This window comes from Eubalaena glacialis, chromosome 14, assembly GCF_028564815.1.
Source record: "Eubalaena glacialis isolate mEubGla1 chromosome 14, mEubGla1.1.hap2.+ XY, whole genome shotgun sequence".
NCBI lineage: Eukaryota > Metazoa > Chordata > Mammalia > Artiodactyla > Balaenidae > Eubalaena > Eubalaena glacialis.
In genome coordinates, this window is record NC_083729.1 from 78,368,413 (window position 1) to 78,945,128 (window position 576,716).

Here is a 576,716-nt window from a genome sequence, read left to right on the forward strand (position 1 = left end):
TAAATTATTAGAGAAATGCAAATCAAAACTACAATGAGGTATCACCTCACACGGGTCAGAATGGCCATCATTAAAAAATCTACAAATAACAAATGCTAGAGAGGGTGTGGGAATGTAAATAGTTGCAGCCACTATGGAAAACAGTATTAGAGGTTCCTCAAAAAACTAAAAATAGAGTTGCCATATGATCCAGCAATCCCACTCCTGGGCATATACCTGGACAAAACTATAATACAAAAAGATACATGCACCCTTATATTCACAGGAGCACTATTCACAATAGCCCAGACATGGAAACAACCTAAATGTCCATCAACAGAAGAATGGATAAAGGATATGTGGTATATATAGGTATGTGTATATATATATATATATATATATATATATATATATATATATATATATATATATATATATATATATATACATACATACATATATATATATACAATGGAATGCTACTCAACCATTAAAAAACAATGAAATAGTGCCATTTGCAGCAACATGGTTGGACCTAGAGACTATCATACTAAGGGAAGTAAGTCAGAAGGAGAAAGACAAATACCACATGATATCACTTATATGTGGAATCTAAAATATAACACAAATGAACTTATCTCAGAAACAGAAACAGACTCACAGACATAGAGAACAGACTTGTGGTTGCCAAGGGGGAGAAGATAGGGGAGGGGTGGACTGGGAGTTTGGGATTAGCAGATGAAAAGTTTTATATAGAGGATGGATAAACAACAAGGTCCTACTGTATAGCACAAAAAAGTAGAATCAATATCCTGTGATAAATCATAATGGAAAAGAATATGGAAAAGAATGTATATATATGTATAACTGAATCACTTTGCTGTACAGCAAAAGTTAACACAACATTGTAAATCAACTATACGTCAATAAAATAAATTTTTTTAAAAATTAAGCCATAACAGTGTGATTTTTACTCACAGATGGGAGCACCTGTTCATTTATTCATCAAATATTCAATGTGGGCACCCTGTGTGCCAGGCACCAAGTCTAAAATGGCAAATGTGGGTGAACAAAGCAAGTTATCTCTACTTTCATCAACCTTGTGGTCTACAGGGGAGATGGACATTAACAGAACAGCATGCAAATAACTCTAAGCCAAATGTGTGTGCTCATTTCAAGGATGGAAACAAGCAGACTGCTTCTCTGAAAGAATTAACAAAGGCAAGGAGGGGTTGAAACCTACCTTGAGAGATCTGAGAAGATAGACCTAAAGAATAGCCAGGAAGGACCACGTCAGGCTACGAATGTGCCTGTGGGCCAGAGGTGCAGAGAGAATAAGATGGGGGTGTCCCAGAGCTGGGAAAGAGGTTGGCGTGTTACAAAACACAGAGGAAGGAGGGCATGGTGGCTGTGAGTGAGGTGGGTGGAGGTGGGAGAGGGAGTAGGTAGAGGAGTCTCGGAAATGGTCACACATGTAGGGTCTTTTGAACTGAGGCTTGAAATACATGTTGATCAAAACGGATGTGGTGGAAATCAAAGAGGGATGCTAATGAGAAGCTCCCCAGGCAGGATCAAGTTTGGTGGGACCTGAAGTTTATGAAAAGAATGCAGGATGGGGAACATAAACTTGCCAGGGGCCCTGGAAGAGCCTTGGAAGGGCAGGGGCAAATAAGAGGCTTGAGGCTTAAGCTTGGCTGGTTTTGTGGTAAATCTGTCCACAGCCTTGTTCCAATTCTGCTTCTCCTGTTGCCTGGAGTCAGAAGGCGGGGGTAGCACAGTGCAGGGGGAGCCTCCCATGCAGCTCCCTAATTAAGACTTACACCCCTTTCTAACCATATGCATTCCCATTCAAGCCAGCATCCCAAAGAAAGCAGTAATATCAGGATTCGTTTGCCCATTGAACAAATATGCATGTATTTGCTAGGTTAAGTCTAAAATATATTATTTTTCATTGAAAATTATAGGGCACATAGTAGGCTATGAGCATGACCCAAAGAGACATATGTATTTCACATCTAGTGTGTACCAGGTACTATACTAGACTCCAGGGCTACAGCTGTGAATTAGATAGATACACTTGTTCGCCTCATGGATTGAGCATCTTACATTTGCCTTAGCAATTTTCAAGTACGAGAAGGTTTTAGGTCCCCTTAGTAAGTCTAGGCCAGTGACCTGGTCACCACAATTAATGACCTCCCAGAGAGGATGAAGTCCTATAAAAGCAGAACAATCTTGAAGACGGCTCAAGAATCCTATAAAAGCAGAACAGTCTCGAAGACTGTTCAGCAATCTCATAGGAAGACTGCCTTGTGAGAGAAATGGTGTGATCTCCAGCATTCTGCTACTTGCTGCATCTTTGCAGATAATATATGTATATATATAATATAGTTTATTATATATCATAGTTTATTATGTAGTATGTATTATGTATGTATATATTGCTCCTCTGTGTAAGACATTTTAGTACTTAGCAACTAGTTAGATTTTGTAGGCAGATAAAGCCTGGTGAGAAAAGAGGGGCAGAATTTCTGCCCGTGGGTTTCTGGGTGTGTGATGTTTGTCTTTTCCAGCAGAAGACTAAGAGGAGGATTCGGCTGTGGCATTGAAGGCTGGATTCCCGTGGGCTGATCCTGAGTAAGCCACTGCCCTGAAGTAACTCAGGCAATAATGACTCTGAGAGAAAAGGGAAAATATTGGCTCAGCACTCATTTTCTTTTAAAAATGCTTTTAGAGAGAGACACATCCTCAACTAGTATTATCATCTACTGTGCAAAAATAGTGCGTAGGCTAATTCGAGTTCAAGTTGAAGTTTCAACAGATTGACTTTGGATGTCTCTGACGTGGATGTGGGGTGGAGAGGTTATAGGTTTAAACACCTTCGGCACAGAATTTAGAACATTCAAAATCATCTGCTATTTTCTGTCTTTCCTCCATTTCCTTCCTTCCCAGAGTACAACGGTATCTCAAATAACATCTGTTCAATGACCTCCAAACAGTGCCTGGATCAGAATAACATACTGTAGTTTCACCCACAGTAGTCCTAATCACCATTGTCCCAACTGGCTGAATTACATTCAGCACACTCAAAATTCCTGTTGCTTCCTTCTGGTGTGAATTAACTTTATGGTGCATAATTGTCCAGTACAAGGTAAAAGCCTTTAATAAAATGTCTGGCATGGTCTGTTTTGGAGATCACTCAGAAAGGTTTTGGTGTATGAGTCTAGGTGACTGGGGGCCTTGTACCCTTACATGTCACCACCTTTCTATTAGATACAACAGAAATGTAAGGTAATTCGGAGTATATTAGGAGCATAAAGAATATAGAAAACCACACCTTAGAGACAACATCAAAATGAAGCATGCAGAAGGAAGCAGTTTTGCTGGGGTTTGGATTTTTTATTTCTGAACTTTGCACATAAAATAATCCCTTTGAGCCTTGCAGAATAGGGTCTTAGAAGTACATTTTTTTCTTGAATATTTATTGCACACCAAGTAAGTGTGGGGCATGACTGCAGGAGACACACAGAGACATAAAATGCAAGCTCTGCTCTTCAGAATAGACAGTCTGCTCAGGAGGCACAAGATAGAAAAGACTGAAGAGAAAAAAAAAAAAAAAGAGTCCCAGCTGAACAGAAAGAGAAGCACAGACAATTTGGGCTACAGGAAGTCAAATGCCAGCATAGAACCCACGAGATTTGGGGCAGGTGGGGGATTGAGAATATTGATGAAAAGGAGGAGCAAACATTTAGGTTAAAGTATAGGACAGATTTAACTTACAGGAAGATGGACCTTAGGCAGGCAGGGTGGTCAGAGTGAAACACATGTGGTTTGTCTCAGGGTTCAGACAACAATGGCTCAAGGGCCGCATCCAGCCTGCCGCGTGTTTGTAAAGCCTGCAAGCTCAGAATGGTTTTTACATTTTTTCATGGTTGAAAACAATCAAAAAATATTTTGTGACACGTGAAAATTATAGGACGTTCAAATTTCTGAGCAGACCACGTTTGAGGGAGCACAGCCATGCCCACTTGTTTAAAATTGTCCCTGGCAGCTTTCTCACTACAACACCAGAATTAAGTGGTCACCACGGAGAGTTACAACTGGCAAAGCCTAAAATATTTATTACCTGGTTCTTTACAGGAGAAAATTGCCACCCCTGGTTTCTCTGACGAGCAATCCCTTGAACAGATCAAAAAGCGGGGAAACTATCGGGGCCCAGATCCTGGTGGATCTTATTAGGCTTTGGAGTGTCAACTTCACTCTCTCTTTTTTTTTTTTTTTAATAAATTTTATTTATTTTATTTTTGGCTGCATTGGGTCTTCGTTGCTGCGCACGGGCTTTTCTCTGGTTGTGGTGAGCAGGGGCTACTCTTCATTGCAGTGAGCGGGTTTCTCATTGCTCTGGCTTCTCTTGTTGTGGAACACAGGCTCTAGGTGCGTGGGCTTCAGTAGTTGTGGCACGTGGGCTCAGTAGTTATGGCTCGCGGGCTCTAGAACGCAGGCTCAGTAGTTGTGGTGCACGGGCTTAGTTGCTCCGCAGCATGTGGGATCTTCCCAGACCAGGGCTCGAACCCATGTCCCCTGCATTGGCAGGCGGATTCTTAACCACTGAACCACCAGGGAATCCCTTCACTCTCTTAATAGGGACTCATTGAAGGTTCTTGAGCAAGAACAGAGAATGGGGAGAGGTGTGAAGATCAAGACAGAAGAGAGATTGGGTCAGGGAAACAATTGTGAGTTCTTAGGGGAGGTGTGGCCAATACAGACCTGACCTGGTTCCCTTCTCTGTTCTCCTAAGTACATTTTCACATTCTCCTTCCTCTTAACCCTCCCCCACTTTCACTTTCAGCTGATGACCTTGTCTACATTTCACTGAGAAATACTAAAAAGGAAGACGAAGCAAACAAACAGCAACTCCCTCATCCTCCCACGTGGAGTCCTTTGACCCAGAGTTTTGTCCCCCTCCTGCTACACTGAAAAGATACCTGACCCGCAGTGCCTCCCTGAGGCTTTCAGAATAAGGTGCAAACCCAGACCTTGTAAGTAAGCAGGAACCTATGGGGCCTTCCTGGGACAGACCCCCACATGTCCTCCACCTGTCTCTTATTTGTAGAAAAAATTTAGCCTCCTAGGCCTTCCCCAATTTCCAAAGAATAAATCAGAGAAATTTAATCAGAGAAGTGAGAACATGCAGAAATAAAAGAGAACAGTCAAGCAAGAGAAAATAATAATAGTTTAGCCATTAAACAAAGTCAAGGACCTTTAGTTCCACCTCAAGGACTATAGATAATATTCTGAGCCATGTTCTTTGAGCTGTTTTGCAGATACTGAAACCCCCACCAGGTGGAAGAAGTTAACTGTATGCTGCCCACAAGCATGTGGACCCCAGATGGAAGGAGTCAGAGGTTGATGATATTGACTCCCAATTATCTCACCACCAATCAATCAGAAGAATGTCCATGAGTTGGTCATGCACCCCACAACCTCCCTCCCTTACTCTATCTTTAAAAACCTTTCCCTGAAAGCCATAGGGGAGTTTGGGTCTTTTGAACACTAGCTACCTGGACTCCTTGCTTGGTGCCTGCAATAAAGGCTGTACTTTCCTTCACCACAACTCAGTGTCAGTAGATTGGCTTTACTGTATGCAGGCAAGGGGACCCAAGTTTGGTTCGGGAACAACATCAGGCCCTGCTCCTCTATCTATTCCCAAGTCCCACTAGATTGAATAAGCATGACTCACAGGATGCACTCACAAGACGACTTTAGGAAGTGTCATGGACTGAATGGTGCCCTCCCCCCAAAAAAACAAAGAGCTCAGCAGCCTAGTTCCAGGAATATGTGAATGCTATTTAGAAAAAGGGTCTTGCAGATGTAATTAAGTCTCTTGAGATGAAGAGATCATCCTGGACTATCCAGGGGCCTAAGTCCAATGATAAGTATATTTATAAGAGACCCAGGGGACACGAGACAGAAGAGGAGAAGATGTGAAGACAGAGGCAGAGATCAGAGTGATGCAGCTACAAGCCTAGGAACTCCAAGGAATTCCAACAGTGCCAGAAGCTGGCGATCTTCTCCCAGAGCATCTGGAGGGAGAGCAGATATGCCGACCTCTTGATTTCAGACTCTGGCCTCCAGAACTGTGAAAGAATAAACTCCTGTTGTTTTATTACCCAGTTTGTGGTAGTTGGTTATGGCAGAAAACTAACAGGGGGCTATTTTTTTTTATCCTGCCCCGATGACTTTTTTGTTCCCAATTAAAAGATTCAGAACCCTAATACTAATTTAAATCACGAAATTGCTTCCGAATTTAGTAATTCCAAGGAATAATCAATCATTTCCACTCAGAGGTAAGGCTGCTGACCACTCTGACCTTCACCATCCCCACTCCCTCCCCCACTGGGCCCAGGGCCTGCTCCAGGCAGGAAGTCAGCTGTCGAGGAGGAGGCGGAGTTGGCTTCACCATCCCCATTTTCCTCACTTGCCAGCTGCTCTTATAACCCTTCTGGGGTTGGAACAGGAGAGCAGAAAAGTTCTTACTTGGCCAACACCATCATACCCTGACTGTGTGCTGTCCAGTCTGGGATGATGTTTGAGGAGGACTCTTGTTCCCCCGAGGACTTTTCTGGGCTCAGCATCTCCTCCTCTTCACCCCATCCCTGGAAACCTGTCACTGGCAGGTGCCTTGCTGAAGTGACACACTCTTCTCTGGATTACTGCTTATTCCTTCTCCAGCTGCTGGGACTCACCAAAGACCAACCAGATCACACAGCAGAGGCCTCCCTACCCACGCCAGTATCAAAATTAAAGTTCTCGCATAGTGAATCATCCTTAATTCAGCAGCTGATATGCTTTCCTTTCCAGATCAGAATCTTAATGAGCTAAAAAGTTATTCAAAGATAGAACGCATTTATTGGAGTAAAAGCCATGCATGCTGACCTCCACACTGTCAGATCAAATTTCTCTCAAATTACAGCATACCTAACCAGGCTTTTGATCTTGAGCAATTCCAGATCTGATAGAGCTGATAACAGATGCCCAGCCTGATAGAGCTTTGATGGAATTCCTGATAAAGAAACTGATAAGGAACCACAGTTCCTTTTCCAGTGGCCTTTCCTTAGGCTGCCGAGACCACCTTGAACCATCCATCTCAACTGTGTGTAGTCAGCGCATGAGTGAGAAGAGTTAAGCTCTGTGCCACAAAAGCCAAAAACAAGGTTCTAACTGGTGCCCAGCCCTCCAGCTTTCCTCTGTCTCATGGCCATAGATCTTACTCTGACCATGCTCCCTGCCAGGGCAAGCCTATCCCTCTTGTTTGTAAAATTCAGGGGGGGCAGTGGGTCACAGTGGTAATTGTTTGAATAACTGTTTTCTGTGCCTTCAATATCCCTGAAAAACTCTCTATTCCAAGCACCTCCAATCACCTCTAAACTGCTTGGTGATGACGAGCTCCCATGCCCTCCTTACAACCCTCAAGTGAAACATAGGTCTGGGGGCCAGCACAGGCGACCTGGGTTCAAATTTCAGTTTTGCCAACAACTTGGTTGTGATTTCAGCCTTTACCTCCAAGAATCTTAGCTTTCTCACCTGAAAAATGAGGCTAGATCAATCTTTTTCAGATCTTCTTTGTCACAGCTTCTCTGTGTCATCCAGGAAACAAGGGACAGAGGCAACCTGTCTAGAAACCACACAAAGACAATTGTTTCCTAGGCCAGTGCTACCAGCCTATCAGCCTCAGGTATGAGTCCCATCCTACCCACTGTGCCCTGGGCAAAATACTCCTGCTGGGTGACTTCCGGAGAAACACTTTGAAAAGCCTTCCAGAGAGCAGCCTGGGACCAAGGAACTCACAACTGCAGTTGCCACCAAGACTCTGAAACTACAGCACGTGAGTCCTGGACTCTCCGAAGATACAGTGTTGGCCCAACATCCTGAGCTCTCCCCTCCCAGGTCCCAGACCCTTCACCTCCTGAGACCCAGGGTGCTCATCTATAGCTGCAACCTTCAACCCCTTAACATCCTCAAGCTGTCTTCACCATCCCACGAGACACTAATACGAAGCTATACTCACCTAGAATGGCCCTTTTATCTGTCGACACCTCAGAGAGCACAGCAACAATTAACAATTTATTTCCTGGGGAATACCACTTGGTATAGGGTACAACACAAAATTCCACTAAGGATGTCCCTGGGGGCATCAGGTATTGCCCCAAATGTGCCCGTGCTGACCTACCATGTACCTGATAGCTAGTTTCTCCCCAACTTCCCCCAAAAAGAGACCTGTGCTGTCTTGGTCAGATATTGCCCAAGTGTGAGAGTCGGGATGGATGGAATTTTGACTATCCCTCCATGTGACCCTCTGGATCTCTTCTCCACCCTCCTCCACCCTGATCTGCCCTGGTCTGTGCCCCCAGGAGGCTGTACTCTGCATGGCATCATCTGAGCTCCCCACCCTCTGTCTTGCAGCTGGATTCAGCCAGTCCTCCTGCCGGCAGGAGATCAGAGAACAGGAGGGGTGTGAGGTCAGGGCATTGATTCCCCTCACTCCCTCCATGTCAGGTTTTGACTTGGGCAGTGCTTGCGCTCCTCCACGCAGGACCACAGCCCAGAATTCCTCCCAGTGGGACAGTTGTCATTCTGGTTGTCTAGAACATTATTTAAAGACTGCTAATGTGAGCGATTGTGAAGACCAGACCCTCCCTGAAGAGCTGGGATGTGCTGGGTCCGTGTAGATGAAATAGAGCAGTTTTCAGAGCTGGCAACAGCCGGACCTGGAGCAGTGGGGAGATGCAGAACTACAGCAGGGCGTGTCGAGTGGGCAGGGGGAAGCCGCATCTCGGCCTGACATGGGGGAAGGGTTGGGGAGGGAACTGAAGGGAAAGGTTTCCTGGTGAGGATTTCTCTGAGGCTTCGGTAGGGTTCCAGAAAAGGGGTGACTGATTCTTACTCCTGGGCTGACAGTACCCTGCTCTTCCTCTCAGCAAGAGCCTATCCCTCACCACAGCCTCCTGAAGAGGGTGTGAAGAGTTCAAGAAGAATCTTGTTAAGTCTAAGGAAGACACAATAGCAATCTTACACCAACTCTTTCAGAAAATTGAGGAAAAGGGAAAACTTTCCAATTACTGTATAAAGCCGATATTATCCTGATACCAAACCTGGCAAAGACATTACAAGGAAATAAAGTTTTGACAAATATCCTTAACAAAATATCAGCAAAATATTCCAGCAACATGTGGCAAGGGTAAGATCATAACCAAGGGGCATTTGTGAACAGAAATACAAGTTAACGTTTAAAAATCAAACATTTAAATTGACCAAATAAAGGGGGAAAAAAATCATATAGACATTTCAATAGATTCAGAAGAATCAGTGGACAAAATTCATCACCCATTCACAATTAAAAAAAAAACAACAAAAACATTCGGCTAACTTAGAATAAAGGGAAATTTTCCCCTATGTGATAAAGGAAGGACATCTATGAACATCCTCAAGTTAGCATCATGTTTAATGGTGAAACACAAATAAATATCCTCAAGATTGAAAACTAGGCAAAGATATCTGTTCTCACACCTATTCAACACTGTAGTTGAGTAAGTACAATACAGCAAGGAAAAGAGAAAAAGGGCATGAAGACTGGAACAGAAGTAAAACTCTATTCATAGTTAACATAAATTTTACATTAAAAAAAAACTAAGAAACCTATTTTTTAAAAATACTGGGTCTAATAAATTCCTTTGGCAGGGTCTTAGGGTAGAGGGTCAATGTACAAAACTCAATTTATGTTTATACATTTTTGCAAGAAAAAAATTGGAATATGAAAGACAATACTGTTAACCGGCAACCATTTTCAAAATACGCTATAAAACGTAATTAACTCAATCTCAATCATCATCCTATAGAAATGAACAAGTTTATTCTAAAATATATACAGTGTTACAAAAGGCCTAGTAGAGAGTCCAGAAATAGACCTATACGTTTATGGCCAATTGATCTTCTACATAGGCATGAAAGTAAGTTAATAGGAAAAAAAAAAAAAGAAAAAAAAGGATTTTTCAACAATATTGCTAGACCCACTTGAATATCCATAAGGAAAACAATTCAGTCTTGACTCTACCTCCCCCACACCATGAACAAAAATTGATTCGAGGTTGATATATGAATTAAATGTATAACCTAATATAATAAAGCTTTTATAGGAAAACAGAATATCATCATGAATTTGAGGTAGACAAACATGTCTTAGGATCAGAACGCAGTAAACAGAAAAGAAAAACAGGTATGTTGCCCATTATCAAAATTAAAAACTTTAGTTCATCAAGACACCAATAAGAAAACGAGTGAACAAGTCAGAGAGTGTGGGAAAATATTCATAAACTATCTATCTGAGAAAGGTCTTGTATCTAGAATATATAAAGAATTGTCAGAACTCAGAAACAAAAAAACCAAAGAAATAGAAAATAGACAAAAGATTTGAAAAGGCATTTCACAAGGGAAGAAATACCAAAAACATAAACACATTGAAAAATGTTCAACATCATTTTTCTCCAGGGAAATGTTAATTAATACCCCCCACACCCCTTACTAGAATGGCTAAAATTTAAAAGATAAAAAACACCAAATGTTGATGAAGATGTAGAACACCAGACTCTTCATATTTTACTGGGGAGAAATTTTCATCCAGCAATTCCACTCCTAGTATCTAAGAAAAAACAGTTTATGTTCAAAAAAGACTTGCACATAAAAGATCATAGCACCTTAATCTACCACAGCCAAAAGCTGGAAACAACTCAAAGGGCCAACAACCAGAGAATGGGTAAACACATTGTGCTATGTCCATACAACGGAATAGAAATCAGCAATAAAAAGAAATGAACGACCAATGCAAGCACTGACTTGGATGACATCACAGAAATCATGCTGAGTGGAAGAAGCCAAACATAAAAGGCTACATACTTTCTCATTCCCTTCACATAAATTTCTAAAACAGACAAAAACTAATCTAAGATGAATAAAAATACAGGTTACCTATTGGGGGGATAAGATGGAACTTCCTGGGATGAAGGAAATGTTCTATATCCTCAAGAGGGTGTGGTTACATACCTTCATCCATTTGTCAAATATGCACAGTTAAGACATGCATTTCAGCGTACGTAAATTTTACCTCAACAAAATAACTATCACAACAAAAACACTGGGGGGAATGGATGGAGGTACAGATCATACAATGAGAGCAAAATGTTGATAATTATCAAAGCTGGATGATGGGTACATGGGAGTTTATTATAATATCATAACCATTTTGTAAATGTTTGAAAGTTTCTGTAATAAAAGCTTTTAAAATGCATTGGGGTCATGAGTTGAACTTTCACCTTTCATTTGTAAAAATGAAATCAGAAAAACCAGAACTGAATATCCTGCTCAGATATGTTTGAGCTGCTCAGACCAGAGGTGGCAGTGGTTGCAGGAGGGGAGAGAAGTGAGATGAGAGAGTGGCTTCTCAAGATGCTGGGAGGGGTGGAGAGGGAAGGTGGGGGAGGGAAGATGAAAGGGGATGGGAAAGGGAAGATGGCAAGTGAGAGAAAGAATCAAGAGGGCGCTGAGGTTCCTAGTTAGGACCTGAGGTGTGAGGAGGGAGGGGTTGTCTTGGGATGGGTGTTTAGGGGACAGAACTGGGGGCTGAGCCAGGCCTGGAGCAGCCTGGAATCAGGGGTGGACCCTCAAAAGGATCTGTTAGGGTCACCTGCCCCTCATCTGGATTGTGTCCCTGTCACAAAGCCTCAGTTAGACAAAAGAAGGATATGTTTGCCCTGGAGGAACCTTGGGTTGGAGGTGCCAACCAGAGAGACCGGAAGTGCCTTCCTCCTCGGCCATCATGTCAGCTGGGTCGCCCTGAGCACAAGCAGGAGGCAAGCTCAAGAGTTTACGGAGTGACACCGAGCCCTGGCCGAGTCCACTGTCACACACGCATAATGTATATTCTACCCAGGTACCCTGTGGGATGGGGGTCATGATCCCCACTTTCAAGACAAGGAAACAGCTATGAGCAGGAACTAAAGTCTACTTGACCCAAAGCCGATCGTGACGTGGCCCTCGGCCCAGGCAGAATCCTTGGGCTGTGAATACATCTCCCGACACCTGCTCTTTGTGCCTCAGCAGCCAGCGCATGGTTATGGAAGCTCCCAAGACACCTGTTTCCCCAGCCCCCCCAGGCCTCCTCCAGCCCCTCCCAGGGTCACTGTCCCCAGGCACCTCCTCAAAACGAGCTCTTCCTGGCTCCCTGCCTTTGCCTGGGTGTGAGTCCTCCTTTCTGCATGGCTGGTACCTCCCCGGCCCTCAGGTACCTACTCATCTCCCTTCCCCAGGAAGGGCTCCCCAAACAGCCTTCTTGAGGTGTTTCTCCTAATATTTTTTGAAGCTCTTGTTTCTTCCAGGGCAGTTACACCATGTGAGAATATTTTGTCTCTCCACTGGAATTGTTTCCTGTTAACAAGCTCCCTTTTAAACAAAAGGATGGATAATAGTTCTCCTGCTTTCTTGCAGTGAACGTCTTAAACCTCAAACAAAGAAATGGAGGCTCTGGGTGGGGAAGGGGAGAGCCCTCCGCAGAACCACAGAAAAACAAAGCATCGTTGAAGACCTTCCATTTCCCAATTAGGTAAAAACTGAAACATGGATGAGCCCCTGCCTAAATCCTAGTGATAGTGATGATGATAATGGTGGCACAGACAGCAATTAGGTTGCCTTATCACGTGCCAGGGACTTATCTCTAATCCTCAAAACTATCCTACAGGATGGGGACTATTATATGTACACATGAGAAAAATGTAATTCAAAGAGATGTAAAATCACTCTATGATAAAAGCCAAACTGAAATGTTTACACCCATTCTCTCAAAAGTTTTAGTTACAATGTCTCCTACAGAGCCCATTGAAACACACATATATGCACACGCATGTGCACGCACGCTCATGCACACACACACGCTCGTGCACACACACCCCTCCATTTCTCCCACTCCCCCCAGCCCCACGGTGGAACAATAAAAAGCCTCCAAAGCCATTTTCAAATCAAGTGGTAGATTTATTGGCTGTCTCTGTTATTCAGTGAGGTTAAAACGTCTCAGTGTAGGACACTCTAAACCTCGCTTTGGCTTCCCGTTGGGCTGCAAGACCAGCAACAGGTGCGCGGGTGGACAGTCAGTGGATGACAGAAGCAAACGGCCGCCGGCTCACATTGCTACAGTGATTCGCCCATAGGTTTAGGGAACATTTCGTTTGTGTTTCTTTCATAGCATCTTCCTCTTTTCAAACTCCTTCAGGAACAGAAGAGAGGGAGAAGAGAGAGGGGATAAAAAGATTAAAAATCCAAATTACATTCACGGTCAAAATGATTCTAAAACCTCTTATCGTTAGGATCCTTTGAGCAACCAAAAATTACAGAAGTAAAATGTACCAGGATGAGGTGATTGAACACAAAATGACAGCTTTCAAATGAGCGCGTGTCAGTCTGCATTTCACTAAGCTAGACGCGGAGCTTCAACTTTGTCTCCTAAACGCGGGGGCTGAGGCTTTGAATTATGCTTGTTTTCTACGGCAGTGTTATCATTAGGAGCTGACAAACCTGATTGTGCTTATCCAAACCTTTAACGCTATACGTGACACACACCAGCCCTTTTAATAAGGCAATGGATTTGTTTAGTTTCTCAGAGAATAAAACTGAACACAGATTCAGTTCAGATTTAAACCAAACGTCAAGAACCTCAGAAATATATGAAAAGGAAACAATACTGAAAATCACATTTCTCTAGATTGTCACAATTAGAATGCAGCAAAATGTGTAGATGCCTGCTGCCACCTACTGGAGTAAAATGGTAACACATGTCTCTGATGTGAATTCAAGCATTTATTTGCTTTTTCCCTTCCTTCCCCTCTTTTAAATAAAATTCTTCACACACTCCCTAACCACCCAGATTTCTTTTAAACACTATGGCACACTGTGTCATATTCCACAAGACATGATCATGCAAGGAGTCAATAAAACAAGGAGTTCATTTTATTATCCCTAAGACAACGCCAAAGAAGATTATGCCAAAACATTGTTCCCTCCTGGGAAGACAATCTGGACCTGTTTTCAGCATGTGCACAAAGTTTTGGCTTTTGTGGGGTTTTTTTGTAAAGTCTATAATCATCAAAAAAGTAAAGAGCGAGAAAGAGAGAGAGCCTTAAATGATCACTCAAAGAGATAGGCCAAAAATTGTTGCAAAGAGATTATGGAAGACACCAACTAAAAACTGAAAACCCCCAGCCTCTTCTTTAGATCTCCCTCCATCCTGAATCCCAGTTTTCATTTCTTCTTAGTCAGTCTTCAACCTCTCTCCCTGGGAAAAAAACCTATGGAGTTAGCACAGCTATATCCCAAAGGCGCTCGATGGAAAAAAACAAAACACAAGGCAATTAATTCTCTGCACAACCCCCAAAATGGAATTCAGGACACTTATGGACTCTGAAACGCTTTTCTGTATATCATACCTTACTACCCACAAAAGAGCAAATCTAGATGTTTGAAGAATAAAGTTTTTGAATCAGAACATTATTCCTTGTCATGCCTGATTAGAACATTAGGACTAAAAGGTGGAGTTGTTAGAGACTGTTAAGCTGCACACCAGAAAGAGAGAAACAGAAGAGACCCAGAAGAAAACACCATGGTTTCCAGGCACCCTGTGTGGCCTCCCACTTTAAGGCCAGTAACTTCCGAGCACTCAGGCCACTGTTCCAGCTCACCTTGTGGATGGTGGTTCCCAGCTGTGCAGGGGACATGCTGACCACAACTCCCGCACTCTGCAGGGCTGCGATCTTCTCTTTAGCTCCACCTTTTCCTCCAGCAATAATTGCCCCTGCGTGACCCATTCTTCTGCCGGGAGGAGCAGTTAAACCAGCAATGAAGGACACCACAGGCTTGGCCTTGGGACCCTGGAAAATGGGATTTTAAACACTGATGAAGAAGTTGATCAAAACTGGACCTCCGACTCATGACTCTGCCAGAAAATGGCAAACGGCTGGGGCCCTTCACTCATCTTCCATAAGAAAACAACACAAATATTGAGCTATGACCGAAACCACTGTATTCTCCTTTGCGATGACTTGACTCTTCCTACAAACTCAAAAAAAACAATCCTGAAGCAAAACTGTTACCTGTTAAGATATTAAACTTCAACTTCACCTGCACAAGCTGTTTTACAAATACATATGTGACTCTTCCGTTTGAAAAACAAAAAAGCACACTTGAAAATACGTAAGTTATGTGATTTGTGATAATGAATTAAGACACAGATCAGGTTGTTTTATTTCAACATAACTCTGTCTTAATGCTTTTGCATTAAATCTACTGCAAATATGTTAGTTTGGCTGAAGTACAAGAGAAAATCTGGCCTCACACACATATGTACTTAGAAAAGGGAGAAGTATTTTAATATCTGTCAGATAACTGAGGATATTCTTCAGCACTACACGAACCTCTTCAAATGGTAACCTGAAACCATAGTCCTTTGTTACTTCAAAATCCATTCATCATTCTGGATCTTTTACCTACAATGATTTTGTAACATTCATTGGTCAGAAGGAAAATATAGGTTCACTGAGTTCTGTAGATCTTCCAAGTGCTGATACATTTTCATCATTCAACATCATCAAATCACTCTTCAGTATCACCGCCAATCTCATTAGAAAAGTCTTTAGTAGGGTGAAGTTCACGGTGGCAGAAACAAGTTTTCCAAAAATATACATTTGCAAGTTCAAACTTTATCACTGTCAACAAATACCGGGAGTTGTTTTCCTTGATACAGCAGGATTGCTTTGTTCATTTTTGAGAAAAGATCCACCAAAGAAATACCCAGGTCTGAATAACCAGTCTGCCTGCCAGACATTCTTTCAAATAAAACTGGTGTTTCATGAAAAAAGCAGCTAGTTCAGCTCACAACTCAACTGGGAAAGTGCTTTACTTCCCATTTCATCACAAAATACTGACTCCAGGGTCGAGACTTAATAAAATTAATAATTCTTACTGCTTCATTAAGGACATTCTTAAAGGAAACTGGCTTTTTTTAAAGTGCAAGTGCATGGCAGTGCAAGGTCACTGGCACAGTTCGCTTGGGCTACGCTGACTCACGTGAAGGCACCAGCACGCCAGGCTCCGTGTGTCTGACATGTTTACTCCAGCCCTGCTCCCACCACTCCTCCCTGCTCTTTACCCTCCAGGAATGCCAGACGGCTCTGCCTCTGGGCCTCTCTCTGCTGAGAAAGTTCTCCATCCTCCCTGGATACCTGGCAAATTCTGACTTAATTTTTAAGAGCTGGCTCAAGCCTCTTCTTCCCCCCTAACCTTTCCGACTCCCCCTCCCGCTCTCTCCATAAGCGCTGGTTAGCTGATCATCTTCTGTTCAGAGACTCCGCGGTGCCTTTGACACGTTTCTACCGTTACCCACAGCACACTGGCTGTAGCTTATTCCCCACGCGCTCCCCTCCTAAACTATGAATCTCTGAACGCCGGGACTACGTTTTCACTTATTTTTGTATGCCCAGCATCTACCATAGTAGAGAATTAAGACGAAAAGACTCTGTAAGTCATTTATTTATCCACTTGTAGGCTCTGCAAAGGATGTGAGCATCTGGTATTTGAGTGGCACCAGTTTCCACTGGATCCCTCCGTCCCTGTACTCAAATGGTGGGAATATTACACTAGAAAGAAACAAGATTAGCATGAACCTAGAACGTCACACAAATGTACACTCTGTCCTATTGACAAAGAAGAGTCACTTGAGATTTTTTAAGGAGTGAAAAATAGAATTGAAAAGACTATGAAAAAGTGTAGTCTGAGAACAGGATACAGAAATGAGAAGTGTGAAAGCCTAGAAACAGGAAGACAAGTTAGGATGGCATGACTAGAGTCCCAACAGATGCCCAGGACTGTGGACTCTTGTCCTTGAGCCCTGCGACCTGACTCCTGACCCCTCACAGTGTAATGGAGAAGTCAGGCAGACCTGGGTAGGAACCTCAGCCCTGGTTGGTTTGCTGTGTGCCTGCCATCGGCAAGCTGCCAGTTTCCTTACTCAAAAAAGGACAAAAACATCTAATCCGAGGGTCAAGATTAAACAACACCACTCCTGCAAATAATTACTGCCATCATAATGATGATAATAATAGTAGTTGTAGGGGCTTCCCTGGTGGCGCAGTGGTTGGGAGTCTGCCGCGGAGCGGCTGGGCCCGTGAGCCCCAACTACTGAGCCTGCGCATCGGGAGCCTGTGCTCCGCAGCAAGAGAGGCCGCGACGGTGAGAGGCCCGCGCACCGCGATGAAGAGCGGCCCCCGCTCGCCGCAATTAGAGAAAGCCCTCGCACAGAAACGAAGACCTAACACAGCCATAAATAAATAAATAAATTTATTTATTAAAAAAATAATAATAATAATAATAGTAGTTGTAGCAGAAGGCGACATCACTGAGTGTTCGCTCTGTGTCAGTTACTGTGCTAAGCGCTGAATATGTCACCTGAAATGTTCAACCTAGAATCTCGTACACAGTAAGTCTTCAATAAAACTTAGTTCCATAAGACCAACCAGGAATAGGAATACATGTGCCAAATGAAACAAAATGTAAAGCTTAGTTTTTCCCACTAAGTTCTAAGCTACTCAAGGGATTCATGTATTCTATATACGCTTTTAAATTACAGTGTACAGTTGGCCCTCCATATCCACAGGGTCTGCATCAGAAAGTAGAAAATGTTTGTGGGAAAAAGATTCCAGAAAGTTCCAAAAAGTAAAACTTAAACCTGCCACGCTAGCAACTATTAGCAAAGCATTTACACTCTATTAGGTATTATAAGTAATCTAGAGATAAAGTATATGAGAGGATGTACGTAGGTTATATGCAAATACTATGCCATTTTATATAAGGCACTTGAGTATCCATGGATTTCTGCAGGGGTACTGGAACCAATCCCATGTGGATACGAAGGGACGACTATAATGTCATATAACCTAAATTTTTTTTTGTAGAAAGAAGTCAGTTTTTACTTAAATTTTAAACTTCACAACCTTTCTGAACTCAAGAGACTCTAATAACATTTTACTCCAATCTCCTAACAATTTACTTTATTCTTTCACTATTTGCCATTTACTGGTTCCTAATGTGCCAGAGGACTGTGCTGGGCACCAAGTATAACAGCTCCCTGCTCTCCATAATACAGTCTAGAGTGACAGTCAGGTGTTAACTAAGCACGCCTTGCAGAAGGAACAAGCAAAGGCAAGTGAGGATGAAAACAACCGGCACATCAGATGGGACATGGATCTGAAAAGGAGGGTCAGGGTGGTGTGTGAGGGGCTGGAATACCACGCTAAGTCTGCCCTTTGTCCTACATGGATGGCAATAAGCAGGCTGGCGGGGGGGGGGGGTGGGGGGGGTGGGGAGCTGGAGGGAAAGAGGAGCAGAGATATCAGGACAAAAATTACTGAAGTGGTCCAGGTGAGATAAGATGAGAGCCTGCACCACAGCAGAGGGACTAATTACAGGTGACGATGCTCTCAATCTCCACACACTGCTAAGATCTCAGAGACAGATCTCAGCAACTGAGTGGAAGCAAGAGCTGAGAAAGAAATAAAAGATGGCTCTGGGGTTGCCCTGGTGGCACAGTGGTTAAGAATCCGCCTGCCAATGCAGGAGACACGGGTTCGAGCCCTGGTCTGAGAAGATCCCACATGCCGTGGAGCAACTAAGCCCGGGCACCACAACTACTGAGCCTGCGCTCTAGAGCCCGCGAGCCACAGCTACTGAGCCCACGTGCCACAACTCCTGAAGCCTGCGTGCCTAGAGCCCGTGCTCCCAACAAGAGAAGCCACCGCAATGAGAAGCCTGCGCACCGCAACGAAGAGTAGCCCCCGCTCGCCGCAACCAGAAAAAAGCCCGCGTGCTGCAACGAAGACCCAACGCACCCAAAAATAAAATAAAATAAATAAATTTATTAAAAAAAAAAGATGGTTCTGAGGTTTCTGCCTTGGGAACTGCATGAAGTGTGATGCTGATTATACGCAACGACCATTCGCACTTAGGGAATAGGCACTATCTGGGGAAGGATAAAGATGAGAAGAGCCAGGAGAATGAATGGAGGCCCTGGTGACTTCTGCGAGAGCAACGCCAGCATGGACAGCAGATCTGACAGCAGCAGTAGCAGCAGCGAACAGCTGCTTACTAAGAGTGCTTACCACGTGCCCAGGGCAGCTCTCCTCTATGTTACTGAGCCGTAACATAGAGTCCTACAAGGATGCTGGGAGGGAGGCACTACTGTATCCCTATTTTGCCAATGAGGAAAACTGAGGCACAGTGAAGTTAAGGAACATGCCCAAGGTCACACAGTTTCTAAGTGGCAGACACAAGCCAAACTGCTGAGGATCAGGGAGTGAATAAAAAGGAAAAAAAAAAGGAAAAGTAAGAGATCCAGAGAGTAAGGGGTACTTTTAAAATTAACACAGAAAAAAACCAAGTAGACTCAAAATAGCCCTTGAAAATTCCTTCAATTACATATGCATCATTCTGTATATACTACCCTGCAGGTGATATTATCGGTTCCTTTAACTCTCCGTTACTCATTATTTTTCAGCGGCATTTAATTTTGATGCATTCACTCTCAATCTCTTTCACAAGCATAGACACAAGTTATCTCCCGCCCTCCTGCCCGGCCTCCTGAAGATGCATCTTCACTCATTCGTCAGTGTCAGGGACATCCTGGAAACCATTCGAATGCTCTCCCCAGGTCTTTGCCGCAGTGGTCCAGAGAACACATTCACTGACTGGGGGCTGGCAGGCACCAGGCTGCTTCCGTCGTTACTGTGCCCTCTCTCTCTCTCTTCCCACCACCCTCCTTCACCCCAGGAACAGAGCTTAATTCCCTTAAGTTAAGTGAAATTATGATACAACGCCACACTATTCTTTTTAATTCGAAGGGAGAGGCAACAAGGAAAGCCTTCATAGGACATAGTTAATAAAGCTTTTCTCCTTGACCTTTGAAGCGAAGTGCTACTCTACAAGGAAAGACTGAAGCTAGAGGGAGACAAGCTCCTGGAAAAGGGCATAAAGGACAGGATCTTTAGAAGGTCAGCCTTGACAGAGAAAGAACACACATCCCCTGAGATCAGGAGAAAGGACACCAATGACAGGTGAAAATGGAAATACGCAGGTCAAATGAGAGCTTTTGGGCTGATGGCCTGGAAGTTCTCCCTTCAGCAGGAGGCCAACTGACCTACCACGAAGTGTGAGGAGATGCCTGGGGGGAGGATTCATTCGAGAAGCAGAGAACAGGCACCAGGGGAAACGGGAAGGAGAATCAACCCAGAAAGTGTCCCAAGTTCCCTGAGTGGCCAGTACTCCAGGTGCAGCTCAACAAGGTTTAACTTTATCTTTCACGTTTGCTTAAAAAATTTATCTTTGAAAAAAACAAAATAACTTCTAAAACAAACCGGTGATATTATTCAAGGGCAAAGAGCTATATTTTTCCAAACCCAAACTTACTGAATTATGCTGCCTCAAATATTCTGCAGCATTTTCTTCTGCATTACCACCAATTTCGCCAATCAATATGATGCCTTCTGTGGCTGGATCATTCAGAAAGATTTCAAGGCAGTCAGTAAAATCTGTTCCATTGAAAGGATCACCTCCAATGCCTGGGAAAGTCAAAGAATATCACCAGCTGAAAATTGGATGAATCATATAATTTAGGTCAGCAAATGCTGTTTTACCTGATTTCTTATTTTGCCTACCCCCTTCTTACCAATATTTTTAAATGTGTCATCACTCTTGCATTTAACATTTAAAAATCACAAAATGCTACATTTATTTCTGCTTATAATATCACATGAATGCTAAACGGTGGTGGGTTCCTGTTAGTCACAAAAACAGCCCTCTTTTTAACTCCTTATCAAGACTCCTCCCTCCCACAAAATTATTTCTAGATAGTTCTTTAAAAATGAGCATTCTATATAGTTTCCCTAATTAGGAGAACTTTACTTCTGAAAACACATTAGCTTTTTCAGGGATATGAATTACTGTTTTCTATGTTATAACTTTTAACTTTGTTGACTTCTGGTGAGTAGTTCATTATCAGTACCTTGTATATAATAGACAATAAATTCTGAAATTAAAAATAATCTGGATTAGCTAATCTGGGTGTGTGTCTGTCTGTGTGTGTCTGCGTGTTAACATTACCTTCACTGTGGTAGTTCGTTGCGATTTGTTATTTTCACATGAACCGCAAACCTTATTACCATATTGGAGACTTAATACCACATTGGAAATAAATATTGCACATTTGTATTTCTTCTACAGTAAAAAAAAATGAACATTTTAAGAAAATGTGTATTTGTGAGAATATCTTCTCTGATTAAACATTTAACCAATTTCTTCGCACAAAGTAACTATTTGATGAGGGACATTGCAGAGGAACCACTTGCAAGTTAAGACACAAGTCCCAGTGAGGGGAGGGGGGGGTGTCTTGACCCCTCTAACCTCTGACCCAGTGTGGGAGATGACAGAGACCACACACAGGGGCTCCACTATAAGCACATGGCTTTTTAGCACAAGTACTTGGATAGGACTCAAGGCAATATTCCCTACAGACTGGCTGACACTTTTAAATTTTTAAGTTATAAAAATGTATTTTATAATAAATAAATAAGCAAGACTGGCTTCCTGCTCTTCAACACACCACTCAAGAATGAAACTGAGGAAGAGAAGCGGCATCCACTGAGTGCCAGCCACATGTCACGTACTGTGCCTTAGCACGCATCGGGCCCGCCATTTCCTAGTCCCTCCAAATTCTCTGTGACATGGCAATTATTACTCTTCGTTTACAAATTAAAAACAGAGGCTACAGAAGACAGAATTGCCAACCCTATTTCAAAATCTTTTCTTATTTTCCATCACGCTAAGTTATCTTGTGTCATAGATTGTGCTTCTGCACACAGAAAAGCTCAATTAATGTTTAATAGTGATTTTACGAATTTGAGTCTTAATAAAAATACGACAGGGTTATATTTTATAATTTTTTATCATAAAATGCTGCCTTTGAAAAGCCTCTAAAAGATAGTCTAAAAGTTTGAAGGAATATTTATAAAATGAGAAATTTGCCTGGCTTTTGGCAACAAATACCAAGATTATTTCAAAATGTAAAATCTTTTTTTTATTTGTAAGTGGGAGGCAGTATGATGTGGCAAAGAGAGAGGTTCCAGGGAGCTCAACCCTCCTCCACCAATAACGCTACCACAGGACTACGTGCCAGCTCAGCGGTGCCTCAGAGGGTTGCCTTAAGAGTGAGATAATGATTGGCAAAGAATTCAGTAACTGTGAAGCACTGAGTGACAGCTGGTAATGATAACAAAATGCTAATTACAGTAATGAAAGTCCTATTTTGAAGGACCATTTCTTCCCGGAAAGCTAAGTAACAGCTGTTTTCAAGGCCTAAGGCTCTCCAGGAGACACACGTCCAGGATGTTTGTTCTGAAACTCGGAAGTCAAATCCCAGACCATGAATCTTGAAAATATAACAGTCAGCTTCACGTAGAAGCAAATTAAACTCAAGATCACAACATCTTTTTAATAAAGTGGCATCAAAATCTCTCACAAATAATCAAATCAATAATTATCATTATACTTATTCAGTGAAGATACTGAACTCCAATAAAATGAGTTTAGCAAAAAATCCCTCACCAATGCACAAAGACTGCCCCAATCCAACTTGTGTTGTTTGGTGAACCGCTTCATAAGTCAGGGTGCCAGATCTGGACACGATACCTTAAAGAAAGAGAATTCAGTAATATTAGATTGTGTTCATACGACTATCATACAGTAAAATAAATTACAAACACAGGTATATATAAAACCCATTTCACAATCTGTCATCCAAATAAACGATAACGTCAGGTCATGAAATAAGAAGAAAAGGCCTAAATTGTAGCAGGGAGGTTTTAAAAGTTAGATAGAGAAGAAAGTGTGTTATTAGTTAGGGTTGTTTTATGACCATAAAAGCAGTTAAGAGAGACCTAAAGTCTTCCACGTAAAACGACTGCAGACATGCAGTAAAATGGAACAATAAATCTATAAAAAGGTCCATAAAGAAAAAAAGGAAGGCATAAGTTTCAAGTATTAATCTTTGGTTAATAACCCTGATTTAGGAAAATAAATTCATAGTTAGGCTGGCTGTCTCCTGACCACGCAGATTCCTCAAGACAGAGCCCTGTTCTCCTACGCTGGTTCAGTGAGAGACCGCCAGTGCTGTTGGAGATCCTGCAGTGACTGTCTTTCTTGCTGGACTGGAAACTCCAGGGGGTCAGTAAACAAGACTGTGTTCCCCGCACCTGCGTTCCCAGCGTCAAGCACAGTTCAGGCGCAGAACGATCTCGGTAAATACGTACCAAATGGGTCAATACTGAACATCAGTGGAGAACCACCACCCTCTGAAACAAAATCTAATTCCAAGAGTTTTAAGACCATTCACTAACTGGATCCTATTCCACGACAAATGACAACCACTAACACCAACCCCCATCTGTCTCATCCGTCACTTTTTCCCTATTCTTAGAGCTTTCTTTCTATCTACATCCTCTCTCCTTAACACAGTCCCTCCTCTGTGGGACCTTTCATAACTGACAAGGTTAGGTAGGTCATGCCTATGTACGTATGCATTTGGTGCATTTAGCTTTTAAATAAAGTACAATCAGTAACTTAATTGTATATCTTTGTGTGAATTACCTAGTCTCCTTTCCACTCCTGATTCTTATGAATAGAATTATGATTGATTAATTGATTCTTATGATAGAATTATGTTCTTGTTCAGGCAACACCCTAGATTACTGGGCAGCACAACTGTTTTATTTATTCTAGTCTTTTAATGGATCACTATAATAGTGAATAGTAGCACTAGGATTTTGTCATTTTGTCATTCTTTTAAGGGGCTTTCATCTAATTATATAAAGGATATATGATTTATATAAATGCAAACTGCATACATTTAAGGTAATGAAAGCAATGTTTTTAGGGTAAATTACTCCTGCCATCCTTAAAGTATGTATAGTAAAAGAGACTATCACTTAAAAATATCTATCATAAGGATACTTCTGCTTCCAAAAAGCAGAGGTATTTTCCTATATTCTTCCTGCTAAGTACAAGTAAAAACCCTGGACATCATATATAAATCAAATATAAGAAATCTCTGAAAGATGGAGAGAAGGCAGAGTCACTAGGGACCTCGAGACTCAAGCAGTGACACAATGGTGAACAAACCACAAAGAGGATAAATCCAAAGAAATTCCCACCAAAACTCCTAATAAATAAACTTCAGAAAACCAAAGACAAAAAAAAAAAACCTTGAAAGCAGCAAGAGAAAAATAACACCTTACCTAAACAGGAAAAACAACTCAAATGACATCAGCTTTCTCATCAGAACCCATGGAAGCAAGAAGTGGAACAACATTTTTTAAGTGCTAAAAGAACTGTCAACCCTAAATCCTATACCCAGTGAAATTATCCTTTAGGGATGAAGGGGAAATAAAGACATTCTCAGATGAGGGAAAAGTAAATAACCTGTCACCAACAGTTCCATCATAAAAGAATGGCTAATGGAAGTTCTCTAAAAAGAAGGGAAATGATACCAAGAAGGAAGAACACAGCAATAAGCAACACATGGATAGATAAAAAGACTTTCTCTTGAGTGTCCTAAAAGGAAGAAATAAAACTGTCCCTATTTGTAGATAACATGATTGTCTACAAAGAAAATGCTAAGGAATCTACCAAGAAAACCCATTAGACTACAGCAACATTTCAAGATACAAGATAAACAAAAATCAATTATATTTCTATACATTAGCCATGAGCACACGGACACCAAAATTAAAATACAATAAAATTTACAATTGCTTTCTTAAAAAAAAGAAATACTTAGGTGTAAATCTAACAAAACATATACAGGACTTACATGCTAAAAACTACAAAATGCTTGTGAAAGAAATCAATGACAATCTAAATAAATGAAAATAGACTGCATTCATGGATTGGAATAGTCAACATGTCTATTCACCCCAGACTGACATAAAGATTTAACACAATTCCCATCAAAATCCCAGCAAGAGTTTCTGTAGATAGAGACAAGATCATCTTAAAAATTATATGAAGTAAAGGAACTAGAAGAACTAAAATAATTTTAAAAAGAATAAAGTGCAAGGCGGCGATCGACCTAAAATTTCAAGACTTATCACTTAGCTATAGTATCAAGATTGTGTGGTACTGGTGAAACCCAGAAGCAGACCAACACAAATATGCCAACTGTTTTTCTGACAAAAATGCAAAAGCAACTCAAAGGAAGAAAGATGATCTTTTCAATAAATGGTGCTGAAGCAACTGAACACAAGTAGACGAAAAAGAACTTTGATCTATGTCTCACACCTAGAAAAATTAACTGAAATTGGATCATGGGATTTAAATGTAAAACTACAAAACTTTCAGGAAAAAGAAAGGTATTTAAGGCTAGGCAAAGACTTATTAGACTTGAGGTCCAAAGCATACTTCACAGGAGAAAAAAATTAGTAAGTTAGACTTCATCAAAATGAAAAACTCTTGCTCTCTGAAAGATCCTGTTAAGAGCATGAAAACACAAGCTACAGAGTGGGAGAAAATATTTGTAAGCCACATATCCAACAAAGTACTAGTATCTAGAATATATAAAGAACTCTCAAAACTCAACAGTAAAAAAGCAAACAACCCAATTAGACCATGGGCAAAAAAACATGAAGAAACACTTCACTGAAGAAGATATACAGATGGCGGACAAGCACCTGAAAAGACGTTCAATATCATTAGCCATTAGGGGAATGTAAATTAAAACTATTACAATGAGATATCACTGTACACTTATCAGAATGGCTAACATAAAAAAAAGTGACACTACAAATGCTGGCAAGGATGCAGAAAAACTGGATCACACATACATCGGTGATGGAAATGTAAAATGGATAACAATTCGGCAATTTCTTAAAAAACATGCAACTATCATCCAACCTAGCAACTGCCCTCCTGGGCATTCATCCCAAAGAAATGAAGACTTGGGTTATATAAAAACAAGTATACAAATGTTTATAGCAGCCTTACTTGTAACAGCCCCAAACTGGAAACAATCCCAATATCTTTCAACAGATGAATGGTTAAACACACTATGGCACATTCATACCCTGGAATACTACTCAGTAATAAAAAGGAATGAACTACTGACACAACAATCTGGTGAATCTCCAGAGAACTGTACCGAGTGTAAACAGCCAATCCCAAAAGGCTACATACTACATGATACTATTTATATAGCATTTCTGAAATTTAAAAATTTTAGAAATGGAGGATTATTAGTTTCCAAGGATTAAGAAGGGAGTGGGAGTAGGAGGGAAGTGGGTGTAGTTTTAAAGGGCAAGATGAGGGATCCCTGTAGTGATGGAAAAATTCTTTATGTCTGTATCAATGTCAATATACTAGATGTGACATTGCATTATAGTTTTGCAAGATGTTACCATTGGGGGACACTGGATAAAGGGTACACAGAAATCTGTCTGTATTATTTCTTACAATTACATGTGAATTTACAATTACCTGAACGTAAAAAGTTTAATTAAAATAAAATTTTTAAAAAGGATGTAGAAGTCAAGTATGTCACATGTGGTTGACAGTAAAAAAACATCTAACATAAATGAAACAAATATTGTATAGTTAAATATCAATTTGGAATCCAATCTCTTTCTTCAATAACATTCAATTAGCTGTTATACAGTTTCATTAGCTATCATTAACTCAAACTAGAAAGCCACTATACTATTGTACTGTTATCATATTACATTACGTCCCATTCAGAAATACCCAAGGGACTGAAAAATCCTTCCTTTCCCTAAACTCTTAGCTTAAGGATTGGAAGTCAATGAGGCTTCTGAGAACATTAGTACTAGTATCAAAATAGGAATAGTTAGTATAAAAAATCATCTTTTCTCCTTCACCTGCTTGAAAATCTTGTAGTGTCATATATTTTCTTTTAGGTGAATTTTTTTTCTAAATCCTCTGAATTAAAGGCAGTCTCCCAGAGGACTTCCTCATCAATGTGCTATGGCCATCTGGAGAACCAAGGTCTGAAGGACTTCCCTGAACTTTTCTTACTTGTTTTTGAGGTTTACGGGCACCTTATAAAGCAGGGTAGTGATCAGAAAGGCAACGCAGTACAGGGCACACCTTATTCCATGCTCACCTAAGTCTACAGTAGTAGCCACTCAAAGCAGACTGAAGAGTGTAGAGTATTCAAATATGTGCAAAAGCATCAGTGACTATGCGGATCAGGCCCCGACTAGAAATCAGAAGGCCTACGGAACTCCCTGTATCCTCCCTCGTAAGAGAACTTGGTAAGTTCTCTACTGGCAGCAGGGCTGACAGCTCTAAGAGCCACTAGTAATAAAGAAAAATCATGACCTTTAACCCAGTCCTGTAAACTACACAACTGACATTTACTGACTATGTTTAACTATTCTTACTTAGTATTTACAGTCACGGTTTATAGATAAAGTACTGTAAACTCTATTATGGTGGAGAAACAGCATAGCTTAGTGAGAGCTAGGTGTGAAGAGTCTAAAAACAGCCATAATGGGCTAACTCTGAAATGTTAATTTGGTTATTTCCTTGAGGAACTAAACAAGTAGCAGTACAATTTTGCCAAAACATTTTGAGGAAGCCTATAATATCCACTGAGGCAAAGTAATTCTGACAGGACACAGAAAGACTAACAATAAAAATATTCACAGCACGTATATCTGACAAAGAACTTATAGCCAGAGTATCTACAGAACCCCCTATAATCAACAATTATATAAAAAAGACTACCCAATAAAAAACAATGTGTAAAAAACTTGAACAGATAATTCACAACAGAAGATTTATAAATGGCCAATAAGGACATGACATCATTAGTCATGGGGGAAACTCAAAACCATAATGAGACATCATTTTATTCCCAGCAGAATGGCTAAAATTACAGACCAACAATACTAAATGTCTGTGAAGATGTGGAATGACTGGAACATTCATACATCGAGGGTGGGAGTGAAGAAAGCACAGTCACTTTACAGAACTATTTGGCAACTTCTTAAAAAGTTGAACATACTTTGACTCTACGACTTAGCAATTCCATTCGTAGGCATTTAACCCAAGAGAAATACCCACAAAAAGACCTGTACACAAAAGTTCACCTTAACCTTATTCATAATGAATCAAACCTGAAAACAATAGAAACGTTTGTCAATGGGAGAATGGACAAATTGTGGTATTCAATAAAATATTACTTAACCATAAAATAAAATTAACTATTGATCCATGCAAACACATGGAAGAATCCATAGTGTGCTGAGCAGGAAAAGAATCTTTAAAAAAAAACCCAAAACATCCTCACTGATTCTAGAGAATTAGTGTTTCTCAAACATCAATTCAGGACATAGAATCAATTCACTATAAAACTTCCCGGGTAAATTCTCTTAAAGTTGAATTAATTAAAATGAATTTGATTTGCAGAGTCAAATTCTCTTTGTGAGTTTTGAGCTTAGGGCAAGGAATTTTGGTTTTAATCTATAAGAAATATATACTCACCAATTCTTCCTTTCTTGTGAATATGGCCAGGCATGATGCCAATTTTGCATTCTCCAGGCTGAAGGAAAGTAATTCATAGTTTCAGAAAAGTGAAAAAAAAATTGTAACTCCTAGGTCATACACACAAATATACTTGGACTGATTCAAAGCTAGTTAGCCTTCAGAGGGCTTATTTTCGTTTTGTACACTCACATTGATGACTCCAGGGCAGTTTGGCCCAATCAGCCTGGTCTTTTCCTGGCGCAGCAGTTTGTGCTTGACCCGCACCATGTCCTGCTGTGGGATACCTTCAGTGATGCACACGACCAAGGACACTTCCGCCTCGATAGCTTCATTAATGGCAGCAGCAGCAAAAGGAGGAGGGACATAAATGACAGACGCTGTTGCTCCGGTCTGTTCTTTGGCCTGAAACATTAACCATGAGGCACTTTATTATTGGTTAAGTCAGAAACATTGTAAAAGAAATTCAATACCATGATTTTAATGATGTCTTGGGGTCAGGAAAGGACATCATCAGGAGACATCGGATGTCTTCATTCTTCCCGTTAACAAGTTCACTTTGCTGTCAGAAAAGAGCAGAGTAAGCACGGCCTCCTTTCTGCCCCCTTGGGACACCCTTCTGAATTGAAAGTTTCTGTGACCTAAAATTCCCTCAGGTGACAGCATGTCAGTACACCTGCAAGCACTGCCTGATTTGCGTCTGTGTCCCCTCATTCCTGGGCCATGTTTATTTCTGTTGTTCTACAAGGCACTTACCACCTATTCAGTACCAAAGACCCTGCACCTTCCCAGGAGAAAAGGACTAGTGAGCCCCAAGCTCCAGAACCCAGCTCTCAACCATCTGTTAAAAACTACATCAAACTTAATAAATAATATCAAGAGGCAGCAAAATGAAGTGGTTTTTTTCCTAGCTGTCAATATTTACTCTAAATGCATGCTGATTAGAAATAAACTAAAATACACATGCATAGATGGCCACGGAATAAGAATGGGTCAAATAAGGTTAGAGTCTACTCTACATCACCCCTCACAATGCAAAGCACTGAAAGACCATCAATTTGACCACGGTTCTCTCTCAGTGGTCTTTACATACTCTCTACATGTATCAATACAGATGTAGCCTTCTACCCACCTCCACGTGTAGCCATGTCTCTTCTCCTGAAAGGAAGCTCCTTGAAGACAGAGACTGTCAGTGACCTCTGGCTCTCCAAGAGTGGCAGCATCTATTCTGTGAGAGGCCCTGAGAGAGACTCTATACAGGCCTCGGATAAGGCTTCACCACAATCCTGCATGCTTAGCATCCCCAGCTACAAATCAAGATGCTGAGGCCAAGAAATACTAAATAACTTGCACAAGGTCACATAGCTAGGAAGTGGCACAGGCAAGATTCAACAATAAGTATATCTGATTCCCAAGTGTCAGTTCTTTTCAGCTACAGCAGGCTGCCTCCCTATAAATGTTAAAATGTAACTTAACCAAGATGTAAATCACAACTTTTTAGAAGGCTGTGCCAGGGGATTCATAATGGATACAAAACCCAAGTCACGGAACATACAGGTACAACTAGAAGGGACAGAAGTAAAAGGCAGTGTCTTTGAGAATCATCCCCAAATGATTCCCCACATTCCCAGCAACTTAGGGGCTTTCTCTACGGCACCCCTAAGAGGTGTCAAGAGGTATCTTGACAGTGACAGAAGAACAAGTCAAAGGATGTTGACTTGCCAGGGGTTAAAAATAATTCAAAACAATGTTGTTAAAAACTGTGTTCAAGATGATAACAGAGAAGTGGGGACCAAAGGAAAAAAGCTAGGTTGGAACCAAGTGTAGGTATTTTATGGAAAATATCAATACATCCCATGGGTTTGTACCCCGTAAGGCTACAAATACTGTCAGCAGCTGAACTGTGACAACAGGGTCAGTGCTGGCAAATAATGCTGCATGAAAGGTGTCCATCCTGCTCACTCAGAAAGCTCTGTGTAAGCGCAGAACGGGTGAGAAACAGTATCTGTCAAAGAACTTACATCACATTCCAAATGTCATATCTATTTGTATCAAAATGAATAATAAATGAATTGCCTGGCAATGAAAACTGTTTTTAAAAGAAAGCAAAAAACGGCTCATGAGAAAAGAAATCTGCCTAGATTTTTTTCTAAAAATGCAAATCAAAAAAAAAAAAAACTAAATGATTATTCTACAGAATATATGATTTTTTTTTACTCTTTAAAATACAATACACTCAAAACACACATACACGTATACAGTACACCCTATTTTCAAGTTTAAAGTAAAGTGAAAATTCCAAATTTGAATATTTGCTTTTTTCTACATTTTAGGATTAAGAATACAAATTAACTTCAATTAGAAGTTAGTATTCCAAAAAGAGAGTACATCTATAAATGTGTACTGTAAAAAGTGCAATTCTTTAAAACATGCCTTAGAAGTATGTTTATAAAGAGGAGGAGGGGTACACTTTTTAACATCAATACATCAATCCCAAGTACTAAGTTGATTTCCTTGATTTTTTAAATTAAACAGCCAAGAATTTGTACTATGGTTTCTTTTATACTACTACTAGTTTTGTATATATTCATGTAAGTGTAGAGAGAGAATGAAAGAATACACAATGAGCTTAAATTAGCTCTCTATAAAAGCAAAATCTGAGAAGTGGAAAACACTATATAAAACTTAACTTTACATACTTTTATATTATCTGAATTTTTACAATAAGCAATTAGCTTTGTAGCGAAGAATTAAAGTTTAGTTTAAAATCATTTTAAAAGTATTAAGAAATCAGCAAATTGGGGAAGAGACTAGAACTCTGTGATTTGTCCACCAGACTCCACAGCTAGGTTTCTCCACACAGGAACACCACACACTACTTACTTACTCTGAGCCAGGCTAAGTCTGCCACTTACCAGCCATGAGACTATGTGCAGGACCCTCAACCTCGCTGCTCCTGTCAGAAGCTGAACTGTGACAACAGGGTCAGTGCTGGCAAATAATACTGCGTGAAAGGTGTCCATCCTACTCACTCAGAAAGCTGTGTGTAAGCGCAGCCTTGTCTTTAAAATGGGGATGATAACAGCACCTACCTCGGGCTTGTGGTTTGGCCTGAATGAGGCCATGAATACGAAGCACCTGGCACAGTGCCTGGCAAAGCACCCACTCCTCGAAGTGAGTATTAGGGTAGGGGGTGGATGCTGACATGTGCACTTCTAACACCCCAGAAGAAGAAATGGTAAGGAAAGGAAAATAAGCCAAACAGAAGCCAAGCCACAGCACTTCTTCCCTAAAGGGCTGATGTATACCTACAGACAAAGATGACCCGGGCTGCGGAGAAAACATCCTGAGCCTACCTGACTAAAGTGAACACACTGGTTTTAACCGCAATTCAAATTTCTCTAGGTTACTGGAATTTTAAAAAGCAACTGACTCTCCCCAAAGGGGCACAATTAAGATCTTGAACCAAGGTGTGCTAGCTCTTCCCCTGCTTTTCTTTTCTTGCCAAACTCAGGTCCCATTAGTTACCTCCTTCACAGTACTGAAGACCGGTAAGCCCAGATGCGTCTTGCCTCCTTTCCCTGGAGTGGTTCCTCCAACTAATTTGGTGCCATATTCCAATGCCTGCTGGCTATGAAAGGTGCCCTGAGGGGGAAAAAGCAAAAGACTAATGAGAAAAGGCAGGCTGGGGAGCCTAAAGGCAATCTTCAGCAACTTGGAAAAGAAAAACAAATAGGTTAAGTATTTCCCAGCAAACAGCCTTAACACATATCCAAGCATTCTCATCACCTTATTGAACACAGCTTTCACCCTTGAAGCAAAGCGGGCCTCTGCGGGGCCAAAATAACTGTTTTTTTTAAGGGGGGTCTCTTTTCACTCTGTTTTCAAATTTGGCTGATGATCAGAAACCCCCTGGTGTTTACCTGAAAAGAACACCTCTTTTTCACCGTTCCTCGACCCTTGATGTCCTCACATCCCTCTTCTACTCAGTTTAAAATCCATGGCCAATCACTATAATCACACAACCACCTTGGCTCTCTCTCACTTCAACTTACACATCTGGCAAAATCACAATCTTCGTTAAATCCAATTCTCCACCTACTCTAAGACTGCACATGCGCCACTGAACAGTAGCTGGAGGAAAAATAAAATAAAACCATGCTAACTGGTCTCACTTTAAATTAATGATCCCAAACCTTAAGGGAGCCTTTAACGTTGCCCAGCCAGCATCCTGGATGTCCCTATCCATTTACTCTCCCACCTGAACCTCAGCACTACTGACATTCTGGACACACTGATGCGTTGTTATGAGAGGCTGTCCTGTGATTTGTACAATGTTTACCTCTACTCAGCAGATGCCAGTACAATGCCCTCCTCCCTACCCCAATCAGCTATGATGACCAAAAACACCTCCAGGGATTGAAAGATTCTTTTTCACTAAGCTTCTGGGGCTCCTCCTCCCTGTTTTTCCTCTTCTCTTTCTTTCTCTTCCTAGACTTCTCTTTTTCATTTAAATGTGTGCCCTTGGTGAGTTCACCCCTCATCATGGCAATAAATATCATCCATATGGTGACCTCCCTCAAACACACAGACACACACACCTCCCACATACCTAGCCGAGACCTTTGCCTTGAACTCCATGCTCACACTGCCAACTGCCTACCTGACATCTCCGCTTGCAGAACCAGTAGGCATCCCAAACTTAATGGGCCCAAAACCGAGCTCCTGATCACTCGCCTCCATGGTTTAGCCCATCTCAATTAATGAGAACTCCACTGCTAACAGATGTTCAGACCAAAACTACTCAAGTCATTCTTGATCTCTCTCTTTCTCTTATATCTCAAATCAGGGTACATTAGTCAATCTTATTGCCCTGCCTTCAGAACGTAACTGACAACATCTCACCCCTTCTACTGCTACCGTCTTGGTCTAAGTCACCATCAACTCTTGACAGAGTACTGCCCTTGCTCCCTTTCAACCTATTCTCAACACGGCAGCCAGACTGATCCTGTTACATGTCACTTCTCTGATCAAACTCTGCAATAGTTTTCCATCTCATTCACAGCAAAAGCCAAACTCCTCACACTGGCCACCAAGTCAGTATTCAAGCTGCCTCCTCACATCAGAACCCCTCAACTGCCCGACCTCGCTTCATCCACTGTTCGCCCATCGCTCATTCTATTCCAGTCATGCCGGCCTTGGGGCTGCCACACACAGCAGGCACGTTCCCACCTCCTGGCCTCACTGTCCCCTCTGGCTGGAACACGCTTCCCCTAGACATCCACTTGACTCACCCCCACAGCTCCTTTAGAATTTGACTCAGAGGTCAGGTTTCCCCTGAGCACCCACCGTAACTGCCACCACAACCCCACACACATACAGACACCTCCTTTCTCTGGTTTAGTTTTTCCACAGCACTTATACTTTCTAACGTACCACATAATTTACTCATTGATTTTGTTTCTCTCCCCCGCCACTCCATGAAGGCAATGATTTCTATCTACTTTGTTCACTGAGAGATGGCACCTAAAGCAACACATTACATACAGTAGGCACTCAATAAGTAGTTATTGAAAACTGAGTGGATCTATGCGGTCATTCTACAGGGACCAGAAAATGCTGACTCAACTACGCAAGTTCTATTTCTTAATTCAACATCTTCATTTTTCAAAACAGGAAACTTAGTCCCAAGCATGTTAACTGACTTATCTTAAGTCAGTGATGGAGTTTTGGAAAGGACTTCAGATCAGTGCTCTCTCTTTAGAGAAGTGCCATTCAAAGTGTCATCTGTAGATGCTAACGGGTCTGCAGTGAGATAAACGCAAAACGAAAAAAGAATGACAAAGAAAAATCTAATAAAACAAAAATAAGTGAGAATGTTTGCAGACTTTTATAGCAATATGATATTGCTATGACTTTTACGGTATTTTGTAAAAAGTATTCATCTGCATTAGATTGGTGATAAAACAAAGACACACCCAAACTGGTCTTTCATTCCAGATAGTTAGAGAAGCACTACCCTAGACTACCACACTGTTACATAAATTCCAATGGACAAATTTCTAGTCCTAATGTAGTGCTAAACAGGGATAACATTTCCCGTTAATAAGCTTCTTTCCTGTAATTTTCCCATTATCACCATCCAGTGCACAGTTAAGAATAGTGATAGTTTTTAGCAGCTCATAACAGCCAGTTCAAGAAATACCACCCACTGGAAATCTGCATTTTTGGGATTTGCTCTGAAATACAAATATTCCTCACTCATATGTGGAACAATGTGTACACTGAAAAAAAAAGAACTAATGAGACAAAATGCAGATTCTCTACAGAGATAAACTCTAAATTTCAGACCTCATTGCTACCTCTATAAACAGAAACTTAAAACCAACAAATTTGAGACAACTAAGGCTCCCAATTACTCTAAAAACAAAAGTGAATGAGAAATAGCGTATTTGCCAGTAACTCAGAGACACTGAAACCAACCTTGGATTTCAATATTTAGGCAAATCATCATCTAATTTATGAAGCAGAGACAGTTCCAAATAGTGCTTATAGCATGGACAATGGTTCTTAAAAAAAAAGTCAGAGATAAATTTGTTGTAGGATTGTATAAAGCTTAGTAAACAGAAAAACAAAATCATACATAATAAACTTATGTGGAGAATTTGGGTTAATCAAACATTTGATTATATGCTAATAAAATTAATATCTATCCAAAAAGAGACTAAATATGATTTTAATTGGCAGAGGAACGATAAAATGTACTTCATATCTTAGATGAGTATCAACTTTCTTTAGAACGTATATATGTGGAAATGATATTCATAAAACATACGGCTATCAGAATAAGTAAACCAATTTTACCTATGAACAAAATTTCAAAGTTTGGGGTGTTTCTTTTTTCGTTGACAGTGGATTGTTTTTTTTAAGACAGTAGAGGAATGGGAGAAAAAGAAGAAAGGTCCACTGCAATTCACATTTTTGTGCCCAGTTATTTCAAAAAAAAGTCAGAAAGCAAAAGGACATTTCACATGAACAACCTCCTAATCAAATTCATTTTTAAAAAAAGAACTACAAAATTTTAAAGCAATTCCTAAGTACTTTAAAAACAAAAGTTATAGAATTCTGGATATTTAGGTATCATCCTCTAGATCAGGGGTTAGTAAAGTATGGCCTGAAGGACTTGACTTGCCATTGGTTTTGTGAATGAAGTTTTACTGGCATACCCATTCACTGACATATTACCTATGGCTGCTTTTGCTGTTCCAATACTACCAAGTAGCTGTAACAGAGACTGCATGGCCTATTAAGCCTAAAATGCTTACAATCTTGTCTTTACAGAATACGCTTGCCAACTCTTGCTCTAGATCACCAAAACACTGCAGAATGGACGTGATAATTCTTTTAATCATAGAAAAATCATTAACTTTTAAATTACACAAAAATCATTAATCGCTTTTATTTTGCCATATCTCCTTTAATAATGAAGGAAGGGATACTTTGGGTTAAGGCTGATGGCTATCTTCTTATTGATTTGGTAGTATTCCCTCGTTTAAAAAACAAAAATCTGTGCATCTAGTACGGTGAAACCATAAATGTGTACAAATGTTTTAAAGGGCAACTTATTTTAAATACATAGAAACTTTGACACCCATTTTTACTTTTAGGAATCAATTTAACAGACATATATGTATGATATATATTATATAATTTGTTTATATATATATATGTGTGCATGTGTGTGTGTGTATATATATATATATATATATATATATATATATATATACACACATATACACACACACATAGAGAGAGAGAGAGAGAGAGAGAGAGAGAGAGGGAGAGGGAGAGGGAGAGAGAGAGTGTTCTGTAGAACAAACTCTGTAGAATGCCCATTATATAAGTGTACATATGTTTGTATGAGCAAGAAAAATATCTGGAAGGATACATGTCAACTTGTTATCAGAAGGAATTCCAGAGCAGTAGAATGGTAGGAAGGAAGGAAAGGAGATTCTTGTTGCATTTTTTTGTGGAATCACATCACAGTTATATTTAAACTTACGTAAATTCTATGATGTAGGCAGAGGATAGGCAGAGAGAATGAATATAAATGAAATACTTCAGGCTATTTTGCCTGCTATTCCCCTGAAGACCATTTGCCCAGAGAGTACAAGATGGGAAAAATCAATGTACTACTTCCTCTCCCCATCACAGTTCCCATGAGCCTCTCTGGGTTTGAGCATTTCCCCACACTGATCTGTGCTTAGCTGCGAATTCTTTTCGTACAAGGCCTAAACACAAGGCATATGCCTTACCTAGCGCTTAATTAAAGAAACAGTGATCTGTTCCAATGTTGGAGAAAAACCAGTTGTGTTATACTTGCTGAAAGAAAATATGTGGGTTTCCAACATAATACTATACTCCTAGGGAGGGATTTTCAAGGTAACATTAAATACAATTTTCATCTTAGAGGCTGACTATAGTACCTAACCCCCTCCTGAGATACAACTCCATTGCTGTACTGTATACTCTTCTGCTACAAACTGTATTATAACTTTTGTGACTTTAAGACAATAGAAAATAATTCAATGTTTTTGTATCTCTAATATACATCTTTTAAAAAGTCTTGATACACATACCTGCTTACCAGTGAAACCCTGGCAAATAACCTTCGTATCTTTATCAACATAGAGATGCTTCCTGGAAGCTGTATAGGAGCAATGCCGAATTCCATTCTGTTGCACTGAAAAGTAAAGAAAACATGACACATTATAATTTTTCCAAACTTTTGGACTATGAATTTAACCTGGTGACAAAAAAAAAAAAAAAAATCCTCTAATTCAGGAGCTATCTTGTGATAATGGCAACTTTAAATGTCACTTTTTAAATAAGATGTATTAAATACAAAAACTGATTAAAGAAACAAACAAAAAAAGATACTGTTCTATTCTCCTGAATCCCCTCTTTACTGAGAACCACAATTTTGTAGCTTTTTCTGAACTGAGAAAGAAAAGGTTAAGTTTATAATTTTTATTCCTCAGAAAGAAACCAGGGGCTCACATAAACAGCTCAAATTAAATCCAGGAACTAAAAACTAGGTATCACTCTTACTAATAATGTTTACTAAACAGCCACACGCTTTCCCCATTTGACCCAACATTTTTAAGCCCAACATCTATAAGCAAAAGACGAGCTAAGAGGCAAACTTTGTCAGAATTACTAAGAACTACTTTGCAACTCATTCCCCAGTAATAATATTAACATTAAATGTTAAGTCATAGAATAAAACGTGTCTAAAATATAATCCAAAATTGCTTAATTTGGCCTCTTCTGATGTAAGTCTCAAGACCTCACATATAAAGGAAATAGGGAAAATAAAATAAATAGGAAAAGTAGATGAGGGAGAAACATGTAAAAAATATCTAAGTCACTGTCAGCAAACTACCTCAGTGAAAACTGAGAAATCTTAAGTAGCTCCTAAAGCCAGCTCCCTATATTTCAAAAATCAGTAGAAAGTAGAGCTCAGATGATTTATGTGGGCTACCTTCTAAACCCCCATTAGAACCCCAACCTGCTGTCTCTGTGGTCCATTCCTGGCCCTTTCAAAGTGCCAGCACCTACCACTAAGGTAGCCCATGAAAGCTAGGCTCAGAAAAGAATACCTCATCATAAATTTGTCCAGGGTCCACTCAATGCTTTTTGTCCTGAATCACTGCTCATACCCTCCTAAATCCTCAGATCTCAGGTTCCGCAACTGATCTGCTTCTGGCCCTTTGAACACCCCTTGATTCATCTTTCACTCACGTACTGACCTCAGCTTCCAACAACTTTGAATTTTGTAGTCCCCTGTACCTCTAAGGAAGAGACAGGCCCGGAATCTGCCCTGATCAACCAGGAGAGAAGTATTCTGTGTGCACACAGATCAGCCGCATTCTTGGCCTAGACTATGCTGAACAAGGGACCCTGAGGGAGCACTGAGGGTCAAGTCCTGGCCCAGTGAGCGCAGCTAAGCACCTTAACCTGGGCCAGTGAACACTACGACAGGAATTGTGGCCTGACAGCCCACCCTAGCCAGTGCTTGCCCTTGGCTCCCAGTTCTCCCAGCTGGAGACACAGAACCACAATACCTGTGGAAGAGCTTTACTCCCCTCTGCTATTCTTGGCAGGGCTCGCCCAACAGTCCCTCCCACTCCTGGAATATTCAATAAATAGTCCATCTATCAGGAGTTTCCAGACAGGAAAGGTACAAGATTTGATTACAAGAGCAAATAAGATCAGGACATCTGGAGCCCATACTCGATAAAAGGAAATACTTGCTTTTTGAAGGTAAAGTTTAGTCCTCCACAAGTACTCTTACACTCTACCTTAGCAAAGGAGACATCAGACAGTTCAATTCTCCTTCCATGGGGCAGAAGTGGCCCTGTCACCCTGAGAAAGCACAGGTCTGCCTACATTCATAAAGCATGGCCTCAATACCAGAACAACTCGTATCACTACCTTCTCCTATTCCTTCTCCTACTCCAGACCTCCTGGATCAACTCTATGGAGCTCAAGACTTCACAGCACCAGAACTCTGGTGCTCATAAAAACTACATCCGCCAAGTATGATGAATAACAGCTCACCTACCAGACAGCCTTGTGGCCCTCTGGTATTGCTCAACTTGTGCAACGACCCTGCCGTTCTACAGCATCTAGTGAAATGGATCTTGGGAGATTTATCATGCATATGTGTGTGCAAGTGCTCTTCCCATCTACTGTATGAGCCCATACCTAGGCTTCAGGTAAGCTAGAACTAATAGACTATCATCACCTTTGAGCCAACACCAAAATACATGTTCAAAGATAAGGAAATGAAATTCCTGACCACATTCTGTCCCAACAAGAAACCTGTACAATGCCAGACAAGGTATCACTGATACTGAAATGAGAGGATGCTAGAATCAAGCACTTACAAAACCCAGAGAAAAACCTGAGGCACCCAGCAAGCCATGGTGCTCCATAATCACCATAAATGCCTTTTTAATTCCAGACACTGGAAGACGAATCTGCCCGCTCTCTGGCCCTTTACACCATGCACACTCTCCCAGTTGCCATGGCTGTGAGGAGGACCCCAGACACCTGCCACTCCATGCCACCATGACACAGGTAACAACTGGTGGCCCTATTTAAGGTAATACTGTTATCAAATCAATGATAAGTCTTACCATTGGTGACATCAGAGAATCAAGGAAATTCTTTCTCTTTTGCCATTTGTTTCCATTCAGACAGATATAATGCAAAATATGTTTATATTCCAAGTAAAACTCACCAAATTTTAAGTCACTTATGTCATTTTCCTTATTCTTCCCCACCACAGATAATCCAAGCCCAGAATCACAGGTTGGAGGCTCCCCAGCGAAAGCAGCCTCTCCTCATCCCCACCTCTGCACCACTTCACCTTCCCTCCCACAATCCCACCACTCTCTAATCCAGCAAACTACCAGCTGCTGTAAATATTAAATCTGTCAGACTGGTCATTTTCTTTCCCTGTTTGATTTCTTCTCCATCCAAATTATCAATCAAATGCCTTAATTAAAAAAAAAAAAGCCTTTTCTACCTCTGCTGAGAATGTAAAGTGGTTTAAGTACAAATCTTCAATTGTCTGTCCACTCCTTAAAGAAGCCCAATCACATTTTGGTTTTAAACACAAACCTGATCTCTATGACAAAACCACCAAATAACTACAGTAAGCTACTTCCTAAAAAAAAACCTTGAACACAGGACATATGTTAGTGGCCAAACCATCTTACAAATATTTCTCACCTTTCAATCAGAGTCAACGTACTCAATCTCCTGAGAATTCCTCTTGCATATAAGTTCATATAAGTTCACATTTAAATAAAACATTGTACAGTGAGGAATCTTTAAATCTTCACATCACATTCATGCCTTGTGAATATAATGGGGGGTTTGTAGGGGATCTGAGATTAAGAAGAATGGAAACTGTGAACACTTTCATGTGGTATCTAATCATAAGCACCACACCTGCACACTGAAGAGTGCACACATTCTGTTACTTTCTTTACTGCATTATTGTTAAGTAAAATTATTTCAGGCTAAGTTTTCTTTCAAGATTATTTTCAGTCTCATCTAAATACTTTCAGAACTTCGAACTATAAATTCCATGAGTGTAAGGACCATGTCTTGTACACCTTGGTGGCATACGGTACAGCGCCTTATGGAGTAGGTACGCAGGAAATGTTTGACTGAATTTCAGGACAAGAGAGAGGATCTATGAGAAGAAACACATATAAATATCAGAAGTTCCATCTCTTTTTGTGTGAACTGGAAAAATGTCCATATTGAACTCCCATTACCAGGAAAGAGGGGAACAAAACCTACATCTATTTTTGTACATGCAAAGATTATTGGTTTCCCAAAAATTCATACAAAGAGTCCAGCCCTAAATGCTACTAGCAATCCTCAAAGCTGTATCAATGTAGTACAAATTCCATGCTAACCTTTTTTCTTTTTTTTTAACAAATGAAATCCAGGAAGCAGTAATGTAATACAAATGGACTATTTCACTACAGAAGAAAAGAACCTAAAGCAAAACACAGCAGTCAGAGGTAAAGGCAGTGACAGACCAGGAGGCTGGTTTCATAACACGTAACAGGCAAGGAGGACAACCTTAGCAACCTGAGCAACACCAGGGGCCAACAGGACGGAGGGGACCAAAGCCGAACAGAAAAATGGACAAAGGCCATAAACAAGAAACACAACTGGTGACGGATAAATGGTAAATCGACATATGACGTGATATCTGACTTCACTAATATTAAGAAAATGAGTATTTTTAATTAAATATTAGGGCAGCAGGAAGGCCCGAAGTCGGCCACCAGGCAGAATTTCCCAGTGGTGAAGGCCTTGGGTCATCTCCAGAGAATGTGGGTGGAGTCGCCTTCTCTTCAGGTTCTCAGAAATAGGCTAGCCTAACCTTGGGACTGCATCTCAAGCAGCTGAAAGCATAGCCCAGGAACAAGACAGGTCTGGGCTTGAGTTTAGGGGGCAGGTCTTTTGATCTCCCTTGGCCTTGGTCTTCCCTTCTGTTAAGTGGAATCACAGCTGCTCACTAGGAGGCTGTGATGTTGATATGAGATGACGCCCGTAACCTGGGTAGCAAAGTGCCGGGTACACTCCCTAAACCGGGTTCACATCCTACCTAAGCACAAAAGTCAATCATTTCCTAAAAAGAGAGAACATACAATTCATATTTTAAAATCAAGTAAGTCCAATCAGAAGTGTTTTATGTCTCATGCATATCCTATACCTGTGTATGTATAAATATACTAATCCATGTCTACATATAACATATAGTAGGTACACATATACTAGTAAATTTTTACCATCTAAAACATTTTTAAAGGTACATCCTCACTGTAAAAATGGGGATAATAATATTATGTACCTCACAGGCCATATGAGAACTAGATGAGTTAATAATATATAGAGCATGCAGAATAATAATTAGCTATTTCACTATTAGCTATTTATTACTGACATAGGATGAAAAGACCAAACTGCTTTGAGACGTTCACTGTGCCAGGATGTCTGCCAGACACAAGGGGTTCAGGGGTAAACAAGATGACTGAGGCCCACGTGAAGCTTCCTGCCCTGTAAGACAGCTAAACATTAAACAAAGAAACGCAAAACCACAAAAGTGCCAACTGTAATAAAGGCTGTGAAGTAAAGGGACTGAGTAATCTGAGAGAGAAATTTGTATCGCTCCGCCACATGCAGAGTCCTCTCCCCTGCAGAGAGCAACCACACCATTTGCAAGATGGCTGCAGGGGGGATGCAAGCTGTGGCCAAAAAGCACCTGCCCGGATGGGACTCAAACCACAGATGGCACTGTGTGACCAGTACCGTGCTCCTAACCAGTAACCTGAGACTGTTCATGAAAATACTCCTCCAACTCCCCTCTCAAACTATGTCCTTGTTACTCATTTATTCCTGCATGTATTCCTGATTTTAACAAATGTATACTTATTCATCATATGTATTATGCATATATAATCTGCAGGCTCTTGGGGTCCCTACCTACAGGACCTTAAAGTATAGCAGAGTACCTCAGCAGCCACTTACTTCCAAACCCCAAACAAGCCACCATTCAGATGCGAAATTATATATTCATTCAGTATTTACTTACAAATGAAGTGTAATTGGCTCTAAGTATCATATTTCATCAAATCTAAAACACCACTGATTTTAAGAAGCACTATTAAGCACTAGTATGAAAAAAATGCTGCCAACTTACTGTAAGATACCATCAATTATAAGATACATTCCAATTTTAGAAATGTTATAATGTACAAAAATGTGGGTCTATGGCAACAAAATGCCTGCCCTTTGGTGAAATGAAATTCTTCCCCTATACTTAGAGAAATTATTTTTAACATCCCCAATTAAGTTTTTATGGAAAAACAAGTTTGAGGTCAGAAAATCGAGTCACTTTCTCATGGCTACATTGATACATTTAGATCGAGGCCATTGTATTTCTGGAATAAAGATTTGGTTCTTGGATGCAATGACAAGAGATACTAGGTATCAGAAACATCACTATTGAGGGTTCCCTTTTCCAAGCTACACTTCTAAATGTCTTCCTGATTCCAAAAACAGTCCTGCACAACTTGGCAAACACATGGAAAAGGCAGGTGACACCTTTGAGCGGAGTAGTAACCTTCTCAACAAACCAGTAATGATGCCAAAGAAAAAGAAAAATCAGAGCTTCAAAAAAAGAAGGCTCAGAGTATCACCCAGCATGTATTTAGTAGAAAGGACACTGCAGAGTCAGAAGACCTGAGCTCTAGTACCCATTCTGATATTGGCTAGGAAACTTTTGGGGCTTATTTCCACTTTTGCCAAACAAAGGTATGGGACCAATTGGCATATAAGGTTCACTTTTTGGCATCAAAACACTGTAATTCTGAAGTTCAAAAATACTGGCTCTTGAATAGACATTTTTCCAAAGAATACATACAGATGGCCAACAGGTACATGAAGAAGTGCTCAACATCACTAATCATCAGGGAAACACAAATCAAAACCACACTGAGATTTCACTTCACACCTGTTAGAATGGCTATTATCAAAAAGACAAGAAATAATAAGTGTTGGTGAGGATATGGAGAAAGGAAACCCCTGTGCGCCTTTAGTAGGAATGTTATTGGTGCAGTCACTATGGAAAACAGTATTGAGGTTCCTCAAGGTATTAAAAATAGAACTGTCATATGATCCAGCAATTCCACTTCCAAGTATTTATCTGAAGGAAATGAAAACCCTAACTTGAAAAGAAGCCCCACGTTCACTGCAGCACTATTTACAATAGCCAAGATATGGAAACAACCCAAGTGTCCATCAATAGAAGAATGGATAAAGAAAACGTGGTATATTTATTAATATGCACACACAGACACACAATATGGAATATTATTCAGCCATAAAAAGAGAAAATCTTGCCATTTGTGACAACACACATGGACCTTGGGGGCATTACCCAAACTAAAATAAGTCAGGCAGAGAAAGACAAATACTGTATGATCTCACTTATATGTGGAATCTAAAAAAAAAAAGAAAGAAAAACACAGAACCTGAGCTCACATGTAAAGAAAACAGATCGGTGGTTGCCAGAGTTGAGGGGGAGGGGGCAAGTGGCTAAAGGGGGTCGAAAGGTACAAACTTCCACTTATAAAATAAGTCATGAGGATGTGATGTACAGCATGGTGACTATAGTTAATAATACTATATTGCACATTTGAAAGTAGCCAAAAGAGAGCAAATCTTAAAAGTTCTCATCACAAGAAATAAAAATGTGTAATTATGTATGGTGATAGATATCACAATAGACAGATAGATATTACAATATATACAAATATCAAAATATTAGGTTGTACACCTAAAACTAATATAATGTTTTACGTCAATTATACCTCAATAAAAATAAAAAATACTAGCTCTTGTTCCCTATTTATTCTCAAAGATCCAACTTACAGGAACTACTGGCTTATGTTTAAAGCAACCTTGCACTACCTCATACTTCTTGAAAAGTTTCACTATTTCAGTTTCAAAGGTGCTTATAAAATCCTTAAGCTTTCTCATGGAAGAAATCTTTCTCATTTTTCATTTTATTTTCTCTCCCCACTTCAACTGGGTTCTTTCTCTTTTTTCCTAAGAACTGTGTTTTTTGGTTCAGTAATTTCTATTGATAAATATTCTAAGCTGCCCCCAACAGGTCTCTGGAAGGCATCTACAAGTGTTTGGGGTTTTTTCCTAACTCAAATCAACATTGCAACACTTAAGACCTTCAGCACAAAATGTACCAACAATTAAAACTTAATAGAATAAAGGGGACAAAACTCCCTAGCAACTCTAGTTCTATTACTAACCTCAGAGCCTAAATAATTTGTGACTGCCTTTAAAAGAAGTTTGCAAGGTGATACTGTTGTGGCTGCGGTTTTCCTAGTGTGAGTGGAAATGGGCTTAGAAATGTGGCATGGGAAAAAGATTTGGGAAATTTAGAGGTTTTTGAACATTAACCCTAGAGTTTGTAACCTCTCTAACATAAGAGATACCTTGGTTTAGATCTCAGACCTCTCAAACCATTAGTGACAGGGTAATCACGTGACTAGGATAATTCAAGGCCACTGCAGCAACAGAAGCTAAACTAGATGACCTCTTAAAGCCTCAGGATCCTGAGAGTCTAGGAATAAAGAAGTTCCAGTTACGTGAGAACAGGATTGTTAAGTATTGCTAAGGGTGGATTCAAGATCCTGATCTTTTGGACACTCTTTCTTCTCTAGACTCTGCTCCTAAGACAGCAAAGGATTTTTCAGAAATTGAGACAAGCACGAAAGTGAGCAAGATGGCGGAAGAGTAAGACACGGAGATCACCTTCCTCCCCACAGATACATGAGAAATACATCTACACGTGGAACTGCTCCTACAGAACACCCACTGAACGCTGGCAGAAGACGTCAGACCTCCCAAAAGGCAAGAAAATCCCCACGTACTTGGGTAGGGCAAAAGAAAAAAGAAATAACAGAGACAAAAGAATAGGGACGGGACCTGCACCAGTGGGAGGGAGCCGTGAAGGAGGAAAGGTGTCCACACACTAGGAGCCCCTTCGCGGGCGGAGACTGCGGGTAGCAGAGGGGGGAAGCTTCAGAGCCACGGAGGAGAGCGCAGCCACAGTGGTGCGGAGGGCAAAGCGGAGAGATTCCCGCACAGAGGAGCGGTGCCGACCAGCACTCACCAGCCCGAGAGGCTTGTCTGCTCAGCCGCCGGGGCGGGCGGGGGCTGGGAGCTGGGGCTCGGGCTTCGGTGCTAGCCGGGAGGGAGTCCGGGAAAAAGACTGCGGCTGCCGAAGGGGCAAGAGACTTTTTCTTGCCTCTTTGTTTCGCGGCGTGCAAGGAGAGGGGATTCAGAGCGCCGCCTAAACGAGCTCCAGAGACGGGCGCGAGCCGCGGCTATCAGCGCGGATCCCACAGCAACAGGGACGCAGAGGGAAAAACGGAGAGAGTCCCGCACAGAGGCTCGGCGCCGAGCAGCACTCACCAGCCCGAGAGGCTTGTCTGCTCACCCGCCGGGGCGGGCGGGGGCTGGGAGCTGAGGCGCGGGCTTCGGTCGGATCCCAGGGAGAGGACTGGGGTTGGCTGCGTGAACACAGCCTGAAGGGGCTAGCGCACCACAACTAGCCGGGAGGGAGCCCGAGAAAAAGTCTGCAGCTGCCGAAGAGGCAGGAGACTTTTTCTTGCCTCTTTGTTTCGCGGCGTGCAAGGAGAGGGGATTCAGAGCGCCACTTAAACGAACTCCAGAGACGGGCGCAAGCCGCGGTTATCAGCGCGGACCCCAGAGACGGGCAGGAGACGCTAAGGCTGCTGCTGCCGCCACCAAAAAGCCTGTGGGCGAGCACAGGTCATTCTCCACACCGCCCCTCCCGGGAGCCTGTGCAGCCCGCCACGGCCAGGCTCCCGTAATCCGGGGACAACTTCCCCGGGAGAACGCACGGCAGAACGCACGGCGCACCTCAGGCTGCTGCAACGTCACGCCGGCTTCTGCCGCCGCAGGCTCGCCCCGCCTCCTCCATACCGCTCCCTCCCCCCGGCCTGAGTGAGCCAGAGCCCCCGAAGCAGCTGCTCCTTTAACCCCGTTCTGTCTGGGCGGGGAACGGACGCCCTCAGGCGACCTACATGCAGAGGCGGGTCCAAATCCAAAGCTGAACCCCGGGAGCTGTGCGAACAAAGAAGACAAAGGAAAATCTCTCCCAGCAGCCTCAGAAGCAGTGGATTAAATCTCCACAAAGAACTTGATGTGCCTGCATCTGTTGAATACCTGAATAGACAACGAATCATCCCAAATTCAGGAGGAGGACTTTGGGAGCAGGATATATTAATTTTTCCCCTTTTCCTTTTTTTGTGAGTGTATATGTGTACGCTTCTGGGTGAGATTTTGTCTGTATAGCTTTGTTTTCACCATTAGTCCTAGGGTTAGGTCTGTCCTTTTTTTTTTTTTTTTACTTAAAATTTTTTTTTCCTAATAAATGTTTTCTTAATAATTTTTTCCTTATTATCTATTTTTAAAAATTAAAAAAAAAATTTTAATAAGTTTTTTCATATATTTTATTTTTTAAAAATTAAAAAAATTTTTTTTCTTAATAAATTTTTTCTTAATAATTTTTTTCTTATTTTTAGCATAAAAAATTAATAAATCTATTTTTTAAAATTAAAAAAAAATTTTTTCTTAATAAATTTATTCTTAATAATTTTTTTCTTATTTTTTATTATAATTGCTTTATTTTATTTTATTTTATCCTCTTTCTTTCTTCCTTTCCATTTTTTCTCCCTTTTATTCTGAGCCGTGTGGATGAAAGGCTCTTGGTGCTCCAGCCAGGCATCAGGGCTGTGCCTCTGAGGTGGGAGAGCCAACTTCAGGACACTGGTCCACAAGAGACCTCCCAGCTCCACATAATACCAAACAGCGAAAATCTCTCAGAGATCTCCATCTCACCATCAAGACCCAGCTTCACTCAACGACCAGCAAGCTACAGTGCTGGATACTCTATTGCCAAACAACTAGCAAGACAGGAACACAGCCCCATCCATTAACAGAGAGGCTGCCTAAAATCATAATAAGGCCACAGACACCCCAAAACACACCACCAGACGTGGACGAGCCCACCAGAAAGACAACATCCAGCCTCATCCACCAGAACACAGGCACTAGTTCCCTCCACCAGGAAACCTACACAACCTACTGAACCAACCTTAGCCACTGGGGACAGATACCAAAAACAACGGGAACTACGAACCTGCAGCCTGTGAAAAGGAGACCCCAAACACAGTAAGATAAGCAAAATGAGAAGACAGAAAAACACACAGCAGATGAAGGAGCAGGGTCAAAACACACCAGACCTAACAAATGAAGAGGAAATAGGTAGTCTACCTGAAAAAGAATTCAGAATAATGATAGTAAGGATGATCCAAAATCTTTGAAATAGAATAGACAAAATGCAAGAAACATTTAACAAGGACGTAGAAGAACTAAAGAGGAACCAAGCAACGATGAAAAGCACAATAAATGAAATTAAAAATACTCTAGATGGGATCAATAGCAGAATAACTGAGGCAAAAGAACGGATAAGTGACCTGGAAGATAAAATGGTGGAAATAACTACTGCAGAGCAGAATAAAGAAAAAAGAATGAAAAGAACTGAGGACAGTCTCAGAGACCTCTGGGACAACATTAAACGCACCAACATTCGAATTATAGGGGTCCCAGAAGAAGAAGAGAAAAAGAAAGGGACTGAGAAAATATTTGAAGAGATTATAGTTGAAAACTTCCCTAATATGGGAAAGGAAATAGTTAATCAAGTCCTGGAAGCACAGAGAGTCCCATACAGGATAAATCCAAGGAGAAACACGCCAAGACACATATTAATCAAACTATCAAAAATTAAATATAAACAAAACATATTAAAAGCAGCAAGGGAAAAACAACAAATAACACACAAGGGCATCCCCATAAGGTTAACAGCTGATCTTTCAGCAGAAACTCTGCAAGCCAGAAGGGAGTGGCAGGATATACTTAAAGTGATGAAGGAGAAAAACCTACAACCAAGATTACTCTACCCAGCAAGGATCTCATTCAGATTTGATGGAGAAATTAAAACCTTTACAGACAAGCAAAAGCTGAGAGAGTTCAGCACCACCAAACCAGCTTTACAACAAATGCTAAAGGAACTTCTCTAGGCAAGAAACACAGGAGAAGGAAAACACCTACAATAACAAACCCAAAACATTTAAGAAAATGGGAATAGGAACATACATATCGATAATTACCTTAAATGTAAATGGATTAAATGCTCCCACCAAAAGACACAGACTGGCTGAATGGATACAAAAACAAGACCCATATATATGCTGTCTGCAAGAGACCCATTTCAGACCTAGAGACACATACAGACTGAAAGTGAGGGGATGGAAAAAGATATTCCATGCAAATGGAAATCAAAAGAAAGCTGGAGTAGCAATTCTCATATCAGACAAAATAGACTTTAAAATAAAGACTATTACAAGAGACAAAGAAGGACACTATATAATGATCAAGGGATCGATCCAAGAGGAAGGTATAACAATTGTAAATATTTATGCACCCAACATAGGAGCACCTCAATACATAAGGCAAATACTAACAGCCATAAAAGGGGAAATCGACAGCAACACAATCATAGTAGGGGACTTTAACACCCCACTTTCACCAATGGACAGATCATCCAAAATGAAAATAAATAAGAAAACACAAGCTTTAAATGATACATTAAACAAGATGGACTTAATTGATATTTATAGGACATTCCACCCAAAAACAACAGAATACACATTTTTCTCAAGTGCTCATGGAACATTCTCCAGGATAGATCATATCTTGGGTCACAAATCAAGCCTTGGTAAATTTTAAAAAATTGAAATCGTATCAAGTATCTTTTCCGACCACAACGCTATGAGACTAGATATCAATTACAGGAAAAGATCTGTAAAAAATACAAACACATGGAGGCTACACAATACACTACTTAATAACGAAGTGATCACTGAAGAAATCAAAGGGGAAATCAAAAAATACCTAGAAACAAATGACAATGGAGACACGACGATCCAAAACCTATGGGATGCAGCAAAAGCAGTTCTAAGAGGGAAGTTTATAGCAACACAAGCCTACATCAAGAAACAGGAAACATCTCGAATAAACAACCTAACTTTGCACCTAAAGCAATTAGAGAAAGAAGAACAAAAAAACCCCAAAGCTAGCAGAAGGAAAGAAATCATAAAGATCAGATCAGAAATAAATGAAAAAGAAATGAAGGAAACAATAGCAAAAATCAATGAAACTAAAAGCTGGTTCTTTGAGAAGATAAACAAAATTGATAAACCATTAGCCAGACTCATCAAGAGAAAAAGGGAGAAGACCCAAATTAATAGAATTAGAAATGAAAAAGGAGAAGTAACCACTGACACTGTAGAAATACAAACGATCATGAGAGATTACTACAAGCAACTCTATGCCAATAAAATGGACAACCTGGAAGAAATGGACAGATTCTTAGAAATGCACAACCTGCCAAGACTGAACCAGGAAGAAATAGAAAATATGAACAGACCAATCACAAGCACTGAAATTGAAACTGTGATTAAAAATCTTCCAACACACAAAAGCCCAGGACCAGATGGCTTCACAGGCGAATTCTATCAAACATTTAGAGAAGAGCTAACACCTATCCTTCTCAAACTCTTTCAAAATATTGCAGAGGGAGGAACACTCCCCAACTCATTCTACGAGGCCACCATCACCCTGATACCAAAACCAGACAAAGATGTCACAAAGAAAGAAAACTACAGGCCAATATCACTGATGAACATAGAAGCAAAAATCCTCAACAAAATACTAGCAAACAGAATCCAACAGCACATTAAAAGGATTATACACCATGATCAAGTGGGGTTTATCCCAGGAATGCAAGGATTCTTCAATATACGCAAATCAATCAACGTGATACATCATATTAACAAATTGAAGGAGAAAAACCATATGATCATCTCAATAGATGCAGAGAAAGCTTTCGACAAAATTCAACACCGATTTATGATAAAAGTCCTGCAGAAAGTAGGCATAGAGGGAACTTTCCTCAACATAATAAAGGCCGTATATGACAAACCCACAGCCAACATTGTCCTCAATGGTGAAAAACTGAAACCATTTCCACTAAGATCAGGAACAAGACAAGGTTGCCCACTCTCACCACTATTATTCAACATAGTTTTGGAAGTGTTAGCCACAGCAATCAGAGGAGAAAAAGAAATAAAAGGAATCCAAATCGGAAAAGAAGAAGTAAAGCTGTCACTATTTGCAGATGACATGATACTATACATAGAGAATCCAAAAGATGCTACCAGAAAACTACTAGAGCTAATCAATGAATTTGGTAAAGTAGCAGGATACAAAATTAATGCACAGAAATCTCTTGCATTCCTGTATACTAATGATGAAAAATCTGAAAGTGAAATTAAGAAAACACTCCCGTTTACCATTGCAACAAAAAGAATAAAATATCTAGGAATAAACCTACCTAAGGAGACAAAAGACCTGTATGCAGAAAATTATAGGACACTGATGAAAGAAATTAAAGATGATACAAATAGATGGAGAGATATACCATGTTCTTGGATTGGAAGAATCAACATTGTGAAAATGACTCTGCTACCCAAAGCAATCTACAGATTCAATGCAATCCCTATCAAACTACCACTGGCATTTTTCACAGAACTAGAACAAAAAATTTCACAATTTGTATGGAAACACAAAAGATCCCGAATAGCCAAAGCAATCTTGAGAACGAAAAATGGAGCTGGAGGAATCAGGCTCCCTGACTTCAGACTATACTACAAAGCTACAGTAATCAAGACAGTTTGGTACTGGCACAAAAACAGAAATATAGATCAATGGAACAGGATAGAAAGCCCAGAGATAAGCCCACGCACATATGGTCACCTTATCTTTGATAAAGGAGGCAAGCATATACAGTGGAGAAAAGACAGCCTCTTCAATAAGTGGTGCTGGGAAAATTGGACAGGTACATGTAAAAGTATGAAATTAGAACACTCCCTGCCACCATACACAAAAATAAACTCAAAATGGATTAAAGACCTAAGTGTAAGGCCAGACACTATCAAACTCTTAGAGGAAAACATAGGCAGAACACTGTATGACATAAATCACAGCAATATCCTTTTTGACCCAGCTCCTAGAGAAATGGAAATAAAAACACAAATAAACAAATGGGACCTAATGAAACTTAAAAGCTTTTGCACAGCAAAGGAAACCATAAACAAGACCAAAAGACAACCCTCAGAATGGGAGAAAATATTTGCAAATGAAGCAACTGACAAAGGATTAATCTCCAAGATTTACAAGCAGCTCATGCAGCTCAATAACAAAAAAACAAACAACCCAATCCAAAAATGGGCAGAAGACCTAAACAGACATTTCTCCAAAGAAGATATACAGATTGCCAACAGACACATGAAAGAATGCTCAACATCATTAATCATTAGAGAAATGCAAATCAAAACTACAATGAGGTATCATCTCACACCGGTCAGAATGGCCATCATCAAAAAATCTAGAAACAATAAATGCTGGAGAGGGTGTGGAGAAAAGGGAACACTCTTGCACTGTTGGTGGGAATGTAAATTGATACAGCCACTATGGAGAACAGTATGGAGGTTCCTTAAAAAACTAAAAATAGAACTACCATACGACCCAGCAATCCCACTACTGGGCATATACCCTGAGAAAACCATAATTCAGAAAGAGTCATGTACCAAAATATTCATTGCAGCTCTGTTTACAATAGCCAGGACATGGAAGCAACCTAGGTGTCCATCGTCAGATGAATGGATAAAGAAGATGTGGCACATATATACAATGGAATATTACTCAGCCATAAAAAGAAATGAAATGGAGGTGTTTGTAATGAGGTGGATGGAGTTAGAGTCTGTCATACAGAGTGAAGTAAGTCAGAAAGAGAAAAACAAATACACTATGCTAACACATATATATGGAATCTAAGGAAAAAAAAAAAAAAGGTCATGAAGAACCTAGTGGCAATATGGGAATAAAGACACAGACCTACTAGAGAATGGACTTGAGGATATGGGGAGGGGGAGGGGTGAGATGTGACAGGGTGAGAGAGTGTCATGGACATATATACACTACCAAATGTAAAATACATAGCTAGTGGGAAGCAGCCGCATAGCACAGGGAGATCAGCTCGGTGCTTTGTGACCACCTAGAGGGGTGGGATAGGGAGGGTGGGAGGGAGGGAGATGCAAGAGGGAAGAGATATGGGAACATATGTATATGTATAACTGATTCACTTTGTTATAAAGCAGAAGCTAACACACCATTGTAAAGCAATTATACTTCAATAAAGATGTTTAAAAAAAAAGAAAAAAAAGAAATTGAGACAAGCAAGACCCCAAAAGAAAAAGACATGGGTATAACTAATCCCTTTTCTCCTTCTGCCTACAACATACTAAATTATCCTTTAAATTATATAATAAAAATCTCCAGAAAACTTTCCCAAATAAACCCAACTTCTTCCTACTTGCTAAGGTTTGTCCTCAAGTGATCTGGTAACTAAGTGTAGCTACAGAGTGTACAGTCATTATTGTACACTTTTAAAATGTAATCTTCTCAAGAAATGAACTAAGTCTCATCCAATATTCAGTAGCAGCAGTAGAATTAGAAGCAAAGCAGAAGCAAGGGAGAGAGAAGAAAACTAACTTCGGTTGAGTGTCTATTACATTCCAGGTGCTTTACATAAATTGTTTCACTTATTCTGCATGGTGAACCCAGATCATCCTGTACTTCATCATTTCTAGGATGCACATTTGTTTCATTTTTTAAAACATTTCTTAAATCTGGATGCAACTGATAACCAATGGTGTGTCACAATTTTAATTATCAATCATTTCCCACTTTTAGTGGTAGACCAAACAGCAGTGCATCTTACAAGTGATGGTGTCTCAGATTCATTAAAATATGGTAATGTTTTCATGGTATGTGAAACAGAAATTGAAAAATAGATTTAGAAACATCCCCCAGAGTTATTACATAGACTGTACAGGACTAGCCAGACTTCAAACCCTGATGTGGCCGGTTCCAAAGTCTTTTCCTACACAACCTACCTAACAAACACAGAGACTTTGAACACAGCAAGAATTTTCAGCAGTCAGCGTTACTAGCAACCTTGGGTGTTAAGTTTTCAGGAACTGAAGAATTCACACCGCCTGATGGAGACATTACAAATAAGTTGGTTAAGGTCCCAGCCAACCCTAAGCTTCTAGGAGTTATCTGGGCTGTGCACCCTTCTGGAGATTCACCCTACAGTCTACGGAAAGGACAATTAAAAGTGTACGACCGTCCTGTACAAAGCTCAGCCTCATCCTCCAATTTCCTACTGATATCCTCCCCCTACCTCTCAACCCACTCACCCTCCCAGCTGAGTTCATCCTGGACCACCTCACCTCTCACGCCCCAAAAGAGCCTGTCTAGATGCCGCCCCCATCCCGCCGCCACTCATCACCGCGGGATCAAGGGTGTGCCCCCGGATCTGCAGGGCTCCCAGACCCGAATCCTGGCTCAGCCACTGAAGGTCCCTGCCCGCCAGCTGCCTAAGCCAGGCCCCCGCCCCACGTATCCAGCAAAGCTCCCTCCATCCCAGAGGGTCCCCGACTTGGGACCCCCGCCGAGGTCCGGCCCCGGAGGGCCCAGCCGCGTCCTAGACTAGGACGCCGGGCCCGGGGGGCCGGGAACTCGCGGAGGCTTGGAGGAGACAGCCCCGGCCGGACTCACGGAGGAAAGCGCGGGACAGGAGGCGGGCGGCGGCGAGTCCGCTGCTGCCAGAAGTCATGGTCGCAGCAGCAGGGGCAGCGGCGAGGGCTGCGGTCATCCGCCAATGACACTCCCAGGCCCCCGGGAAACCCGGCCGGGGCCGAGGCGCGAGGAGGAAGTGGGTGGCCAGAGCGTTCGCCGGAATGAATGTCCCTCCGCAGAGATGTCTTCACCCAACACTGGGTCTCGCAGGTGGAGGAGAAAAAGGGCATCTTAACGAAGAAGTAGACAATAGCTCGTCTCTTCCCCGGAAACGTGGGTTTGATTCAACATTACTAACAACGGCAGCTCAAGGGAAACCCCACTGAGGCCGGCCGGCGCGGGGTATTGTGGGAAATGTAGTTCGATGGCCTCAACTTGTTAGTAGTTTAAACGGGGGCCTGCGGGAAGGGAATAGGAGAAAAGGGAGAGTCAAACCCAGGGGATGCGGTGTCAAAAGGCGTGAGGAAACAGTGAGGCGAGGTGCAAAGAGCAATGCAGAACTTTCCAACGCCCTTCCAAAGCCAAGGTGCCGACCTTCCTTCATTTTCCCATCTACCATATGGAGAGGATCATACTCCTCACCCCCTACCCTTGCGAGGACCGGGAAGAATTACCAAAGGGAACAGTGACTCTGAACTCGCGCAGTGAAGATGAGGATATGAAGAGAAAGACCAAAAGCTACTTTCCTGGCATCTAACTTCTTGGAATATGGATCTTTTGCTTAAACAAGCTATCATGCAGCCTTCGGCTAGCACTGAGTGCCTCTTCCCTGGAGATCCTGGAGGACTGAAGTTATAGGTCAAATGTGACCGCTCCTTGTTTGAACAAAGCGTTCACTCCTCTCTAAGAGCTTTAGAAGGAACCTCCGAGAGTTCTAGAGTCAAAGGGTTAACAAGAGATAAAGTAATCCAACTCCCTGCCTCCAACCATGCTTCTGAGAGTCCTCATAATTATCATCAATGAAGTTATGATTCTAACTCACTTTAGTCATGATAATTTACACGGAGATACGTGGTGTAGGAGTGGGATCACCCAGGGAGATTGCCCAGTATTTCCTCTATGACCCAGATATTGCCATCCCTGCTTGGACTTGACTGCGCACAAAATCCCTCCCTCATCTAAGGGATCATGTCCTTGCTATCATTTAAATGCTCTCAGTGGTTTCCAGATAGGTCCAGTATGAAGAATTATTTTAAATAGCAACGTTCTTCTGAGCTTTCACATGACAATAGTTATATTTTTTATTTCATTTCATTGATTAAATGCATGATGACAAAAAATATATATAATTTTGGCATAATTTTAATGAATTTTTACTTCCGCAAGGACCAGGATTTTAGTTTGCTTTGTGCACTGACGGTATCATCAGCACCTAGAACAATGCCTGGTACAAAGAGAGAACTCAGTATTTATTGAATTGAACTGAATTGACATATAAAAGAAGTACCATATACATTATGTATAGCATCTACACACAATGTTTGATGGACCTAAGGATATTTCAATCCCTTGTAATAACTACACCTCCACCCCAATTCCATAGCTCATTGGTGGGGGGCTATTGCACTAGACACGAACTATACCATTTATCTTTATATGCAGATTGATTTTAGAGTCAGACAGATCTGGATTCAAATTCCAGCTCTGCCACTGGCTATGTGACCTGTGGGTCTCAGGTTTTCTCACTGAGATGGGGATGAATCTCTCTAACTCATGATAGGGTTATGACCAGTTAATGCATTAATATGTAAAGTTTTTAGTACCTTGTAAGCATTCAATAAATAGTAGTTATTAAAGATAAGAACTTTCTTCTTCACATGACAGGATGATATTTTGAAGTTTTTACTGATGTCAAGAACCAGATGTGGAATAGGATATTTCCATTTGGCAACAAGCCATAATTACCTCCACATCCTATGGAAAGGAGCCTAGAAGCTACCTCTCTCCAGATTTCCTTAAGAGGTGCCCAGACTTGTCTTTGGAGTCTCACTCTCACTCTCTGGCACCTCTAATAAGCAAAAGACTGAATTCATTGAATAAGGGACTTCTTTTTTTTTTTTTAACATCTTTAGTGGAGTATACTTGCTTTCCAATGGTGTGTTAGTTTCTGCTTTATAACAAAGTGAATCAGTTATACATATACATATATCACCATATCTCCTCCCTCATGCATGTCCCTCCCTCCCACCCTCCCTGTCCCACCCCTCTAGGTGGTCACAAAGCACCGAGCTGATCTCCCTGTGCTATGCGGCTGCTTCCCACTAGTTATCTATTTTACCTTTGGTAGTGTATATATGGCCATGCCACTCTCTCACTTTGTCCCAGCTTACCCTTCCACCTCCCCATATCCTCAAGTCCATTCTCTAGTAGGTCTGCATCTTTATTCCCGTCTTGCCCTTAGGTTCTTCTGACATTTTTTTTTCTTTTTTTCTTAGATTGATTCCATATATATGTGTTAGCATACGGTATTGTTTTTCCTTTCTGACTTACTTCCCTCTGTATGACAATCTCTAGGTCCATCCACCTCACTACAAATAACTCAGTTTTGTTCCTTTTTATGGCGAGTAATATTCCACTGTATATATGTGCCATATCTTCTTTATCCATTCATCTGTCGATGGACACTTAGGTTGCTTCCATGTCCTAGCTATTGTAAATAGAGCTACAATGAACATTTTGGTACATGACTCTTTTTGAATTATGGTTTTACAGGGTATATGCCCAGTAGTGGGATTGCTGGGTTGTATGGTAGTTCTATTTTTAGCTTTTTAAGGAACCTCCATACTGTTCTCCATAGTGGCTGTATCAATTTACATTCCCACCAACAGTGCAAGAGGGTTCCCTTTTCTCCACACCCTCTCCAGCATTTATTGTTTGTAGATTGTTTGATGATGGCCATTCTGAACGGTGTGAGATGATATCTCATTGTAGTTTTGATTTGCATTTCTCCAATGATTAATGATGTTGAGCCTTCTTTCATGTGTTTGTTGGCAATCTGTATATCTTCTTGAGAGAAATGTCTGTTTAGGTCTTCTGCCCATTTTTGGATTGGGTTGTTTGTTTTTTGATATTGAGCTGCATGAGTTGCTTGTATGTTTTGGAGATTAATCCTTTGTTAGTTGCTTCATTTGCCAATATTTTCTCCCATTCTGAGTGTTGTCTTTTCATCTTGTTTATGCTTTCCTTTGCTGTGCAAAAGTTTTTAAGTTTCATTAGGTCCCATTTGTTTATTTTTATTTCCATTTCTCTAGGAGGTGGGTCAAAAAGGATCTTGCTGTGATTTATGTCATACAGTGTTCTGCCTATGTTTTCCGCTAAGAATTTGATGGTGTCTGACCTTACATTTAGGTCTTTAGTCCATTTTGAGTATATTTTTGTGTATGGTGTTAGGGAGTGTTCTAATTTCATTCTTTTACATGTAGCTGTCCAGTTTTCCCAGCACCACTTATTGAAGAGGCTGTCTTTTCTCCACTGTATATTCTTGCCTCCTTTATCAAAGATAAGGTGACCATATGTGCGTGGGTTTATCTCTGGGCTTTCTATCCTCTTCCATTGATCTATATTTCTCTTTTTGTGCCAGTACCATACTGTCTTGATTACTGTAGCTTTGTAGTATAGTCTGAAGTCAGGGAGCCTGATTCCTCCAGCTCCATTTTTCGTTCTCAAGATTGCTTTGGCTATTCGGGGTCTTCTGTGTTTCCATACAAATTGTGAAATTTTTTGTTCTAGTTCTCTGAAAAATGCCAGTCATAGTTTGATAGGGATTGCATTGAATCTGTAGATTGCTTTGGGTAATAGAGTCATTTTCACAATGTTGATTCTTCCAATCCAAGAACATGGTATATCTCTCCATCTATTTGTGTCATCTTTAATTTCTTTCATCAGTGTCTTATAATTTTCTGTATACAGATCTTTTGTCTCCTTAGGTAGGTTTCTTCCTAGATATTTTATTCTTTTTGTTGCAATGGTAAATGGGAGAGTTTTCTTAATTTCACTTTCAGATTTTTCATCATTAGTGTATAGGAATGCAAGAGATTTCTGTGCATTAATTTTGTATCCTGCTACTTTACCAAATTCATTGATTAGCTCTAGTAGTTTTCTGGTAGCATCTTTAGGATTCTCTATGTATAGTATCGTGTCATCTGCAAACAGTGACAGCTTTACTTCTTCTTTTCCTATTGGATTCCTTTTATTTCTTTTTCTTCTCTGATTGCTGTGGCTAGGACATCCAAAACTATGTTGAATAATAATGGCGACAGTGGACACCCTTGTCTTGTTCCCGATCTTAGAGGAAATGCTTTCAGTTTTTCACCATTGAGAATGATGTTTGCTGCGGGTTTGTCATATATGGCCAAATGTTGTATATATTGAGGTAGTTCCCTCTATGCCCACTTCTGGAGAGTTTTTATCATAAATGGGTGTTAAATTTTGTCAAAAGCTTTTTCTGCATCTATTGAGATGATCATGTGCTTTTTATTCTTCAGTCTGTTGATATGATGTATCATGTTGATTGATTTGCATATATTGAAGAATCCTTGCATTCCTGGGATAAACCCCACTTGATCATAGTGTATGATCCTTTTAATGTGCTGTTGGAGTCTGTTTGCTAGTATTTGGTTGAGGATTTTTGCATCTATGTTCATCAGTGATATTGGTCTGTAGTTTTCTTTTCTTGTGACATCTTTGTCTGGATTTGGTATCAGAGTGATGGTGGCCTCGTAGAATGAGATTGGGAGTGTTCCTCCCTCTGCTATATTTTGGAAGAGTTTGAGAAGGATAGGTGTTAGCTCTTCTCTAAATGTTTGATAGAATTCGCCTGTGAAACCATTTGGTCTTGGGCTTTTGTTTGTTGGAAGATTTTTAATCACAGTTTCAATTTCAGTGCTTGTGATTTGTCTGTTCATATTTTCTATTTCTTCCTGGTTCAGTCTTGGAAGGTTGTGCATTTCTAAGAATTTGTCCATTTCTTCCAGGTTGTCCATTTTAGTGGCATGTAGTTGCTTGTAGTAATCTCTCATGATCCTTTATATTTCTGCAGTGTCAGTTGTTACTTCTCATTTTTCATTTCTATTTCTACTGATTTGAGTCTTCTCTCTTTTTTTCTTCATAAGTCTGGCTAATGGTTTATCAATTTTGTTTATCTTCTCAAAGAACCAGCTTTTAGTTTTATTGATCTTTGCTATTGTTTTCTTTGTTTCTATTTCATTTATTTCTGCTCTGATCTTTATGATATCTTTCCTTCTGCTAACTTTGGGGTTTTTTTGTTCTTCTTTCTCTAATTGCTTTAGGTGTAAGGTTAGGTTGTTTATTTGAGATGTTTCTTGATCTTTAAGGTAGGATTGTGTTGCTATAAACTTCCCTCTTAGAACGGCTTTTGCTGCATACCATAGGTTTTGGGTCATTGTGTTTTCATTGTCACTTGTTTCTAGGTATTTTTTGATTTCCTCTTTGATTTCTTCAGTGATCTCTTGGTTATTAAGCAGTGTGTTGTTTAGCCTCCATATGTTTGTATTTCTTACAGATTTTTTCTTGTGACTGATATCTAGTCTCATAACGTTGTGGTCAGAAAAGATACTTGATACGATTTCAATTTTCTTAAATTTACCAAGGCTTGATTTGCGACCCAAGATATGATCTATCCTGGAGAATGTTCCATGAGCAGTTGAGAAGAATGTATATTCTGTTGTTTTTGCATGGAACGTCCTATAAATATCAATTAAGTCCATCTTGTTTAATGTATCATTTAAAGCTTGTGTTTCCTTATTTATGTTCATTTTCGATGATCTGTCCATTGGTGAAAGTGGGGTGTTTTAAAGCCCCCTACTATGATTGTGTTACTGTCACTTTCCCCTTTTATGGCTGTTAGTGTTTGCCTTATGTATTGAGGTGCTCCTATGTTGGGTGCATAAATATTTACAATTGTTATATCTTCTTCTTGGATTGATCCCTTTATCATTATGTAGTGTCCTTCTTTGTCTCTTGTAATAGTCTTTGTTTTAAAGTCTATTTTGTCTGAAATGAGAATTGCTACTGCAGCTTTCTTTTGATTTCCATTTGCATGGAATATCTTTCTCCATCCCCTCACTTTCAGTCTGTATGTGTCCCTAGGTCTGAAGTGGGTCTCTTGTAGACAGCATATATACAGGTCTTGTTTTTTTATCCATTCAGGCAGTCTATGTCTTTTGGTTGTTGCATTTAATCCATTTACATTTAAGGTAACTATCAAAAGGGAGTTCTTCTGAGTCATGAGTTGTCAGTTTAATATTCTTTTTTCCCACTTCCAGGCAAGTTGGTGGGAAAGGGCTCCTAACAACAACAAGGAAAAAAAAAAAAAAAAAGACATTAAATCCCAGGCTAACTCCCTGAAGAAATTTATGAGCCCACCGTAGTGCCCTAGAGTAGATCTCGTCAAAGAATGCTCAAAAAACTTGAGTTTGGATGACCGACCTAACCCAGAGGTTATTGTCTGCTTCCTGCCCGGAGAACTCTAGGCAGGAGGCTGGTGGAGCAGCCTTCACTGACAGGCAGGGCAGTATTTGGTGTGGCAAGGTGTGTAATATTCCTATGGCTGAAATGGATGCTGGGAAAGAAAGCTGAGCTTCCCCCTAAGAGGATCATCTGCTGGGGCAAGGGACTCTAGAATAAAAGACCATGGAAGACCCTCACCACCTGGAGCAGGAGGGGACAGAGGGAGTTACAAGAGGTCAGCCAAAGAGCACACAACTCACATCAGGATACTATGCAGATGGAGTTCCCTAGTCAGGGAAGGAGGAGAGGAGCTATTGAAAAATCCACAAAGAGCCAGAAACCCAGAGCATGTGACCATCAGGATAGAACCACAAATAGTGCCATCAAAGAGATTTTATCCAAACATCACCCCACCCCTGCAGGCCAAGAGCAGGGGAGTAAAGGGGAGGAGGAGTAAAAAGAGAAGAAAAGAGACCTTACTCCTTTTAGCTGCAGATTGGGGAGCCATAGATCATGCCAGACCTGTAAGGGGGGAAGGAGCTTTGAATTAGGTATACTATTGAAGTTTTAAATTGGATTGAATGGGACTTATCATTATTCATTTTTAAAATAGGTTATTTATCCCCATGGATCAAAATTCAAAAGGTACAAAAATTTATATATTGATAAATCTTCCTTCCACTTGTCTCCCACCACCCAGTTCTTATAGCCTCACATGGCAGTAAGAGGATGAGAGAGTTCGCTGGAGTCCCCTCTATGAGGGCACTAATCCCATTCATGAGAGTATCATCCTTGTGACCTAATCACTTCCCAAAGCCTCCCACCTCCTAATACCATCACACTGGAGTTTAAGGTTTCAACATATGAATTTTGGGGAGACACAAACATTCAAAACATTGCATCTAGGCCCAATTCTGCCAACTTATTTCTGGAAAGAAAACTACCTTCTAAAGGGAAAAATGGCTGCTTTATCTCTAGTGATAAATGTACACTTAGAGAGAACTGTATTGTAGCCAAGAGAAGCTAGTGCCTCTGGGGCTAATGAGCCAGCCTAAACCCTCAGGTCCCATTGTAAATATCACTAATCCTTTCATAAAACAATGTTGAGAATAGGGAGGTGTATCCTTGGTCTTGTTTATGGGAGGCACAAATCAGAAACCCTTAGCCTCAGAGAAAGCTTCAGCTTTTGGAAAATTGGGAGAAGGGCTGGGGATTATTTTTCTCTCAAGTACAGCTTCAAAAAGGGACATAATCACACAGCACAATTTTAAGAAAGAACCAGCTAACATCACTGGCTGATGTGAGCAGAGGCAGGCTCTTTCCCCTCTCTCCTTGCAGGGACTGGTACAGCTAGCTCAGCTGCCTTTGCCTAAGAATGAGGACAAAGAACTTTCTGACATGCACTTACAGGACCCTCCTCAAAGCCTGTTGCAGTTCTTTGAAGGGTTATAGCACCTCTGAAGGGGAGGTTTCATCTGCATTGTACACTTACAGAAATGTCAAGAGCTTTGACCTCTTCTTTAGAAGAAATGGTTTCCAAATATAATTTCTTTTCCCCGTACTTGAGCCCTGTTGCAAATTTGGTCCCCTAGGAAGGAGACTCTGAATACCCTGTGCAAGAGTACCCTGGGGACCAGGTCTTATGGAAGGGAAGAGAAGAGAGCAAGACTGGGCAGAGAGGGAGAGGTCCAGCTGCAGTGCAGGCCCAATGCCAGTCTTGGCCAGTGCACTTCAGAACTGCCCTGAACCGGGCAAGATGGTCAGGCCTCTATACCCACCACATACATCATCACCATGTGTGAGCAGCTCTGGGAGGGGCATGATCGTGGATCCAGGAGATTCTCAAAAGGGTGGTGGTGGCCGGGGAGACTGCTGAAGTCTCTCTACCGACAGCACTCCCAGTAGGAGGGGGTCAGCGTGTCCTCCAGTGAAGGGGCATCTGGGTGGCCCATCACGGTATCGACCAGATGTCCCTTCCAGGAGAAAGCCCGGTGAAAAAGCAAGAATCCTCAGCAAAACCATAAAGAAGACAGCAGTGGGTGTCACTCCTTTGCCCACTCTGTGACCATCTCCTACTGAAGGGGGACTCCTTTCCTTTTCCCAAGATAACCAGCACTCTCCTGTACTGTCCAGCACTGGGCCAGCCATTCTATCACAAGGTTTCTCATCGCCTTGAGAAGCGGAGCAATGCTGTCTCCTAGGGATTAGATACACTAGGACTATGGCCTAGTTTAATAGATAGTCCCTCCCAAATTATACGTTCGCATTTTAACAAAGATCGCCAATGTCTTCACACAAATGAGTGATTCATGTTGAGAATTTCTGGAATTATAGCCGGGAAAGCTGTTTTCTCACACCTCTCTGATTCTTCTAGGATAACTTTCTGTCTTCATCAAGAAAACATCTTTAAAAGTTTTCTCTCTTTCTCTCTCTCTCTTTCTCCATATGCATGTGTATGTGTGTATGCATATATATGTGTATATATATGTGTGTGTGTGTCTGTCTGTCTGTACATGTGTGTCTGTGTTTACTTTCTTATTTATTTATTTATTTTGTAGTAGATGAAAATCCAAGACACAAGGAAAGAGCAAGTTTCCTTGAGAATCTAGGATGTAGCTCAAGACATAACATTGTGTCCTACTCTGCAGCCTAGTGGAGGGGCAAGAAGAGCCTGCAAGAATTAGTACTAAAAGGAGAGAAAAGCAAGGCCCTGAGGCCTTGCAGAGGAAAGAAGAGAGTTCTTGGGAAGCTGGTTATAGCCTCAGAAAGGGCCCCAACCTGGAGGAGAATGACCCATATTCTTGGAAGACAAAGGATTCCAAAGAAAACAACTCCAAAGGCCCAGAGTCATGGAGGCTCTGGCTCAGGCTCATCACTCATCTGTATGCAGCATTTTCATAGCCCAGGGCTCTGAAAATGGCCTTTTCACTGAGGCTTTATATATTTGTGAAATAAATGAGAGTGTTGGGCTTTGAAGAATGATATCACCTGACAGAAGTTGAAAGGCTCTGCATGGACCCAAGAAGATGCACACCCTTCCAATTCCATTCTGAAACATTGTCTAACATGCCCACCAGATTGTTACTTCATTCTCTAGAAGGATGAACCTATATTTAGCTTTGCTTCATGTTTCATACAAAGGTAATATACTTGTTCATTATATTACATTTTACAGATAATTTCTACTTTTGGATGTATTCTTTTCAATATCTTCCAAATACCCTCCAAGGTTAACACATTACTTTTCTAACCAGAAAGAATAATCAATAGTTTGGGTTTTTATGGATGAAATGATGTGATTAGGACCCAGACTCTGTGACGCTCTATGTTAGCTTATAGATTTTTGTCTGGCAGAGATGCAAATTGTTTCTATCCAGCAGAAAAAGTAACTCCAAAGTTTTGAACCCCCTCCCTCTCAAGTTTTATTGCCCTGCTGGATAATTCCCAGTTTTATATGTCACTTGGAAATATCTGTGCCTCAGTTTCCTCACTTATAAGTAGGGTTGTTGTGTGGATGAAATGAGATATTCCATGCAAAACACTAAGAAAAGAGACTAATAGATAGTAAACACTCAGTAAATGTTGCCCATTAAGATCACAGGCTCATTTAACTGAAAAATCCAGGGCATATCCTTCAGGCATAACTCAAATAAGTCATGAGGACTTGTCTCACTCCAAACTTACCTCCTCACAACTCCAATAAAGTCCTTCACTGAGAGAATGCTTCCATCTTGGTTCCTCTAGCAAGCGCATTGGGACTACCTGATTGGAAAGACTTGCATGCACTTGTAGGTGCAGGTGTCAGTGGGGTGGGCAGAGGTGGGCAGCAGGCATCCCTGGCAGAGGCAAGGCCACAGAAGTGACTCTGTGCCCTGGAATCTGTGTCCTGCTATCATGGCTCAAGGCCCTAAAGTCATACACCAACCCCAATATCCCTGCTTATGCCTACTTTGTGATTTTAGCCTGTGACTTTCAAATGCTTAATTAGTAACAATTAACATGGTATCTTTCCTTAAAAATGATTCCCTATGAATTTAGCCCTAAGAGACACAGGATGAAATGGTAAATAGGAAAGAGACAATATTTAAATTGAAAAACAAGTGAAAATATCCTCTGCTTTTCCACCCAGTGCTGGTGAAAGGGACACAGCTCACAAATATATGGAACAGAATATACATGGGCTTCACCATCAGAAAACCCATGTTACCAAACAGCGTTCTTGGCCTCCTTAATCAATAGAAATTGATCAGAGGCCAGACCAGAAATTCAGGCAAGGCTTTATTGGGGCCCCTACTGCAGCAGGTAGTAGTGAGAACAAATAACATATTCACTTGCTTTCTGGCTCACTGAGGAAGGGTGAGCTGGTTCCTTATATGGGTGAGGGTAGGGGCGGGTCCAGGGGTCAGGCCAGAGGAGTGGCTTAGGTGATTTGCCCACCCCTTTGATGGTGTTGTGTGCAGGGGGCATGCATAGTACCCTGCTTTTGCTCCCAGCTCTTCAGAAGTGGCAGTTGGGTTTTTTTGGTCTTTTTGTATCTTATTGTCCATATTTGCCCCAACTGCTCATGCACTCAGTTATTTTTAGTCCCTTATAGTTTCTTTGTATTTTGTTGCTTGCCGAGACATTTGTCCAGGTGCAAACACTGGAGCAAAGGGTCCCAGGTCCCAGGTCCCAGACTGTCTCGCCCGGAGCTCAGATCTCTGTCCCAGCTGTTTTCAAAGGATCCCAGGTGATTTCCTGTGCTGTGACATAGGTGGCAATTTCTTTTCCTGAAGAAGAGGGAACCTCCATCCAACACAGACACATACACCTTCACAAATTTAATCTCCAGAGAGTATCCCTCTTGTATGGCTTTCACGAACCATATACTTTTTATAACTATATATAACATATGGATCATAACACCTACCTCACAGGGTTATTATAAGGAATAGAAGGAACAACGCACACAAAAAGTACATTGCACACTTCCTGGCACGTGGAAGGTCCTTGGTCAATGTTAGTTCACGTATTGGTATTGGAACTGACATTTAAGGAATGCCTCTGGGTAAAATAAATGGCCAAAAGTTTTGGATCTTCCTGAAAGTGGAATAGAACCAGGCAGGCACTTAATGTATCAAGCTACTGAATAGCATCACCTCAAGTGAGGAGATGAGAGCAGGTTGTTTTCCCAGAGCCGTAAACCAACCTGGGCTCTGTCAAGCCCAGTATTCACCATCTCACTCATGAGAGGCAGCAACCCCAGATTCACAGCTCTGTTTTCTCCACCACCATTATTCAGGAGATAGCTCCTTGGGACAGACTTGAACCTCACTTATCAGGGCCCGGCAGACGTGGCTCTGAATGACACTCCAGGTTTTGCAATCAGTTTGTTCTCATTGTCAGAGGCAATCATAATGTTCTGAGCACGATTTCTGTAGAGGGGGCCTGGGAGGCTTTCCAAGCCTCCCTGGCTTGCTTTCCTGCCAGCAGGACTCAGGCCCCCAGGAGGAGGCAGTTAAAAACCCAGGTGTCACACAAGTGGGAGATGGCAGTGAGGGCAGCACGTTTTATTTAACTCCAGGTTTTTCTTGCATTTTATTTTACTCTGATAATTAATCCCAAAACTGGGGAAGCAAAACCGCTCTGTGATCAAAACCAATATACTAACGAGAGAAAAGAAAAATGACACGCCCTAGGTCATATATTTAGAATGAAACAGATCAAAGATTATCACCCACATCCCTTAACACCTAGGCTCAGCGCTGAGTCAGAGCAACAGTTGGGGCCAGTAGGAACCACTGCAGCATTGGCTCAGTGATGCGTCTGCAGGATCTAAGCAATCAGAGCCTCCCAAGGGAAGCATCTCAGGAATTTGTATTTTTAAAAAGCTCCGCAGCTGATCCTCATGTAGCCCTGGCATTTGGCAACTCCCTGCTTTTGGCCAGTAGTACTTAGGAGTTCACAATTGCTTATCCTCTGAATGCCTGTTACATACATGCCAGCCCTGCCAACAGGTATTGACAGAATAACAGAATGTTGCAAAGAGACAGTGTTTCACACTATTTACCAATTGGGAAACAATTAGAAATGAGCTCAGTCATGTTGGGTGGTTCTCTCTGTTTTTATCTGCCCCCTCCACCCTGCCCCCCAGGTTGAGAATATACAATCACCTAGCATAACCATGAGAAGATGAGAAAGAAAACAAAGTTTTTAGTTTTGGGGTTTTTTTTAAGAATGATAGATTTATAGGAAATGCAATGATCATTCAGGAGGTGGAGGATGCCTTGTTATATTGAATGATGGTGAAAGTTCTGCTTCCCATTTGGCCAACTCTGACACCACCCAGGAAGAAAGGAGGAAGGGTGCCTCATTACTGCTGGGTGGGGGTGGAAGTTCAGCATCCCACGTGGCCTCCACTGATACCCTTGCGGGAGGGCTTTATTATTAATGAGTAGGGATGAAAGTGCCAACTCCCCACAGGTCTTCTTTGAGGATAGGGGGCACCTTGAGCAAGGATGGAAGTTTAGGCTACCCACTTGACCTTTGTTGACAGGCGTGGGGCTGTGGTCATGTTTTTTCCATGGTGTTTGACTGGAGTAGGGTGGTGTCTTAGTCCATTCAGGCTGCTATAAAAGAATACCATAGACAGCGTGGCTTATAAACAAGAGAAATTTATTTCTCACAGTTCTGGAGGCTGGGAAGTCCAAGATCAAGGCACTAGCAGATTCAGTATTTGATGAGGGGCCACTTCCTGGTTCACAGACTCATGTGTCTTCATGTTCAAAAATGTTGCATCACCATAGGATAAATGCTTGTGAGATACTAAGTTTTAAAAAAGAGGTTAGGGGCTTCCCTGGTGGCGCAGTGGTTGAGAATCTGCCTGCCAATGCAGGGGACACAGGTTCGAGCCCTGGTCTGGGAGGATCTCACGTGCCGCGGAGCAACTGGGCCCGTGAGCCACAATTACTGAGCCTGCGCGTCTGGAGCCTGTGCTCCGCAACAAGAAAAGCCGCGATAGTGAGAGGCCCGCGCACCGCGATGAAGAGTGGCCCCCGCTTGCCACAACTAGAGAAAGCCCTCACACAGAAATGAAGACCCAACACAGCCATAAAAATAAATTTTAAAAAAAAGAGATTAAAACTGTGACTTTATACAATGATATTAACTTTGTGAGATAAGGTGGAAAACATTTTATTTTAATGGCTACTAATACTTATCTCTGAAGTCTTCTGTGATATTAGTTTATCCTACACACATCCTTATACTACTTCTTTCTCAAACATAGTTTAACATTTTCCACAATTTTGTACCTCTGCTTTAATCATGAAATATAAGGATCCCAATGCCTTGAGGGGCCACCAATGGGGAATAAGACTTAAATGGTGCCAAAGTGAATTCAAAATTCCGGGAAAATATAAAAAGCCCATCCCCATCATCAACTCCTGAGTCTGTCTGCCCCTTTCCAGCTTCACTCACCCTTCAGCCCACAGACTGCCTGCCAATCTATGCCGTCCTCCACCTCAAGCTGCCTGCTGTTTATTCTGACCTGCTGCCACCTGGATATAGCTGGGGGAGGGGTGGGAGAGCAAATGGGCACTGTGATTGCCCTAATCTGCTTTTCCACCTGGGGCTGGAAAAAGTCAGGAAACGGCCTCCAAAGGGAGGTGCCTAGAGCTTGATAAGGAGCTGAATTATCTTGTCTGCTGGTTAATAGTTAACTGGCCTGCCTCCTTTATTACTCGTACAGACTCAGCTATATTCCAAGTTTGCATGACTGTTTGCCTTTCCCATGTCAAGAAAGGAGGAGTTTCCTTTCACTGCAAAGGCAGTAGAAGAACAAAACATCGAACAGGCAGGAGACAAAGATACCAAAGGAAACCTGCTCTACAAAACTATCTGCAGTGTTCCCTGGGCTCAGTGGTTAAGAAGGAATTTAATGATTAGAACCAATGAATCACTTGTTCACTCAACAAATATTGATTCAGGATCGCCTGTGGGTCTGGACAAGCCCATGATGGTGAGCGATAGAGGCTTCCTGATACTGAGAGGCCTCCAGCTGGGGGCACCAGAGAACAGCCAGGACACAGGTCTGACGTTTAGCGTCACCCAGGTATTTACTTCTCTTTATTACTTGATCACCATGGACAGAAGTGGTGGATATGGTCTGGAAGTCAGGAGACCCGGGATTTTGGTCCTGGTACTGATTAAGACTTTTAAAGGTACAACTACTTTATGTATTAAATTTCCCCATCTCTCAAATGGCAACATGTATTTCTGCCCCTCCTGTTGTCCAGAACTATTTTGAGGATCAAATGTGGACAATAATAGAAGGTGCTCTGTAAATGTAGGTTATGATCATATTATCTGAATGCCTCAAATTCCAGCACCCAAATTATAAGTGGCAAGGGCTGGGCTGGAAAATGAATGAATGAAAACCCACCTTATCCCTGACAGCTTGAGAAACTGCAGTGTTGTTCAGTGCCCCATAGCCACACAGCGTCTGGCTCAGATTGTATCCCTGGATGACAAAAAGTAATTCCTGCAACACCAATGAGCCGTCGCCTCTGATCTTTAGATGAAGGAGACAGAACCAAAGTTTATTTCCTGCATTAAAGCCATAGACAACATAGGAAAGATTTGTTGCTAAATCCCAAGCTCTTGTCGACACTCAGCAAATGATGGTAATGATGCTGGGTATGGATTAGAGGCCTTCAGGGTCTGCCCTGGATGAATTCCTGCTAGGCTTTCACAAATGTGATTTGGGTCCCACTGAAAGAAGCAGCCAGAGGGCAAGGACTGGACCCCTTTCCCAGGTCAGCAAGGGAACTAAGTCAGCACTGCTAGCCTGTTGCTGAGTTGCTGATGACACTCTTTGGACCTGGTACCAAGTCCCTGTCTGTAAGGAAAGCTGTAAAGAGAGGAAAGTACATCTCTGGAGACAGACACCCTACTCTAGGACATCATGACCCCGTGGGATATTTGTATGGGTCAAAGCTGTCTTTTTAAAGGGTTCTGTCTCTTGTGTTCTATGTTAATTGACATGCTCTAAAGACACCAGCCTGCTTTTATACTCAGATTCGGGAATATAAATTGGGTATTTCGTTCTTAGACATGAAAAGAAAATTGTCCTAAGAAAACAATTCAGATGATTACAATTAGTTATTTAAATAGTTCTTAAAAGCTTAGTCTGCCTTCCCCAACTAGTCATAGGACAGGAGCTACTTTTTATATTTACATGGTTGACTCTTGAACTACATGGTCAGAAGTCTAACAGCAAGGTGTTGGTACAGCTGCATCCCTACTAGAGGCTCTAGAAGAGAATCATTTTCTTTTCCAACTTCTAGAGGCCGCCCACATTCCTGGGCTCATGGCCCTTTCCCTCATCTTCAAAGTGCATCACTCCAACCTCTGCTTCCTTCATCTCACTTCTTTTTCTTTAATTCTCTTGCCTCCCTCTTATAAGGACGCTTACAATTACATTGGGCTCATCTGGATAATCCAGGATAATCTCCCCCCATCTCAAGATCCTTAATCACATCTGTGAAATCCATTTAGATGTGTAAAAAACTGCCAAACTATTTTTCAAGGTGCCTGTACCTTTTTGGAGTCCCATCAGCAATGTGTGAGAGTTCCAGTTTCAGCTGTATTTTTAACATCATAACCTGCTTACTTTGGTTCCTGTGCCAGGCATACTTTCCCACACAGCATCTTTTCGCCTATCCCTCTTGGTCAATAGAGCCTTAATTTGGGGGAGGTGGGGGTATGCATATGTCTAGCCCTAGGTAATGGATCATGATGGTTCCTAGTCATTTATGACAATCCTGTTCCCTACCTTTTCAGCCTCCCTTTCAGCTAGATGTAACCTTTGGACCCTATTCTGGCCAATGAGACATAAGGAGAAATTTAATCTGTTGTAGAGGCTTCTGGGAGAGCTTTTGCTTTTCTGCTATAAAGAGGCAAATATATTCTTTGACCTTATTCCCTTATTTCTCGCTTGAATGACATGATGGCTGGGACTGCAACAACCCTATTGCCATCATAATGAAAAGGCCAAGAGAATCATAAAAACACCAACAACCCTGTTTAATTAAGCCACTGTTAATTGGGTGTTCTGTTACTTGCTATCGAACACAATCCTAATGGATACAGCCTTTTTCCTGCCTACTGCATGGAAGGCTACCACTGTTAGTTAATGCACAGGATTTTTCTTTCTTTTCTTCATCTTTGCTTTATGCCCAGATATTTGTATTTCAGACATATTCGTCTAGATTTTATTTTGGGGAGGATGCCATTGTGAGAGGTCAAGAAAAGTTAGTGTGTGTTGGGTCTGCTGAAAGCACCCAATGCTCATTGAAATCTCATGTATTTTTACCTTCATGAGTTGGGCAATCCCTATTTTAAACAGGGGAAAAAGCTGACTTTAAAACTTTCTGGATATAGAGCATGGATTAAAAAGGCAGACATGTAGAAGAGGCAATGTCATTCATGAGGCATACCAGGACAAGTTGATTTCAAATGACAAAACTCTGTTCAAACTTATGCCTTTTTGAAAAAGTTTTGGCATTTATTGGCTCACACAACCAAATTTTGGAAAACACAAATAGCTTTAGAGGTAATGGATCTTGGCATGAAAAGCCATGGGGACTCTAGACTGAGTCCATTTCCCATTAATGCATCTCTATGTGGTCAACTGTGGTCTTCCATTTACAGAAGAGAACAGGTCCTCCAGGAGCTCCAGACACATTCTGACACCACCATGGCTAGAGAGGAAGAGAGGATTCTCCCTCCCAGATCCACTTTTTGAAATCTAAGAGAAAGTCTCTGATCATCCCAACTTGAATCACATTCTTACCTCTCTAGTTGTTTATCCTGTTTGAATGTTTTAGTATCTGTCTTTTGTGTGAGTCTTTCCTTGAATTGCCTAGTAATTCTTAGTTGTCTGCTTATTTTTGAGAGAGAGGATCTAAAAACTCTGCTAGAACTTCCATGCACCCAGATGGAGCTTGTTCAATGAGCATCTCTACAAGGTTGATTTGGCTGACCACTTAGTTTTAGAACCTCTGCCATCCATACATTCAGATCGTTCCCCTTGGGGTGGTCAGATTCCCCAGAGAAGATTCTCCCAGTCTCCTGCCCAGAAGGGTCTAACTGCCAATGTTTTGAGACTAGGGCGACTAACTCATCCTCGTTTGATCAAGACTGTCCCAGTTTTAAAACTGCAAGTCTCCATCCTGGGAACACCTACAGTCCCAGGAAAATTGAGATGGTAGGACACCCTATGCTACTATTCTGGAAGCTAAGTAGGGAAAGATGGTTAGGTGATCTCATCATCTTTTATGCACACATTCAGGTCATCCCACTGTTTTCAGTATGGTGATCCACCCTCAAATGTGCTTAACACCCATCAGTCTAGAGACTGTTTTACTCACACCAGAGTATAAGTTTCCAGTCTTCTACTAGGATTGGGGAGGATGGACCAGATGTGAAGACCTGACCACTTCCTGGACAGAGAGCCATCCTTATTTAAGCCCCTATTCAAGAGATGTCTGATACCACTGACACCAGAGTCTTTGGGGATTCTGTAGTGTATATCAGGTTGGATATTATCCTTCCCCACTATTGCTTAGACTCTTTTTTGTGTCTGTTTAATCACTTACCACTCATATTTCTGCTTTCCAGAATCCACATTTTTATAGCTATTGTCTGTTCTCCCATTCTCCTAATGTTCCTGAGTTTATAACTTTAAAAAATCCTTTCTGTAGGGTTGTAGGGAGGAATAAAAGTAGTTTGGTATATTAAAAATGCCATACTTGCCCAAGAGTCTATAAGAATAATCTTTTCAAATACTTTTTATTCAAATACCTCAGTGCTTTGGACAATGTAAGTTTCAGAACTTCCTGCTGTTGTCCACTGTGTGGCACTATCTTCTTACCTTTTGAAAACAATTTCTACATTCTGGTATTAGTTTATTGATTTCCAACATGTCTTAAGACAACAAAACTTAATGATATAGACTATAAAATCTCGACAGAGGCAAAAATTGACAGCAGTGAGAAATTTCCTAGGAGACTTAATCTACTGAAGTTAGAATTGTAATTTATCTTGACTTGGTGACTACATTGTTTTTTTTAACATCTTTATTGGAGTATAATTCCTTTACAATGATGTGTAAGTTTCTGCTGTATAACAAAGTGAATCAGCTATACGTATACATATATCCCCATATCCACTCCCTCTTGCGTCTCCCTCCCACCCTCCCTATCCCACCCCTCTAGGTGGTCACTAAGCACTGAGATGATTTCCCTGTGTGATGCAGCAGCTTCCCACCAGCTACCTATTTTATATTTGGTAGTGTATATATGTCAATGCCACTCTCTCACTTCGTCCCAGCTTACCCTTCCCCCTCCCCGTGTCCTCAAGTCCATTCTCTACGTTTGCGTCTTTATTCCTGTCTTGCCCCTAGGTTCTTCAGAACCTTTTTTTTTTTTATTCCATATATATGTGTTAGCATATGGTATTTGTTTTTCTCTTTCTGACTTACTTCACTCTGTATGACAATCTCTAGGTCCATCCACCTCACTACAAATAACTCAATTTTGTTTCTTTTTATGGCTGAGTAATATTCCATTGTATATATGTGCCACATCTTCTTTATCCATTCATCTGTCGATGGACATTTAGGTTGCTTCCATGTCCTGGCTATTGTAAATAGAGCTGCAATGAACATTGTGGTATGTGACTCTTTTTGAATTATGGTTTTCTCAGGTTATATGCCCAGTAGTGAGATTGCTGGATCATATGGTAGTCCTATTTTTAGTTTTTTAAGGAACCTCCATACTGTTCTCCATAGTGGCTGTATCAATTTACATTCTCACCAACATTGAAAGAGTGTTCCCTTTTCTCCACACCCTCTCCAGCATTTATTGTTTGTAGATTTTTTGATGATGGCCATTCTGACTGGTGTTATCTGTATATCTTCTTTGGAGAAATGTCTATTTAGGTCTTCTGCCCATTTTTGGATTGGATTGTTTGTTTTTGTGATATTGAGCTGCATGAGCTGCTTGTATATTTTGGAGATTAATCCTTTGTCAGTTGCTTCATTTGCAAATATTTTCTCCCATTGAGGGTTGTCTTTTTGTCTTTATGGTTTCTTTTGCTGTGCAAAAGCTTTTAAGTTTCACTAGGTCCCATTTGTTTATTTTTGTTTTTATTTCCATTTCTCTAGGGGGTGGGTCAAAAAGTATCTTGCTGTGATTTATGTCATAGAGTGTCCTGCCTATGTTTTCCTCTAAGAGTTTTATAGTATCTGGCCTTACATTTAGGTCTTTAATCCATTTTGAGTTTATTTTTGTGTATGGTGTTAGTGAGTGTTCTAATTTCATTCTTTTACATGTAGCTGTCCAGTTTTCCCAGCACCACTTATTGAAGAGGCTGTCTTTGTCTCCTCTTTATCAAAGATAAGGTGACCATATGTGCGTGGGTTTATCTCTGAGCTTTTTATCTTTTTCCATTGATCAATATTTCTGTTTTTGTGCCAGTACCATACTGTCTTGATTACTGTAGCTTTGTAGTATAGTCTGAAGTCAGGGAGCCTGATTCCTCCAGCTCCATTTTTCGTTCTCAAGATTGCTTTGGCTATTCAGGGTCTTTTGTGTTTCCACACAAATTGTGAAATTTTTTGTTCTAGGTCTGTGAAAAATACCATTGGTAGTTTGATAGGAATTGCATTGAATCTGTAGATTGCTTTGGGTAGTATAGTCATTTTCACAATGTTGATTCTTCCAATCCAAGAACATGGTATATCTCTCCAACTGTTTGTATCGTCTTTAACTTCTTTCATCAGTTTCTTATAGTTTTCTGCATACAGGTATTTTGTCTCTATGGGTAGGTTTATACCTAGGTATTTTATTCTTGTTGCAATGGTAAATGGTAGTGTTTCCTTAATTTCTCTTTCAGATTTTTCATCTTTAGTGTATAGGAATGCAAGAGATTTCTGTGCATTAATTTTGTATCCTGCTACTTTACCAAATTCATAGATTAGCTGTAGTAGTTTTCTGGTAGCATCTTTAGGATTCTCTATGTATAGTATCATGTCATCTGCAAACAGTGACAGTTTTACTTCTTCTTTTCCGATTTGGATTCCTTTTTCTTTTTCTTCTCTGATTGCTGTCGCTAAAACTTCCCAAAATATGTTGAATAATAGTGGTGAGAGTGGACAATCTTGTCTTGATCTTGCAACGTGGACAATCTTGTTCCTGATCTTAGAGGAAATGGTTTCAGTTTTTCACCATTGAGAACGATGTTGGCTGTGGATTTGTCATATATGGCCTTTATTATGTTGAGGTAAGTTCCCTCTATGCCTACTTTCTGGAGAGTTTTTATCATAAATGGGTGTTGAATTTTGTTGAAAGCTTTTTCTGCATCTATTGAGATTATAATTATAATGAAGCTTCCTTGCATACCTGGGATAAACCCCACTGAATCATGATGTATGATCCTTTTAATGTGCTGTTAGATTCTGTTTGCTAGTATTCTGTTGAGGATGTTTGCATCTATGTTCATCAGTGATATTGGCCTGTAGTTTTCTTTCATTGTGACATCTTTGTCTGGTTTTGGTATCAGGGTGATGGTGGACTCATAGAATGAGTTTGGGAGTGTTCCTCCCTCTGCTATAATTTGGAAGAGTTTGAGAAAGATAGGTGTTAGCTCTTCTCTAAATCTTTGATAGAATTTGCCTGTGAAGCCATCTGGTCCTGGGCTTTTGTTTGTTGGAAGATTTTTAATCACAGTCTCAATTTCAGTGCTTGTGATTGGTCTGTTTATATTTTCTATTTCTTCCTGGCTCAGTATTGGAAGGTTGAGCTTTTCTAAGAATTTGTCCATTTCTTCCAGATTGTCCATTTTAGTGGCATGTAGTTGCTTGTAGTAATCTCTCATGATCCTTTGTATTTTGCAGTGTCAGTTGTTACTTCTCATTTTTCATTTCTAATTCTATTGATTAGAGTCTGCTCCCTTTTTTTCTTCATAAGTCCGGCTAATGGTTTATCAATTTTGTTTATCTTCTCAAAGAACCAGCTTTTAGTTTTATTGATCTTTGCTATTGTTTCCTTCATTTCTTTTTCATTTATTTCTGATCTGATCTCTATGATTTGTTTCCTTCTGCTAACTTTGGGGGTTTTTTTGTTTTTCTTTCTCTAATTGCTTTAGGTGTAAGGTTAGGTTGTTTATTTGAGGTGTTTCTTGTTTCTTGAAGTGGGATTGTATTGCTATAAACTTCCCTCTTAGAACTGCTTTTGCTGCATACCATAGGTTTTGGGTCGTCGTGTTTTCATTGTCATTTGTTTCTAGGTATTTTTTTATTTCCTCTTTGATTTCTTCACTGATATCTTGGGTATTTAGTATTGTATTGTTTAGCCTCCATGTGTTTGTATTTTTTACAGATTTTTCCTGTAATTGATATCTGGTCTCATAGTGTTGTGGTCAGAAAAGATACTTGATATGATTTCAATTTTCTTAAATTTACCAAGGCTTGATTTGTGACCCAAGATATGGTCTATCCTGGAGAATTTTCCATGAGCACTTGAGAAGAAAGTGTATTCTGTTGTTTTTGGATGGAATGTCCTATAAGTATCAGTTAAGTACATCTTGTGTAATGTATTATTCAAGCTTGTGCTTCCTTATTTATTTTCATTTTGGATGATTTGTCCATTGGTGAAAGTGGGGTGTTAAAGTCCCTTACTATGATTGTGTTACTGTCAATTTCCCCTTTTATGGCTGTTACCATTTGCCTTATGTATTGAGGTGCTCCTATGTTGGCTGCATAAATATTTACAATTGTTATATCTTCTTGGATTAATCCTTATCCCTTGATCATTATCTAGAGTCCTTCTTTGTCTCTTGTAATAGTCCTTGTTTTAAAGTCTATTTTGTCTGATATGAGAATTGCTACTCCAGCTTTCTTTTCATTTCCATTTGCATGGAATGTCTTTTTCCGTCCCCTCACTTTCAGTCTGTATGTGTCCCTAGGTCTGAAGTGGGTCTCTTGTAGACAGCATATATATGGGTCTTGTTTTTGTATCCATTCAGCCAGTCTATGTCTTTTGGTTGGAGCATTTAATCCATTTACATTTAAGGTATTTATCAATATGTATGTTCCTATTCCCATTTTCTTAATTGTTTTGGGTTTGTTATTGTAGGTCTTTTCCTTCTCTTGTGTTTCCTGCCTAGAGAAGTACGTTTAGCATTTGTTGTAAAGCTGGTTTGGTGGTGCTGAATTCTCTTAGCTTTTGCTTGTCTGTAAAGGTTTTAATTTCTCCGTCGAATCTGAATGAGATCCTTGCTGGGTAGAGTAACCTTGGTTTTAGGTATTTCCCTTTCATCAGTTTAAATGTGTCCTGCCACTCCCTTTTGGCTTGCAGAGTTTCTGCTGAAAGGTCAGCTGTTAACCTTATGGGGATTCCCTTGTATGTTATTTATTGTTTTTCCTTTGCTGCTTTTAATATTTTTTCTTTGTATTTAATTTTTGATAGTTTGATTAATATGTGTCTTGGTGTGTTTCTCCTTGGATTTATCCTGTATGGGACTCTCTGCACTTCCTGAACTTGACTGACTATTTCCTTTCCCATATTAAGGAAGTTTTCAACTATGATCTCTTCAAATATTTTCTCAGTCCCTTTCTTTTTCTCTTCTTCTGGAACCCCTATAATTCGAAGGTTGGTGCATTTAATGTTGTCCCAGAGGTCTCTGAGACTGTCCTCAATTGTTTTCATTCTTTTTTCCTTTTCTGTTCTGTGGTAGTTATTTCCACTATTTTATCTTCCAGGTCACTTATCCATTCTTCTGCCTCAGTTATTCTGCTATTGATTCCTTCTAGAGAATTTTTAATTTCATTTATTGTGTTGTTCATCATTCTTTGTTTGCTCTTTAGTTCTTCTAGGTCCTTGTTAAATGTTTCTTGTATTTTCTCCATTCTATTTCCAAGATTTTGGATCATCTTCACTATCATTACTCTGAATTCTTTTCCTGGTAGTCTGTCTATTTCTTTTTCATTTGTTTGATCTCGTGGGTTTTTACTTTGCTCCTTATTTGGCTGTGTATTTCTCTTTTTTCTCATTTTGCCTAACTGCTGTGTTTGGGGTCTCCTTTTCACAGGCTGCAGGTTCATAGTTCCCATTGTTTTTGGTGTCTGCCCCCAGTGGGTAAGGTTGGTTCAGTGGGTTGTGTAGGCTTCCTGGTGGAGGGGACTGGTGTCTGTGTTCTGGTGGATGAGGCTGGATCTTGTCTTTCTGGTGGGCATCCGGTGGTGTGTTTTGGGGTGTCTGTGAACTTATAATGATTTTAAGCAGCCTCTCTGCTAATGGGTGGGGTTGTGTTCCTATCTTGCTTGTTGTCTGGCATGGGATGTCCAGCACTGGATCTTGCTGGTCATTGATTGGTGCTGGGTCTTAGCATTGATATGGAGATCTCTGGGAGAGCTCTTGCTGCTTGATATTACATGGGTCCAGGAGGTCTCTGGTGGTCCAGTGTCCTGAGCTCGGCTCTCCCACCTCAGAGGCTCAGGCCTGACACTGAGCTGGAGCACAAAGACCCTGTCAGCCACACTGCTCAGAAGAAAAGGGAGAAAAGAAAGAAAATAGTAATAAAGTAAAATAAAGTTATTAAAATAAAAAATAAAAAATTTATTAAAATAAATAATTAAAAAGTAATAAAAATAAATGAAGAGAGCAACCAAACCAATAAACAAATCCAACGATGATAACAAGCACTAAAAAGTATACTAAGATACACATAAAAATCAGAAACTATTCAGTCACATAGAGCAAACCCCAGGTCTACAGTTACTCCCACCATCCACGGCCTCAATTTTGGGATGATTCATTGTCTATTCAGGTATTCCACAGATGCAGGGTACATCAAGTTGATTGTGAAGATTTAATCCACTGCTGCTGAGGCTGCTGGGAGAAATTTCCCTTCTCATCTTTGTTCTCACAGCTCCTGGGGTTCAGCTTTGGATTTGGCCCCGCCTCTGTGTGTAGCTCGCCTGTGGGCGTCTGTTCCCGCTCAGACAGGATGGGGTTAAAGTAGCAGCTGATTAGGGGCTCTGGCTCACTCAGGCTGAGGGGAGGGTCGGGTACGGGATGTGGGGTGAGCCTGCGATGGCAGAGGCCGGTGTGACGTTGCAAAAGCCTGAGGCGTGCTGTGTGTTGTCCTGGGGAAATTGTCCCTGGATCACGGGACCCTGGCAGTGGTGGGCTGCACAGGCATGAGGGGAGGTGTGGATAGTGACCTGTGCTTGCACACAGGCTTCTTGGTGGCGGCAGCAGCAGCCTTAGCATCTCATGCCCGTCTCTGGGGTCTGCACTGATAGCTGCAGCTCGTGCCCATCTCTGGAGCTCATTTAGGCGGTGCTCTGGATCCCCTCTCCTCGCGCACCCTGAAACAATTGTCTCTTGCTTCTTAGGCAGTTCCAGACTTTTTCCCAGACTCCCTCCTGGCTAGCTGCGGTGCACTATCCCCCTTCAGGCTGTGTTCACGCCGCCAACCCCAGTCCTCTCCCTGGGATCTGACCTCCGAAGCCGGAGCCTCAGCTCCCAGCCCCCGCTCGCCCCAGTGGGTGAGCAGACAAGCCTCTCGGGCTGGTAGTGCTGGTCGGCACCGATCCTCTGTGCGGGAATCTCTCCACTTTGCCCTCTGCACCCCTCTTGCTGTGCTCTCCTCCATGGCTCCAAAGTTTTCCCCCCACCCCCCCATCTCTGCCAGTGAAGGGGCTTCCTAGTGTGTGAAAACTTTTCCTCCTTCACAGCTCCCTCCCAGAGGTGCAGGTCCCTTCCCTAGTCTTTTGTCTCTGCTTTTTCTTTTTTCTTTTACCCTAACCAGTTACGTGGGGAGTTTCTTGCCTTTTGGGAAGTCTGAGGTCTTCTGCCAGCATTTAGTAGGTGTTCTGTAGGAGTTGTTCCACATGTAGATATATTTTATATGTATTTGTGGGGAGAAAGGTGATCTCCATGTCTTACTTCTCGCCATCTTGAGGGTCCTCTGTCGGTGACTACTTTTTATATTTACCACATTATATATATTTACTATAGCAGGAGTCAGCAAACTTTTTACTTAAAGACCAGATAGTAAATGTCTCTGGGTTGAATAGTCTCTATCACAACTACACAACTCTATTTAGTGCAAAAACAGCTATAGAAAATATCTAAAGAAATGGTCATGGCTGTATCCCAATAAAGCTTTATTTACAAAAACAGGCAGCAGTCTGGATTTGACCCATAGGATAGTATTCATTAACCCCTACTCTATGCTATTAAGATTCTGATCCCAGTTCCAACCTGTGGCAGAGGGAGCGGTGGTTCTCATCCCAACACGAAATTCTCAGACACCAGCAAAGTGTCTACAATTCAACTCAATTCTGACAAGGATTTACCTGGAGATTGTGTCAGATACCACAGGTTAAGTGTTCAGTCCCACAATACTGCCCCCTCTCCCCCACTTTAGACACTAGGCACAAACCCAATCAGCTATAGATTGGAAGTTCCCATGGTCTCTCTGAGCTCAGGGGACCATCAGCGGTCACATGTGAATGACCTGAGGCTCTGAGACCATCAGTGTTGATTTGTTTACTGGATACAGGTTCTTTATAATGTAGCATTTGACAGAGATCCTGACTAATATTTTCAGGAAGAAAAAGGAGTCTTTAGTAGAATTTCTAAATAAAGGAAAGTCATTTTCCTACTATTCTCATTGCATCATACCACATCTAGAATCTCACCTTCAGTTCTGAGAGCCATTTTAGGGTAGAATTAGTAGGAGTTCTACAAAAATATCATACATAGACTAAAGAAACTGGAAGGTTGGGAGGGAGGGATTCAAAGAAGGAAGATTAAGGGAAAGACATTTCTGCCTTCAAATATTTTAAAAGAGATCATGGGGGCAATTTGCAGAACTGGCAAGAAAGTAGATTTTGACATCTACCAAAAAAAGAACTTTCTGACAATTAGAACTATCCAGCAGTGGCATAGAAGTCACACATTTCCTGTAACTGGCAGTGATCAAACATGAGAAGCCTACCTTTTGAACACCATTCCTGCCTTGTGTATCCAGCAGACCTACTGGACACCCATTCTGTTCTCTTTAGTAGCACTTCTTAAATTTAATATGCAATGAGCCACCTGAGAATTATTAAAATGCAGACTGATTCAGGAGGTCTGGGGCAGGATCTGATATTCTGCAGTCTAACAGGCTCCCAGGGAATGCTAATGCTGCTCGTTCATGCAGCACACCTTGAATAGCAGGACCCTGTGGCTGAGGCCCTTGGACTTGGTTGGACATTGGAATCAGCTGGGGAAGGGGACGCTAGAAAAAATCCTGATGTCTGGGGCTCTCACTCTTAGTTTAATTAGCATGGTGTGTGGCCTGGGCGTCAGGATTTTCAAAACTCTCTAAGTTACCCGTAACACAAAGCTAAGTTTAAGGAGCACTGCTCTATGGTCTTTCAAAACATTCAACACTGGGTCAGAGATCACTTCTGCAAAGACCTTTAATTGGAATAAAATTATCTGGGCTTGGGCAGGTCATCTCATTCATGAATAATTAACATCGGTTCAACATTTTTGAGGAAAACTTTGTAATCATCATTAAATCTCATAATGTGTAGGACATTAGACCATAGAATGTCCCAAGTCCCCTCCAAATAGCTAAGATGAGAAGCTATTGCCCTGACTCAAAATATGTGATTCAAAACCTCCTTTGGCTGTACATTCATTTGACCACAAGGTGGTGATGGAGTAACAAAACATGATACCACAACCACCACCACCACCCTAACCCCAGAACGTTGAGCTATGTGACCTATACTTAAGGCCAGAACACTTGCAGAGCAGGTATAATTCCCAACTCTGAGGGATGACTGGTCATAGGCTCCTTTGAGAATCTAACAGCTATAGACAAATGTACACCCACAAACATGAATACAATTTTAAGCAGTTCACAGACCCTGAAATTAAACTGTGGACAGTCAAGCCTAAAGATGAGTTACCCCCCCATCCCAGTATAAATTATACGGAGCCTGAGCACCCCCACCTCCATCCTTAAGAGCAGCTGACCTTACCTACTGCTTCACAGAGAAAAAAGAAGAAATCTGGCCCAAGTCTACCCATTTACCTAATGCACTTCGACCTTCCTTCCCTCCACACGGAACAGGGTGCCTCTTCTTTACACTGAAGGCTAAATCCTCCACCAGTGTTCCTGATCCCTTCACCCTGGCCTCCACCAAGTTCATGGTCTCTCTATTTTATGCTCTTATATATTTTCTTGTGCTAATTTAAAAATAACTCACTTTTCTCAATACAAAAGTGGTATATGGCTTTTATTTTTAAATATACAGAAAAGCAAAGGATATAACATAAAATACCCATGCATCTCATAAACGCTTATGTTTTTCTTCCATATAGTTTGCTGAGTTTACAGACACTTGTGCTTGTAAAAATATAATCATGTTATGCAAACTGTTTTATGACCTACTTAATCTAATACAATCTAACATCTTTTAATCTTCATATATTTTCACCTGCAGATGTGGTCCTTAGCCAGAGATGTTCATTTGATTCATCTATAGAAATTTTTAAGCATATATTTGCCTAAATGCCAATTCCAAAGATTCTTATTTACCAGGTCTGGCATGAGCCTAGAAATCTGTATGTTTAGAAAAGCCTCACGTGATTTTGAAGTATAATTCTAGGAATACGACTGTTACTTTAAAAAAAATTTTTGTGCATAAAGACAATTTTATTATTTCTTGGATATACTTTACTAAAGTATAACTTAAATACAACTAGCTACACCCATCTTATGTATACATTTTGTTTTTTAAATTTATTGCAATAACATTGGTTTATGACATATAAATTTCATGTGTATAACATTATATTTCAACTTCTGTATACACTACAGCATGCTCACCACCAAAAGTTTAGTTTCCACCCATCACCATAGAGTTGACCCCCATTTCCTCCTCCCCACCATCTCCAGTCCCCTCTGACAATCACTTCTCTGTTCTCTGTATCTATCTTTTTGGTTTTGTTTGGTTAGGTTTGTTCATTTATTATTACTATTTTATATTCCACATATGAGTGAAATAATATGGTATTTGTCTTTTTCTGTCATTTCATTTGGCATAGTACCCTCAAGATCCATCCATGTTGTCTCAAATGACAAGATTTTATATTTTTTATGGCTGAGTAATATTCCATTGTGCATAAATACCACATCTTCTTTATCCATTCATCTATTGATGGGCACTTAGGTTGTTTCCATATTTGGGCTATTGTAAATAATGCTGTGATGAACATAAGGGTGCATATATTTTTTTCTAATAGGTGTTTTTGTATTCTTTGGATAAATAACCAGAAGTGGAATAGCTGGATCATATGGTAGTTTTATTCTCAATTTTTTGAGGAATGTCTATACTATTTTTCATGGTGGCTGCACCAATTTACATTCCCATCAACAGTGCTATATTGTTACGATTCTCTTAATTCCTGTGAGTTCAGCAATGCAGTTAAAATAATGTGCCTTGGAGTTTATCCAAACATATAGGTGTTTCGCTTCAGGAATTTTTCAGAATATAGTCCACCGTACATCCAGTAGCAGAATTCCATGATTAATATTATGGAATTTTAACTATTAAAGTTGATGGATCTCAGGGCTTCCCTGGTGGCGCAGTGGTTAAGAATCTGCCTTCCAATGCAGGAGACACAGGTTCTAGCCCTGGTCCAGGAAGATCCCACATGCCACGGAGTAGCTAAGCCCATGTGCCACAACTACTGAGCCTCCGCACACCCTAGAGCCCATGCTCCGCAACTAGAGAAGCCACTACAATGAGAAGCCCGTGCACCGCAATGAAGAGTAGCCCGGCTCTCCGCAACTAAAGAAAGCCCACGCGCAGCAACACAGCCAAAAAAAAAATTAATTAACTAATTAATTAAAAAAAATAAAGTTGATGGATCTCAATTTGTATCTTAGCTCTGCCATTTGCCACTTCTGGACTGATCTTGGGTAAATTACATAACCTCTTTAAGCCTCAATTTCCTTATTGGTGGAGTAGTACAATAATACCTCTAAAATAATATGAAGCTGTTGCAATGAATAGTATAATGGTGAAAAAAACTTCACAAAGGGTCCGGCATATAAATCTTAACTTCATGCTCACTAAATTTTAACCATTTTTACTTAGTATTACTGTTTTCTTAATCTAGTTCTTGTAAACCTTTCGTAGCCTAGTTCTTTAGCTATGAAATGGGAATTTTAGGTTTGTTGGAAGTATTTGAGATAATAAATGCAAAACATATAGCACAGTACCTGGCACATAAGGAGCACCCAATAAATAGTAAAAATTATTGCTATTTACAAGAGCTCTGAAACAATCAATAGGAAATACACAAAGCTCTTGTTTGTGCTGATTTAGTAAGTATTCATTTGATAATGAATATGACATCTTGCCATATTAAAAAAATAAGTTTGGAGCGATTTGGTGAGTAGTGTTCAATATGGCGATACCTTCATAAAACTCTATGTGTCCATGTCTTCTATCCTGCACCCTTCTTGGCTCTTGGAATGAATGCTCTTAGCTGCATAAGGTAACATTAGAATACAATCACCTTCATCTACTAACAAAGAAATTCTTGAACTGAGGAGCAATAGATTATGTCTCCACTACATAAACTTTGAGAGCAACAGATTAAAATATTCATTGCACATCCAAAATGAAGTCTATTTTGGGGTGTGTGTCTAACACTGCATATTATTATAATATGCTTTTATGTATACTGGGTTGGTTTTGAATTTTTTTCATTACTAGTTTATATTTTATTGGCTCTGATTGATTACCTGTGTGTACCTTGCATCTCTGGGGAATTAGTATTTATTATGTCTACATTTGAAGTTTATCTGAATTGTTTCTAAACTGAAGTTACTCCATTGTTGTTTGCTGTTCCTGATTAAGGATTAGGAGATCTGTATTCCAGTTTTACCTCTGCCAGGACTAGGTGCCTGACCTGGAGTAAATTATTTGCTTTCTCTCTGGGTCTCAGTTCTCTTATTACCAAAATGAGGGTGACTTCCCTGCTGATCCAGTAGGTCAGACTCCACACACCCAACGCAGGGGGCCGGGATTAGATCCCTGGTCGAGGAACTAGATCCCGCATGCATGCCGCAACTAAGAAATCCGCATGCTGCAACTAAGGGTCCCGCATGCCACAACGAAGATCCCACATGCTGCAACTAAGACCCGGCACAGCCAAAATCAATCAGTCAATCAATCTTTAAAAAAAAATGAAGTGGGGGAGTAGTTGGATTGAGTGATCTGTTTTCTCCATTCCAGCTCTATTATTATATGAGTCTCTACTTTGTAGGTGGTGTCATGCCTAGCATGGAAAATACACACCTGAGTGTCTTAAGACTGAGAAAATGAAGGTTGTGAGTATGATATGTAAAGCACCTCATACAGGACTTTGCTTTCAAGGCAAGACACAAATATCAAGGTTTTCTGTTTTTTTTTTTTTAAAAAAGGGGGGGTACCAAAAAGGACAAAATATAATAATAAGTTTCAGTGGTGATTATGTCATTTTGGAGGGGCGGTTGAAAAACCAAGCCTCTGCCATGTGGTGTAACATTTCCCCGAGGCAGGTAAAAGGCTGCTTCCCCTGATCACTAACCGGGGTAAGGTAACTTCAGTAAGCAACCTGCACGGGGCATCGGTGGGGTCGCCTCCATACAGCATTACAGCAGTCGTTTGGAGACTTAATTCGGTGAGTCTAAATGCCAAACAAGATCCAGGGTCTGCTTTGGTGAATACGGTGCAGGGACCAATTAATATGGGCTCGTGCTATGCCTGACACTAAGTTACCTTCCAGGCGGAAAAGAACATCAGCAGAAAAGGACACGGTGAAGTTTGAGGGGAAGAAGAGCCCGCATTCCTAGCGCCTTAGGACACTCCCGGGAGGATGTCGGTGGGTGGGGCAGAGACGCAGGATGGTCGCTCCTCGTAGAGCGGGACGTGAACTGTCTACGCAGGCACTTGATTCTTCTAACCACAGGAAGTTAGATTAAAGCGAATGCCAAGGCAGCCTCAAGCCTCTCGAGGGGCAACAGAAAAGATTCCTGGAGGAGGGAGGTGCAGTGAGCGTGGGCGCTTGATAAGCGAAGGAACAAACATAAGTAACCACCTCCTTCGGCTGCCTGGCCTTCCAGCCTAGCCCGGGAACACTTCCCAGCGCGGAGAAGCCGTCAGGTCTAGTGCGAGCTCTCCACCAATCAGCGACGTAAGGAAATTTCCAGAGACAGTCATTGGCTCGACTGCCCGGCACAGTCTTGGATCCAGAGCTGCAGTTGGCTGAGGGGTTGCCGTGGCGACAGATCGCGCACAGGCGCAGTGAGCCTCAGTGGCGGCCTGGTGGCAGCTAGGCAACGGGAAACATTCTCGGTTTAGAGACAACTTTCTACTCCCAGACCTGCTTTTTCTCTGTCTCAGGAGACCCTCTGAGGCGGCTGCTGGTCTAGTCTGACTTGGTGAGTCCTGAGGAATTGAGCTGTGGGGCTGAACTCCGACTTCTAGGCGGGAGACTCATCATGCTTTTGGAGCACATAAGGAAAGGCTCTGAGAGGCAGAGAGGCAGAGAAGGCCAATGGAAAGGCATTTTAGTGATACCTACTACCTACCTAGCAATTTAGAGGGCTAGAAACTGAGGAACAGGGCTATCAAGAGACTTGTCCAAGATCACACACGGAGTGGTCAGGTCTGGACCTCTGCTAGTCAGTATGGTAACCACTAGCCACAGGGGGCTAGTCTGAATTGAGATGTGCCCTAAAGGTGAAATACTTTGAAGACGTAGTAACAAAAAATAAACTATCATATTAATAAGTTTTATACTGGTTACATGTTGAAATGATAATATTTTGTATATGGTAAATAAAGAACATTATTAAATTAATTTCTTTTTTTGTTTTTGAATGTGGTTACTTGAAAATTTTAAATTGCATAGGAGATTTGCATTATATTTCGATTGGCCAGTGCTGATCTAGACTAAAACCTGGGCCTGCTGACACCTGGTTCAAGACCTCGTGTATTGTAATACTGTTTTTAAGGAAAGTATTTCCACCTATCTGGTGGGACTGGAGTGTGAGTGGTGGTGAGGGTACAAGACCACTACAAAAGGCTCATAGTTCTAGTGTTCTGGGACCTTGCTACTCAAAGTTTATGAATCAGAATCTGCCTTTTCACAAGCTCTTCAAGTGATTCTCATACACATAAAATCTCCAGAAGCGCTGTTTTATGATTTAGCCTTCAACTCTTTTTTCCCTTTATTTGGTTTCTCTGTAAGTACCTAGGCTATGTATCTCAGATTACCTGCATTAGAATTACCTGCATTTTGAACACTACCCCCACCCCCGGAAATATTTTGCATACGCAAGTGTGAGAAACGATCTCAGTATAATGGCATTTCTCTTCATCCTTCCAAATCTGGACCATTGTGGTCCCCAAATCAGAGGCAGCAACAGCATCACCCAGGAAGTTATTAGAAATGCAAACTCCTGGGTCCCACCCCAGCTACGGGGCTTCTAGAAGGCCAGGCATAGTTCCTAATTTTCATTCCTCTGGTTTAGGTCCTCAGTTTGGGAAGAATGGGGTAACTTTGATAGCTTTTCTTTGGGGATAAGCAAATTAAGCTCTCCGTGGTTCTTAAAACCCCTCCGCTTAGCCCTACTTCCCCAATCCTTTTGCTCTACTTTTCATTTTTCTTTTCTTGACCCTAACCCCTCTCCAGGAGTGAAGATGGCTTTTCGTGCCTCAGACAATGAGTTGGACCTGGAAAGTATTGGAGAGCTGATGGAAAACCCTATGCTTACAAGACTGAATAGTATAAAAGCAAAGGGAAGACTGAGTTTTGTAACACCCACAGAAAATGAAGCTGATACACAATTCCTGACATTTAAGCACACTACAAAAGCTCAGGAGAGGACAAGAAAACGACAGCAGCCTATAAAACTAGAGCCTCTGGTAAGTTTGAAAACCAACATTTTAGCCACTTTTGGCTACAGAGGATGTTGCAAAATTGCTTTGGGGGATGGAAGTAATTTCTAGACTCTTTATTAACAAAAAAGGAATGAAAACCTAAAAGTTAAGACTTGTTTATGAAATTGTAAACACACTTATTTATTCAAAATTATTGAGCTCTAAATACTGTTTGAGGTGGTGGGATGCAGTGGTGAACAAAGTTTTCTAGCAGATAAATTCTCTTTAGCATTATGTACAATATGGATACTTAACTATGTAGGCTGTAAGGCTCTTTTAGGTACTAGGGTACCATTTGATACTGGGAACTTCAGTAAGAGTAATATATATAGTTACATAATTTTATTATTTTCAAAGTAAATGCCTAGTGTTCTGAAAAATTTTGTACATGTCTGAAAATAGTTTTAAGAATCCATTTATGCCCTTGGATAATTATATATCCATGTAAAAGAGCAGTGAAAGTGCATAAAAAAGTAAAAAGTGAAAGTTCTCACTTGGACCTTCAGATGTTAACTCCTGTTGTTAGTGGTTGCCTTTCAGGCTGTTTTATATGTTTATTCAAATATATATGTGTGTATATATATATATGTATGTGTGTGTGTATAAACATATAGCTTTAAAGAAAGATTATTCAGTACATACTGATCTTCAAAGTACTGATTTCACTAAAACATATGGAAGTCTTTCCAATTTGTGCATACAGAGGTATCTTTTCTGACAGCTGCACTGTGTTTTGTTGCATGGGTGTGCCATAATAGAGTACCCATTAATTGTTCTCCTAAAGGGAGTTCTGGTTATTTCCTTTTCATTTTGTTGTTGTTATTATTTTGCTATTGCAGATAATGCTGCATTGAATGACTTTGCCTTTGTACAGATAAAAATGGATTTTCAGAAGTGGCATTCTGTAGGTCATAGAATATGTACATTTTAATTTTGAAAACTATTGCCCAATTGTGCTGAAAGGTTTACCTTTGCACCTACAATGTATAAGAGGTCCTGCTTACCTACATCTTTGCCAAAACTGATGCTATCAGTTCTCTTATTTTTGCTAGACTGATAAGTTAAAATGGCATCACATTGTTGTTGTGATTTGTATCTTATTAATGAAGTTAATTATATTTTCATTCATTCATTGGCAAGTATGTAACTTATTTCGTGGATTCTGTTCATAACCACTGTCTACTTTAAAATTAGATTGTTTGCTTTTTTCCTATCAGTTTCTGAGGTTTTTTAAAACATATATATAATGTATATATGTGTAACTGAATCACTGTGCTGTACATCTGAAATTAACATGATATTGTAAATCAACTATATTTGAATTAAAAAAAAATAAATAATAAAAACATATATATACATATATATATTATGGACATTAACCCTTATTCCATTGCTTCTCAAATTTAGGTACTGATTCATGCTGGAGGAAAACATTCTTGAAGGTCCATAGTGCTGATTTGTTATTTTTATTTTAATGTTACTTTATGTGAAAAACAGTTAACCTAGGGATTAATTCAAAATTTTAATAAACAAATTAACATCTTAAATGCAAAGAAAACTACACAGCCAATTGCAATTCAGGTTAACAGAAAATGCAAAGTAACAGATGTTGTTGACACTGAACTTCCATTTGCAAGGTGGGTATGGCACTGCCTGCAGCTGCTCTCTTCTCCAGAGAGCAGTGTGCCTGCACTATGCGTTGTGGGGAGTTTTGGGGCCTCTCTACTGTTTTTTTCCCATGGACTTAGTATTAAACCTTTTACACTTGTTTCTTTCTGAGGGGTTTACCTTCATGTGGCAAAAGTGTATAATTAACCCTTGATGATTAAAGTAGTTCCATTTGACATCAGTGTGATAAATTTATGTATATTGAATTCAATGCCTACTACATGCCAGGCTCTGAGTCATGCTCTGGGGATACAACAGTGAACATGGGAGACAAAATTCCTGTTGACATTCTAGTAATCCTAAATAATTAGACTGAAGAATGTCATCTAATGATAGGTGCTGTTAAGAAAATAATATAGGGAATGTGGTCAAGACAAACGGCCGGCTACTTTAGATTGGGTGACTACAAAGGTCTCCCTGAGGAGATGTCATCTGAATGAGTCCCAGACTATAGCCTTTATCACCTGCCAGACTGTGAACGGACAAGCCTTCAGAGATTCCAGTCCCCAGCCCTTGAGCTGCCTCAGCTGATGTCAGGTGGAGCAGAGGCAAGCTGTTCTCACTCAGCTCTGCCTACATGGTAGATTTTTAAGCAAAATAAATGTTGTTGTTGTGTTTAAAGTCACTAAGTTTGGAGCATTTTGTTATGTACTAGGTGACTGGAACAATATAAGAAATACATGAATATAGTAGTTCTACAATATTAAAAATACTAAGGAATAAAGTGAAAAAGACATCAATTTCTACCACATGGAGAAAGTAGCTTAGTATTCAAGAGACTAATTTCATGTGTATAGGTACCTGTAGTTTGATTTGTCCTGACAGAGTTAGTAATACTATGTAGGTTCTTTTTATCATTGCCATCCTTCCCCTCTCCTCCCCTCCCCTTCTTTGTTCTTTTCTCCTCTTCCTATGCCCACCTCCCCACCTTCCTTCTCCTCTCTCTCTCTCCCTCTCTTCCCTCTTTCTTTCCCTCTCCTACTCTTCTTCTTTTACATTTTTCCTTACCTTCAATTCTCCAATCTCTGACCCCCATTTCTATGGTATCTATCATTAACAACAATCTGATGTACATCCTTTCTTGCTTTTCTCCATGCTCAATTTTATATAAATGGATAAATACACACACAAAAATACATATTTTTACATAATTTGTTATGCATACACAAGATAAAAAGATGTAAATTGTAACATCAAAAACATAAAATGTGTAGGGGGGGATAAAATGGAGAGCTTTAGAATGCATTCAAATTTAAGTTATTATCAACTTAAACCATTACAAATATAAGTTTTTTTAAGTGAGTCTCATGGTAACTACAAAGCAAAAACCTATAGTAGATACACAGAAGATAAAGAGAAAAGAATCTAAGCATACTACTGAAGAATATTATCAAATCTGAAAGGAAGAGAGCAAGAGAAGAAAAAAGGAGCAAAAGAATCATAAAATAGCCAGAACATAATTAACAAAATGGCAATAAGTGCATACCTATAAATAATTACTTTAAATGTAAATAGACTAAATTCTCCAATCAAAAGACACAGACTAGCTGATTAGATTTTTTTAAATAGACCCATCTATTTTAAATCTCTTACAGGCATCCACATGCTGCCTACATGAGACTCACTAGAGATGTAAGGGTACACACAGATTGAAAGTGAAGGGATGAAAAAGGTATTCCATGCAAATAAAACCAAACGAAAGCTGGGGTAGCTATACTTATATCAGACAAAATAGACTTTAAGACAAAGACTGTAATAAGAGAAAAGATCATTATATAATGATATAGGGGTCAATCCAACAAGAGGATATAATGTTTGTAAATATTTATGCACCCAATATAGGGGCACCTAAATATATAAAACAAATACAGATCTAAAGGGACGAAGAGACAGCAATACAATATTAGTGGGGGACTTTAACACCCTTCTTTCATCAATGGAAAAATCATCCAGACTAAAAAATCAATAAGGAAACATTGCCCTTAAATGACAAGTTTGACCTAATGGACTTAAGAGACATATATAGAAATTCCATGCAAAAGCAACAGAATACACTTTCTTCTCAAGTGCACGTGGAACATTCTCCAGGATGGATTATATGTTAGGCAACAAAACAAGTCTTAATAAATTTAAGAAGACTGAAATCATATCAAGCATCTTTTCTGACCACAGTAGTATGAAACTAGATCTCAATTACAAGAAGAAAATTGGAAAATTCACAAATTTGGTCAAAGAAAATTGGGTCAAAGAAGAAACCAAAAGAGAAATTAAAAAATACTTTAAGACAAATGAAAATGGAAATACAACATATCAACATTTATGGGATGCAGCAAAAGTTCTAAGAGGGGATTTCATAGGGATAAATGCCTACATCAAGAAACAAGAAATACCTCAAATAAACAACCTAACTTTACACCTCAAGGAACTAGAAATGGAAGAACAAACAAAGCCAAAAATGAATAGAAAAAAAGGAAATAGCAAAGATCAGAGTGGAAATAAAGGAGATAGACACTGAAAGAACAATAGAAAAGATCAATGAAATTCAATGAAACTAAGAGCTGGTTCTTTGAAAAGATAAATAAAATAGACAAACCTTTAGCTAGACTTACCAAGGAAAAAAAAGAAAGAGGACTCAAATAAAATCAGAAATGAAATTTTAGACGCTACAACTGATACCACAAAATACAAAGGATCATAAGAGACTGCTATGAACAAATATGTGCCAATAAATTGGACAACCTAAAAGAAATGGATACATTCCTAGCAACATACAACCAACCAAGATTGAATCATGACGAAACAGAAAAGTTGAACAAACTGATTACAGTAAGGAGATTGAATTAGTCATCAAAAACCTCCCAACAAACAAAAGTCCAGGACCAGATGGCTTCACTGGTGAATTTTACCAAACATTAAAGAATTAATACCAATCCTTCTCAAACTCTTCCAAAAAAACAGAAGAGGAGGGAACTCTTCCAAATTCATTTAATGAGGCCAGCATTACCCTGAAGCCAAAACTAGACAAGGATACCACAAAAAAAGAAAATTGCAGGCCAATATCCCTGATAAACATAGATGCAGAAATCCTCAACAAAATATTAGCAAACAGAATTCAATAGTACCTTAAAAGGAGCTTACACCATGATCAAGTGGGATTTGTTCCAGGGAAGCAAGGATGGTTCAATATCCACAAATCAATCAGCATGATACACCACATCAACAAAACAAAGGATAAAAATCATATGATCATATCGATAGATGCAGAAAAAGCTTTTGATAAAATTCAACATCCATTTATGATAAAAATTCTCAACAAAGTGGATTAAGAAGGGACATACAACAACATAATAAAGGCCATATATGACAAACCCAAATATAACATAGTGTTATGTTAGTATATCACTAACATAATACTCAACAGTGAAAAGCTGAAAGCTTTTCCTCTAAGATCAGGAACAAGACAAGAATGCCCACTCTCACAACTTTCATTCAACATAGTATTAAAAAATCCTAGCCACAACACTAGGATAAGACAAGAAAAAAAGAGATAAAAGACAAGAAAAAGAGATAAAAGGCATCCAAATTGGAAAGGAAGAAGTAAAACTGTTGCTATTTGTGAATGACATGATGCTACATATAGAGAACCCTAAAGAGATCACCAAAAAGCTATTAGAACTCATAAATTAATTCAGTAAATGTGCAGAAAACAAAGTCAAAATACAGAAATCTGTTACATTTCTATACACTAATAATGAACTATCAGAAAAAGAAATTAAGAAAACAATCCCATTTACAATTGCATGAAAAAGCAGGAAATACCTAGGAATAAACATAACCAAGGAGGTGAAAATACCTGTACACTGAAAACTCTAAGATGTTGATAAAAGAAATCAAAGAAGACATAAATGGAAAGAAATTCTGTGCTCATGGATTGGAATAATTAATGTTGCTAAAGTGCCGATACTACCCAAAACAATCTACAGATTCAATGAAATTTCTCTAAGAATTCCAATGATATTTTTCACAGGAATGGAACAAACAATCCTAAAATTGTATGAAACCACAAAAGATCCCAAATAGCCAAAGCAATCTTGAGAAGGAACCATGAAAGATCTTGAATAACCAAAGCAATTTTGAGAAAGAAGAACAAAGTGGGAGGTATCACGTGTCCTGATTTCAAACTATATTGCAAAGCTATAGTAATCAAAGCAGGATGGTGTTGGCATAAAACAGACACATAGATCAATGAAATAAAATAAAGATTCCAGAAATAAATCCATACATATATGGTCAATTAATTTATGACAAAGGAGCCAGGAATATACAATGGAGAAAGGACAGTCTTTTCAATAAATGGTATTGGGAAAACTGAACAGTCACATGAAAAAACAAAACTGGACCACTAACTTACACCATACACAGAAGCTAACTGAAAATGAATTAAACGTTGGAACATAAGACCTGAAACTATAAAACTTCTAGAAGAAAACATAGGTGGTAAGCTTCTTGAGATCAGTCTTGGCAATGATTTTTTGGATTTGACATCAAAAGCAAAGGTAACAAAAATTAATATACAGAAATCTGTTGCATTTATATATACCAACAATGAAAGATCAGAAAGAGAAATTAAGGAAACAATCCCATTTACCATCACATCAAAAATAATAAAATACCTAGGAATAAACCTACCTAAGGAAGCAAAAGACTGGTACTCCAAAAACTATAAGATGCTGATGAAAGAAATCAAAGATGACATAAACAGATGGAAAGATATACCATGTTCTTGGGAAGAATCAATATTGTCAAAATGACTACACTACCCAAGGCAATCTATAGATTCAATGCAATCCCTATCCAATTACCAATGGCATTTTTCACAGAACTAAACCCATACACCTATGGTCAATTAACCTACAACAAAGGAGGCAAGACTATACAATAGAGGAAAGACAGTCTCTTCAATAAATGGTGCTGGGAATGTAAATTGGTACAGCTCCTATGGAGAACAGCATGGAGGTTCCTTAAAAAACTAAAAATAAAGCTACCATATGATCCTGCAACCCCACTCCTAGGCATATATCTGGAGAAAACCATAATTCGAAAAAATACATGCATCCCAGTGTTCACTGCAGCACTATTTACAATAGCCAAGACATGGAAGCAACCTAAATGTCCATCAACAGATGAATGGATAAAGAAGATGTGGTACGTATATACAATGGTATATTACTCAGCCATAAAAAAGAATGAAATAATGCCATTTGCAGCAACATGGATGGACCTAGAGATTATCACACTAAGTGAAGTAAGCCAAAGATGAATATCCTATGATATCCCTTATACGTGGACTCTCTCTCTCTGTGTGTGTGTGTGTGTGTGTGTGTGTGTGTGTGTGTATGTATATATATATATACAAACGAACTTATTTCCAAAAGAGAAAGAGACTCACAGACAGAAAACAAATTCATGGTTACCAAAGGGGAAAGGGGGGGGGGGGTCGGGGGAGGGATAAATTGAGAGGTTGGTATTAACATGTACACACTACTATATATAAAATAGATAACCAACAAGGGCCTACCATATAGCACAGAGAACTATGCTCAATGTATAACTGAATCACTGTGATGTATGCCTGAAACTAACACAATATTGTAAATTAACTATACTTCAAGAGAAAATTTTAAAATTTATTAAAAAATACAAAAGCAAAGGTAACAAAAGCAAAATAAACAAGTGGGACTACATAAAACTAAAAGGCTTCTGCACAACAAAGTAAACCTTCAACGAAATGAAAAGGCAACCTCTGGAAGAAACTATTCGCAAATCATATATCGGATATGAGGTTATAATCCAAAATATATAAGGAACTCATACAACTCATAAAACAATCAAATTTTAAAGATGGGCAGAGGACCTGAATAGACGTTTTTCCAAAGAAGGCATACAGATGGCCAACAGATTCATGAAAATGTGCTCAACCTCACTGATCATCAGGGAAATATGAATCATAACCACAATGAGGTATCACCTCACACCTGTTAGAAAGGCTGTTATCAAAAAGACAAGAAACAGGAAGTGTTTGCAAGGATGTGGAGAAAAGGGAATCCTTGTGTACTGTTGATAGGAATGTATATAAATTGGTGCAGTCACTATGGAAAACAATATGAAGTTTCCTGAAAAAATTAAAAATGTGATCCAGCAGTCATACTTCTGGGCATTTATCTGAAGGAAATAAAAATACTAGCTCAAGAAGATAGTTATAGATATGTATAATTGCACCCCATATTCATTACAGCATTATTTACAATACCCAAGACATGGAAGCAACCTATGTGTCCATCAGTGTAAAAACAGATAAAGAAAATGTAGTATATATACACACAAGAGAATATTATTCAGCCATAAAAAGATGGAAATCTTGCCATTTGCAACAACATGGATGGACCTTGAAGGCATTATGCTAGGTGAAATAAGTCAGACAGAGAAAGACGAATACTGTATGATCTCACTTACATGTGGAATCTAAAGAAAATGAAAACTGAACTCATAGAATCAGAGAACAGATAGGTGTTTGCCAGAGAACGGGTTGAGGGGGTGCAGTGGATGAAATGAGTGAAGGAGGTCAAAAAGTACAAACTTCCAGTTATAAAATAAATGAGGTCCTGGGGATATAATGTACAGCATGGTGACGATAGTTAATAATACTCTATTGTATATTTTAAGGTTGCTAAGGGAGAATATCTTGAAAATTCTTATTATAAGAAAAAAAAGTGTAACTGTGTGATGATGGATGTTAACTAGATTTATTGTGGTGATCATTTTGCAACATATACATATGTTGTACACAAACTAATATAATGTTATATATCAATTATGTCTCAATAACAAATAAAATAAAATTCAAATAATAATATTCTTCTAACACATTTGCTGTAAAGATTAATGGGTGTTAAAGTTTTGTCACATAGAAGAAGCTCAATAAATGGTAGTTAATATTGTTATTTAAAAAAAAACTATAAACAAAATTTTGGGAATTTGAACCCAACTATATAATACATCATTGCCAGTGGGGTTTATCTCAGGAATGTAGGGAATTAACCATTTAAAAAGCAATCACTGTAATTCACCATATTACCCCACTGAAAAATAAAAACCATATGATTATATCAATAGATGTAGATAAATCCTTTGACAAAACCCACCACCCATTCCTGATAAAACTCTCAGCAAATTAGGAGTAGAAGAGACCTTCCTCAAGTGAGTAAGGGTCATCCATGAACAACCTACACCTAACCTCAGACTTAATGGTGAAAAATTATGAACAAATAAGGATGTCTGCTCCCAGCATTTCTGTTTAACAATGTATTAGAGGTGGTAGCCATTGCAGTAAGGTAAGGAAAAGAGAAAAAAGGAATCCAGATTAGAAAGGAAGAAGTAAAAATTTTCATTCACAAAGAACATGATCGTCTATTTGGAAGATCCAGTGAAAGCTATGAAAAAGTTACTAGAACTGATTATGAGGTTAGCAAGGATGCAGAATACAAGATAGTATAAAAAACTAACTAATTGCACATCTATGTATGAGCAATTTGAAATTGAAATTAAATAAAAATACTATTTACAATAGCAACAAAAATATGAATTGAGGGTAAATCTAATGAGAATGTGCAAGGCCTGAAGAATGAATAGTACAAAATATAACAGAGAAATTAAAGAAGCTCTAAATTAAGAATGATACTGTGTTTGTAGTTTAGAAGACTCAATATTTTCAAGATGTCAGTTCTCCTCAAATTGATCTATAAATTTAATGCAATTCCAATCAAAGTCCCAGCAGTATTTCTCCTTTTTGGTAGAAATTGACAAGCTGATTCTAAAATTCATAGAAAAATGCAAAGGACTTAGAACAACCAAAACAACTTTGAAAGAGAAGAACAAAGTTTAAAGTCTAATGCTCCTGATTTCAATACTTACTATTAAACTACAATAATTAAGACATTGTAGTATTGGTGTCAAGATAGACAAATAGACTGATGGAACACAATAGAGAGTCCAGATATAAACCCATACATATATGGATTCCACTGGAAGAGTGCCCATGAAAACTTGCTCCTGGTTTCCCCCAGACTTTGTCCCATACACCTTTTCCCTTTGTTAATTTTAATTGTTTTCCCCTTTTGCTGTAATAAATCATAGCCATGAGTACAACTACTCATGTAGTTGTAGGCTTTTTGATGATGGCCATTCTGCTGGTGTGAGGTGATACCTTATTGTGGTTTTGATAAGCATTTCTCTAATAATTAGTGATGTTGAGCATCTTTTCATATGCCTGTTGGCCATCTGTATGTCTTCTTTGGAGAAGTGTCTATTTAGGTCTTATGCCCATGTTTTGATTTGGTTGTTTGTTTTTTCAATATTAAGCTTTATGAGCTGTTTGTATATTTTGGATAGTATTTGCAAATATTTTCTCCTATTCCATAGGTTGTTTTTTCATTTTGTTTATGGTTTCCTTTGCTGTGCAAAAGCTTTTAAGTTTGATTAGGTCCCATTTGTTTATTTTTGCTTTTATTCATTTTGCCTTGTGAGACTAATCTAAGAAAATATTGCTAAGATTTATGTCAGAGAATGTTCTGCCTATGTTCTCTTCTAGGCGTTTTATGGTATCATGTCTTATATTTAGGTCTTTAAACGATTTCGAGTTTATTTTTGTATATAGTGTGAGGGAGTGTTCTAATTTCATTGATTTACATGTAGCTGTCCAGCTTTCCCAACACTATTTGTTGAAGAGACTGTCTTTTCTTCATTGTATATTCTTGCCTCCTTTGTCATAGATTAATTGACCATAGGTTTATTTGGTAGGTTTATTTCTGGGCTCTCTATTCTTTTCCATTGATCTATATGTCTGTTTTTGTGCCAATGCCACATTGTTTTTTATACTGTAGCTTTGTAATATTGTCTGAAGTCTGGAAGGGTGATGTCTCCAGATTTGTTCTTTCTCCTCAGGATTGCTTTGGCAATTCTCAGTCTTTTGTGTTTCCATATAAATTTTATTTGTTCTAGTTCTGTGAAAAATGTCATGGGTATTTCGATAGGGATCACATTAAATCTGTAGATTGCTTTGGGTAGTATGGCCATTTTAACAATATTAATTCTTCCAATCCAAGAGCATGGGATATCTTTCCATTTCCTTTATGAATGTTTTATAGTTTTTAGTATATAGGTCTTTCACCTCCTTAGTTAAGTTTATTCCTAGGGATTTTATTTTTTTGATGCAGTTTTAAACAGGATTGTTTTCTTACTTTCTCTTTCTGATATGTCATTATTAGTGTAAAGAAATGCAACACATTTCTGTGTGTTAATCTTGTATCCTGCTACCTTGCTGAATTCATTTATTAGCACTAATAGTTTTTGTATGGAGATTTTAGGGTTCTCTCTATTGCGTATCATGTCATCTGCAAAGAGTGAGAGTTTTACCTCTTTCCTTCCAATTTGGATACCTTTTATTTCTTTTTCTTGTCTGATTGCTGTGGCTAGGACTTCCAATACTGTGATAGAAGTGGTGAGAATGGGCATCCTCGTCTTGTTCCTGAATTTAGCGGAAAGGCTTTCAGCTTCTCATGGTTGAGTATTAAGTTGTCTGTGGGTTTGTGGTAAATGGCTTCCCTTGTAACTGCCTTTAGAATCCTATCTTTATCTTTAATTCTCACCATTTTAATTACGATATGTCTTGGTGTGGATCTGTTTGGGTTTATCTTGTATAGGACCCTCTGTTCTTCCTGTACCTGGATATCTGTTTCCTTCTTTAGGTTTGGGAAGTTTTCAGTCATAAATTCTTCAAATACATTTTTGATCCTCTTTTCTCTCTCTTCTCCTTCTGGAACCCCTATTATGCTTAGGTTGGCATCCTTCATATTACTCTCTATATCTCATGTGTTGCTTTCTTTTTTTTTTTTCATTTTTCTTTCTGTCTGCTGTTCTGATTGGGTGATTTCCATTATTCTATCTTCCAGGTCACTTATTCATTCTTCTTTGTTATTTAGTGTGCTATTTATTGCTTCTAGATTGGTTTTTATTTCACCAATTGAGTTGTCTAATTTTGATTGGTTTGTCTTTATAGTTTCTAGTTCCTTGTTACAGTGATCTGCATTTCTATCAATCATCTTTCTTAATTCCTTTAGCATTTTTATTATCTCCTTTTTGAACTTGTGGTCTAACAGTCTGGTGAGGTCTGTTTCATTATTTGTTCTTTCAGGAGATTTCACTTGTTCTTCTAATTGGGAGTAGTTCCTCTGCTTTTTCATTTTACTTAAACTTTCTCTGTCTCTATGAATTCAGGAGAAGCAGTTATCTACTGTGGTGTTTGAAGGGATGTTTTTAAGTGGGAGTGTCCCTGTGTAGACTGTGTGAGTCCAGTATTTTTGGTGCAGTGGCTGGGTTTGGTATGAATGCCAGCCACATCTTTCTTCATAGTGTGCTGGCCATTATCCCTTGACAGTAGGTGTGATTGATGTTGTGGTCTCCAGAGCCTGTGCTGGATGTCAGATGAGACCTCCTCTTTGCTCCATGGCTGTCACAGCCCTGTTGGGGCCGAGTCTGCTCCCCAGTTGTTGGAGTAGAAGCCCTGAGGGTTGGGTTTGATCAGGATCCATTGCTCTTGAGTGTGTGAAATAAAATTCATATTTTATGGCAAGACAAGAAAAATTTAAACATAAAAAATTCTTCTCTGCACTTTGGCCTGCTCTCTTCCCCCACTATGCTTGTGTTTCTGCATTATGCATCAACGAAACCTCCCCCATCAGCAGGAATACCTGCTCAGCCTTAAAGAGCAACATTCTCCCAGCATCAACAAGACAACTCCTTAAAAGATAACATTCCTTCTTGATCTCGTACAGGGTCACATGACCCACCACAATGATGCTTAGCTCTGGATCATTTAAACTGCCAATAAAATGTCATTTGATGTATAGCCCTCTGTCTCAAAAAAATTTATATAACTGTGCCTTGACTTCTAACAGGTGGGACAGTTCTCAGAGCTTTCTGAGGTGCTCTTTCCTGACTGTAATCCTCAAATTTGGCTTGAATAAAATTTTCCATTTCTTTCTTAGATCGACTGATTAATTTTTCATCGACAAGTGCATGCCCTGCCCCACAGGAGGTGATTGCTAAAGCAAGTGAGGTCCATGTGGTCACAGTGACCCTATGGACTGCCTGTGCAGGCGGCTGTGGTTCCACCCGGAAGCAGCCCATGGTCACATCTCTTTTTCCGTGTGTTTGTCCCAGACCTACTGCTAGGCTGTGCTGTGGAGTGGGCTGGGGCTGGGGCCAGGGTGCTGTGGCTGCAGGAATCTAGGTGGTCGTGCTGCCACCTGGAACCTGGGCTGCCTCTGTGGCCAACCTCTCCCAGGACCTGTCAGCCGCAGATCCAGCTCCAAGCTGCAGTGTAGAGTGGGCGGGGCCGGAGCGCTCCTGCCAGACCCAAACAAACAGTTGTGTACTCCTGCCCAGGGCCTGTCCACCAGAGACTCAGCGCCCAGCTGCTGTGCATTTCTGTGGCACCACTTAGTATGCATGCTGACAAAGTCTGCATGTGAGTACTGACAATGGGCTCCAAGGTTCGGTCCGGACCACACCCCAGGCCCTCCAGCCTGTCTCCCTGCAGGTAGATTGAGTCCTCTCCCAGGGCCTGTTGGTCCAAGATTTGGCACTTTGCCTCTGTGAGTATTTGTGGCCCCATCTGGTGTGCACCTTGAATTGGGAAGTGAGGCGTGGCAGCAGCCACCAGCACTGGTCTCTCTCTGCCCTGATTGTTAGCAAGCCAGCATGCCCACACTCCTCAGGAGTAGAATTTAGGCTTTTCCAGACCCTATATCTGTCCCAGCGGACCTCCCGGCAAGTAAGGGGCCTCCCCAGGGCAAGGGTCTGCCCTTGTGGATCTTCTCTCCTTTACGGATCCCTCCCAGGGACGCCAGTTCCGTCTCAATGCCTTTTCCCCTTCCTACCCAGGTGCGTGGAGAAGTTTGTTGAAGCTTTGGTTGTATAAGAGTTCTTCTGCCAGTTTCCAGTTGGTTTTCTGTGAGACTTGTTCCACATGTAGATGTATTTTTGATGTGTTTGCGGGAGGAGGTAATCTCCATGTTCTCCTACTCCGCCATCTTGATCCCCCTCCAACAATTTTGTTTTTAAAAGCCCAAAAGTGGAAACGACCTCAATGTCCATCAAGAGGTGAATGAATAAATTGTGGTGTTTCTACACTATAGGATACTACTCAGCCTTAAAAATAAATGAATTATGGATACATGAAACAACATAGAGGAATCTCAGCATAATTATGCTGAAAGATGGTGGGCAAAAAAAAATACATACTATTTTATTACATTTATATAAAGGGCTGGAAAATGCAAACTAATGTATAGTGATAGAAAACAGATCAGTATTTGCCTAGGGAGGAGTATTGGAAAGGAACCTGAAAAGGCTTATGGTTGGGTTCTGTTCATTATCTTGACTGTTTCATATATATATATATATATATATATCTCAGCGCATCAAATTGTACACTTTAAATACATACAGCTTAATGTATGTCTATTATATCTCAGGAAAGCTGTTAAAATAATTTAAACTGTTAAAAAATATTCACATTTCCCTGATTGTCTTATAATAATTTTGTTTGCAGAGTCCTTGTTAAAATTTATATCAAAATAAGATCCATGCACTAGCTGGTTGATATTTCTCTTAAGTCTCTAGGTCTGTAAGTTCCCCATCAACTCTTTTATTTTTTCTTAAGAAAAAATTTTAATGAGCAAAATTTGGTTATTTTTCTATATAGTTCCACAGTCTAATTTTGTTGACTGTATCCCCACTGTGGTAGCTAACCGATATTTCTCTGGTTCTTGTATTTCCTATATGTTGGTGGTTAGGTCTGGAGTCTTGAGTTTGATTTTCTGGGGGCATGAGTACTTCCGTAGCAGGTGTAGTGTTCTTTCATTAAATTGGCATATAGAAGCTGGTTGTCTTTTTTCCCCCAGTTTTATTGAGATATAATTGACATAAAGCACTGTATAAGTTTAACATGTACAACATAGTGATTTGACTTACATGCATCATGAAATGTTTATCACGATAAGTTTAGTGAACAACCATCATTTCATATAGATACAAAATTAAAGTAATAGAAAAAAATTTTCCTTGTAATGAGAACTCTTAGGATTTACTCTTTTAACAACTTTCATATGTAATATACAGCAGTGTTAATTATATTTATCATCTTGTACATTACATCCCTAGTACTTATTTATCTTATAATTGGAAGTTTGTCTTATTGAAGGTTACAATCCATTTACAGTTATTACAAAATATTGGCTGTATTCTCCGTTTTGCAAAATACATTCTTGTAGCCTATCTTACACCCAATAGTTTATACCTCCCACTTCCCCACCCCTATAATATTGCCCCTTCCCCCCACTGGTAACCACTAGTTTGTTCTCTATATCTGAGTCTGCTTCTTTTTTGTTATATTCACTAGCTTGTTGTATTTTTTGGATTCCACATATAAGTGATATCATGCAATATTTGTCTTTCTGTGTCTTAACTTAGCATAGACTTTCTTAACATTGTTGTAAAATTCACCTCTTATATTTTCATCTAGTACTTTTTTTCCTTGATTTTTTAATTGAAGTATAGTTGATTTACAATATTTTATAAGTTTCAGGTGTACAGCATAGTGAGTCAATATTTTTATAGATTATACTCCATTTAAAGTTATTATAAAATATTGGCTATATTCCTTGTGCAGAACAATATATCCTTGTAGCTTATTTATTTTATACATAGTAGTTTGTACTTCTTCATCCTTTACCCCTATCTTGCCCCTCCTCCCTTCCCTGTCACCACTGGTAACCACTCTATATCCATGAGTCTACTTCTTTTGTTATATTCAGTAGTGTGTTTTATTTTTTAATCCTACATATAAGTGATAACATGTCTCACTTATTTCACTTAGCATAATACCCTCCAAGTTCATCCATGTTGCTGCAAATGGCAAAATTCTGTTCTTTTTAATGGCTGAATAATAGTCCACTGTATATATATAAGACATCTTCTTTATCCATTCATCTATTGATGGGCTCTTAGGTTGCTTCCATATCTTGGCAATTGTAAATAATGCTGCAGTGGACATGGTATGTGTATATCTTTTTGAATTACTGTATTTGTTTTCTTCAGATAAATACCCAGGAGTGTAATTGCTGGGTCATATGGTAGTTCTTTTTTTTTGATTTTTTGAGGAAACTCCATACTGTTTTCCATAGTGGCTGTACCAATTTACATTCCCACTAACAGTGTGCGAAGGTTCCCTTTTCTCCACATCCTCGTCCACATTTGTTATTTGTGTGCTTTTTGGTGATAGCCATTCTGACAGGTGTGAGGTGATATCTCATTGTGGTTTTGATTTGCACTTTCCTGATGATTAACGTTGTTGAGCATCTTTTCATGTGCCTGTTGGTCATCTGCATTTCCTCTTTGGAAATATGCCTATTCAGATTCTCTGCCCATTTTAAAAGTCAAGTTGTTTGGTTTTGTGATGATCTTCAATTAGTTATGGCTATGGGAAGTGATTAGTGACCTTTGGGTAGAGTGGGAGTATTGTATGATCCCACGGTAACTGTTGTAGTGAATGATGGGGGTTTGTATTGGACAATTAGTGAGTATGTGATTTCATGCCTCTGTGTACTTTCTGTCATAATGTCACCCTTAGAAGTATTCATTGGTATTTAAAGGGCAGAATTAATGGAAACCAAGTAGAAAAGTTTTAGTCAAGCAATAGGCCATGGACAATGATGATAGCTGCTAATAATGATTGTGGCTTAGATAGGAAATTAGTCCAGGGAGGTGATCAATTTCCAACAGAGATAGAGTCCAAAGGTAGTGAAGAACAAGTTCGCATTAATATTTAAAAGATTAACATGTCTCTTTATTTCCCAAAGCCAGTGCTAAAAGCCTACCAAGATCATAAAAAGCCAGAATACATATATGAGCAGAACCGATATCGGTTAATCACTTCTGGAGTCCTAAAGCCTCCAGGAAGCACTGAAGAAAGAAGTTCTACCAAATCTCTTGTTCAGTTCGAGCATGAAGATTCTGTGAAAAAGAAAAAACAGGTAAGTATTAAAGTACTTAATTGATCTTTTTAATGTTAGTGTCATATAGCATTGCTAACATGCTTTTAACTCATAAAGATAGTGGCAAAATCTTTTTCCCTTAGGTTATATAATGGATTGGGGGAATACAGTATTTCCCAGTTCTTCCTATTTAAGGAAAATTTGGACAGTAGAGTAAAATTATAAAGGAAAACTTTCAGCATTCATATAGTGTCTTCTGATCTTCTCTAGAAGACATGTTAAAAGAAGACATAATAGTGTTTTGAATGTTATTATAACTTTTATGAAATTTTCATCATTATTCCCCCAAATCTTTGAAGACCTTGGTGAAGGGCAATACAATAGAAACTGAACCAACTAGAGAGACAACTTTTGTAATTGGTAAGAGTTGTAGAGTGGGGAAGTTGCCTTGCAAGGAATAAGTGAATAGTAGTTCTGGGGCAAAATCACTAGAGCCTGGCTTTATGTGAATACCTGTAGATAATTAAACAAAAGAACAGAAGTGGGAGAAAATGTGGAGGACACACCCACAATAAAAATACCAATAGAGCCAAGATTTCTCTGAGCTTTTTATTGAGAGGATCTTTCAGTCCTAGTTGTCTGTCTTTCAGGCTTTGGGCTGCAGTGCTAGAAATTGAGAGTTGAGGACAAGCTCTGTCCTCGAGGATTTCAGAATCTGGAGGTGGGAAATGAACAAGTAAACACTTAAGCGCAGTGAGGTGTGATAAGAGCTCTCCCTGGTCATTTAAAGTACAAAATAATGGAGAACTGAACGGAAGGGATGCTTATACCTGGTGGCCAGGGGGACCATCAGTGGAAGAACAGCTACCCTAGGGAACTGTGCTAAGCTCGGAGGAATGAGTGGAAAGTTAACAAGGCAGATAAGGTGGGAGAGCTATGGCCTTGGGAGCCATGGGTTTGGGTGAGATTATCCTGAAAGAATATCATATGATAAATTGTATGAAATTGTATAGCTTCAGTTAATTTGGTTTCTGTGAAGTAGAAAGAGAGAATGAGATATTTTAAGTGGGGCCAAGAAAGATCTGATTATACATTAATTAGCTCATTTGGTATAAAGTGGGTTTCAAGAGCTTGAATTTTAAAAAGAGATTATGCAAACTATTATATATAGGAAGGATTAAAAAAACAAGGTCCTACTGTATAGCACAGGGAACTATATTCAATATCCTGTGATAAACCATAATGGAAAAGGATATGAAAAAGAATATATATGTGTAAAACTGAATCACTTTGCTGAACAGCAGAAATTAACACAACATTGTAAACAACTATACTTCAATAAAATTTTTTTAAACATCTTTATTGAAGTATAATTGCTTTACAATGGTGTGTTAGTTTCTGCTTTATAACAAAGTGAATCAGTTATACATATACATATGTTCCCATATCTCTTCCCTCTTGCATCTCCCTCCCTCCCACCCTCCCCATCCCACCCCTCTAGGTGGTCACAAAGCACCGAGCTGATCTCCCTGTGATATGCAGCTGCTTCCCACTAGCTATCTATTTTACATTTGGTAGTGTATATATGTCCATGACACTCTCTCACCCTGTCACATCTCACCCCTCCCCCTCCCCATATCCTCAAGTCCATTCTCTAGTAGGTCTGTGTCTTTATTCCCATATTGCCACTAGGTTCTTCATGACCTTTTTTTTTTTCCTTAGATTCCATATATATGTGTTAGCATACTGTATTTGTTTTTCTCTTTCTGACTTACTTCACTCTGTATGACAGACTCTAACTCCATCCACCTCATTACAAATACCTCCATTTCATTTCTTTTTATGGCTGAGTAATATTCCATTGTATATATGTGCCACATCTTCTTTATCCATTCATCCGATGATGGACACTTAGGTTGCTTCCATGTCCTGGCTACTGTAAATAGAGCTGCAGTGAACATTTTGGTACATGACTCTTTTTGAACTATGGTTTTCGCAGGGTATATGCCCAGTAGTGGGATTACTGGGTCGTATGGTAGTTCTATTTGTAGTTTTTTAAGGAACCTCCATACTGTTCTCCATAGTGGCTGTATCAATTTACATTCCCACCAACAGGGCAAGAGTGTTCCCTTTTCTCCACACCCTCTCCAGCATTTATTGTTTCTAGATTTTTTGATGATGGCCATTCTGACCAGTGTGAGATGATATCTCATTGTAGTTTTGATTTGCATTTCTCTAATGATTAATGATGTTGAGCATTCTTTCATGTGTCTGTTGGCAATCTGTATCTCTTCTTTGGAGAAATGTCTATTTAGGTCTTCTGCCCATTTTTGGATTGGGTTGTTCGTTTTTTTGATATTGAGGTGCATGAGTTGCTTGTATATTTTGGAGATTAATCCTTTGTCAGTTGCTTCATTTGCAAATATTTTCTCCCATTCTGAGGGTTGTCTTTTGGTCTTGTTTATGGTTTCCTTTGCTGTGCAAAAGCTTTTAAGTTTCATTAGGTCCCATTTGTTTATTTGCGTTTTTATTTCCATTTCTCTAGGAGCTGGGTCAAAAAGGATCTTGCTGTGATTTATGTCATAGAGTGTTCTGCCTATGTTTTCCTCTAAGAGTTTGATAGTGTCTGGCCTTACACTTAGGTCTTTAATCCATTTTGAGTTTATTTTTGTGTATGGTGTCAGGGAGTGTTCTAATTTCATACTTTTACATGTATCTGTCCAATTTTCCCAGCACCACTTATTGAAGAGGCTGTCTTTCCTCCACTGTATATGCTTGCCTCCTTTATCAAAGATAAGGTGACCATATGTGCGTGGGCTTATCTCTGGGCTTTCTATCCTGTTCCATTGATCTATATTTCTGTTTTTGTGCCAGTACCAAACTGTCTTGATTACTGTAGCTTTGTAATATAGTCTGAAGTCAGGGAGCCTGATTCCTCCAGCTCCATTTTTCGTTCTCAAGATTGCTTTGGCTATTCGGGGTCTTTTGTGTTTCCATACAAATTGTGAAATTTTTTTGTTCTAGTTCTGTGAAAAATGCCAGTGGTAGTTTGATAGGGATTGCATTGAATCTGTAGATTGCTTTGGGTAGTAGAGTCATTTTCACAATGTTGATTCTTCCAATCCAAGAACATGGTATATCTCTCCATCTATTTCTATCATCTTTAATTTCTTTCATCAGTGTCTTATAATTTTCTGCATACAGGTCTTTTGTCTCCTTAGGTAGGTTTATTCCTAGATATTTTATTCTTTTTGTTGCAATGGTAAACGGGAGTGTTTTCTTAATTTCACTTTCAGATTTTTCATCATTAGTGTATAGAAATGCAAGAGATTTCTGTGCATTAATTTTGTATCCTGCTACTTTACCAAATTCATTGATTAGCTCTAGTAGTTTTCTGGTAGCATCTTTAGGATTCTCTATGTATAGTATCATGTCATCTGCAAACAGTGACAGCTTTACTTCTTCTTTTCCGATTTGGATTCCTTTTATTTCTTTTTCTTCTCTGATTGCTGTGGCTAACACTTCCAAAACTATGTTGAATAATAGTGGTGAAAGTGGGCAACCTTGTCTTGTTCCTGATCTTAGTGGAAGTGGTTTCAGTTTTTCACCATTGAGGACAACGTTGGCTGTGGGTTTGTCATATATGGCCTTTATTATGTTGAGGAAAGTTCCCTCTATGCCTACTTTTTGCAGGGCTTTTATCATAAATGGGTGTTGAATTTTGTTGAAAGCTTTCTCTGCATCTATTGAGATGATCATATGGTTTTTCTCCTTCAATTTGTTAATATGGTGTATCACATTGATTGATTTGCGTATATTGAAGAATCCTTGCATTCCTGGGATAAACCCCACTTGATCACGGTGTATGATCCTTTTAATGTGCTGTTGGATTCTGTTTGCTAGTATTTTGTTGAGGATGTTTGCATCTATGTTCATCAGTGATATTGGCCTGTAGTTTTCTTTCTTTGTGACATCTTTGTCTGGTTTTGGTATCAGGGTGATGGTGGCCTCGTAGAATGAGTTGGGGAGTGTTCCTCCCTCTGCAATATTTTGAAAGAGTTTGAGAAGGATAGGTGTTAGCTCTTCTCTAAATGTTTGATAGAATTCGCCTGTGAAGCCATCTGGTCCTGGGCTTTTGTGTGTTGGAAGATTTTTAATCACAGTTTCAATTTCAGTGCTTGTGATTGGTCTGTTCATATTTTCTATTTCTTCCTGGTTCAGTCTCGGCAGGTTGTGCATTTCTAAGAATCTGTCCATTTCTTCCAGGTTGTCCATTTTATTGGCATAGAGTTGCTTGTAGTAATCTCTCATGATCGTTTGTATTTCTGCAGTGTCAGTGGTTACTTCTCCTTTTTCATTTCTAATTCTATTGATTTGAGTCTTCTCCCTTTTTCTCTTGATGAGTCTGGCTAATGGTTTATCAATTTTGTTTATCTTCTCAAAGAACCAGCTTTTAGTTTCATTGATTTTTCTATTGTTTCTTTCATTTCTTTTTCATTTATTTCTGATCTGATCTTTATGATTTCTTTCCTTCTGCTAGCTTTGGGGTTTTTTTGTTCTTCTTTCTCTAATTGCTTTAGGTGCAAGGTTAGGTTGTTTATTCGAGATGTTTCCTGTTTCTTGAGGTAGGCTTGTATTGCTATAAACTTCCCTCTTAGCACTGCTTTTGCTGCATCCCATAGGTTTTGGGTCGTCGTGTCTCCATTGTCATTTGTTTCTAGGTATTTTTTGATTTCCCCTTTGATTTCTTCAGTGATTACTTCGTTATTAAGTAGTGTATTGTGTAGCCTCCATGTGTTTGTATTTTTTACAGATCTTTTCCTGTAATTGATATCTAGTCTCATAGTGTTGTGGTCGGAAAAGATACTTGATACAATTTCAATTTTCTTAAATTTACCAAGGCTTGATTTGTGGCCCAAGATATGATCTATCCTGGAGAATGTTCCATGAGCACTTGAGAAAAATGTGTATTCTGTTGTTTTTGGGTGGAATGTCCTATAAATATCAATTAAGTCCATCTTGTTTAATGTATCATTTAAAGCTTGTGTTTCCTTATTTATTTTCATTTTGGATGATCTGTCCATTGGTGAAAGTGGGGTGTTAAAGTCCCCTACTATGATTGTGTTGCTGTTGATTTCCCCTTTTCTGGCTGTTAGTATTTGCCTTATGTATTGAGGTGCTCCTATGTTGGGTGCATAAATATTTACAATTGTTATACCTTCCTCTTGGATCGATCCCTTGATCATTATATAGTGTCCTTCTTTGTCTCTTGTAATAGTCTTTATTTTAAAGTCTATTTTGTCTGATATGAGAATTGCTACTCCAGCTTTCTTTTGATTTCCATTTGCATGGAATATCGTTTTCCATCCCCTCACTTTCAGTCTGTATGTGTCTCTAGGTCTGAAGTGGGTCTCTTGTAGACAGCATATATATGGGTCTTGTTTTTGTATCCATTCAGCCAGTCTGTGTCTTTTGGTGGGAGCATTTAATCCATTTACATTTAAGGTAATTATCGATATGTATGTTCCTATTCCCATTTTCTTAAATGTTTTGGGTTTGTTATTGTAGGTGTTTTCCTTCTCTTGTGTTTCTTGCCTAGAGAAGTTCCTTTAGCATTTGTTGTAAAGCTGGTTTGGTGGTGCTGAACTCTCTCAGCTTTTGCTTGTCTGTAAAGGTTTTAATTTCTCCATCAAATCTGAATGAGATCCTTGCTGGGTAGAGTAATCTTGGTTGTAGGTTTTTCTCCTTCATCACTTTAAGTATATCCTGCCACTCCCTTCTGGCTTGCAGAGTTTCTGCTGAAAGATCAGCTGTTAACCTTATGGGGATTCCCTTGTGTGTTATTGGTTGTTTTTCCCTTGCTGCTTTTAATATGTTTTCTTTATATTTAATTTTTGACAGTTTGATTAATATGTGTCTTGGCGTGTTTCTCCTTGGATTTTTCCTGTATGGGACTCTCTGTGCTTCCAGGACTTGATTAACTATTTCCTTTCCCATATTAGGGAAGTTTTCAACTATAATCTCTTCAAATATTTTCTCAGTCCCTTTCTTTTTCTCTTCTTCTTCTGGGACCCCTATAATTCGAATGTTGGTGCATTTAATGTTGTCCCAGAGGTCTCTGAGACTGTCCTCAGTTCTTTTCATTCTTTTTTCTTTATTCTGCTCTGCAGTAGTTATTTCCACCATTTTATCTTCCAGGTCACTTATCCGTTCTTCTGCCTCAGTTATTCTGCTATTGATCCCATCTAGAGTATTTTTAATTTCATTTATTGTGTTTTTCATCGTTGCTTGGTTCCTCTTTAGTTCTTCTACGTCCTCGTTAAATGTTTCTTGCATTTTGTCTATTCTATTTCCAAGATTTTGGATCATCCTTACTATCATTATTCTGAATTCTTTTTCAGGTACACTACCTATTTCCTCTTCATTTGTTAGGTCTGGTGTGTTTTGAACCTGCTCCTTCATCCGCTGTGTGTTTTTCTGTCGTCTCATTTTGCTTATCTTACTGTGTTTGGGGTCTCCTTTTCACAGGCTGCAGGTTCGTAGTTCCCATTGTTTTTGGTATCTGTCCCCAGTGGGTAAGGTTGGTTCCGTGGGTTGTGTAGGCTTCCTGGTGGAGGGAACTAGTGCCTGTGTTCTAGTGGATGAGGCTGGATCTTGTCTTTCTGGTGGGCACGTCCACGTCTGGTGGTGTATTTTGGGGTGTCTGTGGCCTTATTATGATTTTAGGCAGCCTCTCTGCTAATGGATGGGGCTGTGTTCCTGTCTTGCTAGTTGTTTGGCTTAGGGTGTCCAGCACTGTAGCTTGCTGGTCATTGAGTGAAGCTGGGTCTTGATGTTGAGATGGAGATCTCTGAGAGATTTTTGCCGTTTGGTATTACGTGGAGCTGGGAGGTCTCTTGTGGACCAGTGCCCTGAAGTTGGCTCTCCCACCTCAGAGGCACAGCCCTGATGCCTGGCTGGAGCACCAAGAGCCTTTCATCCACACGGCTCAGAGTAAAAGGGAGAAAAAATAGAAAGAAAGAAAGAAAGAGGATAAAATATAGTGAAGTAAAATAAAGCTATTATAAAGCAAAGCTATACAGACAAAATCTCACCCAGAAGCATATACATATACACTCACAAAAAAAGGAAGCGGGAAAAAATTAATATATCCTGCTCCCAAAGTCCACCTCCTGAATTTGGGATGATTCGTTGTCTATTCAGGTATTCAACAGATGTAGGCGCATCAAGTTGTTTGTGGAGTTTTAATCCGCTGCTTCTGAGGCTGCTGGGAGAGATTTCCCTTTCTCTTCTTTGTTCGCACAGCTCCCGGGGTTCAGCTTTGGATTTGGACCCGCCTCTGCGTGTAGGTCGCCTGAGGGCATCTGTTCCCTGCCCAGACAGAACGGGGTTAAAGGAGCAGCTGCTTCGGGGGCTCTGGCTCACTCGGGCGGGGGGGAGGGAAGGATATGGATGCGGGGTGAGCCTGTGGCGGCAGAGGCCAGCGTGACGTTGCACCAGCCCGAGGCGCGCCGTGTGTTCTCCCGGGGAAGTTGTCCCCAGATCACGGGAGCCTGGCCGTGGCGGGCTGCACCGGCTCCCGGGAGGGGACACAGGCTTCTTGGTGGCGGCAGCAGCAGCCTTAGCGTCTCATGCCCATCTCTGGGGTTCGCGCTGATCGCCGCGGCTCGCGACCGTCTCTGGAGCTCGTTTAGGCGGCGCTCTGAATCCCCTCTCCTTGCGCGCCGCGAAACAAAGAGGCAAGAAAAAGTCTCTTGCCTCTTCGGCAGCTGCAGACTTTTTTCCGGACTGCCTCCCGGCCAGCTGTGGTGCGCTAACCCCTTCAGGCTGTGTTCACGCCACCAACCCCAGTCCTCTCCCTGCGATCCGACCGAAGCCCGAGCCTCAGCTCCCAGCCCCCGCCCGCCCAGGCGGGTGAGCAAACAAGCCTCTCAGGCTGGTGAGTGCTGGTCGGCGCCGAGCCTCTGTGTGGGAATCTCTCCGCTTTGCCCTCTGCGCCCCTGTTGCTGTGGGATCCGCGCTGATAGCCGCGGCTCGCGCCCGTCTCTGGAGTTCGTTTAGGCGGCGCTCTGAATCCCCTCTCCTTGCGCACCAGGAAACAAAGAGGCAAGAAAAAGTCTCTTGCCTCTTCGGCAGCTGCAGACTTTTTTCCGGACTCCCTCCCGGCCAGCTGTGGTGCGCTAACCCCTTCAGGCTGTGTTCATGCCGCCAACCCCAGTCCTCTCCCTGGGATCCGACCGAAGCCCGAGCCTCAGCTCCCAGCCCCCGCCCGCCCCGGCGGCTGAGCAGACAGGCCTCTCGGGCTGGTGAGTGCTGCTCGGCACCGAGCCTCTGTGCGGGAATCTCTCTGCTTTGCCCTCCGCACCCCTGTGGCTGTGCTCTCCTCCGTGGCTCCGAAGCTTCCCCCCTCTGCCACCCACAGTCTCCGCCCGCGAAGGGTCTTCCTAGTGTGTGGAAACCTTTCCTCCTTCACGGCTCCCTCCCACTGGTGCAGGTCCCATCCCTGTTCTTTTGTCTCTGTTATTTCTTTTTTCTTTTGCCCTACCCAAGTACGTGGGGAGTTTCTTGCCTTTTGGGAGGTCTGACGTCTTCTGCCAGCGTTCAGTGGGTGTTCTGTAGGAGCAGTTCCACGTGTAGATGTATTTCTAATGTATCTGTGGGAAGGAAGGTGATCTCCGCGTCTTACTCTTCCGCCATCTTGCCCTTCTCTCCTCTAAAATTTTTAAAAAATAAAAAATAAAAGCAAGAGAGATTGTGTGCACATCTGAGATGAAGGAAGTAGCTGAAAAGGAATAAGTTATAGGTTATGTTTGGTTGTAACTGTAACTAAGTGAAGAATTCAGTAAAGAGTTAGAGGTTGAAAGGAAATGTGGAAGAAAGGGGATATTCTATTTAAAAGGAGAAGGGTATTTATTCTGAGAAGAGGTTCATTTTTCTGGGTATTGATTTCTCAGAATGAGTTCAGAATGGAAATGTATCTATGAAGATTTACTGGGAGATGAAGGAAGGAAGGAAGGAAGGAAGGAAGGAAAGAAGGAAGGAAGCAAGGAAGGGAGGGAGGGAGGGAGGGACGAAAGGAAAGAGAGTGGGGGAGGAAGGGAGAGAGGGAGGAAGGAAAGAAGGAAGGAAAGTTGAAGGCTTTGCCTCCGGTAATTAAAGAAGATTGACTTATCAGTTGGACTGGGCATCCACCATAGAGGAATATTATAGATGTTCTACAATTTATGAATAAATGCTTCCTCTATTTCCCTCCCCCAACCACTGCAAAATCCAAACATATGTGACTGTTTAAATTGAATCACATCTTCCCACTGAGTTACATAATTAGAAATAAAATGAAAATGTGTAGGCCTATTGTTGAAGAAACCTTTCACTTAGAATGCAGTACAACTTTTTAAGAGATATAATAAATAAAATAAATGCATTTCCTGTTAAAATATTAATACTCTTGTCTCATAAAAGAGTTGACTGCAGCTCTTGTTGAAACATTGGGACAGAGCAATATGTATTTTCTCTGGTTCTGGTATCTGGTTTGGCCTCTTCTTTTATATAAGAAAACAGTACCTCTGTTGCTATCCCTGGCCAATAAATGAAAGGAGCATATTTTATCTTTGATTTTAAAGATGTATGTCCTTTAGCTCTGAAATTCCCAGGATTCTCTTCTGAAACTCCTATTCAATGAGGTATTTAATCAGAGATAGAGAATAATGATCCCTATGAATACAAATCTTATGGGGACATTGTTCCACAGAGCTTATGGTAATAACTCTCTTATAGAAATGGCAACCTCTATTAACTCTGCTAATAGGCAATAAAGATATCATTTATATATGTACCTCAATTATTCACCAAAGCAGGTCTGCAATGCAGATTCTTTTATCTTAAAGCCAGTCCTGTCAGAGAGACAAAGGGATGACTGTTGGAGTTGATGTCACATTTCCTCAAACACGGTTATCAACCTCCTCGGCAGGAGGAGAAGACGTGTTTGATGCTGTCCCAAATTTGTTGGGGAGGAGCAAAGGAGTGTGAGTGGCACTGAGAGCAGACAGTGGGACCCAGGGATTGGAGCAAAGCTCAAGTGTGTGAACATGGTGGGGACTTAGCCTTGGGGCTCCACACGTGGTCCAGAGCCAGCAGCATCTGCATCTCCTGGGAGCAAGTGAGAAATGCAGAATCTCAGGCTCCACCTCAGATTGGCTGGCAGACTCTGCATTTCAACAGGTTACCCAGGTAATTCACATGCACACTGAAATGTGAGAGGCACTGTCTCCAGAGCAAGCAATTAATTGTGAGTTAATAACATATATGCTTATGCTTAGGACCCACAGGGCCGGAAGCATAAGCATATATGTTATTAACTCACAAGTGCCTGCTCTGGAGACAGTGCCTCTCACATTTCAGTGTGCATGTGAGGACACATGCACCCCAGTGTTCATTGCAGCACTATTTACAATAGCCAGGACATGGAAACAACCTAAATGTCCAACAATAGATGAATGGATAAAGAAGATGTGGTACATATATACAACGGAATATTACTTAGCCACAAAAAGGAAAGAAATTAGGTCATTTGTAGAGATGTGGATGGACCTAGAGTCTATCATATAGAGTGAAGTAAGCCAGAAAGAGAAAAACAAATATCGTATATTAATGCATATATGTGGAATCTAGAAAAATAGTACAGATGAACCTATTTGTAGGGCAGGCATAGAGACGTAGATGTAGAGAACAGACATGTGGACACGGGGAGGAAGGGGAGGGTGGGATGAATTGGGAGATTAGATTTGACATAAATACACTACCATGTGTAAAATAGATAGCTAGTGGGAACCTGCTGTATAGCACAAGGAGCTCAGCTCGGTGCTCCATGATGACCTAGATGGTCGGGATGGGGGGAGGTGGGAGGGAGGTCCAAGAGGGAGGGGATATAGGTATACATATAGCTGATTCACTTCACTGTACAGCAGAAACTAACACAGCATTGTAAAGCAATTTCACTCCAATAAAAAAATAAATAAAATAAGAGGAGGAAGTTTGAAAAAAAAAATAACATATATGCTTCTCCAAGGCTATTACATACTGATCCCCAATACTCAATGTAACAACCCATCACATTCATTAAAAATAGTTTATTATGAGTTATGACGACAGCTGTCCAAGATGTCACTCACTGAAAAGCATCAAGGTTGTCAGAACGAAGTGGGGCTGGGGGGGGCGGGGCATTGAGGGAAAGGCCACAGTCAAGGGAGATACAGAAAAACTGAGCAAGGGGAGTGGTGGGCTCTCATAAACACCAGGGAGCTGGTAGCATTTTGATGTAGTAAACATTTAAGTGAAGGGAGAAGAGAAGGCAATGGGAAGTGTTGCTGGGGGTGCTTGTGGGAAGGAGATGGACATCTGGGCAAGGAGTACTGAGAGGGAATCTATCACTGCCGATCAATAGTTTGAAAGTTTTCAGTTCAAAAATGCTTTCCTTTAAGCCCTAGACATCTTAGGCAGTGTGGTAATTAGTCCTGGAGGTTAATATTTTGTCACTTATATATAGTTTTTTTTCCCCCCCCAAAAAACTAATTTTTTTAAAAACTGGCTTTGTTTAGATCCAATGGCCCTCTGCTGAGGCGTTCTCTCCCTCTCCTGCTAAACTGTCACGTACCAGCATTGGAAGAAGAGGCCTCTACGAGATTAGTTCCTCAACTTACCCTAAGTACTATTTCCACGACCGGGAAGAAGTCATTAAAGCCAACATTCAAAATCCCTTGCAAATCATTAAAATAGTACGTGAAAATGAACATATTGGATTTCTTTATATGATCTCTGCAGTGCCAAGATCTTCCACTGAGTACGACAGATATAATCTGAAGTGAGTTCTCTTTTATGAAGCAATTTATTTAGCAGTAAAAATTACAAATAAGATTGCAAATGTTATCCATAATCAATTGCATGTTAATGATTTATCTGATAAAATATAATTTGGGTTATCATCCAATGACAAATGAATCTTAATCACAACAATTTTATTTTTCCCATTTATCTTTACTTATAGACATTTTATAGACACTGCTGTGTTTCTTATATGTTTATATTATATTGATATAATTCTATTTATTTTTAATCGGTATTACAAATATATTTTTGATATTTTTTGATTACTGAGAAAAGAAGATGGCAATGTATAAAAAATAGATGATGCTTGATTTTTTTCACATGTCATTTCAGCTTTCCTTAATAGAGTAGAAATAAGGGTTTTTTGTAAGTAAAGTGAGCTTGATAATTTAGGGTATTTATATAGATTAATAATACGCACACACTCACATATACTCTCTATTGTTGCTGCTAAACACACATTTGTTGTTGAAATAATTTGAAGAGTCACCCAAATGTGTCTGTGAATTGCTTTAAAATTCAGCACAACAGGTAACAGGACTTAAAGATGATGCTGACCTTCCTCTGTGGTTGTTTAGTTGGGTTGAATGCTACAGTTGTTGATATGGTCTTTCCTTGAAGGTGACTGTAGTTGAGCATTGCCACCAAATTCTTTGAGCTGCCTTCCCCAGTCTCTGCTGCATAGGAAGATAAAAGTTCTTTCTAGGAATTCTCTTCTCCCTTACTCAGCGCTGTAGTTTTGATTGAGTCAGATAACACTGAAAACAACTCTCCTTCTGGGGAGAAGAAAAACATTTTAATCAAATTTTTAAATGATAGATTTATTGTAAACCTGAAAGAGCTTAACAGGAGTGAGAAACAATTTGTAGAAGGAAGAGAGATGCTTATGAAAATCATTCAGCAAAATGTATTGAGCACCCAATCTATAGCATGACCATTTCTAGGTGCTAGAGCTATATTAGTGAACCATCCAGATCAAAATTGCTGCCCTCATGGAGCTTACATTTTAGCAGAGGGAGACAATAGTTAATACGATACAGGAGTAAATGATACATAATGCTAGAATATGCTAAGTGTTATACAAAAAAATACAGTGTAGAGCAAAGGGGATTGGGAGTTCTTGGAAAGAGGTTGTTAATAAATTGGGGTGGTCAGGGTGGGCCTCATTGAGAAGCTGGCATTTGGACAAAGACTTGAAGGAGAAGGAGTAAATTATGTGCTATGGGAAGAAGGGAGAAGAGCTTTCCAGACAGCAGCAAAGTGAATACAAATATCCCAAGGCAGGAGCACATCTGGTATGTTGAAGAACCGAACAGCAGGCTGGTGTGACTACAGTAGAATGAATGAGAGGACAGACCACTGATGGCCTTGCCAGCTATTGTAAAAACATTAACTTTTACTGTGAGAAAAATGGAGAACCAAGGAAGAATTTCAAGTAGAGAAGTGCCATGATCTGAATTACATTTTGAAAAGGACCTCTCTGGTTGCTGTGTAGAGAATGGACTTTTGAGGAGCAAGTATTGGAACAGGAAGACCAATTAGAAGGTTGTAATTATTCACATAAGAGATAAACCAGGTGGTAGTGGTGGAGGTGGGGAGAAGTGGGTCAAATTCTGGAAATAATTTGAAGGTTAAGCCAACAGGATTTTTTTTTAAAAACTCAACTTTATTGAGATATAATTGACATGATACTATGACCCATTTTAAGTGTACAGTTTGATAAGCTTTGCCAAATGTATACATTCATGTAACCACTACCTCAATCAAGAACATTTCTGTCACCTGAAAAATTTCTCATACATACCCTCCACCGTGACCACCCCTCCCTGACACCTCAGGCAACCACTAATGCAATTTCTATCACAACATATTAGTTATGCTTTTTTAAAAAGAATTTCACACAGAGGGAAACACAGCTGGTTTTTTGTGTCCAATTTCTCTAGGATAATATTTTTGAGATCCATGTTGTTGCATGAATAAATTTCCTTTCCTTGCTGAGTAGTATTCCATTTTATGAATATACCATAATTTGTTTAGTCATTCAACTGTTGAAGGCTGGGTATTTTTCTTTTTTGTTTTGTTTTGTTTTTATTGGAGTATAGTTGCTTTACATTGTTGTGCTAGCTCCTGCTGCACAGTGAAGTGAACCAGCCATATGTATACACATATCCCCTCCCTTTGGGATTTCCCTCCGATCCAGGTCACCACAGAGCACTGAGTAGACGTCCTCATGCTATACAGCAGGTCCTCACTAGTTATCTATTTCATACCCAGCAGCATATATATGTTAATCCCAATCTCCCAATTCAACCCACTCCCCCATTCCCCCCCTGTTGTCCACACATTTGTTCTCTATATCTATGTCTCTATTTCTGCTTTGCAAATAGGTTCATCTGTACCGTTTTTCTATTTCCACATATATGTGTTAATATATGATATTTGTTTTTCTCTTTCTGGCTTACTTCACTCTGTATGACAGTCTCTAGGTCCATCCATTTCTCTACAAATGACACAATTTGTACAAATATACCACACCTTCTATATCCATTCATCTGTTGATGGACATTTAGCTTGCCTCCATGTCCTGGCTATTGTAAATAGTGCTGCAATGAACATTGGGGTGCATGTGTCTTTTTGCATTATGGTTTCTCTGGGTATATGCCTATCAAATGAATCAGTAGTACCAAGCAAGCTATATCAACACTTTACTGAAAGATATCTACCCTCCTGGGTAAAGAGTTGGAACTTTTAAAGGCATGTGCAAGAACAAAATATGAAACCAAATTCCATTTTTAGGTTAGCATCTGATCAAGAAGCTCAAGAAGCTAAGAATGCAAGAATACACAATTAATATCTAATGTCAAAATGACTCACTATCGCAGAATTGCAGTTTTACCAGCCTGTGTGGAAATTATTTATTCTATTTGGAACCAGAAAAGCAAAGGAAATCAATAATACCACTAGATCCACATGTTACATAACAGAGATGACCACAATCCAGGACGCTATTAAAGTTTTATTGCATATTGATGGATGTACAGATATTAATAACTGCTAGATAATAGCACTAGAATCCCTGAAGTGAAGTGTTTGGAAGAACTTTGTTCTGTGGGGCAAAAAAGCTACTGAGGTTGAAATATCAAAGGCAAATGAGGTATTATGGAAATACTTCTTGAAAATGTATTTTCCATGTAGAGTTTATTCTGATAATCCTGAGATTAAAATGCATAATACAATATTTTATTCACAAAAGAACTCCCATATGTAAATGTTTCTCTACAGTTATGAATTCCAAATTAAATAATATTATCAAAATTGTAACTATAATAAAATCCAAGCCACCACCTGACCTTCTGTTTTTAAGCTTTCTACAAAGATATGTGAGCAGAACACCATTATTTGTTGTTTCAGACTTAAATGCATAACTGATCCAAAGGAAGAATTTTGTCAAGAATTGGAAAATATTTTGCAAATGATTCAACTTTGTAGATTTAGTGAAGGATAGTTTTTGGTTTTACAGCTGGGTTACTTAACTGACATTTGAGTACCTGAATGAACTTAATAAAAAATATAAGAGCTGCCTGAAAACATATTAACACATACTGACAAAGATTAGGAATTCAAAGCAAAAATTCAACTTCAGAAAAGTGAAATTTAAAATGGCTTTCTCGTGATTTTTTTTAGTCATTGTTAAGAATTTAAATTTAAGGAAAAATTACTAAGTCAAACAGCATAACATCTGTGTGTGAGAGAAAGTGTCACCATTGTTTCTAAGGTACTTGATATGGAAATGTTTGGGTTTTAAATCAATTTGTCTTATCATAAGAAATTTCAACACTGCATTTATCAAAGGAAGAAAAGGAAAAGCTGTTAGAATTAAAGAATGATGGTACCTCTGGCGCATAATTTCAAAAGAACAAGTGATAAAAATTCTGGTCAGTGGAAAAGGGAGTTTCCATTCATCAGAGACAGAGCAATAAATCATCATCTGCCATTTGCTGTCTCCCACTTCTATAAAGTGTATTCCTTAGCAGTGGTGACTTTAAGAATTTGAACAGACCATTCATCATGTCTTGATTAGAAATGCAGTAGCTACTTCAAAAATTTATAGTCATAGCTGTGGTTGTTTATGAGCTAGACTTTATTTGGAAGTTTTATAAAATTCAGTATTGCATATTTCCCTGAATATTTTGTTTTATTTTTCTTATTATAATACAAAGAAATTATAATTAATGTCTTCACCAGTGTGCCTTATAAAATGTTATCACTGTACAGGTGTGTTAGAACATGCAAAGTTTGGGAAGCGTTGCTTCAGAGCAGGGGTCCCCAACCCCTGGGCCGCGGACCAATACTGGACCATTATTGGTCCGTGGCCTGTTAGGAACCATGCCACACAGCAGGAGGTGCGCGGCGGGCAAGCAAGCGAAGCTTCATCTGCAGCTCCCCATCGCTGACATTACCACCTGAACCATACCCCACACACATACCGTCCGTGGAAAAATTGTCTTCCACGAAACCGGTCCCTGGTGCCGAAAAGGTTGGGGACCGCTGCTTTAGAGGATGGTAGAACAGTTTTCTCCACATGAGAATCTGGCCTTTGGTTAACTCTGAAGCTCTGTTCCCCTGGTAACCTAATACAAGTAGAATGTCAGTTGTTTCTAGCCAACATTGCTTATGATAAAAATGACCCTGATTGGTAAATTATATCTGCATTGAGAAGAACTATAAATGAATTATAAATATCTGAAGGGGAGCCATAGCTTTGGACTTCCCATAGTGCGGCAGTTCTTTTTCTGGGCATGTCTCTGCAGGAACCCTAAAATGTATGCTTATAGTTATTGCAAGAAATATTGGCTCCTCTTAAGCCAGGGTGATTTGCACACCCATCCAATATGGATCTCATGTCCTTGCATCTGAGTTGTCACCTGGGGAGAGGATAGCTCGGGGGTGGCTATTGAATTGTTGCATGGAAAAGCAAGACTGATGCTGCCTGGAAGGCAAGAAGTAGTTCCTGTTCTAGCCTTCTAGGTAGAAGGCTGCCAGATATAGTCTATGAAAGTCTAATGAGCATGACCATTTAGTTGAATTGAAGGAGACTCTCTGGTAGGGCACTGTGTAAATATTTCTTTTTCATACTCCTGAAAAAGGAGCCACTGTGATATCTGACCATTCCCTCCCTAGTACATGTTTCCTCTTAGTTACACTTTTGTTTAATTTTCTAGGTGAAAAGGAGTTACTTATCAGATATTTTACCATTTCTGGTTAATCAAACCAGAAGCAAACCAAGCCATTTCTCTTCTCCAGTTCAGGTTAGATCTAGACGCATACTGAATCATGATATTGACCATAATCAAACAGATTGCGGTTTACAAATGTAAAACTCAGGAAATAGCTGACTTCTTTCCAGGCACTTGCTTGTTTCCCTTTGTCCAATAAATATGTTCAAATCATAATGATTAAAACTGTGTAATAATGAAAATAATGAGACAACTTAAATTTGCATAGGGCCCCGTGAGCTCATCTAATTCACCCCAGTAGCAGGTAAGGAATTGCTCTCTTGTTTGTAGAAATCAGGACGGGAGAAGGGAACAGGGTGGACAAAGACATATGTATGCATTCTAGCACAGCCTAAGCTGGAAACCAGCCTGACAATTGAAAAGGGCAGTGTGTGGACAGAAAGGAACTCATATGAGACAGGAGGAGGGTGCCACAAACACCCAGCAGAATAATTTGGATTTAATGATATAAGCGATAGGCTGTTCAGAGTTCTTGAGCAGAAAGGTCTCATGAGACAAACCATGCTTCTACAGTCTTAGTCCAGTGGATCTGTTTAAAAATGAACAGATGCATTTTCCATCACTGCAAGGTGTAACAACAGATAGAGATGCTGTTTGAAATAACAAATCACATTGAGATCTTATTGTTTTAGAAAAATCAAGAATTAATTCCAAGAGGAGAAATCATGTTTTTTAGGCCCCCCAGTAGATTTCCTTTGAGTTTTATCTGAAATCAATAATAACAGGACAATTGATGACCTACCACAATCAGCCATGCAATTCTCTCCACGTGACACATCCTTTTAGACATTAATAGAAGCCTTGAGTCTAAGTTTCATTTCAGATGGACAGAGACAGTTTCTATCGCAAAATAATTTGACAAGGGATTCCATGATTCTACATTGAGCAGCAAGAAAACGCTACAGATATTTTTTTTTCCAGTAAAGCATAGTTAAGTGTAATTTTATTCCAGACATTCTTCTCAGTCTGATTAACTTTCCAAGGATCTCTGTTTAGTTAATTGGGTCATAAAGTCATCTTCTTTATCAGCGAAGTAGGAATTTTAGAGCACAGCAATTGAGAAAGTTAAGTTCTCTTTTTAGGTCTTAAAGGAAGACTAATTTTTCTGGTTATTTCCTCAAAGAAAGGCCTTTATGGAACAAACATCCAAAGGAGACAGCTGAGGGAATTCCCTGGCGGTCCAGTGGTTCGGACTCCGTGCTTTCACTGCCAAGGGCCCAGGTTCGATCCCGGGTTGGGGAACTATCCCGCAAGCTGCACAGTGCCCAAAAAAAAAGAAAAAAATAAATAACAAAGGAGGCAGCTGAAGTTTGAGGCTGAATTCTGAATGCCAAGAGGTGCTGAAAAGGCAGCCATCACTTAGGAGTAGTGGATCAACTCCTGGAACAGTTGAGCACTGAGGTTTATAGTGTGAGGAATGAAGCACAGGAATCCAAGGAGTATACTTAGGGTTCAACCCCTCGGGAACAAACTGGAAAGTCTAAGGAAAATAGGATTCCAGAGAACTCGGCATAGGCCTTCTTAATTTTTGCAAAGCTTTCCTTGACCCTACTGCCCCTTCTGCCTACCAACTGGATTGGGCTAGAAGGAAATCCCTGCTGATCTTCAAGAGAAGCATTTCATTAGGGTAGTGAGGAACAAGCCTAGTTTTCAGAAACTTTAAGAAGGAATGGATGGAGAGGATATTGCCGTCATAAAGGAAGTTTAAGAGAAGGAAGAAGACAGGGGATTCTAAGTTAAATGGCAGCAGGGTTGAGAAAAAACTTTCTTTAAACTAAAGGGAAGCTTTCTACAAGTTAAAGAGAAGTTCTACATATTTTTAGATGCAGAGGAAAAGTAGCCAAATGCCAGGAGAGGTAGAAAAAAGTGATATGAAACCTCTCCACCTCTGTTTGGATGAAATCCTGAGAGATACACTCAAGGGGATAAAACACAGTGAAGGTATGAGATTTTCAAGTTGAAGGTACAAGAGAGAACTCACCTTGTCACCACCATGTTTTTGTTGTTGTTGTTTATTTGCTTTCAAATAAAGTTCAGTGGTTACAAACATTATTGTGTATCAGAATCACGCAGGGAACTTGTTAAGCTAGAATCTTTGAGTCCCATACATAGAGGTTCTGATTCTGTGTTGGACCCAGAAATCTGGATTCTTAAGCACCCCAAGTGATTTTGATGCTGATGATCCAATCTTTCAAAAAGACTGTCATGTGTTCGTCTGTCCTGTGCAGAGTAGAGATGTGTAGTAGAGGAAAAGGCTTAGTGGTTTGAGAATGAGAATCTTGAATAGGTAGGAAAATGTAAATAAAAAGGATTTCTTAGTGGCACTGAGCACCAATAAGTTAAAATTCAGTATCATGGACCACATCTGCCACCTTCTAGAAGGGCCTTTAGTAGCAGATAGATTCACACAGAGTGAGTTTTCTAGACACACACCAGGGCCACGGTGAGGTGTTTGTTCTTGCTTTTAGGTTGGTTTGATGATTGATGTTAATGAAACATCTGAAGTTAATTACAGTTTCAAAGACAAGTTGAAATCTCCCACTTTGTAGAGAATCACCTGAAGAATGTCCTAATTATATCTTAAGCTGTTGACAAAGAAAAACATTTTAAACATTTTCCATACACCTCACCAGCAACAGGTAATACCTGGCATTTTCCCAGATGTTTCTGGCGTGAGTCAACCAGAACACAGACAAAGAGTCAGGCAGTGGCATCTGGTAGGAGCTAAGCAAGTTGAAGTTCTTCTGTTATGGCACTGACTTGGGAGAGCGGCCTTCGAGACTCCCCACTCCACAGCACCATCGGCTCCCCCAGTTACCTTGTGTGCTCACTTGAACAGCTCTTGCTTTGAGTTTGCTTTCATTCTGGTCCTGTATGCCCTAATTTTAAAAATATTTTTCTTACTCAGTGTTATTAAAACAAAAATAGAAGTTAAAACCTAAAAATGATTTTTGCCAATGGTTCGTCATTTTTTGATTAACAGGCCCAAAGCATATGAGATTTTGTTCCAACCCCTTAAAAAATTTATCATGCATACGTACGTAAATTTGTTTACATACAACAATTTCAGGGATTTCACAGATGACCTGAAGGCTGTGCTCAAGGGCCATGAACTCCAGGTTCAGAATGCAGAGTTAAGGACTGTAAGAGAAAATAGATGTGGGAAACAGTTGATTTTCACTGGAGTGTTCCCGTCTAAGTTCTTATTTTAAGAAGTTTTAGAGAATCAGCCCTTTCTATTCTCATTCCTTTGTTTCCCACTCCTATCCTTGCTCCTGTTTTTATCCCGTTCTTGCTTTTCTTCTTTACTTGATCAATTTCTTATTATGGGTGAGGTTGAAGAATACCCTTGATGAAATAAACAATTTCTCATTAACGATTATTTTGATATGTGATAAACTGGACATTTTTAAGCTTAATCTGGGTTTTGATTCTAATCTTATCTAATTCATATTTTCTTGTTTTGATCTTTCTCATAATTCTGTAAATATTGGGTAGTGTAAAACTCTTTTACACTATTATTATTGAATAGTTTCTAAAGAATCAAAGATAAATAAAAACTTATTTCCATGTAGCTTTCATAAAAATCCATAATTGATTTTTTTTTGTAAAAATCACATAACTGAAACTATCAAGCATATTGCCACAGTTGTGAAATCCTTAAGAGCTATAATAAGTCCAACTGTTGTTAAAAAGCAGCTCCCTTTTCTTGAGTAATTTATTCAATCTAAAAGTAGTCTGTTAGAATTTTTTTAATTTTTAAATAATACTTGTTTTCCAGAAATGTTTTATCTTTTTAAAACAAAATAGTAATGCAATTGCTTAATTTTGTGTTGAATACTGTATTCACTTGCCCCAATTTTTATTTGTTCAAAGGGTTGTGAATTATGAGAACATCAGTAAAAATGACTACTATACTATTAGCAAAAATGCAGTAACACATGTTTATAATGATGATGTTGAATTTATCGAAATTGATCGATGGGAACAAGAATATCTATATCACAGAGAACTCACTAAGATTCCCATATTTTCACTTTTCCGGAAATGGAAGGCTTTTAACGTGTGGAAGAAGAATGTCCGCTCTAAAAAAATCAGTGGATGTCGAAAATCTCTACAAAAAGATCTGTTCATTGTTAATAATGTATGTATTTATTAATCATATTTTAAAAGAATTACTCACGGAAAAACAAAGTATTGGTATAGACTGTCCCTGAAATAGAATATTTCATCTTTCAAGAGAATTGACAATTTTCATCCTGTTTGTCACTTAAAAGTCTGGCAAACTAGTGTATTTCTACATCTTTTTTTTTTTTTTACATCTTTATTGGAGTATAATTGCTTTACAGTGTTGTGTTAGTTTCTGCTGTATAACAAAGTGAATCAGCTATATGTAATACATATATCCCCATATCCCCTCCCTCTTGCATCTCCCTCCCATCCTCCCTATCCCACCCTTCTAGATGGTCACATAGCACCGAGCTGATCTCCCTGTGCTATGCAGCTGCTTCCCACTAGCTATCTATTTTACATTTGGTAGTGTATATATGTCAGTGCTACTCTCTCACTTTGTCCCAGCTTACCTTTCGCCCCCCTCCACCATGTCCTCAAATCCATTCTCTATGTCTGCATCTTTATTCTTCTACATTTTAACTAGGGTTGCAAAACACTAAAGTATAACAAGAGAGTTGCACAGGTCCCCTTTATTTAGAAGCATCTTCAGAGGTTTGGATTCATGACCCCCTTTCTTGTTGATCAGGAAAGTTGTATATCCTTTTGAACAGAGCAGGCCAGCAAGCCCTATTACTAATTCTCATTTTTGAGACACTCTGGACTTTATGGTCCAAAATAATTTGGGGGCATGTTTTCATGGGCCAATAATTCCCAATGTCTCATACATTTTCTTCTATCGTGGATTCAGACAGTAGGGAAAATTTTAATATTTACTTTGGAGGAGGGGATTATCATGGAAAAAGAACTATTAAAGAGTATGTGGCCACATTTAAAATCTCTACTCACTCCTTGAATTTTGACTTGCAGTAGAAGTTTTCTATTTGGCCCCTGGGAATGAGCTGTAACCACCATTTCTGTCATGCTCAGAGTCCTCAGCTGTCTATTTTATGACACTGAGTCACCACCCTCTCACATCAGAAGCTTCAAGTTTGCTTTTTACTGGTCATTTCGTTCACTTTGCATATGGTAATCTGAAAGATCATTATCAAGACATCAGTCACACAATAAAGGAACATTCAAGGAATATGGCTCACATAGGTGTTAGTGCGAAACAGATATATAAGATGTACCATCTCAGGTCCTCCATCCCATCAAGCATTCTGGGTTGTGGAAAAGATTCTAATCCTTCTTGACATCGAACTCAACCCCTAGACCTCTAATTTCACCAAGGATCTATTAATCATTTGAACCTATTTTACTACCTTTTTACCACCTTTCATCTTTTACCATGTCTTGGACACTATACATTTCATAAATTTATTCCTAGGTAAGTAAAATAGTTCCTCTTGCATTTAACCTCTATCAATTCTTAAGGCTTTTTCTCTTTTTTTTAATGTGCTGAGAGTTGTCATTCTCTCTGCTCACTATTCATACCAATAGTGCTTTGGCCTTGACAATATTTTCTCTTTAATATAGCCCAAGCAGACTAGAAAGTTCTCATCATTTTAATCTTAGGTTGACGTAACTAATCGAGCCATTGTGTTGGTTTAAATATCTATTAGATGCTATCATTATCCACACACTTACCACTAGTCTTATATTTACAGTGAGTTAATTAAGGGGGCTGATTCTTTTAGACTATGTTGAAGGGATAAATGTGGAGCTGTCCTTGAAATTTTTCTTTTTATGATTATTTTTAGTAACCAACCCTATTGGCATCTGTGCTCACATTTCCTTATAACAACTTTATTGAAGTATGATTCATACAATTCATTTTTTTAAAGTATACAATTGAATGGTTTTAATATATTCATAGAATTGATCAACCGTCACCACAGTCTATTTTAGAACATTCCCACCATTCCAAAAAGAGTGATTAGCGTCACTCTCCATTTCTCCCCAACTCCCCCAGACCAACCCCTGCCCCAGCTCTGGTCAACCACCAGTCTATGTCTTTTCTCTCTTGATGTGCCTACTCTATACATTTCATATAAATAGAACCATACAATATGTGGTCCTTTGTGACTGGCTTTTTTACTTAGCATAATATTTTCAAGGTCCATCTATGTTGTAGCATGACATTTCTTTTTATTGGTAAATAATATTCACTTGTATCATATATATGTTTTATTTATCCATCCACCTATTGATGGATATTTGGGTTCTTCCACTTTTTGGCTATTATGAATAATGCTGCTATGAACATTTGTGTACAAGTTTTAGTCTAGACATATGTTTTTATTTCTTTGGGTATATACCTAGGAGTGGAATTACTAGGTCATCAGTAACTCTGTGTTTAACATTTTGAGGAACTGCAAAACAGTTTTCCAAAGCCACTGCACAATTTTACATTACCACCAACAGCATATGAAGGCTTCAGTTTCTCCATATTCTCACCATTACATCTGCATTTTTCATTATAGCTTTTCTCACTGGTTATGAAGTGACATTTCATTGTGGTTTTGATTTATATTACCCTGATGACTAATGATGGTGAGCATCTTTTCATGTGCCTTTTGGCCATTTGTATATCTTATCTGGAGAACTGTCTGTTCAGATACTTTGCCCATTTTTAATTGAGTTACCTGTATTTTACTATTGAGTTGTAAGAATTCTTTATATATTCTGGATACAAATCCCTTATCAGATATATGATTTGCAAAACTTTTCTCCCATTTTATGGGTCTTTGCACTTTCATGATGGTATCCTTTGAAGCACAAAAGTTCTTAATTTTGATGATGTCTGTTTTATACATTTTTTTCTTTTGCTGCTTGTGTTTTTGGTATAAAAAACTATTGCTTCATCTCAGGTCACAAAAATTTACCCCTATATTTTCTTCTAATAGTTCTATAGTTTTAACTCTTACATTTAGGTCTTCAATCCATCTCAAGTTAATTTTTGCTGATGGCATGAGGTATGGGTTCACCTTCATCCTTTTGCATGTGTCTGTCCAGTTGTCCCAGCACCATTTGTTGCAAAGACTATTCTTTCCACCTTGAATTGTCCTGGCACCCTTGTCAACAATTGCCTGTAAATGTGAGGATTTCTGCACTCTCAATTTTTTTCTGTTGATCTATATCTATCCTTATGCCAGTACCACACTATCTTGAGTACTGTAGTTTAGTAGTAAATTTTGAAATTAGGAAGTGTGACTTCCCCGCGCCTCTTGAATTTCCACATGAATTTTAAGATCAGCTTGTCAGTTTCTGCAGGGAAGCCAGTTGGGATTTTGATAGGGATTGCTTTAAATCTGTAGATCAATTTAGGAAATATTGCCATTTTAACAGTATTAACTTTTCTAGTCTATGAACATATAATCCTTTTCCATTTATTTAGGTGTTCTTCAATTTCTTTCAACAATGTTTTGTAGTTTTCAGAGTATATATTTTACATTTCTTTTGTTAAATTTACTCCCAAATATTTTATTCTTTTTGATACTATTATAAGTGGAATTGTTTTCTTAAATTTCATTTTGGATTTTTCATTTTATATATGTAGAATATATATGTATTATAGAGTATATATGTGTATTCTATACATATATGTGTATTCTATGCACATATATATTCTACAATACATATAAAGAATATATCTAAATGATATATGTATAAATGTATATAAATAGTGTGTATATATATACATATTCTATATAGCAATACAATTGACTTTTGTATATTGAGCCTGTTTCCTGAAACCTTGCAGAATTTATTATTGACTCTAGTAGCTTGATTGTTTTGTATGTGCTTGTGTTTCAATTAATTAATTTTAATTTTTATTGAGGTATAGCTGATGTATAATATATATTTCAGGTGTACAACATAGTGAATTTTTTAAATTATATTCCATTTGTACTTATTATAAAATATTAAAATAATGCTAATGCTTATCACTTTCAATGGGCACTCTTGATATACCAGCCTAAGAATGAACCACCTAACCCAGATTCCATCAGAAATTTGCTAACAGCAGAAACAATGATGGGAGAAAAAAACAAAACACCTTCAGTCTCTCTTACATTCACAACGGCTTTCACATTTGTCCTTTATGCTGACAGCCAGATATTTAGGTTAAGCCAAAGTAATTTCTTAGATTATATATATTTTTTCTTCCTCCAAATTCGCACTGTCAAACTCTAACTTTTTGGCAGACCATCAATCCAGTTTTGCTGTCCATCTGGATCCTAGCTATTTATCCCTTTACTAATAGAACTTATATTTTTGGCTCAAGGACCTTTCTTCCAGAGTACACTGGACTTTCTTGCTTTCACTGCCACATTTTGATTACAGACTCATTCCTACTCCTGTACTCATGTTAATTTATTTAGTATCTTATCTCAATTCAGAGACATAGCCTCTAAACTTCTGCTTCTTTTTTTTTAATTAAGTATAGTTGATTTACAATATTATATTTTTGCTTCTTTTTGATCATGAAAATTCCTCCATGAGGTGAATCTTAAGGGCTATATGACTTCCTAGATGTTTTGTCACATAAATCTCTTCAATGAGGACTCTACTAATTATAACTTCCCTTTATTTGTACTTAGAAAAAATAATTAAAGCACTATTTCATGTTGGTCTGAATGACTATTGGTTGTCCTGTTTTGGAAACTCCTAGAAAAGAGTCCAAGAGTGTGCTATATATAACACTTAAACCAGTGTCACATATAAATAAATTTAAGTTAACTTTTTAAAAATATAATGTTATTGCTCCTCCTTTGATTAGATTAGAAGTGACGGTGAATGACCTAGAAACAATCTTGGAACATGTACCTTCAAAGCCACCACCCTAAAACCCTGATTTATGATGATGGCATAGAGGAAGATTAAATTATATTATGTGACATTATTCCACAAATACTTCCACTCATTCTGCCAGCCCACATTGCAAGATAGATTCTTAATAGTGACTGTTACCCACTGAAATTTTAAAGTTAAAATTTGTCTTTGTTCTATATCATACCCTCTTAGATCAATAGATGGGCCCATCCATTATCATAGTGACTGGACATTGTAAAGTCCTAAGGTAACACTAAGAATCTTTTAATAGCTATTAGCCAAACCTAGTGAAATTTAAGATATTGCCCCATCCTCAGTTACTTGCCCTCAATTTCATGGTTAAAAGACATGTATTCAAAATGAAAAGAAAGGAATTCAGACAAATTAAATCTGATAATTCAAAGAATACTTTCAGAACAAAATTTCAGAAGTGTCCCTTTTCAATGTATGCACTTTGTAGTTGTAGCTAAAATTAACATATAGAGCTATTTATTTTCCTTAATTACCATTCTTGCTTACCCAATATTTTTATACTTCTAAAAGGCAAGGGTTTTTTTTTCTTTTACTAAATAATGATAAATTTCTATTTTCATTTAGTATTTGCGACCAGCTCTCCTTAAAATAAATGAATTGTGTTATCAATTGAGTTTTATGGGACTTTGTTGTATTGAAAAATATCACACCTACACCCTGCAAGAATTTAAAGTTGCACAAGTCGTATGGCTAGAGGAGGTGAGGAATTTTGTCTATAAGTTTCAAGATTTTTTTTTCCCTATTACTGATACTTTGGTACCACTAATAATACATATTTATCAATGTCTAGGTGACAGAGCGCCTAGAAGAATTTCGAAACGAGGCCAAAGAAGTGGTCAGAAAGGCTTGTCGAGTTGCTCTGTGTGCTGCAGGATTTATGCCTGATGACTGTGCATATGAACCTAGTGAGTGTATGAAAGGGAAAGAACTTCAACAGATCAGAAGTGGTGGCTTTCCGAAATGTTAACTCATTTTCATTCCACTTTTCTATTTTAAATAAGGACCCTATTTTTCAATTCTTCCAATCTTTGCTTGATAGATTATAAATTCAATGTATATTGTAGAAGGGGATAAAACAGTAAGTACCACATCTTCCTTGCATTACCCTTGCTTGTGTATAGTATTTCCAAACTGGTTACAGAACCTTCATTTCACAAGCATTTTATAGTGGACTCGGGGCCTCTCTGCTTAAACGTATGTCCAACCTACTAGTACAGACAATAGGTTTGTTAAAATTAAAGGACTGGATGGATCTCAGGATTGGCCCCAGCTGGCAGGGACTCTAAAGGATAATTTTATGCAGGCAGAAAAGGAGGGTAAATGTGTTCCTAGAAAGAGGTGGCATGGGACAGAGATCAGATCCTGTTAAAGAAGATGTTAGTAAGCTGTCTAGAGTCTTTTGTTGAGTCGAAATCCTTTGATGTGGAATTTGTTTGGATAACTGGGCTGTTTTCTGGAGTCTGAAATAGCTCATGAACCAAAGCATTTTGTCATTTTTGAATTTTACTTGTCTCTTAATCCATATTGAAAGAAATGGAGTTTTTACACAAGAATTCTTGTCATTGTGTCTTCTGTTGTTCTTAGGTCACTGTAAAATGCCAGAAAGCGGAAGTCTCATTGAGTTGCCTACTTCTGGAGACTCCGAGAAAATGACATACACAGAGCAGGCCAGCAAAAGGCATCACTGCATGAGGCTAACATGGTAAACTGTTATTCTTTCTTTCAAGAAAAACTAGAACATCCATCCGTCTCAAGTTTCATTAAAGTTAAAGCCATCATCACAGGATTCACTAGTGATAAGGGATTTGGAGGACACAGTAACCTGAATGCAGGCTCCAGAAGCCTGCCCTTCCAGCTGCCACCTAGCAAAGCAGCCAGAGAAGGTGGAGGGCATGTACAAGGCCAAGAGCTCCTCTTTGATCACTAAGGCTTTGTTTCCCTCTAACCCAGCCAAGAGCACTGGGCAGGCTGTAGTAAGGAGAAGTCAGGCACACAGAGATTTGTGGGCCTCCTTGAGTGGATCTGGAGGGTCTGCTCCACCTGTCTGGTTCCTAAAGAGCTAGAGGCAGCTGCATGGCCACACAAAGTTCCACCCTCTTCCTGAGGCAGGTTACCACAGGGAGACCAGGGAAGAAAGTCCACCTTCCAGGACCTCACCAGGACCTTCCACCTGCTTACCCAACTGGGTCTTGCCATTGTCCCAGAGTTTGGATTCCACATCATTCTAAAACCTCATCACTGCAAATAACTCGTGCAAACAAAATCACCAAACATTATCTGAAGAGTTGTATGTGGCACTAGAAAACACTGATGACTGTTACTCCGTGCTCACCAAATTGGTCCACATTTTACAACCATTTAATAAATCTTAATTGTGCCCCAGTTTATATGTGAGATAATCTGGTAATAAATAATGTCTGTATTGCAACAGAAGGCAGTGAAGCAGTCCTGAGGCCACTATCATAGGCTAGAGGCCCATCAGGCTCCACTTAAGCAGCATAAAAAGTTATTTCAAATGCCTTGCTGACTCAGTTTACATTCTAAGCACTCAAGTAGGGAAACATTAAATTTTCATCTTTGGGTTAGCAATTGCTGTCAAACAACATTTATTCAATAACAAAGATTTCATTACCATTAGAATGTAAGTCACAGATATATATTTACTGATTTCTTCTTTAAAACATCTTTAAAAAAAATCTTATGGCCCCTGATGAGCTATGTGCTTTTTTCATAACTATATTGCTCATTAAATATCCTACTGAATGGTTAGAACGCCTAGCTAAATTGATGCTATATATTTGAATATATTTGTGTTTTAAAGTGAAGAATGTCTAAGAACAACTGTTCTGGACAATTAATCTCTGATATTGTAATATAAATGGAAAGTCAAAAAGAAATTATGATATTTAAAATTTTAAATACTTGCTTTAGAGTCACTTTCAAAAATAGGTAGTAAGTATAGAAAACTGAAGCAGTATTGTTTTTCTTTTTTTTTTTATATTTCAATACTTTAATCTACAGTTACAGTATTTCACTTTTGTCAACTGTTCCAATAATGTCCTTTAAGACATTTTTTTTTCTCTCCAAGAAATGATACAGTTCAAGATCATGTAGTTGTCCTGTCTCTAATCTCCTTAACCTATGCTTTTTAGCTTTTCTTTGTCTTTCATGGTAGTGAGATTTTTGAAGAATACAGGCCAGTTTTTTTTCAGATGTTCCTCAATTTGGATTTACCTACTAAAAACAGTTAGGATTTGTTTGCAGTTTTTCCCCCTAGACTGAGAGCATATAGTGAAAGTATTTGGATTACTCTCTGCCCTGTTCAGTTCGGTTATGTTGCACATTTGAAGTACAGTTAATTGGATTGATTTGGTTTGTTTGCATTTAGTTTAATGTTGTTTCCCCCCATCCTTGTTGGCTTACTTTTATTTTACTGAATATGTAGAATATCAGGATGACTTCAAAAGTCAAAACTATACCAAAAGGCATTACTCAGAGATGTGTTCAGTCCCCTCTCTTTATATCCAGCTCTAGGCAACCAAGATCTGATTTCCTTCCCTATAGTTTTTACCTTTTCCAAAATGTCATATGAACAGATCTATATAATATATAGTCTCTTGTGTATTTTACTTAGCATGCTTTTGAGATTCATCCACATTCCGTATCAGGAGTTCATCCTTTTTTAGGTATTATTTTCTTTGTTTCTTGCCATAATTTGGTAGATGCTGTTGTCCTCGTTTTACAGATGACAAAACGATGCACAGATTAGTTAAATAAGCCCAAGTTCATACAGGGAGAGTAGAGCCTGGATTTGAACTCTGGCAGTTTGATTTTTTTTTTTTAATTTTGAGATAATCATAGATTTACAAGAAATTGCAAAGTGTAGAGAGGTCCTGTGTACTCTTCACTTAGTTTCCCTCAGTGGTTACATCTTACATAACTATAAATACAATATAAAAACCAGAAAATTGACATTGTATAGTGTACAGTGTATCATTTTATCACATGTCTAGATTTGTGTAACTACCACCACAATCAAGGTACAAAACTATTCTCTCACTGTAAATATTTCCCTCATGCTACCCCTTTATAGTCACACCCACTTCTTCCCCCACCACCATCCCTAATCTTTTTTTTTTTAACATCTTTATTGGAGTATAATTGCTTTATAATTGTGTGTTAGTTTCTGCTGTATCACAAAGTGAATCAGCTATACGTATACCTATATCCCCATATCCTCTCCCTCTTGCATCTCCCTCCCATCCTCCCTAACCCACCCCTCTAGGTGGACACAAAGCACCGAGCTGATCTCCCTGTGCTATGTGGCTGCTTCCCACTTGCTATCTATTTTACATTTGGTAGTGTATATATGTCCATGCCACTCTCTCACTTTGTCACAGCTTACCCTTCCCCCTCCCCATGTCCTCAAGTCCATTCTCTACATCTGTGTCTTTACTCCTGTCCTGCCCCTAGGTTCTTCAGAACCTTTTTTTTTTTTTAGATTCCGTATATATGTGTTAGCATACGGTATTTGTTTTTCTCTTTCTGACTTACTTCACTCTGTATGACAGACTCTAGGTCCATCCACCTCACTACAAATAACTCAATTTCATTTCTTTTTATGGCTGAGTAATATTCCATTGTATATATGTGCCACATCTTCTTTATCCATTCATCTGTCGATGGGCATTTTGGTTGCTTCCATGTCCTGGCTATTGTAAATAGTGCTGCAATGAACATTGTGGTACATGACTCTTTTTGAATTGTGGTTTTCTCTGGGTATATGCCCAGTAGTGGGATTGCTGGGTTGTATGGTAGTTCTATTTTTAGTTTTTTAAGGAACCTCCATACTGTTCTCCATAGTGACTGTATCATTTTACATTCCCACCAACAGTGCAAGAGTGTTCCCTTTTCTCCACACCCTCTCCAGCATTTATTGTTTGTAGCCTTTTTGATGATGGCCATTCTGACCGGTGTGAGGTGATACCTCATTGTAGTTTTGATTTGCGTTTCTCTAATGATTAATGATGTTGAGCATTCTTTCATGTGTCTGTTGGCAATCTGTATATCTTCTTTGGAGAAATGTCTATTTAGGTCTTCTGCCCATTTTTGGATTGGGTTGTTTGTTTCTTTGATATTGAGCTGCATGAGCTGCTTGTATATTTTGGAGATTAATCCTTTGTCAGTTGCTTCATTTGCAAATATTTTCTCCCATTCTGAGGGTAGTATTTTTTTTTCTTTTCAAGCTTTATTCGTCTAAATGACTACCTAATTGAGAACACAATGCATGTCCTAACAGTAAATTCTGCTAGCTCCCTTTTGAATTATCTCACTGACAAGTTAAAACGGACACCTTCAGCAGATGTCATTCAGAAGTGGATTACAGAAGAGAAGACTGAAGTCACTGATAAAAAGGTATATTCAGACACAATTAAGAAAACATACATACATGAAATGACAGAATGAAAATCAGCATATCAGCAAGTATCTAATAGCAGAGAAAGCTTCCATTGTGCTGAATATTGCTGTCTCTCTCACAAGCACTTGCTAAAGGTTCCTCATGTGTTCACTCAATACAGATTCCTTAAGTATCTACTATGTACCAATCCCTATGCTGGGTATTGGGTACACGGTGATGAAAAGCATAGACAGAATACTTGCCCCCAAGAAGCTTATAGTTCAGGGGTCATCATGAGCATGAACTGGCAGAGAGAAGCAGGGAAGGTGGTATAAATGAAAGAGATAAACAATGGCTTAGAGGCGAGAAGGAGCAAATCATGGGAGCAAACCTTTGTGCTTTCAGTGAATAACCTCTTAGGAGGATGTTGATCTTAGAAACACAGAGTAATGTGAGACATTTGAGATTAAATAGTACAAATCTGTGCATTCTAACATAGCTTATCTGATAGCCCAATAAGCTTTTCCCCAGCTCCATCCTGGATATGGCTTCATGACAGATACCTAAAAACATAGCAAAACATGCATATCTGGTTTCATCAAGCTTCCTACCTTCATATCTCTGCATCCCCCCAGGAGATCCAATATGCAGTTTCAAGGCCTGTCACTCTTTGCCATAGTTTTCCTTTTCTCCAAAAGTTGAATTTTAGCTGCATACTCCTTTTCATTACTTTCTCTCCTTCCCTATTCTCAATTCCTTTTTTTCCTCAATACTATCACATTTTGAAAGTAACGTTTATCTTTCTAATTATAAAAGTAATATATGCTAAGTGCAGAAAATTTGAAAAACATAGAAATATACAAAGAAAAGCATCCTCTGCTATACCAAGTTAACTATTTCCAAGGGGGAAAGAAAGGAATCATACTTTACTTACTGCTTTATCACCTACTTTTTCCACTTAGCAATGTATTATGAAAAATCTCCCAAGTCAATATGTATTTTTTCCATATAACATTCTCATATAGAAATGTATTATACATCTTGTAAATAATTTTCTATTATTGATCACTTTCTCACTAGTCCAAATAATGCTGCAAAGAATATCTTTGTCTATACATTTTTCATACATCTCTGATTCTTCCCCTTAGAAGAAATTCCTAGATGTGGAATTGTTGGATCAGAAATATGCTCACTTGTTAAGGCTTTTGAAACTGATGCATAACTTTCTAGAAAGTTTTACAATCTTCCTAGCAATGTTCGAGAAGGAGCCTTTGGCCATATGCACACTAGATATTATCATTCATTGCAATCTTTGTCCATCTGATGGATGTCAAGTAATATGTCACTACTTTTAAATGTTATATTCCTTTAACTGCCACCACAGTACAGGGATAAGAGTATAGGTCTCATGATAAGAAAGACCTGGGTGTCAGTTCTGATCTGCCACTTACAAACCAGTGTGTCCTGAATGAAATGTCTTAACTTCTCCAGATCATAGTTTTCTCGTGGGAATAAAAATGATACCTGCTACATATGATTGGTGTGGGATTTACATAAATAGTTAGCACTGCCTGGCACACAGTAAATACTCAATAAATGTTACTGAATAAACTATTAATATCTTGAGGAAGAGAAGGAGGAGGATGTTGATTGATACTTCCTTTAAAAAATGTCAGATTATGCCCTTTGCCCATTTTTCTGTTTAAATATCTTTCTATTTAATATCAATTATGATGTTATTAGTATATATTTCTATTGACTATATCAAGTATATTTCTATTTAAATATAACCAACCTTCTATCTGCATTACTATATACATTACTGATATATTTTTCCACTTTGTTGTTTGCCTTTCCACTTTGTTGATAGTGTTTTTACAAGGAGAGAAGTTTTACACTGTCGTGTAGTCTTTCCATATTTGCCTTTATTTTTTAATTTCTATGGTAGTATTCTTTGAAAGACATGCCAACATTATAACATCAGCTAATTGTGTAAGCTTAAGTTTATGAGCCTTCTGTAATACAGAGGTTTTTTAAATTTTAGACCTTGGTACTTATATCTTTATAACACTGCAGAAGTGCTCATTTCAGGGGGCCCCCGTGTTGGAGAAGCAGGAAGAAGATGAATCTCTCATTCCCATGTTTGTCACAGAACTGATTTTGACAGTCCAGTCACTGCTCTTTGAGCCTCCTTTGGAAGATTTTCTGGTATGTGTTTCCTCATATAACATCCATGCATAAATACCTTTTTGGAAAATGAAGCAACTGTTCTACTGTCAAATGATTGGCAGGGTTGCTATTGTTCCTTCTCCAAAATGATTGTAAGGAAAAGACAAAGCATTGTTCTGCATACAGCATGGCATCTACATAAAAAGTATCTGAAAGTTTAGCACATTGTCTTTAACTTGAGACAGACTAGGGGCTTGGTAGGGTACACCACCGAGAGAACATACGCTATACAAAATGTAAAATTGACTAGAGGCATCCCTCCAAGAAATCGCTGTGTTGTAAGTACCATTTTTGAAATCTTTTAAAGTATGTTGCATCTGAGTGTTGTTTTGGTATCTACTGCTGTGCAGCAAATTACCACAAATTTGGCAGCTTAAAGCAACAGCCATTTATCACTTCAGTCTCATGGGCCAGGGATCTGGGCACTGCTTAGCTTCTTCTCCGCTTCAGGGCCTCTCCTTGCAGGCTGCCCTTCGGGTATTGTCTGGGCTTAGGTCTCCTTAGAGGCTTGAATGGAGAAGGATCCACTTCCGAGTTCCCTCAGGTTGTTGAAAAAATTCATCTCTAAGCAGCTATAGGATTGAAGTCCCTGGTTTCCTGAGGGAAGTCCAGTGGGCACCACCCTTAGATCCTAGGAACCACCTATAGTTCCTATAGTTCATGTGGCCAACTCTATAAGCAGTTTACAATATGGGTGTTTGATTCTTCAAGACCTGCTGGAGAATCTTCTTTGAGAAGGGCCCAATCCCTCTTTTAAGGGCTTTCACTTGATTCAGACAGGTCTACCCTGGATAATCACCTTTTGGACTAACTCAAAGTCAACCTAATTATATCTGCAAAGTCCCTTCAGCTTTCCCTGTAATGTAACATAATCATAGCTGTGGCATCCCATCACATTCACAGATCCCCCCATACTCAAGAGGAGGGGATTATACAGGGCATGTAAACCAGGGAGAGGGGATCTTGGGAGCTGTCTTAGAGTTCTGCCTTCCCCATTTGGGTACAGGCATAGATTAATAAACCAATCAGAGTCTATATTTTCTGCCCTTAGCTGTGTATTGTGGTACAAAAGCACTAGTGGTCAGGATCTCTAGATTCTAGTCTTGACTCAGAATCTCTAGATTCTAGTCTTGACTTAACTCCTATGGGGAAACCACTTACCTCTCTGGGGTTCAGTTTATGCAACTGTGAGATGAGGAGGCAGATGAGTTTTAAGGTTGCTTCCTCTTCCAGAAGTCTATGACTCCGTAATTTATCAGATCATCAGGCTATTTTAGGATATTTACAAGGACAAGCAGACTGCTGAATTCCCTGTGGTTGGACCTTCATTCAGGAGCTCCCGCTCAGAGAGGCACTGGGCTCTCATGTCCCTTCCGGGCCAGAAGGCTCTTGGCCTTCACGTGGAAGGTAGAGGTTTCTGTGCAGCAGATGATGCAAGAAAGCTCTCTCCAGCAAGCAGCTGGTTATTCTCCTTAAGCCCCAAGTGACAAGCCTTGAAAACCTTAACATTCTCCGTATTTCCTGTTGTAGGGTCCAACTCCCCACAGGGGTGTTTTTAATTCCTACCCATGAAGTCATAGGCCAAGCATGTTCATGTGTTCACACCACACATAAGATTTTGCTTCATGTAACCCCAAATTAGCCAAGGGCAGTATAAACTGCCAAGAGTGGATCACTCATAAATTTTCTATTTTTTCTCGCTCTTATTTTGGTCATTAGTCTTAACATTTCAAACACACATACAGTCTTAACGTTTCAAACACACATACACACATACAGCTTCATCTAAAGGAAAATTATATACCTAAATCTTGACATCTGACATTGTTCTTTCTTGGGTTAACTATGGTTTCCTAATACCTGATCCAACATACATTTTCCAGTTCTTTTCTTTCCTATGGTGTTTGACAGACCTCCCGTTGCATATGACTCCCGCCTCTGGAAACAGACTCCCCTTCGGTTTAACTTCTCATGGTTTTACTCCTGTGCCAACATTTTTTCCTTTTCAGTACTCTATTTTGGAGCCACTGTTTTTGTCTGACCTTTGACTGTTGCGATCCTGAAAGGCTCCCTCCTCTTCACATTTTTTATGTTCCTCTGGGGTCTTGTGTCCGTGCCTGTTGTTCCAACTACCACTTCTAGAATGGTGACTTTAAATAAATATTTCCATCGTGTACTTTTCTTCTAGACTTCAGCCTTGGAGCCATCTGGAAATCTCCACAATTAACTCCAACTCACCAAAATAAATTGAACTTATCAACTTCTTCCAAAATTTGCTCCTCCTTCCATATCTCCATTTCAATGAAAGGCAGTATCCAGATGCTCAAACCAGCAATCCAGGAGTCATCCTAGATCCTCCCTTACCTCTTTGAGATCAAGGCAGCGAGTCCTGTGTGTTGACCTTAGTTGCACCTCCCCTCGATGGGAACCTCATCACCTCTTACCTGGCCTGCTGTGATAGTCTCTTCTGACCTGCCTGCCCCTCTTCCTTCTAGTCCATTTTCTACATTGCTGACTGCAAGATTATTTCATAGGCACATCTGATCATGTCACTTAAAATAAAGTTTCTTCATTGTCTATAGGATGCTCTGTGAGATGTTGATAGGCATTCTAGGAGAAAAGGGTTTGTGATATGCATTTGCATATTAACAAATATGAAAAATCCTGTTTAGTAGATCCAGAGGAAAATCCTGTTTAACCTAAGGTTTCTTCCCAAACTTACGTGACATTGGGACCCTTTTAACTCAGGGTAGTCCATGGTCACAATCTGGGGAATGCCAGACCACCGGCTAACACTGGAACCCAGCATCACTCACAGGGCCTTTCAAGAAGGGGCCGACTGCATCATGACTGCATTTTTCCACACTGACACTTATGCTCCAGCACCCAGACCTGCCAGCCCCCCTTGGGCCTCTCACATACAATGACTTACAAGGACTGTACTCCCATCTTGTGTACTTGACAAGCTCCTGCTCGTCTTTTAAGACTCTTCTCAAGAAGTACCTTTATATCATTTAGACATATATTATTATAAATTATAAATTAATTCATGCTCAACAAACTTGAAAAACACAGAAAAAGATTATTAAAATCATCTGTAATACCATGTGTCAGAAATAGAAACAACCTTTAACATTTTTATACTTTTTTTCCAATCTTGTTTTAGTACATACTGATATACCAACACACCTAACTTACCATGAGATTTTACACATACGTTTTTAAAATGGGATGTTATACACCAGTTTCATCCTGCTCTTTTTTTTAACTTAAGATTACATTATAAGCTTTTTCCCATGTCATTAATCAATCTTTGAAGAGATGCCTAATTTCCATTCATATAAATATACCATAACTTAACCATTCTTCTATTTTTGAACACTAACGTATTTTTCTAATTAATTTTTATTATAATTAATGCTTCAGTGAGTGCCCTTCCACATGAATCATTGTTTACATATCTAATTTTTTCTCTTAGGATTGATATCTAGGATGGAAATTACTGCTCAAAGAATATGAACTTTTAACCCACCTTTTGAACTTTCCCTGATTCTCTTAGGCATACTTTGGCCTTCCTTCCCTTATGACCTTTCTGTGTTTTGTTCATGTTTCAAATGAATGTAATATATTCATCTTAATGTGTTGCAACTTTTTGCTTATCTACCTCTCTTTCAATTAGAAAACATATTTCCTGAAGACAGGGGCTGTGTCTTCTGATTTGTCATATTTTTAGAGTCAACGCAGTACCTGGCATTGTTGAATGAGTTATTCTTATTTATTTTAGCAGTTTAGAAAATTCAAAACTTTTTATAAATATAACCATGTGTGTGTTTATATTTATGTTTGTGTTTTTCTCTCCAACAGGATGGTATTTCAGGCGCAATTAATCATTTCCGAAACACTGTGTTATCAGTTCCTAATCTTGTGCCTGATTCATATTTTGATGCTTTTACCAGCCCTTACATTAACAACAAATTGGAAGAAAAAACTTGTGGATTTGGTCCAAGCTTATCAGCAGTATTTGATGATGATAAGAATTTTCACACAATTATCTTTCAAATAAAGGTATACTTTCTTTTACTAAAACTATTTTTATAATATTTTTGATTTTTAAGAAACTGGGTAACATATTTTCTTACTGTCTTATCTTTAGATTAAATGCTACGTAATCTTTAAATGCTAAAGTGATTTTTTTTTAAAGTCCTGGTAGATTAGAGCACTGATTATAAGAAAGAGACTTAAAAGTACAAGCTGTTCAAGATGGTATCACTTTTTTAGGGGGGAAATAAGGTTAAAAAGGAGGAAGAGACATTATCTGAACATTGGGTGGTACAGGGAAAATAGAGCAACTGGTGAAAATTTAAGGCCCTGCAAGACAAAAAGAACCAGAAAACCAGAATACACCCAACTCTTTCCCCACAACCAAAAACTAAAATAAAATAATCTGCACATTGTTCTACTGACAAAACAGAATGCCCTTGAATTATAAATCTTGTAAATCACTCAAATCCATGAGCTGAAGAAATTAAAATATATTAAATACCTGAGAAGTTACTATAAGGAGAAAATAGAAAGTGAAGATTAAAATATTCCTTCTCTTCCCTCCCAAAAAACATGAAACAAAAGCTGCACTATAAACTAAATAGCCTCAACATTAAATTTAAAAAATTCAAAATTTAAAATAAAAATGGAATTTTTTTTTAAAAAAACACAAAATTATCTCAGAAATCAAGACTAAATTGCATCATGCCGGAGAGAATAACCTGAAATGAAAATGTAATAATGAGTATAAAGACAGGAAAACAATCAGGAGAATGAAAATAAGCTAGAGATAGAAGTAAAAATGGTCAGAGAGAAAATAATTGAAATAGAAAACAGGCAAAGAAGAAATAACATACGTATAATTGGAGTGTCTGAAGGAGAAAAACAAAACAAAGGGTAGAACAAACACATAACTATAGTCCAAGAAAAGAAAATGTGAATCTATATATTGAAAGGGCCCACAGAGTGCCTTGGAAAATTGACCTAGAACAATCAACTCTGAGATACATCCTTTTTTAACTATTAGCTTTTAAAGCTAAAGAAAAATTCCTCCAGGTCTCACAGCACAATGAAAGTAACTTACAAAAGTAAGAGAATTAGACTAGCATCAGGCTTCTCAAAAACAACGTATAAAGAAAGGCAATGATGGAATGGCATTTTTTAATGAAACTCAAGAGCAGATAATGCGAATCAATAATTTTTATCTAACCAAGCTAGTCCTTCAAATATCAAGGCTATAGAAAAATAGTTTTAAAAAGGCAAGGGCCTAGGGGTTTTGGTGCTGATCAGGATTTTTTATGAAATTAGGATGAGTTTCATCCAACCAAGAGATAACTTGGCAGAAGGACTGATCTTCCTATTTCTGGATCCACATGTAAGGAGCTTGGAAGTTGCCACTCTATCCTAACAAGTAAAAAGCTGAACACACTGACTGAACAGACTGCTATAGGATCTGTAATAGAGGGGAGAACACAGGGGAAACCACAGCCCTCAAGATTGGAGAGACAGAGAGATGAAAACAGGGAGTCATGGCTTCTGAGAGCAGAGACTACGAGCAGAAACCTCAGTGAGAACCAGCGCCAGACAGGAGAACCTGAACTGTAATTGATGAACTGATGGAGGCTCAGTGTGAACAACTCTGAGAGTTAAAAACTCCAGGGACCAAGTTATAGGGGACCCCCACATTATTATGAAATTTACCTGCAAGAACTCAACCAGATTCTCACAGTAAATGTTAGAGAAAAATTCTCTCATGCTTCCAGCGGGGAGAGGGGAAAAGGAATAATTTGAAATATGTCAGAGCACCCTCTTCTCAACAAGGCTTACCCTCAGAGGAAACTAGTTAACCAGAGCCTAGTTTGCTAGTGTATTATCTGATCCTAACTTACCTGGGGGAGGGGAAATACACAACTCCAGCCCACTCTAGCCATCTGTCCCACCTAAGGAGAGAGAAAAAAAAAGTGAGAAATATTTATGAAGTTCACAGTTCAGAGGCATTGGCTCACTAAGAGACTAAGACCTAATCAAAGGACTATAGAATATATCCCCTCCCCTGACACATACCATCCCCTTACTAAGGACCTATTAACAGCAGTTCCTTTTACCAAATACATCATGTCCAATTATCAAGAAAAAAACTTACAAGGCACATTAATAAGGGGAAAAAATTAGAAGACAGAGCAAGTATCAGACCCAGACATGGCAGGGATATTGGAAATATCAGACCCAGAATTTAAAACAACTATGATTAATATGCTAAGGGCTCCAATGGATAAGATAAACAGCATGCGAGAACAGATGGGCAATGTAAGCAGAGAGATGGAAATCCTAAGAAAGAACCAAAAAGAAGTGCTAGAGGTAAAAAACAAAACAAAACAAAACATAACAGAAATAATGCCTTTGATGAGCTTATTAGTAGACTAGACACAGCTGAGGAAAGAATCTCTGAGCCATAGAATATATCAATAGAGTCCTGAAAACCAAAAAGCAAAGAGAACAAAGACTGAAAAAAGCAGAACAGACTATCCAAGAACTGTAGGACAACTTCAAAAGGCGTAACATATGTGTAATGGGAATACTGTATGATTCCAGCTATTTGACATTCTGAAAAAGGCAAAAACATGGAGACAGTAAAAAGATCAGTGGTTACCAGGGGGTTGAGGGTGGGGAAGAGACAAAACACTGATTTTTAGGACAGTGAAAACACTCTGTATAATTCCATAATGATGGATAAATGTCATTATATATTTGTCCAAACCCATAGAATGTTCCATACCAGGAGTGAACCATAATGTAAACAATGGATTTTGGGTGATTATGATGTGTCAATGTAGGCTCATCAATTGTAACAAATATACCACCCTGGTAAGGAACGTTTAGTCTTTCTTTAGAAAGACTGAAAATGAAGTGGTGCTCAGTGGTGTAGAGACAAATGTAAACAATAAGAAAGCAAGATTTGTGATCCTATGAGTCAGGGCTATAAATTTCTATGCACCAAATATATATACAGGAAACACTTGCAAAAGGCAAAGAGATGCAATGAGACACAAATGGAACATAAATAGAAACACTGTGAATAGAAGACTTTAACATGCAACTCTCATCATAAGGCAGGTCTAGTAGGAAAAAAATAAATAAGGATATAGAAGTCCTAACTAACATAATCAATGACAAATAACAAGGAAATAACCGTTTAAACAGAAAAAAAAATGAGGGATTACCTTGCAGACATTTATCCAAATAAATTTGAAAACCTAGATTAAATAGATAGTATTTTTAGGGAAACATGGTAATCTAAATCAACCACATTAAAAATAGAAAGCTTACCAATCTCCACAGAAGAAATAGAGGAAGTTATCAAAGAAATACCTTGTAAAAAGCACCAGGCGCAGACGGTTTCACAGGGGAATTTTCTCAACTCTCCGAAGACCAGATATTCACAATAGCACATAAATTGTTCTAGAATACTGAAAATGCCTGGTGGAAAAAAATTCATTGTCATAACAACAAAGAAGGTAATATATAATATTTAGGAATAAACCTAATAAGAAATGTTAAAAAAAACCTATATAAGGATATCTTTTTAAGTTTTCTTAAAGGCTTCTGGAAGACACAAAAATAGACTTAAAGAAATATTCTTAGATGTAATGACTCAACATAATAGATATCTGTTCTCCCTAGGTTAATCTATAAATTTAACACAATGCGAATAAAAATACTAATAAGCTTTATCATATAGCATAAGTTTATAGTAAAGCCTATATGTAATAATAGACATGCATAGAAGCTAGGAAAACCCTAAAAAAGAAAAGCTATTTGGGGTATTATTCTTACCAAGTATTAAATATAAACTCTATAATTAAAAGATTGTGGTATTGGCTCTCAGACCAGTGGAACAGAATAGAAAATCCAGAAATACACCTAAGTACATATGAAAATTTATTAAATAAAAAACATGGTATTTCAAATCACTGAGATATATTTGGACTTTTTCATAAATAGTGTTGGGATAACTGATTAGCCTTTGGGACAAAGTTAAAGTTAGATACATATCTCACATTGTATATAAAAATAACTGGATCAGGGATCTAAAAATTTATTTAAATCATACAAGTTCTAGAAGAAAACATGGGTGAATTCTTCTATAATCTTGTTCATAAAGAAAGGTTATCTAGCTATGACTCAAAATCCAGACGCAATAATAGCACAAATTGATAAATTTGATAGTATAAATTTTTTAAAACTTTGCAAGGCAAAAAAATATATAAACAAAGTAAAAATACAATTACAAACTGGGAGAATCTATTTGCAGCATATAAATCACAGCTAAGGGCTAATATTTTTATACATGAAGAACTCTTGCCAATGGGAAACAGGTAGGAGACCAAAACTAGGTAGAAAAATGGTCAAAACATATGATAGAAAACTCACCAAAAACAAGAAACTAGGCACATGAAAACATATTCTACCTCACTTATAAGAGAAATGCAAATGGAAACAAAATTGAGGTAGCATTTCTCAACTATCAGATTAGCAAAATTCAAAAGTATGACAACACATTCCGTTGGCTAGCCTACGGATAAACAAATGCTCTTCACACTTTGCATTTGAGAATGCAAATGATGGAGAATTTTACAGTATATAACAAAACTATATGTTATGTATTTACCATTTGATCCAGCAATTCCACCTTTCAATATGTACCCAGAAGATGCATGCCCAACAATACAAAAGTACATATGCACTAGATTTTGTTAACATTATTATTTTTATAAAATATCAGAAACTCCCAAAATACATAGGATGAACTATGGTACATTTACACAGAGGAGGACTATACAGCTGAACAAAATAATATGGAAAATATCTACCAACTAATATGGAGTGATTTCCAGGATATATTGTTAGGTGAAAAAAGCAAAGTAGAAAAGAATTATCTATAGTGTGCTACTTTTTATGTCAGAAAATAGGGAGGGAGAAGAGATAAACCAGAAACTAAGGAAATTTGTTACCTAGAGGAGACAGTGGGAATGGTGTAGACAGGATGGTGGGTATGGAGTAGAAAAGATGGGAAGAGTCCCACTTAGCTCTGAGTATACTTTTTAATATAGCACTTAAAAATCAATAAGAGGGCTTCCCTGGTGGCGCAGTGGTTGGGAGTCTGCCTGCCGGTGCGGGGGACGCGGGTTCGAGCCCTGGTCTGGGAGGATCCCACATGCCGCGGAGCAACTAAGCCCGTGTGCCACGACTACTGAGCCTGTGCGTCTGGAGCCTGTGCTCCGCAACAAGAGAGGCCGCGACAGTGAGAGGCCCGCGCACCGCAATGAAGAGTGGCCCCCACTCGCCGCAACTAGAGAAAGCCCTCGTACAGCAACGAAGACCCAACACAGCCAAAAATAAATAAATAAATAAATAAAAATTAAAAAAAAAAAAAATCAATAAGAATGGGGAAACAAAACCCTAAAATAGAATACAATGAAAACAAAAGAACTAGACTACATTTCAAATGAATAACATAACCACACTGCAAGGAAGGGGAAAAAAAACTAAACCAAGTAACTTTTAAACACACTATTTTGCCCATATACCCTTAAGCTAAAGACCACTATAACTATAATAAATATTGAATTCCACTTAGTCTGTTTTTCATAGTGGTATTAGTGTGTTAGCAATTCTGAAATGACTTTCTGTGTATTCTGGAGTTGAGCAAATAACTAAATATTGTGGATAATGAAATGAGGTTACTCATCCTCATCCAAATATGGAAGAGGAAAAACCAGAATGGTGTTATATTGGAACTGGAGTTATGAACTCATGATCTTTAATTGATCGATAGAAAGAGCACTATGTATAGGGTTTTGTGTATATATGTATTTATGTGGGGTGTTTGTGTGTATCCTAGATCTGCTTGCTGAGATGGCCTAGGAGTAATGACATGCTAATAACAATGAGCATATTTGGTGTCCACACATTGTTTTCTCTATATCATTCCAAATCAAAAGGAACCGAATCTCTTTGGAGAAATGGCTTATTCAAAACCTGGGGCAGGGAAAGTACAAGAGCAGCCCAGAGCATATTGTTGAACCAAAAAATAAGAAGGTGCCTAAGGAGTAATGGCGACATGCAGAAAAAATTAAAAAGCCAACTTGAAGGGTCTCCCTGGGACAATTTGACCATTAAAATAAGTAATGATTATAACAGTCTTTGAATAAAATGAGAATACATGAGTCCGTTTTGTGAATGAATGAATGGAGTGAGAATGGAAAGCTCTTCCTTACAGTAAAATGCCAACTAGTAAACGTAGAAGGAAAACATAAAGAAAAATCACCGCTATAGAAATAGGCAAGAATCTCTAATTCATACTAAAACGAGTATGCAAAGATATGATGAGGAAAAGGATATTGTCTCAAAGCGTTTCTGCATAGAATATTTATTGATTTAAGGAGAGAAAATTGTAAGTTTGCAGTAACGAAACCTCACAGACACCACCTTAACTAACATGTTAACATCACCAGTAATGGGACAAATCAACGTTCTGTGCCTTTTGACACTATTCACAGAGAACATACATCACTTATGTAGTATTATTGCCAAAAATGTATAACTGAATGTAAGCATTAGGAAGTATAACATACACACACAGGAGATACTTTTCAAAAATGTTAAAGGTCACAAAAGACAAAGATTGAGAAATTGTTCAGATTAAAGGACACTGCAGAGATGTGACAAGATACAATACAAGAAATACAATATGATACAATACATGATCCTGGATAGGATAGTGGACCAGGAAAAAAAGGTTTTTTATTTTGTTATGAAAGACGTTATTGGGACAAATGGCCAAATTTGTATAAGATCTGTAATTGATAATAGTATTAATATCAATGCTAATTTCCTGATTTAGGAAATACTATGGTTCTATAAGAAAATATCCTTGTGTTTATTAAATAAACCCTGAAATATTTAGGGGTAAAAATGTCTGTGTCTGCAACTTTCTTCCAAATGATTCAGGGTAAAATAATATAGAGAGAGAAAGAGAATGATAAAACAAATGTGATATATTGTTAAAATTTAAGGAATTTCAGTGGTGATATATGGAATTCTTTGTACTATTCCAGCAAACTTCCTGTGAGGTTTAAAATCATATTTTGAACATGTTGGTGGAGCTTTCCATTTACAGGCCTCCCGTTGTGTTTCTAATGCCTTCATGATCATGTATCAGAGACTATTAAATCTGCTCAAGGGAGATATACATTTTTTTTTTTGCTGTGGGGAAAAGGATGTTCTTTTTTATTATTAATTTTTATTGGAGTATAGTTGCTTTACAACATTGTGTTAGTTTCTGCTATACAGCAAAGTGAATCAGTTATATGTATACATATATCCATGCTTTTTTAGATTTCCTTCCCATTTAGGTCACCCCAGAGCATTGAGTAGAGTTCCCTGTGCTATGCAGTAGGTTCTCATTAGTTATCTATTTTATACATAGTACTGTACATATGTCAGTCCCAATCTTCGAATTCATCCCACTGCCCCTTCCCCCCTTGGTAACCGTAAGTTTGTTCGCTACATCTGTGACTCTATTTCTGCCTTGCACATAAGTTCATCTCTACCATTTTTCTAGATTCCACCTATAAGCAATATTATATGATATTTGTTTTTCTTTTTCTGGTTTACTTCACTCTGTATGACAGTCTCTAGGTCCATCCATGTCTCTGCAAATGGCACTATTTCATTCCTTTTTATGGTTCAGTAATATTCCATTGTATATATGTAGCACATCTTCTCAAAGGAGATATACTTTGACATAGTTTCTTCCCCTCAATTTTTAATGTAAAGAAATAAACAGCAGAAACATTCTGGAAGATTACATAAGAACCTATTAAAAGGAAATAAATGAACAAATAACTAAGCCATCCAGGGTGTGTGCTATTGTTTGTAATGAAACTTTCTACTGCTACCCACTATCCCTAAAGCAAGAGTCTGAATCCATAAAGCAATACCCTAGCACTGATGTGTTGGGAATGAGCATTTCCATTGATCATCTCTAGTTTTCCTTGGGACAAATTGCAGTCATTTGCAAGAAGTCTTGGTAGGAAATGTAAGGGAAGGTAATTGAGTGCAGCCAGGGAATAATGGACCAAGACCAACAACAAACTGATCCTAACTGCTGTTCATAGGCATTGAACTATGATAACATGTAATGACATGGGTATTGTAGGAAAAACTTTGTGGGGAAGTGGAGGTTGGAGCCAAGGTTAAGTAAGGGGAGGGAAAGGATTTTATTAGGGCAAATTATGAAGACATTTTGGAATAGGAGACTTGCCAGCACAGAGAACTTAATAATGAGATTAGGCAAGTAATTTTGCAAATATGCTAAATGTTTTTGCCTTTGCTCAGAAACACTAACCAAGATATAAAATTTGCAGTTTGGAAAATAAATAGACATTGTCTCTTGCTATCTATTTACTAGTGATGTGTAAGTTCACCATGAAGCTGAAAAATTACAGGTGTGCTTCCTTTCAATCATAGGGAACAATTCTTTGAAAGTCAGATTTGAAGGTGTATTTTTTTTTTTTTTTTTTTTTTTTTTTTTTTTTTTTTTTTTAGTTTCATAAGAGAATCCATTCATTGCTTCTTGTCATCCAGGATGGTATCTTTCCTCACTTACGTATCCTCAGGTCAAAGCATAGTGTTGGGCACAGAGAAGGCATCTGTGTTTGTTCAGTTTTATTGAATTGAATTCTGCTCAGGAAAAATACAGTTTTGTCTGTTTTTTTATAACATTTAGGAAACCATACAGGCAGCATTTGAATCTGCTCAATTATATGCAGCTACATTTGAAAAGTTTCAGATATTCTTCAAGGAAAATGAAAGTCTTGATTTACAAGCTCTTAAACTTCAAGAACCTGGTAAGTTTTCCGTTTGTCCTTACTAATTATGTTTGACAGGTATATCAAGGTTTATCATTGTCTACGTTTCTGTTTGGTGGTGTATGGTGACAGAAATGGTAGCCCCAAAGAGTTGGCCTGACAAAATGCAAGAGTTTATTCATTTCTAGATTATTTGCTGTAGAACCACTTTTTTTTCTTTAGTTTTACTGTTACTGTTTTATTTCAGAATATTATGGGAAGGAATTCCTCCCCAAAAGATTATCTTTTAGTATCAAGTTGTACCAGTGCTAAGGTTATATAGCCTTTACATGGGAAGGAGTCAAAAGGAATGTTTACCTCTCAGATTCCTTTAAAAAATGTTTACATAGTGTAACATGTGTCTCAGGAATTCAAGTTACTCTATTTCTGTGGCCATATTGCAACCTGGTGGGTATGAATCCACAACTCTTAGTCATGAAATCAGATCCGAAGGGAAATTATTTTATTAAACTCGTTATCTTCAACAAAAGGAAATAAAGTACAATACCCAAGTGAAATTTCAGGCAAGAAAGTTCCCAAATGCTTACAAAGTAAGTATATATTATTCAGTATTACCATTTAAAAATGTGAAGCATATCATTCATATTCTTTTTTTATTTCATGAACTGGCTTTATTCCTTTATTTTCTTATGCACAAAAATGATTACTCTGATACTTTGCCTCACAAAGCAACACTGATTTTTTCTGTAAATTTTAATGTTTTTGTTTCAACCCATTCTTTTTATTATGCTGAAGTATTTTAAAGTAAATTAGACATGCCATCCCTAAATGAAATATTTCAATATTCATCTTTAAAAAACATGTTCCTACGGAACCAAATTAATATTATCACACCTAAAAAAAAAACCAACAATTCCTTAATATCAACATTTAGTCCCTATTCAGAATCCCCCAAATAAAGCAGTTTGCAGCTAGTTTGACCCAGAATCTAGTCCAAGAGCAGGCACTATATTCACTTGTTATGTCCCTTAAGTTTTTAAAATCTGAAACAGACCCTTTTTTCCAAGACACTGACTTGCTCAAGAAACCAAAATGGGGTCTTACTTTAGAAAACAAAATTAGACAAGTCCATTTCTACTGTGCTTCACCAACACCGTCACACTGAGACTTAGTGTGTGTTGAACTGAAGGGAACTGACAGGGACACAATGGCACCAGGGTGGCAGTAAGGTGTGGAACCTGGCATTTCAGCACATGGAGTAGGCCTAATCCAAATAACCAGTTCTAATCCCCTAGATCTTCTACTTATAACCTTGAGCCAAGGCCTCCTAGTATCCTGTTACCATGTTCCTCACATTGGATAACTTTACTCCCTCACCAACCACCCATCTGGATGAGGCCACCAAGCTCCCAGGTTGCCCTTCTTCTAGTCCTGCCTTGGCTTGTCAATTCTATCCCAATCCTGGAACCAGGGTCTCATAGGTATTAGCTGTTTGTTTTCTGGGACTCTGGAGTACATTGGTCTGGACTCCTAAACGTTGTGTTCCTCCTCTTTTAGGAACTCCCTGATACTTCCTAAACCTCGAACCCAACTGTTAGCCAGAGGTTAATAGAATGTAGCTTTGCCCCTTGGATACCATGCCTTGCCTGTTATCGTATTCCCTCAAACTATTCTAACACTGCCTAGCACGTATTATAGACACTTACACTTAACAAATGTCTGTTTAACCAAACTTTTAGCCACACTGACCTCTGCCTAGCCCCAGAAGACAATCAGGGGACAAACTCTGGCTTCCTGAACTAATCAGCCATATCTCACCCCTGAATTTCTATAAATGTCAGTGTTTACTAATAATTTGTATACTTCCTGAGCACTTACGATAGATACTGTGCTAAGTGATTTTCAGGCATCTCATCTAATCCTCATAATTCTATGAGGCGAGTATTCTCATTTTACAAATAAGGAAATGAAAATATATAGAGATAAGGTAACTTCAAGTTTACACAGCTAGTTAGTGGTTTAGAAATCGTTTTCTCTGACTTGAAAGTTTGTGTGCTTAACTATTGTACAAACTGCCTCTCCTCTAGCTCATAAAGAGAGAACTCTTCTATCAGCTTTACTCTTTTGTTTCCCTTTGAACACGGCTATATATGACCATGGCCAAGTCATTTAACCTCGAATGATCTAAATTTCTTCATGTATAAAATGAAAGTATTGGACCAAATTGGTGTTTCCCAAGCTAGTATTCCTTGAAACACTATTCTGAAGGATATTACATGATATCATGAAAAATGAAAAAGACTCTGTGTTCAAATAAGTTTGGAAAATACTTGACCAAACAACATTATACAAGTTTCCTTACCAGAAGTCTTCTCAGATCATTTGATATACTTATTTTGTCAGTTCTCAAAAATAGACACATCAAAACCTTCTGAAATGAGTAGGACAGATAATTGTCATCCCTTTTTTGTATCATGAGGAAGCTGAAGCTCAGAAAGATCAACTAACTTACCCAAAGCCACAGGTGGGTTAAAGACTTGAGCCTAGGTTTTCTAACACTTCGTCTGATATGTTCTTTTTTAAAAAAATATTTATTTTATTTTATTTATTTATTTGGTTGCGCCAGGTCTTAGTTGTGGCTCGTGGGCTCTTTAGCTGTGGCATGTGAACTCTTAGTTGCTGCATACATTTGGGATCTAGTTCCCTGACCAGGGATTGAACCCAGGCCCCCTGCATTGGGACCGAGGAGTCAACCCCTGAGCCACCAGGGAAGTCCCTGATGTGTTCTTTATACTGTGTCAAACTCTCCCTTGTATCCAGGAGAGAAGATGATATGAATAAAGGCAAGAATCAACACCCTTTTCTCTTTGGGATGGTAGAGGGGAGGGTTAGAGAAGGAAAACAGGAAGCAGTAAGGAAATCAATCTGACTCAAGCAGAGAGAGTAATTGGAAATAAAGTTAATTAAATATTTAAAGGCCGAGAGGTACAGGATTTTGAAAGATGAGTAGAGTAGTTTAGTATTATATGTGTATTAGTAAGAGCTGTTTTTGACCAAGAGTATGATAAAAGTGTATTCAAGATAATCAGGCTTCCACTGGTTTGGAAAAGGGAGAAAATGGCAATGGGAATATTATCAAAATTCAACTACAATATATGGTGGACACAAATTGACAAAGCCTCAGCCTCAATGAATGCTTACTTTGAGGTACCATGTGGGAGAACACTTAGATTAAGCCAACTTCAAACCAACCTGACTCTAGAATCTAATCCATTCTAAACCAGATCCTCTAATGCAACTACAAGTTATTTTCATGTGCCATTCTTAACAGGAGCCAGAGAATATATTTACATTATTAAATATTAGTTTCAAGAATAAAATATAAAGCATTATGAATTAACATTTTAAAGTTACACAAGGTCCTCTACATATGGATAATAGATTATAAATATGTATGTAAATTTATTAATGCAATGATTTTTAATATATCTTTATAATGATCCTTTAAAATCTAATACATGTGTTTTATGCTTTATATGAATTATTTTACCTAGATGTTAAGTTCTTTAGTGAGCAACTGGAAAAATATCACAGACAGCACAAGGACGCAGTAGCTCTAAGATGCACCAGGAATGTAGGATTGCTGCTCATTGACACTAAGCAACTAAAAGAAAAACTAATTCCATCACCTTTGCGATGCTTGGAGGTAACTATGAACTAAGAAAATTTTAAATTATGGTCTCTACAACTATTTTATGATTTTTCTCTTGCAGATAACCTATCTTTATTTTCCAGTATTGCAAATATTTAAAATTAACATTAGTCTATTGTGCATCCTTAATTTCTAGGAAAAGTCCCATATTCTTCTTTCTGTCCCAAGCACAGTCAGCTTTCAGGTGAGGAGACAGCAGCCCTCAGACTAGCCTCTTACACCCATTCCTTTTTCCTCTGTTGGAGCATTTCAAGACTTCCTACAGAAGAGACACCACTGTAACAGCTCAGGATCCTAGTGGGACTGCTGGTTGATTCTAGGATACTGAGATCAAGTTTAGGAGATCATTTCCTGATCTGAAACTGTCCCTAAAGATCTGATTATATTTTGGTGAGTTGTAGAGCTGAGGAAATTTGATTGCTTCTGCAATAACTTTCAGGTCTTCCTTTAGAGTCATATATACTGTCAAATACCTCTAGGGAGACAATGGTGTAGAACAGAGATTGTCAAACTACAACCCACAGGACCAGTCCAGCCTGCCACCTGTTGTGTACATACGGTTTTACTAGAACACACCCATGACAGTTGGCTTATGTATTGCCTATGGTTGCTTTCTCACTACAAGGGCAGAGCTGAGTAGTTGTGACAGAGACCATATGTCCTGAAAATCTAAAATATTTACTATTCGGCCCTTATAGAAAACTTCTGCTGACCCCTGGTGCAGATGAAAGAAGACAGAGTCCTGTCTAAAAGGCTGCAGGCCTGAGTGCTAGTATCTATTCTGTCACTAATTCATTGTATGGCATTGGGCTTTCTTCTAGAGCTTTGCTGCTTCATCTGTGGCAAAAGAAAAAAAATATAGAATTCAATTTCAGCAAACATTTCTGAGCACTATGAGCACTACTATATACCAAGCCAAAGAACACTCAACTCAAACTGGCGTCAGCAATCAGAAAATGTATGGGCTATGCATCTAAAAAGTCCAGAGGGTGGATGGCCATCAGGGAGGTGTGATCTAGTGACTCAATAGTGTTACTGAGGACCTGATTCTTTTCATTCTCTATACCAAGCCTTCTGATGTGCCAGCTTCAACCTAAAGCTCACATGCCTTCACATTTCTCAAATGGCTGTCAAAAGCTCCATAGGCTAATTATTTCCTTGTTCATGTCCAGAGAGAGAGAACATGAGAGATCTCTCAGCCTTAAACAAAAGTCTTGTGTTTCTACTTAATTGGATCAGCTAAGGTCAGAGGTTCGCCCTAATCCGATCACATTAGCCAAAGGAAGCCATGTTCATATTTACCTTATGACCGATCAGACTCCGTCTTTGTTTCTAAAGGGGAGATCAGTTTCCTCCAAACCACATTACTACCACCCAACAGGAAAGAAGTGGAGTTGATGCTGCGGAGGGCACCACAATGTTCACTATACAGGGCAAAGTAGCACTTTGAAAGGGCACTTACAAAAGATCAGAGCATTTAGGCAAACTTTTTAATAAGTTGTGCAATCCAGCTTGTTCTAGAAATTATCTTCAAAACTAGCCCTTCCTATTGGTTCAATGTGAAAAAAACCAGACCCTTCACGTATACTGCTGCTTCCAATACCTGCCGACTTAACAGCCATTCAATTAGAATTTATCTAAAATATATAATAAAATGGAAATACTCAAGTAGTTATGATTCACAGTTCCTTTTTCTTTCCTAGGTGCTAAATTATATGCTTCCTCATCTAAGCAAGAAAAAAGTGGATGCCCTTGTCTCTGAGGCACAAGATGCAGAATATAAACTTGAATTTGTCCCAACTACCACCATAGAATATGTTAACAACTTAGTATTTCTTGATGAAATTCAGGAAAGGGTGAGTTGATTCTTACATAACTCACTATTCCAGATATTGTGGTGAGTAAGGAAAGCAAGTAAGAGCAATTGAGGGACTGAAGGTCAGGAAACAGTGTCAGAATATCAAAAACACTTTCAGGCAAAGTAAGTATATGCCTTACATCACAGTAGTAATGACAGCTAACATTGATCAAACTCGTACTACTAGCCGGGAATGCACTACATTTTCTACATACATTACATTTTTGATCCTTGCAAAAACTTAAGAAGTATAAAGAATTTTTATTCTCATTCTGCAGATGAGGAAACAGGGACCAAACTAGGTTATGCTGTCCAAGATCACAGAGCTTTTTGTAGTGGAGCCGGAATTTACACTTGGGTCTCTGACCGCAAAGCCAATGCTCTCAACCCCAGTTTATTGCAATTCTTATTTGTGATAGATGATAATAGAATTGTAAACTTGGTATTAGTCATAATAGAAGTCTTGATCCTACTTAACCTATATTTGCATAATAGTCAGGAACCTTCCAATTAGGAATAAAAGAAACCCAACTTTAGCTTAAACAGGGAGGCGGGACGGGGAGACAACAGCAGATACGGGGACTCAAGTAACACAAATGCTGGGGTCCGCTCTCTCCCTCCCTCCTTCTCTCTCTCTGTCTCTCTCTCATACACACACACACACACACACACACACACATACACACACACAGACACACACACACTCTCACTCCTTTGTCTCCCTTATTTCTCTCTCTCCGGAAACTTGGTTTCCTCCTCCCATCTTTCCCCTGTGGCATGCACTCTAGCATTTAGTTTCAATAGTCAGGTTTTTCAGTCACACTAGTTGGCATTTAAAATAGAGTTAAATCGTTTTCTTAAATATCTGGAAATTGAAGATATGTTACAAATTTTAAAAATACAAACTGAAATGTGAAATAAGTCATTAACAACTGGATAATCTGTTGGATAATGTTATGTATTGTTAACAGAATTAATAGTAAAGGCTATTTCATGTACCTATAAAAGTAAAAATTTTGTTTCTCATTTCAAGAAACAACATCTTCTCAAATGTGATGATCTCAAGATGATTGTGGTTTTCCCTCAAGTCTACTTATACATCATCCCAGGAGACTAAAGATGCTCAGCATTTATTATTATCTGCAGTCAGAAAGATTCTTTGTCAAATAACCAAAACCCAGTTGAGGTTTTGTCCTACCTTAGGACAAAACATGGACCCTATTTAAAGAGGAAGGAATATTCCATGGGACACACCCCACCCACACCCACACCAAGAATGTGACTAGGCTTAGGAACTTACCAGAGCCAGGAATAAGAAGGCTGTGGGAAACCCAGGTGGTCCTCTCTCCACCTCTCCTCTCTGCATCTGTCTGAGGGTCTGTTTTGCTCCTTTACCTCTGCAAACACGTTGCTCCTACTCCTTCATCCTCAGCAGCAAATGTGGCCACCAGCACCTCCCAGGTCATATGTTGCAAGTCTAGCCAGCCACAGAGAGAGACAGTCTCTCTCCTCTGATATCAATTCTAAATGTTTAATGAATGGATTCAGCCCCCACCCCTACCCTGATTCTGTTGTATAAACTATGGAAGGAAGGATCATGTAGCAAGGGGTAGACTGCTCTCTCTCTGGTTCCAGAACAGGAGAGTCGATGTGCCATGCAGAAACCCAGACTGTGTCCCATCTCCATAAGGTCGTCTGTGCATGGCTGGGTGGTGTGTTGGGGAAGCAGCATCTCTTAGGAAAATGCTCTGCACGCACAGACAGCTTTTCTTTGGAACCTCATCCATTGGTTCCAAAAAAGTTGTAAGCACTCACTTAACAGGACGCAAGGATGACAACAATGAGTAAACCTGCTTTCAAGGACCTCAGAGTCTAGAATGATAGCAGATAACTCTTATACAATGGATATAGGTACAAGATACTGTTGTGGGCAGGGTGGTGGTGGAGCAGAGGGAGGGTGCAGTCGTTCCTATGAGTTACAGAAGGTTTTGCAGAGGTTGGGGCATTTAAGCTTTGTCCTAAAGTCCATCTATTCAGGTAGGCATTCCAGGAAGAAATTTCTGGAAAAAATTTCTGGAAATTTGCATGCACAGACCTGAGGCAACATGGCAAGAACAGGATATGGCAGTTGGTGTGCTATGTAGAAGGGGTGTTTGGTGGAGAAAGCTGATGAACCATAGCTAAAGCAGTATTTCCAAGGATAGGAGAGAAGGAATGGATTCTAGTGATATTAAGTAAGTAGAATTGAAAGGACTTAGTGGGCAACTGAATGAGCGGACAACAAAAGAAATTTGAGATAACTCTTAGATACCCTTTTACAGTGAATGGGTAGACCACCAGCCAGCATAGGTAGGGCAGGCCACATAATCACTTTCTGACCAGACATTTTTGAGAGTGAAAGAGGCACCATTAATCATCATGCCAGGACAATACCTTGGTGTAAACCAAGACACTCCCAGAGAAAACAGGACATATGCTTACTCCACGAACCAGAAATCCAGGAAGGTGAGCAGATTTTGGTTGTCAGACTTAGTTCTATTTGTAACTTATTGAAGATGTTAGACACTTTTGGTTGAAAATAACAAAAACTCACATAGTTAGCTTGGAAAAATGGGAAGATTTATTCTAAGTTTGCAGGGATATCTTTTGGAATCCAAAGGTATGGATAGAGCCTAGCCTTTAAAAAGGGCAGGAACTAGGGACTAGAGCAGCATAGGGAAACCAAAAAGACCTCTCTTTCCATCTCGCATCTCTGCTCCTCTCTAGAACAGTGGTTCTCAAAGGGTGTTCCCCACACCAGCTGCATCAGTATCACTGGGGAACTTGCATATTCTCAGGCCCCATCCTGGACCTTCTGAATCAGAAACTCTCGGGAGGGGTTCAACAATCTGTGTTTTACCAAGCTTGCCAGGGCGATTGGGATGTAGCTAAAGGTTGAGAACCATCTCTCTAAAGCGTCTCTGCAGTTTTCATTTCCTGTTTAGGACCTGCTTTGTTACCCCATGGAAGCAAATAGCCTCTGCCAACAGCTACAGTCTAACTCTTCCCAAGTTCAAGAGAGAGATAAGACTGAGCTGGTTTCACTGGGTCCCAATTTGACTCTCCCTGGTTCAGCTTGTGGCCAGGAGGTGGGTCAAGTTGTAGAACATGGATACTCCCTCTATAACCTTGTGGCAGAGGGGCAGGGAGGAGGGTTCCCCCCAAACTGGGGAGTCCTTGCCAAAAATTTAGTAAAGGCACTGTCCACTGAAGGTAGGGCATCAAAGCAAAGATGTTTAGTAGTCAGTAATAAAGGTTTTAAAAGCCTTTATTAAAGGGTAGTGTGAATCTCACCATAGATTAGGGTTCTGAATCTATAGGTACATGGTCCACACACCTCAGAGGCTGCCCTGGGACAGTCACTGCTCAACACACAGGCCTGGAATCTCAGATGTTACAGCTGGGCATCCTCAGAGCACCTGTTGTCTCTGAAAACTTTAAATATTGGCACTGTTTAATCTACTAGAGAATAAAACAGAGAGAGAAAACTAAATACTTATAACAGTAATACTAACTATGCTCAGCTCTGAGAAACTTACCTCCTGGGCCTTATTACCTGCCTCGTAGCAACGACTGTATTTGCCACCCAGCAGGCTCCAGCCAGTTTGATCTGCATTAAACGCACCCCTCTGTGTGCTGGCTCTTCACAGCGTGATGGTTACGATGCACAGCAGCTGTCTCCTATCAGACAATCTTAACGGGTATAACAGGACTCTGATTTATTTAACCAGCAACCAATGTTTCTGTTTAGATTGAAAGCCTTGAAGATGAAGGGAATGTAGTGGTTCAGATGTACAAGCTGATTGAACAATATCAGGTTCCCACACCTCCCGAAGACTTTGCTGTTTTTGTAACTATGAAGCCATCCATTGTTGCTGTTCGGAATGCCATCGATAAATCCGTGGGTGACAGAGAAACAAGCATTAAGAAATTTTGTCTGCATTTGGGCAGAGATCTTGAGGATCTAAGCAATGAAGTGAATGAAATAAAGCTGCTAGCACAGGTAAGCTGAAGCAGGATTTTAAAATCTGTGTAAAGGCTGACTATTACATTTTAATAAACCATTTAGAAAGGATATTTCATTTTAATCTGGTTTAACTTTTTTTTTTATGGTTTAATTCTCTGAGCTGCTATTGAAAATTGAAAGTGTTTCTGAACCTCTCTTAGGTACTGAATAAATTCTAGGCCATTGCAACTAAAGCATGTATGCAATAGTGAATTCTCTTTCTCCTGGCTTCTATTTATTATTATGAAATGAGTGTTTTTATAACCTGTTAGCATATTTTATAGTTATTGTGACAATTTTAGAGTTTGCTTAGCCACATATTAGAAAATTCCCCCTTAGAAAGAGGTACAGTATAAATTGATAAATGATAAAGAAGAATGTTTGACTAACTTGCGCCAATTTTCCTATACAAAAGATGCAAGAGGAATTATTTTAAGAACTTAGACTAGACATCCGGATGATTCTTTTTCCTTTTTTTTTAATTTTTAAATTTTAATTTATTTATTTTTTATACAGCAGGTTCTTATTAGTTATCTATTTTATACATATTAGTGTATACATGTCAATCCCAATCTCCCAATTAATCCCACCACCCCCCCCCACCAATTTCCCCCCTTGGTGTCCATACGTTTGTTCTCTACATCTGTGTCTCTATTTCTGCCTTGCAAACTGGTTCATCTGTTCCATTTTTCTAGATTCCACATAAATGTGTTAATATACGCTATTTGTTTTTCTCTTTCTGACTTACTTCACTCTATATGACAACCTCTAGGTCCATCCACACCTCTACAAATGACCCAGTTTTGTTCCTTTTTATGGCTGAGTAATATTCCATTGTATATATGTACCACATCTTCTTTATCCATTTGTCTGTCGATGGGCATTTAGGTTGTTTCCATGACCTGGCTATTGTAAATAGTGCTGCAATGAATATTGGCGTGCATGTGTCTTTTGGAATTATGGTTTTCTCTGGGCATATGCCCAGTAGTGGGATTGCTGGGTCATATGGTAATTCTATTTTTAATTTTTTAAGGAACCTCCATACTGTTCTCCATAATGGCTACATCAATTTACATTCCCACCAAGAGTGCAAGAGGTTCCCTTTTCTCCATACCCTCTCCAGCATTTGTTGTTTGTAGATTTTCTGATTAGATGATTCCCATTCTAACCAGTGTGAGGTGATACCTCATTGTAGTTTTGATTTGCATTTCTCTAATAATTAGTGATGTTGAGCATCTTTTCATGTGCCTTTTGACCATCTGTATGTCTTCTTTGGAGAGATGTCTATTTAGGTCTTCTGCCCATTTTTTAATTGGGTTGTCTGTTTTTTTAATATTGAGCTGCACGAGCTGTTTATATAATTTGGAGATTAATCCGTTGTCTGTTGCTTTGTTTGCAAATATTTTCTCCCATTCTGAGGGTTATCTTTTCATCTTGTTTATAGTTTCCTTTGCTGTGCAAAAGCTTTTAAGTTTAATTAGGTCCCATTTCTTTATTTTTGTTTTTATTTCCGTTACTCTAGGAGGTGGGTCAAAAAAGATCTTGCTGTGATTTATGTCAAAGAGTGTTCTTCCTATGTTTTCCTCTAAGAGTTTTATAGTGTCTAGTCTTACATTTAGGTCTCTAATCAATTTTTAGTTTATTTTTGTGTATGGTGTTAGGGAGTGTTCTAATTTCATTCTTTTACATGTAGCTGTCCAGTTTTCCCAGCAACATTTATTGAAGAGATGGTCTTTTCTCCATTGTATATCCTTGCCTCCTTTGTCATAGATTAGTTGACCATAGGTGCGTGGGTTTATCTCTGGGCTTTCTATCCTGTTCCATTGATCTATATTTCTGTTTTTGTGCCAGTACCATATTGTCTTGATTACTGTAGCTTTGTAGTATAGTCTGAAGTCCTCCAGCTCCTTTTTTTGCCCTCAAGATTGCTTTGGCTATTCAGGGTCTTTTGTGTCTCCATACAAATTTTAAGATTTTTTTGTTCTATTCTGTGAAAAATGCCATTGGTAGTTTGATAGGGATTACATTGAATCTGTAGATTGCTTTGAGTAGTACAGTCATTTTCATAATATTGATTCTTCCAATCCAAGAACATGGTGTACCTCTCCATCTTTTTGTGTCATCTTTGATTTCTTTCATCAGTGTCATATAGTTTTCTGAGTACAGGTCTTGACCTCCTTAGGTAGGTTTATCCTTAGGTATTTTATTCTTTTTGTTGCAATGGTGAATGGGATTGTTTCCTTAATTTCTCTTTCTGATCTTTCATTGTTAGTGTATAGGAATGCAAGAGATTTCTGTGCATTAATTTGGTATCCTGCAACTTTACTAAATTCATTGATTAGTTCTAGTAGTTTTCTGGTGGCATCTTTAGGATTACCTATGTATAGTATCATGTCATCTGCAAACAGTGATAGTTTTACTTTTACTTTTCCAATTTGTATTCCTTTTTTTTCTTTTTCTTCTCTGATTGCCATGGCTAGGAATTCCAAAACTATCTTGAATAATAATGGCAACAGTGGACACCCTTGTCTTGTTCCTGATCTTAGAGGAAATGCTTTCAGTTTTTCACCATTGAGAATGATGTTTGCTGTGGGTTTGTCATATATGGCCTTTATTATGTTGAGGTAGGTTCCCTCTATGCCCACTTTCTGGAGAGTTTTTATCATAAATGGGTGTTGAATTTTGTCAAAAGCTTTTTCTGCATCTATTGAGATGATCATATGGTTTTTATTCTTCAGTCTGTTAATATGGTGTATCGCATCGATTGATTTCCATATTTTGAAGAATCCTTGCATCCCTGGGATAAATCCCACTTGATCATGGTGTATGATCCTTTTAATGTGTTGTTGGATTCTGTTTGCTAGTATTTTGTTGAGGATTTTTGCATCTATATTCGTCAGTGATATTGGTCTGTAATTTTTCTTTTTTTCTAGTATCTGTGTCTGGTTTTTGTATCAGGGTGATGGTGGCCTCGTAGAATGAGTTTGGGAGTGTTCCTTCCTCTGCAATATTTTGGAAGAGTTTGAGAAGGATGGGTGTTAGCTCTTCTCTAAATGTTTGATAGAATTCACCTGTGAAGCCATCTGGTCCTGGACTTTTGTTTGTTGGAAGATTTTTAATCACAGTTTCAATTTCATTACTTGTGATTGGTCTGTTCATATTTTCTATTTCTTCCTGGTTCAGTCTTGGAAGGTTATACCTTTCTAAGAATTTGTCCATTTCTTCCAGGTTGTCCATTTTATTGGCATAGAGTTCCTTGTAGTAGTCTCTTAGGATGCTTTGTATTTCTGCGGTGTCTGTTGTATCTTCTCCTTTTTCATTTCTAATTGTATCGATTTGAGTCCTCTCCCTCTTTTTCTTGATGAGTCTGACTAAAGTTTTATCAATTTTGTTTATCTTCTCAATGAAGCAGCTTTTAGTTTTATTGATCTTTGCTATTGTTTTCTTTGTTTCTATTTCATTTATTTCCATTCTGATCTTTATGATTTCTTTCCTTCTACTAACTTTGGGTTTTGTTTGTTTTTCTTTCTCTAGTTCCTTTAAGTGTAAGGTTAGACTGTTTATTTGAGATTTTTCTTGTTTCTTGAGGTAGGAATGTACTGCTACAAACTTCCCTCTTAGACCTGCTTTTGCTGCATCCTATAAGTTTTAGATTGTCACGTTTTCATTGTCATTTGTCTCTAGGTATTTTTTGATTTCCTCTTTGATTTCTTCAGTGATCTCTTGGTTATTTAGTAGTGTATCATTTAGCCTCCATGTGTTTGTGTTTTTTATGTGTTTTTCCTGTAATTGATTTCTAATCTCATAGCGTTGTGGTTGTAAAAGATGCTTGATATGATTTCAGTTTTCTTAAATTTACCAAGGCTTGATTTGTGACCCAAGATGTGATCTATCCTGGAGAATGTTCCATGAGCACTTGAGAAAAAATTGTATTCTGTTGTTTTTGGGTGGAATGTCCTGTAAATATCAATTAAGTCCATTTTGTGTAATGTGTCCTTTAAAGCTTGTGTTTCCTTATTTATTTTCATTTTGGATGATTTTTCCATTGGTGAAAGTGGGGTGTTAAAGCCCCCTACTATTATTGTGCTACTATCAATTTCCCCTGTTATGGCTGTTAGCATTTGCCTTATGTATTGAGGTGCTCCTATGTTGGGTGCATAAATATTTACAATTGTTATATCTTCTTCTTGGATTGATCCCTTGATCATTATGTAGTGTTCTTCCTTGTTTCTTATAATAGTCTTTATTTTAAAGTCTATTTTGTCTGATATGAGAATTGCTACCCCAGCTTTCTTTTGATTTCCATTTGCATGGAATATCTTTTTCCATCCCCTCACATTCAGTCTGTATGTGTCCCTAGGTCTGAAGTGGGTCTCTTGTAGACAGCATATATACGGGTCTTGTTTTTGTATCCATTCAGTGAGCCTGTGACTTTTGGTTGGAACATTTAATCCATTCACATTTAAGGTGATTATCGATATGTATGTTCCTATTACCATTTTTCTTAATAGAGCAGTTTCTTTACCATTTGTTGTAGAGCTGGTTTGGTGATGCTGAATTCTCTTAGCTTTTGTTTGTCTCTAAAGCTTTTGATTTCTCCATCGATTCTGAATGAGATCCTTGCCAGTTAGAGTAATCTTGGTTGTAGGTTCTTCCCTTTCACATCTTTAAACATATCATGCCTCTCCCTTCTGGCTTGTAGAGTTTCTGCTGAGAAATCTGCTGTTAACCTTATGGGAATTCCCTTGTATGTTATTTGTCATATTTCCCTTGTGTCTTTTAATAATTTTTCTCTGTCTTTAATTTTTGTCAATTTGATTACTATGTCTCTCGGCATGTTTCTCCTTGGGTTTATCCTGCCTGGGACTCTCTGCACTTCCTGGACTTGGGTGGCTATTTCCTTTCCCATGTTAGGGAAGTTTTCAACTATAATCTCCTCAAATATTTTCTCGGGTCCTTTCTCTCTCTCTTCTCCTTCTGGGACCCCTATACTGCGAATATTTGTGTTTTTAATGTTGTCCCAGAGGTCTCTTAGTCTGTCTTTATTTCTTTTCATTTTTTTTTTTTCTTTCTTCTGTTCCGCAGCAGTGAATTCCACCATTCTGTCTTCCAGGTCACTTATCCGTTCTTCTGCCTCAGTTATTCCGCTATTGATTCCTTCTAGTGTATTTTTCATTTCAGTTATTGTATTGTTCATCTCTGTTTGTTTGTTCTTTCATTCTTCTAGGTCTTTGTTAAACGTTTCTTTCATCTTCTCTATCTTTCCCTCCATTCTTTTTCTGAGGTCCTGGATCATTTTCACTATCATTATTCTGAATTCTTTTTCTGGAAGGTTGCCTATCTCCACTTCATTTAGTTGTTTTTCTGGGGTTTTATCTTGTTCCTTCATCTGGTACATATCCTCTGCCTTTTCATTTTGTCTGTCTTTCTGTGAATATGGTTTTCATTCCATAGGCTGCAGAATTGTAGTTCTTCTTGCTTCTGCTGTCTGCCCTCTGGTGGATGAGGCTATCTCTGTTTTTACTTTTGTATTGAAGTATTTTTGCACAGAGAAAGCTGTACGTAACTGTAATAAGTGTACAACTCAGTGAGTTATCAGAAAGTGAACACATCCATGTGTCCACTGCTGAGGTCAAGAACTATTGCTATTGCTATCCTTAGTGTCTCCCCTAGTCACTAACCCTTCCTTCCTCTCCAAAGGCAGCCACTACCCTGAATTCTAAAGCCATAAATTGGTTTTGCCTGTTTATGAACTTCAATTAAATAGAATCATACCTTTATTGTAAATTGTAATCATTCTTTTTTTTTTTTTTTTGGCTGCATTGGGTCTTCATTGCTGCGTGCAGGCTTTCTCTAGTTTCAACGAGCAGGGACTACTCTTCACTGTGGTGTGCAGGCTTCTCATTGTGGTGGCTTCTCTTGTTGAGGAGCATGGGCCCTAGGCACACAGGCTCAGTAGTTGTGGCCCATGGGCTTAGTTGCTCCGTGGCATGCAGGATCTTCCTGGACCAGGGATCGAACCTGTGTCCCCTGCATTGGCAGGCAGATTCTTAACCACTGAGCCACTAGGGAAGTCCCATAAATTGTAATCATTCCTTTATTGTAAAATGATAATTTTCCTTATATCATATTTTCTTCTTTCTTTTCCATATTGTATTCACCTCTCCTTACCTGAAGTCACGTTAGCGGAAACAAATGTAATAAATGAAAACAGATGAGGGAAAATGTATTAGGTAGTCTTTAAAAGCAATATTATCCCCAAGTTACTTCTTTATACATTTCTGTAATTTTTACAATGTATATGCATTGCTTTAAATTCAAAAAAGCGACCATTTTAATATATTTTCTAAAAATTAGAGTGAAAAGAGAATTAGAAGACATTTTTTGAAAACGTTTATTAATTCATTTAATTTGATGGTATACATCAAAAAATAGGAATGAGTAATCAAAACCTATCTTAATTTTACAGGATCCACAGATTTTGGATATTAATGCTGACCAAGACAAAGTACATGTCATGTTGAATGATCTGCAGACAGTTCTAGATGATCTTCAAAAACGTGCATTTCAATATAAATCCTATCAGAAGAATTTTAAGGTAATGACAGCTCTACACATCTGTTTCTAAAATATGTGCATAGAAATGGCATTGATGCATACGCCTTTTCAATAATGTGACTGTAAATATTCAATGTTTGGACACCTATGTGCTAGTCACTGTGCTGGAACAATCTGAAATACAAAATATGACGTGTTCTCTGCCTTTGAAGAGTTTAAAGATTAGTACACATGTGAGATAAAATATCTTTCTCATTAAAAAGTAATTGTGAATTATAGACAAACCCTCAGACCAGGGACTGTAGTTTCTATGTTAAAATGTATGTGAATTTTTAAATGTGGTCAATTAAAACCCCTAAATAATATTCAAGTTTCTTTTACATTCATGTGTGTATTATGATTCCATCAATATTGCCTAATTTGCCCTGGTTTGATGTGCCAGTTTGATGAAAGAAGAGAATTTGGCTAAGCCAGGGCAAAGATGGATCCAAAAAGGGTAGGTATAAAAAGCTAAAAGATATGCCTCAAAAAAATGAAGAGAAATGAATGAGAGATATAAGTGCTCTGAACAACTATTAGAGAGACCAAAAAGAAAGGAAAATAGAAAAGATCCCTAGGATCAAAACCAGAGGGCCACCAGCAATGAGGGAGGGGTTAATCAGTTCCCCAAAAGTTTCAGAGGAGTGCATGGACCTCACATGGGGATGCACCTATCTCTTCCATAGCCCCAAATGGATGGCCAGAAAGTGGTCTGAGGGCTCTGAGTGTCCACTCCAGATCCCAGGGCTTGGTGGAGCAACCTGCAAAATAATGACCTGGCACTAGACAATGCAACTGGTACAATACTTGAGGCAGGAGGTTTGTGCATGAGAGAATTAGGGTTGAAAGTTTTTCCCATATTAGTTAACTGACCTGTAAGACAGGAAAGTATGCAGTAGGAAGGGAGCTGTGGCGGAAATATTGCTTGATAAAAGGCTATAACTAACAGGTGGACACCCTTGGGTCAGAAAAAATAGCATTGCTTGAGCCAGAGCCTTAAATAGAAGTGTGTCTCCCTCCTTCCACATTCCATATCTATACTTTACGATCCTTTAGGATCACCTCATATCATCCTTCCTCTGCAGCTCTCAGTCATTAGGAGGATAGGAGTGAAGGCCTAACTGGCCTAGGAAATCATCTCTAATTTTTAATGAAGTCAAGGCTAGATCCCTAATGTCAGGGTAATGCTAACCTTGTAAAATGAGTTTGGAAGTGTTCCCACCTCTTCAATTTTTTTGGAAAAGTTTGTGAAATATTGGCGTTAATTCTTTTTTCTCCCCCCACATGTTTGGTAAAATTTACCAGTGAAGTCATCTGGTCCTGGGCTTTTCTGTGCTGGGAGGTTTTTGATTATTCATTCAATCTCCTTACTCCTTATTGGTCTGTTCAGATTTTCTATTTCTTCCTGATTCAGTCTAGGTGGGCAATATGTTTCTAGCAATTTATGCATTTTTTCAAAGGTATACAATTTATTGGCGTATACTTATTCAGAGGAGTTTCTTATGATCATATGTATTTCTGAGATGTAAGGTTTTTTTTAGCATCTTTATTGCAGTATAATTACTTTACAGTGGTGTGTTAGTTTCTGCTGTATAACAAAGTGAATCAGCTATACATATATCCCCATATCCCCTCCCTCTTGTGTCTCCCTCCCACGTTCCCTATCCCACCCCTCTAGGAAACAAAAAGTACCGAGCTGATCTCCCTGTGCTATGTGGCTGCTTCCCACTAGCTATTTCCTTTACATTTGTTAGTGTATATATGTCCATGCCACTCTCTCACTTCGTCCCAGCTTACTCTTCCCCCTCCCCGTGTCCACAAGTCCATTCTCTATGTCTGTGTCTTTATTCCTGTCTTTATTCCTAGGTTCTTCAAAACCTTTTCTTTTTTTTTTAGATTCCATATATATTTGTTAGCATACGGTATTTGTTTTTCTCTTTCTGACTTACTTCACTCTGTATGACAGACTCTAGGTCCATCCACCTCACTACAAATAACTCAATTTCATTTCTTTTTATGGCTGAGTAATATTCCATTGTATATATATGTCACAACTTCTTTATCCATTCATCTGTCGAAGGACACTTAGGTTACTTCCATGTCATGGCTATTGTAAATAGAGCTGTAATGAACGTTGTGGTACATGACTCGTTTTGAATTATGGTTTTCTCAGGGTATAGCCCAGTAGTGGGATTGCTGGGTCGTATGGTAGTTCTACTCTTAGATTTTAAGGAACCTCCATACTGTTCGCCATAGTGGCTGTAACAATTTACATTCCCACCAACAGTGCAAGAAGGTTCCCTTTTCTCCACACCCTCTCCAGCATTTATTTGAAGATTTTTGGTGATGGCCATTCTGACTGGTGTGAGGTGATACCACACTGTAGTTTTGATTTCTCTAATGCATTTCTCTAATGATTACTGATGTTGAGCATGCTTTCGTGTGTTTCTTGGCAATCTGTATATCTTCTTTGGAGAAATGTCTATTTAAGTTTTCTGCCCATTTTTGGATTGGGTTGTTTTTTGATATTGAGCTGCATGAGCTGCTTGTATATTTTGGAGATTAATCCTTTGTCAGTTGCTTCATTTGCAAATATTTTCACCCATTCTGAGGGTTGTCTGTTGTCCTGTTTATGGTTTCCTTTGCTGTGCAAAAGATTTTAAGTTTCCTTAGGTCCCATTTCTTTATTTTTGTTTTTATTTCCATTTCTGTAGAAGATGGGTCAAAAAGGATCTTGCTGTGATTTATGTCATAAAGTGTTCTGCCTATGTTTTCCTCTAAGAGTTTTATAGTGTCTGGCCTTCCATTTAAGTCTTTCATCTATTTTGAGTTTATTTTTGTGTATGGTGTTAGGGAGTGTTCACATTTCATTCTTTTACATGTAGCTGTCCAGTTTTCCCAGCAGCACTTATTGAAGAGGCTGTCTTTTCTCCATTGTATATCCTTGCCTCCTTTATCAAAGATAAGGTGACTATATGTGCGTGGGTTTATCTCTGGGCTTTCTATCCTGTTCCATTGATCTATATTTCTGTTTTTGTGCCAGTACCATACTGTCTTGATTACTGTAGCTTTGTAGTATAGTCTGAAATCCGGGAGGCTGCTTCCTCCAGCTCCGTTTTTCTTTCTCAAGATTGCTTTGGCTATTTGGGATCGTTTTTGTTTCCATACATATTGTGGAATTTTTGGTTCTAGTTCTGTGAAAAATGCCATTGGTAGTTTGATGGGGATTCCATTGAATCTGTTCATTGCTTTGGGTAGTACAGTCATTTTCACAATGTTGATTCTTCTAATCCAAGAACATGGTCTCTCCATCTGTTTGTATCATCTTGAATTTCTTTCACCAGTGTCTTATAGTTTTCTGCATACAGGTCTTTTGTCTCCCTAGGTAGGTTTATTCCTAGGTATTTTATTCTTTTTGTTGCAATGGTAAATGGGAATGTTTCCTTCATTTCTCTTTCAGATTTTTCATCATTGGTGTATAGGAATGCAAGAGATTTCTGTGCATTAGTTTTGTATCCTGCTACTTTACCAAATTCATTGATTAGCTCTAGTAGTTTTCTGGTAGCATCTTTAGGATTCTCTATGTATGGTATTATGTCATCTGCAAACAGTGACAGCTTTACTTCTTCTTTTCCAATTTGGATTCCTTTTATTTCTTTTTCTTCTTTGATTGCTGTGGCTAAAACTTCCAAAACTATGTTGAATAATAGTGATGAGAGTGGACAACCTTGTCTTTTTCCTGATCTTAGTGGAAATGGTTTCAGTTTTTCACCATTGAGAATGATGTTGGCTGTGGGTTTGTCATATCTGGCCTTTATTATGTTGAGGTAAGTTACCTATGCCTACTTTCTGGAGGGTTTTTATCATAAATGGGTGTTGAATTTTGTTGAAAGCTTTTTCTGCATCTATTGAGATGATCATATGGTTTTTATTCTTCAATTTGTTAATATGGTTTATCACATTTTTGATTTGCATATATTGAAGAATCCTTTCATTCCTGGGATAAACCCTACTTGATCGTGGTGTATGATCCTTTTAATGTGCTGTTAGATTCTGTTTGCTAGTATTTTGTTGAGGAATTTTGCATTTATGTTCATCAGTGATATTGGCCTGTAATTTTCTTTTTTTGTGTGACATTTTGTCTGCTTTTTGTATCAGGGTGATGGTGGCATCATAGAATGAGTTTGGGAGTGTTCCTCCCTCTGCTATATTTTGGAAGGGTTTTAGAAGGATAGGTGTTAGCTCTCCTCTAAATGTTTGATAGAATTTGCCTGTGAAGCCATCTGGTCCTGGACTTTTGTTTGTTGGAAGATTTTTAATCAGTTTCAATTTCAGTGCTTGTGATTGGTCTGTTTATATTTTCTATTTCTTCCTGGTTCAGTCTCAGAAGGTTTTGCTTTTGTAAGAATTTGTCCATTTCTTCCAGGTTGTCCATTTTATTGGCATATAGTTGCTTGTAGTAATCTCTCATGATCCTTTGAATTTCTGCAGTATCAGTTGTTACTTCTCCTTTGTCATTTCTAATTCTATCAATTTGAGTCTTCTCCCTTTTTTTCTTGATGAGTCTGGATAATGGTTTATCAATTTTGTTTATCTTTTCAAAGAAACAGCTTTTAGATTTATTGATCTTTGCTATCATTTCCTTCATTTCTTTTTCATTTATTTATGATCTGATCTTTATGATTTCTTTCCTTCTGCTAACTTTGGTTTTTGTTTGTTCTTCTTTCTCTAGTTCCTTTAGGTGTAAGTTTAGGTTGTTTATTTGAGGTTTTTCTTGTTTCTTGAGGTAGGATTGTATTGCTATAAACTTCCCTCTTAGAACTGCTTTCGCTGCATACCATAGGTTTTGGGTCATCATGTCTTCATTGTCATGTTTCTAGGTATTTTTTGCTTGCCTCTTTGATTTCTTCAGTGATCTCTTGGGTGTTTAGTAGTGTATTGTTTCACCTCCATGAGTTTGTATTTTTTACAGATTTTTTCCTGTAATTGATATCTAGCTTCATAGTTTTGTGGTCAAAGATCCTTGACACGATTTCAATTTTCTTAAATTTTCCAAGGCTTGATTTGTGACCCAAGGTATGATCTATCCTGGAGAATGTTCCATGAGAACTTTAGAAGAAAGTGTATTGTTTTGTTTTTGGATGGAATGTCCTATAAATATCAATTAAGTCCATCTTTTTTAATGTGTCCTTTAAAGCTTGTGTTTCCTTATTTATTTTCATTTTTGATTATCTGTCCATTGGTGAAAGTGGGATGTTAAAGTCCACTACCATCATTGTGTTACTGTCGATTTCCCCTTTTATGGCTGTTAGCATTTGCCTTGTGTATTGAGTTGCTCCTATGTTGGGTGCATAAATATTTACAGCTGTTATATCTTCTTCTTGGATTGATCCCTTGATCATTATGTAGTGTCCTTCTTTGTCTCTTGTAATAGTCTTTATTTTAAAGTCTATTTTCTCTGATATGAGAATTGCTACTCCAGCTTTATTTTCATTTCCATTTGCATGGAATATCTTTTTCCATCCCCTCATTTTCAGTCTGTATGTGTCCCTAGGTCTGAAGTGGGTCTCTTGTAGACAGCATATAAACGGGTCTTGTTTTTGTATCCATTCAGACAGTCTATGTCTTTTGGTTGGAGCATTTAATCCATTTACATTTAAGGTATTTATTGATATGTATGTTCTTATTCCCATTTTCTTAATTGTTTTGGGTTTGTTATTGTAGGTGTTTTCCTTCTCTTGTGTTTCTTGCCCAGAGAATTTCCTTTAGCATTTGGTGCAAAGCTAGTTTGGTGGTGCTGAATTCTCTTAGCTTTTGCTTGTCTGTAAAGGTCTTAATTTCTCCATTGAATCTGAATGAGATCCTTGCTGGGTAGAGTAATCTTGGTTGTAGGTTTTTCCCTTTCATCATTTTAAATATGTCCTGCCACTCCCTTCTGACTTGCAGAGTTTCTGCTGAAAGATCAGCTGTTAACCTTATGGGGATTCCCTTGTATGTTATTTGTTGCTTTTCCCTTGCTGCTTTTAATATTTTTCTTTGTATTTAATTTTTGATAGTTTGATTAATATGTGTCTTGGTGTGTTTCTCCTTGGATTTATCCTTTACGGGACTCTCTGCACTTCCTGGACTTGACTGACTATTTTCTTTCCCATATTAAGGAAGTTTTCAACTGTAATCTCTTCAAATATTTTCTCAGTCCCTTTCTTTTTCTCTTCTTCTTCTGGGACTCTTATAATTCAAATGTTGGTGCATTTAATGTTGTCCCAGAGGTCTCTGAGACTGTTCTCAATGCTTTTCATTCTTTTTTCTTTATTCTGCTCTATAGTAGTTATTTCCACTATTTTATCTCCCAGGTCACTTATCCATTCTTCTGCCTCAGTTATTCTGCTATTGATTCCTTCTAGAGAACTTTTAATTTCATTTATTGTGTTGTTCATCATTCTCTGTTTGCTCTTTAGTTTTTCTAAGTCCTTGTTAAACCTTTCTTTTATTTTCTCCATTCTATTTCCAAGACTTTGGATCATCTTTACTATTTTTACTCTGAATTCTTTTTCAGGTAGACTGCCTATTTCCTCTTCATTTGTTTGGTCTGGTGGGGTTTTACCTTGCTCCTTCAACTGCTGTGTATTTCTCTCTCCTCTCATTTTGCTTAACTTACTACATTTGGGGTCTGCTTTTCACAGGCTGCTGGTTCATAGTTCCCATTGTTTTTGGTGTCTGCCCCCAGTGGGTAAGGTTGGTTCAGTCAGCTGTGTAGGCTTCCTGGTGGAGGGGACTGGTGCATGTGTTCTGGTGGATGAGGCTGGATCTTGTCTTTCTGGTGAGAAGGACCACATCCTGTTGTGTGTTTCAGGGTGTCTGTGAACTTATTATGATTTTAGACAGCCTCTCTGCTAATGGGTGGGGTTGTGTTCCTGTCTTGCTAGTTGTTTGGCATGGGGTGTCCAGCACTGGAGCTTGCTGGTCATTGAGTGGAGCTGGTTCTTAGCTTTGAGACGGAGATCTCTGGGAGATCTCTCGCTGATTGATATTACATGTGGCCGGGAGGTCTCTGGTAGTCCAGTGTCCTTACTCGGCTCTCCCACCTCAGAGCCTCAGGCCTGACACCCAGCCAGAGCACTAAGACCCTGTCAGCCACCCAGCTCAGAAGAAAATGGAGAAAGAAAGAAAGAAAGAAAGAGAGAGAGAGAGAGAGAGAGAGAGGGAGGGAGGGAGGGAGGGAGGGAGGGAGGAAGGAAGGAAGAAAGAAAGAAAGAAAGAAAGAAAGAAAGAAAGAAAGAAAAAATAAAATAAAATAAAGTTATTAAAATAAAAAATGTTTTAATTATTAAAATTAAAAAATTTAAATAAAGAAAGAAGAGAGCAACCAAACCAATAAACAAATCCACCTATGAAAAGAAGCACTAAAACCTATACTAAAGAAAAAAAAATCAAACAGACAGAACCCTAGGACAAATGGTAAAAGCAAACCTATACAGACTAAATCTCCAAAGAAGCATACAGATACACACTCACAAAAAGAGAAAATGGAAAAAATATATATATATGAAAAACAAAGGAAGAGAGCAACCAAATCAATAAACAAATCTAATGATAGTAAGCTCTATATACTAAACTAAGATAAACATAAAACCAGAAATAAATTAGATGCAGAAAGCAAACCCCAAGTCTACATTTGCTCTCAAAGTCCACTGCCTCAATTATGGGATGATTTGTTGTCTATTCAGGTATTCCACAGATGCAGCGTACATCAAGTTGATTGTGGAGATTTAATCCGCTGCTCCTGAGGCTGCATGGAGAAATTTCCCTTTCTCTTCTTTGTTCCCACAGCTCCCGGGGTTCAGTTTTGGATTTGGCCCCACTTCTGCATGTAGGTCGCCCTCTGGCATCTGTTCTTCACCCAGACAGGAGGAGGTTAAAGGAGTGGCTGATTAGGGGGCTCTGGCTCACTCAGGCCTGGGGTAGGGAGGGGTACAGAATGCAGGGCGAGCCTGTGGTGGCAGAGGCCTGCCTGACGTTGCACCAGCCTGAGACGTGCCATGTGTTCTCCTGGGGAAGTTGTCCCTTGATCATGGGACCATGGCAGTGGTGCGTTGCACAGGCTCCCAGGAGGGGAGGTGTGGATAGTGACCTGTTCTTGCACACAGGCTTATTGGTGGCTGCAGCAGCAGCCTTAGCGTTTCATGCCCGTCTCTGGTGTCTGCGCTGATAGCCGCAGCTCATGCCTGTCTCTGGAGCTCATTTAGGCAGTGCTTTGAATCCCCTTTCCTCACGCACCCCAAAACAATGGTCTCTTGCATCTTAGGTAGTTCCAGACTTTTTCCCAGATTCCCTCCTGGCTAGCTGTGGCACACTAGTCCCCTTCAGGCTGTGTTCACGCAGCCATCCCCCGTCCTCTCCCTGGGATCTGATCTTGAGAGCCCGAGCCTCAGCTCCCAGCCCCCACCCACCACAGCACGTGAGCAGACAAACCTCTCAGGCTGGTGAGTGCTGGTCAGCACTGATCCTCTGTGCAGAAATCTCTCCGCTTTGGCCTCTGCACCCCTGTTGCTGTCCTCTCCTCTGTGGCTCCAAAGCTTCCTCCCATCCCACGCCCCATCTCCACCAGTGAAGGGGTTTCCTAGTGTGTGGAAACTTTTCCCCCTTCACAGTTCCCTCCCAGAGGTGCAGGTCCCGTCCCTATTCTTTTGTCTCTGTTTTGTCTTTTTTCTTTTGCCCTACCTGGGTACGTGAGGAGTTTCTTGCCTTTTGGGAAGTCTGATGTCTTCTGCCAGCGTTCAGTAGGTGTTTTGTAGGAGTTGTTCCACATGTAGATGTATTTTTGATGTATTTGTGGGGAGAAAGGTGATCTTCACATCTTACTCCTCTGCCATCTTGAAGGTCCCCCTGAGGTGTAAATTTTAATGTCTCCTCTTTCATTTCTGATTTTATTTCCTTGAATCATCTCTCTATTTTTTCTTAGTCTAGCTAAAGGTTTGTTTATCTTTTCAGAAAAAAAAGCTCCTAGTTTCATTGATCTTTTCTATTGCTTTTCTGTTCTCTATTTTTTTTTCCACTCTGATCCTTATTATTTCCTTTCTTCTGCTAACTCTGGGCTTAGCTTGTTCTCCTTTTCTAGTTCTTTGCTGTGTAAAGTCAAGTTGTTTATTTGAGATCTTTCTATTTTCTTAATATATCCATTTATTACTATAAACTTCCTTCTCAGAACTACTTTTGCAGCATCTCATAGGTTTTGGTGTGCTGTGTTTCCATTTTCACTTGTTTCAAGGTATTTATTTTTATTTCCCTTTGATTTCCTCTATAACCCGTTGGTTGTTCAGGAGTGTAGTGTTTAGTTTCCAAATATTTGTAAATTTTCCAGCTTTCCTCTTGTTGTTGATTTCTATTTTCATACCATTGTGGCTGGAAAAGATAATATGATTTCAGACTTCTTAAACTTGTTAAGACTTGTTTTGTGGCCTATCATATGATCTATCCTGGGGAATGTTCTGCATGCACTTGAAAAGAATGTGTATTTTGCTGCTGTTGTATGGAATGTTTAAAGCCCCAGCTTATCGCAAAGCTCACAGTTTCTGTGCAACCAACCTCCTGGAGATTTTCCCACTTCCAAGGCATGAAAACAGCTTCTTCAGATTTTCTTGCAACCTTTCTCTGTCTAGGGTTCATATACAGTCCACTGGGTTAGAAATAGGTGAGAAACTAGGCTGTTCACTCCATCTTTAATCTCCCCATTCCCTCCACCAACTATCACACAAACATCCTCTCCCTCTTCTATCATCTAAGATATAAGCCCTAAAGGATATCATTGCCTCTAAAGACTCATCTGTTTACTCAATAGACCAGACATGTATATACATGTATGATCCAACTTGAGAAAGAATGCCCTTTGCACTCTTGTAATATTTGTATCTTTGGAAAATTTCTAAGTTCTAAGGAAATATAAAGAATTATATTTTGTCACTCAAATAGAAATCTGAATATACATGGGGTTTTGTGATTTGTTTTTTCATTGTTTCTGTCTCTCCTTTTCGTTCACCATTTAGGTTCCACCCATATTCTGCTAAGGTGTCACTGTATCAAAAATTACTGATAGGAAGATAACGTAAGATCTCTATATCAGAAAATTAAATAGTACATTTTGCTTATTATATTTTAAAAGGTAGAAGTGTCAAAGTTTGAAGCTTTGGAAGAAGTTAGTGCTGAATTGAAGCTCAAACAATTGCTCTGGGATTCTTTATCTGAATGGGATCAACTCCAACAAGAATGGTTAAAGGTAAAAAAAAAAAAAAAAAAAAAAACCCTCTCGATTCTTAAATCATTTTTGTATTATTTAACCTTAGAATACTAATAGTATGAATTATAGTTTTTTAAAAAATAAGCTGGTATATTCTTAATTTCAGTAAAACATGCAATGTTATTTTATGGGAATTATTATCAGCTTTCTGATGAAATGCACAAAGGTCTTTCTGCCACACAAGTCTTTAAGTACCACAGAGAAGACTACATTATTGTAAGGCAGGTTTCTCAGGTCCTCCAAATAAGATAGCTAAATGAAGGAAGCATCAAAGGACCTCACTGCATGGCATTTAACTTCTTTGTGGTTTCTGAACACAATGTTGTCCCGACACACTACAGCCAAGTGTTATTAAGGATTGTAGGATTTTATTCGTGATCTACACACATTAGATTTCTGTTAGCCTAGGTTCTGTTCTTACTGTCCTTTTTTTAAAAAAAAAAAAGAAAGCCATTTTGTTCCCTGTGATAGAATAGAATCCCAGTATTGAGATCCAGGATCTTCCCTTGAGAGCTCAATAGTAAATTCTAGTAATAGTAAATTAGGGGGCCAGGTATCATAGAGCTTGGTTTTTAGGGTCTACCCTTGTGTTCAAACCTTAACAAGTGTCAACCCTCTAGGAGGCAGAATAGATGACCATCTGTTCTTTCAAGTGTGATATGGACATGTTAGAAATACCATCAACTTCACAAATATTGTTTTACACTTGCTTGTTCAACTTCCCTATGCTGGTGCCTATAATTAGAAGTCACATATCTGGGCACAGTGACACAAGAATGTTTCCCAGATAATGTTCTAGGTACAGTAGATACCAGTGGAGAATAAAAAGGACAAAGTCCAAACCCTCACAGAATTTACCTTTTGGTGGAGAAAGTGGAAAACAAACAAACATATATATACTATTATATCAGAGAATTTTAAGTGCTTTTGTATAACTCATTTATCACTTATCTCAGAAGTAGAAAATGCTCCTGAATAATAAAGAAGAAGCTTAGAGAGTTTTCTGATTACCACCATAGATTAGAGCAGTAGCTTCTAAAGTGGGACAAATTTACCATAGGAAGTATACAAAAAGACCCATTAGGGAGCAAAAAGAAAATGTTGAATCCAGAAAAAAAAAATGAATGTTTATAAATTTTCTTTTTTTAAAATTGAGGCATATTTGACATGTTAGTTTCAGGTGTAAAATATAATGATCCAATATTCCTGTATATTGCACAATGATCACCACAATGAGTTTAGTTAACATTTGTCACCATACATAGTTACAAAAATTTTTTTCTTATGAGAACATTCAAGATCTATTATCTTAGCAGCTTTCAAATATGCAATACAGTGTTATTAACTATAGTCACCATGCTGTACATTACATTCCCATGATTTATTTATTTTATAACTGGAAGTTTGTACCTTTTGACCTCCTTCACTTATTTCACGCACCCACCCCCCTCCTCTGGAAACTACCAATTTGTTCTGTTTTAGTTGTTTTGTTTTGTTTTGTTTTAGATTCTACATATGAGTTATTTTGTTGTTTTGTTTGCTTTTGGATTCCACATACAAGTGAGGTCATATGGTATTTGTCTTTCTTTGTCTGACTTATTTCACTTTACATAAAGCCCTCATGGTCCATCCATGTTGTCAAAAATGACAAGGTTTCATTCTTTTTATGGCTGAATAATAGTCTATTGTATACATATACTACATTTTCTTCATCCATTCATCCATTGATGGACACTTAGGTTGTTTCCATTTCTTGGCTATTGTAAATAATGCTGCTATGAACTTGGGTGTCTGTATATCTTTTTGAATCAGTGTTTTTGTTTTCTTAGGATAAATAATCAGAAATGGAATTGCTGAATCATATGGTAGTTCTATTTTTAATTTTTTGAGGAATTTTAATACTATTTTCCATATGGCTGTTGTGCCAATTTACATTTCTGCTACCAATGCACAAGTGTTCCTTTTTCTCCACATCTTTGCCAACACTGGTTCTATTTTGTCTTTCTGATACTAACCATTCTAACAAGAGTGAGGTGGTATTTCATTGTGGTTTTGATTTTAATTTCCCAATGATTAGTGATGTTGAGCATTTTTTCATGTACCTGTTGGACATCTGTTACATCTTCTTTGGAAAAAATGTCTATTCAGATCCTCTGCCCTCTTTTTAATCAGGTTGTTTTTCTGCTATTGAATTCTTTATATATTCTGGATATTAACCCCTTATCAGATATATAATTTGCAAATATTTTCTCCCATTAGGTATAGGTTTCCTTTTCATTTTGTTCATGCTTTCCTTTGCTGTGCAGAAGCTTTTTAGTTAGATGTAGTTGCTTATTTTACTTTTGTTGCCTTTGCTTTTGGTGTCAAATCCAAAATACTGTTGCCAAGACCCATCTCAAGGAGCTTATTGCCTATATTTTCTTCTAGGAGTTTTTAGGTTTCAGGTCTTAGATTCAAATCTTTAATCCATTTTGAGTTATTTTTGTGTGTGGTCCAGTTTCATTCCTTTGCCTCTAGCTGTCCAATTTTCCCAACACCATTTATTGAAAAGACTGTCCTTCCCCCATTGTATATTCTTGACTCCTTTCTTGTAAATTAATTGACCATATATGTCTGGGTTTATTTTTGGGCTTTCTATTCTGTTCCATTAATCTATGTGTCTGTTTTTGTGCCAGTACTATGCTGTTTTCATGACTATAACTTTGGATAGTTGGATAGTCTGAAATCAAGGAGTTGATACCTCCATCTTTTTTATTCTTTCTCAAGATTGCTTTGGCTATTCTGGGTCTTTTGTGGTTCCACACAAATTTTAGGATTGTTTGTTGTATTTCTGTGAAAAATACCACTGGAATTTTGATAGGGATTGTATTGAATCTGTAGATTTCTTTAGGTGGTATAAACATCTTAACAATATTAATTCTTCCAATCCATGAGCATGGAATATCTTTTCATTTTTACAAATTTTCTATTACCATCAATCCATATGCCCATCTGACATAATATATGTGTACACTTACATGTTTATGTAACTGAGAAATATATTTATAAATACATGCATACATTGGAGTGTATGTTTAAATCAGTTATATTAAAGTGCTACATGATCAAATAATAGGAGACTACTTGGTGAGACATTTCTAGGTCACAAGAGTAAAAATTAGCTGTTTGTAACTTTACAATGGTTGGCCCTCTGGAATAAATTACAGGGATTGCAATACTGCATTTGGTGATATGGGAGAAAAGGACATGAAAGTAACAAACAAACAATGCCTGATATACTATTAGAAATCTTAATAAGTGGAGCCATTTCCAAAATATAGAGTCAACTTGGTGTAACAACATAGCTATCAAAAAATGTGAGTAGAGTAAAAAAATTTTACTATTTCAAGTTTGCCTTTTATCATATGTCTTAACTTCTTTGTTTTTTCCCCAATTTTCATAGTCCAAATTTGACTGCCTGGATCCAGAATTTCTAAACAGTCAAGTTTCTAAATATGCCAAATTTGTGACTCAATTGGAAAAAGGTTTGCCACCCAACAGTGTAGTGCCCCAGCTAAAAAGTAAGGTGGAAAAAATGAAAGAAAAGGTAAGTTTAGTAGAAATTATTTCCAAAACTCCAGGTCAATCAGTTACTACTTGATGCTAATGAGACCAAAGCCAGGAATTCTTCCCTGTTTAAATTAGTCAGCTTTGCAGAGAGAAGAAACAACAGAAAAATTCAGCTACTGTATTGCAGAGGCACAGACTGCATCCCTCTCTTCAACTGGCCAAATCATGCAATTGAATTGTATGAGAATTCTAGTTGTTTCTCATTCTCACCAGCACTTGTTATCAATAGGGAGTTTATTTATTTGGTTTGGTTTGGTTTTAATTTTAACCGTTCTAATAAATGTGTAGTACTCTCTCATAATGGTGATGATTTACATTTTTCTAATGATTAGTGATGTTGAACATCTTTTCCCATGTCCATTTGCCATCCATCTACCTTCTTTGCTGAAATGTCTGTTTGAATATTAGCCCAATTTTTAATTGGGTTGTTTGTTTTGTTATTAGTGAGTTTTCAGAGTTCTCTTTTTTTTGGAACTTTAAAATCTATATTTTATTTAATTTTTGACATATAGAGAACAGTGTCCATTGGCAACGATGATCCTTGTTCATTCATTCTTCTGTTGACTCTCAAATAATAATTAAATAGTACTCACAAGGTAATGGTAAAAGAGACTACCAGCTTGAAAATTTGTAACACAAATGATATTTCACACACCAAAATGTTTTTATACATTTTACATAGCAGAAGTTTTCAGAATTTACATTCTAAAGACATTAGGGTCTAACAATTCATAGAAGAACAGCAAAGTATTTTTTTAATTTTTATTTTATATTGGAGTATAGTTGATTAACAATGTTGTGTTATATAGTCATGATATAAGTCCTTTTTCAAATATGTAACTTGAAAATAGTTTTCCCAGTCAGTGGCTTGTCTTTTTAGTCCCTAAACAGTGACTTTCACAGAACAAAAGGCTTAAATTTGAAAAAAGTCCAAGTAATATTTTTTTCTTTTACAGATTATCTTTTTAGTATAGAATCTAAAAACTTTTGCCAAACCTAAAGGTCACACAGAGTATCTCCTGTATTTTCTTCTGGAAGTTTTTTAGTGTTCCTTTTTTTTTAAATTAAAGTATATGATTTATTTTGAGTTATTTACATTTTTACATATGGATATTCAGTTGATCCAGAACCATTATTTGAAAAGAGTATTCTTTCTCCATTTTTTGCCTTTGCATCTTTGTCAAAAGTCAACTGACGATATTTTTTAGTCTGTTTCTGGACTCTCTATTCTGTTTGGTTGTTCTGTAAGTGTATCCTTTCACCAATACCACGCTCTCTTGATAACTATAGCTAGTAAGTCTTGAAATCAGGTAGTGTTAAGTTCTCCAACTTTTTCTTCTTTTTCACAATTTTGTTGATTCTGATTCCTTTATCTTCTCATGTAAATGTTAGAATTAGCTTATCATATGTATAAAAAATTGCTGGGATTTTAGGTCGACTGTGTCAAATCAATAGATCAATTTCCAGAGAATTGACATCTTAACAAGACTGAATTTTCTAATCTGTTACCTGCCTATCCCTTTATTTAGTTAGGTCTTCTTTTATTTCTTTTCATTAACATTTTGTAATTTTCAGTGTACAGATTATGCACATATTTTGTTAGATTTAAAACTAAGTATTCTTTTATGTTATCTTACATTTTATTGTTTTTCATTTCAAATTCTAAGTGTTCATTGCTGGTATGTAGGAATACTATTGACCTTTGTATATTGATCTTATATCCTGTGATCTTAATAAATTCACTTTTTAATTTTAGGAGATTTTTGTACATTATTCAGAATTTTCAACGTAGAAAATGATTTCAACTGTGAATAAAGACAACTTTATTTCTTCCATTACTATCTGTGTGCCTTTTATTTCTTTTTCTTGCCTTGTTGCACTGGCCAGGATTTCCTGTACGATATTGAATAGGAGTGGTGAGAGAAAACATCCTTGTCCTATTCCGTATCTTAGAGGGGAAATATTCAGTCTCTTTTTAAGTATGATGTTAGTCAAAATTTTTTATAGATGCCCTATATTAAGATAACAAAGTTTCATAGTTTCCTGAGAGGTTTCTTTTTTTTATCATAGATGGGTGTTGATAATTATCAAATGATTTTTCTATGCCTATGATCATATGGTTTTTCTTCTTTAGTCTATTAACATGGTGAATTACATCTATCAATGGTCAAATGTTGAAGCAGGCTTGAATTCCTGAACTGAACCTCACTTGGGTCACGATGTACTATACCCTTTTATATTGCTGGATTCAAATTACTAATATTATTTGAGGATTTTTTTGTGCCTATATTCATGAGGGACATTGATCTTTAGTTTTCCTTTCTTGTGACATCATTGTGTGGTTATGAGGTAATACTGCCTCATAAAATGAGTTGGGGAGTGTTCCTTCCTCTTCTATTTGCTGCAGGAGATTATACAGAATTAGTATTATTTTTTACTTAGATGTTTGGTAGAATTCAAGAGTGAAACTATCTGAGCTTGAAGTTTTCTCTTTTGGAGGGATTTTAACAAAAAATTGAATTTCATTAATACAATTTGGATTATTCAGGTTATCTATTTCTTCTTGAGGGGACTTTATAGTGTATCTTCCAAGGAAATGGTCCATTTAATCCAAATTGTTGAATTTATTAGACATAGACTTTATCATAATATTTCCTTATTGTCCTTTTAAAGTATGTGGGATCCATAATGATGTCCCCTTTTTCATTGCTGATATTGGCAATTTGTATTTTCTCCCTTTCTTTCTTGGTTTGTCCTGCTAGTCATTTATCACTTTGACCTTTTCAAAGAGTCAGCTTTGGGGTTGATTGATATTTTTTATTGTTTTTATGTTTTCCATTTCACTGATTTCTCCTCTAATCTTTATTATGTCCTTTCTTCTTCTTGCTTTACATTCAATTTTTTATTTCTTCAAAATTTCTTATGGTGGAAGCTTAAGTTACTGATTTGAAACTTTTCTTCTTTTCTAATATAAGCATTTAATGGTATAAATTTCTGTCTAGTCACTGCTTTAGCTGAATCTTGTGAATTTTGATATATTGTATTTTTATTTTAATTTAGTTCAAAATATATTTTAATACTCCTGAGACTTCTTCTTTGATATATGGCCTATTTAGAAGAATGTTGTTTATTATTAAAATATTTGGGGATTTTCAAGATATCTGTTACTGATTTGAACTTTAATTCTATTATAGTCCAAAAATATACTTTTATGATTTCTGTCCTTTTAATTTGTTGAGATTGGCTTTATGACCCAAAATATGGTCTATTTTGGTACGTCTTCTATATACACTTGAGAAGAATGTGTATTCTGCTATTGCTCAATGATTTTTCTATAAATCTCAATTAAGTCAATTTGGCTGATGGTAGTGCTCAGATCATCTGTATCCTTACTGATTTTCTGCCTACTTGTTCTGTTAGTTACTCAGAGAAGGATGTTGAAATGTCCAACTATAATTGTGGATTTGTCTAATTCCCCTTATGTTACATCAATTTTTGCCTCATTTATTTTTAAATAAACTCTTTATTTTAGAATCATTTCAGACTTACAGAAAACTTACAACAAAATATAGAGGTTTCCCATATGCCCTGAATCCAGTTTCCTCTACTGTTAACATATTACATTAGTATGATACATTTGCCACATCTAATGAAACAATGTCACTATATTATTATTAAAGTCTATATTTTATCGGAATTTTCTCATTTTTATCTAATGTCCTTTCTCTGTCCCAGGATCCTTTCCAGGATAAACATTACATTTAGATGTCTTGTCTTCTTAGGCTCCTTTATACTGTGACAGATTCTCAGACTTTTCTTGTTTATTATGATCTTGATAGTTCTGAGAAGTACCAGTCAGGTATTTTATAGAATGTCTGTCAATTTGGGGTTGTCTGGTGTTTTTCTCATGACTAGACTGGGGTTATAGATTCTTGCAAGGAAGACCACAGAGGTAAAGTATTATTATTATCACATCTTATTAAAGATACATGCTATCAACATGACTTCTCCCTAATGATATTAACCTTGATCACATGACTGAAGTAGCATTTTTCCCCACTATAAAATTACTACCCAACTTTCCATACTGTATTCTTTGAAAGGAAGTCTCTATGCAAAGCCTACATTTAAGGGGTGAAGTTATGTTCTACCTCATTGCTTCCAGCAGTAACATATCCTTTGTCCAGATCTTGGTTTTTAATACCATTTTCCAATCAAATGAATCAGAGATCCTTATAGAAATGGCTGATTCTAGGGATGAGTCAGAGAATATACAAGATGAACCTGGAGCATCCTCTGGTGCCAGAAAGTAAGGAAGTGCTCAAGAAACAAAATGACGGACAAACCCACAGCCAATATCGTCCTCAATGGTGAAAAACTGAAACCATTTCCACTAAGATCAGGAACAGGACAAGGTTGCCCACTCTCACCACTATTATTCAACATAGTTTTGGAAGTTTTAGCCACAGCAATCAGAGAAGAAATAGAAATAAAAGAAATCCAAATCAGAAAAGAAGAAGTAAAGCTGTCACTGTTTGCAGATGACATGATACTATACATAGAGAATCCTAAAGATGCTACCAGAAAACTGCTAGAGTTAATCAATGAATTTGGTAAAGTAGCAGGATACAAAATTAATGCACAGAAATCTCTTGCATTCCTATACACCAATGATGAAAAATCTGAAAGTGAAATTTAGAGAACACTCCCATTTACCATTGCAACAAAAAGAATAGAACATCTAGGAATAAACCTACCTAAGGAGACAAAACACCTGTATGCAGAAAACTATAAGACACTGATGAAAGAAATTCAAGATGATACAAACAGATGGAGAGATATACCATGTTCTTGGATTGGAAGAATCAACATTGTGAAAATGACTATACTACCCAAAGCAATCTACAGATTCAATGCAATTCCTATCAAACTACCACTGGCATTTTTCACAGAACTAGACCAAAAAAATTCACAATTTGTATGGAAACTCAAAAGACCCCGAATAGCCAATGCAATCTTGAGAAAGAAAAACGGAGCTGGGGAATCAGGCTCCCTGACTTCAGACTATACTACAAAGCTACAGTAATCAAGACACTATGGTACTGGCACAAAAACAGAAATACAGATCAATGGAACAGGATAGAAAGCCCAGAGATAAACCCACGCACATATGGTCACCTTATCTTTGATAAAGGAGGCAAGAATATACAATGGAGAAAAGACAGCCTCTTCAATAAGTGCTGCTGGGAAAACTGGACAGCTACATGTAAAACAATGAAATTAGAACACTCCCTAACACCATACACAAAAATAAACTCAAAGTGGATTAAAGACCTAAATGTAAGGCCAGACACCATCAAACTCTTAGAGGAAAACATAGGCAGAACACTCTATGACATAAATCACAGCAATATCCTTTTTGACCCACCTCCTAGAGAAATGGAAATAAAAACAAAAACAAATGGGACCTAATGAAACTTAAAAACTTTTGCACAGCAAAGGAAACCATAAACAAGACGAAAAGACAACCCTCAGAATAGGAGAAAATATTTGCAAATGAAGCAACTGACAAAGGATTAATCTCCAAAATATACAAGCAACTCATGCACCTCAATATCAAAAAAACAAACAACCCAATCCAAAAATGGGCAGAAGACCTAAATAGACATGTCTCCAAAGAAGATATACAGATTGCCAACAAACACATGAAAGAATGCTCAACATCATTAATCATTAGAGAAATGCAAATCAAAACTACAATGAGATATCATCTCACACTGGTCAGAATGGCCATCATCAAAAAATCTACAAACAGTAAATGCTGGAGAGGGTGTGGAGCAAAGGGAACCCTCTTGCACTGTTGGTGAGAATGTAAATTGATACAGCCACTATGGAGAACAGTATGGAAGTTCCTTAAAAAACTAAAAGTAGAACTACCATATGACTTAGCAATGCCACTACTGGGCATATACCTTGAGAAAACCATAATTCAAAAAGAGTCATGTACCACAATGTTCATTGCAGCTCTATTTACAATAGCCAGGACATGGAAGCAACCTAAGTGTCCATCAACAGATGAATGGATAAAGAAGATGTGGCACATAAATGCAATGGAATATTACTCAGCCATAAAAAGAAATGAAATTGAGTTATTTGTAGTGAGGTGGATGGACCTAGGGTCTGTCATACAGAGTGAAGTAAGTCAGAAAGAGAAAAACAAATACCGTATGCTAACACATATATATAGAATCTAAAAAAAAACAAAAACAAAAAAAAGGTCATGAAGAACCTAGGGCCAAGATGGGAATAAAGACACAGACCTACTAGAGAATGGACTTGAGGATACAGGGAGGAGGAAGGGTAAGCTGGGACAAAGTGAGAGAGTGGCATGGACATATATACACTACCAAATGTAAAATAGATAGCTAGTGGGAAGCAGCCTCATAGCACAGGGAGATCAGCTCAGTGCTTTGTGACCACCTAGAGGAGTGGGATAGGGAGGGTGGGAGGGAGGGAGATGCAAAAGGGGAGAGATATGGGGATATATGTATATGTATAACTGATTCACTTTGTTATAAAGCAGAAACTCACACACCATTTGAAAGCAATTATACTCCAATAAAGATATTTTTTTAAAAAAACATGAAGAAAATTTAAAAAATAAAAAATAAAATAAAATAGATTCTCTATTGTTGGTGAAAAAAAGAAAAAAAAATAACGGGTTATATTTAAGAGACACAGAAACCAAGTGAAAGAATTTTCAATGGCCCAAGTTGTGATGATTTGACCAAACAATAAATAATACAATATTGTGTTATAACCCAAATTATAAAATAAATATCCATGAGTTCATGTTGACATAAGTAAACAACTGAGTGGATGAATAGATAGATAAATAGGTAGATAGATAGACAAAGGATAAAAGACAAATCTTCTATAAAGAAAAATTCCAAATAACTTATGAGGATACTGCATCTCAAGACAGTGGAGCTTTATTTATGTTGATGCTCCGTTGTTAGATGTATTCACACTTAGTATTGCTATTTCTTCTTGGAGAATTGACCCTCTTATCATTTATATATTTTCCCTCTTTATTTTTTATAAGATTGCTTCTTCTGAAGTCTGCATTATCTGAAATTAATATAGTTAGTATAGATTTCTTTTAGAGTTTTCATGATATTACTTTCTCCATTTTTTCACTTTTAAGTTTTCTATGTCTTCATATTTAAAGTATTTCTTGGACAGCATATAATTGGTTCCTGCTTTTTTATCCAATCTGATTTTTAAAAAGTCTTTTAAATGACATGTTTAGACCATTAATATTTAGAATATTATTTATATGGTTGGATTAAAATTGTCATCATGCTGGTTTTTAATTTGTTTGTTGTTTCTTTTTTCCTCTTTTTCTTTCCTCTCTTGATTTAATTGGATAGGTTTTATGATTCCATTTTATCTTCTCTATGGAGTTATTATTCATACTTCATTAAAGCAATTTTTAGTGGTTATCCTAGATTTAAAATATAGATTTTCAATTAATCCAAATCAACCTTCAAATAATATTATACTGCTTCATGTATAGTGTAAAGAGTTTATAATACCATACTCCCAATCCTCCCTCTCATCCTTTGTATTAATGTTGTCATGTATTTTACTTTTTTTTTTTTTTTTTTTTAGAAATTTCATGTAATGTCTGAAACATTTATATTAACATATTTCCATACAATAACCCAATGAAAGTTTAGTATTAGTTGTTTTGTTTGTTTGTTTATACTGCAGGTTCTTACTAGTCATCAATTTTATACACATCAGTGTATACATGTCAATCCTAATCGCCCAATTCAGCACACCACCATCCCCACCCCACCGCAGTTTTCCCCCCTTGGTGTCCATATGTCTGTTCTCTACATCTGTGTCTCAACTTCTGCCCTGCAAACCGGCTCATCTGTACCATTTTTCTAGGTTCCACATACATGCATTAATATACGATATTTGTTTTTCTCTTTCTGACTTACTTCACTCTGTATGACAGTCTCTAGATCCATCCACGTCTCAACAAATGACTCAATTTCGTTCCTTTTTATGGCTGAGTAATATTCCATTGTATATATGTACCACAACTTCTTTATCCATTCGTCTGTTGATGGGCATTTAGGTTGCTTCCATGACCTGGCTATTGTAAATAGTGCTGCAATGAACATTCGGGTGCATGTGTCTTTTTGAATTACGGTTTTCTCTGGGTATATGCCCAGTAGTGGAATTGCTGGGTCATATGGTAATTCTATTTTTAGTTTTTTAAGGAACCTCCATATTGTTCTCCATAGTGGCTGTATCAATTTACATTCCCACCAACAGTGCAAGAGGGTTCCCTTTTCTCCACACCCTCTCCAGCATTTGTTGTTTGTAGATTTTCTGATGATGCCCATTCTAACTGGTGTGAGGTGATACCTCATTGTAGTTTTGATTTGCATTTCTCTAATAATTAGTGATGTTGAGCATCTTTTCATGTGCTTCGTGGCCGTCTGTATGTCTTCTTTGGAGAAATGTCTATTTAGGTCTTCTGCCCATTTTTGGATTGGGGTGTTTGTTTCTTTAATATTGAGCTGAATGAGCTGTTTATATATTTTGGAGATTAATCCTTTGTCCGTTGATTCGTTTGCAAATATTTTCTCCCATTCTGAGGGTTGTCTTTTCGTCTTGTTTATGGTTTCCTTTGCTGTGCAAAAGCTTTGAAGTTTCATTAGGTCCCATTTGTTTATTTTTGTTTTTATTTCCATTACTCTAGGAGGTGGATCAAAAAAGATCTTGCTGTGATTTATGTCAAAGAGTGTTCTTCCTATGTTTTCCTCTAAGAGTTTTATAGTGTCCAGTCTTACATTTAGGCCTCTAATCCATTTTGAGTTTATTTTTGTGTATGGTGTTAGGGAGTATTCTAATTTCATTCTTTTACATGTAGCTGTCCAGTTTTCCCAGCACCACTTATTGAAGAGACTGTCTTTTCTCCATTGTATATCTTTGCCTCCTTTGTCATAGATTAGTTGACCATAGGTGCGTGGGTTTATCTCTGGGCTTTCTATCCTGTTCCATTGATCTATGTTTCTGTTTTTGTGCCAGTACCATATTGTCTTGATTACTGTAGCTTTGTAGTATAGTCTGAAGTCAGGGAGTCTGATTCCTCCAGCTCCGTTTTTTTCCCTCAAGATTGCTTTGGCTATTCGGGGTCTTTTGTGTCTCCATACAAATTTTAAGATGATTTGTTCTAGCTCCGTAAAAAATGCCATTGGTAATTTGATAGGGATTGCATTGAATCTGTAGATTGCTTTGGGTAGTATAGTCATTTTCACAATGTTGATTCTTCCAATCCAAGAACATGGTATATCTCTCCATCTGTTGGTATCATCTTTAATTTCTTTCATCAATGTCTTATAGTTTTCTGCATACAGGTCTTTTGTCTCCCTAGGTAGGTTTATTCCTAGGTATTTTATTCTTTTTGTTTCAATGGTAAATGGGAGTGTTTCCATAATTTCTCTTTCAGATTTTTCATCATCAGTGTATAGGAATGCAAGAGATTTCTGTGCATTAATTTTGTATCCTGCAACTTTACCATATTCATTAATTAGCTCTAGCAGTTTTCTGGTGGCAGTTTTAGGATTCTCTGTGTATAGTATCATGTCATCTGCAAACAGTGACAGTTTTACTTCTTCTTTTCCAATTTGTATTCCTTTTATTTCTTTTTCTTCTCTGATTGCCGTGGCTAGGACTTCCAAAACTATGTTGAATAATAGTGGTGACAGTGGACATCCCTGTCTCGTTCCTGATCTTAGAGGAAATGCTTTCAGTTTTTCACCATTGAGGATGATGTTTGCTGTGGGTTTGTCATATATGGCCTTTATTATGTTGAGGTAGGTTCCCTCTATGCCCACGTTCTGGAGAGTTTTTATCATAAATGGGTGTTGAATTTTGTCAAAAGCTTTTTCTGCATCTATTGAGATGATCATATGGTTTTTATTCTTCAATTTGTTAATATGGTGTATCACATTGATTGATTTGCGTATATTGAAGAATCCTTGCATCCCTGGGATAAATCCCACTTGATCATGGTGTATGATCCTTTTAATGTGTTGTTGGATTCTGTTTGCTAGTATTTTGTTGAGGATTTTTGCATCTATATTCATCAGTGATATTGGTCTGTAATTTTCTTTTTTTGTAGTGTCTTTGTCTGGTTTTGGTATCAGGGTGATGGTGGCCTCATAGAATGAGTTTGGGAGTGTTCCTTCCTCTGCAATTTTTTGGAAGAGTTTGAGAAGGATAGGTGTTAGCTCTTCTCTAAATGTTTGATAGAATTCACCTGTGAAGCCATCTGGTCCTGGACTTTTGTTTGTTGGAAGATTTTTAATCACAGTTTCAATTTCATTACTTGTGATTGGTCTGTTCATATTTTCTATTTCTTCCTGGTTCAGTCTTGGAAGGTTATACCTTTCTAAGAATTTGTCCATTTCTTCCAGGTTGTCCATTTTATTGGCATAAAGTTGCTTGTAGTAGTCTCTTAGGATGCTTTGTATTTCTGCGGTGTCTGTTGTAACTTCTCCTTTTTCATTTCTGATTTTATTGATTTGAGTTCTCTCCCTCTTTTTCTTGATGAGTCTGGCTAATGGCTTATCAATTTTGTTTATCTTCTCAAAGAACCAGCTTTTAGTTTTATTGATCTTTGCTATTGTTTTCTTTGTTTCTATTTCATTTATTTCTGCTCTGATCTTTATGATTTCTTTCCTTCTGCTAACTTTGGGTTTTGTTTGTTCTTCTTTCTCTAGTTTCTTTAGGTGTAAGGTTAGATTGTTTACTTGAGATTTTTCTTGTTTCTTTAGGTAGGCTTGTATAGCTATAAACTTCCCTCTTAGAACTGCTTTTGCTGCATCCCATAGGTTTTGGGTTGTCGTGTTTTCATTGTCATTTGTCTCTAGGTATTTTTTGCTTTCCTCTTTGATTTCTTCAGTGATCTCTTGGTTATTTAGTAACGTATTGTTTAGCCTCCATGTGTTTGTGTTTTTTACATTTTTTCCCCTGTAATTCATTTCTAATCTCATAGCGTTGTGGTCAGAAAAGATGCTTGATATGATTTCAATTTTCTTAAATTTACTGAGGCTTGATTTGTGACCCAAGATGTGATCTATCCTGGAGAATGTTCCGTGCGCACTTGAGAAGAACGTGTAATCTGCTGTTTTTGGATGGAATGTCCTATAAATATCAATTAAATCTATCTGGTCTATTGTGTCATTTAAAGCTTCTGTTTCCTTATTTATTTTCATTTTGGATGATCTGTCCATTGGTGTAAGTGAGGTGTTAAAGTCCCCCACTATTATTGTGTTACTGTCAATTTCCTCTTTTATAGCTGTTAGCAGTTGCCTTATGTAATGAGGTGCTCCTATGTTGGGTGTATATATATTTATAATTGTTATATCTTCTTCTTGGATTGATCCCTTGATCATTATGTAGTGTCCTTCCTTGTCTCTTGTAACATTCTTTATTTTAAAGTCTATTTTATCTGATATGAGTATAGCTACTCCAGCTTTCTTTTGATTTCCATTTGCATGGAATATCTTTTTCCATCCCCTCACTTTCAGTCTGTATGTGTCCCTAGGTCTAAAGTGTGTCTCTTGTAGACAGCATATATATGGGTCTTGTTTTTGTATCCATTCAGCAAGCCTGTGTCTTTTGGCTGGAGCATTTAATCCATTCACATTTAAGGTAATTATCGATATGTATGTTCCTATGACCATTTTCTTAATTGTTTTGGGTTTGTTTTTGTAGGTCCTTTTCTTCTCTTGTGTTTCCCACTTAGAGAAGTTCCTTTAACATTTGTTGTAGAGCTGGTTTGGTGGTGCTGAATTCTCTTAGCTTTTGCTTGTCTGTAAAGCTTTTGATTTCTCCATCAAATCTAAATGAGATCCTTGCCGGGTAGAGTAATCTTGGTTGTAGGTTCTTCCCTTTCATCACTCTAAGTATATCATGCCACTCCCTTCTGGCTTGTAGAGTTTCTGCTGAGAGATCAGCTGTTAACCTTATGGGAGTTCCCTTGTATGTTATTTGTCATTTTTCCCTTGCTGCTTTCAATAATTTTTCTTTGTCTTTAATTTTTGCCACTTTGATTACTATGTGTCTTGGCGTGCTTCTCCTTGGGTTTATCCTGTATGGGACTCTCTGCGCTTCCTGGACTTGGGTGGCTATTTCCTTTCCCATGTTAGGGAAGTTTTCGACTATAATCTCTTCAAATATTTTCTCTGGTCCTTTATCTCTCTCTTCTCCTTCTGGGACCCCTATAATGCGAATGTTGTTGCGTTTAATGTTGTCCCAGAGGTCTCTTAGGCTGTCTTCATTTCTTTTCATTCTTTTTTCTTTAGTCTGTTCCGCAGCAGTGAATTCCACCATTCTGTCTTCCAGGTCACTTATCCGTTCTTCTGCCTCAGTTATTCTACTATTGATTCCTTCTAGTGTAGTTTTCATTTCAGTTATTGTATTGGTCATCTCTGTTTGTTTGTTCTTTAATTCTTCTAGGTCTTTGTTAATCATTTCTTGCATCTTCTCAATCTTTGCCTCCATTCTTATTCCAAGGTCCTGGATCATCTTCACTATCATTATTCTGAATTCTTTTTCTGGAAGGTTGCCTATCTCCACTTCATTTAGTTGTTTTTCTGGGGTTTTTTCTTGTTCCTTCATCTGGTATATAGCCCTCTGCCTTTTCATCTTGTCTATCTTTCTGTAAATGTGGTTTCTGTTCCACAGGCTGCAGGACTGTAGTTTTTCTTGCTTCTGCTGTCTGCCCTCTGGTGGTTGAGGCTATCTAAGGGGCTTGATGGGAGGCTTTGGAGGTGGGTAGAGCTGACTGTTGCTGTGGCGGTCAGAGCTCCGTAAAACTTTAATCCACTTGACTGTTGATGGGTGGGGCTGGGTTCCCTCCCTGTTGGTTGTTTTGCCTGAGGCAACCCAACACTGGAGCCTACCCGGGCTCTTTGGTGGGGCTAATGGCAGACTCTGGGAGGGCTCACGCCAAGGAGTACTTCCCAGAACCTCCGCTGTCAGTGTCCTTGTCCCCACGGTGAAACAGAGCCAGCCCCCGCCTCTGCAGGAGACCCCCCAACACCAGCAGTTATGTCTGGTTCAGTCTCCCCCAGGGTCACTGCTCCTTCCCCTGGGTCCCGATGCACAAACTATTTTGTGTGTGCCCTCCAAGAGTGGGGTCTCTATTTACCCCAGTCCTGTCGAAGTCCTGCAATCAATTCCCACTAGGCTTCAAAGTCTGATTCTCTATGAATTCCTCCTCCCGTTGCCGGACCCCCAGGTTGGGAAATCTGACGTGGGGCTCAGAACGTTCACTCCAATGGGTGGACTTCTATGGTATAAGTGCTCGCCAGTCTGTGAGTCACCCACCCAGCAGTTATGGGATTTGATTTTACTCTGATTGCGCCCCTCCTACCATCTCACTGTGGCTTCTCCTCTGTCCTTGGACGTGGGGTATCCTCCTTGGTGAAGTCCAGTGTCTTCCTGTCGATGATTGTCCAGCAGCCAGTTGTGATTCTGGTGCTCTCGCAAGAGGGAGTGAGAGCACGTCCTTCTACTCCGCCATCTTGGTTAATCCCCCGTATTTTACTTTTATATGTAGTATAAACACTACATGTTGCCACTATTTTTGTTTTTTATAGTTACCTTTTAGGAGAATAAAAATAGGAAATGAAATTTATTTTACATCTATTCCATTTCCAATGTTCTTCATTTCTTTGTATGGATCAAAGTTTCTGACTCATAGCATATTCATTCTGCATGAAGAACTTCCTTTAATATTTCTTACTGAGTAGGTATGCTAGCAATGAACTCCCCAAATTTTTGTTTTGAGAAAGTCTTTATCCTTTATTTTGAATGATATTTTCACTGGTATATAATTCTGAGTCAGCAGATTTTGTTCTTTCAACAATGTAAAAGTATCCTTTTGTTATCTTTTTACTTGCATGATTTCTGACAAGAAGTCTGCTGTAGTTCTTATCCTTGTTCTTCTGTAGATAATATGTATTTTTTGTCTGGCTGCCTTCAAATTTTTCTCTTTTTCTTGGTTTTTGGCAGTGTGAAATGTGATATGCCTGGGTGTATGTTATTATTGTTGCTGTTTACCATTTATATTTATCCTGCTTGATGTTCTCAGAGTTTCTTGGATCTCTGGTTTTGTGTCTGCCTTTAATTTTGAAAAAAATTGCAGCCATTATTTCTTTGATATCTCTTCTGCTGTGTTTTCTATCTCTTTTATCCTTCTGGGATTTCTATTACATGTATGTCAGACCATCTGATATTGTACCAAGCTCATGGATATTCTGTTCTAGGTTTGGGGGAAGGGGGCAGGGGAGCGTTTCACTGTTTTTTCTCGTTGTGTATGAGTTTGGGTAATTTCTACTCACTTACCTTCAAATTCACGGATTCCTTGGCTGTGTTCATCTCATCAAAGACATTCTTTGTATCTCTTACTGTCTTCCTCATTTCTAACGCTTCCATTTGATTTTTAATTATAGTTTCCATCATTTCATTGACATTTGATCTTGCATGTTGTCTACCTTTTCCATTAGATCCATTAACATGTTAATCACAATTAGTTTAAGTTCTATCTGTTAATTCCAACACGTGTGTCAGATTTGAGTGTGATTCTGATTAATTTTGTATTTTTTGGATGTATGTTTGTCTTGCCCTTTCACATACTTCTTAAATTTTTGTTGAAATCCAGACATCTTATGCAGAACAGTAGATACTGAAGTAAATAATTTTTATGCCTGGAAATGATAATGCCTTTCCTTCTACTTGGCCTTCTGTGTGGCATGTTATAATAAATCTGGTTAGAAATTCGACTAGATTTGAAGTTTGATGTTGCTGTGGTTGCCCTCAGTATACCACAGTATTCAAATTGTTCTAGTGATACCTTGTGTTTAGTTTAGTCTGGTTTGCCAAAGGTCATTTTTTCAATTGCTGTTTTCCCTGACCTTGGGTCATTCTTTCATTTTATGCCCAGAGAAAATCTGTATCTTGCAGCTTTCCACTCTCTATTCCACTGTTATTTTTACTCAGTACTTGTTAGCCTGGTGGAAGAAGCGAGGAGGGATATTCCCTCGTGTTCTGATTAAGCTTCTATCCTAACAAAGCACTGTGTTCCTTGTTCACAAAATTCTGAGCTTCACAGTTGTTCCTGCCCCTCCTCCAGCTTTAGTAATAAGCTTAGAATGTATTTCTGTCCCTCCTCCATGGGTGGAGCTTTTTTTTTCTTCCTGTTCTGTTTCTCCAGTTATGTACAGATACCTACAATGAGTTATCACCAATGCCTTAAGGTAATAATTTTTGTTGTTCCATAGGGAAGGTAGGAGAGATTGGTTGGTTAGAGTTACAGTAGTGGCAACTGTTTCCCTCCCTCAGCCAGCGCCATAAGATAAGCTTTCTTAGGATTCTTCCCAATCTTCTCTATATTTGTAGCCCCCAGGGACTTCACACTCTCATGCTACCCTACATTCAGTCTTAGCAACTTATTTTTAAAATTCAGCAACATCTTCTAACTAGTTTAAACGGCAACCTAAGGCATCTCTCCTAGGTAAGCAAATTCTCAGGTCCTGTTTCTTGCTGTGGAGAAAACTGTGGGTACCAGTGTCTCTTCAAATTTTGACTTAGTTGGTTTCCCTGCAGCCTCACTTTTCTGATGGGTTCAATACAAGTCATTAACTTGCAGTTTGTTCAGATTTTTCTTTGTTGTAAGAGTGTCATTGGTGTTCTTTCCAGCTCTTTATGTGCCCAAATTGAAACCAGAAGCCTTGGGCTGTTTTTAAGATAAAAAGGATGGTGTCTCTGAGAGTGTTTGTTTTCCAGCTTCCAGTTATCATTAACCTGAGGAACCCAACTCTGAAGCCTAGACATTGGGCAGCTATTGAACAAACAGTTGATGCCACCCTAGTAGACCTTGACATTCCATTAACCTTGGAGAAGCTCTCTGAGTTGCATGTTTTTGACTTTGGCCAAGAAATCCAGGACATTTCTGGACAGGCTTCTGGAGAAGCTGCCTTAGAAACAGTTCTTAAAAAGGTAAACCTGAAAAATGTGTATTCTGAAGATCAGGGAATGTAAAGGTTTTCATATTCAGTGAGATCATCAACTTTTGTTTTATCTGAATGGGTTTTTCAACATTGCAGCTTTCACCCTCTCATTATCAGTTATCCTTGTGCTGTTTCCTTACATTTATATCATTATTATTGCTATCACCTCTATAAATATCTTCTTTCTGCTTAGCTTATAATCCAACAGGAACTTGATGGCAACAAATTTGCATGCTTTATATAAAGAACCACATACCAAGGAAGATTTCTTATGCCAAAATACATTATCTTTCAAACTTACATACTAGAGAAGACTAACTATACAAAATGCTTCAAAAGCACATTGAGATGATTTCTCTACTTAGGATATTTAACCTCCTTACTCCAAAAACACACATCTTCCTACCATCTATGTAAAAAGAATTTTTTTCTTTTAATTAAAGCATGAAGTGGGAGGGAATACACATTAAAGTATCACAAATTATTCATATGTTTTAATGCTATTCAATAAAATTAAGCAAATCATTGTCATCTAACCTAGAAGATTTTAAGAATTTTAAAGGCAGGAGGAGATTAGGATAATTATGGAGTTTTCACTTATTTCATTCTACATGCATTTATCAAGTACCTACACACAAATGAATTGAGCTATCTTAAGACTTGAACTATTTCTAAGGTGGAGGATTCTTGGAAAACAACTGAATTTGTCGTCCTCCCTCACCGTGACTCCAAAGATGTATTTATCCTGGGTGGCACAGATGACATACAGGTGGGTAACTGGGTTATTGAAACTTATGTTGAAGGTTCTTGTGAGACCTAGTCCTAAATATTCTATGGGAGATTATGATGAAGAACTGAAATATGATAGTTATTAAACAAGGAAAATCTAATTGGGAAGGCAAGATATGAATATGAATAATTGACATGAATACTTGTACATGAAATATTTAACAAAGCAATAGATATGTCATATATATATATAAGAGTTATAATCTTGTAGTTGATAACTGTTGAGGAATTTAGAAAAGCAAAGAGATCAGTTGTGGCTGAAGTGATCAGAGAATCCTTCCTAGACCAGCGAAGACATGCTGGACCTTAAAAATCTGGGTGTCTGATAGGCATAGATGAGAATGGAAGGCATTTTAAACCATTTAAATGAGGCAAAGAAGCGTGAATGAGCATTTCAGGTTTACATCATACTAAGAAGCTAAATTCACTTGAATTTTTTGAGATTGGGAGTAGATGGTCATGCTCTATTAACAACAAAAGAAGATAAATCTAACCCATGTGTTTGGAATATTCTTAGTGACTTAAAATCCAAAGGGCACATTTGTTTAGTAAAAGAATCTGGGAATTATGACTCAATTTAAAAAGTAAAGTCCACACAGAGACCTATATTCAATATCCTGTAATAAACCATAATGGAAAAGAATATGAAAAAAATGTACACATATGTATAACTGAATCACTTTGCTCTACAGCAGAAATTAACACAATATTATAAATCAACTATACTTCAATAAATTTTTTTTTAGAAAAGCAAAGCTCTGGCCTGTTAGGGTGTACCCAGACCAGAATTAGAGATGAAATGGCTTTGCCAGGTGTAGTCTGGAAGAGCAAGACCAGACATCACTCTGTGCGGTGGAGGGGAGAGCAGACCCAAGATGGAAATCAGTCAGTATGAGGCCAAGTGATGCCAGGTGATGGGGCTTCTGCTCTCAAGAAGTTTACAGTTTAAATAGAGCAATTAAAATCCTTTAGATTAGCAGACACATTTTTTTAAATGTACATGTTCTGCGAGGGGTGCTGTGGTGTAAAGGGAAGGAGTAGGGGAGGGGGGAGGTAGAGGGAAAACTGTCTATAATCATCCAGAGCTTGACATGAATGAGTTCACTTTCCCTCTTCCTCAAGATAATTGAGGGAAAGTGATGTTTCATTGGGTAGGGAAGGCACTTACTTTTTCAAGTTTTGAGCACTTTGAGAAATAAAGACCTGGATGACCAAATGATATCAAGAAGGTACCAGGTACCTTGTAGGGGGGAGACTGGAGAAGAGTGCTGAGCTAAACAGAAATGTGTGCCATTAATAATTACAGAAACAGCCAGGATTTGACAATCAGAAGTTCCTTGGTGACATTTAAGAGAACATCATAGTGCATTGTAAGCCCTAGTGAAGGAGAGAAGGAGGGGAAGTGGATGGGTGGGAAACAGTAAGTGAGATTAAGCTGTTTATTCAAAAAGTTGGCTTTTAAATGGTTTGGGATTAACATATACACACTACTATATATAAAATAAATAATCAACAAGAACCTACTGTATACATAGTACAGGGAACTCTACTCAAAATTCTGTAACAACCTATATGGGAAAAGAATCTGAAAAAGAATGGATACATGTATGTGTGTTACTAAATCACTTTGCTGTACACCTGAAACTAACACAACATTGTAAATCAACTATATTCCAATATAAAATTAAAATTTTTAAAGTAAAAATAAAAATAAATAAATGGGCTGTTGGAATTAAATATCTGTAATTATCTTTGAGAGCAAAAACACATGGTGTCGCATGTATTTTCTTCACCTTTCCTTAAAGGTCCTTCTTGATGACAGCACCATCAACATTGCAACCATTGCCTCATCACGTTACATTGGCCCACTGAAAACTCGAGTGGATGACTGGCAGAAACAACTTGCTTTGTTTAATCAAACACTGGTGAGTAAGGATAATTTCAATTCATGGACTCAGAGAATTGGATTTAGAAATCATTTGTTCAGTCACTTAAATATTGTACAGTTTAGATATAAGATTTAATTATTGACATTTTATTATGCTCAAAATGTAAGGAAAATGCAAATATATTGAACTCTTCTTTGCAAGACTATACCATCACCCTTGTATTAGTTATTATTGCTGTGAAACAAAATACCACAAACTTAGTGGTATAAAACAATCTACATTTATAATCCCACAGTTTCTGTGGGTCAGGAGTTCATAACTTAACTGGGTCTTATACTCAGGGTCTCATGAGGGTTCAGTCAAGATGTGGGCCAGGACTGGGTTCTCATCAGAGGTTCAACTGAGGAAGGACGTTGGCAGAAATCATTTTCTTGCAATTCCGGGACTAGGGCTTCATTTTCTCACAGGCTGTCAACCAGAGGCCATCCTCAGCTCCTCCATGTTGCCCACAGTTTTCTTGCATGTGGACTTCCTCAGAAAGACCACTTGCTCCATCAGTCTAGCAGGGAAGAGAAAGTCTCCTGGCAAGACAGAGGTCACAGCCTTGTGTACTGTACACATAACTGTGTACATCCTGTTATCTTTGCCATATTCTCCATAGCTAGAAGCAAGTCACGGATGGCACCCACACTCAAGGGGAGAGGATCACACAAGGGCAGGAAGCCCAGGTCTTGGGGGCTACCTTAAGAGTCTTGCCACAGCAACCTCATATTTAGTAGACAAATACTCACTGCTGCTTGAAGTCTCCTTGGCACCCTTCCTGTCATACACACCTTCTCTTTATTTTATTCAACCTCAGATTATCCCATAATAAAGAACCCACTTACTCTGGTCTCACTTTGTTCCCATCCAATCTCTTTCTTAGACTTCATTTTTTTACCTTGATTTAATTATGTTGTGGTTTTTATATGTTCTAATATGAAAAGTTATCTGTGAAATAATAAAGGTACTAAGTAGGAAAAGGCAATTTGTTCCATCCTCATTTCATAGAGATCTCTATGGTGAATCCATCCTCTTCAATGGACACTTTTTAATCTGTCCAGCCTTCTGTACTGATGGCTGAGCCCCATGAAGGGAGAGACTAAATTTAGTTCAAAGTAAAGGGCATGTTTCCATAGAAGGTCCTTAAAAAAAGCAGTGCTGAATAGTAGGGACCTTCCAGAGAATTAAGTGTATAGAAAGTGTGAGACCTGAAATAAACCAAGGAGTGGTTGGGACATTAGGGCTTAAGCATAGCCCCCAAATCTAGAGTGAGACGTGAGAAACCCTTTCACGGATCTCAGGCCCACACATGCGATGGCAGGAGGTGCAGAGGAATGGTGAGGTCTATAGACTTTAGATCTGACCCTGCACTTCTGCTTTCTCTGATTAACAGCGATTGTCTCTAGGAGGAAAGTGATGCGTGATTTTCTTCTTCCTCCCAGTGTTCTGTCTTTGCCACATGTTCTGTTACCAGCAGGTTTTACTTTTTTAATTGAAGAAAATGAATCATATTTCTTCTTAAAAAGAGGGAGAGGGAAGAATAATAGACATAATTGAGGCAAAAAAAACAAACCCTTTTTTGCTAACCATTTTTATATTTGGAAATAGTAAGTCACTAAACTTACCACTTCCCAAACCTTCAGATTCCTTTAAGTAAGCATCTTGCCTCCACGTAGAGTGTCTCCTCTGGGCATGTTAATCCTCTTTCTCTGGGTCCATTCTGATTACCACAGAGTAGTAGACTCGTTATAACTCTACTCAGTACAAAAAATGGGTTGAAATTAGGCTGAGGTGAGACTTGGACCTTTTAATGAGGTTTCATTTCAAAGGACCTGTGAGAAGCTGCCAAAAGGAAAAAGATACAGTGAATCCCCATGTAATTATTTTTAATGTGACTGTATTTTTTCAATCTGAGGTTAAAAATCTGGTAATGTCCCTATTTTTCTCCTAGGAAGAGTGGCTGAACTGCCAGAGAAACTGGCTCTACCTAGAGAGTATTTTTAATGCTCCAGATATTCAGAGGCAGTTACCTGCAGAGGCCAAGATGTTCCTTCAAGTGGATAAGTCATGGAAAGAAATCATGAGGAAGGTGAATCGGCTGCCTAACGCTCTCCGAGCAGCTACTCAACCAGGTAAAAAAGAAACCACAAAGGACTTTACAGTTATCTAAAATGTCCATCACCTGTAAGATTCTAATAAAATGTGGTACATTCAACCCTTGATTCCAGTCAGCGTTGATGACCAGGAACATTTGTAGTACATTTGACATTCTTGCTAAACAATGTGAATCGAACATTGTTGTTGTTAATTTATTACTATTAGTATTATTATTATCGTCATCATCATCTTTCAGCTCAGTTCATAGTTTTGGCACAAAAGAATCTACTTCTTTTGCTGTTTTTAGGATTGGGGGATCCTGCCACAGAGTATCAGTGATGCTTCCATCTCACAATTTAGGCTACAAAAAATACATTTACATTCAGTTGACCTATTCTGTTAAAGTTCTCACAGACTTATAACCATAAAAATTTCCACACCGTATTTTAAGTAATTCATTAAGACCACTTACGAATATTGCCACTAATGGTAATTCTAATCTCAGGGTTGAAATGTGTTTTATTTACTTTTTAAATTAATTTTTATTGGAATATAGTTGATTTACAATGTTGTGTTAGTTTCTACTGTACAGCAAAGTGAATCAGTTATACATATACATATATTCACTCTTTTTTAGATTCTTTTCCCATACAGGTCATTACAGAGTATTGACTAGAGTTCCCTGTGCTATACAGTTGAAATGTGTTTTAGTAAGTTCTGTTTCTAGGGATGTGGAGTCAAAGTCCTTCCGGGTGATTACACGTACATGGTGATTGAACTTTACGGTTTGTATCACAGCCTCAGCAGGATTGATTGTTGTTCTGCAAATGGCAGCGCATTGCCTATCCTGGTGACACGGACAGAGAGCTTCCTTGTCAAACAGAGGCAACCTGCTGGACTATACTCTCTGCCCAAGACTCTTACATAAAACATAAACAGGCAGGAAAAGCTCTATGGGATGATAAAATCGAAAACCTTTAAACTTTGGGGCTTGAAGAGGCTGCCCACAATCCTTGGTTCCTGGTCCCCTTCCAGTCAGAACTGCATCACTCCAGCCTCTGCTTCTGCCATCACATCTCCTTCTCTGCCTCTTATAAAGAACCCTGTGGCGAATTCCCTGGCAGTCCAGTGATTAGGACTCCTCTCTTCCACTGCAGGGGTTATGGGTTTGATCCCTCGTTGGGGAACTAAGATCCCGCAAGCTGCGCAGCACGGCCAAAAAAAGAAAAGAAAAAAAAAAAAAAAAGACCCCTGGGATTACACTGGGCCCACTGCATGATCCAAGATAATCTCCCCATCCTATGATCCGTAATTCAACCACATCTGCCAGGTGCCTTTTTCCATAAAAACTAACATATTCTCACATTCTCGGGATTAGGACATGGATATATCTGAGAGACCTTTATCTTGCCTAGCACATCCACTTAATGTGCATATTCAAACCTTTTGCTGCAAAAATATTAATGTGTTTTATTACAGAGTGCTGCCCCAGTGCCAGCTGGACTTTTGTTATATAATGTAACTTTTGAAATTTAAAAAAAAATCCAAAATACATTTGGTCCTAGGGATTTCAGATACAGGAGTGTGGACCTGTATATATCATTTCAGGTGATGATAAAGCAGTGAAGAAAAATTAAGCAGGGTAAAGGCGCTAGAGAGTAGTTGGGGGCTGCAGTGTGTGTGTGTGTGTGTGTGTGTGTGTGAGATGAAAGGATTTTTTTGATAAAGTGGCTTTTGAGTAGAAATCTGTAGGAATGAGGAAATGAAACATGTTCGTGGATCTAAGGGAGGATTGTTAAAGGCAGAGAGAAGAACAAAGACCCTGCGGTAAGAGCATGCTTAGCGTACATGACTGTCACCAAGGAAGCCAGAGTGGGGTGGAATGCAGCGCACAGGAGAGGGCTTAAGAGTGAGGCCAGAGTGGTGAGTGTGCTTGGGTGGCGGGTTGGGGATTGGATTAGGTCACTGATCACGTAGAGACTCGGAGACCGTGGAAAAGACCGGATTTGATTCTCAGACAGGTGGGGAAGCCAGGCACTGTGATACACACCAAAACATCAGCATCAAGTGAGACATGAATCTTGCTCCTTAAGGTGCTATAGTTTAGTGATAAAGACATAGAATGCTATTGCCACAATTTTTTTACATCTAAATATGGCAGAAAAAACAGAAGACATGAGTAAGAAAGTGACAGAGAATATGTAGTGTTTAGAGAATGGCAACTGTTTGGCTTTGGTTTGTGCACCCCCAGCCCCCAAAAGTGGGGGATGCCAGATAAAAAGGTTTCAAATTAATTACCTGTTCATCTGTGGCAAATATCAAAATTAATGTTATTATTAAAAGTTATAGTTAACATTCTTAGCCAACCACCCCCCCAATTTTGAGTTATTAGATCATTCTTTCATCAAATAAAACCAAAACTTTAAAAATGTTAATATCCTATTTTACTTCCACTTAAAATTATATTCTCTATTTATTTTAACACGACTTTACCAATACCTTTTTTTTCAATGAACAGGACTTCTGGAGACTTTTCAAAATAATAATGCATTACTTGACCAAATTCAGAAGTGTCTAGAGGCATATTTAGAATCAAAAAGAGTTATCTTTCCAAGGTAAGTTTATAAAGCTACCAACAATATTTTTTAGTAGTTAAGAGTATCCATTAATTTGTTAGGATATATTTAAAAACAAACTATAAAATCAAACCATCAGGGAACCAAAGAGGGAAACAAGAAAGGTATTTCATAATAGCAATCCAGCTAATATCTTGATTGGGGCGTGTAAGTGTCAAGGTTAAATATACAATATTTGGTTTAAGTGGATAAGTACCCAAGGTGCTGGAAGGATTCTTGATCGCAGCATCGTTTCACTGCTGGGTGTGTATGTGTGTACCTGCATGTGTGTGTGTGTCCACAGATGGGTATGTAAAAAGTTAGAGACCTTTGTTGCCTGAGCTGGTTTCTTTAGGTTAATTGGTGGCCTAAGAGGGTTACTGTAGAAGTCATCTAAGAGGCCATTTCACAAATTCCAAATGAAATTTTTTACTCATCCATTCATTCTAGAAACATACCAAATGTTTTGCTCAGTGATAAAAATACAAAGAAGAAAAGGCCAGATCCCTACTCCAATGGAGCTTGTGGTTAATGGGTGGACAGTCATGTAAATACACCATTTCAATATAATTATATATGACTACACTATGACTACCTGATGGTAGCAAGTGCTCCAGACTTCAGTCATTGGGGGCACATTGTACCATAACATAGACAATATCAAAAAATGGTTCATCTTTCATGGATTTTTCCTGTTAGATGTAAAGGAAATGACTGTTAAGGTCTCTCCTAGGACAAGCACTGAGTCAGCCAGGGTTAGGTGCTTATGTGAATTGCTTGGGTAAGAGGGGTTGTTGCTGGGTACCAGGACAGGGTATGTGTGTGCACAAGATATCCAAGAGCTGGAAGATTTGATTGAGTTTAACAGATTCAGGCAACATGGGAAAAGACAGAAGAGTTTGAGGTTTGGAATGTGCCTTTTATTTCACTCTTAAATCAGTGGTCCCTAACTTGAGTCTACCAAGACCAGAGAAAATCTGTACACTGTTTTGATCTTTAAAGAAATCTGGACACAAATTTACCTGTGATAATATTGAACACCAAAAAGCATCAGCTTTTATTTTTCCTTTTGTTTAGAATTACATCAACTAGGTCTACAGTGTTTATTATGTCAGGAGGCTCTGTACACCACTGGTTTCATGCTCCAAGCCTTAATGAAGGCTTACTATGAACCATGGACCAAGTTAGGTTCTGGGGACACAAGGTGAATATAACACTGTTCCTTCTCCCACAGGGCTCATAGTCCAATCTTGACAGTTATCTGTTTCATTAGTTCAAAAGAGGCAGGGGTACAAATTATTAGCATATGTGGTATTTTAAAGAAGCAAGACTAATAGGGTGCAACCCAAAACGTCTTTATTTCTAATGACAGCCTCTGTATTCCCTACTAGGAGCTAGTTTCTTCCTGTCCCTGGCCAAAATCTTGAGCAGGCCTCATGAATTTTCTGGTCATTCTCTGATAATAATACAAAAAGTTCTCATTACCTTAACCCATTAAATGATCTATAATAATCAAAACCCTGAACTTCTTTCAAAGTGAAAACATCCCCCTTCTCTGGCCTAAGCCTGTTGCTGAAGGCTGAAGGATTTAGTGATGATGAGGATGTGTGTCATCAACCCTCCCCACTTCCTATTAGGTTTCTGAGGTCTCCAGTTTGGGGGCAGGAAATGGAGGAGAGGCAAGACGGCAGGAGAAGCCTGACTTGGCTGGTACCAACTGGGCCCCTCTCTCACGTGGGGCCTTCCACGTGCTAATGGGATCCCTCCAATCCCGAGGGGTCTCTCATAGGCAGCTTCCTCCACAGGAGTGAAGTGTCTTCTCCAGCCAGACCCTCATCCCTCTCTCTCATCCCTGGGCATCCAGGTGTGCCCCTTCTCCAGTTTTTTTTTTCCTAGGGTATCTTCATGTCTCCAAATGGCCCTGTTGGGCAGTATCTAAGAAAATCCCAGGCAGGATCACACCAGCATGGCCCACATGTGTGTAGTCACAGAACTAAGTAAGGTTCCTGCAGCCACCCATTCATCTATTCAACAAATTATGTATTGAATACCAGGTATATGTGAGGTACAAGGCCAGATTCTAGGGAAAACAAGTAATATATCTTCACTCTAGGAGCTCAAAGCCAAGTAACAGACATACAACCAAATCAATATCTTAGCAAGTGCTAGCATCTTTACAATTTTTATGAAAAATATCTACCTTTTATGTACTAGGCACTAATTCCAGATGTTTGAGATGCATCCACACTAATCTTTATAAAAATCATATTTAGAGACACGTGGCCTCCCAGACCCAGACCCATGGGATAGAGGTCCAGGAAATCAGTGTATGGGGAAGAGATGTGGCTAAGGGATTTATCTTTCATGTCCATATAAGGCTTTGCTTCAGTTTCAAGTTACATTTTAAGTATATTCTTTAATCTAGATTTTACTTCTTGTCAAATGATGAGCTTCTGGAGATTTTGGCCCAGACACGAAATCCCCAAGCTGTGCAGCCACACTTAAGGAAATGCTTCGACTCCATTTCAAAGCTCGAATTTGCTCTCGTGCCTCCAACTGAGGGAAGAATTCCTGGCTTGGATGCAGAGCCAGAAAAGATTTACACTAATGATATTTTAGCAATGCTGTCACCAGAGGGAGAAAGGGTAAGGGCTTTTTGTTTATAATTCTTTATGCGTAAACTTTGTTACTCTTCTAGGGTGGAGGGTAGAGGTTTATTCATCATCATGCTAAGCATTCATCAAGTGCTACTGTGATCTGGTCTTCTGCTGGCTCAGCAATTTCAAAGATAATCAAAGATAAAATTCTTGCCCTCGAAGAACTCAAAGACAGCAGAGACATAGTCAAACAATTGAAAAGCCCCACAGAAAATGCAGTAACAGAGGCTGTGCTCTGTTCTTGGGAACAGGGTGGAAAGTACTGGAGCCAGGTCTTAACTCTCCATAAGGGGCACGAGAGTAGGGTGGTTAAGAGCTGGTTCTACTGCCCGGACACATGGATTCCACTCCCAATCTTTAACCTCATCTGTAAAGCAAGGATTAGTAATAGTGCCTGATTAATGAGTTGCTGGGGATTTTCAAGTGTGTATGTAAATTACTTAGAACAGTACTGAGTGGGTGCTATGAAGTATTAGTTGTCATTGTTTGGCAGCAGCCTCTCCGGGGCCCAGCACAGTGCCTGTAAACACCAAGCAAGTGAATGCATTAGCAGACTGTGGGGAATCAGGTGACCACACAGAGGAGAATCACACATACACACACACAGGCAGCCAAGGAAGGTGGAGAGGAGACATGGGAGGGACAGCATTCCATACAGAGAAATTATGCAGGGAAATGCCAAGGATTTCAGTCCAGGTAGAGCACAGTAGTGTATCTATGGGATTGGAAGGAGCCCATAGACACTTTACATGTCCTACACATGCACCCAATGCTCATAGCAGCATTATTCACAATAGCCAAGACATGGGAGCAACCTAAGTGTCCACCAACAGATGGATGGATAAAGAAGACATGGTATATGTATGCAATAGAATATTACTCTGCCATAAAAAAGAATAAAATTTTGCCATTTGCAACAACATAGGTGGACCTGGAGGGTTTTATGCTAAGTGAAATAAATCAGACAGAGGAAGACAAATACTGTATGTTTTCACTTATATATGGAATCTAAAAAGTAGTACAAACTAGTGAATATAACAAATCAGAAACAGATTCACAGATATAAGGAACAAACTAGTGGTTACCAGTGGGGGGGGGGGGCAAGATAGGGGTAGCGGATTAAGAGTTACAAACTACTATGTATAAAATAAATAAGCAGCAAGGATATATTGTACAGCACAGGGAAATACAGCCATTATTTTGTAACAACTTTAAATGGAGTATAATCTATAAAAATATTGAATCATTATGTTGTACATGTGAAACTAATATAATATTGTAAATCAACTATACCTCAATAAAGAAAATTTTTTTACTTGTCCTAAATTGATCCTCTTGGAAAAGAATTTGTTCATCACTAGTGCAAAAGAGAAAGGGGAAGACCTAGGCTAGGATCCAGGGAAAACATGACATTTAAAGGGAGGGTAGAAGAACAGATGCAGGAGCCCAGACAACCAGGGCAGTCAGGTCATTGGTAGTCCAAGAAATAAATATGAAAAGGGCTGTAAAGCGTCGATTGGACTGGATGATTGGGAGAGCACTGGTCACCTTAATGACCTGAACAGATTTAGAGGAGTGGTTGGGGCCAAAAATCAGATGGCAGGAAGTAAGGGAAAAAAGTGGAGGAATTCATTTAGTGCACATAAACTCCTCTTTCCGGGAGTTGGCTCCAAAGGGAAGCAGTGAAATAAAGCACCAAGTGGGGGGTCGGGGGGGGGGGAGGGGCGGTGTAAAGAGAGGTGTTGAGTGGGTATCAGTAGAAGTGCCAGTGTTCATGTTCAGGCTTCCGTGTTTACCTAGCTCAGGGTTCCGTTACAAAGTACACAGGATGTACAGCCTACATGTTTTCACGGTCTGATTATCTTCCAGGTGAGCCTGGGGAAAGGCCTCAAGGCCCGAGGCAACGTGGAGGAGTGGCTGGGCAAAGTGGAAGAAGCCATGTTCACGTCTCTGCGTCGCCTGTGCAAAGCTGCCATCGCTGACTATCTGGGGAAACCGAGGACAGTATGGGTGATCGCCGGCCACCCTTCTCAAGTAACTTACACTCCTTAAATCTCCGCCTCTGGATCCTGTTTGGGTGAGATGCATCACACACTGAAGAAAGGTGTTTCCATGCAGGTGATCCTGACCATTTCTCAAATCATGTGGTGCCGCGATTTGACGGAGTGTTTGGAAAGAGAAGACGGTAACCATTTAGAGGCCCTGGAAGCTTTTGAAAAAGTAAACTTTGAGGTGAGATTATGGCAGGGTGACATCGAACATAGCGCTGTGCCAGATGGTCCCAGTGGCTTTTATTGGCGTGGTTAATGCAAATTCACTACTTCAGAAATTGTAAGCCTCTGACATGACATCCAAAGCTTTGGGCTTCTCACCAAAACTATTTCTGTTCAAGTTTTCTCAGCGACACTACCCTGATGTTTGTGTAGTATGTATATGAATACTATTAAAAATAGAAGGAAAGCGTAACTCAAGAGGAAAATGTCAGGATTATAATGGTTTGCCACCTTTAAGAAGAAATGTTATCCTGGGTCCTGATACCTCTCCTAGAAGTGGATTCAACCCCAGAAAACCACAGGATTTGTGCCATTTCTATTCTTAGGCCCAACATGTGCTTTTGTACTATTTTATAGAAGCCTCAGGCAACTATCAATAAAGCAATAAATAATTGAATGAATTAAATACCATTCTACACAAATCTTTGAGCTATTGTTGGGAAATGCAACTTTACAGCCAGGCCACATCTTTAACTCCAAATTCAATTCGACTTCCAAGCAATGTTGCATTTTTAAAGACTCACCCTTAAAACAGAAAAAGGAGGAAACAACTTTCTTGAAATAGGAAAAAACCTCTCTCATGAAGGTCCTCGATAGAATTTCAACTCAAAGAGCCCCAGAGAAAAGACTTGCTAAGGAAAGTCCCATTGACCTCTTTGTAGAGGTGATCAGGGTCAGCCTGAGTGAAAACTCAGCACAACATTTCAAGGCCTTCAGAGGCACTGCCCTTCTCTGAAAAAGATTTAACCATTTATGTGAAAATCAGGAACTCAGCCTATCAAAAAATGCTTTCGTTTAATCAATCATTGGCTTGGTTTAGATGCTCAGAATTTCTGATTATTACCCCCTCCCCACCAAAAAAAAAAAATCCTATCCCTGAAAATGAAGAGTACTACCTTAATCACATTTGATTTTTAGGGAGAACCGTCTTCTCTAGAGACATCATCACATGGTGGTTAAGAGCACAGGCTTTCCTTGAGGCAAATGTCTACTCAAGTGCAATTTTTGCTACTTTATAACTATGTCAATTTCCTTACCCTCTGTGACCCTCAGTTTCCTCTAATGTGAAACTGGGGTAAAGATTGTATTGTACTTCACAGAAGCCTTATAGGAATTAAATAAGTTAAACTGTTGTCCTGGGTCACAGAATTACAGATTCTTACTAAATTTGGAATAGACATTTGTCAAAACTATCTAATTTTATAGGTATCTAATTTTATAGATACTTTCAAAAAATTCCTATTCCAAATTTAATAGTAAAAAGATATACATGTAAGCTGATTTTTGAAATTTATATATCACATTTTTTTTTTAATTTTTAGAGATTAAATGCCCTGGCTGCAATAGTCCGAGGCACTCTTCCTAAATTACACAGAAACATCATAACTGCCTTAATTACTATTGATGTACATGCAAGAGACATAGTCACTGAACTTGTTCAAGCCAAGGTAACTCTTTTACTTAAATAAAATCATATATTTCTTTCTGAAATTAATGCATCTAATATGTGTATCATTGTCATCACTTATGTAGGTAGAGGTAGTTGAATCCTTTGACTGGCAGAGACAACTGCGCTATTATTGGGATATAGACCTGGACAATTGTGTGGCAAGGATGGCGCTCTCTCAGTATACTTATGGCTATGAGTATTTGGGTGCATGCCCAAGATTAGTTATTACTCCTCTCACGGTAAGTTACTGATCATTTAGGTTCATTACTGCTTTTTCCCCACCAAAATGTTCTGAGAAGTTTCCTTCTACCATTAACCCTTGAAAGGACTTGCCATGAATACATCTTTGTTAAGCAGAGATTTGCGCTTTTTGATCATGTGCCTGGATTTTTTAGTATATTTCAATTGCTATAGAACCTTTCATAAAAAAATAATGACCCTCCTGCTATAGAAAGGAAAGGACTTATGAATTTGTGACCAGAGTCAGTTCCCTTCAATAATGAAAATTTATCAATTTCTTCAGGATCGCTGCTACCTTTGCCTCATGGGGGCTTTGCAGCTCGACCTGGGAGGCGCACCAGCTGGTCCTGCTGGCACGGGGAAAACTGAGACTACCAAAGACCTTGCAAAAGCTCTCGCCATCCAGTGTGTGGTCTTTAACTGCTCCGATGGTTTGGACTACAAGGTACGGTCCTGGCATCTGAACACTAACATTAAGTGTTTTATGTGGCTTTCTCTATTTGCAACATGACATAACAAAAGAAGGAGAGAAACGGGTGATGGCAAGCTAGGGAAAACTAGTGAGGCAAGGAATGATTAAAGTGGAATAAATAGAGCAAGGGAGGAGAGTCAACACAAGGCAATCCGAGTGGGCCAGGTAGGAATCAAGGCCAGGGGAGGATTGGTCAAATGGTGGTAAGATTAAAGACCTGTTCATGTCAGTAGGTAGAAAGAGAGGAGATGAGATACAAGACAGAATAGCAGGGAAATCTAGGAACAAGGAATAAGCTTACAGGAAGAGATGAGCAATTCAGAGTTACGTATTGAAAATGAAATATGTAGGAGGTGAGAATTCACGGTAAGATTTTTCATTGAGTAGTTCTCAGAGTTTTTCACTCTTAAAAATTATTGAGACCTGGGACTTCCCTGGCAGTCCAGTGCTTAAGACTTCGCCTTCCAATGCAGGGGGTGCGGGTTTGATCCCTGGTCGGGGAGCTAAGATCCCACATGCCTCACGGCCAAAAAACCAAAACATAAAACAGAAGTAATATTGTAACAAATTCAATAAAGACTTTAAAAAATGGCCCACATCAAAAAAAAATCTTAAAAAAAAATTATTGAGACTTCCAAAAAGTTTTTGTTTATATGTATGGATTACATCTATTGATATACACCATGTTAGAAATTAAAATTGCATTTAAAATATTGTGGGGGGGGGGACTTCACTGGTGGCGCAGTGGTTAAGAATCTGCCTGCCAGTGCAGGGGACACAGGTTCGAGCCCTGGTCCAGGAAGATCCCACATGCCGTGGAGCAACTAAGCCTGTGCACCACAACTACTGAGCCTGTGCTCTAGAGCCCGCGAGCCACTACTGCTGAGCCTGCACTCCACAACTGCTGAAGCCCGTGTACCTGGAGCCTGTGCTCTGCAACAAGAGAAGCCACCGCAATGAGAAGCCCACGCACTGCAACAAAGAGGAGCCCCCGCTTGCCGCAACTAGAGAAACCCTGCACGCAGCAAAGAAGACCCAACACAGTCAAAAATAAATAAATAAATAAATTTTAAATAAATAGCCTTTCTTTTAAATAAAGTGAAATAAAAATTAAAATATTTGTTTTAAAATAACCATAATAAATTCATTACATGTTAACATAAATACACTTTTTGAGAAAAATAACTATTTTCCCAAACAATTATAAATAGAGTATAATCTATAAAAATATTGAATCACTATGCTGTATACCTAAAAGTAATGTAATATTGTAAATCAACAGTACCTCAATAAAAAAAGTTGATGAGGATAATTCTTTATAGAAGAGTCACAGCTAATACATGCAGAGGGATAACATTAGAAATTACTATTTTGCAAACTCTAAAAAATTAGTAGATCTGCTAATGATCATCTTTGCTAAAACCACATTAAAAGATTAATTGGAAGGTTTGTAATGGATGGATCAAGCTAATTATCCATTGGTCAATCAAAACGTCACTGAATTTGAGACAACCAGGAAACATGTATCTTCTGCTTTGGTACACAATCTGAATTATTCCTGTTCAGAAATTTTTAAACCTCAAACTAATGAATTTAATTAAGTGTCTAGATTTAAATACAGTTCTCAAGAAGTATATAAGGTAGAGAAACATGTTAACACCACAAGAATTCAATCAGCCAAATATGGAATGCAAGAAATTCCACAGGGAAAATAACCTATAGACTTTTAAAAAATAAATTGCATAAAAGGGGGAGGATGCAGAGAACTGTTATAAATTTAAAGAGATTAAAAGACACATTAACCGTAAAATAGATAGCTAGTGGGAAGCAGCCGCATAGCACAGGGAGATCAGCTCGGTGCTTTGCGACCACCTAGAGGGGTGGGATAGGGAGGGTGTGAGGGAGACGCAAGAGGGAGGAGATATGTGGATATATGCATATGTATAGCTGATTCACTTTGTTATACAGCAGAAACTAACACACCATTGTAAAGCAATTATACTCCAATAAAGATGTTAAAAAAAAAAGACACATTAACCAAATGCAGTGTTTGGACCTTGTTTGCATCCTTATCCAACTGTAAAAGGATCATTTTAGGACCATTGCGGAAAATTGAACATGAACTGGTGTTATATGACATCAAGGAATTACTTGGGTTTTGGTAAAACCAATTACTTGATTTTTGTTTGAATGTGTTAATGGTATTGGTTTGGTTTTTTTGTTTTGTTTTGTTTTTAGGTTCTTACACATTACAGAATCTGTGATGAAATACTAATGATGTCTGGGGCTTGTTTTAAAATACTCCAACAACAGCATAAAGTGTTGGAAGTATTTTAAAAAGAGCAGAATGTTGATGGTTGTTAAACTGAGCACCTTCTTTTACCTCTTGTGTATGTTTGAAATACTCTGATACAAAAAGTTCTTTTAAGTTCTCTTAAAGTATAAAGCCTCAAAATTAAAATGGCAGAAATAACTCCAAAAATTCTTTTTTAATGGTCAATCAATTGCTACACAATTAGTGTCTTTCAAAAAGGGGGGTGAAATTAGCCGCTGACCGCTATCAGCTGAGAGCTGGCCTGGTTCAAACAGTCTCTGTGCTTCTCCAGTTGAACTCAAACAGTTTCATAGACCACCAACATCAGACTTGGTCACTTTGTGCCCATGATGCCTTGAGACAAAAACCACACCATAATCAAATCTGAGAACAGACACAAACAAGAACTCTGTCCAAACCACAAAAATGATCGAATATCCTCCTCTCTCCACTAACCAGAGTAACTGCTACATCTTTACTGACACCTTGAGCCACGCTGCCCTATAGACTCCTAGATAGATGTTACTATGATACCCATCAGAGAATCGCCTCAGCTTTTTGCCAACAAAAATTTAGAGTGTCGTGGTGTCCCCTAAAAAGACATGTTCAAGTCTTAGTGACTGATAACCTGTAAATCTGACCTGATTTGAAAGTAGGGTCTCTGCAGATATAACCAAGCTAAGCTGAGGTCTTACTGGACCTGGATGAGCCCTAATCCAATAATTAGTGGATTTGTAAGAAGAGGAAAATTCGATTATAGCCACACAGAGAGGAGAAGGCCATGTGACTATACACAGGAGGTGAGCCAAGGAGCACTAAGCATTGGCTGCAAACATGAAAAGCTACGAAGAGACGAGGAAGAACACTCCCCTAGGACTTTCAGAGTGAGTATGGCTTGGCCAACACCTTGATTTTAGACTTCTAGACTCCAGAATTATGCAAGAAAAAACTTCTGTTGTTTTAAGCCACCCAGTTTACAGTCATTTGTTACAATCGCCCTTCAAAAGTAATACATAGAGCAATACCCTGCTTCATTGAACCTTCCTCAAACTTTCCTATAAGAAGTCCTTTTAATGTTCTTTTACTGAGACATCTCATGGTTTCCCATGGTCTGTGGTCTCCCTTATCGCAATAAGCAATAAACCCAATTTTTTTTACCATGGATGAGTTCCAGTGATCTTAAAGCTATGGGCATTGACTGCAGGCATGCTATAGGGAGATAAATTTTAGCAAAGAGCCCATATTGAAGATAAATATCTGGAATTTTTTAAATTGAGATGTAATTGACATATTATATTAGTTTTACGTGTACAACATAATGATTTGTTATATGTATATATTCCAAAATGATTACAGTAAGTTTAGTTAACATCCATCGCCACCAATATGTTTTCTATGTCTTTGACTTCATGTTTTTTTTAGATTCCACATAGTAGTGATATCATTACAGTATTTGTCTTTATTTGTCTGGCTTATTTCACCTAGCATAATGCCCTCGAGGTCCATCCATTACATATTGTCACAAATGTGATATATATATCACAGCACATTTTCTTTATCCATTCATCCATTGTTGGAAACTTAGGTTGTTTCCATGTCTTGGTTATTGTAAATAATGCTTCAATGAACATGGGGGTGCAGATATATTTTTGAGTTAGTGATTTTCATTTTCTTTGGATAAATACCCAGAATTAGAATTGCTGAATAATATAGCAGTTGTGTTTTTAATTTTCTGAAGAACCTTCATAATGTTTTCCATAGTGGCTGCACCAATTTACATTCCCACCAACAGTGCACAGGGGTTCCCTTTTCTTCACATCCTCACCACACTTGTCATTTCTTGTCTTTTTGATAATGGACATTCTAACAGGTGTAAGGTGATGTCTCATTGTGGTCTTGATTTGCATTTCTCTGATGATTAGTGACGTTGAGTATATTTCAGGGTACCTGTTGACAATTTATTTATGTGTCTTCTTCAGAAAAGTGTCTTTGCCCATTTTGAAATTGGTTTGTTTGTTTGTTTTCCTATTGAGTTGTATGATGTCTTTATATATTTTAGATATTAACCCCTTATCAGATATATGATTTGCAAATATGTTCTTCTATTCCTTAGGTTGCCTTTTCATTTTGTTGATGGCTTCCTTTGATGTACAGAAGCTTTTCAGTTTGATATAGTCCCATTTGACCTGGAATTTTCTTCTTTTAAAACTTCTGTCCCATTAATATCCCTTGAAAAGTCTTCCTGTACCCCCACCACCTGGGGAATGAAACCATTGCTCTACAATATGAAGGAGTTCCTCAGCTTTGTCTTCCAGAATACCAGCTTGGTCTTTAGTCTTATCCATTCTGTTGTTTAGTCCATCTATTTCATTTTTGTAATCTTGACTATAATATAATTAATTTCCAGGGATTATTTCTTATATCTCACTAATTCTTTCTTAGAGCATCTTGTTTTATGATAGGAATGAAATGTCCTCTAAAATCTCTCTGGGGGTTCCATTTGAATTTTTAAATTTTTTCTTTTGTTCTCCAAATTACCTCCATTTTCTTCAGGGTTGCTCATTTAGTTTATTCTTCTTCTCTCTTCCTTGATGTTGATGTTTCTCAAATGTGTGTTGACTTTACTACTTAGTTCTTAAGTGAGGACTGAGTTGATTAGTGAGAACAACTTGTTTCCTCAAAAGGCCCCTGTCTTAAATGAGAAAGCTCCCATGATCTCTGTGGGAATGTAGGATGTTTGGTTAGCAGGCTTCCCCATACAGTGTGTGGGCATGGGCAACCAGGAAGCCAGAAACATTTTATAAATGCCAAAATAATAAGGATTTTTCTTCTAGTAGTGAAGTTAAGTGGGTTTCACTCTTGGATGGAGCTGTCTATCCTTTTGACTCTCAGTTGAGTAAAGTGGAGGTCTGAAATCATCTTTTTTTATCTCTGCTTTCCTTATCTCCCAAGCCTAATGTCTCCTTCCAATATCTCCTTATATCTCCCAAAAACAGACCTCCCCCTTTCTCTACAAGTCAGTCCTTGGGTTTTAGGCTGGAGGGAGAGTGTCAGCACTGCCAGCCTTAAGAGCCCTGTTTACTCTACTTGGAATAAGGAGAGGGAAGGACAGAGAAGGGAAGGACCCACAAACCTGATCATTCCAAGTACTCATCTTTGGCTAATTCCCAAGGATCACCCTGGGACCTGTGTCTGCTTTTCTTGCATGTATTGCTGTTGGGTTCGGCGTTTCTTGGAGACCCCCCTGAAAGGCAGTTCTTCCTTCCCTCTGTCTTGGGCCTGCATTCTGCCCTTCTCAGTTGAGTAATCTGTATCTATGTACTTTCCATCTTCCAAGATTTTTTTTCAAAACTTTCTTCCTGCTGCTGGTTTCCCTTCCCATTATACTTTCATCAAGCAGGTACAGGTATAAGTGTAGATACAGAAATGGAGAGAGTTCTACCTTTCTGTCATTCGTGGGCTTTTAGGAGGAAGGGATGGTAGCAGTATATGCTCAGTTGACCATCTTGAAACAAAAAAACAAAAAAAAATTAGCTCTATTTTTAAAGAGATAGAGATGGTATAATACAATAGTTGTACAAATGCTTAACCCAAAATTCAAGTCTCTAAAAGAACTTTCCTCTGTAGATAGCCACAAGTACATATTCATTCTCCTCCACCATTAAGATTCTGCTGTAGAAGAAATTACATTACCCTGTGCAGCTGTGCTTCTGCTTAGTGGTTCCTGTTTGTTGTGTGCCATGTGTCGTACCTGGTAAAGATGGTGAAAGCTTCTACCAGTAAAGTTTTTCAAGGTTTTCTTAAGTCATTAAGTGTGTCTATTCTAGGTGTTAGTTTCTTTGAGAACCTGTGAAGTATTTACATAGGTGAACAGAGGTTATGAAAAAGTAAGAAAATTGGTCAGATTGTCATTTGATTTAAAAATAAAAATTAGCTTCAAATCATTTATAGAGAAGACAAAAAGATATTTCCTCTTAGAGAAAGGTGTTAACTTCTGACATAAGACCAGGATTCACATAAAACCATTGTTGATTTCCAGATACCACCTATTTTCCTTTTACTATTTCAGCTCAAAATTTAACTTTTGAAGGAGTTCAACTCTACAATATATAGTTGAATGTATTTTGATTTCAGATGATGGGGCGCTTTTTCAGTGGTCTGGCACAGTCAGGGGCCTGGTGCTGCTTTGATGAATTTAATCGAATTGACATAGAAGTTTTGTCAGTCATCGCACAGCAGCTCATTACCATCAGGAATGCCAAAGCTGCAAAGGTAAGGCACTGGTCAGTTGTCTGTGGAGATCGCGTTTCTTAAGTTCATAATGAATTTACGGCATGTTGCATCTTAGGAAGGACAGTGCTAACTTTAGCCTATGTATTCCAAGTTTCCAGTGTCATTGGTGAGTATTACAGCAACGGGACTTAGTTGGATGAATTAATTGTTCATCCAGGCAACACAGAGAAACAACTGTATGGCAGACATTGTGCTGGGACTTGAGGATACAGAGTTGGTGAGACTCAGTCCCTGCCCTCATGGGACCTTGTTCTTCCCACCCTCAACACACATGCACATGCGCACACACACACACACTTTCTTGTACTCCCTGTCCCGTTCTCCTCTACCTCCTCTTTTACTCCTCACCTTTCTTATTCTTGCCTTTGACATATACTTCTCTGCTAGGTTTCTCTAATGCTGCCTCTTCTAGGCTCTACTGCCTTCCTCATGGTCCCTAGTCTCAGCCTATTGCTGGTAGAAAAATGAGAGAAGAGTCCTGGAAAACCCAGGGGGACCTTGACTCTCCAGAACTCACTGGGCTGGAAAAGCCAAGGAGTGTAGGGCCAGATGAAGATATTAAAATGGCCTCACTATTTAAAATCTGATTTAGCCCATATGAGCATGTTCCTGGAGAAGGGTTTTGTACTGGGAAGGTGATGGCAGTGAAGGATGGGACCAAGTCCCCTACCGCTCTGTGTTGACCTTGTGAGATTATGTCATGAGGTCATCAAAGGGCAGAATGATGTTCAGCCAGTACAAACCAGAACAGCCTTGCCAGTTGTTTAATATTTAAATAGTCACTGCCCCGAGCCCCTGGAAGGTCCCCACCATTACCTTGGCCCCTACCTGAAAAGTCTCAGACCTCCTCAGGATCCAGCCACAAGGGTTCATCCTGACCTACCAAGGGGACCTCTGGACCCAGCTCCCGCTCTAGGGACAGGGGCCATTCTCATCAGAAAACGCCCTGCTAAAGAGCTGTTAAATATTTTATCGCCTCTGCAAAAAAGCATATTATAGAACAAGTAAAAAGAAAGCAGAAATTGGACTTTTACCAGCTACTAAATTGTACACATCATTGTACTTTATACTTATTTCATCTTCACACCAAACCAATGTGAAGTAGATGGAATTTTCCCAAGCTACAGGTCAAAAAGATTAAGAGAAATTAAAACATTTCTGGGAACAACATAGAACCAAGACACACATCTAAATCTGTGTGACCGTGGGGTGCATGCTCCTCCAACTACACACCCTCCGGGAGGCCTGCATTAAAATCAGGGACCACCAGATATAACATAATGTCAGTCGTTATCACCATCCTGAGTGCTTAGCATGCTTAGCAAAGCCTGGGGAGCAAGGGAGAAGGAACCAGAGAGAACGCAAGCAGCCTTGAAGCATTGCCAACTGGAGGGCAACCATGTGAGGTGAAAGGAAGGTAGGAGGACATCTGAGACTAACCAAATCTCACCCTTGACTTTGCCGGTGGTCAGATGAGATAGTTGGAGTAGAATATGCCCCCTAGAATACATGAAGAAACTAAAGCACAGCAATTTACAGGTTTGAATAACACAAAAGCCATTTAACAGCAGCAGGACTGGGGTCTCCAGTTGTGCGGTCCAGCACTTTCTCCTCCAGGCTATGACACATCACCCCAGCTCCATCATGGTCTTCCCCTGTATTCTTTGTGACTGAATATAGTGCCTTCATCCAGTCACCCACCTAGAATCCTGGAATTCATCTTGAATTTTTCCCATTGCCATCAACCCCAGAATCTAAGCCATCACCAAGTCCATTCAATTGTACCTCCTAGATCTCTCTCATCTCCAATAAGAACTCCCTAATTCTGACTCTCCTCATCTCCCCAATAACACTTCCTACTGGTCCCCCTGTCTGTAGTTTGTCTAACCTGTCCAATGCCATCCTTGGTCCTATCACTCTGCTCAAAACTCTCTGTTTCTGCCCATCCATGGAACAAAATCTAAATTTTTTAGCCGAGCATGCAAGATTTATGATGCTCAGGCCCCAGCCTACTTACACTTTCCTCCTAGAACTTTACCCTTTAGCAAAGTGAATAGCTGGCCATTCCCTGAACATGCAACGCTGTTTCTTGTTCTTGCTCCCTTTGACTGGAATGGCTGCCCTGTTCATCTATGGGAAATACCCTCTTCATTCTCCAGGTCTCACACGGGCTTCCCTGCTCCTCCTATGAGCTTTGCTCCCTGCGGGCTCTGCACACACCTCCACTGTAGCATCGATTGCACTACATGGTCATGGTCCTAGGTCTAACTCTACACAACAAACCCAGGAGCTTCTCAAGGGCTCTGTATGCCCATTCCTAACCCATTGCCTACCTGGCACAGATGCTCAATGGGTGCTTGCTGTTGAATGAAAGTGAAGGGGTAATTCCAATGACTCTAACAGTGGGCCCTCAACCACTCAAGGACTAAGATCAGATTCGAATTTCTTAGGGATTCCAGAAGGTAGTGGTGGAGAAGGTTTGGTGGCCATTAAATCTAAGTTGAATTGAGGAGTCTCAGCGAAAGATGTTGAGGCCTAGAAGATTACAGGTCTGGGCCAGGAAGGCGGAGACACCTGGGGCAAGGCAGGGGCAGGAAGGCAGACAGCAGGAAGCACGTAGCCCGGAAGAGATTGGGAGTGGATAGGACAGAATCAGGAGGGAAACATTCCCAACAGCAGGATTCAGTAGTCTTTGCTTGAATGCATGTTACACAAGTTTTGTACTCGAGTAGTAATTATGGGAAAGAATTTACAAATGTCGGGGGACGTGTTAACTTATATTTTCTCTTTCCCTTCAACAGCTCTCTAGATTCATGTTTGAGGGGCGGGAAATAAAGTTGGTTATGACTTGTGCAGCCTTCATCACAATGAATCCTGGATATGCAGGCAGAACCGAGTTGCCAGATAATTTGAAAGCCCTGTTTAGACCCTTTGCGATGATGGTTCCAAATTATGCCTTGATTGCAGAGGTGAGCTTCACATTATAAAGCAGCAAAAACTTAAGCTTGTTTCTTTTATTTAGTATTTGATTCTATTGTGGTAGAAAGTTTCCCTTATGAATGCAGTCTAGCCAAGGTTATACAGTATCGTTTCCTCTTAAGTGTGTAGATATGATCGTTACCACATAGAATATTTTGTTCTCTGTGTGTGTGTGTGTGTGTGTGTGTGCATGTGTGTTTGTGTGTATGTGTGTAACTGCTATATCCCTAAAGCCCAGGATGGTATCTGGAATATAGTAAGCCCCCAAAACTGGAATGAATAAGTAAGTTTAATTAACCAGTTCATTGGGGTTCATCAGTTTGTCTCTAGGAATTAAAATGTCTAGATTATTCTAAAACGACTGTATTATTCTCACTTCTCTTGCTGCATTATTTTTTTAAATTAGAGTCAGGGGATGTTAAGTAAAAGCAATACTAATCACTAATGATGGAGGGCAGGGATTTGTTTCTAGTCTGTATCAACTTAGTCAAAAAATAGCAATCATTAATAAGCTAATTATTTATGATTGTATTTGTTCCTTCTGTATCTATCTAGGAATCTTTCTATTTAAACTTTTTTTGTTTCTTCATACTAGTTAACACCCAGTGTATTTAAATTTTATATGTATTTTTCTTGGCACTTTTTACCGAGGTATAATTTATATATAGTAAAGGGCACAGATCATAAGGGTACAACAGAGTGAATCCTTACACACGTATTCACCTGTGTGATCACCAAGACCAACATATAGGATGTTTACAGGACTCTGGAAGGCCCCTCATGCTCGGTGCTGTATTTCACAGCAAGGGATGCTACCCCTTTTAGAACGGAGCTTCTCAGAAAGCACATATTACTCCTGTGGCTAATAAATTCCTGACAACAGCTAATTTAAAATATTCCTCTACATGAATTAAAAGTAATTGCCTAAGAATAGAATAGACCATGCCAAATCCTATCATTAGAAAAAGTACAACTTTTATTAGTATAATGCCTACAGCATCTCATGAGTCCACCAGTGTCCTCTGTGGGTAAGGTGGGGTGGTGGGCAGTTAAAGCAGGTGGCATCTTCACTCCAGACCCCTCTCTGGACAGGACAGTAAATGACTTGCTCATTGTCCAAAGCTGGTAGGAAGAAAACCAGGTTTGGAACTCAGTCCAACATTGTGTTCACATCTCACGTTTTGTCCTATTGTTATATTACTCAGTAATTAATTGGAGAAATTTAAAAATCCAGTCTTCTGAGTGCTATTCCTATTGTTGTTACAGATTAAATGAATCAGGGTCTGTCATCAGTAAATATTTTTAATCACCTGCAGTGCACAGAGTACTGTGCTAATAGGTAGTGATAGAGGAATGAAAAAAAACAGACATCAGTATGAAATCTCTGCATTATCTCAAATCACGATTCCGAGGCCAACTGCAGTGATTTGAGTAGATTATGGATTGAAGGAAGTGTCCACACCCACCTCCACTATCATCACTGATTTATTTAACCAAGGGTGCAGAAACTTGTCAGAGGGAAGGTGGCCTCCTAGGGCAGGGGAGAGGCTGCAAATCTTTGCGTAGCTTCCCTTGACTCCCAAGGAGCCTAAAGGGAGTGCATCACTGACACTGTCAGATCAGGGAAGCTCAAGTCGTGCTTTTATACTCAGGCCTCACAGCACCATCCAGCCTCCACGATGTGAACATTTTCACAGTAGGCTCTGCTGCTTCTTGAACCAAATGTCACCAAGACCACATCTTCATCTATCGAAAGAAAGCAGAATCAGTGCTCAGACATCCCCATGTAATATCCCACCTTCCACCTTGTGGCACAAAACCTTTTCCCTTCAATCTTTACATTTCCTTGTTAAAGGATATAACAACTTGGAGAGATACAATATAATACCTAAAGTAGATTTTGAATACATTGGTATTATGCTAATATGTTGTTATCAATATAATATAATAGACGCTGCATTATGTTTTTCCATTCTAGGTAATTCTATATTCTGAAGGATTTGAATCCAGTAAAATATTAGCAAGAAAAATGACTCAGATGTATAAGCTTTGCAGTGAACAGCTCTCTCAGCAGGATCACTATGACTTTGGCATGAGAGCCGTGAAGTCTGTACTGGTCATGGCTGGGTAAGAAACCAAAGTGGGCAAGAGTCAAGTTTCCAACCACGTCATCACTTGCATTTCATGAGTAATTCACAGATGGCTCTTAAAGCAACATAGCAAGTGATTAATAAATGTTAGCTGCTGCTGTTGTCATCATGCTTACCTTGACACCCCCCTGCCACAGTGAAATGGGGCATCTCTCTTCATCCCAAGGTTCTTCACTGTGAGAACCAACATAGCTGCCCCCAGACCAAACCTGAGTCTCCACTAGGCTTTGGCTAACTTTTGTTTCCCCTGAACTCATCACATACAATGGGTTTCAGTGTACAAAAGGCTTTACCACCATAAGCTAGGATGACGAGACTTAAAAGGCATACAGTTTGTTATGCAGCTACACTAATTAAGTCATACACATCACCTGACAAAGCATACTTCAGTTTCATCATTCCATCCTCAGTCCAAGCTTTTATCCTAGACGCCCCCTCTCTCTTTACAGTTTGGTCCAAGGCTGAGCTTCTTTCTAGTTCCTAGTAGAGCAAGAGTCTTTTCTCTTCTCAGGCCCCAGCTTCTCTCTTTATACCCTCTTGACACGCCCACCTGTGGCATCCCAAGCTTGTCCAGAGTCTCTGAGGGAATCTGTCTTCTGTCTACTCCTTCCTCTCAGGCCGTGACTCGCTGGCTCAAGCTCCGCCCACACAGGACCCCTTCTGCCTGGCTCCTGTACCCCTGGCTTCTGCACAAATCTCCCTGCCTTTCTACCCTCTGTTCCTTCTTTCAACCTCCTAGATACAGTATTTCTCCTCTTTATAGGATTGCCATTAAAGGAAGAGGGACACTAAGGAGTTGAGACACGCTTGTATTCAGAGAACACAACTACAGCCCACGGGCAAGACAGACAAAGGAGCAGTCATCTAGAATATAATGTGTGAGGGCAACCATGGGGCTGTGCCCTGGGTTCGTTGGCAGGGGATGGAGGAACTTTCTAGAGGAGGGAATGTCTGAGCTGGGTTTTGAAAGAAAAACAAGAGCCAGCAAAAGACCAAAGCAGAGCATTCTGGGATAAGAGAAAAAGGAGTCACAGCGATATGAATCATCATGATGTATTCAGGGAACTGTAAATACAGGTTGAAGTCTGGATTGATGGGGGGAGTTTGAGAAAATGTCCTTGTCATTCTCCTCAAGGCTATGTAGCCTGTGCCTGACTTGTCCTTGTGCCCTCTTGGAGATGGACACTGGGCATGCAAGGGAAAATGGTCCCCTCCTTCCAGCAGGAATCTGCAGTGGTATGCCCTCCACAGCTTTCTGCAAGCAGAATCCCTGACCCACAGGTTTGGAAAATCATGTTCCATATTATGTTCTTGCAATGTCATCTGAATTATTCCTTTAAATTTAGGTCTTTAAAAAGAGAGAACCCAGACCTAAGTGAAGATGTGGTATTGATAAGAGCTTTACGAGACTCTAACTTACCAAAATTCCTAACAGATGATGCTGTTCTATTCAGGTAAATTTCTAGGTGTGACAGATAAAGCATAGCTACTGTGTAGAGGTAAAGCATAGTTTATCTTCAGATATGTCTGCCTCTAACAAGGTATCATCTTTTCTAGAGACACTTGTTACAATTTTTAAAATACTAGTTTAAATAAAGATACTAAAGTTTTAGCCTCAATCCAATCATTTATTTTTTTCAAAATATTGATCACCAAGCTGCATGCTATGCAAATTAGCATTTGGTTACAAATTCCTGACCTAAGAGAAATTCCTGACTCAAAAGAAGCAGATTTGGGCCCCCACATAAATGTGATTGCTTTTATCTATTTCTACTTTTATTATTTAGTTTTATGTTTATTCAAGTCATATAAGTATGTGGTTTTAAAAATAAAATGCTATTATAAGTTACTCTCATGAAAAACAACAGTTCCCTGCCCTTCACCAAGTCCCACTTCCCGAAGGCAATCATTCTTCAATTCATTCATTCGTTCTTTCCTATTTCCCTCCATACTTTTTTTTAACATCTTTATTGGACTATAATTGCTTTACAATGGTGTGCTAGTTTCTGCTCTACAACAACCTCCATATTTTTTAGTACCACGTTTATGCCATCTCATGACTTTTCCATTTTAGATGTTATCTATTAAGTTACTAACAGAGAGATGAGGATATGCACACGCACCTCTCCCCCTCCACCCATCCTCTCTGTGTAGTCATGTTACAATATAACTGGAGCTAAATATTCAGGATTTCCATAATTTATTATAGAGGTATAAATATTACCCAAAGCTGTGCTATCTTTCCCTTGTTATTAAATTATCTAGATTTTCATCTTCCCTTCATGTATTAATTATCTTAATTTTTGTTTTTTATTCCTTTTACCTACTTTTCTATAAATCTATCACTAATTCATTTCAAATTCTGCCAGAATATAAATCTCCTAAAAACAAAAACAAAAACGACCTTCGATCATACAAAATATTCTCTCGAATTTGTCTCCTTGGAGCCCTCGTCCTCCTCTCTGATCTACACTGGTTGCCCATTACCCCTGGTGCATATCTGTCATCCTGGGATGTCCATTTATGACCTTGCTGGGGATTCTCTTTGCCTTTATCCACTATCAGATCTCCTGTTACCCAGAACATGTGTCTACTCACTTTTGGCAGAACATGATGAAAATTTCTATACAGTTATGTTTGCACAATTATGATATTGCTATGAGTGAGATTCTAGGAAGTACATTTCCTAGATCATGTGGTATGGACGTTATAAATTTAGATAGATCCTATCAATATGTCCTCCAAAGACATTTTACATTTATATAAACAGTTTTATGAAAATGCCCATATCCCTTTGTATGTTTTGGAGGGAGAGATACCAAAATAGTAGCCTATTTTATGTACATTACTTTAATTATTAGTACCACTGAGCATCATTTCTTATGTTCATTACTCATTTATATTTATTATTCTTAGAGCATTATTCTATTGTGCTTTTACTTAGCAATTTGTGGGAAATCATAAACTTTATCTGGTATAAAAATTGGAAATATTCTCTAAGTATATCATTCACTCTTTAAGTTTATGTTTAAAGCCTTTTGCCTCACAGAAGTTTGATTTTTGCTTGTTTTTATTTTTTCACTTTATCAACTTTTTTAAAAGTTATAGAATTTTTATCTTTTTGAGGTAGACTTTCTTAACACAGTGTTGTAAAGTTCATCTCTTATATTTTCATCTAGTACCTTTTTTTCCTTGCTCTTTTTTTATCGACATATAGTTGATTTACAATATTGTATGTTTCAGGTGTACAGCATAGTGATTCATTATTTTTATAGATTATACTCCATTTAAATTTATTATAAAATATTGGCTATATTCCTTGTGCTGAACAATATATCCTTGTAGCTTATTTGTTTTATACATAGTAGTTTGTACTTCTTCATCCCCTACTCCTATCTTGCCCCTCCCCCCTTCCCTCTCACCACTGATAAACACTAGTTTGTTCTCTATATCTGTGAGTCTATTTCTTTTGTTATATTCACTAGTTTTTTTTATTTTTTAGATTCCATATATAAGTGATAACATAGGGTATTTATCTTTCTCTGTATGACTTATTTCACGAAGCATAATACCCTCCAGATCTATCCATGTTGTTGCAAATGGCAAAATTTTATTCTTTTTATGGCTGAGTAATATTCCAACGTATATACATACCAAATCTTCTTTATCCATCCATCTGTTGGTGGACACTTAGGTTGCTTCCATACCTTGGTTATTGTAAATAATACTGCTGTGAATATTGAGGTACATGTAGCTTTTCAAATTAGTGTTTTCATTTTCTTTGGATTTATACCCAGGAGTGGAATTGCTGTATAATATGGTAGCTCTATTTTTAGTTTTTTAAGGACCCTCCATACTATTTTCCATAGTGGCTGCACCAGTTTCCCACCAAGAACATAGAAGTGTTCCCTTTTCTCCACATCCTCGCCAACATTTGTTGTTTGTGGTCTTTTTGTTGGTTGCCATTCTGACAGGTGTGAAGTGATATCTCATTGTGGTTTAGATTTGCATTTCTCTGATGATTAGTGATATTGAGCATATTTTCATGTGCCAGTTGGCCATCTGTATGTCTTCTTTGGAAAAATGTCTATTCAGGTCTTCTGCCCATTTTTTAGTCGGGTTGTTTGTTTGTTTGATATTGTGTTGTATGAGCTATTTATATATTTTGGATATTAACCCCTCATCATTTGCAAATATTCTCCCATTCAGTAGGTTGTCTTTTCATTTTGTTGATGGTTTCCTTTGCTGTGCAAAAACTTTTAAATTTAAGTAGGTCCCATTTGTTTATTTTTGGTTTTGTTTCCTTTGCCTTAGAGACAAATCCAAAAAATATTGCTACAATTTATGTCAAAGAGTGTTCTGCCTATGTTTTCTTCTAGGATTTTAATGGTTTCCAGTCTGACATTTATGTCTTTAATCCATTTTGAGTTCATTTTTTATATGGTGTGAGAAAATGTTCTAATTTCATTGTTTTACATGTAGCTGTCCAGTTTTCACTGCACCACTTATTGAAGAGACTGTCTTTTGCCATTGTATATTCTTGCCTCCTTTGCCATAGATTAATTGACCATAAGTGTGTGGGTTTATTTCTGAGCTCTCTGTTCTGTTTCATTGATCTATGAGTTTGTTTTTGTGCTGGTACCATACTGTTTTGATTATTGTAGTTTTTTAATATAATCTAAAGTCAGGGCGTGTGATACCTACAGGTCTTTTCTTCTTTCTCAAGATTATTTTGGCTATTTGGGACCTTTTGTGTTTCCATACAAATCATAAAACTATCTGTTCTATTTCTGTGAATAAATGGCATTGGTATTTTGAGAGAGATTGCATCGAATCTATAGATTGCCTTGGGGTAGTATGGTCATTTTAACAATGTTGATTCTCCTAATCCATGAACACGATATATCTTTCCATCTGTTGTCTCTTCTTCAATTTCTTTCATCAGTTTCTTATAGTTTTCTGAGTACAGGTCTTTTACCTCCTTAGGTAGGTTTATTTCTAGATATTTTATTCTTTTTCATGTGATTGTAAATGGGATTGTTTTCTTAATTTCTCTTTCCAATAGATTGTTGTTAGTGTATAGAAATGCAACGTGTTTCTGTATATTAATTTTGTATCCTACAACTTTACCAAATTCATCGATGAGCTCTAGTAGATTTTTGGTTATGTCTTTAGGATTTTTCTATGTATAATATGTCATCTGCAGAAAGTGACATTTTTACTTCCTTCTTCCTAATTTGGATTCCTTTTATTTCTATTTCTTATCTGATTGCTGTGACTAAGACTTCCAATACTATGTTGAATAAAAGTGGCAGAAGTGGGCATACTTATCTTGTTGTGATTTTAAAATAAAAGTTTTCAGCTTTTCACCATTGAGTATGATGTTAGCTGTGGGTTTGTCATAAATGGCTTTTAGTATATTGAGATATGTTCCCTCTATATCCCGTTTCTTGAGAGTTTTTATCGTGAATGGATTTTGAATTTTGTCAAATGCTTTTTCTGTGGCTATTGAGATGATCATGTGATTTTTATTCTTCCTCTTTTTTTGTTAATATGGTGTATCACATTGATTGAATTGCAAATTTCAAACCATTCTTGCCTTCCTGGAATAAATCCAACTTGATCATTGTTATAAAGCAGAAACTAACACACCATTGTAAGGCAATTATACTCCAATAAAGATGTTAAAAACAACAACAACAAAACAAAAAACAACAAAAAAATGATGTATCGTTGTTGAGAATTTTTGCATGTATATTATCAGAAGTATTGGCTTGTGATTTTCTTTTATTTTAGTGTCTTTGTCTAGTTTTGGTATCACGTAATAGTAGCCTCATAGAATGAATTTGTGACTGTTCCCTCCTCTTCAACTTTTTTGAATAGTATGAGAAAGATACCTATTAGCTCTTCTGTGTATGTTTGATAGAATTCCCCCATGAAGCCATATGGTCCTGGACTTTTGTTTGTAGCAAGATTTTTTTTTTTTTAATTACAGATTCAATTTCACATCTAGTGATCAGTCTGTTTATGTTGTCTATTTTATCCTGATTCTGTCTTGGAAGATTATATGTTTCTAGAAATTTATCCATTTCTTCTACATTGTCCAGTTCGTTGGCATGTAATTGTTCATAGCATTCTCTTATGATTTTTTGTATCTCTGTGCAATCAGTTGTATATTCCTCTCTTTCATGTCTTATTTTGTATATTTGGTTCCTCTATCTTCTTCCTTAGTGAACCTGGCTAAAGATTTATCAATTTTGTTTATCTTTTGAAAGAAATAGCTCTTGGTTTCATTGATCTTTTCTATTGTTTGTTTGGTTTTTCAATTATATTTATTTCCTCTCTGATATTTATTACTTCCTTCCTTCTGCTGACTTTGGGCTTCGTTTCTTCTCCTTTTTCTGATTTATTTAGATGGTAGGTTAGGTTGTTTATTTGAGATTTTTCTTGCCTGTATCACTGTAAACCTCCCCTTTAGAACTGCTTTTGTTGTATCCCATAGATTTTGGAAAGTTATTTTTTTTTTCATTTGCCTCAAGGTATTTTCTGATTTCCTCTTTGATTTCTTCATTGACCCATTGCTTTCTTATTAGCATGTTGTTTAGTCTCCATGAGTTAGTGTTTTTCCCATTTTTCTTCCTGTAATTGATTTCTAGTTTTATACCATTGTGATCAGAAAAAAATGCCTGATATAATTTCTGTCCTCTTAAATTTGTTGAGACTTATTTTTGTGGCCTAGCACATGATCAGTCTTGGAGAATATTGCATGTGCACTTGAAAAGAATGTGTATTCTGCTGTTTTTGGATGGAGTGTCCTGTAGATATCTATAAGTCCAACTGGTCTAATGTCTCATTTAAGACAACTGTTTCCTTGTTGATTTTTCTTCTTTTTTTTTTTTTTTTGGTCTGGATGATCTGTCCATTGATATAAGTGAGGTATTAAAATCCCCTACTATTATTGTATTATTGGCAATACCTCCCTTTATATCTGTTAACATTCTCTTTGAATATTTAGGTGCTCCTGTATTGGGTGCATATATGTTAATGTGTAACATGCTCTTCTTTTATTGACCCTTTTATCATTAATAATGTTCTTCTATATTGCTTGTTATAGACTTTGTTTTAAAGTCTATTTTGCCAGAGTATTGCTATCCCAGCTTTCTTGTCATTTCCATTTACATGAAACATCTTTTTCCATCCCCTAACTTTCAGTCTGTGTGTGTCTTTAGCTCTGAAGTGAGTCTCTTGTAAGCAGCATATAGATGGGTCTTGTTTTTGTATCCAATCAGCCACCCTATATCTTTTTTATTGAAGCATTTAGTCCATTGACATTTAAAGTGACTATTAATTGTTATGTACTTATTGCCATTTTATTACTTGTTTTATGGTTGTTTTGTAGTTCTTCTCTGTTCTTTTCTTCTTCTTTTTGTTTCTTCCCTTGTGGTTTGATGATTTTCTTTAGTGTTATACTTGTGTTCCTTTCTTTCTTGTTTTTGTGTATCTATTGTAAGTTTTGATTTTTGGTTACCATGCTGTTTATATATGTTGACCTATAACTATATCTACTTGTTTTAAACTGATAGCCATTTAAATTCAAACACCTTCTAAAAGATCTACATTTTTTATTCCTCTCCCCCACATTTTGTGGTTTTGATGTCATATTTTACATCTTCATGTTTATCCCTTCATGTTTACTGTAATATAGTTGATTTTACAATTTGTCTTTTAATTTTTGTACTAGCTTATTTAAGTGATTGATCCACAGCCTTAACTATATATTTGCCCTTACTAGTAGGATTTTTCCTTCCCTACAAATTTTTACTTCTTGTTTTAGCCTTTTCTTTTCCACTTAGAGAAGATCCTGTAACATTTCTTTTAGGGTAGGTTTAGTATTGATGAACTCTTTTTGTTTTTGCTTTTCTGAGAAGTTCTTTATCTCTCCTTCAATTCCAAATGATAATCTTGCTGAGTAGAGTATTTTAGGTTGTAGGATACTCTACCCAGCAAGTAGTTAAGCACTTTCAGCATTTTAAATATAACATACCACTCCCTTCTGCCTGCAAGTTTCTGCAGAAAAATCAGCTGATAGCCTTAAGGGAATTCTCTTGTATGTGATTCTTTGTTTTCCTCTTGCTGCCTTTAGAATTCTCTCCTTATATGTAACTTTTGCCATTTAATCATACGTCTTGGTGTGGGTCTCTGGATTCATCTTGTTTGAGTCTCTCTGTGCTTCCTGTACCTGGATATCTGTTTCCTTATTTGGGTTTTCTAGTTCCTTATTATAATTCTCACTGTGTTCATCTATTCTTTTCCCTAGTTCAGTTAGCATTCTTATCACTAGTACTTTGAACTCTTTATCTGATAAACTATTTATCTCTGTTTCATTAGTTGTTATTTTAGATTTCTTTTCTTATTCTTTCATTTGAAACAAAGTCCTCGGTCTTCTCGTTTAGCTTAACTTTCTCTGTCTGTATGAAATTAGGTGAAAGAGTTACCTATCCCAGTCTTTTAAGGGTGTCCTTATGTAAGACCCCATATGCAGTCTGCAATGTGCCCAGTGGCTTTGGTGGGAGAGCTGGATCTGAAGTAAGCACAGGTCACATCTTCCCCCAGGGTGTACTGGCAGCAATCCCTGGTGGGAAATGGGGCTGGAAATGGAGGGGCTAGAGCCAGAGTCAGGTGTGAACCAGGGCTTGTCCTATGCTCAGTGGTCAACACTGCCCTATGAAGGGCAGGGGCAGGTCCCAAGGTGCTGAAGCAGAAGCCCTGAGGTTGGGTCTGAGCTGGTTCTATTCCCTCTAAGTGTGTGATCTACCCCTCCCAGCATCAGCACCTTCACTCTAGAGGAGCAGTGCTGAGTGAGAAGGGCCGGACTGGATGCCAAGTGCAGGCTTGGGCAAGTAGTGGGGTGATCCCAACACATCAGAGTTCCAGGCCACTCACGATCCACTGCCTCCATGAGCTCCAGAAATAGCCTCCCTTCCCCTGTTCAGATGCAGTGCTGGGTCCAAACCCACTCCTTCCCCCTAACTGCACACTCTCCTTGGCAATGGCAGCCTTCACCCTAGTGGGGAGCTTCACTAGAGCTAACAGTGCTGGAGCAGGTGCTCAGCATGGGCCAGGGCACAATGTGGGAGACGGGGGTTGTGGGAAACCAGCCAGAGCCCCAGGCAGTTTCATTCTCTTTCCTCCCCCTTGTTCTTGGGAGTAAACAACCATGTGTACACCCCTCACAAGTGGAGTCTAGGTTTCTTACAGCTCTGCTGGTAGTCCCACTGGCTTTCAAACCAGCTAAGAGGACTTGTCTTCCCAGTGTCAGCCCCCAGGACTGCAGTGCCCAATGTGGGTCAAACCCCTCACTCCCCAGGGAGGACCTCCAAGCCCATGTAATTCCCTGCCTCTTGTGTGTCCCCTCCAACAGGCACAGGTACCAACCTAATCGCTCTTTCTCTTCCCTTCCTACCTGACTCTGTGTGGATCTTTCTTTATAGTTGTGGCTGTAGAAGAGTCTTTCTGCCAGTCTCCAGTTTGTTTTCAGTGAGAGTTGCTCCACATGTAGATGTATTTTTGATGTGTTCATGGAGGGAGATGAGCTCAGCATCCTCCTACTTCACCATCTTGATCTCCCTCATCTTGTACTTTTCTTGTCATTTTATATTAAGTTCTTTACTGCCTCTCAAATGTTTTTGTGTTGTGTAGTGTAAGGTGGGAGTTTAGCTTCTTTTTTACCCATAGAACCATCCCATATTAACTGTTTCCTACAGAAAAAGTCCATTTTTCCTTTACTCCCTTTTTTATGTAGTACTAGTTTTCTATTTCCATCTTATTTTTCTGAATATTTATATACTATTATAAGCACACATAAGTGCTTTTGGGAAAAGTTGAGATATAAATATAATTTTTAAAATAAACTGTTAAATTTGTCACCTATATGTCTGGTACTATGCCACATACTATATATAATACAAAAACATAAGAAATATTCCCTACCTCAAAAAGCTCCCAATATACTTAAGAACATTGGTCTACTGTACAAGAAACAAACAAAATCATGCACAATATCAGAGAAATGATAGATTCTGGTGTAACACACAGGATAATCTAGTACTGTGTGTTCAGAAGCAGAGATAATGAGAAAAATAGGACCCATAGTAACGTTTAATAAATTAATTATAACAAACATGGGGAAATATTAATGACCAGTGGTTCCTAACTTTTTTTTTTTTTTTTTTTTTACAGTGGAATCATATCTGACCTTTTTCCTGGAGTCCAAATTCCAGAACACGATTATGGTGTATTGCAGTCAACAATTATAGATGTCATGGAGAGACAAAATCTTCAGCCTGAGACATGTATGGTTAAAAAAGTGATACAGTTCTATGAAACCATGCTAGTAAGGCATGGTGTTATGTTAGTAGGGCCAACAGGAGGTGGCAAGACCACAGTTTACCAAATACTAGCAGAAACTTTAGGGAATTTGCAAAAACTTGGTGTAGACAATCCCTTTTACCAATCAGTTAAAACATATGTTCTTAATCCTAAATCAATTACAATGGGTGAATTATATGGTGAAGTTAATAACATAACCTTAGAGTGGAAAGATGGTTTGATGGCACTAAGTGTCCGAGCGGCTGTGAATGATACTTCAGAAGACCATAAATGGATCATCAGTGATGGGCCAGTAGATGCTCTTTGGATTGAAAATATGAATACAGTCCTGGATGACAACAAGATGCTTTGCCTGGCTAACAGTGAGAGGATTAAACTCACACCTCAAATCCACATGCTTTTTGAGGTAAATTGCGTATTCCTTACTGTGGAGTGAAATCGTTCATTAGATTAGCATACCATCATTAATTTTTTTCTCTTACTGATGTACCATTGACTATCTGTAAGGCCTACCATGGTGTTTTGTTTACATACTAAATATTTACCAAATTGTCCTTTTATAATAGACAAAGTCTCTCAAATGTTTCTGTCTCTCTATAAACAGGAAATACAATAAATTCTAGCTTCCCCAACACTTGTTTCTTTTCCTTTGGAGGCAGTAAATATATATATATATTTTTAAGATGAATAAATCATCCCTCTGTGGAATGACTATTTGGTGATGGGATTGGAAAAGGAACGTGGGCCAAATACAGCTACAAAATATTATGGAAGATACCACCCCTGCTGTATTCATTCATCAAACATTAATTGAATACCTACTATGTCCTGGGTATTAGGCTAGGTATTGGATATAAGAATGAAAAAGATAAGAAGAAAAACAAAAAGAAGGGAAAAGAAATACTTATACCTTCCCATAAGGATTTGACAGTATCCTTCTATTTTTTTTTTCTCCTTATGCCTCACTTAACTTTTCTTCTCCATTTTTAATCACTTATACCTCCCCCATTCTCTTCCACACAAAGCCTTACAGTGTTAACTTAAACTTTAAATGTGTGATTCCTTAACGTTGAAGTTAGAGGAATAAGGAAGTATCATGTTAGCCATTTCCTGTTTGACTTTTTTCAATTTTAGGTGCAAGATCTAAAGGTTGCCTCTCCTGCAACAGTCAGTAGATGTGGGATGGTGTTTGTGGATCCTGAAGAACTGAAGTGGATGCCTTATGTTAAAACCTGGATGAAGAGTGTCTCCAAAAAAGTAAGTGCAATCAGATACTCCCCACTGTCTGCATCTGTCAGGACTCACCCTTCCCTCAAGTGTCCAGATAGCAATTGGTTAACGCCTCACTGTGCTTGATTGAGGGAATCCCAGCATTGTACCTAGCTCTCTCCCCAGAATTATTGGGATCTTCCAGGAAGGTTGAATACTTCCCAAAGCTGTCCTCATTTTTTGTTACCCTGCCTGGCTTCTCTCCAGACTGTTTTCTCTCAATATAAACACTTCCTTGAGTTTCCCCAAACACAGGTAGAACAAGCTGGGGCATTAAAAAAAGACTTCGCAGGAGGCTTGAGATAATGAGAGGGAAGTACATGGAAGGAAAAGAACAGTAAATCCAAGCATTGTTACAGTTTTTAGATTTTAGGAACCCCTAACACCTCTGAGAGACAAGAAGAAGAGAAAACCAGTTTACCTCCCACCCAACCTTAGGTCGATTACCCAAGACACATTCTAACCTCAGAGGTACCATTCCACCCAAAGTGAAAGAAAGCTTTTACATTATTATTCAGAGCAACTCAGTTCCATATTATCTTCTGTACCCTCTGCATTCTAAAATAGGGTTTCTCTTTACCTTAACAAGCGATCTTTTTTTCTTTTTAAGATTTCATTCTTTTTTGTTGCTGAGTAATATTCCATTGTCTATATATACCACTTCTTTATCCACTCATCTTGTTTGTTTGTTTTTAATTGGGGTGGAGTTGCTTTACAATGTTGTGTTAGTTTCTTCTGTACAACAAAGTGAATCAACTATATGTATACATATATCCCCTCCCTCTTGGACCTCTCTCCCACCCACCCCCATCCCACCCATCTAGGTCACCACAGAGCACCAAGCTGAGCTCCCTGTGCTATACAGCAGGTTCCCACTAGCTATCTATTTTACACATGGTAGTGTATATATGTCAATCCTAATCTCCCAGTTCATCCCATTTCCCCCTTCTCCACCATGTCCACAAGTCCATTTTCTATGTCTGCGTGTCTATTCCTACCCTGCAAATTGGTTCATCTAATGGATAAAGAAGATGTGGTACATATATACAATGGAATATTACTCAGCCATAAAAAGAACAAAATTCGGTCATTTGTAGAGATGTGGATGGACCTAGAGTCTGTCATACAGAGTGAAGTAAGTCAGAAAGAGAAAAACAAATATCATATATTAATGCATATATGTGGAACAAGCAATCTTTTTAAGTGTTTTGCTCCATCTCATCTCAAGAAAGCCACTTCAAGAAAGCCATCTTCGGTGGGATAGGGAGGGTGGGAGGGAGGGAGATGCAAGAGAGAAGAGATATGGGAATATATGTGTATGTATAGCTGATTCACTTTGTTGTAAAACAGAAACTAACACACCATTGTAAGGCAATTATACCCCAATAAAGATGTTTTAAAAAAAAAAAAAGTTAAAGCTAAAAAAAAAACAAAACAAAACAAAACAAAAAAACTACAAGGGGTGTTTCCTTAGACAATGTGAGCATGTGTGAGTGTGTGGGGTCTGTGTGTATGTTTGAATTTGAGGGTGTGCCCTTACAAAAAAAAAAAGAAAGAAAGAAAGCCATCTTCTTTCTGCATCTCCCCCTCCAAAAATGAATCAGAAAACTATTGTTTTCCTGATCCTTAGGCATCAACATTTTAAGAATATTGTGGTAAACTCTCCGAGTACCTTATATTTTTTTAAATTTTTTATTGGAGCATAGTTGATTTACAATGTTTTATTAGTTTCAGGTGTACAGCAAAGTGAACAGAGTACCTTATTAAAGAAAGTAATTCTCAGAATTGAGACTTTACCATGGGCTGCCAAAAGATGTTAAACATTTCTGAATTCACTCTTTTAATATACTTTATTATTTAGAGCAGCTTAAGGTTTATAGAAAAATTTAACAGAAAGTATAGAGAGTTGTCATATAATTTCCCTCCTCCAAATAGCTTCCCCTGTTATTAACATTTTGCATTGGTGTGGTACATTTGTTAAAACTGATGAACCAATATGGATGAACCATACATTCTTATGAACTAAAGTCCATAGTTTACATTATGGTTCACTTTTGTGTTGTACAATTCTATGAGTTTTGATAAATAAATAATATCATGTATAATATCATACAGAATAGTTTCACTGCCTTAAAAATCTGTGCTCTACCTATTCATCCATCCACACCCTCTTTCAACCCCTGGCACCACTGATTGTTTTTACTGTCTCCATAGTTTTGCCTTTGCTAGAACATCATATAGCTGGAATTATACAGTATGTAGCTTTTTCAGATTGACTTCTTTCACTTAATAATATGTATTTACGATTCCTCCATGTCTTTCTGTGGCTTGATAGCTCATTTTTTGGCACTGGATTAATACTCCATTGTATGGATTTACCAAGTTTATCCACTCACCTACTGAAAGACATCTCAAAGTTTCCAAGTTTTAGCAATTATGAATAAAGCTCCTATAAACATTCACGTGCAGGTATTTGTGTAGGCATAAGATTTCAACTCATTTGGGTAAATACCCAGGACTGTGATTTCTGGATCATATGATAAAACTATGTTTACCTTTGTAAGAAACTGCTAGTCTGTCTTCCAACATGGCTGTACCATTTTGTATTCCCACCAGCAATAAATGAGAGTTCTTGTTGCTCCACATCCTCACCAGCATGTGGTGATGTGGTATTTTAGATTTTAGCCATTCTAATAGGTATGTAGCGGTATCTCATTGTGGTTTCACTGTGCAGTTTTCTAATATGTTGAGTGTCTCTTCATATGTTTATTTGCCATCCATATATCTTCTTTGATGAGGTGTCCAAATCTTTTGTGCACTTTTTATTAGGTTGTATGATTTTTTTTCCACAGATGTCAATGACTACGCATTGTGCTTTATTTTTTTTTAATTAATTTATTTACTTTTGGCTGCATTGGGTCTTTGTTGCTGCACATGGGCTTCCTCTAGTTGTGGCGAGCAAGGGCTACTATTTGTTGCAGTGCACTGGCTTCTCATTGCGGTGGCTTCTCTTGTTGCAGAGCACGGGCTCTAAGTGCACAGGCTTCAATACTTGTGGCATGCAGGCTCAGTAGTTGTGGCTCACAGGCTCTAGAGCACAGGCTAAGTAGTTGTGGCACACGGGCTTTGTTGCTCCACAGCATGTGGGATCTTCCCAGACCAGGGATCGAGCCCGTGTCCCCTGCATTGGCAGGAGGATTCTTAACCACTGTGCCACCAGGGAAGTCCAGATTGTATGTTTTCTTATTATTGAGTTTTGGGAGTTCTTTATATATGTTGGATACAAGTTATTTATCAGATGTGTGTTTTGCAAGTATTTTCTCCAAGTCTGGCTTGTCTTTTCATTCTCTTAATATCTTTCACAGCACACACATTTTTAATCTTAATCATCTAACTTATCAATTTTTCTTTCATGGATAGTGCTTTTGGTGTTATATCTAAAAACTCACTTCCAAACCTAAGGTCACCTAAATATTTTCCTCTGTTTTCTTCTACAAGTTTTATAGTTTTACATTTTACATTTAGGTTTATGATTCATTTTGAGTTAATTTTTGTGAAAGACATAGTATCAATGTCTGGATTCCCTCTATCTCTTTTTTTTTTTTTTTTTTTTTTGCATGTGGATGTCCAATTCTAGCACCATTGTTGAAAACACTGTCCCTTCTCCATTGGATTGCCTTTGTTCCTTTCTCAAAGATCACTTGACTATATTTGTATGAGTCTATTTATGGGCTCTCTATTGTGTTCCATTAATCTATTTGTCTTTTTTTTTTTTTTTTTCCAATATCACACTGTCTTGACTACTGTAGCTTTACAGTAAGTCTTGTCAGGTAGTGTCAGTCCTTTGACTTTGTTCTCCAATATTGTGTTCACTATTCTGGGTCTTTTCCCTCACCATATAAACTTAAGACTCAGTTTGTTGATATCCACAAAGTAACTTACTGGTATTTTGATTCAGATTGCATCAAATCTATAGATCACATTAGGAATAACTAACATCTTCACAATATTGGGTCTTTCTATGCATGCACATGAGCTGTCTCGTAATTTACTTAGATGTTCTTTGCTTTCTTTCATCAGAATCTTGTTGTTTTCCTCATATAGATCTTGGAAATATTTTGTTAAAAATATACCTAAGTATTTTATTTTTTGGTGCTAATGTAAATGGTGTTGTATTTTCAATTTCAAATTCTAATTATTCATTGCTGGTATATAGGAAAGTAATTGACTTTTGTATATTTACATTGTATCCTACAGCTTTGCTATAACTACTTATTAGTTCCAGAAGTTTTTGGTCAATTCTTTGAGATTTTCTATGTAGATAATTGTTTCATCTGTAAACAAAGACAATTTTTTTTCTTTCTTCCCAATCTGTATACATTTTTTCCCTTTTATTCTCCTATCGCATTAGCTAAGACTTTCAGTACAATGTTAATAAAAGTGGTGAGGGGGCAACATTTTTTTTTAAATCTTTGGGAATTAGTCCTTTACCTTACATAGATATTTTAAATGTTTCTCTTTATACTTCTTCTTTTTCATTGTTCTTAATTATGAGAGATATCATCAATAGAGATGACTACATGAAATATATGTTGACAGTTTAACAAATGATTATAAACACTTCTGTACCCATTACCAGATCAAGATGTAAGACATTATCAGTGACCCAGAATCTCCCCCATGTGTCTCTTCCAAGTCATAGAAGGGTTTTTTTTAATTTAACTTGTTTCATATCTTGTGATGCTTATACCCTTTAGTCTAAAAGTCACAGGATATATTGCAACATACAAGTTTGAACCAATCCTTTTTAAACTTAATTATATATTTTATCTGGTCTTGCTAAAATATTATGTTTGTTTGATTTTTCAGCTGAATGAAGAAACTCAAGAATATATATTGAATCTTTTCCAGCGTTATGTTGATGATGGTTTAAATTTTATCAATAAGAAATGCAACCAAGCAATCCCACAAGTGGACATCAGCAAAGTTACTACGCTTTGTTACTTATTGGAGTCTTTGATACTTGGGAAAGATGGAGTTAATTTGACAATGGTAGGAAGGGTTTTCTTACTGCTATAAAACTAAGAAAATGTGATTATTGTATAGATGCTCTGCAAATAAACAACTCCAAACTTTCTGTCATATGATTATTTGATTTTCAAGTTAATTCTCTAGGGGACTAATGACTATGAATAGGTTCATACAATCTCAGATTTGGAAGGAATTTTAGCCTATAGTTTACTCTGCTACTCAATTTTAAACTTCCTTACAGTCTATAACATAATCCCCGTGTGTGTCTACTTAAATACATTCATGCAGGCATAAACATAGTTATAATAGTTGAAAGACAACCTTGAGCTTTTGTTCTACATGCTCCTTGCCATTCATTTTCTCATCAGAGTATTTAAATATATACTATTATAAAACATCACTCTGTGCACCATTGAATGAAATATAAGAAACATGCAGTGTGCCCTTTTAAAAATGCATCATTCTAAACAAAACAGTCTTTAGACTTTGCAATTTAAGATTCTTTTTATGTTAGCATATAAAATATTAAAATTCTTTCCCTTTGTTCTTTCAGGAGCAAACAAAACTGAACACTGTACTATGTCAGACTTTTGTATTCTGTTACTTATGGTCTTTAGGTGGAAATCTAACTGAAAACTACTGGGATTCTTTTGATACATTTATTAGAGCACAATTTGATGATAATCCTGATGCCAGGGTAAGAGCCAAATAAAGTTAATTTTAACATAATAACTCTGAATCATTAAAATTAAATTTCAAGACTAAAACTTTAAAAGCCTTGGTTCTACTATAAATATAAATTCTTCATGTAAAAGGGTTTCTAAAATTATTCACTTTCTTAAATTATAGGTAACATTTATTGTATTAAAAATTTTAGGGGTTCTCTCCCGGCCATATGAAGAAAGTAAGGTATAAAAGTGTATAAAAACTCCCTACTATTAGCAAAAACATTGAATTCTAGTTAGTAAACTTATTTTTTCACAGTGTTATGGTTTAGCAATTCTGAAGCTACTTTCTGTATGTTCTAAAATTGAGCAAATGAATCAATATATTGAAGATAATGGCAACGAGGTTTTTCGCTGTTAAGAGAAGGGACTTACAAATATGGAAGAGAAAGATTAGAATGCACCTTGTGTTATTGGATTGGAATTATAGGTTTTGGTACTCATGGAATATATATATATGGGTCTATACATCCATCCATACATAAATTTCTTACTTCTGTGTGCTGAGAGGAACTGGAAGCAATGACACCTCAATAGCAATGAGCATACTTAGTTACTGATTTCTAAATACTATTCTCCATGAAAGAGAACCAAAGCACCTTAGTGAAACGGCTGATTCCAGTACTGAGGCAAGGAAAGTTCGAAATGAGCCCAGAATATCTTTTGTCAGATAGTGAAGAAGTGCTTGAAGAACGATGGCACATGTCAAAAGAGCACAGGAGAAGATTTTTCACTATGTACTCAGTTTTTTAATAGTAATAAGACTATCCCTGTTAACTATTTTATCTTCAGTGAGCTTGATAATTTAAATTTTTTAAGGAATTAGTACTTTTCGTCTATTGTCGAATGTCAAATTCATGTGCATAGAGTTTTTTGTAGAATTTCTTTACTATTCTTTTAATTCTATTGAGTCTGTAGTGATATCCACTTATTTTATTCCTGATATTTGAACAGATATTTGTATCTGTAATTTGTGTCTTTTCTATTCTTTGTTTTGTCAGTCTTATTAACATCTGTGAACTTTCGACACTTCTGATTTCTTACAATAAATATCTGTCATTTTATAATAATAATTTTTTAAAAAGCACAGAAGCCAGTTTGAAGGGATTCCCACTGGCCAAATCTGGGCAGATTTGAGCATCAAAATAACGATAGTGTAGGATTACAAGCCATTGAATGAAATAAAAATCTGTGAGTCAATTCACATAAAAATATATGTGAATAAATAAATCAGGGAGAAAGGAGAGCTCTTCCTTATGGGAGAATACAACTAATCTGTATAGGAGAAATGATGGAGTGAGAAAGTTATTACTTTGCAACCATTGTAGCAATAATTGATTTAGGCAAGAATAATCAATGGTTGCTAAAACTAGTGGGTGAAGGTTTCATGAGAAACAACATTTACATAGTTTCAAAACATCTTCTACAAATTACTGATTAGTGGTAAAGAGAAAAAATAGTATCATTATAGTGAAGAAACCTTGTAGACACCACCTTAACTAAGTAATCAACTCCTCATCAATATTAGCACAAAGCTGTGCCTCCTGATATGGTGCATAGAGAAGGATACAGCCTTGCTTCTGAGCTATTCCTTTCCAAAATGCGTAACCTGAATCTAATTATGAGGATACACCTAGAATACCCAAACTGATGAACATTCCATAAGATAAACTGGCCTATATTCTTCAATAATATCTATCATGGAAGAAAACAGGAATTTTCTCAGATGAAGATACTAAAGAGATATAGCCCAATGCAATGCAATATCCTGCATTGGATCCTAGACTGAGAAAAATATAGCTGTAAATGACATTATTAATTGGCAATACTCAAATATGGAATGTAAATTGGATAATAACATTATATTAGTATGCAATTTCCTGATTTTGATCATTTTACTGTGGTTATAAAAAATCCCTGGTCTTTAGGAAGTACACACTCAAGTATTTAGGGTAATGTAGAATAGTGTATATAACCTTCTCTCATACAGTGAGAGAAATACTAAAGCAAAAGAGGTAAAATGTGAACAGTTAATCTAGATAAGGAATATATGGGAATTCTTTGTATTACTCTTTTAACTTTTCTGTAAGTTTTGAATTATATCAAAATAAAAATTTACCAAAAGAAAAAAATAATCCCCAAGATAAGAATCTAAGCTCTATGGATTAGGACTTTCTAGTAGATATGAAACCCTGCTGGATCTTCAAGATCATTGTATCATAGTTAGACAAGATGGACCAGATTGAGGACAGCTGGGAATTTGAGACAGAGAGACAGATCCCTCTGGGTCGAGGGAAATGACCTGGGATCGTCTTTTCTGGGTTGTTAAAATAGCCTATTTATTATTCCCTTGCTTTTGGTCCAGTCGTGTCTAATTCACCTATGCACCATTGTTTTTTAGAATTACAGGTTACAATCTATTAATTGGTCATGAAATCAGTTGAAAGACTAATAACCCAATTTTTAAAAATGAAATATCCACTATCGCAACTTTTAGTCAACACTATATTGGTGATCCTAGCCAGTGCAATAAGGCAAGGAAAAAATAAATAAACTTTAGAAAGGAAATGAAACTGTCATTATTTGCAGAAAACATAACTGAATATGTAGAAAATCCTGAAGTTTTTTTAAAAATAGAATAGAATATAAAATAGAGTGATAGTTGGGGTGAATATTATACATATTTGAACACACATATATATATGTAAGTACCATGTCACCATGTCAAATTAAGAGTCACTGTCAAGTGTGCTTGAAACACCACTGCTCTGTACAGCTGCCAGAATGAACTTTCTGAAATGCAATCTGACCATGTCACCCACCTACTTAGAATTCTTCACTGAACTCTTGCTGCAAGCTCTTTAATAAATGACATTTTTATAATTTGGCCCCATCTGTGTTTCCAGACTTATCTCTTATAGTCCCCAACATGCATGGCACTTTCCATGGCTTCCAGACCTGTTTTCTTTGCCTGAACCCTGATTCATTCTTCCCCAACCCCGTCTCATCCCTTCTTTGTCCTGCTTGAAGGGCAAAGACTGACTCCTGCTTGTCCTTCAAGTCTGAGTTGTAGCATCACCACCCCTTAGAAGCCCTCCTAAATCTCTAGCCACCACTACAACTCTCCTGCAAGTAGAAATGAGCCATCCCTCCTTTGTGAGTGTACTAAACTCCACTACAACCCTTATTTCTCCATGAGTATTAGCTAATGTGCTTGTGTCCCCCAGGGAGATTACAAGGTCATTGAAGGCAGAGGCTGGGTCTCATTCAGCATTTTCCCCCAACACCAAACACAGTATTTGGCATGGAGTAAGCCCCTGAATGTTGGATTGAATTGAAAATGATTTACAATTCTAATATGGGGTTTTGATATAGTCAATATATCAGGTTTTTACTGCACCGTATTTCATGATTAAGTTTAAAGAATTAGACTCTGATCCTTAAACAACTACTTTTCCACAAAGGAACAAAAATCCAAATCCATCCATGTTCTATGACTGCCTTTGTTTCTGTGTAAATATTTCTGTTGCCATGTGTCAATCCTATTGAAAGTGGTGTTTAATTTTATACTCTAGCTTCCCAGTTCTGGTGATCTGTGGAGCATTTACATGGACTTTGACACCAAACGGCTGGATCCCTGGGAACGAATCATACCCACCTTCAAGTACAGCCAAGATATTCCGTTTTTTGAAATGCTTGTCCCTACAGCTGACACAGTGCGCTTTGGGTATCTAATGGAAAAACTACTGGCAGTCAGGCATTCAGTGTTGTTTACCGGAATAACGGGAGTTGGCAAGGTAGGAAACCTACGTCAAACAAGAAGTCCTGTCCAAAACGAGGGCATGCTGAACTTAGAATTGTAAGCTCCATAAATAATACCTTATTTCTCAGGGGAATTTCTTTTGAATTTTGATCATTTTTTCAGGAAGAATGTAACTGTGCTGAATCTATATCGACTCCACAGTTTGCCACTTTCTGAATAAATCCTGGGTGTCAGTAATATATATAAACCAGAGAACCCTGTGGACCAATCTTCTGTGTTTGGGGGCTTTTATGTTGTGTCCTTTAGAATTTCTAGGGCTGCCACTGCACAGGTTAGGGTGGGAATTTGTCAAGGCAGTTTGTGTCCCCAGTGGACTACTGATGAAGGTCACTCTGTCCCCTCCTGCCTGTTTACTTCTACCCAACACAGTGACGGTGTTTAGAAAAAGTGGAGTATAGAGGAAAATGCTGATTGTTTGGTCTTCTTGGTTTGGGGGGAATCCATATAAACAGACACTCACTGTTTCCCCTCTAAATTATTTCTGAGTTTCTGAATCTTACTATCAAATTGACTTGGATAGTAACCAAGATGGATTTTGGTATGATACTAAAATAAAAATTTTTGCTGAGATAGAGCTGATTAGAATATTTCTTTGGCTCTGATAAATATCATTAAATGGAATCTCCAGGAAGAGAAAGGCAGATATTTCAATATGGCTTTAACCTCTGTCCTTTTCTATCCTGTTTCTTACTCATTGTTCTGGAATATTACTGATATAGACAATTGAAAGATTTTATATTGAATGTGAAATCAATTAACATTTTTTTATTTTAAAGTCTGTTATTACAAAAGGACTGCTAAATAGAATTCAAGAATCAGCTGGCTATGTTCCTGTTTATCTAAATTTTTCTGCTCAAACTTCATCTGCAAGAACACAAGAGATCATTGAATCAAAACTGGAAAAGAAAAGAAAAAATATTCTAGGTAAGAATTATCCTTGTCATTTGTCTCACACAAATTATTTATTAAATGCTAATAAGTCACATAAACCATGCATGTAATAAAATTACAATTGGATATTTTCTTTGCTTAATTTATTAGTAAAGGTAATTCTGTTAATGGTATTCTTTCCTGGGTATAGATCTAGATATCTTACTGTTAGCAAGCAGGTAGTTTATTTCTATCATCACCTTCAACTCAGAGCATCTTCAGTCTCTGCCTCTCCAAGGCTCTCCCTCTCTCCACTCATGCCATGCTTTCAAACCTGCATTGATCTCCCTTTATTTAAAACAAACAAACAGGGGCTTCCCTGGTGGCACAGTGGTTAGGAGTCCACCTGCCAATGCAGGGGACACGGGTTTGAGAGACTGGGAGGATCCCACATGCCACGGAGCACCTAGGTCCGTGCGCCATGACTGCTGAGCCTGCACTCTGGAACCCGCGAGCCACAACTACTGAGCCCGTGTGCCACAGCTACTGAAGCCTGTGCACCTGGAGCCCACGCTCTGCAGCAGGAGAGGCCACCACAATGAGAAGCCCGCGCACCACAACGAAGAGTAGCCCCTGCTCGCAGCAACTAGCGAAAGCCCGAGAGCAGCATCAAAGACCCAATGCAGCCAAAAATTAAAAAATAAATTTAAAAAAAAAAAACCTCTTTATGTCTGGTGCACTGAGTTATCTGAACTCAGTAGGGAATAAGCATGAAACTGTTTTGGTGTTTCCTTCAGGCAGCACTTTCCGCCAAGCTTTGTGGGATCTCTCTCACCCTGCCTAATTAACTGCTTAGATAAATACCGTAACTTTCTGGTCACTTGCAATTTTGAGTCTGGTCCAATGTAAAGCTTCAATCCCAAACCCAAAATATTTTTTTGTCTTTTTTTTTTTTTTTTTTTGAAATATAGTTGATTTACAGTGTTGTGTTAATTTCTGGTGTACTGCAAAGTGACTCAGTTATACACATATATACATTTTTTTTATATTCTTTTCCATTATGGTTTATCCCAGGAGATTAGATATAGTTCCCTGTGCTATACAGTACGACCTTGTTGTTAATCAGTCCAAACCCAATTTAAAGCTCTTCCTCTCCTCTGCTGTAAGCCAGGTTTGTGGCTGGAGGTGCTGGAGGTTGAGAGGGACATGGGGGCTCTTTTACTCTTCCCACCCTCCCTCTAGGAGGCTCTAGTGTATCTGGATGGGAGGAGAAGGGAAGGACAAGGTTCTCCCTAACTGAAGTTTAGGTGGGCCTCTGTGGATTGCCCCTGCTTCTCCGCTGGCCTGATGGTTGTCCACGCTGTCGGCGTGGCAGGCTTCCAGGAGCAGGTTTTCTCAGGGCCTCCCAGAAGAATTGTGCACAGGCCAAGCATTGACCTTCCCACTGGAAGGTTCCCTGATGTTGGGAATCACGGTCTCAGCCCCACTTTGTCCCACCCTCCAGTGGCACATCCTACAGCCTCCTGCTGCTGGGGTCCACTTGCCCAGCCCACAGCCCTCCCGGGTGGAGCACTAGGCAGAGCTCAGGCCCAGCTGCCTTCCACATTGTCTATCATCTCATAGACCCTGTCACGCCAGCTGCTTTCCTAGCCCCTCTGTGTTACCCTTTTCCTGCTCAGGTAGGCGCAGGGCAAAGGATGTCAGTCTTTCTGGTGGGGGCCCCAAATTTTTATAAATGGTACTCATAGCACCCCTCCCCACCCCTGACCTGCTACTTGGCTTCCAGAGGCCAGAAGGTGAAGTGGGACACTGAGTTTGCCTCATTTTCTTTGGAACTGTCACATGCTGGATGCCAGCGTGGTGGAGTCACTTCCTCTTCTTAAGTTGTTCTCTTTTCTATGTTATCACTCTTTTTTTTTCCTCTGAATGTATATATTGACTTTCTTTAAGTTAAATATGACATTGTACAGCTCCACTGCACTGGCTTTCCCTTTGATGTAATAAGGATGCTTTTGAATATCCAGTCCTGTTTTCCCTGTAGGGGGTGGTGGGATGACATTTATGTAAGGAAACTTTTGGGATTCTTCTGCTTCCTCATGTGAAAAGAAAATGACTTTACTCACCCCAGGCCCAGGCCACACAGTTAGTGAGGGCAGTGGGAGTGGCTGGGATTGAGGAAGGTCAACTGAAGTGCTAGGATCAACAGCTTCCTGTCGGAGCCTGGATAGGGCCAGAAGGAGATCTCTCGTCCTCAAGACAAGACTCTGCTTGGACCCTTCTCACTCTGTAGAAAACTGAGCTCATTATGACCTGCACAGTGTTCACTGAGTCCAAAGCCTTACCTAAGTCTTGTCTTATGTTTACCGAGGGCAAATAATAATTCTTAAATTCATGTTATTTCCTAGGAGCACCAGGAAACAAACGAGTTGTGATTTTTGTTGACGATTTAAACATGCCCAGACTGGATCGCTATGGCTCTCAGCCTCCCATTGAATTACTTCGACAATATCAAGATTTTGGTGGATTTTATGACAGAAACAAACTCTTTTGGAAAGACATACAGGTTACTTTAGGTTTTAAATTACTTTGCGTGTTTCAGTTTAAATGGCAGTGAAATATGGTGTATTCATTTGCTAGGGTTGCCATAACAAAGTACCACAAACTGGGTGACTCAAACTATAGAAATTTATTTTCTCACAGTTCTAGAAGGTGGAAGTCCAAGATCAAGATGTCAGTAGGGTTGGTTTATTCTGAGGCCTCTCTCCTTGGCTTATAGATGGCCGTGTTCTCCCTGTGTCTTCTTATGATGTTCTCCCTGTATCCGTGTCCAAACCGTCTCTTCTTGTAAGGACACCAGTCAGATTGGATTAGGACCCACCGTAGTGACCCCATCTTAACTAAATTACCTCTTTAAAGACCCTATCTCCAAATACAGTCACATTGTGGGTTATGGGGGGTTAGGGCTTCAACACATGATTGGCCAAGAAGAGGCAGAGAAGGACACATAATTCAGCCCATGACATATGGCCTCTGCATTTCTTGTGTGTAACTCAATTCATTCACTCTGTATTGGGTTCTTGCCAAGCTTGATTCATGAGATTTATAGATAACTGAGACAGCCCCAGCCTCCTGGAGGGCTCAGCTTTGGAGGATGGATGAACATGTGTTTATAATGTAGGTTGATAAGTGGAGAGAGACTGAAGGGGGGCAGGGATGGGCACTGGGTTGATGATGAGAGAATCCTTCCCAGAAGAGGTGATGTCAGAACAGGATTTTGCAGGCAGGGCAGGGCAAAGCAAGGAAAGGGAGTTATTTACATCTCAAAGCAAGTAATGTGAGACACCGCGGGGTTGTGGAATGTGAGCACCAAAGCAGCAGGACATGCAAAGGTCAGCCCAGGGGGCCATGGTGCCATGATGAGGAATGTGATGAGGAGCCTCTGAAGGAAACATTGTAGAAAGACCCCCTTGGCTGCAGGGAAGGTATGGAATAGAGAGGAGGCAAGACCAGAGGCACCTGCAATATCATGTATTGACCAGTTGAACATGTTATGACCAGAGGCTCAAAGGAACCTAGCCCTGTATTTCCCCTAGGAGCAATGGTTCAGGGTGCATTAATTCAGTGTTCCTGGCAATTTTATAGAACACAACTACCACAAATAACAAGAACTGACTATACTTAGTATTCATTATATGTATTTTAACCTAAGGTGCAAATTCTTACAATTTTTTAAGATTAGATTTTTACATTGGAGTATTTATACAAGATAGATGAGTTAGATAAGTAACCTTGAGTAACTTATTTAATCATCCAGGGTCTTGATTTTTTCATCTACAAAGTAGAGATAACAACAGTGATCTCCTGAGGTGGTTGTGAGAATTAAGTCAGATAATGTGTTGGAAAATATAACGCAATGCTGTCCTAGGGTAGGTCCTCCAAAACTTGGTTGAGTCCTACTGTTGGGATGGGCACATTGCATGTCCTTCTTTGCTGGGTGACCCGAGTGGATTTCTCTCCATACAGGACGTAACGATTGTATCAGCGTGCGCACCTCCAGGTGGTGGCCGCAACCCCGTGACCGCCCGCTTCATCCGACACTTCAGCATGTTCTCTCTCCCGATGCCCTCGGAGCACAGTCTGAAACAGATTTTTCAGGTGAGGGTGGATTCAAACTTGGGCAAGAGGGGAAAAGAAAACTTATTTGTTCCAAGATTCACACAATCAGAACAGTCCATTTCTAGGGAGCCCATCCATCGTTTCCTCAGCAGAAACCAGGTAAGCACAGGGGCATCTGGGCAGTAGCTGATAGGCATTTGCATCATGGCCTTCTGCGTTTGTGGTCTCAGAGGTAGTTTTAGGAATGCAGAAAGATGGTCAGAACACTGCCCCTACCTCTAAAGAAGGCTATATCCCAGACCCTTGATTCTCAGCAGATCTCATCCCTACCCAGCCCCGGCCTCTGTGCTCGTCTCCTTGCTGATCGCCATGTCTGTGTCCACTTGCCCAGCAGACACCACCCCTGATAACCCAGCGGGCTCAGGCTCAACACACCAACCCAGAATTCATCACCCCTGCTGCCACGACCCCCTCAGCAGAAACAACCACGCTTATTTCTTCCATCTGCACAAACTTCCCCGGGGGACCACTTCCTCGTCCTTTAACTGGGGGAAATAACTGTGTGTCTGCCCTGTAAGGGCTCAGCAGAAGTGTTCAGTAAGTGCAAGGCATTATCCTAAGTAGAATGATGAGAGACCATGAAGCAGCGTGACCAGAGCGAGTATGTCATACATCCCAACCAGCAAAGAGGCTCAGAGGAGAGAGCCAGTGAGCTGAGTCCTACAAGGTGGAATTAACAGGGATGAACAGAAACACACAGGTGAATGTGGTCACAGAGGCAGGAAGTGGTAATGTGTGCATCCAGGTAGGAAGAGACAGGTGACTGGTCTGAAGAAACTGGCTTTGGTGGCAATCACCCAGGAGCCAAAGAGGCAGTGATACAGGCATAAAGTGAGCCTCTGCATTTACCTGCATCAGCTTCTCCTTCCAATGGGGTCTTCTTAGAGGAGAGAAAGGACCAGAACCAGTACATACGCAACAGTCAGCTGGAAAGTGGTTTTCATATTGAAATTACATCCATGGGAAATTATTTTTAATAAATTTGAAGTAGTTCCAATAAGTTGTTTAGGAGCTAATGCCAAAAGGATACATAAGAACTGCCACATTTTGGAAAACTTTTAGAGAGTACTTTAGAATAGGAAAGGATGGGAGCTTATCTCCCATAATTAAGTAGCAAGTAGAGAACATGACAGGAAGTGGGTAACAGGGACCAACACAGGTATTAGACGTTTTTAAATCCTACCTTTTGTTGAGAACCTTCATGTGTATATTCTAAAGTTTGAAATGAGTGATTCCCACCATGGTATCCTGACACACTTTGTGATGTGATCAGTGGTGAGGGGGTGTCCCAAGTAACTTATGCCTGATGATAAGGTACTAAATTCGCAAATTATTTTACATTTTAACAAATTCAAGCAAATTCAAAGTTATCCTAACAACAACATCAAAATGGCATTCTTAATAATTCCAAAATATTTTCTTGGGTGGGAGGAAGAAGGTAGAGTCTGGGCTCCTGAAAATGAAACTGATCCCAACCCTCAGCCTCCTCCCTCTGCCTGTGGGAATGTCACATCCACGGAAATGTGTCACTTACAGGAACATCAGCCAGCAAACACGTTACAGGTGAAAACAGGCAGGAACTGCTTTTTCCCACTGTAACTTAGAGGCTATCATTTAAAACTCGCCCTAGCCGTGGGCAGTAATAGAAATGAAATGCAGCAAAACTGAGAGATTCTGGGTCGGACTGTATTCAGGTGGGAACTATATTTTTCTCGTTAGCAGAACAGACTGGATATTTTGTCTGTAGAAAAAAAGGCCTTGGATCCCAAACTTTCTTTTTAATCACAGCCCACCTCTCCTGTCCTTTGTCATCGTGTGGAGGAGAAGGAACTTGGGGATAACCAAGAAGTGAAAAAAGCAAAATCAATAACTTAAAGTAAATTTGTTGTTTTGTATATATATGATAGTATTTATATATGTAACTATACTATATATTAGATAAATACAGATATAGATATAAACTGTGTTAGTATTTGTGTGATGGAGAATAAACAGACTGAGATTGTTATTTTTGTCATATATAATGTATGCATAAATATATGGTAATTTTTTATTTTATATGTATTAGGATGGTCCTACTCAACATGAGGTCCAAAAAAGAGAATGTTAAATTCATGTTGGGGGCTCAGGAGGACAGTACCTCAAAAAGATAGTCCTCACAAACTGCTTTTAAAAATAATGTTCAACAGAAGGCTCATTGAAAACAAATACTTTGATTTATTTCAAAATTTGTCATATAGGAGCCCCAAATCTAAAGTCACAAGGGCTGACGTGCAAGCATTTGTTATGCATTCTGGCGGCTTCTCCCATAAGTAATTCCAAGGCTAATGGTGATGGGAATTTATCTATTTAAAAATCTAATATGAGTTTCCCTAGCAACTGGGGCTAGAAGGCTAATAAATACGTACTTTCAGCTTGTGGCAAGTAATATATGAGAAGATCAGAGAGCCATAAGAGAGACTGATGGGAGGACTTATCTTAGATTGGGTAGTCAGGGAAGGCCTCTCTGAAGGACATGTAATGCCCAACATGAAGAATGAGAAAGTCCCTGTGAAGCAGAGAGCCCCGGGGGAATGGGTCCCGGGGGAGGAGAGAGCATGGGTAGTAAGGCCAGGGAGGCTGACACAGCGACTGGTGGGGAGAGAGGGTAAGGAGAAGAGGCTGGGCAGGGGCAGAGCATGCACTGATGGGGGTGCAGGGCCTTATTTCCCTGATTAAAGGTAACAGAAGGGAGATGAGTGGGAATGGAGAGGCCAGTGAGTAAGGAGGGAGTGAGGAAGCCCAGATGAAAAGGAGTGAGGGCTGGAATGGGGTGACATCAGGGGGAACAGAAGGAAGCAGGCAGATTCAAGAAATGTATTCAAGAGCGACTGTGGGGGACAAAGAAGGGCAGGTGTCAAAAGAGACTTCTAGGACTTCCCTGGTGACACAGTGGTTAAGAATCCACCTGCCAATGCAGGGGACACGGGTTCGAGCCCTGGTCCGGGAAGATCCCACATGCTGCGGAGCAACTAAGCCCATGTGCCACAACTACTGAACCTGTGCTCTAGAGCCTGCAAGCCACAACTACTGAAGCCCACGTGCCACAACTACTGAAGCCCACGCACCTAGAGCCCGTACTCCACAACAAGAGAAGCCACCGCAAAGAGAAGCCCACGCACCGCAACGAAGAGTAGACCCCGCTCGCCACAGCCAGAGAAAAACCCGTGCGCAGCAACGAAGACCCAATGCAGCCAAAAATAAATAAATAAATTTTAAAAAAAGAAGAGAAGAGAGACTTCTTTTCAGGGTGGGGCCATACGCTGAGCTGGGGAAGCTGAAGGGTGGGGAGTTCACAGCTATCAGTAAGTCGAACTTTCAATATACATGAAGGTGAATGTCTACAGATTTGTTGGTCATTCACCCATAAAAATCAGAGAGAGGACTTCAGCTCATTTCCAGATAAGTGTGAGCACTCCATGAAGACCCTCTAGACCCACAGCCAGCAGAGGTCGAATTACTTGAGAGTGGGTTCACGGTAAGTTCACTGGTCAGCTGTGAATGCTACTCAGGCAGCACCAGACAACCACAGAAGACAGGAGTGAGTCCATTCTGGAGAACATATTCTGAAATGGAAAGAAGAGGGGTTTTTTGTGTTTTTGTTTTTTGTGTTTTGAGTTTTTTTAATTGAAATGTAGTTGATTTACAATATTGTGTTAGTTTCAGGTGTACAGCAAAGTGATTCAGTTATATGTATATATATAGTCTTTTTCATATTCTTTTCCATTACGGTTTATTACAGGATACTGAATATAGTTCCCTGTGCTAACCACTAGGACCTTGTTGTTTATCTATTTTATATATAGTAGTTTGTATCTTCTAATCCCAAACACCTAATTTATCTCTCCCCCAGAAGAGTTTTTTCTTTAATTAATTTTTATTGGAGTGTGGTTGCTTTACAATGTTGTGTTAGCCTCCACTGCACAACAGAGTGAATCAGCCATACACATACATACATCCCTCCCTTTTGGACTTCCCTCCCATTTAGGTTACCACAGTGCATTAGGTAGAGTTCCCTGTGCTATACAGTATGTTCCCATCAGTTGTCTATTTTATACATAGTATCAATAATGTATATGTGTCAATCCTAGTCTCCCAATTCCTCCCTCCCCCACCCTTTCTCCCTTGGTATCCATACATTTGTTCTCTACGTCTATGTCTCTTTTTCTGCTTTGCAAATAAGATCATCTATACCATTTTTCTAGATTCCACATATATGCGTTATTATACAATAATTGCTTTTCTCTTTCTGACTTACTTCACTCTGTATGACACTTTCTAGGTCCATCCACATCTCTACAAATGACCCAATTTCGTTCCTTTTTATGGCTGAGTAATATTCCATTGTATATATGTACCACATCTAGAAGAGTTTTAACATCCACATGTCCTTGCACTGGAATTTGGTTTTCTACTTATTATTAGAAAAAGTATCATCAGATCTGGAGTATATGAAAGATAAATTTTGGTTAAAAAAAAAATCTAACCCTCTCATATTACGTTTCTGTTTCTAGGCCATCTTAAGTGGCTTCCTAAATGACTTCCCACCAGCTGTAAAGCAAACTGCATCCAACATTGTGGAAGCCTCAGTTGAGATCTATAACAGGATGAGTGTGGATCTTCTGCCGACACCAGCCAAGTCTCATTATGTCTTTAACTTGAGGGATTTATCCAAATGTGTGCAAGGTAGTGTATGGAACCTTCATTCTCTGCCCTGAACCCTCCTTCCATTTCCATTCACCCCCAGATCTCTCAGTAGAAGTGTGTGTACATGGGTGTCTGAGACTTGCCTGGAAATCCCATTACAATGTCCCTGTTCAAGTCACCCTCCACCCCCACCCCAGACTGGCTACTTCACAGCTTCCCTCAAACCACCCTCCCATTTCTCACTCCCAGCTGGTGGCCTGTCTTCTTTTTCACTGAAAAAAAAAAAAAATAGAAGCAATCAAACCAGAAGGGCCTCCTCTTCCAGATCTTCCAGACATCCTGCATCTGCCTTCCCTTCCACTGCAGTGGTTCAGCTGTCCCTGACCCTAACATGTGCCAATAGTCCCCCCCCACCCCAGTACTGAATCGCATCCCCTCCTGCTGACTCAAGGATTTTGCTCTTATAATTCTCCCTTCTCTTCTGCATTGTCAATGCTTCCTCTTCTATCAGATCATTCCTAACAGCATAAGACCTTGCTATAATACCTCACAACTTAAAAAATAATTCTCTTTAGGCCCCATATCCCCCTTCTGCTACCCTTCCCATTTTCACTGCTAATGTGTCCCCAGTTTTGCTTTCAAAAAACGAGATCACCATTATTATATGTGTATATCCACTGGGGAACCACCCATTTCTGGTAGTGTGGGGATAAAGTTGGACTTAAGGATTTCCTCATTAATTAAACTACTAAATATTCCACAATTGTAGAATTTTTCTTTTCTCCTTTTCTTAAAAAACAGGTATCCTTCAATGTGATCCAGGAACAATAAGAGAAGAAATACAGATATTTAGACTTTTTTGCCATGAATGTCAAAGAGTCTTCCATGACCGATTGATTAATAATGAAGATAAGCACTATTTCCATGCTATTTTGACAGAAATGGCCAGTAAATATCAATCTTTATATCAATCTTTATTTAGCTAGGTTTTTTTTGTTTTTTAGTAGAAAAACAATTTGGTTTCTAATCCTAGCCATTAATTAGACTACAAGGGAGACACAATTTGGTTTCTAAAATGAGCAAAATGAATTGTAATCATTCATGAGTAAAAGTTTTTTTCTTCATATATTTATATATGACCCGAATATATAACAACGTATGAAATATTATGAAAATCATTTTATTGAAATTCAGGAAGGGTTAATATTCTTAATTCAGTATAGAATTTTAAGTAGGGGAGGGAAAGTAGGAAAAAAATAGCATTTTGTTGGATAAGAAACCAGTATATTTCTAAAGTATTTCTTATTTATTAATATGTATTCAATATCTGTTATTTAATAAAATGTTTACTAATAGTAAATATTCTTAATCTTAAATCTGGGAGATTTTCAACCAAACTAAAGTGGTATGGCATTAACATGGCTTTCCCTCAGTTTCATGTGTACCAATTAGGCTTCTAAATAAAGTAACAGGGGTTATTATTCTGTATATCTTATCATTAATATCCTGCATTCAAGCTTATTGTTATACTAAGAATTGATTTTATTTTTTGAATAGACAAACATTTTGGAATTGCAATAGGCCTGGAATATTTTTTGACTAGGCCCATCATATTTGGAGATTTCATTAAGGTAAGTATGTTGTATTGACGACTACATTTGAAGACTATAAAGCATTTACCATTTTCTACTTCAAGTTCATATTCTATAAGAGCTTTGCACATGTGAAGATTAGAGATCTAGACCAGGGGTCAGCAAGCTATGGTCCGTAGTCCAAATCCACCCACCGCCCATTTTTGTAAATGAAGTTCTATAGGGACTCAGCCACGGCCCATTTGACTGTGTACTATTTATATGACTGCTTTCTAATGACTAGGCAGAGTGGAGTAGTAGCAACACAGGCTATATGACCTGCAAAGCCTAAAATATTTACTATATGTCCCTTGAGAGAAAAAGATTGCTGACTTCTGATCTAGTTACATTCATTTTAATAATAGTTTGAATCAGAAACCCATCAGGTATTCGATTTGGAAGGAAGCAATGAGATTTAGTCTCTTAACTCAGGACTCAAATTCCTTTCTTATAATCCTGTGTAGTTCTTCAGCCTCTGCTCAGAGGTTTCCAGTTATGGGAAGCTAATTAGTTAGCAGTTCTGCCTTCTTCATTTCAGGGTAGCCTTAATTAGTAGCAAAATTTTCCTTGTACTAAGTTCCTTAAGTCTGTCCCCCCAATAACATCTACACATAGGCCCTAATTTTACCCTCTAGACCTACCTAGAATAGACTTATTCTAGATGAGTAACCTTATTCTATGTTAGAAGACTTCCGTCTAACCACCCTACCTATGTTGACAGATAGCTGTCTTGTTTTACCAAGTTGACTCTTGTTTGGGTACAACATTCCTACTGTCCCTGAGAGGGCAAGGGCCATGTTTGTTTTGTTCACCCTAAATCCCTAGTTTCCTGCACAGAGCTAAGTATATAGCAGGCTCTCAATCAATGCTGTTTAAACAAATGAATGGACTCATCTTTATATCATACACATATGCAATACCTCACCTGATAACCCCTGACAACTAAAAAAAATACGAAACAATTTATTTGTATGAAATATATCTATTTTTTAAAATTAATTTTTATTGGAGTATAGTTGCTTTACAATGTTGTATTAGTTTTTACTGTAAAGCAAAATGAATCAGCTATACATATACATATATCCCCTCTTTTTTGGATTTCCTTCCCATTTAGGTCACCACAGTGCATTAAGTAAAGTTCCCTGTGCTATACAGTATGTTCTCATTAGTTGTCTATTTTATACATAGTATCAATAGTGTATATGTGTCAATCCCAATCTCCCAATTCCTCCCACCTGCTCCCCTTTTCCCCCTTGGTATCCATTCATTTGTTCTCTATGTCTGTGTCTCTATTTCTGCTTTGCAAATAAGATCTTCTATGCCATTTTTCTAGATCCCACATATATGCATTAATATATGATATTTGTTTTTCTTTCTGACTTACTTCACTCTATATGACAGTCTCTAGGTACATCCACATCTCTACAAATGACCCAATTTTGTTCCTTTTGATAGCTGAGTAATACTCCATTGCATATATGTACCACATCTTTTTTATCCATTCATCTGTCGATGGACATCTAGGTTGCTTCCATGTCCTGGCTATTGTAAATAGTGCTGCAGTGAACATTGTGGTACATGACTCTTTTTGAATTATGGTTTTCTCAGGGTATATGCCCAGTAGTGGGATTGCTGGGTCATATAGTAGTTCTATTTTTAGTTTTTTAAGGACCCTCCATACTGTTTTCCATAGTGGCTGTATCAATTTACATTCCCAGCAACAGTGCAAGAGGGTTCCCTTTTCTCCACACCCACTCTGGCATTTACTGTTTGTAGATTTTTTGATGATAGCCATTCTGATCGGTGTGAGGTAATACCTCATTGTAGTTTTGATTTGCCTTTCTCTAATAATTAGTGAGGTTGAGCAGCTTTTCATGTGTTTCTTGGCCATCTGTATGTCTTCTTTGAAGAAATGTCTATTTAGGTCTTCTGCCCATTTTTGGATTGGGTTGTTTGTTTCTTTGATATTGAGCTGCATGAGCTGCTTGTATATTTAGGAGATTAATCCTTTATCAGTTGCTTTGTTTGCAAATATTTTCTCCCATTCTGAAGGTTGTCTTTTTGTCTTGTTTATGGTTTCCCTTGCTGTGCAAAAGCTTTTAAGTCTAATTAGGTTTCATTTGTTTATTTTTGTTTTTATTTCAATATTCTAGGAGGTGGGTCAAAAAAAGATCTTGCTGCAAAATGTCTATTTAAATGTATTCTTAAAATCAAAATCCAAAGTTTATTTTCAGGTGGTGATTATATTTCCTGTGTTTCTAACGATATTATTATCAAATGGGGAAATGAAGCAAAGCAAAAAGAGCAGTTGGACTCTTCTTCCATTGCCTATATGTATTTTAGTCAATGGTTCCAAAAGAAAATGTCCCCAGGGCAGTTGCTACGGCAAAGACAAGAAATTATCAATAGGTCCAAACGGACACACAGTTGCCTATAGTTTACACCAAATATCATGCTCAATGATTTATTTAATTAAATGACTGCTGTGTAAAAACTATGTATAGTTCTGGCATGACATTTATAACACAGTCTGCCGTACATAATTTTCAACAATTTTGCTTTTCTGATGTCAACAGCTTAAGAGCAAAAGTATGAAACCAGAGTAAGTTAAAGTAAGACAAAATTTCAAATTATTTCTGAGCTTCTGTGTGAGTTTTATTGCAAAGATCATTGAAATTCCAATGTACCACTTGAAGAGGTTGAATTAAATGGATTTTTCAGTTAGCCATGAACGTCTGAGTTTCTTTAAACTGATTTCCTTGGTTTTAAAGACCTGCTAGCATATATAAGCAAATGATTAAATAAAAATATAGATAAAATAATGTTCCCTCCTAAGGTTATGTATATTATATATATTTATATATCAGAATTGATCCAACTTGGTTCTTCTCCAATAAATCCTCTTGCTAGTTTGGAGCAGATAAGACTGACCGGATTTATGATGACATGCCTGATATGGAGAAAATCGCAAATGTTCTACAGGACTATCTTGATGATTATAACCTTATAAACCCCAAAGAAGTAAAGCTGGTGTTCTTCCAGGATGCTATAGAGCATGTTTCAAGGTATAGTGCCATAACGTGCCTAATAATGCATTGATCTAATTTCATTTATATTAAAAGGTAAGGATTAAGTTGTAAAACACTCTTTAAATAGATTGCTAGATGGACAAAGGTCTATTAGCAAATCTTGCTGTAACTTAAAAGGTATTTTTTGATATATTTAAAATATATATGGCATGAACATTTTATGGACTCTCAGAGGTCATTATCTTTGCTAAATATTAATAGATTGTTTTGGTTTTTGAAAATGTCCTATCTCATTCCAAAAAAAGATCTAAGGTTGTTTACAGATATGTACAGTATAACCAGGCTGATTAACATGCATGCCTAAAGAAATAGGGGGTTTTGCTTTGTTTATAGCAAAACAAGTTGAATGCAAGGATCATAGGTTCTATCTGCTTATGAGTCTGACTCATACCCACTGCAAGTATCCTTTAAGGGTCATCCCCGACACCTAGGTATCCAGCCTGAATATCTGTAGTCCTTGGGGCATACACAACTTTTTAAAGTGGCTCATGTCCTGTTGAACAATTCTTAAATTGTAAATATGTGTTAAAAGTGTTGAAATGATAAGGTACTACTGTATAGCACAGGGAGCTATATTCAATATCCTGTGACAAACCATAATGGAAAAGAATATATATATATATGTATGTATAACTGAGTCACTTTACTGTACAGAAGAAATTAACACAACATTGTAAATCAACTATACTTCAATAAAAAAATTCTTTTAAGTGTTGAAATGACCGTTCAAGAGTAAGTCAAAATCTACTCCCTGTGACTTCTGATATTCATTCCATCCTTTGGAGTGGTAATAATGATAATAATGGCACTGAGTGTGAATATAAACCATGATATGGAGTATCTCATTTAACTCTGATAACACCTCTCTATGGCTCAATATCATGATTTTTCTAAATTTAAGGCTCAGAGAATGTTCCAGTGGTCTGTTGCTACATAATAATCCACTGTAATACTTAGTAGCTTTATTTTTTCATTATTTCTCATGGCTCCTAGCCATTCTCTCCTGGGGTCTCTCATGCAGTTGCAGTCAGACAGCACCTAGAACACCTGGCCCATCTCTGCCTCCCTGTGGACTCCACTGTCTCTCCAGCAAGGCAGCATCAGAGTGCAGGGGCTTCTTACACAGTGATTCAGGGCTCCAAAGGCTTGTGCCCCAAGAGAGAGCCAGGCAGAAGGCAAATGGCCTTTCACAACATAGCCTTGGAAGTCACTCAGCATCACTTCTACCATACTCTGTCAGTAAAAGCATCATACAGGGCTACCCAGGTTCACAAGACAGGATCAGAGACTCTATCTCTTCATAGGGTCAAAGAGCAAGTAGGACCAGAAACATTATTGCAGGCATTTTTGGACAATACCGTGTGCCACAGAGAGATTAAGTGAATTGTCTGAAGCCCTCTAGCTGGTGAGTGGCAGGCTGGGGATCATATTCAGTGCTTTGATTCTAACTTCACTGTAGATGCCTCCACCCAAAATAGATCCACTCTTTTTACTAACAGCCCTCTAAATATTTGAAAATCATGACCAAGTTCTTCTTAGCTTTACCTTCTCCAGGCATAATTATCCCAGATGTTTCACTATTGCCTATTAGCAATTATTTCCAGTCTTCAGCATACTGAGCCCTTTATAACTTTTCTATGTTTCACTTAAAATGTGATACCCAGATCTGATACAGTATTCCGTGGAATAAGCAGTGCAAAATGTGTGTGAGGATAGGATTTCCCATGGTCTATACTACCATGGCAAGATTTTAATTGCTTTGTTTGTTTCTCTTGTCAACTATATTTTAGTGTTGGACCTTGTTAAGACTGACAGATCTCCAGGATTTTTTTTCCATAACCATAAGCAAACCAAGTCTTTTGCCCTTCCTATACTTCTGCTATTTAATTAACTCTAATTCAAGGATTTATGTTCATCACAGCTCAAGTGTTGTAACATACAATAGTTTGTCATTGGGTTGTCAAGATACCACTTGCTTCACATCTGTGCCCCTGCCAATATACCCACACGCTAACTCCTAACAACTTTTATTCCCATAGCTCAAGCAAGCCCTAAGCCTGAAAGAAAAAAGAAAAGAAAAGAATGGCAGAACTCTGGTCTGAGAAACTTCCTGAAGAATAGACCAGACGATAGGCAAAGTCGGCTTAATTATATTTATAATCTCTCTTACTTTTGTGAAAGGGAATCACCAGGCTACTCAAGGTTTGCTTAAAATATTACAGAAGGAAATTAAAAACCATTTGTAAAATGGGGGAGATTTAGTTTTCCTGCAAAAAGGACCACCATGTGAATAACTATGTAGACGTGTTCTGTTTTTTTCTAGAGAGGAATTTCTACTTGTTGTAAGTAAGAGCTTTCAAACACCTACTGCTGATTAGCAATTGGAAAGGACTTCCATTATGAACATGAGTTTTGGGAAAATCACTAAATATTCATCAATATAGCAGATACTACATTTCCATTTGTTAACATTCTAGGCTCTTGTTTTGTTTTGTTGCATAGGATAACTGAATAAAAGCCTTCCCAACTCAGAAAAAATTAAAATTTACTTCAGAGCCTGTGCTTTCGAAGAGCAGTTTGCACCAAGCCGTTTACCTATTACATGCCCCCAAAGTTGTCACCATACTGCAAGGATGGTCAAATGGATCTCTCTGTTAAAATAAAGTTACTAATTAGGAGAGCCATCTCTTGCCTACTACAGCAGAGAAAATGTAACTTTGGAGGATTCTCAATGGAGGGAGTTTTTTATCCATTGATATGTAAGTTGACAGAAAAAATAACACTGCGAAGCAGAAAGGACAAGTCATTTGTTTCAAATAATCTCAGATGGAAAAAACAAATCACTATAATGTAAATGAAACAAGGAAAGAGTAACATATAAAGTGCAAGATATTTATGATAGTCAATATTTTCATCCACTATAGAGCCCTTGTGCATTATGGGAAAAAATAACAAAACATTATTACATATCCATTCAGCCCTCAATTTTATACTCTCAGAGGTAGCTGAGGAGATATAAGCAAATGATCTGAAGTGTCATCTGTTAGATGTGCATTGTGATAGAGATATAGCAGTGGAAATAGTACCTGTGGGTCTTAGTTGTTTTAGGGGAGGAGTTAGCAAAGGATCTGTCAACTGAAAAAAAAAAATGCACAATGTGAGGGTTATGAGTTAAGTTTTATTGGGGGGAAAATGAGGACTATATCCCAGAAAACAGCCTCTCAGATAGCTACGAGGAACGGCTCCAGAGAGGTAGGGGGAGATGATTTTGGTGAAGGGGGGCACGTGCAGTCAAGCACACATTTTGGCAGAAGGTTGCTGCTAGTCACAAGGAGGAGATGTCTCCGTTAACGATTTTAGTGCTTTTCTAGATACGAGAAGATGCAAGAAATTGAGCTCGTAAAATCTCCTGAAAATAGATATCTGAAGACCTGTTCTGCCAGTTTATCCCAGAGCACAGAGTTCCTCATTCCTGATCTCTACCCTGAACTCTTTGCAGGGTGTGTTGAAGGTCAGAGACTGCAGTGGTTAGTGACTTCATTCTTGTACAACCAGGTGGCAAGCGACAGTTTTCAGTTGGCAGGTCCTAGGGAAAGGAGCTACCAGCTTCTTTCGTAAAGGGCCAGATGGTAAATATTTTAGGCTCTGCTGCAGACCCTGTCACAACTACTCAACTCTGCCATTGTAACACAAAAGCAGCCACCTCCACTCAGTGAATAAATGAGCGCAGCTGTGCTCAAAAGAAACTTCATTTATGGACACTCATGTTGGAATGTCATGTGATAATGTCACATATCATAAAATATTACTCTTGATTTTTTTGTCAACCATTTAAAAATCTGAACACCACTCTTAGCTCATAGGCCATAAAAAATTTTTTTAAATTTTTTTGAAAAACCAATCTTTGGGTAAGTTTTGGCCCATAGGCCATCTTTTGCTCACTCCTGTTCTAGACAAAGCAGTGTTATCAAGGCTTTCTGGGCAGTGAAACAGCACACTCACTGTAAGGGCAGGAGAGAGTGTGAAGCTGTAGAAGACCAATCTGAAAGTTTGATACTTATTTCAGAAGATCCGGAATAATGACCTAGCAGTCTGTGCTTTGTCCCAGAGGAGCATTTTCAAATCAGTCCTTGTAGGCTCCCCATTCTAAGCTCACGCTACGCAGCTCCTATGCCCTGCCACCAAAGATGATGGCGCATAAGAACTATTTAACCACTGTCGTCTAATTCACAGTTTTTAAGGTCTTTAGAAGTTGATTACTTCAATATAGGTGATTTGGTGATAGTGTACTGAATTTCAGAGATAGTTAGAATGAGAAATCTCATGTTTATTTCCTTTTTTCATAAATGTAATTTTACTTATAAAAATGCCTATTACCAAGATCTTTTTAAAGATAGAACTACTGCATAAGGAAGACATCTTTATATTTCCTACAAGGGAGAAATAGATCTACTTTGTTTTCTTTAAAAAAAAAATAGTGATTATTTTTCTGATTATATACTAAATACACTTATTACAGAAAATTTACAAAAACATTGTTCGTAATTCCACCTCCTCACCTAGAGACAGTCACTTAAAATTGTATGGTGCTTTCAAATATATTTATAAGCATATATAATTTTTTTACAAAATTCGATTATGGCACATAGTTAAACATTATGCCTTTAACACATTTCATTTGCCTCCACAAGCCTATATAATTAAATATTATTTTAAAGCATGGCTTTAACAACCACATTTATGCCATCCTAACTTATTTTCTAACTTATTTTAATGCAACCTCTTTTTTGTTTCATGGATTCTCTCTCCCTCTCATGATCTGAAAGGATTCTATTTGCAGCTAGCATTAAGGTTTGTTTTTTAATATTGTCAATATGATAACAAAACCATGAAAAGAACTAAATATCCATCAGTAGGGAACCGATTAAATAAATTATGGTATATCTATTGCTGTATTTACTAGCATGATAATGTCCATAAAGCATTATTTAGCAAAACAGTCACAAAACAAAATGTGTAGAGTTTAATTCCATTTTTGTAAACACACACATACAAGTCAACAGACATAAATTTATTTATGAAGCACCTACTATGTGCTACACACTGCTCCCATAGAGAGCAGGACAGCATCCAGGCCCTCGTGATGGAGCTTACAAGTGGTAAAGTGTTAGCAATGGTTTTTTCCCATCAGTTACAATGATCATGTTTTTCTTTCTTAATTAAAAAAGTAATAAAGCCATTATCGTTTTCAAATATTTGAACTTTGTTTTTTCCAATTATCAGCATCATGAATTAAAAGTAGAGAAGAAAGATGACAGATACCTTCCTATTAAAAACAAAGAGAGAGATTGAGAGAGAGAAATTAAACCTGCTTTTACATTTCTCTCATGATTTCTTAGTTTCTGATGACCCAATCTGAGATTTTAGGTGATAATTTTTTAAAAAGAAATTTTTTACATTTGCATCTTCTTTTTAAGGTGAGTTTATTGACATTACCATTACCTATTTTTAATATAAATTTATTTATTTTTGGCTGCATTGGGTCTTCGTTGCTTCACGCGGGCTTTCTCTAGTTGCGGTGCACAGGCTTCTCACTGCGGTGGCCTCTCCCGCTGCCAAGCACGGGCTCCAGGCATGCGGGCTTCAGTAGTTGTGGCACACAGGCTCCGTAGTTGCGGCTCGCGGGCTCTAGAGTGCAGGGTCAGTAGCTGTGACGCACAGGCTTCATTGCTCCGCAGCATGTGGGATCTTCCCAGACCAGGTCTCAAACCCCTGTCCCCTGCATTGGCAGGCAGATTCTTAACCACTGCGCCGCCAGGGAAGCCCTACCATTACCTTTTTATCTTAACAACAGTATATGAACTTGACTCTCATACAAACTGCTCACTTTTATACTGACATCCCTTCCCCCTTTTTCTTGAGTTTCTGAATTTTATTCATACTTCTCTATATACCTTCAAGGACTCTTTTAGGAAGGATTTGCAGATGGTTTACTCTCTGAGAAATAACATGATAGTTTTCCCTCTTAACCATTGTGGAATGTCATCTTGTAAAAGAGATGCCTAAGGCCAGCCTAAAATTATTTGTCCCTTTGGGACTAATCTATTATATCTATTTTTCAGATGCTCACAAATTTTCAATGATGTCTAAAATATAGATTTATCTTTCATACTTTGATTCACATATGCATGCATACATACATTCACCTACACACACACACATAGTTTATTTTATATTTATAGATCTCCTAGAAAACATTTAGTGTTTTGCTTGTATTCTTTGACTTTCTTTCCTGACACTCAGTGACTTCCTCAGATCTAGGGGCTCAGCTCTGGGGGTTTCTTCTATTATTTCAGCTCTATCCCCTCTTATTTCTCCTAGAATTCCTATTGTGTGGCCTCTGGGATTCAATTTGTTTCTCCTGTTTACCTTCCATTTTCTCTCTTGTCATTTTTAATATCATTATCTTTTTTTCTCTGAGGTCTGGCTAAATTCCTTGAGTTTGCCTTCTACTTCACCTATTCAATTTTCCACGGTATCCTATTTGTTAGGCCCATCTTCCACTGAGGTTTTCAATTTGGTTGTCAGACTTTCCATCAACAATCAATTTTTCCTACACTTGGATTTTTTTCCCCTTTCTGAGTGCTCACTCTAGTATCATGATTGCAATTTTTTAAACATGCTTATTGTTAACATGAATCAGAAATTTTCTAAAATTTTGTTGATATAGTAAATCCATTTCAGATTATTCCTGTTGATGTTTTCTGAGCTGCAGTCTCCTTTCCTACATTCAGCGATTTTTCTCTTGCTCATCCTTAGAAATAGAGACCTGCTTGCCCATATAATGGTTAATATAAGTAGTGGCCTAGAGCAGCCAGCCTCCCTAACAAAATCCTTCACACTTTGAAGAAGGGAGAAGAGATTTTACCTTACTTAATTTACGTGACCAAGGCCAACAGCCTATAGGAAATGGGGGAGAGATGGATATAAGGAAACAAGTGGTGCTTTTCTCCCAACCGTGAACCTCAGACATACCCTGCTCTTCCCTGTGGCCTTTGGCTGGGGGATGACCCTCCAGAGGCCACTAGCCTTCCACACTGGGGCAGGCCCTCTGAGCAGAAGCCTTGTCTGTACACTTGAAATAAACCTTTGTCTGCTTTGTCTCCTGCAGGATCGCCCGCATGATTCGTCAGGAAAGAGGCAACGCCCTGCTGGTTGGAGTGGGAGGCACAGGAAAGCAGTCTCTTACAAGACTTGCAGCTCATATGTGTGGTTACAAATGTTTGCAGATTGAATTGAGCCGGGGGTATAATTATGACTGTTTTCATGAAGACCTGAGGAAGCTGTACAAACTGGCTGGTGTAGAAGACAGGAATATGGTTTTCCTCTTCACGGACACCCAGGTACGTATCTAAATAGCCAAAGAGCAAGAACAGGAAAAGGACAAGTGTTACAATCACGTGTGTGTGCTTCAAATAGTTTTTAGGATGTAGTTCAGGGAATCATTCCCTCTAATAACAGAGTTGTTGGGCCTTATGAAAGACTTTTACAATACATTTTTACTTCTTTTACCAACTATTGCTTCCCCCTTTAAATTCTAAGTAAGTAAATGTGATCAGAGGTTAAGGGGCGAGAAAGGACTTAACTTTTCTTGGAGGGAAAGGGCATAGAAAACAGAGGTAATAAACTATTCCTGTAGAAATAAATATAAGAAAGTAATTCCCTAAGTGGAATCAATTAGGGAAACATGCTTTACTCAAGAAAAGGAAAAAATAATGGATATATTTTGGTTAAATTAAATTTAAAATTAAAATAAGATTACATCTATGTCTACAACCAATTTAACTGATCCTGAATTTATTCCATAATAGAGGATTGTCTACATTGATTACACTTTTAATATTAGGGAAAATAAACGTTTATAGAAATCAGCCAAGGAATAAAAAAGTGATAAATCTGATGCATAAATACTTTAAACTTCATTTTAATTTTGAAAACACTATAAAATGACTAAGTACAAATAAAGTGGGGAAAATGTTTTTAACATCTGTGACAAGCAGTGAGCTTATATCTGAGTATGTAAATATTTTTTACAAATGAGAAAAGACCCGCATCTGAGTGTGTGGCCACTGTTGCCTGAGCCGAAGTCACATAACCTCCCCACACCGCATGCCCCCGTATTCGGTGCCCTACCCCACTAGATCTGGCGTCTAGTGCCCCAGCGTGCCCCCACCCACCGCTGAAAGTCTCTCTTACCGAAGTCAGCCCATAAAGTCTGGAAGAGGTGACTGCTTCTTCAGATGGGCAGACATCTACGTAAGTCTACAGGGATCGTGAAGAATCAGGGAAACGTGACTCCACAGTAAACCTCCAATAACCGGCCCCAAGAAATGGAGATCCACAAATTGCCCCACAAAGAATTCAAAATAATTGTTCTAAAGATGCTCAGAGAGCTACAAGAGAACACATAAACAATTTCGTGACATCAAGAAAATAATGCAAGAACAAAGTGACACCACCAAGATGGTGACATAGGTCAGTTCCGACTTTGCTCCCCCTCACAGGAACACCTAACAATTATTCACGGACGAGACACGGAGAAAATCCTAGAACCTGGGGGGTGAGGCTGAAGCATACCCCTGCACCACAGAGACCAAGAAAGTCCACGTTAGAAGGGTAAGAGGAGCAATGACACACTGACCACGTTGCCCTCCTCCCAGGCCAGCACAGCACCACATCAAGAGGTCTCCTCTGAGCCTGGGGTCTCTCCAGTGGGAAGAAAGAGCCCAGGGTGGACATCCAGCTCCCGCAGTGTTCTGGGTAGCATCTTAGGAGTTTCACTCCAGTCTCACATCACAGGGATGGTGGAGGAATCTGCAGCACTTGACCTCTGGAAATCTGATTGTGATGGAGAAGGCGTGAGGATGTAACAACCAGCACTCAGATCATGACAGACCAAGTTCTTACCCACAGCGCCCAAGTAGTGGTCCAAGCCAGCAGCTTTGCTCATCTGCAGAGCCAGTCTGACCAGGGAACTCAGCAGGATGCAGGTCTGCCTGATTCGAGGTCCTCAAATGAAGAGCCTTGCCAGCCCTGGAGCCTGGTCCAGTGCCCCCACCCACCCAGTCATACCCTGCTCACTGCTGAATGTAGCTCCTGGCCCCGCCCAGCCAGAAAGCCTGGCCAGAACACCTGGAAAGCTGTATAGCCCAGCAACGCTCAAGAGGAGAATATGGCAGACAGAGTAGATGGCCCACAGGGCAAAGCCAGTGGAGTGGCACTGTCCAGCCACGGAACTTGGGGTGCAGATCAGCTTGAGTCCAGACCACAAACAAAGAGCCTTTCCAGCCTTGGAGCCAGTTTCCTGCTCCTCCCAGGCAAGGCAGCTAATTCATAGTCCCATCCACTGTTTAGTTCCCAGCCCCTCCGAGCAGAAAGCTTGACCAGAAACACCAAGGAAGATGTTTGGAACCAGCTCTCCTTCTCCACCTCAGCAAGGGAGCTAATTCATAACAGTGCCCAATGATGAGTGTACCTCCCTGCCACGCCCCACCCCACCAGACCACAAAAAGCCTTTTTGGGCTTGGAGCCCTTTCTCCCACTCTGCCAGGGCAGGGAAGCTAATTCATAGCCCCACCTACCGCTAAGTATAGTACCCAGTCCCAACAGTCTAGGAAACCTGATAAGAGAACCCAGGCAATCACAGAGCTCATCCTATAGCCTTGCTCATTTAAAACCAAGTCAGAAGTCCTGTCCAACTGTTCTCAGCCAGTTGCATCACCCATGACCTCAGAGCTCAGGCATTATCCCTACCCTAAAATAGACATTGATAGCAAGTCCCACCTGCTCAAAGATATTACCAGTTGATATGTCCAGAAACCCAAACTGAGCTGACTGGTGAAGAACAATCTCTGCCAAAGTGAACCAGTAAAGTCTGGAAGAGAAGATCACTTACTCAAATGTGCAGATGACAATGTAAGGAATCAAGGATCATGAACAATCAGGTAAACATGATACCACCAAAGGAAACTAATAAAGCCCCAATAACTGACCCTAAAGAAGGGAAGATCTGTGAATTGTCAGACAAAGATTCAGAATAATCCTCTTGAAAAAGTTTAGTGAACTACAAAAACACACAGATGGGCAACTAAATGAAATTAGGAAAACAATGCATAAACAAATGAGAAGTTCAACAGAGAAATAGAAACAATTTTTTTAAAAACCAAACAGAAATCTTAGAGCTGAAAAATACAATGACTGAACTGAGGAATTCAATAGAGAGCTTCAAAAGGATTCAACCATGTGGAAGAAAGAATCAGTGACCTAGAAGATAGGACATTTAAAATTATCCAGTCAGAAGCATAAAAAGAAAGAAAAAGAGTGAAGAAAACCTATGGGACTGATGGGACACAATCAAAACAAACAATATCCACATTGTGGGTATTTCAGAAGAAGAGAAAGAAATGGACAGAAAGTATATATTGTATACGGTATGAGAAAGTAGTCCAATTCTTTATGGATGTAGCTGTCTAGTTTTCCCGGCACCATTTATTGAAGAGACTGTCTTTTCCCCATTTTATATTCTTACCTCCTTCATTGTAGATTAATTGCCCATAGAAGTGTGTGTTTTATTTCTGGGCTCTCTATTCTGTTCCATTGATCTATGAGTCTGTTTTTGTTCCAGTACCATACTGTTTGAATACTGTAGCTTTCTAGTATAGTTTGACCTCAGGGAGCATGATACCTCCAGCTTTGTTCCTCTTTCTCAAGATGAGTCAAGGATCTTTTGTATTTTCATAGAAATTTTAGAAACAAGCTCTGTTTGGTTCTTCTTTATATCTTCTCTTTGTTAGACTTCTTACTGTGTTCATCCAGTCTTCTCTCTAGTTCATGAGGATCTTTATGGTCATTACCTTGAACTCTTTATCAGGTAGATTACTTATCTCCACTTTGCTTAGTTCTTCTTCTGAGGTTTTGTCTTGTTCCTTCTTTTGGAACATATTCCTCTGTTGCCTCATTTTGCCTAATTCTCTGTTTATATTTCTATGCATTAAGTAGGTCATTCTCATTGATAGTTGCTCTGTAAATAGTTGTAATTTTGGTGTGCTGTGGGAGGAGGTAAGCTCAGGGTCATCCTACTTTAACATCTTGGCCACTCCCCCAGGGTCATCTTCTCTTAAAGATAAAATTAACTCAATGTGAATTTTAGATCGTATATTTGCTTTGTAATATACAGGCAGTAAATGTAAAATGGTTGAATAAGGTATAATGACCACTCTGCTTTCTTCTACAGATTGTAGTAGAAGAGTTTCTAGAAGATATAAATAACATCCTGAACTCAGGTGAAGTGCCTAATTTATTTGAAAAGGATGAACTGGAGCAGGTTTTAGCAGCCACCAGACCAAGAGTGAAAGAAGTAGGAATTTCTGAGGGGAATAGAGATGAGGTAGGACATGTCAGAATGGTAAGAAGGTTTTGGAAAACAAAAAGTTGTCTCAGTCTTTTTCCAGTGGTCCACAAATCCCCTTAAGCAGTCCATGGATAGAATTTTTTCAATATAATTTGTTTCCTTTGTAATCCTACGTATTTTATTTCCTACATTTAAAGCATTGGTTCATCAGACTTCCAGAAACCGTTATGGAAAGCAGAAAACAGAAACCCTACTACCCCATAGAGATCATAGATCTGTCCAAACTGGAAAGCTTCTCTTATCCTTCTTAAACACAAATTTATTTCACATACCCCCAGTGCCCTGCCTAAGGAGTTCAGTACTTTTGACTGCCTTTCCTATTGGCAAGATTATGAAATGCATTCTCTCTCTCTCAGCCTCTCTCTCTCTCTCTCTCTCTCACACACGTACACACACACACACCACACACACAACACAGCTGCTGTCCACATCCATTTCTCCAACACCGTGCTACACTCTGTAAGCCGCTATTTGTCTAGCCCAGGCCTTTCTCTTCTTTCTGCACCTTATGTAACATTTTGGGTCAGTCTTTCTCATATCATCTCTTCTGTGTCCTTTCATGAGAATTCCCTCCACTGCTAGGTCAGGACTTACAGGTACAGACAACCAATGTAAGCAGAAACTGCTTTATTCAAGGGACACAACCATTGGGAAGGCTAAAGAAAGGGATTCTAGGCTGAATTCCCTGGAATGATTATGAAATGACATTGTAGAAGTCAACAGTCAAGGACACTGCTGCCTCTGCCACAACCGTTCTGCTGATCCAGGAAACCTCTAACCAATCAGTGTGCTACTGCTTCAGCTGCCACCTCCAAAGCCATGTGTCCCCCACCATGTTGGGAGCAGCTGAAGCAAGGAGCCACATCCAGAGATAGTGACCCCAGATCCATGCCATTTCTGCCAGGCTCTGCACCTGCAAAAATAGTTGCCCTGTACCCTGTCTCTTTCTCCCAATGGTCTCCTACCCCAAAGCAAAGCCTTGTGTGAACACCTCTCTCCACTTTATTCAAGGGGTCTCCTTAAATCCACTGATGAAGAGGAACTACATCACATCCCAAACCCAAGTTGCAACAGAGTCTGCAAAATGTCATTTAATCTTTCCAGTCTGCATGAGAAAAAGGGGTTGGAATGGGATGTTAAAACAGTTCACACATCCACTATACTAACATTTTTTAAATTTGATATTGGTAGAGTCAGATGCATTAGCCAACACTTATTTTCATGGTTGGTTTCAGCCTTATTCTAAATTGAAAATGTCTTTCTTTTTGTCAGGTGTTTCAATACTTTATCAGCAGAGTCCGTCAGAAGCTGCACATTGTTCTCTGCATGAGTCCCGTTGGGGAGGCCTTTCGGTCCCGATGCCGGATGTTTCCATCCCTTGTGAACTGCTGCACCATTGATTGGTTTGTCCAGGTCGGTGACATCACAGGATATCTCTTTGAGAAGTAGGACTTGCTTGATTTTATTTTTTTTAATGAAGTATAATTGATTTACAATGTTTCAGGTGTACAGCAAAGTGATTCAGTTACATATATATATTCAATTGTATATATATGTGTGTATATATATGTTTCAGATTATTTTCCATTGTAGGCTATTAAAAGATCTTGAATACAGTTCCCAGTGCTATACAGTAGGAACTTGTTGCTTATCTATTTTATATATAGCAGTGTGTATCTGTTACTCCCAAATTTCCAATTTATCCCTCCCCCCACCTTTCCCCTTTGATAACCATAAGTTTGTTTTCTATGTCTGTGAGTCTATTTCTGTTTTGTAAATAAGTTCATTTGTATCATTTTTTAGATTCCACATATAAGTGATATCATATGATATTTGTCTTTCTCTGTCTGACTTCACTTAGTATAATAATCTCTAGATCCATCCACGTTGCTGCAAATGGCATTATTTCATTCTTTTTTATGGCTGAGTAATACTCCACTATATATATATATATACATTACATCTTCTTTATGCATTCATCTGTCGATGGACATTTGGGTCTCTCTTCCATGTCTTGGCTATGGTAAATAGTGTTACTATGAACATAGGGGTGCATGTGTCTTTTTGAACTAGAGTTTTTGTCTTTTCCGGGTATATGTCTGAACTTGCTTGATTTTAAAGTGGTAATGCATTGTCCAATAACTCCTCAAGGGTACTTACATTAGCTTCAGAGCCCACTAGGAATTTACTCATGTGCAAGGGATGACAATGACAATCATTGAACAAAGCAGAATAGAATTTATAAAGAAGAGAAGACTATTAAATTTACCAGTGTAGAGTTACCAGTGATCTTGACAAGAGCTGTTCCAGTGGAGTGATGAGGTAGAAGGTTCAAGAGAGAAGAAAGGAGGGGAATCAGAGACAACTCTTTCAAGGAGTTTTTCCACAAAGGGACACTAAGAGATGGGTAATAGCTAGAGGGGTATGTGAGGTCAAGAGAGAAAGTATTTTTTTAAGTGGAGAACACAAACAACACACATGTGTGCTGATGGAAATGATTCAGAAAAGAGAATTATATTGATGGTGCAGCAGACAGAGTTAGGCATTGTTGGACCAGTGTCACTGAATAGGCAAGAAGGGATGCGATGGAGTCCCCAGTGAAGGGGCTGGCGTGGGCAGGGAGCACGCACAGCTCACCCCAGAGTGTAAGCCCACAGATGCAAGTAGAGGGGAAGACGTGGGGGTGAATATTCATTGAAGATCTGTTTGCATTGCTTCTATTTTTTTTTTAGTGATGTGGGGAGCAAGGTCATGAGCTGAGAATGAAGAGGAAAGAGGAAGTGTTAGCAGTCTGAGGAAGTAACATAGGGTGCAAAATACTCAGGAGGATACAGGAGTGACAGATGAGACAATGTAGAAGCATTTCTGGGCTGAGCTAAGAACCCGCTTGAGCTAGTTGCCATAAATTGACAGTGAGGCCAGTCAGCACAGCTGTGGGGGGGTTTCTCCAGCCGTGCTACCTGCATAGTTGCAGGTGTGGGGTAACAGAGAGTTGCACTCGACTGAGCAAAGAGACAAGAGAGGAGCAAAGGAGTTGAGGTGAACAGGACAGTGATTATAACCGTGAACCTGACACTTAAACTGTATAATAAACAGAGAGAGGACATGAGGTACTTATAATGGATGTGATTTTATTCATGCAATTATGCTAAAAACACCCACGTTTATTCAATCAATAGTTTTTGAACAACTTCTGTGTACCAGACACTGTGCTGGGGTCAGCAAATGCAGACCCAGGACCTCCCTCAAATGAACACAGCCATTCAATTCATGAAACATCATGGACACGAGTAGGAGTTAACAAGGTGAAAAGGGGGATGAGGCGAAGAAGACTTTCAGAGAAATGCATTTTTCTTCATAGTTAAACTGTGTATTATGGAAATGAGCAACAGACTTTCCAAATCATATCTTTATTTACAGTGGCCCAGAGAAGCACTTCTTTCTGTATCAAAGACGTTTTTCTCAAATGTTGATGCTATAAATGAAGAACTGAAAGAAAAGCTCTCCCTCATGTGTGTGAATGTCCACTTGAGTGTCTCCAGTATGGCGGAACGCTATTACACAGAGCTCCGGAGACGGTACTACACAACGCCCACCTCCTACTTGGAACTCATCAATCTCTACTTGTCTATGCTGAGTGAAAAAAAGAAGCAGTTGGTTTCAGTAAGTTTAATATTATTAATTTAAAAAAGAAAACTTCTTTTTTTACTTGGACTCAAAACTTTTGCCAGAATGAGTGGAAGATCTATGTTCCATCTTGCCTGCTGGACTTCTCTCCATCCCATACATGCCCTTGAAAACCTACAATATGACCAAAAAGTGTCTCATGCTGTCAGTCCAAAGGCCTTCCCTTTCCTTGATATTTAGATTTTGTCTTCTATCATTTACATAAGGGTCCTTGACTCGGGAGCATGATATGGACATTGCAGCAGAATTAAAGTTAAGCAGAGAACTAGTCGCCTCTGCAGTGTTTAGTAAGAAGGAGAACTTTTTGTTAAATAATAGAGATGGGGGTTTGGTGGTCTAACGTGTCAGTGGTTCCCATTAAGAGCAAGGACTTCGGTGTCAGGCAGACCAGGTAGCACCTCTGCTCTACCTCTTTCTTCCTGTACAACCTTGAGCATGTTTTGTAACTGTTCCAACCTTAGTAGAAAATAAGGTTTTAAAAAAATATGTATCTACCTCTTGGATTGTTGTAGAATTTAAATAAGATATGATTTGTGAAGTGCTTGGAATATGACCTAACACATATGAGGTGCTCAGAAAATAGTGGCTACTGTCATCATCATCATCAGGCTATTGACATGACCTAAAATTTTCAACATTTTAAACAGTAAAAATGGAAGCATTTACCATTTAGATATTTTAAATGTTTTTCAGAGGATTTTTACCTGGTAAATGTATGCCTAGTAAAATAACGTGACACATATTTTTGAAACATGCCAATTTGAACCACGTTTTCTGTCTCACCCTCAAAAAACAGTTATTCCGAGGTGCCTTCTTTACCAGATACCACTCCTTTGATCCTAGTCAAGAATTTCCTACCACCGGGGAGTAAGGTTCAGATCAGCAACTAGGGCTAAGTACCCAGGACACTATCTCCAGGGGGTCTCAGCCCTGCTGATGCACCCTGAGGAAACAAGCTCCCAGAGCTGTGACCTCCAGGAGTTTCTATTTGAACTTGTCCCTCATTCATTCAACATGCTACCAAGCTACCACAAGGAATAAAAATAATACAGTGTGGGCCTTCAGTGATGTCCTACTCCTGTGGCCAGGGGGCATGGATCCAAACCCACTGTGGTGAATATCAGGGCCATTTCCTAGAGTTCTGTTACCTGAAGCTTTCTGTACATTCACAGTGTTAAGTATTACAAACTGATTCGCCAATTCTGCAGATGTGAAATTCTAGTACATGAGTAAGAGATGCCAGTAAACTTATAATACTCATCATAATAGATATTTTCCTTGTCATCTAGGCATGTGAACGGGTAAAGAATGGTCTCACCAAGCTATTAGAAACAAATGTACTAGTAGATAAAATGAAATTAGATCTTTCAGCTTTAGAACCTGTCCTTTTAACAAAATCACAAGATGTTGAAGCCCTGATGGACAAACTGGCAGTGGATCAAGAAAATGCTGATCAGGTATGCAGCATCACCCGACAGTGGGTGAGAAGGCTTTGACCACCAACTGATCCCTTATATACAATGACAAATGATTGGATTTTTAAATATGTTATTAAAATAATTAAGTGACAGATCAATTTAGCCATGCTTTTAAGCCTGGCTCTCTCCCTGAGAATGAGTGAACCCAATGAGTGGGACAGAGAAAGTTGTGAGAATAGTACCAGCTGCAAATATAAAGCAGTGAATCTTCTCTTAAGAAGGAACTGTTTGTTCTAATAACTTTGTCTCCATTATTATCAACATGGCATGAGACGGACAAAGGAGAGCATAAAATGCAGTAGAGCCAAACTTCTTTCATCATTGATCTAATCCACAGGGGCAAATGTGACTCACTATAATTAGCTTTGCTTTTAAACATTGAAATTCAAATACTGAGACCACTTAAGCAGTCGTGTTTCAATGGTTAGGTCCGAAGCATTGTGCAAGAAGATGAAGCGATAGCAAAAGTGAAAGCCGAAGAAACCCAAGCCATAGCTGACGATGCTCAACGGGATCTTGAAGAAGCTCTCCCTGCACTCGAAGCTGCTAACAAAGCACTGGATTCCTTAGATAAAGCGGATATATCTGAAATCAGAGTTTTCACAAAGCCCCCAGATATGGTCATGACTGTGATGGAAGCCATCTCTATTCTCTTGAATGCCAAGTGAGTACCTCACAATCACCCATTACCAAAATACCTAGTGGAATTTCTTTGCTATTTTTCTCCATTTACATTTACATGTTTTCATTCTATTCTCCACCCTCTCATCAGTTCGGTCTGTCATTCAACAAATTGATTCCACAAGCATTTTCTTGAACATCTACTTTGCACTAGATGATGGAAAATATAAAGTTCTTCCGTACAAGGCACTTACAGTCTAGTGGGGAGAGAGGCATGAAAAATAATAATTTCAAGACATGTGAGAGTTGCATGGTATTAGGAGTGCCAAGAAAAGAGTGCCTAAGTCCCCCTGCAGAGGTGTGAGCGGGTTTTTTGGGAGATGATGCTCAGGTGGAGAGTGGACCATGGGGAGAGCTCAGGGACCTTTGATGCTCATGGATTGGGTGGCGCTGGGCAGGAGGGCAGTGATTGAATCATGAACGGTCTTGTATGCTGTGCTAAGCAGTTCAGGTTTCACCTAGGAGATATGTAGTTTTCAAACTTTCTTTAGTAATATAAACTTTTCTTCAATAAAAACTGTGTTATAAGAAACCTTTCCAAGTAAAAGTGATCAAAGTGAAGGTACAGGGCCCAGAGCCCTCCCCCGCCAGGCCTCCCTACTAACCCTCTGGCCAGCACCTCGGTGGGACCTGGGGGCTCTTCAGAGCACAGATGGAGAGCCCTGGCCACAGGGGACTGAGAACCATTGAACATTGTTGACATAATCAGATTTTCACGTGAGAAAGACCAACCTGGCCAAAGTTCACAAAGAGTGAGTTTGACTGAGAGACAAAACCAGTTCGAAGGTGATTGTAGTGTCCTGGCAAGAGATTTTAAGGATCTAAACCAAGCAAAGGAGATAAAAATGTGAGTAGCTGGGCCGTTTTTGAAATAAAACTATTATTCCTATAATGCCTTACATTTCTATGACTCTATGATTTTATAATTGTTTCTCTACCAAAACTGTGTTGTATGGAACATTAGTCATCCAACTACTTGTCCCCCCATGAATGGTGGTGCACATAACTACCAATTACTGGGATTATAGTATTGAGATTAAAACTACCCACTTTTGGGATAACATTTTTAATTAATTTATTTTTATAGAGATATAGTTGACCTACAATATTATGTTAGTTTCAGGTGTGCTACATAGCGATTTGACATTTGCACACATTGTGAAACAATCACCACGATAAGTCTAGAAGCCATCTGTGGGATAATATCTTTTTTTTTAACTGGACCGGTACTTTAATAGTATTTTTAAAAATTATTATAAGTAACACATAATTGGACAACATTAAAAACATCTTTGTAGCTTCTTTACATTAACTTCAATTTTCTGTCTTGCTTGGAACTAATAATAGTAATAGTAGCAGTAAAACAAACCTCATTTGAGGGGGGTAACTAATATAAATGTCATTCTACAAATTTTGAAAGTCAGTTAGATGCAAACAAAATAAATTTTTATAACTGTAGCTCAACCAGTAAATAAGAGCATTTGCAGAAACATCATTGTAAGTATTTTTTAAAAAACAAACTATACACACTATGAAAGTAAAATTGCATAAATATAAGCCTAGAAAACAAAAGTAGTAGCTCGTGGTGCTCTTAAAGACTAGTAAAATGCTTTCAGTAAATTGTGTTATATTTGCTTTATAATAGGAAAACTCAGAGTAAGTTAAACGTTACATGACTAATAACATAAACAATTGACATAATTCTCTCTGAATTCCAACTAATCATGCCTAAGGGACATATTGTCTGATTTCTTTCTTTTTTTTTTTTTTTTAATTTTTGGCCACGTTGGGTCTTCGTTGCTGCACGCAGTCTTTTCTCTAGTTGCGGCGAGCCCCCGCATGGGCTTCTCACTGCGGTGGCTTCTCTTGTTGCAGAACACTGGTTCTAGGCGCACGGGCTTCAGTAGCTGTGGCCTGCGGGCTCAGTAGTTGTGGCTCATGGGCTCTAGAGCACAGCAGGGTCAGTAGTTGTGGCGCACAGGCTTAGTTGCTCTACGGCATGTGGGATCTTCCCGTACCAGGGCTCGAACCCGTGTCCCCTGCATTGTCAGGCGGATTCTTAACCACTGCGCCACCAGAGAAGTCCTGATTTTTTTTTTTAATCTGTGGGATAATATCTTAATGTCCTCAAAGGAATACATTTATTTTGTTCTTACATTCCCTCATTACAATGCTATTAACTTATCATGTGTATTTTTCAGGCCTGATTGGCCAACAGCAAAGCAACTTCTTGGTGACTCTAACTTCCTGAGAAGACTTTTAGAATATGATAAGGAAAACGTTAAGCCTCAAATCCTGGCAAAGCTTCAAAAGTATATTAATAATCCTGATTTCGTGCCTGAAAAAGTAGAGAAAGTATCCAAAGCATGTAAATCCATGTGCATGTGGGTAAGAGCGATGGATTTGTACTCTCGCGTCGTCAAAGAAGTCGAGCCAAAGAGACAGAAACTCCGCACTGCACAGGTACGTCGTCTGTGTTGTGATATTTTATAGAATCAAAGGCCATGATCATCAATCATTCGAGCTCCCTTTGTGGTGCGGCTGAGACCCTACACAATATAGATAGTAATCATGCTCTTGAAAATTAGGTTTTGTTTTAAAAAATAGCTAGCAAAGATTGTTTTTTTCAGAAATGACCTCTGAAATCAGCCCTATTCCAGCATAAAAGGAAAATAAGTCCTTGGTATATTCATATCGTCAGGCCTATGGTAATTTTTTACTTTATTTTAGCTCTAGCATCTGATACTCTTATGTTTCTATTTGCTAAATACCCCCACACTTGATGAGGTTCTAAAAACCAGCTTAACCCACAACTGGATGTGAGGCCCCAAGCAGAACAAAGAATGATCATTTAGTGGAGCAGGTTACCAAAAGAACCATGGCTACAGCGCAGGGGTTGGCAAACTTTTTCTGTAAAAATTCAGACAGTAAATATTTTCAGCTTTGCCGGCTATATGGTCTCTGTTGCGATTACCCAACTCTGCCGTTGCAGCACCAAAACAGCCATCAACAATTCAGACACGAGTTAAGTGTGGCTGTGTTCCAATATAACTTTATTTATGGTCATTGGAATCCACATTTCATACAATTATCATGTGTTATGAAATATTATTCTTCTTTTGATTTTTTTTTCCCCCAACCATTTAAAACTGTAAAACCATTCTCTGCTCACAAGCCACACAAAAACAGGCAGTGGGCTACATTTGGCCTGCAGGTCATAGTTGCAGACCCCTGCTCTAGAGAACTAGTTAAGAAAGATAGGTTTCACTATTGCATGAGTATTTCATTTGTTTTATCATTTAAAGTTAATAGTCCATTTTAGTAACTAATTCATCCTCAAATGCTTGGTACATCTGTTTCTCTAATCCTTCTATGATTTATTTTGTTGGGCTTTGTTTTTGTTTTGTTTTGTTCTGGTTCTGCTCTTATATTTTATTCTCTCTTGTATTTGTTTTAACTTTGTATATTATATCACAATCTTTTAGGACAAACTCTTTTAAGAGAAAGAGAACATAAATCCTATTTTTTTTAAAATAACCTATTATAAATGGGCAAATTTGACCTTCTTTGGGGGCCTGTTCTTATTTACTTGATTTTATTAGGCTGAACTTGATATTACTATGGCTACTCTGAGAGAAAAGCAAGCATTACTAAAAAAAGTGGAAGATCAAATACAGGCCTTACAACATGAATATGACAAAAGCGTGAATGAGAAAGAAAGTCTGGGTAAGTAACTCATAAAATTTATGCTGGTCAGGAAATGCCTAATTTTCAAAAGGAAAAAGAGTTTTCCGGCAGTCAGGTCTCAGCCTCCATCCAGTATGTAGGGCATATTTGCGTTAGATGGATGGCCTTAACCTTCTAGTATAACATTAGTATATTGTATATATTCAACTCCTATATCTGAATAAGGCTTTGGGGGGGAATGTTACATTATAACACAGAGCAGCACATGAATTTGATCCAGAAAATAAATACTACAGGAGCAGGAAGAGAGCGCTATCTTCAGCCAGAGTAAAGGAGTATCAAAAAGGAACTCTCAGCATGGAAGAGCCAAACTTGGACTTGGCTCTGAAATGGGTACTAGTGCTGAATTGGTGTGAGGTTTCCCAGAGATATATTGACATCATTAGCTAAGTAATGCTCATTCCGCTATAAGCAGAAGCAGGTGAATAAACTTCTTATACTTTAGGCAAATATTGAATAACATAACCCGGTTTTCTTTAAATTTTCTAGCACAGACGATGGCCCTGACCAAAGCACGTCTGGTACGTGCTGGAAAGCTGACGGCTGCATTAGGAGACGAGCAAATCCGATGGGAAGAAAGCATCCAGAAATTCAACGAGGAGATATCGAATATCATCGGGAATGTGTTCATAGCAGCAGCTTGTGTGGCCTATTATGGGGCCTTCACAGCCCAGTACAGGCAATTGGTGGGTAAACGTGCTTTCTGTGAGGAAGGGTGAGAAGCAGCTGAAACTGAGGGAGGCGGGGTGTGTGTGTGTCATTTTTCCAAGTTTAGAGGGAGGTTCTCCATGAACCTTAGGTATTCATTCCACTGCCCCCAAGTCAGTGATGGTTACCCCTAGGCTTTCCTTAACACAATCCCCCTTTTCCTCTCCCGCCTTAGAAAGTTACTCATCGCTTGCTTACACAGGAACCTGGGGGAAGAAAAAGGGACAGGGAGTCTTCCCCACTTAGGATCTAACCAGGATGAAGTGTTCTGAATTGGTGAGCCTGCTACAAAGGGCTCAACGATGGGAAAGAGCAGGAAACTGTGGAGATATTTGCAAACCACTTTTATGAAATGCCTTCCTAAAAATGTTTTGCCCTGTCCTTGAGTTATAAAACCTAGTTGGTATAGGACATATAGATTCTATAGGAGTTCAGGGATCATCTGATGCCAAGCGGGCAGTGGGGCCAGGGGTGCTCTTGGGGGACAGACAGTTCCCTAGTGTGCATGACTGTGCCACTCGTTGAAGGAGGTGACATGCTAACACCCCTGTGCCCCATCTACTAATTGCCAGTAGCACCCACGGTCATTGTGATAACTCCCAACTTCTCCACGTGCTCCCAGACTCTCCCACCCACATGCGTGGGTGAAGACTACTGTGACAACCCCTTTCGTTTCTACACGAGAAAACTGAGGTCCAGACAGGGCGTGTGACATGCCCAAAGCCACAGCTGGTTAACGGTGTAGTTCTAGCCCCCAGATCTCCTATTGGTACACTTCTTGTGTCCTGTGCTCTGATGCCAGGATGCCTGTGGAGCCTGGTAGTGATCTCGGGTGGCCTCGGCCTGCAGCGGCTTGAAGCAAGGTTTCCATTCCCGGCCAGCGATTGAGGTCGGGTCGCGGTGGTGAGAGCACTGAATCGTAGCCCCTAGACCAGTGGCCAGTGACAAGGCCCTGGCCCTATGGCTTTGCAGAAAAAGAATTCCCACAAAGACAGAAAGTAGTGAAACAAGTAAAGTATTTATTAGGAGGAAAAAAGAGTACAGTACATGTGGATAGACACACGGGCAGGCTCAGAGAGAGTCGCGCCCTCATGGCAGTTTGAATCACTTTTATGGGGCATTTCTTCCGGGTTTCCTTTGGCCAATCATTTTGATTTGCCTGGTTCAAAGTATGTATTTGGTATAGCTCAGGATTTCCCATGTGTGAGTCCTCATCTCTTAGCCAAGATGAATTCTACCGAAGAGGCCTATGGGTAAGTGAGCATTAGTTGACCTCACTCCCCTTTTGACCTCCAAGGAGCCTTTCTGCGCATGTGTAGTCGGGGAGGTCTCCTGACTTCGAGAATGAGGAATATGTATCTTCTATCTGGGCAGGGCCCAGCCTCCTCTCTCAATTGTCCTGTCATTCCCATCTGGGAGTATCGGTCCACAGGAACAAACTCAAACCGTTTGCCCCCGGGACCCATCTATCTCCTGCCTAAGTAGGACTTGTTGTGTGTATCTGCATTTACTGAGTATTCCTGACTCTATACAAGTAAGCTTTTCTCCTTCTACAGCTTATAGAGTGTTGGATCCAGGACTGTCAGTCTCTAGAGATCCCAATCAATCCTGCCTTCAGTCTCATTAACACTCTTGGAGATCCCTACGAAATACGGCAGTGGAACACAGATGGGCTGCCCCGTGACCTGATATCAACGGAAAATGGCATTCTGGTCACTCAAGGGAGACGGTGGCCTTTGATGATTGATCCCCAAGATCAGGTGTGTAACTGGCGCTTCAGAAAAAGAGCAGCCTATTAACTCTGCTTAATATTGCACTATTACAAATTCTAAAAGTGGACTTTAACGTACTTGTAAGAATCTCGGAGATTTAGACCTAGAAGGGAGTTGAGATATCTTCTAGTCCACGTCCCTCTTTTTGTGGAGGCGGAAAGTAAACAGGGAAGAGTCCAAGTGCTCTAAACACTTGATTTTTTTTAATTTTTTTTATTGAAGTGTAGTTGATTTACAACGTTGTGTTAATTTCTGCTGTACAGCGAAGTGATTCAGTTATCCCTATATGTGTGTGTGTGTGTGTGTGTGTGTGTGTGTGTGTATATATATATATACATATATATATACATTCTTTTTCATATTCTTTTCCATTATGGTTTATCACAGGATATTGAATATAGTTCCTTGTGCTATACAGTAGGACCTTGTTGTTTATCCATTCTATATATAATAGTTTGCATCTGCTAATCCCAAACTCCCAATCCTTCCTTCCCCCACCTCTCCTCCCCCTTGGCAACCACAAGTCTGTTTCTGTTTCGTAGATAAGTTCATTTGTGTCATATTTTATATTCCACATATAAGTGATGTCGTATAGTATTTATCTTTCTCTTTCTGATTTACTTCACTTAGTATGATAATCTCTTGGTCCATACATGTTGCTTCAAATGGCATTATTTTGTTCTTTTTTGTGGCTGAGTAATATTCCATCATATATATATGTACCACATCTTCTTTATCCATTCATCTGTCGATGGACATTTAGGTTGTTTCCATGCCTTGGCTATTGTGAGAAGTGTTGCCATGAACATAGGGGTCTGCACACTTGATATTGATTGGGTTTGTTTAGGGGGTGGACCATTTGTTTTCTGTGGGAGCAGAAATTCATTCCTGTCCTTGTTCTTTGTTCCTAAGAGGTCTAAGGAGTGAGAATGAAGTCAGGGTGTGATGAATTTTAGTGCAAGCCTGCCTGGAATTTACAGAATCCCATTATCTGAACTTAAGTCCATGGATCAATTGTTCTAAATGGGGTTTAGAAAAAGGAATCCATTTGAAAGCAAGGGAGACAAGCTTGAACACCTTAAGCATGAGTTTTTTCCTAGATGGGTCTTTTCTTCATTTGCCCCAAATTTGAACAAAAGCAAGAATCCCAAACATTAGATTTAAAAGGTATTTTAATTTGCAGGGGGAGTGGTATATTTTTATCTTTTTCTTATCTTTCAAACTTGTTTCTAGATTGAACAAAATTTCTAAACTTTAAAAACTTCCACTGTTTTACAAACTCGAAAGTAAACGTCCTGCTTTGTGCTTTCTCATACAGGCAAACCGTTGGATAAGAAACAAAGAAAGCAAAAATGGTTTAAAGGTCATTAAACTCACGGATAGTAATTTCTTACGCACACTTGAAAATTCAATCCGACTTGGTTTACCCATCTTACTGGAAGAGGTTTGCTTTTTACTTTTCTTTTCTTAGTTAGTTTCCAACCTTCAGATCACATTGGAATCCTATACAGGCCATGTCTGCCTCACACTAAAGACCCCAGTCAGTGCACTTTTCTAGCTGGTCAAACCAATTGCTTTTCTCCTTAAACAATACACTCTCGAATGGGGAGCAGTCTGTGATTGATCGAATATTTGGAAGATATTCCTTTGGTGTTAAGTGGGATAGGCTCTGTTTTCTGACACTGCTGATTCTCAGGCCTCCTGTGGATCTTGATCGTTAGCGGCCCCAAAAACTCAAAGCAGCAGTGTCATCAGGGAGTGTCTCCTCGCACCAGTGATGTGAAGCCAGTAAAACACCCCAATGGGCATGAACATTATTTTCCACTTAGACATAAGGTCAGAATTAGATTAAGTGGTATGATATAAACTTTTATTTTAAAAGAATTGATGTTTGTTGAGTCTACATGCTTTATTTCCTCAGAATCACTCCAAGAGTGGATGTTTTTGAAACTGTTCATTCATTCAACACACATTGTTTGAGAATCAATGGCAAACAATACAGATGCGGTTCTTGCCCTTAGTAGTTTACGATCTAGTTGGGGACAGAGATAATAACCAGAGAAAAGAGAGAGGAAATGAGACAGAAAGGGAGGAAGAGAACTTGCAGTATGGGCTTTGAAGGGACAAGGCCAGTGCTGACATAGCCAATAAGGGGGTGGGGGGAGCTAAAGTAGATGCATGGCTACAGGTGGTAACATTTAAGCTGTGACCTACGTGATGAGCTCGCCATAGGAGGAGCTCAGAGAGATGGGCGTTCCAGGCAAAGGGGACAGCATTTACAATGGCCTTGGGCACAAAAGAGACTGGGTAATAATTATGGTTTATTTCCCTAATTTCCCATTCTATTTTATGAGAAGAATGAGTAAGTGAACACTGTGAACTGAGCCTCAGTGTAACCATGTCTAGAAGGATCTCTGCTGCAACAAAATGGCGAGAAGCCCAGAAAAGACTGCGGACCTGCGGCAGCTTAGCTGCAGCCCTGGCGTGGTGCCTGGAATAATCAGTAATATTAACAACAGCTACCACTCACTGAGTGCTCACTGCATGCCAGACTCTGTTGTTGGTATTTAATGTGTGTTACCTCTTTAATTCACACTGCAACCTTACAAGGTGGTTACTACTATTATCCCACTTTACTGATGAGGAAACTGAGGCACAGAAAGGTTAAGTATACCATCTGAGCAGCCTTGACCATCTAGAAAATCCACAGCAAGTTACCATGCTCCCAGCTCAAGCTACAAAAAGCACAGGAAGCTTCCATGTGTGGCTTGTGGCCTTGACCAAAATGGGCAAAGTTCTGTAATGGGTCCCAGGCCCCCATTCAAACCCTGAAGTTACAGGAGAGAGTGAGGTCTCCAAAAACCCTTGGCCCAATTATGTTAGCCCCAAACTGGTTTCCTTTTTTTTTTTAATGTGGACCATTTATTTATTTATTTATTTATTTGGCTGCATCGGGTCTTAGTCGCAGCACGCAGGATCTTCATTGTGGTGCTCAGGCTTCTCTCTAGTTGTGGCGCATGGGCTCTAGAGCACACAGGCTTAGTTGCCCCACAGCATGTGGGATCTTAGCTCCCTGACCAGGGATCGAACACGTGTCCCCTGCATTGGAAGGGGGATTCTTAACCACCGCGCCATCAGGGAAGTCCCCTAACTGGATTCTTCAACCCCAGTTTACTTCGTGACACAGGCGGTCCTGAGGGAATTTCTTTTCTCATGGCAATGGACAAAAGACTTTCTGTGACATTCTACCCCTGGAGAGCAGAGCCTCTTACCTGTAGCTGCGTGCTCTTGGGAGTTGGGGGTGGGTCCCTGGTTAGAGCGGGGCCAGGAACAGGACACTCTGACTGGGCCTTTCCTGCTTTCTGTGACTTGGTGTCATTCGGATTGTACACCTAGCTGCTTTCTACATTTGTGGGGTGGTATTTTCAGACTTTGTCTCCACCCATTCATGGGTGTGAAATCGAGTTAATCGACCTCAATCAGCATTTTTTAATGAAATAGAATAGACTTCTGCTTGTTTGTTTTTAATTCATCTGTATTTGTAACAACTTTTAAAGCAGAATGTGACTTAAGCACTACATTTCATACAGGTCTTTTATCTCCTTAGGTAGGTTTATTCCTAGATATTTTATTCTTTTTGTTGCAATGGTAAATGGGAGTGTTTTCTTAATTTCACTTTCAGATTTTTTATCATTAGTGTATAGGAATGCAAGAGATTTCTGTGCATTAATTTTGTATCCTGCAACTTTACCAAATTCATTGATTAGCTCTAGTAGTTTTCTGGTGGCATCTTTAGGATTTTCTATGTAGAGTATCATGTCATCTGCAAACAGTGACAGTTTTAATTCTTCTTTTCCAATTTGGATTCCTTTTATTTCTTTTTCTTCTCTGATTGCCATGAATAAAACTTCTAAAACTATGTTGAATAATAGTGGTGAGAGTGGGTAACCTTGTCTTGTTCCTGATCTTAGTGGAAATGGTTTCAATTTTTCACCATTGAGGATGATGTTGGCTGTGGGTTTGTCATATATGGCCTTTATTATGTTGAGGTAAGTTCCCTCTATGCCTGCTTTCTGGAGGGTTTTTATCATAAACTGGTGTTGAACTTTGTTGAAAGCTTTCTCTGCATCTATTGAGATGATCATATGGTTTTTTTCCTTCAATTTGTTAATATGGTGTATCACATTGATTGATTTGCGTATATTGAAGAATCCTTGCATTCCTGGGATAAACCCCACTTGATCATGGTGTATGATCCTTTTAATGTGCTGTTGGATTCTGTTTGCTAGTATTTTGTTGAGGATTTTTGCATCTATGTTCATCAGTGATATTGGCCTGTAGTTTTCTTTCTTTGTGACATCTTTTTCTAGTTTTGGTATCAGGGTGATGGTGGCCTTGTAGAATGAGTTTGGGAGTGTTCCTCCCTCTGCTATATTTTGGAAGAGTTACTGGGCATATACCCTGAGAAAACCATAAATCAAAAAGAGTCATGTACCACAATGTTCATTGCAGCTCTATTTACAATAGCCAGGACATGGAAGCAACCTAAGTGTCCATCAACAGATGAATGCATAAAGAAGATGTGGCACATATATACAATGGAATATTACTCAGCCATAAAAAGAAACGAAATTGAGTTATTTGTAGTGAGGTGGATGGACCTAGAGTCTGTCATACAGAGTGAAGTAAGTCAGAAAGAGAAAAACAAATACCGTATGCTAACACATATATATGGAATATAAAAAAAAAAAAAGGTCATGAAGAACCTAGGGGCAAGACGGGAATAAAGACGCAGACCTACTAGAGAATGGGCTTGAGGATATGGGGAGGGGAAAGGGTAAGCTGGGACAAAGTGAGAGAGTGGCATGGACATATATACACTATCAAATGTAAAATATATAGCTAGTGGGAAGTAGCCACATAGCACAGGGAGATCAGGTCGGTGCTTTGTGACCACCTAGAGGGGTGGGATAGGGAAGGTGGGTGGGAGGGAAGGAGACGCAAGAGGGAAGAGATATGGGGATATATGTATATGTATAACTGATTCACTTTGTTATAAAGCAGAAACTAACACACCATTGTAAAGCAATTATACTCCAATAAAGATGTTAAAAAAAAAAAAAAAGCACTACATTTCCACTCACAAAACTTGCTCTGAGTCACTTTTCAAACGGCTTTACAACATGCCTAGGTAGGCTTATAATTTTGCTACTCTAAACATTACTTTTCTTTGGAAAACAAGCCCTATGGATAGTTACTCCCATCAAGTTGGTTCAGTTGAACATACTAAGTTCTAGAGGCCTGGCACATGCAGTCCATAACTACAGGGGATGGAAGGTTTAAAAAGTAGATCCCAGAAGATGAAAGTTGCTTTAACAAGTATTTTTCTTGTAAACATCAAGGTATATATTTCAAAACACTTCAGTGAAAAAAGAGTTGGTCTACTAAAGCTATCTGCTTGATAGCTAAACACTTCAGACCACGAAGTTAACATAGGTTACATATATTTTACAACAAACGCTACTTCGGTCTGTTAAAATAAGCCAACATGAAACTAGAAAAGAAAAACAAGCTCTGTTTTAGTGCCTAAAGTATCACAGTATCACACTTAGTAGAAAGAAATCTTATCTTCCCCTTAAGTAGTTGTCGTGCCATACAGATTTTTAAAAGTTAACAAAAATAAAGAAATACTTGAAAACATATTATCAGAGGAAATGGAGACAGAGTGTTGAACACGTAGCCAAGTAATCCTCAGGTAGAGCTTAGTCTACTTCTTCCATGCGGGATGTGTCATAGAATAGACTTTAAAAACACAAAATTGTATCTTGGATAGTAAGGGAAACCTTATCTCGTAGACTTTTGTTTTAAGAATTTGCATGCTTGGGTACCATATCACAACATGAAATAGATTTGTTAACTATTGATTACATCAAATTTTGATAGCTCCTGGGCCACGGGCCCCCCTCACATACATGCTGTACAAGATGTTTGTCATGGGGTCTGTTGGCAATGTCTGCATGCCCAGGTTCTTACCAAAAATCAGATTTGCTTTGAGGGGAAAAAAAATTGCTGTCATGTAGAATAGAGATCCACAAACTTCTATAAAGAGCCAGATATTTTAGGTTTTTCAGGTCACATACAGTCTCTGTACAAATATTCTCTGAACAAATATTCTTTGTTTTGTTCAGTTTTGGGGCTTTGTTTATTTTACAACCCTTTAAAAAGGTAAAAAACATTCTTAGCTCAAGAGCTATACAAAAACAGGCCCCAGAGGACCAGATCAGCCTGCAAGCTGAAAACTGCAGCTCCTGACTTAGAAAAACCATGAAGGTGAACATAGCTTCCTTTGTCTGGGGTCTGTTCAAGGACCAGCCTGTGGGCTCTTCTTTCTTAGCTGCTTTCTCTTGGGGCCGAATCGTGTGTAAGTTTAGTCCAAATAAATATATGTCCTTCCTATGCTCTTATCTCTTTAGAGTATCAATGAAACAATCCCTGGAAAATGTACACTGTTAGAGGTAGTGAGAGGAGTTTAAGAAATATCCATAAGATCACAGAAAAATTGCCCATTCAGAGTAAAGTCTGAGGCCTAAGAAATTTGGAAAAGTTGCTGCCATCCATTTAATGACTTGTTTTTTATATTTTTGTTTTAATGTTTAAGCTTAGAGAGATCCTGGATCCAGCTCTGGAACCCATTCTTTTGAAACAGACTTTCATCAGTGGTGGACGAGTGCTCATTCGCCTTGGAGACTCGGACATTGATTACGATAAAAACTTCAGGTTCTATATGACGACCAAATTACCAAACCCTCACTACCTGCCTGAGGTACGAGCTGCCGGCCTGAGAGGATTTTAATGGTGTGATGGGTCTCCCACCGCTTCCCCTCTGCCACGCCCCTCCTCCCACCATCCTCCACTCGCTTCTCTTCTGAGTCCTGACCCTGATTCCAGTCGCCTTTCTGCTCACCTTCTGGTTGGGACTCACATCCCTCCCCGCTTGGCCCCCAGGCCCCGCCCTGTCTCACTCCCCTGTGCTCCTTTTCGGCTCCTGCCTTGTTCCTCCAGGTCGCCAGCCGCTCCTTGGGACACGGGACACCACTCCCTTCTCATCATTCTTCTCTCTCCTCAGAACAAGACCATTTGTCCCCTCTTATTGTGGCTGAGAAATGAATCAGAGCCTAAGAGTGCCTCTGGGGGAGGGGGTACCTGTCAGTGTCTAAGTGTGTAGGTACCCAGCAGTCAGCCTGCTTAAGAACTCTGGTGACCGGCAACACTGGAGAATCATGATTCTAACATCCAGTGTCTGTACTTAGAGTTCTGGGGAAGGGGCATCTTGTCCTTTCCCCTTCCTCATGCTCTCAGACTATTTGAAGGGAGCTGTGTGAAGACCACATCCATACACAGGTCTCTGAACCACGGTAAGATCCAGAAGAAGCCCTACTCTCGTGCTGCAGAGCCCAAGGCAGTTGTAACAGAAATGAAGATGGCTGGGACCCCTTTCTCCCTTCCCGCAGGGGGCGCAGAGGGGCAGCTCTACCCCAGCAAAGCCCGCTGCAGACTCTGGTCCAGGCACAGCCACTCACTCTGCAGGGTCTTCCCTGCCCCGCGGGGCTCCCCTTCTCTAATGGGGTGCAAGCAGTGAGGGAAGGGACTTCAATCAGAACTTCAGTCCTCCATCCTCCACTAAAAATCATCTTGGGATACAGCATTCCAAAGAGTGTCATTTCATTTTAGTTACTGAATTCCTCATAGCTGTCTGTCTTCTCTAGATGTGTTCTGGTTGAATGAAATTGACACATTTCTTGCATAAAATGAGGGAAATGCTACTGATATTAAAAGCCTAGGTCAGGGTTTTCCTTGTCAACCTTAAGCAGTTTAATTACACAGCTGCTGCCAGAGTTCATATCCCAAGTTCCCTTTTAGAGTTGAGAAAAGTGACCCATGTGCTGACTCACAGCCTTTGATTTCTCACTTTATTTAACTTTTGAGAGGGAACATCACACACCTCCCCAATCCCAGCTCTGTGACTGCAGGTAAATTATTCCATTTCTTGGATCCTCAAGTCAATCATCTATAAAGTGGAGACAAAGGCCACTTCAAGGATTTGTTTATGAAGATTAAATAAGAATATGTGTAGATAAACAAGGTCCTACTGTATAGCACAGGGAACTATATTCAATATCCTGTGATAAACCATAATGGAAAAGAATATTTTAAAAGTATGTATATGTATAACTGAATCACTTTGCTGTACAGCAGAAACTAACACAACATTGTAAATCAACTATACCTCAATAAAATTAAAAAAAATTTTTAAAGAATAATGTGTATAGGGACTTCCCTGGTGGTCCAGTGGTTAAGAATCTGCCTTCCAATGCAGGGGATGCAGGTTCGATCCTTGGTCGGGGAACTAAGATCCCACATGCCGTGGGGCAACTAAGCCTGCACCGCAACTACTGAGCCTGCGCGCTCTGGAGCCCACGCGCCGCAACAAAAGATTCTGCCTGCCGCGACAAATATCCCACATGCCACAACTAAGACCAGATGCAGCCAAATAAATAAATAAATAAATAAATAAATAAATAATTTAAGAAAAGAATAGTGTGTATAAAATATATGACATTCAAATGCTCTTATTATATTTGTGATTTTTGCTGTTAACTTATTCAATAACATCAGAATATTATAGTAACAATTTTTCATAAATATAGTATGATGAGACAAAATACGTAAAGCTCTATGTATTATTAATAAGATCATCTTTTTAACAAAGACAAACTAAGTGAAAGTCGCTATAACTAAGTGATTTTTATTAGCCCATTTAGTCCTCACAAATACCCTATGCATTGTTCCTATTTTCCCAATTTTTTTTTTTTTAATTTATCTATTTATTTATTTATTTTTGGCTGCGTTGGGTTTTCGTTTCTGTGCGAGGGCTTTCTCTAGTTGGGGCAAGCGGGGGTCACTCTTCATCGCGGTGCACGGGCCTTTCACTGTCGCGGCCTCTCTTGTTGCGGAGCACAGGCTCCAGACGCGCAGGCTCAGTAGTTGTGGCTCACGGGCCTAGTTGCTCCGCGACATGTAGGATCTTCCCAGACCAGGGCTCAAACCCGTGTCCCCTGCATTGGCAGGCAGATTCTCAACCACTGCGCCACCAGGGAAGCCCTATTTTCCCAATTTTTAAGGATCAGGACCTGAAGCTCAGAATGGACTGGCTTGTCCCACATCCTACATACACTGACGGGTACAGCTAGCCTTTGATCCCTGCTTCTTTCTAACCCTTCACTGGCTCACCTTTCCTTAAAACATCATTCTCTAATGGTGGCATTTGAGAAACAAGATTATCGCTCATGGCAGCAGAGAAAATCACATTATAATTTTGTGAGACTAGGATTTTATTGCTTGCTGTGTGTGTGGGTAGTGAGTTCACCATTAGACCCAGAATACATCCAGCTGGGTAATAATGAGCCCTATTCTAATAAAGAAAGCAGTTCCTACTTTATTAGTCTGAACTGATTACTCTATGCTTCTCTTCTAGGTGTGCATCAAAGTTACCATCATCAATTTCACTGTAACCAAATCAGGTCTGGAGGATCAGTTGTTAAGGTAAAAAGAAAGGGGGTGGGGGGGGCAAAGGTTTCCTAATATTTTGTTTAGAAATTTTGACTAAGAAAAAGATTAGCTCGCAAATAGAGGATGGGAGCAAATGACAAAAGAAAAAGTGAGGGGAGACATAAGTTCTCATGTTTAAATGGGAGAGGCTAGAGGTAAAGCAACTTTTTTAGGTGCGACCAAGAATCACTTCATGGAGGTGATGGAATTTCAGAGTCTCCCATGTCGGGTTGGAAAGAACGTTCCAGGCACCATTTCAGCTTGGCACAAGCAACCATTAGAAACAGAAATTGAATGACTAGAGACATCAAGCACTGAGCAGGTTTTCCTAAGAGAAGATGAGCAGAAGCCATGGGAGCTGTGGTCAGGTGCAGGTCTCTGAAATACAAGATAAATAATCAGAACTTATACATAGTGCTTTGAATAGCCACTGGGACACCCAGCAAAAGAGGGCCTTGTGCATTAGGACATGGCTGGTAGCATTAGTATTCAGCTAAGTAGTATTCAGGATAAGAACAATGAGAAATGGGAAAAGAAAAATAGAAGCAACTTCAGGGCCCTGACAAAGACCTAATTTAGGGATTCACTTTGGCATCAGTGATGTCGTGCGGCTTGAGAAGCCTGAGTTGGAAGAACAAAGGATCAAGCTCATTGTGAGGATCAATGCTGACAAAAACCAGCTGAAAGCTATCGAAGAGAAAATCCTGAAAATGCTCTTCACATCTGAGGGAAATATTCTGGACAATGAAGAACTCATTGACACACTCCAGGACTCAAAGGCAAGTAAAATATTTTTATTATTTATAGAAAGTGTGTTAATTTGGGCTTCCCTGATGGCGCAGTGGTTAAGAATCTGCCTGCCAATGCAGGGGACACTGGTTCGAGCCCTGGTCCGGGAAGATCCCACGTGCCGCGGAGCAGCTAAGCCCATGCGCCACAACTACTGAGCCTGTGCTCTAGAGCCTGCGAGCCACAACTACTGAAGCTTACGCGCCTAGAGCCCATGCTCTGTAATGAGAAGCCACCGCAATGAGAAGCCTGTGCACCACAACGAAGAGTAACCCCTGCTCACCGCAGCTAGAGTATAATTGCTTTACAATGTTGTGTTAGTTTCTGCTGTATAACAAAGTAAATCAGCTATACGTACACGTATGTCCCCATATCCCCTCCCTCTTGCATCTCCCTCCCACCCTCCCTATCCCACCCCTCTAGGTGGTCACAAAGCATGGAGGTGATCTCCCTGTGCTAACCTGCAGAGTCTTTTAAAGCAAGAATGGTAGACACCCCTGAGCTGCCGGGGCAGACACAATAACGTGCCTGGCTAGCAGGCCCCTCACCAACTGAAGGAAAGATAGATAAACTGTAACAACTGCTCTTCTTGTCTGCATTTTTCAAACAAAGCATGTCACATAAAGAACTGGGACAAATATAGGTTGAAAGGAACGACACAATTACATACACATATTAATGTCACCCCCCTCCAGGAAGCTTCCCTGGTCTTCCCAGCTGGAATGAATCACTTCCTTCTTGGAACACCTGACACCTTATCTGCACCTCTAATACAGCACGTGTCACTGTTTAACTTATGTCATAGCTATCCAATTACATGTCTTTTCTCTTCTGTTAGGTTGTTAAGTTCCATGCAGCAAGAATCTATTTTACTCACATAATTATGTGAGTTCTTGGCTTTCCCCTTTGCCAGCTCAGAAACCCATTTTCCTGGGTCTGCTAAGTTGTTACCACCCTTCTGTCTGCTATTTCCTCTTCCGTTCCTCCCATTTTTGTGGATTTGCAGTGTTTTTTAAAAATCCCTTCACTATAACTCTGTCATAGTTTCAGTAGGGAGTAAAGGTACATGTATTCTGACTGCCGTCTTTATCTGTCAACTAGTTTCTGTTTGCAAGGATTTACCTCGAAGACATCCTTTCTGTAGAGACAGGACTGATTACTCCTGGGCTGCATTTCCTGCCACTTCCTGCCTATAGTTCCTACTCCCCTAAATTCCCAGAGCCCTCATTTAAAACTAGGTCTATCTTCCCTCACCACTGTGGAAGCCTCAAGTCTCTAGGACATAATGTCTATAAGTAGTTACTAAACTCAATTGAGGTGTATAGTCTTCTAATATTCTCTGGCCAAAAGAAGAAAATGGTTCACTTTGCTTTCTCTTTAGCCCTGGGTTCTGCATTATCAGGGCCTGTGCTCACCAGGGAATAAAGCATTGTGTGTGGGTAGATCTCCATAATTCAACTGCTCCCATGTCAGCCTCCTTTTTTCTACTCAGATGTAAAGACTTTAGTTGAGTCCAGTATTGAGACTGGTGTTTCTCACTCAACGCTACCCTTTCTTGCCTCCTCAGGTTCCTAAGGGGTCAACATGGGGAGAATGTGAGCCTTTGATTCCGGGGCACAGCTTCTGCACCAAGTCCCTCCCCCCACTCTCTTAGTGGGCTGGGGAGGACAGTCTAGACTTAGCCACTAGCCACGTGCGGCTGTTGAGCCCTTGAAATGTGGCAAGTCTGAACTGAGATGTGTTGTTAGTGTAAAATACACACCAGATGTCCAAGACTTAATCTCCCAAAATGTATCTCAATAAATTATCTCAATAATGTATCTCAATAATGTATCTCAATAAATTTTTATGTTGATTATATATTGATATATATCAAGATAGATTGGATTATATTGGGTTAAATATATTGTAAAAATTCATTTTGCTTGTTTCTTTTTACTTTAAGTTAGAAAAGTTAGAATTGTATTTGTGGCTCACATTATATTTCCAGTGGGCAGTGTGGATCTAGACAGGAACCCGATGATCCCCTTCAATAGTGCAAATACTGACCAGCGAGCCCATAGTGATTGTTCACGATCCGTGCCCTAGACCCTGTGACTTCCTTGAGACAGAGGATCTCCCAACCTAGGGATGTCCACACCTGAAGAAGATGAGGGGGAGGGGGAGAACAAGGACAGACAGCCATAGGGAAAGACAGAGAGACTGAGGGAGACAGAGAAAGGTATCTTGGAAAGCCCACTGGCCAGAAAGCTCCCCAGAACCACAAACCCAAAAGACAGGAAACCAAAAGAACAGCAACACACCTTGTAAACGTCTCTAACTTACTTACAGTTTACAACCCTTCACAAACGACAGCTTCTACCCCTGAGTTTCCCTGTCTACACCTGGGATGCCAGGAAAAGAGAGAGAACATTAGACTTGCTTGTTATTCCAGAGTGGGATGTGGTACCACTTCCTTCCAGCCTCTCTCCACCTGCCTCTTGTGGGAAGTTTCATGGGTGTCCCTTCTCCCTTCATACCTCCTTTTATTACGGGAGCCCAGAATCATTTGAGGACTGCTCACAAGGAAACTGGGGAGCAACTGGGTGTTAGAGTTTCCATGTTAGAAGTTACCCAGGTTCCAGGCTCAGAGAAGTTCTGCTCCACTTCTTCCTGGGCTCCTTGTGTTGCCTATTTCCATTTGCCCATGCCTAACTCTGCCTGGAAAGGAGGTCAGCTCGGCCAGAAGAAGGTCATTGAGTCCTGAGACTCAGTCATCTGTCTGGGGGTCCCCTTATTATAATCACAAATTCATCATCTCCTTCTTTGCTTCCTAGACCTAACTGGATATGTTCCAAAAATCCCGCCATTTTTTGGAAACAGATCCTTAAGAACTTGTTGTTTTGTGTTTATTCAGATCACTTCCGGGGCCATTAAAATCAGGCTGAAGGAAGCAGAGTCCACTGAACAGATGATAAACGTTGCTCGTGAGAAGTATCGTCCAGTGGCCACTCAAGGCTCTGCTATGTACTTTGTTATTGCGAGCCTCTCGGAAATAGATCCTATGTATCAGTACTCACTAAAATATTTTAAACAGGTAAGTGTGTTGTTGCTGTTGTTAGTGAAATTTATCTCTGGCTTCTCTTTAAACCCTGTTGAGTTACTTCCTGCCTCAGGCAAATCATGAGTTTAGTTATTGGATAAAATCCTCCAAGAATTTGAGTTCAGACTGTGGTTTAAGCACAGCCCTTAAAGACTCAGGTGCCTGGTATGCACAGAACAATCCACAGAGGATGAAAAGAAAGCTTCTTTGCAAGTTTCATTTTTTCTCTTGGCTTCTCAACTAACAGCTTGCTTGTTTTCCTTCTTACCTGCTTTTCTTTTCTTTAAAGAGTCCCAACTCCATTCTATTTCTCTATACTTTCTCTCCAGTAATACAGCTTCCTTTCCACTGTTAGAGTTTTCTGTGTTGCATCCCAAGTCTCAAATAGCTCTGACCTTAAGCAGATTGGTTTCTGTATCTTTTTTTTGTCCAGAACTGGTTATAAAATTGGCTCTCCTCCCAACCCCTGGGTTTTATTTACAGGGGTTTTGCTTGCCTTGTCCCCTTTCCTGTGTTCCTTTCCTACTTTCACCATGTAACTGGGAGAATACCTTTGTTTATTTATGGTTTCTCCACTTGGTCTCCTATTGACAGTTGAATTTCCTCTGATCTCCCGTGAGCAGGATATTTTCAACTCTCATCTTCTTTTTTAAATTTTTTTTTCCATATCCCTTTTTTTTTTAACATCTTTATTGAAGTATAATTGTTTTACAATGGTGTGTTAGTTTCTGCTTTATATCAAAGTGAATTAGCTATACATATACATATATCCCCATATCTCCTCCCTCTTATGTCTCCCTCCCACCCTCGCTATCCCATCCCTCTAGGTGGACACAAAGCACCGAGCTGATCTCCCTGTGCTATGCGGCGGCTTCCCACTAACTATCTATTTTACATTTGGTAGTATATATAAGTCCATGCCACTCTCTGACTTCGTCCCAGCTTACACTTGCCCCTCCCCAAGTTCTCAAGTCCATTCTCTACGTCTGCATCTTTATTCCTATCCTGCTCCTAGGTGCCTCAGAACCTTTTTATTTTATTTTATTTTACTTTTAGATTCTATATATATGTGTTAGCATATGGTATTTGTTTTTCTCTTTCTGACTTACTTCACTCTGAATGACAGACTCTAGGTCCATCTACCTCACTACAAATAACTCAATTTCGTTTCTTTTTATGGCTGAGTAATATTCCATTGTATATATGTGCCACTTCTTCTTTATCCACTCATCTGTTGATGGACATTTAGGTTACTTCCATGTCCTGGCTATTGTAAATAGAGCGGCAGTGAACATTGTGGTACATGACTCTTTTTGAATTATGGTTTTCTCATGGTATATGCACAGTAGTGGGATTGCTGGGTCGTATGGTAGTTATATTTTTAGTTTTTTAGGAACATCCATACTGTTAGCCATAGTGGCTGTATCAATTTACATTCCTACCAACAGTGCAAGAGGGTTCCCTTTTCTCCACACCCTCTCCAGCATTTATTGTTTCTAGATTTTTTTGATGATGGCCATTCTGATCAGTGTGAGGTGACACCTCACTGTAGTTTTGATTTGCATTTCTCTAATGATTAATGATGTTGAGCATCTGTTCATGTGTTTGTTGGCAACCTGTATATCTTCTTTGGAGAAATGTCTACTTAGGTCTTCTGCCCATTTTTGGATTGGGTTGTTTGTTTTTTTGATATTGAGCTGCATGAGCTGCTTGTAAATTTTGGAGATTAATCCTTTGTCTGTTGATTCGTTTGCAAATATTTTCTCCCATTCTGAGGGTTGTCTTTTCGTCTTGTTTATGGTTTCCTTTGCTGTGCAAAAGCTTTTAAGTTTCGTTAGGTCCCATTTGTTTATTTTTGTTTTTATTTCCATTTCTCTAGGAGATGGGTCAAAAAGGATTTTGCTGTGATTTATGTCATAGAGTGTTCTTCCTATGTTTTCCTCTAAGGGTTTTATAGTGTCTGGCCTTACATTTAGGTCTTTAATGCATTTTGAGTTTATTTTTGTGTATGGTGTTAGGGAGTGTTCTAATTTCATTCTTTTACATGTAGCTATCCAATTTTCCCAGCACCACTTATTGAAGAGGCTGTCTTTTCTCCATTGCATATTCTTGCCTCCTTTATCAAAAAAAAGGTGACCATATGTGTGTGGGTTTATCTCTGGGCTTTCTATCCTGTTCCATTGAGCTATATTTCTGTTTTTGTGCCAGTACCATACTGTCTTGATTACTGTAACTTTGTAGTATAGTCTGAAGTCGGGGAGCCTGATTCCTCCAGCTCCATTTTTCTTTCTCAAGATTGCTTTGGCTATTTGGGGTCTTTTGTGTTTCCATACAAATTTTGAAATATTTTGGTCTAGTTCTGTGAAAAATGCCACTGGTAGTTTGATAGGGATTGCATTGAATCTGTAGATTGCTTTTGGTAGTAAAGTCATTTTCACAATGTTGATTCTTCCAATCCAAGAACATGGTATATCTCTCCATCTTTGGTATCATCTTGAATTTCTTTCATCAGTGTCTTATAGTTTTCTGCATAAAGGTCTTTTGTCTCCTTAGGTAGGTTTATTCCTAGATGTTTTATTCTTTTTGTTGCAATGGTAAATGGGAGTATTTTCTTAATTTCTCTTTCAGATTTTTCATCATTAGTGTATAGGAATGCAAGAGATTTCTGTGCATTAATTTTATATCCTGCTACTTTACCAAATTCACTGATTAGCTCTAGTAGTTTTCTGGTAGCATCTTTAGGATTCTCTATGTAGAGTATCATGTCATCTGCCAACAGTGACAGCTTTACTTCTTCTTTTCCTATTGGATTCCTTTTATTTCTTTTTCTTCTCTGACTGCTGTGGCTAAAACTTCCAAAACTATGTTAAATAATAGTGGTGAGAGTGTACAACCTTGTCTTGTTCCTGATCTTAGAGGAAATCGTTTCAGTTTTTCACATTGAGAATGATGTTGACTGTGGGTTTGTCACATATGGCCTTTATTATGTTGACGTAAGTTCCCTCTATGCCTACTTTCTGGAGGGTTTTTATCATAAATGGGTGTTGAATTTTGTTGAAAGCTTCTTCTGCATCTATTGAGATGATCATATGGTTTTTCTCTTTCAATTTGTTAGTATGGTGTATCACATTGATTGATTTGCGTATATTGAAGAATCCTTGCATTCCTGGGATAAACCCCACTTGATCAAGGTGTATGATCCTTTTAATGTGCTGTTGGATTGTTTGCTAGTATTTTGTTGAGGATTTTTGCATCTATGTTCATCAGTGATATTGGCCTGTAGTTTTCTTTCTTTGTGACATCTTTGTCTGGGTTTAGTATCAGGGTGATGGTCGCCTTGTAGAATGAGTTTGGGAGTGTTCCTTCCTATGCTATGTTTTGAAAGAGTTTGAGAAGGATAGGGGTTACCTCTTCTCTAAATGTTTGATAGAATTCACCTATGAAGCCATCTGGTCCTGGGCTTTTGCTTGTTGGAAGATTTTTAATCACAGTCTCAATTTCAGTGCTTGTGATTGGTCTGTTTATATTTTCTATTTCTTCCTGGTTCAGTCGCGGAAGGTTCTGCTTTTCTAAGAATTTGTCCATTTCTTCCAGGTTGTCCATTTTATGGCATATAGTTGCTTGTAGTAATCTCTCATGATCCTTTGTATTTCTGCAGTGTCAGTTGTTACTTCTCCTTTTTAATTTCTAATTCTGTTGTTTTGAGTCTTCTCCCTTTTTTTCTTGATGAATCTGGTTAATAGTTTATCAAGTTTCTTTATGTTCTCAAAGAACCAGCTTTTAGTTTTATTGATCTTTGCTACTGTTTCCTTCATTTCTTTTTCTTTTATTTCTGATCTGATCTTTATGGTTTCTTTCCTTCTGCTAACTTTGAGGGGTTTTTTGTTCTTCTTTCTCTAATTGCTTTAGGTGTAAGGTTAGGTTGTTTATTTGAGATGTTTCTTGTTTCTTGAGGTAGGATTGTATTGCTATAAACTTCCCTCTTAGAACTGCTTTTGCTGCATCCCATAGGTTTTGGGTCGTCGTGTTTTCATTGTCATTTGTTTTTAGGTATTTTTTGATTTCCTCTTTGATTTTTTCAGTGATCTCTTGGTTATTTAGTAACATATTGTTTAGCCTCCATGTGTTTGTGTTTTTTACGTTTTTTTCCCTGTAATTGATTTCTAATCTCATAGCATTGTGGTCAAACAAGTTACTTGATACGATTTCAATTTTCTTAAATTTACCAAGGCTTGATTTGTGACCCAAGATATGATCTATCCTGGAGAATGTTCCATGAGCACTTGAGAAGAAAGTGTATTCTGTTGTTTTTGGGTGGAATGTCCTATAAATATCAATTAAGTCCATCTTGTTCAATGTGTCATTTAAAGCTTGTGTTTCCTTATTTATTTTCATTTTGGATGATCTGTCCATTGGTGAAAGTGGTGTGTTAAAGTCCCCTACTATGATTGTGTTACTGTCAATTTCCCCTTTTATGGCTGTTAGCATTTGCCTTATGTGTTGAGGTGCTCCTATGTTGGGTGCATAATTATTTACAATTGTTATGTCTTCTTCTTGGATCAATCCCTTGATCATTATGTAGTGTCCTTCTTTGTCTCTTGTAATAGTCTTTATTTTAAAGTCTATTTTGCCTGATATGAGAATTGCTACTCCAGCTTTCTTCTGAGTTCCCTTTGCATGGAATACCTTTTTCCATCCCCTCACTTTCAGTCTGTATGTGTCCCTAGGTCTGAAGTGGGCCTCTTGTAGACAGCATATATACAAGTCTTCTTTTTGTATCCATTTAGCCAGTCTATGTCTTTTGGTTGGAGCATTTAATCCATTTACATTTAAGGTAATTATCGATATGTATGTTCCTATTACCATTTTCTTAATTGTTCTGGGTTTGTTATTGTAGGTCTTTTCCTCCTCTTGTGTTTAGTGCCTAGAGAAGTTCCTTTAGCATTTGTTGTAAAGCTGGTTTGGTGGTGCTGAATTGTCTTAGCTTTTGCTTGTCTCTATAGCTTTTAAATTCTCCATTGAATCTGAATGAGATCCTTGCTGGGTAGAGTAATCTTGGTTGTAGGTTTTTCCCTTTCATCATTTTAAATATGTCCTGCCACTCCCTTCTGACTTGCAGAGTTTCTGCTGAAAGATCAGCTGTTAATCTTATGGGGATTCCCTTGTATGTTATTTGTTGTTTTTCCCTTGCTGCTTTTAATATTTTTTCTTTGTATTTAATTTTTGATAGTTTGGTTAATATGTGTCTTGGCGTGTTTCTCCTTGGATTTATCCTGTATGGAACTCTCTGCGCTTTGTGGACTTGATTGACTATTTCTTTTCCCATATTAGGGAAGTTTTCAACTATAATCTCTTCAAATATTTTCTCAGTCCCTTTCTTTTTCTCTTCTTCTGAGACCCCTATAATTCGAATGTTTCTGTGTTTAATGTTGTCCCAAAGGTCTCTAAGACTGTCCTCAATTCTTTTCATTCTTTTTTTTTTATTCTGCTCTGCGGTAGTTATTTCCACTATTTTATCTTCCAGGTCATTTATCCGTTCTTCTGCCTTAGTTATTCTGCTATTGATTCCTTCTAGAGAATTTTTAATTTCATTTATTGTGTTGTTCATCATTCTTTGTTTGCTCTTTAGTTCTTCTAGGTCCTTGTTAAATGTTTCTTTTATTTTCTCCATTCTATTTCCAAGATTTTGGATCATCTTTACTATCATTACTCTGAATTCTTTTTCAGGTAGACTGCCTCTTTCCTCTTCATTTGTGTGGTCTGGTGAGTTTTTACCTTGCTCCTTCATCTGCTGGGCTTTTCTCTGAATTCCCATTTTGCTTAACTTACTGTGTTGGGGGGGGTCTCCTTTTCGCAGGCTGCATGTTCGTAGTTCCCGTTGTTTATGGTGTCTGCCCCCAGTGGCTAAGGTTGGTTCAGTGGGTTGTGTAGGCTTCCTGGTGGAAGGTATTGGTGCCTGTGTTCTGGTGGATGAGGTTCGATCTTGTCTTTGTGGTGGACAGAACCACATCCGGTGGTGTGTCTTGGTGTGTCTGTGACCTTATTTTGATTTTAGGCAGCCTCTCTGCTAATGGGTGGGGTTGTGTTCCTGTCTTGCTAGTTGTTTGGCATAGGGTGTCCAGCACTGTAGCTTGCTGGTTGTTGAGTGGAGCTGGGTCTTAGCCTTGAGATGGTGCTCTCTGGGAGAGCTTTTGCCATTTGATATTATGTGGAACCGGGAGGTCTCTGGAGCACCAAGACCCTGTCAGCCACACAGCTCAGAAGAAATGGGAGACAAAAAGAAAGAAAGAAAAAATAAAATAAAATAAAGTTATTAAAATTAAAAAATAAAATTTTAAAAAATTATTAAAAATAAAAAAATTTAAAAAGTAATAAAAAAAAAAGAACAAAAGAAGAGAGCAACCAAACCAATAAACAAATCCACCAATGATAGCAAGCACTAAAAACTATACTAAAAAAAAAAACGGACGCACAGAACTCTAGGACAAATGGTAAAAGTAAAGCTAAACAGACAAAATCACACAAAGAAGCATATATATACACACTCACAAAAAGAGAAAAAGGAAAAATATATATATATCTATTTATATTTAAAAAAAGGAAGAGAGCAACCAAATCAGTAAACAAACCTACCAATGATAATAAACTCTAAATACTAAACTAAAATAAACATAAAACCAGAAAGAAATTAGATGCAGAAAGCAAACCCCAAGTCTAGAGTTGCTCCCAAATTCCACCGCCTCAATTTGGGATGATTCATTGTCTATTCAGGTATTCCAGAGATGCAGAGTACATCAAGTTGATTGTGGAGATTTAATCCGCAGCTCCTGAGGCTGCTAGGAGAGATTTCCCTTTCTCTTCTTTGTTCGCACAGCTCCTGGGGTTCAGCTTTGGATTTGGCCCTGCCTCTGCGTGTAGGTCGCCTGAGGGCATCTGTTCCCTGCCCAGACAGGACAGGGTTAAAGGAGCAGCTGATTAGGGGGCTCTGGCTCACTCAGGCTGAGCGGAGGGAGGGGTATGGGATGTGCGGCGAGCCTGTGGTGGCAGCAGCCGGCATGACGTTGCAACAGCCTGAGGCATGCCATGTGTTCTCCTGGGGAAGTTGTCCCTGGATCGTGGGACCCTGGCAGTGGCAGGCTGCGCAGGCTCCCAGGAGGGGAGGTGTGGATAGTGACCTGTGCTTGCTCACAGGCTTCTTGGTGGCTGCAGCAACAGCCTTAGTGTTTCATGCCTGTCTCTGGGGTCCGCGCTGATAGCTGCGGTTTGCACCCATCTCTGGAGCTCATTTAGGCAGTGCTCCAAATCCCCTCTCCTCGCACACCCTGAAACAATGGTCTTTTGCCTCTTAGGCAGGTCCAGACTTTTTCCTGGACTCCCTCCTGGCTAGCTGTGGTGCACTAGCTCCCTTCAGGCTGTGTTCAAGCAGCCAACCCCAGTCCTCTCCCTGGGATCTGAACTCCGAAGCCAGAGCCTCAGCTCCCATCCCCCACCCGTCCCAGCGGGTGAGCAGACAAGCCTCTCAGGCTGGTGAGTGCTGGTTAGCACTGATGCTCTGTGCAGGAATATTCTCCTTTTTGCCCTCTGCACCCCTATTGCTGTGCTCTCCTCTGTGGCTCCGAATCTTCACCCCTGCACACTCCCCGTCTCTGCCAGTGAAGGGTCTTCCTAGTGTGTGGAAACTTTTCCTCCTTCACAGCTCCCTCCCAGAAGTGCAGGTCCCATCCCTATTCTTTTGTCTCTGTTTTTTCCTTTTTCTTTTGCCCTACCCAGGTACGTGGGGAGTTTCTCACCTTTTGGGAAGTCTGAGGTCTTCTGCCAGCATTCAGTAGGTGTTCTGTAGGAGATGTTCCACATGTAGATGTATTTCTGGTGTATTTGTGGGGAGGAAGGTGATCTCCACGTCTTACTCCTCCGCCATCTTGAAGGTCTCCCCCTCTCATCCTCTTTAAGGCAGCATTCTAGTATCTCCCAAAAGCAAATTCAATGTCACAAAACTTTGGCAAGCAATGTCAGTTTACCCGAAGATTTCCAGGGGGACAGAGTTTGCATTGCTCATCACACAGCAAAATATACCAAACATCCACAGGGGTCCCCTCTGTTCACCTCTGGAGTTTCTCTCAGCCCATCCCCCACACGACCTCTCTGGCTGTTTCCCATCTACCAGCTCCCATTCCCCTCTTGTCTGTATTGTTCCCTTTTCTGTACAGAGCAGTTTAGCTCACTCTGGCTTCTTTAATCATCTGTGCTCACACCCATAATACAACTCAAAGGCCTCTCCATACACACCACTCACAGTAGAAAACAGTAATGATTGTAAATAGATCCTCTTTCCCTGCCACACATCTTTACTTCCTGCTAGATGCCCTTATACCTGTAGTCAGTGCTGGCTCTCACTCCGGAGGCCAGGCCAGCCCAGGCCTCATGTTTTTAAAACACTGCTCTGTACTCTGGGGATCCAAAATGGATTTTCGCAGACATTGCCCATCAAACACAGTTCAGTTCCAAAGCCACATCCAACCTGTCCCCATTCTGTCTCTAGAGCCACATTTCCCACTAGTCTCTGCCAGCAGCCAAATGGATCCATTCACATTCCCTTGACTCCCCAGATGCTTCTGTGTTTATGACCCTCTCTGTTTAGAATGCCCTCCCTCCCAGATTAAGTGCCACCTTCTCATTAAGTTAAGCCTGTGGATGAGGATGTAGTCTTCTGGGGCTGGATGTCCAAAATGGTCACTTACGTGGCTGGGTTGTCAACTCCTACAGTCACCTCTCCATGTGGCTTGGGTGCTCACAACAGGGCAACTGGGTTCCAAGAGGGCAGCTCCCAAAAGCAAATGTTCTAAGAAGCCAAGATGGAAGCTGCAAGGCCTCTTCTGACCTAGCTATGGATGTCAGGCAGCATCACTTGTGCTTTAGTCTCTTGGTCAATGGAGTCACTAAAGCTAGGCCAGATTCGAGAGGAGGAGATTTAGACTCCACTTCTCCATGGAAGGAGTAGCAAACAATTTTCAGCAGTCTTTCTCCAACACATGTGAACGCCTCATGTGGGACTTCCACCACTCTGCCTGGGGCAGTGGGCTCTTGTCTCCTGCTGAAGTCTGACCTACCAGAAGGCAGGAAGGAAGCGTCACCCAACCCTGCTTCCCCCCGTGGTGCTTAGCACCATATGACACATCATAAGTGTCTCTTGAGTGAAGAGGCTGTTTGCATCCCTCCATTAAAAAAGGCTGTTGAAATATTCAAACAATTTTTATATACTAGACCAAGCTTGGTTTTTCCTCCAGATGTCTTGTTTGGTGGCCTCGGTATGGTCAGGGGGCCGGCAGCAATAGGAGCTGCAGGAGAGAATGGAAATGAAGAATTGAGAGAAATGAGAGGCATGTTGTGTAGACACACCTGGGCTCTCTTCCAACAAGAAGTGCATCTGCTGTGGCAGCCTTTAGAAGCCATTTCTACTCGGGTCACAGCTCAGTTCCTAAAGGCAGGGGTTGCCATTCTCACGCCTCTTCCTTTAGTTGGTGGGTATTAAAACAAGCAAGGTAAAGATTAGTAAATCCTTTCATTCTATCTAAATGACTTTGATAACACTTCTCTCATCCTGGGTGTTTTGGAATTCATGCTTTTCAAGGTTTTAAAATCTCCTTCAATAATTAAAAATGAAGATGCCCTGAAAATATCTTGAGCCAACAGAAAAAGGGTTATAGGATGAATCATCAAAACACTGGAGTTTTGCTATTTGGAAGGGAAACTAGAAACCCAAAACACAATTGTAGGTGACAGCCCTGGCCAGGACATCCTCTACCAAACGCACCCATAATTTCATTTCACACTAAAGTTATTTAGGGTGTGTCAAGATTCGCCATGTTTTATTTTGGCACCGAACTTACCAGGTCTTCACTGGACTTTAAACTCTCTGCCTCTTGTCAGGTTGTTAAAGAAAACTCTTTGCTTCTAAGTGTATTAAAGTAACAACTCCATTATTCTTTGTTGACCAAACTTTCCAGAGAATTAACAAGGCTTTCCCAGTTCTCTAGAATAAGTGAATGCTTCCTCCAAGCCCTTTTAATTTTAGGGAACGGAGGCCTATCTTTTGGTGAGGAGACAGACAGTCAGATCTTTTCCCCTTGCTCTCCATCCTGTTAGCAGAATGAGTTGGTGGTACAAGGAGGCCTGCACAAGGACAGTGCAGCATTTTTAGGGGCTTGTGAAGCACACTTCTTGACATTGATCTGCCTTGGCCCTCAGCTGGTCTTCAGCGTCCAATCTGCTTCAGTCTGTCTGATCTCCCCATGAGCAAAGCATCTCGATCCCTGTCAAGGTGACCAAGGAATTGGGCAGCCCTGCCTCACCTGGCACCTTTGCCCCTTGAGCTGTGGATCCTCAAGGCCGAAGCCATAAGGATGGTCCTCTCATCCCTCATGAGACCCCAGTCTCTGCTGCAAGATCCCCTTGACCATGACTTGCAGGCAAGCCCCGGAGTTCAGGCTCTGCTCAGATTTGTCACACAGCTCAAGACCCTTGGGAATTTCTGGATCTCCCCTCCCCCTGCCCTTGTGCTACTTGGAAGTGGCTGTCCCTCTCACCTGAGCCCTCCATGCCACCATCTCTGCTGCCTTCCTGATATCCTTGTAATATGAGGCACCTTTTGGGGAGGAGGCCTGTTCCCAAAATTTCCAGGTGGGAAGCAGGGTGGAAGTCTTCTTTAAAACTGCTTCCTCTTAAATGTCAAAGAAAATTCTTACACATTCTTCCCACACCCTAAGAATTATCTTGGGAAAATGCCAAGAAGAGGGCATGACCTTACCTAGCCCTTACACCTCTCATCCAAAGTGATTATCAAATGTGAGTTGAGGATATGAGAAACTCGTTTTGCCAGCTCACCTTTATTTTCCATTTTCTGTCCAAAGTCAATATTATGCCTTTTCAGTAGTCAAGGATTGGGCACTGGTCCATTTCTGAAAAGTGGGGAGAGAAAGAGGAGTGCACAAAATAAATATTACATATAAATGTGTCAATTTGGGATGAATTCTGGACTTTTTTATGGTACAGTATTCATCACCTGTGCTGCTATTTACTCACTGAATTTGGGGGAGTCAGGGTGAGGAGCAGGGATATTTTTTCCTCCATGAAATTGAATTAAATCAGAGACACTGATAGAGTTCTCTTTCACAGTTGTTCAATACAACAATTGAAACCTCTGTGAGGACAGATGATCTACAGCAGCGCATGGAAATTCTACTAGAACAGACTCTCCTAACAGCTTATGTCAATGTCTCGAGAGGACTTTTTGAACAACATAAACTCATCTACAGCTTTATGCTCTGTGTTGAGATCATGCGTCAGCAAGGAAGCTTAACTGATGCTGAATGGAATTTCTTTCTCCGAGGTTCTGCAGGATTGGAAAAGGTATCTGTGTCAAGATTAGACAGTGAATGTTATTAGATAGAGCCCACAAGTACCTACCAATGCTCCACGGTGACTCTGGTGGCTGAAGGTTATACATTCAGCTGTGTGGCCCACTAGGGGTCAGGGACTCAGACTATAACTTAGTTCTGTCTTTAGTCACTATATAATGTTTGTAACATTTGACCTCTTTGTGCAGCCATGTCCGCACCTGTAGAAAAGAGATGTTGAGAGTAACCAGTGAACTAGTAGATAGGAACATGTTTTGTAAAGTTGACCATCTTACAAATGGGAAGAGTTAAAATCCAATTAAAGTTGTAATTCAGAGATCTGGCCACACTGTTTGTGAAACCATGACCCTCTCTTGCCTGGACCCATCTTTCATTATAAAGCATGGGAAGGACTAGAACTTGATTGTTGCCTTCTGTCATACCATAATATTTGTCTAACTTGCCCCAGCCCCTCAAACTGGCCTAACTCACCCATGTACCACAGACCTGGTGGCCCACAGAACTGAGGCACAGTCCCCCAACTCTTGCCTGCAAGTCCATCTGGTCCAACTCTAAACTCTTGGCTCTGTCTTCAATCTCGAGCCCTACCCTTGGCCCCTACAGACCTGACACCTGCATCTGTTTGCCAGTATTTGAGCCTCAGAGTATCACTGGGACATTGGACTTTGTGCTTTCATTTGACTCTCAGCACCCTGCACTCCCAGGACAAGCCCAAGGAAGACCTCTACACCAGATGGTCCTTCTTCCCTGACACCCACCCATCCTGCATACATACGTATTCTGTTAATCCTTGCTTAACTTCATAATCACAGTTAATACGTATAGAGGGTTTGCTATGTGTTTTATGCATATCTACTCATTTATTTATTTCAGTATTCCTGTTGGGTGAGTTCCTAATTTTATCTCTAGTCTGCAGATAAGTTAATTAGGCACAAAGAGATGAAGTAACTCATCATGATCACACACTTATTAGGGTTTGGAACCAGGATTCAAACCCTTGCAGTCAAGTCTGTAGAGCTTGCCCTCTTACCCACCTCACTCTGTTACTGACTATTAGTCAGTCACTCAGCTAAGCCCTTCCCGGCATTGTCACCCTTCTTCCTTCACAGTATTCTTGTTAACAGCTGTGTTTACAGTTTTTTCAAGCAGAGGCTCAGAGAGGTTAAAGACCTTTCCAGAATCACATAACTAATAATCATAAAAACACTCAACAAACTAGAAATAAAAGAGAACTTCTTCAACCAGATAAAGAGCATATACAAAAACCCACAACTAACATCATACTTAATAGTGAAAGCCTGGATGCATTCCACCTAGTATCAGAAACAAGAAGGATGTTTGCTCTCACCACTTCTTTTCAACATTGTACTGGCAATTCTTGCCAGGACAGATACACAAGAAAATGAAATGAAAGGCATCCAGATTGGAAAGGAAGAAGTAAAACTATCTCTATTTGCAGATGACATGATTTTGTACATAGAAAACACTAAGGAATTTACTTTTAAAAAAACTGTTAGAATTAATAAACAAGTTCAGCAAGGTTGCAGGATACAGGATCAACCTACAAAATTAATTTGGATTTCTTTACATTTGCAATGAACAATATAAAGTGAAACTAACAATTCCATTTACAATGGCATCAATAATAATAAAATACTTAGAAATAAATTTAACAAAAGAAGTTCAAACTTATACTCTGAAAACTACAAAACAGGCTGAAAGAAATCAGAGCACCTAAATAAATAGGAAAACATCCCATGTTCATGGATTGGAGACTTAATATTGTTAAGATGGCAATACTCCGCACACTGATCTACAGATTCAGTGATATCCCTATCAAAATTCTAGCTGGTTTCTTTTCAGCAATTGCCAAACTGATCCTAAAATTCATACAGAATTACAAGAGATCTAAATCCCAAAGCTTACTACAAAGCAGCAGTAATCAAGACAGCAAGATATTAGCATAAGGATAGACATATGGGTAAATGGAATCAAATGTGAAAGTCCAGAAATAAAGCCATGTGCCTATGGTCAACTGATTTTGACAAGGTTGTACTGATACATACTACAACATGAATAAACCTCGAAAACATTAAGATGATAAAGGATTTGTATTTAGAATAGATAAAGAATTCTTACGAATCCATAATAAAGACAATGCAACTTAGAAATAGCCAAAGGACCTGAATAGATATTTCTCCAAATATATACATAAGCACATGAAAAGATGTCTGACCTCATTATTTATCAGGGAAATGCAAATCAAAATGATAAGGAGATGCCATTCACACCCATTAGAATGGCTAGAGTCAAAAGACAGATAATACCAAGTGTTGGTGAACATGTGAATAAATCAGAACCCTCATAAACTGCTAACATGAAAAATGGTGCAGCTGCTTTGGAAAACAGTCTGGCAGCTCCTCAAGCAATTAAATGTAGAATTACCACATGATCCAGCAATTCCACTCCTAGGTATATATCAAAGAGAAATGAAAACATAGGTTCACACAAAAACTTAGACATGAATATTCATAGCAGCACTATTTGTAATAGCCAAAAAGGTTACAGCAATCCAGTCCATCAACTGATGAGCGGGTAAACAAAATGTGGTATATCCATAACAACAGAATATCATTCAATCATAAAGAGGAATGAAGTACTGATACTACCACAACTTGAATAAACCTTGAAAACATTAAGCTAAGTGAAAGAAATCAGTCACAAAAGACCACATATTATAAAATTTGATTTATATGAGGTATTCAGAAGAGGCAAATGGATAGAGACAGAAAGCAGTACCAAACTTTCAAAGTTTAGTTTCAAAGTACTAAATTTTCAAAGAACTAGTTTCAGTTTCTTAGGGCTAGAGGGCATGGGCAGGTGGGAGGGGAACTGCTAAAGGATACATGGGGTTTTTTGAGGAGATGAAATGTTCTAAAATTGACTGTGGTTATGGTTACACATAACTGTGAATTTACTAAAATACATTGGATTGTATGCTTTAAATGGGTGAATTGCATGGTATATGAATTGTATCTCAATAAAGCCATTTAAAAATGTGGTATGAAACCTCAGGCAAATATTCATGAAATTTTCAAAGAACTAGTTTCAGTCTACAATCACAGCTGTTTTTCTGTCTCTTTTTAAACTGTTTACCCACATGCAAGGGCTTCATGGAATATTCCCAGATGGCATAATACTTTTCCCAGAAATTTCTGGGAATATATGAAATGATTAGACATATACACACTCAGCCCAGCAGGAATGAGATTTTCACTTGTCTTGCTACTGATTTTGCTATACTACTCAGCATTTCCTATCTCCTAGAGGTGAGAACATCTGGGAACTGGATTTAAAAACTAGTTCTCTAGGAAAAAATCATTAATATAAGAATACTTGAGGGGTGGGGAGAGACTGGTGTGGCATGTTGGAGGACAGGCTAGAAGTAGACTTTACAGATTTTATTTTAACCCTTCACCAGATCAACTGCTTTCTGCATATGTCAACATGAAAAGTTTCATCAGCTGTACTTCTGTTCAAATGTCAACAAATAGAATTGATTCAACACCATTTCTATCTCAATATATCTTATAGTTGTCCTGGGTAAATGGTTATTTTTAACATTCTATTAGAGTTTGATTTTTCACTTAGACAAGGTGAAAGCATATTCTGTGGTTGTCTTTGTGAATTATTATTCACTTTCTTTCTGTCTTCTAATAGGAACGCCCACCTAAGCCTGAATTTCCCTGGCTGCTTACTGCCATGTGGTTCGCATGCTGTGACTTAGAAGAATTATTTCCAGTTTTTAAAGAACTTACACAATACATAGTGTTACATCCTATTTCCATACGCATAGGTAATACGTCAAAAAGGCTCTGCTATATGGGGTTGTAAACAAGCTTGTGAATCCTAACTTTAAGGTCTCCTTTAACCTCTTCTGCAATATCAATATTTTTCACTAGGAAATGTCTTCATTATTAAGAAATTGTGAATTACCTGTTTTCCCAATTTCTTGAGTTGAATGCTTGGCCCATGAATTTTCAATATTTCACATTTACTATTATACCCATTTTAAGAAGATGCATTTACCTCTAGGTATTGCTTTAGCTGCATCCCATACTTTTTTTTTTAACTTTTTATTGACGGATAACATATATATGGAAAATTACACAAATCATAATCAACAATTTGATTATCAAAAACCGACTCTACTTATGAGCCACCACCCAAGTCAAGAAACAGACCAGTACCAGCATCACAGAATCCCCTTATACTCCTTCATAGGACCCTTTCCCTCTTCCCCAGAGGTTATGCCTGCTCTAATTATAACATTCTATGTTACTTTTTCCCCAAAAGTTTTACTATGTAGCCCTTTTGACTCTAAAAGTATACTTGTTAATTCAAATGCATTTACGATTTGGGGGTGCTATCTTTTTATTGTTTATAATTTACTTCCATTGTAGAAATTATACTCATGGTTTTCATGAAATTGATTCTTTGTAATTTATTTATACTTCAGTTTATGTAAAATGTTCCATGTGTGTCTTTTCTTGGATGCAAAAGATATGTAACTTTTTGAACTAAAGATATGTAATCTTTAGTTCAAGCCTATTAATTGTGGTGTTTATTTTACTATCTTTTATACTAAATCTGTAAGGTTCACCACTATGATTGACAATTTCTCTTTGTATTCTGGAATTTCTCCCATTATATCTTGTGGAACTGATGCTGTTAATTATAAATGCGTTTAGGATTATTATCTTTCTAGCAAATTATTCCTTTTTTATTAAATAATATTCCTCTTTACCCTGAATAGTGCTTTTTGCCTTAAAATATATTTTCTAAGATTAATATTATTACAGCAGGATTATCTTCATTAGTATTCCCCCTTTATATATTTCTACGCTCTTCCTTTTCAAGTCTTTTGTGTCATTGTCATGTTTTCGGTGTACCTTTAGTTGGATTTTGCTGTTTTGAGCAATGTGAGAGTCTCTCTTTTTAAACAGGCAAGTTTTAATCCAATTATTGTAAGGAAGGTTATTGATCTATTTCAGTGGCTCTTAACTGTGGAAGATTTTGTTCCCCAGGGGACATTCAGCAACATCTGAAGACATTATTGGTTGCCATGACTGGGGTGGTGCTGCAGGTATCTAGTAGGTAGAAACCAGAGATGTGCCTAAACATCCTACAATGCTCAGAACAACCCTCCACAACAAATGACCACTTGGCCCCAAATGGCAGTAGTGGCAGGGCTGAAAAATGCTGATCTATTTGGATTTACATCTATCATCTTATTTTGTAAGGATTTTTTCCTTGGCAGGCTTTTTCTTTGCTTCATTTTTATTTCTTCTTTCTTGCCTTCAAGTGAATTGTCCACATTCTTTTTTTTATTTCCCCTGTACTGATTTGAAGTCCTGTGTTCTATTGCTATTTTTAGTAATTATTCTTCTACTTCTCATGTGAATGTTTATTTACCTGAATATACCCAGTAAGTGTGGTGGTTTAAAAGCTACATGGACCAGAATTTCTGGGATCCTAATATGTTCATTTGATTTCTAAATAAAGACTAGAAAAAATAAAATACTCTTCAATAAATAAATCAAATAAAAATTATGTTTCTATATTGTGGACCAGTTAAACAAGGTAGCTAGAAGTAGAACACAAAAGAAAAATACTTATAGGAGAAGCCTAGTGATGGACAGTTAGGGACAGATCTGAAGCAAAAAGGGCTAGATGGATCCTCATAAACACAGAAGCAAAGAACGTGGGAAGAGGTAGAGGCTGAAAGGTTAAGTAATTCTGGGAACAACTCATCGTGTTTGGACAAAAGGCACCATGTTATTCCTGTCAACTGGGACTAAAATTTTAGTAATTTAAAACAACCATCCTGCTTTCATTTGTTAAATTTCAAGGTTGATTCTGGAAATCCTGCAGAATCGTGAAGCTTTGTAGATGTGATAGGATGGCTTGTGTTCTAAAAGTGAGCTTTGGATCTTTGCAGGTTAAGTTTAATAATTAATTTCAATGCCACTCTTACCTTCAAAGGCTTCCTAATTGCCTTAATCTTGTGTCTTTGATGGTTTCTAAGTGCTTCATGTCCTATTAGTTGAGAGTTATAATTTTAAATTATCATGTTTTATTAGTCAAAGCCCTGGTGATTATACAGTAATGAGAACCTGAAGAGAAAAGAAGTCCTTTTGGAATAAGTGGTTCTACTACCTGGTCCTCAGAATAATGCATCCACTTTCAACTAGAAAGCACTGTGGTATGCTGTGCCCTGTGGTCTCATACCATGTAATTGTGTATATTTCATATAGAAATTAGAAGTCTTGCAGAGGTACATACTCCATGGCTCCAGGGCCATGGTCTTAAGTGTCACTAAATTACAAACTGTCACCAGCTCTGTGGTTGCTATTGTTAGGGCCCAGAGGATAGTCCCAGGAGACCAGCTGGAGAAAGTGGTTTTCTAGCCCACCATGGAAGCCAACTATTTTGCCTAATGTTCGACTGCAGCAGCCTGTTTCATCACTAGATGGTTGTGCTGGTTTGCTGAGGGGCTTACACCGTACTGTGCTCCCTGCACCTGCAGGAATTTCTTTTTTTTTTTTTCTCCCATTGAGCAGGTTGTCTTTCTTTTTTTTCTTTTTTTTAAATCATTTCTCTATTTTTTTCCCCATGTTCAGTATTAGTTATCTATTTTATACATATTAGTGTATATATGTCAATCACAACCTCCCAATTCATCCCACCACCACCACTACCACCCCACTTTCCCCGCTTGGTGTCCATACATTTGTTCTCTACATCTGTGTCTCTTTCTGCCTTGAAAACTGGTTCATCTGTACCATTTTTCTAGATTCCACATATATGCATTAATATACAATATTTGTTTTTCTCTTTCTGACTTACTTCACTCTGTATGACAGTCTCTAGGTCCATCCACATCTCTACAAATGACCCAATTTCGTTCCTTTTTATGGCTGAGTAATATTCCATTGTGTATATGTACCACATCTTCTTTATCCATTCGTCTGTCGATGGGCATTTAGCTTGCTTCCATGACCTGGCTATTGTAAATAGTGCTACAATGAACATTAGGGTGCATGTGTCTTTTGGAATTATGGTTTTCTCTGGGTATATGCGTAGGATGAGATTGCTGGGTCACATGGTAATTCTTAGTTTTTTAAAGAACCTCCATACTGTTCTCCATAGTAACTGTATCAATTTACATTCCCACCAGCAGTGCAAGAGGCTTTTCTCCACACCCTCTCCAGCATTTGTTATTTGTAGATTTTCTGATGATGGCCATTCAAACCAGTGTGAGGTGATACCTCATTGTAGTTTTAATTTGCATTTCTCTAATAATTAGTGATATTGAGCAGCTTTTCATGTGCCTCTTGGCCATCTGTATGTCTTCATTGGCAAGATATCTATTTAGGTCTTCTGCCAATTTTTTGATTGGGTTGCTTATTTTTTTAATATTGAGCTACATGAGCTGTTTATGTATTTTGGAGATTAATCCTTTGTCTGTTGATTCCTTTGCAAATAATTTCTCCCATTCTGAGGGTTGTCTTTTCGTTTTGTTTATAGTTTCCTTTGCTGTGCAAAAGCTTTTAAGTTTCATTAGGTACCCATTTGTTTATTTTTGTTTTTATTTCCATTACTCTAGGAGGTGGGTCAAAAAAGATCTTGCTGTGATTTATGTCAAAGAGTGTTCTTCCTATGTTTTCCTCTAAGGGTTTTATAGTGTCTGGGCTTACATTTAGGTCTTTAATCCATTTTGAGTTTATTTTTGTGTATGGTGTTAGGGAGTATTCTAATTTCATTCTTTTACATGTAGCTGTCCAGTTTTCCCAGCACCAGTTATTAAAGAGGCTGTCTTTTCTCCATTGTATATCCTTGCCTCCTTTGTCATAGATTGGTTGACAATAGGTGCATGGGTTTATCTCTGAGCTTTCTATCCTGTTCTATTGATCTATATTTCTGTTTTTGTGCCAGTACCATATTGTCTTGATTACTGTAGCTTTGTAGTATAGTCTGAAGTCAGGGAGTCTGATTCCTCCAGCTCCGTTTTTTTCCCTCAAGATAGCTTTCGCTATTCAGGGTCTTTTGTGTCTCCATACAAATTTTAAGATTTTTTGTTCTAGTTCTGTAAAAAATGCCATTGGTAATTTGATAGGGATTGCATTGAATCTGTAGATTGCTTTGGGTAGTATAGTCATTTTCACAATATTGATTCTTCCAATCCAAGAACATGGTATATCTCTCTATCTGTTTGTGTCATCTTTGATATCTTTCATCAATGTCTTATTGTTTTCTGAGTACAGATCTTCTACCTCCTTATGTAGGTTTATCCCTAGGTATTTTATTCTTTTTGTTGCAATGGTGAATGGGATTGTTTGCTTAATTTCTCTTTCTGATCTTTCATTGTTAGTGTATAGCAATGCAAGTGATTTCTGTGCATTAATTTTGTATCCTGCAACTCTCCCAAATTCATTGATTAGCTCTAGTAGTTTTCTGGTGACATCTTCAGGATTCTCTATGTATAGTATCGTGTCATCTTCAAACAGTGACAGTTTTACTTCTTCTTCTCCAATTTGTATTCCTTTTGTTTCTTTTTCTTCTCTGATTACCATGGCTAAAACTTCCAAAACTATGTTGAATAATAGTGGTGAGAGTGGACATCCTTGTCTTGTTTGTGATCCTAGTTGAAATGCTTTCAGTTTTTCACCATTGAGAATGATGTTTGCTGTGGGTTTGTCATATATGGCCTTTATTATGTTGAGGTAGGTTCCCTTTATGCCCACTTTCTGGAGAGTTTTTATCATAAATTGGTGTTGAATTTTGTCAAAAGCTTTTTCTGCATCTATTGAGATGATCATATGGTTTTTATTCCTTAATTTGTTAATGTGGTGTATCACATTGATTGATTTGTGTATATTGAAGAATCCTTGCATCCCTGGGATAAATCCCACTTGATCATGGTGTATGATCCTTTTAATGTGTTGTTGGATTCTGTTTGCTAGTATTTTGTTGAGGATTTTTGCATCTATATTCATCAGTGGTATTGGTCTGTAGTTTTCTTTTTTTGTAGTATCTCTGTCTGGTTTTGTTATCAGGGTGATGGTGGCCTCATAGAATGAGTTTGGGAGTGTTCCTTCCTCTGAAATTTTTTGCAAGAGTTTGAGAAGGATGGGTGTTAGGTCTTCTCTAAATGTTTGATAGAATTCACCTGTGAAGCCATCTGGTCCAGAACTTTTGTTTGCTGGAAGATTTTTAATCACAGTTTCAATGTCATTACTTGTGATTGGTCTGTTCATATTTTCTATTTCTTCCTGGTTCAGTCTTAGAAGGTTATGCCTTTCTAAGAATTTGTCCATTTCTTCCAGGTTGTCCATTTTATTGGCATAGAGTTGCTTGTAGCAGTCTCTTATGATGCTTCATATTTCTGCAGTGTCCACTGTAATTTCTCCTTTTCATTTCTAATTTTATTGATTTGAGCCCTCTCCCTTTTTTTCTTCATGAGTCTGGCTAAACGTTTGTCAATTTTGTTTATCTTCTCAAAGAAGCAGCTTTTAGTTTTGTTGATCTTTGCTACTGTTTTCTTCATTTCTATTTCATTTATTTCTGCTCTGATCTTTATGATTTCTTTCCATCTACTAACTTTGGGTGTTGTTTGTTCATCTTTCTCTTGTTCCTTTAGGTGTAAGTTTAGATTGTTTATTTGAGATTTTTCTTGTTTCTTGATGTAGGATTGTATTGGTATAAACTTCCCTCTTAGAACTGCTTTTGCTGCATCCTATGGGTTTTGGATTGTTGTGTTTTCTTTGTCATTTGTCTCTAGGTATTTTTTTATTTCCTCTTTGATTTCTTCAGTGATCTCTTGGTTTTTAGTAACATATTGTCTAACCTCCATGTGTTTGTGTTTTTAATGTTTTTTCCCTGTAATTGATTTCTAATCTCATAGTGTTGTGATCGGAAAAGTTGCTTGATATGATTTCAATTTTCTTAAATTTACCAAGGCTTGATTTGTGACCCAAGATGTGATCTATCCTGGAAAATGTTCCGTGTGCATTTGAGAAGAAAGTGTAATCTGCTGTTTTCAGATGGAATGTCCTAGAAATATCAATTAAATCTGTCTGGTCTAATGTGTCATTTAAGGCTTGTGTTTCCTTATTAATTTTCTGTCTGGATGATCTGTCCATTGGTGTAAATGAGGTGTTAAAGTCTCCCACTATGATTGTGTTACTGTCAATTTCCTCTTTTATAGCTGTTAGCATTTGCCTTCTGTATTGAGGTGCTCCTATGTTGGGTGCATATATATTTATAATTGTTATATCTTCTTGGATTGACCCCTTGATCATTATGTAGTGTCCTCCCTTGTCTCTTGTAACATTCTTTATTTTAAAGTCTATTTTTCCTGATATGAGAATTGCTACTCCAGCTTTCTTTTGATTTCCCTTTGCATGAAATATCTTTTTCCATCCCCTCACTTTCAGTCTGTATGTGTCCCTAGGTCTGAAGTGGGTCTCTTGTAGACAGCATATATATGGGTTTCGTTGTTGTATCCATTCAGTGAGCCTGTGACTTTTGGTTGGAGCATTTAATCCATTCACATGTAAGGTAATTATCGATATGTATGTTCCTATTACCATTTTCTTAATTGTTTTGGGTTTGTTTTTGTAGGTCCTTTTCTTCTCTTGTGTTTCCCACTTAAAGAAGTTCCTTTGGCATTTGTTGTAGAGCTGGTTTGGTGGTGCTGAATTCTCTTAACTGCTGCTTGTCTGTAAAGCTTTTGATTTCTCCGGTGAATGTGAATGAGATCCTTGCTGGGTAGAGTAATCTTGGTTGTAGGTTCTTCCCTTTCATCACTTTAAATATATCATGCCACTCCCTTCTGGCTTGTAGAGTTTCTGCTGAGAAATCAGCTGTTAACCTTATGGGAGTTCCCTTGTATGTTATTTGTCATTTTTTCCTTGTGGCTTTCAATAATTTTTCTTTGTCTTTAATTTTTATCAGTTTGATTACTATGTGTCTCAGCATGTTTCTCCTTGGGTTTATCCTGCCTGGGACTCTCTGCGCTTCCTGGACTTGGGTGGCTATTTCCTTTCCCATGTTAGGAAAGTTTTTGACTATAATCTCTTCAAATATTTTCTTGGGTCCTTTTTCTCTCTCTTCTCCTTCTGGGATCCTTATAATGCAAATGTTCATATGTTTAATGTTATCCCAGTGGTCTCTTAGGCTGTCTTCATTTCTTTTCATTCTTTTTTCTTTATTTGGTTCCGCAGCAGTCAATTCCACCTTTCTGTCTTCCAGGTCACTTATCTGTTCTTCTGCCTCAGTTATTCTGCTATTGATTCCTTCTAGTGTATTTTTCATTTCAGTTATTGTATTGTTCATCTCTGTTTGTTTGTTCTTTAATTCTTCTAGGTGTTTGTTCTTTAATTCTTCAAGGTCTTTGTTAAACATTTCTTGCATCTTCTCAATCTTTGCCTCCATTCTTTTTCTGAGGTCCTGGATCATCTTCACTATCATTATTCTGAATTCTTTTTCTTAAAGGTTGCCTATCTCTACTTCATTTAGTTGTTTTTCTGGGGTTTTATCTTGTTCCTTCAGCTGGTACACAGTCCTCTGCCTTTTCATTTTGTCTGTCTTTCTGTGAATGTGGTTTTTGTTCCACAGGCTGCAGAACTGTAGTTCTTCTTGCTTCTGCTGTCTGCCCTCTCTATCTGCAGGAATTTCAATGCTAATTCTTACTACATGTTATAACCAGAGTAAGGGCTAACTAGGATCCTAAGCCTCATGTGAGATGCAAGCCCATTTCTTATAAATATTCCAGGGGGGTTGAGGGCAATGTGTTCAGTTTATTAGGGCATAAAGTTGTACTGATGTCAATTTATTCATATATTATTTATATAGTAAAAATTATTTATACCAGAATTTTTAATTTGCTTTATCTGTCACAGACTGACAGTTGTGTTATTTCCTATCACTAATATGTTTTTCTGCTTTTTCTTCTGCCTTCAGCAGTGGTGGTTTGATGTATTTTTATGCTATTGTCTGACACATATAGGTTTATTTTATTGTGTTTTTATTATTGGGTTTGTATTTTAATTAATATAACTTGAACTATTTCATCCCATTTAATTATATTTGCCTTGAATTCTAATATATCCAGTGTTACTCTTATCATGTCAGGTGTTTGTTTTTGCTCACATTTAATTGATATATCTCTATGCATCCTTTTATTTTTACCTTCTCTGTCATTTGTTTTAGCTTTGCCTTTTGTTAAGTGGTTTGAATTCGTTTTCTGATCCAATTTTAAATTCACTATTTTTGAATTAGATTGGGTAGGGGGAGATTAAATATATTTACATTTGTGGTAATGTAAAAAGCTAATGGTAAATGTAGAGAGTTTTTAATTACCAAATACATTTATTTAATATCAAAATCAAAGCAACTTTAATTAAAGCATATTTTTAAATTGTGTTTCCAGGATCTTTTGAGACTTATCTTAACCCACCTGAACAGGAAGCCTATTCTAAAATAAAGGAGGATGATCAACTCATGACAACAGAAAGGGTGCCCACAAGCCATAATTTTTGGCGTCCAGAATTAAGTTCTTTCCATAAGCTAATTCTTATTAAATGCTGTAAAGAAGAAAAGGTAGGAGATTTTTTCATTGAAGAACTGTGTTATTTACTGTAATTAACTGTGTTAATTACTTCTACTAAAGCTCACCAGCCAGTTATGATTCATGGACTGAATTAGATTTGTTTAGAGAGTAGCAATGGCCAAGTTTGGGAGGTGGTTTGTGACTCTGTGTTATTAATAAGAAATACAGACTTTGTGTTATTAACAGAACACAATGTTTTATACAAAAAATGATGAAAGAAAAGGTTGGAGAGCCAGCCAGGAACCTGGTGGTCCTTCCCTGGTGTGTGTTATGGGGAACTTGTGATCTCTGCTACGGAGGGCAGGGATCTGCTGGACATCGTTAGCAGGGGATTGATGGGCCTTTCAGATCTTGGCAGCAATGGGAAGAAGGCATTTGAAGAGAAAAACACCATAGTTACCAAGACCAGTTTGAAGATGGTTGATGTAGTTTATATAAGAAATTACAGCAGTCTGCATTAAAAAAGAACAAAATAATGCCATTTGCAGCAAGATGGATAGACCTAGAGACTATCATACTAAGTGAGGTCAGACCAAGACAAATATCATATGATATTGCTTATATGTGGAATCTAATTTAAAAAATGATACAAATGAACTTATTTACAAAACAGAAAAACTCACAGATCTTGAAATCAAACTTATGGTTACCAAAGAGGAAACGTGGGGGTAAGTGATAAATTAGGAGATTGGGATTAATATATACACACTACTATATATAAAATATATAACTAGCAAGGACCTGCTGTATAGCACAGGGAACTCTATTCAATATTCTGTAATAACCTATATTGGAAAAGAATCTGAAAAAGAATGGATATATATAGAGATAGGTATATGTATGTATATATATATATATATATATATCACTTTGCTGTACACCTGAAACTAACAAAACATTGTAAATCAACTATGCTCCAATAGAAATTTTTAAAAAAATTATGGCAGCTGGAATTAGGATAGAGGTAGTAGATTAAAGAGATGGAGGGGGATGTGGAGATGGGGCAACTGTGTTGCTTCTAGTTTCTGCATGGGTGCCAAAGGGGATAGTTGTATCAACAACTAAGCAAATGTGAAAGGAAAAACATGTCAGAGAAAGATGTCACTGAGTCTGCAGTGTCCACCAGTATCAGAGTGTATAGTAGTCTGGAGACCGATTAATATCTGGTTATAAAACTCTAGGGAGAAATATGGCTTAGAAATAGAGATTGGGGAATCATCAGCATTGAGTTGGAAAGTAAAACCACAGGAGTTGTTAAAATGGTAGAGGAATAATAGAATAAGAGGACAAGTGGGCAAATGATGAAACCTTGAGAAGCACCAACTTTGAAAGGACAGAGAGAAAGGATGAAGAACCCATGAGAAGGAAGAGGCAGAGGGGCAAGAAGAACACCAGGAGAAAGAAGTGACGTGGAAACCAAAGAAGTATAGAGTTTCAGTACAGCAAGTTATCAACAGAATGAATGAATGGAGGATGTTCCTATGAGAAATGAGAGAAAGAAAACTCACTGGAGAAAGCCAAAGCATAGTTGGGAAATATTGAGGCTATGCTGTAGGATTTTCTGCCATCTCTGTAGGAACACTGAAAGGCTATGGGGTCGACGTGGGCTACCAATAATTACAATAGATGAATAGAGGATAAAAAGCCATTGAGACTGTTGGTAAAAGTAGTTCTATAAATGGGGAGAGATCTAAGAAAGAGCTTATAGACTGGGAGAAGAGGAAAAACCTTGAAAGTTTCTTTGGAAGCAAATGTAGTTGGACTAGAGGAGTAGCACAGCTAGAAGGACGGGAGTGGTTGTGATCAAAGTTGAACTTAAAATTTCTGATGAGCAGTTCTAAGTGATGACAATGTCCTGAGGGTGGCCATGGGTGTAGGTGACTGAGGAAGTGATGAGATGATGTGCATTAGAGTTATAGGTCAAGGAACTGTGAGGTTAGGATGTGGAATGGCCTTATGGACCCTGAACCTGGGTTGTGTCACCCCAGATGGTGAGACACAGTTGATAAATCACTGGCACAGACATGAATGGAGAGGAAAGCTATGAGCAGATGGAAAGTCTGCAGTGAATATGGGACAGTGGCTACCAGGTTGGATGCTGACAAGAATGAAGGATGACTAAGTGGCAGGTGCCCCAAAGAAGAAGGAGTTTTAAAGATTAAGACATGGGCTAGAAAATTCTAGACAATAGGAAATTGTTGTTGTTTCAGGTTCTGTATCTCTATGTATGAGCTAAGGTTCTTTAGGTTACAACCATAGAGAGTAAACTTAATAAGTTTAATAAAAAAAGGATTTATTAAAATTAAAAGATACTGGGGGGTAACTCATTAAATTCAAGGAGAAGCCAATTAATCACGCTTCAGGAAGAGTAATAACCTGGGCAATTCAATGAACATAGCTCTGTAGTATTACAATTATCAGCACTCAGCTCTCAACTATAAACTGTTCCTCTAGTTTCAAATTCTTAAGAGAGAGATTCTGATTGGTCCAGCTTGACTTAGTTTTACCCCTGGTCCAGTCAGCTATGGATAGGGAAATTGCATCATACAGTAGAAATATGACTACTGGAAGATTTCCTAGAGAAGAGTTGCTGGTTGGCTATGTCCATGCAAGATCCCACCTGCTGTGAGGCCTTGTCTCCCAGCCAGCATTCCCATTTCTCTGGTCCAGAGAAGACCAGCTCGGGAAAGACCTGAGAGTCATCTTCCAATATTTGAAGACTGGTAACTTTCCCTCAGCTTCTGTTCATAGAACATTTAACAAATACCTTGGTGAGTAATTATTGTATTCTAGGCACTGAGGCTACAATTGTGAAAAAGAAAAAATTCAAAGTCCATACTCCCATGGGCTTACATTCTAGTGGGAGAGAGGGGGAAAAAAAAGAATAAAATATTTTCCATTTGCAAAAAGTTCTTGGAAGGACATGAATGGGAAGTTTCAGTAAAAGTAATAGAGTGAAAGCCAGTTTAGGGTGGGAACCAAGGAGGACGTCTTTGAAGGGGTGATATTCTCAACTTCTCATATAAATCATTTCCTGTGTCATACCAACATCCAATTTGGTGGGGAGGTAAGGGGTGAGCAGCAGCTAGACGTGGAGTAGTGCCCTGGCTGGGGAAGCCTAGCAGGGACTGGAGGGAGGGCCTACTGGGAGAAGAGGGTCCCAGAGGAGAAGGGCCCAGAAGAGCTCAGAGACAGGCCTTCAGGCTGTGGTCAGAGCTGCTGCTCATGGGAGCAACTATGAAATAAATAGAATAGGAAATGGAATCGAGCCCTGAACCGGAAGTGGGCGGAGTCACTCCCCTTGGGCACCACCTAGGCTTTGATAGGAGAAGCAAAGGGGCTTCACAGGGGATACTTGCCCACCCTTCCCAGTCACAGGCTGCAGGTCAGCCTGAGGGCAGGGATTCTTTTTTGTCACTTGGACCCTTTGAAGAATATGATGAAAGTTGCAGGCCTTCTTAGAAAATGCATGAATGCTCTCCCACATATGATTTTGTAATTCTAGGTTAAGAATTCCGATCTTAGGAAATGAAGTTCGTTCTCTCTCTTTCTCTCTCTCTCTCTCACACACACACACATACTTTTTTTTTTTTAACCTTTTCATCCTCTGCACCCATTTTACCCTCTCTGGCAACCACCAATCTGTTCTCTGTATCTAGGAGTTTGTTGTTGTTGTTGCTGTTCTTAAGACTACACATATAAGAGAGGTAATATATTTATTTTTCTCTGTCTGAGTTATTTCACTTAGTATAATGCCCTCAAGGGCCATTCATGTTGTTGCAAATGGCAAGATTTCATTCTTTTTCATGCCTGAATAATATTCTATTTTGTGTGTACATATATATACCACATTTTCTTTATTCATTTATCCATTGATGGACACAGGTTGTTTCCATGACCTAGCTATTGTAAATAGTGCTGTAGTTAACATGGGGTGCATATATCTTTTCAAGTTAGTGTTTCCATTTTCTTAGGATAAAGACCCAGAATTGTGAGTGCTGGATCATACAGTAGTGCTATTTTTAATTTTTTGCAGACATAGACACTGTTTTCCATAGTGGCTGCACCAATTTACATTCCCACCAACAGTGCCCAAGGGTTCCCTTTTCTCAACATCCTCACCAACACTTATTTCTTGTCTTTTTGATAATAGTCATTTTAGCAGGTATGAAATGATATCTCATTGTGGTTTTGATTTGCATTTCCCTGATGATTAATGATGCTGAGCACCTTTTTCATATACCTGTTGGCCATCTGTATGTCTTTTTTGGAAAAATACCTATTCAAATCTTCTGCCTATTTTTTAATTGGATTGTTTGGGGGCTTTTTGCTATTGAGTTGCATGAGTTATTTGTATATTTTGTATATTAGCCCCTTATCTAAGATTTGCAAATATTTTCTACTATTCAGTATGTTGCATTTTCATTTTGTTGATAGTTTCTTTTGCAGTGCATAAGCTTTTTAGTATGATGTAGCCCCACTTATTTATTTTGACTTTTGTGGGTTTTGCTTTTGGTGTCAGATTCAAAAAATCATTACCAAGACTTGTGGCAAGGAGCTTACTGCATATGTTTTCTTCTAGGAATTTTATGGCTTCAAGTCTTATGTTTGAGTCTTTAATCCATTTTGAGTAAATATTTCTGTATAGTGTAACATAGTGGCTGAGTTTCATTCTTTTGCATGCAACTGTCTAGTTTTCCCAACACCATTATTGAAGAAACCATCCTTTCCCCATTTTATATTCTTGACCCCTTTGATGTAATTTAACTGACCATATATGCCTGGGTTTATTTCTGGGCTCTTTGTTCTGTTCCATTGATCTGTGTCTGTTTTTATGCCAATATCATACTGCTTTAATTACTAGAGCTTTGTAACATAGTTTGAAATCAGGGAGTGTGATACCTCCAGCTCTGTTCTTCTTTCTCAAGATTATTTTGGCTATTAGAGGGTTTTTTGCAGTTCCATACAAACTTTAGGATTATTTATTCTAGTTCTGTGAAAAATGCCATTGGAATTTTGATAGAGATTGCACTGAATCTACAAATTGCCTTGGGTATTGTGGACATTTTAACAATATTGATTCTCCCAACCATGAACACAGACTATCTTTCCACTTATTTGTGTCTTCTTCAATTTTTGTCATTAATGTCTGTAGTTTTCAATATACAGGTATTTCATCTCTTGGTTAAATGCATTCCTAGGTATTTTATTCTTTTTGATGTAATTGTAAATGTGATTGCTTTCTTTTTTTCTCTTTCATATAGTTTGTTATTAGTGTGTAAAAACACAACAGATTTTTGTGTCTTGATTTTGTATCCTGCAATATTACTGAATTCATTTATTAGTTGTAACAGTTTCTTGATAGAGTCTTTAGTGTTTTCCATATATGACAGTATGTCATCTGCAGACAGTGACGGTTTTATTTCTTCCTTTCCAATTTGGATGTCTTTTTTTTTTTTTTTCTTACTTAATTGCTCTGGCCAGGACTTCCAATACTATGTTGAATAAAAGTAGTAAGAGTAAGCATCATTGCCTTGTTCCTGTTCTTAAAGGAAAGGCTTTTACCTTTTCACTGTTGAGTATGATGTTAGCTGTGGGCTTGTCATATATGGTCTTTATTATGTTGAGGTATGTTCCCACTTTGTTGGAAGTTTTTATCATAAATGTGTATTGAATTTTGTCAAATGCTTTTTCTGCATCTATTTTTTAATATTTAATATTTACTTATTTATGGCTGCATCAGGTCTTAGTTGCGGCACACAGGATTTTTTGTCACAGCGCACGGGTTCTTCATTGTGGCACATGGGCTTCTCTCTAGTTGTGGTGCATGGGCTCCAGAGCACGTGGGCTCTGTAATTGCGGCACATGGGTTCTCTAGATGTGGCTTGCAGGATCAGTAGTTGTGGCACGTGTGCTCAGTAGTTGCAGCGCATGGGCTTAGTTGCCCCACAGCATGTGGAATCTTAGTTCCCCAACCAGGGATAGAACTCGCATCCCCTGCATTGGAAGACGGACTCTCAACCACCAGACCACCAGGGAAGTGCCTTTTTCTGCATCTATTGAGGTGCTTATATGTTTTTTATCCTTCATTTTGTTAATGTGGTGTATCACAGTGACTGATTTGCGAATGTTGAACCATCCTTGCATCCCTGGAATAAGTCCCACTTGATTATGTGTATGATCCTTTTAATGTATTTTTGAACTTGTTGAGGATTTGGCATCTTTGTTCATCAAGGATATTGGTCTGTAATTTTCTTGTGGTGTCCTTGTCTAATGATAGTGAGCATATTTTCTTATGTTTATTGGCTATTTGTAGAACTGTCTATTCAGATCCTTTGCCATTTTTTAAAACTATTTGTCCTTTTCTTATGGAGTTGAAAGAGTTCTTTATATATTCTAAATAAAATTTCCTTAACAGATACATGATTTGAAAGAAAAAAATGTTCTCCCACTCTGTGGTTGTCTTTTCATTTTCTTTATGGTGTCCTTTGAAACACAAAATTTTTTTAATTTTTATTTTGATGATTTCCAATTTGTTTTTCTTTTGTCGCTCGTGCTTTTGATGCCACATCTAAAAAGCCATTAACTAATTCAATGTCATGAAGATTTACTCCTATGTTTTCTTTTAAGAGTTATAAAACTTTATCTCTTACATCAAGATCTTTGATCCATTTTGATTTAATTTTTATATAGTGTTAGGTAAGGAGCCAACTTGATTCTTTTGCATGTGAATATCCAGTTGTTCCAGCATCATTTGTTGAAAAGACTCTTCTTTCTCCATTGAATGATCTTGACACCCTTGCCAAATATCAATTGGCTGTAATTGTGAGAGTTTATTTCTAATATATCAGTTCTAGTCGATTGATCTATATGTCTACCCTTATGCCACTACTGCACTGTGTTGATTATTGTAGCTTTGTGGCAAGTTTTAAAATTGGGAAGTGTGAGTCTTCCAACTTTGCTCTTCTTTTTCAAGATTATTTTGGCTATTCTGGGTCCCTTGAGTTTCCATATGAATTTAGGATCAGCTTGGAAATTTCTGAAAAGAAACCAGCCAGAATTTTGATTGGACTCTGTAGATCAATTTAGGGAGTATTGGCATCTTAACAACATTAAGTCTTCCAATCCATGTACATAGGGTGTTTTTCCATTTATTTGGATCTTCTTTAATTAATTCCAACAACGTTTTGTAGTTCTCAGAGACTAAGTTTTGCATTTCTCTTGTTAAATTTACTTTTAAGTATTTTGTTCTTTCTGTTGCTATTGTAAGTGGAATTGCATTCTTAATTTCATTGTTGGTTTTCTCACTGTTACTGTAGAGAAATACAGTTGATTGCTGTATATTTTTGTATACTGCAAACCTGCTGAACTTGTTTATTCTAACAGACTTTTACTGTGTTTCATAGAATTTTCTATATACAAAATCTTGTCATCTGCAAATAGAGATGGTTTTACTTCTTCCTTCCCAATCTAGATATCTTTTATTTTATTTTCTTAACTAATTGCCCTAGTTGGAACATCCAGGACAATGTTGAAGAGAAGTAATGGCAGTGGATGTACTTGCCTTGTACCTATCTTTGGAAGAAAAGCATTCAGTTTTCACCATTAAGCATGAAGTTAGCTGTGGGGTTTTCATTGATACCTCTTAACAGGTTGAGGAATTTCCCCTCTCTTCCTGTTATGTTGAGTGTCTCTCAAGAGTGTTACATTATTTTATTAAATTTATTTTTGGAGGGAGGAAATGTTACTTTATAATTTTCTTTTTATAAAAATATATTAGAATGATAGAATTGTTACCTAAAGAGACATGTTTTTTAATTTACATTGCCTGAGCTATATTATTGTTTTCCAGATTTACTGATATATAACTAACAAGTAACATTGTTTAAGAGGTGTACAACATGATGATTTGATACATACATATATTGCAAAATGATTACCACAATATGGTTAATTAACACATCCATCACCTCACATAATTACTGTGTGTGTGTGTGTGTGTGTATGTGTGGTGAGAACATTTCAGATCTAATCTCTTAACTTTTAAATATATAATATTGTTAACTAGAGTCACCATGCTATACATTCGAGCCCTACTACTTATTCATCTTATAACTGGAAGTTTGTACCCTTTGAGACATCTCCCCATTTCTTCCCCCTCCCAATACCCTGGCAACCAGCATTCTACTCTCTGTTTCTATGAGTTCAGCTCTGTTAGATTCCACATGTAAGTGATACCATACAGTGTTTATCTTTCTCTGTCTAATTTATTTCACTTAACATAATGTCCTCGAGGTCCATCTATGCTATCACAAATGGCAAGATATTCCATTGTATATATTTACCAAATGTCTTTACCCATTAATCTGTGGATGCATATTTAGATTTTTTTCATGTCTTGGCTATAGTGAATAAGTCTGCAATGAATATGGGGGTGCAGATATCTCTTCAAGGTAGTGACTTCATTTCATTCAAATAAATACTCAGAAGTAGGATTACTGGATTATCTGGTAGCTATATTTTTAATTTGTTAAGGAACCTCCATTCTGTTTTCCATAGTGGCTACACCAATTTACATTCCTGCCAACAGTGCAAAAGGGTTCCTTTTTTTCCACCAACACTACTTATCTCTTGTCTTTTTGTTAACAGCCATTCTAACAGGTGTGAGGTGATATCTCATTGTGGTTTTGATTTGCATTTCCCTGATAATTAGTGATGTTGAGCACCTTTTTATGTACCTGTTGGCCATTTGTATATCTCCTTTGGAAAAATGCCTATTTAGGTCCTTTGCCCATTTTTTAACCAGATTGTTTGTTTTTGCTATTGAGTTGCATGAGTTTCTTACATATTTTGGATTTTAACACCTTATCAGATGTATGGTTTTAAGATACCTTCTCCAATTCCATAGGTTGCCTTCTTATTTTGTTGGTTACTTCTTTTGCTGTGCAGGAGCTTTTTAGTTTGGTATAGTCCCACTTGTTTATTTTTGTTTTCGTTGCTTGTGCTTTTGGTGTCATATCCAAAATCTCGTTGCTAAAGCTATGTCAAGGAACTTTTCCCCTCTGTTTTCTTCTAGAAGTTTTATGGTTTGGGGTTTTATATTTAAATATTTAATTCATTTTGAGTTGATTTTTATGAGTGGTGTAAGATAGCGGTCCAATTTCATTCTTCGGCATGTGAATGTCCAGTTTGTCCAACACCATTTATTGAGGAGATGATTCTTTCCCCATTGATTATTCTTGGCTTCCTTGTCAAATATTAGTAGTAGACCATATATGTGTGGGTTTATTTCTGGGCTCTCAGTTGTGTTCCATTCATCTATGTGTCTGTTTTCTTGTTGGTACCATACTGTTTTGATTACTACACCTTTGGAATATAATTTGAATTCAGGAAGTGTCCTGCCTCCAGCTTTGATCTTCTTTCTCAGGATTGCTTTGGCAAGTTCAGGTCATTTCTGGTTCCATATAAATTTAGGAATTTTTTTCTATTTCTGTGAAAAATGCCAATGGAATTTTGATAGGGATTGCATTGAATCTATAGATGGCTTTGGGTAGTATGGACATTTTAACAATATTAATTCTTACAATCCACAAACACAGGATATCTTTCCATTTGTTTATGTCTTCTTCAATTCCTTTTATCAATGTCTTGTCAGTGTACAAATCTTTCACTTCCTTGGTTAAATTTATTCCTAAGTATTTTATTGTTTTTGATGCTATTGGAAGTGGATAGTTTTCTTTTTTTAATTTATTTTTTATTTTATTTTTTATAATTAATTTTTATTGGAGTATAGTTGCTTTACAATGTTGTGTTAGTTTCTACTGTACAGCAAAGTGAATCAGTTATACGTATACATATATTCCCTCTTTTTGGATTTCCTTCCCATTTAGGTCACCACAGAGCACTGAATAGAGTTCCCTGAGCTATACAGTAGGTTCTCATTAGTTATATATTTTATACATAGTTTCAATAGTGTATATATGTCAATCCCAATCTCCCAATTCATCCCACCTGCCCCCTTTCCCCCCTTGATGTCCATACGTTTGTTCTCTACATCTGTGTCTCTATTTCTGTTTTGCAAATAAGATCATCTATACCATTTTTCTAGATTCCACATATACGCATTAATATACGGTATTTGTATTTTTCTTTCTGACTTAAGATAGTTTTCTTTATTTCTCTTTCAGATATTTCACTGTAGTGTGTATAAACACAACTGATTTTGTATGTTGATTTTGTATCCTGCAACTTTACTTAATTCATTTATTAGGTCTAACAGTTTTTTGGTGAAGTCTTTAGGATTTTCTATACACAGATGACCCTTGAACAATGCAGAGGTTAGGGGCACTGGCCCTCTTCACAGTAGAAAATCTACATATAACTTTACAGTCAGCCCTCTGTATCTGTGGTTGCTCATCTGAGGATTCAACCAACCATGGATTGTGTAGTACTATAGTACATTTTTATTGGAAAAAATCCACCGTATAAGTGGACCTGTGCAGTTCAAACTCATTTTGTTCGAAGGCCAACTGTATAAGATCTTATCATCTGCAAATAGTGACATTTTTACTTCTTCCTTTCTGATTTGGATGCCTTATTTCTTTATCCTGCCTAATGGCTCTGGCTAGAACTTCTGATACATTGTTGAATTGGAACCTCATCCAGTATTTTTGTAATGTTTTTCCTTTCAATTTTCAGGTGGTTTTTGCTCTTACAGACTTTGTAATAGAAAATCTTGGGAAATCCTTTGTAGAGACACCACCCGTGGACCTGCCCTCTCTGTATCAAGACATGTCATACAAAACTCCCCTGGTATTTATCTTAAGCACAGGCTCAGATCCCATGGGTGCATTTCAGAGGTTTGCCCGGGACAGCGGGTATTCAGAACGGTAAGGTCATATTGTGCAGTTTTAATAATTCATATGAACATCTCCTTGTTAAAATTTGCCTTTTTTCTTCCCTTTGTGGAGTGTGAATTCCTAATTCAGGTATTCCTTACTAAATAAATTAAGACAATTTAATATTTAGCTATGCATGTTGTTAAATGGTGTTATATATCATAAGAACAGATGTAAACTTCATTTGAGCAAAGGGGAGATTGTTTAGAATGTTGAAGTACAATAATCTAATGCAATAGTGATTAAAACATTTGTTATTTAAGACATTATTTTAATGTAACTGTAAAAAGATTGTAATTTATTCCTTATGCTCAAATGTGCAAAAAATTCCATAGCTCTTTATGTTGTATTATTAATCTCATCTTTCTCCTGAGCTTCTACTCTGCTGGTTAAGAGAGGGAAGGGAAAGTTTAAACTTGTGAATTTACAATATTATATTTTCTTCTGGTTTAAATGTCTCCAGGGTAAGCTGATTTGGCTTCTTTCTCATGAAAGCTCAGTCTTCCTGACTCCTTCTTCCCCCACTCCTCCCGAAGATGGTGTCCTGATGGGTAGGAAAGTGCACAAGACCACAGAGTGTCAGAGGAGAGTAGGGGTCTCCTATCTAGGAAGTAATCTCCAGCTCTGACAGGTCCTTGCATGGAGTGGCTAGTCTGGCCTGGTTCCTGGACTGGCGATTACAAGATGATGGATCCCATCTGTTCTTTGAAGTTCATAATCTGTATTAGTCAGGCTTCTCCAGAGAAACAGAACCAATGGAATATATAAAAATATAATATGTATATAATACCCTATCTATATTTTATCCTATGTATGTGTATATATATTATGTATGTAAAATAAGAAACTGGTTTACATGATTATGGAGACTGATAAAGCCCAAAATCTGCAGTCAGCAAGATAGAAATGCAGGAGAGATGATGTGTAGTTCTAGTCCAAGTCCAAAGGCTTGAAAACCAGGAGTAATAATGGTACAAGTCCCAGTCTGAAATCTAGTAGGCTCAAGACCCAAGAAAAGCCAGTGTTTTTATCTGAATTCAAAGGCCAGAAAAAAAGCAATGACCCAGCTCAAACAGTCAGGCAAGAGAATTTCCCTCTTACTCAGCCTTTTTGTTCTATTCAAGTCTTCAATTGATTGGATGGGGCCCATCCACATTAAGGAGGGCAATCTGCTTTACTCAGTTTACTGATTCAAATATTAATCTCACCCAGAAGCACCCCCACAGACTCATTCAGAATAATGCTTGACCTAATGTCTGGGTACCATGTGACCCAGTTAAGTTGACACATAAAATTGACCATCAAATGGTCCTACACATTTGCCTTTGGTTCTGAAGTCCTACCAAAGAATTAGTATACAGAACTTTTAAGAGCTGCTGTGAATTAATAAGAAAAAGAAAACAGTTCGATAGGAATAAAGACAAAAAACATGAAAGGGAAATTCTCAGAAAAGGAAATCTAAATCCTGATAAGCATATGAAAAGATGTCCAACCTCACTAGTAATTAGGAAACAACAAATTCAAACCATTAGAAGATGTCATTTCATACTCATCAAATTAGCAAAACGTTGGCAAAGATAGGGAGCTGTAGAAACATTCATATTGCAAGAGGGAGTAAAAAATTGGTTAAAATCACTTTGAAGAATAATTAGCAGTATATTAAAGTTGAAGATAGCATTCCCCATATCCCAACAATTCACTACTGAATTTGCATGTTCCAACAAAATCAGTCACATGCGTGCAAGGAGCCATGTTCAAGAACATTTGGAGAAACGTTTATAATACCAAAAAAAGAAAAAAAAAGCACTGGAAACAACCAAATTGTCCATCTAGAAAAATGATTATATAAATTGTGGTTTATTCATAAAATTAAATACAATACACTATAGCCATGAAAATGAATAAACTATGACTACGTATATCAATATGGATGGGTCACACAAACTAATATTGAGCAAAAAATTAAAGTTGCACAAAAACTATATAATATTGGAGAAGTTTGATAAATGTATAAAATTTTTAAACATATATATTATACATCGTTTAGGAAGTCATATTTTTTCAATAACAGTATAAAGAAAAATAGGGAAGTTATACTAAAACCAGGATAGCAGTGACTTTGGGAGGTGAAGTTTGGGTAATGAAAGAAGTGAGCAGGGAGGGGCACACTGCAGACTCAGATCATGTAGGTAATGTTTTACTTCTTAAGCTGTGTTGTGGGTACATGGATACTTATTGTAAATATTAACTTTATAACTTTTGTATGTCTTAAATATTTCATAGGAATTATTAAAGGTAAAACAATTCAAGACAGCAATCAGAGAATGGAGAGGGGTCTTAATAGTAGTTAATGTGTGCTAAGTTCCTGATGTATTCAGGAGGAAAAAAGAAGTACAGAATAACTCTATATTGCTGTAGGAAAATTTGTAGTTGAATGAATATGTTGAAATTTTAAGGGAAAATACTGAAATAATATATAATGTATATATACATTATATGGCTTCCAAGCCAGCAGAGGGACAAAAGAATATACAATGCAAAGTTTAATCCAACATTAGATAAGAGAGAAGAAGAACAAAATTCAAAGATAAAACATAGTAAACCAAAAAGTCAAACCAAGAGTAGAAATTAATCCAAATATTCGATTGGCCAAAAAGTTCGTTCGGGTTTTCCGTGACATCTTATCGGAAAACCTGAACGAACTTTTTGGCCATTCCATACCTAAATAAGAGTAAATATCTCACCTGTGAAAAGATAAAGAAAATCAAACTGGATTTTCAAAACAACATTCAACTCTATACTACTTAGAAAATGTAAATGCAACACAAAAACAACACAGGAAGATAGAAAATAAAGAGATGCAAAAGATATACTATGCAAATACTAACCAAAAGAAAGCTGTTAACAGTTCCAATGCATATGATGAAATAGAGTTTGAGGAAAGATATATACATATTAGAGATAAAGAGGGAAACTATATGATATACAAGAAAAAAACACAAAGAAGAAACACCAATTGTACAATTGTACACAACTAACAAAGCTTGAAATATGTAAAGCAAAAACTGGAGAAATTGATACAAGGAGAAACTGGTAAATCAACATTAATGTGGAAATTTTTAACACATCTATAATAATAACTACTGTGAAGCACATAAAATTTGCAAAATTGGTAAGGATATAAAATATTTCGACAATGAAATTAATGAAATTATCAACCTTGCTCTTTACACTCAACAAATAGAGCAAATGCAAGATCTTAAGTACATAAGGAACATTTATAAGAATTAACCATGTTCTAAAAAAGACACGTATTTCAAAAAGATGACAAACATTCTCTGCCCACAGTAAATCTTAGAAATCAATCTTAATTTTTTTAATGTTTGGAAAACAAAAAAATGTCCTTCTGAACAATCTGTCTGTTCAAGGGAAATCATAATGGCAATTGTCCAGTAAGTGGAAGTAAATGACAAAAACAGTGTAACATATCAAAAACCATTAAGGTTTAGTAATGAGGCACCTAGCAGTAAATTTATGCATGTTTAATAACTTCTGGTTTCAGAAATGTCAGGCTAATAGTCCCACTAAGAATAATTAGGCAATCTAAAACTTAATTATTAAACTCTAACAGAAGGAAAAAATAATAAGCTAAGAGCAGAAATTAGTGACATAGAAAATATACATTCGATGGACAACATCTAAAAGAACAGAAGTTTTTTTTTGAAAAGTTTAATAAAATATAAATCTCTGCTGAAACTACTGGGAGAGACAGACAGAGAGAGAGAGAGAAAGAGATCCAAAAAAATTGTATCATGAATGAATAAGAGAATATCACTACAGACCAGCAGACATTAAAATGGTCATAAGAGCATGTTATTTTTTTTTAATTTTGCCAATGAATTTGAAAATTTTAATGAAATGGAAAAATTCTTCCAAAAACACAACTTTAAAAGAAACAGAATGATTAGAATATCTAAATAGTCCAATAATAGTTAATTGAATTCATTACAAAAAACCTTCCCACAATGCTGGGTTTATTTCAGTAATGTAAGGATGGTTAAAATATTGAAAACTAATTTAATTCATCACATTAAAAGAATAAAGGAGAAAAATCCTTTAAAAAAAGAAGAAAACTATTATTTAAATAGACACAGAAAGAGCATTTGTTAAAATTCAACATGCATTCATGGGGGGAAAAGTCCCAGTAAACCAAGAGTCTGGAAATCATTTCTTAAAAAGAGAAAACCAGAAATAAGACATTCTTCTACTCTGATAAATGGTATCTTAAAATTATTTAATGGATTTAGCAAGGTTACTGGACATGAAATAGGTTGTATTAATGCATACTAGCAACAAGAACTCCCATTCATTGCTGGTGAGAATTCAATGTGGTACAGCCACTTTAGAAGACAGTTTGGTGTTTTCTTACAAAACTAAACACACTCTTATCATATGATCCAGCAATCTGGTACTTACCCAAAAGAGTTGAAAACTTATGTTCACACAAGAACCTACGTTACACATGGATGTTTATAGCAGCTTTATTCATAATTGCCAAAACTGGGAAGCAACATAGATGTCCTATAGTACATGAATGGATAAATAAACTGTGATATATCTATACAATGGAATACTATTCATTACTCAAAAGAAATGAGCTATCAAGCCATGAAAAGACATGGCTGAACGTTAAATGCATATTACCAAGTGAAAGAAGCCAATCTGAAAAGGCTTTATACTGTATGATTCCAAGTATATGACATTCTGGAAAAGGCAAAACTATGGAGACAGTAAAAATAAATAAATAAATAATAACAAAGGGTTTATATCCAATGTAAAGAACTCTCAGAAATCAATAAGAAAAATACAAGTGAACCAGTAGGAAAAAAGAGGGGAGGGATATAAAAGGGAATAGCCAAATGGCGAATAAATAAACCTATGAAAAGAGGAAACAATTTAAAACATCAGTGAGATACCATTATATATCCACCAGGTGTCAGCAAGGATGTGGAAAAAACAAGTACTCTCATCTATTGCTGGTAGGTGTGTGGAATGGTGGCATCACTTTGAAAAAGAGTTTGATATTATTAAAAAAGTTAAACATACACATACTCTGTCAAACAGCAGTTCCATTCCTAGGAATATACACAACAAAACGGAGTACACATGTATGGACTTCCCTGGTGGCACAGTGGTTAAGAATCCACCTGCCAATGCAGGGGACACGGGTTTGTTCCCGGGTCCAGGAAGATCCCACATGCCACGGAGCAACTAAGCCCGTGTGCCATGACTACTGAGCCTGCGCTCTAGAATCTGCAAGGCACAACTACTGGGCCCATGCACCACAACTACTGAAGCCCATGCACCTAGAGCCCATGCTCCACAACAAAAGAAGCCACTGCAATGAGAAGCCCGCACACCGCAATGAAGAGTAACCCCCACTTGCCGCAACTAGGGAAAGCCATGCGCAGCAACTTAGACCCAACACAGCCAAAAATAAATTAATTAAAATAAATTTTTTTTAAAAAACAGAGTACATATATATCAAGAGACATCTTTGAGAATGTCTATGGCAGCATTGTTTGTAACAGTCAAGAACCAGAAATAACCCAAATGTCCATCAAGAGCAGAATGGATGAATGAATTGGGAGATAAGCACACAGTGGAATATTATTCAGCAATGAAAATGAACTACAATGACACACAATAATATGAATTAATCTAAAGAAATATTGTTGATCGAAATAGACCAAATATAAAAATATATATGCTATTTGATTCCATTTATATAAATTCAAAAACAAGCAAAATTAATCTATGGTGTTAGAATTCAAAATAGTTGTTGCCTTTGAGAATAAGGAAGGATACTGATTGGGAGGGTGCTAGTAATGTTCTTTTTTTTTTTTTTTTTTTTTTGCCCTATATGGTGCTACATGCGTACATTCCCTTTGGGAGAACTCATTAAGCCGTACACTAATGATTTGTGTACTTTTGTAAATATGTTAGACTTCAATTTTTCAAAAGTTTTTTAAAAACTGACCTATAGCGTTGGAAATCAGGACCATGGATACCTTTAGGATGGAGGAAGGGAAAATGATTGGAGTAGAAAGGGGCATAGGAGAGACGTCTCTGGAGTGTTGGCAAAGTTCTCTTTTCAACCACAAATGTTTATCTGAGATAATTCAAAGAACCATACATTTGTTTTTTGCACATCTGTGTGTTATAGTAAAAAATATTTTCAAAAACAAGAAAATAAGAAAAAATGTTTGCACATCTATCAGAATGAGGATTTTAAATGTGTGCATGTGCTAGGCAAGAGCCTACCATATTTACATTTCTTAATACTTGCATTGCTTAAAAATAATATAAAACAGCATTTCATTGTTGTTGTTGTTCAATTCAGGGTGCAGTCAATTTCACTGGGACAAGGACAAGGACCCATTGCTGAAAGAATGATCAAAGATGCAATGAAATCAGGAAACTGGGTATTTTTGCAAAACTGCCATCTTGCTGTTTCTTGGATGTTGGCAATGGAGGAGCTAATTAAAACCTTCACAGATTCAAGTATGTGGAGCACATAGCATTTATATAATAATACCTTTTTCAAGTGGCCTTTCTTGTTGAATCCAATCCTTATAGTATTTATTTATTGTTGGCATTGTTTTACCCATACTAAAAAGGAGAAATTTGAGATCTAGAGGGGTGTAGTTAAGTTACACAACCCAGATTCAAATAAAGATGTTCAGACTCCAAGCTGAAGGTACGATCCCCTGGATCATTTCTGTTTCATGTTGCCTTCTATGGGAGGCCATTTGAATTCAAAATAAATTATATCTAGGCATGATGAAAAGAAATAAGAAATGGACTTAGGACAAAAAAAGGAAATTAAATCTTTCGCTACAGAATGAGAGAAGTTCAGGAACAAAGTTCAAATTAGAACCAATTCTCAGAGTAGTGTTTTACCACTTTTTATCCTCTGTAACCCACATGACAATCAACCTTCACATGTGTCTCATAGTCACCACACACACACACACACACACACACTCATGGGGGTGCCCAGCATGAGTCATGGTTGCCACCACTAACTATAATATCACCACCTTCTTTCCCACTCAAGAAAGTATAATGGACTGCAAAGAGAGAAGTGGAGTTAGAATCTACTAATTTTTATATAGTAGTGTAAAAACAGTTGAAAACTTAGGAACTGTATTATTGGTAATAAGCTGTGTGTGCCCCACTTTACCACTCTCCCTGGAAGCCACGAAGGAGAATACCCAGCCTGGGATATCCAGGGCCCTTTCTCTGGGGTCCTCCTTTTTGCCCTGACCACAGAGGGCTTTCTAGGAAGGTGAGAGATATGCACATGATCTTGCATGTGACTTTCCTCATTGCTACCTATTAAGGTGAAGAGATGCTCCTTTACAGGGCGGCCAGCCTGCACTGGTTACCAAGTCACAACCAGGGCTTAGCAGCCTTCCCCTAGAAGGTCCCTCATTCCCTGGGTACCCCCTGCCCTGCCTTCTACAGGCTGCTTCCATCAAGGATAAACAGTCATTAGCATCTGCCATCCAGAATCTCCACTCTTTCCACTCTTTGCAATGCAGATAAGAGGTGGCTTGCTTCCTGCTGGGCCTGTGGCTTATTTCTATTTAAATAATTAAAGAAAAATGACAAGAAGGTCTTTACTACTGTTCCTAATCCTGATGATTAGGATTATGATTAGGAAAAAAAATGCTGGGAAGGCATCTAAAAAGCAGTTTGCTGCAGTGGTACTATGTGAGCCTTCCAAGTATGGACCTGTAGTTCAGCTTCACAATGACCCGGACAAGAGTGTTTGCCAGACCTTCAAGGAGGCTGGATGGGCTATGGAAGCCAGCGAAGGTGTTGATGGATTTTAAGTGTTTAAGTGGATAGAAAAATCCTCTCCTGGCCCTTGTTACAATTGTTTATTAACTTAACCATTTGAGTTTTAATGTTTAACTTGAACCAGAAAAAAACAAAAAAAAACAAAAAAACATTCAGGTAATAAACTGAAAAGAGAAAGTGAATGAAAAAAAAGAGGTAGAGGAAGGAAAAAACCCTCTGGGCTTGAAATTCTAAGACCTGATTAGAGTTTCGCCCCCACCACTTCCTGACTGTACATATCACGCCTCTTCTCTGGACCTCAGTTTCCCCCGCAATAAAATGACTACATAGCGTCATTGCTAGAAGTCCCACAACTAAGATGATTTCTACTTCCATTCCAGCCCTAAACTTCTATGATGTCTATGAAAGTTAAGATTCTTGATGCTTTTGCAATTATAAGAGAAAAGGTACTTTAAAAAAATGCTTCTCTAAACCTGGCCTTTTTCACTCTTTGGTTTTTTTGGTTAATGAAATCATTAGCCCTAAGACTTTGATGATGTTTGACTTATGCCTAATAGTTTTTACCATACAAGCAACTTTAGTGCTGTTCTAGAATTGTACTAGAATTAACTTTTAATTTTAGCTATTTAATATAGCTCATGAATTTAGATTACTAAACCAAGAAGCATAAATTCAGCTTTAATCTGTAGTCATTCATTTAATAAATATTCGAGAACCTACCACGTACAATGCATTGTTCTAGATGCTTAGGGTATGTTGGTGAACAAAATAACCATAGTCATCTGCCCTCATTGAGCTTACATGCTAGTGAGGGGAGAGAGACAATAAACAAACTACATAACAAATAAGTAATTTATAAGGTATGATAGAATGTGGCAGAGCTTTGGAAAAAATTAGAAGGAAAGTAAGGAGAAACAGAAAGGTTGGGATGGAATGGGGGTGAGGAGGAAGGGTGGATAGCAGTTTTACATGACGTGGTCTAGATAGACCTCTTTGAGAAGGTGGCGTTTGATCAACACTTGAAGAAAGTAAGGGAGTCTAAAGGAAGAGCATTCAGGTAGAAGGAACAGCTAGTGCCCGGCCCCTCCCTCGGAGGGAGCAAGCCGAAAGTGTCGGAGAAACACCGTCACTTGTACTTAGAGACCAATGCCAAGAAAGGCCTCCTTCGATGATACCTGTGCCTTCCTGTGATGCGATCAATGATTTTCCCAGCTCTGCTTTGGCCTTTTGAACCTGGAATGGAGCTTGTTCTTTCTTAGGTTCTCTGTCCACAGCTCAGAAAGGAAGCGTATATTGACTTAACTTCTTGATGCTGTATGTGAGGTCTCTCCGTTTCCCTGCTCCCTGAGCTCCCTTTGCAACATCTCTGCAGAAGGGACAAATTTCTTTTTTCTCCAGAGGGCTTTCCGGCCATTTTCATGCAATTTTCCTTAAATTGAATGGCTAAAAAAATAAAAAATAAATAAAAACGAACAAAAACTAAAACCCCTTCTTGAGCGTAAATGTAGTAACTGTCCTCTCTTTCAACTGAAAATTTTCCCAATTTCAGAGGAAAGGTCCTTAGCATCTCTATCACGTATTGAAAATTAATGTGAAATTAAACTGAATAATTGAGAAATTAATTGAGTAATTTCTTTACTCAAATGTGCCAGCATCTAGACTGCCAAACTGACTTGTGTGAAGAGCTTCTGTAAAGAGTCCCCTCACCTCCATTTTAGAAGATTTTACAACATAAAATACTGAAAATAGAAAGCCTAGTCTTTAAACAGACCTTACAGCATATTTTTTTTTTGCTATCCTATAATAATTATTTCTTACAGAAAAGTGTTACTCAGAGGTATGCATTTTCCTTTTTTGTCGTTTTGTCTTTGTTTTAAACAGATATTGTTATCAAGGACACATTTCGACTTTTTTTAAGTTCCATGCCTAGTAATACATTTCCGGTTACAGTTCTTCAAAATTCTGTCAAGGTAACGTATGGTTGGCCTGTAACATGATTGGCCTCAGGGTGTTCGCTGAGTGGGTCCAGGAAGCCCAGGCTTGTGCCAGGTTGTGTCAGAGTCCAGGTGGCCCAGGTGGGGAAGTGGGAGTCGGTGTCCCTTCACCGGAGAGTGAGCAGGGAAACAATTTCCCAGACCATTGCCCATCCTTATGTGCCCTAGTTCTGCTGGTCATTCAACACCTCCACTCTTCCCCTCTATAAGAAAACGTCAAGGATGCAGAGGAATGAGTACAGAACCCCTCCCAGAGTTAAGAGAATGTTTCAGCATTTGGGAAACAGGAAGGCCCACAGGGAGTATGGTTGCTGGATTGCAAGGCTGGAAGTTTCCAATATATGGGAAGCCTCTGCATGTGAATGATCACCCAGGAACCAGGGATGCCTCTTCCCTGTCTGCCCTGTGCCATCAAGGCAAAGTGTGGGGTGATGCCGTATATTGAGATGACCAGAAAATCCAGTGCAGAAAGCCTGAGCATCCTTTCTGGTCCATGTTTAGAGAAATGGACACCAAATGGAAGTGTCTGAGGTTCTTGTTGAGGTGGTTCACACACTATAGGTCTGAGGACCCCCTATTCTCCAGAGACTGAGGCCGAGCAAGATACAGAGCAGGCGCAAACAGGGCAGGAATGTCTCCCAGGCATTGGTTATTTACATCCCCTCACTGGCTTCAGCCTGTTTGTGTTATTCGGAAATAATGCATATCTGTACAACCACCCTCTCTGCCGCGGGTGTCTCTACAGGTAACCAATGAGCCTCCAAAAGGTTTACGTGCAAATATCAGACGAGCATTTACCGAAATGACACCTTCATTTTTTGAAGAAAATATACTTAGAAGAAAATGGAGACAAATAATATTCGGCATTTGTTTCTTCCATGCAATTATTCAGGTACACTCAATTTGTATTTTAATAGAGACAAGAAGTGTATTAGGTTAAAAATAAAGCAATAAAAAGAATTAAGTAAAAGCTTACAAATGGCATTGTGAAATGCTGAGGGCCCTGTTCTGTCTGAACCCAAGTTGTTTTAACTCAGTCCCTGATCTCTGCACACCCCTTGCCTCTGTATCTCACAGCTTTGCCTCCCAGCTCTGCTCTGACCTAAGGAGCACCCCCTCCTGGATGAATGTAGTAGGTCAAATTCAAGAACACGAAATTGATCTCCACAGCTGTGCGTCACTCGCAAAATCTGCTTCCCTTCCAGACTCTACTCCTGAAATCGGTGGTCCCATTCTCTCAATCACCTACACTCAGAGTTTCAGGATTATTTTTATTCTTCCTCCTTTACGCATATATATCATGTCAGTCGGCAAGTCTGCATTTTTCTTACAATAATTTCACTCTCACCTGCTCCTGTTGGAGTGGGCTTAGACCCTTAACAGCTTCCTCCCTGTGATTAGAGCTCCAAGTCCCCCGAAAAGTGGCCTTCAGCTGGGCACTCCTTTCCCCGCTCTGTTCAGACCTCACTGCCCTGATCTGGTGCCCATCCTGTGGCCTCATACTGGGCACTCCTTTCCCCCCTCTGTTCAGACCTCACTGCCCTGATCTGGTGTCCATCCTGTGGCCTCGTACTGGGCACTCCTTTCCCCCCTCTGTTCAGACCTCACTGCCCTGATCTGGTGTCCATCCTGTGGCCCTTGTACCGGAATTCTGACTCCAGCTCCATATCTCTATATGGTGTCTTGATTAGACAGGCTGCCTAGTTTTCAAATGTGTGTGGTCTGCAGATGAAGAATCAGTAGAGAAGAAACAAAGATTAAAGATGTAAAATTTGGGATAAATAAGTAAACAAGGTCCTAGAGGAGATCGGAGAGGCTGGGATTGGGGCTCCCAGTGGGAGGCCTTTGTTCTACTAACAAAAGCAGCTGAGATGAGGGATGGTTTAAGATTTAGGGAAATTTTGAGATGGAGAGGAGGAAACATGGTACAGTTGCCAAAATATAGACCAACCTAAGTGTCCCTCAACAGATGAATGGATAAAAAAGATGTGGTATATATATATACAATGGAATACTAATCAGCCATAAAAAAGAATGAAATTTTGCCATTTGCAGCAACATGGATGGACTTAGAGGGTATTATGCTAAGTGAATTAAGTCAGGCAGAGAAAGGAAAGACAAACATTATATGATATCACTTTATATGGGTAATCTAAAAAATACAACAGGGACTTCCCTGGTGGTCCAGTGGTAAAGAATCTGCCCTGCAATGCAGGGGACGCCAGTTCGATCCCTGGTCGGGGAACTAAGATCCCACATGCCACGGGGGCAACTAAGCCCACGCGCCACAACTATTAAGCTCACACACCTCAACTAGAGAGCTTGCGTGCCACAAACTACAGAGCCCACTCTCTCTGGACCCCGCTCACCACAACTACAGAGCCTGCGGGCCCTGGAGCCTGAGTGCCACAACTAGAGAGAGAAAACCCACATGCCACAACTAGAGAGAAGCCCGCGTGCTGCAACTAAGGCCCGACGCAGCCAAAAATAAATAAACAAATAAATAAATAATAAATCTTAAAAAAATAGTTATAAAAAAAGTTATTTAAAAAAATACAACAGAGACTTCCCAGGTGGCTCAGTGGTTAAGGCTCCACGCTCCCAATGCAGGGGGCCGGGGTTCGATCCCTGGTCAGGGAACTAGATCCCACATGCATGCCGCAAGTAAGAGTTTGCATGCCACAACTAAGGAGCCCACATGCCGCAACTAAGGGGCCTGCCTGCTGCAGCTAAGGCCCAGCACAACCATATAAATAAATAAATAAATAAATAAATATTTAATTACAAAAAATAAATAAAAAATTTTAAAAATACAACAAACTAGTGAATATAACAAAAAAGAAGCAGACTCACTGATACAGAGAACAAAGTAGTGGTTACCGGGTGGGGAGGCTATCTGGGGTGGTGGAGGGGGAGGTACAAATTATTGGGTGTAAGACAGGCTCAAGGATGTATTGTACAACACAGGGCATATAGCCAATATTTTGTAACAACTGTAAATGGAGTGTAACCTTTAAAAATTGTATAAAAATTAAAAAATAAATTTAAGGGGACTTCCCTGGTGGCGCAGTGATTAAGAATCCACCTGCCAATGCAGGGGACACGGGTTCGAGCCCTGGTCCAGGAAGATCCCACATGCTGCGGAGCAACTAAGCCCGTGTGCCACAACTACTGAGCCTGCGCTCTAGAGCCCATGAGCCACAACTACTGAGCCCACGTGCTGCAACTACTGAAGCCCGCACGCCTAGAGCCCGTGCTCTGCAACAAGAGAAGCCACCAAAATGAAAAGCCCGTGCACCGCAACGAAGGGTAGACCCCACTCACGGCAAGTAGAGAAAGCCCACGCGCAGCAACGAAGACCCAACGCAGCCAAAAATAAATAAATAAATTTTAAAAATAATAATAATTTAAAAATTTTTTAAATAAAAATATAAATTTAAGAAAAGAGGAGGGAACGTGGGACCAATCCTCTGATACAATCAGTAGTTTAGAATTAAGAAATTAGGTGAGATAAGGAGATAACAAAGAAAGGGAAAGATTTCACTATGGGGAGTTATGAAACAAGAATTGAGATTCTGGGTATCAGTTTAAAAAAAAAAAAAGGCCGCTATAGAGAAGTCAGCATGTAACCAGCACATCACGCATGACTGAAAAGCCTGGGTGATAGACAGACTTCTTAGAAGAGTTGGGGGCAGCTCTCTCCACCAGATGGGTGATTAGTGTCAATATTTTTATGCCAAAAGACTCTAGGTGGGATAGTTTTCCCTATTTTGATGGAGAAATATTTTATTTTACCATGAAGAACAAATGTTCTTTTGACAAGTCTATCACATTTTCACATTTCTCGTAATATCAAATTTTCTTTTGGAAAATTGGCAAAAAGCCAGTGTTGGAGGAAGAGGTGCCTGCCCCGTTTGGTGACAGCCAAACTGAAAGCCTGGCTCACGTTGAATGTCATGATTTTAACTGATTTTGCACAATGAGGATGCTCAACTTCAACAGAAACCTTTTAGTTTTCAGTATTTTACACAATTTTATCAAACTTTAAGACCATTTTCATTTTCTATTCTAGGAAAGAAAAAAGTTCGGCCCTCTTGGTTGGAATATCTGCTATGAATTTAACGACAGTGACAGGGAATGTGCTTTACTGAACCTCAACCTTTACTGTCAAGAAGGAAAGATTCCCTGGGATGCATTGATTTACATCACTGGTCAGTATGCCCACATGGTCTGATGTCCAGCTGTGCACCACACAGTTGTTGGTTTACACCCACCTGGCTTATACCAAAACGATGTCCTCCCAAGCCTTTGGTGATGGTGGTGATGACTTCTGATACTGCCTTTGAGAAGATAAGACCATGATAAGAATATCATAAGAATATTTACACATAGGAAATGGGATGAATGTTTTCCCAAATAATAATAGCAAAAACTTAGATAGCTCTTGCTACATGCTAAGCATGTTTTAAGCATGTCCCATGAATTAGCAGATTTAATCCTTACAACAACTCTATAAGGTGAAGACTATTATATCCCTATTTTACACATGAGGAACCTGAAGAACACAGTTTACAAGGGTGAAGCCAAGATTTAAAGGCAGGCAGTCCAGCCTCCAGAGTCTGTGCTCTTAAATTCAAAAGAATCTAAACAAGATTGACTAGTCGAGACCTGTTGAGTTAGGTGCACTTATGAAAAAGGAAAAACTATTTCAGGAATTACAATTTTTAACAAATATGAATTGTGGCCAAATGAGATCTTACTGCCAAAATCAGATACAATTTAGACCATGTAGACCCAAATAATGAAGAACAGATTCCCACTGGGAGGTGAGGGAGGGAGAGAGCAGAATGAGAATGGATGGTTTTCATTGGTGAGCAAGGGAAATGGGGAACAGCAGAGAGGTATCAGCTGATCTAGAGCCTTGAACAGCACGTGACACCTTGGAACATGTTTGAGTGAAGGGCAGCAAAAGAGTATAGAAATGGATGAGGACCCATCCCCAGGGTGGACCAAGAGAAGTGGGCATGGAACCTGGGAAGCTACTTTGTACTCCTGCTCCCAGCCACTCCTGTGTGGCCAACATTGCTTAACATAACAGTGAGTTAGGCAGAATTCTTCTCTGGCACCCTCTATGCACCCTGAATTTTCTGCTTCCTAGCTTTTCTCTCCCTTCCTTCTCTCCTAGAACAGTTGACCTTTCTGGTTACCTCAATTTCTACTGCTGCAGGAGTAACTTGTGTTTTGAAAAGGGTAGAAAGGAATGAGACAAAGATGTATCTGCTCTCATCACTACTATTCAATGTTGTGCTGAAGATTCTAGCCAGGGAAATTAGACAAGGAAAAGAAATCAAAGACATCCAGATTAGCATGGAAGAAGTAAACCTATCTTTATTTGCAGATGACAAGATCTTACATGCAGAAAATCCTAAGGAATTCACACACACACACACACACACACACACACACACAAACTGGAAGTAACAAATGAGTTTGACAAGGTTGTAGGATACAAAGTCAATATACAAAAATCAACTGCATTTCTATACACTGGCAATGAACAATTAGAAAATACTTTTAATTCTATTCATGATAACATCAAAAAGAATAAACTGCTTAAGAATAAATTTACCAAAAGAAGTGCAGATTTGTGCACTGAAACCTGCAAAGCCCTGCCAAAGAAAATTAATCTAAATAAATGAAGAGACATGACATGCTCGTGGATTGAGAGACACAATATTGTGAAAGTGGCAATAATCCCCAGACCGATCTATAGATTTAACACAATCCCTATCAAAATCTCAGCTGACACTGTTGCTGAAATTGGCAAGCTGATTACAACATTTGGATGGAAATGCAAAGGGCCCCAAAAAGCAAAAACAATCCTGAAAAAAAAGAATGAAGTCAGAAGAGTTACATTTCCCAATTTCAAAAGTTATACAAAGCTACAAAAATCAAGAGAATGTGAGACAACAAGGACTTACTGTATAGTACAGGGAACTATATTCAATATCTTGTAATAAACTATAAAGGAAAAGAATCGGAAAAAATATATAGATATATAAACATATGTGTAAACGAATCACTGCTATACACCTGAAACTAACACAATATTGTAAATCAACTAAATTCAATTTTTAAAAAAAAACAATATGGTACTGACATAAGGATAGACATATAATCAATGGAACAGAATTGAGAATCCAGAAATAAACCCTTATATTTATGGTCAGTTTATTTTTTTTAAAAAAATTTATTAATGTATTTATTTTTGGCTGTGTTGGGTCTCTGTTGCTGTACGTGTGCTTTCTCTAGTTGTGGCGAGCGTGGCCTACTCTTTGTTGCGGTGTGCGGGCTTCTCATTGTGGTGGCTTCTCTTGTTGTGGAGCACGGGCTCTAGGCACGCGGGCTTCGGTAGTTGTGGCACATAGGCTCAGTAGTTGTGGCGCACGGGCTTAGTTGCTCCGAGGCGTGTGGGATTTTCCTGGGCCAGGGCTCGAACCTGTGTCCCCGGCATTGGCAGGCAGATTCTTAATCACTGCACCACCAGGGAAGTCCCTGGTCAATTTATTTTTAACAAAGGTGCCAGGACAATTCAATGGGGGAAGGAGAGTATTTTCAATAAGTGATGCTGGGACAATTGGATATCCATCTACGAAAGAATGAACTTGGATCCTTATCTCACACCATACAAAAAATTAATTCAAAATGAGTGATATATCTAAATGTAAGAGCTGAAACTATAAAACTCTTAGGAGAAAGCATATAAGTAAATCTTCATGACTTTGGGTTAATAATGGCTTCTTAGATATGACACAAAAAGCACTAGCAATAAAAGAAAAATAATAAATTCAACTTCTTCAACATGTAAAACTTTTACACTTCAGCAAACACCATCAAGAAAGTGAAAAAGGAAGCCACAGACTGAGAGAGAATATTTGCAATCATATATCTGATAAGGCACCTGTATACGAAGTACATAAAGAACGCCAACAACAGTAAGAAGAAAAATAATCCAATTTTTAAATGCGCAAAAGATTTGAATGTACATTTCGCAAAAAAAAAGACATACAAATGCCTAATAAGCACATGAAAGGATGCTCACTTAGTCATTAGGAAAATGAAAATTAAAGCCATAATGAGATACCACTTTACACCCATTAGGATGACTATAATAAAAAAAAGATAGTAACAAGTGTTAGCAAGGATGTGGAGAAAGTGGAACCCTCATACATAGCTGGTGACAATGTAATATGTTGCTGCTGCTTTGGAAAATGTGTTAATAGGTTTACCATATGACCCAGAAATTCCATTCCACTCCTAGCTTTATACCAGGGAAAATAAAAACTCGTGTCCACACCAAAACTTGTACAGAAATGTTCATAACAGCATTATTCATAATCCCCAAAAGTGGAAACAACATGAATGTCTATCAACTGATGAATGGATAAAGTGAGGCCTATCCATACAATATTACAAATGTAATATTACTTCCCCATGAAAAAGAAATAAAGTACTGATACATGCTCCAACTTGGATAAACCTCAAAAACTTTATGCTAAGTAAAAGAAGCCAGACACAAAATATCACATGTTCTATATTCCATTTATGTGAAATTTCCAGAAAAAGCAAATATACAGACAGAAAGTAAGATAGTGATTGCATGGGGCCAGGGGTAAGAAATAGACGGTGACTGCAAATGGGCACAAGATTTATTTGGGGGAATGATAGAAATGTTCTAAAACTAGATCATGGTGATGGTTACACAACTTTGTAAATTTACTAAAATCTATTTAATTATATATGTAAATTTTAAGTGACATGATTTTCAAGGTGTAGCTCATCAAAAATATTTAAAAAAAAAAAAACAATAGGAGAAAAAAAGGCAATGCTTTATCCAGGCAATGATATTTGCTTGTGGTGGGATTTTAGGCAGTCATTTATGGATTAATCCAGAAAATACAGGTTAGTACCACTATGCTAAATGCTGGAAATACAAAGATGATGTAGTCCCTGCCTATCAAAAACTCATGGGGTGGAGAAAATAAATAAATTATAATATGGTATGACAATTACCAAAATAGAAGTGTATGGACAATGCTGTGGGAATTCAGAAGGAGCAAATAACGCTACCTGGAGGAATCTGGGAAAGCTCCACCAAGGAGGCAGTGGTTGAGTGGGGCACTGAACGGTGGGTTGAGCTCAGCAGGAGAGAAGAGGCAGGAAAGCACACTGGCAGAGAGAACAGTGATGGTAAAGCCCAGCAGTGTCGGGATGTGGCATGCCTGTAGACACTGAGTAGTTCACAAGTGCCAGAGCAGAGTATAAAGAGGAGATGTATATGGAGGAAAGCTTTATCTTCAACAAAACTAAAACCAGGTGATCTGCGGGCACATCTTGAAAGCCTGTGTGTGTTGTTAATAAATTTGGGCTCTACCTTATAAGCAATGGTTGGCAATTATAGTCTTTTAGGCTGGGAACAGGTGCAACAACTTATAAAGCTATAAAAAAAGCAAGACGAAGAATTGAACAAGGGGATACAGCAACACCAAGGGGGAGACTAGACAGGAGAGAATAAACAGAGAAAGATTAAGGAGGCTTTAAATATGGGAAGGTATTTGGGGTTGGAGGGGGGGGCGGTCCTTACAATTTTATAGAGTAAGCTACAGCGATGCCTAAGTCCAAGAGACAGCTCTGAGCTCAAAGTGGGCAAAGACAGAGCCAAACCTGAGGCCTATCCAGTTTGTGTCGGGCCATCCCTGAGCCAGCCCACAGGGATAAGAATGGAAGAGAAGGGGAAGACACCACATCAGGATTTGCAACAAGACCCTCAGGAACTGTGATGCCTGGGCCAGGACAGGTGGTGGACATGAATGGTAGACGCCCCCTCCCAACATCTGTCTTCTAAACCCAGAAGACTCCTTCCTAAAAGTAAGCCTAAAAGTGAATCGTCTACCCTGAATCAAATTATTTGAGTTCCTGGTTTACTCATTTTGATCCAAGAAAAACATAACACAAAATCTGGACGCAGAATCACAAAGTCTGATGATTTTTAAGGCAAATATTTCTGTGCTTCTTCTCAAAATATAAATATTTTTGTTTAAAAAAATTTTTTTGGCCCTGCCGCACGGCATGTGGGATCTTAGTTTCCCAACCAGGGATCAAACCCGGGCCCCCTGTGGTAGAAGTGTGGGGTCTTAACCACTGGACCACCAGGGAAGTCGCCGAAACTTTTTTTAGAATAATGCACTTCAGGGCAACTCTTTCCTCTCACCACTGACTAATTATTGGAGTCTGCGTTTTCCCGGCCACCCTCCTTTCCCAGACACCATGATGCAATTGAAGAAACTTGACCTTTACATTCCCATCTAGCCCTCAGGATCCATTCCCATCTGAAGCTAGATGGACCCACCACAAAGATTTAACCCAACTTCGTGTCGCAAGATTTCCCAGAGAGTGACTGAAGAGTATTCTCAGTAAAGTACAGCAGCATCTCTTTCTTCCCTCTTAGAATTGCTAATACAGGGAGTCAGTTACTTGACCATCAGCTCTGGCACTTACTCCCCAACCCCCTCACTCTAAGTGGCTGAGCCAGTAAGACTGACCAGAAGTGCCTCAACAGGAGAGGGAAGATAGGTGCAAGCCAGGACGTTGCTATCCTGGAAGAAATAAATTACTGAGATTCCAAACACAAATAACTTACTCTCAACCAACCATCTCAGCTTGAAAAAGAATTTTAAAAAAAATCTTCTTGACATAATGAAAGAGATGGAGATGAGAATGGATGAACATTTAAAGGATTCAGAAGTTGACAATATCAGTATCATAAGTAAAATCCTTTTCGGAACACTACAGAGGTGAATAATGAATTGTAGCAATGGGTCTGGAATTTTTCCAAGGAATCATATCATCCAGCAGTACAATCATTCCAATGCAGAATAGATATCTTTCCTACTTGTAACTTGGGGATGACGATGGAGCATAATTTCTCTGTTGAAAGAGATGGGATACCACTAAATTGTAATTCCCCATAACATAATTTCTGTGAGGCAAGCTGTCTCTTTCACTTTGGATCTATCTTTCTTCCTTGGCTTAATATCAATGATTTATAAGGTATGTATAGAGTTTGAATGGCTTGTTGTAAGTGTTTTAGTTTCATTTAGCTCATTGACCCCCAAAAGAAGCAGTGGTTCATGGAAAGTATGTCTGTTTTAGAATACTACAGTCAATGATGGGATAAGACCCAAAATCAATATTTTTGAAGAAAAAAAACAGGAAGAAGAAAGAAATATGCAAATAGAGCTCACCGGCTTTAGTTTCAGTTATTTGGGAAAAGCAAAATAATTAGGGGAGAGAACATATACTAGATTTTTTCTGCTTTTTAAAAGTAGACTTTTATTATCTTTGGGAGTTGGGTAATAGAAGAAACTTAATGTGCTATCTCCACTTTCAGTACCAAATAAATGTGTGAATAAATAAACCTATTAGAATGTGTGTATGCATATCAATTAAAAGCAAACAATGTTTTTTTTTTAAACATCTTTATTGAAGTATAATTGCTTTACAATGGTGTGTTAGTTTCTGCTTTATAACAAAGTGAATCAGTTCTACATATACATATGTTCCCATATCTCTTCCCTCTTGCAACTCCCTCCCTCCCACCCTCCCTATCCCACCCCTCTAGGTGGTCACAAAGCACCGAGCTGATCTCCCTGTGCTATGCGGCTGCTTCCCACTAGCTATCTATTTTACATTTGGTAGTGTATATATGTCCATGACACTCTCTCACCCTGTCACATCTCACCCCTCCCCCTCCCCATATCCTCAAGTCCATTCTCTAGTAGGTCTGTGTCTTTATTCCCGTCTTGCCACTAGATTCTTCATGACCTTTTTTTTTTTTCCTTAGATTCCATATATATGTGTTAGCATACTGTATTTGTTTTTCTCTTTCTGACTTACTTCACTCTGTATGACAGACTCTAACTCCATCCACCTCATTACAAATACCTCCATTTCATTTCTTTTTATGGCTGAGTAATATTCCATTGTATATATGTGCCACATCTTCTTTATCCATTCATCCGATGATGGACACTTAGATTGCTTCCATGTCCTGGCTATTGTAAACAGAGCTGCAATGAATATTTTGGTACATGACTCTTTTTGAATTATGGTTTTCTCAGGGTATATGCCCAGTAGTGGGATTGCTGGGTCGTATGGTAGTTCTATTTTTAGTTTTTTAAGGAACCTCCATAGTGTTCTCCATAGTGGCTGTATCAATTTACATTCCCACCAACAGTGCAAGAGGGTTCCCTTTTCTCCACACCCTCTCCAGCATTTATTGTTTCTAGATTTTTTGATGATGGCCATTCTGACCGGTGTGAGATGATACCTCATTGTAGTTTTGATTTGCATTTCTCTAATGATTAATGATGTTGAGCATTCTTTCATGTGTCTGTTGGCAATCAGCAAACAATGTTTTTAAACGCAAACTTCTTTTCAGGTGAAATTACATATGGTGGTAGAGTTACAGATACCTGGGATCAAAGATGCCTTCGTACTGTTTTGAAAAGATTTTTTTCTCCTGAAACATTACAAGAGGATTATAAATATTCTGAATCAGGTGAGTGACTTTTCAATATCATGGAAAACAACTTTTTCCAAGAAGTCGTTGACAGCATCTCTCAGTTTTCCATCCAGGAGCTGTCTGTGTCCAGTCCTCACAACCCAGACCCCACACCCTCCCATCCTCATGCTTGACCACCTTCAAAACGGCTTTGGTTGTAAGAGTACAAAGATATCTATTGTATGATAACCATTTTGAATTATTTCTGCTCTAAAATGGGTTGTATTCTAAGTGTGTTTTCAAAGTTCCGTAAATTCGGGACACACCTCTCAGTAGCACAGCCCTGGGTTCTCAGAATCTTGAAATGTTCTGCAGGTTAACACCCTGAAAGGTTAGGGCACTGATTAGATGTAAAGGCCTCAAGAAAAGGTAAAGAAACTAGACACAGGGATGAAGGTGAGGAAAAACCATCCCTGTTTCTCTGTGAGGCAGCTGATTACAGCCACCATCTGAACAGACAGAGAAGCACCAAACCTAGCAGTACTCAAAGCTCGTCTATTTGAGACATATTGCCTTCTGTGTTTTCAATAACAGGTATCTATTTTGCACCCTTGGCTGACAGCCTACAAGAGTTTAAAGACTACATTGAAAACCTGCCTTTGATAGATGACCCAGAAATATTTGGAATGCATGAAAATGCCAACCTAGTTTTCCAGGTATGTGGCCTTTCAACTTAAAAGACATATTCATATTGTATATATAAACCTGAAACATCAATAATCACCTCACTGGCTCTGTAAATTATAATCTTCTTAAATAAACAAATAAAATAAATGTTTCACCTAGACTTCAACATCTGGTTCCAGTTTAGCCTGTTCCCTCTGGATCCTTCACGGAATCCTAAGATCGTCATGCATCTTCTTGCCACCGGTCGCCCCCTCACCTTCTGCTTAGTCCATAATCTACCTGCTAGTCTCCTGCAGCATGGGGATTTGGATGATAATCCAGACAGTCCTTTTTCTTTTGCACTTCTCCCTCCATGCTGAGCATATTTGTAACATATTTCACAAAGATTTATGGACCCCCCCCCACAAGATGAGTAGGTTATAAAAGTACAATAGCAAATATCCAAGGCAGAGAAATTAAAACACTGTTCTTTAAAAGCACAGTTTATCAATTTTGCCATTGCAACAACATGGATGGACTTGGAGAGCATTATGCTAAGTGAAATAAGTCAGACAGAGAAAGACAAATACTGTATGACATAACTTATATGTGGAATCTAAAAAATACAACAGGAATTCCCCAGCAGTCCAGTGGTTAGGACTCTGCACTTTCACTGCCAAGGGCCTGGGTTCAATCCATGGTCAGGGAGCTAAGATCCCACAAGCCACACGGCATGGCCAAAATAATAAAAAAATAAAAATAGAAAATACAACAAACTGGTGAATATAACAAAAAATATAACAGGAGCAGACTCACAGATATAGAGAATCAACTAGTGGTTACCAGTGGAGAGAGGGAAGGGGGGAGGGGCAAAACAGGGGTAGGGAATTAAGAGGTATAAGCTACTACATATAAAATAAATAAGCTACAAGGATATATTGTACAACAGGGAATATAGCCAACGTTTTATAATAACTATAAATGGAGTATAACTTTAAAAATTGTGAATCACTCTGTTTTACACCCGTAACTTACGTAATATTGTACATCAACTATATCTCAATTTTTAAAAATAATTTAAAAATTAAATTAAATTAAAAAATAAAAGTACAGTTCATCAAGGTGACAGTACCAGACCACAGCAGCAGGTCCAAAGAGCAAACTGGACAATTTTACTCCCCCAAGATCCTCTGATGCCACACCATTACCTAAAGGTAGTCCGAGCTACTCAGCATGGCAATCAAGGCTCCCCCATGACTGGGCCATCACATACCCTTCCAGTTTTATTATCTGTCATAGTCTGGCATGTTTAGGTGAACCAAAACCATGAAAAGAGGTATGTCCCTGGAGCCCTGGAATACTCTAAAGGTTGGAGACTAGGTTGGCTCACGAAGCTGAAGGGAATCACCTTTCTTTTCAACTTAAATTTGGCCCCTACAAGTTAGAGACAAATTAGAGGGTAAGGTCTGCCTAGATATCAAAGAATCCATGCAAAACAACAGTGGAAATTCTCAATGATCATGTTCTCAGAGAACATGACGTGACCTATGTCATGTTCTCTGCCCTAAAAATTGCCTTGCTATTCAGTGAAGAGTTGGAATATTTTATTTTTCCTGATTCTACTTTCAGGAGGAAAAAGAAGTGGCCAAACCTAGTGTTAATATTCAATCATCTGACTGTTTGTTCTGGAGTGGGTGGGTGTGGAGGTGAGAGAAGGGAGAGAGGAATGTGGAAATGGTAGGCTCACTGCATCCCGTGAGAAGCACAGGACTTTCGGGTGGGGTAACACTCTTGGCAGTACATACCTGGGAATGTAGTTTTTTGTGTTTTCATTGGTTCAGAATGACTGAGAATGAGACAGTAGACATGTAGTGAGCCCCAAGTTATGTTTTTCTTCCCAGCCTCCCTTCCTTCATTTTTCTGGTACAGTACATCCCCTACTCCCACCTCTTTCCTTTGGGAAAATTTCCCCTTCCTCATTCCATTAGATTCTGGTAAAACTTCCAACCACTCTCTACCTTCACAGAGGTGGGCATGTAACTCAGGCCTGGCCAAAGGCAGCACAACATCAACTAGCCCCTGGAATTGGTCCAAGGAGCAGGGACATGGCCCACACTAGGTGCATGAGATTCCTTTATAGGATATATAGATCCTAGGATGGAGGAGGGAGGAAAATGTCTTTCCTCTGGAATCACTGGCTATGATGCTGCATATCTGCAGCATTCTGTGCCCTCATCCCTGACCCCCCTACCCCTTCCTCCTACCAAATGGAAGAAGGTCATCTGCCATAGGAAAAAATGAGAGAAACAACCAAATATGCACGAGAGAGAGTGCTAGATCCATCCATGCCTGAAACCCACATGACTTGTGTCCTCTTCTTCCCAGCTATATGTGCCAACAGATCCCTTCTCTTTGCTTTAGCTGGTTTAAGTTAGACAATTCTGCCTCTTGTCATCAACAGAGACAATGCAAAAGGTACAACTGATTCCTTCTTCAAACCAGCAAACTATACTTACATAGATGCATACTCGAGACTAGTAAAGAAAATTGAGCCTGGCTGCACTAAATGTTTCAAGACTTTTGTCTAACCAAGAAGTCAAGAACTAAAATGGAAAAGTCATAATATTAAACAACTGACACTGAGCAAGGAAACCAAACTATTTAACTATAACATTAAGTAAATAATGTCGCATATGTGTTTAGGACCTAATGAATATGTCAAAAGTAATGTTTGAAAGAAGATCTATTATGTAAAATATAATTTTTACAATCAAGATCTGTAATCCCAGGTTCTGAACTCTTTTCTCAGGTAAGTGGATACCGAGTGTTGTGACTGGTATTAAGAAAACCTCTAAGAGGTTCCAGCAAATATACATGAGAAGATACCATGTTTCTGAATAAAAAAAAAAAAAACTAGAACTATTGAGAATATTTAACTGACCTTGGAAAAGGAATTCCTAAGCATAAAAAGCAATTGAAAAATAAATCACATTAGAAAGAGCCAGAACATATGAGTATATCCAAAAGGTCATAAGAAAATTAAAAGACAAATGACAAAGCAAAACATCTTTGAAACAAACAAACAACAACAACAACAAAAACAGAAAAAGTTAACTGTCCACACATGGGACATTTTCCAGAATAGACCATATGTTAGACCACAAATTAAGTATCAATAGTTTTAAAAAGATAAATATCATACAAATTATCTTCTCCAACTACGATGGGATAAAATTTGAAATCAATAAAACTAATGTAATCAAAACACTTGTACTGCATAAAGACAGACATATAGACCAATGAAGTAGAATAGAAAGTCCAGAAATAAACCCTCACATATATGGTCAAATGATTTTTGACAAGGGTATCAAGACCATTCAATGGGGAAAGGACAGTCTTTTCCACAAACAGTACTTGGAAAACTGGATATCCACATGCAAAAGAATGAAGTTGGACCCTTACCTAACACCATATACAAAAATTAACTCAAAATGGATCAAAGACCTTAATGTAAGAACTAAAACACCATACACAAAAATAAACTCAAAATGGCTTAAAGACCTAAATGTAAGGCCAGACACTATAAAACTCTTAGAGGAAAACATAGGCAGAACACTCTATGACATACATCACAGCAAGATCCTTTTTGACCAACCTTCTAAAGAAATGGAAATAAAAACAAAAATAAACAAGTGGGACCTAATGAAACTTAAAAGCTTTTGCACAGCAAAGGAAACCATAAACAAGACGAAAAGACAACCCTCAGAATGGGATAAAATATGTGCAAATGAAACAACTGACAAAGGATTAATCTCCAAAATATACAAGCAGCTCATGCAGCTCAATAACAAACAACCCAATCCAAAAATGGGCTGAAGACCTAAATAGACATTTCTCCAAAGAAGATATACAGATTGCCAACAAACACATGAAAGGATGCTCAACATCACTAATCATTAGAGAAATGCAAATCAAAACTACAATGAGGTATCACCTCACACAAGTCAGAATGGCCATCATCAAAAAATCTACAAACAGTAAATACTGGAGAGGGTGTGGAGAAAAGGGAGTCCTCTTGCACTGTTGGTGGGAATGTCAATTGATACAGCCACTATGGAGAACACTATGGAGGTTCCTTAAAAAACTAAAAATAGAACTACCATATGAGCCAGCAATCCCACTACTAGGCATATACCCTGAGAAAACCATAATTCAAAAAGAGTCATGTACCCCAATATAATTGCAGCTCTATTTACAACAGCCAGGACATGGAAGCAACCTAAGTGTCCATTGACAGATGAATGGATAAAGAAGATGTGGTACATATATACAATGGAATATTACTCAGCCATAAAAAGAAACAAAATTGAGTTATTTGTAGTGAAGTGGATGGACCTAGAGACTGTCATACAGAGTGAAGTAAGTCAGAAAGAGAAAAACAAATACCATATGTTAACACACATATATGGAATCCAAAAAAAAAAAAGTTCTGATGAACCTAGGGGCAGGACAGGAATAAAGATGCAGACGTAGATAATGGACTTGAGGACACGGAGAGGGGGAAGGGTAAGCTGGGACGAAGTGAGAGAGTGGCATGGACATATATACACTATCAAATGTAAAATAGATAGCTAGTGGGAAGCAGCCACATAGTACAGGGAGATCAGCTCGGTGTTTGTGTCCACCTAGAGGGGTGGGATAGGGAGGGTGGGAGGGAGACGCAAGAGGGAGGAGATATGGGGATATATGTTTATGTATAGCTGATTAACTTTGTTATACAGCAGAAACTAACACACCATTGTAAAGCAATTATACTCCAATAAAGACGTTTTAAAAAAAAGAACTAAAAATATAAAATTCTTAGAAGAAAACATAGGACAAAAAGCTTCATGACATTGGATTTAGCAATGATTTCTTGGATATGACACCAAAGGCAGAAATAACAAAAGAAAAAAACAGACAAATTGGACTTCATGAAAGTTTTTTTTATTTTAATTTTTTCATTTTAATTCAACAGAGAGAACGGCAACCCACAGAATGGGGGAAAATATTCATAAATTATATACCTGATAAGCGATTAATATCCAGAGTATATAGAGAACTCCTAAAACTCAACAACAAAACAACAAACAACCCAATTCAAAAATAGGCAAAGGACTTTGATAGACATTCCTCCAAAGAGAAATGTAAAATGGTACAGCCTCTGTGGAAAACAGTATGGCAGTTCCTTTAAAAAAAAAAAAAATTAGATTTACCATATAATCCAGCAATTCCACTTCTGGGTATACACACAAAAGAATTGAAATCAGGGACAAAAACAGATATTTGCGCACCCATGTTCATAGCAGCATTATTCACAATAGCTAAAACATGGAAGCAACCCAAGTGTTCATCAGTGGATGAATGCATAGGGAAAAAATGGTGTATACATACAACGGAATATTATTAGTCTTCAAAAGGAAGGAAATTCTGCACAACATGGATGAACCTTAAGGACATGACACTGAGTGAAATAAGCCAGTCACCTAAAGAAAAATACTGCATAATTACATTTATATAAGGTATTTAGAGTAGACAAAATTTTGGAGACAGAAATTAGGATGGTGGTTGCTAGAGGCTGGTGAGAAAAGGAAATGAGGAGTTATTGTTTAATGGGTACAGAGTTTCAGTTTTCCAAGATGAAAAGAGTTATGGAGATGAATGTTGGTGACAACATTATTATTGTATTTAATACCACTGAACTGTACAGTTAAAAATAGTGCAGATAGCAAATTTTATATTATGCGTATTTTACCACAAAGAAAAAAAATAGAAAATAGTTAATTATCTTTATTATAGAATTACCTCCTATAAATCAATAGTAATAAACACTAAAAATCAAAAATGTACAAAAGATATAAATAATTTATAAAGACAATACAAATAGCCAATGAACTTATTTTTTAAATGTTTAACTCTACTAATCCTCAAAGAAGTGCAATCCAATGAAAAACTATTTTGCCCATCAAATTGGAAAGGATTTTTTAAGCAATGATAGCAATTCTTACAAAGACAGAAGGACAGGTCCTCTGACGCTCTATTGTTGGGAGTGTAAATTGATACAGTGTTGTTAGAAATCAATGTAATAATACACAGTTTAAAAATATGCCTTTGGTAATATATCATTTAAAGAATGTAAATGATAGTGGATGAAATTCATATATAGATATTCTATTCACAGAGTTCTAAAAAAAACTAAAAAATAGAAGTATCCAAAAAGTAAATAAACAACTATATTAATTATAGTGCATTCAAACCACCGAGGATCAGTCACTTAAAACAGGACTCATGAAGATTTTTCAGTGATGTGAGAAAATGTTCATGAAATTGAAAAAGAATAAATACTACATAAATTGTATGGGCTCAATATTTAAAACTATATGCACATATATACAGAAAATGTCCGGGGGTGGGGGAGGTAAACTAAAGTTATAAATATCTCTGAAAAGCAAGATCATTAATAATTTTTCTTTATACTTTTCTGTGTTTTCTAAATTTTCAATAATAAGCTATAATACTTTTCTAAATTCTACAACTCTATTTTTTTTTTTTTTTTTTTTTTTTTGGCTGCACCCCATGGCATGCGGGATCTTAGTTCCCCAACCAGGGATTGAACCCACGCCCTCGGCAGTGAAAGCATGGAGTCCTAACCACTGGACCGCCAGGGAATTCCCCATAATACTTTTCTAATTGAGAAAATGTTATTTTTTTTTATTGAAGTATAGCTAATCTACAATGTTGTGCCCATCTCTGCTGTACAGCAAAGTGACTCAGTTATACACATAGAGACATTCTTTTTTTTTATATTCTTTCCCATTATGGTTTATCACAGGATATTGAATCTAGTTCCCTGAACTATACAGTAGGACCTTGTTTATCCATCCATTGTTTATCCAATGTTTATCCATCCTATATATAATAGTTTACATCTGCTAATCCCAAACTCCCAGTCCTTCCCTCCCTCACCCCCCGCCCCCTCTGCTCTCTATGTCTGTGAGTCTCTTTGTTTTGTAGATAGTTTCATTTGTGCCATATTTTAGATTCCACATATAAGTGATATCATATGGTATTTGTCTTTCTCTTTCTGACTTACTTCACTTAGTATGATAATCTCTAGTTGCATCCATGTTGCTGCAAATGGCATTATTTTGTGTTTTTTTATTGCTGAGTACTATTCCATTGTATATATGTACCACATCTTCTTTATCCATTCATTTGTCAATGGACATTTAGGTTGTTTTCATGTCTTGGCTCTTGTGAATAATGCTGCTATGAACATAGGGGTGCGTGTATCTTTTTGAATTATAGTTTTGTCCGGATACATGCCCAGGAGTGGGTTTGCTGGATCCTATGGTAATTCTCTTTTTAGTTTTCTGAGGAACCTCCACACTGTTTTCCATAGTGGCTGCACCAACTTACATTCCCACCAACAGTGTAGGAGGGTTCCCTTGAGAAAATGTTATTTAAATAAAACTATGTTCTAAAACTGAATTCTCATTATTTCTTCCTCACTTTCATAACTGCCTTTTAAATAATTAGCCAAAAATTGTTTAACCATTTTTTACTGTGGTAAAACACATGTAACATGAAATTTATCATTTTAACCATTTTAAGTATACAGTTCAATGACATTCAGTAAATTCACATTGTTGTTCAACCAAAAATGTTTAACTATAACACTGAGAACTAAACACTATCATTTCCAGTGAGCACATTTTACCAACTCTATCTTCAAAATAAAAAATAAAATTTCCTTGGTTTTGGCCACTGCCATTATTTCTCTAATAAACTATGTGTGCTGCAAAATTATTTTTTTGAGAATTTGGTTCTTCACTGTTCTGTCTCTTCTCACCATTACAGTACAAAGAGACCAACACTTTAATCAACACCATACTTGAGGTTCAGCCAAGGTCATCTTCTGGTGGAGAGGGAAAGAGCAATGATGAGATTGTCCAAGAACTCGTTGCTTCTGTCCGGACCAGAGTTCCAGGTAGTAAGTAGTTCCTAGCATACATGTACAATGGGACTTTTAGGAATAAACTCAGAAAGCTGAGTGATAAGCAGGTGTCCAAATCTGCTTATTATGCAGATTTTTTCTTTACATAGAGAGCTCTTCTGATGTAGAGCTCTCCATTTATAGATGAGAAGCCTATAGCACCTTGACATCTTAACTGCCAGAAGCATGAGGAACAAGTTGGTTTCTAGCTCAATGTAACTTTAACCAGACTTTTTCCTGAGTTTTCTAATATCTCTAGACTTGTACTGTCCGAGACAGTAGCCGTTAGCCACATGTGGTTATTTAAACTTTAAATTAAATTAAATTTAAAATTCATTTCCTCAGTTGCACTAGCCACATTTTAAGTGCTGCCATACTGAACAATGCAAATGGAGAACATTTCCATCATCATAAAATATTCTATTGGACAGCCCTGCTCTGGAATCCATTTCTTTTTTTTTTTTTTTTTCTCCAACAAGAGAAGTGGCTAGATTATTTCACTTTGTTTTCTGCTGAGTTAGGGAATATTCCTGAATGATCACAGAGATCCACTTTCACACTTTTCTTAGAGTGACTGTAGATTTAGATGTCTTAATCTATTGTTCATGGTTGGAAATGTCATTATAGGGGGAAAAGAGCTGAGGCATAAAAAAAACTAGTGACTGTAAAAGTAAACTGTGTTTCTGTCTCTATTCACAATACTCTGGCATCAAGTGTATGGGTTTCCCCCAACATTAAGCAGTTACTCTCTGGACACCAGCTGGGTGTCATACCATTCAGTTATGACTTTATCCAGAGTGGGCACAGACCCCACAGTTTAAGGGCTCAGTCCCACAAGACTGTCCCCACTTCAGATGCCAACAAGTCCCCAGGTTGTGACCTGTACTTCTGACCAACCAGCCATAAATCGAGGATTCCCACAACCCCATTTTGGGGTTCAGTAATTTTCTAGAACAACTCACAGAACTCAGGGAAATGGTTATTTACATTTACCAGATTACTTTATATGATATAATAAAGGATAAAGATAAACAGCAAGATAAGGAAGTACATAAGGCAAGGTCCAGAAGAGTCCCGAGGGCAGGAGCTTTTGTCCCTCCTGGCACGTCATGCATTCACCAACCCACAAGCTCTCCAAACCCCTTCAGTTAGGTTTTTATGGAAGTTTCATTACGTAGGCATGATTGATTAAATCACTGGCCTTTAGTGATTAACTTAACCTCCAGCCCCTCCCCTCTCCCAGGAGGTCAGAAAGTAGAGCTAGAAGTTCCAACTCTCTAATCACATGGTTACTTCCCCTGACAACCAGCCCCTCATCTTTAGGGGTGGTCCAAGAGTCATCTCATTAACATAAACTCAGGTGTGGTTGAAAGGGGCTTGTTATCAATAACAAAAGATGCTCCTTTCACCTTCATCACTCAGGAGCTATTTCAGGAGTTGGGGTCAAAAACCAACAATTATAGAAATGATGCTCCTATCACTCTTATCAATGAGGAAATTATAAGGGTTTTAGGAGCTCTGGCCAGAAGCTGGGGACAAAGACCAAAATACATATTTCTTATTACATCACAGTAACACAGACTACGTCTTGCCAATACTCTTAAGGCCCCCAGAAAAGAAAGGACCTGTGTGACCTCAGAAGTCAGTTATGTTCCTCCTAAAGCAGCCCCTCAAAAGACTCTCTTCTTGAGTAGAGAGTTATGTTGATATTGAAGCAACTGAGTTATTTTAGGAAGCATTTTTAATAAACGTAAGATGGAGGACTGGGTGGAAAAAGGGATGAAGGTGGATGGATGGATGGATGGATGGATGGATGATGGATGGAAAGTTAGTATACTTGTTTCATAGAGTTCCATTGACACCTAGGAGGTTTTTCTCTCCACGCTTCATAAAGTTTGTACTTTTACTGTGAAATGATAAGCCATGCCATCTGCTGAGACTGAGGGGCAGGGGTGCAGTTGGCTCAACAAGAGAACTGAGGTTTGGAAGAGCCCGAGGGGACTGACAAAAGGAGAAGAGTGGGGGCATGTAACCGCAGCCCTGTGGACCCAAGAGCTTGCACTTACCCACACTGCTGTGTGATTTTTCTACAGCAGCCAAGATGTGAGTGGTTAAGAGGAAATTGATGTACATATCTCAGAGCCACTTGTTTTCTCACACTTTACTCATCTATGTAAGGAAAATGCAGTCCCTTCATTTTTTAGAGCTTATATGAGCCTCCACTGGGTGGATTGTAGGGAAAAAGAAGAGCACAATTTTCGATCCAGCTTGAAACGTGGGCCCATTTCATAATCCAGTCAGTCCCTTTGAACAACACTCAGTAACCTGGGATAAATGTTGTCTCTCTCCTCTCTTGGGGGGCGTCCTGCCCCCAACCCCTCCTCTCCTAGATGCAACACAGGTGTGTAGGGAAGAGCGAGGCTTACATACGCCGCATACACACAAGGCAGAGGAGACGACTCAGGACCCCTGGTACCTCTGGTCTCAGGGATGTCCCTTGTCTACCAGGTAGCACTTGCCACTGAAGTCCGAGCGGCCTGACTCCCGTTCAGCCTAGGCCCCAGGGACAAGGGAAGTTGGCTTTAAGAAAGGTTAAGATAAGTGCATTCCAATAGCAATGTGATAAGGAGAGAAATCAACAATAATTGATCTGATGAATCAGCCATGTGTGTTTCAGAAACTCTGGAGATGGAGAATGCTTCTGAGAGCCTTTTTGTCAAGGATCCTCAAGGACGCCTTAACTCCTTGACCACTGTCCTTGGACAAGAAGTGGACCGGTTTAACAATCTGCTGAGGCTAATACACGTATGCACGCTCACTGCCATCCTTGCTATTGGGTATCAAAGCTCTGTGCAGAGCGTATAACAATGTGAGGTTTCCATTCCCATCACTTCAACATTTCTATCTGGATATGCTAACAACCCTTCAAGCCCAACTTGCCTAAACCTGAATTCACCCTCCTCTAGTCTGTGTTCCCTATCTCTAATAATGGCCTAGTGACTATGTGGCATTATAAACCCTTCATTATCCTAACTTGCACCCTTAGAATTACCATTGACTCATTAGGAATTTGACCAGGGACCTAAGCACTCAGTTAAGAGAGATTCAGTGCTTGTTCCTGATGGCTAGTTTGCTTTTAATATCATAGTCTTTATGAAGACTATGACAACCAGAGTTTCTTAAATTGGAGGCCACAAAACACCTAAATTAGGATCCACTGTGCTGCAGATTCAAATGTAGATTCCCTGATTCCACTTCAGACCTACGGAGTTAGGATCCCTTGAGGAATTCCTGGGAATATGAATTTTAAATAAACTCCCCCAGATGATGTCAGTGCAACTAAAATTTAAGAACAACTATTTAGACCTTTGCCTTATGCTCAGGAATACTTTCTGAATGACGTTGACTTTGTAATGTTGGCTACAGGACTTCCTGTTGTCTCTGTGCATAACTTTAATAAAGGAAACTATTAGAGACCAAATATTGAGCAGTAACAGGAAAAGTTCTACTGCCAAGCAGGGAACCAAATACCTAGCACAGAATCAAGGCTCAGTGGTAAGATTGGGAAGCGCAGCTAGGGTAGATCTTTTAAAGACCGTCTCTTCCCTATTAGGAAAACAAAGTCTCCAAATGTTTCTGGTCGTCTGGCAATACCCAGGCTTGTGGGTTAGGGGGGCACTGGTTCAGCTGAATATGTGACATCATCACCTTGGGACTATGGCATCTGGTTAGGTAAACCAGTGTCAGCAGGCCAGGTAGTCAGGTCAGAGCTTATTACCTTCTACATTGAATGAATCAGGGTATAGATGAAGCTGCTGTGATAAAGATCCCCAAATACAGTGGCCAAAACAGGATAGAAATTCACCGTTCTCTCAGTTAAGAGCCCAGACAAAGCTCTGTCTAGGACAGGTAGTTAATCTTGCTTTGTGAGCTCATCCAAGGATCTCAGCTGGAGGGCTGGCTCTTCCAGTCTCAACAGGTAGCTTCCATCTCTGGGACTAAGGTGGCTGTTCCAACTGTCCCCTTTTGCCAGCCACTGGGACAGGGGAAAGAGAGCCGAGGGAGAGCAGCTTCCTCATAAAAATGTAACCCAGAAGTTGCATACATCATTTTTTCTTATATCCCTTTAACCAAAGCTTGGTCACATGGCAACACCCCCAGCTGCAAGGGTGGCTGGGAAATGTAGTCTCTGTATTGGATTGCTCTGTGCCCAGCTAAAACTAAGAGGATACTATTGTTCAGAGGAGGAAGAGGAGATGAATGCTGCTCATCTCTGGCCTCTTCCACATCATGTATGGTCTTTCACCCACTTAAAGATGGACAAGTCCAAACGTCACTTCCTCATAAAGTCTTCCTGGAACACCAGCCCTTCCCTCCACCACCAGATGACAGGGGCCCCTCCTCAGGGCTCCATCACTTGAGGTGTCTGTGTCCATCACTGTATTTGTGTACAATGTACCACCTTGTTTTGTAATTTCTCCTCCATGAGTATGGCTCCCCCAGTAGACAATGAACTTGAAGAGAAGGAGACTAGTATATAAGTCATCTTTGCTTCCCCAGTGCCTGACACGTCCTAAATCTTCCATGAATATTTGAACATGCAAGTGAACGAATGTGGCTCTCAGGAACAAAGTGGTCACTCCTTCTGGTCAAACAATAGTGTCCACCACTAATGGAAGAATTCACCTAAAAAAAATAGAAAAGAGAGGAGCCCTGGGAGAAGCAGCCTGCAAGGCAATCAGGAGTCATAGCCAAGCACTCCCATTGGAGGGAGGGGTGGTGGCCACCACTGTATGCTGGGCCTGCACAGGATCTCCCTCATCCTGAACCCTGCCCTGTCCTGCCTTGCCCTGGCTCTGTCCCAGCCTCACTTTCACCTCACCCAGCGAACAGCAAGGCCTCACGGTGGTAGTGGTAAGAAAGGCCAAGGGAGGGCGGGAGCATCCGGGGCCTCGGGCTGCCATCTTGGTGAGCTCACTCTCCTCCAGACGGTTACAGAACTGTGAGACAGAGCAAGTCCTGGGAGAGACAGGGCCGCTAGCCATAAGGGAGAACATTCTGACGTGCGCTCTTCCCACTGAATATGACTACATGCTAGCTGCCTCCTCTGAGAGAACTGGCTGTAATGTGACCTCTGTCTACGCTGATTTGGAAGGCACTAGCAGCCTGGCGCCTCCAGCTCTCTGACTTAAGTGTTCTCCATGAATCTTAGATAAGTCTTCTGCTACCTTTTTCCATTTTTGGTGTCTAAGATGGAGTGTTGTTTTGGCTCTGGCTGAGGGCCTTTTTCCTGAGCTCTGCTGCAAATGGTTCGTCAGATCCTAAGGGCATATCTACTTAAAACTCCTCTTTTCTATCACTGCCTCTTGTGAAAAGAGTTGGGAGGAGGGGAATAACTCCATGAAGGAATGGAAGGATGACTAGCCCTGTTTTGTCACATGTCTCTTGTCTCTAGAGCTATCTGCATGTGGTCCTAGGACTTCGTTTTTTAATCAACATAAATTTGGTCTCTAACATCTTCCTGTAATATTTTCCCCATGTGTGGCAGTAGTTGTCACAAAACTGGAACCCATGAGAGCTATACAAATCTATATGGCCTGCCTTTACCTTTAGCCGTGTGGCGGATATTACCCTGTACTTCCCATGGCTGTTGTTGGTCCGGCATCTCCCAGGACTACTGCCGGCCTCTGTCTTTTGTTGAGATGAGGGGAAGATAAGGGATATACCTTTAAAAAGTGTTTCCAGTATAAGGAGGCTCTCTGGAATCAGCTGAAAGATTGGTCTCATCTAAGAATCTCCCCTTTCTGCTATAACTCCTGGGACCGCAGGCTCCCCCTGGGCAGAGTTAGAGGTACTTCCCAAGTCCTCATCACCCTGTCCATGGTTCCCAAATCACTAACCATCAGGCCCATTCTTCCTTTGGCCTGGACGAGAGCTGGATGATGGGGGCCATCTCTCCACCTTCCCTTCTTTACTTCACTGGATCCTGCTATTATGTCTGAACCACCTCCACTACCAGGTCTTACACCCCTCTGGTCACATGTAAAAAAATGCATGAAAGATTGGAGGGTCTGATCCAGCACATAGTCTACAGAGAGGATGGAACCCAGCAAGCAGGCCCTTAAGCATAAGGCAACACCTGCTACCATGAAAAAGTTTCATTCCCACCTGATAATTACATCTGTGAAGGGCACCAACCCCTTTTTATTCTTTCAGACCTCTCTAGATACGCTCAGCAAAGCCATTGCTGGATTGGTGGTGATGTCTGAAGAAATGGAAAAAGTGTATAACAGTTTCCTCAACAACCAGGTTCCCTCTCTGTGGTCCAACACAGCCTACCCATCCCTGAAGCCACTAGGATCGTGGGTCAAAGACCTTATTCTGAGGACTGCATTTGTGGACGTAAGAAAATTCACTTCTTTGGGGTCTGATGAATTTGATGACACCGTTGGCCCTAAAGTTCTTAGGAAGCCCTCGCTAACTGAAATATTGACAACTATCGAGGGATCATCTGAACCTGAAGAAACAGAAACTTCCAGAATAGCATCAGTTTGAAAGTCTTATGCTGATTATAGTATAGTTTGCCCTAGACCCTTATCCCCACAGTCCATTTTAATTCCAGGCCATCCTTGGAGTTTCAGATCTAGTTCATGAGACCTCACCATGAGGTACAGAACCGATCTGACATGGGTCCAAATGGCCAGGTGTGACCTTGCTGTCCTCTCCCCCTTCTAGAACTTCTGTAATAACCAGGTTCTGGGTTTATGATCAGCCTGGTGGGTGAGGAAGGGGGACAAGGCAGGCAGTAAGAATGGGACTGGTGATAACTCAGGACTGGTTTAGATTCTGCCTCCTGGACACCCTCCAAAATATGACTTTGATTTAAAAGACAAATTCTATCTCAGAAAAAAAAAAAAAAGTACATTATGGTGTAATGTTCCTCCTTCAGCTGTGGCTCAAAAGAGGACAGCCTAAGTCCTTCTGGATCTCCGGTTTCTTCTTTCCTCAAGGATTTCTAACAGGTACCAGTGCTTTCCCTAGAAAAATCCCATAGGAAAGATCATTATGTGTGATGAGTTGTGCCGGGTTTCTAGGAACTTTGAAAATGGCATGGCTGCTGATGGCCTAACCAAGGGGTTATTGATTATAAGGCAGCCCAACAAGGCCCTGCTCTTCCTCACTTGCTGGGGTGGGGAAAGGATGGCAGAAATAGCAGACGTTCCCCCAGCAACCTAATGCCCACTCCTCTCAGGTTACAAGCACAAGTGCTGCTGCCCTGTGAATGCACACAGCTACCCCAAGTCCCCACGTAACCCATGCTCAAGGGCACTACCTGCTCTCCACCTTCTCTGGCCCCACCTCTGAGCAGCGTCCTTCCCTCTAAAAAATACTCTTACTGTCCCTCCAGTGGCCCTCAGGGATTCTGCCCAGGACCCCAGAGGGGACCAAGGTCTCTGGGCTCCTAGATGCTAATGAGCCCAGCCCTTCATCTGTCTCATCCTGAGTCCCTCCTAAACAGCCTATAGACAGCCCATACAAGACAAGCTAAGCAAGATGCTAAAGTTGGGGAGACTGGGCTCTGAAACTCCCTCACGGGCTTGTGTCTCTCATTGGCAGAGCACTTTAGACTTGGCCTCCCCTCTCATCCCGACCAGGACCAAAATTCGCACATGCTTTGGCTCCACCCTTCCCAACTAATTCAGAGTAAGATGTTGATGGTTGGGTCCTCTGGATGGAGAGGAAGCTCTCTAACGCTAGAGCATCCCAGTTGAGGCACGTGGGGGCCGTGTTTGGGCAATAGTAACCCAGGTTTCTGGCTTTCATATTTACAGGAACTCTTCAAAATCATGCTCGGAAATATAATTTGCCTATAGATGAGCTGAGTTTCAAGTACAACATGATTCCTATCTATCGGGATCAAGCCACAGTTATAGACGCTGCCAAGACAGTGCAGTTTGGACAAGAACTGCCCATGGACATGGAGGTATTGTCCCCCTGACAGTTGTTACAGCACAGCAGCTTCTGTCCCACTGTCATCCAGTATCTCAGGCAATCTCCCCTGCCCCACCACCCGCTTTCCATTTGCAGGAGTGGGAGAGGGCAGGGTGGGACTCACAACCCCAAGACAAGCTCCCCAATTAGCAGTAACCGGATGGGAACTGCCTAAATTAGTCTGACCTGTAAAAATATATTTTACAGCAATACTGTAGGTACCTACAGTAACTTTCTCATTCGTGCAGAGGCAATATGGCAAGAGGTTAAAAACCAGAGTTTCAGCACTGGGCAGGCCTGAGTAAATTCTGACTTTCTCCCTCCCCAGTTGTGTCTGCAAGAGCAATTACTAACATGTCTGCACCTCAGTGTTCACATCTGCAAAATGGGGCTCATGCCACCAACCTCAGAGCTGTAGGGCAGTGTAACTGAAACTTCAGGTGTCATGTGACCAGCACATAGTGAGCCCACAATAAATGTTATCATAAGCTAAACTTATCTGCCTCGTTCACTCAGCTGCCTCCTAGCAGAATTGATATGCTAACTTCATATATCATATAACTATAACTACATCACATAACCAGTAGGAATGTATCAATACTAAGGAAGCAGTTCAGACTCTTTGCTTACATAGTTTACTCCCTCTAGAGCAGAGGTTCTCAAAATGTGGTCCGCAGACCAGCAGCATCAGCATCACCTGGGCACTTATTAAAAATGAACTTATTTACAAAACAGAAGTAGACCCACAGATGTAGAAAGCAAACTTATGGTTACCAAAGGGGGAAGGGGGAGAGGGATAAATTAGGAGGTTGGGATTAACATATACACACTACTATATATAAAATAGATAACCAACAAGGACCTACTGTATAGCACAGGGAACTATACTAAATATTTTGTAACAACCTATAAGGGAAAAGAATCTGAAAAAGTATATATATATATATATATATATATATATATATATATATATATACACACAGACATATACATATATATGTTAACTGAATCACTGCTGTATACCTGAAACTAACACAACTTTGTAAATCAACTATACTTCAATTTAAAAAAGAAAAAGAAATGTAAATTCCAAGGACCCATTCCAGATTGAATCAGAAACTGGGCTGGGACCCAGAAATCTATATTTTAACAAGTCCTCCAGAGGGTTCTTAGCCCACTCGAGTTTCAGAACCCCTGCTCTAGAATATCTCAACCTCGACTGCAGGTTAGAATCACCTATGGAGCTTTAAAAACATCCTGATGCTCAGTTCACACCCAATTACGTCAAAATCACCCCAATTATATCAGTCATCATATTTGAAAGCTCCCCTGGCAATTCCAGTATACAGCCAGGGTGAGAGCCACCTGCCAATCTGAGCTGCCCACTTTCAACGTGCTGAGATATTGATGGGGCAGGGAAACCTCTGCTTCAAAGCACCTGTCCACCCCAGTGGGCCTTATTAATGTAATTTTCTATGTGTGCTGTGAAATCAAAGATCTGCTCCAGATTGCCTTTGCCAAGAATGTGTTCACTAGCCGGTCAGTGTAGATGGGGTAAGTGGCTTTTACTAAACCTTCCTTAAAGTATCAGGTACTGGTAGGAATTGCTCCTGGGTAACTTAATCAGTATCCACCCCACTCAGATCTGCTTGATCTAGTCTTTGCTCTGATTAGCAAAAACACACAAAGATGAGATTGATCCCATATTCATGGATTACTCTATGAAATACTGTAATACCCCATGCCTCTTAATTGCCTGTATCTTAAAATGACAATGAAAGAGCTTACGTCTTTAAGGGAATTTGTTTTAGCATCAAAATTTTTTTGATGCTAAAGTATTTGCATGCAAAAGTAGGGGGAAGTCAATTGACAGATGCACTCCTTGTTATTTTGAGACCCTTCTTAGCCAGGAGAGCATCGCAGGCCCAGGTCAGGACCCATTGAGGCTGCAGGAGGGCAGGACAACACCCACATAAAAGCCCTCGTCCAGTCCGTCCTGGATGCTGGCCCTGCTCTGTGCCCAGCACGCTCCATCTGCCACATAGACCGACTCTGAAGGACAGATGTTTACAGTGACCACCGGGGCCTCTGTCCCTCCAGCCTGCCCCAGTCTACACACATCTCCACATGGGTCATGTGCAGTGAACCACGATGATGCCTGGGAATCCCTGCCTTCTGTGGAGACTGTAAACTGTATAGTCAGCCCATCTCCTGGTCCTCCCAGCAAACGTCTGCAAGACACAGCAAGAGATTGTTGGATGACTTGAGTTCTGTTACAAACAGCAGGGCCACTGTCAGCCCATTGCCGCCTTTGTGCCATTTAGGAAAAGGCGCTCGCTCTGTGTGTGTGCAGATGGCTCCTACACACAGCTTGGCAAGTGGATGGCAGGACGGTTTCAGCCTCTACTCAGGCAAACCTGCACAAGCATATATAGCAGCCCCCAAAACAGGAAGGCCTTGCTGTACCTCGCTGCACGCGAGGGACGAACTACAGGACACTAGGTAGTAAAGTCCAACCAAAAAGCGCTTACCATCCTTTTATTCACTATAAAACACATCACTTATGACCACACAGCTTGGTCCTCTGCCTGCAGGTGTGAAGATCCAGTTATCCAAAGGTATAGGGCCCCAGAACTGGCCAAATTCACTCAATGTTTGAGAAAGGATACACAGAAGCCCACAACTGGAAGAAATTGTATACCAGTGGTGACATCTAACCACAGGACATTGAGGGACAGGTTCTCTGTTTCTGTCTCTCTTTCTCCTGTAAAATTTCCTTTTTTTTTTTTTAATTTATTTATTTTTGGCTGCATTGGGTCTAAGTTGCTGCATGCGGGCTTTCTCTAGTGGTGGCGAGCAGGGGCTACTCTTCATTGCAGTGCGTGTGCTTCTCATTGTGGTGGCTTCTCTTGTTGCGGAGCATGGGCTCTAGGCACGCGGGCTTCAGTACTTGTGGCACACGGGCTCAGTAGTTGTGGTACGCGGGCTTAGTTGCTCCGAGGCATGTGGGATCTTCCCGGACCAGGGATCGAGCCCATGTCCCCTGCATTGGCAGGCAGATTCTTAACCACTGACCCACCAGGGAAGTCCCGCCTCCTGCAAAATTTCTCTTAAAAAACTTTCCATAGGCACTCTGCAAATATCATTGCCAATATATAACCTATCTTCTGGAACGGCACCCAGATCTTTGAAAGGCCTTGCTAAAAATAACAGATGATAATCACAGCCCTCTTGTCCATCCACTTCCCGTGAGAAGGGGAAAATTCTAACGTCATGATATCAGAGTCTGAAGCCCATCAGTGGGTTTCCCAGGGGTTCCCCCTACCAGACAGCCTGTGGGAGTGTGAAAAGTATGAGATTTGGTGACAAACTGAAAAGCAAATTATTTCACCTTTTGGAGCCTTGGCATTCTCCTCTCTAAAATGTGAGTGATAAGAGAATCTCTGGATTGGTTCTTAGAATTGAGTGAGGATGTAGGACTAGGAGGTGGCCCACAAAACTGACCCCTCCTCCTCTTCTCACCTATGAACTTCTGCGTGTCTTTCAGTTGCCCTCTCCTGAGGATGGTGTTCTTGTCCATGGGATATTCATGGATGCTTCTCGATGGGACAATAAGGAGATGGTGATAGAAGATGCACTGCCCGGACAGATGAATCCAATGCTGCCTGTGGTGCATTTTGAACCTCAACAAAATTATGAGCCAAGCCCAACACTCTACCACTCCCCACTTTATAAGACAGGGGCCCGGGCAGGTACACTCTCAACCACAGGTGAGGATGTTCTAAGATCAGTATCACGACCAAATGCAAACTACAATCAAAGTCCAAATGCTAAACTGTAATGTACAAAGGGTGATCTTGGGCCAATTAGCCAGGCTTAAAATAAGACCACTTATAACACACAAATTTACAAATGCTGTAAATTCTATTTGTTTTAATGCTGAGTGTAGATTAATGTTATAAAGCCAATGCTTGCATCTGTTAGTCTAATGAGTAGAAAATAGTTTATTTTGTGTGTGTGTCTTTCAATTTATTTATTTATTTATTTATTTATTTATTTATTTTATTTTGGTTGTGCCGGGTCTTAGTTGCAGCCAGTGGGCTCCTATTAGCGGCATGCATGTGGGATCTAGTTCCCCGACCAGGGATCGAAACCGCATCCCCTTCATTGGAAGGTGAATTCTAAACCACTGTGCCACCAGGGAAGTCCCAGAAAGTAGTTTATTGAGCAGTGCCTTCTAATTGAAAAATGATGGACTGAGTAGACACATCTATCTCTGACCAAATCCATTGAGACTCAGCGTAGAAAAGAGATTTTAAAATAAATAAGTGGAATGCCATGCTACAAAAAGAGAAATCTTAGTAGACCTGAAACTGAGATACAGCCCTGAAAAAAAGGAACCAGATAAAAAGAAAGCCATATCAACAGATAAGCTGAAGAATTGAATGCAGGCAGCTAGAGAGTGAGCCAAGAGAATGCACTGAGAAAATCCCTCAAAAGACAGCACAATGCAATTTTTTTAAGTGACACTGTGGAAGGAGTCAAAATCACCAACATTTATCTAGTAGGCAATCTGGAAGGAGAAAGGAGAGAAAATGGAAGGGCAATAATATTTGAAAAACTGGCTGATAATTTCCCAGAACTGAAGAAACAGTTGAGTCCTCAGATTGAGAGATCTCACAAAGTGGTAGGGGTAATTTTTTTAAATATACAAAGAACAAATAAACAATCAAATTTTAAAAGAAACCTAGATATATCAGAGTGATACCTAAGATCATCAGAAATAAAGAAAATTCTCAAAGAGATAAAATGCATTAATATGCTGGAACTAAAATTCCAGAAAATGAGAATCAGATTGACTTCAGACATGTCTCATTATCCACAGTGCATATAAAAATAGAGAAACTTCTTCAAAGAGCTGAGGAAAAACAACTTTGAACCAGAATTGCAAGTGCAACCAAATTATCATCTGAACGAAAAGTTGTAATAAAGACCGTCTTGGACATACAAAGGCTCTAAATTAATCACCACTGATCCTCTATTTAAAACACACACACACACAGTTAAATCTTTAATAGTTTGACCATAGAAATGAATTTATAATAACTTGGAACTAAATTTCCAGATGACAGAAATATGGGAGGGGAGCCAGGAAGAAAGAACTAAAAAATCTTTCTCATTTGAATGGAGAATATAGATACTGATGATATTTATTTTTCTAATAAAATATTCAGTTAAAGGGTGTTCTCTAAGGGTAACGTACAGAATAGAACTAAAATAGACATTCGTGTCACATGATCTCCCACCCCTATGACAAATCTAAAAAAGTGTTCAAAGGTATTTTTTAAATTAATAATGGTATTTACAAGTTTTTGTAGGGACATGTACTTTTATTTGTCTTGGATAAGTTATCTAGGAATGGAATGACTGAATCATGCAGTAGGTATATGTTTAACTTCTTAAGAAACTGCCAAAATGTTTTCCAAAGTGGCCATAGCACTTAACATCCCCACCAGCAGTGTATGAGGGTTCCAGATCCTCCACATCCTCACCACCACTTAGTACAATCAGTCCTTTTAATTTTAGATGATAGATGACAGATAGATAGGTAGATGATGATGATAGATATAGATAGATAGATAGATAGATAGATAGATAGATAGATAGATAGATAGATAATAGAACATAGTGGCATCTCTTTGTGGTTTTAATTTGCATTTCCCTAATGACTAATGACAGTAGCCATCTTTTCTGGTGCTTATTTATATCTTCTCAGATGAAGTGTCTGTTCCAATCTTTTGCCCATTTTTTAATAGAGTCATTTGTCTTCTTATTATTGGCTAAAATTCCAACAGGAACTCTGTGGTTTTCAGGAAAAGGAACAAAGGAAAGGTAGTAATTAAAATGACGTTGCACTGGCACAAGATTCTATAAACAGATCCAATGTACTGGAGAGAGAGCCCAGAAACGCACTGTGCATATGTGGGAACTTGACGTATAATACCAGAATCATTTAAAATTGATCAGGAAGAGGGAAATTATTCCACAAATGATGCTGGGACAATTGGTCATACCAAACTTAGATCCTTATCTCCTACCACATACAAAAATTAAATCACAGATGGACTCTATAGACTTAATCATCACTAAAATTTAAAATTATTAACCTTAATGAAATAATGGCTCTAAGTAATAATTATCAGCTGCTGCTGACATTCCAACAAAGAAAGACAACCCGATACAAGGCGCTTCCTGATGGAAGTGCACACCACCTAGGAAGTATTCTTGCCAAAAAAACTCAACCCTGAATGTGATCACACCTCTAGATCTAACCGCCCTTGCAGGGATAGAGGAACATGTGTAAAGTCACCACAGGGATGCTGTCAACAAGAGCCAGACTCTGGGAAATCTCACAGGAGAAATAGCCTGGTTGTTTCAACAAATATATTACAAGGGGGTGGCAAAAGGAACAGAGGGGAACCTACCAATTGAAAGAGATTTAAACAACACATCACTGTTGCAAGGTATGGACCTTATTTGAATTACAATTCAAACTAATGGTTACTATACATATACATTCTGCATATGTACTATAAAATGTCATTCGAACACCTGCCAAGGCACCATGCAGGGAACGACGTACAAAGACAAGGAAAGGGGAGATGTAGGCATTCTCTGCTGGGGACACCACCACCTTCCCTGACTTCCACACAGATGGGGTTTGCTGTGAAGGCCAGAAACAGCAACTCCCATCCTGAGGGCAGGGTCCTCTTCTTCTCAACCTGGTCCTGGCCCCCCTCACCCAGGCACACAGTGAAGAAACGGTAAAAGTGCCCTCTTACTTCAGAAGTCCCAGAGCTGAGGGACATACCTGTGACTGCACTTAGTCATCTCAGGACCCCAGTGCCTACCTACTGGGTGGAACAAAGGATGGATGGATGGATGGATGGATGGATGGATGGATGGATGGATGGACAAGCAGATGGACAAATGGATGGATGCCCAACCTACCAACTGTATCCCCTGAATCCCATTAAAACTCAGGCCTCAATCCTAGTCCAATGCTCCCTGAAACAAACTGCAGAGAACTTGAAACATAGTTTATAAGGTTATACAAGGTCTAAGCTGGACAGGTCCTAAAGGATCGTTTGTTCTAACATCTTCATTTTACAAAGCATAAAACTGAAATCTGTAGAGGACTAGTTGCCCTTCTTCTTTAGAGGCAAAGTCAGGTCTGGAGCCCAGGTGTCTAAACTCCCAGTACAGTGATTTTTGTATTAAGGGGTTATTCTTTAAAGTAACAACCCTTTTTTCCCTGTATTCTTAACTAGGTCATTCAACCAACTTTGTGGTGACCGTCCTCTTACCCTCCAAGAGGTCCAAAGATTACTGGATTGCCAAGGGATCGGCTTTGCTCTGCCAACTAAATGAGTGAAAAGGTGTCACCTCTGTGCTTAAAAAGAACCAGGCCAGAGATCTTTCCTGATGGGGGAGAAAAGTCTGCGTAATTTATATGCGAGCAAAACAGGTTTACTTCTGATCTGGCTTAAAGGTAGCAAGTGTGGCTTTTATTTCTTTTATAACCTGAAATAAAGTGTTTTGAGTTTCTCTTTCTGGTGGTAATTCAAGCTCTGATGTGAAAGCAGTGGGTTCAGCGCTCACCTCTTAAGCCTGCTCCCCCTCCCCCATGCAAGAGGCAGCTTCCCATCAGTAAGGAGCGGGGTGGGGGGGGAGCTGGGACAGGGGTTGGGCCGAGTCAGACCTCAGCACTTCCTCATCCACATGGGCTTCCTTCCTCTTCACGCTAATGTGAAAGGCCCACTGTACACGTCAGTCTCGTGGCCCTAGGTTCTTCCATGTCTAGCCCAGATTAAGGCTCAGGGCCCATCACATGAGATCTGGGCCCGTGGTGCCATTCCGCCATGCTGTGGGGCTGGATTACAATCCTTAGAAGAGCCTGCAGTCTTTCACGATAGTGCAGGTCGCTCCCGCTCAAGTGCAGAGGAATTTTCCGCTTTGGGGTAAAACTGTGTGAAAACGGGCCAAGTCGCCCTCCAGGTGCATTGGCGACCCTGCTACCACAAAAGCAGTGCTGAGATGGAGCAGCCACTGTGGTTTGCAAACCATTTTGCGTCAGCCCTGCCAACCGGGTCTGTTGCTTCCTGGGCCCGGATGTGAGCCAAGAAATTGGGTACCACCCAGCTAGGATGTGGGCCTCTGGAGAAAGCCACGCCCCCTGCTTACAGGAAGAACAGGGTCAGCCACAGCAATCCTTCCCTCCCATTTTACCTTCCCGCCCCCCACCTTCACCCCCATACCTACCAAAACTAAGAATAGACTCAAGTCACTGAGAAGCAGGGAGCACCACTTCTATTAGGAATCAGAGGGAAGAGGTGCCTCCTAAGTCATGGGAGTGGCTGCAGCGGCAGAAGTCAGAGGGTTGATATTAGGCACCACAGCAGCTGTAATCCAAGGTCAGAAAGCTGCAGGAAACTGCCAGCCTCATGCAGAGCCTGGCCACTGCACAAACTTGTGTCTGCTGGAGCCTGCACATAACTGCCACTACTACCAAAGAAAAAGGTCTTCTGCCCCTTTCACCTTCCAAATCTCACTAAGTGTGTCTCATTAGAAGACTCTCGATCAGAGCAGCAAGGGAATCTCGGAAAGGTTAGCCCTCCTACCCCTGCAATACAGGGGGCACAGAATGGAGCAAAGGTGGTGAACATGGATCCTGAGTGCCATCGCATCACTCAGTGGGACCCAAAGATCTTCTTGGCCCTGGAAGTGACCAAGAATGAACCCACAGGAAAGTCTCTGGAAAAAGGAAGGGAAGGCCACAGAGCTGCAAGCCCAGGCAATCAAGGTACCTGAAACCAGATACTTCTTATTGGCCCCATCCAAGTCCTGGGCAGACCCTCTGGGTTTTTGTGAGCTGCTCAGAGGCCCAGGAGAACCAAAAGGAAACTCTGCCACAGGCGGGAGACCCTGGTCTGTAACCATGGTGGGAGCAGGGGGAGGGGGAGGGGGGTGGGTATCAGCTGGGCAGGGCTGAAAGTTCCCATTTCAGACTCAACTAGGGAAATTCTACTTTTAATCATTTTATATACAGATTCTTCATAAGACTTTATTTGGAAAACACAAAGACATATAAATAATAAGTAACACACAGGACAGGGACGGGAGAAGAGGTTGAAAAGCATTTTCTTGCACAACACCTCTGACAAAGCCTACCTATCCACCAGTCTTCAGCATGTGGATGAGACACCCTCTCACACTGTGCATAGTGAAAGCACTTGTCAGAGTGCAGGACCCACACTAGTCACCAGACCTGGAATAGAGAGGAGCAGAACAGAAGTTCCACAGCCTACTGACGCTGTTGCATCCAGAACCAGGAGAGGACGGGGAGAAGAGCAGCAGGAAGGAGGAAAGGGGCAGGGGCCACGGTTGCAGGCAGGCCCAGGAGCGGGGCCAGGAGTGCAACAGGGATAATATTCAGAGCATGTGAGCAAAAAGAGTTGTTTGCTTGGTATACACATTGTGGCAAAAAATCTACACAAAAAAAGTATTTAATAATTTTCTTCCAATGAATTATTTTCACACAGCTCATTATGTTACAAAACTATACACCTCCCCCAAGCATTGCTGGATAACCCAAAGTCACTCCTTGGAGAAAGAAGAATCAACGCTGGCTTTTTTATTTTGAGTCTCTTCTCCTGGGTTGGGCCTATCAGGGCCAGAGCAGAGTGTGGAGTACAGAATGGCTGTCCTTCAAGTCCGAGGCGTCAGCTCTTGGCTTGGCTCCTCTGGTCGTTACAGGAAGGTTGTCTCTGTTTGGAAAGCCAGCACCAGCACCCATAACATAGGTGTCCAGACAGACAGGCAGGCACTGCTGACCACCATCTGGCTGTGGGGAGACTGTCCAGGGCGAGGGAGCTGCAGCTCAGCGGAGATGCGCCTGTCCAGAACGGGGACGTGGAGCTGTGGGAACCCAGCACTTGGAGGCAAAGAGAAAGACACAGTCTCAAGGCACAGCAAGAGCCACTGGATACTGCGAGGCCCCCAAAGGCCTGCACAGCTTCTTTTCACCTCTCTCCTCCAAAGACAGGAATGGATCTTAGTATGTTAATAGATTTCCTACGTCTTGGCCCTCGTTACTACTGCTACAACAAAACCAAATGATACAGGCACTAAGAGTAGCACACTGAACAACTCTCCCCCAGCTATTTGCTTCTTGGTTCAAGGATTATTAAAACTAGTTTGCTCAGACTTGCTAATTATCAGCCTCTGGGCAATGTCAAGCAGGGACCCTCCTCCCTGACCACACAGAGAGGTACCGCCAAGCCAGGAGGATTCCTCTCCGGGTCTCTAGCTCTCTCCCCTACCCCAGCTTGGGTCTCATGCGAACACCATGCAGCCTTCCCAGGTCAAGACAGAACAAGCTCAGGCTCACCTGGTCCTTTCAGCTCAGCTCTGGTGTAAAGTGCCCAATCCCTGCATGGCCACCTTGAAAAGAAATGGCCCAGACTGAGAAGGTACTAAACAGGTCAGTGTATTCCTCCATCAGTGAAGGATGGTTGAGGAGCCTCCCCGTGTCAGGCACCATGGGGCACATGGACACCAACAGGATCTGTCCCTGCTCTCCAGGTCACATCTGGCTGCCAGCTTCTGTCCATTTAAAAATGCAAACCCCACAACACATGGGATGCCTGCCTCAAACCTTTCAGTGGCACCCTACTTCTCTCAGGCATCAGATTCTCACAGTCATTCCATCTAATTTACCTTCTAGAACTACCTCACCCCTCTTCCCACTGACCTCCCAGGCTCCAGCCAGAATTACTTCATCTTGGTTCCTTTAACATGATCACTCTCTCCACATCAGGCTTTTGCACTGTTCCCCTTGCTGGGAACTCCCTCCCCTCCCTGTTCAGTTGTTTACACATTCATTCAACATTTATTATTAAGCACCTATGCAGGTATCAGATGCCTGCATCTCCTGATCCAGACTCAGAAGCTCTGTTCATTGGGCTCCACTTTGTCAGGCTTCTACTCAGCAGCAACCAAAAGGTCGCTTCCTCCAGGAGGCCCTTCCTGACACCCGCCACCCTAAGTTAGGTAGTAATGTCCAACACACAAACACACACGCACATCCCCGCAGCCCCCTACACTCCCCTTGTGAATAATCAACTCAAAATCCAGCTTCCTCCCCAGACTGTGAGCTCCATGAAGGCAGGGCCAATGTCGGTCTGGTTCACCCCCAGAGCCACAGCACCAACACAACAGCAGGCACATAGGAAGAACTCAAAAAGTTTGGTATAAATTGAACTGTATCCTGGATCCCAGGCCTCTCTGGTGTAGTTCTTCCAGCAGAAACCAGGCTGGGTCCCCATCTTTGGCTCCTCTACCCACCTCTGATCCACCCACTGGGCATCTCTGCGAGTGCACATTCTGTGGTCACCATGCTCCCTGCAAAAGGTAGGGGCTGAACAAGCCCATTCCTACAGAGGTGCTTCCAGCTCCGGAAAGCTATGAGCTTCTCCCTGATCTGCAGTGGAGAAAGGGCTGGGAAATCAACTTCTTCTCAACCTTTTATTCCAGCCTCATGCTACTTTTAACAGACCCACCCATGCCCCCCGCCCCATCTGTTCTTTAACAAAGATAAACATGGGGTCCTGACCCCGGCCCTGGCTTGAAGCAATTACTTTTAATCTGGATTCACCTCCACCAGAGTGGACAGAAGACCGCTGTCCAGGCCATGAGGAACGGGAAAAGCTGCACCGTGATGGTGGGGACACTCACCCCCTACCACAGCCTTGAACTTCCGCCCCTGAAGCAATGTGACCCGCATTCCTGGGCTGCTGCCCACCCGCACTTCCGGGGTGAGGACTGACCGCTGACCGGGCGATGGGCTCGCGGCTGGCCCAGCCCGGCCCAGCCACCTCACCTCTCCTCCAGTCGGACACACAGGTCGCTGAACTGCCGGAGCCACTGCCTCCGCTGCGGCCGCCTCCGCTTCTTCCGGAACTTTCGTCGTGCCTCGCCCGGCAGGTCAGCACTTCCGGGCAGAGACACGTGGAGCCGCAACAGTGGGGGCCCGGCAGACTCAGCTTCCGGTACCTGAGCTTCCGGGGCGGGCGCTTCCAGAGCCAAGACGGCAGAGGAGGCGGGCTGTGACAACGGGTTTCCGGTCTTTTCTCTGTAAACAGGGGAGGAAGGAAGAGGGATGGAAGGAAGGTCCCCCAGCATGATGCCCTCCCCCGCCTTTAAGGCTCAGGACCTCACAAAAGGCAGATAATGTGAAAGTTCAAGCCGGCTGGGGAGGCAGGGGTCTCGAAGGCACCTCGAAAAGTGATCACTTTGACGCCTTTGTTTCTCCCTCACATACCCTCATTGTACTCTCTCCAAATCCCCTAGCTCTGGGGAAGAAATAAAAGATTCTTTCTTAACTGCTTATAATTACTGCACTTGCCTAACAACGGGTCACCACTGCCTAGAAAGTCACTGAAGATTACGGTGTTTTAAGAGGAGTGAAAAATGTTTAAATGCTATTTACTTAGAACAATTGAAGTGGCCCTTAACCCTGTTCCTCCCTCCTGTATCCCTATAAGGGCTCTGCTCAGAAAGAGCCTCTTCAACAGCCACAGCAGCCTGCCCGGATTCAAGTTCCCGATGCTCAGAATCATCCCTCAAGGATTATCACATGGCTGCCGAGAAGGGGAAGAAGGAAGGAGGTATCTCCACAGCCAGTGCCCTCGTTATATCCTCACCCACTCCTTCCCTATGGGCATCTCCCTGACTCTGGGCCCTTAATCCCTCACCCCTTCTTCTCCCTGAACAGGAGCTCCTTTAGAGACCTCATGCTCCCTCATGACCTCGCCCAGGAGCACCGTAGAGAAGCGCACCACTGAAAACTCTTAGACGCTACCGTCACAGAACACAGGACAGCTGCTGCAGTCACACACATCAAACTCCCCAGGATCGTGGGAGAGGGTGAACCCAGGCCTTTGCACTGGATCTCACAGACTCTGATAGAATTAGGGGTAGGGGCACTGAATAGATCCCTGGCAGAGGAAACTACATGAACAAAGAGGAAGGGGCTGGAAAGCTAAAACTGGGAGAAGAAAGGGCAGAAAGAAAAGGGCTGTGCAGGGGAGGAGTCCGAACTGTATCCTGACTCTGACGAGCTGTGTCCCCTTCAGTTTCTTCATCAGTAAAGGAGAAGAAACCCCCACCCCACAGGCTGGTGTTGAGGGTTAACTGAGAGTCGGTGTGAACCCAGTTACCGCCTGACAATTGATCAATAAATGTTCCTTCCTCCCCAGGGAAGTGTGAGCAGCCCAGTAAATGACAGGACTGGTTCTCAGCCTTCATTGTGTGTCAGGATCTCATGGAGAACCTAGGGGTAAGACGGGAATAAAGACACAGACCTACTAGAGAATGGACTTGAGGATACAGGGAGGGGAAGGGTAAGCTGGGACAAAGTGAGAGAGTGGCATGGACATATATACACTACCAAACGTAAAATAGCTAGTGGGAAGCAGCCGCATAGCACAGGGAGATCAGCTCCGTGGTTTGTGACCACCTAGAGGGGTGGGATAGGGAGGGTGGGAGGGAGGGAGACACAAGAGGGAAGAGATATGGGAACAAATGTATATGTATAACTGATTCACTTTATTATAAAGCAGAAACTAACACACCATTGTAAAGCAATTATACTCCAATAAAGATGTTAAAAAATAAATGAATAAAATAAATTTTAAAAATTAAAAATCTCATGGAGAGATTTTTTTAAACGTTGACTCCTGACCTCTCTTCCCCCAGGGGCAGGTGTCAGGGTTAGAGGCATATTTAGGGAGTCTGAGAACAGCCGCAACACACACACACACACCCCCATACACACTCCCAAGCAGGGCCCTCTCTGGCAACCCCAAAGATAGTGTGATAAACCCCAGCCGTGCCAGTCAGCCTGGGGCCAGGGGCTGAGAAGTGATCAGAGGGCCCAGCCCACCATGCTTTCCAAGAGCACACAGTCCAGTGGGTGAGGAAAGAGCCACAGACCCTCTCCCCCAAACAAGCAGAGAATCCCTAAGGGCTGGGCTCTCCCTGCAGAGCTGAAGGAGAACAGGAGGGAGAGATGGATGGAGATCTGCAGCAGGGCTTTCTCAGTCAGGGGAGGAGTGGAGGGAGACTGCAGACAGTGGAAAGGAAGAGCATTAGCAAAGGTGGAGAGGCAGCGGCGAGGACAAAAGGTTTTCTGATATCAGAGGCAGATCCGTGCTGGGAAAAGGTGGGGTCTGGGTGCCGAGGCATCAGCATGAAGAAACTGGACTTTGGAAGAGGACAACAAGAAACCCTGAAGGTTTCTGAGTCAGGGACACTTGCAAGATTAGTCCCACAGAAAGGTGGAGAAGGGACCAGAGGGTGATGACCTTAGGAATAAAGGGGGCAAATCTGAGAGAGATTTTAATGGAAGAAGCCAGAGGCCTGGTGAAGGTGGAAAATGAGAAGAAGTCTTAGGTGAGGGCTTTTGTAAACTAGAAAGTACTGTGTGAAGAACTGCTGTTACTGATAAACGGAGTGCAAGATATGGAGAGAGGTGGGGGATGAGATAAGCCCAGGATGTAGTCAAGTTTTCCAGAGAATCATGGCTCATTGGGATGGAAAGCGGGCTCCCAAGGAGGAACCTCTGGAGTGACGGGATAGAGGAGGACCTGGCCTGAGACAACATGAGGTGAAGGTGGGTCTTTGGAGGAGAAAGAGGGCACCTGGAGAAGGGAGCCATCGGGCAGGCACCACAGCTGGACCCCCTCTCCATCCCCTCAGCAGAGGGCAGGCATTTTCCTCCCGGAGTCCTTGCACCACAGCTGAGGGCTCTGCCCGGAGGGGGCGCTGGTGACCACGATCTGGAGGGAGTGGGAGAGGAATGGAAGGTGTGCTAAACTGTGTTCCCTCAAAATTCACATGCTGAAGCTCTAACCCCCAGTACCTCAGAATGTGGCTGTATTTGGAGACAGGACTTTTAAAGAGGTGATTAAGTTAAAATGAAGCCTTTAGGTTGGGCCCTAATCCAGTCTGACTGGTGTCCTTAGAAAAGGAAGTGTGGACACACAGAGACACCAGAGTTGTGCGCACATCAAGGAGAGGCCACGTGGGGACAGTGAAAAGGTGGCCACCTGCAAGCCAAAGAGAGAGGCCTCAGGAGAAACCAAACCTGCCGACACCTTGATCTTGGCGTCTAGCCTCCAGAACCATGAGAAAATAAATTTCTATTGTTGAAGCCACCCAGTCTGTGGTATTTTGTTAGGGCAGCCCAAGCAGACTGGTACAGAGTGGGTAGGAAGGGCCACCTTGTGCCCACTAGGACTGGACACAGGGCAGAGACTAGCAGGGAGGCCAGCGTGGGGCAGCAGCATTGCTGAGGGTGGGAGAGCCTGGCCTCCTCAATTCTTTACGGAAGGGGCCACAGGGCAGGAGGGTGACTGCATAAAAATGAGAAGTAAACAGACCCGGGGGTAGGAAACAGCTCAGAGAAAGAGAAGGGGCTTTGCTTCTGCCCCGGAGATGGGCCTGACAGGCACTCCTAGCATCTCCAGCCCCGCTGACCTTACATTATGACTGATTCCACCACCTGCCTCCCTAAAACTTCCCAAGGGCCCAGGTCAAAGGCACTGAGCGTTAAGCCAAATCACCCCTCCTGGGCCCCAGGACCAAGGAGCATCCTCCCCTTACCTTCCTTTCTGCCCCAAGCACTGCTGAGGAAAGGCCAGTGTGGCCACTACTGCCCAAAGTGCCCGGCCGGCCAACCCAAATCTGACACAGTCCCAGCCACGAGGGGCCGCCAGCTGAGCTGGGGATGGAGTGGCCGCTTGGTGTCCGTGCTGGGGCCCTTGGAGCCGCTCAGGACACAGCCCACCCTGGCGCCCAAGCAGCCCTGTGCGGCTCTCAGCTCCCCTAACTGCTCCCTGACCTGGATAGAAGCACAGGAAGGTTACTTGTTGATGGGTCGTCCAGCGGGGGCGTGTTCTACCTCATAGCCTTTGCGCCGCAGAACATCAAGAACTGTGTTGTTGCCCATGAAATGCTCTGCAGTAAGAAAAACGATCAGAAATGTGGCGGCTCTCGGGACCCCCCAAACACACACCCCGGAACCAAGAAATAACCCTGCCAACCCCCTCCCTTCTGACCAGCCCAGTACAGTTCAGAAAGCTTTTCTGCAAGGGGGCCTCTCAACAGCTCTGCCAGGCAGGCAGGGCAGGATAAGCAGCGTTTCAGAGATCAGGACTCGGGATCAGAACCACGCGGTGAGCTGCCCCGAGTCACACAGCTAAGAGGACACCAAGTCCCAACCTTCCACCTCTGGAGCCAGGATTCTCGTTTATGTAAACCAAGCACCTCTGAGACCCCAGGCCCCTTCTGTCCTATGTCTAGTTAAAAATGCACAATAAAACCCTCCTTTTAGCAGAAGCCACCATAGCTGGAAACCTCAACCTGAATTTTATTTCACTTTTTTCTTTTTCAATAAAAAGCAGCAAAGATCAACCAGATAAGCTTACAGTGGCATCGTAAAATAAGTATTTTAAAAGGGTAGATCCTGGGATTCATCTTCTTTCATTTCAGGTTTTGATGCTCAGAATTGACATGATCCTCTAGGGTCACAATTCCCCTCTCTGTGACAGTTGGCAGGTTAATGTCCTAAATGGCTAATTAAATTGCAGCGCTCCATCCTCTGATCCAGCAGAACCTTAGATGTATCGTTATTATCTCCACTTGAAAATGGAAAACAGGTAAAGTAGGCTCAGGACTTCACACACAGAAGAAGCAGCAGAGCAGAATCTAAACCCAGGCAGCTTGGCCCCAGGGTCTATGCAATTTTGACAACCGAATACTCAAGAGGCAGAGACCAGGAAAGCAAATTAAGGTCCATCCAAACTCTCCCTTGTCCTGACTCCACAGCACTAAGAAGCAGAGGGAACTTAGAGCAGCCTCTGGGAGCCTGGGGAGCCCGAGGGTGGTGTTTGGGGCAGAAGGTACTGGGCTCTACTGCATTCTTGGGTCCAACTGTAGAGTTTAGGACCCCAAGACTGATGAAGGGCAACTGACTCAGATGAAAGGGATGTTGGCAAGGCCCAGATTAGCCCCGGTGCAGAAGTGCAGCAAACTCATGTATAGAGTATGCCTGGACTCGGGGCGGGGGGAAGGAGACTGAGCTTGCAGAGTGCTGCTGCGAGGGCTTCCACTCTCCCAGCCATTACCAAGTCCATGTGACAGGGAGTAATCACAATAATAAAGATAGTTAACATTTCCTGAGCATTACGAGGTGCAGGGCACTGTTCTCAGTGCCTTACACATCATTCAGCCTCCCCCCAACAACCTATAAGGTAGGTGTATTATTACCCCCATTTTACAGATGAGGAAGAGGCACAGGTGGTGCCCAGGTGGTCTGGCTCCAGCGTCCATGCTCTCAACCAATTAGGAATGAAAACAGTATTTGTCGAGCGAATGAACAGCCCCTATTAGCAATCTTTATCATTAAGGACCAAGCTATTCCGTGTGACTTCAATTTCCTTCTACTCCAAAGGTGATCTCCATTTCTCATCTTTAAATTTCATCTGCAGATCCCCGTGACAGACGTCGCTGTTGCAGTTTAAACCTCTGGAGCTTTCAGTCTGGGGTGATCCTCACTTTACAATCAAAAGTGTGCTAACCACACAGCATTTTAAATTTCTCACTGCCAAGGCTAAGAGTTTGGGAGCAATTTCTGAATTTCTGTGGTTCCGTGTGGTCAACTCAGCCTTCAGAAGGCACCAGAAGAAATAGACTCATGAGGTGGAGAAAGCAGCCCCACGAAGATAGCTGCACCCTGGTGGCTATCCAGGACACTCCTGATACCCAGAGTGCCCAGGGGCTGTGAGGTCTCTACCCAGAGCTGCAGCCGTATGAAGAACCCTGACTGAGAATCAGGCAAGCCCAGGTGCCCCAGTGTCACCTGTGCCATGTGTCCAGCACAGTCCCCGTCTGGAGGGCTGGCCCTCCAAACTGCCCAGGTCCAACCCACCTGGCAGGCCGACGTCCTCTCAAAGCCTCTCCTTGCCCCTGCTCCCAGTGCCCCATCATCCCAACAGCGGATGGCAGGGAAGCTCTTAAAACATCAGCTGAGTCCAGCAGGAGTGGCAGGCAGAAGCCCGCACTCAGGGGCGGGCAGCCTTGTGTGCCCAGCTCTCGCCTGTTCCATCTCGCAGACCTGCCAGAGCCGCTGGAACAAAGCCACGGGCTCTGAGTCCTAACAGAGGACCGCCATCACCCCACGAGGGGACGAGCCACAGGGGCCTCTGGGGCTTGAGCCCTGTCGGGGTGCCTGCAGGGTGAGGGCTGACAGCTGAAAGCCATTCATGGACACAGGCGGGACATGGGCACGGCGCCACACAGCACGGTCCACAATCCAACTACGGAACACGGGACTCAAGGCAGAGGAAACCCACTCCCAGACCCACCCAGGGCTACCAAGGCAGACACTGCAATTTGTTTCATGATAGAATTTTTCAACAAACAAGATACAGGAACCTGACCCCTTATGTTTTTCTACAACAGCTTTATTGGAATATCATTCACATAACATAAAATTCATTCTTTTCAAGTGTACGATTCAGTGATTTTGGGAACGTTCACAAAGTGGTGCAACCCTCACCACTAATTTTAAAACATTTTCGGGAGCTGAGATTTTGATAGGGCTTGCGCTGAATGTGTAGCTCAATTTGGGGAATATTGTCATCTTAACACTATTTATTATGTCTTCCAATCCACAAACATGAAATGTCTTTCTATTTACTTAGGTCTTCTTTAAGTCCTCTCCATGATGTTTTTAGTTTTTATTTTGCGTCTTGCTCGTCCCTAAATTGAGTCCTTAGTGTTTTTTATGCTGTTGTAAATGGAACTGGTTTCTTTTGTTTTAACTTATTTTTTTTATTGAAGTACAGTTGATTCACAATGTTGTGTTAGTTTCAGGTGTACAGCAAAGTGATTCAGTTTTATATATATGTATATATAAATGTGTATGTATGTGTAAATATATGTACGTATATATTCTTTTCTGATTCTTTTCCATTATAGGTTATTACAAGATATTGAATATAGTGGAACTGGTTTCTTAGTTGTATTTCCACATTATTCATTGCTAGGGTATAGAAATACAACTGGTTTTTGTATATTGAGCTTGTATCCTGAACTCAGTTATTAGTTCTAACAGGTGTTTCTTGTGGATTACTTAGGATTTTCTATCCACAAGATGATGAAAAAAGAGATGGTTTACTTCCTCCTTTCCAATGTGAATGCCTTTTATTTCTTTTCTTTGTCTAATTACCCTGGCTAGAACCTTCAGCACAATGTCGAAGTGGTGAGAGCAGACATCTGTGTCTTGTACCTCATCTTAGGGGGAAAGCATTCAGTCTTTCATCATTAAATATGATGTCAACTATGGGTTTTTCATAGCAACTTTTTTACCAGGTTGTTAAAGTCCCCTGCCATTCCTAGTCTGATGAGTGTTTTTATCATGAAAGAGTTCCATTTTGTCAAATGCTTTTCTGCATCCATTGAGATGATCGTGTGATTCTTGTCTTTCATTCCATTAATATGGGATATTACATTAATTGAGTTTCAGATGTTGTGGTAAGCTAAATAATGGTTCCCCAAAATATATCCAGATCCCAATCCTTAGAACCTGTGAATGTTATCGTACATGGCAAAAAAGGGGGGGGTAGGTGTTTTGCAGATGTAAGTAAGCTAAGGATCGTGAGATCAGGAGATTACACTGGATCACTCACTCTGCTATTCCGGAAGTGCTTCTCTCCAATCCCCGCATTTTACTGGTAAGAAAAGAAAAACTAAGAGGGGTGACTTGTTCAAGTTTATGAAGCTAGTGGAAGAACTGAAAGAAACCTAGACCAGCAAATACACACTTCTGCACACTACCCAGCCTCCGGCATTTCTGTCCTTAATTCTGGAGGCTGCAAAGGTATGTTAAAATCACTCAAGAAGAGAATTTATTTCAAAAATCCCACAAAAGGAAATAATTTTCCCAGTGTATTTCCATGTATACTACTCATGGTTAATAATAGCTGATGTATCGGCCCCCAGCCTTAGACTTAGGAGGCTCACAGTCAGGTAGGAGAGAGAAAACAGACAAATTTTAAGGGAAGTTAAAAAACAGAAAGGTGCCAGTAAGAAGTTGGGATTAAGTGCTCAGTTCAGAAGAGGGAGAAATGCCTTCCTGGCTGGGGAGTGTATCAGGAGCCCCACGTGGAGGGAGAGCTAGTGTCACAGGCACCAGCAAAGTTTCAACCACAACGGATACTCTGACATCATCAAAAAGTCAAAGAAGGTGTCACTCCTCTCACCGCATAGCAGGGCCCACCTCGACACCCCCTCCTCGGGAAAAGCAGCAGAGCCCTGGGTCTAATCAGAGGTAGCCTGCAACTCGCCGCCTCCAAAGGCAAAGAAAAAGCCTTTGTTGGGGAACTCCTCCCAAAGGGCCTTCACCCGCTTCCCCATTCTCTCGTTCCGCTTGTAGATAAGCTCCCAGCGGAAGTAGCTGTCGATCTCCTGAGCAGTGACGCGCTCCTGAGGTGGTAGCGTGGCATTAATAAAATTGGGAACCTCCACCAAAATAAAGAGAAAAAAAAATAAGGGCAACAGAGTTATGAACAAAGCTGCTTAATTTGAGCATCAAATCACCCAGCCCAGAGAGTCAAGATGCTGTCAAGAAAAAGGTAAAAAGTGACACACCATTCTGGGAGCCTCCTGCCGGCTATTTTTCCAGACAGTAATATCATTCTCTGTAACCCAAGTGAAAAAATATTAAATGAAGTGCCCTGAAAGAACTCTTAGGCTATGTCAAACAGTATTTCTGTTCCATTTAAATGATTCTGTTTGGGGAATTCCCTGGCGGTCCAGTGGTTAGGACTCCTGGCTTCCACTGCAGGGGGCACAGCTTTGATCCCTGGTTGGGGAACTAAGATCCCGAAAGGCACACGGGCAGCCAAAAAAAAAAAAAGATTCTGTTTGATGCCACGTGTTTCTATAAGGAAACCATTTCTGTGCATAGCACGTCACAGTTGTGTGTTTTTTTAATTGAAGTATAGTTGATTTACAACATTGTGTTAGTTTCAGGTGTACAGCAAAGTGATTCAGTTATACATATAGTTTTTTCCAATATAGGTTATTACAAGATCTTGAATACAGTTCCTTGTGCTATACAGTAAATCATTGTTGTTTCTCTGTATTATGTTTAGTAGTTTGTATCTGTTAATCCCAAACTCCTAATTTATCCCTCCCTTCCCTCTTTTCCCTTTGGTAAGCATACGTTTGTTTTCTATGTCTCTGAGTCTGTTTCTGTTTTGTAAATAAGTTCATTGGTATTATTTTTTTAGATTTCACATATAAATGATATCATACATTCGTCCTTCTCTGTCTGGCTTACTTCACTTAGTATGATAATCTCTAGGTCCAGCCATGTTGCTGCAAATGGCATTATTTCATTCTTTTTTATGGCCAAGTAATATTCCATTGTATATATATATACCACATCTTCTTTATCCATTCATCTGTCAGTGGACACTTGGGATGCTTCCACAGCACATCCATAGTTTTAACTTGTTTGATTCACACATGATTTTTTCATAAAAATAATTTTACACAATTACATACTTTAGAATCAACCATTATGATTCAATTACCAAATACATCGAACTTCTATAGACATTCAACTGTTTTATAAATTCCTTATCTTTACATTTTCGTTATTTCTCCAATTCCCATTTCTCCCTCTCGCTCTCTCCACTGTTCTTTGCCCTACTGGTGAATATTTCACCTGATTCCAGTGCACATCTTAGCCAGTTTCAGTATTTTGGCTAACAACAGGGTGCTAATGCACCAAAACTGTGACAATCAGGGGTGGTTTTTGCAACACAGTAGCTGTAGGCGAGGCTGACACGTTGCATTGGTTCTCTCCCCAGCCCCAAACCTCGGCCTCCCCCCACCGCCCCCTCTCCTGCTCCCTGGCATTTAACAAGGTTAACCATTACCCTAGTCAAATACAGAGTAGGATATGTACCCGCCTCCTTCTCCTACCTCCAGTACCCTCCAAAAGACCTTTTGAAAGTCTTCACACTCTGTAATGTAGACATCAATTTCCATTTTCTGGATAACCAGCTCTCCTTCTGTTATTTCCTTGAAATGATATTCTTTCATTTTCAAGTCAAGAGCCTTCATCTTCTCCTTTGTCATCTTTTTTTTTAATCATGTCGTTTATGTAAGATCCTTCCCTCCGTTTCCCAAAATCTCTTCTCTTCCGCACAGCAGTGCCTTTCCACCAGCAGCCTATCCACGCAGGCAGCCCCAAATGTGCAAGGTGACCTCCCCCTGCCGTCCTGCTCCACCTTCTAAATGCCAGACATGCCCTACGACCTGCACCACTCGGCCACACGCCTGGCCCTCATCCCACAATAGCAGGCACATCCCCCTTACCCCACACCACCCACAGCGGCCCCGTGAACAGGACAGGGATGGAGGAGCCACAGGAGAGGAACGCATAAGACAGCTGTCCCCCAACAGCTCTGCCAGCCGTGCCATCTGCCCATATAACTAACTCCCAAGCACCTCCCAACCCATGTTAACTTTTATCTGCCGCGTCAAATTTTAATTTCCCAACTGATCTTCACCCTTCTCCCCACTTCCCCCACCCAGGGTGTACGTAAGAATGATCACCACCATAAACTCTGCTATGCCGTTTTTAGTGTATTTCTTCTTTTCCACTTCCTCTTGCTTGCTCTGCCTTGGTTTTACTTCCTCCCTCTCTAGACTTTCTGGAAAGTTCCTTTTATCTTTTGATATTTGCAGGGTGAGTCCCTCTCCCTGGGACATTCCTTTTTCACCTCTTATACTCATTCACATGTCCTATAACAGGGTCCCCGGATCTACCAGACCTGGACAGCATCACTCACACCCACCAGCTCCCTCCTCTCTCTTTGCCAGTGTCCTGAAGGTGGGCAAGACAACACGCTCCCCCATCTCAGAAGCTCAGCTGGACTCGCCACTTCCACGTGATCTTAGTGGGGAAGGGAAGGAAGGCAGGGTTTGTCCCACGGGAAGCTTGTTGATCGAAGCATAACAAATATCCATCCTACCTCCCTCCTGTAGGGAGGCTGCCATCCTCTGAGCCCTGGCCGGCCACTTTCTTCCCCTAGGTGGCCCCCAGGTAAGGCCTGTCCTGTGTCTACACTGACTGCACCAGTTCGGCCACACTCACTGCAGTACTGCAGGATGGAATCCATGTCTGGAAATGCTGGCAGCCTCCCCAGCTTCTTATGTGCCCCCCCGTAAGAATACCATGAACACTTCCCATTGCATCGTGCTCACATGTTTCTGGAAGTCACCAGAAGCTGCAGCCAAAGCTCTGCTCCATCATTTCTCAAAAGTTACCTAAGCCAGCAAGGAGGCTTTCAGACTCAGACCCCTTCTCCTCTCTGAAGGCTGGTTCGTGCTGCCTGCTGCCTAAGCCATGGGGCCTGCCACCAAGTCCCTTGAAGCTTCATCCTTTGACTTCATCTGGGAATTAACTCTCATCAATGCCCCTCTCAGTTCTTTTTTTGTTCTTTTAAATACATTTATTTATTTATTTATTTATGGCTGCATTGGGTCTTCGTTGCTGCACGCGGGCTTTCTCTAGTTGCGGCGAGCAGGGGCTACTCTTCGTTGCGGTGCGCGGGCTTCTCATTGCGGTGGCTTCTCTTGTTGTGGAACATGGGCTCTAGGTGCGATGGCTTCAGTAGTGTGGCGTGTGGGCTCAGTAGTTGTGGCGCATGGGCTTAGTTGCTCCACAGCATGTGGGATCTTCCCGGACCAGGGCTCGAACCTGTGTCCCCTCCATTGGCAGGAGGATTCTTAACCACTGAGCCACCAGGGAAGTCCCCCTCTCAGTTCTTAAGTTTCCTAAAGAATGCTTTTGTTAGCTGCAGCATCCCACTCAACACCTACATCTGCCCAATTGTATTTTTAGAGCCCTTCATGACCTCGATCCTCTGTACACAGGATGTCCCAGTGTCGGCAGATAACGTCCTTATTCTTGCACTTAAATGCACCCTGAGCTGAGCAGGGAATAAGGGCTCTCACCTGGGGGCTGTCATGGCTGAAGATGATGGAGCTGAGGTCCCCGCAGTTATAGTGTTTGATGAGGTCCTCTGTTGTGTAGGGGATCTGAAGGCTGCCCACTCGTAGGCTCTCCTGCTGCAGGAGGGTCTGGTTTGAAGCAAAGATGACCTGAGGGGAGAAAATATAGCTCTCTTTTAAGTCCACTGACACAGCAATCATTAGCTGCCATCTTATTTCTTTTGTCCATGGTTGGCAATAGCCTCACCTGTGTTCGTTATATAAGGACATGGACCTGCTGCTAAAAAAGGGAATGCAAGTCCCTGGACCGTGGCCAAAGAAAAGGAGGACAGTCCTGCCCAAGTCAGCCCCCATCAGATGACACCTGGGGAAGTGCCTTAAGAGGGACACCGACAACCTGGAACTCTCCCATGACAGTGATCAAGAGGTGAGGGTCCCAAAGAGCTGGCTGTGAGGACCTGGGGAGGTGGGGCAGGGAGGGACACACAGACAGATACACGAACCAACAGGTTTCAATTACATCAAGGACTGGACAGGACTGTACACAGTACACACAGGTCTTTTCCAACCATCAGGGTGGCATTTGCCAGCTAATGGATTCATTAGCTCCATGGAATGTTAATGGAAGTTATTGTGGGAAAAAGAGGGGAAATGAAGGCTACACAAAATCAAACAGATTTTTATCTTTATGAACTTTGCCAAGTCTTGACACACTAAAGTGTGCTCTGCTTCTCCCCGAGGAGGGGATAGCGTGCTGGGTTTCCCAAGCTGATTTCAGGCACACATCACAAGAGAAGGGTTAACTGGAACATCTTTGGGGACAATCCAGACTCAAGGAATTTTACAAAGCAGTGAATTCCCCTTGGCACTGGAGAGCTAGGTCAGAGGGGGAAAGGCGGGGATTCTGGTACCAGGTGGGAATTGGGACCAGCCACCCTCTACAAGGCTCCTGACAGCACTGTGGCATTTTCCCTCTCATTCGCCCAAGTATGAACACAGACGTATCACCTTTGACAGCTGCCCCAGTAGTCAGTGTATATGATACTGCCTTTGCTGGAATGTTCCCCCTCTCCCTCTGGCTGAAATGCAGACAGGCGGGACCTGTCTGATCATGAGGTCTTCAGAAGGAAATTTTCAATTCTCTGGGGATAACACATTGCAGGTCTCAAGTCATCAAATGACACTATGCAGCCCCAATCCCCTTCTTTCTCCTCCTCATTCTGAGTGGCAAAGAGCATGGGAGTCTTGTCACCTTGCTTCCCACAGGCCACCGCGCGTGAGCCTGCCTGCCACACACCCTCCTTCCACACCCCTTCCTCCCTGGGTTACTCTGTCCCTGTCAAGGCACCTTAACCAAATGGGGAGGGGGGCAGCCCCCTCTCTGTAAAATCCCCTCCTCTCCTCTCTTCTCTCCACATCCCCCCCTCCCTGTCAGAGACACCTCCTCCAGCCTCTCCTGGAGGTCAGCTCCCCAAGGATCTGCAGACCAGCCGCTTCTATCTTGGGACAGGACCCTCTGGGCCATGCTGTGTTCCCACCCTCCCCACCCCTCTGCTGGTGATGTGAGTTGACAGAAGCAGACATATCCATGGGCATGTCCGCAAATTTCAGTCTAAGTGAGGAAACTCAAGATGAGCCCCTGGGTTCTAAAGCCATACAGTGAGGACCTAGCCACACCACTGGGTGTTGCTAAATGGCTTTCAATCAGCTGGAGGAACGAACCTTTGGAGGGGAGACGAGGGGGCGTTATGGAAGCACCTCTCCATACCTCCAAACCCCACCTCTCCTGGGGTTTGCCATGCCCCAGGCTAAGGCTTCACATGCTCTGTCTCAGTATAACTCATCCAAACCAAGATCCCAGGGTCTGATCGGCTCACAAACACCTGCTGATGGCTTTCAGTGTTCTAAAGGCATTCAGGATGAGCCCAGGTTACCTGTTGCTAAGAGACCTTCCTCTAAGAGTTTCCATTGATTCTGGAATGTTTTTATTAAAGTGTTCTTGGTATTTAGAGAAGATTGAGCCACTCATTCTAATAGACTCACCAGTCTGCAAATTGGGGAACACTGTATGGGCCACATTATATGTTAAATAAGAACTTTGTTTATTCAGTCCCCTCTCAACATATTCAAGGGTCACCTGTTGACAAGAAGCTTACAAAGACTTGCTAGGATGTTTGTCTTTGCTTTTGATGATTAAGCTTTAAATAAGTTTGCATACCAAAACTAAGCCAGTAACATTATTTTCTGAGTGCTGGCTATGTACCCTGCTAAATAGTTCGCTTCTGTTCTCATTTAATCCTCTCAACATCCTAAAGTAGTAACTATTGTTAAATCTATTTTAAAGAACAAGCAAATGAGGGGGAAAGAAGTTAAATAATTTGTTTATGGTCACATAGCTTAGTAAACCAAAGTGTCCACACAAAGTGTGTGAACCCAAACAGTTCAATACCAGAGCCCGAGATCTTCACCACCATGCTGTACACGAGGTACGCTGCTACCAAGTAGCGTAACTGACTTTTGTCATATGGTCTAATTTAAATTATTAGGCTTATGCTAAAGACCTAGGAATCTGAAATTGGGAAGAAGGGAGGGAGCGTTAGAGGAGGGAGGAGAGAGGGAAATGGGGAAGCAGAAAAGGAATCAGAAAGAAAGGCACACTAAAGCTTTTTTTTCACCCAGATAAGAGTAGCACTCACACTATATCTAGAAAACAGAAAATTTTATACAAAAGAAGTTTTAAATTGCCCATAATTTCAACACTCGAGTTATAACTGCTTTTAACAACATGTGGGTATATTTTGAGTATATTTTCTTTCAGTTTATTCTATATCTTTTATACAATTGATTGTATTATACATAATATTTAGTATCCTTAACTGTGTCACCTTGCTGTACAGCAGTAATTAACACAACACTCTAAATCAACTATACTTCAATTAAAAAAAAAATTAGTATCCTGCACTTTTTGTGTGACAGTGTAAGCATCTCCTCACATGACAGAGTTCTTAGCCTCACATTGCATGTGATAGGCCATCACTTAGCTAAACTTTCTATTGTCAAATAGTTAGGTCTTCATTTTTAAAAAACTATCATGAATAACACCGTCAAGAGCATCTGGGAGCAGAAAGTTTTTTCTATTTTCAAATTATTTCCTTGGTATTGATGCCTAACCAGTCAAAAGATTTTTACTTTTCTTTTTTCTAAAAACCTTTTTACTTCTGCTTTTTTTTTTTTTTAGTAAAAATTTAACTCTCCGTTAAAACACAAATTCAATAAGCATTAAGTGGTAACGCAGACAATCTCCCAAACCCAATTTTATACAGAAGCCCTGCCTCCGGTACAATCTGTACCTCCGCGCTGATGCAGCCCTAGCAGCGTGCCAGGGAAACCGCGCTGCTGCGATTGCACACGCCCACTGTTCCCTCTGCCTGGAAGACTTCTCCTACCCTCATCCCTATGGCAGACACACACGTGTCCTTTGAAATAGCAACAGGAGAATCTCCTCCTCGTGAAGCCTCTGTCATTAACTCCCAGGCACAGTGAGACCATCTCCTCTTTGCCCAGAGCCTCCTGTGACTATTCTATTACACCGCTAATGGCATCGCCCAGTGTAGCCACCCCAAGGGTAGCAATTGTGTCCTCCTCACCTCTGCATCCTTCCCATCTGGCACACAGGACATGACATACTGCAAACATTCAATAAATTTTGACTGAACGAATAAGGTTTAGAAATGACTCTGCCAAAAACTGAAGTCTGTGGCAGGATGGACACTTAATAAAGGAAGCCCAGCAAAATTTCGCCAGCCAAGCCAAATAGGGAGCATCTCCAGAAAAGCCAGACTCACCAAACTTCTCAGAAAAGTAAATGGGGGATGGAGGCAGGGGAGGAGTATTAGGCCTAATGTGGGGGGAGTAAATCTTACCCCCAGAGACTGACGTTTTCTTTGAGCTTATCCCTCAGCCAGCTTTGGGAGGTCTGCATTTGGGCTTATTCCTTAAATGTTTGTCCCTACCAAGCCTCCATTCTCTTAAACTCCCATATTCTCCTGGTATAAATCAGGTTAGGCTAAGCTCTGCCACAATAACAAATTAAACCTGAAATTTCAATGGCTTAGCAAATGTCTGTAGCTTGCTCACACAAAGTCTGAGTGAGGTAGTGGCCCTTTCATCCATCTAGTCCCTTGGGAATCCAGTTTGGTTTATCTCGTGACACTCTTCTCCCATCGGTTTCCATGGGAGGCAATGGAGTCAACATGGCAGGCGACCTACAGTTCCTAAATGCCTCAGCCTGGAATTCCCACAATTCATTGGCTAGAAGTAGTCACATGGCCTTGCCTAATCCTCAAAGGGGCTGGGAAATGTAGTCTTCCCATTTGCCTAGGAAGAAGTAATGTCCTTGAGACATTAAAATGGTTGACGGAGAGTTTAGTGCATTAAGTTAGTCAAGATATCAGACACGTCCCTATTCAGAATTACACACAGTCCCCGGTGGAAGAAGAACATCAGGACAGTAACCTGGCTAATGGTGCTCATCCTGAAGGTTCCCTGGCAGCCTGTGGTCCTCAAGCAACAGAAGATCTGGGGACAGCAGAGGCTAGGGATGGGGGTGGGGGGAAGCACAGGATAGGGAGCAAAAAGCCAGTCGTAATCCTGGGTTAGCCTAGAATTCTGGAAATTGAGTGGTTGGCCAACCAAGCATCATCAAGAATGAGAGAGTGTAATGGATCTGAAAGGTGTCATGAAAGGTCATTCTTGTGTCAACTAATAAAGAACAGAATCACAGCAAGTACAGTGCTAAATATTCCTGAAGTTCATTCATTCTTCTTCCATTCATTAATTCAGCCAATAAATTGTTACTGGTGCCTACTGATCCAAGCACCGAAGACACAGTAACGAACAAGAAAGACAAGATCCTTGCCATCCTAGGGTTTTCATTTTACCTGGAAGTGTGGGAGGTGATGTCAAGAAGAAGAGGAGGAGGAGTAGGGGGCTGGTGTATCACAGAAAGACATCACCCTCCCAGAGGCAGTGGCCCAAAGTTAAACTTTCACTCTATGATTTCAGGCTTGCTAGGACAGCCCATCCACAAGCAAATCAAAACCCTTCCCAGATTAGCCCTTTGCTGCTTTGCCTTGGCAGGAAGGAGGTCCTTCCTTGTGGCACCCAGCAACTCTGAGGAGGCCATACTACAAATACATGTCTTTTAAGGAAGTGTGAACAGTGAACTGTGCATGTGTCTGAGTTGGTGCTAAGTCTTTCTTTTTTTCCTAAAAAACCACAGAAACGCCCTTTTTAAATCTCTAACACAACTTCCTATACTCACCGAGTCTTTTCTTCTAGAGCTGCTACAACCTTCTAACTATCAACCTTGGAGGCTTTAATCCTGTGCTTATTTATAGCCTAACTACTTCTGAGAGGCCTTAAGCATCTTGCAGATGAAAAGCCAGCACCGGATAAGCCATTGACCACTCTGCCTCAAGGTGCCCACCTAAGAGATTTGGCGGAAGGGGCTGGGTTTTCTTGGCTGGAAAGAGCAAGGATCCCAGCCCACAGTGCTCCCCGGAAGATCCTGAGCACCAAACACAGGGCTCGTTATCTGTTCCATGAAACGCATTCAATGAAAGCCAAAGGAAGGCTCAGAGAAGCACCTAAAAGGACAGTTTGGCCCAGGTATTCCTAGAAGGCAGCCACCCCAACTCCTCCCTCCGTGGCTGAGCCAGAACCTGGGCAAGCCTCTGGTGCAGTTTATGTTTAACGGAGAAAAACTCTTACTGACACAAACTAGACTCCTGGCAGAAAGACCAAACATGGTTTCCTGAGGAAGAAGTCTCTGAGTGAGGCCCTGCCAGGGTTTCCTTGGAGCCTAACACACCCAGTGACTCTGAGCTCTTGTTAGCTACCATCTTCACCACCACACAGCCAAGGAGGTGAGTCTCTGCCTCCTCCAAACAGCAGCCCTTTATCACCTCTGCTGCCCAGACCTCGGCTCAATGTCCACTCCTGGGGCCACCAGATCTCTGTCCAACCAGGGGCAGGGCCCCGGAGGCACTGCTGGAGGTGCCTTCCTTGCCGCAAACCTCTGGTGCAAAGCAAGGGTGGCCATTTGTGTCTGCCCCTGAGTAGAGGAGGTCACCGCCCCCAGGTCCCTGCAGGAAGTCTCCACGTCCTGAGGCAGAGGACACGGAGCACATGAGGGCTGCACAAAAACAATGCACAGCCCCAAACTCACCCCAGCTAAAGCCACTAAGGGCCAGACACAGCTTCCTCAGAAACCTACAGGGGCCTCGCCAAAGGATTATCAACTGTCCATCGTCCTTATGTAGTTTACTCTCCTTGCTGTGCTTGGCAAAGTCTGGGCCAGTCTAACAAATGTGGGGTTCCAGGATGTGACTCACAGAGAAGCAAATTCCTAAGAAACAGCTCTGTTTGGCTAAGTTAACCCCAGAGGCATCTTCCAGGAAGTTCATCCTGATGGGCGTTGTCAATGACCTAACCTCCTATGTTGCAGGATCAGTAACAGGTGATCGTAGTAGGTGGGGCACTGTTCCGAGACAGCCAGAAAGCCCAGGTGTACTGGACAGCACGTCCAGCCGGGGGCCAGGGGCAGGCAACAGGGAAGGGGAGCCAGGGCAAAGGAGCAGGCAAGGGGTCCCAGCCGAGGGTCCCTGGCCATGCATGCTGCCCCGCACCTCCTCCCCAACCAACTCCCCACTGCCCACTACCCCTTGTATCCAGTCAATTCCTTTCTTTGGAGTTTCTGCTAACATTTTCTCACATGTTGCACTGGTTAGCTAGGACTATCTTAACAAACTGTGTAATTTAAACAACAGAAACATATTGTCTCACAGTTCTGGAAGCTGGAAGTCCAGAATCAAGGTGTTAGTGGTGTCATGCTCCCTCTGAAGGTGTTAGAGAAGGATCTGTTCTAGGCCTCTCTCCTAGCTTCTGGTATTTTCTTGGCTTGTGACAGCATAACTCCAATATTTACATGGCGTTTTCCCTTGTGTGTCTCTCTCTGTGTCTTAAGTTTCTCTTTTTATAAGGACACAGTCATATTGGATTAGTGCCCACCCCAATGATCTCACCTTAACCTGATCATCTGCAAAGACCCTATTTCCAAACAAGGTCTCGGTCACAGGTCCTGGGGATTAGTATTTCAGTGTAAGAATTTAAGGACACACACACACAAAAAGAATTTGAGGACAAAGTCTACTCATAAAGCATATCAATCTCAGCTCTACTCTCTTTTTAATAGTTAATATGGGGCTTCCCTGGTGGCGCAGTGGTTAAGAATCCGCTTGCCAATGCAGGGGACACGGGTTCGAGCCCTGGTCCTGGGAGATCCCACATGCCGCGGAGCAACTAAGCCCATGCGCCACAACTACTGAGCCTGCGCTCTAGAGCCCATGAGCCACAACTACTGAAGCCCGCGTGCCACAACTACTGAAGCCCACATGCCTAGAGCCCGTGCTCCGCAACAAGGGAAGCCACCGCAATGAGAAGCCCGCACACCCCAATGAAGAGTAGCTCCCGCTCGCTGCAACTAGAGAAAGCCTGCACACAGCAACGAAGACCCAATGCAGCCAAAAATAAGTAAATAACTTTTTAAAAAGATAGTTAATATGCATATGGTAAAAATTTCAAACAGTACAAAGAAATTAATCTCCCTCCCTTTCCTGTTCCCCAATCACCCTCTCTAAAAGTAATCACTGCTGCCAGTGTCTTGAATCTCTTTCCAAGGATAGTCTCTGCATGTAAAAACAGACAGATAGATACACAGACAGACAGATAATAGATAGGTAGGTAGATAGATAGATAGATAGATAGATAGATGATAGATAGAAGCAGAGATATCGCCTCCACTTTTTTTGGTTTTGTTTTTGTTTTTGCTCCTTTGGCCTTTAAGCAGTCAAATAAAAACCTTTCCATAAATAAATACTGAAGCTATACATTACAATGTAATGTAAAACAATCAAGGAATAAAAAGCCAAGTCTTGGCAAACAGAGATAACTTCCATTGTTTTTGAAGTAAATGCAGGCTGAGACTTTCTATCCACAAGGTTAAATCAATGACTAAGGCAAATCATAGAAAAGGAAAAGGGAAATTTCTGACAGCAAGAAGGGACAAAATGAAGGTTTCCTATGCCTTTCCAGTGAGAAAGCAGGTTGCATACAGAAGCTCCTTGGAGGCATCCCAGAGGTGACCCCACTGCCCCTAATCCAAAGATGTCCTGGGACCTCTGCTCTGGGCTCAGGCTGACTCAGGCAGATCCCAAGGAGAAATCCAGGCAGAAGTCTACAGTAGAAGATTTCATACAATCCTACAAAGATTCAGATTCATTTCTCCAAGAGCTCAGATGAGCCTCCCCTTCCAAACACCCAGATGGTTTGGTTTTCCCAGAAACCTCCTAAGCCAATTTTTTTCCAAAACACAGATTATAACTCATTATCCATCACATCATCATGGACATAAGTCTTAGCAGGCCTCACGCACCGCTCTGCAGCTTGTTCATCTCCTTTCCTCCTGGCATCAGTCCACACAGTGCATCCAGGGCTGCTCCATGCTTCCTAACAGCTGCACATAAACCAGGACAAGCACGTGCACTAGCCCCCTTGGAGGGGCCGCTTCTGTAATGACAGCTCTGCTAGTGTGAAGCACCGCCTACATTCCCCCCCAGGTGACTCCGACATGCAGGTGGGGCTGGGAGCGATTGATTGAATTATTCAGTCAGGGTCAGAGCTCTAAGAACCTCAAGAGATGAATACCGACCACATTCAACTCTTTCAAATATGAAATGTCTTCCGAGAGCTGCAGTGAGTTACTGGCTCGGTCCTCCGACCCTGACTGACAATTCTCCGCACCATAGTTTTCAGAGTCTGACTCATATCCTCACAAGGAAGGATGTGGGCTATCAGGGTGTTGGCGGATGGGGCCAGCATGCTCCTGAAACAGTACCGTTTCTACGGTTTTTCCACACAAACATAAGCCGTTCTGTGGACTCAACTAACTAGAAACCTCCATTTACAACATTATTTCAGAAGAAATCCACATTCTGCCTTCTTCTGTCCGGCTTTGGGAATACACCAGGAAGCTCCAAGAATTCCTCTCTAACACCTCCTATATGGTTGCCATCTTGCCAAGCAACTGTGCTGCCGTAGCAACAACCAATTCTCTTAAAGGAAAACTGCTGGGTAACAGACACCTTCACACAGGTCCTTGTCACTCACTGTCAATCTGTTAACAGCACCTGAGGGCAAAGCAAGATGCATTAGAAAAGAGAAGATGAGAGGTGGAGGTGGTGGAATATTAGAACTCTGGGCGCCTGGAGGGGACAACAAAGGGATTAGCAGGATGTATTTACAATAATAGTAATAGCAATAATGATAATAACAGCAGCAGCAAGCCCTCCCCCACACTGCAGTCAGCCATCCTCCGGGGAGGTGGAACTGCATTTGGGGAGGAAGATGGGGCCCCTGCCCTGAGGCATGGCTGTTGGCAGGGGGACAGGATAACAGGGCCTGTGATGGCAACAGGTCACAGAGGGCAGTAAAGGATAAACAGGAACCCTCAGTGGGAGCTCAGGCCCAGGTGAAGACCCCAGAGAGAAACCACCAGGTGAAGACCCCAGAGAGAAACCATCACACTCACTTCCTCACCCCAGAACTATAGTTTGGTCCTCCACATCAAAAAAAAAAAAAAAAGGTGACGCCAAGAGCCTCCAAGACCTTAGAGCAAACCAGGCTACTTCCCTTGAAACCTGTAAAGATTTCTGTCCTCAACCATGCAAAATAGCAGCTTTGCCTAAAGCTTTGCCACCAGCCATTCTTGCTATCTTCAGGGTGTCCCCCTTGGGCTCATAGGAAGACTTCTGACCTGTTGGGAAAAACTCATTTATCTCTTGAGGCCACCAGGGGAGGGTCCCAGCAGAATCCAGGGCATCCCAGCTGGGGATACAGTAGATAGGCCTGTGTCTACAGCAGAGGGTAAGCAGAGCCCAGTGGAAGCCTCTGCAAGGAGATGGGATCAGAGTGCTTCTGAATGGGTCCTGCAAAACCTTTGTTGTTCTCCAAGCCTCACCTAGAAAATGCATTGTATTTGGAAGGACTCAGGGCCACAGAAGCCACCAGTGGGGGACTTGCCTCCTTGGAGAGGTTCCCAGTGGTCTCCAGAGTGTGCCAAGCTCTACTTTTTGAACACCTGTTACCCCAAGTCAGGTGCTCTGCTCTACTGTGAGACATTTTTAACTATTAGAAAGTCCTTCCTTCTTTTTGAGCTCCCTGTCTCGCCATGACTGCCATGTACTCATTTTTGTATGTATCAATACAGTGTGTGTTTCCACGCATGCATAATTTGTTAGCAGCCATCAAAAGAGAAAACGTACATGTCCCACTTCTAGGAATCACTCCTATAGAAATACAAGCACAAGTGTGTAATAAATATGCTAGTGTTGCCAGTGAATTTAAGGTTCTTTCTTCATCGTGAAAGAATTCGAAGACGAAGTGATGGGTAAGAATCAGATTTATTTAGAAATACACTCCACAGACAAAGTGTGCACTATCTCAGAAGGCGAGAGGCCTTGGGAGAAACACACCCCAAAGACGGAGTGTGGGTCATCGAAAGGCAAGAAGCAAGAGGCCTCGAAATATGGGGTGGTTAGTTTTTATGGGCTGGGTAATTTCATAGGCTAATGAGTGGGAGGATTATTCCAACTATTTGGGGGAAGGGGTGGGGATTTCCAGGAATTGGGCCACGGCCCACTTTTTAGCCTTTTATGCTGGGCCTCAAAACTGCCATGGCGCCTGTGGGTGTGTCATTTAGCATATGCTAATGTATTACAATGAGCATATAATGAGGCTCAAGGTCCACTGGAAGTCGAATCTTCCGCCATCTTGGGCCCAGTTTGTTCTCACTAGTTTTCATCATGTCCTATGGCTATGTCATTCTTTTAAAGGTTGTGCCCTGCCCCTTTCCCTCCTGTTTCATTAGTGCACAAGGATGTTCCCTGGGGAACTGTAACAGAGCTCTCCCTGACACTGGGACTGTTCATTCAAAATTGGAATGACCCAAGAGGGAGAAGATATGGAGATATATGTATATGTATAGCTGATTCACTTTGTTATAAAGCAGAAACTAACACACCACTGTAAAGCAATTATACCCCAATAAAGATGTAAAAAAAAAAAAAATTGGAATGACCCTTCTTCGTAAAAACACCAAATGGCGTATGACGCCAGTGTTGCGGGAGGGCCCAGAGGCCCCTGGGGGCCCTGGAATGGGAGGCCCCGGTGACTTCCGCGGAAGCTTTGGCAGCGGCATCCGGGGTCAGGGTCACAGCCAGGGTCGGGGCCGCAGAGCACATGGAGGCAAGGCTGAGGACTAGGAGTGGCTCCCCATCACCAAGCTGGGCCGCCTGGTCAAGGACCTGACGATCAAGTCCCTGGAGGAGAGCTATCTCTTCCCTCTGCCCATCAAGGAATCTGAGATCACTGACCTTTTCCTAGGAACATCCCTCAAGCAGGAGGTTTTCAAGATTATGCCTGTGCAAAAGCAGACCCGTGCTGGGCAGCAGACCAGGTTCAAGGCATTTGTCGCCATTGGGGATTACAACGGACATGTCGGTTTCGGTGTCAAGTGCTCTAAGCAGATAGCCACTGCCATCCATGGGGCCATCATTCTGGCCAAGCTCTCCATCATGGCCATGTGGCAAGGCTACTGGGGGACAAGATCAGCAAGCCCCATACTGTAACTTGCAAGGTGACTGGCCGCTGTGGCTCTGTGCTGATGTGCCTTATCCCTGGCCCCAGGGGTACTGGCATCTTCTCAGCCCCTGTGCCCAAGATGCTACTGATGATGGCTGGAATTGACGACGGCTACACCTCTGCCAGGGGCTGCACTGCCACCCTAGGCAACTTTGCCAAGGCCACTTTTGATGCCATTTCCAAGACCTACAGTTATCTCACTCCTGATCTCTGGAAAGAGAGAGTGTTCACCAACTCTCTGTATCAGGAATTCACTGACCATCTTGTAAAGACCCACACCAGAGTTTCCGTGCAGAGGACCCAGGCTCCAGCCGTAGCCACCACATAGTTTTATATGAGAAAAATAAAGTGAATGAAAACTGGAATGACCACATAGAGAGGATTCTTGCCCCCAACAGGGCGGGAGATTGGATGTGATGACCTCAGATGGTCGTCTACTTATAAGTCCTTGAGTTGCTCCATCTCAGGAAGCAAGGGAAGCAGACGCCCTGGTCTCACTTTCTGTCCTCTCTGCCTCTCTTGTTTCTCCCCCCCCTCAGCACAGGCCATGAGGCTCCATGGAGCCTTCCATGTCTGTTAATTAATGGCCCTCACCCAGATCACTGTGTCAGGTCAGTTTCCACCACTGGGGGGAAAAATCCGCAAAACCATCCTCTTATTTCAGACTTTTTTCTCCTGCTAGGTGTTCCAGAAGTGCCAAATCACTGTGCTCCCTCCTCCCCCCAACCCTCTACCCAAACCACAGCCCCTGAAGAGACAGCCCTACATAGGATGTGATTCTGCCTGTCCCCTCCCTCCCCAGGCCATGCCAGTTACACCTAGGTGGACATCTGACTCAATGGTATAGCACTGGCTTAGCCATGAGATTTACACCCAAAGAGTACATCTACCCCACAGAATAGACTCAAAAAATCATCCACAAGCAGAAAATACTCATCTCCAGGCCAAAAAGCAATTGTTTTGTTTCAAGTTTCTTAATCTGCATTGGTTGAGATTGTATGAGGGGTAAGAGACAGCAAGAAAGGAAGAACTAGTGGAAATTATTGCAATTATGATAAAGCTCCAATTAGCATGAAGTTTCTAACAGTGCAAAGACTTAAAGGGACTTACTTTTCCCCTTCGAAAACACAGCTAGATAGACAGATTTCTGCTTTCACTTTAGTGTTTGTCTTTTATTATACTGTCTTTTAGAAAAAAAATTATCAGTCCACCCAAAACCATGTCTTGTCAGCTGAATACTCTTCCCCTTCCCTCCAATGACACATACTCACCCCATCTGCACTGTCTTCTGGAAAGTTGTGTTCACTGGAAGAAGTAACAAGCTTATTACCTGACAGTTTAATTCAGTGTTCAAATGCCACACTTCCTTCCCCGCTCTCCCCGCCATGTCTCCCTTTCCACTCTCCCCTTGCCTCCCCACATCCCCTCTTCTCTCTCCCTTTCTTTCTGGGCTTGTGGAAAGAATCCATTAAGCTCCCTGTCCAACACATGCAGCAGACTTCTTTCTCTTTCCTGAGACTTCTTCAGCTGTGGGGAGACCCAGGTCCCAGTTGGGGCATTGTTGCGGGAGCCCACAGGCTGAAGGGGGGGGGGGAGGGGGCTGGGGTCCGGCAGATGCCTTTTTTGTCGAAGATAAAGGCCCCCCCCCCCCCCCCCCGCATCGAGCCTCTCCACTTTCCAGCACTTTCATCGCCCTCCGATCAAAGGGCTGCTCTGAATATGAAAGGCACCACCCATTATGCGGCTCCGGTCAGCCCCACCTCACCACCCCGCAGCCGCCCAGCTCTCAAACAAAGCCCCTGGCATCTGTTCAGGCGCAGCCCTCACCTTCTGGGTCGTTGGGTTGCTGCGTCTTCTTTTTTTCTTAGTTCACTTTTGAGAGCCATTCGGTCCCTTGAAGTATAGTTGGGGAGCAGAGGGGAAGATCTCTCTCATCCTCAGAACATTCCGCCCACAAAATTTTTCAAGACACCTTGAAGATTTCTGGTCCTTGCCTCTCCCACCTCACCTGGGTATCCAGGCAGTCAGGACGTCCCCCTCAAGCTCATTTATTTCCCCCTTTCCCAGCCATTCTTAAAAATCGCTTCTCCTTCTTTACCTGAAAGGGGACTATGCCCTTGGAAGAGTCTAGACCGACCCCTCATGGCAAGACGACAGAGAAAGTCCTGCTCCTTTTCTGTCATGTTAATAGATGGTGCCAGACTTGGGAACTAAAGCTTCCACACACTTCTCTGAACATGAGGTCTGCTTTTCAGGGGGAGAAAGGTGTTTCTCAAAACTTGGACCTGAGTTCTTCTGAGACAAAGGATTCAAGCACAAGGACCAGAGAAACTGATTTTCAGGGATGTACCGACCTGAAGAAGTGTCATTTTGTAAATGATGACAATTCCTGAATACCAGGAGAGGACAGGGAGGGAACCTGGACGAACGCACCAGGCAGACTGGGCCTCTTCTTCTGCAATCCCTGCCACCGCCTTCCTGCACACCCTCCAAGCCCTCTCCTCCCTTGGTCAGGTTCCCCGACCACCCTCCCCTTCCACCCAGCCCACATCCTGCCCTGACCTCATGGCTAACTGAGCACATCCGTCTCCTGTTATGGATGTGGACTGAACTGTGCCCCCCGCCGACCCCCAATTCACAGGCTGAAGCTCTAACCCTCACTATGACTGTATTTGGAGATGGTAATTAAGATTAAATGAGGTCATTTGGGTGGGGCCCTGATCCAATAGGACTGGTGAGCTCTCTCTCTCTGTGCAGAGAAAAGGCCATGTGAGGACACAGCAAGAAGGCAGCCATCTGCAAACTGAGGAGAGAGGCCTCATCAGAAACCAACCCAGCCAGCACTTTGATTTTGTGTTGTGAGCCTCCAGAACTGTGAGGAAATCAATTTCTGTTGTTTAAGCCACACAGTCTGTAGTAGCCTGTGATGGCAGCCCAAGCAGACTAGCACACCTCCTTCCCCCAAATCCCACACCATGCTGGGGTAATGATAAGAATTAACACCAATCTCTCCATCTCCAAGGCCCAGTGAAAGTTACAGCCTCTGCTAAGCACTTCAGGACTGTCTCGGTCCCTTCCTAGAAATTTCCGTTCTTTTCATTTCTACTGCCCTGAAAGGTAAATTTCCTTTAAATTGCTTAAAGGAAAACAAGATGGACAAGACCGACAAGACAGACAAGCCTCAGGAGCAATAAGCTATGAAGAATGATATGAAGAACGAAATGAAAAGCACAATAAAGCTAACTTCACACACTTAACCACATCTGGACCGGCTACTGGGCTAATTAGGCATAAGTGGTAAGCAGCTCACAAAATGGCTACACACTGTATTTGCTTCTGCCATGAAGAATGTCGCTGGCCATCTGGCTCTACAAGAATTGAGTCACTTGCCACTGCAGTCACTGACCTTCAACACATCCTGAAAGGAGTTCCAGGTGGAGATCAGAAATGAGGTACCCTGTGCTCTGGGAAAACTGGCAGAACAGGCCTTCAGACAGATATTTTTAGGAGAAATGTTTTATGAACCTGGATTCTAGCATCTTCCCATACTTAGAAAAGCGCTAAAATCATTAACAGAGACATCTCTTCCTTGTGACTAGCATCAACCTTCTTACCAAGATGTGTGCCTGGTTGCACGTACCCCCTTCGTCAAATCACATATAGACTGACTGCCCCACTTACCTCTTAGAAGCAGTTCCTCAGAGTTATCTGAGAGGCTGCCTCCTGGGCTATAGTCCTCAGTAAGTCCCCAAATAAAACTGAAACTCACATCTCTCACAAGTGTTATTTCAGTCAACAGTTTTAACCACCACAAATGGACCCAGAGCAGACTTCTCTCCTTCACCTGAACTCTATAAGGATCCAGAGCCTTGGAGCCTTGGTACCAGTAGGGTCCTTTGTGCCCATCCACCTCCTCAGCAGGTCCAAACGAATTTAAGTAAGCCTCTCCTGGTTCTTGGATCTCCTGATGATTGGTTGATGATCCTGAGTTCTATTTGGTGATATATAACAGGTACCTAGCCCACCAGTTGAAAGACACTGGGGAAAAAAGGTGCCCCCCCCCAGCTGAAAGATACTGGGGGAGCCCAGTTGAAAGACACTGGGATTTGCTCAGTTGAAAGACACTGAGCAGTCTGGACTGGGTAACTAGGTGGGCAGGCCTAAAGTCTTTCCTAAACAAGGGGCATCAGAAATCCAGCCTCCAGCTAACACTCCAGCCAGGTTTATGTACTTAACGAAACTTATACTTACAAGTTAGTTACTTAATTGGGTATTAAAGGAAATATCACCATGAAAATGGCCCAAATGGGGCTCTTTTCTTGCATACGCAATTAAGTTAGAGAAAGCTAGCTTGATAAAACATCTGTTCAGAATTCTGACCCTAAGGGAACAAGTCTTTCTAGGAAAAATTTGTATTTCTTTCCCTGTGCACAGGAATTCTTATCTTATCAGACCATCTCCAATTCCTGACACTGCGAAAAGGAAAAAATGCTGTATGTCACAGCAGTAGCCAAGTTTCTTTGCCAATTGCACTGTAATCAGGTGTTTAAACTATGCCTTTCAAAGAATTTTCTCATTTATAGACAGTTATTGTTTTACTTTGGTGCTTTTGCAAAAAATCCTTCATCTTCAAGAAGATTCATAGAAAGAACTTTTTGACAAGAACAGATTTCTGTTAAATTTTGGATCATACCACTGAACTGGGTAAGAAATTAAAGAATCCTAATGGAAAGCCTGACGGCTTTATAAAACTGTCAGCAAAAAAGATTAGTTACATAGGAATGAGTGAACTGGTGAATATCGTCATAATTTTTATAGTTTTTGTCTGAAATATTAGACTTCTAATCTGTGTTTTCCAGATATAAGGAAACCTTTCCCCTCAAGCTAATTATGACTTACAGCCACATGGTAAATTATACCTTTGTAAGCAGAATTGAAACATTTATCTTTTCTCTCTACCTGATCCCTCCAGAAATTGGGAAACTTATGTTCCCAGTAGCCTTATCAGATGAATAAGAAAGGTCACCTCCTGACAGGTGCAGGAATCTCAAGATATTCTGGGGACCTCAGGAACACAGGAATTCACCCAAATCTATAGATATCACAGGCAGAATCTGTGCCAAGCCCTTGGTGTGGCTTTCCTGGTCTTGGGAGGCCTTTTAAAAACTCAGTCTGAGGTTCCTTATGAAAAGCTCCAGCCCAGCCAATTTAAAAGAGCCTATGTGATCCATTAACCAGACTTATTTTGCAAACAAATTAGTCTTAATTTGGCTGTATGTGGTAGAAATTAGGGTAATTTTAGAGAGAAAAAGATTATGTTTCAGTGAATGTTAAATGCTAGTTTTGTTCACTGAGGTCTGTATTTACTGCCTATACTCACTTCCCAGAGAGTTCCTTGTGGTTATGTTACATTACTGTAAAGTTTAAATGAATTATTAAAAGGATATTCTAAGTTTGTTTCTGAAGCTTATCTCAGTATTCTATCTTTGGATGAAGACCAGGTGCCCCATGAGCTGCAACCAGGAGATTATGCATACAGGAAAAGGCATCATTTAAAGAACTATCTCCAACCTAGATGGAAGCACCCTTATCGGGTACTATTAACTAGCTCATGTGAAGTGACTGAAGGGAATTGACTCTTGGATTCATATTTCCCACTTAGAAAGGGCCCCTGCACTGGACTGGTCTATTGAGAGGACTGCTGACCTCAAAATCACCTTAAAACAATGTTCAAACAGAGGAGAAAACTATACCCACAGCAGGACAAGAAGACAACATCAGAAGTAGACAGCTATCTTGAGATGCCAGACCTGACCCACATGATTATTTACAGTGTTTTCTTAATTTCTTGGACTTTTGCATAAATCAGTGTTTTTCTATCATGGTCACAAATCCCAGGCAGACTTTAAAAATTAATACAAGTGTTGGGTTTATGGTCAATTACCTACATCCAGTACTTCTGGGTTACCTTGGTGGACTTTTCTTCTCCAAGGCTCTAACTGGATGGTCCTTAGGAAATTTATTCTAGAAGAAAGAGGCTGTAGGTCTGTTCGGGCCATTATTGACATTACTCGATGGGAATCATACTTGTTCTGACCATGACCATAAATATGAATTTTCTTTAAAAGTTACTCAAGCTCAATCAGAGCAACGAGCTAAATTTCAGTCAAAGAATATTTCAGTTATGGGATGGATTTATATGGCTAACACCAGGCTATGATCATTTAAGTTTAAAAGCCCCCTTATGTTGGGAACAATTAAACCATACCAAGGCTAATCAAACTAGTAACACTAGGAAATTGGGCTGGTGCTGGTATGGAACAGATTGGGCAGGCAACTGGGAATATAGTAGCCTGCACCTAATGGAAATTCTTGGCTTAAATTCTTACTTTTGGCCCTATTAATGCTACTAGCTATATTACTTATATTCTACCTATTTTACAAGTTCGTTGTTTCTTGCATTACAAAATGTGTTACTGAGCCTCCGATAAAAGTGATGACTAGGCAACTTGAAACAATTGACCCAATATATAGTTCTATTTGAGATCAATGATTATAATAGTATAACTCTAGATATGGGAGGAAGCAACAAGAGGGAATCTTTCCTGGACCATATCAGACTAGTAAGACAGGTGGTCCAGAGACTTTTGGCTGCTGTTAACAGGGCCTAGTCCAGTAATAGCACATTGAATGGCCTACCAACAAAATCCCGGCCTGACCTAGGAATGGGCATTCCTAGCACTGTGGTACAAAATAGTCAGGAAATGCCTTCCAAACCTAGGTTAAATTTATGATCATGAGGGGGCACTGCCAACTAAACAATGTCACTAGCCATCTGGCTCTACAAGGATTGAGTCATTAGCCACTGCAATTGTTGACCTTTAACATAGCCTGACCTCAAGGAAGAGATCAGGAATGAGGCACTCTGTGCTCTGGGAAAACTGGCAGAACAGGCCTTCAGACAGATATTTTTTAGGAGAAAATTTTTGCAAACCTGGATTCTTGCATCCTCCCATTGTTAGAAAAGCACGAAAATCATTAACAGAGACCTTGTGACTAGCAGCAGCCTTCTTACCAAAATGTGTGTTTGGTCGAATGTACCCCCATCGTCAAAATCACATATATACTCCCGTTCCTCTTGGGAGCAGTTCCTCAGAGCTATCAGAGAGGCTGCCTCCCAAGCTATAGTCCTCAGGAAGTCCCCACATAAAACTGAAACTCACAGCTCTCACGCTGTGTGTGTTTATTCCAGCCAACACTTCTAGAGTCCAACCTGCCTCTGGTCTTTCTCTTATTTTGCATTTTCTCCAATATCAGCAATCATGGTAGGTTTTCCTTTACACAACAACCTAGATGACGCTCACGATCAAGTCCGCACGGAGAACAACTCTAAATGGCAGCTATCCCCCTCCCCAGCTGTCTCACTCCCCAGACCCCAGGTGTCTCACTCCTGATGGCCCAGGGTCCAGGGCTAACACAACTGAAGCTCTCAGCCAAGAGGCTAACTACCTCTGACACCCCTGCAGAAGTAACCCATGCCTCGGCCCCATCCAGCCCACACTCAGCTGCCAGGTGAATGTCCTGCAACTCTACTCATATTTATACTCTCACTTCCCCTGGAAAACACCAGTGTTGCCCCCCTGCCCTCAGAGCATGCAGTGATTTCCCTACCTCACACTCGTTCTCCAGCCTCATCACACCTCACCCCTACACAGCCCAGCCCACCACCATTTGGCCAGCACAGCATGCTCTTGGCCAGGTTCGCCTGCACTGCTGGCCCATCTGAAATATCTCCCTCTGTTTCCTCTGCCTGTGTAAATCCTAGCTTTTCCTTGAAAATCAGCTCAAATGCTAATATGCTTATTAAAGTAAGCCGGATAACAATTAGAAAGTAATACTGTTATACCTTTCTCCCATCAATCACATTCTTTGGCAGTCATGTCACCACAGTGGCTGCAGAAAGTGGGCCTCCTCCAGCAGAGGCCACATCGAGAGCCCACCCCACCTGCAGTGGGTCACTTCAACTGCCAGCAGCAGGGGGCCTGGAAGGCACCTTCATTTTCAGGCTCTTCAGTCTACATGGTGCTCTCAAGGTTCAGGGCTGGTTTGGAGAGAAGCTATAAAACTGCACCACAGAACTGGAAACCACTCCTAGAAAGGAAGGGAAGGCCTCCCTAGGGCACCCCACAGCCTACGAGCACACCCCTCACAGCCCCCATGAGATGTGTCTAACTTGCACCGCTGCTGGCCCTGGAGCCACCCACCAGGAAGCTGGGAGCGGCACCCTGCCATTACTGTGCAACCAGCCTCCCTGCCCTGGTGGCAGGAAAGAAGTTACTCTGGGAGGATTAGCGGGGGAAGAAGTCAGGGAAAAGACAGAAACAAATCAGCAGAGTCAATGCTGTGGTTTTGGTTGTTTAAGACAGCATGGCCGGACAGAGTGATGAGAAAACAACAATCTTCAGAAAGTACCTTCCAATTAGGAAATATCACCTGTGCAAGGCACTGTGCTAGACTCTTTTTAAAAAAAAGAAAAAAGTTAAATCAAGATCCTTGCTCTCTAGGAGTTTCCATGCTAGTTTGGGAGCTGAAATAAACAAACACATGGAAAGTTAGACACCAATCTAAGAATTAAATAAACATAAAGAGCCACTACAAGGCAGCAAAAGAACAGCTGCCCAGTGGGGATATGGCAACAGATGCTCTTAATTGAGGAGAAAAAGGAGTCTTTGGCAACCTGAGGTAACTCTCAGAGCCAATACAAGGACGGGGACCAGAATGGTGACCAAGAATAGAGACCAATGGTTCTCAAACTTGAGTGTGCATCGAATCACCTGGAAGGCTGGTTAGACCAAACATTGCCAAGTCCCACCCCACAGTCTCTAATTCAGGAAGTCTGGAGTGTGGCCCAAAATTGTGCATTCCTAACAATTCCAAGGCGATGCTGCTGCAGCCGGTGCAGCACACACTTTGAGAACATTCTGCATCAGAAGTAGGAAACGGGTGCCCTAATGACCGATCCAGCTCACAGCTAAATCTTATTAGTATTACACAAGGGGTTCACTTTTTTTTAGGTACTTACCAACATTTAAAAACCAGGGCATTTCCCAGAAAAGCCCAGACTTCTGACTTCTCTTTTTAAAAAAATAGAAAAGTCTGGAAATTGGATGAAGGTGGTCAAAGAGAACAAACTTCCAGTTATAAGATAAATAAGCACTTAGAGATGTAACAGGCAACGTGATGACTGCAGTGCACATTTCTGTGTGCTATAGATGAAAGTCTGTAAGAGAGTCAATCCTAAAGGTCTCACCACAAGGGAAAAAAACATTTTTTTCTTTGTCCTTTTTTTTTTGTTATCTATAGGAGATGATGGATGTTAACTAAACTTATCGTGGTAATCATTTCACAATCTATCATTATACTGTACCTTAAACTTACATGGTGCTGTATGTCAATTATATCTCACTAAAATGGGAAAAAAGAATAAATTATATAATATACTTCCAAATTATGAATTTAAAAAATGGGAAGGTCTGGCCACACTGGGTGCACATTTCTACATGGCCAGCAATTGACTAGGACCAAGCAGCCACTGTCCTCTTCACTTGGCATATTCACCCCACAGACGCCACAATTCATGTCACTCCCCACTCCCGACACAGGCCAGTTTCATGCATACCTGTTGCCTACCCAGCCCCTGCGATCCATGATCTACATAAGCACCTTTAATAACCATATGGGATTCAACAACCTGGAGAGACCATAATTTAACCAGTTCCCAGTGGCTGGGCCCATAGTTTGCATCAATCACACTGCAATTAATAACAACCAACATACATCTGTGTCATTTGCTCAATCATTTCATGGGATAAATTCATAGAAGTTGGATTGCTGGGTCAGTTTGATACACGGTACACCCGCAAAAAGGTTAAAGATACCATTTAAAATCAATTATAACACAAAATGAGAAAAATCAGCTAGCTAGATGACACTCTTTTTTTCTCCTCCCCCCTTACCCCGTACCATGCAGCATGTGGGATCTTAGTTCCCCTACCAGGGATCGAACCCGCACCCCCTGCATTGGAAGCACAGAGTCTTAACCACTGGACCGCCAGGGACGTTCCTAGATGACACTCTTTTCTAGTTGGTCATTTTAAATTAACCAGTGGCAGTTCTTACATCTCCTTCCATTTTGGCTCCACCCTAAGCCCTCTAATACCATAAATATTAACATCCAGTTAAACTTGCCATTTTATTCCATAACTTCTGCCACCTAAAGTTCTGTGACAACATCCTTTAGTGACAGCCTCAAAAACCACTTTGCTACAAGAGAATCAGCCACACTGCAAGTGCCTACAGTGTACTCAGCGCTGCTGGAACCCCCCTCGCCTCTCCCCATGGCACACACAGTTTTTCACCATGAGGTGGATACCTACAATGAGACACCTTTGAAATGATGCCAAAATCTGCCCCCAACCGCCCAAACTCTGCAACTTTACCCTGGGTCCTTATTATGGGCTGAATCGTATCCCCCCAAAATTCATGCTGAAGCCCTAACCCCCAGTACCTCAGAATGTGACTGTATTTGGGGAAGGGTCTTTAAAGAGACAAGTTAAAATGAGGTCACTAGGGTGGGCTCTAATTCAATATGACTGGTGTCCTTATAAGAACAAGAAATCAGATGCACCCCAATGTTCATTGCAGCACTGTTTACAATAGCCAAGACATGGAAGCAACCTAAACGGCCATCAACAGATGAATGGATAAAGAAGATGTGGTACATATATACAATGGAATATTACTCAGCCATTAAAAAGAATGAAATAATGCCATTTGCAGCAACATGGATGGACCTAGAGATTATCATACTAAGTGAAAGAAGTCAGACAGAGAAAGACAAATATCCCATAATATTGCTTATATGTGGAATCTAAAGAAAATGACACAAATGAACTTATTTACAAACCAGGAACAGACTCACAGACTTAGTGAACAAACTTATGGTTACCAGGGGGGAAGGGTGCAGGGGGAGGGATAGATTGGGAGTTTGGGATTGACATGTACACACGGCTATATTTAAAATAGGTAACCAACAAGGATCTACTGTATAGCACAGGGAAAGCTGCTCAACATTCTGTAATAACCTAAATGGGAAAAGAATTTGAAAAAGAATAGATACATGTATATGTATAACTGAATCACTTTGCCATTCACCTGAAACTAACACAACATTGTTAATCAACTATGCTCCAATATAAAATAAAAATTTTTAAAAACGAACAAGAGGGCTTCCCTGGTGGCGCAGTGGTTGAGAGTCTGCCTGCCAATGCAGGGGACACGGGTTCGAGCCCTGGTCTGGGAGGATCCCACATGCCGCGGAGCAACTAGGCCCGTGAGCCACAACTACTGAGCCTGCGCGTCTGGAGCCTGTGCTCCGCAACAAGAGAGGCTGCGATAGTGAGAGGCCCGCGCACCGCGATGAAGAGTGGCCCCCGCTTGCCGCAACTAGAGAAAGCCCTCGCACAGAAACGAAGACCCAACACAGCCAAAAATAAATAAATTAATTAATTAATTTTTTTTAAAAAAAGGAACAAGAAATTAGGACACAGACACACACAGAGGGAAGCCCATGTGAAGACACAGGGAGAAGACGTCCATCTACAAGCCAAGGAGAGAGGTCCTCAGAAGAAACCAACCCTGCTGACGCCTTGATCCCAGACTTTCAGCAGTCTCTAGAATTGTGAGAAAATTAATTTCCATTGCTTAAGTCACCCAGTCTGTGGCACTTTGTAATGCCAGCCCCAGCAAACTAATACAGCCCCTTATGTCCACTGAAGGTATTTAACAGCGATTCCCACTTCATGTCCTAGGGAATAGACCAGAAAAGCAAGATGAAAACTCCAGTCTTGTGCTATCACACAAGACCGACCCTTTACTGATCCTTCCCTCTTCTGCATATTCCTTCTCTCTCTCATTGCCCACTGTTTGTCTTTTCTCTCTTCCAGGCACTGGCACCTAGATTCTGAGCTGTCACACCCCAGAGCAGAGCAGGGAAAGGGGGAGGGGGAGGGCTGGGTGAGGTAGAGAAGGTGTGAGGTGGGAAGGGGAGGGCCAGAATCGGAGCCCAAAAGGAGGGGCTGACAAGGGGGAGTGGGGGCAGAGAGGCACAGCCAAGTATCAGGACCCTGAGCTTGGGTGCAATCACAAATTGTCTCAGATGTCTACAAACACTTTCTCTCTGCCCAGCACTAGGTTTGCAGGGTCATCCAGAAGCGGTTTTTCACCCTACAGCATCTCAACATCACTTCTGGACCTGAGGGGAGGTCAGAGATATCAGCAGTCCTGTTGGACAGCAGCCAGCCTATGACCATAACGAATGCCGACAAGGCTGCCTAGTCACAGACAGCACAGGGCATCCCCAGAGCTGGCCTCTCCCAGAGAAGTCGCTCAGCAGTGCCCTCACTGCTGATATTCTGCTCAGTGATAAGCAGCCTCACCTACCCAGACTCCCCTGGAGAGCAGAGGCTGGTAGGAGCCCAGTCAGGGAAGGCAGGAATGGGGTAACTTCACATTTCGTGATTCCAGGCCCCTGCTGAAGCTGGCGCCGGAGCCCTGCTCGCTCCCCTTTAAGTTCTGAGTGGCTGTGAATAAAAAGGGAAGGGCCTCAAGGAAGAGAGTGGGGAGGGAGGATGTCAGGGAAGCATTAGGAGGGAGAGAGGAAAACAGAGATGCCATAATGCCCATGGTGTGACATGATACAACATCCAACTCCAGGGTCCAGGACAGCCCCCCTTCTCCATCCCTAGGCCACAGAGCACCTCCACCTGCAGAGTTCTCACCTGGCTCCTTGCAGCGTCCCAGGTAACAGCTGCCCCAGTCCCACCTGGATACTTCCTCTTCCCCTTCCCCCTTTCCACCAAGCCAGGCAGACTCTGCCTCACCTAATCCTGCTCGGCAGGTGGATTCTTTGGAGGAGGGACAGACAGCTCTCCTCCCCCTCCTAAAGAGACACGCTGGGTGTTATTCCTAAAGTCTAGCGTGTTGTGGAGCTGATCCACCAAGAGCTGGCTGCCGGGGTTTCAGAGGAGCTCTCTACTCCCAGCCTGGTTCACCAGGATAGGACGCAGGGACAGTGGGGCCAAAATGCAGCATCCCTTGAAGTGCTTCTCTTACGACCCCAAAGGCGGCCAAGCAGGGTCAGATCCAGCTGAGGTCAGAACCCCAGATCCCACATGTGGGATCCATGCATGTGTACAAAAAGACCTATCTTTTTTAAGTTTGCTTTAGACTTTAGAGGGGCCGCCCAGAGCCAGGGGAAGGCAGGATCAACAACTGCTTTGTCTTTGAATCCCAAAAATGAGAAACAGCATGCCCAGCCCATGCTGAGTGCTTAAGAAATGTGTCCAAATAAAGACTAGCAGTAAAAGGAAAGATGACTCCCGAGCAGGCCTGTGCCCAGGTGGAAACACAGAGCTGAGTCTGTGGCGTCTGAACATCACAGCCAGCCACAGGGACACAGTCGATTCGATTTTCCATTTCTGGTCAAAAAATAAGAAATTAAGGGGATGGCCAAGGTGAAGACATGCTGTGGAAGACCCCGCTGGGGGAACTAGTGGCCCAGCCCAGACCTCCAATTTCTGAAGACTGTGCCCACCTACAACGCCTGGGTTGATGCTCTAGGTGAAAGCAGGGACAGGTTAATTCAAGGACGAGATGTCCCAGCTCCTGGGGCATTTACAGTAACTGCAGCACTTCGCCCTGCTCTGTATAAGAACACAAAAATATTATATGGCAATGTTGGGAAAGAATGTTAAAAAGCAAAAGAATGCGGTACAAGCAAAAAGATTGGATTTAATGTGAATTTTAAGATGTCGGTCTATATCTACACAGCCATCAGAAACGCTGTAATCAAGTTTTGTAAGTAACCGGCACACACTCATGTTGTATCCCGGTTTAGCCAAGGTATCCACAAGTTCACTGGTTTCCCGTTGCTCTTTCCAAGCTCTGCCCACTGAAATCAGACTTTCACACGTCCTACCTGGCTGACACATTAGCCAACAACCACTAGTGAGCACCTCCCACGTGCCAGACACCACATTAGGAGCTGGGGTACAAGGACCAAGACACCGCAGCCCAGCTTTGGAGGAGCCTGCCCCTTTGGGAGAGGCAGTCTTCAGGTCTCCTGCAGAGGCTGTCACGGGGACACTGAGAGGACAGCAGAGGGTCATCTCTGGACTTAGGAGGCCTTCACAGAGGACATAAGCCGAATCAGCTGTCGGTCAGAGGGACAGCATGGGGAGGGTTCCCAGCAGAGGGGACAGTGGGTGCCTACACTGAGCTCACATGCCTCCTTCACTAGGCTAGGAAGGATGTTCTTTCTTCTTTTTTCTTTTTTTGGCTTCCCCAACCAGGGATCGAACCCAGGCCCTCAGCAGGGAAAGCGCAGAGTCCTAACCACTGGAACATCAGAGAATTCTCGGAAGGATATTCTTGTTCACAAGCAAATCTGCCCATATTTTAGGAAGCAATTCCCTTTCAGAGATTTCACGTAGTTTTTTCCAGGTCTTTATTTTAAACCAAACCTATCAAGGAAAGGTAAAATGTCAAGATCTCCATCTTTTTTTAATTAAAGTATCATTGATTTACAATGTTGTGTTAGTTTTAGGCGTACAGCGAAGTGATTTAGTTACACATACATATCTATATATTCTTCTTTAGATTCTTTTCCATTATAGATTATTACAAGATATTGAATATAGTTCCCTGTGCTATACAGTAGGTCCTTGTTGTTTATTTTATATACAGTAATGTGTATCTGCTTATCCCAAGATCCCAATTTATCCCCTCCCTCCTTCCCCCTTTGGGAACTGTAAGTTTGTTTTCTATGTCTGTGAGTCTGTTTCTGTTTTGTAAATAATTTCATTTGTATCAAGATCTCCATCTTCAAGCACATTCCATCTCAATTATGGAAAATGTGGTCAATCTCAAAGATATGATCGCTTGCTTTTTATTGGAATTTATGACTAGGGAGCAGCAGAAACTCCCTCAGCAAATCAGACTGTAAATCTGGGCAGGTGGCAGCACTCAGAGGCAGAACTAGATTAGAAAACGGGAGACCAGGGGGCCAGGCCAGCCCTGCACAGTCTCACTGAGACCCCAGGCCATCCACCAGGGTCATTCCAACAGGAAACTGTCCCCCGCGGCTTCTGCTCGCTGACCCCCCCTCCCTTTTGCCGTGGCCTCTGGGAACAGAGACTTGCCAGCCTCACAGGGTTGTTCTTAAAATCCAACACACTGATGGGAGAAGATGCAGAGAGCCCTGCAAAGTACAAAACAAGGCACCGTGCGGTATTCCTGCAGTCAGCCTCCCCTGGGCCTGGCAGGTCCACCTCCTCCTCAAAGGATCTGACCCTCCTTCCTCAGGAAGCTTTCTTAGGCTGGCCAGCACCTCCCAACCTCCCACTCCTCCGACCTTCACCAACAATAGCCAAGGACGGAGAGATGGGGTATCCTTCTAGGAATTCACCCTGCCTCGCCAGCCAGACCACAGTCTCCTGGGGGCAGGGGCTGCCTCCCCGACTCCGCCCTGCCCTGGACCTTTCCAGTGCTCCACCCTAGAACCAGTTGTTTCTTCTATTAAGTGACTGACCCACCTAAAGAGAACTTGCTCCAAAGAAGAAAGATCCCCGTCTTCCCCAACACCCCAAAACTGTGACTCAGGAAAAGGACTTTTTCATAAGACCTGCAAGTATGTCCCCTGGATGAAACCACTGTTTAAGCCTTCACTTTGTGGGAAAAAAAAGGCGGGGTGCTTTTCAGCCAAAAGAGTGAGTTATTAGGGTCCTGGGGTAAAGAGGGTGGGAGCCGGTAGTGACACCTACTGCTGGACCGTGCAGTAGAAGAGTGATAGCAGACAGGGCAAATATGATATATGTTAGTGCCATCTATTGGCAAGAGTAAACAATAACAAAGGAATGATTCTTTGCTGACAGCAAGAGCACTGTTGTGTTTGCACAGGACTTTTACATCCAACTAACTGCCTCTTAGGATACTGGAAGTCCAGAGATGAGTTCTTGCACGTGGAAAGCAGAGGGCAACCCCAGACCTGTTGGCTGCATTCCTATTAGCTCTCAGATCCCAAGACTCAGACCGCAAACTCAAGTATGACTGGGTCCCAAGGACAGACCCCAATGCCAAGGGGACTGGGGCTGTCTCAAATTCCCACCCCACCCCACCCTGACATCCAGTCCCTCGCTGGGGAAGCAGGCAGGAGAATCCTGTGGTCGGACAGTCATTCCAGTCAGCTCCTCAGAGGAAGCCAGACAGCGCACCATGTCTGGATGCCTGGTGGTGCATGACCATGGAAATGGGATTTAGAAAGATCACTTCTCTAAGGAACCCGAAATCTTTAATGGGAGCCCACCTATGCAGAAGGGGAGGGAAGTGAGGTGAGACCCATGGCTGAGCTCATGTGCCTTCTTCACATAGGGAATGGCAATGCTGCCAGAAGTATCAAGCAGGCACAAACTTTGGATGAAAAAAATCAGGAGTCATAACCTGACTCCATCCTGCAGGATAAGGGTGGTGTCTGCCCTGAGATGGCAAGATCAAATCCATGGACAGGAAGTAGGCATTCTTCCCCTGATGCCAAATCAAAAAAACCAAAGGGAACAATTAGTTCTCAGATAGTAGAGAAGAGGTGAAGGGGAAGAGAGAAGGGAGAAAAATAATGGAATCATGAGGGATCTAGAACAGAGAGAGACTTTCTGTTCCCTTTCCAGGCAGAGTTACAAACTCCTTCAATCCCTTACCCCCCATAAAAGCTTACTGAGCATCTACTATGTGCCGACACAGCACTAAGTCCTAGGAAAACAGTGATGAGTCCTGCCCTTGAGAAGCTAGTTAGCTGTATTATAAAGACTTCAGGTTCGGGAGTTCCCTGGCAGTCCAGTGGTTAAGACTCCACACTTCCACTGCAGGGGGTACGGGTTCGATCCCCAGTCAGGGAACTAAGATCCCACATGCGGCATGGCGCAGCCAAAAAAAAAAAGACTTCAGGTTCTAGGGAGCAACAACCAGATTACACCTTATCTTTTTATGTAGCACCAAACTCAATAGGAATTCAATGGGTGTGCTGACTAAATGAATATAGGAATGGGTGGCTAGGAGGGTAACTCTTGATGAGCTCACACCCTGGTCCTTGAAGTTTAGGACCAGCTGGGCAGGGATGGTTTAATACTGAGAAATCTACAGATAGAGGTCAAACAAAGAAAGTCATAAGATTAAGACATCACTGAAAGTTGCTAAGAGAGTAAATCTTAAAAGTTCCCATCACAAGAAAAAAAATTTAGTAACTATGGATGGTCATGGATGTTAACTAGACTTATTGTGGTGGTCATTTCTCAATACATACAAATATCAAATCATTATGTTGTACATCTGAAACTAATATAATGTTATATGTCAATTATATCTCAATTTTTTTAAAAAACGTCACGAAAGATCACAACAGAAGCAAGAAAAAAGATCTTGATGAAACTCAACAACTGCTTCTGATAAAAGTCCCAGCAAAACAGAAATTCAAGTATGTTTCATTCACATCATAAATACTAATCAACTAGCAGCACCATGTTTAATGGTGAACTATCAAAGGCTTTCTCATTCAAGTTAGAGAAAGGAAGGATGCCTGATCTTCCCACTACTACTTAATGCTGTTTTAGGCATCCTAGCCAACACATTAGGGCAAGAAAAAGAAATGAGACAAACTGTGGAAAGATGGACACCAAATAGTTATTTATCAATGATATGTCTGAACACTAAGAAAACAAGAGAATCAACTAGCATTGTTAGCATACAAGATTTCAATTAAGTGGTTAAATTAATATATAAAAATTAGTAACCAGCTGGAAAATATGAGAAAAGAGTCTTTACACCAACAAAGTTTATATTAAAAACAATGAATAAACTTATGAATTGAGCAAAATCTAGATCAAGAACACTCCAAAGTTAAAAAGAGGACTAAACTGAATGGAAAGGATAACATGCTCCTGGATTACAGGACTTAATGTGAGGAAAAGTCTCAGTTCTTCCCAAATTGATCTAGAAATTAACAAAATCTTAATCAAAATGGTTTTAAGAATCATTAAGGAAAGCAACATCATTATCCATTTTTTAATATAGCATAAAGTGAATGAATGTCATATTGACACAGAAATAGGCAAACAGTACAATGAAACAAAATGGAAAGTCCAGAAACAGAGAGAGAGAGAGAGAGAGAGAGAGAGGGAGTGTGTGTGTGTGTGTGTGTGTGTGTGTGTGTGTGTGTAATGGTGATATGCTAAAAACAAAGACCATCTAAATCAATGGAGAGAAGCTGACCCAGACCAGTTCCACCAGAAGGGGCAGCCATAGCCATTTAGAGTCCCCAGAGATGGGCCCTGACCTGGCATGTGGGCAGAAAAAAAAAAAAAAAAGGAAGAACTACAGAAAGGATTGTGACAGAACAAGGAGGAAGGAACCAACCACCCCTCAAATGAGCAGAAGACAGGGGCCCTAGGGAATGAGTTAGGTTTCGTCTTTTATCAAAATGAGTACAAATGATCTTGCTTACCGAGAAGGGAGACTCCATCAACCACCACCCCAGAAGGGAGACTCCATCAACCACCACCCCAAAACTCGGATGGAATTCTACAATTCTACACAGCAATGAGAACGGTCCATGGACAACTATACACAGCAACATGAGTGAATCACAAAGGTAATGCTGAGCGAAAGAAGCCAAGCACCAAAGAAGCATACTGGATGACTGCATTTATGTGAAGTTCTAGAAATGTCAAACTAATTTATGCTCAAAGATTTTCAGGACAGTGCCGATCCTTGGGGTGGGGATGGGGGTAGGACTGAAGGGCTTCTGGGAAGCTGGAGCTGTTCTGTTTCCTGCCCTGGCCTGTGTTTGTGAAAATTCATCAAGTGCAATTTTCTATAGAGTTATGCTGCGATGAAAACTTTACACTAACTTTCTGGGGTGATGGAAATGTTCAACGTCTTGATCTGGTAGTGGGAGTATGCATATGCTAAAATGCACTGAGCTGACACTTAGGTTGTGAGGTGGGGAGGGGAGGGATGGACTGGGAGTTTGGGGTTAGTATATGCAAACAATTACATACAGAATGGACGGACAACAAGGTCCTACTGTACAGCACAGGGAACTATTTTCAATGTCCTGGGATAAACCATAATGGAAAAGAATAAAAAAGAATGTGTATATGTATACCTGAGTCACTTTGCTGTACAGCAGAAATTAACACATTGTAAATCAACTATACTTCAATTAAAAAAAGGTTTTATAAGAAATTTAGTTTGTAAATATTAAATACCTATATGATCCTTAAGAATGTCACGAAATCAACATGACACCCTAGTGTATAACTATACTATAACTACAGTGCTTAAAATATCTCATAAATGTATCACCTTAAGAGATAATACACACATGCATGCAAAGGTATCTTGCTCAAGCTAGTATTTTACTTCCAAGCCTTTGTCTCCCAGCAACTGGAAGTATGAAAGAAGGCTTTGGCTCAGGTAAAAATGCTCACAAATTTCAAACCTGTAAGGTCAAAATCAATGAGCCTTTAAATCAAAGCACCTTTCTTTTTCAAAACACTTGTATTAGATGCAGACATTGAAAAAGTTAGAATATTGGCTTTGCAGGTTTCCAAAACTATACAAGAAAACTCCCCTAGGAGACCAACAAAATTAGCGGTCCCCTATCTTATCTATAAATCTCAACATGCCAAACAAACTATATTTTAGCATCTGAGTATTTATTAATATTATAGAATTTTACCAAGGTAAATTCCCTAAAAATTTTATTATCAATTCAGGAACGGCATTTTTATGCTGTTGAATGTTCTTAAACCTTTAAATAGCAATCCAATTTCAATATTTCGAGATCCGCTAAGGCCTGGATGATTGGATTTTATTCTGCACACCAACATCCCAAGCCAATCACTGAGACTATCTGCAAAACAAGAATACTTACTTCATGTTGCAAAATTCCCACTGACCCCTAGAGGTATCTAAGGCACTTTAAAACATCAACAGCAACAAGAAACTTCACCAAAATAATGACACTTTAATAAAGTATTTCTTGTCTTATGAGAAGTGAAGAACTTCTTGAAAATCAACCTAAATTCTAATGCCCTGGGGTAGGATCTCTAAACGATGGGTACAGGACCATAACTCTGCCTTAGAAAGGAATGTCCTGGGGCGCATGTGCTGAAGAGAGACAGCAATGATCTCAAAGGGACTGATGTTATCTGAAACAGCCACGGCCGGTATCATTTGTGATCCAGGCCACACCCCGTGACAGCCAGTCTGGCTTTCACTTTCCTAAACAACGACCTGAATTAAAATGAGTAACAAAAGCATGCAATACTTGCTGGGATGACAAGAAAAAACAAGTTTTCTTTCTTGATAATACACAGATAAGTGACATAAGTGACTGACAGGCTTATTTTTTCATCCGTAGAATAAATTTCTTGAGCAAAGACAATTGCTAGGTCAACTGTGCTTCTGGTCTATTTCCTGTAGTCTTGTAATTCAATAGGTTCAGCCACACAGTCAACTGCCACCAAGTCCTACACGCAAAGAGGGTCTTACCTGTGAGAAGTTCAGTCCATTCAACGGATGGCACTGCTCTTGCACCTTCTCCACTGCCCCCGTCTGTTTCCTCAGCCGCTCAGCCTCCTGGGCAAGGTACAGGTCTAAGACAGGCACCCCACGGGACTTGATGTCCACTTCGGTCAGGGAGTTGACCATGAGCATCACCCAGACGGGCCTCTTCCGCTCCCAGTTGCCCGCGATGGCATTGAACAGGTAGTCTGCGTAGAGACCCTTACTATGCTGGTCAGGCATCATCCACGAGGGCATCATGAGCTTGACGTACTCAAGGTGGCACTTAAGGTGGCAGTAAATGTCCCTGGGGAGCACGTCCTGGAGGTTCTCACCTCGTGGCAGCATCTGACAGCTGGTGAGGGCTGAGATAGTGGAAGGGTCCGTGAGGTCCAGCTCAAAGTACACGATGCTGCTCTGCTGAAAAGCCTCCTTGGAATTGTCCGGGATGAAGTCCCAAACCCGGGTGTACGGGACATGGATCATGCCAAAGAAGTAAGACGGCGGGTCTCGCTTTATGGTCCACAAGAAGGAATTCAACTCACTTTGCTAAAAGGAAAAGAGACAACATCAAGGCATGATATGGAGGGACAGGAACCTGAGAGGTAAATTAGAGAGACAAGTCACCCTGCAGGAGAAAAATGATCAAAATAGAGCTAAGACTTTTGAGTCCAGGAGGATTCACCTACCAGGAGCAGCAGTCCTCAAAGCAGACTGAATTTCAGCATCCCTTCCCTTTTCTCATCAAAATGTTGATTAAAGATGAGAAAGCAATCCAATCACCAGCTTTGAGTTTGCCCCATGCCTGCTCTAGCAACTGGACAGGAGTTAAAGAGGGGATTCTCAAGGGACTACAAGGATGCACCTGGTACAGGTAAGGGACACCTGAGGAGCCCACTGTTACCTCCCAGGCACACCTGGTGGTTTCTACTTCTTCAGATCTCAAATTCAACAACCCCAGAGGCAGAGTCTCTCAACTCTGGCTGCACATTTGGAATCACCTACAAAGCTTCTAGAAGTCCGATATCTGGGTCTCATCCCAGATCAATCACAATGGGATCTCTGGAGGTGAGATAAGAGGTGATATTTTTAAAGCTTCCCTGGTGACTCCAATGCACAGCCAAGATTGACTCTGCAGTCCTAAGAAGCCCCTGATTGCACAGTTTGCCCCTGTCCCTTTAGGACATACATTGTCCTGCATTTCTCTCTTACAAAAGCCTTCTGGTTCAACAGCAGAGAACTGGATGGTTCCACGATCTCTCCCAACAGTCTTATAGGCTGAGCAGTGGTTACATCCTGAGGCCAAGCCACTTTGCCCTTTGGCCCTGAGTGTCTCTCAGTCTCAACAGCGGGCATTTATGAAACATCTGTTTATTAAGAGCTACTGTACAAAGAGGTGCACAGGGCAGTCCTCAAGGAGTTCAAGTGTAAAGGTCAGATATACGCATGGGGCGAGCCCCACATCAAGCAACCCAGAAATGTGAAAATCCAGGTTTTATAGGAAAGAATATTTGGAATTCATTCTCTTTACAAAGGCTTCATTTCAGCAGCCTTTTAAGTAGCATGCTTTCCTGGATTGTGGGGTTTCAATTTACAGTCAGCTTTCATTATGTGTCATAGTTATGTTCTATAAAATCACTGTGAACACTGAATTACCGGATACTGAACCACTGCTCCTAGGGGGAACACAGGGTTAGGTTCCTGCGAGCCTCTGGTCACAACGTTTTAGTCAACAGAGCAATACATAACCTTGTTTTATGTTTTATGTGTGCTTCTGTTGAAAAGCACCTTCTTTAGTATATTTTGTTGACTCGTGAACATTGAACTCACAGCCAACAACACCGTAACTCATGCCTGCATGAAGCTCATCTAACTCATGTATTTTCTCCCTAAGGCACATCACTGCCCTCCTGTGCTTAGGAACACTAGACAGCACTTCATTTTAAACAGTGAAATCACCTCCAAGAAGCACAAAAATGCAAAAAAAATGTGGCACTAAGTAAGCTACAAAAAGTACACTTGTTTACTTGTTTCTAGTTTGAGGGGTGAAAAGACAAGCCAGAGCACTGACTTATTCGACCTCCGCTGGGAGCCTGTGCATCCGGCCACTCAAATTTTTCACAGTTCTGGGCACATCTGCACGTGAACGTGAAAGCACCACAAGCTTGGGGTTAACAATTTTAGCAAGTTGGCAAATTCACAAACATGAAATCTACAAATAATGAGGGTCAACTATATTTTCACTTCTGTGTCATTGTTTCAGCAGCAGCAACCTGGTCTCAAATGAAATATTACACAGACTCTCAAAATATAAGACCGATGAGGGTGGAACTGGCTGAAGCAGGGGCCCTACTCTCTTCAGCCTGCTCTTCTCCACCTGTCCCCCTGTCACCTTCACAAAAACACCACGGGACCACTCAGAGGAGAGCAGAGGCAGGGAAACATGTGGGCTGGGGTGACATAACAGCAGGGGGAGGTCACGGGCCAACAAGCCCACAACTCTCCACAAAGGACATTGGCTAAGCAGTCTGAGCAGTGCTGGCCACAGGGGAACAGGCCTGGTGCCCCAGAAGGGACTTTTCCAAAGAAACTAGAAACCCTGATGTTAAATAAAATCTTCCAATTGGGAAACGAGACCTCAGTTTTCTCAAAACACCATGTGCACCAGACAGAGCTTATCTCATTAGCCTCCAGCCTGTGACCTTGCTTTTTAAAGTATTCAAATCATAGTTCTACTCACACACCCAGCTTTTCAAGAATGCACTAATTATGCTCAACTCTGCTTCTGTCTCAGCCACCCCACTGAGATTTTTTTTTTTTTCGCCGTGCTACATGGCTTGCAGGATCTTAGTTCCCCAACCAGGGATGGAACTCAGGTGGTGAAAGTCAGATAATAACCCCTATCATAAGTAATGGTAATAAACAAGTTAGACAAGTAAAAGTTAAATGACTGAACAAATGAGAGAAAGAATACATTTTTTAAATAATTTTTAAAACCTGTTAACGGTTGAATTAGTATTAAGAGATGAATGGTGTACAGGGTCTCCAGCCAGTCCTCAGGCATCCTCTTAGGGAGTAATGAGAGTCCCCAGGGTTATTTAAATACTACTTCAAAAAGCCACATGGAAACTGTAGTCTACCGAAAAATCGTTGCCAAAGGCTAATTAAGCAATCAAACGTCTCACTGTTGGTTAGAATTAGATCAAGCTGGTAGAAAAACACTGGTTAGACAGTAATCAAAAGCTGAGGTTGACAGTTATGCCTTTGGTTAATTTTAAATGGGTAACAGAATAATTACCTTTAAATGCAACTGGTTTGCTAGAGGTGGGCTTCCAAGCATAGGTTTAGTTTGTTTTATTTGTTCATTTTAGTGGGAAGAGTTGGTGATCAAAGGGGTCCTGGATGATGATATGATTGGAGACCACTGACCTATACATCTGGTCACACAAGTTCCACACAATCTACCAAAGGACTTCTACACAGTTTCCAACTGGAGACATGGCAAATAGTTGAAATATTATTATTAAGCACATGGGCACCTGATTCATTGTCATCTATCAGGAGACCATGATAGTAAACAAATATATTCCAAGAAAAACCAAACCCATACTGCAGGATCATAGCGTGGGGTTGGTGGGGAGTGGTGAGGGGGTGTTTCATTTTGGTTTGGTTTTGGTTTGTTTTCACCCAACACACTTAATGTCCCTAATGTCCCATCCTACCTCAAAACGCCTACACTTCTCTTCAGGAACAAAGTCTGTTCAATTACATGTATCCATTCTTAGTTTCTTATTTATTTTATTGTTGTCTTTTCAACCAGTATGAGTCTAGAAATAGGGTTGTTGTGTGATCTTTTCACTGAAAACTGCTCAGGTTTTTTTTATATACAATATTTTTCTAAGAACATTTCTTGGTTGATGATTTTTTTTTGATATTTATTTATTTGGTTGCACCAGGTCTTAGTTGCAGCTCGCAGGCTCCTTAGTTTCGGCTCGATGGCTCCTTAGTTGTGTCATGCGAACTCTTAGCTGTGGCACGCATGTGGGATCTAGTTCCCTGACCAGGGATTGAACCCGGGCCCCCTGCATTGAGAGCGTGGAGTCTTAACTCCTGTGCCACCAGGGAAGTGTCTGCTCAGGTTTTTTAAAAAACAGTACTCATGTTCTGGCATCTAGCCATGCACTGACAGTAATGATGCTGAAAGCAGCTGGCTGATATTGACTGTTCGCTGTGTGCCAGGCACCATCCAAGCGTTGCACATGGATGGTTCTGCTGCATTTGTTCAACACTCATTTCTTTCCCAACTATCAATGCTGTGCCCACCAAGTGCCAGGCACGGCTCTAGGCATGAGGCACTAGGAATACAGCAGTGAATGAAGTATGGGTCTCTGCCTCCGGTATGTTAATGGTAACTGCTGAGGAGAACACAGAAGCAGAAGGGGAACAGGAAGTACTGGTGGAGGAGGGATGTTGTCTTAAATAGGGTGACCAGGGAAGTCCCTGAATGTCCAGTAGGTCATTTAAGCCTTGCCGTGAAGGAGGTAAGAGGTCAAAGTACAGAACTATCTGGGAGAAGAGCAATCCCTCCAAGAGGAGGCGCCAGCAAGTGCAAAGACCCTGGGGCAGAAAGGCCCTCAATGTGTTGGAGGAGCAGGAAAGAGGCCAGCATGACTGCAGCTGGACGGCTCAAGAGGCAGGCAGGAGGCAAAGGTCAGAGAGGTCAACAAGGCCTGGCCGCACAGGGCCCCCGAGCTCCTGGAAGGGTGGAGGCTTTTATGCTGAGTAGGATGGAAGCTGGTGCAGGTTTTTAATGAGAGAAGTGAAATGAGCTGAGTTCATGTGTTGACAGGATCACTCTGGCAGCTGTGATGAACAGACTACTGAGAGATGAGGGCAGATGAAAGAAGGTCAGTTAGGAAGTTACTGAAATGACCCAAGTGAGAGAACAGAGCAGTAGTGACAGACTTGATGAGAAGTGATAAGAGATGAGATTCTGGCTGTATTCTGGAAGCAAGAGCCAACAGGATTTGCTAATGAATCGGTTAATTAAAAGGATGAAGTTACCATCACCCCAGATGGAGAAGATGGGGTAGAACAGGATTCGAGAGAAGGTCAGAAGTTCGGTGCTGGTCCTGTTGAGTTGAAATGTCAAGCAGACATCCAAGTGGGGAGGTCGAGTGGCTAGGCGGATGCATGAGTCTGGAGTCTGGGAGAGATCTGGGGCCCAGATGAAAATCTGGGTGTTGTCATCATTTCGATGTTATTTAAAGCCATAGGACTAGATGAGATCTCCAAGGGACTAAGTGCAAACAGGAGAGAATGGGTCTAGAAATGGTCCAACCTTGTGAAGTCAAGGGAAAGAAGAGAAGCCAGAAAAAGAGAAGTGGCCAGCGAGGTAGCAGGGAAAATCAGAAGAACAGGAAGCCCACTGAAGGAAGAGCTTCGGGGAGGAGACAGTAAGCCAGTGGGTTGGGTGTGGTTGATGGACTAAATAAGTCGAGGATTTGGGCAACTGACCTCTGGTTAGAGCGACCCGGAGGTCGCTGGCGACCCAGACAAGAACGGTTTTGGTGGCATGGTGCAGGTGAACGCCTGCCCGATGCCCACATAGGCAAGATGGGGAAGAGAGGAAGAGGGAGGATACACACCTAAGTAAGACACTGGCTGTTTCCAGACGGAGACATCGAGGCCTTGAGATGTTTATTATGCTACCGAAGGTCTCATAGCTACTAAGTAGTGGATCCAGGATTTGAAGCCAGGCAGGCTGGCTCCTGAGCCCCAGGTTTTAAACACCGTATCAGGCGGCCTTAGCATGCAACAGACATCCCTCGCGATTCAGACTTACATCTTTTTCAATTCGTGCTCTGCTAGGTGTACCATCGCTCGGGAGGACCACCTGACTCCACATCTAGAGAGGTTCTGTCCAGCTCCCCATCTTGGGCCTCAGTGACCTACCCAGATGAACCCACACTGACATCTTTAACTCCTCAGGGGGCCATCCTTTCCCATTCTCTCTTTTCGGGATAACACAGCTTGGGAGGTGGGGGGCTTTTCCACTTTTTTTTTTTTTTAAGCCAGGGGTTTTAAAGTGGTTTTAAAGAAATGATCCTTGTCTTGTGGAGTTTCTTCAATACATGGAGTTCTGTTCTGACCCAGGAGGGCACCCTGTCTCCCACTCTGGCTACTGATACCTCTCTACCTGGCCCTTCTGAAAGGCGAGTCTTCAGGGCTTCTGATCAGGGAGCTCTTACCTTGCCTTTGCCCACAGGTGAGCCCCTAGACTGCTGCACTGATCTTAGGGGTGCAGCTGCCCCTGCCTCACACCGACACCCTCAGGGGAAGGGCTATTTGTCTCCATAAAAGAAAAACAAAATGGCTCTACCACCCCCCTTTCACTGTAACTGTGGCCCCTACATGCTACTAGAGGGAACCATGTATCTTAACATTCTGATGATTTCAAAGGAAAAAAAAAAAAAAACTTAACACCATGAACAGGTTTCTTTTAAAAGAAAAGGACATGTCCATGGATGACAGAGACACACGAAGTTCTGCGGACTGAATCACCTCACCGGAGATTTTAACACACATGTGTAATCCATACAATGAAACAAAGTAGCACAATGACAGCTTGTGTAATGTGGGCTAAATCCCTAAGCCACGGGCCCCCTCAGCTCTTCCCATCCAGCTCCTGGACCTGAGATAACTGCTCTTTTCCAAGAGGACCCTTCAGCAGACCAGCTGGAATGATATTAAAGTAAGTTGGCTTTAGTTTGCCCTTTTCATTCGACAAATATTTAGCATCTGCTATGGCCAGGCACTCTTGTATGCACTGGGGATGCAGCAGCAAACAAAAATTCCTATGCTTATGAAGATTGGGGCGGGGGGGCGGGGCAATAAACAAACATTTTTATCAGATGGCAGTTAAGTGCTACACAGGAAAATAAAGTCGGAAAAGCAGATAGGAGGGCGGGGTGGCCGGGGAATGGGGGGGGTGACATAATCTTTAATAGGTAATCGGGAAGGGTCTCAGAGAGAATTTGAGCAAAGCCCAGATGGAAGTATGGGAGCAAGCATGCGGATATTGGGTGAAGAAACAGCAAATGTGAAAGGACGCTAGCAGGAATGGTAGAACACTCCAGAACTGTGTTTGAGTGTTGATAAGGAACAGACTCAACCTGTGTGTTGCTCTGGGTAAAGCCTGCCTTGTCTGTGGCGGACTTTGGCTCAGAAGACCTCTCTAATGATTAACGAAAGTTGAAAACCAAGCCAGCTATCAAGCCACAGTCCTTCCAGAAAGCTACAGGAAGCTGCCACACCGGATGGGAGGCTGGATTCCAGAGCCTCACTCTACAATCTCAACACCTCAACCCCCTGGGGGACCCACCCACAGTGCCCTCTACAGCCTGCAGGTCAAGCAGACAGCCCTGCCACTGACTGACCTTCTGACCTCCACACAGGACAAGGCAGTTTGCCCACAGAATAGAACATTGATTCTCAAAGTGTGGTCCAGGGACTTGTGAATGTCCCCAAGTCCCTTTCAAGCAGTCTGTAAGATCAGAGCTATTTTCATAATAATACAAAGGTATTTTCCTCTTTCATTCTCTCACAAGTGTACAAACAGAATTTTCTAGAGGCTACAAGTCTCTAGATAACATCACCCTTCGACAGTCAATGGCATGTGTGCTTGTGTATTCTTGCATTTTATTAATATTTCTGTTAACCCACACAAGTGTTTTACTATGAGACCAAAAAGTATGAGAACTGACAGAACAAAAGACCCACGAAGACAGATTCAACAGAAGGGAGAAACAGAGACCTTATCAAGACTCACTCGATAATATTATTACGAGTTGGTAACAGATTCGCAAAACTGCAAGGCACTCTGCTTTCATATGATACGATGGACTTCTGCCTTGTATAACAAGCCCGCAGCTGCCACACCGCAGCAGAGTTTGGAACGATCCCTGGTGAGGATTTCCCTCTTCAGCCTCCGCGCGTCCGCAGCCCTGGGCGCCCTAGGAACACAGTGCAGCTTCCCGGGCAGCCCTGTGCGCCAGGAACGGCTCAGTGAGGTCACCTTCTCCCTTGCTGTGGTTAAGACGATGAATAAAATCACGGAGGGAAGTGGACGCGGCCCCGGATGCTGCGCAGGTGTCACCGAAGGTGGGCAGACCCCTGAACTCCGGCACCCGGCGTCCGAGGGCGCTCAGTCTACGATCACCCTCCCCAGCGCCAGGGATCCACAGAGACTGGACCCACCGATGCAAACTCGCAAAAGTCAACTTCCACGGAACTCAGAAGAGAGGGACTTCAGACCTGCAGAAAATTCCGAGCGTAGGAAAATTGATCAGGAAATGGAAACGCTCTTCTCGAAAGAGGTTCAGCCCCGGAGACGCCAGATCTGCCGGGTTTCCGTTCGGCTTCTGTTCGTATAGGGCTGGGTGGACACGGGCAGGTCACTGGGGCTCTCACCTCGGCTCCCCTCACCCCAAAACGCTGAGGCGAAGATCTAAGGAGACGCCAGGTGCGTGAACGCTAGGCTGTCAGACCTGGTCTCTCTCTCCACGAACGCGCTCTGTAACCTGGAGCACAAAAGTCCCTCTCTGAGCCTCAGTTTCCCACATCAGTAAAACAAGGGGGATGGCTTCAGCTCCCCCCACATTCCTCCTAACTCAGGCACTGAATAGACGAAGGTTAAATCAAGCAGCTGCTGGGGGCTATTACCATTTCGAAACGAGCAGAAATGAAACGCTAGGGACGAGCAGGCAGAACAAACTTCAAAGTAAATGTGCCCAAGTCCCGGGCCCACTGGGTCTTCAAGGATTCGTCCCTCAAACGCCAGCGAAGCAGGCTGGCGAGACCGGGAGACCCGGCCCGGGACTCCCTTAGGCTGACGAATGGCGAGGGCTGGGGGACAGGGTCTCGTGTGGCCGGAGTTCTGCGCCCCCGCCGGAAAGGGGAACCCGGGGGCTCGGCGGGAAGCGCGAGCTAGGAGGCGCCGCCGTGCAAGGTGGGAGCCCGGCCCGCTGAGTCGGCTCGGGGTCCAAGAGCACGGGGCTCAGTGCGGCTGGGAAGGTAACCACCCCCAGGAGGTGCCGGGAGGCCGCCGCGCCCGCGCCCGCTGCGCGCCTTACTTGGGGCTTGAGCTTGCAGTTGGCGGAGGCGGGCGCGCCGCGCGGAGGGGCTGCGCTCGCGGGCAGGAGGCAGAGGGTCGGCAGCAGGAACCAGCTCCAGGGACTCATCCTCCTCTCGGCGGCTCCGAGGCCTGGGGCGCAGAGGGAAGGAGGGACCCAACAGTGGCCTCCCGGCTCGGCTAGCCGGCGGCCGCGGGGCTGCGTACTCGCCCGGCGCCCGCCATGGCGCGCCGGGCTCGAGGGCCCGGGGGCGCTCGCCCACTTCCCCGCGCCTCTCGCCGGCTCTCTCAGCGGTTAGCGCGACCGCCTCCGGGCGGGGCTCACCCGCAAGCCCGGAGGCGGCGGCCACGTGAGGCCGAACCCCGACCCCGCCCGACCCCGCCCAATCCCTCCGCCGCCCGTCTGCCCCGCGCGGAGGCAGCCGCGGGATGCGCGGCCCCGGTTCTCCCGATCAAACCCTTCCCCGGCCGCCGGCCACCCCGTGAGACGGCCAGAAGGGAAAAGTGAGGCTCTAGGACTGTCTTCTAAATTCAACCGAAAATCGTACTAGCTCCTGCCCTTACGTCTGCGTTCACGCTGCCAATTCTGAGGGTGGCTCTTGATGGAAAGAAATAGACCAAAGAAGTAAATGAAAGGCTATTTTTGAAGGCAAGTTCAGGTAAACAAAGGCAATCGCAGGGAAGTTTTATCTGTAAAAGAGGGGACTAGTCAGTGTGTACATTCAGTTAAAACCCGGAACAACGAAAGCCGGCAGTCCATTAAGTGCCCTCTTAAGGGATTTGGGAGAGTAATAGGAAGGATTAACAGCGAACTCGAAGGATTACTGCGAAGATTAAATGAGGACATTTAGGACGCACATAATAGGTCTGCAAAAAGTGGTCGCTCTCGTTCCGCTCTAAACTCCCCAAAGGGTTTTTTACAGCAGTGACCCTTCAGGAAGAAAAAGTTATAAAAGCAACTGGGTGTGCTCGGCCTCTCCCACCTCCCACCCAAGGCCTGGGTGCACTCCACCACCTCCCTTTACAGCCCAGACCCCTGCCCGATTAACTTCTGAGTGGCGTTTAACGGAGCATTCGAAGGCAGGGTATCTTGTTTTAAGTCCCCGTCCATTTTGGGAATCTGATGTAAACTTTGGAGGATCTTGGGGGGGGGGGGCGGGGCGATTTTCTCACAGTGGGAGGAGGAGTTTTCTGAGCCTCCGGTGCCCATCAGCAGTACTCCAGTTAAGAACACCAGGTTTTTGCTTGTTTGTTTGTTTTTTGTTTGTTTTTTGTTTTTGAGTGTGATGGTTGGTGGCACTTAGAAGTCAAATATCCCTTCCATAGTTTGTTCTCCTTCAGCTGGAGTTAGTTTGCCAACCAGACTGTGGAAAACAAAGAGTGCTGTTGTGGTTTTTTGGGTTTTTAAAATTATTTATTTATTTTTGGCTGTATTGGGTCTTCGTTTCTGTGCTAGGGCTTTCTCTAGTTGTGGCAAGCGGGGGCCACTCTTCATCGCGGTGCGCCGGCCTCTCACTATCGCGGCCTCTCTTGTTGCGGAGCACAGGCTCCAGACGCTCAGGCTCAGTAGTTGTGGCTCACAGGCCTAGTTGCTCCGCGGCATGTGGGATCTTCCCAGACCAGGGCTCGAACCCGTGTCTCCTGCATTGGCAGTCAGATTCCCAACCACTGCGCCACCAGGGAAGCCCAAACCCCAGGTTTTTAAAAGGCAAGTTTTTCAAGCTTTCATTCAGGTTTTCCACATTTGTGTGTGTGTGTGTGAGAGAGAGAGAGAGGGAGGGAGGGGGAGACAGAAGGAGGGAGAGGGGGAGAGAGGGGGAGGGGGAGGGGGAGAGGGGGAGGGGGAGGGGGGGAGGGGGAGGGGGGAGGGCAGGGGGAGAGGGGGGAGGGGAGGGGGAGGGGGGGGAGGGAGAGGGGGGAGGGGAGGGGGAGGGGGGAGGGGGGAGGGGGAGGGGAGAGGGGGAGGGGGAGAGGGGGATTGAGAGAGAGATCTCAAACTTTTCCCTGTTCTAAATTCGAGTGAGGATTCGAGTGAGGATTTGCTTTCTGGAGTTGACTCTCTCTCCTGTCTTGAAATGACTCCTTCGTTTCAGCCCGGCGGCAATCATTGGTCCCCAGCCAACCCAGAAGGCGGCCTGTCTGGGTTTTCAAGGTGCCAGCGCTGCCACCTACTGGCAAAAGAAGTTCTCTCTGGTTGTGAGATGCAAGCATCAAGAACTCAAAAGGAAGTAATTAACTATTATTTCATACTCTTTCCCCCACTCCAAATGAATTCTCATCCAATCAGCTGTGGCTAGAGGGAAGAGGGGGAGGAATAATGTGTCAGAAAACATGACTGAACTTGTTAGTCTTCTTACTGTCTCTTTTCTGTTCCTTTGATTTCTACTCCTACCTTTATTATTTCCTTCCTTCTACTTACTTTGGAATTACTTTGCTCTTCTTTTTCTAGCTTCTTAAGGTGGAACCTTAGATCACTGACTTTTAAACTTTCTTCTTTTCTAATATAAATATTTACAACTATAAATTTCCCTCAAAGCACTGCTTTAGCTGCATCACACAGATTTTTGAAAAGATTTATTTTCATTATCATTCTGTTGGGAGTACTTTCTAATTTCCCTGGTGATTTTTTTTTCTTTAAACATGGATAACTTAGCAGTATGTTACTTGACTTCCAAGTTATGGATTTTTCCTAGATATTTTGTTGTTATTGATTTCTAATCTAGCTCCATTATAATTATACTTTATATAATTTCAAATATTTTAAATTTGCTAAGATTTATTTCAAGGCCCAGAATATAGTCAGACGCTGAGTTTGAAATGTCTAGTATATGGATAACTTTGTTTGGTTCTAACATTTTTTAGGTGGACCTTCCTGCCTTAGTCAGACCCATCATTAAGGAAGATTTATTCTGTAAGACACTCAGTGTCCAAACATTCAGTAGAATCACATCTACCCTACATACATTGTCCCCTATCACTCCAGGGCGCTTCCCCAGACCTGGTGACAGGCAGGTGGGCATGGCCTGGTCCTCACTTGTCTTCTAAAGACATCTAGGCTGAAAGTCTTCCTTGCTTCCCTTTCATGGTCAGAAAGGAGATGCTAAAGGTCCCTGTAGCCTCCTCTCTGCCCATCCACAGAGTTTCTGTATCAGGTTCAACTCCCCCACTTGAGTATTGTTCTTGGTCCATACCTCTCACATCCCACTGCCAAAGACTTGGATGTTTCTAATCCTTTCCCTCCTCCTTCTGTTTCTCCTTCATGTACAGTTCATACCCCAGAAACCCTCCTTCTGTCCACCTACTCTTAATTTCTTCCTTTGTGCCCCTACCAATGGCTTCCTGAATTTACACCAACCTGTGAGTCTTGGTCCCTTCATAGCAGTCACCTGAGGAAATTATGCCCTGGATATCTTTTTGCTCTTTCCCCCAAATCAGATCTTTCCTCAAAAGCAAAGCTTTCAGGATACACAGAGGATTTGCTGTGGCTTCTGCTGCACCTCTGTGCCTTTGCCCTGCCTGGCTTGGCCAGCCTGCAGCCATCCAAGTCCTGAGTCACTTACCACACCACAGGTTTCCCAAAGTGATCAAAACAGCTGCCTCCTGGTATTCATACTTTTGTTTAACCCCCTGTCCTTGAGTGTGAGCGGGACCTGGGACTTGCTTCTAATCAATGGAATGTGGCAAGAGGGATGGAATGTCCATGGAGTGCCAAGCTTGCTAGAGTCTCTCTCCATTGCTGTCTTTGAAAAAGAAGTTGCCATGAGTCCTACAGCCATGAAGAAATGAATTCTGCCAACAACCTGCAAGAGCTCAGAAACAGATCCTTCCCCAGTGGAGCCTCTGCTGAGAACCCAGTCCTGGGAAACACCTTGATTGCAGCCTTTTGTTACCCTAAGCAGAGGATCCGGTTAAGCTATGCCTGAACTCCTGACCCAGAGAAACTGCAAGATAATAAATGTGTGCTGTGTTAAGCCACTGAGTTAGAGGTGATTTGTTACACAACAACCGAAAACAAATACACCAGGTGAAGCAGGGTGCCAAGGAATTCCCAGGAGTTCCAGCGTGGTGCTCCACCATCAGGGTGTGTTTTCGAAGTGGGCAGCTGAAGATGGATTTCCTACACTTCTAGGTCTTCAGACTCCATGCATTCCTGGAAGGGGACTAGAGTTTTGCCACACTCCCTTGGTCACTCAAGGTTGGCACCAGAATTTCTAAGTGAGAAAGGGTGGCAATCATCCCAAAGCTGCATTGGCTTAGTCAGTACACAGATCTTGAGAAGGAAGAACCATCCCCTGACAGCCAGAAACTGACCTGGCTCTATCAGTTGGGACTTGGTTGGCAACATCCACAGCCAGGTTGTGGTGTTCTCCTGCTGAACATAAATAATTCACAGAATAGCAACATCTGCCAAGGCCACTCTGTGACTATGATGGATAAAGACAAAAACAAGACCACTCCATGATCACGTCACAACACAGACAAAACATGAACATTATCCAAACCACAAAAAGGACTAAACATCCCCTATCCTGACTAATGAGTGACTGCTGCTTCTTTACCAATCCCAGCTCTAGCCTCCATCATTCCCCCCACCTTATAGACAAGATGTATTAAGATGCTGTTATGGGCTGAACTGTGTCCCCACAAAATTCATATGTTGAAGCCCATACTCCTGTGTCTCAGGAGGTGACTATATTTGAAGATAGGGTCTTTAAGAAGTGATTATGTTAAATGAGGCTGTTATGGTGGGTCCTAATCTAATCTGACTGCTGTCCTTATAAGAAAAGGAAAATTGGACACACAATAGATTTGGACACACAGGGGCCCTCGGATTTGGAGGGATGACCATGTTAGGACACAACAAGAAGGTGACCATCTGCAAGCCAAGGAAAGAGGGCTCAGGAGAAACTAAATCTGCCAACACCTTGACTTTGGACTTCTGGCCTCCAGAACTTGAGAAAATTAACTTCTGTTGTTTAAGCCACCCAGTCTGTGGTATTTTTGTTATGACAGCCGTAGCAAACTCACATAGATGCTCAATCAGAATTACAACCACTTCCTGAAAACATTTAATCTAGAGCAAAGCCCTGCTTCCTTGAACTTCCCCCCAGATCACCTAACAGCACAAGCCAAATCCTATAACAAGCCCTCCCAACACCCTCTTACTGAGATGCCCCACAGTTCCCCAAGGTATGCGTTCTTCCTGGTTGCAAAGAGCAATAAATCCAACTAATTCAACTTCAGGTGTGTCTCTGGTGGTCTTTGCCTGAAGGGTGTTGATAACTGCAGTTCTGCTTGGGGCCACTTCAACCACCTCCCCTAACCATCCCTTGTGCTTCTACTGGTCTTACATCAGACCTGGCGTAGGAAGAAGGTTTCCCATTGTTGGCACATTTCCATTCTCCGCCCCTCCTCCCCCTCTCCAGCCTCTCCCCTCCCCACATCCGCGTGGGTGACACGGTGCTGAGGTGAATGGTACCTTGCTCCCGGAAACCGGGCACAACTTTGGTGCCAGGTATGAATGACTTTTGACAGAAGGGGCTTAATGGTAAATCAGGATGAACTGAGGCCTCCTGGGAGAGCACTGGAGACACTGTGAATGGTCACTTCTCAGCTAGCTTCTGGCTCTGGCTTACTCTGTGGACTATGCAAGCAGAGGCAAATAGCTGAATTGCCAGGCATTGGAGAGAATTTTTTTTTTCAGAGAGGGGAGGAAAGACAGAGAGACTAGAGACAAAGGAAACTGGGGAAGGCTACTGGGGGGAAAAAGAAAGCGGAGATGTTGGCCATTGAGTTTTTATGATGTTTTATTGTCCATAACTAATGAAAATTTCAGGAAAATTTAGTAAATTTCAGGAAAATTTTAAAATTTAGGAAAATTTCAGGAAAATTTAAATTACACACCAATCCTAGGAAGGTGGATTTTGGGGTCTCTGATAGTACAGCATTTGGCTTCAAGGGGCCCTGGGGAGGAGAGAAGGCTTCCAAAGGGGAACCAGTCACACACAAGTGACAACAGTCTAAATGTGTCAGTTTCACTAAACAAAACTACAAACTTTTTTTAAAGTGACCTAAATGATTGGTGCATTTTTACCTGATAGGTGACTGATTGTTCTTTAGAACCTTTCAAAAGCTCTAACTTGCTACCCAATGTATGTTTGGTGTGCATTATATTGATATTTTTGTCCCCGATGGTTCCTGCATCCCTTCTAGAAACTGCTACATTCATTTCTTCAACACACTTACTAAATACATGAGCATTTCGATGCCAAGTGAGGGGTTTAGAATGATGACTCTAACAGACAGGCCCCCTGGCCCCATGGACTGCTGCTCTCATCCCAGGATGCTCATCAGACTCAACCTGGGGGACTTCCAAATCTACTGAGGCCCAGGCCCACCGCTGGTCAGTTACCTGGCAACCTTCTGGGGGACAGTGGCCCCAGCATCAGGTTTTTTTTTTTTTTTTTTGGGCCGTGCCGCGCAGCTTGCGGGATCTTAGTTCCCTGAGCAGGGATTGAACCCACGCCCTCAGCAGTGAAAGTGCGGAGTCCTAACCACTGGATTGCCAGGGAATTCCCCCAGCATCAGTATTTTAAAAGCAGCCCTGGTGATGCTATGTGCAGCCAAGATCAAGAGACAGACCGACAAAAAGAAAATTACAAGATGGTGGAATGTGTGCAACAAAGGTCCATGGCCACCCATAACCAAGCCCTCCTTCCAGGGAGAGCCTCCCAGTGGAATGTTATCTCAGCAGAGACCTACAATTTGAGTAGGAGTTAGCAGGAGAACAGCATTCCAGGGAGAGGGAATGGTGCAGGCAAAGGCCTGAGGTGTGAGTGAGAGTGAGCTAGTTCATGGAATTCAGCCTGGTGGACCCATCAATGGAAGCAGGTGATAGGGAGACGGGGAGATAACAAGCACTAGCAGGTGAAGGGCCTGCACGCTGGGCAGAGTTGGCCCCAATCCGCAGGCACTGTTGAGCACCCAAGAGTCCCAAGCAGAGGAGTTGCACAATCAAATGTGCACTTTAGAAGGATCCCTCGGGCTACAGCGGGGAGGGGGGATTGGAGGGAGCGAGAGTGGAAGTGGTAAGACCAGTTAGGAGAGACGATGGGGACCCAGACCAGGCTCTGGCAGGGGACGAAGAAAAGTGAAGTGACATCAAGGAAGTGAAACCTACCACACTGGGTGTGACTTGGATGTGGGAGAGAGAGCAAGAAACTTCCCAGAATTAGCACCCAGAAAGGGCCTCCAGACCACACCCTCTGGCCTCTACTCAGCAGCCACAAGAACCCCAATTCAAAAGTGCTCAGATGGTCCTTCATGCAGCAAGATCGGTAGGGGACGGGGGGAGCCTGTCTCTCGTTTTCTCCATGCTTAGGAACACCAACTTCTTCTAGATCCCCCCAAACTCCTTTACCCCAGCCTCCCCCTGAAGTCTCTTGAGCTCCCCGTGGCCTTTCCAGACCCCCTGCTAGTCTTGCCCACCGTTAGCAGAGTCTTATTGCCTCAGACAGTTTCCCTTTAGTCCAAAACTGTGAAAAAGCCCAACCGACCTGGAGTCCCACCTCATCTCTGCCACTTATTACCTGTGTGACCTTTGGCAAATCAAGTAACCTCATGGAACCTCAGTAAACTTTAGCTTCTTCATCTGCAAAATGGGACTAATAATACTTGTCTTGCAAAGATGTGAAGATTAGAACTAATATAATGTAGAAGAAGTCAAGCAAAGGATATGAAACTCAAAAGAGATGATACCCATAATATAGAAAAGCGCATCATTTTTAAAAAGGCAAGAAAGAAAAAAGGACATAAGTCTGGTTAGAAAATCTGCAAAGATCATAAAGAGGCTGAAGAAAGAAAGAGAAGGAGGGAGGGAGGAAAGAGAGAGAAAAATACAAAAGTCAATAGATAAATGAGAAGCACCTCATTAACTTATTAAATAAAAGCAAATTACTTCTGGTGAAGGATGGTGGTCACGGTTGCACAGCAATAAGAATGTACTTAATTTCACAGAAGTGTACACTCAAAAACGATTAAAATTGGTAAATTTTGTTATGTATATTTTACCATGAGTTAAAAGATAAAATAAAATATTCCTTTAACAAAGCAAAATAAAACAACTAAGTACATTTTTCACCTCTTAAATTGACAAAAGTAAAAGCATGCAACATCCAGCAGGAACGTAAAGGCTTTGTGTAAGGCCATTCAGCACCATTTAAAATATGCATGCCCTTTGACCTAGTTCTACCCTTTGGACAGATTCCACTGTAGGAATCTGTCCAAAGGAAATATTGACACATATGTGCAAATACACACACACACACACACACACACACCCCCCACAGTTTGGGAATCACCAAGCTGGACTCACTGAAGCATTAGAACGATAAAAAATCTCAAACAATCCTTATAATGAAAAGTTATGTGGCCGTTTGAACAAATGAACGAATGAGGAAGATCTTTATGTTCTGGAAGTTCTTTATGTTCACAGCAAACTGGTGACTTCTGGGGAGCGACATCCGTTTTTACTCTCTATGCTTCTGTACTGCTGATTTTTTTAATACCAAGCACAACTTTTGTAATTCATTTAATTTTAATGATTTTTTTTTTTGACTGAATGCTTCTTGAGCACTCACTCCGTGGCTTGACCAGTTGGGAGCATGCCTCCACTTCAAAACCTAACGACCTCCTCATTCTTCCCGGCTGCTACAGAACTCTCCAGAACTGGGCCTGCCTGCTATTTTTCATGATCATAAATAATTCTGCAGGGAATAGTGCAGGGGAGAAAATCAGGGCTGAGGAAACCGTGGGGCTTATCATGCCTATGACTCTGACTTGTCTGTTAGGAGCAGTGGTCCCGAGTGGCTGGTCCCTTCCAAGAGATGTAATGTGCTACCAGCATCCCCAGCCACTGCCTCTCTGCTGTCCTCTGCCGTGACCCCCATTTGGCCCCTGAGACCTCACCAGCCTTTGAACACCTCCCTGGCATCTGGCAACTGATACTTTCACGATGGAGGGGGGAGGCTTCTCGTCCTTGCTTCTTCATTCCTTACCAAAGGTCTGTTGTTTCCCAGAATTGCAGATTCTTTTGCCACATGAATGGCAATCAATATGCGGCCCGGCCTCACAGACCAATGTTAGTAGCCTTGGTGAGTGAGAATCTCTGCCCGAATCCCCTCTAACCTGCAGGCCATAAGCCATCCTCTCCAGGGGCTCAGAGATCTGCTTTCCTTCTTCCTAAGAACCCTGTGGAACTTCCTTGTAGCCCAGAATTCCAGCCCAAGGGTGAGCTTCTTTCCAAGTCTGTATGGACACGCTTAGTCCAAGGACAGAGGTACGTCTACAGAGAAAAATATATTTTACAGTCTCCCAGAAATGAGGCATCAATAAAATTATTTTCTCCAGTTGGTCCTTGTATACACACATGTACAACTTTAAAAAAATACATTCTGGGCTTCATACTTGATATTTTTCCATAAAATAACTGCACGGACATGGACAGTGTCCCCATCTGTCAAGAACCACCCACTCTTGTTCAGGGAAGCACAGCACAGCATAGAGAGGTTAAGTCACTTGCCCAAGTCACTGCATCTAGTAGGTGTTAGATTCAAACTCACAAACTCTAACTTCAGAATCCAAACTTTCACCTGCTTCACTGTACCTCCTCTCATTACCAGCTCACATTTTCTTTAAGAAGGAGATATATTTGTTTATATTATTATTATTATGAAGATTTTTTTTAAACATACACAAAAGAAGGGGGAAGAGTATGAACCCGTGTGTACATATCACCCAGCTTTTGAAGGTCATACTAACATCTCTGGAACCAGTGTTCCACAGAAGAGTTTGGGAATCCCAGACCTAAGCCAATGCGAGTAGCTCCTTCAGAACTTGGTCAGAAGAAAAAGGTGAGGGTGATCCAGGTGGTACCCAGGAGAGAGCAGACCAGACCCACAGGGGAAGCAGAGGGGTCATGAAAGCTGAAGGGGCTGGGGGGGGGGGGTGGAACTCAGAGTTCCTGGGGGGCTGCTGGCAGCAGTCAAGTTCCAACCCTAAGACATTCTTACCCTAAGTCCCCTGGGATGGACACTGTGAGGCACAGCCCAGATGCCCCTTCAAGGGAGGGCTTGCTGCCCTAGCTGGCTGAGAGCATTGCCGGCAGACAGAGGTCCGGTCCTTCAGTATTGTCTGAGCACCTCCAATGGCCGTCTCAGCCCATCTCGGGACAACTCTAGCTCCAGAGGCCACTTGGGGTGTCAGGAGGACTGAGACTGTCACAGCTTGACTTTTCCCTCTGCCCAATCTCACTTCTTTCCTCCCCTTTGACAGGAGGTAATCCTAGGGCACTCCTTAAGAAACATCCTGCACGTTAAACCATCTCAGAGTCTGCTTCCCTGGAAACCCAACGTGCAACACTACCTTTCTCTAAAAATCATTATTAATGGGCTTCCCTGGTGGCGCAGTGGTTGAGAATCCGCCTGCCAATGCAGGGACAACGGGTTCGAGCCCTGGTCTGGGAGGATCCCACATGCCGCGGAGCAACTAGGCCCGTGAGCCACAATTACTGAGCCTGCGTGTCTGGAGCCTGTGCTCTGTGACAAGAGAGGCCGCGATAGTGAGAGGCCCGCGCACCGCGATGAAGAATGGCCCCCACTGGCCGCAACTAGAGAAAGCCCTCGCACAGTAACGAAGACCCAACACAGCCATAAATAAATAAATAAAATTTTTAAAAAAAATCATTATTAATGCAATCACCCAGAAAGTCATCATATTGGGGCTGTGATAACTACTACACCCCATTCATAGAAAACATACAGACATCAGGACAGGAGAAAGACAAAGCATATGGGAGAGACTTTTACATCGTACGTGTCTGGGCAATATGCGACCCATATTTGGGGGGTGGGGGGGACACAGCTTGCTTTATTTCTCTGGGAGTGCTTGGGAGCCCACTCCGGCATACGGGGAGTGGGTGAGACAATTAAAGGTAATTCAGTCTCTTCCTGCTCAAAGCAGTCTCCTAGGGCTTCATTCAACTCTCCCCCACCACCCCGGGGAGAAATGCTCAGTCTGGGGTGGTTCCTTCTCTTTTCCTTTCCCCCCCGAGGAGGTCCAAGGCCCAGAAGTTCACCTGTCACTGAAGCATCTGACGCTGGTGTAACTCAGAGCCTGTTTTCCTGGCTGACGTCCTGATTTTGCAGGTTACCTGACATCTGACTGCCACTTTTCTTAAATCTCTGGCTTGGGCAGCTTTCCCTGGGGCCTTCTTCACAGGGTCAGTTCACCCCTGCCGTGGTGACACCCTCACCTCTGCAAACTTATCAGCCAGTCCCTCAGGGAACTTCCATATTTCTCGCGGAGGCCCTGGGACGTTCTTGGACCTCTTACACTGGGTGAGCCGGTCATGCAGGTCGCAGGGAACTAGGTGTTCTCTAAAGCCAGGCTGCCTGACTTCTGTGATGCTTTTTTTGATGTGCCAACTTGACTAGGCTATAGTCCTGGCTATTTATTGAATATATATATATATTCAATATATACATACATAAGTGAGGTGGCACGGTAAATGTTATGAAAAAATAATCAAGCTGGGTGAGGCTCTGGATACACAGGGAGGGACATTTAGCGCAGAGCCTAGCACATAGCTTTAGTTATTTCTATTAATGTCACTACATCACCCAAACCAGCTGGAGACCTCTCTCTGTCACCTGCTATATCACATCCACTACTGCTTATTTTCTGCGGTGATTAACTCTCAAATTCTCCAGCTTTTTATCCCCACCTCCACTCTGTGAGTCTGACCCTCATGATGTCTTACCTGGACAGCCTCCTCCATCCCTCTTTGCATCTTTCCTTGCTCCTCCCTGCCTCAATTCTGTTGAGATTTGTACCAACATAGCTTCAAATCACTGCTCTTCCACTCAGGACCATGAGACCCTGGTCAAGTTCCTTCGGTTCTATCTTAGTCACCTTGGGCTGCCATAACAAAACATGGTAGACTGGGTGGCTTAAACAAAAGACCTTTATCTCCCACTGTTCTGGAAGCTGAGAAATTCAGAATCAAGGTGTCAGCAGTTTCAGCTCTTGGTGAGGGCCCTCTTCCTGGCTTGCAGACAGCCACCTTCTCACTGGTGCACACATGGCCTTTCCTCTGTGCACGTGTGGAGAGAGAGAGAGAGAGCTCTCATGTCTCTTCCCCTTCTTAGATTAGAGCACTAATCCCATCATGAGAGCTCCACCCTCATGGCCTCATCTAAACCTAATTACCTCCCGAAGGCCCCACTTCCTAATACCAATGTATTGGGTATTAGGGATTCAACATATGTATTTTGCAGGGGACATAAACATTCTGTCCAAAACAAGCTCCCTAGGTCTTTGTTTCCTCATTAGTAAAATGAGGGTAATAATACTCCCTCCCAAGGATATCATAAGGGCTCAACAACCCAGTAGTAGTTGTGGTTGAGATTATTATTACTGAGATAACACAATTAAAACATATAGCTCCAAGCTAGCCACATAGAAAAGATTGCATAAATATCAGCTATTATTATTAGTGGCATTACACATTCCTTAAGACTCAGCTCGAGTGTCCACAGCCATGTGGACCAGCCACATCATCAGTGAATCTGGTGTAGATTTGTCCTGTTATATCCATCACACATCATCATATCTATTTATTTACAAGTCTGTTTCCCATTACAGACCATGAACATCTCAAGCTTAGAGGTCAAGATGCCTTGGAAAATCCTGCACCTGTTCTGCTGCCCAGCCCCTGCCCAGCACCAGGAAATGCTTATTGAATAAATACATGAGCAAATGAAGGAATGAGCCATGGCAAGTGAAACTCGGATTTCCAGGTAAAGGTTCCCTGGTTTACTCAACCGTTTACAACATGTATTGGCCCGTGCTTTGGGGACAAAAATTCGTAAGTTTGCATCAGTTCACAAGAGAGCTAGGAGTCAGAGTTCCTGTCCTGGACCAAACTTGGCACCTGTACTGACATGTGATTTAAATGTTGATGGGTGTTATCGGCTGAATGTGTCTCCTCCCCAAATTCCTATGTTGAAGTCCTGATCCCCAGTACCTCAGAATATAACCGTATTTGGCTATAAGGCCTTAAAAGAGATGACTAAATTAAAATGAGGTTATTAGGGTGGGGCTCAAATTCAGTCTGACTGGTGTCCTTATAAGAAGAAGGAATATGAACACACAGAGGGACATCGGGGATGTGCATGCACAGAGGATGACCATGTGAGGACACGGTGAGAAGGCAGCCATCTACAAGCCAAGGAGAGAGGCCTCAGAGGAAGCCAAACCTACCCACACCTTGGTTTTGGACTTCTAGTGTACACACCTGGGAGAAAATTGATTTTTGTTGTTTAAGCCACAGTCTGTGGTATTTTGTTATGGCAATACAAATGGTGATAAAGTAGGTGAGTCCTACTCCCTGCCTCCCCTCCCACTTCTGTATCTGGAAACCTCCCCTAACTTCCTGGCAAACATTTTCCAGTCAATCCCAGATATCATCTGATTTTAATTTCAGGACTCTGACAGTTTTTTCCACCAATCACCACTATGCCCCAAATGACCCTGTCCCCTTAACATGTCCAGAAACCTCTTTTGAAGAATTCATATTCAGCTTGGGAGCATTTATTGGGCAACAATGGAATGACAAAAATAGAACAATACTGAGACTAGCTCAGAAAATACTCCAGAGAAGTAATTAGCATAGTGCAGGAAAATTATAAAAATGAACCAAAGTAGTTGAACCACTCCCCTGCATATAATACTTCTCATCTACAAAATTCTTTCAGATAGTTGATCATGATAGCTCAATTACTATCTTCATTTTTTAGATGAGGAAATTGAAGCCCAGAGAATGAAGTGACCGTCCAAGGGCCCAGGGCTAGTACGTAATGGACCAGCACTTGGACCCAGGTCTCCTGAGTCCTGAGGTGCTGTCTGAGGTGCTTCATAAATATATCTACACCTTCATCAGAAAAGAGGGGTTTGCCAGAAAGCACACATTTACCACATTCCTTTCTGGAGGTACAGAAAAACCTTTTTTCTACTTGCCTGTTATAAATTGTTACTCCTTTCCCAGTAAAGCTTGTAATTGGCTTTTCATAAGGCTTCATTGGGAGGAAGCTTAGAAATTTGGCTCCAAGCCAAAGAGTAACACATTGCATAAAAGAGACAGAAAAAGAATATGAATTTTCAAATGAGCAAATTCACTAAAAAGAAAATAGAAATTTCACATATTCTTTAAGGAGGAGGATAAAAAAAAAATACAGTATGCAGAAGGGGGCAGTTTTCTAGAAATTATGCAAATTAAAAAGAAGTTAGAAATGAATGAAAATTGGTGACAACTACAAAAATGATTCAAAAAGCAGAGAGAAGTTATCCTACACAGACGCTTGCCCAGGTTTTGTTTGCTTTAATTCATTTGCATCATTGTTTGTGGTGGTCCCTTGCAGTAGACCCAGGCAAGGGGAGCTGGCACTTTAGTGGACTCCCCTCCACACACAAACACCATGCAAACTCTGAGCACAGGCTTCCTCTGCTCTGTGTCCCGGAAGCAAAGGGTGACCGCACCTCAGTGCCCGGGAGCTTTGTGGGCTGTGCTGCTGACAGCACCAAAAATGATGTGCTTCTGTGTTTGGGGTTGATTGGAGTGATAGAGACACTTACCCAAGCTCGTCTGTCACTCGAACTTTTTCTCTCATAGATTCTTGCTTAATGATGATTCCCAGGAGTACCAAGTGCCCATTTTCTTGCTTCTTTTCCGGTTCCAGTCTGGGCCTCCAAAAATTAGCACAGGAATTCCTGCAGCTGCAGGAATTGCTCACAAATTAACACAGTATTCCCAACAGTTGCATATGCAGCTAAGGAATATTTTGCAATAGTAAACAGCTCATATTATTCTTTAATTTGTGTACGTGTAGGTCTGGACATAACACTTATGAAACAAAATACAGGTTCTTTCCATTGGCCCACGAGATGGATGCTGAATGCCAGAACAACAAATAGTTTAGTTTTTATAAAATTATTCATTGAATTCAATTACACCTACAAAACTTTTAATTTTTATTTTTTAAAATGTTGATTTATAATTTTGAAATGTATTAATAATTATGTGTATTTTGCTTTAGAATACTAGATAATGTTACTATTTTAGAACAAAATATCTTGTTTAAAACATATATGGGGGGATTCCCTGGTGGCACAGTGGTTGAGAGTCTGCCTGCCAATGCAGGGGACACGGGTTCGAGCCCTGGTCTGGGAAGATCCCACATGCCGCAGAGCAACTAGGCCCGTGAGCCACAACTACTGAGCCTGCACATCTGGAGCCTGTGCTCCGCAACAAGAGAGGCCGCGACAGTGAGAGGCCTGCGCACCGCGATGAAGAGTGGCCCCCGCTGGCCGCATCTAGAGAAAGCCCTCGCACAGAAACGAAGACCCAACACAGCCAAAAATAAATAAATAAATAAATAAATTTATTTATTTTTTAAAAATGTATGAAATTTAATTTTTCTGTTTTTAACCTAATTGCATTCACATTTTTTGATGAAAATAAAGTTGATCCTCATTATTCATGGATACCATTGTTGAGAATTACCTACTTGCTAAAATTTATTTTTAACCCCCAAATCAAGCTCACAGCGATTTTGTAGTCATATGAAGACATGCACAGAGTGCCGGAGTATTTGAGCCCCCGACACACACCTTCCCAGCAGAAGCCAAACAAGGCAACACTCTGCCTTCTTATTTCCGCTCTTATACTATAAATGTGTCCTTTTTCCAGTCTATCTAGTACCTCGTTTTTCTCATTTTTGTTGGTGATTTCACTGTTTAAAATGGCGGGACCAGAGTGCTGAAGTGCTGTCTAGTGTTCCTGAGTGTAAGAAAGCTGTGACGTTCCTTACAGAGAAAAATGCACTTGTTACATAAGCTTTGTCCAGGCATTTTATGCTGTTGGTTGTGTGCATTCAATGTGAATGAATCAACAGTATATACTAAATAAGGTGTCTTTCAACAGAAACACACATAAAAAAAGCTTATGTGTTGATCAGCTGATGAAAATGTCCTGACCATAGGCTTACAGGAACCTAACTCTATTTCTTGGAGCAAGGGTTTGATATTCACTAATTCAGCATTGGTGGCGACTTTATAGTACAAAACTACCCTGAATAACGGAAATCGCCTATATGTTTAAATTTTGTACACTTTGAATACAATTACATTTTAATTTTTGTTTAGGTCATTACCATCTATAGAACACAAGTTTTGTAAAAGTCTTGTTAACCACACAATCACTAATTATGCTTAAGTGACAGCAGGAAAAAATTTGTGGAATAAATTTCTAATAATTTATTAGAAATGTTTTTATTAGTATGTCTTAATTGTATTCTTCTTTTAAACATTCCCAGGCCATCAATAGAACACCCAGACCTGCATAAGACTTATCAAATTCAATTATCTGTGATATTTTGCCCACTTTCATGCATACAAAACCCATCACTTGTCACATTTTTAAAATTACATTATGAAATTGAATCTGTTATTCAGGAGGATAAAATATATTTTATTTAACAGTATGTTAGTTTGCTTTATAACTTAAATATTTAGACACTTGGTATGTGAGTCTCCATTTATACTCTTGCCCTGGGATCTGTAAACATTAGGGACAGTAGTTTGCAGTAGCAAACTGCTGAAACAATGTAAATGTAAATCAATTGTATTAATTACTGTATGATTCATCCATATAATAGAATCTTATACAGCCTTTAATAAGAAAAATTTAAAATAGTGGACTTGGAAGCAAATGGCTAGGATTCAGATCCTGGCTCTAGCACTCACTAGATGTGTGACCTTGATTTATTTAACCTCCCTGTGCCTCAGTTTCTTCATCTGTAAATAGGGAATTACTAGTACTTTGCTCATAGGACTCAGAGTCAATATGTGTAAAGTGCTTAGAACAGTGATAAACACATAAAAGTTGTATGTAAATTTCACTCTCAGGATTAAATGTTCAGTATTTGCACTGGTATGATACACTCTCTAAGATAGAGTAAGGGAAAAAAGTAAAGTGCAGAGAGTGTAATAATATACTATCATTTGTGAAAATAAATAAAAGAATATGTATGTGTACATATATGCTTTTATCTCCACAAGAAACTGGCAATAGTGATGGCTTCCAGGGAAGGAAACGGGAGGTCTGGGGCTTAGAGGTGGGAGAGAGATTTTTCACTGTATGTCCCAGTTACTCCGTAACAAATCCAACCCAAAAGCTTAGTGGCTTAAAACAGCAGTCATGTATTTTTCATGGGTTCTAGGAAATCTGACAGAGCCCAACAGGGAGGCTCATCCCTGTTCCATGATGTCTGTGGTCTTTCCTCTCTCGTTGCCCTTATTTCATTTAGCCGATACTTTAGGTTGATTTTTCAGGTCTGTGTCCTCCACCAGACTGTATGATCCCCGAGGACAAAAACCACAGCTTATTCATCTCTGTGTCACTCACAGGACATAGCATAGGTACTCAGAAAAATCTTGGTGGAGTAAATGAAGAAGTAAGAATTCATGTCCCGATTAACACAACACTGTAAATCAACTATACGTCGATTTAAAAAAAAAAAAAAAAAGGAATCTATGTCCTCATTTTTTCTATAGTCCTTTTATTCTTCATTTCCTAATCCCAGGTATGCCCCCTACCTCTTCACTGGCTAATACCATGACACAGAGATTGAAATTTCACAACCTTAGGAACAATCTCATTTGTTTTTAGGTAGATGCATCTTGTATCAGAACGACTTTTCAAAGAATTTTATCAACTAAGAGCACTGGTGCTATAGACTGAATGTTTGTGTCCCTCCAAAACTCATATGCTGAAATCCTAACCCCCAAGGTGATGATATTAGGAGGTGAGGACTTTGGGAGGTGATTAGGTCATGAGAGTAGAGTCCTCATGAATGGAATTAGTGCCTTATAAAAGAGACCCTGCAGAGCCGCCTTGCCCCTTCTGCTATGTGAGGACAGTGAGAAGACAGCTGTCGATGAAACAGGATGCACGTCCTGACCAGACATCGAACCTGCCAGCGCCTTGACCTTGGACTTCCCAGCCTCCAGAACAATGAGGGATAAATTTTTGTTGTTTATAAGCCACTCAGTCTATAATATCCTGTTACAGCAGCCCCAACAGACTAAGTCAACTGGAGTAGAAAATAAAGGACTGAAGCGCATTGGCAAGTACTGGTGCAGAGAGCAGATTTCACATACAGATCAGGAGCAGGCAAAATCCAGGACCTCGGGGCTTTCCATTGAGATATATACAAGCAGGGAGGGGGGATGATATTCATTCGGGAAAAAAAAATAATTCTTTAACATTTAAATGAAAGGAAAACAGGCTATCCTGTCAAAAGACACAAGTAGTATTATCTTAACAGCTAACACTAAAAGTCCACGGAGGAAGGGAACCAGCCTCAGAAGAATATCTCCATCAGTTGCTTGTGGTACAGAGAAAGGCCCAGAAATCTCCTTTCAACAAACACCAAGGTAGCAGAGAACAAGTACAGTGTTCTGCTGGAGAGAAAGAGGGGAGTTGGTATTTCTCAAAGGGAAGAATGGAGAGAAGAAGGAGGGAATCAGAAAATGGAAAAGAGGACATAGTGAGAAAGTGGGAATTTTGGGCTACCCAGGAAAAGCACAGGGTGGGAGATCTCCCAAGGCACCCAGAGGGCTTTTAGGATCAAGGATGTGTCATAAAAAATATAGATTTTTCCCCTCCCCTTAACCCACGAAACTTTGGTAAAAGGAATGCTGCACACACCAGCCTTACAGTCATAGTTGCTTCGAAGAAGGAAATCAAGGCCAAGGGCTGTCCATATTTGGATATGCCTCAGTGTGGACCAAAAATTCAGAGAGACCAGAAGTAACCATAAGACCAGAATATTCCTGAAGATTCAGAGAAACCATGGGAAAGCATCAAATAGGATGTCTTCATGAGACCCCAGAGGATATCTGGATTACACATAAAATTTCAGAAACATGTGTTGTGGAAGTGAAAGGAGAATTTGGAAGTTAAAGGGATGATTTCTGAATAATAGATGCTAAGCCACTGATTGAATAATCCCACTTCAGCAGTGTTTGAACTGCTGGCCATGACGAATTAGTGGGTGATAAAATCAAATTGGCAGGTCACAACTAGTAATTTTAATGAAATGATAAAATGGAAAGGGATAGTTCAACCCCACCAGCCAGGAGAGAAATGCAAATTAAAACCCTGATGAGATATAACTCCATGACTATTAGAACAGCTAAAATTAAAAATAGTGACAATACCAAATACTGGTGAGGATGCTGAGAAACTGGATCTCTTATATATTGGTAGTGGGACTGTAAAATGGTACAGCCGCTCTGAAAAGTTGTTTGGAAGTCTCCTACAAAACTAAGCATATACTTACCACATGACCCAGCAATCACTCCCTGGGACATTTATCCCAGAGAAATGAAAACTTATGTCCACACGTACCAAAAAATGTACACAAATGTTCATAGCAGCGTTATTTTTAATAGTTAAAAACAGGAAACAGTCAAAATGACCTTCAATATGTGGTACGTTCATACCGGGGAATACCACTCAGACATAAAAATGAACGATCCACTGGTACACTCAACAACTTGCATAGATCTCAGGGTCATCACGATGAGTGGAAAAAGCCAACCTCAAAAGACAAAATTTTGCAGATGGAGAACAGATCGGTGGTTGCCAGGGGTTATAGGTGGGGGTGGTGTGCTGGTAGATGAGATTATAAGAGTAAGTAGCACCAGAGATTCCCTTTATGGTGTTAGAATAGGTCTGTATCTGGACTGCGGTGGTTGTACAAATCTATACACGTGATAAAATTGCATAGAACTACACACACCCACACACATACACACAGGGAAGAGTGCATATAATTGGTGAAATCTGGAAAAGGTCTATAAATTGCCCCAATGTCAGTTTGCTGGGTTTGATACAGGATTACAGTTGTGTAAGATGTTGCTATCGAGTACACAGAGGACTTCAGTGTACAGTCTTTGCAACTTTCTGTGAGTCTGTAATTATTTCAAACTAAAAAGATCTTTTAAACGAAAAGGAATAGAACAGAGAAAGAGGGCATCACTCACAGTAAGAGTGAGTATCAGTTCTGGTGAAACATTTGTTTCATTTGTGTGTGCTCATGTGAGTCCTGGGTCACCGTGTGAAATGTACTTCTTGGGAGATGGGAGGGCAGTCATCAAGGTCAAAACCAGTTTGATAACCACTGCTTTATAGCAAGCTTGGAAGACTCAGAGACCTAGGCGGATGGTATGAAGAAGTGAGACAGGCCTGGTTCATTCAGATTGTCATCACCTCTCTTTTTCCCGTATATCAGTCATTACAGTGGCAGGTTTCATAACGATATAAATATTCTTTACTTCCACAGACACATATGCTCTTTCTTAATTTTTTTTAACTACGTGGCACTTTTGATCTACGTGTTCTCCCACCACTTTTGATAGTGAATTAGTTTTTCTATTGCCAAGAAACAAATTACTCCAAATCTTAGCAACATAAGACAGCATTTATCATGTCACGGTTTCTGGGAATGGCTGAGCTGGATGGTTCTAGCTCAGGGCCTCCCAGGAGGCTGCAGTAGAATTGTCCGTCACAGCTGCAGCCTTCTGAGGACTCAAATACGGCCAGAGGATCGACTGCCAAGCTCGCTAGTTGACAATCCTCAGCTCCTCACTGACTGTTGACCAGAAACTCACCATGCGGGCATCTCCTTAGGACTGTTGCCAACATGGCAGCTAGCTTCCCCTAGAAGGAGAGATACAAGAGAAAGAGACAGAAAGTCAGGCACCGAATAGAAATTCATCTTTTATAACTTAATCTCAGGAATGGCATACTATCTCCTCTACCATATGCCATTGGTCACACAGACAGACCCTTGTACAATAGAGGAGGGTTGGACACAAGAGTGAGAACAACAGGCAGGACCGTTAGGGGCCATCTTGAAGGCTGATGTCCACAGATAGAGACCTGGGGACAAGAAATATTTACCTATTATAAGTAAAACACCCATACATATATAATACATGGCAATTGACACTGGTCTCCATGGTGCAAAGACATTAGGGAGTGTTGGAGAATCCAGTAAAGTGAAGTTGACATACCCCATTTCAAGGGGGCAGCTGCTAATCATGGCGCTGCCATGAGAAAATATAGACCCAGGGTTGCTAGATCTTCAACTCGGAAATCATCCGATGTTTGAGTATTGCCTGAAGTTTTTTGTTGAGTTTAATGTGGCCAAACAAAATAAATAAACCATCTGGATCCAAGTTGCAGGTTACAAACCCTGCTGCAAGGTGCAGGTGAGGGTGGTGCCGTGGTTGAGAGCTCAGGGTTTGGAATCAGACCTGGATTCAAGTTCCAGCCACACCAATTTACCTGCTGTGTGACCTTGACCACACCTCAGAGCCTACCCTGTAAAGCAGAGTTGATCAAAATAGTGCCATTTCACAGTGTTTCGGTGAAGTTTAAGTGAGATAATACATGAAGTTCTTCTCTCAGGGCCTGGAACACAGCAACTGCACAAAAATATTAGTTGCCCTCATTACTGTTACTCTAACACCAGAGGTGAAAACTGAAACAATAATATCCTCACACAGCCTGTGACTCTTAGCCACTTGGGCAACCTCAGCAACTGCCAAGCTTGATTTAGGGGTTCATCCACACATCTCCAGAGCAGAACAATCATTACTGAAGCTGAACCTCAAAGGCCCACTTTACTTTCTTCACAATTTTATCTTGGGGAGTCCTTAAACTCCATGACCTACAAAGAGAAACGGTGTTTGAATGGTATGGAAAACAGAGACGTCACATCTTGATTTCTTTCCTTCCCATACCTCCTTGGTGTGAGAGTCACACAGCTATTTTCAGGCTGGCAAAGCTGACAACCAAAAGGAGGCTGTTTCCCAACTGGAATAACAGCACAAGAAGGACCAGGGAGGTCATCTAGGGAGAAGCAGTTTTGCTCACTTGTGAACCTACTCAATCCCAAGGTCTGAATCATCTCTATCACCGTCCACATACCTGGCTATCCACTCCTCATTGAATGCCTCCAGTGACAGGGAACTCATCACCTCCCCCAGAGTAGCTTATTCCGTTTTGGTTAAGAATTTTATGCATTTGTTCAAAGAACATTGATTGAGCACTTATTATACATCAGGCATTGCATTTGGTGTTGGTGATGCAGTGGTAAATGAGACAAATGAGGTCTCCCATTTCCTAGTGTGGGAGATATAGACAATAAACCAAGAAATGAATTTATAACATGTTTGGTAGAAATAGATTTGTTGATGAAATAATCAATAAACAATCTATAATAGGAATAGAAAGGAGTTTTATCTGAGTCAAACTGAGGACTATAGCCCAGAAGATAGCCTCTCAGTTAACTCTGAGGAACTACTCCAGAGAAGCATAGTTTTCAGCACAGTTTTATATCTTGTCAGAGCAAAGAACATTAAACAAGTCAGGGATACATTCCTTCAAGATTTAAAAAAAAAAAAAAAAATAGATCAGAACATACCCAGCAAGTCAGTATGGCCTTGGCTCCTGGGAAGGGAGTCATTTCATTGAAGAAGTACTAGCATTGGCGTCCCAGGAAGGGAAGCATTTAATCTTTATTTTTAGCATGGGCATTCTTTACTTCTGGTCAATGCACCCTTTTCTTCAATAATTAAAAGAGATGTATAATGTACGTTTGATAGGCCACAAATAGGCTGTTCTAATTAGCATAAAATTCAAGTTAACGCATGTGTAAACCAGAATGACTTCCCCATTCCTCAATATGTACAAATTTCTTTCATCAGATTCTAAGAAGAAAAATGAAACAGGGTAAAACTTTAGAGAATGATAGGGGTGGTCAAGGAGGGTTCTCTGAGGAGAGGATGCTCCAGCAGCTTTCTTAATGAAATGAGAAGGTACACAATGTGAATATCTAGACTAAGAAGGACATCTCACGTGAGCATTTCAGCAAGGAGTAAACAAAGCAGAAGTAAATGTCTTCCTAACATTCAAAGGAAATCTGGACTGAACTCTTTCTGCTTATTCATACAGCCAGAAATCTCACTGCCACTTGAGAGTTAATCCTGTTACGTCTCCCTGTACTTGCAGGGTTAATGGTCAGGCAGAGAAGGCTCTGCATCTGTCCCTATCAGGTTCATTTCATCATATTTTGTCCATTTCTCCACTGGATTCACTTTGCTTTGGCATTTACAGTGTTGCATCCTTCCTAATATAGTCAGCATTCTATCTACATCCCCATTCAAGTCCCTAAAAAAATATCGTCAAATTGGCCAGGTCTGAGGGCTGGAGTCCCATGGCAAATCTCCAGAGGCTCCCCCACCACCACCAGATTGACAGTCATCAAGACTCCCTTTGGTTCGTCTTATTAGCTCTTCGATTTCCTGTGCATCCTTCTCAATGAAGATGGAAACGTAATTGGAGTTGAGTGGTTCTCCTTTCTCTACACCGTCTGTGAACAGTACACAATCCGTTCCAAGCAGCAGGCTGATACGTTGTCAGACAAATGACGCCCCAAGACATAAGGAAACACAGGGCACAAGCATGAGCTTGTCGACTGACTCAGAGTCATTCAGTTACTACACTAGACGTGTCACTAAGAGTCTCGTCATCTTTCTGTCTTCCACATCCAGAACACTGCCAGATGCCCCGTGGGCATTTGATAAACCTCTGTTGAAAAGTACCTGTGTGAGTATTATAGAAGATATTTAGGGAAAAATCCCCAAATGAGACCTAAGACCCTGGCACCCCTAAGTTATGATTTTTCTGTCTCATGGGAAAATGAGTTGTGTTGCTACATAACAAAAATTCCCAAGACTTAGTGACTTACAAAAACTGCAACATTTATTTTGCTCATGAATCTGCAATTTGGCCCGGGACAGCCTGTGTCTGCTCTACTCAGCATTACCTCATGTGCTTGCACGCTTAGTGGTTGATGCTGGCTCAGACCTCAGCTGAGGCTTGTGGTTGGAATGCCTGCAAGTGGCCTTTCCTTATAGGTGCTTGGTTTTCTCAGAGTGTGGAGGCACCCAGAGAGAGAGTCAGGCAGAGCTGTGTGGCTCATAAATCGAAAAGCATAATTTCTGCCACATTTTATTCACTAGAAGAAAGTCACGAAGGACAGTCTATACTCAGGAATTGGTGGGACAAGTGTCAAAGAATATGCTGACTTTTAAAACCACCACCCATAGGATTGAATGAGACTAATAGGTTTGACCGTTCTTAAGCAACAAATGCCTGAGAGGATCCCTGCTTCCTTAGAGATGGGCCACAGAAGTGCACTGAGTGAGAATAAAGAATGTCTGCAAGTCTACTTAGAGCTCCTTAGTTTGGAAATCCTGCAGGCTTGATATGTTTGAAACATGTGTCTCTACAACTGTATCGAGAAGACATAGATTCCCTTGCTTCCCAAATAAAAGGAAGTTGGAATTGGACTTCACCAAGGGTCCAAATTAGGACAACTTCACAGGCCATAGGTGGGACCCAGGAAGGTAATACCTAAATAACACTTGGCATTGCATCTGAAGAGGAATCCAGTGCCATTGAGACCCTCCAAAGAGTCGACGTCTCTGGATGTCTGGATATTTTCATGGTCAAGTTTGGCAGATCCTTCAATCGTGTATGGCAGAGACTGCTCCAAGACCCTCCACCCCTGCTCTTACTCCTGGGCACACAGCTTGACTACATTTCCCAGCCTCCCTTGCAGTTAGGTGAGATCATGTGACTGAGTCAGGCCAAAGAGATGAGGGCAGAACTCATGGAGACTACTTCCAACCTGGTCCATAAAAACTCTAGTGCAGTCCTCTGTCTTCTCTTTTCCCATCCACTGGCTAGATGGAGTAAACATCCAGGACCTAGAGGAGGGCAGAGGGATGAGAGAGAAGGGGCCTGGGTGCATGAGTCACTACATGGAGGAAAGCTGCCTGAACAGAAACAGCATAAAATATTGCTGCATGAATGGAGAATAAACCTCCTTTGGAGGTTGTTTGTTATGATTGTTTGCCTGACTGTGAAGTTGGAGTTTTATTTAAGAAATGTTCATTCCCCTCCCTCTCCCACCATGGGTGGAATATAATACTTCTGCATTCCATTGATGGTGGGTTTGGCCTATGGGATGTTAACAGACAAGAGGTGACATGACATGCTTTTACACACACTTCAACACTTCTGCACTCTCTTATGCAACAGCCGTCTTGCTGTTTTCCTATCACCTTGAGAAGAACAAGCTCCAGCTAGATCCTGGGCCAGAGCATGAGACAGCTGTGGAGCAGACCTAGATCCAGTGAGCCTAGCTAGCTCAGCTAGCTCAACCCAGCAGCTCCTGCCTGCAGACGAGTGAGTGAGAATAAGTGACTACTGTTTTAAGCTACTGAGTTTTGTGACAGTTTGTTACACAGCATACTGTGGCAATAGTTGGCTGATACACTAATGAAGTGTGTGTGCCATTCTCATGGGGCTGCCATGTTAAGCTTCCACTTGATGCCTGCTCTTTACCTCATTTAAGTTTTATGCCAAAACTCTTTTACATATGAAGAGGTACTAGAAAAGACTTGCCCGAGGTCACATAAGGAGTTTGGTATATCAAATTCATAAGCCCAAATTTATTTCTTTCTGTTCCAAACGCACTGAGGGAATGTGAAAAAAAGCGGTTAAAATCAGGAAGGGATGGGACAGAACTTAGGATGTTTCCATCAAATGCCACTTCAAAAGTGCTTGGTAATACTCCTTGACATTTGGAAACTTCAGGACAAATAAAACAATGACCAGCTTCACCTCCTGGGTTGTTCATTTGTGGAACTAAAGATGTTGCACAGGATGAAGATACAACTCTTCTAAGAAAGATTTGAATAGTTGCAGTATACCACTCCCATAATGGGTTAAAAAGGGAAACAAGAACCTTTGTAGGGACATCTTCAAGGTTAACTCAAGGAGGAAAATGGAACCTGGGGACACAGCATCCCCAGGACCCCTGTGAGAGAAAGAACACCGCAAGGCCCTGGGGACTGCCTGCTCTCACCACCGCCTTTCAGACCATGCTTGCATCAAACATCTAAGGGAGCACCAGCCACGGGTCCGGCAGGAGCTGCCCAGCTCAAGGAAGGGAAACAACCGGCCCCCAACCTGAGCAAGGAGCAGTGGAAACCTATCTGCAACCCTCACCCCCACCCCGTCTTTTCATCTCTAGGACCCTTGGCTCGGATTCTTTTAGTGTGAGACCCCGCAGGGGTTCACCTCCCCGAGGAGAGGAAAAGGGGGTGGGGGGGGTTTCTGGTGTGCTAAAGGCGAAAGACGTGGGGACTGCCCAGGAGTGGGGTGTCTCCTGCGAGCCGGGACTGCTGCAAAGCGCGCGAGCACGCCAGCACACCCATAATCACAACGACACGCTACACACCCACATCCACACCCAACCATACACCCCTCCCCCGCTGGCCCCCCACGCCCCTCCTGCGGGTGAGCAGCAGACTCCCGGAGAGGGGAGTGCAGCACCCTAGAAAACTGAGGGTCTGGCGCCCACCCTGGCCGCGCCTGCACCCTCCACGCTGGGGATCCGGAAAGCTGTGGGCACTGGGCGCAGGGGCCCCGCGCGCGGGAAGAGCCGCGCCCAACCCGGCAGGCAGCCAGGCGGAAGGCACGGCGGGAAAGCTAGCCGCCCGCCCTGGCCCCGCCCCCCCAGCCGCCGGTGCCGCCCCCGCTGCAGCGGGCGAGGGGCGGGGCGGGGCGCGGCATATATAAGGCGAGGGGCGGGCGTCGCTCTTTTGTCTCTTGCTGCAGCGACGCGAGTCAGAGCACCGGAACCGCGGGCTTGGAGCGGAACTTTTCGGTGAGCGGCGCGCTGGGGCGAAGGCCCCATCCGGGTGGGGTCGGAGCGGCCCTTCCCCGACGGGACGCCCGGGCCCGCCGGCCACGCCCTGGGGCTGTGGAGGGGTTGCGGGACGCGCCCAGATCCTCGGCCTCCGGGCTGCCGGGAACGCCCCGGCCGGAGTGCCACGTCGAGGGGCGGCGGCGGGGAGCGCGGAGGGGGCCGCTGGCCCCGGCTCCGGGCCAACCGCCTTGGTTTGCCCGCTAGGGTTGTTTTAAGAAAATGGCAGACAAGCCGGACATGGGGGAAATCGCCAGCTTCGATAAGGCCAAGCTGAAGAAGACGGAGACGCAGGAGAAGAACACCCTGCCGACCAAAGAGAGTGAGTCCGCCCCCGCCTCCGGGTCCTCGAGCTCCCAGCCCAGTCCCCACCCCGCCCTTCCCCTAAACCGAGCCCCGCACCCCATCCAGCCGATGCCTCCCGTCGGGCAGCCCCAGCCCCCCTTTCTGTTGGACAAGACGCCTGTCCCCAACCCCAAGCCTCTTTCTTAATCCCCAGACCTCGTGGGTGCCTCGCCCAGCCCAGGTTTGTAAGCGCCTCGGTTGGCGGGTTGCAAGGGATTCCCATCCCCCAGTGCCCGCTTCCTGCCCTCCACAGCCATTGAGCAGGAGAAGCAAGCGAAGTGAAATTTCCTAAGAACCCGGAGTATTCTCCACCCCCATCATCTTGAAGACCCTAGTCGTGATGTGGAGGAAGAGCCACCTGCAAGATGGACATGAGCGACAAGCTGCACTGTGAACCCGGGCACTCCGTGCCGATGCCACCGGCCTGTGGGTCTCTGAAGGGACCCTCCAATCGGACTGCCAAATTCTCCGGTTTGCCCTGGGATATTATAGAAAATTATTTGTATGATTAATGAAAATAAAACACACCTCGTGGCATGGCTGGCGTGGTCTGAGTCTGTTAGTTGAGTATGCGTGGGTAGTGCCACTGCAGCAGAGCTCCAGCCGCCGGAGTCGGAGTTCCTGCCGCAGAGCGGGGGAGGGGGTCGCAGGATGGGCTGGCTTGCAGGGACCATCTCTTATTTTGAGTTTCCCTGCTTCTGTGTAAGATTTTACGGGTTATTAGCCGCTTACTCTTGCAATACATGCAAAATTTAACCCCACTTTTCATTCCTGGAAGCTGTTATGGAAAACGCTTTTTTAAAAGAGCAGAATTTGTTTTTTGTTTTTTTCAAAATTTGTTTTTGATAAGCTTTTACAGTCTCACCGTTTTCTCTGGCCTCCTCATAGTTCTGATTTAACACCAGGAGAGAACAGTGATTTAAAGTCTGAGAAGAAAGGGGGAAATGACTGAATCTGGAATGTTGGAAATTGGGCGAGGTCACAATGTCCCCGAGAGGCTTTCTCTTGGAGCTTGAAAAAGGAGGCATTGGAACAAAAACAAAGGCGGGATCCAAGGAAAGAAGAACATCAGAACTGGAGGAACCAACACCAGAACTAGAGAAGCTGTGGGGGACAGCCTAGCTTTTTGTCTTTTAACCCGGGCTCAGAACTTTCCACAAAAGCGTTAGCCATTAGAGGGAGTGCTGGGCTGAGCAGCCTCCGGTGCTGTGGTCAGCAGGAAGAGTGGGAATGTGGAGGGAGGGCTGGCGCCAGCAGGGGCAACAGCAGAGCCCTGCTGGGTCACACCCGCTGGACCCACAGGGAAGGGGCGGGCCCGGGCGGGCCCGCCCCCGCCCCCGCCCCCGCCCAGAGGCCCTAGCGGAGGAGGAAGAGGAGAACCTGGGGCTGCAGGGCATTCTAAAGCACAAGAAACAGGCTTGTGATTTCAGGGGTGGAGTTTCCTTTCAAGGAGGGAGGAGATGACACATTATGTAGCGATTTGTCCCATATCTGCCTGACCGACAGGGGCTGGACACTGGATGAGGGCGGGTAATTTGAATGAGGTGTGATCCCGGTCCACGGGGCCTTAAAATCCAGTGGGTGAGATCTCCGCCACAGCAGACCACAGTCAGGGACACCTGGGCCAAGGGAGTCACTGCCCATGTGACATGGAGTGGCTTGACAGTGAAACCTGTGCTGTGGAGGGTAAGTGGGCCTGGGGAGGAGAAATAAGGAAGGGACACATTAAGAGACCACCGGGGCAAGGGACACTAACCTTTACTGAGTGTCGGCTGTGGGCCAGGCACTGTGCTTGGAGCTTTAATTCTCAGAAACTCTATTAAGGCAGTATGATTATCATCCCATTTTATAGACGGGGAAACTAGGGTTCAGAGAGACTAGGAATTTGCTGAAAACACAGCCAGTGAGTAGTGGAGCCAGAATCTGGGGCCAAGGGTGTGCTTTGAGGGATCTTACAACCCCAATGTTCAGGACATCCACTGCGTCCAACGTTTCATGAGCATCCACTACTTGAAGCATATTTATAATTACCCCTGTTGGGGTCCATTGTTGGGAGGTTGAGGAAAAGGAAACAAATCACTACTACCTTCAAACAGTAACACAGTTGGTGGTGAGAGGGCTTTGGAGAAAAATAAAGCTGGGTAGGGGATCAGAGTGCGGGGGTGAGAGAGATTGGGAGCGCCTCTCCGTTTTCCTTGGGATGGTCAAGGAGGGCCTCTCGGAGAAGGAGGCCTCGGAGCAAAGACCTAAGGGATGTGAGGAGGAGAAAAGTGGACACCTGGCACCCTCACCCAGGGGCCTCTGGGGAAGAACAGAAAGCTGGGCTGGAGTGAGCATGGCCTAGGGAGCTGAGATGTGAGAGGCCAGGAGATGGAGGAGGCAGATCTTTTTTTTTTTTTTTTTTTCCTTTAATTATTATTATTATTTTTTTTGTCTGTGTTGGGTCTTCGTTTCTGTGCGAGGGCTTCCTCTAGCTGTGGCAAGTGGGGGCCACTCTTCATTGCGATGCGCGGGCCTCTCACTATCGTGGCCTCCCCTGTTGCGGAGCACAGGCTCCAGACGCGCAGGCTCAGTACTTGTGGGCTCACGGGCCCAGTTGCTCCGTGGCATGTGGGATCTTCCCAGACCAGGGCTCGAACCCGTGTCCCCTGCATTAGCAGGCAGATTCTCAACCACTGCGCCACCAGGGAAGCCTCCCAAGGAGGCAGATCTTGACGTCCTTGGGCTGTTGCAAGGTTGGCTGCTGAGGGGTTCCCTTCCCCCACCCCAAGGTGCCCTGTAGGCACCCCTCTTGGGGATGAAGCATCCTGTCTTGGCACACCACACCCAAGGCCTCTTCTGGACCAACCTGCTCTTGAGGGCTCCATCTGCAAGGCAGATCCCAGGCACTCTTCCCCCAGATCCCACAGACTCCTCGTCCCCAGTGGGCTCACCCAGGAGAACAGCTCCAGTGTCCCATTCCCAGGACCCTCTTACTCTCAGAAGATTCCCATGACTTTCTCACCCCCTCCCCAGGAAACCCTTTCTATTCTGAGGTGGTGGGGTGCCCATGGGAGCCTTGCTCTTCCTAAGAATTTAAGAAGACAAAAATCCAGGAGACTTAAGGGCACTTCTGTTTTCCACTCTGAGACAATGAGCTAACTGGGGCTTCGCCAAGGTGGGGAAAGGAGATGCGGATAGGCAAGCGGGCTGTGAGTTATCATCACTTCAGAAATCTTATCACACCCCATTGGTTTACAAGGTAAGGCTGACCTTCCTCAACCCATCCCAGCTCCTGAGCTGCTTCAAGATGTGCACATCTACACATCTCTTGGTCTGAATGGTAGAACCCCCGGAAGACAGACCCAGAAGGCCAAGCACTGGCCAAGAAGGCCGCCTTCCTAGGCCCCGCCTCTCTCCCCATGGTGGATTGCAGGGAATCCCACGGGCATCACAGTGGAGTCAGCACCAGCACCTGGAGGAATACTGACACCCTTGGGAGAATTATACTGAATTACCGGTTTCTGCCCTTTTCCTCCTATCTAAGCATTCAGGAACCGATTATTAGTTCAATCACAAAACGAGGCTTGCTCTGAAACTAAAATACAATTCTAACTTTTCTTTGTAAACCCGAATTTCTGGCTTCATTTTCTTATTTCATCCCTAAGACAAGCGTTAATAATTCGGCCTCCATGTTATGAATGGGGCTCAGGGCTTGGGACTTTCCACTGTCTTTGTTAGGACTCAGGACGACAGAAGGTCCCCATACACACACCCCACCTCCTATTCAATAAGCATGTGCTGAGTGCCTGGTATGTACCCCAGGCTGCTCGAGGTGCTGGGAAAACAGATGGAGGCCGCCTCAGGGAGCACCTAGGCTAGATTAGAAGGAAGACCCAGCGTGTCTTCCCAACACTTCCCAATCCCCCAGATCGCTCTCCCACCCTCTTCTCTCATCCTCAGGCAAGCACTTCTTCTTCTCAGGCAATATTAGGTGCCTTAAAATAATAGAGTCTCTCTAGATCCCTCATTCAGCATCCCCTAACGTTAGCATCTTACTTCATTATAGTCCAATTATCAGAATCAAGAAATTAGCATTACAGTACTATTAATCCCACTCCTGGGCATGTACCCGGAAAAAACTATAATTCGAAAAGATACATGCGCCCCTATGTTCATAGCAGCACTATTTACAATAGAGAAGACACGGAAATAACCTAAATGCCCATCGACAGATGAATGGATAAAGGCATGGTACATATATACAATGGAATATTACTCAGCCATAAAAAAGAATGAAATAATGCCATTTGCAGCAACGTGGATGGGCCTTGAGATTATCATACTAAGTGAAGTTAAGTCAGAAAGAGAAAGACAAATACCATATGATATCGCTTATATGTGGAATCTAATATATGACACAAATGAACATTCTACGAAACAAAAACACTCACAGACAGAGAACAGACTTGTGGTTGCCAAGTGGGAGGGGGCTGGGGGAGGGAAGGATTGGGAGTTTAGGATTAGCAGATGCAAACTACTATATGTAGCATGGATGAACAACAAGTTCCTACCGTATAGCACAGAGAACTATATTCAATATCCTGTGATAAAACATAATGGAGGGCTTCCCTGTTGGCGCAGTGGTTGAGAATCTGCCTGCCAATGCAGGGGACACGGGTTCGAGCCCTGGTCTGAGAAGATCCCACATGCCACGGAGCAACTAGGCCCGTGAGCCACAATTACTGAGCTTGTGCGTCTGGAGCCTGTGCTCCGCAACAAGAGAGGCCACGATAGTGAGAGGCCCGCGCACCGCGATGAAGAGTGGCCCCCGCTCGCCGCCAATAGAGAAAGCCCTCGCACAGAAACAAAGACCCAACACAGCCAAAAATAAATAAATAAATAAATAAATAAAAACGGTGTGCTCCTATTTAAAAAAAAAACATAATGGAAAACAATATGAAAAAGACATATAACTGAATCACTTTGCTGTACAGCAGAAACTAACACAACATTGTAAATCAACTAAGCTTCAATAAATTTTTTTTAAATTATACTACTATTAACTAAGCCAAAGGTCTTATTCAAATTTCACCAGTTTTTCCACTAACGTCCTTTTTCTGTTCCAAGATCCTATCCAGGACCCCACATAACATTCATTTATTTCGCTTTAGTCTCCTGCAATCTGTAATAGTTCCTCAGTCTCTCCTTGTTTTTTATGACCTTGACACTTATAAAGAGTATGGCCAAGTATCTGCTGAATATATCTCAATGCGGGTTTGTCTTATGTTTTCTCATGATTGGACTGATGTTCTAGATGTATTTTTTGGTAAGCTGCACCACGTTCTTTTTGGAGTGGAAAGAAAATATTAAGTGCCTTAGTTCCCATGCTTTTTGCCACCTTCTGTCATTTCCCTTGCATGGGAAAAACACTCCTGTGTTTCTCCTCTCTACTCTTCCTGCACTACTCAACAATACGTGCAGGAAAAACTCTTCTGTTTCTCCTTTACTCCAGCATTCTACTCACAGAATACTCTACCTCAGGTCACCAAATGGGTGGATTTTCCACACCAAGCAATTCTCAGATTCTCCAGACACCAGCTGGGTGTCCCACAATTCGATTCAGTTCTGACACCATCTACCTGGAGTTAGCATCAGAGCCCACAGGTTAAGGGCTCAGTACCACAAAACTGCCCCCTCCTCCCACATCAGACACCAATTGCAAGTCCAGCTTGACAGTATGCATCTAATAGACTGAGGCTGAGCAGAGCCGCCCTATGACACAGTGACCCCAGGCCTAGTGATACATTCCAGAGGGACGAGTGCATGTGTCCACCGAAGGACATGTCCAAGAATGTTCCATTCATATTGGTCAAAGAGCAAAAACAACCCAAATGTCCATCAACAGAATGAATAGACAAATCTGTTGTATTCACACAGTTAATCACTGAGTTACTCAACAATGAAAAGGAACCAAGTGCTGATATCTAATATTGTATGATTAAATCTAAATGACATTCTAGAAAAGGCAAAAATAATTTTTGATGATGAAAGTCAACAAAACCTTCTGGGGTGATGGAAATGTTACATATCTTGATCAGAGTGGTAACTACGTGAGTGTGTAAAAAATTATCAAGATGAACACTTAAGATTAACACTCATATGCACTTCACTATATGTATGTTTTACCTCAATAAAAAGATTTTTTTAATCCTATGAAGAACTAAGGATTCCCAGCTTTTAAGACCACATACTACTAGCTCAGAGGGAAGATCAGAAGATTGTATAAACAGAGCCTGTATCTGGTTCCAAGGGGCAACAGGAAACCATGTTTCTCTGGCCCTTTCCTTCCTTCTTCCCTGCCTTTGAGTATTCCCCCCCATTTGAATGACCCTCCATCTCTTTTCTAATTGGTCAAATATTAGCCATCCTACAAGGCCTTACCAATCACCACCTTCTCCGATTAGCCCGCCTGATTTCCCAACCAATGCCATTCTCTCTGTCCTGTCAGCTCCTATCTGCCCCTCTCTACTGGTACTTGGACACATCACCTCCTCAGTTAGACTGAATGGAGAAGGGTTTGTATTCATTGATACTGGTGGCACCCACAGTAGCCAGTACGTAATAGACACTCAATAAATAATTATTGAATTGTCACTGAAATACCCCACTGGCCTCACCTTCTGCGTCTTGGCCACACTACAGCCAGGCTGCTATCAGGCCCCCTACTGTCTTACTGTGGGTTCTCTTGTGAATTGAAAGGGCCTAAGCATAATCGGCATGTGGGAGTGACCATGGTTCAGGGAAGCCAAATAGCTTCATTTCCCTCCCAGAACCAGAACAGGATGCAATCCTATGACAATGAAGGGAAGTACAGTGAATTCACAATTGAGGCTATTGATGGAAAGCTATTTATTAATTACCCAGATGGCAACTGTGACTCTCAACCAGTTAAAAGAGCTTAGGTATTGGGTTGCTGATTTCTGTGAAATACAGAGGCTGTGCTCTTGTTCAGTTTAATTCAGCAGGCATTTTTTGAGTGCTAGTAAATTCCTATCACTGTACTAGGGCTGTGGAAGCTGTAAAAGACCCGCGCCAACTAACTACACAAAAGGTGGAATGAAGTAAATGGTAAAGAGGGAGATAAGCAAAGCACCATGGGAAGGTATATGAAGGAATTGTTAACTCTGGCCAGGAGGTTGCTTCATGGGGAAGGAGCATTTGAATAAAGACCCAGAGGAGTGAGAATGGGAGCAGGGCTTTCTTAACAGAAGGAGGAGCAGTGCATTGTGATACCATAGCGTGTTCCGTGGAGGGAAAGGGCAATGGTTCAGTGAAAACGGAGGACGCCTCAAAATTAGCCTAGAAAGGTAAGTTGAGCTCTTTATCCCATAGACAGTTGAGAGCCACTGCAGATTTGAGGTTGGGGCAAAGTGATCTGGAATGTATTTGATAGCATGAGAAGGACGTTGTGGCAGACACAGAGGGTTATCTACCCGACCACTATCACCATCACCACCACTTCTACCATCGCCACCACACACTTCTCATCCTCTCCTACCCTGCCTTCTTCATGGCCAAGGGAAGCCCAGTTGTATTTAGATATAAAGCAGTTGATGAACTTCAAGGGGCACAGCCCCGGGAGCAATGCTTGATTATGTAAACCTAAGGCACCCAGGGGTTCAGCAGTATAGAAATTTGTGAGGTTGTTTTGTTTCAGTTTGATTGTCATAAAGATTAAGGGACACTGTTGACAGTTCATGAACAAGGATCAGGAATGTCTGACATCCTGCAATGCACAGAGCAATCCCATATATCAAAGATTTGTCCCGTGCCCTGCATGACTTTTTAAAAGACTCTTTATTGTGGTATAATTACGTATAGAAAAATGCACAGATCATAAGTATACAGCTCGATGAATCTTCACAAACTGAACACAGCCTAGTGTCTCCTTCCAGCCATACACCTATTCTAACTGCTAACAGCATGTACACAGTATGCCCATTTTTGAACTTTACATAAATGGACCCATGACTTGTGAATAAACCACTAGACATTCATGTAGATGAAATATCTCTTTATAATCATGTGACTCCAGCAACAACCAATTTTTCACAATTTTATTCTACATTGCATTTTCCAGGAATGCAACTCCCATGTAAATGTAAATTGAAGGATGTCTTTTTTTTTTTTTTTGGCCGGCCGTGAGGCTTGTGGGATCTTAGTTCCCTGACCAGGGATTGAACCCAGGCCCTCGGCAGTGAAAGCACAGAGTCCTAACCACTGGACCGCCAGGGAATTCCCCCAGGGATGCCTTTTTTTCAAACTCAGAGCTTTACAAAGAGTTGATTGCCATTGCAGAAAATCGTGGCATGGAGAGCAGTATCTCTTTTAGGTTTTGAACTGTTGTTACAACACAATTGTATCAGTGTTCGTCTGAAGCTGTGGACTGCTTCTTTCTGTGCAGAATATTGTTGTGCCATATTATATTAGTCAGCTTTTGATAGGTTGTGAGGCAGTAACAAACAACTCCAAAAATCCCAATGGCCTACAACAACAAAAATGTATTTTTTTGTTGTTGTTGTTCATATATACATCAGTTGAAGCTCTGCTCCTGTTCCACATGTCTTTTTCATTTTGAGAGCCAGGATAAAGGGGCAGCCCTATCTGAGACATGCTGCTGTCACAGCAGAGGAAAAAGGTATGGCAGAACCACGCAATGGCTTTTCAAGCTCTTCTCAGACGTGACACTTCCGTTCACATTACACTGACCAAAGCAAATCATAAAGCAAGCCTGACATCAGTTGGGTGAGGCGGTGCAAGTCCCATGCCCTCAGGCTGGGATATCTAATTCTGGTATAGGGAAGGCAGGAAATAATTTGGAGTCATAATATAATTTACCATATATATTGAAATGCATATGCATATAATTTTTGAAAATTATCTTCCTTTATTTCACCTTTATATTCCAATGAGAGCTTGTATTGATTTGTTTTTCAAGTACATGTGTGGATAGATTATATTGTCTTTGATTTTCATTTCAGGAAAGAGGAGTGCTATAAAATATTTACACAAAAGGAGATGTTGGTTCTAAGAGGTTGAGAACCAGCAGCCTGAACCAATCATGGTAATTCCATTATGCTGCAGTGACTGACTGAAGAATATGTATGGGTTGCAATCCTGGCCAAGGAGACCCAAGAGGAAGCCTGCTGGGAGACTTCAGGGAAGATGGTATTTGTACTTTGAGGACATAAGGAAAAGTTGCATGTGTCACTGTGTGAGGACGTGAACCTCGAACCACAACAGCCATCTTGAAGCCACGAATGGCCATGCCCAGATGCTGAGAGTGGAAAAATGAAAAGAATCTGGGTACTTGAGGAGTTCTTGAGCTGCTGAGCTTTCCTGAAAATGCCTCATCTTTGAACTTTCTGTTATATGAAATAATACATTTTTCTTACATCTAAGAAATCTATAATTGGGTTTTCTGTTCCTGGTAGTCAAAAGTATTCTACAATGATCACCTGGAATGGGAAGACTGTGTGGGTAGAGATGTTGGTTTGTAGGATACTGTTATAGTGCAGGCAAGAGGTAATGAGGACTTGAATGAGGGAAAGACATGCACGTAGTGGTGTGCGGGTATGTGTTTCACAACCAGCTCTCAGTTCAGGGTGGAGGTGGAAAGGAGCTGAATTTGTAGCATCTGCCAATGTCTATGGTGTAAGTATTGCCAATTTCAAGCTGCCAACAGTTTAACCACCAACTTCCCTGCTTTCTGAAAATTTAACAAATGGATCTTTGCAAGCTAGCGCCAATTGGCTTCAGCACACCACTGGCTGGGGGGAGTAGGGAATCAGGACAGATACAGAAGATTTTGCAGAGGGAGAATTAGTAAGACTTCAGATTGTGTGGGCAATTATAGAATTGTTGTAATCTGACAAACAGGAGAACAGAAACAAACCTTTGCTTGTCCATGTGACTTCATTTCTGTGCTTCAAGAGTGGAAGATCAAAGCATCCAATAAGCAGGGCATTTCCCAGAAAGTACATTGGGAGACACAGTATCACTTTGGAGAGCAATTTTACAGTCCCCAAATAAGTATCATAAATTAATTTTATGGCCAACACATTGTACAGAGATACAATAAAACGAGGCCATGATAAAGTGGGTGTGTCTGGCACTGAGCCCTGGGAAGGGCAGGGTGAACTTGTAGGACCTCACAGCGTCCTAGAACCTGCATCTGGCAAAACATCAGCGGGAGTCTGCGTGGAAGCACCTGGTGGGAGGAAAGCAGGCCAGGTTGGCCAGAATCAGCAAGTTATTAGGGCCAGCCGAAGTGGAGATGCTATAGTTCATTAATCGATCGATCCATTGTTTTCTCCATTTATTCACCACAATTTATTAAGCACCTGTTAAGTACTGGGTCCCAGGCTACGTATGCTCAGGATAAACAAAACGGATTTCCTGGACCTCATTCTCTTACAGGTAAGATAAACGGGTAACCTAGATTACTGACAAAATACGGGATTCTGTATTCTGATTTAAAACTAAAAGGACACTAGTCTTATTTTTTTACCTCCCCAGTGAAATTCAGAAGACTGAACCCTTAACACTGGGAGATGACCCTGTTGGCTTAGCCCTGGCATTTTTCAGCATTTATTCTGAATTTCTGTAGCATTCATTTCTATCTCTGTATTGTTAAATTGATGCGTTTCATAGAAATCAACAAGATCAGAAAGACTTTGTTATTGGTAAGAAGATAAAAACCACTGGCCCCATGAATGCTATTTAATATTATCAAGGGACTTCCCTGGTGGTACAGTGGTTAAGAATCCACCCGCCAATGCAGGGGACACGGGTTCGAGCCCTGGTCGGGAAGATCCCACATGCCGCAGAGAAACTAAGCCCTTGCACCACAACTACCGAGCCTGTGCTCTAGAGCCTGCGAGCCACAACTACTGAAGCCCGTGCACCACAACGACTGAAGCCCGCGCTCCTAGAGCCCGTGCTCTGCAACCAGAAGCCACCGCAGTGAGAAGCCCGCGCACCACAACGAAGAGTAGCCCCACTCACCGCAACTAGAGAAAGCCCATGCGCAGCAACGAGAACCCAACGCAGCCAAAAATAAATTAATTAATTAAATTTTTAAAAAATCGAGCACCCAAACCACAGTTAAGAACATTTTCTACATTATGGAGGAATCCTATTCTTTAGGAAACAGAAAAATTCTCACTTTTGTATCAGTGCAGCCCCAAGACCTTCATCTGAGGCATCTGTGACTAAAAAGAACCGATTCTTTGAGTTATTTTTTTGTCCAAGTGTTATCTCCTGCCAAGCTGTCCCTTACTTTGTTTCCTGCTACTCAGATGCCAGGTTATTTAATATGGTTTGTTCTTAGAAAAAAACTCAGTGCAGTGCATGGTCTTATCCTGAGGATTCTTTGGTTTTTTATTTTTAAAAATCCTATCCAACCTGGCTTAAGCAAAAAGGATTTATTTACTCATGTCAATGAGAAATCCAGGGAGTAGGTTCTGCTTCAGGTGTGCTGATGTGAAGATAGTCAAATGATGTCACAGGGACCTGTTTTCTCTCTCTCCATCTCTCACCTCAAACTTTTTCTTTTCAGGCTAACCCTCCCAATCATGGTGACAATACAGCTGCTAGAGCCCAGAGACTGCATTCTTCCCAGGGGTAAGAACAGCAGAGAAGAGAGAACTTCTCTTCAACCAGTTCAAACATAAACCCTGGACCTAACTTTCAACGGCCTGAATTAGGTCAAGTGTCCATCCCTGACACAATCACACCGGCCAAGATAAGGGAAGACAGAGCTTAGTTTAAAACTAGGTCCCATAATGACCTATATGGGGAAAGAATCTGAAAAAGAGTTGATATATGTATATGTATAACTGAGTCACTTTGCTGTACAGCAGAAATTAACACAACATTGTAAATCAACTATATTCCAATAAAAAATTAATTTTAAAAAAATAAAATAAGGGGACTTCCCTGGCGGTCCAGTGGTTAAGACTCTGTGCTTCCAATGCAGGGGGCTCAGGTTCGATCCCCGGTCAGGGAACTAAGATCCAATTAAAATAAAATAAAATAATTAAATAAGATAAGATAAAAAACTAGGTCCCATGCTATCCCTGGAGTTAGGGGATGGGTCAGCTTCACCAGAATCACAGGGACATCACATGCAGAAGGAGTACACGTGTGAATGAAAATCAAGGACTAGGGACTTCCCTGGCGGTCCAGTGGTTAAGACTTCACCTTCCAATGCAGGGGGTGTAGGTTCGATCCCTGGTTGGGGAACTAAGATCCCACATGCCTCGCGGCCAAAAAACCAAAACATAAAACAGGAGCAATATTGTAACAAATTCAGTAAAGACTTTAAAGAAAAAAAGAAAAAGAAAATCAGGGACTATTATTAAGAACAGGGTAAATGGATATTAAGCACCCAAACTCCTCCATATCCACCACAGTCATGTGCTAAACTGGAGTCTAAAGGTCCCATTTTAACCTCTTAACCCCTGGGGACTGCAGGGGCTACTGTGAGTCTGATCCTGGGGGTAGGCAGATGTGAACCGGTGGAGAAAACCTAACTTCTCTGTTATCACAGCCCTATTCCCAATGTCCCTGCCAAAAACCAGGGCTGGGGCAAAGGTCCTGAGATTAAAGACATACACACACACACACACACACACATCACCTGTGTACATACATACATATATGTATACGTGTACAGATGTGTGCATGTGTGTGCGCATATATAAAGAGATTTTTAAGGAACTGGCTCACAGGATTATGGGGGCTAGTGAACCCAAACGCCATACAGCAGGTCAGCAGTCTGGAAGCTTGAGCAGTTCTTCCATGCTACAATCCTAAGGCAGAATTTCTTCTTCTCCAGGAAACCTCAATTCTTGCTCTTCAAGCCTTCAACTGATTGAAAAAGGCCCACCCTTATTATGGCAGGTAATCTCCTTTACGTCCAGTTAACTGATTGTAAATGTTAATCACATCTACAAAATACCTCCACAGCAACATCTAGACTGTGTTTGACCAAATAACTGGGCATCACAGTCTAGTCAAGTGGACACAAGAAATTAACCATCATCACAGTGACTGAGGTTGATTGTCCACTTCATCCTCACAGGCACCCGGAATCCAGCAGCCATTGTCTCCTTGGATCTGGGCACCCGGACCATGCCATGCCAAGCTTGGCTGGCAGCAAGGAACGCCCAGTGCAGAAGTCTGGCTCCCACTCCCACCCTGGGCCAGGAAATGAACTATATGTTGAATGATGGAGCAGAAAGCTGGGAGAAGCCTCAGTTCTGAGCCTGGGGCCTCCATGCCACTATGCCAGACTTGGGTTGCCTACTTCCGGACTTCTTTTGAGGGAGAGGAAAAAGCCCAATTCTATGTAATACAAAAACCAAAGAAAATGAAACTCAGTTAAGAAAAGATGATAAACAAAGGACTAAACAAGGAAGCATTTTTTTTAATAAAGCATAATTCAAGATGACGGAAATAAGACTACAGACATTTTTTTTTACCATAAATATAAATTAGTTTTAAAAATCCTTCTAAAAGACTCTCAGACTGGGTCAAAACCATTTCAATCATATTTTTTCAGGGAAGGTACATCAGCAACAATTTTCAGAAAGGTTAGGGTGTTAATAACAAACAAAGTAAAATTCAAGCCAGAAAACAGTAAACAAAGTGTTGTTTAATATTGCCACTATCTTAAAAACATTCACAAACTTTTATGCACTGAATAACATACACACACACACACGCACATGCACACACACACAGGCACACACATGCCCATTGTTACCACTTAGAAGGGTGCCAGGCCCAGATGGTTTCACAGATGATTTCTTTCAAAGCTGCAAGAAAGCAGTAACTTCAATACCTCAAAATTTGTTTCAGTAGCTAGAAAAAGACATATGCTACCAAAACATTTTGCACAGCCAAACTGATCCTGAAAACAAAATCTACTATGAATATTGTTGCAAAACTAAATAAAATACTAGCAAAATTAATCAGGAAATAAATTAAAATAATACTACAACAATGTTGCTAATTAAAGTTTACTACAAGAATGCAAGGATATTTCAATATCAGGAAATCTATTGTCATAATTCAGCACATTCATTGGGAAAAGGAAAAAATATATATATGTTTATCTTGATATGAGCCCCAAAGTTTGCTGTTTTGTTTTTTTTTTTTATTTCAACAGCTATATCTGATTTTTTAAAGTTCTTGGTAAACTAATCATAGATGAGTTCTTTCTTAACAGGACTAAAAATATCTGGTTCATACTAATTAGCCAACATTATTTAATGGTGAAACATTAGAGTAATTTCCTTTAAAATCAGGAAGGATATCAGGTTGTGAATTAGCCCCACTGTGTTTTAACATCTTTCTGGAAGTCTTAACTATCACCATAAGAAATAAGGGGCATTATTATGGAAAGGAAAAGAGAAAAATATCATTATTACAAATAATTATCCAAATTAAGATTCAGGAAATAAATGTTAGAATTATTCAGAGAGTTTGGTTAGATTATTTAAATCACAAAATAACCATAAATCAACTGCAGCAATAATCAGTTAGAATATATAAAGAAAAAATGCCATTCATAAAGTTAAAAAAAAACCTAGCAGATTATATTTTCAATAAACTCTGGCAGACTGTATTTTTTAAATTCTCAGCAACAGTAAATCCCATCCCACATGCTCTTTCTCAGTGTGTCCTGGCCACTCCCCTATAAGAGACAGAGTCCAGGTCCCTGGTCCTTGAATCCAGGCTGGCCTTGTGACTTGCTTGGAACCAAGAGAATTCAGCTGACTTCTGAGGCTAGGCCAGAAAACGTCAGGCCTGGTTCCCCCTGGATGCCTGCCCCCATCCATATGCCAGGTAAGAAGTCCTATCCTCTGAGGCCACCAGGTTGGAGGGGCCACTCTTAGCACTCCAGCCCACAGGCTCCCACAGTCCCAGTTGAGCCCAGCCTTCCAGTGTCCCCATCAAGGGGCCAGATGCGTGATGACTCCACCTTGGAACTTCTACACTACCCCATTTGCTAGCTGAGTACCATGAAGTGAACTCAACTGATGCCACAAGGAGCAGAATTGCCCAGTTGAACCTGCTCAGACTCCTGACCCACAGAATGCAAAATGGTGCAGCCACCGTGGTAAACAGTTTGGGGATTTCTCCAAAAGTTAAACATAGAACTATCATAAAACCCGGCAATTCCACTCCTAGGTACTTATCCAAAAGAACTGAAAGCAGAACTTGAACAGATGTTTGCACACTCAAGATCATAGCAGCGTTATTCACAATAGCTAAAAGGTGGAAACAACGCTAGGGTTGTTCATCAACAGATGAACGCTAGGATCCATCAACAGATGAACGGATAAATAACATACGGTATATATGAACATTGGAATATTATTCAGCCATAAAAAGGAATGAAATTTTGATACATGTTTCAACATGGATGGACCTTGAAAACATTATGCTTAGTGAAAAAAACCAGACACAGAAGGACAAGTACTGTATGATTCCACTTATATGAGGGACCTAGAATAGGCAAATTCATAGAAACAGAAAATAGAATAGAAGTTACCAGGGGCTTACCAGGGGCTTACCAGTTACCAGAAGTTACCAGGGGAAGGGAGGAGTGGGGAGTTATTGTTGATGGGTACAGAGTTTTTGTTGGAGATGATGAAAACGTTTTAGGTATAGATAGTGGTGATGGTTACAAAATACTTTGAACGTATTTAATGCCACTCAATTGTACACTTTAAAATGGTTAAAATAGGAAATTCTATGTTGGGTATACTTTATCACAATAAAAAAAAAAAAAAAAAATTCCCTGATCCACAGAATACATGAGATACAGCAAAATAGTTGTTTTAAGCCACTAATTTTGGAGTCATTTGTTAAGCGGAAGCAAACCAGAACACAACACGTTTAAGAATAAATTTAGCAAGAGATGTACAGAACACTACCAAAAGTCTACTGGTGGAAACTGAGTAAGATTTGCATAAGATGGGAGATAAATTAGTCAGAGTTCTCTAGTCAGGGTTTCTAGAGAAACAGAAGGTCCTGCCACTTCCTCCCTGGTCTCTTCCTTTGGGGTCAATCCACATCATCCATCTCTCCCTCACTGGTCTTTAGAACCACCCTGCCACCACACCCCCACCCCTGGCCATTCCCTCCTGGGGCGGCCTAAAGTATGTTAAATCCAACAGAGTTTGCTTCCCACCAGCACTGCTCACCAACGTACCTGTCACCCAGGACGTGATTTGTACCAAGAGACGTTTGCCCCACTATAATCTTTATCAAACTCGTAAATAAAATAAACACTTATAATAATACCCTCATGTAAATGTAATAAAGACATCTCTAGACAATGTTGCTCTTTTTATTAAGCTGCAAAAGGGTGTCCTTACAAAGCAAGTCTGTAGGTACCTCCCTCATTCCCATGCCACAGATCACTCTCTTCCAAACACATTGCTGCCTAGCCCCTTCTTTTCAGAAATTCTAGAGGCTTTACAAACTATAGACACAAGGCAGATGAATGGCCCTTCAGCCAAGGCTGTGCCATTGCTTCTGCCCAGCTTACCTGGAGATACCGGCTGTTGGAGGCCCTCACGTGGCTGTGTCCCCCTCTTCTGCCCACAGGCTCAGGGTGCTGAGGGGGTCTTTCCAGAACCTCTCGGTCACACTCGGGGCGGGGCGTGGGGCGCAGGGCCTGTCTGCCTGGCCCACCCAGATGCCAGGCTTAGTCCTCGGCCTCCTCAAGCCTGGATGCCACGGGCGGATTCAGGGCAGGTCTAGGCAAGTGGGATGCGCAGGGCTGTTATTTTCAACTCAAGCGTCATAAGAGAGTCTGATGACTTGGGCAGCAATTTCTTGAGTCAACACCGTCCATCATGTGGGAAGGAACTGAGCCTGAGGGTGTTCAGGATCAGCCATGGGGCAGAATGGAGTGGAATGCACCCCCCAAGGCCGGCCTCTACTGGGCTCAGGGGTCCGTGGCCACGTACAGCAAAAAGCGGCTTGAGATCCAAAAGCGCCAAACAAACGCGTGCGTAAACCTGCACCCTCCCCCCAACCCCACCTCACCCCACCCCACCCCACCCCACCCCTGACCCCAGGTCCTCGCCCGCAGGTGAACGCGGAGCCCCCGCGGGGCGGACGAGCGCCATCTGGCGGCCCGCCGTGGAGGCTTCCACAGAGAGAGTGACCCCAGTCACTTATGTCACACTGAGTACCTGCTCTGTGCCCTGCAGCGGCGTTGCACAACTCATGGGATACCCGGGGGCGCCATTCTCACAGAATCCAAAGTAAAGTTGCACCTTGGAATGAAGCGAAGCTGCGGTCCTGTCTCAGCCTGTGAGGAACCCACAAGCCAGTGGAGGAGAGAGCACGCTTGAGCTGGACCGCGAATGAAGTGAGGAAAGGGAGAAAGGGCCTTCTGGACAAAGGGCGTGTGCCCAGCGCAAAGGCTGTGAAGGAGCTCGGCATGCTGGGTCTGGCTAGAGCCTAAGTGCATGGAATTGGGATGGAAAAAGAGGGTGGGAATAGCTGTGAAGTTTCCCCAGGGCCATTCTGGGGAGTTAAGGCTTTATCCTGGGCCACACATTTTTTTTTTTTTAATAAATATATTTATTTAATTTATTTATTTTTGGTTGCGTTGGGTCTTCGTTGCTGCGCACGGGCTTTCTCTAGCTGCGGCGAGCGGGGGCTACTCTTTGTTGCGGTGCACGGGCTTCTCATTGCGGTGGCTCCTCTTGTTGCAGAGCATGGGCTCTAGGCGCGCGGGCTTCAGTAGTTGTGGCACGCGGGCTCAGTAGTTGTGGCTCGTGGGCTCTAGAGCGCAGGCTGAGTAGTTGTGGCGCACGGGCTTAGTTGTTCCGCGGCATGTGGGATCTTCCCGGACCAGGGCTCGAGCCCGTGTCCCCTGCATTAGCAGGCGGATTCTCAACCACTGCGCCACCAGGGAAGCCCATCCCCCAGACATTTTAAATGTAAGAAGCTTGCAGATATGCATTGCTAGGCCAGCACAGTGTTTTAAGAAATTTTGAGTTGGCATGGCTTCAAGAGGAGCTCGTGCTCTCACCAGACCCCACCAAACCCTGTAGTCTGCAATCATGCCCAGCCTCACCCCTATGCATCATTTCCCCAGCCCTGAAGCACATGAGTTTATGACCCTGCACGGTCATGGGGTGTTGGCTCTGGACAGCACACCTAGGAACTGGCAGAGGAGAGAGGGGGTGCCATCAGACTCCATTCCCTCTCACTGGATGATTGGGGGTGAAGTGGCCCCCCAATCATCTTCACTATATGAGGTGCCCAGGCTTCCAAGGAAAGGCTGTGCCCTGGTCCCTACCAGGCCCTGGACACAGAGTACTTACTTCAGGGTCAGCTTTCCTGTCCTTGCTTAGATCAACACTGTCTGGGCTGCCCCTATTTCAAGGATTGCCCCTTCCTCCCTGGCCCAGGACTCTGTCTCTGTGACTCTGTCCTCTCTGTGACTCTGTCCTCTCTCAGGGAAACACTGGATGTGTTAGAGGGAGAGCAGACTTCTCTCATGCAGGGTTGGAGGGACACGAAGGAACTCAAACCACCAGCCTGCAGGCAGCCACAAGCAGGTTCCAGGTACACCAGGGCACAGGTGGTGGCTACTGAGCCAAAGACCTTAGAAGGGAGAACGAGCGCCATCTTGTGGCCATTTCTGGAGTAGCAGCAGAGAACTGGGACACGTTTCTATATTCTGTTCCAACTCTGTTCCAGGTCTCGAGCAAAGCAGAAAAAATACAGAGAGTAGTGTAATATCTAAAGCCCACAGCAGACCAGGAACAACAAATGTAAAACATTCCCTCTTCTCTGACCACAGCTGACCTCCTCCATGTTCCCCAAACAGTCCACACTGGGAGGGTTGAGGATGGAGGATCCTTTATGAGTTTATGACCTCAGAAAGCTTCCTCCTGCTTTGATCCAACTTCGGAGTTAAGTTTGGGCTCTCAGGAGGTCCCCTATTTTCTTGGGGGCTTCCCTACAGATACCTGCACTCTACCAACTCTTGTTCAGCACTCTATAGCTTGTTTACCTTTAAGCTTGAGAAGCATTTAGGAGAAGTAAAAGGAGATGCAACTTTCCTAGAGGAGGCCTTCAGAGGACCCTTAAAAGAGGGTGTTAGTGCAGCCACCAGGGCTTCAGCCGGGTCTCCTGTGGGTTTTTTCCTCCTTTCCAAAGCTGCTTTTCCACCCATACTCACACACTTGTGTTGGGCACCTCTCAACACAAGCCTGATCTGAGTGGGTAGAGTCCCAACCCAGACACATGGGTCCTTATTATCACCTTTACTGCTGACCACCACTAGCAGACAGACAGGAGAGCAGGTCTGAAGGCATTTTGAAGAAAGCAGGTCTGGGACCAATGACCCCTCCCCAAACTGTTTGCAAGAGGAGAAGATGCCCCAGAGCTTAGATATTTTCTTAATTAAGGATTATAAGTTTGCATGGAATATTTCTGTTTGATGATCCTTGCAATTCTCTCCCTGGCCAATGTTTTTTCTTCTTCTCCTTCTTTTTTTATTTTGTTGCACTGTTAATATTTTTAAGGTCACCTTAAATCTATTCTGGCATAAGGGAGGTGGTATACATATATAGGTATGTGTACTCAGAGGCTAGCAAACGAGGTCTTTTGAATTCATGCATGAGTGAGTGATTCTTGAGGGAATGAAATACCCAGGTTGGAACAGGAGGGGGCGTCGGTGAGTACGAGAGTTGTGTTCAGGTCACAGAAGGGGACAAACAGAAGCAGGAGACAGTCAGAAAATGAAGCAGGTGTTGGTGTCCAAAGGCTGCTTCAGCCAACAGCTAATGGCAAAATGGACAAGCATCACTAACGCACCAGTGGAAGCGGGGAACTGAGTCAGTCAAGAATACAGATTTCGGGGCTTCCCTGGTGGCGCAGTGGTTAAGAGTCTGCCTGCCAATGCAGGGGACGCGGGTTCGAGCCCTGGCCCGGGAGGATCCCACATGCCGCGGGGCAACTAAGCCCGTGCGCCACAACTACTCAGCCTGCGCTCTAGAGCCCGCGAGCCACAACTACTGAGCCCACGTTCCACAACTACTGAAGCTTGTGCGCCTAGAGCCCATGCTCCGCAACAAGAGAAGCCATGACAATGAGAAGCCCGCGCACCGCAACGAAGAGTAGCCCCCGCTCACTGCAACTAGAGAAAGCCCGCGCGCAGCAACGAAGACCCAACACAGCCAAAAATAAATTAATAAAAAAAAAAAAAAAAAGAATACAGATTTCCCCCCACCCCAACCCCAAGGTGGCACAAATGCTATAAAAAAGAATAAAAACATGCTAGACTGGTCCAAAGTCCAACGGCAAGCAAATCTTCAACTCACACATATTTTTTATAAACCCCTAAATTCACAAGCAATTGCCAGGTATAATAATAGTGCTTTCTGAGTAAACATTTTCAGAAATATTTTTCTGTATAGAAAAAATTTCTTTAATTAAATTAATTTCTTTAATTTTTTAAAGAAAATGCTTCAGCCATCAAATTTGTCAGCAAAATGAAACAAGAAAACTGCATACTAAAATGCCAAAGTTACATGAGCAAAACCAACCAACAACAAGCCAAAAAAACCTGATTTTTTTTTTTTAGGGCTGCATTCTGATGTATGCAGGGATGGACTGATGTCCGGGATTTGCTTTAAACTTCTTCAATAGAGACTAAAAGAAGAAAAATGAAAAGGAGAGGACAGGTAGACAAAACAAATGTGGGGAAATGTTCATATGTGTTGAATCTGAGCAGTGGGTACATGGTGATTCTTTTTCTATTCTCTGTACTTTTGAATATATTTGAATGTTTTCATGAAAAAATATGAAGACTTCCAGTTTCAGCTAGAACATGTAAACAGCTTGGAAATTGTCATCCCCTTCCTCACAACAAGAAGAAAGTAAAACAAACTGAAAACTAACAACTTTTCTTAGATCCATCAAAAAATTGAAGAGGTAGGGCAAATCTCCATGATGAAAAATGGAGAGAAAGGGGAGTAGAGATCCTCAAAGCCAAGCAGACACTGCTGGAGCCAGAAACTGGTAGGGAACTTAACAGTTATTTTGACGAATGCCTGGAGGCTAAGTGTGGAGTGGATTGAGAGTGAGAAACCCCTAGGGGTCCAGTCTTAGGGGCTCCACATTTTCATGAGTTTCTGACACCAGGAACCCCATCTGGTTCTCACTGTAAAGATCCAAGAAAAATCTCCTGATGTTTCAGGTAGGGAGAGGGGAAATGTAACCATTGTGAAATATGCCCAAATCATTCTCCATGACAAATGTCTGCCCACTAAGGGCAACTATTCTACCAGAGCCTTATCCGACTTGGGGGTGGGGATGGGGGAAGCATTAGGCAACTCCAGCCCCCTCTAGCCTTCCTGTCTCAAGTAAGGTGAAGGAAAAAAGGTCAAGGAAGTACTTCTGAAAGTCACAGCCCAGGGACTCAGGTCCTCCCCTCCCCCACCCCCCAAAAGAACCGAGGTGTAATCAAAAGATTATAGAATCCAATACCTTGCTACCACTTCAGCAGGACTCCTGTATAATAACAGTGGATTACAACTGAGATAGTTGCAATATACAGACTGTATTTAAGAAGGAGTTCTTGGAGATGGAAGCAACTTAAATGTCCATCAACAGATGAATGAATAAAGAAAATGAGGTATATACGTACGATGGAATATACCTATCCATTCTTTATAAAGAAGGAATTCCCGTCATATGCTACAACATGGATAAATCTTGATGATATCATGCTAAGTGAAATAAGCCCATCACAGAAAGACAAATAGTGCCTGATTCAACTTATACGAGGTATCTAAAGCAGTCAGACTTACAGACACAGAAAGAAAACGGTGGTTGCCAGGGGCTGAGGGGAGTGAGAGGCAGGGAGTAGGTGTTCAGTGGATGTTGGATTTCATTCCGGATGGGGAGGTTCTGGGGATCAGCTGCATGGCAATCTGCATGGGGTTGATGGTATTGTACTATATACTTGGAAATTGTTGAGAGAGTGAATTTTATGTTATGTGGTTTTTTGCCACAATTTTTTTAAAGGAGTTCTCAGAAAACTAAAGACAACAATGAAGGAAAAAAAAAATAAGGTAACTACAGGAAACTGAAGCCTCTGGCACCTACAGCTATAGTACACACTAAACACAGCCCAGCTACGTCTAGCCAGATTAACATAAACCTTTCACATGAAAGCTTAATTATCTCAGTTTCTATCACGGATACATCATGTCTAGTTTTCAACAAAAACTATAAGGCATGCTAAAAGATTTTTTTTTTAATACAGTTGAAGAAACAAAGAAAACATCAGATTCAGATATGATACAGATTTTGAAATTATCAGATAGGGAATTTAAAATAACTATGAGTAATATGGTAAGGGTTCTAATGGAAAAAGTAGACAACAGGCAAGAACAGATGGTTAATGAAGCAGAGAGATGGAAACTCTAGAAAGAATCAAAAGGAAAAGCTAGAAATAAAAAACACTGTGACAGGGAATTTCCCTGGCAGTCCACTGGTTAGGATTTGTGCTTTCACTGTCAAGGGCGCAGGTTCAATCACTGGTCAGGGAACCAAGATCCCACAAGCCGCCTGGCGCAGCCAAAAAACAAAACAAAACAAGTAACAGAAATGAAGAATGCCTTTGATGGGGGACTTCCCTGGTGGCGGACTGGTTAAGAATCCACCTGCCAATGCAGGGGACATGTGTTCGATCCCTGGTCCGCGAAGATCCTATATGCCACAGAACAGCTAAGCCCACGCACCACAACTACTGAAGCCCGTGCGCAGCAACAAAGACTCAATGCAGCCAAAATTAAATTTTTTTTAAAAATGTTTAGGATGATAAATTAAAAAAAAAAAAATGCCTTTGTTGGCCATATGAATAGATTGGACATGGCCAAATCAGTGAGCTTGAGGATATGTCAATAGAAACTTCACAAACTGAAATGTAAAGAAAGAAAGAAAAACAAGAACGGAATAGCCAAGTACTGTGGGACAATTTCAAAAGATGTAACATACATGTAATGGGAACACCAGAAGAAGAGAGAACAGATTAGAGAAATAACTAAAGCAATAATAACTGAGAATTTTTCAAAATTAATGACCGCTTAAAATCACAGATCCAGTAAGCTTTGAGAATACCGAACATAATAAATAAAAGGTCTACACCTGGTTATATGTTCAAACTGCAAAACCAAAGGCAACAAGAAAATCTTAAAAGAAGCCAAAGGAGAAAAACAGCTTACCTATAGAAGAATAAGGATAAGAATTACATCCAATTTCTCATCAGAAACCATGTAAACAAGAAGAGAATAGAGTGAAATATTTAGTGTTGAATGAAAAAAACACCTACCTAGATGTCTGTATCCAATAAAATTATTCCTCACAAGTGAAAGAGAAATAAAGACTTCCCAGACAAAATCTGAATTTGTCATTCATAGACTTGCCCTTCATTTTAACAAAAAATGTTAAGTTTTTCAGAGAGAAGAAAAATGATAAAAATCAGAAAATCAGATCTACATAAAGAAGTGCTAGAAAGTAATGCAACATTGTAAATCAACTATACTCCAATAAAATTTTTTTAATAAAATAAAATAAAAAAGAAGTGTTAGAGAAGGAATAAATAAAGGTTTAAAAATCTTTTTTCTAACCCTTAATTGATCTAATTGATAATTGTTCAAAGTTATGATAGCAGCAATGTATTTGGCAATTGTAGCACCTGGGTAAATGAAATTAATGACAGCAATCTTACAAGGGACAAGTGGGAGGAATTGGGAATGCTCTATTACAAGGTACCTGCACTACTTGTGATACTCATGAAGTGGTATAATCTTATTTTAAAATACATCTAGTTCATTGGAAATGTATACAGCAAACTCTAGGATAACTACTAAAAAAGAAATATACTTGATATGCTGAGAGGAGAAAAATAAAATTTAGAAAATACTCAACTAAAACCAGAAAAGGCAGGAAAAGCAGGGAAGATAAAAAAGAAATAAAGAAAAGCAGGAACTCGAACAGATACATAGATACGGATGTGCATAGCAACGTTATTCACAATAGCCAAAAGTGGAAACAACTTTTATCAAAACAATAAATGTCCATCCATCAACAGAATGGATAAACGAAATACGGTATATCAATACAATGGATTATTATTCAGTCTTAAAAAGGAATGAAATTCTGATGCATGCTACAACATAGATGAAGCTCAAAAACATTATGCTAAGTGAACTAAGCCAGACACAAAAAGACAAATATTGTATGATTCCATTTATATAAGGTAGCTAGAATAAGCAAATTCATAGAGACAGAAAGTAAAATAGAGCTCACCAGGGGCTAGGATGAGAGGGGAATGGGGAGTTATTTTTTAATGGGTATAGATTTTCTGTTTGCAATGGTGAACAGTTCTGGAAATAGATAATGGTGATGGTTATACAACATTGTGAGTGTACTTAATGCCAATTAATCATACACTTAAAAACAGTTAAAATGGTAAATTTTATGTTATGTATACTTTACCACAATAAAAAATAAATTTAGAACAATTGCCATGAATAGAAAACAGTTACAAGCATGGTAGATATTAATATCACTTTGTCAATAATCAGTGTAAATGTGAATGGTAAAAATACACCAATTAAAAAACAGAGACTGTCAGAGTAGATTTTAAAAGAGACCCAATTATATGTTGTATAGAAAAAATCCACTTTAATATGAAGACACAGAGTAAAAGGATGGAGAAAAACATACATACAAAACCCAATCAAAAGAAAGCTAGAATAAGTTATATTAATTTGACCAAGCAGACTTCAGAACAAGGAAAATATCAGAGATAAAGAGGGCATTATGTAATGATAAGGAGGTCAATTCTCCAAGAGGATGTAACAATCCTTGATCTGTATGCACTTAACAACAGAGTGTTAAAATACATGAGACAAAATCTGATGGAACTGCAATGAGAAATAGACAAATTCACTCTTTTAGTTAGAGACTTCAGCATCTGTCAGTAGTTGACAGAACCATCTGGCAGAAAATCATAAGGATATGGGACTTCCCTGGTGGTCCAGTGGTAAAGAATCCGCCTTACAATGCAGGGGACACAGGTTCAATCCCTGGTCAGGGAACTAAGATCCCACATGCCGGGGGGCGGGGGGCAACTAAGCCTGCGTGCCACAACTACTGACCTCGCGCACCTCAACTAGAGAGAGAAAACCTGCACGCCACAACTAGAGAGAAGCCCGTGCACCACAATGAAGAGCCCATGCGGCAATGAAAGATCCCGCTTGCCTCAATGAAGATCCCGCATGCCACAACTAAGACCCTGAAGCAGCCAAAAATAAATTAAATAAATAAATAATAAATAAATAAATCTTTAAAAAAAAAAAAAAATCATAAGGATATATTTGACCTGAACAGCACCATCAATCAACTGGATCTAATTGACATTTATAGAATAGTTCATCCAACAATAGAACACACATTCTTTTCAGACTCACATGTAACATTCACCAAGTTAGACCATAGCTGGGCCATAAGACACTCCTCAACGGATTTAAAAGAATTTAAATTATACAAAGTATGCTTTCAAACCACAGTGGAATCAAACTAGAAATCAGTAACAGAAAAATTGCTGGAAAATCCCAAAATATTTGGAGATTAAACAGCACACTTCTAAATAACACAAGTCAAAGAAGAAGTCACAAGAGAAATTTTTAAATATTTTGAACTAAATGAAAATGAAAATACAACTTATCAAAATTTGTGGGATGCAATGAAAGCAGTGCTTAAAGGGAAATTTATAGCATTGAATGCATAAAATAGAAAAGGAGAAAGATCTAAGAATAAACAATCTAAGCTTCATATTATGAATCTAGAGAAAGAAGAACAATATAAGCCTAAAGCAAAGAGAAGAAAAGAAATAATAAAAATTAGAGCAGAAATCAATGAAACTGAAAACAGGAAATCAGTAGAGAAAAATCAATGAGCCAAAAGCTGTTTCTTTGCAAAGACCAATAAATGGATAAACCTCTAGCCAGGCTAAGCAAGAAAAAAAAAAAGAAAAGACACAGATCACTAATAATAGAAATAAAAGAGGGGTCATCACTACTGATCCCAAAGACACTGTAAGGATAATAAAGGAATATAATGAACAACTCTATACCCACAAATTTGATAACCTAGATGAAAATGGACCAGTTCCTTGAAAGACACAAACTACCAAAATCCACACAAGGAGAAATAGATAATCCAAATAGGTTTACACCTATTAAAGAAACTGAATCAATAATTAATAATGTCCCCAAAAAGAAAATACCAAACTGAGATAGTTTCATTGGTGAAGTCTTCCAAACATTTTTTGAAATAATATCAATTCTCTACAGTCTCTTCCAGAAAATAGAAGCAGAGAGGACACTTCTGATCTATGTTTTCTTAGACTTTGTATTTATCTATTTGTCATCCATTAGTCATAGGCAAAGTTATTTACATCTCCCCTTCAATCCAGAGCCCTTACCCTTTATCTAACTCTCACAAATAAAGACAATATTTCTCCTGCCCTAAATCAATCCAGGGTCAAGTACCAGACAACAAGGAACAGCCCTGATGTCCCAAAGCCCACCAGAAGTGTTCAAACTAGCCAGTCCTAAGCTGTTTCCCTTACCTGCCTTGCCTTTTCCATGGAAAACACAATAAAGGCTCTGCCCCAGACTTCCTTGCTCCCTCTGCCTCCTGACCAACCTTGGTGCTTCCTCACATGCCCCTGCCTGTAGTGTCATGCCCTCCTTCTCTTAGGAAATGTAAGTAATAAATTATTCTTTCAAAAGTGGTTGTCCTTGTGTCTGTCACCTTACCATACCTGATTAAAACAAATCCTGAGAACACATTTTAAAACAACTTCCTAACTCATTGAATGAGGCCAGCCTTACCCTATCACCAAAATCAGATAAAGATATTATAGGAAAGGACAACTACCAATCAATATCTCTCATGAACATAGATGCAATAATCCTCATCAAGACATTAGCAAATCCAATCAAACAATGCTTAAAAAGAATTATACACCGTGACTAAGTGGGATTTATTCCAGGTATGCAAGGCTGATTCAACATTCAAAATCAATTAATGTAATCTAACATATCAACACGATAAAGAAGAAAAATCTTATGATCATATTGATGGATGCAGTAAGTGCATTTGACAAAATCCAACAACAATTCATAATAAATGAACACCCAATCAGCAAACTAAGATTAGAGGGGAACTTCCTCAAGTTGATAAAGAATATCTACAAAAAACTTACAGCTAACATCATACATAATGGTGAAAAACTAGATGCTTTCCCCCTAAAGTCAAAAACAAGGAAAAGATATCTGCTCTCATCAATCTTATTGAACATAATACTGGAGGTCCTAGCTTGTGCAATAAAATAAGAAAAAGAGGGGGAAGGGTATATGAATTGGGAAGGAAAAGATAAAACTATCTTTGCTTACAAATGACCTGAATGTTTAGGTGCCCAAGGAATCAATAACAACAAAAAATTCCTGGAACTAATAAGCATTATAGTAAGGTTGCAGGATAGAAGGTAAATATACAAAAGTCTATTACTTTCCTACATACTACCACAAACCATTGGAATTTGACATTAAAAACACAATACTATTTACATTAGCACCCCCAAAAGATAAATATTAATACTTAGGAATATGTCTAACAAAATATGCACAGGATCCATTTGAGGAAAACTATAAAACTCTAATTAAAGAAATCAAAGAAGATCTGAATAAATGGAGAGATACGTTCACGGATAACATTTAATATTGTTAAGGTGTCAATTCTTTCCAAATTGATCTGTAGATTCAAGGCAATCCTAATCAAAATCCTAGCAAGTTGTTTTGTGGATATCTACAAACTGATTCAGAAGTTTATATGGAAAGGCAAAAGACTCAGCATAGTCAACACAACACTAAGGAGGAAGAAGAAAGTCAGAGGACTGACACTATCCAACTACGAGACTTACTGTAAAGCTTCAATTATCAAGGCAGTGTGTGGTATTGGCAAAAGAACAGACAAATAGATCAATGGAACAGAACTGAGAACCCAGAAATAGACCCTCACAAATATAGTCATCTGACAAAGGAGCAAAGCAGTTCAGTGGAGAAAAGACAGTCTTTTCAACAAATGGTTCTAGAATTAATAGACATGCATATATAAAAATAATAATCATCTAGACACAGACCTTACACCTTTCACAAAAATTAACTCAAAATGTATAATAGATCTAAAGGTAAAATGCAAAACCATAAAACTTCTAGAAGATAATGTAGGAGAAAACCTAGATGATCTTGGAAACAGTGATGACTTTCTAGATACAACACCAAAAGCACAACTCATGAAAGAAATAAAATGATAAGTTGGACTTCATTAATGTTAAAATATTCTGCTCTGTGAAAGGCACTGTCAAGAGAATGAAAGACAAGCCACAGACTAGAAGAATATATTTGTAAAACACATATCTAATAAAGGACTTGTATTCAAATATACCAAAAATCTTTGAAAATCCACAGTAAGAAAACAAACAACCCATTAGAAATTGGGCAAAAGATCTAAACATACCACATCAAAGAAGGTATACAGATGGCAAATAAATATATGAAAAGATGTTGAACATCATATGTCATTAGGTAACTTCAAATTTAAACAACACTGAGAGAGCACCACACATGTATGAGAATGGCTAAAAAAATTTTTTTAATAAGAAATAAACCTGACAATATCAAATGCTGGTGAGGATATGGAGCAACAGGAACTCTCACTGATTGCTGGTAGGAATGCAAAATGGTACAGCCACATTGGAAAACAGTTTGGCAGTCTCTTATAAAACTAAACATAGTCTTACCAGGGAATTCAGCAATCACAGTCCTAGGTATTCACTCAGTTGAGTTGAAAACTTCTCTGTATGCAAAAAGCTGCACATAAATGTTTATGGCAGTTTTATTTATAATTGCCAAAAACTTGGAAGCAATCAATGGAATATTATTAAGTGATAAAAAGAAATGAGCTATCAAGTCATGGAGGAATCTGAAATGCATATTACTAAATGAAAGAAGCCAATCTGAAAAGGCTGTATGATTCCAACTGTCTGACATTCTGGAAAAGGCAAAACTATTAGAGGTGGTAAAAAGATCAGTGGTTGCTGGGGGCTGGGAGGTAGGGGATGAAAAGGTTAAGCACAAGAGTTTTTAGGGTGGTGAAACTATTCTGTATGATGCTTTAAGGGTAGATACAAGACATTATGTATTTATCAAAACCCATAGAACTATAGACACAAAGAGCAAACCTTAATGTAAACTAGAGACTTTAGCTAATAATAATGTATCAAAAATATTGGCTCTTTAATTGGAGCAAATGCATCACACTAATGCAAGATGTTAGTAACAGGAGAAACTGTGTAGGAAGTTGGTCTTGTGGGAACTCTCTTTACTATCTGCTCACTTTTTTCTGTAAATATAAAACTGTTCTAAAAATGATCTATTAATTTTATTTTTTTTAAATATTCATTTATTTATTTGGCCGCACCAGGTCTTAGTTGCGGCACACGAGATCTTCGTTGCCGCTGTTGCGGTGTGCAGGATCTTTAGTTGCGGCATGTGGTCTCTTAGTTGTGGCATGCAGGATCTAGTTCCCTGACCAGGAATCAAACCCGGGTCCCCTGCATTGGGAGTGTGGAGTCTTAACCGCTGGACCACCAGGGAAGACCCTAATTTAAAAAATATATGAAGCTTTAATTGATAGATAGCATTGCAATATAAGTGAGCACAAATGTTTTTGCCTGTGATTTCCTGCTACCCCATGATCCTCCCTATCTGGGCAGCTAGAACAAGAGTCTCCCCCTTCCACTGGTTAATGGCAGGGCTCTTATAGAGGAACGAAGAAAAGAGTCTGAGTCTTGGCTTTAAGGTTTCAAAACTCCAAAGATGATTTAGAAGACTATTCTATCCATTAGGTAAGGTTTTCCCATGAAGGACAAGGGAAAAAATGTGCTGGAGTGAGAGAGAAGAGCTGAAGGGGAAGCAGGAGGGTGAAAAAGACCTGAGAAGCTCCACATCTCCATCCAGATAGCTTTAACAAAACATCATAGACTGAGTGGCTTAAACAACAAACACTATTTCTCATGCTTCTAGAAGCTGAGAAGTCCAAAATCAAGGCGCTAGCAGATTCCATGTCTGATGAGGGCCCTCTTCCTGGATTGCAGATGGTAGTCTTCTCCTTATGTCCTCACATGGCCTTCTCTTGGTGTGTGCACAAGGAGAGGGAAAGATCTCATGTCTCCTTCTCTTTTATAAGGACACTAATCCCATTATGAGGGCCCCACCCTCATGACCTCATCAAACTCTAATTACCTCCCAACGACCCACCTCCAAATACCATCACATGGGAGTTAGGGATTCAACATATGAATTTGAGGGGTACACAAGCATTCAGTCTATAGTAGTCCCCCAAGCTACAGGAGAGGCCAAGAAGAGGGAATAGTGAGAGGAACCCAGAAAGGCATGGGTGATGGTCCAGGGGCAAAGAGGCCTACCCTTCCCTTCCTGGGGACGGAGGGCCTCTGGGGCTCCCTCGTGCCCACAATGACAGGAACACGGAGGGGGAAGAGGCCCAAGACAGCCTCGGGACCCTGACTTCCCAGGCTGGAGCCTGAGGAAGCACGGCCAAATTTCTCCCTCGCAGGAGCTGTGAAAGAACCAGAACTGTGGGGACCCTCAGTCAGGAGAAGCAATGACACAGCAGTGACCTTGATGGACCAGAAGGACAGCGTCCACCACAGTGGGCACCAGCCTGACAGACAACAGCAAGGATGGACTCCCTGCTCATCCCAAATCCCCACCTGATGCCGTGATCCCCTCCACGTTCCTCAAAAATCAGACTAACAATTAATCGAGGAAACTCTGACTGAAAAATAGAAGTTAGGTTGAGTTCTTTAAATATAGAAAATTACATGTCTTACGCACCTGAGTTTGTGGGTTAGGATTCACTCACATAAAGACTAGATAAACCTTCCTTGCTTCAGCCTCCAGGGTAAAGATGCTCTCTCTCATTTACTGCTCTTTTAGCACTCTTTTCTCATCAAAGGCATCCAACATAGCTTTCAAAGAATGCCTTAAAGAAGAAAAAAAATTTTTTTTCAAACACAGCATGCTTTCTCCCTTAAAACAGGGTATGTAGCAACACATTCAGAGGTGCATGTTAAACCAGCATCTGAAATGCCTTCCTGGATAACACAATCTACCCAGGAGCAGCAGTTCTTCCAAACGACATTTCTGATATGCAAATAGAGTGGAGAAGAAAAATTAGTTAAATATCTTTGCTGCCTTTGGAAACAAGGATGATCTGAACAGATTGCTACCATACACAGAAGCTTCTCAGTGTGGACATCTCTACCTACCCTCCATCCCACCAGATCCCATGCCCATTCCAAACCTCCCTTTCACACCTGGTACTTAAAATGTGCCTTAATTATCTTTTCTTACCCTGTATACAGCCCTGATTGGATGATTATATAATAATTGTATATACTTACATATCATTATATGTATAGATAATGATTATATATTATCTATATATATGTGTAATAATTATATTTACTGTCTTTTTTAGAGGATGGAAAGACAGAGAAACGTGAGATACAGCGCTAAACCCTTTAATGTAATGGAGAATGGTTAACTTTTATTGGGTGATTACTATGTACTAGGTTTTCCATTTATTAACCATTTTAGTCTTCACAATCCTATGAGAGAGGTGCCATTATCATCCCAATTTTTTAAGTTAAGGACCATGAGGCACAGGAAGGTTGAGCAATGTGTTAAGCAAGGCCACACACACAGGAATCCAACACCAGAGGCCATGCTGGTAAGGACTGTGGTTTACTGCCTCCCATCATGTGGGTCTCATTTAATGACATTTACATACATTATTTACTCTTACTATAGTACTACGAGTTAGACGTCATCCCCAATTTTCTAATGAGAAAACTGTGACCCAGAAAGGTTAAGTGATTTTCCCCGCAAGACACCCAAATGTTAAGTGGTAGAGGTGGAATTCCATTCTCAGAGAATTTTCCATCACACCAGTAGAATGCAAGGTCAGTGAGGGCAGAGATTTTTCACTTTTGCTCATTGCTGTTTCCCCAGCACTGAGGACATTGACTAGCACATAGCAGGTACTCAATATATATGTGTTAAATAAATGAAGGCTTCCACTGCTATAAATGCCGAGATAAGCAACAATTATTGTCAGGAGATTAGAATCACGTATCCATGCAGACAGCCTTGGTTTCATTGTGCAAGATTCGGGGATCTCCCAGCTGTTTGCAACTCAGACTCTTCAATTTACGTATGAGGGGAAAGTTATATGATATACATCTACTCATCTAACCTTCATCTTTTTCCAGAAAGGGTTTAAGGCAGTTTACAGGCTTATAACCAAAGAGAGATGAAAACTGAGGCAAAAATATGATGGAGACAAAGTAAAGCCAAGAATGGGGCTCAATAATTCGGAGCTTAAGGAACTTGCTAGGTGGGCTTTATATTATGCTCCAGGCTTCCTAGCAGCCTGTGCGAAAGGAATATCTGATTAGTTACACAATCCACAATGTCTGTGAGATGAAGGCAAACTCCTGGATCCGAAGAAGTATAACTGTTCTTAGTCCTAAAATCAGAAAAACCTCTATATTGGAATTTCTCATGAAGGTGACTTGTGTGTGTTTTATTAGAAACTCAAAAAGTGAAACCAAAGGAGGAAGGTCCCAGGGTAAGAATTTAACTGAGCCTTTACATAGTGTAACAGAGCTTATAGCTCAGTGCACTGGATTACATGCTAAGAAACAAGTCCCTATGCATTGTCAGAGTGATATGCCATGGTGTGATAGACCTTACAGTTTTCTAGTTTACTTAGCTGAGGACACACCAGTAAGCCTGCATAGAAGGGATGTTCCTAGTAGAACTCCACTGGCCCCTCTCAGATCCATGGGGATGCACTGGTGACTATTCCCTTAGCTGCACTAAGACATGACCAACATTAATTCTCTTCAGTTGTTTAGTTACTCCAGTCCTTCAGTTAAGTCTCTTCTAGACATATGGAACTACAAAGTGATCATGGTGGTGATGGTGGTGGTGGTGATGGTGGTGATGGTGGTGGTGGTGATGGTGGTGATGGTGGTGGTGGTGATGGTGGTGATGGTGGTGGTGGTGATGGTGGTGATGGTGGTGGTGGTGATGGTGGTGATGGTGGTGGTGGTGATGGTGGTGATGGTGGTGGTGGTGATGGTGGTGATGGTGGTGGTGGTGATGGTGGTGATGGTGGGGTTGGGGTTGGTGTTGGTAGTGATATTGGTAATAGTAATGGTGTTGGTGGGGGTAGTGCTGGTGATAGTGATGGTGGTGATGTAGGTAATGTCAGGGCTGGTGGTGATGCTAGGGGTGATGGTGGGGATTATGGCGATGGTGATGGTGGTTTGGAGAATACAGGGAATGGGCAGTAAAACTAAAGCAAATGTAGCCTGCTGCCACATTTCTACAAAGTTGGAAGAAAACACACACCACTAAGGAGACTAATCCTAGGATTTCCGGGCACTGACCAGCAGCCACAGGAGAAGCACAAAGGTGACCTACCTCTTTTGCAAGGCAGTACCTTCTGGATGGGCCAGGATTTTCCTCAGAAAATAGTTTTACATTCCTGTAAGTGCACAGGCAAAAGAGACCTCAAAGTTCTACTCTAATGACCTGGCCAGGGACTTCCCTGCTGGTCCAGTGGTTAAGACTTCGCCTTCCAATGCAGGGGGTGCAGTTCGATCCCTTGTCAGGGAGCTAAGATCCCACATGCCTCGCAGCCAAAAAACCAAAACATGAAACAGAAGCAATATTGTAACAAATTCAATAAAGACTTTAAAAATGAAAAAAATTAAATAAATGACCTGGCCAAAATGGTTTTCTTCAAAAATGTGTAAAGGAAGCTGAAATCTGACACCTGACTTGGCCAAAATAAACACTCATTCAGTCACGCAGAGAACCATTGCCCAGCTTTGAGCAATGCTGCCTCCTAGTGCCCCTCTCTACCCATGAGGTGTTTGCAAAACTGCAAGATGGCATGGAAGGGTGACTTGATTGTGTAGGTCAGGGGTCAGCAACCTTTTCCCATCAAGGGACAGACAGCAGATAGGCTCTGCAGGCCATATGATCTCTGTCGCAACTACTCACCTCTGCTGCTATAGGGCAAAAGCAGCCACAGACAATACGTAAAGAAACAAGTGTGGCTATGTTCCCATAAAACGGTATTTACGAACGCTGATATTTAAATTACATATAATTTTCGCAAGTCCTGCAACATTATTCTTCCTTTGATGTTTTTCAACCATTTAAAAATGTAAAAACCATTCTAGCCTTGCAGGTCCTATAAAAACAGGTGACAGACTGGATTTGGCCAGCAAGCCATAGTATGCCAACCCCTGGCTTAGAATGTCAGTTTTTAAACCAGTCAAGAGCTGGGGAACTTCTACAAGAAATCACAGATTGAGTTTTAGATTCATTGAACTGTGGGGCCTTCTTTCTGATGACAGTTCTGCCAGCTGGGACCCCTTCTATCTACTTCAGTGTGACAGCCATCTCTTCATCTGTGACAGAAAGCTGGTCTTTCTGTCCTCTGCAGCAGAGGCTGAGCTTCCATTCCAAAGCTGGCCCAGATCATTAGGAAGAATGTTATAAAGAAGGGAAAAGAGGGAGGGTAGAAAACAGTTCTCAGGCCACCCCACCCCCCGGAGGCTCTAACTGCTTTGCTCCTATTGCTCCTGGATATCCTGGTGGTGCTACTTTGTGGGCAGAGGGAGGAACCAAGTTCTAACTTCTGGGGGGCAGACCTGGGGAAGGCACTGGTCTAGAGGATAGGAGTGGAAGCCACAAAAACGCCAGCCCCTAGCCTTGATTTTTCATTCTCTCTCTAATGCCTGTTATCATATTCTTAACAACTGTCATGTCAACGTATAACATTAAAGGGACTTCCCTGGTGGTCCAGTGGCTAAGACTCTTCACTCCCAATGCAGGGGACATGGGTTCAACCCCTGGTCAGGGAACTAGATCCCACACGCCGCAACTAAGAATTCGCATGCCACAACTAAAAATCCCGCGTGCCACCACTAAGACCTGGAGCAACCAAATAAATAAATAAATAAATAAATAAATAAATATTTTTAAAAAAAACATATAACATTAAAAATATAACAAAAAGTCACCACCATTGGTGGGGAGCACCCTAGCTAGAGCCTTAGCTTTGCTTCTGTAGTTCCTGCCGCAGAGTCAAAGGCAGTAGAAATATCAATAAAAGCTTTAAATTGGGTGGTGGTTCCAAGTTCAAGGTCTAGAGTCAGAGAGGCCTGCTAGTTACTAGCTCTGAGATCTCAGTCAACTTACTTGAAACTGCAGTCTGTACTCCACTGCCATGGCTACTGAGAATAGTCCCTACTTGTCCACCATCTTTGGGTCAGTCCTTCCAGATTTTTCTACTTGGGGGAAGCTCTGGATTGGCTGAGCCTGTCACATGGCAGCACCCCAGTTGCCGGGGGCAAAGCATCTGGCCACCTTTCAGCTTCTACTTTGCTTCCTATCAAAGTACGTACATTGGGAGATGCTCCCCAAATAGGAAGGAATACAACTAAAAATGACACTTCACTGAGTTAATTACATTGTAGAATTATTGTAGAATAATATTTAAGGACATAGAAAAAATGCCATTTATTGGTAAGTCAAATTTTAAAAGATTACAAAGTGAATGTATACAGTATGATTTTATATATATGTGTATATATATATGTTAATGGAAAAATTAAGACCAAAAAGTTAAAAGTGGGTACCTCCAGTAGGATGATAGGATTACAGGTGGCTTTTATTTTCTCATTTGTGGTTTTCTATCTATCCCAAATGTTTACAAAAGTAAATAGAATACCCACTAAGCTGGCTATAATCAAAAAAACAGATAATAACAAGTGTTGACAAGGATGTGTAATGGTGCAGTCACTTTAGAAAATAGTCTAGCAGTTCCTCAAAAGGCTAAATATAGAGTGACCATAATACCCAGCAATCCCACCCCCAGGTATATTCCCTAGAGAAAAAGAAATACATGTCCACATATAGACTCATACACAATGAATGGATAAACAAAATGTGGCATACACATACAATGGAATATTATTCAGCCTTAAAAAGGAATGAAATTCTGATACATGCTACAACATGAGCGAAGCTTGAAGACATTATGCTAAATAAAATGTCAGTCACCAAAGAATAAATATTGTATGATTCTACTTATATGAGGTACTAAGAATAGGCAAATTCACAGAGACAGAAAGTAGAATGATGGTTGCCAAGGGCTGGGGGAAGGGAAGAATGGGGAGTTATTGTTTAATGGGTAGAGTTTCAATTGGGGAAGATAAAAAAAGTTCTGGACATAGGTAGTGATAGTGGTTGTACAACAATGTGAAAGTACTTCATGCTCCTGAACTGTACACTTAGAAATTTTATGTTTATGTCTATTTTACCATAATTTTAAAAATAATTACCAAAAGTTTTAAAAAGAAGTGGAAATGAAACAAATATAGTTCTATAAATGTAAGCAAATTATTTTATACACTTAATAAAGTATTCTACAATAATTTTATAATGGTTAATATGGTAACTTTTTTTTTTTTTGGCCTTGCGGCTTATGGGATCTTAGTTCCCCGACGAGGGATTAAACCTGGGCCTTCAGCAGTGAAAGCACGGAGTCCTAACCACTGGACCACCAGGGAATTCCCTGGTAAATTTTATATTATTCATATTTTACCACAATAAAAAGATGTGTACATGAATATTCACAGAAGTACTATTCACAATAGTCAAAAAGTAGGAACAGGGACTTCCCTGGTAGTGCAGTGGTTAAGAATCTGCCTGCTAATGCAGGGGACATGGGTTCAATCCCTGGTCCGGGAAGATCCCACATGCCGCGGAGCAACTAAGCCCGTGTGCCACAACTACTGAAGCCTGCGCGCTCTAGGGCCCACGTGCCACAACTATAAGCCCACATGCTGCAACTACTGAAGCCCACGCGCCTAGAGCCTGTGCTCCGCAACAAGAGAAGCCACCGCAATGAGAAGCCCGCGCACCACAACGAAGAGTAGCCCCTGTTCGCTGCAACTAGAGAAAGCCCGCGCGCAGCAACGAAGACCCCACTGCAGCCAAAAATAAATAAAATTATTTTTAAAAAAAGTAGAAACAAACCAAATGTCCATCAACTGATGAACAGATAAAATGTAATATATCTGTACAATGAACTGTTATTTAGCAATAAAAAGGAACGGAGTACTGATACATGCTAAAACATTGGTGAACCTTGAAGACATTATGCTAAGTGAAAGGACAGACACAAAGGCTATATACGGCATAATTCCATTTATATGAAATGATAGAATACACAAGTCCATAGAAAATGAAAGCGGTGCCTGGGGCTGGGGAACATTTCTCCTGGGGAGTAAATGTGTAGTTGCTGCTGGCTGGGTTTCTTTTGGGGATGGTGAAAATGTTCTGATTGTAGTGGTGGTTGCACAACTCTGTGAATGTATTAAAAGCCACGAGTTGTACAATCTAAACGGGTAAATTGGAGCATATGTGAAGTCTGTCTCAACACAACTGTTACCAAAAGCAGTTAATGGGGGGAAAAGCAATCTATAAAGGCATAAGCAATTTTAAATTTGAAATGCTAGATGGTAGAGACAGATTAAATAGTAAAAACAGCCAAAACAAATGTTAAAACTATTCAAATCCAGGGCTGACCTCTCCTTGAGACTCCATATTCATCAAACAGTCTTTGGTTCCACAGGGCCTGGGGGTCTTGTCTGGTACAAGGTTGCTATGGTCTGAATGTTTGTGTCCCCCCAAAATTCATATGTTGAAATCCTAACCCCCAAGGTGATGGTATTAGCAGGTGGGGGCGTTTGGGAGGTCATTGGGTTATGAGGGTGGCGCCTTCATGAATGAGATTAGTGCCTTATAAAAGAAACCCCACAGAGCGCCCTAGCCCCTTCCTCCATGTCAGGACACTGCGAGAAGACAGCCGTCTATGAACCAGGAAGCAGGCCCTCAATAGACACTGAATCTGCCGGCTCCGTGAAACTTGTACTTCCCAGCCTCCAGAATGGTGAGAGAGAAGTTTCCGTGGTTTATAAGCTACCCAGTCTGTGGTAGTTTGTTCTAGCAGCCTGTAAGGACCAAGCCAAAGATGAAGTATCATGCAACCATCCTAAGGCAGTCCCAGACTGAAGGCTTCCTGCTGAGGGGTGCCTGAGAAAGCCGGCAGAAATACAGCTGCTTTCCTAGGGAAGAGGATGTGCTCAGGAGGCCTACGCTGGATTGGGACACTCGTAATGTTTCAAAGATGCATGAACTTTCATATCAAACTCTCATGTGCCTCCACCCCTCAAAAAAAAAAAAATCCCATGTACCTATATGGGCTGGACCAGGGTAGCACCTGCCTCCTGTATAAGGCATGGATCTCACAGCTTCTACAGCACTCCACTCCTACCTGACTCCCGGTAGGTACTCACACTTGCTTTACCTGCCTGGTCCCTAAGGTACACCCCAACCCCCTGCTTAAGGTGTCTAAGGGCAATGAGGGAGTCAGCTGTTTGGTTTGAGGGGGCAGGGGGATCACCCTGTGGCTGGTTTCTGCCTTTAAAAAACGTTCTGCAATTCTTGGCTAAATTTAAAATGTGAATCAGAAAAGAAAAGGCTTGGTGGTGAGAGAGGCAAGGGACAAAATCCCTCCCTGGGGGGAAAACAAGTCTAGATTTAGAAATTACCAGGAGCTGGGTTCCTTGAGCCACCTTGGCCTTGAACGTCCTACAAAAGGAGGACATCAGCGAGGATTTAAGAGGTACTTGAGACCCCGCCCTTGTGGTGGCCTTTACACTTTGGTTTCAGTTTTAAGCACGTGGCTTTAAAGGGGACTTTCCCCATCAGAGCAGGAAGCGTTGACAACGGGAACAGCCCCAGAGCAAGAAGCAAACTGAGCTGAATTCAAACAGCTACATCTGGTGAGCAATAAGCTTGAGATGCTGGATTGTCACACAGCTGCCAGCAGCTGGAACCAGCCAGCAGCCGGTCCGATCGGAGACTTGGGACCTGACACAGACCAAACCCTGAGGCTTGTGAAAGCACAGAGCCTTTCTTAGGAGGTGGAAAAGGAAATGAAAGCTAACATTAGGCTGAGCAGCTACTGGCAACACTGAAAGTTCAGGCCAAGTCCACGTGAACAAAGATGCCCCAGGTGGCCTTTCTGCTGCAGGATAAAGGCATCATCTCGATGAACCTCAGCCAGGGACACCCTCCCAGAGGGTGCCATTCCCTCAGAGGGAATTGCCATTCCCCTCCCTGTCCTCAGGTAAGGGGAGTAAGGAGAGGGGTGCCTTTAAAAAAAAAAAAATAGACAATACATTAAAATTGTAAATGGTGATCTTATTTGCAAAGCAGAAATGGAGACGTGGAGAACAAACGGAAGGATACCAAGGGGGAAGGCGGGGGTGGGATGAATTGGGAGATTGGGATGGACGTATATACAATCTTGATACTATGTATAAAATAGATAACTACTGAGAACCTACTGTATAGCACAGGGAACTCTACTCAGTGCTCTGTGGTGACCTAAATGGGAAGGAAATCCAAAAAAGAGGGGATATATGTATACGTATAGCTGATTCATTTTGCTGTACAGCAGAAACTAAAACAACATTGTAAAGCAACTATACTCCAATAAAAATTAATTTTAAAAAATTTTAATGGTGAGAAGTACACACTGAAGTTTCCCTCTCATCCTCTCTTGGACACCCAGTTCCTCTCCCCAGAAGAACTGAAAGTTTCTTTTGTTTCCTTACAGAGCTAGTTTATACATATACGAGATATATATATATATATATATATGTATAATTTTTATATATATATATAATTTTTTCTAAAAATGGCAGCATATTATAACACAGTTCAGACACTTGCTTTTCCACTTCTCAGTATACCGTGGAGAATGTTCCAGATCAGCACATACAGAGCTTCCTCTTCGGTTTTACAGTTGCATAGGATTCCTTTGTGTGGTTGCACCATCTTTTTTATTAATGTTGAACATTAAGGTTATTTCCAGCCTTTGTTATTACCAACAGCGCTACAGTGAAAAACCTTGTACATATGTAATTTCTTACATGTGCAAGGAAAGGTAAGTTCCTGAAAGAGAAAATGCTGGAAAATTTTTGCTCGTTATTGCCAAAAATTTTCCTACATAAAATCCATGCCAATTTATCCCCCCCCCCCATTTGCAATTCAGGGCATGTGCTCCAGGCAGGAATTGAGATGATTCAGCCCCAGGGGGAAAGGGCTGCTCCTTCCTTCCAGAGCTCTTCCTTTCTACCTGTAATATTCGTAGTCATCAAATTCAGGATGGTCATTTGGTCAGTCTCCCCAGCTCTGGCCTGTGAACCCCACAAGAGCTACAAATTGGGCCTCATCCACCTTTGTACCTCCAGTGTCTGGTCCAGAGCAGGTGATCAATAAATGTTTATTAGATGAATGAACAAATTAATAAATTGGGCTCCTAGCTTCCATCTAGGAAAAAGAATTGGAAACTGTAGAATAAGGACTAAGGCTGTAATAACCGTAAGAGATTTCTTAACTCTCTGCATCTTTCCTGTGTTTGGGGGTTTTGTCTTCTCATGTGTATTTCCCTAGAGAGATTAACAGTTAAATATCAAAACTCTTCTATTTGGCTGTTGCTGAGTCATATCCTTTATAAGAAACTGGTGAATACAAGTAAAGTGTTTCTCTGAGTTCTATGAGCCATTCTAACAAATTACTGAACCTGAAGAGGGGATTGTAGAAACCCCCGATGTATAGCTGGTTGGTCAGGAGTACAGGTGGGAACCTGGGCCTTGCTATTGGCATCTGAAGTAGAGGCATGCTTTGGGGACTGAGCCCTTAACCTGTGGCATCTGACACTAACTCCAGGTAGGTCATGTCAGAATTGAATTGAATTGCTTCTGAAGTAGAGGCATGCTTGTGGGACTGAGCCCTTAACCTGTGGGCTCTGACACTAACTCCAGGTAGGTAGTGTCAGAACTGAATTGAATTGTTGGACACCCAGATGGTGTCTGGAGAGTCAGAGAACTGGTTGTTGTGAGGAAAACACCCACACATTGGATGTCAGAGTATCGTAAGTCAAAACAGTTCAGGCCTCCCCAGCTCCCAAACCGGAAAACCTGGCATCATCTTAGATGCCACCCTCCCACTGCCCACCCTTACCACTAGCCCTGCCCAATACTTTGACAACTTATCCTGATTCAACCTCTCAAATATCTCTCATCTCCCCTCTTCACCTTTTATTCATCGGTTTACTCATTCAGCCCAATATTTACTAATTACCTTTTCTGTGCCAAGTTTTATGCCAGGCATTGGAAACCAATGAGACCTGGCCCCTGCCTTAGGAAAATCACACTCTAGTCATGACTTAGAAAGAAAAATACAATCATAAAGCAATGGAATTCACGTAGAGACAGAGAAATGCCCAGAACCTCACGGAGCCCAGAGCAGGGGTCCCTAGCCCAGCTGGGAGAGGTGGGGGATGGGATGGAGATGTCAGTAAACTTTTCTTGGTGGGGTGATGCCTGCGTTTTAAAAGTTTAAAGACTGAAGGAGAACTGGCCATGCCAAGAGGAAGGAAGAGGACATAGTAAGCGGAGTAGGCAGCTTTGAGAATGGCCCAGAGGTAAGGGCAGCATGGACAAGAGATCGTTAACGGCTCTCCCCTCCCATTCTCCTCCACCAGAAAATCTCTCTAAAGCTCAATTTTTTTTTTTTATAAATTTATTTATTTATTTGTATTTATTATTTTTTTTTTGGCTGTGTTGGGTCTTCGTTTCTGTGCGAGGGCTTTCTCCAGTTGCGGCAATCGGGGGCCACTCTTCATCGCGGTGCGCGGGCCTCTCACCGTAGCGGCCTCTCCCGTTGCGGAGCACAGGCTCCAGACGCGCAGGCTCAGTAGTTGTGGCTCACGGGCTTAGTCGCTCCGCGGCATGTGGGATTTTTCCCAGACCAGTGCTCGAACCCGTGTCCCCTGCATTGGCAGGCAGATTCCCAACCACTGCACCACCAGGGAAGCCCTAAAGCTCAAATTTGACTTCCTGTCTCCCATGCTTGCTGCCCTCTGCTAGTTCCCCTTCCTGATCTGTGGCTTCTCAGCCTCACCTCTGTTCATAAGCTTCTTAAGGTGCCCTGGACAGTATTTCCCGTCTCTGGATCTGCATCTCTGCTCTTCTCTCTGCCTGGAATTTCCTGCCCTGCCTTGGTGGATTTGGCGAACTCCTATTCACACTTCAGAGTGACTCAGCTGTGACTCAGATATGACTCTTGCACAAAGATCCCCTCCCACTCTCACTCACCTCTGTGGTGCATGTATTCCAGGGCCGTGGACCTCACCTATTTACAAGTCTCCCTCCTGCTCTGGCTGTGCGGGTACAGACCTCCTCCACCCACTGGCACCAGGACTAGCCCGCAGCGGATCTTCAGCAAATGAGGAAATGAGGGCTACTGACCAGGTGAAAATGCAGCTGATGACCCGGAAAGCAGAAGCTGCTGGAACATTCCTGAGACCCTTTAGAGCTAGAAGGGGCTTGATGTTGGGGGTTGCGGGGTGCTGACTAGAGAAGGCCTAAGCTGAGGCTTGATGCCTCTGTCTTCAGCTCTGCCTCAGACCCTGGCTCCAGACACAGCCTCAAGCCTCCCAACCAAGGCTCTGACCTGGCTTCTCAACCAACCTGCCTCCTCTTTGTCCATGGATCCGTGTAGACTCCCATTTATAACCATGAGATGCCATGGCTTAGAGGCACTGTGTAATGGTAATTGTGTGGTTATTATGATCGCGAAGTTGTTCTATTTTATGTAGCATATAACTTTATGTACATCATGACTAAGACTAGTAAAATTCTTTGAATTAAAAAAATCCCACAGGGTGAGAGAGTGTCATGGACATATATACACTACCAAATGTAAAATAGATAACTAGTGGGAAGCAGCCGCATAGCACAGGGAGATCAGCTCGGTGCTTTGTGACCACCTAGAGGGGTGGGATAGGGAGGGTGGGAGGGAGGGAGATGCAAGAGGGAAGAGATATGGCAACATATGTATATGTGTAACTGATTCACTTTGTTGTAAAGCAGAAGCTAGCACACCATTGTAAAGCAATTATACTTCAATAAAGATGTTTAAAAAAAAAAAAAATCCCAATTGAATTTTATTTAATTACAAAAGCAAAGCTCTCTCATTTTGAATGTGCACAACACTCAATAAAGTCAGGAAAAGAGCCCATCTGTCCCAACCTCCCACTTCCCCAATCCTAATCACTAGGTGTGACTACTGTTAACAGTTGGGTGTGTGTCCTTGAAGGTGTATGCAATTTTGCTCCCTCCCCCGAAAAAAATATACATGTATATATTTAAATGACTTGATGGACATCTTTGTCAAAACACCTAATTCTATTTGATTCTCTTTAATAGCCACATAGTAAGAATTCATCATACCAGAGGTGAGCAAACCATGACCTCCACACCAAAGATGGCCCAGCACCTAAATAAAGCTTTACTGGCGCACAGCCAAGCCCATTCATTTACATATTGTCTGTGGCTGGGTTTGCGCTACAGTCACCGAGATGAACGGTTGCATCAGAGACTCTATGGCCCACAAAGCCTAAAACGTTACTATCTGGTCCTTTACAGAAGAAGTGTGCCAGGAAATTCCCTGGCAGTCTAGTGGTTAGGGCTCTGCGCTTCCACCGCAGGGGGCACAGGTTTTATCCCTGGTCGGGGAACTAAGATCCCACGAGCCGCGAGGCTCGGCCAAAAAAAAAAAGTGTGCCAACCCCTGAAATATATGGCTGTCCCATGCTTTATTTAATCTGTCCCCTATTAATCACATTTACATTGTTTTCATTTGTTCACCATTACAAACAATTCCGCCAGTGGGATCAGTGAGCGAGAACATGATGGAATGTGAACTCAATGTGTTCACACAGAAAGACTTCCTTCAGGGACTTCCCTGACGGTCCACTGGTTAGGACTCCACGCTTCCACTGCAGGGGGCACACGGTCGATCCCTGGTCAGGGAACTAAGATCACGCAAGCTGTGAGACGCCCCGCCCCCCCCCCCCCCCCGCCAATAAAAAGAGATTTCCTTTAAAGGGGGTCTTCAAGTAAGTTAATAGACCAAGTGGCTCATGAGGGGTTTCTGGGATTCTGAGCAATTGTTAAAGTAATTGAGATCTCGTTTTCATGAAAAAGAACCAGGACACCCACCAAAAACATCAAAGCACCCTCCAGGATCCAGGATTAGATGAAAATTCAGGGATGTAAGACAATGAAAAATGGATTCTAGCAACCAATGGCCTGCTCTCTATGATGGCGGGACATAAAGGAGCCAAAAAAAGAAGGAAAGGAAAGGAAAGGAAAGGAAGAGTTACCAACTGTATGCCAGGCATGTGTGCTGGATACTCTGTATACAGGCATGGTGTCCCAAATGTTAAATAACCGTTATGGAATGGTCATCAACCAGTCAGAACAGACGCAGACCTTAAACAATTGGTATCGCTGAACCAGTGTGAGCCACTGAATATCATACTGTCCATATTAACTCTCAATTGAATCCCCACAGTATTATGCCACCTGACAGCCAAGAAAAGTAACTTTGAAGAAAAACGTCAACCTGCACAAAATGTCTCTTCCTTCAAGGAAGCCTCAGGGATTATCCCCTCCGCTCTGACCACCAATGATAACTGAAGAAGCAATTATCAGAACTTGTGCACAGTCTCAGACTGTACTGGGGAATATGGGTATGTGTGTGTACAGTTAAAGTTATACATAGGTATTTACCCAAAGAAGATATACTAATGGCCAATACATGTTTGAAAAGATGCTCAGGATCATTAGTAGTTAGAGAAGTACAAATCAAAGCCACAGTGAGGTACAGCTTCACACCCACTAGGATGGCTCTAGTAAAAAGATGTACAATGACAAGTGTTGGCAAGAATGTGTGGACACTGGAACCCTCGTACATTGATGGTAGGAATATTAAATGGTACAGACACTGTGGAAAACAGTTTGGTAGTTCCCCAAAAAGATAAACATGGAATTACCTACCATAAATGACCTAGAAACTCTACTCCTAGGTAGATACTCAAGAGAAATAAAAACATGTTCACACAAAAACTTGTACACAAATGTTCATAGCAGCAGCATTGTTCAAATAGCCAAAAGGTGGAAATAACACAAATATCTATCAACTGATGAATGGGTAAACAAAATGTGGTATATCCACAGAATCGAATATTATTCAGCCACAAGAAGAAACGAAGTCCTGATAAATGCTACAACATGGGTAAGCCTTGAAAACACTGTGTTAAGTGAAAGAACAGAAACAAAAGGCCACCTACATGTTGTATGATTCCATTTCTATGAAATGTCCAGAATGGGCAAATCCAGGGACTGGAAGTAAATTACTTGTAGCCCGGGGCTGGGGGGAGGGGGATTGGGGAGTAACCACTAATAGACTCAGGGTGATGAAATATTCTAGAATTAGATAGTGGAGATGGTTGCACAACTCTGTGACTACACTAAAAACTGCTAGGTTCACCCTTTAAAAGGGTGAATTTCATGATACGTGAATAGAATTCTTTTAACAGTTACACATTGTTGTATCAATGAACTTCATCGCTGATTAGCCTTAATGGTTCGTGCCACAGATCTCCCTGTACCAGAGAGAACATTTTCTTCATTTGCGTAATTTTGGCACATCCCACCTGAGCCCTCATTCCAGCTAATCCTGCTGGTTCCTTTTTGAAACCAAGTTCTGTGCTCAGCCCTGCTACTGAAGGGGCCTGATTCAGACTGTGTTTCTCCCCTAGGCCCTGTGGGCCCCATGCCACACTTCAGACCCAGCCTGCTGGCTTTCTTCCTGCATACCGTGCCCTGCTTGGCCAGACTGCCACCCTGGTGGGGACAAAAGTTAGAGCCACTCCAGGATGGGAAATAGCCTCATTAAAGAAAGAGACCGAGAGAGAGATTGAGGGGGAAAGGGGAAGAGGGAGGGATGGAGGAAGGCAGGGAAGGAAGGTCCCAGGTCACTGGAAGCCAAATCTTGCTCTTGACTCATTTATTTATTTGATTTGCTGGATATTTTCTTTTTATTTTCTTTCTCTTTCCTTCCCCTCTTGAACCCACTTATCCATCCTTTCTATTGGGTTGGCCAAAAAGTTCGTTCAGGTTTTTCCATAACGTCTTACTTTGTTCTTACAGACCAGGCACAGGATCAGGTCCTGAGGAAGCTGCATGTCTTCTCTTTCAGGTTTGTTCTTCCCTTTGGTGAAGCGTCTCCTCCTTCTGGATTACTCCCAGCTGACATCCTGGCTGACTTTTGCCAGCGGCCACGTGGCCTCGGTGGTGGATGTCCTCGGTTCCGGGAGTCTGTCAGCAATGCCTCAGCAGCTTCTGACAACTTGAAGCGCATTCCTTGTATCTTCCTATTTCAAGGCCCATGTTCACTGGAGTCCAGTTTCCTGCCTAAGAGACACCCCTCTTGCCCACAGTCTATTTACAAGAAGCCAGTGGGTGCTAGACACTCTCCAAGTCACCGGCTCCTTACACTTCTCTAGGTCATTAGGGGAAGGGCAATTAACAACCCTCAGTCTTTGTTCGGGTGGAGGGTCACTTGTAGCGAGGAAGAGGAGAGATGACTTCATAGGGAGATAGGACTGGATGAAAGGATCTTTGGTCACAAGTTGAGAGCAAAGCCAAAGGAAGAGACGAAGAGGGAGTCCTTGTTCATGAAAGGTCAAGGTGAGTCCTACAAGCCAGATACATGGAGCACAGTTTGAGGCAACATGGCAGGGTTGAGGGGGTGTCCAACTACCTTTACAACAGGCTTTTTTTTCCAGCCGCGCCACGCAGCTGGCAGGATCTTAGTTCCCCCACCAGGGATTGAACCCGAGCCCTGGCAGTGAAAGCGCTGAGTCCTAACCACTGGACCTCCAGGGAACTCCCACAATAGGCTTATTATTTTTAACTGCTATATATGTCTTCCTCTTTGGGGGCCAAGCCTTGCCTAGTTTAATTACATGGTAATAACAACAACAACAGCAGTAAGTAACACTTATATAGGCTCACTCTGGGCCAGACACTACGCTTGGTGCTTTACATGGGTGAATAAACCTTATTGGGTGGGAGGAGCCACTGTTTGTGCTTCTAGACCAGGGATCCCTGAGCTCTCCCCACGAGAGTTCTGAAGAATTGGCCTCAGTGGGATGGTGGGCAGCCGTGGCACAGAGAGAACACAGGGCACTGGGTTCAAAAAAATCAAATGAAAACTCAGAACCCTAGTAGAGGAGCACCCGGGACAGTGGCCAGCCACAGAGGAACAAGGTGAAGCTCAGTATCAGGAACCAGGCTGCAGACCAGGATTAGAAAAGAAATCAGAGTGGAAGGTGGGTTCCCAAAAGGGGACGATGTTCAGCACCCCATGGAGGGGCTCGTTCTACAACACCTAATCCCAATAAAGCATGATAAATTTAATCTGGGTCTACGTCAAGAGTTCTTAGGGGGCTTCCCTGGTGGTTTAGTGGTTACGATTCTGTGCTTCCACTGCAGGGGGCTCGGGTTCGATCCCTGGTCAGGGAAGTTCTGCATGCCAAGAGGTGTGGCCAAAAAAAAAAGAGTTCTTCGGCCTGCACATGGAGTAAGATTGGGGGCTAGAGGTATGGGGGTGAGGCCCAGATCTGGACGTGGATCAGGGAAGAGGCCAGTATGGATTTCCAAACCTGGTTTTCCCATGAGTTCTGATAGGGCAGTGTCTGGGAGAACAAGGGCAGGAGCCAATGCTCTGGGTGGTGCTCAGAGTCAAAGATCCAGTCCACAGGGAGGACACGGAAGAGATCAAGACAGAACAGTAGGACCCAAAAAAAGGCCAAACCCAGGGATGGGGATCATGGGCAGGGCAAGAAGTGATTTCAGAAACACGTAGGCTCGTTGGGTGTCCCTGAGCCAGAGACTCCTGGGGCCATATTATAAAGAAAAGGCATGGGAAACAGCAACACAGGAGCTCAGGAACAGCCCAGGGCTAACAGAGCTGAGTCTCTTTGCAATGTGCTCCCCGGAATGAAGGTGGGCCCATGGGCTGCATAACAGGATGCTGAGAAAGATGGTCCAAAGTGTCAGTCTGAGGGGCTGGGCAGAAAATACCAAATATCAGGAGGCAAGACAAAGACGTTCAGAATGGAGAGAGGAAACAGTCCTGGAGAAACTCCCCCTTGCCCCTTGGAACAGGTCAAATGTGGTTTTATGCCCCCGGGAGGAGGGTACTGATGACAGCGCACCACATACTGGTTCAGACAGAGACTGGGTCCTCACTCCTTTCTTGCTCAACCCCACCACACAGCCTTGGGAAGGACCGGCTCAAGAACTGGATTAGAGAAAGTAGCCGTGGGCCAGCCGTGAGGCAGCGTTTATTGAGTTCTTACTGTGGCCAAAAGCAGTGCTAAGCATGACTCTTTAGTTACACTTCATCTACCCAGACTTTCCATTCTTTCTTCCTTAAATGAAGTTCTCCTTTTGATTATTTATCAACCACAACCTCTACAAGAGCCTTTGTTTTAGGCAAAATGACAGCTTTCTGTTAATAAGGTAATTAGTCATTGTGTGCTTTATTACCAAAAACAAAAAGGTTAGGTTGGTTTTTTTCTGTTCTTGGGAGAAAAAAACCATCATAGATGCTTGCCAAACACTCTAGGAGTGGGGCCGTTGTATACAAGTTATTCTTTGTTTAATTTTTTTTGTAGTTTTCAGTCACTGAGATTTGGGAGTTGTTTGTTACTGCAGCGTAATTTACCTTATCCTGATTGATCTAAGTGTATAGAGGAAGGAAATCAGGACAGGCTTCACAGAGAAGCTTGGGAAGATGAGGCCAATTGGAGCAGCAGAGAACAGAGAAAGGGACACTCTAGAGGGTGATTGGGGGTGTGGAATCACAGAGCTGCACAAGCCACTGACAGGCTCTGAGGTCTGATGTGGCTGTCATGCAGGACACAGAGAGGAAAGGAAGTGGGGTGAGACGAGGCTGCGGGGAAACATTGGGGCCAGATCGTGACAGATCTTAAAAATATACTAAGGAGTTGCAGAAAATGAGGAGCCAACAAAGGTTTTATTGAGTTAAACCCTAGTGGGATATATATTTTAGGAAAACGACTAGCTGCAGAGTAGAGAGAAAACAGAGTAGGAGGAGGACCAGAGGCTAGAAGACCAGTTAGGAGGCAACTACAAGTTGAGAGTAAAGTGATGAAGACCTAAATCAGAGATTGACAAAGTTTTCCTGTAAAGGGCTAGACTGGAAATATTTTAAGCTTTGACTACCATGCAGTCTCTGTGACCACTACTCAACTCCTCCATGATAGCACAAAAGCAGCCAGAGATAATATGTAACAAATACACATGGCCATGTTCCAATAAAACTTTATTTACAAAAGAAGGAGGTAAGGGCCAGATTTGGCCCATGGGCTGCTGTTTGCCTAGCCTCGACCTAAAGTAATAATAGGACAGCTACCATTTTTTGAGACCTACCATGTACCAGGCACTTTTCAGACATTGTTACTGATTCTCTCAACCTTGCAGGGAGGGATTATTGGCTCCATTTTACAGAGAAGGAAACTGAGGCTGAGAGGTGTTGTGTAACTTGCCCAGGGTCATACGGCTGGTATATGGCAAAGTCAGGATTCAAAGTCAGGTCTGACTCTAGAGCCCAGGCTCTTAGCCCATGCCACCCGGAGGCAGCCAAGAAGGAAGGGATGGGGGATATACAGGACTGTCAGTTCTCAGTGCCTGAGAGAATTCATTCGCTCACTCATTCATTCGTTCATTCATTCATCCATCCATTCTCCCTTCAACAGATATTTTGCTTTATGCTATTTGCGAAGTATTAGGGATTTGAAGATAAATGAGATGTGATTCCTGTCCTTGAGAAGCTCAGAGTCTAGCATTTAAACCTATAACTGGATGTGGGGATGAAGAAAGGGAAGTGTGATTTATTAATAAGATCAAGGAAGTAAAATAGTGAAGTCGCTTTCATCCCCACCTCCTTCTTTCCTCTAAGCACCCAGAGAGCCCTCCAGTTCTTTGGGATCAGAGACACCCAATATTTTTACCTTCTAGCAGGAACACGTAGGTGATTTACCATGAAACGATTGAAGTTTAAGCTTCAGGGTCCCTTGCTTCCTAAAACAGGCCCTTCTAAGGCCCTGTATCTAATTTTGTATTTCTTTCTTAGGAATCACCCCTCAGAAATGTGTAGGCCTCAGGCTCCCAAATCTGGATCTGCCCTTGAGTGAATGTTTCACAGAGCCAGGTCTGTGAAACACTGTTTTTAGGAATTACCAGGGTCTAAGGATCCTGGTTTGGGTTCTCAGGGAAACTAAGAACCTGGGCGTGCCCTCAAAGTCACAGGTGTGACCAATTCAAAGTCATTTCCCCTTATGTCCACTCTCCACTTAACATCAGCTGGTCCTGCTCCTTTTCCTTTAAAATCAACCCTGGGCCCAGTGGTTTCTGCTGACTCAACTCCTTGGAATTTAAGACACCCAGGAATTCAAAAATCTTCCCATCAACCTCTCAACAACCTCTCAGTGGGCCACTGGGGCAGCAAAAGACACAGGCAATCCTAATGGTGCTGGGGGTGGGCCTGAGGCTGGGCAGGAACTGAGAGCCCCTGAAGGTAGGCTGCTGGCCATCACAGGGCTTCCCAGGCCGAGGATGTCTCTCCAGCTCATCCATAGGCCCAGAGGAAATCAAACTCTGCAGAACTGGCTGTTTTACACTCATCCGAGTCACACATGACTCAAAACTAGAATGTTGTTTGTGTGAAAACAGGAGGCCTAACTGGCAAAATAATTGGCTCTGGCCATTGCTCAGAGTCCTGTGCCTTGCCAGGCAAATCCACATAGCATCCCAAATTACAGGCTGGGAATTAGGTGAGTGAGTGAGCACGATGCTGAGACTCCTTAAGGGCAGGTACTATGCCTGTGTTGCCCACTGTCACATTTCCAGCAGCTGGTACAGCCCCTGACCCATGGGAGGTGCTCAATAAAGACTTGGATTAAAGAAAATGGATTAGCTGTTCTTGGGAGATAAATCTGTTTCTCCTAAGATGAATTGGCCATCCTGTGGACAGTTCTCTCTAAATGAACAGCACTGACCAATGGTTTCAGAGCATCTTTGTCCTTGGACAGTGTGAGAGACACACTATAGTTTCTAACCTTGTGGTCCCCCCTTTTTTGGATTCCGTGCAAGCCACACGCAAGCCTTTTGTTATGACTCGTTACCTGCCAAGCACTCAACCTTATTAACTGTTACATTCTAGGGTTCTTTTCCAAAGCTTGTTTTAACTCCTTGGTGGGTGTTGGGGAGACAGGTGACATACTGAGAATCCCCACCGGTTGCAGGGACTGGCTCATCCATTTGGTGTGGATTCCACTCACTTCACTTCCAAAGGGCCTCGTGTTCTGACTTTCCTTACAGCCACCAATCCTCTTTAAGTCCATTCTTCCCAGGATCTTCCTATGTGGGTTTGTAAGGGTTTTAGTTAGCATATGATTTTTTGGCATAGTTGAAGCAGGAAATGCTTTCATGAAGAATTCAGCGGCTTGTGGAGATAAACCATGATGTCAGAGGGACATCAGGACGCCTGGACTCATTTTGGACACACCATTCAATTCACAAATTAGCACCCGAAGCCCTCTGTGGTAGCCAAGTGCAGGGCTGTACGCAAAGTTTGTAAATGAAGAGACACTCCCTCCCAAGGGCAGCAAGCTGGTAAAAGGGAATAGTTTGATTGCAATCATGGAGAATTGTAAAATGAACTGGGAGCACTTAGTGGGGTGATCCTCCAACTTTGCATGACCGGGATCCCCGCGGGTGTTCTTTCAAATGCAGATCCTTGGGCTCCACCCCTCAGAAACTCTGACCCAGTAAGTCTGAGGGGGCTGGGAAGGTTTTAACAAACAAGAGCTCCCCCCTCAACCCCCCAAGAAGGTGATGCTACTGGAAGTGGCCCCAGCACACTTGAAGGAGTCAGGAAATTGTTCACAAGGGCAGGGGTCTACTGCTGACGTTTTTTTGTTTTGTTTTGTTTTTTTGTCTGTGCCGCAGCGCGCAGTTTGCAGGATCTCAGTTCCCCAGCAGGAATTGAACCCGGGCGATGGCAGTGAAAGAAGTGAAAGCAGTGAAAGCGCCAAATCCAAACCACTAGACCACCAGGGAACTCCCTCTACTGCTGATTTTTAAAGGAGGAAGGGGTAGAAACTTACCAGGCACAGAGGCACAAAATGGCCTTACCTTCGACTTTGAGAAAATGAAGGCCAAGAGAGACAGCTCTGCCTAAACCAACTTTATTTCTTCTGATGACTGTCAGCAGAGAATAAGGAGTCCTATTGCCTGGTGAACGCTTACTTCACCTGGGCTCCTCTTGTCTCCTCCATCCTCCCTGCTGCCCTACTCAGGCACAGACACACAGACACACACACACACAGACACACACACACACAGACACACACGTCTTCCCCTAACCCTCTAAACACACTGGAGTCTCCCTTATTCCTCAAATCATCAGAACCATCCCCTTCACTCTGGACCCCTCCACTTACCACCTTCTAGTTCCCATTTATTTCAATGAGAAGCTTCTTTAAACATAAAAGAAAGAAAAAAAAGAAACAAAAGGGATACGAAACTAGTACTTGTTCATTACAGAAAATTTCAAAACTAAGGGGGAAAAGGTCCTTCACATCCACATCATAGGCTCTCAAGACACTCTTATCAGAATGGCAATTCAATTAATTCTGTCACCAGAATGTAAACGGCTTGAGGATGAGGACGTGATTTTCTTTTTCATACTTGTAAGCTCGGTGGACACAGAAGACTCCCAATAAACATGTATAAATTGAACAAATAATGTAAATCCTTCATATTATCCATTCAGTCTTTATTTTATGTATTTGCTTTATTAGAAAACAAAAATGGCATCATGCTGTTTATACATCATTTACAAAAGGATCAGTGTATGTTTGAAGTCTGATTTTCTTATTGAAAAGATACCACAAATATATGTCTAGCTGCTTTGAGTTTGGATAAATAATTTATTTAGGTTGTCTTCAGTCTTAAGTATTAAAAAGAACATTGTGATAAACGTCCTTGTACCTAAAATCTTTACATGTATCAATCATGCTTTAAAGATACCAAGTGAGTTGAAGTGGGATTGCTATATCAAAGACTGGGCAAAATTCTATGGCTCTTTGAAATCCTGTCTTGGAATGGTTGTAACAATTCATATGAATTGTTATTAATAAAATAAACAAGATTTTAAAATATCAGTGATGGGACCTTATATTAGATAAAGTAGTCAGGAAAGGCTTCTCTGAGGAGATGACTTTAGGTTAAGGCTGTTACAGGAAGAATCAGGTACAGACACTCCAGGGATAGGAAAGGAAACCACTCTGCAGCCAGAGCAACCCATCTAACATGGATGACATAGTGGGGGCAGAAGACAAGCTGAAGTAAGTAGAGGCAGACCCTACCAGGACTTTAGACCTTGGTAGGAATTTGAGTGATAGTCTGTAAGAGATGGGGAGCATTGAAGGTGAACCATCTGAAGGGCTCTAAGCAGTGGATATATGATCCATTTGTGACTCTGAACTGTAGCTCTAGGAAGGAAACACATCAAACTATAACAATGTTTACCTCTGGGTGGTAGGTTTATAAGTGATCTTTATTTTTTTTCTTTATGTTTTTCTGTATTTGCCAAAATTTCTCCAATGAGTATGTATTACTTCTATAGTTTTAGAAATTTAGTCAAAAAAGGGAAAAAAGCTAACTAGAAGTGGTACAAAGGACAACAGAAGGGGTATGATTGGTAGTGAGGAGTCAAGAATGTGCTGAGGCTCGAGGAGGGAGGGTAGCAGCCTGGAGTGGTCTGGTTGCCATGGGAATGGAAAGGGATGAACCTGACCAATGTTTAATGGGTAAAATCCACTGGTGACTGATTGGCCACGGGAGGTAAATGGGAAGGAAGTCTAGATGACTGCTGGGTTTCATCTTGGGTAACTGACTAGGTTGATGATGACTTTGCTCAACCCAATAGAGGATGCAGGAAGAGCACAGACATGGGAGGGAAGGTAAGAGCGGTATCACAGGAAATGAGAGTGGCCTACAGCATCAAAAGCCAAGCAATCAGATGAATCAGGTTATAAAGCTGAGGAAGAGGAGTGACATTTTATGAAGCTTGACCACGAAGAGAAAGAAACAATAGGGTGGTAACCAGAGGAAGTGTAGGGCTGGGGTGTTTCTTGGCCAAGGGAAACAAACCAGCAGAGGCTGAGTGGTTGGAAGTATAGATGTTAAGGAGGTGACTGAAGGAGTATGATCCAAGACGGGGTGAAGTGGGCTTATAAACAGAGGTGGGATTGAAGTGGAAAAAGGACATCTTGGTTCTTCTGGGATGGCAGTGAGGGCATGAAGCAGCAGGATACACATGTACAGATTCCTTTGGGGGTTAATAGTGGGAAGGGGAAGTTCTTACTTTGTGAACTATATTCCCTCTGTGAGTTACAAGGTGAGGTTATCTACTGGGGATGTGGATAGGTAAGTAGTTGAAGCCAAGTGGTGAAGGTCTGTAATAATCTGAGAAAGGAAGAGGATGCTGATCAGATAAGAACTGCTCAGTGGTACTGAGGTCCAACTGAAGTTGGATCCACTAGATTTTGTAGCAGTTCCCCCCTGCCCAACGAATCCGTTTATTTCCATCATATTTTACATTGTATTCTGCGTGCCAAGAAAATATAGGTGGGGGGAAATCGTCATGCAATTGATTCTGGATTGGGAGTTTGCAGGGGTGGTGCAGCTTGAGAATGACGGGTCTAAAGAGTTGAAGGTCATGAATGAGAATAGTTTTAGTTGACCATAGGGAACCCACTGGGTCAGGAAGAGAATAGGGTTAAAAGAAAAAGAAAAAAAGTTAAGTGGAAAGATCAAAGGATTGAGGTCCTGAAGAAGTAAAAGAATAGGTTTAATGGCAGAGTAAGAAAACTGGAAAAGTAGGCAGTCACAATAAAACAGGAAGTCGTATATTAGAGCTCTGGGTGTGGTCAGTAGAGGGGAATGGGTGGTTGAAGTGCAGGTGCACATGGTTAGATTGTTAGAAACCAAGGCATTGCAAGGCTGTGCTTGAAAATACTCAGGGTGGCAGAATTTGAAATGAAAACTGGGAAGTTGGAGGCCTCCATGACTCTTGCCTAGTGACAGTGAGGTCAGTGGAGAGCACAGAGCGGGGAGGTACCAGATAGCATGAGCCTTTCTGACCCTTTCCAGGGCTCTAGGGAGGTGGCAGGAAAGGGTGGTTAGCAGCAGGGCCTCTGAAACACACGGGGGCTCAAATCCTGGCTCTACCAGTGACTAGGTATGCGGCCAAGTCAATTAACTTCTCTGTGCCTCTCTTGCCTTATGAGTAAAATGAAGCTATAATAGCACCCACAAGAAAAGTGCTTATCACAAGGCCTGCTACCTGTAGCAGAGCACTACTTAAATGTCAACATCATTATGATTTCTTATTTGTGCAATGAAGGGGTTGTAACAGTCTCTAAGGCAGAGATTCTCAAACTTTTTGGTCTCAGGATCCCTTTATGCTCTTAAAAATTACTGAAAACTCCAAAGAACTTTTTTTAAAATGTGTATTATACCTATTGATTTTTTTAATACATTTATTTATTTTATTTATTTTTTTGGCTGCATTGGGTCTTTGTTGCTGCACGCGGGCTTTCTCTAGTTGCGGCAAGCGGGGGCTACTCTTCGTTGCGGTGTGCAGGCTTCTCATTGCGGTGGCTTCTCTTGTGGAGCACAGGCTCTAGGCGTGCAGGCTTCAGTAACTGTGGCACGTGGGCTCAGTAGTTGTGGCTTGCAGGCTCTAGAGCGCAGGCTCAGTAGTTGTGGCGCACGGGCTTAGTTGCTCTGCAGCATGTGGGATCTTCCCAGACCAGGGATCGAACCCGTGTCCCCTGCATTGGCAGGCGGATTCTTAACCACTGTGCCACCAGGGAAGTCCCCTATTGATTTTTAATTAAAATTAAAATCTTAACATAACCCATTTCCTAGAAAATCTTTTAACATAACCCATTTCCTAGCAACACAAATATTTTTTTAAAAGTAATTTTTCAAAATAAAAAATATTTGGAAGTGTGACATTGTTTTACATCCTTGCACATAGTACCTCTAATGTTTGGCTTAACTGAAGACAGCTGGATTCTCTTAGCTGCTTCTGCCTTCTATCTATTGAGATGTGCTGTTTCAACTATATAAGAAAACCCAAGCAACTCACTGACCCTCTGAAAGGGTCTTGAGGACCCTGGCCAACACTTTAAGTTTTCTTCCAGCTTTAAACCACACTACTGGATCCCAGAGACAGAAAGGAATCATGTGATTGTCTGTCTTGGAGGAGTTTAGCTAAGAAACAAGATGAAAACTAATTAAAAATTATGCACAGCATAAGTGAGCACAGGGGAGGAACTTACTGGTGTGCCTGAGGGGCAAGGAAGGCTTAACAGAGTACAAGGAATTTGAATTTAGGCTTGAATTTCTTGTCCTCCCTTTAAGCAGAGGAAAGCACACGTGCAAAGGCCCAGAGGCAGGAATCAATATAGTACAAGATAGCACAGGGCACACTGGCAGAGGCAGGAAAAGTCCTTATGCTGGAAAAGAATGTTGGGCCTTATATGAGAAGTTAAACTTCACCCTGTACGTCACAGGAGGCTGGGGTGACAAGAGCTTGCTTTTCTTTTTTAAAGTTAGGTTTAGTGAGGTACAATTTACACAGAAGTAAAATGTAATCTTTTAGGTTCACAGATCTATAAGTTGTGACAAAGGTATATGGTAAACACAACACAATCAAGACAGTATTCTCATCACCTCAGTAAGTTCTCTGTAGTCAATCCCCATCCCCCCACCCTCTCAGCTGCAGGTAACTATTAATCTGATTTCTGTTCCTACAGTTTTTTTTTTCTTTTTTTTTCTTTTTCTTCTTTTGGCCGCGCGAGCAGCTTGCGTGCTCTCAGTTCCCCAACCAGGGATTGAACCTGGGCCACAGCAGTGAAAGCCTGGAATCCTAACCACTAGGCCACCAGGGAACTCCCTAAGTTTTTACTTTATAATTATACACTTACAAGAAGTTGCAGAGAGGGGCCATGTATGCTCCCCCCTGCCCCCCATGGTAATATGTTACAAAACTATAGAAAAATATCAAACCAGGAAACTGACATTAGTGCAATTAACTAGACTACAGACCTTATTCTGATTTCACCAATGTTTATCAGCATTAGCTTGTTTTAAGCTACATAATTGGGCCATCGTATGGATTTGGGTTGGCAAGGAAAGGACACAGAAGAACTCAAGGAAGAGCAGGCAAAGGAAAGGACTGGAAGAAGCATTTCTGGAGAACAAAAATCATTTTTTTTAACATTTATTTATTTATTTGGCTGCACTGGGTCTTAGTTGCGGCACGCGGGATCTTTTTGTTGCAGCACAGGCTCCAGGGCGCGCAGGCTCAGTAGTTGCGAAGCGCGGGCTTAGTTGCCCTGCGGCATGTGGGATCTTAGTTCTCTGACGAGGGATCGAACCCGAGTCCTCTGGCTTGGAAGGCGGATTCTTAACCACTGGACCACCAGGGAAGTCCCAAGACCAAAAATCATTTGATGAACAATTTGGTGTGAGCGTTTACATTAATCCTTTTTTGGGAAATGCAGTCTCCTATACGCAGGACAGCAAGCAGGTTGTTTTAATTGAAGGGCCTGATCTCTAGTTGAATTGAGGAAATGTTTCATCTAGTCATGAAAACGCTGAATAACCATTATATTCCTGCTTACTCTTATTCAAATAGGAAAAAATACATTTTTTAAGTTAGCTTCTTCATTTTCTTACTTTTGCCTGATTGAAAACAATAACGTAACTGTCAAAGATCTGATATTCCCTTCAGGTTTAGACAGTCATCTGTATGCTCTCCCTAACAGGATTAGCTAACATTTCCCCAAACCAAAAGAAACTAACTCTTATTCCTTCCTGGAGTTCGGCAGTATTTGTCAGCTCTCCTACCTGCTCCAGCATTTTATCTGACTATATTATTGATAATGCCTTAACCTCTATAACTTATTATTTACAGACATCATTTACTCATCACAAGACTATGGGGTGTTGTTGTCTTCACTTTTACAGCCCAAGAAATTGAGGGTCCTAAGAGTTTGGTACCGGGGATCACACACACAATACTGTACAATGCTTAGAAAGACACTGGCACAGGGCAAGCATTCAGTAGATATTAGTTAGCCTTGTTGGAAGCCCTATTTTCTCTATCCCACCAAGCCCCCTTACGGCCTAGACGATCCTCTTTCTTCAACAGCTGTGCCGGATTGAATTTAGGCAAAAGCTCCATACATGCACTGGAAGTATTTCTGGTGACAAAGTCCTCATTTAAACCCCAGTTTGTTTAAACCTTAGTTTGACTGGTAACTAGTTCATCATTAGTTACTACCAAATACAGCCCCTGGGTAGAGCTGAGTGACCTAATACTTAGCTTCTTGACTTTAAGATGAGCTTTTTAAAATACCTTTCAAATCGAGAAGCGTCTTGAAATCAGATTTAATGAAATATGGTAACAAACTGTGTTTTTACTGTGTCCCGTGCTGGATATTTTATATACACTTTAGCTCTTAATCCTCCAAATACCTGTTGTTATTATTATTGTTATTAGCATCATGTGTAATCGCACTCATTTTAAAGATGGGAAAGTCAAGGCACAAGGAGGCTAAGTCATTTGCTCCAGGTCACACAGCTAGTAATGGTGAAAAGGAAAAAGAGTAATCCCAAAGCAAGCAGTACTTTAGAATCCAATTTCAGTAGACTTAGCCTAGGCACACACTTCTAGTTTATGGAGAAAAAAAAAATTCAAATATAAAAGGGTAAATGCCCAAGGTTACATAGAGGGTATCAGAACCAGAATCCACGGCAGATGTCTTGACTCCAAAGTGCGATCTCTTTCCACCAAACCACGCTACCAACCGACACGTGGTAAGGGGCTGTATAAATATTTGATGAACTAATTAAGGCCTGAAAACAAAGTTGACAAGGAAGAGGGTAAAAATGTAAAAGATAGATAAAAACAGAAAAGTAGTTCACGGACAGGAAAAAAAGGAAATACACACACATACAAACACACCCCAACAGTTTTCAGAGAAGAGTATTCAGGGTGAGCCAAGGTGCTGGAACAAACTTTGCGCGGGTGCTGCCGAACACCCGGGCTGGCGGGAGCGGAGTCTTCGAAGTAGATGGTTCCCGAGGAGCCGGCCTTGGAGCACAGCAGCCAAGACCGGCCGCCTCCCGGCTGGCCTCTCGCGTCCACGCCCTCCCGACCGCGAGTCACCCTGCCGGGCAACACCGGACGACTCCCGGAGGCCAGCCGCCTTTCCCTTTGGGGCCGCTGGCTTAAAAAGAAATACAAACACATGTCCCCAGCCGATGCGCAGCCTCCCGTCTGGGTCGGGGGCCGCAGGGCGCTGCCCCAGGTCGGCCCGGCAGCCATGCGCCCGAAAGGCGGGAGCCTTCCGGGGTCGCAGCTCGCTGCCGGGAAGCACCCGCCGTCGCGGTTGGCCCGGCCCAGCGGCGGGGCGCCTACGGCCCGGGCCCGGATAGGCCCCAGGCGGGGCTGGGGGCGGCCGAGCGCCTCTCGAGCCGCGCGGGCCGGTCATACCGGCGAGCGGCTGGCGCCGGCGGCCGGGCATTTCCTCTTCCTCCCTACGCGCTGCGCGGCGGCGGCGGCGGCGAGGCCGGGCTCGGGCGCTCGACCGCGGCCTGCCGACGAGCGCGAGCAGACGTCGTGCCCCGAGCCGCCACCGCACCGCCCCGCCGCCCCCGCCGCGCCCTCCAGCCGTGGGGCTCCGGGCTGCTGGGCCCGGCGCGGGCTGCGAGAGGCGGGGCCGACGTGCGGGCGGCGGAAGGAGGCGGAGGAGGAGGAAGAGGAGGAGGAGGAGGCGGCGGCCGGGAGCCGGGGGAGAGGGGCGGGGGGTGGGCCGGGGGAGGGGAGGAGCGGGATTTGCGGAGCGCGGCGCCGCAGCCCGGAGCCGGCGGGCCCAAGAGTGACCGAGTCACGGCGGGCGCCGGCGGAGCCGCGGCGTCGGACCCGCCTCCTGGAGGAGCTCAGGCCCGGCCAGGCCCGGCCCCATTCCCGCCCCACGCCGCCTCCCCGCCGCAGCCGCCGCCGCCGCCGCCGCGGGAGCGCTCCGCTGCCCACCCCGCCCCCGCGGCCGAGCCCGGGAGTCGAGTGGGAGTCGGCAGGCCGGCGCGGGCAGCGCCGGGACCCCACGGGGGACACTGCAGCCGGAGCCCGGGAGGGGCCGTGCCGCCACCGTCTGAACTAGGATGTCCCGACATGAAGGTGAGAGGAGCCCCCACCCCCACCGCCAGGGCCTTGGCCTACCCCGCCCGGGCCGAGCGCCGCGGAGGGCGGCCGGGAAGCGGCGGAGACTTGGGCCGATCCCGAGCCGGCCCTGAGGCGCCGGGCCCGAGAGCGAGCGAGGGCGGAGAGCCGCGGCGCAGCCGCCGCCGCTGCCGCTGCCGCCGACACCGCCGCGGCCCTGAACTGGGCCTGGTGCCGGAGGCGGGGCGGCCGGGCAGGCCGGAGGGTTTGCACTGTCATGGGGCGGGGGAGGGGGAGGGGAGGCGGCGGGGCCCGTTACCGGCGGGAGCCGGGCCCTCGGGACTGATACCGGACGCCGCGGCCCGCCCGCCCGGCCCCGGAGCCGCGGGGCCCCGGCGCGGCCTAGCGCTCCCGCCGTCCCGGAAGGGCCCGGCGCGGCCGCCGAGCGGGGCCGCAGACGGCGGCAGGAGACCGAGGAGCCGGCCCGGGACCCGGCGGGCGCGTCCGGTCGCCGGGAGACGACAGCGAGTGCCCCTGCCTGCGGGCGACTGCGGGGCGGGCGGGAAGGCTCTGCGGCCGGGGAACGGGAAGCCCCCGCCGCCTGGAGCCCGCCCCGGCCTCGCGGCTAGGCCTCGGCGCGGCCCTGTGCTCGGGTAACCAAGTTCCCGGGGCGGATCCGTCCCGGCCGGGCGAGCAAACTCCCTGCTCGGTCACCCGGTCGGAGGGGGACTGGCTCCTGGCCGGCCGTGGGCCCCTCGCCCGGCGTGCATGTCTCCCTAAACCAGGTTTTCGTAAATGACCGTGGTGAGGTCTGTTAGTGGTCAGGGAGCGTTCTGGACTTTGTTTTGCGATTTAAAAACATGATGGGGGTACAGTTGCAAATCAGACAGCTCTAGCCCGGCCCCAGGGCACAAAGAGAAAAATGTTTAGAGCCGAGGTATAGGCGTTGATCTGGTAAAAAATAAGTTAACTTCAATTTGCTGCCATATGGTTTAGAAAAGGGGGAGGGGGGTTGTGTTTTCTTTGTTTCACTACCACAGGTCTTTAAATAAAAAGTATTACGAGACTTGGCGAAAAGTTTATCCTGGTAAGGTTAATGCAAGATTGTAGAAGTGGCTTGAAGATATTGTGTACTCTGGATGTTAAAATACTGTATAGGTGATGTAGGAGTGGAGAAAGTTTAGTGAGTCACATTCGTGTGTGCATCACACTGTTAGAAGGGTATTCTTAGGGAAATACAGGGCTTAGAATTTAAAGATTGAAAAACTCAGATTGTTCAAAATTATATTCAGAGCATTACTAATTATAATGTAATTTGAGATCGACTCAAAGAAAATATTGTGTCCAAGCGTTCTGTATTTTAAAGTCAGAAAACTAATGGGAAATAGGCTATATTTTCTTCACTTACTGTGTACAAGTGTTGGACATTTTGAAATAATAAGGTACATAGGCTCATAGAAGTATTTAGAAGCTATGCCTATTTTCCCATTTTTTTCTACTTAATGGCAATACATTCCCTATCTTGTAATTTAAAAGAAGTTGTAATTAAAGTTATAATAAAATTTTAATTTGGGATATTAAAGTTTATCTTAGGCTGAAGTCGTGTGTACATTGACCACCTTCAAGACAAAACGAAAGTGAACAATGGCTGCAGGCTCTCTTACTCATAAGAACTAGGAGAGTTAAAGTTACAGAATCATAGCAATGGAAGAAGGGTGTTTGAGACCCATTCTCCTTGCTTTAAGAAAATATCCAGGTAGTTCCAGACTGAGTATTCTGATTGAATGGTGTCCTGGGAAGATTCCTTTACCCTCAGTAATCTTTTAGAGTAATTAAAATCCCACAGCGTGAACATTCTTGAATGTAACACAAATTCTGTAATTTAAGCCCGGTTTTCCCTGTTTGGTCCTGTGGCAAGGCATGTGGTCATGAAACTTACATTTACCTTTTAGTTACTTGAATATCAGTGAACTCCTCAGCACATGAATAGCACACCTTTTCTGGTAACTTACATAATGCCAGAGGTTTCTGAAAAAGGAGCATTCCTATAATATATCAGTTGAAGACTTATAGTACAATATTTGACAAGTGATTACTTTTTAAGGGTCTGGTTTATGGCCTAAGGCAGGAATGGCAATCTCATTAAGAATCACATTTAATTCATTAGATATATGTTTTGTGGAATTTTAGTTTAGGCTGCCAGTTACTTTCATCAGTAGAAATTTAGCCTATCAACAAATGTAGAGTTTGACACCCTCGGTATTATAGTTTGTTTCTTACCCTTTCTTCTTTGGGCCAAGTAATCCCATTTCTTTAGTGGTATGATTTTTGAGCTCTTTTAATCATCTGTCCACCTCCAAATTCTCTGTAGTTGTTGTTTTCCTTTCAGTAGTATGACCCAGGACTGGGCGTAGTAGTCTGCGAAAAGATCTGAACTGAGCTGCCTGTACTGCTGTGCTTGCATTGTGCTTCCTTTTCAGTGCTTTCTGTACGCATGTAATTTGTTACTTTGTCTTTGGGCCCATCCTAATGAGTTGCACTATTTTATATGTAACATGTAACTTTGGACAACACAGCCCCAGGATGGACATCTGTCAAGCTTAGAGTCTGTACTTGGTGAAGCAGTGGACTACCTCTGAGAAATGAGATGCAACTAGAAGCACAGAAAAATGTCCTAGCCCAGGGGTCAGCATGCTTTTTTCTGTAAAGGACCAGGTAGTAAGTATCATAGTCTTGGCAAGCTATAAGGTCTCTGTCTGCTCTGCTGTTGTAGTATAAAAGCAGACAGCATGTAATGAATGAGCACAACCATGTTCCAGTGAAAACTTTCTTTATGGAACTGCTGTTGAATTTCATTTTAATTTTCATGTGTCATGACATATGATTCTTTGTTTTACCATTTAAAACTGTAAAAACTGTTCTTAGCGTGCAGGCTGTTCAAACACAGGAGGTGGCCGAATTTGGCCCATTTTGGCCTGTGGGCTATAATTTGCCTACTTTTACTCTAGAGTAGAGCTTTAGAGAGTTGATAGAACTGGAATTGTTGGGAGTCCGGAAAGGGCCCTCTCTGCTTGGTGTTCTGTTGTTTCCTTTGGGGAATGGGGAGCAAGTCCATGGACTGAACCAGTTCTGTACCTGTTGCCAGCAGTACCGTGTTGACTGGGATAGAAGTCATTGTTCCTGAGGCATGGGAAACAGACTCCCCACCCACCTTCCCAGACGCTGTCTGAGTGGAGATGATGGTACTCTACGTTGTCTCCTGCTTGCCCAACGTGACTTTTCCAACCAGAATTCCAGGGCCTTTTAATTCACTTTGTAACGTTCTTGTCACGTTAACAAACACTTTACAACATCAGTTCCTAGTCACTTTATGTTCAACATACCAACACCATCTAGTTCCATGTTATACACAGTGAAACCAATCATTTTCTATTTCATTTGTAAGAGTATGTTTTTTTAATGTTTCACTACATACTTTCCTTTTAAATACATTTAAAGTATAACTGTGCTATGCAGAGCTTAAAAACTATATAATAGCTTTGCAGATGTTTTTAAAAACACATCAAATTACTCAGTGCTTATTAGCTAAAATGAAATTATGAGTGTTCTTGCATGAGTTGGAGCCTAATTGATTACCTGGGGTTAGGAATACATTTATTACCTTAAATCATTCAACCTTTTTTCATTCGCTACTATGTATAAGGCCCTGGGTTAGTTACGAAGAATGTGGGGATGAATGAACAAGACACAGCTTCTCACCTTAAGTTTGGTGGGGAAGGTGCATGTGTGCACAGCTTCTACCGCCCAGTAGACATACCATAAGGAAGGGATAAACAAATTGATGACAAAATAATTACCAACTTTTTTCTTACTAATTTTGCCCAATTTCAAAGAGGGAATCTATTGTGATTTCTAACTCCTTTTTCTTGAGTGCCTCCTTAGCTTTTTTGTGGGCTACTCTCGATTTTGGATAAGATTGTTCGAGATTTCAAATAGAGTTCCTATCTCTACCTGATTTATATTTCCCCTAGTTTTTTTAAGATTTTCATATGTAAAAATGATAGTGAATAAATGGACAAGTGATGATACTGTGTTATTCTCAGAAGCATCTGATACTGTTTATTTTCAAAATGTAATATACAAGAGTAAGTAGGCCATTACTCTAGTTTTTGAAAGTTGTACCATTTTTTTGAAATTGTAGAACTCTTTTGTTAGTAGATTTCTCTTCTCTGAAAGTGCTGTCTGATGCTAAAAATGCACATGCAGACAATCCCGTAGTGAATTGCAATAATTTTGTTTTCAGGATTTGGGGACTGGAAAGCCAGGATTGGCAATTAGCATGTGATTTTAATGTGGTGACTTTTGCCTTCCTGTGGCAAAGTAGATTCACTCCCACTGAAAAGATCTTTGCCATCATGTCAGACAACTTATTTTACTTAAATGATCTGTTAAAAGATTATGACATTCTTACTTGACTTTAAATTTCAATAAATCATGAATTACATTTACCTTGACTTTCAGTAAAGGATAGAGCATAAATATTTTAATTTCTGGGGTCTTTGATTTCATGATTTTGTATAAAGTTGATTTTGAAGCCCATTTTCCCCATATATTGACGTTTGTGTTAAAGTTAAAATATGATGAAATATAACTTTCCTCTCTTATTTTAAATTAGAAATTTAATTTGGAAGAAATTCCTTTTAGTCTTAGAATTTTAAGAATTTATTAGCAGCAATCTTGCTTAAAGATTGAAAACTTTTTCACAGTGGAAAATTAGGAAGCTTCTGATATGAAACTACCAAACAAATTCCTTCATATTACACTTGCAACATTTCAAAAAAGAAATCCATGCCCTTATGAGTCATAACTTAATTTTCAAAAATCAGCTTTATAACATCTACCATATATATTTGCTGAGGTTTTTTTTAGACTGGGGATTCCAAAAGTTGTTTTTAGTGAAGATTAAGGCATCGTTGGGTTATCCTAAAAATAGTGTGTTTTTAATTTCATTATAAATATTGCTGTGTGGCTACATTCATGAATATGGAAACATTTCCTACCCATCATACTCATAAAATTTAAAAGGAGTGCTGTTCATAATTAAAATCTTTGTTAATAAAAGTTTAATTTCATGTTAATTTTAGTATTGTGCTAGGAGCCATGATGTTGTTCATTTCCTTAAAATGATATGGTATACTTTTTTAGTCACTTAAGCTATTCATTATAATTGAGGAAAGAGTCTGTAAGAGGTATACAGATCAGAGCATTTTTTAAATGTGGTAATTTTTATATATTATCTGTGTCCTGATTCATGTTGGAGATATTGGATAAGGCAGACAGCTTCCTGAGGGAACAAATTACCTACGTTCCATGGGAAGGAAGTGAGTATTTTGGGTGAAAAGAGAGGACGTTTTGGGGATGGTAAGGACACGAGGCCAGGAGGGTGATGGCAGAGGAAAGTTAGGGTGGGCCTGAAGCTTGGAAATTATCTGTAGTCACAGGGAGTCAGAAACACAAAACTAACTCTTGTGCCGATGAAATGTCTTAAGAGCTGCATACCAGGAGGTAAAAACTCACTGTCCTGTGAAACTAGCAAGAGCTGAATTGCCTGATTAGGCACCTTCCAGGGTGCCATCCCTGCTACCTTTCTCACTGCCCTCCCACATGTTTGTTAATCCGTGTTTTTAGCTGTGTCTTTCTGAATAGTGACAAGCAGAGTGTGGGTCTATCCAGTTCCTGTACATGGTCTGTGTATCTTTTCAGGGCCACAGTACCAGCCAGCAGTCCAGCAGACTTTGCCAGTAGCCACAAGGGGTATCAGGGAGAAAGTATGGATGGATCTTTGCAAATCCATCACTGCTGTGAGAAAAAACCAGCTGAAATCACAGGAGTGGGTCGGTCAGTCAAGCCACCTTCAGCTTGGAGGGACAGACAATAAGTGGGTGAAGCCTCTTGACGTCATGACTAATTAGGTTTGCACATTATGTTCTGCTGAAGTGTGTGTCTGTGTGTTCCTTCTCTTGGTAGTACTCAGTGCCACTGTCATGAACTTCAAATTTTTCTACAGTCAGAGGATCTTCATTTAGAGCGCCACTTTAGAGTGCTAATTTGATGAGTTGACCATTCGAACAGTGACAGGTATATTCAACTATAATGTTTGGTTTTGACTTTTGTTTCTTTTGTTCCTTAAGACTCTGTCACCCTCCCCACCCACCCAGCAAAGTTAAGTTCCTCCAGTGGCACTCCTGCCTCATTCTCCAGGCATTTTTTTATGCTGCAATTGTTTACTTGTCTGCCTGCCCTACAAACTACCTGAGGGGTAGGTATAGTGTTACACTTACCTTTGTACCCTACCACCTAGCATAGTGTCTGGCCTTTGGAGGCCCAGTGAACATTTGCCAGTGATTGTTAGAGATGTTAATACTTGTCTAAAAAATGGTGAGACTGGACAATGCATTCCTGTTTTTATCTGGGGGAACTGGTTAAGAAGGAGAGAGATTGTAGGAAGGAGAACTTGGAACTTCCATAAAAGTAAGAGGGGATGAATAAACTGTGTACATAGAATGAAAATAACTTAGGGTAGCTGACTCCTGTGGGAATGGCCTGGGACTGGACTCCGAGGTGCTGTTTTGTTCTCCTTCTGGCTCTGGTTTCAGATTAACTGGCTGTGGGTTCTGCATATTAATTGCACTTTGTATGAGTTTTCTGGTTCATTCAGTCATTCATTCAGCAAATATTTATGGACTACCTACTCAAGTACCACTCGAAGTCATCTCCAGAGCTTGCCACAAGTTGTTGACCCTTGCTGCAGGATGATGATATTCAGCGGGTTAGAAACACATGTTTGGGAATTAAATGCTGTTGCATAGGTTGTGGCTCTTTTCCAGTGTGCTCGAGTTAGTCCTTGACGTTTATATTTTATGACAGGATAGTTAAGTCATGTAAGTGTTTTAATGTTTTGGCAATATTTGCTCCACCCTCCCTTTTTTTTTTTTTTTTAAGCTTATTTTCATTCAAGCTTCACAATCACTTCTAATGCTGTCCAGCAGTACATTTCTTTAACAATATTATCCTTAGACTGCAAGACTCAACACACATCTGCATATATAAGTATCTTTTTGATATTGAATACTTAGAAAAGAGCTCAAGAGATTAAGCTTTTTGTATTCAGTATAGTTTTTTGGCGAAGTCCATATGGTTATATAGCAACTGTTGGGGTGAGTAACTAGACCCTACTTCCTTCTGTTATTCTTCCTCAGCCAGCATTCTCCTTTGGTGTCCTCTGTGATTGTAGAGGTTTGGCAGTGCAAGCAAATGAGAAACTTTCTAAATCAGGAGTTAAAAACATTGAAGTAAAATGGGCGGGGATTATATAAAGGAGTTGTTACAGATGTGTCCCTTCTCTGCAAGAATGAAGTACATGCTGGGAGCTGGGGGGTGGTTAGGTGTTGGGAACCAGGTAGTTTTCATAATCAGAGATCTTATGTTCATCCTTATTAACACTACTAGGGATTCTGACACAGTTACTTGCAATTTGAAATGAATGTAACCTGTTCACGTGTTTGTATAGCTATAGATATGGATATACATAGTAGTCACAGAGGTAGAACCAATCTTCCTATCCTTGGGAAAAATGGTGATTAGAACCTCAAGTTACAGTGGATGAGCACCTGGCCCGTGGTGATCCTGTATTAGGCCAGGATCAAGGAGCTTCACTCCATGTCAGACATACTGTATATCTTCATGCTCATTCATTGCTCCATATCATTTTCTGCAAGCTTCTTAGAAATCACCCAAATGGAAGAGGAGATAGCAAATCTACTTGCAGAATTGGGGTGCATGATCACACTGTCCAACAGAAATCTAATTGCAAGTCACATGTAATTTTAAATTCTCTGATAGCTACAGTAACAAAACTAAGGAAGTGAAATTAATTTTAATAATTTAATGCTTTTAACCCAATGTATACAAAATAGCATTTTAACATGCAATCAATATACAAATTGTTTATGAGATATTTTTACATTCTTTATTCTTTACAATGCTATAAAAATCTAGGGTATATTTCACACTTAACACTTTTCAATTCAGATGCTAAATTTTCATAAAGAATACTTGGTCTTAGCTGAGACATACTTTAGACTCATACATCGGGGGTCTGCTGATTCATCTTTTGATCATGTACTGTCTCTTTTTGTAAGTACATATTGATGCAGTATTGCCATCTACTTAATGGTCTATTCATTAGCATTCTAGATTTCTGTTCCTAGAATTTCTCTTCTGTGAAGCTAGATTTTACCTTACTTTTTCACCTTAAAATTATTTTTAACCTACTTTAACTGCATATAACCATCACAATAGAAGCCTACTTTATAAACAGCTACAAATGTATATAAATTCTAATCCCTTTGTGGGCTGTTCAGATTGATGAGGTATAAAGTAATGGCTTCGGGGTGATTTTAATGTGAGTTTGGGGGTTATTTTAAAGTCCCCTGCGTTAACAAATGTAGAATTTGCAAAAATTGTTACTAGTCCATTTCAAGTTCGATTACGGTGAATTTTACATTTGAAAAAAGTGACCCCTAGGCTTGGTAATTTATTGTAGATATATTTCATTGTATAGATTAGATCTCTAGTATCCATCTCCAAAAGTCTCTTCGCATCTAGCAATAGAAAGACAGGTGGTTATGCTTGTTCTTTAAAGTAATTTTAAGGAAACTGACTATGGAGTTAATACTTAGCCCACTATCAAGGTTAGCCACCCACTGGTGACTTCTCTCTTTTACCTATTTGGCTTATTGTTTTCCAGTTACAGCTAGATTTGCAAGTGAAAATAGAGTGTTTGGAAGACAGTCTGTTAAAAATTAAAGACCTAGTGTTTTTCTGTCTTCATTTTATTGGAGCAACATTTCCACTGAGCAGTCAGTTTTACAGTTCTTTTTTTTTTCCCCTGCAGTCCCCCTCCAGCCAGATCACTGGAACATAAGGAATCTGTGGCTCTCTCTCTTTTTTTTTTTTTTTAATAGTATAAAAATGCTAGTACTGTCATTTTTGGGTACTCTCATCCAGTGGTTCTCAAAGTGTGGTTCAGGACCAGCAGTATCAGCATCACCTGGGAATTTGCTAGAAATGCAGATTCTTGGACTCTACCCTAGACCTACCAAATCAGAATTTCTGGGGGTGGGGCCCAGCAGTCTGTGTTTTAACAGGCTCCTACCTGGACCCAGTTATAATCAAAGGCATTTTTTTGCCTGAGGTTGTTATTGCTGGTGACAGGCACACAGTGGTTGTGGGACCACTTTTCATGGTATGATACTAACCAAATGGAAATGGAGCTCATGACCTTGGCATCATTCTTCTTGAACGTCATGCCATTGTCACCTGAGGTGGTGGAAGAGGAGCATAGCTCCCCGCTCCAGACTAGTTCTATTTGTTTACTCAACATATATTAATTGAATGTGTACTTGGGGCTAGGCACTATTCTGGCCACAAGGAAACCAGAGTGAACAAAACAGAGAAGCTTCCTGTCCCTCTGACGCTCGCACTCTGTTAGAAGGAGTATACCGGGGGTGGATGGCCTGTGAGCCAAACTCGGCCACTGCCTGTTTTGGTAAATAAAGTTATATTGGAGCACAGCCACATCTCCTCTTTCCCATACTGTCTAAGCTGCTTTGTGCTACAGTGGCAGGGTTGAGTAGCTGTGACAGAGAAAGCTGAACATATTTATTCTCTGGCTCTTGGCAGAAAAGGTTTGTGGATCCCTGGGAAAGACCATGAAAGAATGAATAAGTAATAGAGTGTTAGGAGGTGACAAGTGTTATGAGAACCCATACAACAGGTTAAGGGAATAGAGAATGGGGGCCTACTTTAGATATGGTGGTCAGGAAGGGCCTTTCTGAAGACATAACTTTAAAAGAAAAAATTTGAATTAAGTGAAGGATGTGTAAAGGAGGCTACAGCAAGCACAGAGGCCTTGAGACTTGGAATGTTCTGGGAACAGCAGTGAGGCCACTGTGGATGGAGGACAGTGATCGAGGGGGAGAGGTAGGAAATGAAGCCGGCATAGCCAGGCCAGACCCGGCATAGCCAGGCCAGACCCTGCATAGCCTGTATGGTGGGCTGTGGTGAGGACTGTTGAATTGTTAGTGCTTTGAGAAATACACTGTAGAAACCCTTCTTTAGAGAGATCTTTCTGGCAAAGGCTGGAAACTAAATACCTAATGAAGCACATTCCGGCATCTCTAAGAAACATTTCTTTTTGAACTTTCCCCTGTACTCTTCACTCTAGGGTGTCCACCAAGTAGGGGAATGGGAGGGAGTAGACTACAGAGCTAAGAAAACGTGAGCGAGTTGGAGAGAGGTAGATGGGACAATACTGAGGAGACCAGGGTTTCTAGAACAGGAGACTCCCATGTGCACGTAAGTCCTGACTTCCAGTTCAGTGCTAGGAATCTGATTTCTGTAAAAGGATACTAATATACCTCTTTGGCCTCTTCCCAAGGGTTGTTGTGGAGATGAAATGCTAGCGCATGTAAGAATGTTTTCCAAGTTAGATAAAGCGCTGCACAAATGTAAGGTGATGGTATTTTTATTATGGCAGATAAGATTAGAAAGGAAGATTGGAGCAAGGTAGATAGGGAAGGATTTTGATTGCCACACTAAGGTCAGTCTTTTCCTTTTTCCATACAGGTTATGGGATGGAAGGGGGGTGGGGGTAGTGCATCAAAAGTTTTAAGCAGAGAAAGGGCATGATGAAGAGTGGCATGTTTTAGGAAGAGTAGTGGGGTCCGTGTGCAGACTAGGTTGGTGCCTGGGGCAGGGACCAGTTAGAGACTCTGGCGGAATGAGCTTGAAGTTAAAAGGACCTGAATTAGTCAGTGACAGTAGGAGCAAAAAGAAAAAAATATGACTTGAGAGAAAGTCTTATTGCAAGAGAAGAAGGACTAAAGTATAATTTCAGGACAACCAGCCAGGGTGCTAGAAGGATAGCAGGTTCTTTTGGTAGTTACGGAAGATAGGAAGGGACAGGTGGGGAAAAGAATAATTTTCAGCTTTTGACGTTCTGAATTTAAGGTGATGGTAGGCCATTAGGTAGAAATCAGGAGTTGAGAAATACTACACTGGGGCTCAGGAGAGAGAAATCTTGGTTAGAAAAAAGAATTTTATAGCCCCCTACATTGAAGTCTGGGGATTGGCTAGATTTCTAAGGAAGAAAGCATCTAGAGAAGGGAGGATCAGAGAGCAAAGGGAGAACCATGATTGTGATGTGACTTGGAAGCCACAGACCGTTTCTGACCACCCATCATCTGCAGTAGCACTTGTCATGCAAGTATTGACTTACTCCTTTAGATATAGGCTGCTTTGAACAGGGGTGAGAGATAGAGTAGATGAGGAGGTGGGAAGGGGAGAAACTAATACTAACCAAACATCTGCTATAGTAATAGTAATATTTATTGAGTGCTTACTATCTGAGGGGCACTGTGCTCAGCGTTTCACATGTACCAACTCATTTAGTTCTCACAACTGTCCTGTGAGCTGTATATTTATTATCCCAGTGTAATGGATGAGGAAGTTGAAGCACAGAGTTCAGTACCTTGCCCAAAGTCGCGCAGTCTGCGATGAAGCTGGAATGCAAACCCAGGTCTGGGTTCTCAACATTAAGCTGTACTCTGTACGAGGCACTTTATAGACTGGTTCCTACAGCAGGGATCACAATTAAAAGGCTTAGTAAAATTTCAAAACAACCCAGCAGATATGTTATCCTGCTTTACAAATTAGGGATTTGAGTCTAAGTAAGAGAGGTTAGCTTATTTGTCCTAGGTCACCCAGGTAGTAAGTGGTAAAGCCAGGACTTGAACTAAGTACTGTCAAAAACCAAAGCCCATGATCATTTTGTTTCATTCAGAGGTCAGTAAACTTTCTGTACAGAGCTAGATAGCAAGTATGGCTTTGCAGGCCACATGGTCTCGACTGCAGCTACTCCACTCTGCTGCGGTGGTATGAAAGCAGCCATAAGACTAAACATAAACAGATGAGCATGGCTATGATCCAATAAATCTTTATTTGTGGATACTGAATTTGAATTTCATATAATTTTCAGGCATCACTGAATATTATTCTTTTTAAAATTTTCTTTTCTAAACATTTTTAAATGTAAAAACTGTTCTTAGCTCGTAGGTTGGACAAGACAGCTGGTGAGCCAGATTTGGCCCATGGGCAATGGTTTGCTGACTCCTACTTTAATCCATTCATTTAATAAATATACATTGAATACTTTCTCTATGCGGAGACATTGTGTTGGGCACTGGGGATGAAAAGCAGAGGGAGTTCCAGTTCCAGCATTCTAAGATGAGACAGGTAATTATAATACAATGTAGTATGAACTATAATAAATTTATACCTGCAAGGTATAGTGAAGGAATAGATATGGGAGGCTTCTCAGTTTTATGGATGAATTCATGAATGCATCCCAAAAGGAGTTATGTATTTGAGCTGTATCTGATGTTGGGGAGAGTATCCCATGGAAAGAGACATGGGCAGAAAGAATCTTGCTCTGAGGGGAGACCATAAGAAATTTAACATTATTGGAGAAGAAAGGGAGGGGCTGATGCCAGGAGATGAACCTTGTCAATAGGATAGGTTAATGGGAATGAGTTTTTAGGAAATTTTAAACCAGTATGACTTTTGTGTTCTAGAAAGAGATGCTCTGAAGGATGGATTTGCGGGGGGTGGGGCGGGGGGACGGACAGGCAAGTTACCACAAGATAAGATAATTGCTGTAGTGGGTGCAAATGAGAGACCTATCTGGTGAATGGTTAGGCGTGGGGATTTTGGAATAATGAAAAGTCTAGGAAAACTCGGGGTTTGGGCTTCATTAGTTGGGCAGTGCTATTCATCAAGATGCATATCTAGGACAAAGAAACATGCTTTAAGGGTGAAGGTGGGAAGTAGGGAAAAGAGAAGTGACTTCCATTTTTAGCATGTTGGGTTTGAGGTACCTGTGGGACATCCGAGTAGAGATGTCCAGGGACAGTTGAACATGTGGGTCTGGAATTCAGGAGGACTAGGTCTGGGCTAAGATAAATCCATAGTGGTAGAATTGATTGCTCAGTGATGGTGAGAACATATAGATTAAGAAGATCGGTAGACCAATTATTAAGCCCTTGGGAACACATAACGTTTGAGGAGCAGGAGACTGGGTGAAGGGAATAGCCTGGAGAGTAGGAGAACCAGGAGAGAGTATTGTCATTGAAACTTAGGAAGGTGATTTTCTGGAAGGAGGATGTGGTTAGTATTGCTGCAGAAAGGTCAAGAAGATAGTGAAGTGTTCTTTGGCTGGGACTGTTGGAGTGAGGAAGGTTGTGGAACTTAATGAGCACCTTCAAAGGCACAGGCTAGAGCCCAGATTGCAGTGTGTTCAGTCCTGAATGAACATGAGAAACTGGGAACACTTCTTAAAGATTAAGCTGTGAAGGAGAGGAGAGATGTCTGTAGCTAAAAGGTAGATACTACAGACTGATACTAAAGACTGGGAAAAGTCATTCACTCAACAAATACTGTGCCAGGTACTGGTGTTGAAACTGGGGATAGAGCAATGAAAGATAAGAGGACGTTCTCATTGTAGAGCTTATGTTTTAATGGGGAGGGTGGGTACAGAAAAGGAACATATAATTTAATTTTGGTTAGTGATAAATATTCTGAAGAAGATAAAGCAGACTGAGGGATTAAGGATTGAATATGATGGGAGGTGAATGAGTGGTCTGTGTGTTTTTTTTAAAAAGAGTGGTCAAGAAAGCCTTTCAGAGGAGGTGACCCATCTCAAGCAGAGACTTCAGGTATAAAAGCCCTGGAGTTAGAATAAAGTAGGTTATGCGAGGAACAGGGTGGCTGGAGCTGACTAGGAGAGGAGGAGGAGTAGAGAAGAGGAGGTGGGGATAGACTGGGTCCAGATTAGATGGGGCTTTATAGGTGATGGTGAGGCACTGGGGTTTAATCCTTTGAATGTAGATCTAACAAGGACACAGGCAAGCCAAGTGGGTGAGAGGAGGGCCATTTACTGAGATGTGGAGGGGAGGAGCATTTTTGGAGGCTGAAGTCAGGAGTTCTGTTTCAGACATATTAGGTAGGAGATGTCTGTTAAATGTTCGAGTGGAGATGTGTGATGAATAACCTGGAGTTGGTTGGATGAGTGTGAACAGGTACCCGCTCAGCAATGTCATTAGGGATCTTAAAGTCAGGACTTGGTGTGATTCTGCTGCCTTTCTTTCCAGTTTATTGTGGCTTGAGTCCCTGAACCTTTTAGTAGGTAAGTGTCTGTTTGGGGGGCCTGTGAACCTGTTTTTTCCCCCAAAGTAGCAGGAGAGAGGGAGCATAGAGGTCACAAGCCCGGTGTGTCTCCTGTGCCAGTGTTGCAGTGATACAGGTCCAGGCCAGGAGAGCTCAGCGTGGGACTTAGGCCAGTTTGGCAGCTGGATAATGAATTAGTTTATTTTAATCCTTTTCTCTCCAATAAAATCAAGAGAAGATAGAATAATAGACCTTTTGGTCCAGAAGGAAATCAACCTTTTTTTTTTCCACATAAAATTGCAGTCTGGAAAGGCTGAGTCACACTACTTGAGATCACAGTGAGGACTAGAATTCAGATCCCATAACTCTTATTCCAGGCTCATTTTGCGCTATATATGCTGCTGAGATGAAGTTACCCAAAACTGTAGGCTCGGGGAGAGTTATTAGTTTATAGATACTCTGAGGCTAGATTTCTTCAGTGGACAAAATTCTCTGTTCACTCAAGTTTTTTTTTTTTTCTGAGATGCTGAATAGTAAATTTATCAGTGGGACTTTGGAGCCAGACCGCCAGGGTTCAAACCCCAGCCTGGTCACTTACTTTACAAACTGTGACCTTGGGTAAGTTGTTCACCTCTGTGTGTATCATTTCATGAGGTGGGCATAATGCTAGGGTGGTTATATTTGATGGTTATTATATATAAAATGTTTAGAATAGTGCCTGGCATATGGTAAGCACTCATTGTCTGAGCCATCGTCATCATTTTCATCTTGGACGTACAAAACAGTTGTCTGCCATACTTCTCAGTTCTGTGCCTGTAATTTGAGTGTTAACGTTATGCAAACTATATTAAGAGAAGATATAGGAAGGTAGGGTAAGATAAGGTATATAAGGTAAGATATAGTCTCTGCCTTTGAGGAATTTGCATTATAATGGAGGGAGAAGTTTTAAAAGGCTTACCTATTTGTTATAGGACAGTGAAAGCCATGAATAGTCTCTTACTTTCCTAACATTCTGTGAATCTGAGTGTTCTGATGAAGGCAAAGGGACTAAGGAGAAAGAGGTTTGAGCAAGTTTTGTGGATAAGGGACTTGCCTGGTTAGAGGAGAAGCAGACATTCCAGACCAATGGAGTGGGCAGAAATGAGTATGTAATAAGAAGGCCAAGGTAGGGAAACACAATTTGTGAGAATTTGTGAACAGTGAAAAGAACAGTTTTGCTAGGGAAAAGGTCTATGAAAGATAGTAGTGATTAGGATATATTGAGGATATATCAAAACCAAGCATACCAGACTTATCTCTTTTTTGATTGGGCTTCTAAATTGGTGTATCAAAGTATCACCATAGACAGTATCTTTCATTAAGGTGTATAAAGACTGTCATTGTCCTCGTGGACAGGATATTAGCTATATTAGATGATGATGTCAGAGGAGTGCATCACTGATTGAGTAGCTCAGAGTGTTGATCCGTAGGTTAGTGGCAACCTAGAGTAAAGAGAGGACTAAGGAGGTGATTCTGTACCTCTTTTTTTCTGTTCTAAGATTTTTTTTCTTTAATTGACTGAGATTAACACATTGGTAATATATTCCCCTGTTCTATTAACCAGGTTCATCACATCAGCATTTTGCCATTTTTGTATCAATTTCCTACCCCCTTCCTTTTGGAGGGTTTGAACATTTTTAAAGCAAATCCGAGACCTGTGTATTATTTTACCCACAAATATTTCAGTATTTATCCCCAGTTGATAGGGATGCACTACACACACACACACACACGTGCGCACACACATGCCACAGTATCATTATCACACCTCACAAAATTAACAATAATTCTTTAGTATTATATAATACCCAGTTCATCTTCAGTTTTCCCAGTAGTATCAGAAACATCTTTTTAAAGTTAGTTTGTTAAAATCAGGATCCAAAAAAGGTCCACATAATTACATTTAGTTGTTATGTCCTTTAAAATCTCTATAGCAGCCCCCCACCCTTAAAAATGCTATTTATTTTTTGAAGAAACCGAATCATTTCTTTGGTATTTCTAACATTCTGGTTTGCATTTTTATGATATCATTTTATCATATTCTTTCATTCTCTGTATTTCTTTTAAGCGGTAATCAGTTCTAGAGGGTTGATTCAGGTGTTTGTTTCATAGAATATTTTATAGGTGCTGAATATTTCGTAATACTTATTATATCACATTAAGAGGCCCATAATGACTGGTTGTCTTAGTGGATTCAAATGTCAGCTGTCCCTCCATTGGCAGTTACTGATGTAAGCTGCCTGGATCTGTTGTTTCATAGTGATTGCAAGATGTTGATTTTTCCATTTTTGTTTTTCCTATGTTTATTCATTGGAATTTTTCTATAAAGAACTCTGATTCATGTACTTTAAAGAAATCACTGTAATGCTCTCATAAAGGATAAATAAAATGAAATAGTGTCTTTCAGGATGTGAATGCTCAGGCATAATTAAATTAGAGGAAATAATGAAGAGGTTAGATACTTGTACCTATGTAAGACTCACTGTGAGTCAGATAGCTTCAAATGCAAATCCATACAGACATGTTGTGTTGGCAATTCACCTTCAACAATGTTGCCATCAATGCTGTTTCTGTTGAACAACTCTTGGTGTCAAGTTTTAAACAATTTACCCAAACAGTTGTATTACTGATGATTTCAGTGTATGTTAAAATCTTACAAAAGATACTTAGTATCTATATGTAAAATTCAGTTAGCTTCCAAGTTCAAATAATTATAAACAGGTTTTTCTGTTTGGACCTTTGAAAAGATATGTGAAAGGTAGAACAACATTTCTTCATTGTGTCATATTGTCCATCACATTGCAGGTTTCTGGAATCCCTGGCACTGACCTCCCAAATGCCAAGATGACACCCAAATTTCAAAATGCCCTTTCGGAAGTAATACCACATTCTTTAAAAACCACTAGTCAAGTGCAAATATTATTAAAACAGGAAATCAAATAACCACTATAAATAAACATTTGAAAATAGGAGATAAAAACCACCTCTCGGGCTTCCCTGGTGGCGCCTGCCAATGCAGGGGACACGGGTTCGAGCCCTGGTCCGAGAAGATCCCACATGCCGCGGAGCAACTAAGCCCGTGCGCCACAACTACTGAGCCTGCGCTCTAGAGCCCGTGAGCCACAGCTACTGTGCCCACGTGCCACAACTACTGAAGCCTGTGTGCCTAGAGCCCGTGCTCCGCAACAAGAGAAGCCACCATAATAAGAAGCCCGGGCACTGCAACGAAGAGTAGCCCCCGCTCACCGCAACTAGAGAAAGCCCGCGTGCAGCAGTGGAGACCCAACACAGCCAAAAATAAATAACTAAATTCAAAACAAAAAAACCCAAACCACCTCTCTTTTTGCTAATATCACTTTATGCCTAGAAAACATGAAACTCTTTTAAAATTATTACAATTATTGAGATAATTTAGTAAGCGGATTGGTGTATATACCTAGAGGTGAGAATTGCTAGGTCATAGGGTAAGTGAGCAACTTAATTTTCATTTAAAAATTGTTCTTGCACTCACTTTTTTTCCGCCTCGTAGAATTGCTTGTTTCTTCCTGATTGTTACCAGTCTTAAGGATATTAAACCTTCTTTCTGAATCGTATTTGCCTTGTATATGTCTTGGCTCCCCCGAAGACTTTTCACTTTTATTATAGACTTACCTCTGCCTTTTCTGTATGCCTTCTGGGTTTCATCATGCCTAAAAAGGCTACTTTTTTGCCCTTTGCCATGCCCACAGTTTTTTTGTTTATTTATTTGTTTTTTAAGACAGAAAAGATAAAAAGAAATTGAGGGAGTGACTTGAAGGCATCCATACGGGGAGTAGGGAAGGTGAAAGCACCTGCTTTAGAGAGACAGGGAGGACCCGGAGGTGGGAAGTAGATCCCAGAGTAGACTGAGAGCCCAGGAGGTGAGGGACGTTTGTGAAGCAGGCAGCGAGTGTGAGGGACCTTGTAGGACAGTTGTTGGCCACCGGTCTGTTCAGTAACTGGGGGACCACAAATTTATTTGACCTTGACTTCTAGCAAGAAATACATTTTTACAACACCCAGAAAACACACACAATGGAAACTAAAGTTTCATGAAACGGTCCCCTGTTGCAGTGTACTCTGATAATTTTCAGTTCTGTTTTCAAGAAATTCTGATTAAGATCCACTAAATTAATGATTCTCAACCCTATCAGACCTAGTGCCTCATTTATTCTTATAACAAATATTTTAAGGCTGTTGATTATCCTGAAATAAAGTTAATAGGTAGGTCATCAGCTACCTTAGATGTTACAGTGAAGTAGTTGATGGCCTGTACCTACTTACAGTAAATACCTTCGGATTTAATGTAAAATAGATAGCTAGTGGGAAGCAGCCGCATAGCACAGGGAGATCAGCTCAGTGCTTTGTGACCACCTAGGGAGGTGGGATGGGGAGGGTGGGAGGGAGACGCAAGAGGGAGGAGATATGGGGATATATGTGTATGTATAGCTGATTCACTTTGTTATAAAGCAGAAACTAACACACCATTGTAAAGCAATTATACTCCAATAAAGATGTTAAAAAAAAAACACCTTTGTATTTAAAAGAAATAGGCTCAGAAGACATACCGTATAAAAATTATAGGAAAATGAAAGAGCTGAGATATATGTAGATACTAAAATAAAAACTGTTAGAATAAATAAAAACATATGATAAGAGAAAGAGGGAAATTTTTAAAAATGGAAAATATGATAAGAGAGGGAAGTAATTTTATTTGATGTGAGGATAACATAAGAAATTAGACTGTCAACATGGAGAAGTAAAAGTAGTACCACGTACTCACCAGTGAGTTTGACCTTATTTATACCTGTGGTGTCAAAATAATTCCCTGTGAAATGACCTGGCATGAGACAAGGAAGTGATGAAGTCTCACAGAAAACCTGGAAGAATCCATCATTAGCAACCTGCTTTCAGACTCTAGTACTTATCTACCCTGCAGGGCATATCCTTTGATGGGCAGTGGGGTGTAGAGGATGGATTAGAAAAAGAAACAGTTAACAGCCATGTGGTAAACTTGGAGAGACATTCTCAGAGTAAAAAAAGAAAGAGAAGCAGCCCCAAAATAAATAAGTTTAATATTTACTTTTCACAACATAGATTTCTAATATAGGATAACATATAGGATGATCTTGGTGTGAAATTTTTTTAATGTTAATGAAGTTTAGAAAGAACCCTCTGTTTCATAAATCCTTACTAACTTAATAATGTTTAGAAATAAATCTATTCAGAGATGTCTCTGTTACGTACTATTTGAAAGTTACGGCTATAAAAGCAGTCTGATAGAGGTATGCTGTACTGGAAACTCAGCTACTACAAACAGCTTGTCATCAGATTTTCTGAAATGCTAAACAGTCTTAGTTCTAAATGAAGCAAAACAATCTTTACTTAACTTATGGGATAGTGTCACACCTGGAAAATAAGTTTACTAAAGCGTCAAGAAATATTGTGTGTTTATGGGGAAGATGGAGTTTGGTAGTATGCTCAGACAATTTTAAAGTTTTTTGTTTGTTTTAATTTCCTACTTGAATGTCTGGTGGGAGATTTGGAAAATCTTGTTGGGATGCGGGGCAATTCTTTACTGCATTTCCAGACTCCTAGCGTCTTTGGTACCTTTCCCCCAATAAATGCCAGTAGGACCCCAATCATCGTGATGACCAAAAAATAACCGCCATAAGCTCCCTGGGAATGGTACCTCCCAGTTGAAAGCTACTGTGATTAAACTGATTTTACTGGGTCATGAGCTACAGTTTGAAAAACACTTAGAGAAGCCTCTGGGTCCTCCTGAAAACTAGAGAAGAATGACTTGCAACATTATTGCAAATATAAGATGGTTATTTCCCTAGTGTTGATGGGTCACTTCAGTTAGCTTTTGTTCTTTACATTCTGGCTTTCATACTCCAAGACAGATATTGATGGTCTTAATAAACTCATTTGACCTCCAATTTAGATGGTTTCATTGTCCCGTGAAACATGCAGAAATTCTTTGAAAGGCACGTGTCAGTTTGTCTAATCTCTAAACACAGCCCATGCATTGACAGAGCACTCACTACACTGAGTGTCATTCGTTGAACCATCTGCCTCCTTGTTTCTTGTTTTTTTGGGGTTTTTTAATAAACTTTTTGTAGTAATTTTAGATGTACAGAAAAGTTGCAAAGGTGGTAAATAGACTTCCCATGTACCCCTCACCCAGTTTCCCCAAATGTTAACATGTTACCTTGATGCGTTTGTCATAACTAAGAAACCAACATTGGTGTATTGTTACTCACTAAACTGTAGACTTACTCAGATTTTTACCAGTTTTTCCCCTTATATCCCCTTCCTGTTGCAGGATCCAGTCCAAGATTCCATGTTGCACTTGGTGCCTCCTGGTTTGGACTTGAGTAGCTGCGTGGAGAGCAGCGCGCGCTCTCTCTGTGCTAGGTCTGGGTGGAGCCGGCACGATTTCTCCACATTGCCTGCTCTCTGCTCTTCTGCTCGTTTTGTCTCTTAGTAATTTCTCTTGACTGAGTTTCTAGATCTTTTGCCATTCTGTCAGTATGTTGTATTTGTTTCTCATTTTAAAACAAGACATCCAGAACTGAATGCAGTTCTTCACATATAGTCTGACGAGAGCAAAATGTTGTGGAAATAGTACAGTTGTGTATCCCACATGACTGTTAATGTAGCCTAAGCTTGTTTGTTTATTTCCTGGCTTTTTTAAGCAACTGCATCCCATATTGGGCTAATACTGAAGCTGAAGTTCTGCTTAGTTAATTCACCCAGAGTTTTTTTGTTTTGTTTGCTTGTTTGTTTTAATCACATGAATTGCTCTTTAATCCAACAGCAAGACGTTATGTGAACCCCTTTAAAAATTCATCTAATTTGTTTTGGCACACCCATTTGCCTCTTTGAATTTCCATCCTGTCCTCCAGTGTTTTAACTGTTTCTTTTATGCAAAGCTTATAAGTATGCTTTCTGTCATTTTCTAAGACACTAATAAAAATATCGTATAGAACAGGGTCAAATACAGGACCTTACCATGGCGCAAGATGGCAAGTGAAAAGAAGCTGTATAGCAAGTATGTAACTGTATGAGGAAGCTAAAAAATGTTGTTAGCGTAGGCTGAAGGCCGTGATTCAGTCTTACTTATATGCTGACTGGGGTGGCACCTAAAGTAGAACTCTTGCAGAATGAGAGCAAATGAATTTTTTGGAGGACTGGTAGGTGGAGGGTCAATTTTACCTAAGAATGGAGCCAGCTGTTATTCATAAGATTGTCAGCTTATGCTTCATTTGACTGGATGTGCCTGAAACTTCTACTTGAAGGTTTCATGAGCCTTTCTTGAATTAGGCCTTTTTATGAATGACATTGAAAATTTTGGAGGACTTTAGTCACACTTTTTTTTATTATCAAGGATTTTTTTTTTTTTAATATTTATTTATTTATTTTTGGCTGCGTTGGGTCTTTGTTGCTATGCGCGGGCTTTCTCTAGTTGCAGCGAGTGGGGGCTACTCTTCATTACAGTGCGCGGGCTTCTCATTGCGGTGGCTTCTCTTGTTGCGGAGCATGGGCTCTAGGCACACAGGCTTCAGTAGTTGTGGCACGTGGGCTTCAGTAGTTGTGGCTCGCGAGCTTTAGAGCGCAGGCTCAGTAGTTGTGGCGCACGGGCTTAGTTGCTCCATGGCATGTGGGATCTTCCCGGCCCAGGGCTCGAACCTGTGTCCCCTGCATTGGCAGGCGGATTCTTAACCACTGTGCCACCAGGGAAGTCCCTCAAGGATGTACTTGAATGATACTTCCTTTTCAGTAGTGCCTGTTCATGTATCATTTCCCATTTTTCTTTTTTGTTTTTCCTGTTGGTCTTGTCTTAATCTTTAAGAGCCCATTGTTGTATTTGTTGCAAATATTTCTCTCTATCTGTTGTAATTGACTTATTTTGTGGCTCTTTTGTCAATATTACCTATTATCAAATTTACATTGTGCTTCCTTGCCTCATTTATGGCTTCAGGTTCCCTGTATTGCTTAGAAATTTCTCACACACTAAGAGGTAAAATAAAGAGATCCTCTTGTAGTTTCTTTTGAGAAGTTTATAGCTTTTTAAAAAAATCTAAACATACTTGCCATTTTTAAGATATATGCCAACCAGTCAGTCCTTTTCGTTGAGAATGGAATTTTTATGCATGTGTGAGAAATGTGTCATGCATTCAGAAAGATGTCTACATTCAGTAAAAAGATAATAAAACAAAGGACTTTGTATCCATCTATATTAAAACATAGGCTATCTCCCAGACATATCCATAACCACTATCTGGACCTTTGTCTTCATCATCCTCTTGCCTTTCTCTGTAGTTGTACCCCTAGTAAATCTCTTCCTATCTAAGCAGTGTATCGTTTAGTTGTAAAGCACGGAGTGACAAGCTCAGAGCTCTCTGTGTGAGGAAAGGGCAGTTTGCACCATTGAACACAAGCTTCTAGGAGAGGAGAAGCTGAACAAAGTCTGTCTTCAGCCTCCCTGGGAGTTTCCCAGAGACCTTTTGCAGAAGTCACTGGGTGAGGTCACGAGTGAACCTTGAAAGATCAGGGCCACCACAGAGCGGGGGATTTGGCTGGGCCTTCGTGTGGACCAGGGTGGATCTCCAGCAGAGATGCGGTCAGAGGACAGCCGCTCACATCCCCCGCCCTCAGGAGCAGGTCAGAGCAGAACACCTGTGGGGTGAAGCTGAACCTCCCTCCTGGAATGGAGAACAGGAACTTACTTCATCAGCCAAGTCCAGATGAGCAGCTGAGCCTGGGCCAGACTCCCTGGGCATCATTCTGTCCTCAGGTCAAAAAGAAAAAGTATATGATTTTTTTTGTGTGTGTGTGTGTAGTTGATTCTTGTTGTTCTTGGTAGCTGTGTTCTATAAAGTTGCCATGAACACTGAAGTAGCAAATACTCAACCAATGCTCCAGTGGAAATACAGGGCTAGGTTCCTGTGAGCCTCTGGTCACACTTTCATCAACAGATCAATACATAACCTTGTTTTCTGTGTGTTTCTGTTGAAAGACACCTTATTTAATATACAGTTGATTCATAAACATAGACGTCATGGCTAACAGCACTATAATTCATGACTAGACAGAGTTTATCTAACATATTTTCTCAGCCTTATGGTGCTTAGGAACACTAGACAGCACTTCAGCACTACACTAGGGGCCACTTTAAACAGTGAGATCACGTACAAACAATACAGAAAGTTGAAAAACATGACAGTACATAGACCATGAAAAGGATGCTTGTTTACAGGATGAACTGAAACAAGAAGGCAGAGCGGCCACTTGTTTGAGCTCAGCTAGGAATGTGCACATTGGTAACTCAGATGTGCATGAGTGACTTTGAAAGCACTGCAGGTATGCTGTGTATGTATGTGTATATGTGTGTGTGTGTGTGTGTATATACACACACACACACACACATATACACATACATACACACACAAAACAGGGAAAGTTAATCCAAGATGTTAGATGTCAGGATAGTAACTTGGGGTACTTACTAGAAGGGGCGTAAGGGAGACTTTTGTTCCGTTAACTTGATCTGGGTGTTAGTTATGCAGGATGTGTTCACTTCGTGAAAACCAAGCTGCGTATTTATGATTTGTGTACTTTTCTAAGTGGTGTTCCACTTCAGTAAATAGTGTAAAACAAACAATACTGTGGCTTCAGGATCTGGGTGGTGACCACTCACTGTGTATGGCTCTTGAGTGTCACTGCTCCAGTGTGGACAAGTTGTTCTCAGCTACTGCATGGCTGTCATTCTGGGGGTTCCCACTTCACCGTCTTCCTGGTGATTTTAGTTGCTTCTCTCTTATTTTGGATCTCCTGTTTCCTAGATTCGATCTCCCCATTATTACCTCTTCTCACTCTTCTGTAGTTTCTGGAGAAAGGGTGCACTGGGAATAATTTTGTAAGAACTTAACAAATCTGAAAATATTGTTAATACTACCCTCATCCATGAATGATAACTTTCCAAAGTATATAATTTTAATTTGGAAGTTTTTTCCTTTAGAACTTTGATGACATTAGTGTATTACCTTTTGGAGTCCAGTGTTCCTGTTGAACATATCAAATTCTTGATCTTTGTGTGTGACCTCTATTTCCTTCTTCCCCTACTCCCTCTCCTGGAAGGTAGTAGAATCTCCCTTAAGCCTGCTCTTTTGAAATGTGGTTAGTTGCTTTCCTTTTATCCATTTTGTTCGGTACTCTATGGGTCTTTTCAGTCTGGCAATTCATATCTTCTTTTCTGGGAAGTTTTCTTGAATTATTCTGTTGATTATTTTCCTCTCCTCCATTTTCTCACTTTCAGGGTTTTTTGTTTTAAGAACTCTTAGGATTTACTCTCTTAACAACTTTCATATGTAACACACAGCAGTGTTAATTATCTTTGTCATGTTGTGCACTTCATCCCTAGTACTTATTTATCTTATAGCTGGAAGATTGTACCTTTTGACTGCCTTCATTCAGTTCCCCTTTCCCCCACCCCCTGCCTCTGGTAACCACAAATCTGATCTCTTTTTTCTATGAGTTTGTTTGTTTGTTTTTGAAGTATAATTGACCTACAATACTGTGTTAGTTCCTGTTACACAACATAGTGACTCAATATTTCAGTACATTTCAAAATGATCACTACAGTAAGTCTAGGTACTATCTGTCACCATGCAAGGATATTACATAGGTATTCACTATATTCCCCACACTGTTTATTTCATACCTGTGACTTGTTTATTTTGCAACTGGAAGTTTGTACTTCTTGATCTCCCTCACCTATTTCTTTCCTTTCCCTATCCCCTCCCCTCTGGAAACCACCTATTTGTTCTCTGCATCCATAGCTCTGTTTCTATTTTGTTATGTTTGTTCATTTGTTTTGTTTTTTAGATTCCACATATAGGTGAAATAATACAGTGTTTGTCTGACTTATTTCACTTAGCATAATATCCTCTAGGTCCATCCATTTGTCACACATGGCAAGATTTCGTTCTTTTTTTATAGCTAGGTAATATTCCATTTTATACATATGTATGTATACACACACACCCCCCCCCCACACACACACACATACACACACACACCCCCCACATCTTCTTTACCTATTCATCCATTAATGAGCACTTAGGTTGCTTCCATATCCAGCCCATTGTAAATAATGCTATAGTGAACAACATAGGGGTATATATATCTTTCCTAATTAGTGTTTTTATTTTGTTCAGATAAATACCCAGGAGTGGAATTGCTGAATTGTATGGTAGTTCTATTTTTAATTTTTTGAGGAGTCGCCATAATGTTTTCCATCTCCCTGATGATTAGTGATGATGGGTGTTTTCTTCATGTGCCTGTTGGCCATCTGTATATCTTCTTTGGGAAAATGTCTATTCAGGTTTTAATCAGGGGTTTTTGTTTTGTTTTTAATGTTGAGCTGTGTGAGGTTTTGGTATATTTTGGATATTAACCCTTTATCGGATATATTGTTTGCAGATATCTTCTCCCATTCACTTGGCGGCTTTTTCGCTTTATTGATAATTTCCTTTGTTGTGCAAAAGCTTTTTAGTTTGGTGTAGTCCCATTTGTTTATTTTTGCATTTGTTTTGCCTGCTTCAGGAGACATATTCAAAGAAATGCTATTAAGACCAATGTCAAAGAGCTTACTGCCTATGTTTATTTTAGAAGTTTTATAGCTTCAGGTCTTAACATTTGTTTTTTTTTTTGGTTGCACTGGGTCTTAGTTGTGGCAGGTGGGCTCCTTAGTTGCGACTCGCGGGCTTCTTAGTTGTGGCTCACCTGCTCCTTAGTTGCGGCATGTGTGCTCCTTAGTTGCAGCCAGCGGGCTCCTTAGTTGCGACACGTGTCCTCCTTAGTTGCAGCCGGTGGGCTCCTTAGTTGTGGCTCACCGGCTCCTTAGTTGTGGCATGCGAACTCTTAGTTGTGGCATGCATGTGAGATCTAGTTCCCTGACCAGGGCTAGAACCCGCGTCCCCTGCATGGGAAGGCAGATTCTTAACCACTGCACCACAAGGGAAGTCCCACATTTAAGTCTTTAATCCATTTTGAATTTATTTTTGTGTGTTGCTAGAGAGTAGTCAGTTTAATTCTTTTGCATGTAACTGTCCAATTTTCCCAACACCATTTATTGAAGAGGCTGTCTTTTCCCCATTGTATATTCTTGCCTTTGTCATAGATTAATTGCCCATATAAGTGTGGGTTCATTTCTGGGCTCCCTGTTCTGTTCCCTTGATCTATGTGTCTGTTTTTGTGCCAGTACCATACTGTTTTGATTACTTTGTAGTATAGTCTGAAGTCAGGGTGCATGATTCCTCTGGCCTTGTTCTTCTTCCTCAGATTGTTTTGGCTATGCAGGGTAGTTTGTGTTTCCGTACAAATTTTAGAGTTATTTGCTTTAGGTCTGTGGAAAATGCCAATCGTATTTTGATAGGGAATTCATTGAATCTGTAGATTGCCTTAGGTAATGTGGTCATTTTAACAATATTAACTCTTCCAATCCATCAACATAGTATACCTTTCCATCTGTTTGTGGTGTCTTGAATTTCTTCCATCCGTGTCTTACAGTTTTCTGAGTATAGGTCTTTAACCTCCTTAGTTAGGCTGATTCCTAGGTATTTTATTCTTTTTGATATGATTTTAAGTGGTATTGTTTTCTTAATTTCTCTTTCTGATAGTTGTTAGTGTATAGAATATGCCACAGATTTCTGTATATTAAGTTTGTGTCCTGCAACTTTACAAATTCATTGATGAGTTCTGGTAGTTTTTTGGTGGTGTCTTTAGGATTTTTTATGTATAGTATCATGTCATCTGCAAACACTGACAGTTTTACTTCTTCCTTTCCAATTTAGAATCCTTTTATTTCTTGTCTGATTGCTGTGGCTAGACTTCCAATGCTATATTGAATAAAAGTGGTGAGAGTGGGCATCCTTGTCTGTTCCTGATCTTAGAGGAAATGCTTTCAGCTTTTCACCATTGAGTATGATGCATATGTGGCCTTTATTATGTTGATGTTTGTTCCTTATACACCCACTTTGTTGAGAGTTTTTTTTTTTTATCATAAATGGATGGTGAGTTTTGTCAAAAGCTTTTTCTGTACCTATTGAGATGATCATATGATTTTTATTTTTCAATTTGTTAATGTGTATCACATTGATTGATTTGTGGATATTGAACCATCCTTGCATCCCTGGGATAAGTCCCAGTTGATCATGGTGTATGATCCTTTTAATGTATTATTGAATTAGATTGCTAATGTTTTGTTGAGGATTTTTGTATCTGTGTTCATCAATGATATTGGTCTATAATTTCCTTTTTTTGTGTGATATCTTTGTCTGGTTTTGGCATCAGGGTGATGCTACACTTGTAGAATGAGTTTGGAAGTGTTTCTTCCTCTGCAATTTTTTTGTAGTTTGAGAAGGATAGGTGTTAATGTTTGGTAGAATTCACCTATGAAGCTGTCTGGTCCTGGACTTCTGTTTGTTGAGAATTTTTTGGTTACTGATTCAATTTCATTACTGGTAATTGGTCTGTTCATATTTTCTATTTCTTCCTGATTCAGTCTTTGCAGATTATACATTTCTAGGAATTTGTCCATTTATTCTAGGTTGTCCATTTTATTGGTGTATAATTGTTTGTAGTAATCCCTTATGATCCTTTTGTATTTCTGTGGTATCAGTTGTAACTTCTCCTTTTTCATTTGGGATTTTATTGATTTAGGTCCTCTCTCTTTTTTCCTTGATGAGTCTGGCTAAGGGTTTATCAATTTTGTTTATCTTTTCAAAAAAGTAGCTCTTAGTTTCATTGATCTTTTCTATTGTATTTTTAGTCTATTTCATTTATTTCTGCTCTCATCTTTATGATATCTTTCCTTCTACTAATTTTGGGTTTTGTTTGTTCTTCTTTTTCTAGTTCCTTTATGTGTAAGGTCACTTTCAGGATATTGAAACTTCTAGATTTGGGTTGCAGTTTTCTTCTCTTTAACGTTCTATATTCTCTCTTTCCCTCCTCCACCTTCTCCTTCGGGAAATAATTTAGTTAAGATTTAACTCAGACTCTTCTCTTTTCAGTAATACTTGCATATTATTCTGTTGTCAACAGTGCCTTGAGTTCCCTAGGTCAGAGGCCCTCTGTTTTACCCTCTTCAATGAATAAACTTCCCATTTCCACTTGGAGTAGAGTATGTTGGAAAGGCAACTTACAAATGTAACTGCTTCTGGAAGAGCTTTTACATCTTTCATCTTTAAATGATTTTCCACTCTAATCCAAGTTCCAGCATACCTGATGCTTCCAGTCCTAGACATTTTGTTGAATCTGTACTGTAAATTGGGTGGTTTTTTTGCTTCCCCCTTTACCCATACGAGGATTCAGCTTTCTCCAACCTCCTAACTCAGTTACCACTCATCCATCTGCTTCCCAGCTTCCAAAATTTTGTTGCTATTATTTATTCGTGTTCTCCCTATTCTTATGAAATTGTCTTTTTTAAATTCCAATACTAAATTTTAAGATTTTCAGAAAAGAACAAAATTAGGTCTTACCTTATTATCTGTTCTAGACCTTATCGTCACAGAATTATGGTTCAGTCTCAAATGCCACTGTCCAGTGCACTGTTGTCCAACGCAATAGCCACTAGCCATGTGAGCCCTTGAAATGCAGCTGTGCAATTCAGTGTGGAACTGAATTTTTAATTTTGTTTTTGTTTGTTTGTTTGTTTGTTTTTGGCTGCGTTGTGCGGCTTGCAGGATCTTAGTTCCCCGACCAAGGATCGAATCCATGCCCCCTGCAGTGGAAGTGTGGAACCCTAACCGCTGGACCACCAGGGAATTCCCTTTATTTTATTTTAATAAATTACATTTAAATAATCACATGCGGCTAGTGGCTGCCATTACTGGACAGTGCAGGTCCAGTGCTGGTGAACTGGGAGTTGGAATGTAAATTCTAGTCAGCATATCTACTACATGGAAGTTTTTTTCCTGTTTCCTTCTCCTTAATTTATTTATTTATTCATTCATATCAGTGTGGACACATGGATTTCTGTATTATTCAGTGGGCATTATTTTTTTATTATTGATTTTGATGCTCAAATTATCCCAGATTTGGACAGTGGAAACCCCATTCAGGTTTCTTCTGTGTCCTTTTGACATGTACCCTCTTTCTGGATCATTCATTCTAGACCTTAGACATTACAGGCTCCTCACGTACTCACCCTGTCCTAACCTCTGGAATCATCCATTTCTCCAAGGAGCTTTGGTTCCTCTTAGTGGAGGATACTGGAAACCAAGATCTGGTTGCTTGGTGGGCTCATTGCTGCTGGACCAGCACTGCTTCTAGGCTCTGTAAGCTGACAAGGGATTTTTAAAGACTGATGGCTTTGGACAGTACAGATGAAGAGGTATTTCTGTCATTGCAAAAAGGGAAAAGATGGGGTTACTAGAATTTAGGAGTTCAGAGACGCCTACTTCCCCAGGCCCATCTCTACACAGTTGGTGCTTGGCCTTTGAGTGGATTCAGCTGGTTGGTGATGAGAATGCCAGAAGAGGTTGGTGCTAGAACCCCTCTGCTGCTGGAGGGGTGCTTTCTCTCTCCCTCTTTAACCTCCCATTGGCAGAACGTAAACCAGAAGCCAGCTGCCAAGGGAGTATGAATAACTGAGTTTGCAAACCCTAGACCGTTGTTTCTCAGCCTCGGCACCATTGACATTTTGGGCCAGGTGGCCGTCCTGTGCTTTGTAGGATGTTCAGTAACATCCCTGGCCTCTACCCACTTGATTCCAGTATCCACCCCACCCCCAAATGTTTCCATATATGGCCACATATCCCCTGGGGAGGCAAAATGACCCAATTGAGGACCACCTCCTGGACCATCATTGCAGAAAAGAATATAGAAGGGTAGGCTTGGAGCTGAGAAACAGTAGTACTAACCAGCACTCTACTTTACTTTACACAACCTTGAAGTGTGAAGGAAGGGAAGAGAAATTAACATTTACGTTCCTGTTACAGCCCTGCAATATAGAGAGATTAGTATATGCTTTTTTTTTTTTCTTTAGTTAATGAGGAAAGCAAAGACCAGTTAAGTAATTTCTTCGCAGTCAGGCAGGATTCACATCCTTGCTGATAAAGTTATTCGTTTACATGCTCTTGAAGTTTGTGCTTGAATTTTTAGGTTGTAGTTATTGCCATAGTCTTTTTAAGTGGGGCAACTATTCTTTTGAGTGTTGCATTTTCAAGTCATTATGGATATATTGTCAACCTGGGTGCATTTTCTGGATGGTGCCCTACCGGAGCCATGCTCAGAATAACGGCTAAAAATGTTCACAAATAGAGGGAAGAAGAAACATGAATAATATTTGTTAGGGAATTCCCTGGTGGTTCAGTGGTTAGGATGCTACACTCTCACTGCTGAGGGCCCGGGTTCAATCCCTGGTCAGGGCACTAAAATCCCGTAAGCTGTGCGATGTGGCCAAAAAAAAAATTATGTTAAAGCCAATGTTTTATTTTGTTTTTTTAGTTTTGGATACTTACATTTGAGTACTACTTAACTTGATTTCCTAGAGATTTGCTTCAGACTATACAAGCACTGCCTATTTTTCTCATTTTGCCTTTATGCTTAGTCCTTTACTTCTTTCTATTCCATACTGTTGTGTATCACTCTCAGTGGTAGAAAGACATGTCCTCTCTCAAAGGAAATCTCCCAAAGATCAGCCTAATAGTTTACAGTACCTTGCACCTTGCATGACTCATGATCGCCTCAGACCTAACATCCAAAGTAGGCTAGTGTGCTTTCTAAGCCAGACATAAACTGCTTTTTCTCGTCCAGTGCTAGAGCATTCTCTGTACTTTGCGTTATTCCTAGTCCTCTCCAGAGTTTTATATCTGTTGTAGGTCTCTCTGCTTTAAAATCAGTGAAGGAACTAGAGCAGACACAAACATAACGTAACAGTTGAAGGTAGGATTTTTGAAGACCTGTTAGATTTGAAATCGGTTCGCCTAGAAAAGAGGAAGGGGACTTCCCTGGTGGCGCAGTGGTTAAGAATTCGCCTGCCAATGCAGGGGACGCGGGTTCAATCCCTGGTCCGGGAAGATCCCACATGCTGCAGAGCAACTAAGCCTTTACGCCACAAGTACAGAGCCTGTGCTCTAGAGCCCGCGAGCCACAACTACTGAAGCCTGCATGCCCTAGAGCCCACATGCTGCAACTACTGAAACCCACACGCTCTAGGGCCCGCATGCTGCAGCTGAGCCCGCGTACCACAACTACTGAAGCCCGCGCGGCTAGAGCCCGTGCTCTGCAGCAAGAGAAGCCACCGCAATGAGAAGACCGCACATCGCAACGAAGAGTAACCCCTGCTCGCCGCAACTAGAGAAAGCCCACGCACAACAATGAAGACCCAACACAGCCAGGAAAAAAAGAAAAGAGGAAGAAGTGACTTGATTCTTTTTTTTAATAAACTTATTTATTTATATTTGTTTATTTATTTTTGGCTGCACTGAGTCTTCGTTGCTGCGCACAGGCTTTCTCTAGTTGTGGCGAGCGGGGGCTACTCTTCGTTGCGGTGCGCGGGCTTCTCATTGTGGTGGCTTCTCTTGCTGCGGAGCACGGGCTCTAGGCGCGTGGGCTTCAGTAGTTGCGGCACGCGGGCTCAGTAGTTGTGGCGCACAGGCTTAGTTGCTCCGTGCCATATGGGATCTTCGCAGACCAGTGATCGAACCTGTGTCTGCTACATTGGCAGGTGGATTCTTAACCACTGCGCCACCAGGGAAGTCCCAGAAGCGACTTGATTCTTGTCTTAAGCTATGTAGTGGCTTTCTGAGAGCGGATTTAGAGTAACTGCTTTATGTGGAGGAAACATGGAACAAAGGGACCTGAAGTTGTATTTCAGTGTTTTGAAGAGAAGGTACCTCAGGGACTGCTTGGTATGAAGCGTTGTGTCAGGGTGAGGCTAATTGTGGGGCTCTGTTGTACTCTCCCAACTAGAACAGGTCATCTTATATTGCTCTTATTTGTTGGATGTGTTCCCATAGTTCTCTGCCACTTACTCTTCATACTGTATTTTAATTCCTTGTTTACTTATCTTTATTCCCTATTAAACTTTAAACACTAAATGGGTCCTATAGGTGCTCAGAAACTTGTGTTCATTGAAGTAATGTTGTTACAGTAATTTAATACAAAATTATCTCCTAATATCCATGCAGGACAAATCCTTTACACTATAATAGAAAGGGCTGTCATGTGCAGACTGTGAATTTATCACAAATAAATGTGCAGACATTTCTAGCTCAAATAACCATTAAATAGTATGTTTTCTGGTCCCTCCCTATTCATCTTGTGGTTTTCTTCCCCTTTCCCTAAAACAGTTGCAGAAAATCAGTTTTAAAGTGTTTAAACTATAGGCAGGATGTTCCGGGGTGGGGGGTGGGGGGTGGCAAATCCCATTAAATATGTTTCACCCTTTAGTTGTTTAAAATGACATTCTTCTCTCTCACAAATATATGTAGTTTGTCTTTCCAGGAAAGGCAAGAAGTCCCCTACTGCTCTTTGTACTGTACTGGCCAAGTATGCAATGGGAAGGCATTCTAAACAGCAACTTCAGCCTGTTGTCAGTGCCCACTAGTACGCTCTCCACGTTGTCTGTGCGGTGTCTAGCGTGCCCAGATTATACACTGTGCTTGGGAGAAGTCATTCTGTGAATGCTTAGCTTGAAACTCAGTGACTAGTTGATACTTCAGCAAGAATTAACAAGTATGGGATATAGAATCCATCTCTGGGGCCAAAAAACATTAGTTTTATTCTATAATTTCATTAGGTCAACTATTTCACCCATTTATACCTCAGTGTAAAACCAGCCATCCTGTCACCTTCCATGTTACTGTACAAGTTGAGATGGGATGGAGGAGTTTTGTCTGTGTTAGGTTTTTGTGGAGTTTTTTAACGAAACATTTTAAACATGTAGAAAGAAAGAAGACTTTGCAGATATGGACGAATTTCACTTTGTACCCTTTCTTGATTCCATTCTGTTTCCTTCCTTTTTCTCCCTACTTCCCAGAGGCCATCACTTCTTGGAGTTGGTGTGTATCCTTTCCGTCCACATTTCAATGTGCTTTCCACATATGTATGTGTCCATAAACTCTAATTATAGAGTATTGTGTATTTTAAAATTTACATAAATGCTTCCATGTGGTTTGTATCCTTTTACAACTTGTTTTTGTGGGGACTTATACATGATAATAGCAATTTGTTGGAGTATGATGTTCTAGAATTTCATTATGTGATTATGTCATGTATAATAGGTTGTTGATTCCCATGTCTGAAGATGTGTGTATGCCAGATTACCTTATGTTTGAAAAGACCAAAAAAAGAAAAATAAATTATATATTTGAGTCATATTGATATTCTGCTGTGATTTGAAAGAGTGAGGCCTGACATGTTTCTTGCTTACTGAAATTTTTTTTTTTTTTTTTTTTTTTAAGGTTTTTTTTTTTTGGTCTTTGTTTTGTTTTGTTTTGTTTTTGGCTGCATTGGGTGTTCGTTGCTGCGCGCGGGCTTTCTCCAGTTGCAGTGAGCGGGGGCTACTCTTTGTTACGGTGCACGGGCTTCTTATTTCGGTGGCTTCTCTTGTTGCAGAGCACAGGCTTCAGTAGTTATGGTGCGTGGGCTCAGTAGTTGTGGCTCGCAGGCTCTAGAGCGCAGGCTCAGTAGTTGTAGCACATGGAGCTTGGTTCCTCCGCGGCATGTGGGATCTTTGCAGACCAGGGATCGAACCCGTGTCCCCTGCATTGGTAGGTGGATTCTTAACCACTGCGCCACCAGGGAAGTCCCTGAAATTTTAAATAAAGGAGATGGTAATGTTTTTAAACATTTACCAATATAGGACATGGATTTTCAAAAAGTTAAGAGAACACTAGTCTAGAATAAGAACTTAACAAAATAGTGACTTTAGGTAGAGCTGTGTTTGATCAATTATCAACCTCTGGAAATAAATATATATATATATATATATAATATATATATATATATATATAAACACCTGCCTTGAAAGTAATTCCTCAATCTCAGGGTTTCATTTTAGAGAAGTTATGTGATAGGTAAAATTAAAGTCTCTCACAAATAAAGAATTAAGGGAAGAATAATAAACATGACATTAAATGTATATCTCTATGTCATAGTAAATAAAAAGTTCTAAAGACATCCATTTCTGAACCAAACAAAAAACAGATTAATTGTTGTCAGATGATCTGCTTTAGTAGGTAACCCTTCATCGTAATCACTGTTTGTCACTTCATGATTGTGTGCCTTTGGAGCACGCTACTTAGTGCTTGTGGACCTCAGTTTATTCATCTGTAAAAGAAGAACAACAGTTCAGTGACCAAGCCCTTCTCAGGTGCCTGAGGCATCAAGGTCAGTTAAACACTAATTGGTTAGTGGAGATGATCTGAGGGAGAGTCGCCTATGTCATTTTATACCTGTTTTAAAGGCTTTAATTTTTCAGACCGGCCCCAATAGGTTTGAAACGTAATATATTTTTTACTAGTATTCTCCTTTACAAGTCTCTGCAAAATGCTCATGTAATCACTAGATATTTTTATAAAAACTACCACCTTCTTTAAGGGCGCTTGTCTTTTTGGGAGGGCTGGAGCTTTCTGCCCTTGCCCTGTTGGCCTGCCTGGAGGGTCTTTAAAACAGGGCAGTGTTTCTGATTAGTGTGCATTGTTTATAGTAACTAAATGGAGTTGCACACATATTTGAAAATATTGAGATTTTAGTTTTGGCTTTTACATATGAAATTGTTAACACAGATCTGTGGCTGATAAAAACCTGCTTCCCAAGAACAAACCCTTCGTTTATACAGCTGGCAACCAAGCTCTTCTGGGCTGATGTTGCCGAATGGGGGCTGATGCCTAGAAGTATTCGGCACAGTATTTTTGCTGACTTAATTTTCCTTTCTCCTACGGGAAACAAGTACCTGTTGTTCAGTCCCTTCTTTTTCCCCCCTACTTTCATCATTCAGTCATTCTTACATTAAGAGGTCTATTACAGACACACATTAATCCTTGTTTCCCTTCTCTCTTTTGAGCTCTTATCTAAATACTCTAGGAAAATGTCCCTTTCTCTTTTCATCCACTTCATTCATTCAGCAGATACCCACTGAATTCCCACTTTGTCCCAGGCATTCCTTACACACCTCTTCTTCCTTCGTTTTATGTGTGAGTCAGAAAATAGCTCTAATCATGGCTGAGTATAATAGTAGATTGAGTAATATAGAAGCTTCTCTATTTCCAGATGAGAGGTTCTGAAAGACTATTCCTAACTAAGCTTACTCATGAGCAAGTCCATTGTTACTAAGGTAGGTTTCTGTTCGCAGGCCAGGGATGCATTTCTACGAAATAAGAGCATAGAACAGTTCTTTAAAACCAAGCAAAACAGCCAGTTGTTCCAAAATGGACCAAATTTCACTACACTAAAAACTTTTAGAAATGAATTAAACTTCCCTCTTTGACAGAATGCATAAGGAACTCCTTAAATATAATGTCCAACCCCTGCCTTTCTGTCCACTTTGTTGGACAGACGTGAACTAGCTTTGAATCATCCATAGCCATGAAAGAAGTTTTATCGTATTTTCCAACTACCTCATGACTTTGTTGTGAAGATTAATAAAGTAATTATGAAAATTGGCACACAATAAATAATGATGGAAGTTGCTACTAATACCACTGGAGTATTAGCTCTGTGTAGCAAAGACCTTTACTCATTGCTGTATCTTGGCACAATATATAGTAGTGGAAGGATAGATGGATGCTCCTTATTGTTACATGTCACCAAACTTGTAGAATTCCACCTGAAAGCAATAAAGCAAAAGTTAGAAAGCTGAGTCCCAGTACAGAAAAGGTTGTTTTAAATGGCCGGGTAAATGTATCACAGGTTCAAGCAAGTTTGCTAAGTGTGAAGAACACACATACTACAAGATCTATTTACCAAGCTGTTCCATGTTTTCCCCTAAAGTTCCTCACCATCACCCTGTTCTCTTTCTTCTAAATCGTACCCTCCCCAGCTGTATACGCTACTTCTCATTTCTCTTTTCTCTGCCCCTGGAATCTCTTTAACTATAGATCTTTTCTTTTTTTTTAATTTTATTTATTTTTTAAATTTTTTAAAATTTTTCTATTTTTGGCTGCTTTGGGTCTTCATTGCTGCGCGCGGGCTTTCTCCAGTTGGGGCGAGCGGGGGCTACTCTTTGTTGCGGAGCACAGGCTCTAGGCGCGCAGGCTCAGCAGTTGTGGCTCAAGGGCTCTAGAGAGCAGGCTCAGTAGCTGTGGCTCACGAGCTTAGTTGCTCCACGGCATGTGGGATCTTCCTGGACCAGGGATCGAACCCCTGTCCCCTGCATTGGCAGGCAGATTCTTAACCACTGCGCCACCAGGGAAGTCCTAAAGGTCTTTTCTTGAATGGTGTCTTTGTATGGGTCTCTCTACCCAATTTTCTCTCCTTTTGAGTCTCTCCCTTTATCATATGGCATAGATTTTTTAAAAATAAACATGTATAGAGTTACATGTGTATTTAATTGAGTGGGGGGGGATTCTACTCCTAATTCTAAAAATAATTGAGTAGGGCTTTCTTTTTTCTTTAAAAACAAACGAACTCCTAGAGTTACTTTACCTTTGCAAGGCATGATTGATTCTGTTTCCCCCAATGTTTCTTTAATAGAAGGGGGAAGAGCTTTCTACTCCTGATCTAGGCTCCTAGCTTGTGAAGCATTATAAAATTTGTCTTAGGTTCCAGCGATTTTGCTTCTAGAAATATCCCTTGACCATCTTCTTTAATTCTGGCTACTTCTGCTGTTCACTGAATTATAATAGTTCATTTCTTTAATTGCTTGTGTTCATCTGAGATCCTCTTCAAAAGATTGCATGATTCTTCAACCATCTAAATGCAAAGAGCCTCTTTGTGAATTGCCCTTATCATTGTCAAGTTATTTTAGTGGCATAGTTCTCTGTGCAGATCTTAATATTAAAATTGTTCAATAGCATGTAACACACACACACATTCTTTTTTTAAAAGTCACACTTATTTAGAGATGCATAGGGCCCGAAGAGAGAATTCACTGAAGTAAAAAGAGGGCCTTCTCTCCAAATTACATGGCATCTAGAAGTCAAAATAGATTGTCAGTGGCAAAGGCTGAATAATCCCAGGGCTTCAAATTCATGTGGAGTCTCTTCCTGTTGTGTTCTTTTCACTGTGTATCTTGACAGGTAGCTTTCCCTTTGTCGACCTTCCCTTCCCACCACCTCTCTGTTCCCTACCTAAAAATTCATTCAAATCAAAAGAAAAAGCTGTATCAACCTTTGGGTTTTTCTTTTAAAAGATATATAAATGTATATATAATGTACACGTAATATATATATAAGTAAATAAACCTTTGTTTATTTTAAGAAATTAAGAAAGGAAAAAGACTTTACCTATTATTTCAGTGGATTTTTAAACATCTGTTCCCACTAGAGGGCATTCTTTCCTTTGATTTTAGTTCATAGCTTTTATGTATTTATTTTACAGAACTGCTAAATATAAAGGTAAGTGTTGAGGGTATGAATGTGTTCAGATATACCTATTATAGATAAGGGTTGTCAGATATACACCATTCTTTTTGTGTAAGTTTCACACATGGGCATGTCAAAATTGAGGCTAAGCTGTATTTCCTAACATTTTTGTTTGTCTTGTTAGGTGAACTTGATCAGATGGGGAATCACAAATATCCCACCATAACTTTAAGATGTAGCTTGTGTAGATGTAGATGTGGTACATATATACAATGGAATATTACTCAGCCATAAAGAAAGAATCAAATAATGCCATTTGCAGCAACATGGATAAACCTAGAGATAATCATACTAAGCAGAGTACGTCAGAAAGAGAAAGACAAATACCGTATATCACTTATATGTGGAATCTAAAATACGACACAAATGAACTTATCTACGAAACAGAAACAGACTCACAGGTACAGAGAACAGACTTGTGGTTGCCAAGGGGGTGGGAGGGGGAGGGATGGATCAGGAGTTTGGGGTTAGCAGATGCAAACTGTTATATATAGGATGGGTAAACAACAAGGTCCTACTTGTATAGCAACAAAGTCCTACAGTATAGCACTATGTTCAATATCCTGTGATAAACCATAATGGAAAAGAATATGAAAAAGACTATATACATGTATAACAATCACTTTTCTGTACAGCAGAAATTAACACAACCTTGTAAATCAACTATACTTCAATAAAATTAAAAAAAAAAAAGAAGGATGTAGCTTGTGCTAGTTGCCATGTTACAAAGTAGTGATTGTCCGAATTTGTTTATGACAATATGGCTAAAGCTAGATTATTCAAGGATGAGTTGCGTGTTTTATTATTTGGTTAACTCAGTTTTTGCAGGGTGTATATAGTAGAGAGTAACTGAAACCTAACATTTTTTAAATCCAGGAGATCTCAGTGCTAACACGTAGTGGTTCTCCAGCCTTGCCTCTTCAAGGTGATATTTTATTTGACAATATTTGAATTCTTGTTTCTATTATAAATGATACTTTTCTATAGGAACTTTTTTTTTAACATCTTTATTGGAGTATAATTGCTTTACAATGTTGTATTTCTGCTGTATAACAAAGTGAATCAGCTATATGTATACATATATCCCCACACCCCCTCCCTCTTGCATAGGAACTTTAGTTCTTAGCATCTTAAATATATCTTATCGTTATCTCACCAGAAGCAACTTCATTCTTCCTATCAAGGAATTGATCGTTTTACGTAAGCCACGTATATGTTCTGTTTCAGATTTTCCTGAGTCTCCTGGTACCAGGTAGAACACTGTTATTAACCAAGCGACTGTGCATTGAAGAGCTGGCTTGTTTTCCCTGATAGGAAAGCACCTGTAGTAGACACAAAGGGAGCAAATTTTGTTAGTCTGTGTTATAGAGTGAATTCTGACAGGTATACTTGGAAGAGGGTCTGTTTTGAGTGAGAAATCTGAGGTTCTTTTCAAAGCTAAATGAGATTTAGTAATTTCAAGTTGGGGCAGAGGGAGGCTGGTTGCTGTTGAGAAACTGTGGCAAAGCCTATTCATGCTTCTGTGCTTTTATTCAGAGACTTCGAGCTACTGTCGAGAGGTGGTATGGAATCTTCTCTAAAGTGAGATATTGACTAAAGCTTATGATGACAGATTAGAAGTATTAAATTGGCAGAGCTGTTACAATGAGAAGGAGTAGCAGGTTGTATGGAAAATTATATGTGATAAAATATTTTTACTTCCCTGACTTCTTATTCATAGTACACTCATCACCAAAACAAATCTTCTCTAGCATACTTGCTGCTATAGATTATTATAAAGTTACTCTTACTTATGTTGTAAGAAACCCTGCTGAGAACTTACCTAATATAATGTTTAATGGTCAGACTGAAACATATATTTGTGTTTGAAATAATGACCTTGAATCACAAAAGTTGTTAAATGTCTTTTTTTGGGGGGGGAGGGGCACACGACTTGCGGGATCTTAGTTCCCCAACCAGGGATTGAACCCGCGCCAGCAGTGAAAGCACCGAGTCCTAACCACTGGACTGCCAGGGAATTCCCCAAAAACATACATTTTAGAAATGATTCCATCAAAAATAGTTAATAATTTTTTAAAAGAACCCCAGTTTCTTAAAGGGCTCACAGTTACTGAACTCCAGCTGGATTGTAGGTGAAGCCTGACACCACTTGACATCCTCACCCCTTAGGAGAGCATTTAGATTTAGATAGCTTCGAATTTTATCAGCCGAGTAGAACAGGCAAGGGACAGGCGTCATCAGCATGTCCCTGCTGAAACTGATGCAGTGTTTGGCGGTATCACCACCCCCAGCCGCCTTAAGCTTTGCTCATTTATACTTGTCGGTGGGCATCCCCACCACAGAAAGAAAAGTGGGGCCCGCAGAGTAATGGTGGATGGGACATGCCAAAAAGTTAATGTTCAAAACTGAGCTTGCCTTTCAGGCACCTCTTTAGCTCAGTTCACACTACATTTTGTTTGACAAAGTTATTGTACCCTATTACATTAAACTTTCGTTTGTGAATCTGAATAGATACTTAGCCCTTTTCAATACCTTCAGTGTTGTGCTTAAAGCATTGTCATGCTTGGAAGCTATTTTGAATAGGCAAATTTTGAAGTATTCCATCTTTTTGCCCACCATCTTTTCAGTGAAGCTTTCTTTGTCCTCACTGTTTATCCTTTTTTGCTTTATTTTTCTCCATGGCACCTATCTTCTAACTTGCTTTATAACTTAGTTTGGTTATATGCCTGTCTTCACCCACTATTTTAGGCTATCATTCATTCATTTTTAATTCATTCTGTAATGGATGGTTGATGGCCCTTTGGGTTGTTAACAGCCTTTTTTTTTCTTTCCAGTTGCAAAAACTGCTGTGAACATTCTTTTACATTCTTCTGGTGCTCCTAGGCAAAAGTTTCCCCAGGGAATAGATTTAAGAGTGAAATTGCAGTGACAGTAATTGTACATGTTTAACTTGACTAGAATATGAACAAAATTTGCGAAGTACTTGTGCAGATATATGTTCCCACTAGCAGCGTAGAAGAGTTTCTGTTGCTCCTTGTCTTCTCTAGCGCTTGATATCAACAGACTTCTAAGTTTTTGCCAGATTGGTAGATGTAAAATGATAGCTCATGATGGTTTTATTTGCACTTTTTTGATGACTAATGAGATGAGAGTCTTTTCATATATTTATTGGTCATTTGTGTTTGTTGTTCTTTGTAGTGCCCATTGAGGTCTTTGCCCATTTTTCTGTTGGATGTTGGTCATTTTCTTACTGATATGTGAGAGTTCCTTAATGTATTCTGTATACCTTACTTTTGTCTGTCATGTATGTTGTATTTATCACCAGTTTCTGGGCCTTGTCTCTTCTATCACTCCAGGGTATTAAAAAGTGAAGGAAAAGTCTTAATTTTAATGTGGTTGAATATATCTTTTTATGGTTTGGGCCGTGTGTGTGTGTGTGTGTTTAAGAAATTGTTTCCTACTCTGAGCTCATACAAATATTCCCTACATTGTCTTCAGAGATTTTTTCACTTTCCTTTCACATTTGTCTTTAAACCATTTGGAATTGGTTCTTGTGTGTAGGATCTGTGGAAGAGATCCAATTTTATTTTCCCCGTATATGGGTGATCACCTGTCCTAGTACCATTTATTGTCTACTCCCTCCTTTCCCCACTGATCTCTAGTGACCTTACTGTCATGAAACAGATTTCAACATGTGTGCATCTGTTTGGGGGCTTTCTATTCTGTTCCTTTGGTCAGTTTGTCTGTCTCTATGCCAATGCCATTCTATCTTAATCACTGTAGCTTTGAAATAGCTCTTGCTGTGTTAAGCAAATCCCTCCATCTTGTTATTCTTCAGGAATATCTTGGCTATTCTTGACCTTTGCAAATTGTGTAAAAATTTGAGTCAGCTTATCATGTTCCACAAAAAATTCTTTTGTGATTTTTTATTAGAATTGTATTGAATCCACAGATCAATTTGGGGAGAATGATATTATGTTGAACCTTCTAGTCAGTGAACCTGGTATTTTTATTTTTTAAAGCTCTTTGTCTTTGAACACATTTTTACTAATTTACTTCATAAAGGGCTGCATATCTTTGGTTGGCTTTTTTTTTAATTTATTTATTTTTATTATTTTTGGTTGCGTTGGGTCTTAGTTGAGGCATGCGGGATCTTCGTTGCAGCGTGCGGGCTTCTCTCCAGTTGCGGCACGCAGGCTTAGTTTCCCCATGGCATGTGAGATCTTAGTTCCCTGACCAGGGATTGAACCTGCATCTCCTGCATTGGTAGGTGGATTCTTAACCACTGGGCCACCAGGGAAGTCCCCTTTGGTTAGCTTTATTCATAGGCACTTTTCAGAAATGCTACTACATAATGACATATGTGTCATTTGTGGTAAAATATGCACAACATATCATTTTAACCCTTTTTGCATATACAATTCAGTGGCATTAGTACATTCACATTGTTGTGCAACTATCACCACTGTCCATCTCCAGAATTTTTTTATCATCCCAAACTGAAACCCATTAAACAATACTCCCCATTCCCCCTTCCACCCAGCCTCTGGTAACCACTGTTCTACTTTGGTTTGTTTTTTTTTGGGGGGGTGGGGGGGGTTGTTTTTTTTTTTTTCCCTGTGAATTTGACTAATCTGAGTACCTCATATAAGTGGAATCATAAATGGCATTTTAAAAATATATCAGTATTTGCCTTTTTTGAGTGAAGAAATCAGTGTTTTATTAAATTGTTTTTTGTATTTAGCCACCTTGCTTAAAATATTAATTCCAATAATTTAGCTGGGGTTTTCTACATAAACAAGGATATCACGTGTGAATAAAAGGCTTTCCTACTATTAAACCTGCCCATTGAGTTTTAAATTTTAATTAATTTTTGTATACCTAGATAGTTCATTTTCAAATCTGTTGGTTGCCTCTTCAAGCTCTTCTTTATTTCTTTTAAACTGTTAAGTGTTATTTTTTTTTTTTTTTAAACATCTTTATTGAAGTATAATTGCTTTACAATGGTGTGCTAGCTTCTGCTTTACAACAAAGTGAATCAGTTACACATATACATATGTTGCCATATCTCTTCCCTCTTGCATCTCCCTCCCTCCCACCCTCCCTATCCCACCCCTCTAGGTGGTCACAAAGCACCGAGCTGATCTCCCTGTGCTATGCGGCTGCTTCCCACTAGTTATCTATTTTACATTTGGTAGTGTATATATGTCCATGACACTCTCTCACCCTGTCACATCTCACCCCTCCCCCTCCCCATATCCTCAAGTCCATTCTCTAGTAGGTCTGTGTCTTTATTCCCATCTTGCCACTAGGTTCTTCATGACCTCTTTTTTTTTTTTTTTCCCTTAGATTCCATATATATGTGTTAGCATACTGTATTTGTTTTTCTCTTTCTGACTTTAAACTGTTAAGTGTTATTTGATATTCGATTCTGTTATAAACTGTTTGCCATTCTGATGCTGCTGTTTCTGCTACTTTCTGATGGTGTTTTGTTTTTTGTTGGTATTTTGTGTATGAACTGTCATTCCTTCAAATTTTATTTCTGCCAGATGCCTGGTGGCAGTACTAATTTAGGACCACTTTAAATTAAATTCTTGACCTGAGAACCATTTGGAAGTCTGAATTTGGGCTCTCCACTTATAAGAAGCCTGGAGTGGTTTGTAGTTATAACTTTTCAGGGTTTTGTTGTTGTTGTTGTTTTGTGCCTGGGGAGAGGGGGATTTCACGGGCAAGTGTTGTAATCCCCTAGGGAGGGTTTCTAGCTCACCCATATACTGAGGGTATATTAGGGTCTCAGCTTTATGAGGAATTGCCTGTTCAGACACCCCGCCATGGCAGACCTTGGTCTTTGCTTCCTGTGTCTGTCCTGCAATGCTGTGAAAATTTAAGCTCAGATTTTTCCAAATAGATGCCCACTTCTTGAGTGATTTCATTTAACCATTCCTCTTTCACTTGGGTTTTACCCTCTTGCTAGTTCATCAAGGCATAAGTTTTTCTGCATTTTTTGAAACATTTTAAGTTATTTCCATTAGGAATGTAAATCAGGGGAACAAATCCACCATGTAGTTGGAAATTCCTATATCATTTTACTGTGTTGTTTTTAGTCATTTTGGAAAGGAAATCTGGGGTTAAATGTGCATCTTTTTATTTATAAAAATGAAATGGACAGTGGCCTTTTACGGCTGCTAATTAATGATATTTCTTTTTTTTATAGGTGTCAGCTGTGATGCATGTTTAAAAGGAAATTTTCGAGGTCGCAGATATAAGTGTTTAATTTGCTACGATTACGATCTTTGTGCATCTTGTTATGAAAGTGGTGCAACAACAACAAGGCATACAACTGACCACCCAATGCAGTGCATATTAACAAGGGTAGATTTTGGTACGTATTTAATTAAAATTTTAATGAATTATCATTTAGAACTTTGTGTGTATGTGTATGAAGAAGTAAAGGCAAAATGTTCTAAAACTGTCCCCAGTAGCATACGTGAGGCTCCAAATTCATTAAAAATAACATGAGTCTTACTTTTATATTCTAAGTAATTTTTTCTCTTATAGTTTATTTATGAAAGCCATTCAGAAATAAATACAACCAGCAAGGTATGAAACGGAAGAGTGCCTCAATAAAGAAGGAATAGAGTTTAAACTGACCGTTCTTGCTAACAGTACACAAGTCTTCTTGCTCTAGTTATCAGGAAGCAGATTATTTCTACAGTTGATTAGAAGGCACTGTCAATTCATAAGAAAAGCTTTAAATGTTTCATGCTGTAATTTCTTACTAGTCAACACATGTTATTATCTGTCTGATTATAGCCATCCTAGTGGGTGTGAAGTGGTGGTATCTCACGTGGTTTTGATTTGCATTTCTCTGATGGCCAGTGATGTTGACCATCTTTTCTAGTGCTGATTAGCCATTTGTGGATCTGCTTTGGAGAAATGTCTATTCAGATCCTTTGCCCATTTTTTAATTGGGTAATGTGTCCTTTATTATTGACTTTTAATAGTCCTTTGTGTATTCTATACACAAGTTCCTTACAGATAAATGACTTGCAGAAATTTTCTCCTATTCTGTGGGTTGTCTTTTCACTTTCTTGATGGTATGTTTTGAAGCACATAAGTTTTAATTTTGATGGTGTCTAGTTTATCTGTTTCTTTCCTTTGTTGTGCTTTTAGTGTCATATCTAGGAAACCATTGCCTAATCCAAGATCATAAAGACTTAAAACTATGTTTTCGTCAAAGGGTTTTATAATTTTAGTATTTACATTTAGATCTTTGATCCATTTTGAGTTAATTTTTGTGTGTGGAATGAGGTAGAGTTCCAACTTTATTCTTTGGCATGTGAATATCCAGTTGTCCCAGCGTCATTTGTTGAAAAGACTATTTTCTACCCAATGAATTGTCTTGGCATTACTGTTGCAACTCAGTTGACCAGAGGGAAAGGGGAAATTGGGGTGTTTTGGTCAAAGGGTACAAAGTTTTGTTATGCAATATGAATAAGTTCCAGAGATCGCATGGTGACCATAGTTAACGATATTGTATTGTATACTGGAAATTTTCAAAGAGGATAGATCTTAAATTAAATCTTCTCAGCACACACACACATACACACACACACAAAATGGTAACTATGTAGAGGTAATAGAGATGTTAATTAGCTTGATTGTGGTGATCTTTTCACAGTGTATACATATATGAAAACATTTATGCCATAAATATATACAATTTTTATATGTCAAAGATATATCAGTAAAGCTGTTAAAAAAGAAAAATCAATTGACCATAAATGTCAGTTTTAATTTCTGGACTCTCAATCTGTTCCGTTGATTTATATGCCTATATACCAGTACCACAGTGTCTCAATTATGTAGTAAGCTTTGAAATCAGAAAGTGTGCATCTTCCAGCTTTGTTCTCTTTGAAAGTTGTTTTGGGTATTCTAGATCCCTTGAATTTCATGTGAATTTTAGGATCAACTTGTCAAATTTCTGCAAAGGAGCCAACTGGGATTTTGATAGGAATTATTTTTTATCTGTAGATGAGTTTGGAGAGCAATGTTATTAAGTCTGCCAACCCATGAATGCGGGATGTCTTTCTGTTTATTTAGGCTACCTTTCTGTTTATTTAAGTCATCTTTCATTTCTTTCAGCAAAATTTTGTAGCTATCAGAGGATAAGTTTCACACTTCTTTCATTAAATGTATTCCTAAATGTTTTATTCTTTTTGCTCTTGTAAATGGAATTTTTTTTAATTTTTATTTTGGATTGTCCATTGCAAATTACAGAAAAACAATAGGTTTTTATATATAGATCTTGTATCCTGTAATGCTGCTGAACTTGCTTATGAGTTCTGATAGTTTTTTAGTGGATTCGTTAGGATTTTCTATATACAGCAGGGGTCCCCACAGCTACTGGAACCGGGCCTCACAGCAGGAGGTGAGCGGCGGGCGAGCAAGCGAAGCTTCATCTGTATTTACAGCCGCTCCCCATCGCTCACATTACTGCCTGTCAGATCAGCGGCGGCATTAGGTTCTCATAGGAGTGGGAACCCTACTGTGAACTGTGCATGCGAGGGATCTAGGTGGCGCTCTCCTTATGAGAATCTAATGCCTGGTGATCTGAGGTGGAGCTTAGGCGGTGATGCTAGCACTGGGGAGTGACTGCAAATACCAATTATCATTAGCAGAGAGGCTTGACTGCACAGAGACCATAATAAATCAATTGCTTGCAGACTCATCAAAACCCTATCAGTGAGTGGCAAGTGAAACAAGCTCAGGGCTCCCACTGATTCTGCATTATGATGAGTTGTATAATTATTTCATTATATATTACAATGTAATAATAATAGAAATAAAGTGCATAATAAATGTAATGTGCTTGAATCATCCCAAAGCCATCCCCCCCCCCCGCCCCCATCCATGGAAACCAGTCCCTGGTGCCAAAAAGGTTGGGGATTGCTGATATACAGGGTCATGTCATCTGCTAATAGAGAGAGTTTTACTTCTTCCTTTCCATCTCGATGCCTTTCGTTTCATTTTTTTGCCTAATTACTCTGGTTAGATCCTCCAGTAAAATATTGAATAGAAATGGCAAGAGTGGACATTCTTGTCTTGTTCCTGGTCTTAGTGGGGAGGCATCCAGTCTTCCACCAGTAAGTATGATGTTAGCTCTGGGTTTTTTGTAGATGCCCTTTATCAGGTAAGAAAGTTCTCTTCTTTTTTTTTTTATGTTTATCTCCACCTACCCCAAATTCACTTGGCAAGTCTTATGCATATAATATATGGTCAATATATATGTAATGGGTAAATATTTTTAAGATAGTCTTAATTTCCCTAAAAATGAATGTGCACGAATCTATCATGTAGTAAACACTTTCTTTCATTTTCTCTTCTCACAAAAACGATCATATCTTCTTAAAGTAGGTATTTGTTTCATGTTAAATAATGAGATCTTTGTAATGAGGTGACGTAACATACTAAGTGTACTTTAGATTGCATTTCCTTTTGTGCTACTAATGGAGAAAAATAGACTTATTCCTTGACATGTGTTAATCAGGCAAACAAATTATTCCCACGGACTCTCACTAATTGGTCAGTTCTTCAGTAACCAAGTTGGGCAGAGTACATTGTGGTAGTTCCCCATTCAAGTTAGCGTTTATAAGAACTGAATGCTTAGGGTCCTTCCTGCTATATGAATGGTATGTTCTGTAGATAAATAGCTGCATCTAGGAGTTGGCATATTGATCATTGTCATCTGTTCTTTCCCTCTGAGCACTTGTATTCTCGTATATGATATATCCTGCTGATTCTTTGTATTGACTTTGGTGTTGCCACAGTATATACAGAGATAAAGAAAAAAATAAATTACAATAAAATTAGAACCAGATGTGAAATTAGAGATGTTTCAAAATTAAATGAAGGGATATAAAGCTGTTTGCTTGCTTTTCTCTTAAGGCTGTAGTAGCAAGTAGAGAAGGAATTTGGGAAGAGTGACATAGAGTCCTTGGGAGAATAAGGATGTTACAGAGGTAAACAGAGAGGTACCTAAGCACTCCTTGACAAAGTGAGGCTGTTGGTGGAGAATTTAGGCACCCTTTTTTTTTTTTACATTATCGTACCACATGATTACATTTTTATATATTTTTAAAAAACGAATAATAATTATTTCTCAATGCAGTTCCACTCTGTTTTTCAGATCTGTACTATGGTGGGGAAGCTTTCTCTGTAGAGCAGCCACAGTCTTTTACTTGTCCCTATTGTGGAAAAATGGGCTATACGGAGACATCTCTTCAAGAACATGTTACTTCTGAACATGCAGAAACATCAACAGAAGTGGTAAGTGAAGCAGCCTGTGTCTAAATGATATGGTAAAGTATATTATTTCTAACATAAATAAAGCCATGTCACTATCATCTACCTCCTGCTAAGTGTACTGATACTGTTTGTGTGATAACTGTTAAATTACCTTTAAACAGCAAATTTTACACATCCTAGGAGAGAGGCTGCACGTGTACGAGATGATGCCCCCTATTTGTCCACAGTAGCCTTTCTTGCCGTGTTGCTTAAAGCACAACGTGGAATCTTATACAAATTCAGGAGCCTTCAGTAAACACATGGTGAAAAGGTTTAAAGCACCCCGACCTGCAACACATCTCTTTTCATAGTATTCTAGCTGCCTGATTGATTTCTCTTTTATAAGGAAACCTTCACAAGGAAATTTTAAAATCTCTGGTCATATACTAAGTAGAAATCCATTGTCACATCTCATTGTAACATATCACTGACCTTCCTGGGTTTTCATCAGATCATATCTCTTGCTTCATAGGTCAGAGCTTTGAGGTCCCTAGAAGTTCCTCCTCCTCTGATCTTTGCCAGTGGCCAGGGACCCAGAATAATACACAAAGAAAATCTTGGCTTGAAAGCTTTTTGGATATTTTACTTGACACCTGATTCAGCATATATCCAACTTCAAGAAATGATGAGTGCACCCCAAAGAGTCCCCTTCCCCCCATTTACCATTGGTAACAGTAGATAAAGTGAGCCATGAGAGCTGGAACTGTGGGTGTAGAACTCGGAGAGTTTGGGCACAAGCATTTGCACATTGCTTCAACTCATAAGCCCCTGAATGTACTCAAAACAAATTAACTGAAACTCAGGAGAAGTAAAGTAATAGTGTATCCAAAGACGCGCAGCTAGGAAGGGGCAGAGTCAGGTGTTTGAACTCAGCCAGAGTCCCTCTGGGTTGTAGAGTCCCTACTTAACCACTGTCCTATTCTGTCTCCACTACAGCCCTGCTGTTACAGCTGTAAGAGTACAGGTTCACTGTTATCTCCACTTACACTGCTAGTTGATGTTAAAGTTGTTATAAGATTTATAGTTCAAACAGTTGGTAAATTTACATTATGTAGTTCTCAAATCAAATTTTACCGTCTAACAACTCAAAAATGCTCTCATCTTGCACCTTGGGGAACCTCAGAACACTATTGTCACATTTTACTTGTGTTCTTAATTTGTTCTTTTTATTCTACAAAGGTGATTTTGCTTCCTTTTGGAACAGTCCCAGATAACAGTGTGAAGAATGCTGACTTGATTGCATCTCTGTCCTGGTTGTTGTGGGAAAGTTGGAATAATCTCTCTTTGATTTAAATTCTGTTAAGTTTGAGAATTTATTTACCTAGATATAATAAGGAGGGGTTTCCCTGTTGTAAACGTGGCATTCTTAAAATCATTATTATATTAGCCAGCAGGCCCTAGTGTAGTAGTTCCATCACCCCATTGGGACAGGACAATGTGTCGGTTTTCCACATCTAAAATTGGGGAATCCAGTGGAAATTCAAGTCCTCTCCATGAATGAAAAGCTAATTATTCATTTTTAAAAATGAGAGTCAACTACCAGCAGCCTTGCCTTTATTTTTTTCCAGAAAGTAAATACAATTTATTTATACTCCTTTGTACCTGATACACAGTTTGAAAATTAAATACCATCTACAAATAGTTTTATGGTCTGTCTCTCATAAGTTGTGTTCAGTTATATGCCTTCGTTTAGTTCCCCAACTTTTGGAACATAGCTCAAGGCAGTGGCCATACCATTTTTTCATATTAGTATTTGTGGAATATTTTAAGGATTTCTCCCTCCTCATGGGCTCTTAGTCTGCATGAGCACTGCATCTACCTCGCTTCCCACTCATAGCACACCCAGACATTTCAAAGTGAAAAATAGCAAGCAGGCAAGAATCTTTGATACTGAGGTGCTTGATTCTTAATCATGTAGGTCGTGTCCTAGATCCGGGGCTGACATCAGCAGGTGTACCACGTGTGGAATACTGACCAGTGTCCATGCTCAATGATTGCTGCCTATGCCTTGCCAGGTGTTAAGTATTTTGAATGCCTCTAGGTATATATGTGAAACACATTATCAGCTCTGATGTGTTACAGTTATACGTAAATGTCCATGTGATATTATTATGTGTCCCCTCTCAACACCCTCCCCCCTCTGTTTTGCCAAGTCATGGTAATTAAAACATTTTTGAATTCTGGAGTTCAGGAGTGACTCACGTCATTTTGGAAGGTAGGGAATTAGATTCACATAATAACTGTATCTCTGTTTCTATTCCTGTTTATATTTTTCTTTCTAAATGCTCAATTTGCTATCCTTCTTTGCCCCTGCATTTCCTGCATATCTCCTCTGTACCACCAGCTTGTACCTTCCTCTAGGACTTAAGGATCTCACTCCTCTAACCAGCATCCCTTTGGAACATTTAGGAGCGAGAGGATATATCCCTGCAGATAGTACTGTCACCACTAGTAAGCATTTACCGATACCTGACATAGCTAGTAAGAAAGTGTACGGAAGGTTAATTTTTAAAATAACTTTGTAGTCTTTGTCTATATTTTTGTCTCCTTTTTCAACTTGGGACTCTAAGGCCCCAACCTAAGATTTGCCTCCTTTCTTAAGATTAATTTAAGATTGCTCCAGAGGCTTTTGATTTTGAGGATATGGAGGATCCTTCAAAACTAGATATTATTAAAAACAACATCTGACATAGTGAAGATGATTAAAAACTTTACAAGCAGGTTGGGTATAGTCTCAGGGATCTTTTTATAAACACCAAATCTGATAAGCAGTGTGATTTTGAAGTTAAGCGCAAGTTCTTAAAAACCCTCATAGTTACGAAATCTGGTAGATTGGGACAACTAACTAGTTTTTGGTTGCAGGAAGAATTAAGAGGGGAAGTAGCACAGTATGTAATTATCAAAATCCATCAAGCTGGTAGTAGAAGTGAGCGCTAGAGGTCATATGGGATTGCAAACATGAAGGATTTGTTGAGGAAGTGGTAGGAATGTGGAAGAAACACGGTGGGAAAGCTTTGAACATAAAAGCATTAAGCATGACTCCTGAAATTTTTCTTAAATCTTACATTTGAGCTGACTTGCACTGCAGCTAATTAGAAAGCCTTCAGGGATTTTTGTTGTTGTTTTTAAATGAAATGTAACTTTACCTCTAATTAATGATAGGTAATTAATCTTTCAGTTCCTTGTTTAATAAATCTCTTACAATTTATATTAAGAACATTATGCTTTAAAAAGTAAAAGCACTTTTGTTCACCAACATTTTCTTCTCACTTCTAGAAATCTGTGTTGCAGTATATTATTCCGTTCATAATTGCATCAGTTCTCTAGCATTCCCTGCTGGAAGCTTTTTGCTTTCTATTTTTCATTTGGTTTACTCTTTGGTTTCTTTACTCTCCAAAAGTGGGAGGTTAGGGCAATCTCCAGCTTTTAGGTTTTCATACATGTAAGTGATACAGTCCCTCCCTTTTTTTTTTTTTTTAATTGTGTTAGTTTGTTAATTTTTATTTTCCTAGGGATACATCCGTATAAATTTCTGAACTTGGCACAAGGTTATTCATAATATCATCTTATTATATTGTCGATGTCTACACTATCTGACTCTTTCTCATTTCTTTTTTGTTTTTTTATTTTTTTTACCTTTTTTCTTTTTTTTAATTAATTTTTATTGGAGTATAGTTGCTTTACAGTGTTGTGTTAGTTTCTACTGTACAGCAAAGTGAATCAGCCATACATAAACATATATCCCCATCCCTCCCTTTTTAATGAAGACCTAGATGTGTTTGTAACAAATTGAGTTTAATTTTGAAATAGCATGGTTGTATTGTGTTCTATTTATACTGATTTGATAAGAAGTAAAAACCAAGAAGAAAGAATGATTTTAGAAATTTTTCACAATCTGACTTTATACGATTTTATTCTTATGAAGAAACATGGTGACATAAAAGGACTTCTAAATTTTTTCTTTAATGAGTCAGAATAATCTGTTTTAGCTGATTATTTAATATTTAGACAGTTGTTTGAGTGTCAATTAAAAGGAGCCATAGAACACAGAATAGAAATTATCATCATTGTGGCATTTTGTGTATAAACAGATGCATTTGATACCTAAATTAAACAAGCAGGAAAGTATAAGATCAAATATACTGCAAACCAAAATAATGTGACAGATATGGTTTATACATGAGGGCTATGAAAGGTTACATATTTTTAAATTGTGTATAGGACTTTTAAATTTTGACCATCAAAATAGTATCTGTATTTCATTGAAAGACCATTTTAATATGTAGATATATAGAGCTAACTTCCCAACACAGGTATTTCCTTATCAGGAACAATAATAGTGGAGTGAACCCCAATTTTTACAAATCTTCTAATCTAATCTTGTACATTTTCTTAAATATTATAATTACCTATTTACTCTTATAATCAGGTAATCAAGAAAAGTAAGCATTTAAAAGCCAAATACACATTTTTTTTAAAAAATAGGCTTGGATTGACTGTTACTACTTGCATTCTTCTTCTTCAAAGAATGCAGTTGGATGCTGTCTGCTTTTCTGTGAACTAACAATAGTATTTTATTTAATAATAGTGGAGGAATACATAAAACTACCATTGCTACAGGCAACCGTATAGCTACTACTCAGCTGCATTTAGCTAGAGAGATTATAGCAGACCAGGATTTGGTACTTTTACCATTTGTGCTTTTCATTACTTTTGACTCAGAACACTTTCTTTTTTATAAATCACTTTTTTACTATCTTTAGTATTTGGCTATCTTTG

General features: G+C 40.6%; 5 protein-coding genes and 1 pseudogene across 5 annotated transcripts in view; 4 read left to right on the forward strand and 2 right to left on the reverse strand.

Annotated features, from left to right (window-relative positions):
- Positions 1–13,032: 13,032 nt before the first annotated feature.
- On the reverse strand, positions 13,033–54,755 carry SUCLG1 (succinate-CoA ligase GDP/ADP-forming subunit alpha). Its single transcript, XM_061210752.1, has 9 exons — positions 54,619–54,755; positions 37,308–37,411; positions 32,197–32,313; positions 28,861–29,073; positions 28,669–28,726; positions 22,720–22,803; positions 20,527–20,678; positions 14,754–14,942; positions 13,033–13,285 (listed from the first exon to the last, which is right to left on the reverse strand). The coding sequence occupies exons 1-9, from the start codon at positions 54,713–54,715 to the stop codon at positions 13,259–13,261; spliced, it is 1,041 nt and encodes a 346-aa protein (XP_061066735.1). The 5' UTR covers positions 54,716–54,755; the 3' UTR covers positions 13,033–13,258.
- Positions 54,756–86,547: 31,792 nt separating this feature from the next.
- DNAH6 (dynein axonemal heavy chain 6) lies at positions 86,548–377,483 on the forward strand. The gene is made up of 77 exons (XM_061168664.1): positions 86,548–86,655; positions 87,912–88,144; positions 104,806–104,979; positions 116,538–116,800; positions 125,997–126,264; positions 131,667–131,801; positions 131,893–132,013; positions 132,687–132,804; positions 136,349–136,517; positions 138,592–138,708; positions 142,594–142,794; positions 151,562–151,682; positions 155,198–155,349; positions 157,059–157,211; positions 161,004–161,255; positions 167,728–167,856; positions 178,015–178,128; positions 181,592–181,735; positions 197,641–197,853; positions 198,541–198,633; positions 200,459–200,578; positions 202,536–202,716; positions 205,200–205,296; positions 207,722–207,941; positions 209,823–209,987; positions 210,072–210,185; positions 211,549–211,674; positions 211,760–211,915; positions 212,200–212,361; positions 218,837–218,974; positions 221,797–221,964; positions 223,953–224,101; positions 225,471–225,578; positions 234,364–234,919; positions 235,648–235,770; positions 240,652–240,834; positions 241,367–241,510; positions 245,114–245,335; positions 246,138–246,285; positions 248,637–248,794; positions 250,255–250,386; positions 254,961–255,132; positions 255,895–256,041; positions 256,651–256,724; positions 259,635–259,789; positions 266,985–267,216; positions 271,107–271,259; positions 272,556–272,696; positions 274,704–274,946; positions 276,260–276,427; positions 276,877–277,112; positions 279,331–279,592; positions 280,732–280,855; positions 281,366–281,562; positions 283,141–283,344; positions 284,675–284,800; positions 290,015–290,179; positions 292,892–292,959; positions 293,564–293,744; positions 296,651–296,830; positions 308,009–308,242; positions 311,971–312,106; positions 320,747–320,916; positions 331,625–331,815; positions 338,228–338,388; positions 341,575–341,663; positions 342,433–342,579; positions 345,760–345,898; positions 353,188–353,307; positions 353,845–353,966; positions 361,816–361,945; positions 364,629–364,756; positions 368,168–368,353; positions 368,901–368,973; positions 369,784–369,935; positions 373,491–373,713; positions 377,275–377,483. Exons 2-77 carry the CDS (start codon positions 87,920–87,922, stop codon positions 377,376–377,378), a joined length of 12,465 nt encoding a protein of 4,154 aa, XP_061024647.1. The 5' UTR covers positions 86,548–86,655; positions 87,912–87,919; the 3' UTR covers positions 377,379–377,483.
- Positions 377,484–379,753: 2,270 nt separating this feature from the next.
- TRABD2A (TraB domain containing 2A) lies at positions 379,754–435,948 on the reverse strand. The gene is made up of 7 exons (XM_061210945.1): positions 435,670–435,948; positions 426,524–427,084; positions 394,103–394,249; positions 390,415–390,589; positions 385,933–386,023; positions 381,885–382,136; positions 379,754–379,937 (listed from the first exon to the last, which is right to left on the reverse strand). Exons 1-7 carry the CDS (start codon positions 435,775–435,777, stop codon positions 379,754–379,756), a joined length of 1,518 nt encoding a protein of 505 aa, XP_061066928.1. The 5' UTR covers positions 435,778–435,948.
- On the forward strand, positions 405,318–406,210 carry LOC133104799 (small ribosomal subunit protein uS5-like; annotated as a pseudogene).
- A 26,548-nt stretch (positions 435,949–462,496) lies between the features above and the next one.
- Positions 462,497–463,519, forward strand: TMSB10 (thymosin beta 10). Its single transcript, XM_061210790.1, has 3 exons — positions 462,497–462,598; positions 462,845–462,959; positions 463,236–463,519. Exons 2-3 carry the CDS (start codon positions 462,860–462,862, stop codon positions 463,262–463,264), a joined length of 129 nt encoding a protein of 42 aa, XP_061066773.1. The 5' UTR covers positions 462,497–462,598; positions 462,845–462,859; the 3' UTR covers positions 463,265–463,519.
- Positions 463,520–523,304: 59,785 nt separating this feature from the next.
- The window catches only part of KCMF1 (potassium channel modulatory factor 1), a 73,990-nt gene continuing 20,578 nt past the window's right edge, over positions 523,305–576,716 (forward strand). The window contains exons 1-3 of the mRNA XM_061210649.1: positions 523,305–523,665; positions 567,805–567,972; positions 571,780–571,919. Of these exons, the coding sequence (XP_061066632.1) occupies positions 523,650–523,665; positions 567,805–567,972; positions 571,780–571,919 (324 nt within the window). The 5' untranslated portion in view covers positions 523,305–523,649. The remainder of the gene's footprint in view (positions 523,666–567,804; positions 567,973–571,779; positions 571,920–576,716) is intronic.

Excerpts from the sequence above, each read along its gene's own strand:
- TRABD2A (XM_061210945.1), bottom strand. The coding sequence starts at position 435,777 with ATGAGTCCCTGGAGCTGGTTCCTGCTGCCGACCCTCTGCCTCCTGCCC. Across the intron at positions 427,085-435,669 it reads ACTGCAAGCTCAAGCCCCAA|CAAAGTGAGTTGAATTCCTT; the intron begins GTAAGGCGCGCA and ends TTTTCCTTTTAG. Across the intron at positions 394,250-426,523 it reads ATGGACTGAACTTCTCACAG|GTCATCTTTGCTTCAAACCA; the intron begins GTAAGACCCTCT and ends TTCTCCCCTCAG.
- TMSB10 (XM_061210790.1), top strand. The coding sequence starts at position 462,860 with ATGGCAGACAAGCCGGACATGGGGGAAATCGCCAGCTTCGATAAGGCC. Across the intron at positions 462,960-463,235 it reads CACCCTGCCGACCAAAGAGA|CCATTGAGCAGGAGAAGCAA; the intron begins GTGAGTCCGCCC and ends TGCCCTCCACAG.
- SUCLG1 (XM_061210752.1), bottom strand. The coding sequence starts at position 54,715 with ATGACCGCAGCCCTCGCCGCTGCCCCTGCTGCTGCGACCATGACTTCT. Across the intron at positions 20,679-22,719 it reads GGGGCAGTCTTTGTGCATTG|GCATTGGAGGTGATCCTTTC; the intron begins GTGAGGGATTTT and ends TGACTTTCCCAG. Across the intron at positions 13,286-14,753 it reads TGGGAACCACCATCCACAAG|GAGTTTGAAAAGAGGAAGAT; the intron begins GTGAGCTGGAAC and ends CTGTTCCTGAAG.
- DNAH6 (XM_061168664.1), top strand. The coding sequence starts at position 87,920 with ATGGCTTTTCGTGCCTCAGACAATGAGTTGGACCTGGAAAGTATTGGA. Across the intron at positions 225,579-234,363 it reads GATGATGCTGTTCTATTCAG|TGGAATCATATCTGACCTTT; the intron begins GTAAATTTCTAG and ends TTTTTTTTACAG. Across the intron at positions 368,354-368,900 it reads TGAGGACTGCATTTGTGGAC|CTGTGGCTCAAAAGAGGACA; the intron begins GTAAGAAAATTC and ends TTCCTCCTTCAG.